Source organism: Acartia tonsa, chromosome 10 (genome assembly GCF_053477335.1).
Source record: "Acartia tonsa isolate MP-2025a chromosome 10, ASM5347733v1, whole genome shotgun sequence".
Taxonomy (NCBI): Eukaryota; Metazoa; Arthropoda; class Copepoda; order Calanoida; family Acartiidae; genus Acartia; species Acartia tonsa.
This window is the reverse complement of record NC_137269.1, coordinates 29,189,247-29,765,962: the sequence shown is the minus strand read 5'-3', so window position 1 is coordinate 29,765,962 and position 576,716 is coordinate 29,189,247. Positions and strand designations below refer to the sequence as shown.

The window sequence follows — 576,716 nt, the reverse complement described above, 5'->3', positions numbered from 1 at the left end:
ATAAAGAAACAAGGATTATAAAATCCAATAGTAGCATAGCTTTGAAAAAATTTATAAACTTTAAACTACCACAGGTAAAATTTCGTAATATACAAAAGGATGATATAATCTTACACATGGAATAAATAGGATTTAAATTCTCGTGAACAACTGTGAACCGTTTAGCATAAAAAATAAAATAAAAAGTTTGATATTTTTAAAGGGGTGAAAATCCACTCAAAACCCTTTCCAAGAACACCACTAAATATTTTGAATTTTTAAATCAGAATTGTAGGAAGTCCTTGAAATTAATGTTAAACATAGCCTTTGAAGACTTTATAATAGTTATTTCTCGCATCGTATTAGAAACGGCTTTCCGTGGATATAGAATGTACAATTATAAGATTAAAACCAGTTTTTTAGCCCCGAGGTGCCGAAGGCACGGGCTAAAAAAACTGGTTTTAATCTTATGATTGTACATTTTTATATTCGTAGAAAGCTGGTATAATACGATGCAAGGCATAGTTTTTCCGTATGGATGAGAACCGGTTCCTATCCACTGGATTCGAATGAATACGAGAATAGTTATTTCTCGTATCGTATTATAAACGGCTTTCCGCGGATATAGAATGTACAATTATAAGATTAAAACCAGTTTTTTAGCCCCTAGGTGCCGTAGTCACGGGCTAAAAAAACTGGTTTTAATCTTATGATTGTACATTTTTATATTCGTAGAAAGCTGAATATAATACGATGCTAGACATAGTTTTTTCGTATGGATGAGAACCGGTTCCTATCCACCGGATTCGAATGAATACGAGAAAGCACCTCGGGGCTAAAAAAACTAGTTTTAATCTTATGATTGTACATTTCTATATTCGTAGAAAACTGGATATAATACGATGCTAGACATAGTTTTTTCGTATGGATGAGAACCGGTTCCTATCCACCGGATTCGAATGAATACGAGAAAAGAATTTACCGTTACAAACGCAAGTAACTTGTAGAGTAATTTTACTCTACAAAGTGAACTTGATCGAGATTGAAGAGAGAGAGAGAGAAAGAGCAAGAGAAAGATAGAGAGGGAAGTATTCTAAAAAAAATTTGTTGTGAAGGTTTAGAATTTACATCCCCCTCCCTCTAAAGCAAAAAAAGTTATTTCAATTCAACTCGTTCTACCATTAGTAATCAATGTTAAGAAAATTGGCTGATGAACTTAACTCAAACAATACAAAACTTCATTTTCTTCCAATATTAAGATAAGTTTTAATAAATTATTCGTTGGGGATTTATTGAATTTTGAATTTTAATTTGTTGGTTCGTGAAGTTGAGTGTCCAAAGTTTTAACTACTTATTGTTATCTACAATAGGGGTAATTTTGTGTAATCATCATTGGGAACGTACAACAAACTTATTGGCCATTGTCTTATATCTTAGATGAATTAAACCCTGTCATATTTAAGATTATAAAAGCTTTACATTTTATTTTAATTTAGTTCTAAAAGTATAAAGATGTAGAGAAAAAAAACAGATTAAAATGCAGTTTCATCAAAGATAGCATCAAAAATCCTATTTAGATGAAAAAGAAATTTATTTCAAATGCTGAGTTTTTATTTTTTTCATCTTGCTGTTGTATTTTTTTAAGTGAAGCTTTTCTATAATTATGATATGTCCGTACGTAACAGTTAGCTCCTATTGTTGATATAAGTATGTTAGAATTGTCCTATCGACTTCATACTCTGTATGATGATTCATGAAATATGTTGGGTACGATATTGAGACCATACAAATTCTATAATCGTTACAAGAAAGTCCATTCAAAACTTGCTGCTTTTTCAACTCAAGGTACAATTTTATAAGCAAAGCATCTCCATAATCAAGGACTAAATATGTCATGTTCATGTTCGTTTGGTGTACCGTCTAATTATGGATGTTGTCATCTTTGTTTAAGGAAATGTAATAAAAATAGAATATTTAAAAGCTATCAATATTAAAAGACCATGAAACTACTTTGCAGTTTCATGTTCTTTCATACATAAGAAGAAAACCTACGAATTTCTTAAATCCAAATTAATGGAAAAGCAATCATTATAAGAGGATACTTAAATAAAAATGAAAAATAAACACTCAAAGAATTAAGTGAATTTATTGTACTGTCTTGTAGTTATGTACTTACTTACAATAACTACTTTACAGAGAGAAGTAAATTCAACACTTTTTTTGGGGGGGGGGGGATGTTCATATTTTCTAGCGGCGATTTATCTTAGGAGGGTGGTGGTACCCTCCCTGAAAGTAGGTATAGACCTTCCAAGGCCTGTGAGAAGCTACATTGTGAAGGGGAACTATATCAGTTCATCGGTTAGCGAGAGCCTGTGATACCTCTTTAGTTATGACCCGATTTTGGTACAAGATTCGAACCTATCGTCTAAATATTTCTAAAAAAAAATTTTGTTTCAAATGTCAAAACTCATCTTAGAACTTTACCAATTATACACACACTCCAATACATCCCCCAGATACACACACACGCACATGAAGAAACGCAAAACCAATTGTATATATTTAAACCTTAACCCTTTACAGTCGGGCCCCTTGCCGCACCTTAATCGGTCGGGGGGTGGGGGGAGGGGGCGTTCAACGCCCCCCCCCCTAATTATCTCAGTTCCTATTAGAGCTAGAGGGCTAAATTTTTTTGTGCAAGTCCCCTGTTTGATAATGAATTTCCGACCTTTTATAAGTCTAAGTCAATTTTCCTTCACCCTTTTATTTAACAACCTTTGTTTTTAGGTCTTTTTTTATTTAAAAATTTCAAACTACTGTAATTTTCTTATTTTTGAAGCTAGAAGAAAAATTTTTTCCCAGAATATGTTTATTTTTATGTAAATTTTACATTAGAAATATCAAAATATAAATTTCAGCGGCCGCAGCTGTACTTGGCAGCTGCCAGCCGCCGCAGTCGGCGGTCGGCGGGAAAACGGCGGCGGATCTTCATGAAATTTTAATACGTTATGTAGACATGTAAGAAAAGCTTAAGTTTAAAATTTGAAGTCTCTAAGTCAAAAATTGCGGCCACAGGAGCCTTTTAAAGATTTCTGGAGACCTGGAGGATCAGGACCTGCAGGATCATACCTGGAACCTGAAAGTGACTTGAACACCTGTATTTCATATAAGGATGTACTACTAGAGGATTTTTTAGTATTTTGGTATGATAAAATGCTTTGTTTTAGTCAAAAAAAATATTTTTGCTCTTTACCTGGATGACCCTGCCAGGTTTGCTGGCATTCTGTGCCCGCCAGGATGGAGATATTCAAAAAATTCCAACTTTCAGTTATGTGTCATACCCATACTTAAAAAGTCAAGTAGTTTGGGCTCTTTATCTTTCACACACAGAAAATGAGATAGAAAAAACCGGATGGGGGGGGGGCGTTCAACGCCCCCCCCCCCCCCGACCGTTAAGGGTTAAACATTAAGGTACATTTAGTTGATCACCAATCTTCCAAGAACACTTTGCAAAAGAAAAATCTTAGAATTTTTTTCCTAAGAAACGGATATATTCAACAACAACAAAAATCATGCATCCAATAATTTCCTATACATAAATAGTTACTTTTATATTTAAAAGAGAGAAGGGTTAAAGCATTAAAGAATACACTTTGTTAAAAATTATGTTATTACACCAGAAAAAATAACACAAGGATAATAAAGATTGCGTTTTAAAAAGTTATGAAATTAATATTTTATAAATGATGACCAAAACTGTGCCATAAGTTTTTATACTATTGTATCTTTCTATCTGCAAGGAGACACTGTAATTCCAATGTCTGTCAGAAATCTCTCATAACTACTATGTCACTCATTATATCAACTTTGTCCAAATGGTAAAATGTTAGCAAAATATTATTTTCTCAGCTGCTATTTAAGATGGATTACTGAAATTTCTTGTGAAGGTTCCCACAAACAATTAGCACCCATTATTACATTAAGACCGAGAGAAAACGATAGAGGGAAACTTTACTGAGAGTAATCTTGTAAAAAAAACTAAATAAAAACCAAAAATTAAAAGAAAATGTACACTTACAGAAATGCTTTGCAATATTAATGCTTTTTAATCTTTTAAAAAGCATAATGTGCGAAAAACTAGTGCCATTATTTGTCACAAATGAAGGAAATGATATTTGATGATAGAGATTTTTCAATCAGCTAGATCTGCAGTTTTTATATATGTAAAACTAGAGGCTACGCCCCTAGAGGCCTCTAGTGGCACTTTAGATGTTTTTATTTGTTAAAGTCTCTACGATTTTTTTTGTCATTTATCTTGGGAAAAACCTTCCCGGGACATATGAGAATCTACCCTGTTAAGGAGAACCCGATCGGTTCAGCGGTTAGCGAAATCCTTCGGTACAGACACACAGACACACAAACAAACAGACAAACATCCTGTTACTTTTATATAAGGATAGGTGTTCAACAATTCAGTCCGTAAGAAGGGCTGTACATTGGAATTTTTTTACCTTTCCTTTTCCTAGTTTTATTACCTTACCATTACAATAGAAATAGAAGAATAGAAGCATATTCTGAACCCTTTTTTCGTCAAATCTAAGAAGGAACATTTCTAGCAGACAAAAGTATTGTTTACTTTCGACTCAAGCTGATGTGGATTCTTAAGAAATTATAGACTCGCTACTCGATAGTGAGGCAAAATTATTTTTGTGAAAAATCATCCAAAAGCACATTAAATATCTACAAAAATTAAACAAAATCATATGTTAATAACCCTTTAAGATTTTACTTAATTTTTGTAATTTTTTTTATTCGATTTTGGAGGATTTTTCATAAAAATAATTTTGCCTCACCAGCGAGTAGCCAGCCTAACTTTTTTTTTAAGAATCCACCTCGTTACTAAGCTTTCAAATTTAAACGAAATTTTTGGGCAATTAATTCTGATTCCGCAACGCTTTCTACTAAGAAAATATACTGTTTACAGCTGACTTTTATGTATGTATGAAATGAAAAAAAAACATGCCTTTGTAGCAAAATGTGTACACAATTTCAACCAATGAGATCCAATGTAAATTCCGATGCGATTCTCCTATTGGCTCAATCAGACATTCCCTCTCTTTCTTAGTACCTTTATTACCATTACCTAGTAAGGGCGGGATTTTCCTTCGATTTAAGTGATCATCTGGAGAATCCAGAGCATCATCCGTGTGTAATGTGATGCGATACTTAGGTTAAGTAACATCCATCAGACAACCAACCCTTTGATTGCACGACCTTTGTCTGAGAGTCCTAACGGTGCATATTAATAAGTTGCGCCTGTTTTTGGGTCAAGGCTTTTCCCCATACTCTTACTATTTATGTCGCGCACCTGACATAGCAGCAGTAGGAACCATTTTAACGTTTTTAGTTATGACGCGGTGTCGGTCCGATATTTGAACCTATCGCCATCCCGGCGACGAGCGGATGCGCTACGTTTGAGCCACGATCGCGGGTATTCCTACTTTTATTAAATCAATTTAAAAAAAAACAAAGGAAATTGTGGGGGAATGTTAAATATGGTGTCAGGAATCTCTAAATTTTTGGTTGAATGTTGAATAACAGGCAAAATAATCCACACCCCACCATTCAAAGATATTTGATATAGAGGATTAAATTTATAGTGTATTGAACTCTCTGGATCTCGCTACAATGGATATATAGGATATGCCTGGATATATTGACTGTCGTCAATTTAGCTTGCTAATATGGACCTTATTTATTGGTAAGTTCAAAGGAGAGAAGAGGGTGAAATAAAAAGGGTGAATTTGGGGTTATATTTATTTTAGCCTGCTGTTAGCATCCCTCTATCTGATGCAACATCCAAGTAATAATATATCGATTCTTACAACATATTTTTTTACAGAAATTAATGAAGAATATAATGTTTTATTTCGACAATGACAATTTAATATCAATGAGATTTCTTTTTTCTCTCTCTCATTATTTTTTTTACATCTAGAGAAACGCAGCAACCTTTTAATAAGTCTTTATATGTAAGTATGTCCATGTTAAGTATTTAAAGGAAGCCTGCAACATATACACTGTTCTAACTGCTTAAAGACTGCCAAAAGTGAACCCAATACCCCAAATTTAAAGTCTTCAGCTTTAATAGCAAAAAGATAGTAGGCATTTTAAAATGACATTTTGTGTACGCAAATTAAACAGAGATTTTGACTAAATGAAATGTGGTGTTTTTATTGTAAAATGTGATCAGTTACCAGCAACCTAAGTTTCTGCCGAAGGCAAGCTTATAAATTTATGTCTGGGCGACGTAATGTAATATTGCAACTTCTATTATGAGTAATGGAAATCTTTCATTTGTTTTGTTATATGTTTTTTTGTTAAACTACATTTCCATGGCGTAACAGAAATTTCTCCTTTTTGACTGTTTGCTTAGTAATTTATTTTAATTCCAAGATTTTTACCCAATATTTGCTGATTAATGCTAGTTCTTTTTTTTTCTTCCCTTTTTATTTTCCTCTGATATCCTTTTCTGTCTTTTTTCTATAACAGTTTTTCTTTTTAAAAGCGAAGCTTTTCTATAATTAGGGTAGGTCCGTCCGTACGTCCAAAACGGATAGCTTTTTTGTTAATTTAGGCATGTTAGAATTGTCCTATCAATTTCAAATTTTGTATGGTAATTCCTTAAATAGTCAGGTACGATTTAGAAAGCGTAGCAACTCTATAATCATCACCAAAATGTCCGTACGTCCATTTTAAACATGTTGATTTTTTTACTTTTTTTAACAACAAATTTTTACGTGATCTAATCATCCGATTGATCTGATTTTTAGTATATTGATTCCGGGGACAAGAATATTGTAATAAGCGAAGCAACTCTATAATCAAGTCCTAAAAATGTAAGTATGTCCATAAACATTATCCTAAATCAAGCAGTTTTTCAACAAATTTACTTACAATTTTGCTTTGACTCTTATACATTTATATTATGATTATTCAATTCTGACACTATACAATTGTTAATGTCCGTTTGTCCTACCGTTTCAGTGCTTCGCTTTTATGGATGTTGTCATCCTTGTTTAGTCACGTTTTGATTTTTGAAATGTTAGATAACATTATAAATTTAAATTTGCTAGTTTAAAACCTATTACATAAATTAAGGATTTTCCCGAAAACAAAACTGGACCATGTAATCCCCCACTCCTATACTATTACACAATTTTTTTATTTGTAGACGGAAAAATCACAGTTGGTAATGTGGGTTTTTCATAAGCAAACTCCCAGTTCTTAGAATTTCAATTCAGTCAATATAACGACATTTTCTGTTGTCAGCTAACCTGTATCAAACCTAACCAAAATTAGGCTAAACATCCACTACAATTGCATTCCTGCAATTGACTGACCTAGCCTCATGTTACTTTTTTTCTAGATAAATCTTAGGTAGAGGGGAGGGGAGCGAAGGCAACTTAGAGGGGTATCTCCTAAAAATGTTTTTCACAGAAACATTTAATTATGAGAAAAATGAATAGAATGCTGAATTTAAGAAGAATTAAAATATTATACAAACTTATAGTTGGCTTTGCCCCTAGCCTTTTGTCTAGGCCAGTTCAATAAGGGCGTTCAAATACATGAAAAATATGCTTCTAAAAATACTGTAACCCTTAATTCACGTTACGTTGTCTATAGGAAGGTATGTAAAAGAAGGTATAGTAGTACTTTATACTAATACTAGCGGCAACGCCCCTAGAAGCCTCTAGGGACACTGATAGGAGGGGGAAAAGTCGACCTCATTAATCTCATTTTAAATTTAATAAATTCGAAAAAAATATGTAAAGCTCGCATAAGTAGGAGATCTCAATCAAAAAATTACTACTTTATATAATCTGACTAGCGGCTTCGCCCCTAGCATCTGGGGGCTTTGCCCCAAGAGGTTTGATCAACCTATTTTTGTGTTATTTAGGATAAAAAGAAAAAAAAATTGGGGGGGGAGGTAGGGTAGTTGACCTTTTTTCATTTTAGTTCTAAAAAGAAAAAAAAAATTTGGGGGGCTATTTTTCATTTTTTGGGGGTTGGGGGTGTCCTATCACAGGACCAATAGGTATATTCCCTGAAGAGTAGAGCCCAATCGGTTCAGTGAGATCTTAAGCATCAGACAGACAGACAGACAGACATCGTACTACTTTGTATTATAGATAGATATGATCTGTCTGTATATCCATGTATAAAACTATGTACCTGAATTTAGCTCCCAGACAACAGTAAATGATAAAATTAACAGAAGAATTGATACACAGCAACACCTGGACAAAAAAAATCGGATAAAAAAACATTTTAAATTTCTTATGATTGAGAAATTGATGAGGTTTTGTCAACTAAGATTTCGAAATTAATGTCCGAATTATCCTCAACCATCAGGTAAGCATTGTTTTGATTTTGGTTACATCTTAGACATTTTTATTGGGGTTGAAGTAAGGTTGTAATCACTTCAAGAAAATCCCTCCCCTAATGCGCCCCTAACTAAAGGAATCCTATATATAAATTTGTTCATATTCGTTAATATTTCTTTTATAGGTTCTAAGATATCCTGTATAGAAAATAATAAAAATCATTTGAAAAGGTTATCAAATTAAAGGAAATTTTATTTATGTAAATAACTCTCTATGCATTTTTTGAAAGCGCAGCCTTTATTTCTATGGACAATTTCGTCCATAAGTAGAACGCAAAGCAACGGTAAACCAATTTGGCTCCAACAAGAGTGAAGTATTTTATGGGAGCTTTAAGGTGTCCCTTGTAGTTTTGCTCTTAATGAAATTTCACCTGACCTAGCTGTCTATAAAACCCTAGCAAAATGGGGATAGATGGCACTGCTAACTATTCTATTTACGTTAGGAAATACCCTATACCCCATCACTTTCTAGGTTTTTTTCCCCCATCTTTTATACTTCTTTTCCTCTACTATGACGTCAATAGAATAGGTAGGCCGAAAGCGTGACATCTATCCCCATTTTTCTAGGGCCCTAAACATATGTAGCTTCTGACCTGACTGCCAAACCCCAGGACCAAGCTCCAGACTGGGAACCCCATAAGAGGCGTGTGTTGACAGGTCTCTGAAATACAAGCAAATTACATGTCAATTAAGATCATTAAAATGGCTTCAGTTTAATGTTTCTCATTTACAAGGTCATTGAAATACAGGAGGGAGGGAGGGGACATATGGCTATTTATTACGCTAGTTCCCAAAGTTTTATGATAACGTTTTCTTATTTGGCTTAACAGCTTTGAGGACTTTAATGAATTTTAATTGGATGGTTCATTAGATAAAGTGTCCAAACGTTTCAATCACTAATTGTAATAAACAGAGAGGATAATTTTGTGGATTATCATTGGAAATGTGCATCAATTTTTCTACCATGGTCTTATCCCTTTAGATCCCCGATGGAAATTTATACTAATATGATGTTCCAATAGCTCAGAATTCTATTAATTTCCGCTGGATTGAAACCATTTCTGAGCCCTACTGAAAAATAATGCATCTTGTCGTATTATATAGAATTCATTCATGTAAATTATTTTTTTTATATGGAAAAAAAATATCTTATTTTTCACATTTAATGTTATAACAAATTAATACCAAACATAAAAAATCTTTTTTTCCTTATCATTCTTAAATGAATAAATGGAGACAAAAATAGTTAACATAAAAATTGAAATTGCATGTCGACAAAAAAAAACTCCAATTGCATAGGGTGTTCAAAAGGTTAAATAGTTGTTCTATGTTTTTTGTTACACTCTTAATATAATTTATAAGTGCAATGGATATATTATACGTAAATATATTGACAGGGGAAAAATTGTCGTCAATTTAGGTTTCTAATATGGACCTTATTTATTGGTCAGTTCGTTCATCCAGTACGAGGGGAGGGGATGAGTGAAGGAGGTATCGTTATTTTAGCCAGCTGGGACTATCACTTAATACAGTATATGAAATTCTGGTGCAACATCCAAGTGATACATACCGATATTTAATGAACTCCTTTATGTTCTTGATTTCTAATTTGTCTCTATAGTAGATGGACTATAATTACAATTATAAAGAATATAAAAAAATTTCTTGACATGGCTGGTTAAGTTTTAGTTGAGTCAGGATAAATGTAAATATAAATATATGGACAATGTTTATTGAAGTGTAGCTACTCCATAATTAACCTCATTTAGCAGGGATATTAATGTTTAGGAAAAGGGCCGATAACTTTTTGATATACACAAAATTACCCTGTCTTTAAATCACAATTATTGGTTGACACGTTTGGACATTTAACTCAATAAACCAACCAATTAAAATCCAATAAAAGTCGTTAAGCTACCGCATAAGAAAACGTTATTGTAAACCTTTGGAGACTAGTATAATAAACAGCCCAATGTCCCCTCCCACTCTGGTAATTTTATCACTCCGTACATCTAGTAAGCTATTAATAAATTCTGTCATTCACTTTTTGATGGAATATATAAAATAAATTTCTTTTATGGCCTGAAACTTAAGTATATTTAAGAATAAACCAAAAATACAGCAACAATAAAATTGAATCCTATTGACCTAAACCTGTAACCCTGTAAGTGGCCAGTTGGTTTAAAGATAGTCTAATTGATCAAATGCTTTGTTGTGATCTAATTTCAGATCTCTAATTTTGTTGATGCAGGTTTTACGGTCAATTTGATTGTTCTTTTCATTTTCATTACAATCTTATTCAGATATTTTATGAAAGTATATAATTTTGTCTTTGCTAATCAACACAGAACAAGGCCCATTTTGTCCTGTTGTGACGTTATAAATTTCGTGAAAGGGAAAAAAGAACCCAATTTCTTCCATCTCCTTTGAAGAGATTTTCTTCTCCCCTTTCCTTCTCCTATCCCGAAATTTATAACGTCACAACAGGACAATATGGGCTTTGTTTAAAACGGGCTAATGGCTGCTTTGGTGCTTTCCCTCGAAGTGAAAAAGGAGCATAGCAACCCCCTTCTCCTAACTTTAACCTGCGTTGCCCTTAACTTGAGAGGCTACCCAGTACCCTATATAACTTAACCTAAGGACACAAAAAACTACATACCCTCTTAATCAAATTTTTTTAGATAAGAGGGGTCGGGTTAAGCTCGACTAGGCACTTCGAGAGAAACCCCCTTTTTATATAATATTGTACATTATCCTATCTTCAAGCTTGCCTACGATTCCGTAATATATGCCATGCCCCAAAAGTAACTCACGACTGGTAAAGGCTTCCATGAAAAGCACAAACTCTTTACATCTCCTATCATAATTTTATAGCAGGCTTAACATTTAGTAGTTTACTTCCAAATTAAGATTTTTAAAGCTAGTAATATTTTTATCTTATTAATTCGAAACCGATTAATTTCCTGTAGTTTTAATCTTAAATAAAGGTAGTAAGACAAGAGAGGTAATGTTTGATTGAGCCAATAGGAGAATCCCATCGGAACCTACATTAAATCTCATTGGTTGAAATTGTGTACACATTTCATTACGAACGCATGTTTTTTTTCATTTCATACATAGATAAAAGTCAGCTGTAAACAATATAAATTCTTGGTACAAAGCTTTACTGAATCAAACTTACTTGCTTAAAAATTTAGTCATAAATGAGAAAGCTTCAAACAGAAGTAGATTCTTTAAAAAAATAGGCTCGCTACTCACTGGTGAGGCAAAATTATTTTTTGTGAAAAATCCTCAAAAATTGGATAAAAGATTAAATAAAATCATAAAATGGCTATTAACATATGATTTTGTTAATTTTTTGTAGATTTTTAATAAGCTTTTGGATGATTTTTCACAAAAATAATTTTGCCTCATCATCGAGTAGCGAGTCTATTTTTTTAAAAGAATTCACCTAAGCTTGAGTCAAAATTAAACATTACTAATAATGTTCCTTTTAAGATTTGACGAAAAATCGGGCAAGAAGCGTAATCTTGATATAGTATGTCTATTTAATCTTATAATTTTACATTTTATATCCGCGGAAAGCTGTTTATAATACGATGCGAGAAATAAATATTCTATTCTTCCTAGTAATTACTAATCACCTACAAACTATAAACCTGTTTGGGACTAATATCATGTTTCCCTGAAATATTGGTTCAGTGATTTACAATCTTTCTATGAAAACACAAATTGTTTTCTTCTGAATTTTTAATTTAGGAATAGGATTTAAAATGCAAAAAAATAATGAAAAATAAAAAAATATGTTTATTAATCAAAACATTCATTACGATTATATAAGGCAACGTAATACAGCAAACATCGGAAATTTTAACTTTTACCAAATGTGGAGAACAAACTAACTTTTAAATGACGATTTTTTTATGCTTATTTTAAGTTAAGTTATAGGTTCAGTAAGGATTTTGCAGGGTTAAAGCATCCCACAAAGGATGGATAAAAGTTTTTTTCTAAATCTTGTAATGGAGGGGTGGGTGGAGTTTTAATAGATTACTCATTTTGACAAAAAAATTTACAAATTCATAAATCTTTGATGATTTTACTTATCAGACGGAATTTTTAATGTGAAAAATTAATTTTGATTAATCAACAAGAAAATAAAGATGCAAACATTAATAAATTTACCAATAATGTTATCAAAATTTAAAGAACAGTAAAATGACGCACGGACATATTGAGTTTTAGAGTATTTTTACATATTTATAATGTAATGTTTTGGGAAGGCGAAGAAAGTCCCTCAATGACGTCATAAAAATAAGGGATGAGGAGAGGAGGAGTGGGAAAAAAAACCCTAAAAAAGGGATAGATAATCCCTCGTTTTTATAACGTAACATGCTGATTTTTGAGGGACTTTTTTCGTCTTTTGTTTTGGACAGACAGACAGACAAAGACTTATATATCTTTAAATTAAATAGCAAACAAAATTCCCCTAAACCTTTTGAGAACACACGGACATTATGAGTTAAAGAGTAGTTTCTCTATTTAGATAACGTTTGTTAAATGAATGTAAACTTAAAATCCAAATTGAAACGTTCACAAATTTTTATAATTTGGAATTTGGTTTAAAGCTAAATAGGATGTTTGGTAAAAAAGAAATGAATATATTTTCAAATATTTTTAGTATCAAAAAGTACAATATCTTTCATAGAAATAATGTAATATAATAGCTGTCGTTTTTTTAAGAACCTTTGTGTTTGGCAGCTTTAAAAACAGTTTACGGCTAAACGGTTATTCGAACAGCTAAGGAAGAGAGGGACATAAGACTATAAATTATATTGGTACCCAAAGTTTTATGATAATTTAACATTATGTACATTAATCAATTACAAATTGTTTTATCCCTTAAGACCCTTGGCTAATCTTGGGTTTAAACCTAATCAAATTAATAATTAAAAAAGAAAAAAGAAAATTAACTCAATAAAATTAAAGAAAATGCGCAGCAATTGTAAATGATTATGAAAGTATATTACGCGCGTTTTCTCCAGCCATGCCTGTTTGTGCATTCTGGTTCTTGGCTATTTCCAAGGGTTAAAGGATGATAAATTAGTGTAGATCCCCAATAATGATAACCTAAATTAACCTTTTGATGGTTAAAATTATTGGTCTGGGCATTAGTAGCTAACCAATCAATCAGAATTTAAACAAAGTTTTAGGCCAACAAATGAGAAAGCGTGCTTTAAAAACTTTGGGTACCAGTATAAATTACAGTCCAATAACCCATTCCTCCCTTAAATGAAGAATAGGTTGTTCTAATACTACCTAATAATAAATCAGTCTTTACGACCAGATGTTTAACTAAGAACAGTAGTTTAAAATAACTAAATAATATCTACGGTTCTTTGAGAGCGAATACATAATAAAGCAAAAAGAATAAAGACCAAAAGAAAAAAATAAACCTAGAATAGAAAAATATTAAATACTTTACTAAAAATAAAACTTTCAAGTTTGATAAAATTATTTCTTGGAAATAGTTATTCTTTTATTATTCTTAGAAAATGTTTTCTTCATGAAACACGAAGTTAAAGAAATGCAACAAAAAATTAAATTAAATTTTAACCTGAAATAATATAAAATGTTGCACATTTTTAGATGTATAGCATCTCTTAAATGCATACTTTTACTATACTTTTCATATTAATTAATAATACATGTGAAGACTAACAGGATATTAGATTATTTATATTAAAACTTATAATGCGTTGCTGCTTAAGGATAGTTCTTTTCCACTGAATAATTATTTAATGAAGTAAAGAAAAAGTAAAGTAATGAATATTTGTCGAATGCTATTTGAAAGTAAAACCTACACTAACTTAAAATGAAAACAAGCAGCGCGGCATGTAGCCGATATTGTGCTACTTTTTTTGAAAAGTCCAGTTAGAGTCTGACTTTTAATTTAGTAACTTCTGCTGCTCTGTTAGAAGAATAACAACAATAATTTTAATAGGCCGATAGGCTCACAAAAAGGCCTAACTCATAAGCTGAAAGTCAAAAGTAATACAATTGAATGGTTAGATTGCAATTAAGTTTTAGAGTGGAGAACCTTATCAGATGGTCCTAAAATAGTTTTAGGGGAGAAACCCACGGGGGCAAGTAAATTCCACACCCATGTCGGGAAGATTTACAACGACCAATAATATAATTACAATTATCAACCACATATATAAATATATAAACAAAGTGATTATTTGTCAGAGGGATTACTACACAAAGATTTTATCCGTCTATCTTCAATTTCAACCAGGAAAACTACGCTTTGATTTTAGAGCTTTATAAAAACTAATAAACAGTAATATATAAATGTGATTAAAAATTACTTAAATACAAGATGCTGCTTCGGGACATTCTTATCATGCAAAGTTTTAAGTCTATATGACAATAAGCCTATATTTACAATTAGAGCTAAACGTTATATACGGATACAGACCATTTTCATAGAAAAGCTTCGCGTTTAAAGATGAAATCTACCTATAACACTATGCACATAAAGCTCGTGAAAGTTGAGGAATAGTCTGGGAGTATTACAGACCACAAATATTAGAACAATCATCATCAGAATTATACTCAGGTGCTCGTCGTGGCGTCTCCGCCCCCCTTTCCTCCGTCTGAAATATATAAATTATCAAGGTTAACTCTAGTGTTGAGTGTTACGTGTCTGCTGGTAGTCTTATTTTTTATATTTTTCAGATTGCTACACTCAATGGTGTGCAAAGGATTTTCTAGGGGGAGGGGGTAAGCCCTTGAGAGGATGAAATAACGGGAAAGCAGTATAATAAAGCAAAAAGTGCAAGACCGCTTAAAAACATAACACACAAATATATGAAATGACAAAAAACAATTAGGGGAGTGGGTGGATATTTCTGGGGTGGAGTTACCCTCCCTCAAAATAGTTATAAACCTTCACTAGACCTCTAAGAAACTGCACGTACTTTTATATGAGGATATAAAATATATAATAAGACAGTTTTTTTTATTTATCTTATTAAAATCCCAAAAATCAATCAAAAGATAAGTATCATAAATAAATATTTTTATAATTATTTCTTTTAAAATATATTATTAAATTTTTGCGCGAATTTGAGTTTTTAATTTGTTTTGTAAAAAAAAGTGATTAATTAAATTTTTATGTAAATATCAATTATCTGGTTAATACTTAATTGAAGAATTATTGTCAAAAATTACTCATAAAACTGACTCATTTCTAACAATAATATTTAAGTTTTAGTATTTTACCTTGTGATTTCATAATTTCAATCAAGGCTCGTAGCCGTAAGTGTAAAAAATTTAATTTCATCAAATTCTTTTTTTTTAAATTGTCAGCCGCACTTGATTAATAGTTGCCAATTTCAAATAAAGCTAAAACAATATGATACACTTTGAGTCTTCAGAATATCACATTAATCCGCTAAATCAATTTTTTTAAATCAACATTTACAGATTGTTTATAATGTGTATAGGGATTATCCACATCCAGGTTATCTTCACTATTAGTGGCTATGCCACTTGAGGCCTCTAGAGGCACTTGGGATAGGCAAAAAAATCTAGGTGCAATTTCCTTTTAGAGGGTGGTGGTAGCCTACCCCAAAATGTATATAAACATTTCCAGAATCTAAGAGAAGCTTCATTGTAAAGCAGAATCCTATCGGTTCAGCAGTTAGCAAGATCCTTCAGTACAGAGAGACAGACAGACATCCTGGTACTTTTATATAAGGGATGTATCCTACCTGACGGCTAGGTAAATCTTGACATTCAGAACTGATATCACTATCATTGGTATAGCTCCTAGGACCACTACAACAAATAATATATTCAGAACTGATATCACTATCATTGGTATAGCTCCTAGGACCACTACAACAAATAATATATTCAGAACTGATATCACTGTCATTGATATAGCTCCTAGGACCACTACAACAAATAATATATTTAGAACTGATATCACTATCATTGGTATAGTTCCTAGGACCACTACAACAAATAATATATTTAGAACTGATATCACTATCATTGGTATAGTTCCTAGGACCACTACAACAAATAATATATTTAGAACTGATATCACTATCATTGGTATAGTTCCTAGGACCACTACAACAAATAATATATTTAGAACTGATATCACTATCATTGGTATAGCTCCTAGGACCACTACAACAAATAATATATTTAGAACTGATATCACTATCATTGGTATAGTTCCTAGGACCACTACAACAAATAATATATTTAGAACTGATATCACTATCATTGGTATAGTTCCTAGGACCACTACAACAAATAATATATTTAGAACTGATATCACTATCATTGGTATAGTTCCTAGGACCACTACAACAAATAATATATTCAGAACTGATATCACTATCATTGGTATAGTTCCTAGGACCACTACAACAAATAATATATTCAGAACTGATATCACTATCATTGGTATAGCTCCTAGGACCACTACAACAAATAATATATTTAGAACTGATATCACTATCATTGGTATAGCTCCTAGAACAACTACAACAATTAATATATTAAACGACCAAGCTAATATTGCTTGATTCACTTCTACAAGAGATGCGATTGATAATACTCTTCAAAACGTATATATGCAAGATAAATGTATAGACAGATAGCCATCCTACTTTATCAATGCTCGAATATATTCATCTAATTGTTTCATGGTGATTGGGCCCATTTTTTAGAATCGTGGGTGGTGTTTAATGTCAACGTAAATATCAGGAAAAGTGACAATTTTTACAAAATCATTACAGCTTTGAATTACTATGAAGCAAGAAGATAATTATTTAATAAATACTTACAAATTCTGGCCCAGTTGCTGTAATAGAGGATATATGCTTTGGATAGCCGCATTTCTGTCAGTTGTAACTGCACTGTATCCGTCTAAAACATCGCGATATTAGGTACAGTAAATATTCATTTTTATTCGAGTAATTGTTTTCTCCAAACAACGTGCTCATTATTAAATGATGAGCTTTCGTTCAATCATTATAATTGAGTTCATGCTAAATTGAGTGATTAACAGGGATGACAACATCCATAAAAGCGAAGCACTGAAACAGTAGGACAAACGGACATTAACACTTGTATAGTGTCTGAACTGAATAATCAGAATATAGAAGTATAAGAGTCGAAGCAAAATTGTAGGTAAATTTGTTGAAAAACTGCTCGATACGGGATAATGTTTATGGACATACTTACATTTTTAGGACTTGATTATAGAGTTGCTTCGCTTATAATATTGTTCTTTGTTGTTCCAGGAATCAATATACCAAAAATCAGATCAAACGGATAATTAGATCACATGAAAATTTGTTGTTAAAAAAGTAGAAAAATCAACATTTTTAAAATGGACGTACGGACATTCTGGTAATGATTGTAGATTTGCTACGCTTTCTAAATCGTACCTAACTACTACGGGAATCATCATGCAAAGTTTGAAATCGATAGGACAATTCTAACATGCCTAAATTAACGAATAAAATTTATCTATCTCGGACGGACAGACGGACCGACCCTAATAATAGAAAAGCTTCGCTTTTAAAAACAAAACTATTCTTAATTAAAATTGTATCTGTCAGTAATTAACACCTAAACAAAGGAAATATATATGATCAGTGGCGTGCACAGTAAATAAATTTAAAAGTTATGATAAAAGTGGAACGTAGTTCTTAATAGTTCTTTTTTTGGGAGGGTGTTGAGACCTTCTTCTAGACTCCATTACTTATGACACCACACGTTTACAGCCAACAGACCAACAAATAAGACTTATAAAGTAGATTTGCTTTTTATAATCGTCCGTCCTTACCTTTTCAATATAAACAACTTTGCTTTCCATAAATTTAGGAATATTGAATAGAACAGAGAACAAAGTTACAGGAATCAGATACCGAAATAACCGCTTTCTGAAAATTAGAGAAGATTATTTAGACCATTCTATAAAGTAGTAAAGTTTTTTTTTGCCTGTGGCTAAAAATTTCGAAAGTTACTGAACCTATTCAGTTCCCCAATTTGGAGAAGCTTCACATTTGTTAAGGGATGGTTTGGGGCTATTTTCTTCCCTTCTCTACCCCTTACAATATAGACATCCTAGAAGCTAGGGGCGCAACCGCTAATTATACTAAAAGTATCTCGATCTCGGTCTTTATATTGAAAACATTAGAAGGGTACAAACTTTCCCCTACTTTAAATTCCCCTAGGGGCAACAACCTTTATGCTCAGCGTTTTGAACAATATCTTTATCTTTAAAACAAAGTAGAATGATATCTGTCAGTCTCTTCGAATGAAGTTTACGATCTCGGTAACTACTGGAACGAGTTTGCTATGCTTTTCTGGGAGTATACCTACTAATAGGTTTCAAGCTACTTTCGGCTCTCGGGTGTTTTACCCCCACTTCCTCTTGGGCCGAAGCCACTCGATGCTAGGGGCAAAGCAACTAGTTTATAATAAAACAAGGATGACAACATCCATAAAAGCGAAGCATTGAAACTGTAGGACAAAAGGCAATTTACACTTATAAAGTGTCAGAACTGAATAATCAGAATATAAATGTATTAGAGTCAAAGCAAAATTGTAAGTAAATTTGTTGGAAAACTTCTTGATACAGGATAATGTTTATGGACATACTTACATTTTTAGGACTTGATTATAGAGTTGCCTCGCTTATAACATTATACTTTGTTGTCCCAGAAATCAATATATCAAAAATCAGATCAATCGGATAATTAGATCACATAAAAATTTGATGTTAAAAAAGTTAAAAATCAACATGTTTAAAATGGACGTACGGACTTTCTGGTAACGATTATAGAGTTACTTTGCTTTCTAACTCGTTCCTAACTCCTAAAGGAATCATCATGCAAAGTTTGAAATCGCTAGGACAATTCTAACATGCCTAAATTAACGAAAAGAGCTATCCGTTACGGACGGACGGACTTACCCTAATTATAGAAAAGCTTCGCTTTTAAAAATAATTTTGGGAAATGAATCTACATCATTGTAATGGAATTCGATAAATCTATATAACCTCAGGTTCACTGTACAAAATCATTTCCAATTTAGGAAACTTTAATTATATTTTTACATGTTACGAAAAATTGAAACGTTACATTTTTTAATATTTTATATTGAAAGCCAGAGATAATTTAAGGTATTTTTTTCAAAACTTGAATACATTTGACTTAATTTTTATAATCTTACTCATTCCAACATCATGACTTACGGACTGACGGACAGACAAAGTGGGTCATAGAGTAGCTTCGCTACTAAAACTAAAACTATGTTGATCGCTCTATGTAAATTCATATTTAGAAAGATTATCTAAACGGTCATTTAATTCTGATTTTGCTTTTCAGAGACAAAATGTAGATTTTAACCAGAAAACCCGCCTCATTAGCGTAAATTGCTTGTTGTTAGAGTGGTGTAGAGTTCGAGTTTGGACCACATCGCTACGTTAACAATATTACCTCTCACGAGATTGTTTAGTCCTTTGACACTGTACATAAATTGCTGCGATATCAAGGGCATGAAATAATAATAATTATGTTTAGAGAAAAAAAGGGGTATTGCCCAGAGCTGAATCTTTAGATGTGTAGCCGTTGCCGTAGCCGTGGACGTGGCCGTAGTCATCGCCACTGACAGTGCTGCCAATAAAACATGGATTTTTAAAGTTTTTACGTATTTTTATTATTTTTTTCTTCATATTTTTACTGAAAATTCAAAAAGTTGTTGAGATTTAAAGATTAATAGCCGTGGCCACGCGTAGCCAATTTGATTTAAAGATCGCTATTAGGTTAGTGGCTGTACCTCTGGCAGCGGCAACGGCTTCGCATTTAAAGATCCAGCTCAGAAAATCAACCAACAGTTCTCTCTTTAAATTTACCCTAGAAAATCATTACAGAATCAGCGAAAGTAGGACGGGGGAGGGGGGTTTATTGAATTGACCTTGTTACAGTGTAAGTAAAATATGTAATGCCAGAACAAAGAAATATAATGTACAATTGTAACGTAAATTTAATTAAACTAAAGGCATAAGCAAAGTAAAATGATTTAATTGTTCCTTCGTTTGTTTGTCAAATCGCTGAACCGTTTAGGTTTTGCTTTTCAGTAGTTGAATCTAATTTTCCCAAAATGTTTTTTAGATTAGTTTCCTATAGGATAACAAAAAAGGATGACAACATCCATAAGTAGCGAAGCTCAAAAATTATGAGTTGATATCGGGAAAAAATTACTATAAAGCAGTGTCATACAATAAACAGTAATCGTGGTAAAATCATCAAACCTTTAAAATCACGCAACCTTACAATCATGAATACTTAAAAATCTAGAAATCGATCTAACACCGCAACCAATAGACAAATCTTAATGAAACTTGATGGAAATATGTAGAACATGAGCATATTCAATCCCTGATAATTTCAGTCGTCAATCCTGAATAGGAATCGAGAAAACCATGAAAACCTAAAAATCGAAGAATCAGCTTTGTATCTTGAAACGTAGTTGAGAAAATCACGAAAACTTGAAAATCTAGGAATCGATCTAGCACCCCAAATAACAGACAGATGGACAAATAATGTATAGATTAGATGGGCATAGGTCATGAGAATATTCAATAAAATTTCAACTGTCTATCTTGAATAGTAGCCAAGTAAATCGCGTTTCCTCCATAGCGTTACGGACTGACTGACTGACTGACTGACGGACAGACAAAGTGAATTATAGAGTAGCTTCGCTACTAAAAATAACAAGGTAAATGAATTTTTGAATATGTAAATAATTGTTTCAAAAAAATATTAAAAGTGGGGTTTTACCCAGTCCTCTTTTGGGGAGAAGACCCTAAAGGCTCGGGGCATATTGTTTCATATTTTATCCATTTTAACACTCTACTTGTCATCAAATAGGAAAATTCGTCTAAGGCTTAGACAAATATAAAAAGCTGAAATGTATCTTTTTATATTAAAATACGACAAATGTTAAAATCACAAGAACAGTTACGTTCAATATTTGCAAATTTTTTTGGATAAAATCAAATTATGCATATCTACATCTTTAAAATCAGAATTTCTTATCTTTCAGTTAGGTTTGGATAGCCCCATTTGGTTATGATCTTGCAGGTTAAGGGCTCCATGTCCACACAGATGGCAGAAACAAACAGGAGCTATAGATAGGCATACTGACAAGAGATGCTGCGCAAAATGGTACAAAAAATGACGTCATACTATAAAGTTATCCAATGAGAGGCCAGTATACATTGTAATTGACCAATGGTAAAATATATACTCGCCTCTCATTGGTTATTTTATCATATGACGTCAATTTTTTTGTACCATTTTGCGCAGCATCCTGACAAGACTGTAATATAAGGTAGCAATGCTTTAAATGACAGATAACTTTAAAATGGGAGATGGGAGGGGGAAAATATTTGTATGGGAAGAAAAGCATCACAGTACTAAAAGACTGCGGACATTATATACATAGACTATAGAGTAGCTTTGCTTGAACTAACCTATCTGGTTACACTGAAATGAGATGCATTACATAGTTTCAGCTACTTTTTTTTACAATTGTCACTTTCAAGAAAATAGCAACATATGTTGTATATGGAGTTGAGTCAATAAAAATAATAATATAGGAATGGATATAGAATATAAGGGGATATTATGACCAGGAAAAAATGTCAACAATTTAAGTTGCTAACATATACATCATTTATTGGTCAGTTTATTCATCTAGTAGGAGAGGAGGGGTTGGGGTAAAGAGTGTTATTTTAGCCAAGTACAAGTTTCACTTTATTAAAGTACGTAATAATCTGGTGTAAGAACCAAGTAATAACAAATCAAATAGGCTACCGCATTAAAAAAGTACAGGGTGCGGCACCTTTATTTTAATCAAGCGGCACATAAGAATACAAAGTGCGGAACATAACAAAAACATGTTGCAGAACTTTTATAATACGTTGCTGCAATACAATGTGAGGGACACAACCCAATCTGTCCCAATTTTGTATCACTTTTGAAAAGTGCGATTCCTGTGACGTCATATACAAAGGGAATGGGGGAAGAAAATCTCTTCCCTTTTCTCCCATCTCTTTTGAAGAGATTTTCTTCCCCCCTTCCCTTTTTATATGACGTCACAAGAATCGCACTTTTCAAAAGTTATATAAAATTGGGACAGATTGGGTCTTCCCTTTTCTCCCATCTCTTTTGAAGAGATTTTTTCCCCTCCTTCCCTTTTTCTTTCCCAAAACGTATATGACGTAACTGGAATCGCACTTTTCAAAGTGATACAAAATTGGGACAGATTGGGTTGTGTCATGTGAGGCACTTACAAATTCTGGGGGTTTGTCAATGGAACAGGGTGCGTACTGAAAAAAATACAGGGTGCGGTGGCACTAAAAAAAAGAGACAAAAAACTGGTTTTAATCTTATGATTGTACATTTTATATCCGCGGAAAGCTGTTAATAACACAATAATACGAAATAACTATTCTAGAATAATGAATTGATGACTAATTTTCATGTTGAAATTTAATGACATTTTTCTGATAAAAATAATTTAATATATTTTTTAATATCTATGTCATGATGGTCGAATTATGTAATAACAAGGATGACAGCATATGTAAGTAGCGAAGACAAAGAAAATTATTGATGGAGAAACGGACAATGTTAGTTATAGAGAAAATGTTCAGTGATTTATCTTTAAATTGCAAATTTTTCAAAGATTTTATTTTTCATGGCAAATAATCTATCTTTTTGTATCTGCTAACCCCCATGTTAAAAAATGACCTTTTTTGTTCTTTGTATGGAACAATTGAAAAATTCTTTTATTCTATATACAACAAACAATCTTTAAAAAAATCTAAAAATAGAAAAAAAAACAAAAAAACATTTTTTTAATTAAAGTGTCTTTTTTTACTTAAAACCTTAAAATACAAATTTTCCAAACAAGAGAATGCTCAAAGTGCCATTTGTGACGTCATAAAAATACGTTTATAAAAGAGGGAGGAGAGAAAGTGGGAAAGGACACCCCCTATAAAAGAGATGGACTTTTATGACGTCACACATGACACTTTGAGCTTGCTCCTAAACAACCTTAGCTAAACAAATTGTCCAGAAAGATTCCTATTAGCAAAAATATTAATGAATTAAGACCTAATATTATAGCTTTTCAAGAGAACTATCTAGTAAAAGAGAAATTAGTATATTTTCGCTGATTTGAATGTTTTTTTTATGCTTTTTACTCAATACAATAAATGTATAAGTATAGATGTATAATCATTACAACTTTCTGCCTTTGTAAGGACTCGGCTTTTTTATATTTACAACGCTATTAGCTGATTACAAATACCTAACACAGAGTTGGTACAGGGTTCCCGCACTGTGGGCGGAGTAAAAAATATATATCATGTCCCCTCTATTATTTTACTTCAATGCAGCGAAAATTTGGTCATAAACTGGGTAATTTTGTTTTTGTATGAAGGGAGTAATAGATTACAGGCTTATTGGCCAGCAGAATTTTTAAACAATCTTACACAGCTATCTATCTCAAATAGAAAACGAGCAATTCTGCGTAGTTACAGTGACCTTTTACAACTAAAGAAACACAAAAATTTACAATTAAACTCTATAAAGACTCAAATGAAATTCTTAATTGTTGTATCATTTTTTATACCTTTTGCACATTTGGTCAGCTGTTTTTTAGAGATCTTAGATTTTTTACGGGCAGAATGACATATAAATATCGTGTTACTTTCAAATTATTACCTATGTGTAGATGCATCAGTCATGACTCTGTTGTAATCCAGAGGATGATAGACTGCTATGTATCTTTCTATTGCTATGGCCATCGTCATATAAACAGAACCTGAAATCAAAACATATAGGATTAATTATTTTCCTTTCGTAGGCCCGTTAGGTTTATATTCACGTTTTCGTGGACAATGTTAATTTAATACGTAGATATTATACTTGGATATGACAGGAGAAATTTTGCCGTCATTTTAAGTTGCTACTATAGTCCCCGTTTTTTGGTCAGTATGGTCTTCCAGTAGGATGGGAGGGAATGGGGTCAAAGGGTTGGACGTGGGGTAGCGTTATATTAGCCAGCTGGAATTACAATTTTATTAGAGAAGGCGAAAATCTAGTGCAATATCCAAGTAATTAATAACGCAAGGTTTATGTGATTTTTAGTCAGTGTAGCCAATCTTTTAAAACTAGTTATTTAAAGCTTTGTCTATTGATAAGTAATTGATCTTGTTTTTGGTTGTAATTTGTATTGTCATAGACAAGAAAATCTAATGAAATATTTGGCCATATCAGCCGCGGCAGCAGCCGCGTGGATAACCTTTAAAACAGCTGGATGTATAAACCTGTTGCTGTTCGTATTATTACGAGCCGTCTATTTAGTAAAGTTTTGTTTAACTGGCGGCTTACGCGCGGTTGCGGAGCCCTGAATTTAATCTTCTTCTCTTGCTTTGTTTTTTTCCTTTCATTAATTTTGCTAAGAAGATTAATTAATTTTGTTTCTACTTATTTTGTTATTAACTTACATTCTTTTAGTTTACCTACACATAAATAAAAACTTTTTAAATTCTTGGTTGATTTATTTTTAATCCTATTAATGAATGTAATTTTGCTATTTTAATAGCGGCCATTTTGCAAACGACAACAAGTACCAGCTGTAACCAACAACTGAATTAATTCGAATATTTGGTACTTTCAGCTGACTTTTTCGTGATTTTTGGAGGCAATGTTTTGTAGTAAAGATGAGAACACCGTAATAGAGTCTGACTGATTATGACGTAACAAAAAAAATTAGCCAATGAGAGGCCGTTATTGACTTATGGTAAAATTTAAAGTGGCCTCTCATTGGCTAATTTTTTTGTTACGTCATAATCAGTCAGACACTATAACTGTGTTCTAAAGATGACATTTCTATCTTGTCCCAAAATATATTAATTAAGATTTATTACGCTTGTTAGCTATAAGTTATTCCAGAAAAGTGCAAAATTTCGCAAAACCAATTATTATTAGTTAACACAAAAAGAGGAATACTCTGTGCATAATCACCTGTCAGAGCAATTGAGTTAAGGGGATGTAGAAAATGAGGGAAAGCGTACATCTCCCACCTCCAGTCCATTCCAAGACGCCTAAAAACAAGGACAAATATGTCAAAAAATGTTTAAAAAGGAAATCAATGTAAACAACAATCCCTTTCTATAATACAAAGTAGAACGATGTCTCTCTCCCTATCTATCTGTTTGTTTGTACTGAAGGATCTCGCTAACCGCTTAACTGATTTGTTTTCTTTAACAGGGTAGCTTCTCATATGTCCCGGGAAGGTTTAAAACTATTTCGTCGCTCGTATTTTTAAAATCCTTAGGATAAAGTAACAGGATGTGTGTGTGTTTGTCTGTGTGTTTGTATGTTTGTACCGAAGGATCTCGCTAACCGCTGAACCGATCGGGTTCTCCTTAACAGGGTAGATTCTCGGGAAGGTTTATAACTATTTTGAGGGAGGGTACCACCACCCTCCCTAAAGAAATCAAATTTTTTTTTAATTTCTCGATTTTAGAAAGAAAGTTCAACGAAAAATAAACGTCAAACGCAAAATAGCCATATTTTAAATATATAAAAAAAAATTTAAAGTGCCACCAGAGGCCTCTAGGGGCGTAGCCGCTAGTAAATCATATGCGATTAAATATATATATAAAAAGAATATCGTCAGCTAGAAATCCCTTTTTAAAAGTTGGATGGATCATTGTGTCTGACAGTCCATATAGGGTAATAAATATTTTAAACAAGAATGACAACATCCATAAAAGTGAAGCACTGAAACGGTAAGACAAACGGACATTATCACTTGTATAGTGTCAGAACTGAATAATCAGAATATAAATGTATAAGAGTCAAAGCAAAATTGTAAGTAAATTTGTTGAAATAATGCTTGATACAGGATAATGTTTATGGACATACTTACATTTTTAGGACTTGATTATAGAGTTGCTTCGCTTATTACATTATACTTTGTTGTCCCAGCAATCATTATACAAAAAAATCAAATCAATCCGATGATTAGATCACATAAAAATTTGTTGTTAAAAAAGTTAAAAAATCAACATGTTTAAAATGGACGTACGGACATTTTTGTAATTATTATAGAGTTGCTACGCTTTATAAATCGTACCTAACTACTAAAGGAATCACCATGCATCATATGAAACCGACAGGACAATTCTTACATGCCTAAATAAACGAAAAAAGCTATCCGTTACGGACGTACGGACGGACGTACAGACGGACCGACCCTAAGCTTCGCTTTTAATAATAAAAACATAAGAACTCACATGGTGTTAAGAGCATAATTTAATATATAAAATAGATATTATTATAACCTTTTTTGTGTTTTATATTATTGTAATTAAATATTAATGGTTTTATGTATTATTTTATTCAACATTTTCAATAAATAATGAATATAATAATAAAAACAATTTAAAAATGTCAACATGGAATATTGAATATCTGAAAAAGGATTTCCACTTGATTTGTTTTCTTCCTACCATACCAGCAGATTCTTCTCTAGCTGTCTAGGATTTTAAGACAACTCCAACCCACCCCTCCCACCTTTAGGAATCTTAATTAACCCATAATAATTTATAAATCCTTCTCCAGGGAGGGTTGACCTCCCACAAAATGGACATATTGTCCATAAATCAATATTAATCCCCCCTTAAAAAGGGTAACTCTATCGTTTATTAACGAATTGTAGAATTTTAGAAGACAAACATATAAGAATTCGGGAATAGACCCTTTCGTGACATCGCACCTTAAGGGGCGATTTGTCGTGTTTTTAAAATGGCTTTTAAAGGTTAGGTTAGGTGATTGCCCCACAGGGTTTAGTAATTGGCCCCGCAGGGTTAGAGCCCCCCGAAGGGGCTAGAAATAGAAGAAACCCTACTGTGAAAAATACGAAGAATCGCCCCTTAAGGTGCGATGTCACAAAAGGGACTATACCCAAGAATTCTTATAATAGAATTCTGTTGAATGGTACTTAATCAATAATCTAAAGGGATAAGACAAAGGCCGATAAATTGATGTACAGTACACGTCCAATGATATATAAAATTAATCCTTCTGTAGATTACAAGTAGTGGTAGAAACGTTTAGACACTCAACTTAATGAACATTAGTGATGCAATAGAAGATTTTGGTAGCGGGACAAAGTGTCCCAAAAATCAGCCATGTGACGTCAAAAAAATGAGGGAGATGAGAGGAAAAGTGGGAACGAAAACCCCTAAAAAAGAGATGGATAATTCCTCATTTTATCGCGTCACATGGCTGATTTTTTAGACGCTTTGTCTCGCTACAGATTTTGCAGTATGGCTTAGAACCTGTTATAATTCAGAGTAAATTCGTAGCCATACTGGAAAAATATTCTAGAAAAAAAATCAATATTGAAAATATGCGAAGCCCAACTTTTTTGTATTTAAATATTTTCTGGTACAGCATGTGACAAACCATGTGACCAGTACATAGTATACATACACCAGTACATAGTTTGGTAGCATCACATTTTCTGTTGGTGGAATTCACAAAACCCTTTTTATATTTTTTTCTAATTAATGAAAGGGGAATAGTTCCTTTCGTGGCAACGCCTCTTTAGGGGCGATTCGTCGTATTTTTAAAATGGCTTTTTGTAGGTTATTTTAGGTTAGGTTAGGATATATTGGGTTAGGTGATTGCTCTACAGGGTTAGGCAATTGGCCCCGCAGGGTTAGAGCTAGAAATAGGAGAAAACCTATTGTGAAAAATACGAAGAATAGCCCCTTAAGGTGCGTGGCCACGAAAAAGACTATACCCAATGAAAGTATCAATGCAGCTCATACCAATAACGAAATTAATTCGGAAAAAATCACTAAACCTATATGTGTTTTTCAGCTGTCGTTGGGGGGCAATACATCGTAAAATTTACGACCTCTCCATTTGCCCCCCAAATATTATTTTAGATTTAATTCCCTTGTTGGTTATACCTTATTCCTGGTATCAATGGCTGATAAATAACTAGTGATATTGTAATAATTTCATGATTACATTAGATATGACTTTGTTGATATTTTAACAACTCAAAAGATTGACTGGGGCGATTACATGGCTAATTGCATTTGATCTGTAATACAAAATAGAACGATGGCTTACCGTTCGGTCGTTCGTTTCTGCTTTTCAGGGACTATATCGACAGACCCTGTAATAGTTTAAGCTATTTTTCATCAAAGGGGTAGGGGATTAATTCTGATATATTTTCAAAACTTCAGGGGGTATAACCCCTCCACCCCCTCCCAATCCAGACGTTCTTTAAGGACGAATCCATCAGTTTGAAATAAATAAATCATTTGTTATACAGTTATCCTTTTTTCTTTTGAAAAAAAAATGGTTAGATTATTTCTCATTAGCTACTTATGATCCTTGTATTTTTTTAGTTATGGGGGGAGGGATTATGTGCCTCCAATGACAATAAAATGTATTTTACTTTTATTTCCTCTGTCTCTTTTTTTCTAAGGAAATAAATTAATACATACTTCTGCAAATCTCTTTTTTAGTTGCGAAGCTTAGATGTCATTTTGCATGTTGGCCGGTCCGAAAGGAGAGAAAAATGGTAAGAAGGTTGTGGAGAAATCTCACCTAGAATTGTTTGTCAGAATCAACTTCCCTTTTCTCTGATTTTAACAAATTATTTTCTTCATTTTAAGAAATTACCTCGTATTTAATATATTTCTGGTAAGATTTTGTAGTAATTTTGCAGCGGGAACGAAAATGAATATTATTGTAATACTTTTTTGTTTAAGACCCAAGAATTGTAATGCCCTGGCCAACAAACATAAATCACAGATTATGTTTCAATGAACAATGTTTTTCTTCTTGGTTAAAAAAAGCTGTGTTAATTTTGGACAAAATCATTCAGTATCTATTAGTTGGAAAGATCAATGGGATATCAGATTGTACACAAAAAATGTTTTTCTGTTCAAGAAAAACAGCATAAAGGTCGTCATAGTGGTAGGGGTGATATATGCAGCAAAAACACCACAACCTCATGAAAACATTTAATGGAATGCCATAGCCAGCCCAAAATTCATATATAAAACATATACCAAACTCTGACCCCCCCCCCCCCCTCCTAATGACAATTTAACCCAAACTAACACCCCAAAATCTATAAAATCCAGACAAAAAATGTACGCCATGGTCCAAGGCCCTTTGTTGTCAAAAATCCGGTGAATCTAAGACCTTTAATGTACGAAAATTTAGTTAAGTCAGACAAGTCTACCTTTATTTAATGCCATACCGTCGACATTCAATTACAGGTTTTAAGCATTTCATCATATTTGGCCTGAAAAAACAGGATTGAAATGACCAATTAACCAACTTCAAGTCCGACCAATAATGGGTTACTTATAGAGCAGCTTCTCCAGCAAAAATCCTGGTTGAGTACGAGGATTAAGCACAAAGTTTTGCAATTCAATTAACTACTGGATCATATAACCACGACAAGAACATTTGTCCATAAGTATCGCAGCATTATCAAATTTATAATTTTCTGGATAAAATAATGACTGTAAGTTGTGGTAGAGAATGAAAAAAAAAATATTTCATTATTTTTTTTTTTGACACATGACCTACAGATCGACGGACTAAATAAATCATTGACTGAATGCTCATGTGTATTAGTACAGGGAATCGTGACTAATAATTTTAGCTGTAAATCTTAGATAAAGATAGAAAATCACATTTTCCTAATAGAATCACGAACTTCCTGAAGAATAGAGCATTTTATGACAGAGAAGCTTCTCTACTATGTAATGAGTTACTCATTTATTTTCTACTAGCGGCTACGCCCCTAGAAGCCTCTAGGGGCACTGGTAGGAGGGGGAAATGTCGACCTCCTCCCATTTTAAATTTGAGTTTCAAAAGAGTTTTTAAAAATATTTTATAGGGGGGAGGGGGGTGAAGACACCCTCTTCAAAAATAGTTTAAAACCTTCCCAGGACCTATAAGAAGCTTCACTGTAAAGGAGAACTATGTCGGTTCAGCGGTTAGCGAGATCCTTCGGGACAGACAAAAAACGCTTACTACTTTATATAATAGGATGAACAATTAAAAAATTTTTACATTACCAAAAATGCTAGTTGTAGAGTATCTTTGCTCATTAAAAGTCCATTTAGACAACATTCAGGGGATATAGATTGAGTTAGCGTTGAGTAAATACAGTTTACAATTCTATTCAACTTCAAAATTAATTCTCTTCTAACATCTATCATCATGGTTGCCAGATAAATGAGATCAAAGGTGGCCAATGTGAACAACACTGTTCCTCCTGAGTGCATCTAACACCATTGTTGCCAGATATTTGAGTTAAAAGGAGGCCAATATAAACAACACTGTACCTGAGAGCATCTATCATTCTGGTTGCCATGGGATTGAGCTCAAATAAGACTAGGGTGACCAAAACTGTAACGGAGGGCATCTAACATCATGGTTGTAGATAAATGAGATCAAATAATACTAGGGTGATCAACACTGTACCTGAGCGCATCTAACATCCTAGTTGCCAGATAATTTAGATAAAAGGAGGCCAATGTAAACAACACTGTATCTAACATCATGGCTGCCATGGATAAACAAGATCAAAAGAGGCCAATGTGATCAATACTGTACCTGAGTGCATCTAGCATCATGGTTGCCAGATAAATGAGATCAAAGGAGGCCAGAGTGACCAACAGCTGATTGAATGATGAAGACAAATCTCGTCTGCTCAACAAGAATATACTCAGTGCATTGCCAGTGCTTCCTAAAATAAACAAGGACAATTACATTCAATTACAGCTTTTAAAAAATCTTAATCCCAATATATTTATATAATTAATCTTTAAAGAAATATCTTTTAAAGTAAGAGATTTATTTAAAGATTTAGAGTTTTATTTCTAAATCCGAACATTATTGTTTTATTATATAAATATACGTTGAGACAAAATCTGTGGAAAATTGGTGAAATCAGTTTTTTCACCATTGAATAAGTGTTTGCAACCCTAGAAGGATACCTTAACAACCAGTAGAAATAAAATCTTTTCAGAGATCTAGCCTTGTGCAGCTGCTAATTTACATCCGTGAATTGACGGATTATCACTTAAGAAACAGGTTTAGACATCCAACTGAGTTAATTATTAACGCGCGTTGATTTCCACCTTACTTAACCTTACCTAACTTATTTAGAATCACAAAAACAAATATGTATACTTAAAACATAATAAGAAAATTTGGGTTGGACTGGGTGCAGGGAAGTCAACTGACGAAATAAAATATTATTTGAAAAGTTAGATAGGAAAAGGATGCAACTTTTATAACTTTATTTATTATTTTTATTTGTTGACGTTGATTTGATATCCTAATATCATGTTTGTACGTCCGTTCATCTGTCTGTTTTCTTTCATATCTGGCAAAATATCTTATTTACCGCTTGGCCAAGTACGTTCTAGAATTTATATTTTAAAATAAAAATAAGAGGATGTCTCTGTGTCTGTCTGTAGCCTAAGAGATCACCATCTGCTTCCCTGCATTATTTTCCTTTACAATGAAGCTTCTTGTAGGTCCAATGAAGGTTTATAACTATTTGTGGGAGAAGGGGGTACATCCACCATACCAAAACAAATCTTCCATAGAAAAATAATCCCGCATTTTTCCTAATCTCACTTTTGAAGTCATGAATCAGTAGTTACTTTTTACAAAGTTCCTAACGAGGTGAAGCACAGACTCGCACCTGACACCTAAGGGCAGGTTTTTACCTAGAATGGTGACAGTTAGCTGAACTACACCCACCAGCCAGAAGCTCAAACTGTCCAACATAAGTTTATCCTGTATAAACCAAAAAACTTTATTCATTTTATCATCAACTGACGGCTGCGCACCTAGAATCTTAATAAGAATTATTATTGTTTAAGCTGATTTTAAGAGGAATTAAAAAACCTTCACCCCTTCCCCTGTAATAGAAAAGTATTTTTATTCATATGCTGTATAAATGCTGTATTGTATATGCGTAGTATTAAGATTTCAAGGAAAAATATTTTTTAAAACTATGAATTGAGAAGTATAATTTTAGACGTGCAGTTACTCTTTAATAATCCCATGTACGTAAATCTGTCATTGCGTCGATCATTACCCACCTCCACTCTCTTCCTTTTATCTGTTTTTGTTGTTTATTTATTACTTTAGTTAGGTTAATTGGGTAGCAACGCAGGATTAGGGCCCAACGATGGAGTTAGTTATTTGGAAGAAAAAAAGTCCCCCCCCCCTCCTATAATATCAATTAAATAAAAAAATAAGGAGGCCTAATTGCTTGATAGGCCCTATGAGGAAAAGGGCTGATATATTAATTTATTTTGGCTGTGCTATCTATGGACCTAATTATCCTTGTAAGATAAAACATACAGCATACAACACAATGAATAAAATCTTCAAACAACCTAATTCTCTTTGATATTTTCATAGTAGACATTAACTTTAATCTTTGTCTCTTACATTTTCTATTTAAATATAACTTTTTAAATATTTCCACGATATCATAATACATAAATTATACTAAAACAAGGAAAATCTGTTCCATAAGAAGCGCGGCATGATATGTACGTTCAGCAGCTTGAAGCTTGCAGCCTTTAAAATTCATAGATTTTTGGAGATATTAGTTACCAGGAACATTTTACCCTGAACTGCACTAAATCCAAATTTTCAGATTTGTTTGCTTTTATAATTCTACTCTATAACACAATAAAAAACATTCATTCAATCAAAACTTTACAATTATAAATACAAAAGTTGAAAGAACAAATTTAAAGAACAAAAAGAAAAAATTAGATATTTTTTTCTTACTGCATTTTTGTGTATCAAACATGTCCTAAAACTCCAAATATCAACTTACTAAGACGTATTATAAAGGTGTTAAACACCTTCAATCCCCTTCAATCCATAAAAGATATATTTGGAAAACATTTAAAATTAGGGTGTCTTCCTTCAAAGTGCAAGCGGAGTACTGACCCCCATCCCCCTTTTTGATTTTTTAATTTAAAAAACCCTCCGGGACTAACCATTACCCAATGTAACCTAACCCAACAGAACTTAAAGTAATAACCAAACAAACGAAAAACTAGCCCCCTTTCCTTATGTAGAATTTATATAAAAAAAAAGGGTAGAAGTGTGGTCTGTGCTCAACAAAGCACTTTGAGGAAAAATTTGCTGATTTTCCAGTTTATATAGTAGCTTCGCTTTCAGAGGGAAAAAAATGCATACAAAGAAAGTTTAAGATATATTGTGACAACAAAATTAAAGGAAATATGATATGGATAATCCATGAATTATATCCAACCTTTTTAAAACTTTTGTGCTGTCATTAGAATAACATAATAAATTCTCAATGATATCTAAGCTTTTATTTTCGTGGGATAAAAAAACTGGGAATTTAACTTGGGGGGGGGGGGGGGAAGGGGTAAAATGACATAAATAATTACTGCCCCCCCCCCCCCTATCAAAGTTTTTACCCCAGTGATAATTCCCCCCGTCACCACCTATTGTTTTGAAAGAGGGTAAAAACACAATATTTTGGGTGTAAAATAAAAAAAAGTTATAAAACAAAGAACATTAAATTTCTTGAAGGGGGGGGGGGGGGGCGGGGGTATCAAAGGTTTTAAACCCTCCAAAATTTTTGGGGGGTATGGTACTCCAAAAACTGTAGGCAGTGCCAATGGGGGTATATGTAAGTTTATAGTAACAATGCTTTTTGTTTGGTACATGTCGATACCATGTCAGCTATTGCCACCTTTTTTCAAATACCATAACGTCAAATATAAAGGAAAACAAATTAAGATGAAAAAAATAGTATACTATAGTAGTACATCAACAAACATACAGATATTTTTTATGAAAAACTAAATATATAAGCGTAACAAGAAATATAGAATTGTACAATTTTATCTTTATACTGTCAAAAGCTTTAAATAAATTATGGGGTAAAAAGCCAGCTGTGCGTATCATTAATGGAGTATATGAAAATCTGGTGCAACATCCAAGTATTTATATGTCGATTCTTTGCTTATAAGTTATAAGAATAATAATTTGAGAGGAATTTACAGGAAAGTTGTTCTTGAGAGAGAACCTGATCGAAAGCAGCATGTTTAACAGATAAGGAAAGACACAATTGCTTGTAGATTTGCTTCTCTTCTAGAAAAATTGTCTTCTTTAAAGTTACATCTACATTCTATATACTGTTTAATTTATTCCAAATTCAATCGAGTCTTACCTTCAAATACAAATTTGAAATTTAATTTTATTTCATAACATTTTTCAAAGAAAAGTGGCTACCCTAATAATATCTGTCTGAGTCTTCTAGAAGTATGTCTTCCTTTAGGTTACATCTATATACTATTTAAATTAGTCCAATTCAATAGAGGTTTACATTTAAATTGAAATTTTAATTTTATTTCATAATATTTTTCAAAGAACAAGGATGACAACATCCATAAAAGCGAAGCTCTGAAACGGTATGACAAACAGACATTAACACTTGTATAGTGTCAGAACTGAATAATCAGAATATAAATAAATAAGAGTCAAAGCAAAATTGTGAGTGAATTTGTTGAAAAAACTTATTGATACAGGATAATGTTTATGGACATACTTACAATTTTAGGACTTTATTATAGAGTTGCTTTGCTTATAATATTGTACTTTGTTGTCCCAGGAAACAGTAGACCAAAAATCTTAACAATATCAGCATGTTTAAAATGGACGTACGGACATTCTGGTAATGATTATAGAGTTGCTATGCTTTCTAAATTGTACCTAACTACTATAGGAATCACTATGCAAAGTTTGAAATCGATAGGACAATTATAACATGCATAAAAAAAGCTATCCGTCTCGGACGGACGTACGGACCAACCCTAATTTTAGAAAAGCTTCGCTTTTAAAAATGGTTACCGTATCAATATTAGGTTATTTGATAACATCTATAAACGTAGTACAGCTATTGCTGCTAGGTGCTGTAACCGTCTAAGTTGGAACATAGACCAAAGTTCTAATGGACAGAAGACAAAAAAAGACACATTGGGCAAAATAACCAATGGGCAAAAAAACTATGTTTGCGTTAGTGTTCTATTATTATCTCATAATATTATAGACAGCGTTCGCGGATTGAAACATGAAGATTGAAGAATTACAAACTGGCATTAATCTTATTGTTTATATTTTAATATTCGTAGAAAGTTGTCTGTTATACGATGCTATACTTGATTTTTCAGTATGGCTGACAACCGGTACAGCGGATATTAATCGGTTTCGAAGCCATACTGGAAATACTTTTCCTTTTTAGTAGCGAAGCTACTCTATAATTTGAAATGTCCGTCTGTATGTATGTATGTCTGTCAATTAATTGGGGTGCTAGATCGATTCCTAGATTTTTAAGTTTTCATGATTTTCTCGATTCCCATTAAAGAAAGAAATTCTGCACACTTCTATAAAGTTTCAGTGAGATTTGATTATTGGTTGTGGTGCTAGATCGATTCCTAGATTTTCACATTATAAATCATGAAAGGTTTCGTAATCTTATTTAATTTTTTTTATTTTGTATTTGAATAATCTATAGTTCATTCTGGATGTTTATCCATTTTTTATGAACTCCGCTACTTATGGATGTTGTCATCCTTGTTTCCTGATATTTTATCAAAATGCGTCTGTAATCCATGCGTATCAAATACGCAAAATATCAATTCATCTGTCGGAAATTTTTATGTTTAAAAGGAAAAGTGTCTTTAAATAATTCTGATTTGCAAAATAATTTAAAATCGCGTTTCTAAAAGCAATTAAATTGATTTTTAAAATAAGTTCACAATTTTATGACAATTTTTCATTTTCATTGTAAATGATCATATATGTCCTTACTTTTTTTACATGCTAAACTTACTCCTGTAACTTATTCTTGTTATTATACAAAAAAAACAGGGATCTAAAAGGATAACACAATGGCCAATAAATTGCTGTACATCCCAAATGGTAATACACAAAATTATCCCTTCTGTAGATTACAATTAATGGTTAGATTGTTTGGACACTCAACTTAATGAAGTATCCAATCAAAATTCAATAAAAGTACCCAATCCAAAGTTGTTGAGAAGTAGAAAACGTTATTATAAAATTTTGGGGACTAGTGAAATAAGCTGCCTAACTTCCCCTCCCTCCCTGCAAAAAAAAATATATTTCTTTGCGCATCTGTTAGCACACTATAAAAAATTGTCTAAGCAGATGATCGGGTTTAATTTCACTTCCGCGCATTTACCAGATTATTAAATCATCAGAACCGCGTAATGTTACAATAGAACATTTACCTTTACATCAATTTCACAGTAGATATCCCTAAAATTGAATTGCTATTTTATCTTTTTTTTTTCGAATATTCTGAGTGTAATCATATATGGAAGTGAATGTATGCTAGAGGTGGATTCTTAAAAAGAATCACTGAATCGGATATGGTCTTCCAAAGTTATAATAAGAATCTGCAAAAATGGATAAAATCATATGCTAGTAACCCTTCTATGATTTTAAAACACCTATCTTTAGATTTATCAAAAATGTGTTGTTCTGGATACCATAGCCGTTTCAGTGACCCTTGTTTTTTTTAAGAATCCACCTCAGGTCAAGCAAATGATTGACGGGAAATAAATCAATTTACAAAATTTTATTTCAACGTCAGAGAAAAGGTAAAATCAAATTTGTATTAAAAGGCTTATTAAAAATTCAGAATAGACAACCGGACAAAGTGAGTTATAAAACAGAAGTTAAGTGGCCATAAAAACAAAGCAAAGTATATAAAAAAAATAGAAAATAACAAATTAATTATATACATTTTTTGTAGCATGACCGAAAGAACGACGCGACGGATTAAGTAAATTATATCTTTGATGCTCTTTTGAAAGAGGTATCTTTTTGAGATTATTTTCAAATTATTTAGCACTTGTGTACAATCTATAATAATTGTACAGTCTATCTATCCGTCTGTCCCTTAAGATCTCTGTAACCACTGAACCGATTGAATTCTACTCTTCAGGGAATATACCTACTGGTCCTTTGGTCGTTTTAGGCTATTTTATTGGGGGGTGGGACACAAAGCTATAAAGAAATACAGGTTAATATTAAACTATTATGATATTTTATATATATTTATTCATTTATGTATATTAATATGTTATCATTATTAACCTATAATTTGGCAATAGGATTAGTGAAAGCATATTATATCCCTATAATGCATGGAATGTTTTGTGTCAAGATTTATATTTATTATGCTAGGTTTATCATTTTTATCTTAAATATAATTTAAAGTTATTTTTTAGCGGCATTTTCTTTTTTGGGGGGAGATTTCTCCTGGATGAGTCGTGGTACCCTCCCATAATATACATAGTTATAAACCTTATCAGAATCCACCTACATAGTAAAGGAGGACCATATCGATTCAGCGGTTCAATACAGACAGACAGAGACACAGATCCTGTGACTTTATTATATGGATATGGTTATATTTAAACTAACTCTGTGGTAGTTTTTACCTAACCTAAACTCAAGATGTGCAAACTTTTAAAGATCTGTGAATTATGCATTTTAATTTTCTGTCCGCTATAAAAGAGAAATAATTTTTGCATATAGGGTAGGAATATATCATACAAAGGATTAATTTTTAAGTTGACATTAATATATATGGTTTATTAAGATAGGAAATATATGCACAAGGGTTATTCCCCCCTCCACCTAACTTCTTTGAGCTGAACTATTTTTGCTACTTACTAAATAAATAAAATACGAGATAGTTGAAACATAGAAAGAAATGTTAAAATAGAATATTCTAAAAGTAAACAAAGGCATGAATAAACTGGGACAATTGTATCCGCGGATAGCCCAGCAGTATCAATATCTATAAAAAAAAACAGCAATTTTAAAAATACAGAAATTTTTGAAGAAAAAAGAATTTTTAATTTTTTAAAATAAATCTCAAGATATAAACTTTACGAAATATTTACAGACATCGTCAGTTGGTATGTCGTAGAAACCCTAGTTATAGAGTAGCATCACTATTATGAAGTATTGGCACTTGTAATGATGTGTACAGAAACACTAGTTATAGAGTAGCATCACTATTATGAAGTATTGGCACTTGTAATGATGTGTACAGAAACACTAGTTATAGAGTAGCATCACTATTATGAAGTATTGGCACTTGTAATGATGTGTACAGAAACACTAGTTATAGAGTAGCATCACTATTATGAAGTATTGGCACTTGTAATGATGTGTACAGAAACCCTAGTTATAGAGTAGCTGCACATTATGAAGTATTGGCACTTGTAATGATATGTACAGAAACACTAGTTATAGAGTAGCATCACTATTATGAAGTATTGGCACTTGTAATGATGTGTACAGAAACACTAGTTATAGAGTAGCATCACTATTATGAAGTATTGGCACTTGTAATGATGTGTACAGAAACACTAGTTATAGAGTAGCTGCACTATTATGAAGTATTGGCACTTGTAATGATGTGTACAGAAACACTAGTTATAGAGTAGCATCACTATTATGAAGTATTGGCACTTGTAATGATGTGTACAGAAACACTAGTTATAGAGTAGCATCACTATTATGAAGTATTGGCACTTGTAATGATGTGTACAGAAACACTAGTTATAGAGTAGCATCACTATTATGAAGTATTGGCACTTGTAATGATGTGTACAGAAACACTAGTTATAGAGTAGCTGCACTATTATGAAGTATTGGCACTTGTAATGATGTGTACAGAAACACTAGTTATAGAGTAGCTGCACTATTATGAAGTATTGGCACTTGTAATGATGTGTACAGAAACCCTAGTTATAGAGTAGCTGCACTATTATAAAGTATTGGCACTTGTAATGATATGTACAGAAAAGAATATATAATCTACTTTTCTTTTATATATTTGACACATTATACAAAATCAGTAATAAAGGGTGATTTCAAGACGATTAGGTCCGATGATAGCTTAAGCCTTTGAAATACAATAGATACATTACCCCAGATGGTCAATTTTACCTTACAATTCCCGCAAACAAAGTTATAGTTTTTCACTGTACTTTATTCCATATTGGTATGCAGAGAGAGAGAGGGAGAGAGGGGACAATTGGCTGTTTATTACACTAGTCCCCAAAGTTTTATACTAACGTATTTTTTTAATTCGTTGGCTTAACAACTTTAGAGACTTTTAATGAATTTTAATTGGTTGCTTTATCAATTTGAGTGTCCTAACATATCAACCACTCATAGTAATCTACAGAAGGGGTAATTTTGTGTATCAACATAGGGGATGCAATGTACATCAATTTATCGGCCATTGTCCTATCCCTTTAGATCCCTGATTGGTATGACTTGACTATTGATAATATGTACATAAGCTGTAAGGTAATATCATTTTTATGTCAAGTTTTGGCGGGACTGCAAAAGTTTATTTTAAGATTTGTGTAGAAATTCTATAGAAAAAGTTTATTTTAAAAATGTTATCCTGTACAAGCCAAAAATCCTAAAGGGGGACTTTTCAAAATTTGTAAGGGTCTTCAGGGATAAGACAATGGACAGGAAGTTGTATTCTTCTATGTATTAATAATTATTGGTTGAAATTTTTGGTCACTGCAAGTTTATACCAACCAAAAAAAGGTTTTAGATAACCAAATTCCAGACTAGAGTGGGGAACCATTAGTTGCAGTACAAATATCAAAAATGATTCTGAAAGTCAAACTTTTTGTCGCACACCTTTCACCTTTGTTTCTGTCTGTGTATCTGTCTAGCCTTTTGTAATGTTATTAAGAACTTAGGGATGGATTATTGAAAGATAAAACTGTATTCTTTTTAATTAAAGGCATAAGACAATGGATTTTAAATTAATATTTTAATATTCATATTGCTATTGATAGCACATGTATTAAAAATGATGAGGGGTATGTATTGTGTTTGTTTTTTTGTCCTCTGGTCCCTGTTTCATAAAGGATTACAAAGACTTAATAGACCGGGAATGTAAGCAGATTTTAAAGGGTTTTTAATATGTACTGTACACAATTGAACTCTAAATTATACGTGATCAGTAAAAGTTATATCAAATAATACAAAGTAGCTTGATGTCTGTCCGTCCCTTAAGATCTCGGTAACCACTGAACCAATTGGATTCTACTCTTCAGGGAATATACCTACTGGACCTGTGGTGGTTTTAGGCTATTTTCTCGGGGATGGGACACCCCCAACCCCCAAAAAAATAAAAAAAATCCCCATCATTTTTTTTTGATGATGCAGATGATACCAACTATTTGGTGCTGCACCACATGTACTACATTTTTTAAAATTAACTCTTGGAGCAAAGTTCCTATAGGCTAGGGACGAAGCCGCTAATTTCAAAATAAAGAATGATAAACATGATAAAGTACTTGCACATTAAATAAAAATAAAAACTTCTAAAATTCTACTACTAAATGCTGAATTAATAATTGGTTTAAAAATCTCTTTGGTAAAACTAAAAAACACTTTTATAAATATGTGGTAAATACCACTTGGTAAACATTTTTACAAGTTTAAATAGTTTTATTGTGTTTGATTTATTGGCCATCTAGACTGACAGATTTACTTTTATACGTCCTGTTCAAAGACCCATTTTGTATTTTCTAACATATATTTTTTATATTGATAATTTTGACTTTTTATGTCCAATCACATCTACAAAAATGTGAAATGAAAAAGTAATAATTTCGCAAGTATATATCAAAGTTTTATATGCCCAAAAATATCTTTGGAACTACATTCTTGTAATTACATCCTTATACTAAAGTAACAGGATGTCTGTGTGTCTGTGTATCTGTGTATCTGTGTGTCTGTGTGTCTGTACCGAAGGGTCTCGCTAACCGCTGAACCGATCGGGTTCTCCTTACCAGGATAGCTTCTCATAGGTCCCGGGAAGGTTTATAACTATTTTTTGGGGGGGTGGGAAAAAAATTTTTAAATTTTTTTAACTAAAATTTAAAATGAGGGGGGGCACCCCCTCCCAAAAAAAATTTTTTTTGCCCCTCCCCCAAAATTTTTTTTCCCTTTTTCTTTAAAAATTTAAAATAAGAAAATGGGTTATTAAATTTGACTCTCTCCTCCTCAAGTGCCCCTAGAGGCCTCTAGGGGGCGTAGCCGCTAGTACAATTATAATGTAACAAAATAGGATAAATCTTTTGTAAGATTTTTTACTGATATCATAATTAACTGAAAATTTTGTAAATTTTTTTGCAATAATGTAGTTTTAACTTAATTTTGTACAGTTATGATAGCTTTTGACAATATGATCCAGTTTAATTATGTATCCCGCATTAAAAAAGTTTTATTGCAAAGTTGATCTTATGCCATTTTTTGCATCAAAGGCAATAATAATTGAGATATGTAACATGAGGGAAAAAGTAGTTATTCTCATTTTTTATGTACCAATATTGTTATATAAAAAGCAACACTGTAAAGATAAGCCAATCCTTTTTTTAAGAAAAAAGGATTTAAAAAAAGATGCAAAGTTAATAATTTGTTCAAAAATGCATAATAAAGATAGGCTATATATTACTTTGACTAGCATTGAAAATCAATTTGTTTTTTTGATAGTAGGTACTTTCTATTTTCAGAAATTTGGTTTTCAAAGTTTTAATCTTTATTTTACTAATTACTATGAGATAAGAACTAAATGATAGTTGTAAAAAGGTTACTGTCACACATACAAAGTGCTGGTTGAGCATCCTCACCCCCACCAACTTATTTTTAAAATAGAAAATTCTGGAGGGTGTGATTTGATGTTTTCTTATGCCTAAACCCTTTTAGAAGCAAACCTATACTTACTATGCCCTAAAACAGTGGTACTATGCAGTACACAATAAAACCTGACCTAAAGTAAAAAACAATTAGCAATTACTTTCAATCTATTTTAAAATAAGGAGGGGAAGGTGGGTTATCAGTGCTCACTACTTCGGGTGAAGGGGCGCACTAAGATATCATTAACATTTGATCTATTCTACAAAAAACTGCATTGAAAACTTTGGGAAATCATAACTTTTTGATACATTTATTTGACGTGTATCAAACCTTTTAGATACGTTTTTTTCCTAAGTGGATTTGTTTTCCCGGTTATTTATTCTATAATTTTCCTGTAAATGATAGTGAACCAAAAAAGTTTCCCAACCCATACATTTAATTTTCAAATAAAGTATCTGTGTTGCTTTTAGGTTCCCGCCGGCTCTAGAACAAAATTTGAAAATGCTAGAGGGGGCGGTGTGTTGAACCACTAAGCTATTAAAGTGAATATAGCCAATGATTCTTTTATTACTTTTCCTTTTCAAATAAACTTCAAAAACTTTTTCAATATTGTAAACGAAAATGAACAGGTAAAAACGCATAACATGTTCTATAACAACTAAATCCCCATTCCCTATGAATTATTAGCATAAATAAAATAAAAAACTAAATCTATTCTTTGTATTTAAACTGCACTTTGATACCGACAATGCAATGATTTTTCGATTTTATCCATGTAATAATGAGTGTTGATATAAGTATAGAAATTTATACCATTTATATGTCAATGATATGTCAGCATAGCAACAACTAAGTTCAAACTAAAGCCCGTTGGATGCTTTGATAATTTGTTTAATAAGAGGGATTGCCATATTTGAGTCAGGTTTAGACCTGGGGCTCACAGGCGGAGGGTGATCCCTAAATCTGTAAGAAGGATTGTAACCTTTGGTGCAGGAAAAAATTCTATGTTTCAATTACATTTTGGAATATGAATTAAAACTTTTCAAGTATTTATTGATATTAGTGAATAAAGGGGTAACACAACAAAATGAGAAAAGTTTTTAAAACTACAAATTTCTCCCCTTTTCTGCCTTTTTTTTACTGCAACGTGAATAAAAAACTTATAGTTAAGACGTATCCATCAATTATGTATATCTTCCCTTTGAGGTGCTTGTGCTCCGCTACTTGTAGAAATATATATTCTTGTTTTATTATGAGAATCTTGTTTTGAAAGAGAAATATATCAAAAACTTTGTTTCGCTTGTTCAAACAAATAAGGAATAGTTATTTCTTTCATTGTATTATAAACGGCTTTCCGTGGATATAGAATGTACAATTAGGTGCCGAAGGCACGGGCTAAAAAAACTGGTTTTAATCTTATGATTGTACATTTTTATATTCATAGAAAGCTGGATATAATACGATGCTAGACATAGTTTTTTTAGCACCGAGGTGCCGAAGGCACGGGCTAAAAAGACTGGTTTTAATCTTATGATTGTACATTTTTATATTCATAGAAAGCTGGGATATAATACGATGTTAGACATAGTTTTTTCGTATGGATGAGAACTGGTTCCTATCCACCGGATTCGAATGAATACGAGAAAAAATGTTTTGATGATTTTTTTATTTTATTTACACCTGTCCTAGTGAAACAAAATTACTTTTGCTTTCGTAAAAATAAAACAAGGACGACTATGTCCAATATATAGCTATACAAAAAATTTTGTGTACAAAGGGTTAGGAATGGTTCCGTGCATTTTGTAAAAATCGGGTGAATTTTTAGATCCAACCCTTAACATGTAGATTAAACCAGTGAAAAAAGTAGTGCATTGATGACAAAATATCGACTTGATGTTAAATAATTGTAATAGAATTTTTTTCTATTCTTATGTTAAAGTAACAGGATTTCTGTCTATCTATACAAAATGATAACCACTGAACCGATATGGTTCTCCTTAACAGTTTAGCTTCTCATAGGTCATTAAAAGGTTTGGGGGGAGCGTACTTCCACCCTCCTAAAAGAAGTTGTCTTTGGAACAATAAGACCCCCCCCCCCCAAAAAAAAAATGTACTTTTTCTTTTTAAAATTAAAATTTAAAGTAGGGTTTGATCGACTTTTTTTTCTTCCTCATCCCCATCTCAAGTGCCATCAGACGCCTCTAGTGGCGTTGCCGCGTTAGTGTAGGATATAATAACAGTACAAAAGTTTGACAGTCTTGATTTGATATCTATAACCCTTCAGAAATTATTAAATTGAATCATATCTTTTCAAAGAACTTGGGATTTTCTTTAAAAGAAGTTGTATCAACTTTTTCATTTTTTATTTAAGATAGCTAGCCGGCTCTTTTAGTAAGTAGTAGATGTAAAATTTTTCATAGAATTCAGATATGCAATCGGTTTTTTTTGTAGACCTCTTATTTTTTAAGTAATTTAAGTTTTTAAAAAAAATAATTAAGTCGGTTTTAAGGTACTAAAACGCAACAAAATAAAAGAAGAAAATGGCCAGTATGAACAAAAATAGTAAGATCTTTAATTTGACACCTTACTTTTAAAATTCTGTTAAGTAATTATTGAAAAAATCTATTTTGTTAACCTCGGATTAATCAAAACTTTGAAATTAAAAATATCCTCTCACAGGCATAAAAAGTATGTGTTCATAACTTTTAGAATGAGAAAAATAATATGAATCCAGTCTAAGCAAAATTGAAAAACTTTTATAAAACTAAAATAAAAAATATAAGTTTATTTTAAGAATCATAATTTTCGGCTTTAAAGGGTTAGCTTGAATAAAACCTGAACAAAACCTAAACAAAAGACAATGCAATGTAGCAGATATTTTTTAAACACAAGAAACAATAATGTATTTTTAACTGCATTGTTTTGAAGTTTATAAACAGACTGATGCATATTTGTTCATAATTTTTCATTCTTTACATGTTCTGTAATATCACTATATTTATTGTAGTATCTATTGTATATATTGTATGAACGTTCTCCTTTTTTTTTGGCAATTCTATTGGTTAACTTTATAGGTTAAGGTTCGCGATTCGTCAATTTTCGCGATTTGTGATTGGCTAGTTTAGTAGTTACAATTCTTAAAATAAACTTTTTATTTTTTTTATTTTTTATTACAATTTTTTAAAACTTTTTCAATTTTGCTTAGAACGGATTTGTAATATTTTTCTGATTCTATAGGTATACATGAACCCAATTTTTTATGTCTGTTTGATAAAATATTTAGGTTTAAAGTTTTTATTAAACCGAGATTAAAAAAAATGATTTTTTCAATAATTACTCAACAGAATTTTAAAAGTAAGGTGTCAAATTAAAGATCTTACTATTTTTGTTCATACTGGCCATTTTCTTCTTTTATTTTGTTGCGTTTTAGTACCTTAAAACCGACTTAATTATTTTTTTTTTAAACTTAAATTACTTAAAAAATAAGAGGTCTACAAAAAAAACCGATTGCATATCTGAATTCTATGAAAAATTTTACATCTACTACTTACTAAAAGAGCCGGCTAGCTATCTTAAATAAAAAGTGAAAAAGTTGATACACCTTCTTTTAAAAAGTGTTGGATGTGCTTTTGAAAAACAACAAAAAAGCTATTGTAATAAAAGCTTTAGTTGAACTTTAAATTTGTCATAGTTAGCTTAATAGACGTTGTAGGGGCTAATCTAACTCATATTCACGTAAACATTAGGACAATCTAGGACTACTAAAAATCTATATCCAATACTTGATCAGCTCATCAGTCCTACTGTACTAGTAAAATATAATAACAGAATAGAAGTTTAAAATTCGTAAGTTTATAAATCACCACCTTTGTTGATTATTAAATAAAAATTTTATAAGTTTTTCTTTTTCTCACCTTTCTGGAAAAAACTTTTATATAAGCTTTTAATAAAATTAACATAAGAATTTAATCTAGATTAACACTGCACTTTTACACCCACTTTGTTCTTTTTAAATTTTAACAAGGACAGTTATATTCTTTAGTATAAATCCAAAAAATAATTAGGTTAATGATAGGAATGAACAGTCTTATATCATTTTTAGGAGGTGAGAGATATTGAACTAGTGTGCAAGTAATTGCAGAGAAGACGGGACATTGGGCTGTAAATTACACTGGTACCCAAAGTTTTATAAACTCATTATCTCATTTGTCGGCGTAGAAACAATGTGTGCTTTCAGTAAATCTTCATTAGATGGTTCAAACTAACATTGTCCAAGCCCTTGAACAAAAAATCCTAATTTACAATAGGGGTATTTTTGTTTTCATCATTAGGTGTACTTAAAATTAATCGTCAGTTGTCTTATCCTTTAAACATAAGTTATTATTATCAAACATTTACTCTTTTTTTAATATAAACAAACTGAACTTTTGTTGATAAAATAACATTACCAAAGTTAAAATGACAGACAAACACTAATTAAAGAGTAACTGCTATGCACTTAAAAAAACAATTATTCAAAAATTAATTTAAGATTAAATATCTAATTTTATTTATTTAGGTGTAATAAGTACAAAGTAGATTTTTGGCCCAGGGAGGAAGGAGGATAAAAATATACACTCTTTCCATCCCCCCAATATTGTAAAGAAGATTAATTTATCCAACTAGCCTAAATATTATGATTTAATATAAAAATTTATTTGTAAACAAAAATATTTATCAGACCAATTGTTGGCCTTTATCCTTTAAGATTAAATTCTTAGTACCTGTATGTATATTCCTTAAAAAAGTAGAGCCTGATTGGTCCAGTAGTTAGCGAGATCTTAAGGTACAGACAGACAACGTTATACTTTGTATTTTGGATGGACATCCTATAATATAAAGTAGTAGGGAATTTTTGTCTGAAGCTTAAGATCTCAATAACCACTGAACTGACTGGGTTCTCTTAATAAGGTAAGCTTCACATAGATCAAGTGATGGTTTTAGGCTAAATCATTTTGACATTTAAGTCTTGGGATGGTTTTAAGCCATTTTATAACCCTTATGACAAAGAAGCCCATAGATGTTAGGGGCGCAACTGCTAGTGTTCATAAAAGTAATTAATGACATTCTCGTTCGATATGATTACTTAACTCTGAGATATATTAACCTAATAGTACAAATATTTTAATTTGCTGATAAATTAGGGGAAACACATAAACTTCCAGTCCATTGTCCTATCCCTGAATCCCTGGCATAGGAATTTGTTTGGGTTGTTAATCAATCAGATTTGATTGACAACTACCTGTCTGTACGTCTTTATAAGCGTAGCTATTATACAATTAGGGTGTGTTACTTGACTTTCATGTTTCTTTATGTCAATTCTATCTATGTTAAAAAGCAGCTGGCGTTTGCCTCAAATCACATATGGACCGCATCTACAATCTACAGACTTTGAATGATTATTTTAGGTAAGGTTAAGATTAGATAGCCCCAATGGGATAATACCCGCTTGAGATTTGGACCCTAAGGCTGGGTACAGCCTTCTTATTGATACGTTCATCAAAATGTATTTAATGCAGCACAATTCAATGGCCCCTTATAGCTCATCCAAAGGTGCGCTACTACTAGAAGTTAAAATCCTTGTTTTTCCGATTAATTTTACGTTGAAAACGTGTTCTTTTGAAACTAATTTATATACATAACTAGCGGCTTCGCGGAATTTTTTTTGGAGGGGGGAGTGGGTAGTCAACCATACTATTTTAATCTTAGTTTAAAAAAAAAAATTGGGGGGGATTTTTCCTTTTCTGGGGCATATGAGAAGCTACCCTGTTAAGGAGAATCCGATCGGTTCAGCGGTTAGCGAGATCCTTCGTTACAAACAAACAGACAAACAAACAGACAGACAAACAAACAGACAGACAGACAAACAGACATCGTTCTACTTTGTATTATAGATAAGTACACTCAGCGATGCTTTATTTGTGCAGTTCAATCAAAATATTTGTTAAAAAAACAGTTTAAACAAAAAATGATCTAAAAGTGTAGCTGTAAAGATTTTTTGTCATCAACTTAAAATCGACGATAAAGATTTTTAAATTTACCGTTACCTTTATAGAACCAAAATTATTTTCATTACATTTCTACATATGTTTATGACAAAACTTCTTATCTCCTATTTTGTGCTTGTACTTTTTCTTGTTAACAATACCATTAAATTTTTGCTAAATTTTTTGTGTTTGGGATAAGTCATGTTACATCAAAATCAGACCTATTAATTAGGCATAAGGATAGTAATAAATCCTAACCTACACATTTTGACCTCTCCCCCCAAAGAAAACGATCGAATCTACCTTTTTTCAAGCATTTATTTATATCAGAGTGAACCGAGTGTCAAATATATCAGTCGTATCGGTTTTAAGTAGAATTTTTAACGGTTTATCTATTAAAATAAAATGAGAAAAGACTAGCAATATTTTGAATAAAGTTTAGCCTGTTGTGTGAGGGCAGGGCATGTAGATGGTGGTGGGGGGTACACTGCCACCTCCAGGGTCTCGTTGTCAACAGACATTGCTGTTTACGCCCTCGATCGCTCGGTCAAACAAATAGGAGTAAAAATTCACGGATTTTTTTGTTCGAAAATCACAATTTTGATCTAGTATTTCTAATTATGCTTACTTGGTATTCTGAAAAAAAGTAATACTAATTTGATTAAAATTGACAAAATATTTCATAGGATAAATAGGTTTTCCTATATCTTATGTATCTAAGTAAGGCTAAGGAAACTCAAAAATTGCCTAGAAAATTTGGCATTATAAATTAATTTTACACAAATTTTCAAATGCGGCTTGTCTATCCTTAAGTAACCGGCAAAAGAAGTCCTACTTATAACTCTGAATAATGTACGGCTTTTACGCACAGTACACATAAATTCGCGAAAAAAATATTTCCCACGTATTTTCCCTGACCGGGCGCTACCTGTACATTAATGGATCTTAGCTATTTCAGATTATTTTAACTTTCTTGTTTATTTCGGAATTTTAAAGAAATTAAATAAAATTGCTTCAATAACATATTTACAAAAGGAAAACCCTGTTTTATTAATTAAACAACTAATAGAAAGATTTATGTAAATTGCACCCCCGCCCCAAAAAAATATTGCTAGAAACACACATATATTCATCCTATTAATTTTACACAACATTTGCAAGGTAATTTAGCCTCTGAGTGAGACTATCAAATGAAAACTAACGGACTAAATATTTTTCTCTCTCACTCCTTAGATACTCTTAACTTTCAATATGTCCTTTTATCTCTCTTATTTCCTATTTCCCGAGAGAGAGAGTGCGAGAGAGGGGAAGATATAGTCAGAGAATTAGGGAGAAAAATGAATAATAGTTATTTCTCGTATCGTATTATAAACGGCTTTCCGCGGATATAGAATGTACAATTATAAGATTAAAACTAGTTTTTTTTAGCCCCGTGGTGCCGAACAACGGACAACGGACAAACACAAATCTAACCCCGTTATTTAATTACTACTTTGTATTATAGAAGATTAGAACGATGTTTGTTTGTTTGTTTGTAGCGAAAGATCTCTCTGACCGCTAAACCTATCGGGTTCTCCTTTACAGGGTAGCTTCTCATACGTCCTGGGAAGGTTTATAACTATTTTCTTGAGGGGTGGGACACCCCTAACCCCCCAAAAATGAAAATACCCCCCCCAATTTTTTTTTTTAATTTTCTTTAAAATATAAAACACGAAATATTAGTTTGATAAAACCTCTTGGGGACAGATAAAAAGGTCGTAAATTTTACTAAGTTGTCACCCAACGACAGCTGAAATCACGTAAGGGTATCGTGATTTTTTGGAATTAATTCGTCGTTGGTATCAACCAACCTTATTTTTCAAGGGGGGTGGGTAGCGGTTTATAATAACGAAATTAATTCTGGGAAAATCACGAAACCTATACGTTACAGCTGTCGTTGGGGGGCAATACATCGTAAAATTGACGACCTCTCCATTTGCCCCCCCAAATATTATTTTATTTTACATTTTAATATCCGCGAAAAGCTTTGTATGCGATAATAGTTATTTCTCGCATCGTATTATAAACAGCTTTCCGCAGATATAGAATGTACAATTGTAAAATTTAAACCAGTTTTTTTTTAGCCCCGAAGTGCCCAAACTGGTTTTAACCTTATGATCGTACATTTTTATATTCGTAGAAAGCTGGATATAATACGATGCTAGGCATAGTTTTTTCGCAGGGATGAGAGCCGGTTCCTATCCACCGGATTCGAATGAATACGAGAAATAACCATTCTAATAATTTAAGCCGAAAATAAATTTGATGTGATGAGAATCTGCTAAAATAGCAAAGGAATGGAACAGGTCACTACAATTTGTTAAACTCTCTAGCTGCGCTCCTTTGATAACTTTTATCCTCGATCTATTATCACAAAATAAATATGAAAATGCTTTTGAGGGTTTATTGAAGAAAAAATTACATTACTTACAATATTCCTCTATTACATTATTTTAAGAAAAAATTGGAAATTAATATCAATGAAAAATCAAATGGTTATCAAAAATTTCCAAAATTTTAACTTACATAGGTAGGTATGTATCTGAATTTTAAAAATAAAATGAACAAAAAAAATTTATACTAGAATTACTTTTATTGTAAATAAATAAAGTGTTTGTTTTGTTGGCTTTTGTGTTTTTATTTATTTTTTATTAGATTTTCAAATGCTTTAAAGTAACGTATTGTTAATAAATACATTAATACCAGAAAATACATGATTTCATAAATTAACAAATTCTCTAGGTAAGATAATTATGAGGCTTGATTCAAAAATTATTTTGAAAATGTTTTAAATAAAGATTTAAATTTAAAACTTTCAAATCACAAGGTACAAACTAAAATTCAGATTTTTTGAGCTTATCGATGTGAAATTCAACCGAGTAAAAAAGTATTTTAATCAACATTAATTTCTCTAAAAAAGTTTTCTTTGCTATAATTTTAACATAGATTTAAGAAAACAGTACAAAGTTATGAAAAAATATTCCATTCAATTATGATTTTTATAAATACATTTACAAAAGAACTGTATGATATATTAGTACTGAAAAAATATGGTAATTTGCAGCAGTGAATTTCTGCAGCTTGAAATGATTTTTTCTTTTTACTTCTTTTTGGATTTCTTGACATTTTTCTTGTCTTCATCAGATTCATATGATGGAGAAGTTGGAGAGTAGGAGGGAGATGCGGGAGAATACGTTGGTGACGCCGGGGAGTAGCTCGGTGACGTCGGAGAATATTGCGGGGAGCTTGGCGAGTACTGCGGTGAGGTTGGTGAGTACTGCGGTGAGGTTGGGCTGTATTGCGGTGAAGTCGGGGAATATTTTGGAGAGCTGGGTGAATATTTGGGAGATGTGGGCGAGTAGGAGGGAGATGTAGCAGGGTAAGAGGGAGATGTTGGAGAGTATGATGGACTGGTTGGAGAATATGAGGGGGAGGTTGGGGAATATTTTGGGGAGGAGGGAGAATATTGTGGAGATGATGGGGAATAGCTTGGGGAGGTGGGGGAGTATGATGGAGATGTTGGAGAATAGGAGGGGGACGTAGGAGAGTATGAGGGGCTTGTGGGAGAGTAGGAAGGTGATGTTGGAGAATATTTGGGGGAGGAGGGGGAGTATTTGGGAGAGGAGGGAGAATAGGAAGGTGAAGTAGGAGAATAACTTGGTGATGTTGGGGAGTAGCTCGGGGATGTAGGGGAGTAGGAAGGGCTTGTTGGGGAGTAGGATGGGGAGGTTGGAGAGTAAGAGGGAGAGGTTGGGGAGTAAGAAGGAGAAGTGGGAGAGTAGGAGGGGCTTGTTGGGGAATATGAGGGAGAAGTGGGGGAGTAGCTGGGAGATGTAGGAGAATATGAGGGGCTTGTGGGAGAGTAGCTCGGAGATGTTGGAGAATAGCTTGGAGATGTCGGGGAGTATGAGGGGCTTGTAGGGGAGTAGGATGGACTTGTTGGAGAATAACTGGGTGATGTTGGAGAATAACCAGGGGAGGTTGGTGAATAGCTGGGCGATGTAGGCGAGTAGCTCGGGGATGTCGGCGAATACTGAGGCGAAGTGGGGCTGTGACCATAGGCCGGGCTGGTAGGCGAATAACTTGGTGAACTGGGCGACGGCATGCTCGGAGATATGGGAGCATATGTAGGCGATGAAGGAGAATAACCTGGAGAGGCATCGCCATGAGCTGGGGACGGATTGTAAGGCGACATGGCGGGGCTGCCGGGACTACCAGGTTGTGGTGACCAGGCAGGTGAAAAGCCGGCAGGTGACATACCGCTGGCATCACTGGATGCACTTGGCGAGAATCCTGGTCCGCCTGGTGTCATGCCGCTGCCCATGTTGGGACTCCAAACGCTCCCGCCGTAGGCAGGTGTCGCACCATCACCCCATGGGGTCATACCTAAAAATTTACATATAAGGTAACTCAGAATTTTAAAGACAAATTTATTAACATTGCAGGTACTTTTTCTTGCCTAAAAAAATTTGGGGTTGTAACAAAAACTTCTTTGCATTTTGAATGAAAATAAATATGTACATTTCTAAATATAAGAAAATAAAACTCAACAACATTTCTCGCCGAATGATACCAAAATAAACCTTCTCTAAAAGAAAAGTTGTGATTATGATGATGAAACCCACCTGGAGTCATGCCAGCTCCACTGGGGGAGGCCACTGATCCAAAGAACATGCCACCACCACCCATCATGCCGCCAGCCCCCATATTCATAGGAATCTCTATACCCAGCTTACACTTCTCAGCGTCTAGCAGCAGGTCGAAGCAGGCGGTGCCCATGCGCGGCAACTGACCCAGAATAATGTTTTCTGACACGCCCCTCATGGGATCGACCTCTGCGTGTGAGGCGGCCTCCATGAGCACGTCCACAGTCTCCTCGAAGGAACATCTCATCAAAGCTCCGGTGTCTTGCCTAGACACAAAAATAGTAAAATCACAATTTATTAAATATGACCAGCTATTTGCAAATAGTTATACAATTGAGGCCTCTAGAGAACTTTAAAGAGTAGGTTGAACGATAAATTTTTTTATCTAAGGAGTAGGAGAGTATTTTTCAATTCTATTCGGAGCTTGTACAAATAGTTACAAACCTTCCCTGGTCCACCCTAAACGAAACTTCACGGTAAAGGAGAACCATACAGGTTCAGCGGTTACTATTATATAGAATTTGAATGAGTAAATAGACAAATTTACCTGTTAATACCGTGACGGGTGATGGCCATAAGATGACCCTTGGCAGTCATGACGTCACACAACAAGCTCAAGTGTCTGTAGTTGACGTACAGACCGTAGAAGTTCAGCACAAAGGCAATCTCCTTCTCTACGCTCTTTCTGACAGCTTCGATACCGAGGGCTGTGAAAATTTCGCAGATATCGTTGGAGCAGGTACGCACGGGGTCAACATCTCTCTCAGCCAAAACCTGAAGAAAAAAAATATTTTTAGTTTACAGTATCCTATTATATAAAAAAGTACTTTAGTAGGGATGTTTTTTTATAGATTTAATCTGTGGGATGCTTTTAGGCTATATTTTGTCCTCTTCTTATACATTTGGGTACAAAATCCCTAGATTCTAGTGGTTCAGCCGCTAATATGTATTAGAGTTCTCACTAATAGACAAAAAAGCTTCAAATACAACTTCCCAAACGGAAAAGAGCCGCTACAAAACAGTGTTGTATCTAAAAAATCACATTTCATCAATCGGCCAAAACCAAAATTTGATCTATCAATAGAGCATACCTTCATTAGAGCAGTACCGTCAGTCTCCAGCAACCACTCTCCAATAGCTTTGAACTCTCCATTCTCGGTGAGCACAATACGCTTCTTTTCGTCGTTGTTAGGCATATGCATGTATACCTTAAAAGATATTTGATCTAAACACCAGGCATCTCAAGTGATAAGACTATGCCTCAATGATAATAAACAATGTTTTCATTCACTAGAAGGAAATTAATGTATAAAAAATTATGAATCATTATTGAAAATTCTAAGTATACAAATGAGAGAACGTGTTTATAAAACTTTGGGTACCAGTGCAATTAGAGTTCAATGTTCCCTCCCTGGTTTATAATGTTTTTAATTAAAGAGCCTAAGGATAAAACTGATCTCTTAGTTAATAGAATTAAGCAAAAAAAAAGCAAAATATCATACCTTAGCAATAGCCTCCAATCCTTGTAGTGTAAGATCACTCAACATGTTTGCCTCAATACATCTGAGGAACATGTCGTCTTCCATTTTATCTGCCTCGTCATCGTCCTTGCCTCCATCCTGGACAAATAGATATATTATTACTTGGATGTTGCACCACCATGTACTCTGATAAAGTGATGCTCGAAGCTGGCTTAAATAACGACACCCCCATCCACCTCCTTAACCACATATAAGATTAGATCCTACTAGTCTATAATATTGAGTAATACAAAGGGGGGGGGGGTTTAATGCAACCATCTCGTAATCAGTGAGCAAATGACACTTAGAATTCGAATTTCGATCTGAACTTTTGCATGAATAATCCTTGGTAGGTCTATTTTCCCTAAATCGAACAAAAAGTTGGAAAAGTAACGCCTAGCGGCTCAGCCATTCAGCCGTTTTTTGCCTATTTTCAGGGTAAATCCATCATCAATTACGTAGGAATCAACTTTTTAAAACATATTTTTGGTTTAATTCATGTTAAATGATAGCAATAACAATTTTAAAACTTCTAGTACCAACAGCTACCGTCTATAACCGTTTGATAGCGTTTTGGAGTAGAAAAGAGTATTATGTTGAGAGAGGTTTCGTGACTAATTTGCAATATAGATATCAAACAAATGTCAAAACAGATGAGCCGCCAGCTGTTAGCCGTTACTTTTCCAATTTTTTTGTTCGATTTAGGGAAAATAGATCTACCAAGGATTACTCATGCAAAATTATAGATGGAAATTCGAATTCTAAGTGCCATTTGCTCACTGATTACGAGATGGTTGCATTAAAAGCCCCCCCTTATATTTGTGATAAGGGGGGGGGAAGTTCTGACACTTTTGCGTAAACGGTGAGTATAGGCTTTATCTTTGGACTGAGAGGATAGGTTATTAGGGATAAAATCATTCTTATATGATGAATTTCCCCCAGATTTAAGATTTTTTGGATAGGCCTCCAGGTTCCGGAGCTCCAGGCCTCCAGGTGGTCTCTGTACAGGTAAAATTGAAAAAAAAAATTTTTTTTTTTTTAAGTTACAGGTCAACTTATAAAACAAAATATGCATCTTTTTTAATATTATTCACATATTTGAAGAAAAAATATGCATATTTTGTTTTATAAGTTGATTTTTAACTTTAAAAGAAATTTTTTTTTTTCATTTTTACCTGTACAGAGACCACCTGGAGGCCTGGAGCTCCGGAACCTGGAGGCCTATCCAAAAAATCTGAAATCTGGGGGAAATTCATCATATAAGAATGATTTTATCCCTAATAACCTATCCTCTCAGTCCAAAGATAAAGCCTATACTCACCGTTTACGCAAATGTGTCAGAACTTCCCCCCCCTTGTCCCCATCCTTTTATACAGTAAAACATTATGCAACATTAAAGGGATACAATAGCTTAAAAACAAACCAGTGTAAATAGCTATTTTTCTATTGTTCTTTTCAAAATTTATATTTATTGTCTAAGCCAAATTTGGGGGGTTGGGGGCTGTTTAATTATCATACTGCAAATTTATCAGTAGAAAAAATTTCATTAAAAGCAATTTATTCATTTGATTTCAGAAAGGTACCTATAGTCTTAAGAAATTAAAACTGAAAGCATGAACCTACATAAATATCCTGTGATATTCAAAACCATTGTTCGGTGTAAAACAGTTATATAAAAATAAACTTAAATTTTCTATGAAAACCCTTTTGTTACAAAAGTTTGCAAAAATATCAATAAAATAATTGAAAATGTTCTTTTAATATAATAAAAGTTTCTTAATAGTTCTGTGGATAGAGTAGGATCATATTTGGCCTATTAAAAAGTTATATAATAGTTATTTCTCGCATTGTATTACAAACAGCTTTTCTCGGGGCTAAAAAAACTAGTTTTAATCTTATAATTGTACATTTTTATAATCGTAGAAAGCTGGATATAATACGATGCTAGACATAGTTTTTTCATATGGATGAGAACCGGTTCCTATCCACCGGACTCGAATGAATACGAGAAAAACATTTTTTTTTGTTTAAATCAAATGACGAGGTTCCTAATGCATTTTTATCAATGTTTTATTTTAAGCGATGCTACTCTAATAACATTACAAGTAGGGCATTATGCCAATCATTCAATTATAAAGTTGTATACAGGGCGACCACTCCAAAACCAAAAAAATATAGTATTTTTATAGTATATTTTTTTTTATTCATATAGTATATATAGTATATTTTTTTTTACTCATATAGTATGATATAGTATCGTACTTTGAATTATTTAGTAATACATAGTATATACATCATCAATAATAACTCAAAGCAAAGTTGTTACCAAAGCAATTTAACATATAAGGGGGGGGGGGGGAAGAGTTTTGCCACTTTCGCTCACTCTGTGATTATTAGGCTAGGTATTAATGTGAGACTATAGGTTATATGGGATAAAAGTTTACTTTTGGGTAGTATTTCACGTATATTTAATCATTTTTGGATAGGTCTCCAGGTTCAGGTGCTGCAGGCTAGCTGGAAGGTGGTTTCTAGACAAGTAAAAAAAAATTCAAATTTCTGTTTGAAGAGTTAGAGATCAACTTATAAAACAGAATAATCATCTTTTTGGATGTTATTAACATATCTGAAGAAAAAAGGGGGGGGGCGAAAGTGACACTTTTTGAAACCAAAACTAAGAGTCAACAAAGGAACTCAACTAAAAAAAGGGTTACAGGTCTGACATTTTGCATGGCAGTTGCTTTATAGGGGAACAATATGGAACTGTGAAGAAACGGCGGCGCAACCGCCGAAAACCGCCGAGAAAAGGCAACAAAAATTACGGCGGGAAACGGCGGTTTTCGGCGGTTGCGCCGCCGTTTCTTCACAGTTCCATATTGTTCCCCTATAAAGCAACTGCCATGCAAAATGTCAGACCTGTAACTCTTTTTTTAGTTGAGTTCCTTTGACTTTTAGTTTTGGTTTCAAAAAGTGTCACTTTCGCCCCCCCCCTTTAAATAGGCCTCAGAGTTCTGGTCTTGAAGGCCTCCAGGTCCACTCTGGACAGGTTATAAATAATTTTTTTATTTGAAGAGTAAGAGGTCAACTTATAAAGCAGAAAATGCATCTTTGTGGATGTTATTAACATTAATGAAGAAAAATTAAAATCGACATTCAAGTTCTGGTCCTGCAGGCCTCCAGGTCCACTCTGGACAGGTAAAATTCAAATTTCTTGTTTCAAGAGTTAGAGGTCAATTTTTTAAACAAATTATGCATCTTTTTGGGTATTTTTTTTAAATATTTGAAGAAACAATGACATTTAGCCTACAGGTTCATGTGCTGCAGACCCCCAGGTGGACTCTGTACAGGTAAAAATCAAACTTCTTATTTGAGCAGTTAATGGTTTATTTGTTAAAAAAAATGAGCATATATTTGGATGTTATTTATATATTTGAAGGAAAAAAATTGGCCTCCAACAGAGGCGTCCAAGCTTAATTTTTTTTTTTTGGGGGGGGATAATTTAATAATGTAAATAAGTACCTAACTAATAATAAAGTACTAAAAACAATTTCATTCCTATACATGAAAACAAAATAATCAACCCACAAGCGTTGCTAACTGATGAACCAATATGATTCTCCTTTAAAGTGTAGCTTCAAATATGTCCTGGTAAGGTTTTTTTAACTAGTTTTGAAGAGGGTATTTGATATTTTGATAATTATTGAAATGTTTGATTGATCTATTTTATGGAAGGTAGACAATCATTTTTGATTTAAACATTTTTTTCTTAATAATTGGGAAAATGTTACTTCTTTAAAAAGGCATTGATAGGACACACCCATTGCATTGTTTAATTGTTGGCCATTGCAAACTATAACACGTGTTTTTAATCTTTATCATGATTAAGAACTGTTTTTATCTGGTGGAACAGTCTTTCGATTTTGGGCAGTGGTAAAAAATTTTGAAAGTGGAAGTAAAAAAGCGCGCGAAGCGCGCCAGAACTTTTTAGGGATTATTTATTCTGGGTAATTTTTATATGTGGGGGAATAAAATGGAAAAAATTTTGGGGGTGCCAGCACCCCCAAATTCGTTTGGGGGGTGGGGGGGTAATCACCACTTTATTCCCCCACCTTGGACGTTCTTGCCCTCCAGGTAGACTCTGGACAGGTATAAAATCAAAATTTTTTATTTATGAAGTTAAAGGTAAGTTTATTAAACAACATAGGCTTAGTTTTAGATGTTATTTATGTAATTAAAGAAAAAATGACAATTGAGCTCCAGGTTAAGGTGCTGCAGGCCTCCAAGTGGACTCTGGTAAGGTAAAAATCAAAATTTCTTATAAACATCTTTTTAGATGTTATTTACAATTTTACATATCTGAAGAAAAAATACAATTGCTCTCCAGGTTCAGGTGCTGCAGGCCTCCATGTGGAGTCTGTCCAGAGAAGACTTGGAGACCTACAGGACCTTAACTTGAAGGCCGATTTTAATTTGTCCTTCAGATATTTTAATATAATCTAAATAGATGCATATTCTGAACTCTAACTATTCAAATAAGAAATTTTAATCTTTTACCTGTAGAGCTTAATGTATTTTTGTACTATCACAGTTAACTTTTGATAGGTTATTGAAGGTTAGGTTAGATAAAGGTTAATGATTGCCCCTCAGGGGCTAGAAATAGGAAAAACCTACAGTGAAAATATAAGACAAAACGCACCTTAAGAGGCGTTGTCTCAAAACTGACAATATTCGTTTTTTGTTATATAAATGTAATATCATATAGTATATATAGTAAATTTTGGTCAAAAAAAGGTAATATTATATAGTATATATAGTAAATTTTTGTCATATAGTATGATATAGTATCCACATTCATCCTATATAGTATAAATAGTATATATAGTATGCAGTGGTCGCCCTGTGTATATTGTATATTGTGTATTGTGTGGTGAATTCAACACTATTCCCCATTTCTTTGATGAAATCTCTTACATTATTTCCCTTACCCTTATGTCCGAACTTTAGTTTGAGTGTAAGTGTTATAAAATAATCATGAAAGCCCCTCCAATGTAGCAAAACTACCTAATAATTAAGGTATTCGTCCTACTATTTGATGTTGCTACGCAAATCTTGAACAATACCTGTCCTTATTAAATTAAAAAAAAAAAAAAAATTAGGTATATAAGTACAACTATATGTACCTTACTTTCTTAATTAAACTTTCAATATGCAAAAATTCCTTAATTTTGCAAAAAAAATACGACCCGTGTTTTTGTCAAATTTGAAAAAAAAAGTTTTTTATTGGATTAAAATTGATGGTTTCTCAATAAACTTAAATTTCTAGCGGCTTCGCCAATGGGGGCATTTGATGCAGGGGAACAAATTAAGTACAAAAATGTTTTGGAGAAGGAAAAATTTTATAGGGGCTATTTCTATTCGAAGGTACTCTAATCTTCAAATGGGTTTAACCCTTCCCTGGATCTGGATATAAGAAGCTTTACTGAAAAGGAGAACCACATCGGATCAGCCACTTTTATATAAGGATATTCATATTACCTCGCTGTTCATAATTCTGATACGCAGGACTAGTTTCTCAGCGTTATCATCGTTGAATATACAGTTGAGATCATCACCAAAACCAGCATTAATCTTCTCAGAAATATGCTCCATAGTTAACTTTTTATCTGTCATTCTCTTACGGTCCAACTCAATCCTTAAATTAAACATAAATAAGTTTGGGAATATTCTTTAATTTAAAAAGGCCAAACCTGGCTTTGTTTGAATGAAGAAAAAGTAAAATTAGACCAACCTTTGGATTAAAAAAATTCAGATTCCACATAAGTGAAATCTTTTTTTTAAAAAAAATATTTTATGTTAGAAAAATTTAGCTTATAGGTACCTCTGTGTAGTATAGAAGTTATCTTAATATGTAAACATTGGCCTGTTTTGGGACAAGGTATTCTCCCCCTTTAATTCTTATTATTATTACAACATAGCTAAAGTAAACAGAATTGTTTAACGTCTTTTTCTGATTTAGACAGAGAAATAATTAAGATAGCAGAAAAACATGAACAAACCTAAGAAGCCAAGGTGAAATCCTGGTGGGATCGAAATCCGGCATCTCGTAATACACGTTGACAAACTCTTGGTCCTCAGCGATTACGGTGTTCTGAGGGTCGGGGTCGTAGTAGATAGCTGTGTTAGCCGTCACCTTAATAAAAACAATCTCGTGTAATAATAAATATATTATCAAATAGGTCTTACACCAGCCCTTTATGTTTCCTAATAAAAAGAAACACGCAGCGGGCGAAAATTACGATTTCCCCCTCCCTCATACTTAATGAACGAAGTGACCAAAAAATGACAGGGGAACTGGCAACCTAAATTGACGACAATTTTTTAACCGCCATTAAATCCATGCATATTATAATTATATATTACATCCATTCATAATACCAAGATTATTTCACTTTAATCAAATAAAATAACATATTTTAGTATATAACTCATCTTTATATTTGCTAAGAGTAAGCTATTAAAACTTTAATAAGATTACCTTCTTGAGGGTGGTGTGTTCGAGCCTACACATGACATTCTTGGCCTTCTCAACGTCCCTGGCCGCTGCACCAGTAAGGAACACGGTTAAGGAGGGAGCCTTGGGCTTCTTAGAGATATTAATAATCTCCTTCAACCTAGAGAAGTTTTTTTTTATAATAAATCATTATTCAGCTAAACAGAAATTTTAGTTTTCCTGAAAAAGTTTAAGTTTACAAAAAATAAACGACTGTATACATAGTTAATAAAGATGTCTTCAATGCCTTACAAATAATGTCAAATTTAGAAAAAAAAATAGTTTATCAAAGTTTACAAAAAAACGTCTAAAAAGTTCACAAAAATTCTAAATACCTAATTAAACCAAAAATATGAAATGAATTAAGAACCATACCTGGGTACACCCAATGTTACGTTCTTTGATGATACACCAGCAAAATGGAAAGTATTCAGTGTCATCTGAGTGGCGGGCTCACCAATGGACTGGGCGGCCAGAGCACCAACCATCTCTCCAGGAGCTACCATGGCCTGGTTAAACCTGCAATATTTGCATAAGAGTTAAAGCAACGGGTAACAAACCCATTTCTTTGCTTCAAGACTTTAATGACCTACTTAACATGTAATAGAAAAGTTTGAGGTACTGATATTTTTTTATTATTACATTAAACTCACACTTATGGGAGCAATTTTAAGTTATCTTTTTTTTAAATTCCTTTTTAAGTTAAAGTAGGATTTTTAGAGATTTCTTAAAATTTGCTCTTATCGTTTCAGTGATATGTTTTAAACTAACAGAAAACAAATCCACTGAATCATTATAACTTCTTTCATTTTAAGGAATGGGACAGTGATATTATAATATTAAAAAAATACTCTCAATCTGAGGGTGGAGGGGCTAACTTTTAAAATCATAATCTGTGGTTCACCTGGCCTCAATTTCACCAAGGAGCCAGTCAAATGCTTCCTCTGAAAGTTTGTGTGTTTCTGCGACCATTTTAGTACACAGCGTTGAACGGATCAAACACTAGCAATTTATACTCAAATTATTTATTGCAATTATGCATGCAAGGCGTGGCCAATTTTGTGTTAAGCTTTTTGCAGTTAAGAGGCCAGTTACTTTCAAACATTGTATATAGGTTCCTGTTGCGACAAGGTTAAACATGGTAAGTTGAGAAACCCCTTATAAATATATCATAGATTGTATCTCTTTGTTTTTAAACTGTGGAAATACCAGTGTTAAAAAGGCATGGCTATGTATTTGTGCTAAATCGTGCAATTTAACACAATTTTAAGGCATACTATTATTTTTTTCTGACTTTTTTTCTAATCTTGGCTTTTGTTTACGGTGGCAGTTCATTTGTTATCCCATTTTGTACAATAATTTGAGTTTAAATTCCTGGAAGAGAATTGTGGCGTTGTCATTGGCTTGTAAACTGAGTCTGTCCTCTCCAACCACGATAATACATTTCTTTAACAACTCTCTCACACCCTGAAAACAACAATAATAATATAACTCTTTATCAACTCTTTTACACCCTGAAAACAACCATAATAATACATTTCGGTGCTTGCTTACATGTGAAGACCGGAGCACCGAAACCCCCCCCCCCCCCGCTTAGTTTTGACAAAAATCAAAAATAAGGGGGGGGGGGTAGTTTTTTAACCCCCCGCTTAGTTTTGACAAAAATCAAAAATAAGGGGGGGGGGGTAGTTTTTAACCCCCCCCTTATTTTTGAAGAAAATCAAAAATAAGGGGAGGGTATTTTTTTCACTGTACAACACGCCAGAAAGTTGAGTGAGGTAAATCAAGTAAATTTTGCGCAAAATTAAAACCTTTTACTGGCCCCCCTCCTCCTTATTTTCTGTTCAGGGATACACCAATTACTAAAATCAGTCAATAAATAAGGAAATTATGCCCCAAAACATGAATATCCCTGTAATAAGGTTTCCCCTCTGGTATACTGAATTTTCTTGATTTACCTAACTCAACTTTCTGGCGTGTTGTACAGTGAAAAAACTACCCCCCCCTTATTTTTGATTTTCTTCAAAGTTAAGGGGGGGGTTAAGTCTTTGCCTTGCTGAGCACTTTTCCTCCTTGCCGTTTTCCAGACATTAAAAAACTACCCCCCCCTTATTTTTGATTTTTGTCAAAACTAAGCGGGGGGGGGGGGGGGTTTCGGTGCTCCAGTCTACCACATGTAAGCAAGTACCTACATTTCTTTAACAACTCTCTCACACCCTGAACACAACCATAATAATACATTTCTTTAACAACTCTCTCACACTCTGAAAACAACCATGATAATACATTTCTTTAACAACTCTCTTAACCCTGAAAACAACCATGATAATACATTTCTTTAACAACTCTCTTAACCCTGAAAACAACCATGATAATACATTTCTTTAACAACTCTCTCACACCCTGAAAACAACCATGATAATACATTTCTTTAACAACTCTCTCACACCCTGAAAACAACCATGATAATACATTTCTTTAACAACTCTCTCACACCCTGAAAACAAACATTAATGATTAGGTGAAAAAATAATCTCCCCTAAAAATCACTGAAATTTTAGTCTAATAATAATATCCCTAATTATGTACTAAGACATTTCCCCACTCTTTCTTTTAATGCCACGTGTATAAGACAGCAGCATTTGAAACAATTTTAATTAATGTCTCTAGTGTGACGTGGTGTGATCTAGACTGGAACCCAAGACCTCAAAGGATAACGCTGCAGGCTTACCGTAATAATCTTGATGGGATTAAGGTTGACGGGATCTCTTTTGTTGATGTGGAAAATCTTTTGGGCATTCCAAATCATTCGCTCCATGTTGCAGGGCAATACAACCTAAATATAAAATATTAACTCTATAATTGCAAATTAAATTTCGTACAATTTGATGAATTATATTCTGAAAGAAAATACTCAGGATCAATGCTGGAATGTACTTAGAATCACGTGATCTTGTTCGTGGATGGTCCTCTTTCATGAAAAGCTTCAAACTGAAGTGATTGGTTCCACTATATGAAATTTTGGGTGTAGAAGATAGGTTATTTCAATAGTAAATGTAAAAATAAATGTCGAACATAGAAAAAAATTAAGCATTACAGACCGACCGACGGACTAAGTGAGTATGTATTAGAGTTTCTGAAGAAAATCAGCCGCATATTTCTATTAAAAACCAAAGACGTAGATAAAGATAAATAGAATTTGAATGAATGTGGGGGGGGGGGGGGGGGAGAGATAATCCTACCTTGCTGCCGCCCTTGGGGAAAATCTGTCTGAGGCAGGCTCTGTCCTTCAGGAGTTGTTCCCACTCCCTCTCAATCTCTGACATAACCTCGGTATTGCCCACCATGTCTCTTAACACCTCGTCGGTAAACATGCGCCTCACATATCTAAACAAGGACAAGTATGTCAATTTGAATGGTGTACTTACACTTACAAAGCTTGAAAGTTTTTAGGAAAAAAAAGCAAATCAGTTAAAATGACAATTAACATAAAGATATTTTATATATTGGGAAACAAAGGATAAAAATAAAAGAAAAAGAAAGGAAGAAGAGAAATAAGAAATAATAAAAAGGAAGAATGTTTACGGAAGTAAAATAAAGATATAGTATAAGAAAAAGCCAGATAAAGAAATGAAGAACAAGAAGAAAAAACATTATAGGAATTTAAAGTAAGAAAACAACGAGACAGTGAAAATTAGAAAATTACCTTTCATTGGTAGGATCAAACTTGTATTTAGATTCAAAAGCTGTGTTGGACATAGTAATTGTCTTGATAGCCTAAACAAAAATATGTCTTTATTTTATATAATTTCCAATAAATCAATATGACATGATTTTAGTTGACAAAGCTCTGAAAGTTCCGTCAAAGGCGAATTAAAGACAGCCTTACTTTTAAAAAATATTTTATGACCAAGCAGGCTACCTATGTTAAAACTGTCCCAACAAGCTTAAAATAACAATATATCAGCTCAATATTCAGACGAACCTATCCTTAAAACATAAAAAATGTCTCTCTATGTGTGCATCTAACGCGAAGTATCTTTCTAACCGCTTAACTGATAAGGGACCACCTGGAGGCCTATCCAAAAAATCTTAAATCTGGGGGAAATTCATCATATAAGAATGATTTTATCCAATAACCTATCCTCTCAGTCCAAAGATAAAGCCTATACTCACTGTTTACGCATATGATATGTGTCAGAACTCCCCCCCCCCCCCTTGTTATTTGGGTGGTTGGTAGTGGTACCCTTCCCCCCGAGAAATTATGAAGTGAGCAACTGCTAGACATAATAAAAGAACCGATCATTTAAAATCCTTTGATTTCTGACTATTCCTAATAATTTATCCTCCTTTTCAATTTAAGCAATTTTTCCGCAACAGTATCATAAACTTTTGTTATGTAAGCATATTGAAAATATTCACGTTTTATCATAAATACTTGTACAGTTAGATACTGGAATGGATTACTGTGAATTAATACTTGTTTTAAATATACTTTGATGCTTTACACAATTTGGGACTTTCCTAATAGGTTTTTTTTATTAAAAGGGCCAGATACATATATAATGCTATTTATAGTTTGTATTCTGATTTGTAAAGCTTAACTGTTATGGATGTTATCATAATTGCCTTTTTCTTTTTATAAAATACGACCATTAAACATAACATTACAATTTGTAATACTATCCAATGCTCATGTATTCATTTATGTATCTTACTAGTGAAGTTAATATAAACAATTCTGTATTCTTGCTGGGATGAAGAGTAGAGAAAGTAATAAAAAACAAATCTGTACAAACATCATGATAACAATATTTAAACAGCCTCGCCCCTATTATCTACGGACGTTTTATGCAAAGGGGGGGAAGTTGACATTAACCCTATGATCCAAAGATTAGAATTTAGAAGAAAAAATAGCCTAAAACCATCCTGTGAGCTTTGTGGAGCTTCCCTAAATGTAAAACTAATCAATTAAGTGGTTAAAGAGATCTTAACGGAAAAATCAAAAAAATTTACTACTTTCCATAAAAAATCGGATATGGTAATAATTGAGATATATTCACATTCAGTAAATGTAATGTCAAACGGCAATTAGTTAAGAAATTGTGTTACGATATTATTTCCTATTGCTTTATCCCATATTTTTATGAAAAAAATTATGTATATTTATTATTATAATATAAATGAATATTCAATAAATTTTGATAAACGTGATTTTTGAATAAAAAGGTATTTTGTGTAGGTACTTAAATAATTTTAAGTAGCGAAGAATTTTAAGAATAAATGTACTGTTAAGGAGTAAAATTACTTTAGGTTTTAATGGCAAAAACTACAACTAAATCAAACTGTATCTTGCTATTTTTTGAATTTATTAATATTACTTGGCAAAATTTTAATCATCTTTTCATAAAAAAAAAAATAAAATCTTTAATAGTTTTTGTTGCTTTGCTTCTTAAGGACAAAATTGTACTATTTATTGCATTATTTATTACAATAAATTTTAAAGAAATGTACAATTAGGTAATTTTCTTTTCAAGAACATTTTATCAAATATGCAGATTTTAGAGGAATTATATAAGTGCATCTTTTCCATAACTATTTGTTAGGATTAATTGTTTGAATGTTTGTACGTCATAATAAAATCAAAATAAAGGGATAGTTGCATGAAGTACATTCAATAAGTTTAATTGCCTGCATAAGTTACAAGAATACCATCTAACATTTATGATTTTGTATTACAATATCTAGCAATCAATTTGGCACCACCAAAATGGTCATGTTGTTTTTGTGAAAACAGGACAGCCATTTAAGGTGCATATATCCAAAAAAAAAGATTTTCAAGTCTTGATATTTTAAAAACTATCTGGTAGAAAATTGAAATTCTTTCAGATATATGACCTATAGATGTAATTTAAACTATTGAACAGAAAAAAAATAGGTATACAGTTCACTAAATTCAAGTTTAAATGCTCTTCGTGCAACTACCCCATTGCAACTACAATTTTTGGTCGTTGAAATAGGCACAACAAAAATCTAGTCATCCGCAGATAATCCTGAAATATTAGGGTATTCATAACGGCTAGGGATATATGATTAAAATATACCTGGAATTCTACTTGTTCACCGGCCAGACCGTCCTCTCCGTAACGGAACTGGATAAGCTGACCCACAGAGTTACGCACTGTTCCGTCATAGTTCACCATACAGGCTTCCATAGCCTGAAGTAATGCAGTTTAGTAAAATTTATCCGCTCTTACCATGAACTAACAGTCAGAAGTTGGGTGTGATAGACATCCCACTACTGATAAATGTAAAGTCAAAGATGTAAAAGTTTTTATAAAGGGATATATAATATCAATGGTGCCAAATTTCTTTACCAAAATGTTTACCACGGGGATAAAATTTACTGGGGATTAGGATTGTAAAATACTTTTTTGGGGGGTTTCAGGGACGTTATAACTTCCCCACCACTAATATTTTGGGTGAAAATGGCATATCCCACATACTAAAGAAGAAGAATGTCTATATATATATATATACTAATACATAGTCACATAAATATTTTATGTACAACTCTAAACGACATTCATAAAATAAAATTAGCCTCTTATTAATTCAAGTTTTGCCAATGAAAATAAGGTGTTACCTTGATCAGCCTACGTTGGATATAACCAGTTTCAGCAGTCTTGACAGCAGTATCAATAAGACCTTCTCTTCCTCCCATGGCGTGGAAATAGAACTCACTGGGTGTCAAGCCGGCAAGGTACGAATTCTCTACGAAGCCACGAGACTCGGGTCCGTAATCGTCCTAGGTTAATATAACATGTTATATATTTTGTTACCCGAATTTTCTGTTACTAGGGTATGTGTGACGTACGTACGTGTTAATCTACGAATAAATATCTTGTATAAAATCAACTCACAACAATTACCACCTACGATCATTTAATCTAAATTTACGCATTGGAATGTTTTAATTCACACATTACCATAATTTCATTTTCGACCCACAGAAAAGTTAGGAACCTATTAGTTTTGCGCCATTAAAAATCATTGAAGTTAGTTTCATTATCAATATTACAAATAATAGATGCGAATTTTTAACTAATTAAAAAAATATCTAGTTTAAAAATGTTAAAACCAATTAACAGTAATTTTAACATTAGGGTAAGGGGGGGGAAATTTCGGTTTTTTTTCGGTTTTTTTGAAAAAAATGGGGTAAATATTAATATTTTCAAATGAAACCAAGACCAGTAGAAAGCTTACGGAAAGGACTATCAGGTCCTAAAAGGACATTATCCTAGGACTTTTAGAAGTTGGCCGAAATTGACCGCAAAAAAGTTACCAATATTTCCCCACCACCGGGGGAAATATCGGTAATTTTTTTCAACCTAAAAAAAATCGATGAAAAACGGCCAAACGGCCAGTCGAACATAAATAATCATAATTAGTATAGGTTATAGGGATTATCCACAAAAAGTTTCATAATGATCGGACTATTCCTTCTATGTTAAAAATGAATTTTTTTGAAAGACGCGAATTTTCGATTTTTTTTTTTTTAAACTTAAAATTAATATAAGAAAAAAACGTATTTTATTACTTTTTAGGCCTGATCCTTAAAAAGCTCACATTGAACTATAGATTTAGCCCAAAAAACATGAAAATTGATTAAAAATTGACCTCAAATATTGAATTTGAAGCAAAAGTGTCATCTTTGCAAAAAATCTTGACTACATTTTAACCTTAAAAAAATCGATGAAAAAAGGCCAAACGACCAAACAAGCGTAATAAATCATAATTAGTATAGGTGATTGGGATTAACCACAAAAAAATTCATAAAGATCGGACTATTCCTCCTATGTCAAAAATATTTTTTTTTTAAAGGACCAGAAATTTTGATTTTTTCCTCGCAAAATTTTGATTCAAAAAATAAAATTAATTTTTTTTTGTTTTTTATCTGTTCTATTCATTTTTAGGCCTAATTCTTAAAAAGTCCATATGGAATAATAGATTTGACAAAAGAAAACATGAAAACATGACCTTAAAAGTTGAATTTTAATTTCTTTTGAAATTACCGATTTTTCCCCCGGCGCCAACTTTGGTCATTTTTGAAAAAAATATTAACCCGATTTTAAAGCTCTCAACGGATTTGGAAAAAGCGGGCAATTTCTAGTTCAAAAAGTTTTTCAGATCAGCTCTAGGTCTTACCAATTTTTGTGTAGGTCGATCTTTACACACCTACTAAAAAATTTTTGGGAAAAAAAAATTTTTCGTCCGACTTTGAGACCCAATAAGTACCCTTAATATTCATCTCACAAAAAATTCATTTTATACTTTTTTGTATGCAATTTAATAAGGAACAAATTTGCTTTTATGTTTTTTTCTGTCATTTGAAAGGAACATGGAGAAAAAGGTCATTTAATGAAGGTAGGTCGAAATTACCGAGAATATCCCCTTACCGAAACTTCCCCCCCCCCCTTACCCTATACAATCTAATTAATTTCATTGTGGTATTTCCTAGTTATTAGTATATCATATTATTATGAAGCTACTTTCTAGCTCATCTTATTTTGATTGTGATCCGTCAATTTATGCAATTTTTAAGTACCTCTATGAAAGGACATAAGTGTTACATTACTTAAGTAAATGATTAAAGCCCAATAATGTTTTAATTGAATCTGTCCCTGGTACGCGTCGACTTACGAATATAATCTGTTCTAAATGATTGTACACTACTTCACATTGAAAAAAAAAAAAAATTAAACGTGCCTTAATGAAATGGGGAAGAGTTCTCTTTCTGAAGCCAAACGGAATTCTTTTACCCTCAACGTTCTGTTGGCCCACACAAGCAATAACCTAAAACAATTAAAAAATATTAACAAACGTCTTTTCCACAATTATTGAAGTAAGAACAGTTGTCATTTTTCTGATATGAAAGAATTACCGATCGTTAAAAAATTTTTTTCATTAATTCATTTTGTAATTTGGAGAGCTAAATGTTAGATAACGAAGTGTAGAGCTCATATAAAAATAATTTCATGTAGCTTCTCATATGTCCAGGGAAAATTTGTAATTATTTTGGGGAGGGGGGAGGGTAGCCTAACCTCCCCTTAAAAAAAAACCGCCACCAGAGGGTCGACTTCCCCCCTCTCTAGACCTTTTTCCGTTTGCCCCTAAAGGCCTTCAAGGGCGTAGCCAGTCAACATAAAAGAAACATACCTGAGAGACGTTAATATCAGATCCTTTGGACCCGGCCACCACCATCACTTTGAAGTTGTTGAACTCTGTGAGAGATCTCTTGGCGGAGCCACCAGTCTTGTCTCTGGCGTCGTTCAAAATTCTGTTCACCTTGTTCTCAAAAGTCTGCCTCAATGTGTTACCTTAAAGGGATAGTTTCATGAATTGCATTCAATAAGTTAATGTACTTAAAGAGTAGTGTTCCTTCCAAAGTGTGTGTGGGTGTACTATTGTCTCCGCACGCTGATAGAAACTGTAGACTGTGTTTAGACTGGGGTGAATGACATTCATAAGATGAGCTTGATAAGATTAATCACGAATTGTCAATAAGTGAGAGACATTGGACTATAAATTACATTGGTATCCAAAGTTTGATAAAAACGTTATCTTATTCGTTGGTTTCAAGAACTTTCGGTACTAATGTTGAATTTTGATTGGTTCGTTCTAAATAATAGTGATAATATTTTTACTACCTAATAATTTTATCTAGAAAGGGGGTAATTTTGTTTATAACCATTACGGATTTACGCTAATTTTCATTTTTTGTCCCATGGTAATGGTATACTGCGTGACTGAAAAGCCGAGAAAAGTTGTGTACCTGGGGTGGGCTCAAGCTCGTCAAAGTGAGCCTTGTGAATAACTTCATTCACCTCAGCCTTGGAGTTCTCAATGGTGGAGAGAATGTCGGCGTAGGTCTGGGCGTCGGCGATAGTGTCGCCAATACCGATACTGTGACCCTCAATCAACAGCCAATTGTTAATCACAGTCTAAAATAAAAGGCATTAGTTTTATTGCAAAAAAATATCAGCTCATAAATGTTGCCTTTCTTCATAGGTATACTAATGGCTGTGCCCCCCTAAGGGGCTCTGTATTCAAAGTGGTGTCAAAATAGCCCAAACCCATCCATAGATATTAATAAAGCCCTCAGAAAAGAAGAATCAAATTTGGACCAACAATTTATTTAGCCTCAGACAAAAAATACTTTTTACTTTACATTTTTTTTATGTACAAACGGACAGACATAAAGCACTACTAAAGCTAACCTGAATGTTTCCGTAGAAAGCTCCATTATCTCTGTGCCCCACCTCAAGTTGACACACATGCATAAGTGATCCGGACGCGGCTCCAAGAGTTTTCTTGCACAAAATTCCTGATGTTTTTTTATGTAAACTTTGATTGTTGATTTAAAAGCGCGGCTTCTTTAAAATAAGTGTATGTCTGTACATCATTCCGTTCGTCCTTCTGAGTGTAACCCACTAAAGTAAGAGATAAGAGTTACAAACTTTGTCAATACAAATTATTCTTTTCTATCATATAATATACTTTAACTATAAGTTAACTAATCTTTTTTATCTTTATCTGGCAACATCCACGCAAGTGAAGCTACCAAAAATATAGTAACAGTGCTGCTGGTTATATTAGATGCAGAAAAAAAAGAGAATTATAAACCTGTACCTAAATTGACTTGAGTGTGACATACAATGTTAATTATGGCGTCATGTTGATTATATGCTTATAACAACATTAGGCATCCCTTAATATTAAAGGAATCATATTACCTAAATTTAAAAATATTCAATCTTATAAATGGAGAAGCTACGCAGCTAAGGTTGAAAAATTCAAAGTTTCCTGTGATCAGTTCTCCGTTCTCAATGAGGACCCTCGTGTCTCCTGGAGATATCCAGTGGTAGGGACCTCCGTTCTCAGAGTCAGGATGGGTACTGTGCAGACGCATACAGTTCACGTTTCCAGGTATAATTAGCGAGAACACCTGCTTGCCTAAATAAAACAAGGAAAACATTACTTTTGGGGGTATATCTCAAAAGGGAGGCAAATCACATTTGTAAATGTAAACTTATCATGAAATCTGAAGCCTGATTTTTTGTTCCTAAACGACTAAAGATAAGCGCACAAAACCTTAAGTTGCGCAGGAACAAGGCCCATTCAGTTTAATTGCGCAAGGGGTAATTTTGTTAGGCATAATTAAAGAAGACACATCAATTTATTGTCCACTGGCTCATCTCTTAAGAATATATTTAAAGAAATAATTTTGGACCTTTTTTAAAGATAAATGTTTTCGCCAAAATAAATAAGTAAAATGATTCCTTCTTAATTATGTATTTTGACGTGTAATTGGTATTTATCAATATATCATTAACAAATATATTTATGACGTATTTCGTTGATATTAAATATAAAATAAAAATATCATTTTATACCTATTTAGTATTTACATAAAAAAAAACATTATAATTTAAAAACATGAATTATTAGGTATGTCCTAAAATAATTCATGAAAACCTACCTATTAAATTAATAATTTAATTCATTAAGATTTATTAAATATATTTTCCCATTTTCTGTTAATTAAAAGCAATACCTGTCCAGAGTGGCTTCGGCTTGAGGATGGCGGGAATGGGTATTTTACCATCCCAGATGGGTAAAAACATCAACAAATTCATCATCAGCTCCTTGTCGATGAAGACGTCACGCTTGGTCATCTTTCTGACCGCGGTCAAGGTGTCCTGTACGATACCCATGACCGGTTTGTTAGCCTGTGGATTGGTGTAAATAAAATATTTTGAACAAGGATGACAACTTTAACAACATACATAAGAGGGGCTTTATTTGAGACGATTGGATGCATACGGACAAAGAGGCTTATGAAGTAATGAAATTTTCACACAAAAAATCTTAAGCCTTTCATAGATCAGAAAAATAAATTATTTAGTTCAATAATTTGATTTACAGTCCTGAGGTGTGATAATTTGTCTTGGGGTCATGTGGATGTTCTCCAACTCTGCTCTTGTCTCCATACTCTGAGGGACATGCAAGTTCATCTCATCACCTTGACAGATAGTTAATTAATACATACCTCTGGGGACGGTTTATAACAACCTAGGGCCAGATCTTAATAGGAGATCCGAACGCAATAACAAATTATGCAGACACCCTTTAACTGCGAGAACTATGTTTGAAAGTTGTAACTGTGTATGATACTATGTTGCACCAGTTTTAGGACCTTCTTACTTTTAATGTCACGCATCTGACATAGCAGCAGTAGGTACAATATCAACGTCTTTACTATATGACGCATATTTGACCGAGATTCGAACCCATCATAACCTAAATACAGCTGCGGGTTTAGATAGATAGTAATAAAATATACGCAATTTTAAAGAAATCTGCATAGAATTAGGGTTTCCATGAGAGGTTCATTTTGAAAATCAAATGAATTTATGAATATAACTATTAACTATAAGATACACAAACAATTTATCTTACCATCAAAGTCAGCATTGTAAGGGGAGGTGTCACTCAAATTCATTCGGAATGTAGACCATGGCAACACCTAAATAAAAGAAAATCATTAAATAGCTACGCTAATATTAAACAAAATCAATCTTGTCCATTGTATATAAAAGAAACAAAAATAAAAAATATATAAAATATTTTAGATTACAACGTAGACTATATTACTATAATAATTTAAAGTCTTTTTTAAGTCAGTACATGGTACCTAAAAAAATAGTTTTTTACTACAGTAGGATTGTCTACTTTTGGTCTACTCTTATTATTATCTACTTAGAGGTCGCATAAAATTAAATGTTTGGTAAAATAAGAAACTTCTAAAGACAACAAAACTATCTGAACTTATTTTAGATTTTTTGGTCGTTTCAAAATTATCTAAACACATACGGGATATCTAGTTAGATCCACTCTACCTTGATTTTATTTTATGAAATGACAAAACATGTTATATAGCAGCTTAGTTATTTTATAAATATTACCTTTACTCTGTGTCCCATCATACTCATTTTATGTAGGGTAGGTTGTCTGTTAAATACAACCAGGTCACCATCACGGATATGACGCTCAACCTATTATAGGTACATATTATTTGAATTTCAAAAACTTGCGAACAGAGTTTTGAAATATTAAAAAACTAAGTTTTGTGAGTATATTAGTTTAATGCTTTTTAAACTAACTAGCGGCTTCGCCCCTAGCCTATAGGGGCTTTGCCCCAAGAGGTGATAAAATTTTTTTTTGGCGAAATTAGTAAAAGGACCAAGGAAATCTTCAGTAAAAAAAATAAGGGGGATTTTTTTTTTTTTTTTGGGGGGGGGTTGGGGGTGTCCCACCACCCAAGAAAATAGCCTAAAACCACCACAGGAACAGTAAGTATATTCCCTAAAGAGTAGAATCCGATCGGTTCAGTGGTTACCGAGATCTTAAGGGACGGACAGACGGACAGACAGACAGACATCATTCTACTTTGTATTATAGATATCTTTTTTTCACAAATATTTTTTACATATTGAACACAAAAATGGGCATATTTGCCCCACTGCACTATGGATCAAATAAAAAAAGAATTGCATTTAATTATTTTCAGGGGATTCTAGGACAAACGCAGGAGTCCAAAACGTCGGAGTGGACAAACGCAGGAGTGTTAAAATATTAATTTTAATTAAGTGTTTCTATACAGATTAGGTTAGGTTAAGATATGAATATACAAATAAGCCCCCCGGAGGGGTTAGGCCTTTTTAGTTTAAAATAAGTGTTAGGTTAAATTTCCACTCCGACGTTTGGGACTCCTGCGTTTGTCCTAGGACCTTTTCAGGCCTATTTTAGGGTTCTATAATATACGTTTAGGCTTTGTCCTTGCCCCAATGTTCACTGTGCATGCAATGTAAAAATATAAATTACCTTGTAACCACACTGTAAATGCAAATCACTGGATTTTGGATGGAAACGCAGATCAATTCTGTCTCCGTTATCTCTGAAAATTGTGACACTTGTTATAATTTGCCTCAAAGTTGTGAAGATTCAACAACTTTTCTTTAATAAAACAAATTACAGTTCATTGTATTAATCTTTTTGTGACCGTAAAAACATTCTTGTGAAGGATGATTTAAAATGATAATGAACTAGCACTTGAATTACTAGATCCATACAATAAATCTGTCACTTTTGGTCAGGGAGGGAGGGCATGATAATATATTGGCCTTTAAATAATACTGGTCCCAAAAGTTTTATTAACGCGTTCAGTTCATACATTCGTTGGCTAATAACACTTTGTTTACTATTAGCCCTTGAATTTGATTGGGATGTACAAACTTTTCCTACAATAGTTTTGTCTAATTTTGTTCATCATAGTTGTAAATGTTCATCAATTCATTGTCTATTACCCCATTAAAAAAAAATTCTTGCCCAATTATCAAAATCTTTAAACTTTTACCTGATAATATATTTAGCGCCAGGATATTGGGTGTTTCCTCTTCTCACAAGCTCCTGCATCTTGTCAATGTTGAAGGGGGTCACAATCTCGGGGAAGGTGAGGTTCTGAGCCACGGAACGAGGCACTCCGACCTGGAAAATTGTAAAATAAAATCTCGGAAAAGAAATGAGTGCTAGAGAAATTATTTCTGATATGGCTGCTTTGAATCTGATTCATTGACGCTGAATTAAAACCAGTTTTGAGCTTTAGAAATGTCTTTGTGTGGTTTTAGACCTATCCACTCCAGCCATCCCCTAAGACTAGGGCGAGGAAACTAGTATCCTTATATAAGAGTAATAATATGTCTTTTCGCCTTTGTATAGATACGACGATTTCATAAACTCCTTGATCGATATGGTTCTCCCTTAGTTAGAGTAAAGATTCCAATAAACTTAAAATTATAATTGAAAGTGGAAGGCAAACTTCTCCCCCATCCCTCAAGTGCCTTTATAGGCCTCTAGGGGCGTAGCAGCTAATGATTAATAATGTACTAACCTGATCAATTCTAAGATTAGGATCTGGTGTGATGACAGTACGAGCTGAAAAATCAACACGCTTACCCATCAAGTTTCCTCTGATCCTACCTTCTTTGGCCTAAATCAAATACATTTGTTTATTTAGTATAAAGCAATATTTCTCCATGTTTAGACAGGCACGTCCGTGGGAATTGATTGCTTAGTTTGTATAATAACTTGAACTTAGTTGAATGCAATGAAATTTAGATCTTACTGTCTTTTATACCAATATGTAAACCACATGACATAAAGTTTTTTCAAAATAAAGTGTGGTATTTTTGACAAAGATGGTCCCGCCGCGCTATTCAGAACTTTAATACAGATAATGGACATTTCTTCATTTAAGATTAGCTGCGCAGCAAAAATATACAATAACATACCTTTAGCCTTTGTTTAATAGATTTGAGAGGTCTGCCTGACTTTTGCATGGCCCTGGGTAGACCAGGCATATCATTGTCGGACATGGTGGCCACATGAAACTGCAACATCTTCATATTTTCCAGGATTATATGGGCTGCAGCTCCGGCCTGCTCGTTACGTATCAACTCATTGTTTGCCTAAGTAAACAAGAATTTTAAAAACTTTTAAAATATCTTATCAGGAAAGATTCATAAGTTTTAGGAGGGTAGGGTGACCAATACAAAATAACAAAAACAAATTATAAATAATTGGGTATACTATGCATTTTTTTAGTCCTAACACATTAGTATCTAGGTAGGTAGAAAATGGACAGATTCAGTTTTGAAAAAAGTGACCAGTGCAGCACATTCAGCACATCATAAATTTGGCCAAAAAAACGTCAAATTAGCATAACCCTGTTCTAAACACTTCCCCCTCTTTAAAACAAAATTAATTTTGAATCTTACCTTTAAAATGTCAGCAAGCTTATGTGTCAAATCGTCCTGATTCCTGGCGGACCCAAACATGACAACGGCTGGTCGAACGCACAAGGGAGGCACAGGCATACAGGTTATCAACATCCAGTCAGGTCTAAACAAGCACAGTTATGTCCAAAATAAGTGCATCGTGGCTAGATATTTAAAAATACTTTTTCATGCCAATTATCATGAACAAAGCCGCATATTTTTTCATATTTTGAATCCACAGAGTGTAATTTTTTAAAAATATTTCCCGTATCGCTTCGAAACCGATTAATATCCGGTGGATTAGAACCGGTTCTCAGCCATACGGAAAAATTATGTCAAGCATCGTATTATATCCAGTTTTCTATGAATATAAAAATGTACAATCGTCAATCATCAGATAATTGTACATTTTTATATCCGGGGGGGGGGGGGGGGGGGGGGACGCTGTTTATGATACGATGCGATAAATAACTATTTTCTTCTCTATTCCCTTTATCTAAAATAACTATTCCTGAATAAAAACAAAAGTTACCTAGCAAATTTGGGATCCATACCCAGGATATAACACTCTTCATCTGAGATATGTCGGAATATTTCGTGCACACGCTCAGCAGTAAGCGGAATCTTTTTCTCCTGAGTGTCCTCGTTTACAATTTTCCATTCTGCCGTCATGTCGAGTCCAAGACGGCGGATGTTGGGCTGGTAACGACCGCAACCGCCGTGGCCTTTGTTCTAGGAAAAATATTAGGTTAAGTTTAGTATTCACATACAAAGAGATGAAAAACAACTATGATCTTTATAATATGCATGAAGTAATAAGGTTTTTCATTTGTCCTTTTAAGATTCCGCTAATCACCGAGCAGATTGAGTACTCCATTTTGAAGAAGCATCACTCTTAGGCTCCGCAAAGTTTTTAGGTTATTTCTTTTGAAAATTTCAGTCCTAGGAAAGTTTTTGGGAGGATATCTGCCCCTTCCATCGCCATGCCAATGCAAAGATACTAGAGGCGAAGCTACTTGTACGAAATATCAGACTTACTAACCAAATCCCGAAGAACATATGATCATATCCTAGGTGTCCTATTTTATTTAATCCGACCAAAAGAGACCAAACTAAATATTTTAATAGACTAACTAAAAAATGTAAGAATTGCCTTGTTAGATATAGGTGCTGCGCTGCTAAGAAAAAAAACTAAACCTGTTGTACGGCATTATTCTGGTCCGGATTGTCCGGATTCAAATCCATTTCGTCACCACCTTCGCAAATTTTCTTCCCCTTGACAAGATCATACACGTGGGTCAATCTTTTTCTTGGCTGACCTAAAAATTAGTTTGTGTTTGTTAATTTTCTATGTGTTTATCAAGATCTCAAAAATTACATATCAGGGCAGCTTATTCATCATCATATATCTCTGGATGGGTAATAGAGCAAAGAGTTCAGACAGGGGTGTATATTCTACATGGGATCCCCTGCTCGGGGGGGGGGGGGGGAATAAAAATAAAAAATAAGTGGTTGGAGGGAAAAAATGTAAAAATTAAGAAAAACTGAAAACATTTTTTCCATTCCCCCCCCCCCTTCCTTGATGAAAAACAAAAAAAATGTGTGGCAGGAGGGATAAAATAAATAAAATATAGAGTTCTTTAAATATTTTTCCATTTGATTTTACCCCCTTCTTGGTCAGAAAAAATTAGGGGAAAAAAAAAATTTGTAGCAGGGGAAAAAAATAAATCTTGTGCAGAATATACACTCCTGAGTTCAGATGATGCATTAAGATTCTTAGACCAGTCTCCCTTCTGTATTATACTACAAATAGGTTTTGGACTTAAAATAACTAAAACGTTAAAAATTACAAAAAAGGGTGATATTTAGTTATATGAAATATGTACCTGCCATTGATGTATTGTTTAAAAATCAAAAAAATTCCACATTCAATGATGAACTTATAGGATCCACCTAGCTCAACATTTTGTCCCTTAAATATATCTTTCACAACTCACCTTTAGTTTTCATGACAATTTCTTTGATTTTTGGATTAGTGGGGGACACCAGCATTTTGGAACAATAGAAGCATACACAACGGAGAACCTACATTTTACAATAAAGGTCATTCTGTGTCTAACATTTATGGGAAAAAACCACAAGAATAAATAAAAAATAAATTAGATATCTAAGATAAGCTAACTTAATTCAGGACCCCCCCCCCCCCATCGCAGGGGCTATAGGAGGAACTTTAAGTCAATCCCATATATAAAGAATGTCAATGGTACTATTAAACAGATGACTTTTCCTTGAGGGTTTTAGTGAGAAAACCGGGATGGAATACTGGCTTTGCCAGATCAAGGTGACCGAAATGGCCCGGGCATTCTGTCATGTTGCCCGCACAAGTCTGACACTTTGAGGCACGGTCAACAGCTCCTTGCCTGGTATTTCATACTTACATTAGACTTGAATACTATGTTTACTAAAGAAATGCCAACACATTCTTTAGTAACAATATAAGGGTTTTTGTATATTTTTAAACCCCTTAAAAGCTAAACTCTTATATACAAGATGTGATAGGAAGATCAGTTTCAGTTAGCAGAAAATCTAATATTTATTTTTACTTTTAAGAGAAGTTAATGTTAATAATACCTATATACGACATAAATTAAATGTTAACGAAAGCGATAGATTTTGAAATTAACAGGTTAAAACCAAGTACATATTAAGTAAAAGTCGGCTAGTAATAAAATGCCGTTTTGTATAACGCTGTTTAAGGAAAGCAAAGTTCTTGCGTTTAATTTGTATTTACTGATAGCTTGAAATTTTCTAGGACTTGAAACTAATGTTAATGCTAGTATTCCTTGGGTCCATAAGACCACCCAGTTTAGGTCTTCCTCCTTCATAAGTCTCTGGATATCTAAACAAAATAAATATTATTAACTTCAGCTCAAGTTGCTAAAAATCGTCTCTTTAAGTGCTAATATATTACGACAGCAGTAAAATTATTTCTAGACAATGCAAATGGTGCATTATTTGCCAAATGTACCAATTTTCTGCACTACCTCTCCGATTTTGTTAATACTCTATATTTTGGTCCGTTGGGTCATTCAAGGATGCTGGATGGCCAAAAAAAAGTTTCAGAGTCCCTGGATGTCTAGATATCTAGCTATCTATGAAGGTAGGTAACAAAAATGTAAAAAACACCCATTTTTTCACAATTTTAAAAATTAATTTTTTCATCAATCTTACATCCAATCTATACATTTAATACACCAAAATGATCGTTTATTCATGTAAAAAGCGCACATAATGCTATTTTGGCCCAAACTCTAATTTTACAGGGTGTCCAACAAAAAGTGTATTTTGGATATCTAGCGTAATACCCAAAATACCTGTCCAAAAAAAATCATTTTTTTTGGCTTAAATCCTGTGTTTTATCTGTGTGCATTTGTGGTATATAACGGTTCGGACCACCCGGGACTATAAGGTTGTCAAATTTCACTTTGGGACACCCTGTAAATGTGATTTTTGCGTCTGTAGAGCTAAAACTTGGTCCAAATTGGCTATTTTTTTCAAATTACTCTAATATGTGTCTTAGTATGTTTGGCCATAGTGTTTTCTGACCAGATCAATATTTTCATATTTTTTGGACACCCTGTATTTTCAAAAATAGAGAAAGAAAAATTTTGTTTTTTTTTTAATTTTTTTTTCTATTTTAAAGTTACTTAAAACTGTCATATAGATACAGATTTTGACTAATAACAATAATATTTGCCTATTTTACAATTTTACACACTTTTGGGACACCCTGTGCATGTTTTTGAAAAATGATGGTTTTTGCCCGTTTTTTGGGGGAAGGAGTCGTTTTAGGGCCATAGACTATTTCTTCATTTTTGTAGAACTTTTCAAGACACATCATTTGTTATTTATGCAAAAACCGCAAAAACCGAACCGTTTTGCCGTTATTCACCGCCAAAGGCGGAATTTTTTACGATTTTGCCGTTCCGGAGTTTGTAATGGGCATTTGTGGTAAGAAAACGTTGATTTATGAAGATAACTGTGAAATACTTTTATTTAGGCATTTTAATTTACTAAATTTCATGTGAAGTAAATTTTTTTGTATATCTAACCGATTTTTGTCAAAAGGAATTTCAAATGCACATGATTTATGTTTCTTTTATCACTTATGTTATAGCAATTATTTATGTTATATTCACTTCATTTTCTTGTTTTAACAATTGAAATCCATCTCGACAAAAAACGGTTAGCTGCACATAAAATTTTACTTAATATGAAATTTAGTAAATTAAATTACCTAAATAAAAGTATTTCACAGTTATCTTGATAAATCAACGTTTTCTTACCACAAATGCCCATTACAACCTCCGGAACGGCAAAATCGTAAAAAATTCCGCCTTTGGCGGTGAATAACGGCAAAACGGTTCGGTTTTTGCGGTTTTTGCATAAATAACAAATGATGTGTCTTGAAAAGTTCTACAAAAATGAAGAAATAGTCTATGGCCCTAAAACGACTCCTTCCCCCAAAAAATGGGCAAAACCATCATTTTTCAAAAACATGCACAGGGTGTCCCAAAAGTGTGTAAAATTGTAAAATAGGCAAATATTATTGTTATTAGTCAAAATCTGTATCTATATGACAGTTTTAAGTAACTTTAAAATAGAAAAAAAATTTTAAAAAAACCAAAATTTTTCTTTCTCTATTTTTGAAAATACAGGGTGTCCAAAAAATATGAAAATATTGATCTAGTCAGAAAACACTATGGCCAAACATACTAAGACACATATTAGAGTAATTTGAAAAAAATAGCCAATTTGGACCAAGTTTTAGCTCTACAGACGCAAAAATCACATTTACAGGGTGTCCCAAAGTGAAATTTGACAACCTTTTAGTCCCGTTTAGCCGTTTTTTGCCTATTTTCAGGGCAAATTCATCATTAATTACGTAGGAATCAACTTTTTAAAACATATTTTTGGTTTAATTTATGTTAAATGATAGCAATAACCAATTTTTAAATTTCTAGTACCAACAGCTACCGGCTAGAACCGTTTGATAAGGTTTTTGAGTGAGAAAAGTATTATGTGAAGATAGGTTTCGTGACTTTTTTGCTCTTAAGATAGTAATAAAATGGCAAAACAGCTGAGCCGCCAGCCGTTACTTTTCCAACTTTTTGTTCGATTTAGGGAAAATAGACCTACCAAGGATTATTCATGCAAAATTACTGATCGAAATTCGAATTCTAAGTGCCATTTAATCACTGATTACGAGATGGTTGCATTAACCCCCCCCCCTTTGTTCAAAAGACAGCTGATATTTATATTTCATTAGAGTGACTGCAATGGTAATTAAAATGCATCTTACCTAACACCACCATCGGTAACACTCATGCGCCGAATTTCCTCCGGCGAGAGGATGCCAAACTGCACCCGTTTCACCGTTTTCACCGGCGCCTTGCTGTCGCTGGTGTTGATGGTCATTTTTGCAGTTCAATATGTCAGCGGTGGTGTTAATAAAAACCCCACACACTTGGGACACACTAACCTTACAACCACCACTTCCACAATGGATGCTTTCTGAAATAATTTGTTTTCTATAGTCATGAATTTATATATATAATATATTACTATGTAATAATAGTACATTATCAATGGTAATTTCATTCACGGGAACAAAAAAAAAATGAAATTCGCACGTAACACGTCAATTAAAAAATTTAGGTTGAATAATATTTACAATATACATACTAGTATATTACATTACAATGGCAACTAAAATATTATTGAATATTTAGAAAGAGATGAAGGTAGAATTTTAACATTAATTCAAATAATAAAGTTAAAATTTGTTTTGTATTTATTTTCTACTTTTTTTTATATTTGAAAAGACCCTGTTAATAATTTTCAATAAAAAATAAATAAATACAAATAGTTTTAACTTTTTTTCTTCTAAAAATGCAGAATTATGAAAGTTGAAAAGGTTTCATGACTACTAAGAGGTCCCACAGGGATTAAATATCTACTACTAGGAGGGGATTAATGGATAGACAGAGATAGAAAAAGTATAAAAGATAGTAAGGGCAAAAAGATTATATAAGAAATATTTTTTAAATCCTGCATTTTTAGACATTTTGCTATTTTTTCAATGTTTACCTTTCATGAAACATACATTAAAAGAAAAAAAGTCAACATTTTTAATAAAAATTTAAATAAGAAATAAAATTTGTAAAGGCAAGTACGTCATAGATATTCTTTTTAAAAGGTATTGGTGTTTTTTTCCTAAATATTTTTTTGTGATAGAAAATCTAAAAACGCAAAGCAATAACAATATAAATTTTAAGTAAATTGTAACTTTAAAGGCAAACTTTTACCCTTAAGTTACAGAATATTTCTTGCAATAAAAATTTTCTTGGAACATTAATTTAAAAAAAAAAGACAATTAACATATAATACACTATTTTTCAAAACAAAATTAGAGGGTAAATCAAACGTGTAAGTTGAGGGTAAGAAAAATTCTTTCGACTGATAAATATAGAACAGTCTATAATTCTCACTTTGGCTAAAAGTAAGAAAATAATTTTGTATTAGTAACGTAGCGTCGATAAATGTTTAATATGTTCGTCTGCTAGACGATTTTATTAAAAATCGAGGGTATAAATTGCTTTTAATAAAAAATCTTTATTTAAAAGTTACGTAAAGCTGCGCTACTGTTGGGAGTTTATTGACCTTGTTAGACACTTATGCTTAGCATATAGAGAGAGAAGATAAAAAGGAGAGTTAAGTTACATTTCTAATTTTAATCTAGTAAAGAAAATCGCCTCAAGTAAAGCTTCTTAAAAAATTAAATAAACGGTGAAATATTTACTAGTCTAACATTTATCTATTTCTACGGTTTATTTGTGACTTCTGATATAATATTTTGTGTATATTAAAATACAAATTAAAAAAAGTTGAAAAAATAAGAGGGGAGTGGGGAAATCTTATATATAAAAACAGGAATATTATTTTGCTATTGCATTTAATCTATCGACATCTTTTTTTTTATGAAAAATGACTAGCGTAAGAAGCTTTGGATTAAAAACAAAACTGTTTTAACACGTATTAACATGTTTTAAACAAAATAAAGTTTAAAAAGTTCAAAGACAAATAAACAATGTTAAATGCTTCAAAGTGTGTCAACTACCAAACATAAATAACCTATGATTAACTCTAAGATGTGCTATTTACCAAAAAATGGTTGATTTTTTAATTTTGAACATCAACTTTTAAATTAAGGAAGGGTATCTTCAATTTCTATGTTTACATTTTTGGATTGAATGAAGAAGATTAAAAATACCCTCTCCTTACAAGTGTTATTTTCACTGGGTGCAAATAAAATTGTCTAAAAACTAAATAAAAACAGTCTTGATTAATTAAATCTAAACAGTAAGGGTTATGAGAAAACGCCTAAGCATTTTCTTGCTGCAAAGAAGAGGGATCGACTGATCCTTTGTCGGAATTATCGCTGCCAGCTGCTGCTCCGGAGCCGCTTGGCGAAGCTGTTGCTTGCGGCTGATAGTGTGCCGGGATAAGTTGACTGGTCAGGCTGGGGCAAATCTTGGCTTCGTGCTCGGTAAAGTTAAACAAGGCCGGAGCCTCTTTCCCGGAAGGAAGTTTTAGACCCGGCTCGCGAAGCTCATCAAAGAATGTGTGCGCACAGGCCTGCAGGGGCGTGATGCGCGCCGAGGGAGTGTACTCCAGCAGGCGGGAAACGAGATCAATCGCTTCGGGGCTTGTGCGCGCCCGGAATACTTTAGGCCAGGGGTGCGACTTGATTTGCGGGAACTTAAACTCTGTGTAGTTAGGATTCATCTCCTTAATTTGTTCACGGGTTGGTGTGCCCAGAACTTTGATAATCTCCACCAGCTGATCTACCCCGCTGTCTCCTGGGAAGATGGGCTGGCCGAGCATAAGCTCTGCAAACACACATCCGGCCGACCAAACATCAATGTTGGTTGTATAATCAGTAGCGCCAAAAATCAACTCGGGCGCACGATAATACCGCGAGCATATGTAGGAAACATTGGGCTCGCCGCGCACCAAATGCTTGGCGGATCCAAAGTCGCACAGTTTCAGGATACCACTGTCAGGGTCCAGCAATAAGTTTTGTGGCTTGATGTCGCGGTGACAAATGCCGTAAGAGTGGATGTAGGCCAGAGAGCGGAAAAGTTGGTACATGTACAGTTTGATAAACAGCACCGGGATTGTTTGCTTCTGCTTAGAGTATTGTCGTGCCACCTAATTTCATATTAAACATGCTTTAAGGAAAGTTTAAAGAGACAGATATATTTTTTGGAAATGTTTCATAAAAATTTAGAGTGTTGGTGGTGGTTGGATGTTATGCTTCCACCAAAACCCCTTTTTTTAAATAGCAAGTTGTAAGATGCATTTCGTCAAGGAAAGTAACTTGGAAAATAAAATATAAAATGGAGCATTATTTATTGCTGCTGAATAGAAGTTTAAATAGAAAGTATAATAAGCTGAATCATGTTTTCCTTGTAGACGGTCTCGGGGATGTATTCCAGAACAAGGTTCAGATAAATCTCATCCTGATTAAAAGGGTTAGTCATTAAAATTATTTTGAAAAATTATTGAACTTAGAGGTTTTTTTTAATGCAACCATCTTGTAATAAATGATTAAATAGCACTTAGAATCCGAACAAAAGAATAACCTTAATTTATATGGTATTAACCATATTCATCGCAAAAAAAGCGATTATAAATATATTTCTAATGATAATCATGGTAACTTCATCTCTTCTATAACTCAACCCCCCCCCCCCCGCCCCCACTCGACACATTAATTGTTAGATTGTGGTTTTTACAAAAATGTAATTCTGTAATGTAAAGGGGGGAGGCGGATGTGCCACTTTTTGAAACCAAAACTAAAAGTCAAAGGAACTCAACTAAAAAAAGAGTTACAGGTCTGAGATTTTGCATGGCAGTTGCTTAATAGGGGTACAATATAGAACTGTAAAGAAACGGCGGCGCAACCGCCGAAAACCGCCGAGAAAAAGCAAAAAAAATCGGCGGGAAACGCCGGTTTTCGGCGGTTGCGCCGCCGTTTCTTCACAGTTCCATATTGTACCCCTATAAAGCAACTGCGATGCAAAATCTCAGACCTGTAACTCTTTTTTTTTAGATAAGTTCCTTTGTTGGCTTTTGGTTTTGGTTTCAAAAAGTGGCACATCCGCCTCCCCCCTTTCCAGGGTGGGCATACAAAAAACCCACCCAAAAAAACCCACCCAGGGTTTTTTAAAAAACCCATTGAAAAAAAACCCAAGGTTTTTTGGGTTTTTGAAAAAACATTGAAATTTCACGTTAAAATTTATAAATTAAACCTCTATTTACTCAAAGACTAGGATCTAATAACATTTTAAAGCAAATTTTACCTAAAAAACGTTAAAAAAATATGAAGTAAGGGGGGGGGGGGGGGGTAATGCAACCATTTCGTAATCAATGATTAAATGGCACTTAGAATTCGAATTTTGATCTGAAATTTTGCATGAATAATCCTTGGTAAGTCTATTTTCCCTAAATCGAACAAAAAGTTGGAAAAGTAATGGCTAACGGCTGGCAGCTCAGATGTTTTGCAATTTTTCGGCTATCTTAAGAGCAAATTAGTCACAAAACATATCTCCACATAATACTTTTTGTCGCTCAAAAACGGTTCTAGCTAGTTGCTGTAGGTACTAGAAATTTTAAAAATGGTTATTGCTATCATTTAACATGAATTAAACCAAAATATGTTTTAAAAAGTTCCTACGTAATTAATGATGAATTTGCCCTCAAAATAGGCAAAAAACGGCTAAACGGCTGAGCCGCCAGCCGTTACTTTTTCCAACTTTATGTTCGATTTAGGGAAAATAGACCTACCAAGGATTACTCATGAAAAATTTCAGATCGAAATTCGAATTCTAAGTGCTATTTAATCATTGATTACGAGATGGTTGCATTAACCCCCCCCCCCCCCCCCTTATAAAAATGATGCTCTACTTATTGTTCAAATGTTTATGAAATTACTTTCTCTCAAAACTTAATTTCAGAAAATGCTTTGCTACTAAATTGATGATATATAAATTGTGTAAATTACATAATCATAATTGATTTTTAAACTAAAACATAACAATTTATGAAAGGAAATAGTTACAGTGGCGTGCAGAGGGTTTTATTAAGGGGATGTAAAAAGGGGAATACCTTAATAATTTCTGGGAGGGGAAGGGGGGTGTTGACAGCTTAGGAATAGAGGAGGAGGTTCCATGTTTTGAAGCTTTTAACCTTCCCTCCCCCTTAATAGAATATTTTGTGCACCGTTGCTAATAAGGGTTTATAATTGATCGAAATGCCAGTTTTTATCATTATCTATCTTGTTTATTGTGAAATCTTGCTTACCTTTTACCTACAACAACATAAACATTAATATTTCATCAATATATCAAATGTATTTGACTCCTAAATGAAAAAACCCAATAAAACCCGAAAAAACCCAATAAAACCCAGGGTTTTAAGGGTTTTTACGGGTTGGGTTGGGCTTTTTTAAAAAACCCTGGGTTTTTCCCCACCCTGCCCCTTTCATACCTTTTTATCTCCGCTAGTGTAGAAGAAGTACATCAACTTGACAATATTGCAGTGTTCAAGTCTCCGCATTATTTGAAGCTCGCGATTCTTGAACCTCTTGTCCTGCAGAACCTTCTTGATCGCGACCATCTCGTTGGTCTCGCACAACTTTGCCTGGTAAACAACCCCAAAACTTCCATTGCCGATGACCTGATTTCATTGTTTTATCAATTATATAAAAAAAAAAATTTGAGCCATGATTTTAAATTGATAAAATACATAGGCATAAAAAGGCTAGGTAAGAATTTAATAGTTTCAATTAAAGAAAAAAAAAACTTATTTTATATGTTGAAATAATTTTAACCAGCACGAAAAAACTTATTAGCTTTCTATCTTTTATATAATTGTCAATGTCTAGGTACCTATTATAAAAAAAAAACAATTTAAAATAACATTAGTTTTAAAGCTATTAGGTCGAATTATGCCTACAAGACAAAAAAGATTAATCTAGTAATTTTTTTAAGCTGCTATGTATAAGATACAACTCTTTAAATAGCTCATTAGGTGTAAAAGATGCATTGATTTAAATAAAAACCATGAATGAAAAATTTACACAAATATTTATATTAATAAATGAATTCCTTGGTGTCAGTGTAGGATACTTCAGTGGATCTATCTGGCCCTTGTCCAGGACTGGCTATCACAGTCATAACCTTTAATATAACATTCTTCACATTCATCATAAAATAAATAAAAATAAATATTGATTCTAGGTAAACAAATACGTCCAAGCTTTCTTTGATGGATTTAAAAAATAGCGTCGTAAACATACATTTTTAAAATTTTTACAACTCGACGTTTTGGTTGTTGCTTATAATTAAGAATTAGAATGTCACTCGAATTATGTTAGTTATGATATTTCTCATACATTTTATATAAAACAAGGGTAACATCATCTATAATCAGATAAGCACAAAAAAAATACAGGATGGACAGACGGACAAAGTGATCTAAAGATCAAATATTCTGTGATAGCAAATCACGAATGAATATTTTAGTAAAAACTCATAAAACTTTTCAATCTTGTTTAAATAATCATAACTATGTACCTAGCAATGATAGGCCGACAGACTGATGAACTAAGAAAGTTATGAAAGGATTCTTTTTGTTACAGGGAATACTTAAATATCATATAAACTTTCAACGTCTATCTTGAATACCGACAGAGCAAAGTGGCTCCGCTACTGAAAACATAAGTATGCCACGAAAAATGAAAGAACCGTTACCTTATTACCATCCTTGCTTGAGATCTTCATGCCTGCAGAGCCGCCAAGACCACTACCTCCGGGATTATTACTAGCTGCCTTCTGCGCGTCGATGAAAGATGTTGTTCGGGGCCGAGAGGTCATTGGAGTGGTTGCCCCTCGGGTTCAAAAATGCAATTTTTTACAACACACCTTTCAATTTTAACAATACTTTTATATTATAACTTTATCTGCCAACACAGAAATTTATGTCCACATAACATAAAAAAAAGTCAATTTACAATTGTTATTTCCTTCAAAATAATCTTTCTTATTCTACCTTTTATTTGTTGTTTAAACTACGTTGAATTTTTGTATTAAAAAATCCGAGGAGATGCTGCTGTGTGTGTGTTGCTCAGGACGCCATTTTAATCAAACTGAAGTAAGAACGGTTGCCAAGTCTGAACATACAAAAGTTTCTAAATAGTATTGCACCATTTTAGGAAAATAGAGGTACAAATCATTGCATCATTCATTATCTTTAAATATATTATTCATTTCGTATCTTATATTGTTTTTTTTTCGTCACCTGTAACCCATATTCTATATGGAAAGTATGAATTTAAAAGTTTTGTGTATTCTTTAATGACTTAAAAAAAAAACTTCATCAATTGATTAACAAATAAAGTTTTTTATTGAAAATTTTTATTCTCAACTAAGGTTTTCTCCACCAATTTGGTAATCTTTATAAATAAACAGTATTCTGAATTTATTTTGTAAGATGGTTAGTTTTGATAATATTAAGTTCGGTAACCCTGCTATAGAGGAGGGTGAAGGTAGAAGGGAAAGGGCGCGCAAGAGAGGTAACGAAAGTCTCAATATTTACAAAAAAAAATATTTCCCTAAAAATTATAATATTTTATATAGTTAATCAATAATTATAGATAATTTTATTAAATGTTAGTCTATAAAAATCTATAAATAAAAGGTTGAACTATATTTTAAATATTACTTATTTCTTCAGATGAGTGAAAAATTTCAATGTTGATATATTTGGGGGATATTTGTCTCATGTATTTTAGACCAACCACTAGAGAAATGGCCACTTTTCAAAACAAATTGTGGGAAATTTCGTTCCAAAAGTAAGAAAGACTGTTTGTAGTATGTATGTACTCTAACTTCAACCCTATTATTGCACGAAAATATAAGGCCCAAAGGTATAGAACTGTGGGCTAGAATTGAATCAAGACAAAAGTAAGTGCCGAGCCCTGGGACCTATGTATGGTGAAAATAGACATAAAACCATGATGATTCCAGGTAAAACCAAAATATTTCAGCGGGAGCTTTTTGAGAAAATTAGATTTAAAAATTTCAAGTTCAATTTTCATCCCCTAGGAGTTGCCGCATAATCATGACAAGAAAAGCAAATATTATTTATTTTAAATTTTGAACAACTTTGCTTTTATGAAGTCCTTTTTAAAACCTCTCTATATATGATTTATTTTAGGCTGAATTTTCGTGACCTTTGCAAAGCAAGTGATAAAAATAGCCATTTATTAACTCCCTTCAGGAGTGGTTTTATGAAAAACTTTATAAAAGCATAGTTGTTCAAAATTTAAAATAAATAATATTTGCTTTTCTTGTCATGATTATGCGGCAACTCCTAGGGGGTGAAAATTGAACTTGAAATTTTCAAATCTAATTTATTCAAAAAGCCCCCGCTGAAATATTTTGGTTTTACCTGGAACAATCATGGTTTTATGTCTATTTTCACCATACATAGGTCCCAGGGCTCAGCACTTACTTTTGTCTTGAATCAATTCTAGACCACAGTGATAGTGCAACGCAAGTGTAGGCATCGCAGGATTAGGGTCCTCCAAAGGGGTAGGCCTTGGGGGAAAAAAGTACCCATTCCTCCCTTTTTTTCAATTATTTTTTTTAAATGTGCTCAACCGGCCACTTGTGAGAAAGCACCAATAAATCTTTAAATGGTGATTCTTAACATCTATTATTATAAATATGAATAATTTGGGAAGCTCTAGAAGCTATTTTACAAGGAACCTGAAATCATAAATTACCAAATTTAAAAAAGATTCTTAAATATATTTCAATAGAGTTATGAATGTTAAAATAAAAAAATCAGCAGCAGCTTTTCCATGTTTGGATTTTGTCTTCTAAGTCATATATTCCATCAGCATCTCCTATTAGGAAAAATATTTGTTTAATGAATAGGTATAAATCAGCCTAAGTGCAGTACTGTACATACAGTTTAGGAATGTAACTTTTGAGTTAAATCAACTTATTACATTTAACTAATTTAAAAATATTAGGTAGATAACTTTATTTAACCTGAAACTGTAGAGTTCGTCCAATACAACATTTCCAGATTGTAATACCCTTCAGACACAATTACTGCTGGCTTCCAACTTTTCTTTGCTGATAGAATACCTTATAGAATTAACATATTTACCTTATGTTATTTGAACATTTTAGTAATAATCAAATGTAAAAATAAAACTATTCTTTTATTGCTTTAAAAGTTCCCTGATTACCTACCTATTTAACATTCATCAAAAGCAATGTTTTTTTTATGATTCTATGATTTATATACTACCTGTTACATTCCAGCTGGTTAATTCCATTCTAATTCCATCAAAGCTTGAGAAAAGTGACTGAAGAATTAAACAATTGATTTTTAACAATGATAATAACAATACCTTATCACTATGATAAATACTTTTGCATAGTACCTGTTTATTAGAACCAGCAAAATAAGTTCTGCCAGTTTCTGAACTGTAGCCCAAAAGTTGGTTGACATAGAATGGGATACCTAGATTAGTTCCAAGTATGTATCCAGAAATAGAAAATGTGCTTTACTTGTAAGAATTTATTTTTAAAAGTGCACTATTGATTTGAATATTATACTCTTTAGCTTACTTGACCAGGTATTGGTGTTTCTATGGTGTACAAAGCAGTTTGTTTTCTCTCTGTAAAGACTCTCAGGGTCACAAGAGTATACCAAGTTTTTGAAGATGTCAACAACATAACTCCTGATTTTTTTATAGAATACAACTATTCATCTTTTCCAATAAGTAATTAACTTGTAATACTAACATTATCATTTTTTTTGGTTGAAGCGTTAGTTCAACAAATTTGTTTAAATAAAATTTTTATTATCTTAGATTTTTTTTCTTTGTCAAGGTTTAATAACATTTTACCTTGAATAAAGTTCAACATTTCTGTTCAAATATTTATTTATTTCAGTTCTGCTTGTTACTCTTTTATTACTGTAAAAGTTTTGTATACAATAGTTACACAATAAAACATGAATTAATTAATATTAAAAGTATCTGTAACCTGTATTTGTAATTTCCAATAGTTTCAGTGTTGGCATGCTTACATCCATTAAATCTCAACCTAGAATATATATTTGTTTGCTAGTACATAGAATTTTTTTAACAAAATATATATATTACTAGCGGCTACGCCCCTAGATGCCTCTAGAAACACTTAAGGTAGAATGGGAAAAGTCGACCTCATAACATTTTAAATTTGATTTTAAAAGAGTAAAAATAAATATTTTTTTTTTGGGGGGGGGGGGTGAAGACACCCTCCCCAAAAATAGTTTAAAACCTTCCCAGGACCTATAAAAAGATTCACTGTAAAGGAGAACAATTTTGGTTTATCGCTTAGCGAGATCCTTCGGGCCAGACAAAAAATGCTTACTACTTTATATATTAGGATAGCGGCTACCCCCCTTGAGGCCTCTAGGGGTACTCTAGGTGTGAAGGTTGAATTTGATAACCCAATTTTTTATTTTAGATTTTAAAAGAAAAAAATATGAAGCCAATTTTTAAATTTTTTGGGGGGTAAGGTGCTCCCTCCTCATTTTTAATATTAGTTAAAAAATTTAATTTTGAAAAGATTTTAGGGGGGAGATTTTATTTTAGAGCAATTACTCTTGGGAGGGTGGTAGTACACTCCCTCAAATAGTTATTAACCTTCCCAGGACATATGAGAAGCTACCCTGTAAAGAATAACCTGATCAGTTCAGTAGCAGCGAGATCCTTTAGTACAAACATACAAACAAACAGACAGGGAGACTCCATGTTACTTTATTAAAAGGATTTATTTATATCCACTGAATATGAATGATTTTATAATCTATTGATTGTTGTAAATTTGATATAATTACCTGTTTATCCTGATTTGTTTATTAGTTGGTCTATCTGCATCAGGTATAAATGTTAATCTGATATATCTTCCTGTTATGACCTTTAAAACATTGTGTTAAATAAGTAAGCTTAGTAATTAGATAATAAAATCTCACAACAGATTGTAATATAATTAAAAGGTGATACTTTTTCAAATGTTATAACTAATGTAGATGGTGTTCGAAATTCTCTTCCATTTCCAAAAGTTATTCCATTTACACTACTTTCAACTTTAATCTACAAGAAAATTAAAATATAATATCAATATTACTGTTTTTTATCCTGAAACCAAATTAACTCATTCCTTTTTAAATGGCTAGCGGCTTCGCCCCTAGCCTCTGGAGGTTTTTTTCATATTTTAGAATTAAAAAGAAAAAGAAAAAAAAAATTTTTTTGAGGGGGGAGTGAAATTTTTTAAATTTTAGTTTTAATAATAATTTTTTTTTTTTTCGGGGTGGGGATTAAAATTTTGGTGGGTTGGTGGTGTCCCACCTCTCAAGAACAAAGCTTGAAACCATAACAGGACCAGTAGATATATTCCCTGAAGAGTAGAACTGAATCGGTTCAGACGGACAGACAGACATCTTTCTACTTTGTATTATAGATACCTTAATTATTTGATTGTCTTGTGAAGGTATGTAATATTGAAAACAAGTAAAATCCATTATAGACAAAAAATCTATATCTACTTTTGATCTCCATCTAGGTAAATGTTTGATGAATTTTTGTTTAAATAATGGGAGTTGGTAAACATGGATTATGATAAAGCATTAAAGGAACCCTGCAAGAAATACACTGCTTTAACTGCTGAAAGCCTGCCACGATTAGACCCAATACCCAAAATTTGAAGCCTACAGCTACAATAACAAACAAGTTACAGACATTTCAAAATTATATTATAATTTTGAAAGATTTTCATTGGTCATGTTGGAAATTTCAATATTAAATTATGTTGTCCGGAAGCAAAATTAAAAGCTTATTTTTGTCAGAAACTTAGACTGTCAGTAACTAATAATATTTTTACAATAAAAACACCCCTTTTCATAGTCAAAATCTCTATTAAAAATTCAGTTTAAATTGCATGAAACTAATGTAAGTAATACAGATGCCATTCTCACACTACAATACTCTCAGTACAACGTAAATTAAATTGATTTTTTTGAATGATTTTAACTCTAAAGAAGGGTGTTTTGATTGTAAAAATGTTATCAGTTACTGGCATCCTAAGTTTTAAAAAAAATATGCTTATAAATTTCTTTCTAGGGGACGTATTTTAACAATGAAAATTCTATCATTAGCAATGAAAAACTTTCAAAATTTTCATTGTACTAAAAATATCATTTTGAAATGTCTATAACTTTTTTGTTATTGAAGCTGACGGCTTCAAATTTTTAGTATTTGTTCTACTCATGGCAGTCTTTTAGCAGTTAAAGCGGTATATTTCTTGCATGTTTCCTTTAATTAGTTACCTGGGATTTAATTGCAGTGGAGGAGACCAAAATGAATCTTTACTAATTATGTTTCTAAAATGATATTCTTCATTCAGGAACCTGACAAATTATGCATTAAAAATTAGATGATAAAACATGATTTTTAACCAAATGAATAAATAAAATCTTAGAACAAATATAATAGCAGCTGGAGAAATTAGTATAGATAAACTTGGAACTTCTAGATATTAACAATAAGACTAAATTATTTCATATATGTTGTTACTTTGCTTTTATTTGTTGATCTGGGAAATGTATCAATAACTCATCTTCACATTCTAAAACATATTTTCATACAAAAAAAAAGATATTTTTACAGAAACATGGTACTACAGATTATGTTTTTTGTCACTAGTTATATTTGTTCATACAGAGCAATAATAGTTTGTTCCTATCAGATGCCTGAAGATCATTAATCTTGCATTTTATGAAATTTGCTAAATTCATCAATTATCTGCAATATTGAATTATCAAAAATGTAAGTAGTTATATAGGAGGAAACATACCTTTAGTTTCAAGAACATCTGGAAGGGTCAAATGTTGAGGATTGCAACAACTTGTAATTTTTTCAATTGGATAATTATCCTCCTTATCCCAAGCACAAAGACATGTTGCTATTATTGTAGATGGCTAAATTATTTAGTTAAGTTTCTATAAATAGAAATAGTTTGAATTGTGATATTTTTATGAAAAATAACTTACCTTTTTTCTTTTTGCTTTGAATTTCGAATCAAATGTCAAATTGAAGCTGAAAATAGCTTCATCCTCAAATAGTAACCCTTCATAAAACTGAAAGAAAATTTTTCAACATGACTTAAGTTATGGAGTTTAATATGTGTGGTTACTATATCTATGTCTAGTGGCTACGCCTCTAAAGGCCTCTAGGGGCACTAGAGGAGGGGAGAAATGAATTTCATAACCCCATTTTTTTTTGGGGGGGGGGGGGGACACTCCCAATCACCCTCCAAAAAAAACCAAAAAATCGCCCCCAAATTAGGTACCCACCTATTTTTTTTCTTTCAATTACCGATTCGGTACGAATTTTTAGGGAATATACCTACTGGTCCTGTCGTGGTTTTAGGCTATTTTCCTGCGGTTGCGACACCCCCCTTCAAATTTTTTCTTCCTTTTTGTAAACTAAAACAAATAAGCAACCTCCACCCCCCCCCTGGTAAGCCGCTGTAAAAAAATTACGAATTACAAATGAATGATTCTATAAACAATGGGGACTTCCCAATACCTCATGGGACGAAGCCCCCAGAGGCTAGGGGCAAAGCTGCTAGTACCTTTATATAGAATGGTCCTTCAGTAGCATTATTGACGTAACCCCATTCAGCATTATCAGAGTTGTAAGTTTGTATTGATGACATTATCACTTTTGTATATATATCAGTGTAAAATCTAAAAAATAGATAAGCTTAATGCTATATATTTTTAACGATATTCGTTTTTTAAAGCAAAGTTTTTCTATAATTATGGTTGGTCCGTCCGTTTATAATGGTTAGCTCAAACTTTGCATGATAATTCCTGTAATAGTTAGGTACGACTATTAAAAGCTTTGCAACTCTATAATCATTACCAGAATATCCATATGACCATTTAAAACTTGTTGATTTTTAACCTTTTTGGCAACAATTTTTATGAGATATAATCATCCGAAATATCTGGTATTTGGAATACTGATTCTTATTACAACAAGGTACAAATTTGTTAGCGAAGCATCGTCTTTTTAATCAAGTCCTAAAATTGTAAGTAAGTCCTTAAACAATATCCTTTATTTAAGCAGTTTGCAACAAATTTACTTGAAAATTTGTTTATACTTATTCCTTAATATTCTGCTTATTCAGTTCTGACACTCTACAAGTGTAAATGTTCGTTGTCCTACTGTTTCAGAGCTTCGCTTTTAAGGATGTCGTCATCCTTTTTTATTATGAAATTATTGGAAATTAACTTTTTATTAAACATGAGAAATTTAAAATGGAAAGTTAAAAAAGATAAATGATATATTTCATTAAAACCTTACTTTAATATTGTTGTGACACTCTCTCCTCGTGAAGAATTGGAATGATAAATACTTCCGCTGATCTGTATTCTTACATTATAGATTTATTGTATATCAAAATAAAAATTTCCACCCATTTTAAGACATTTCTGTATTTTAATTTATTCTTGTGTAAAATTAATTTTAATGAAATTTTTTAATTTTTTATTTAAGGGGGGGGTGCGTAATGACATAAGCTCTTAAACCGTGAGCAAAATGGTCTAAATATTGAGCTAGACCCTTCAAACTTGGTATATAAGCCTAGTCCTATAGGTATTACATCTAAATGGCAAAAAATCCAAAAATTTTTATTTTTAGGTTAGGTTAGGTAAGAAAAACCCTGCGGAAATGGGGTTTTTAGGCTTTTTTTGGTCTATTTTGATGTGGAAACTTGCCTTAAATTGTTTTTTCTTAGGGTTTTAACTTAATTACACTGTATCTATTCATATGGACATTATTTAAGATGATTCAGCAAGTCGGGGACCGACCCCAGGGGGCTAGGTGTGTGGCCTGCAGGGGTTAAGTTCATTTTTCCCAATATATTTGTTGTGATACATCAAATTATAGGTTTTTTAGGTCAAGGAACTCAAATTCAGAGCTAAAAAAGCATTAGACTAATCTGAAGCTAGCCCCAGCGGGTTAGGTTGGAGGCCCGCAGGGGTTAAGTGCATTTTTTCTAATATATATCTTGTTATATTATATATCAAACTATAGGTTTTTTAGTTCAAGAAACTCAAATTCTGAGCGAAAATTAGCATTAGACTGACCTGAAGCTAACCCCCCCGGGCTAGGTTGGCTTTCTGCAGGGCTTAAGAGCATTTACCTAACCTAGAAACTTACTTATATTTTTACAGGTTTTTTTCTTGAATAAACTGTGTCTATTAATGAAGACTTTATTTAAGATGATCCAGCAAGTCGGCGACCGACCCCAGCGGGCTAGGTGGGTGGCCCGCAGGGGTTAAGTTAATTTTTCCCAATATATTTGTTGTGATACATCAAATTATAGGTTTTTTTGGTCAAGGAACTCAAATTCAGTGCTAAAAAAGCATTAGACTAATCTGAAGCTAGCCCCAGCGGGTTAGGTTGGAGGCCCGCAGGGGTTAAGTGCATTTTTTCTAATATATATCTTGTTATATTATATATCAAACTATAGGTTTTTTAGTTCAAGAAACTCAAATTCTGAGCGAAAATTAGCATTAGACTGACCTGAAGCTAACCCCCCCGGGCTAGGTTGGCTTTCTGCAGGGCTTAAGAGCATTTACCTAACCTAGAAACTTACTTATATTTTTACAGGTTTTTTTCTTGAATAAACTGTGTCTATTAATGAAGACTTTATTTAAGATGATCCAGCAAGTCGGGGACCGACCCCAGCGGGCTAGGTGGGTGGCCCGCAGGGGTTAAGTGCATTTTTCCAATATATATGATGTGATACATCAAATGGTATGTTTTTTAGGTCAAAGAACTCAAATTCAGAGCTAAAATAAGCATTAGAATAATCTGAAGCTAACCCCAGCGGGCTAGCTGGGTTGCCCACAGGGCTTAAGTGCATTTTACCTAAGCTAACCTAGAAACTTATATTTATTATTTTTTTAGGTTTTTTTTTCTAGAATAAACTGTCCATTCATGAGGACCTTATTTCAGATGATTCAGCAAGTCGAAGACCGACCCCAGCGGGCTAGGTGGGTGGCCTGCAGGGGTTAAGTGTATTTTTCCCAATATATATGTTGTGATAAATCCAATTATATGTTTTTTAGGTCAAAGAACTCAAATTCAGAGCTAAAATAAGCATGAGAATAATCTGAAGCTAACCGAAGCGGGCTAGATAGGTAGCCCACAGGGCTTAAGTGCATTTTACCTAACCTAACCTAGAAACCTACTTAATATTTTTTTTTTGGTTTTTTTTCAAATAAACTGTCCATTCATGTGGACCTTATTTCAGATGATCCAGCAAGTCGAAGACCGACCCCAGCGGGCTATGTGGGTATCCCTCAGGGGTTAAATGCATTTTTAAAAAAAAGTATGTGTTGTCATACATCCAAGTATAGGTTTTTAAGGTCAAGAAACTCAAATTTACAGCTAATAAAAGCATCAGACTAATCTGAAGCTAGCCACAGCGGGCTAGGTGGGTTGCCTGCAAGTTTTTACCTAACCTAGAACCTTACTTGTTTTTTTTATGGTTTTTTTCTGGAATAAACTGTGTCCATTTATTAGAACATTATTTAAGATTTAAGACCCCAGCAGGCTAGGTGCGTGGCCCGCAGGGGTTAAGTGCATTTTTAGTTGTCATACATAAAATTATAGGTTTTTTAGGTCCAGAAATTCAAAGGGGTAGGTCTACGAAATGCATTTGAACTTAATTTAGTGAACTGCATATTTTTTCCTGGTTAATTGGTTAAACTACATTTATATGGCATATATTTGAAAGAATTTCAATTTTGATAGTACAGTGTTAGCGGTGGAAGAATTTAATATGCTAATAGGATACAATTTTTTAATTTAATGTATACCACATACCACGAAAAAACTAGCATCAGGTTGCTATTGTGTGACTTAAAAAACCTATAGTTTGATGTATAACAACACATAATTTGGAAAATTTACCCCTGCAGGCCACCCACCTAATCCGCGGGGGTTAGCCTTAGGTCAGTCTAATGCTTAAAATTGCTCTGAATTTGAGTTTCTTGACATAAAAAACCTATAATTTGATGTATGACAACACATACTTTAGTAAAATGCACTACACCCCTGTGGGCCACCAACCTAGCCCGCTGGGGTCGGTCCCCAACTTGCTGGATTATCTAAAATAATGTCCTCATTAATAGACACAGTTTATTCAAGGAAAAAACCAAAAAAGAATAAGTAAGTTTCTAGGTTAGGTTAGGTAAAATGCACATATGCCCTGTGGAAAATCTACCTAGCCCGCAGGGGTTAGCTTCAGGTAAGTCTTATGCCAATTTTAGCTCTGAATTTGAGTTTCTTGACCTTAAAAACCTTTATTTTGATATATAACAAGATCTATATTGGAAATAATGCATTTAACCCCTGCGGGCCACCAACCTAGCCCGCTGGGGCTAGTTTCAGATTAGTCTTATGCTCATTCTAGCTCTGAATTTGAGTTCCTTGACCTAAAAAACCTATAATTTGATATATAACAAGATCTATATTGGAAATAATGCACTTAACCCCTGCGGGCCACCCACCTAGCCCGCTGGGGTCGGTCCCCGACTTGCTGGATCATCTTAAATAAAGTCCTCATGAATGGACAGTTTATTCTAGAATAAAAACCTAAAAAAAATAATAAATGTAAGTTTCTAGGTTAGCTTAGGTAAAATGCACTTAAGCCCTGTGGGCAACCCAGCTAGCCCGCTGGGGTTAGCTTCAGATTATTCTCATGCTTATTTTAGCTCTGAATTTGAGTTCTTTGACCTAAAAAACATATCATTTGATGTATCACATCATATATATTGGAAAAATGCACTTAACCCCTGCGGGCCACCCACCTAGCCCGCTGGGGTCGGTTTCCGACTTGCTGGATCATCTTAAATAAAGTCCTCATTAAAAGACACAGTTTATTCAAGAAAAAAAACCTGTAAAAATATAATTAAGTTTCTAGGTTAGGTTAGGTAAATGCTCTTAAGCCCTGCAGAAAACCAACCTAGCCCGGGGGGGTTAGCTTCAGGTCAGTCTAATGCTAATTTTCGCTCAGAATTTGAGTTTCTTGACCTAAAAAACCTATAATTTGATGTATCACAACAAATATATATATTAGAAAAAATGCACTTAACCCCTGCGGGCCACCAACCTAGCCCGCTGGGGCTAGCTTCAGATTAGTCTAATGCTTATTTTAGCTCTGAATTTGAGTTCCTTGACCTAAAAAACCTATAATTTGATGTATCACAACAAATATATTGGGAAAAATTAACTTAACCCCTGCGGGCCACCGTCCTAGCCCCCTGGGGTCGGTCGCCGACTTGCTGAATCATCTTAAATAATGTCCATATGAATAGATACAGTGTATTTAAGTTAAATCCCTAAGAAAAAACAATTTAAGACAAGTTTCCACATCAAAATAGACCAAAAAAAGCCTAAAAACCCCATTTCCGCAGGGTTTTTCTTACCTAACCTAACCTAAAAATAAAATTTTTGGGATTTTTTTGCCATTTAGATGTAATACCTATAGGACTAGGCTTATATACCAAGTTTGAAGGGTCTAGCTCAATATTTAGACCATTTTGCTCACGGTTTAAGAGCTTATGTCATTACGCACCCCCCCCCCCCCCCTTATATTGCAATTTAGTAGATACTCAATTCACTCACTGTTTATTTGAAGAAATTAATTCAGTATCTTCATGCTGAATTGTAGACAAGTTTATGTTCATGATAGGCCTCCAATATTGGATTCTTTCTTTTATACTTTCAGTTTTTTTTACCTCAACAGTTGGAGAACCTAATGAATACAGTTACATTTAAAGGGAGCCTGCAGGAAATACACTGCTTTTACTGCTGAAAGACTACCAAAAGTAGACCTAAAACCCCAAATTGACCCAAGTTCTTTGCTACAGTTACAAAAAAAATTTCAAGCTTCTTGTTATAGGTTTTATTTTCCTATACATTCCCTGCAAGAAAGTTTGTAAATATCCAAGTTTTGTTACTTTTTAAAAGCGTAGCTTTTCTATAGTTATGGTTGGTCCGTCCGTCAGTACGTCTGAGAGGGATAGCTTTTTTCGTTAACTTAGGCATGTTAGAATTGTCCTATCGATTTCAAACTTTGCATGGTGATTCCTGTAGTAGTTAGGTATGATTTAGAAAGCGTAGCAACTCTATAATCATTACCAGAATGTCGTTATGTCCATTTTAAACATGTTGATGTTGAACAACAAAGTTTTATGTGATCTAATTATCCGATTTTTCTGATTTTTGGTATACTGATTCCTGGGATAACAAAGTACAATATTATAAGAGTTTTTCAACAAATTTACTCACAATTCTGCTTTGACTCTTATACATTTATATTCTGATTATTCAGTTCTGACTATACAAGTGTTAATGTCTGTTTGTCCTACCGTTTCAGAGCTTCGCTTCTATGGATGTTATCATCCTTGTTTATACTATATTTTTGTTTTTAACTTGTAATAAGTGTTCAGTATTTACAATATCATTTTTTTTTTTAAAACCCTTACTAAAGGGGGATGTGGAAAATAACCATTTGGGCAGGGGGGGGGGGGTTTACTCGAGAACCCTTAGAGCTAGAGGGAGATAATTTTGGATATAAGCTTCTATGGGGCCAAAGTTACTTTTAAAATTATCGTCGACCCCCCACCCCCCCCCCAAATTTTTTTTTTTTGGGGGGGGGGCGGGTGGATTATACTATAGGATGTTTCTCATAAACGACTTGAGATAAATGGAGCAAACCTTGGTATACAAGTTTTGTAGGCCTATATTTGATTTTAGAATTATCGTTGACCACCCACCCACCCCCAAACCCCTAATTTGGGGGGGGGGGGGGGCGGGTGAATTATACTATAGGGTGTTTCTCATAAACGACTTGAGATAAATGGAGCAAACCTTAGGATACAAGTTTTGTAGGCCTATATTTGATTTTAGAATTATCGTTGACCACCCACCCACCCCAAAACCCCTAATTTGGGGGGGGGGCGGGTGAATAATACTATAGGGTGTTTCTCATAAACGACTTGAGATAAATAGAGCAAACCTTAGGATACAAGTTTTGTAGGCCTATATTTGATTTTAGAATTATCGTTGACCACCCAATTACCCCCAAACCCCTAATTTTTTTTTTGGGAGGGGGGCGGGTGGATTATACTATAGGGTGTTTCTCATAAACGACTTGCAGCAATTTTATTTTGGGTGCTACTCCCTTAGTTTTAGAGATAATTGGATGAAATCTTTTGGGCTGGGTCACTAATTACCCCAACTATTGGTATCTCTAAAAAAAACGGCTGCGAGACCGCCGCCCGCCGCCGTTTACCGCCGCCACCAAAAAAAAATTTTTATTGCATTTCTCGCCGAATTAGGCAATTTGGAATCATTTGAGACCATGTTATTTTTTTCAAATTCTTGAAAAAAATAACATGGTCTCAAATGATTTCTAATTGCCTAATTCGGCGAGAAATGCAATAAAAAAATTTTTTTTGGTGGCGGCTGTAAACGGCGGCAGGAGGCGGGAGCGGCGGTCCCGCCGCCGTTTTTTTTTAAAAGATACCAATAGTTGGGGTAATTAGTGAACCAGCCCAAAAGATTTCAACCAATTATCTCTAAAACTAAGGGAGTAGCACCCAAAATAAAAGTCGAAACAAAATTGTAAGTAAAGGGGGGGGGGAATGTGGTGACTCGTCACACGACATACCAGCAATTTTATTTTGGGTGCTACTCCCTTAGTTTTAGAGATAATTGGATGAAATCTTTTGGGCTGGGTCACTAATTACCCAACCTATTGGTATCTTTAAAAAAAAACGGCGGCGGGACCGCCGCTCCCGCCGCCCGTCGCCGTTTACCACCGCCACCAAAAAAAATTTTTTTATTGCATTTCTTGCAGAATTAGGCAATTTGGAATCATTCGAGACCATGTAATTTTTTTCAAAAATTTTTCTCCTTACAAGCAACCCTGTGGGGGATTTAGTCATTTTTTTCAAATTCTCGAAAAAAATAACATGGTCTCAAATGATTTCTAATTGCCTAATTCGGCGAGAAATGCAATAAAAAATTTTTTTTGGTGGCGGCTGTAAACGGCGGCGGGCGGCGGGAGTTACGGTCCCGCCGCCGTTTTATTTAAAAGATACCAATAGTTGGGATAATTAGTGACCCAGCCCAAAAGATTTCATCCAATTATCTCTAAAACTAAGGGAGTAGCACCCAAAATAAAAGTAGAAACAAAATTGTAAGTAAGGGAGGGGGGGGGGGAAATGTGGTGACTTGTCACACGACATACCAGCAATTTTATTTTGGGTGCTACTCCCTTAGTTTTAGAGATAATTGGATGAAATCTTTTGGGCTGGGTCACTAATTACCCCAACTATTGGTATCTTTAAAAAAAACGGCTTCCTGACCGCCGCTTCCGCCGCTATTTACCGCCGCCACCAAAAAAAAAAATTATTTTGGGTGCTACCACCATAGTTTTAGAGATAATTGGATGAAATCTTTTGGGCTGGGTCACTAATTACCCCAACTATTGGTATCTTTAAAAAAACGGCGGCGGGACCGCCGCTCGCGCCGCCTGTCGCCATTTACCGCCACCACCAAAAATATTTTTTTTTATTGCATTTCTAACTGAATTAGGCAATTTGGAATCATTTGAGACCATGTTATTTTTTTCAAAAATTTTTCGCCTTACAAGCAACCCTGCGGGGGATTTAGTCATTTTTTTCAAATTCTCGAAAAAAATAACATGGTCTCAAATGATTCCAAATTGCCTAATTCGGTGAGAATTTTTTTTTTTGGTGGCGGCTGTAAACGGCAGCGGGTGGCGGGAGCGGCGGTAAGTAAAGGGGGGGGGAAATGTGGTGACTCGTCACACGACATACCAGCAATTTTATTTTGGGTGCTACTCCCTTAGTTTTAAAGATAATTGGATGAAATCTTTTGGGCTTGGTCACTAATTACCCCAACTATTGGTATCTTTAAAATAAACGGCGCCGGGACCGCCGCTTCCGCCGCCTGTCGCCATTTACCGCCGCCACCAAAAAAAAAATTTTTAGTGCATTTCTCGCCGAATTAGGCAATTTGGAATCATTTGAGACCATGTTATTTTTTTCAAAAATTTTTTGCCTTACAAGCAACCCTGCGGGGGATTTAGTAATTTTTTTCAAATTCTCGAAAAAAATAACATGGTCTTAAATGATTCCAAATTGCCTAATTCAGCGAGAAATGCAATAAAAAAATTTTTTTTGTGGCTGCGGTAAACAGCGGCAGGCGGCGGTCCCGCCGCCGTTTTTTTTAAAAGATACCAAAAGTTGGGGTAATTAGTGACCCAGCCCAAAAGATTTCATCCAATTATCTCTAAAACTAAGGGAGTAGCACCCAAAATAAAAGTCGAAACAATATTTTTGGTATCTTTAAAAAAAAACGGCGGCGGGACCGCCGCTCCCGCCGCCTGTCGCCATTTACTGCCGCCACCAAAAAAAATTTTTTTATTGCATTTCTTGCTGAATTAGGCAATTTGGAATCATTTGAGACCATGTTATTTTTTTCAAAAATTTTTCGACTTACAAGCAACCCTGCGGGGGATTTAGTCATTTTTTTCAAATTCTCGAAAAAAATAACATGGTCTCAAATGATTCCAAATTGCCTAATTCGGCGAGAAATGCAATAAAAAAATTTTTTTTTTGGTGGCGGCTGTAAACGGCGGCGGGTGGCGGGAGCGGCGGTCCTGCCGCCGTTTTTTTTTAAAAGATACCAATAGTTGGGGTAATTAGTGACCCAGCCCAAAAGATTTCATCTAATTATCTCAAAAACTAAGGGAGTAGCACCCAAAATAAAAGTCGAAACAAAATTGTAAGTAAAGGGGGGGGGGAAATGTGGTGACTCGTCACACGACATACCAGCAATTTTATTTTGGGTGCTTCTCCCTTAGTTTTAGAGATAATTGGATGAAATCTTTTGGGCTGGGTCACTAATTACCCCAACTATTGGTATCTTTAAAAAAACGGCGGCGGGACCGCCGCTCCCGCCGCCAGTCGCCATTTACCGCCGCCACCAAAAAAAAATTTTTTAGTGCATTTCTCGCTGAATTAGGCAATTTGGAATCATTTGAGACCATGTTATTTTTTTCAAAAATTTTTTGCCTTACAAGCAACCCTGCGGGGGATTTAGTCATTTTTTTCAAATTCTCGAAAAAAATAACATGGTCTCAAATGATTCCAAATTGCCTAATTCAGCGAGAAATTCAATAAAAAAAATTTTTTTGGTGGCTGCGGTAAACAGCGGCAGGCGGCAGGAGCAGCGGTCTCGCAGCCGTTTTTTTTAAAGATACCAATAGTTGGGGTAATTAGCGATCCAGCCCAAAAGATTTCATCCAATTATCTCTAAAACTAAGGGAGTAGCACCCAAAATAAAAGTCGAAACAATATTGTAAGTAAAGGGGGGGGGGGGGGAAATGTGGTGACTCGTCACACAACATACCAGCAATTTTATTTTGGGTGCTACTCCCTTAGTTTTAGAGATAATTGGATGAAATCTTTTGGGCTGGGTCACTAATTACCCCAACTATTGGTATCTTTTTTAAAAAACGGCGGCGAGACCGCCGCTCCTGCCGCCCGCCACCGTTTACAGCCCCCACCAACAAAAATTTTTTTATTGCATTTCTCACTGAATTTACTTACAATTTTGTTTCGACTTTTATTTTGGGTGCTACTCCCTTAGTTTTAGAGATAATTGGATGAAAATAAAAGTCGAAACAAAATTGTAAGTAAAAATTTTTGTTGGTGGCGGCTTTTGGGCTGGGTCACTAATTACCCCAACTATTGGTATCTTTTAAAAAAAATGGCGGCGGGACCGCCGCTCCCGCCACCCGCTGCCGTTTACAGCCGCCGCAAAAAAAAAAATTAGGCAATTTGGAATCATTTGAGACCATGTTATTTTTTTCAAGAATTTGAAAAAAATGACTAAATCCCCCGCAGGGTTGCTTGTAAGGCAAAAATTTTCAAAAAAATAACATGGTCTCAAATGATTCCAAATTGCCTAATTCGGCGAGAAATGCAATAAAAAATTTTTTGGTGGCGGCGGTAAATGGCGGCGGGAGCAGCGGTCTCGCAGCCGTTTTTTTTAAAGATACCAATAGTTGGGGTAATTAGTGACCCAGCCCAAAAGATTTCATCCAATTATCTCTAAAACTAAGGGAGTAGCACCCAAAAAATTGCTGCAAGTCGTTTATGAGAAACACCCTATAGTATAATCCACTCGCCCCCCCCCCCCCAAAAAAAAAATTAGGGGTTTGGGGGTGAGTGGGTGGTCAACGATAATTATAAAATCATATATAGGCCTACAAAACTTGTATCCTAAGGTTTGCTCCATTTATCTCAAGTCGTTTATGAGAAACACCCTATAGTATAATTCACCCGCCCCCCCCCCCCCCCAAATTAGGGGTTTTGGGGTGGGTGGGTGGTCAACAATAATTCTAAAATCAAATATAGGCCTACAAAACTTGTATCCTAAGGTTTGCTCCATTTATCTCAAGTCGTTTATGAGAAACACCCTATAGTATAATTCACCCGCCCCCCCCCCCCAAATTAGGGGTTTTGGGGTGGGTTGGTGGTCAACAAAAATTCTAAAATCAAATATAGGCCTACAAAACTTGTATCCTAAGGTTTGCTCCATTTATCTCAAGTCGTTTATGAGAAACACCCTATAGTATAATTCACCCGCCCCCCCCCCCCAAATTAGGGGTTTTGGGGTGGGTGGGTGGTCAACGATAATTCTAAAATCAAATATAGGCCTACAAAACTTGTATCCCATGGTTTGCTCCATTTATCTCAATTTTGTTTCGACTTTTATTTTGGGTGCTACTCCCTTAGTTTTAGAGATAATTGGATGAAAATAAAAGTCGAAACAAAATTGTAAGTAAATTCAGTGAGAAATGCAATAAAAAAATTTTTGTTGGTGGCGGCTTTTGGGCTGGGTCACTAATTACCCCAACTATTGGTATCTTTTAAAAAAAACGGCGGCGGGACCGCCGCTCCCGCCACCCGCTGCCGTTTACAGCCGCCGCAAAAAAAAAAAAAATTTTATTGCATTTCTCGCCAAATTAGGCAATTTGGAATCATTTGAGACCATGTTATTTTTTTCAAGAATTTGAAAAAAATGACTAAATCCCCCGCAGGGTTGCTTGTAAGGCAAAAATTTTCAAAAAAATAACATGGTCTCAAATGATTCCAAATTGCCTAATTCGGCGAGAAATGCAATAAAAAAATTTTTTGGTGGCGGCGGTAAATGGCGGCGGGAGCAGCGGTCTCGCAGCCGTTTTTTTTAAAGATACCAATAGTTGGGGTAATTAGTGACCCAGCCCAAAAGATTTCATCCAATTATCTCTAAAACTAAGGGAGTAGCACCCAAAATAAAATTGCTGCAAGTCGTTTATGAGAAACACCCTATAGTATAATCCACTCGCCCCCCCCCCCAAAAAAAAAAAATTAGGGGTTTGGGGGTGAGTGGGTGGTCAACGATAATTATAAAATCATATATAGGCCTACAAAACTTGTATCCTAAGGTTTGCTCCATTTATCTCAAGTCGTTTATGAGAAACACCCTATAGTATAATTCACCCGCCACCCCCCCCCCCCAAATTAGGGGTTTTGGGGTGGGTGGGTGGTCAACAATAATTCTAAAATCAAATATAGGCCTACAAAACTTGTATCCTAAGGTTTGCTCCATTTATCTCAAGTCGTTTATGAGAAACACCCTATAGTATAATTCACCCGCCCCCCCCCCCCCAAATTAGGGGTTTTGGGGTGGGTTGGTGGTCAACAAAAATTCTAAAATCAAATATAGGCCTACAAAACTTGTATCCTAAGGTTTGCTCCATTTATCTCAAGTCGTTTATGAGAAACACCCTATAGTATAATTCACCCGCCCCCCCCCCCCCAAATTAGGGGTTTTGGGGTGGGTGGGTGGTCAACGATAATTCTAAAATCAAATATAGGCCTACAAAACTTGTATCCCATGGTTTGCTCCATTTATCTCAAGTCGTTTATGAGAAACATCCTATAGTATAATCCACCCGCCCCCCCCCAAAAAAAAAAAAAATTTGGGGGGGGGTGGGGGGTCGACGATAATTTTAAAAGTAACTTTGGCCCCATAGAAGCTTATATCCAAAATTAGCTCCCTATAGCTCTAAGGGTTCTCGAGTAAACCCCCCCCCCCCTGCCCAAATGGTTATTTTCCACATCCCCCTTTTAATCCTTACAGTTATTAAAACTTTCTGGTGTTAAAGAATTTCCCAATTGCAATAAAATAGTCACAGCAAGTTCATCACCATCTTTAGCCAAAGGATGATCAGTCAACTCAACCTTATTTATACATTTACAATTATTTAAAAATATTTTTTAAGGCAAACTAAATTTTTTTATTAAACTGGTTAATATAATAATTAATTTTCATAGGTTAAAATATCATACTTTTAAAATTGCCTGTAGTTTAAAAAATGGTTAGTAATGGTTACCTCAACAGCAAATCCAACCACACTGTGTTTTTTATCATATCCATACCAATATCTATCAAGAAATTAAAACTTTATGATGTACTTACTCTGGAGGATATTCTCAAATTTTATAATTCACAATACCTTGATGGTGCAGGTGTAGTAACATAGCCAAAATCAACAAACAAAGAGTCTCTTTGATTTTTAGCCCTTAGTTTTTCTGATTTGTACAAGGATCCATTGTAAACTTTAAGCAGTGGTATTTTATCATTAAATCCAAGAACATTGGCAAATCTTTCCTGAATTATTTTAAAAAGGATATTAATTGTCTTCATCAATAAATTTTTACTATAAGTACTATAGGGGAACACATTTAAGTTTAAATTAACTACAATTAAAGAAAATATGTTGTGAACAATAAATTTTTTAACTCTCATGCTGTGACAGTCTTAGATGCATTTTTTTGCATGAGATAACAGCTTTTGTTCACCTTATTGTTATTGTTGTAGAAATTAAGATTCTTAATATCCAGGAAGGTTCTATTCAACTCAGTGTTTGTGAACACAGAAATCTAGTAATATTTTAATATTTTGACATATGAATAGGATTTCAGTAATTGAATTAAAACTAATTACCTGGAAGGGTAGTGTTGTTGCTATAGGAAATTCAACCTCAAAGTTTATCAAGCCCCTATCTCTAACTCTCAATTCTATAGATTTATCACAACCTGATTAATTTATGAAGTTAATGAAGGGCAACAAATGAAATAAATATGGACCATACAGAGGGCTCAACAATGTCATTCAAAAAAGGTCTTTTGTACAAAGCATTTTAAAGAATTTTATATATTCCTTATACTTTATTCTTTTTCTCTATACTTGATTACCAGTTATGCTTGGTTGTTCAAACATTTTGTGCCAGTATGCATGTTCATTTGATTCATCTATTGTTTCCCAGTATTCATTGTTTTTTTCACCTATCTAAAGTTCTACATTTATACTATAATTGAATTTAAATTTAGTGTAGAACAGCAATAAAATTCAAAGTTATAACTTACCTCTAACTCAAACTCTATAGATCTCAATGGATTGAAACATCTTATTCCTGGTGAATCAATCTCCACTATAATTGACAAAAATTTTTCTCTTCAGTTATTTATAAAGAAATCCTACTCTATAACTTGCTTTGTGCGTCCATCCGACCAATCTGCAAGTGGGGTAATATAGATTAATAAGCTGCATGCTGTTTTATATGACTGCTCATTTAATTGGTGAATTTCCCTGCAATTTAGATTTTAAACCCATTCCAAAATAAACCAATATAGAGCTTTACATGAGCATCTTTGATTTTATTGTAATATAGACAATTTTTAGGGAAAAAAATACTATTATTTAAAGCCTAATTACTCTTTTTCCTTTTATGCAGTAATTTATCTTATAATTTAAGCAATCCACCAGAGACAAATGCAAATACAATGAGATAAACATGCAATACCTAGGTTTGGTTTACATAGGGAAAATATCAATGGGATAAATGTCCCCTGTTGCAAGGAATTTGCTCCACGCACAGATAATTCCATCTCTACCTTTGAAAATCATTGCTAATGAATAAAATGAAGATTGGTTTAAAGAATTATTTATCATTTCTAGGTTAAAGTGTTCACGAAGCTGGGAAAAAGTTGATATATGTCACTGATTAGTGTTTTTTAAGAGTACTATTTTGGGAATTAAGTCTTAATTACTTCCCATTTAAAAATAAATCAAACTTTAAAAAAACGAATTTATTCCCTTGAAAACATTGATGTATTTTGTGTTTTATTATACATATCTTAAAACCTATCAAAATCGACAAATAACAATCTTTTTGTTAAGGTTTACTTGCAAATTTAGAGTAGAATAAATTCTTTTGTTACATACATATCAAACTAACCAAAAAGGTTTATAATTTCTTTTTACGGGGAGATTAAACGATTTTTATCGATAATCGAAAAGATATTACCAAATATGGATATAAGGTCAGCTGATTTATAGTTGTCGATTGTAACATAGCATCCTCATCCTATCTCAATATTTACTACTTGCTAAAAAAGCTTCAAACTTCCATAAAAAATTAAAATTTTAAAAATTAAAATTTTTAATGTATAATGTATAAATCGTTTTGGAGGGTGGTGGTATTCTCCTCCAAAATAGTTATAAACATTTCAAGAACTTATGACGAGCTACCCTGTAAAGGAGAACCATACTGGTTCAGCTGTTAGCAAGATCCTTTAGAACAGACAAACATACAGACATCCTGTTACATTATTATAACAATTTATATTTAGGATGTGTGTATTACTTAAATATAATTTATTAACTTAAACAGAAAGAGGTAAAAATCTGAATTTATATTTTTCTAATATTCAAAGGGATATAAAAGGGCAGAAAAATAGCTTAAAACCAACAAACGACTTTTTTGATAAAAATAAAATAGCCTAAAACCTTTCCCAAAAACTATAGAAAGCTTCACTGTAAAAGTGAACCACATCGTTTCAGCGGTCCCTTCTCTACAGATAAAAAAAGCTTACAACTTTATAAATTAGGATATTGTTAAATCTTTTCATTTAAAACTAACCCTTCTGTACGTAATTGTATGCAGGGAGGAAATGGATATTTGGCTTTTTATTACATTATTTCCCAAAGTTAATGACATTTTGTTAGTTGGCTAATTAACTTTAGGGACTTTCATAGAATTTTAATTGGTTGGTTTATTACTTTGAGTGTCCAAATGTTTAAACCACCAAATATTGTTTACAAAATGGGTAAATTTGTGTATATTTTCATTGTGAATATCCATTAATTTATTGGCCATTGTCTTATGCCTCTAGTTCCCTGGTTATTTAGGTAGTAAGTGGGTTCGTGGGTGGGGCGTTAAGTGTGTGTGTGTGTGTGTTATACTACGATAGTGTGTGTGTGTGTGTTTTACTACGATAGTGTGTGTGTTAGTGCTACACTACGATAGTGTGTGTGTGCGTGTGTGTGTTAGTGCTACACTACAATAGTGTGTGTGTGCGTGTGTGTGGCAAGATAGGTAAGGTATGTGTGTGTGTGTGTGTGTGTGTGTATTTAATTAAATTCGACACATTATGAGATTATTTTACGATGATAAAATGCTTTTTTTTATGTAAATACTATAGAAAGACTGCTATATTTTATGCTAAATATTTGTAGCAAATGATATTTGTTTATTCTATTTAAACATTTTAATTCTTAAATATCATGCTTTCTACAGATTTAATCAATTTTTCTTTTGTCACTATACCTGCATAAACAAAGCGGTATTTGGTTAATGATTTTTTAAAATAAACCAAACTTTTTCATTACATTTTAGAGAAAGTTCAAAGATAAATATTAAAAGAGATATATTACAAAAATATTTTCTAAGTATCAATTTTTTTGTTTTTATCTGCAAGCGAAGAAATAACTTATTTTCTCTTAGTTTAATTGAAGCTCAGATTTTAACATTATTTTCATGTGGAAACACTCTCCGCATTTTAAACTGATTTTTTTCTAACTTAACTGAACTTTTAAGGCATAATTCTTTGAAAATTACTTAAAATATAAAAAAAGGTAAACAAAAATGCATTTTGAAAAATTAAATTCGCGATCACTTCAGAACAAGATTAAAATATATTATACATATACCTATTTATTTAATTAATATTATCAGTAACAGTTTTGAAATACCTGGTTTTCATTATCATTGGCTGTTAATGTATGATATTTGAGTTTAATTTCTCCCATATAAACAGTTCTCCAATAAAGTTTTGTTCTAAATAAAGTTTTAAATTTGAGTATTGAGTAGATAAACAGATATATGAAGTTCTTACCCTTCATCATCATATTTAAAACAGTCTGATATGTCTGGAGAACACCTCATCATGGGCCCAACCTCACTCATATTAAAGCATGGAAAATTTTCCCCTGTCTAATTGGAATAAGTTTGTTAATTCATTTAAGAGATTTGCAGGTTTAATTGATATTATATTCACCTTTAATACATAAAAACCACACCATGTCAAATAAGAGCTTTTGTCAAATCCTGCGTTTTCTACTGAAGGCCAAACATGTAAAGATTTATTTGTAGAAAAAGTGATAGTTATTTGCTTACATCCTCCAGGTACGAGTTTCCATGTTCCATCCTTGGGTGTTATTGTGATATTTAGGGTTTCAATGTCATCATTCCATGTCTAGATGATACAAAAAAATCAGATCCACAATTTAAAATTCAGAATAAAAACATTAAAAAGTAAATAATAAAGAATAGATTTATCATTCTAGATGGTCAATCCAAAATAATAATCCAGATAACTTTAAAGGAATTTTTGGCTGGTAAACATTTTTGTTTATATTTAGTTGTATTCTTCTCAAGCAATGCTTTATCATAAGAAAATTTTTCCTGTGTTCACTTAGTTATGTCTATTTAAGTGATTGGGAATCTTTTTTCATTCATCCAGTAGAGCAGTACCTCTTGAGATTGTGTACTTTCCACATCTACACTTTTATCGATCCTTGTATCACTTGGAATAATTCCAACTAAGAGATTCAGGTTATTAGCATTTTCAGTGTCAATTATTGCTGACACTTCCAAACTGTTTTCTCCCTTCTGTTCCCACCAATAATGTGTATGTTGCTGGTTACCTTGATAAAAATATACTTAGTATTGCAAAAGAAATCATGAATTCAATATTTTTTACTGATAAACTACCACCATTGGACGTTATTCATGAATCCAAATATTAAAAAATTTTGAAATAAAAAATGATATAACTTATTCAAAAGTTTACTTGAATTAACAACAAAAGTAACTAGGTATATACTTTAATAATTTAAAAATAGTTATAAAAATGTAAAAAATTTTTGATGATACATCAATTAATTTTTTATTAGTTGGACTCATTGATGATTAACAAAAATGTAATTAACTTTGTAATATTTGAAAATGTCGGTTTTATTTTCGAATCAAATGCTTTGGTAATGTTAAACTGACACGAATTAATTATATAAAAAAAATGGCCTAGCTCATGTAAAACAAAGGGAGGACGGAGCTCAGGCACCTTTACAAAATATTAGGCCTATCAAATTGAGTAATTTTAATACAGTTTAAAGTATATTATGGCATATGATTAAACATATTTATTTCTGAGTCCAAATTTAAAAATCACTTTCAATAAATAACAATAACTGACTGACAGACTGCACTTAGACCCAGATTTTTATGAATTAGATTATTTTCATTTTCATAAATTTTAATGATTTATAGAAAACTGTGGAGCAGGTAAATCATAGCCGCCACAGCCAGCTAATTAAAAAAAACTAGTTTAATGCAAATGGTAACTGGCTAACGATTTTTTAATGGTCCTGATTACAAAAATCAATTCCAATTTTGATAATCTAAGACATGGCTGCCATCAGCTGATTGCCAATACATGCTATCCTGTCAGGATGATTTCACTGTGCTGCTAGATTCAGTTGTCACCAATTTTTTTTTACAAATGTACTCAGTAATTTTGATTTTCTGTGTTAGTTTGATTAAATTTTGATAAATATTATTCAAATTGATAACTATCTTAATTAAGGCATGTTAGAATATTCCTTTCATGATGTATTTTGTAACGAGGCCCAAATAGAAAACGTTGCAACTGATAGTTCATTATCAACTTCTGAGCACTTGAGAGATTAAAAGGAGTAAAAAGAATACAATTTGTTTTACTGCTGGCATTCAAATTACATATTTGCCCATAATATTTTTTTTTTATTCTAGTTGGTAATTTTGGATATTGAATTTATATGCATTTTGTAAGAATATTATAAAATTTTTCATTAAGCAGAAAATATTATAAAAATAAACCTTTTTTGAGTCTAAAATTTTATAGATGTAAATGTTTAGTCTTGCAGTAAAAAAGGAGTATTTAAAAAAGGCTTGCTTATATGAATTTTAATTAAATGATAAAAAATTGCTGGCAAATGAAAAAAGCCGTAATTTGAATTTCTTTCATAATTTAACCTACCCCAGTTAACTAAATTGTTGATAAATAAGTGGGCAGATGAAAAATCTCTTGAATTTTCATAGGTGTACTTTGTTGTATTTCTGTAAAAAGGTAAAATAAATATATGTCAAATTTTCCTTCTAAATCTGTAAAATAACAATTATTTATCAGCTGCGCTAATAAGCTATATATTTCACTTATAAATGCAACTAAGGGTGTTAGACCCCTATTTTAACTTATTCCTGACTTCTACTTTTAAGAATAAAGTGAATGAGGGTACATAGGTTTAGCTAAATTTTAGGCCAAAAAAGCTCTGATATCTATGATAAAAATTTAACAGAGAAAATTACTTTTATAATATGATTACATTATCAACCTTCCCTGGTATTAGTAATTCCTCTGAATGAATCAACAAGACACACATAATTCTTGCCAATGTAAGTCAATTTTATTCTGCAAATCCGTCCTCCATACCAACTATCTTTATCTTTAAATAATCAGTTTATTAAATCAATATTTAAAACGTAGTTTTTGAATCATTAAAAAACAAATAATTATCAACTAATTACAGTTTTTTAAGCAAAGCTTTTTTTTTGAGGGGGGGGGGAGTATTTTTTTCTAGGGACGATTTCTCTTGGGAGGGTGGTGGTACCCTCCCCCAAAATAGTTATAAACCTTCCCAGGACCTGAGAGAAGAACCCGACCGGTTCAGCGGTTAGCGAGATCCTTCGGTACAAACAAACAGACACACAAACATAGATTCTTTTACTTTTATTATATGGATAGCCTAAAATTGAAATGTCTATTTTTGAATTACCTAGTTTGAAGTCTACATCTAATTCTGTTTGTTTTCCAGTTGTTAGCATGAGGTCAACAGGAAATACAACTATTTCTCCTTTTCTAACAGGTGTCTTAAAGTCTGGTATATTTACCATGATTAGCTCATCATCAAACCTTCGACCTGAATGATATTTGAATGATTTTACAGAGCAATATTGTATTTAAAACATAAATAAACATCATATGTATAATAGTATGGAACAAGTATTTTTATAATAGGATTACTCGATTTCTCAATGATAGTACTTTTTGAATATAGGCGTGCCAAATTCAATAACATAAAGTTACAGACATTAATGGAAACTTTATTATCTCTGATAACTTGCTTAATTAATTGAAATTAATAGATTTGCTGTAGGCTTTCTTAGAAAAAAAATTACAAAAACAAATTTTAGGAATGGTTCCTTTCGTGGCAACACCCCTTAAGAGGCGATTTGTCATTGATTTTGATAGGTTATTTTAGGTTAGGTGATTGCCCCGCAGGGTTAGGCAATTAGCCCCGCCTGGTTAGAGCCCCCCGCAGGGACTAGAAATAGGAGAAAAGCTACTGTGAAAATACGAAGAAACTTTCCTTAAGGGGCGTTGCCACGAAAGGGACAATACCCCAAATTTCTTACTGTCTTTCATGCAGAGAATAAACGGTTCTTGGAAATTAACGTCTAATGTTTTTTTAATGGAGAAATACGCAACACTGAGTCTATTAGGCCTTTTTGGTCTGTTGAGATACTTCCCTCTGTCTATCCAAATCATATTTGTACCATTCTAAAAAAATTTAATATATAGTGGAAGTCAGCTTCTTAAACATACTAGGGGAAAAATTATGAAATTATAAGTAAATCTTTAAATTAACAGTTTATTTTGTTCAATTGATTCGCAAGTTTTGACCAAAGATTGGATTCGTCTTATAAGGTTTTAAATTTGACAATTTCTTATGATAAATAAATAAAATAAATATTGCTCCTATAGATCTAATAATTCTATTGATAATTATTAAATCATAGGCTGCCAGTTTAAATTCGTTTAAGATGTCATATAAAAAGTCTGCCTACCATTATTCTAAAATCATCTGGTGTTCTAAAAGTTTCATTCGGCCCTATGTCAAATCTTTCTCCAGTTTCAGTCCAAATTAGTTCCCCGCTTGGCGTTCTTATACCTATAATTTTCACAAATAAATGTCATAAATGTAAAAATATGATTAAAGAGGTGTGTTGAATGTATTAATAGTTTTATTGGAGACTTTGTTTTTAATATTTATCTTTAAAAATAAATTTGTACCTGAAGTTCCAATGTAATATCCATTACTTATATAGTGTGTATAGTACAGTTCAAGGAAATCTTTCACTTCAACCCATTCTGATGGTAATAAATCTGCCAAATATCCACCAACCTCTCTACACTGCAATTATAATCAGGGAGTAAGGGAGGGGACAATGGGCAATTAATTCAATTTAAGAGTTTTTGCTGAAAGACCATAAAATCCAGATTTATCTAGAATATTTGAAGGAAATTGTAAAGGGTGTGTTAATAAAATTTAGAAAACTATAAAATAAGAAAAAAGTTCCAAGAAAAAAAAGCATTCTTTTGAAAACCAGCACATTCAGCACATTAAGCACATCAGACTGGCGTAACCATTCTGTAATTAATTACTAGAAAAATCATCCCTGGAACCCGTTCAACCCATAGCCCCATAACCCTAAATTTAAGGGTTCTTAGATTGTTTATTACACAAATATCACAATAAAGGTTTTATCTATGAAATGATATTTTCTGGAGAAAAAAAAACTGTTAAAACCAGCCATCTCCTAACAAAATAAGTTTATTGATACTTATCTACTATATTCAAAACTAACTCAGCGATGCGCTAGTACCCAAAGTCAGTCAGAACCTGCTAAATTCTTGCACAGCTAAATTCTCTTTAAGCCAGTACCCAAAGTCTGAGACTCCTAAAAGTTGAATATTCGATCCATTGTCCCCTCCCTTACTCCCTGAATTATAATACTATTGAAAAAAAAACATTTTTCCTCTACATTATTTTGACTTTAAATCTAAAATAAATATTATATATTCTGTCCATTTAGGACTTCATATTAATATTATTAATAAAAGTAAAGCTTTGATATAACTAGGATATTATGATTTCTATAACAGATGTGTACAATTCAGAAAACAAAAACTTTCGTCCATAGAAGCCCCCACCCACAATAAAAAGATAACATGGTTTCAAATGATTCCAAATTGTCTGATTTGGGGAGAAATTTCCTCCATGCTGACGGTTTTCCCAGAAGCAGCAAGACTAGTTGAGCTTGAAAGAGCTAGTTAAGGGAATTAATTGATGTACAACTTTCTTCAGACTTATAAATTGACATTCACCCTATAATTGTTAATGGTTTTTGTCTATCTGATATTAGAGCCTTGCTGTTGTCAACCTTGTTATTATTACCTTTGAATGCCATGTGTCATAAGTTCCAGCTTGTACCCAACAGAAAGATCTGCCTGACATTAGTCTCCACATTTTTTCATATGCACAAAGATTAACATTTCCATCAGGTATTTCTTCATTCTAAGACGACAAAAAATAATTTAATTATTAATGAAAGGTTATATTAAAAAATTAATTTATCTTAAATCTGTAAAAGCGTTGAATGTTTACTATTATATCAGAGAAAACAACTGTAAATAAGCAAAAAATAATTACCGTTGGTCTCATCTGATGCATTATTGTATACTCTTTGTTATAAAAGATTGGATGTTCTCCATTTATATTGATTACACTTTCAAAACGTGCCTCTAAATAAAAGTTAATCATCTCATTTGACATATATTGCGATTAAAGAAAGAAACGTTTATAAAACTCATACCTTGGCTTGTTTGTTCTACTATATTATTCTCAAATATTGCCCTTAACACTGGAATGAATAATTGTAGTTATATCTATAATACAAAGTATAACGATGTCTATCTGTCCATCAGTTTGTCTGAAGCTGGTCCTGTGATGGTTTAAACTATTTTCTTAGGGGGTGGGGACAAAAAAAATTAGTTTACTCTTTCTTTTTAAATCTAAATACGAAAAATTAGGTTGATCAAACCTCTTGGAGCAAAGCCCCTAGATGCTAGGTGCGAAGCCGCTAGTTTATTATTAACAATGTAAGATAGATTAAGAAAGACCAAAACATCAAAAATAAATTAGTTACACTAACTTACCCAGGCCTCTTTCTTTGCTATAATCATTAATTTGCGATGTAGAATAAACTTCTGAAAACTGAACTTCAGCTTTGTTGAAATAATCATTAAAGTTAGAGTAGCCAATTATTGGGTTTCTGGAATACATTTCACTTTTATCAGAAGTGAAAACATCAACCCTACATAGTCTCATTTCATTAGGCTAAATAAAAAAAACATTTTATAATAAGGCACATTTGTCTTAATAATAACTAATTTTTAATAAAGTTAATGGTGTTTTATTAAAAAAAGAGCAAATTTTAATGGTTTAAAAAAATACTTTTTATCAGAAGTAATTCCTTAAAAAAAATACTGTCTTAATTTAAACTTTTGATAGATTGATTAGCCATAGTTTCTTTGTGTTTGGACCTAAGTAGTCATGGAGTAGGCTGAGACACTTTTGTATAGCCACTAGGGCTATTAAGCTCCACGTTCATGCACATTATTACCTCGCCCTTGCCGAATATGGCAGGAGTCCCAAATTAATGAATGACGATCTCCTAGAGGAGCTTGGGATAAGGGTAGTACTGATATTATGTAAGTGACTATTGAGTATCCAAATTAATCAATAATCTCCCTTCTTACACAAACAGGGGAAGTTGCATGATTATTATTACGAATGAGAAATTCAAGTCAACACATGGAGAATTGAACTCGAACTCTCACCACCGTAGCTTAGTGTACTACCACTGAGCCACTTCGCCCCTTAATTTAAACTACCAATGCTTTATAAAAGTATGAATAAATAATTACATTAAACTATCACCATTACAATTATTGTAAAAATATTACCAATGCTGACAAGCTCATAGTAACATTTGAAATCCAAGTGTTAAAAGGAACTTCCAAATGATGATTAATTGCAATCTGATCCCCAAAATAAGCTGCATCTTGAATGCTTGTAATGCTGACGTTAGTTGAAGCCACAGCTTCTATGGCCTCCATTATAAACAAAAATATATTTTAGATAATAAGCAACAATATTTTTTCATGAAAAATTTAAGATTAGATTGTGATTTTAAAACCTACCTCCCCTGTGATGTTTATAACTATTTCATTGTTATCTCCATCAACAATACCAAATATGCAGACATACGCTTCATTAATAGAACTTTTAGAAACAGATATGATTATCTCTACGTTCAGAATGTTGTTTTCCTAAAATTAGCAAGTTTTAAGGTGATATTTATTTAAATTTAGCTAGAAGTGGATGGATTTTTAAAAATCTTTGACTGATAGTGAGATACAATTACAGAGGTGACATTTCTAACCTCGCTGGTAAGCTCCAACTGTTTAAAGATGAACTTATAATAATAAAGTGGTAGATGTTTAGACATCACCTGAAAGTGTACATTTACGATTCTGATAGTTTGCTGTATTAAGCAGAGGTGAATTCTTAAAAAAATTTTAGGCTCACTGCCTTACTAGAATAGATAGGCAAAAAGTTTTTTAAGAATTCACCTCTGATATTAATATATAAAAGTATAGAAACTTTATGATTTTCTGACAATACGTTTCAAAGGTTTTTTTTCTGAAACTTAGTCTTATCTTTTTTACTAAGTCTTTAAAAGTTAATGCCCACCCAAATATTTGTGCAAAAGGTATGTCAATTCACCAATCATCAAATTCATAACCAAACCATTACCCTATAATTCTCCCATTCCCCAATAAAATTTTGGTGTTAAGATCTAAAACTTCATACCTTAAAATTTGTCACAATACCAAAATTAGCTCGAAGAGAGGAGGTGTTTGAATAGATATTAGCATCAGGTATAAAGCCAAAGTATTCCTGATCAGGATTTTTTATAATTATATTCAGTGGGCTGAGACCTGGAAAAGAAATTAATATTTGTCATATAAGTTGCTTTCAAGAAAAGTCAAATACTATTAGAATATAAAGGAAATCCTACCTGATCCTTCTGGACATTCAGTAAATAAATGTAGCTTTACTTTTCCTACTGGATTATTTAATTCAACTTGAAAAGTCACAATATTTCCTGGAGAGGCACTGCTCACAGGAAAATTCTGAACCTAACATGAAGAAATATAATCGTTTATCTAAAATTTTGAGATGTATAAATTTTAGATTAATGATAATTTTCATGATGACCTGATTTAAATTTGGATAAAGTTCTTCTTCATTAGTTCTCTGTTGAGCATTGTTAACGACTTTATAATCAAAACGTTTGTAGAGAGTCATATCTTCGAAATTTGCAATAACTACCACATTGGGCTAAAATAGGTTGTTTTTATGGTTTTTAATCATATATCATTTTGTCCATTAGGAAATATTTCAAAAATTCTTAAACATTAATAACCCTCACTGATAAATCCCAAATTTCAAAACTTTGAGTTTATATCTTAAAGGATTTAAAGTTTGCAGATAATAATTCCTCCATCTTTCACATTGCACAGTTAAAATAATTAAACAAATAAATATTTGATTTGAGTTTTTAACCTCATGCTGTAATTCTTTATTCTGTAGACCAAGGTAAGTTATTGGAATTTCAAATTGTATACCATCTTCCAGACCATTAATATCATCCTCAGTGCACTCCTTTAATTTAATTTGTTGAGACAATTACAAAATTTATATCTATTTAACTTAAGTATATCTATAAGGTTTTGACTGTCTGTAAATCTGCCACAGTATCTATTTTACTCTTTATCATTCATTTAATTAGTGCCATAGAGGATGCAGGCAAAGAGAGGCAAAACTATATATATATAGTTGTTAATTTGCTACAGGGATACTAAAAAGATAAAATAAGCTTGTAATTGCTGCACTTCTAATAAGAAATTATTAATGTTTTGTATTGTAATTTTTTTCTCGTATTCATTCGAATATGGTGGATAGGAACCAGTTCTCATACATACGAAAAAACTATGTCTAGCATTGTATTATATCAAGCTTTCTACGAATATAGAATTGTACAATCATAAGATTAAAACCAGTTTTTTTAGCCCGTGCCTTCGGCACCTCGGGGCTAAAAAAAATTAGCGGAAAGTGGTTTATAATACGATGAAAGAAATAACTATTCTCGACTTACTTGATTCATACACTCATTATAACAAAGCATGCTTTCTTGCACAATTCTCCATTTTCCTGTTACTTTGCCAGTTTCTTATAAATATTTGATTTTTTATATAGTAAAACTTTATTTCTTCAATTTTAATTATGCACTAAAAAAAGAATTAGACATCACCTGTTCCTTTATCAAATTGAAGGAGGTCATGCTTGTTGATAGTAAATCTGCCTTTGAATTTGACAATTGGTCTTCCAATATAGATTGGATCCTAAAATACATAATTCAAAAGTTAGAATTTCTTAGCCTTTAAAATTAATATGATACTTTTTTTTATTAAAATTAAAATTGATAAACGCTTAAACCCAAACCCTGTTAGAAGCATATAGCCTACCACTGTAGTACAGAATGGACAAAAGTGATAAATAGTGACATCCATGTGGCACCAAGGTTGGATAGTTGACAGGGTAAAGCTTAAAAGTTGACTATCTCCTGGTCTTGCAAGCCATGTTTGCTGTGAAATATTCTTTAATACTTGTAATACCTATATAAATCAGATTAATTTGTGCAACAACACAATCAAACCTGTAAATGCTAAAATCACACAAATTATATTATTTACAGATATTGAAAGAGATATGATTATTGAATAGGTAATTTAGCTAAAAAGTTAATTTTCAATTAATTAAGAGTTCAACTATATCCTTCATAGGTTTTTTTTTATTTAGCACAGAGATATTTAACTAACTTAGTACAAGATAGACGTACCTAACGGTTCGGTTATGTGATTCCATTAATTAATATTGTTTAAGCTATAAATAATATTCAACTTACCATTGGAAAAGGAGGTGGTCTCTTATCAACAAAGGTTTTAGTTGTTGTTATTCTGTCAAGAGGTATTTCAGCAGTTGCTAACCAGTGCTTAATTAACAATACATTTCTGAATTAAGTCAGATATATCAAAAAGTTTGGTATAGTTTCACCAACTGCTTATTGTCAAATGACCTAACCCACAGACTGGGTTTTAACATGGTTAGAACCAGCATAACCTAGCCTTCAAATAATATGAAAAAGACGTAATAATTTTCCTTATTTTAAAATTGAATTGAAAATAACTTTTCATGGGGAATAAATCAAAACAACATGTGTACACATTTAACCCAATAATGTGGCTGTTCCTATGGTGTTTTGCTTAATTGTTCATCTTGACTTACTGTGTCTGTTGCATAAGACCATATTTTAGTGGTTATCATTAATGAGGGCAGACTAGGAGGCACTAAACCTGTCTGGAAAACCTAAAACATAAATGTATATGTATATCTTATTCTTTCTATTATAGATTATTTCCTTGAAAAGTGAATTAAATGCTTCCTACCAATTGTTTTGGAATAATGAATATTCCTAGCTTGAATAATAAATAATCAAGCAATTGCTTATCATTTACGTTTCTTCAATAATATGTTGTCATCCTTATTTTATGTTAAAAGTTGATCAAAAAGTTTTTTTAAAATGATTTCTTAACAGAAAGCTCTTATAATTAATCTAGACATCTTAGAACCGTTCTAGCAATTTAAAAATAATTCTGTTTTGGTATAAAAGTAGTTGTAAAGAAACAAAACTCAAAGATACTTACAAAAACCCGACGAGTATACACAATAAGTGCATCAAAAGTGACAGTAGCAACTCCATGTTCATCAAGTGTTACCTCTGCTTTAATTCTATCATCCTTCAGATACAAAAAAAACATTTTTAAACCTGAGGCTCTTCTGTTAATGACAAGTAAAAAGATATAGAATGCTGCAAACGGATCTTGAACAAAGTAGCTTCGGACAAAGAAGCTTCAGACAAAGTAGCTTCGGATAAAGTAGCTTCAGGACAAAGTAGCTTCAGGACATTTACTTAAGAAAAGTAGCTTCCTAAGAAATATAGTCTCCAATATTAATGGGTTAATATTGTTTTTTTTACAATTTTTAATAATGTTTTTACAATTTTTTGTTTAAGTTGGGTTATAGGCTAGGGGGCCGAGCGCCCGCGGCTAGGCAGGCAAGGGGGCCGAGCGTTGCGGCCATGACCTTAATTAACAGTGGAGGCTACTTTCCTTAGGAGGCTACTTTGTCCTGAAGCTACTTTGTCCGAAGCTACTTTGTCCAAGATCCCTGCAAACACGTACCACATTCAGGTTATCATTCTTTCTGTACTTGATCTCTGAATTCAGATTTGAATAGTTTGTGTTGAAGAAATGAATTGCAGATGGTCCATACAAGTCTGGCAGAATTGAACTCAAATCTAAAATATTTTCAACTATAGTTGATCTATAAGTTTATTCAATAAATGTTATTAATTATACTAAGAATATTAATATTAATTTTACCGCCTGTTCCTGTTTCCTTGCAAATCGAAAATCCAGATGTATACCCATTAACTTTGGTAAAACTTACTACAGATCTTAGCAAGGTGCACTAAAAAGAAAATAAAAAGTGAAATGGTAAAAAGAATTTTTTTCAGCTCAGGGAAAAAAAGGTTTTCTATGGAACTTAGGATTTAGAGGTTAGATTTATTTTGTTTCCCTGTTTTAGGTGAAGATTTTTGGCCAATGTGAGTAATATTTGGTTAGATACTATTAGGACGAAATACAAATTTTGCACAAATGATATACTTATTGTTTATTCCACTGACTTAATTAACATTTTTTTTTCTTTTAAGAAAACTATATTTTTCTCAATCTAATTGATAAAGCAGACTTATTAATGCAAAGACTGAAGTAAAATCTAAAATTATAAATGTTGCTACTTTTATAATATAATTGAGTTTTAGAAAAGCTTTGCACTGAATAGGATAAAGTTGTTCTTACCCAATGTTTATTTTCATCATTTTTAAAATGAACATATGCTGCACATTCCATCTTTTCAGAACAAAAATCTTTGCACTTTATTTGGCTAAATTTTTTATATGATTTATTTGATTGTATTGTACTAAGTAGGATACTCAAAATATTCTAGAAATTAGGTTGATTTTATTTTATTTTACAGGAAGAAAAATATTGATCCTTTTTATTTTCGAAGGGGTAACTTTACTTTTAGATCAATTTTAAGATAAGTACCCAATTCCCTATTTATATCATTGATATGACCCTTGGTAATGCCTGATTTTAAGTAGAGGTCAGGCTATAATCAATATATCTTTATCCGCCCACTTTTTATCCTGATATAATATTTGTCTTTTTTTCAATTAATTCCTCTGCACCCCTCCCCCTATTTCCTTATTTTTCAGGATTGTAGTTTCTAGTATTAATAATGAGCAACAATACTTACTATTCTTTAGGATCTTGAGAATTATCTGTTTCATTTGCAAATATTTGTCTAGTTTCAATGTTAGAACCATCATAACTACCATACTTCATATCGAAGTGGAAACATGGAACTTATCAAATAAAATAACGTTAACAATGTTGAGTTTAAGTTTGGAATAAAATTTGAAAGTAGTTTCTTGTAAGTTAGCCAACCTTTTACCAACGACCAGTCATACAATTGTATAGCTATTTGTCCATGAGAGTAAAAAATTTATTGAATCACAACTATGGCTTCATGGTGCTCCCAGGAAAGGCCTTGAGGAGTAGAATCAGGAACTTATGTCTGTTTAAAAATAGCTCGTTACTATCCTTAGAAATTACTAAAAAACACCATTTTTAGTGGTTTATTGAGAATTGTCAAATTTGTAGAGTTTTTTTGAGATTTTCTCAGGCTAGAAACGAGATTTTTTGAAACGGTCAAAAGTTCCTGATTCTACTCCTCAAGGCCTCTCCTGGGAGCAAAATGAAGCCATAGTTCTGATTCAATAAATTTTTACTCTCATGTCTGTTCGTTGGCAAAAGGTTGGTAAATAAAGGGGTAAGGAAGCGAAATATGACTTTGACTGACTTATAGTCGGGTAATCATTATATAACTGAGTTAATGCACAAAAACATTTAGACCTCTAGCCCTCTAGTCAGCGGTTTTAAGACTTAGGATAAATTTTAAATCATCCAGAGGTGTATTATACAATACTCATAAAAATCATTTGCCGATCCCCGCTTTGGTCTCAGAAAAAAATGTCCAAAATCGACCCACCCTACTGCAGATGCCTGGCAATTGAATGATAAATGATAAATACTAGAAAACTACTTACCATGGTTTTGGGCTATTGAAGATAAAACTATTTCCAGCACTTGGTTGGCATTATCTGAAAGAAGGTGTATCAACTTTTTTGCTTTTTATTTAAGATAGCTAGCCGGTTCTTTCAGTAAGTAGTAGATGTAAATTTTTTTATAGAATTCAGATATGCAATCGGTTTTTTTGTAGACATCTTATTTTTTAAGTAATTTAAGTTTTTTGAAAAAATACTTAAGTCGGTTTTAAGGTACTAAAACGCAACAAAATAAAAGAAGAAAATGGCCAGTATGAACAAAAATAGTAAGATCTTTAATTTGACACCTTACTTTTAAAATTCTGTTGAGTAATTATTGAAAAAATCTATTTTTTTAACCTCGGTTTAATAAAAACTTTAGACCTAAATATTTTCTCAAACAGACATAAAAAACATGGGTTCATATATACCTTTAGAATCAGAAAAATATTACGAATCCATTCTAAGCAAAATTGAAAAAGTTTTAAAAAATTGTAATAAAAAATTAAAAAAAATAAAAAGTTTATTTTAAGAATTGTAACTACTAAACTAGCCAATCACAAATCGCGAAAATTGACGAATCGCAAAGCTTAACCTATAAAGTTAACCAATAGAATTGCCAAAAAAAAGGAGAACGTTCATACAATATATACAATATATTACAGAACATGTAAAGAATGAAAAATTATGAACAAATATGCATCAGTCTGTTTAGAAACTTCAAAACAATGCAGTTAAAAATACATTATTGTTTCTTGTGTTTAAAAAATATCTGCTACATTGCATTGTCTTTTGTTTAGGTTTTGTTCAGGTTTTATTCAAGCTAACCCTTTAAAGCTGAAAATTATGATTCTTAAAATAAACTTATATTTTTTATTTTAGTTTTATAAAAGTTTTTCAATTTTGCTTAGAATGAATTTGTATTATTTTTCTCATTCTAAAAGTATATATGAACACATACTTTTTATGCCTGTGAGAGGATATTTTTAATTTCAAAGTTTTGATTAATCCGAGGTTAACAAAATAGATTTTTTCAATAATTACTTAACAGAATTTTAAAAGAAAGGTGTCAAATTAAAGATCTTACTATTTTTGTTCATACTGGCCATTTTCTTCTTTTATTTTGTTGCGTTTTAGTACCTTAAAACCGACTTAATTATTTTTTAAAAAAACTTAAATTACTTAAAAAATAAGAGGTCTACAAAAAAACCGATTGCATATCTGAATTCTATGAAAAATTTTACATCTACTACTTACTGAAAGAACCGGCTAGCTATCTTAAATAAAAAGCAAAAAAGTTGATACGCCTTCTTTTTAAAAATCCAAGAGTAGTGAAAAGCACCACCTTATACCTCACCAACCAGAATTTATCAGAAAAAAAAATATGATTTCTTTAAGAATCTCTAAAAAAAGCATGCCAAAATTTAGAGAAATAAAACAGGTAAAAAATCTGTATTGGCATGTTCTGTTTACCTTTATCCCAACTATTTAAACCAGAATTTTCATAAATGAATGAAAGGAAAAAGTATCTGTCATATCGTAAATGTGTACACGTTCCAACCAATAATATGGCCGGATTGTCCCTTCATTGTGTTCTTGTTGGTTCAATTAACTGTATCCAGACGTAATGTATTTATTACCTGGATCATTGATGGCGAGTTGATATTTATAAACATTTCCAGGAAAAGAACCCCGCTCATTCAAAGCTGTCAACTAAAGAAATCAATCCTTATAATAAAGTAACAGGATGTCTGTCTGTTTATGTGTTTGTCTATATGTTTGTACCGAAGGATCTTGTAACCCTGAACCGGAATATTTCTCCTTTACAGGGTAGCTTCTCATGGACCTACCTTCCATCCCCCCCCCCAAAAAAAAAAATCGCCCCCTCCAATTTTTTTACTTTTCTTTTAAAATTTAGATCCTCAAGTGTCCCTAGAGGCCTCTATTGGCGTAGCCACTAATAATTTTAAAATTGAAGAATACCAAAATACTCCCCACTCACACATGTAAATATGATTTGTTATGTAGAGATGATATACTAATTGTTTATGATAATATAAATTCGTTGGCGGATTCCTTATTATTCCATTTCGACAACAAACGAGTTTTTGAAAGAAAGAAAAAACAATTATGATGCTTATTAATTTAAGGGGTAGGTTAGTTAAATTAATGGTTAGAAGAGTCTGCAGGGCTTGGATTTAAAAATAAATAAAAATATGGGCTGTTGGTTGGTTCACAGAACTAGGCCTGAGTTAACGCAAATCTTTATTTTACAAATTGGTTATTTTTAGGTTCTACTTTGTATTGTAGATTAAGCTAGGTGATGTCAATTCATAGAACATCCCTTATTTACATAGCTAGTAAAAGTTTGGGGTATAGTCCTTTCCACGACATCCCTCCATAAGGAGCGATTCTTCGTATTTTTCACAGTAGCTTTTCTCTTATTTCTAGCCCCTGCGGGGGGCTCTAACCCTGCGGGGCCAATTACCTAACCCTGTGGGGCAATCACCTAACACAATATAACATAACCTAACCTAAAATAACCTATAAAAAGCCATTTTAAAAATACGAAGAATCGCTCCTTATGGAGGGATGTCGTGGAAAGGACTATACCCAAAGTTTGGCTCGAAGATTGAATAATCTATTGTAAGTAATTTTTTCCTTACATTGGTTAGTGTGAATTTTTCTGCCTTGCAGAAATCCGTTGGTATTAAAATAAATATTAGCCATATAAACATTTTTAATCTAAATTACAAGAAAACAATTAGTACATTACCCCCAATCAAAGATTTTAAACTAGCATATTAACCCCCCTAAAATGAAAAGCTTGGACGTCCCTGAATATTACCAAATCTTTTTAAGAATTAAAAACTGAATATGAATACATTGGTAGTTTAAAAATAGCCTAATGTTAACAAACCGTTGCTTAAATTTCAACTGACAGTTTTCTTAAGTTAAAGTTTAAAAATACAAAAAAGTACTTGGAATAAATTATAAATCAAAGATATTGGCAACCGCTAATTTTGTGGGCGGTTTAGAATCATTTATGGAAAGGTGTGAAACCTAATTTTTTGTTGCTTAAAAAAATAATCTTACCTTAAACTTTGAAAAGAAAAAACAGCGAATCAGATACAGGGAAAACTATTCTACTTCAACTTTTTTCGCCTTTTTGCTAATAAAAAATCTTAAACGTTGATTTCAAATAAATCTTTGAAAGTAGATTATCATACAGTTACAAATTTTGATTATTCATTGATAAAAACTGCAATTCTTAGTGAAAAAAAATTAACATAAAATAGGGGTTTTATTTTGATGGACTATACATTGTTCCTGAGCGAGCAGATAAAGCTTTGGGTTTGTAATTAACAGAAAAGTTTTATGCTTTATCGGATAAGTAATGATATAGAGCAGCCTAAAATGACAGCTTTGCGTATGAGGTACTCTAAATAATTATTTTGAATGCAAATTAAACAAATATTTGTCAACTTAAGTTTTAATTGGTTGCATTTAAATAAAATTAATTAAAGTTTGTTTTGAAATAAATATTGTATTTCTTTGAATAAGTAAAAAAGCTTTCTTTATTTTTAATTTGTGTTAATTTATATTAATGCCTAAGCTACTCCATAACTGGTGTATTCATTTATAAAACTTTACTAATTTGAAAAGATTTCCTTATGTATTGACATATGTAAAAATTTACAAAAATATAAATTCTGCTTTATAATAATAATGTTAAATACAAATTAGGTATCATAATTTTCTTTACAGTTTGACTTCACAACCGATTAATATCCGCTGGATTAAAATCAGTTCTTAGCCGCACTGAAAAATCATATATATTGTATATCATCGTATTACAGACAATTTTCTTCAAACATTAAATGGAAATCATAAAATTAGTACCAGTTGAGTTTTGTTAGCCCGGGCTTTCGACCCCTCGGAGCTAACAAAATTGGTTTTAATCCGCGGAAAGCTGCCTATAACAAATAACTATTCTTCAAATTTTTTTTATGTTAGTTTGAATTTAAAATAGCATTTGATACACATTTCTTTTTGTAATTATTTTAATAGGTATTGGTTTTTACCATTAAAGTTTGTTTGTTATTTAAAAACATTAATATTAATTTAAAATTAATGAGTTCCAATATATATCAATGCATTGTAAATATAATCCATTGTATTCCTTAATAATGTTTTTTTTTTATTGTTTACTAGTGGCTACGCCCCTAGAGGCCTTTAGGGTCTTTGTGAGGGGGGGGGGGGAATAAACCCCACCATTTTTAATTTTAAAAGTTTAAAATTTTCTTTAAGGAAGGTTATTATCTAGGGGCGATTCTCGGGAAGTTGGTGGTACCCTCCCACAAAATAGGTATAAACCTTCCCAGGACCTTATTGTAAGGATTATATTATTGTATATTTCATATGTATACCATATAGATTTATAAATACTTCGTTATTAAAAACAAAATCGTTAATTAGACAGAAACAAAGATGCCTTAGATTGAAGTCTTTATCAATAGAGTAGCTGATCACAAATAATGTGAAATAGATCAAGGGGTAGATAATGTTTAGGAAATTATAAAAGAAGAAAAAGATGGTCCAAAAAAAGCATAGAGGGATGGGATCTAACAAAAGGTTGAAAATAAAGGATATCATTCATATACATAATCATAATCATTATATAAAACTCTAGGCTGGGCGGTGGAGGTTTGGAAAAAACCTAAAACCACCCAAAGACAATTATAAAGCTTCCATAAAAAGTACTTTCTATTCGGAAAAGCAGTTTCCGAGATCTATTGCTTCAGACAAAAAAATGATACTTTATATTATAGGATAGTAAGTTTCTTTTGTCTGTAGCTTAAGGTTTCAACAACTGCTGAACTAATTTAGTTCTCCTTTTTAGGGAAGCTTTACATCCCAGGATAATTTAATGCTGTTTTTCTGCCCACTTTCTATCCTTTTGAATAGAGCGCCACTAGATACTATAGCCGCATCTGTTAGTAGTTATATAATAGAACAAAATAAGTTACAGAGTAGTCGCGCTCTAATAACAATTACTCAGCAAAAAGGAAGGGGGTTTATTACAAAAAAGGGGTAGGAAATATTCTTTGGGATGACGGTGGCAGTGAACTGGTACCCAAAGTTTTACACCCTGCCCATTCATTGGTTTAAAAACTTTGGAACCTTTAATTAAATCTTGAATGTTTATTACAAACTACAGTGTGTTTTTTTATGAGAACTTTTTTGAAAGCAATTTTACCCCACTTATAGTTATCCGAATTTAATGATTAATGGCTTATTTTCTTCGTTTTTTAAGGCAATTAATAGAACAACAAAAAATATTTCAGTTTTTATTTAAAAAGTACAGTAAAATCTAAATTTCAAAACTTAGGTGTCAACATATAAAAATGGTTTAGCGCATTTTTCTTAAAAAAATGGATTTTCTGTAGTCGACTTTGGGGGGCTAGTACTCCCTCTCTGGTTGAGATATGACCTTCAAACTTTAATATGTTCTAGTACATGTCCCTAATAGTATCTGTATACATTTTTAGCTCTATATCTCAACTTTGAAGTGTTTAGCAGCCATTCTTGCAAAAGGTTGATTATTTGAGCATAAGAAAAATGCGCTAAAACCATTTTTAGATGTTGACACCTAAGTTTTGAATTTTAGATTTTACAACATGAACTGAGGAGCCAGCTCCGAGAGCCAGTCGGCTCCGAAAATTGAAATTCATAGTGTAGTATAAGTAAACTTTATAAGTAAATTACATTATGTTTTTAACATTATATTTTTCAGTTTTTCGGAGCCGGCTCCGGGAAAAAAATTAAATATTTGACAAAATCTCCACTATGTTTTCAAGAAATAGACATTTTTTACATTTTTTACATTTTTTTGTAAAATAATAAATTTTTCTTAAAATACTCGAAAAATATACTGCTTAAAAATCGCTCAACCTATTATATTTGTTAATTAAAATCTTGTAAACGGCTTGAATGAATGTTACAAACATTTATTTATTGGGATTTATTTATTTTAATTAAGATCTATAAAACGGCAAATCTTATTGACTATTCTATAAATCAATCTCTCTGTATTTATGTGATAACAAAGATCTCATAAACAGTTAAATCACACAACTTTTAACCGCTGGACTGATCAATACAAAATTTTCAGGGAAGTTTAATGTAGGTCTCGGGTTGAGTTTAAGTTGCTGGAACGATTATTGCAAAGGGGGGGGTGGATGGAGATTGTCAACTAAGATCTCGAAAACTGCTGGAACGATTATTGCAAAATTTTCAGGGGGGTTTTAAAGATCATAGGTTTTATGCTATTTTAATGGGGGATGCGACACTAGCTCTTTAATATATTTTAATCACACAACCTGTCCTATTTATCAATCTGTATGTATGTGTGTATGTAATAAGATCTTAGTAACGGCTGGACCAATTATAATAAAATTAATATGGTAAGTTTTAAGCTATTTGAAGGAGATAGATAGATAGATATATATATATATAGATATGAACATACTCATTGTGAGGGGGGGGGGGTGGAATGTTTAAATATTTTTTTCTACAAAAGCAAGGAAAAAATGGGTATATATGTCAGGGATGGAGGGGACATTGGACTATAAATTTCACTGGTACACAAAGCTTTCTAACTACTTTATCTTATTTGTAGACTAAAAAACTTTGGGTACCTTTATTTAAATTCTATTTGTTGGTTTCAAACTTTTAAACAATTGATGTAGAGATGGGGTAATTTAATTTATCCTCCAATATCTTATCCCTTAAGGTCCGAGAAATGTTTAAAACTTATTTATGACCCACTGTTTCCTTTCAACTATTATGTAATACATGATTTTTAAAAGCAAAGCTTTTTATGATTATGTTTGGTCCATCTTTGATAGTAGATGCATATCAAAGCATTCCAACAGACGGACGGACAAAGTAAGTTTTATACTGGATGATCATCATATCAAAGCATTCCAACAGACGGACGGACAAAGTAAGTTTTATACTGGATGATCATCAGCATGGGGATGTTTTTTTAATTCCAGCCATTTATCTTTAATAACTGAAGAGAAATTCACGTTTACTACTTTACGGTTTCTTACAGACAGACAGACATTTCAATTAGAGTACAAAGAAACATATGATAACATCCATAAACTTTGTGAAGTTATTAAAAATCTAATAAGATAGAAAATGTGGTTAAAACATTAGATGTCAATAGAAATATATACAGTAAACTTTAAACATACATCTCTAAAACCATAAAAATCTAATTACTAAAACTTTAGCATAATGGACGGACTGACTGACAAAGTTAATTGAATATATGATGCTTTCTAGTCAGCGAAATCCTCACAGACAAATTTGCTTTCTATTTTTATTTTAAAGTAAAATATAATTCTGATTGTGTACCAGACAGACATACAAAGTTCATGTAAGATTTTCCGCTAAAATATTTTTTAGTAGTGAAGCTACTACCTATATAATTTGAAATATCCCTCTGTTTTTTTCTAATAACTCGGACTCTAAGGCGGCCTAAGGCCGCTTCGTCACTTGTAAATTAAATACCAAATGCTTTTTGTTAATTTTCCTGAGATAATAATAATACCTATATTTTGAATAGCAGCAAAGAATATACGTATCTCTGCTAATGTAGCTGAACTCACGGACATAAGAGTTTGTAAAGTAGCTTCGCAAGCAAAAGAATTTAAAATTAAAGAGAAATCATGAGAACGTTTTTGTGACTTTTGTTTTTAAACCTAAGCTTCGCTTCGCTTTTCAAAGGCAAAGCTTCTCTTAAATTAACTTCTATCCATTTTTTATCTTTTTAAAAATAGTTTTGATGAAAAATCTACTCTTTGATTCGAAATTTACTGCACTTCTCCAGAAGCATCCAGTATATGTTTTACTTGGTCATTTAATCTGTTTTGCTAAAAAAGACATTTTATATGAAAAAAATCCTAATTTTCTGATTAATTTTTTAATCATTACTAATTAAAGTACAACTTATCACTTTAAAAAAATTATAAAATAGATAACTTCACTAGAGTGAAAACCCAATTTCAGTCTAATACAATTAAGCCTTTAACTTTAACTTTAACCTTTTAATTGCACAACATTTTTCCAGAAGTCCTGACTGTGTATTTCTCAGATACATTAGTATTTATGTTTCGCATTTTTCATTGCTTAAGCGTAGGTAGAAAAAAGTTTTATGATAACACTTTCTTATTCGTTGGCTTAACAACTTTGGGGACTTTAAATGGATTTTGATTAGTTGGTTTATTAAGTTAAGCATCCACTAGATTTCAACCACTAATTGATATCTACAGAAGGTAAAGTTTTGTGTAATTACATTAGGGATGTATATCAATATATCGGCCAATGTCTTATCCTTTTAGATCCCTGCCAAGATTTGCTTCGCTATTATGGGTATATCTTCATGCTTGTTAAAAATTTGTTTGTAGGCGCGTGGGTGTGAAAATATAATGCCTAAATTATAATTTCGTGTAGACAGCGCACTTTTTGCACCTTGTTAGGAGCAAAGCTACTCTATAATTCACATTGTCCGTCCGTCTGTTCTTCAGTCAGTAACGCTAGGGGAATTGTAATTTCTCGGCTGTTATTTGAACAATGAGTAATAGTATCTAGTATACAATTAATTTGGTCATTTTGTCTGTCTGATTTCTAATAAACTCCCTCTCTTTTTTTTAATGACTCCTGAACTGCTCTATAAATCACTTTGTTCGTTTGACAATTTTAATTATGTTTTAGCTTTTCTACTTATGGGTGTTGTCATCTTTGTTTCATTGTGTGTTGCCAAAAAGAAAAAGTTACAAGGATATTATAAGCGCAGAAACAACAAAATCTTAGACGATGATGAGAGTAAATTTTATTATATTAACGATAACGAAAAATCTTATAACATATTCAGAAAACAGAATGTTTATCAAAAACTGTGTGCATGAAAATGTTTAAACATTTCCAGAGAAACTGTAGAGTTAGACTGCACAGAGACAGAAGTCGAAATCATTTAGCTATTACTATAAGCTTAGAGACGCTGGCGTAGTAAAAAACATTCTTTGTATATTTTATAGTAGCTTCGCTAACTGAAACATAAAATTAGTTTGCTTTAAAAGAAAACTATTTTTAATATGAAATGTATTATTTCTTTATAAGTATCTTTTTTTAAAATAAAAAATAATAATGTTTTGGCATAGTTGCTACTTTGAGCAATTATTTATGTCTGGTAAGATCTCAAAAAATACTTTCAAATTGACAGGAATTCATCCAAATTTCTATCGTTGAACCTCATGAAGCTAGGGATGAGACCGTTTTTATGGTTGGGATGGTTTAAGGTTATTTTAAGCATTCTTCCATACCCATCCGAATATAGAGCCCCTACGTGCAAGGGCGAAGCTTAGGGATCTAAAGGGAAAATATAATGTTGCACATCCCCATTGATGTTACACAAAGTTACCCCTTCTGTAGAATAAAATTAGTAGTTGAAAAGTTTGAACACTCAACCTAAATAATCAACCAATCAAAATTCACTATGTCCCCAAAGTTGTTAGGTCAGCGAACAAGAAAACGTTATTATAAAACTTTTGGGACTCTCTCTCTCTCTCTCTCTCTCTCTCTCTCTCTCTCTCTCTCTCTCTCTCTCTCTCTCTGTCGAAACTGCTAATATTTTTATATGTGGAGGTTCCATGGCTCTTAACTTATACCGTGTTTATTCTCTCTGGCCACTGAACATTTGCTCTATAACTCACTTTGTGATTATTTTGTGCTTCGCTTCTTAAAGATAATACGTTATTCCAAGATAAACAAGGATGACAACATCAATAAGTCAAAAATATATTAAAAGATGTAATATAAACGAAAAGAAAAATAAAGTAACATATAAATTAAATGCTGATAAATCAAAGGAATCGTCCGAAATAATCTCAGAAGCAAATTCTATACTGCAGTGCAAAAAAAAATAACTTAAATGTTAATATCCGAAACATCTTTTAAATCAGACATAAACGGCTAAGAAATGTAAAAAAATCATACAAAGCTAATTGCCTTTTGATCTAATTTCCTTAAATTCCTAAAAACACCAGAGATATGTAGAAATTAGTTGTAGTAGATCAAAAAATATTTATTGCTATAAATGTCTTATACACTTTAACATGAACACTTTTACCCCATTTCGTTAATAACGGACAGGCGGACGGAGAGATATTTCGAATAATAGAGTAGCGTCTCTACTAATCAAGGATGACAACATCCATAAAAGCGAAGCTCTGAAACGGTAGGACAAAAGAGCATTAACACTTGTAGAGGGTCAGAACTGAATAATCAGAATATAAATGTATAAGAGTCGAAGCAAAATTGTAAGTAAATTTGTTGAAAAATTGTTTGATGCGAGTTGCTTCGCTTATATTGTACTTTGTTGTCCCAGAAACAGTATACCAAAAATCAGATCAGTCGGATAATTAGATCATATAAAAATTTGTTGTTAAAAAAGTGAAAAAATCAACATGTTAAAAATGGACGTACGGACATTCTGGTAACGATTATAGAGTTGCTACGCTTTCTAAATTGTACCTTACTAATACAGGGATCACCATTGAAATCGATAGACAATTCTTACGTGTCCAAATTAACGAAAAAAGATGTCCGTCACGAACAGACGGACCGACCTTAATTATAGAAAAGCTTCGCCCCCTCTAGGGGCACTTAAGGTATGAGGGGGAAAAGTCGACCTTGTCCTATTTTAAATTTGTGTTCAAAACTGTAAAAAAAAAAAAAAATTGAGGGGGGAGGGGGTGAAGACACCCTCCCTAGTTTAAAACCTTCCCAGGACCTATAAGAAGCTTCACTATAAAGGAGAACAATATCGGTTCAGCGGTTAGAGAGATCCTTCGGGACAGACAAAAAACGCCTTCTACTTTATAAAATAGGATATCCTTGATTTGCCGCTAAACTATTATTTTCCTAACAATACATATATAGACAGAGGTAAAAAGGGGATTAGCCAATGAACACTCAAATAATAAAAAATATATCCTTAAATCCCCTATTGAAGTATCACCAGGGAGGAAGGGGACATCGGACTGTAAATTAATCTGGTAGCCAAAGTTCTCTATTTTTTTTTTGGGAACCTAGTAATAGTGTCTAACTTTTTATCTTTGTGACGTAACAAAAATCCATCTCTTTTTTAGGGGTTTCCTTTCCCACCTCCCCTCTCATCCTTTGTTTTTTGTTACGTCAGAAAGATAAAAAGTTAGACACTATTACTAGGTTCTTTTTTTGGTATTTATGATAAATCTTGATTAGTTGGTTTAAACTTACAGTGTTCAAACTTTTCAACTAATATTTTTAATTTTCAGATGGGGAAATTTTCCACTGTCCTATCCCTTAAAATCCCTGAGCATAACATATTGTATTTCAACCCACCCTTTACCCTTTATCATCAAATATACTTCATATTCCCCCTTTCTAAAACACTGAAATATGAGTATAATAAACTTAATCAATAGAATACTGGATTGGGGGGGAGGGGGAATTTAAAAATTCCCCTGAACCCCTTTGAAAAACATCTGCTCACCCTACCCCTGTTCTGTTATTCTGTTAGTTGCTGGGCCAAACTCTCTGTAGAACAATGGAAAGTGATGGCTTAAGTGGCTCCCTAGGGAGTTCGTATCAATCTGAAGAGACCTTAGCTAGAGAATAATCATGGAGGGAGGGTCCACAGAAAATTATCGCACCTCAAATATAAATCTAAAGGTATATGTGTGTATAACTGATGTGTCTGAAATATACGGGAATATTTGATTCCCCTTGGGGTTTTATTGTGAGTGTGTGTGTGTGTGTAAGAGAGTGTGAGTAAAGTTGATATATCAGAGAAAGGGAGGAGAGAGAAAAAGAGAATGAGAGAGAGATCGACAGGGAGAGGGGAGGGGGGTAAGGGAATTTCTCATATAGGGAAAATTTAAAGGGCTGAAAATATATATTTCAAACATTTGTTTGTTGTTTCTATCTTCCTTGTTCATTGATGGATTTAAAAAACACTAAAAACACAAATTGCTGAAGATTTAGTAAATATTCTCACAAAAAAGTATTCTAAATTGGCCTACTCTAATAATTTGCAAGAAAAGATAAAGTAGATGGATGCCTGTCCGTCTGTCTGTCCGTCTATAGTATAAGACCTTGGTAACCAGTGAACCAATTTTCCTTTAGTTCACCCAGTCCTGCAATGAACTAATTTCTCCGTTTCAGGGAAGCTTATTGTTGGTACTTTTTTCTGGCATGGTTTTATGCCATTTCATTTTTGTTTCAGGTCTTTGGATGGTTTTAGGCCTTTTTTCTGCGTACCCCCACCCCTTCAAATTTAAAGCCTCTTGCTATTAAGAGCACAACCACTAGGTTAATTAGATAGGAAGATGAAATTTTAACAGGGAAGCCATATCACTTAAACCCTCTCTCCCTATCATAACCCCCCAACCACTGAATTATTATATTCATAAATGAGTTATTTAAGCAAACAAAATTTAGCATAAATGGATATTTAAATCCCAAGGTATTAAATGATCGAGCGTTAGCTCATCATTTAATACCGAGGCCTGGTTGCTTGACTGTTGTAACTTAGAATTACATAAGGAAGCCATTTGCGCACATGGGGTGTCAAAATTTGATATGGGGTCATTTTTTCATGATGGGGTAGGTTCAAGTGCTTATTCTTGAGAACCGTAAGAGATAGAGGCCTGGTTGCTTTACTGTGGTAACTCAGATTTACATAAGGAAGCCATTTATGCATATGGGGTACCAAAATTTAATATGGGGTATAATGATGGGGTAGGTTCAAGTTTCCTTATGTAATTCTGTGTTACCACAGTCAGAATTACATAAGGAAGCCATTTATGCACATGGGGTGTCAAAATTTGATATGGGGTCATTTTATGATGGGGTAGGTTCAAGTGCTTATATCTTGAGAACCGTAAGAGATAGAGGCCTGGTTGCTTTACTGTGGTAACTTAGAATTACATGAGGAAGCCATTTATGCACATGGGGTGTCAAAATTTGATATGGGGTCATTTTTTCATGATGGGGTAGGTTCAAGTGCTTATATCTTGTGAACCGTAAGAGATAGAGGCCTGGTTGCTTGACTGTGGTAACTCAGAATTACATAAGGAAACTTGAACCTACCCCATCATTATACCCCATATTAAATTTTGGTACCCCATATGCATAAATGGCTTCCTTATGTAAATCTGAGTTACCACAGTCAAGCAACCAGGCCTCTATCTCTTACAGTTCACAAGATATAAGCACTTGAACCTACCCCATCATAAAATGACCCCATATCAAATTTTGACACCCCATGTGCATAAATGGCTTCCTTATGTAAATCTGAGTTACCACAGTCAAGCAACCAGGCCTCTATCTCTTAGGGTTCACAAGTTATAAGCACTTGAACCTACCCCATCATGAAAAAATGACCCCATATCAAATTTTGACACCCCATGTGCATAAATGGCTTCCTTATGTAATTCTAAGTTACCACAGTAAAGCAACCAGGCCTCTATCTCTTACGGTTCTCAAGAATAAGCACTTGAACCTACCCCATCATGAAAAAATGACCCCATATCAAATTTTGACACCCCATGTGCACAAATGGCTTCCTTATGTAATTCTAAGTTACAACAGTCAAGCAACCAGGCCTCTATCTCTTACGGTTCTCAAGATATAAGCACTTGAACCTACCCCATCATAAAATGACCCCATATCAAATTTTGACACCCCATGTGCATAAATGGCTTCCTTATGTAATTCTGAGTTACCACAGTCAAGCAACCAGGCCTCTATCTCTTACGGTTCTCAAGATATAAGCACTTGAAACTACCCCATCATGAAAAAATGACCCCATATCAAATTTTGACACCCCATGTGTGAGTTTCAACCCCTACTCATATTTTCAGCATCTTGAAAAATGTATATTATGTAGTTCAATAATCTGCCACTAGGTGTTCCTATTTAAAACACACTATTGTTATTGTACTTCAATCGAGCAAAAGTTTTTTTTTAGAATATAAAATAAAGGAAAGTATTAGAATATGTTGTTGTTTTATTATAAAAAAAAGTCTTAAAAGAGAAATAGAAAAATAAATAGAGGTATTTTCATATTTTATTTAAAATATAGCAAAATCAAGTGTGTGAAGCAAGGTAGCTATATGCTAGCCTTATATATTTTCTCTCGTGCCAGGTTCACCTCGCAAACCCCTCTAGACTCTCCCCTCCCACCTTCTTAGATTTTATTTCCCCTTCTGCCAATTTTGTCCCCATCTCTCAAATATGTCCCCACCTCAAATTCTGGCCCCATGGTCCAATTTAGACCGCATCCTTCATTTTTGTAACTCTTGGATATTTACAAAATATGAAGATGGGGATCAAATTACATGATGGGGACAAAATCACATGCCAGGGGGGGGGGGGTTATTTGATAGATGGCAGGGGGGGGGGTATTTTTTCATATGGGGTAGAATCTCACTCCTCAACTGGGAACATCCCTCATTTCCCAATGTGTACATTTGTCAAGAATCAGGTCAAAAATGCGTACATTACGCACAAAATGTGTACATCTGGCACTGTTGAGTAGCAGGGCTGGGCTAGGAAGCTAAAGACTAGACGGCTCTGAGAGAAATGAAAGAAAAACAAGTCCTATACAATATAAACCAATAAGAAATTTAGGCGGCATACAAATTAACCAATGAGAGATTAGTATTTTCATATGCCTGCCGCTATTATTTCATTTTTTACGTAATTTGAAAATTTGAAGGGTGGGTACTATATATTTTTTTAGGGTCGTCAATTTTCAAACCCAATTAAACCGGTTTTAAACTGATTTTTTCAAATCAAAACATAAAAGCAAAGTTGTTAAGCATGGAAAAAACTCTAGCATATCAGAAAATTAGCCGGATAGCTTTATTTTTGCTTGTTTTATGATAAAATTAAATTTTTTCAGTTAAAACATATTCAATAATTTGAAGTATTTTATAAGTTTTTTTTCTGTCTAGAGTTAAAAATCATGAAAATTGGTGAACTCAATTAGTTGTTCTTTTAAGGGCAGCTTTATACATATCTTACTGGGTGGATTTAAGCTATATTTACATCCCTCGCACAAAGAACATTAGGAAATAACTGCAGAGAGAGAGGGGACAATAGTCCCCAAAGTATTCTTATTCGTTGATTTAATAATTTTAAGGCCTATCGGGAATTTTGATTGCCTGGTTTATTGAGTTGTGTGTTCAAACGTCTCACTCACTAATTAGGTAATTTGTGTATAATTTGGGATGTTTATCAATTTATCGGCCATTGTCTAATCCCTTTAGATCTCTAGTTATAGTTATAACAAATTGGTAATAAAAAAACTTTAAATGTCATTTTATGTTATATTTTTATGTTATATTCTTTTTAGTAGCAATGTTACTCTATAAATAACTTTGTGTGTCTGTCCGTCCATCTGTACGGCTAAGGGGAAATATCAATTTCATAGAAAGCTGAAATTTTTAGTGTTAACCTAAGAGAGAGAGAGAGGGGACAATGGATTGTTTATTACACTAGTCCCCAAATTTTAAAATAAAGTTTACTAATTGTTGGATTAACAACTTTGTGGATTTTTCTTGACTTTTCATAAAGTTGAGTGACTAAACGTTTCAACCACTAATCATAATCTACAGAACAGGTTATTTTGTGTATCATCTTTGGGGTTGTACATAATTTTTTCATCTACAAGTGTGGTAATTTCGTGTAAAATTATTTGGATGTTACTAAAATTATCATTTTTTGTCTTATCCCTAAAGATCCATGACATTATACAGTTTGAATTTTTTTATTAGAAAACCTTTTTTTAAAGAAAACTCTAATAAGGGTCTGTCTGCATGGTCATCAGTTTGTAATTTTGAATTGTTTTCAAACTTTGCATGATGATTCCAATAATAATTATGTAAAATTTTAAAAGCATAGCCACTCTATGATCATTACCAGAAACCAAATGTCCATTTAAAACAAGCTGATTTTTAACGTTTATTTGTATGATGTTTATGCTATTGATCTGATTTTTGGAATATTGATTCCTAGGACAACAAGGTCCCATATTTTAGATGTCTATACACCAATTAGATTATTCTGTAAAACGTATGGAAATCTTCATTTTAGACTATGAGTTCCTAGGATATCTAAGTGTAGCTCATTGAGACCGTTCTGTAGAGTACTTAACATCGCCTGTAGCTCAATCCTAGCAGAAATGAGAAATAAATATTGCAAAAAATTATTAGGCGTTTCTGAGATTCCAAGAATTTTTCATGCGTATTTATTTTTTTCTCTCATTTGAGCTAGGATTGACCTACAGTCGATGTTAAATACTCTACAGAACCGGCCCAATGAGTTGGAGATATAATTCCAAACAACCCCTAGTGTAAAATTAATTTTTTGATACTGGACCAAACTTTTTCTGATTTTTTGAAAATTTGAAAGTGAGCCTTACCCCGGAAAACATATCGAAATATTGACTTTAGACTATGGGTTATTCAAAGTTTTCTCTTAGGCTCATTGAGCCGGTTCTGTAGAGTATTTAACATTGACTGTAGGTCTATCCTAGCAAATTGAGTGAGCCATACCCCGAATTTTTATGCGTCTTTTATTTTTTCTCTCATTTGAGCTAGGATTGACCTACAGTCGAGGTTAAATACTCTACAGAACCGTCTCAATGAGCGGGAGATATAATTCCAAAGTCCCTCGTCTAAAACCAATATTTCGATACGTTTTAGACTATCCTAGCAGAAATGAGAAAATTTGGTAGCTAGGGAAAATTTAATCATCTTATTTCTAATATTTTGGGCGAACATCCGAGATAATGTGTTTGCAAAACTTTGAGCACCAGTATAATTTTCAGACTACTTTGCCTCTAAGAAAGCTTAATTTATTTGAAAATATTAAAAATAATTGAGTGTATGTAATTCCAAAGGTCCTGTAATGGTTTTGGGCTATTTAAATTTTAGATTTAAGTCTTGGTTTTAAGCTATTTTTGAAGCTCTTTTCTATCCTTTAGATACAGAGCAACCCTAGAGATGAAAGCATGTTTAGTATTTAATTTATTTTGCAACAAATTTATTTTGTCTGATGTTGTCATCCTTGTTTTGGTAAATTTGTGTAAATTTTTCAATTTAAAAAATTATTAACTAAAATAACTTATATTAAAGTAACAGTGTGTGTATGTGTGTTTGTTTTGTCTGTGTGTATCGAATGATCTCGCTAACCAGCGAACCGAGATGGTTTTCTTTTACAATGTAGCTTTTTATAGGTCCTTGTAAGGTTCTTAACTATTTCAGGGGAGGGTACCACGACCCTCTATTACAATACTTGTAACCTTATAATATTCATTCTTTTTTAAATCATAAATTAAAACTTTTTTCATATTTAAGGAGTTAAGAAACATAGAACAATCTTAGAAGTTAATTTATTTATTAGTAGCGAAGCTTCTCTTTAGTTTACTTTGTCTATTCATCAGTCCGCCAGTCTGTAACGCTATGGGGGACATGCAATTTTCTCAGCTGCCATTGAAGATAGACAGTGAAGATTCTATATCAGTGAGCATTAAGTGTAAATTTATCTTTTACTGTTAAGAAAACAAGGATGACAACATCCATAAAAGCAAAGCTCTAAAAACGAAGGACCATAGAACATTAACACATGTAGAGTGTGAAAACTTTGGGTACTTCTTTTTTAAATTGATAAGTATACTGGCTTCTTTAATTTTAAAATGTTCCAACTTTTTAACCAATAATTTTAATCTAAAGAATGAATAATCTAATAATCTATCTATCTATCTATCTATCTATCTATCTATCTATCTATCTATCTATCTATCTATCTATCTATCTATCTTTCTATCTATCTATCTATCTATCTATCTATCTATCTATCTATCTATCTATCTATCTATCTATCTATCTATCTATCTATCTATCTATCTATCTTTCTATCTATCTATCTATCTATCTATCTATCTATCTATCTATCTATCTAGATCATGTTTACGGACATTTTGGTAACGATTATAGAGTTGCTACGCTTTCTAAATCGTACCTAATTACTACAGGAATCATCATGCAAAGTTTGAAATCGCTAGGACAATTCTAAAAAGCCTAAATTAACGAAAAGGCTATCCGTTATGGACTGACTGACCTTAATTATAGAAAATCTTCGCTTTAAAAAAAATAAAAGTGAAGTAAAAAAATATTTATTCTGAAATTGATTCTGAAATATAATATGAACAACAAATTGATCACATATTATATATATAATTTTATTTAGTATATATTTAAAAGAAAAAATTTAAAACTTTTTGGAAAAAGCTAACCGTTTCAGACGGACGTACAGACAGGCGGACCGACCCTAATTCTAGAAAAACTTCTCTTTTAAAACAAATATTGTAAATCAATTTGGAAAATTATTTCAAAGTTTTTATGGTCTAATAGAAATCCTGATGGGAAAATATCATACAGATATAATATTTCACAAAATAGTATAGAACAAGATTTCACTCAGGGTGGTTTGAACTTTCTAAAACCTGACACCCAAGCATTTTCAATATGGCTAAATAGTTTTATGAATTGTCTAAGATTTTCTTCTCAGCATAATGATACTACCATTAGCTTAATTTTAGAGCATAAACATCTAAACATTCAAGCAATGTTACCTACATTTAGTTATAAAACAATCATTGAGCATAAAATTTTTTTTAAGAGTCTTTATCCATGTGCAGGTGGTAATTATTTTCATAAGCTAAGCGAGTTTTTTATGATTTAGAGCATGAACCAATCACTTTCTTTCAATCCCCCATTATCTCATCAAATTTTGCTTATATTTCAACACCTTTTAATAAACATGATTAAAATGTATTACTTAAAGCTAAAAAGCTAACCATTGCTTCCATATTTGAAACAAGAAAAATTGATGATAAAGTATTATTTTTGCCATACATAAAATCTGATCTATCAAATACAATTAGAGATGTTTCTTGAATAAATAAATTGAGTAAACTAGTAGAGTCAACAAAAACAGCTTTTCCTAGAGATTGTGTGTTTAGCATGAAGAGAGCAAAACAACTTTTGATTCCAATTGGAACAGTTTTTTTAAAGAACAAATCTGTTTTCTCTCTTCATTTTAAACTAATTTATAGAAATAAAAACTCATGTGAGCTACCTGCATTAAAAACTAGAGTAAGTGATCAGTTATGTATTCCAAACAAAGAAATGCTTAATATTTCATTAAAAAAATATTTAACATGCCAATTATCTTGAACAAATGAATAGAACTCTAAATAGTAGAAATAAACTTTACAAATTTAAGTTAGCTGAATCAAATTTATGTTCAAAATGTAATATAATAAGTTCAACAGAACATGCCCTCAATTTTTGTGTTTTTCTATCATATTTTATACATTAACTTGCATTATTTTTAGATTATGTTCTAAACGATAGTAAGCCAGAATTCATCTTTTTAAAAGAAAACTTTTACGTGTACAATATGTTTTATGAAGGCTTTTCAAACGATTTTCATCTACAATTAAAAATAATGGTAGAGGATGATTTCATTAAGTGGGATGTCAACAATTTCTATGCACACTCTATTCTGTTATCTCAATTTACATAAGATCTAAGGGAAAGTTCGTTAAATGTCCCACGCGAAGATTAAACTATGCATCCAACAAGGACAATCATATCATTATCTATAGCATAACTAAAGAAAATAAGATTTGATAAATTCTAAATTGATATTATAATAGATTTGATTTAGATTATAGAGGCCATGCAAAGACATTAGCTAGGTCTTACTTTGATTATTGCTTTTCAAGGTTTAGATACAAGTAAATATTGAGCTTTCAGATAAAATAACTATTTAATACTAATTCCCTTCCCCTCTATTTAAATATAGACAGATATATAGACCAGTTATAAAGAAATATATTTAGAATGATAAAAAAAGCTAAAGAGTAGCTCTGCAATGAAATATTTATGCTTATTTATATTTATTTTCTCAGCTTTTTATCTTAATACTAGCGGCTACTCCCCTAGAGGCTTTCTTAGGGCATTTCAGGTGGGGGGAGGGAGTTAAACTCTAAAAGAAAAAGTAAAATGATGGTAATTTTTTTTTTTTTTGGGGGGGGGGGAAGTTGATTACCCCATTTTCATATCAATTTTTAAACAAAAAATTGTGAGGGGAAGAGGTCATTTTTTTAGTAGAGACAGACACAGATTATCACTTCCTTAGATAGATAGATAGACAAAAAGCTTAATAGATAGATAGATAGAGATCGATAAAGAGACAGACAAATAAATAGATAGCTAGATAGATATAGATAGATTGATAGATAGATAGATAGTTAGACAGATAGATAGATAGATAGACAGATAGATAGATAGATAGATAGATAGATAGACAGATAGATAGATAGATAGATAGATAGATAGATAGATAGATAGATAGATAGATAGATAGATAGACAGATAGATAGACAGATAGATAGACAGATAGATAGACAGATAGATAGACAGATAGATAGACAGATAGATAGATAGACAGATAGATAGATAGACAGATAGATAGATAGATAGATAGATAGATAGATAGATAGATAGATAGATAGATAGATAGATAGATAGATAGATAGATAGATAGATAGAAAGATAGATAGATAGATAGATAGATAGATAGATAGATAGATAGATAGATAGATAGATAGATAGATAGATAGATAGATAGATAGATAGATAGATAGATAGATAGATAGATAGATAGATAGATAGATAGATAGATAGATAGATAGACAGATAGATAGATAGATAGATAGATAGATAGATAGATAGATAGATAGATAGATAGATAGATAGATAGATAGATAGATAGATAGATAGATAGATAGATAGATAGATAGATAGATAGATAGATAGATAGATAGATAGATAGATAGATAGATAGATAGATAGATAGATAGATAGATAGATAGATAGATAGATAGATAGATAGATAGATAGATAGATAGATAGATAGATAGATAGATAGACAGATATTGATATAGATATGGAAAAAAAGGCAAAGTTTAGTGTTTTTTTATGCAATATTTTTAAAATAAGAAGTAAAATCTATATTGTAAATGTCTGGAGCCAAAGTCGGAGCTAGTACAATATGAATTCAACATTCCATTCTCATGGCCCTGGTGTCATATTACACTTACATTATGAATTGAAGAAAAATCGGCTCCCAAATCCCAAAAGAGTATGTTAGAGCCGGCTCCGATATTCATAATATATACAGTACTTTTTAAATAAAAACTGAAATATTTTTTTGTTGTTCTATTAATTGCCTTAAAAAACGAAGAAAATAAGCCATTAATCATTAAATTCTGATAAAAAAAAACACACTGTATAATTGTCAAATGTTTTCAACTAATAATTTAAATAGTAACCCTAAAAAAGTTTCAGTCATTTTATAATTAATTAAATAAAATGTCCGATACGATTTACTTTGTAATTTGAATCTGTCCTTTAAGATTCCTAAAGGTCTTCTCACAATTTTTAGAGATCTATAGCAAGTTTTTTTTTAAGAACCAAAATGAAACGATGCCCCTGCTATATGTCACAAAAAGTAAATTGTTTTGCTTTTTTATTATCAACTATATGAAAAATTAACAAAAACTAAAAGATAATTTATAATTTGATATTTGTTAATGATAGGTCATAATGTTTATTAGTTACAAAACTATTGTAGAATTAGTAAGACATGTAAAAAGCAAAGCTAATCTATAATTAACTATACTTTGTCAGTCTGTTTATATAGCTATAGGGTAAACTTTAGTTGGCTATGATATCAAAAAAGGGGTATAATCCCTTTCGTGGGAACGCACCTTAAGGGGCGATTCTTCGTATTTTTCACAGTAGATTTTCTCCTATTTCTAGCCCCTGCGGGGCCAATTGCCTAACCCTGTGGGGCAATCATCTAACTCAATATAACCTAACCTAACCTAAAATAACCTTTAAAAAGCCATTTTAAAAATACGACGAATCGCCCCTAAAGGGGCGTTGCCACGAAAGGGACTATTTCCCTCGGCATCTACACTATCTTTGGATCTAGTACAGTTCAGGAAGATGATTAAAGTCCCTCCTCAGATTATGACCTTATACGTTAAAATAACCAATGAGAGGCCAGCATAAATTCTACCATTGGTCAATTACAGTGTATACTGGCCTCTCATTGGCGATTCTATTGTATGACGTCATCTATCATAATCTGTGGAGGGACTTAAATCATCTCCACAGTTCAGGGTAAAATGTTCCTGGTAAAATTGTCACCAAAAGTCTTAGAACTTTTAAAGGCAGCTACCTGCTAAACGGCTGAATTTGCATTTCTAATATCAAATTTAAAAAAAAATATTGTGATTTTTTTGTATTGTAGAAGCTCAAAATGATTTAAATACAAATTAAGTATTTATTTAAATCCAAAATGATTTGGAGAGTAAAAATAATGTGGTACTTTATTGGACTTCAGTACAGCTCTGTGGTTCTAGGGGCTAACTTTCATTTCTCCCCCTCAGAATTGGGACACCGTAAAGACGGGTAAGTAAGGTCTCAACAATAGTATTAAATTATATTAAGCTTGTTTTGACACAAACTGCTTTATGTGAGACGCTTTACTCTCAGTTCGTCTGTTTATATGTTTGTATGAAACGCTTATTTTTATATGAAAATATGATTTTTTTGTAGTCAAGTATAAATCTTTAACTTACAGTTTAAAATATTACAAATGTAACGAAATATTCCTGACATAAAACTGTAAACTTAAAGCCAAAACCAAAAACTACAGCTGAATGTAAATTTCTAAAATGAAGTAGAGCTTTTTACTGGGGTTAGTAGTAGTTAAGACATGTATTTTTCTCATATTATGGATATAAATTTTCGGCTGATGTTGGCAGTTTGGATGGCTGCGGCTAAGAGTGACTGACTTTTCCTACAAGTCACATAGGTTTCTCAAATCTGCGCGGCTGTGGAATATAGTTTTAAAAATTTCTGAAATCAAGCAGCTCGACTCAGGTTCAGCTATTTGATAATTGTTAACCCTGTTTAACTGATAGATAGGTGATTTTATATTCATCAGGTTGACAAACGATAACTTGGAGCTGGATGCATATTTGTCGACGGGATTGATGGTCAATCAAAGCTATTCAAGCTTACAATTTCTTTTACAGGTTGAAAACTTTTCATTATATACTGCCTATGGATATGTTAGGTAAAGATAGATTCAATCATCCATGAGGTTTAGAGCTCATCTGAGGGGCTAAAGATAAATATTTAATTAGACAAATCTTAAACTATTTATTTTTAACCTTAACATTAGGTTAATTGTGATATATATTCTAGTTGTCTTGCTGACTTAATTTACATCATTTTCGAACATTTCCTTGCAGCGCCCCCCCCCCCTCCCTCCCGCTTCACTTGTTAATTTATATATTGGGTGAAGATGGGTGGGGGAGTTATCTTCGTTTATTTTTACATATTGATGCATTTATGCATGGAAGCTACACAATATCTTATCATATAAATAAAAATATAACAAGGATGACAACATCCATAAGTAGCGAAGTTTAAAAATTATGGATGGATAATGGATATCCAGAAAAAAATTAACTTTATTGCAATTTCATAAAAAAACATTAAACTAAAAAATCACGAAACCTTGAAAGATTCATAATGTGAAAATCTAGGAATCGATCTAGCACCTCAGCAAATTAGCAAATCTTAATGAAATTTTGTGGGGATAAGTAAATTGTGAACTTATTTAATCCCTGAAAATTTCAGCCGTATATGTTGAATAGGAGTTTAGAAAAAATTTAAAAATGTAGGAATCGATCTAGCACCCCAACCAACTAACGAGTCTTAATGAAACTTAGTGGAAATATGAAGACTGTTAACATAATTAATCCCTGAAAATTTCAGCTCTCTATTTTTTATAGGAGCCGAGAAAATCACATTTCCCCCTTTCTGTCTCAGACGGACGGACGGACATTTCGAATTATAGAGTAGCTTCGCTACTAATAACGTGTTTTATATGTAGAGTAATATGTATTATAATTACTAATAATATTTTTAGGAAAAGCTGCTTGGAAATGGTAAATCTATTTGTAACATAATTTATATTGAATAATGTAAAGTAGTAAGCATTTTTGTTTTTTTGTCTGTTAGAACTCAATGACTAACAAACTGATTGAGTTCTTCATTTTTGAGAAGCTTCACATAGGTCTCGGGATGATGTAAGGCTACACAGAGCCCCTAGATGCTACGAGTTTACCTTTCATAAAGGGAGAGCTTTAAAAATATAAAACAAATAATATAATTGAGAACAGGAATGTTTACTTTTATCATTCAAATGTAGCTGAGGGAAGATTATTACATTTCCCTCGTCAATATAAATAGACAGCCCGACGCTGCAGACTCATAGAGAAGTATCGCTTTTTCTTTATGCTGCTCATGTTTAAGGTCAAAATGGATTTACAAACAGCAAACAAAAATGTCGACCTAAATGGGCCAGGTTATTTATAATTTGTTCGCAGCTACTCTATAACTTTGTTCTGACCGAGTCATACCGAGATTTTTCCAGTTGTTATAGAAAATATCAATATAAATTTTATTCTGTTTTAAACATTTCTTTACCATATATAAATCATTGTAATAGCATATTTTTACTTTTTATATCTTTTACTTGTAGTAAAAGTCATATAATTAGAAAAAGAAAACATTTTGATTATATTTTATTTAAAGGTTACATGGCGTACAACTCAAAGAAAAAGCTATAATTCTTCTACAGCAAAGTAAGCATTATGTTTTATCTTTTATTATTATATATTAGGGTTGGGCCGGATACTTTTTTGGCCGGATACCGGATGTGTTTTGAGATATTTAATATAAAATTTTCAAATAAATAAATATTTTCTGAATTTTTTTTCTTTTAGCTTCAAAAATGAATCCAGTATTAGTGTCGGACTGATTATGACGTAACAAAAAAAATTAGCCAATGAGAGGCCAAGATGAATTTTACCATTGGTCAATAATGTCCTCTCATTGGCTAATTTTTTTTGTTACGTCATAATCAGTCCGACACTAATACTGGGTTCTTCAAAAATCAGAAAATTACCGCCATCTATAATGTAAAAAGTAGCTATTATTGTAGTATAATACAAAAGATTATATTGCCGGATATCCGGACGGATAGTTTCAATATCCGTTATCCGGCCCGATCCTACTATATATATGACTAGCCCCTCTACCCCAAAATTTAAAATTCTAGTTTAAAAAAATATTTTTTTGAGGGGGTTTTATGGTGTAATTAGGTCTATCTATATATAGATGAAGGAACAGGAAGCTTTTTTATTTGTTAAAAGGACTCTCCACAGAAAAATCAACTTTGGATTTTTGAAAATCTAACCTGAAACTATTATTCTCTGTTCAATTTTAGGCATTTTTTGTTTTTGTGGCATCGCGATCGAAGCCCTTTGAAAATTTTGTCCGCCGCCTATTTGTACTGCCGCTATAATAATATATACTACACTTTCCTCCACTCAATATATGTTTGCCGCTAAAGAACATTTGCTCCATTGCAACCGGCCGCTCTACGATTTATCCTCTTCCTTGACTGGACAATCCTGCCGCCTCCATTTTGTGTTCGCCTCCGCCAAATATAACAATCTTTTGCCGCAGTTGCCGCATTCATCGCCCTTCTTCGCCGCTACTCCGCTATACATTGCGTACGTTGCTATACACAACACCCCCAGCCTCCATTTAATTTCTGAACAAGGGAGAGGGGAGCATGTATTGAAACGCGACGTACAGCAATGAATAGCGGAGTAGCGGCGGAGAAGGGCAATGAATGCGGCAACATAGAAGCTAAAAATCACTAAAGCAGCACAAATTGAATGGCGGGAGGATTCACTTAAAGGAGGTAAAAAATTTCAAAGGGCTTCGATCGCGATGCCACAAAAACAAAAAATGCTTAAAATTGAACAGAGAATAATAATTTCAGGTTAGATTTTCAAAAATCTAAAGTTGATTTTTCTGTGGAGAGTCCTTTTAAGTAGTGCCTTAGTTTTTAAAAGAAGTAATCATGCTTTTTCTGTTTTTTAGAACTATTTCGAAGTGATAACAAATGTGGAGCGAAATTTCCCATTCCAGGTTATAGGTTTTTTTTATCCGACAATGTTACTGTTCAATATCATTCTAATATATACAGGAAAAGGATTTTCAACTACCAAAAAAATTTCAAATTTAGTGTAGTTATCTACAGGGTTGTAAGGGGATAAAAGAATGGACGATAAGTTGATGTACATTCCAAATGTTTATATACAAAATTACCCCTTCTGTGTATCAAAACTTTTGGTTGAAACGTTTTGACACTTAATTTTATGAACCAAACGATCAAAATTGAATCAAAATACCCAAAGCAGTTGGTTAACGGGCTAGAAAACGTTTTTAACCCTTACAGATCGGGGGGGGGTCATATTGACCCCCCCCTCTAGTTTTTTCAATGTCATTTTTTTTGTAGGTAAGATAGATAGTTGTGACTTCATGACTTTTTAAGTTTAGTAATTATACGTCGGCAAGAGTTGATTTTATTAGGATATCTGGTCTGTGTCGGTCGTGGTGTCCGGTCAAAGTCGGTTGGGTAGCACCAAAATTTAAAAAAAAATCTAAACAAATCTTAATTTCTACATTATGACATTTGTGTATAAGGTAGAAACCTAAATTTTTTTTGATGAATACTGAGATATCAATGACCTTATGAGAAAAGTGGTGTTATGACCGTTTGACCGCACCCTGACCGACTTTATGACCGATTTTTGTCCGGCTTTTACTACAGACATATATCATGAATATCGTCGCTTCTATTACACCTAGACACCTATAAATTTTTTTGGTAAGTCCTTGAGCAACAATAAACAGATAAAAATATTAATTGGCGCCGCCAACCACCGTTTTACCGCCGTAACCGCCGAAAATGGCGGTTTCCGTTATTTGCCGTTTTTCGGCGATGATCAGAAAAAGTTTTTTTTTTGTTATGAAAAATAAAAGTTCGTCCTAAAATTTGGTCATCCTAGCTGCAAAATTGGCCGCTCTACAGCTGTTTTAAAATTTAGCGGCTGGCCGCTAAAAAGCGGCTTAGGAGCGGCCTGGCCGCTATGACTAGAAAAAGTAATTTTCTCTAAAAATACACATGAACCACCAGAAAAAAATTTTACGTCTTTATCTGTAACAGAAGCCGAGATAGAGGGGGGGGTCAATATGACCCCCCCCCCGATCTATTAAGGTGGGAATTGGGGCCCGATCTGTAAGGGTTAAGAAACATTGTGTACTAGAGTAATTAACAGCCCAATTTCCCCTCTATCTTTGAGCTTTCTAGCACTGTGGAACAAAAATGCAACATTAACCAAAAATCATCGAAACGGGTTTTTATAAACGAGCGGATAAAGGCTTCGTAATCATTAGTTATTAAAAAATCATCATTTATAAGTTAAATCAATTAAAAAAATTTATTGGCTAGGACCTGTCCTTAACTTTTATACATTCCTGTTAAATAGTTTTAGATTCATATTTTTCAACATTTTTATATCTTACTTTAAACTATTTTAAGATTGCTTTATTGTTTTTTCGTGTGCAGTAATTTTGCATAGACATTAGATATTCATTTTGATAGGTACAAACTTGCCGGCCGGCTGCAACCAGAGATTGGGCAAGAAATGCTGTTCCACAGAAAATATATGTACAGAGGACTGTACCTCACCTGGAAATATTGATTATAGTTTAGGTAAACAAAAACACAATTTCTTATTATTAGATTTATTGAAATGCTAAAGCTTGGCTGATCCTGCATGAGTGTGTTTTGTTAAAAAAAAAATATTTTGTGTTATAAAATAATTCTGGTATGGATGGGGAATACATGAGCCAAGGGGGATGGGTAAAGGTATGTTTATCACTCCTCCATCCCCTAAACCTTCAAAAACCTCATTTTATCCATCCCTCAACATAAAAAACTTGGAAGTCCTTGTTAGTATGGGCAAGGCATTTTACAGTTAATTTAAGAGATTAAACCATTGTTTTTTATTCAGTTCAAGAAGAAATATGGAATCCTGTAAGGTATGAGGGTATTACAAGTACAGCTGAATGTGCCAGGTTTGATCTTTAATAGAATTTAGTAGCAATCTTTGTTATAAGGTATCGTTATATAATCATGAAACTTTAGCAAATATTTTTTTATAGATCTAAAATAATAAAATAGTGTGTTAAAAAAATTATTAAACTTGGATAAATCATTTGCTTGTAATATTCATGTAAAATACATATCTTAAAATGATGGCGTCAGGTACTTAAGGTTTAGAATCGTCTACACCTATCAAATATTTCTTGATATTTTTTCTACAAATTTAATTACTTCATGCTTTCCCTCCCCTTTGCCAATTTTTTTACTTGTGTTTTTTTTGTCGTTAGATTCAAAGTTGGTCTATCAAACGTTTGCCATACAATAAAGTTAATATTATACCTTTGCATATGAGAAATAATTCATAAAACATTATAATTAACCAATAATAGATTAATAATTTCCAAAAATTAATGACTGAAATTTATTAATTATTTCAAATAATTTATTTTGTAAGATAATTCATATTTTTTTCTAATAATTATTTATATTAATGTGGTATTTTTATCATTTATTAAATTGGTATATTAGTTATCTTCTAATGATGAAAATTCATTTTAAATATAATTTATTAAACTTACTACGTGGTCACCCAAGTTAATTAAAACTTGTGAAGGTGTAAATGACAATAACGTCCATAATTAGAAGAGGAGTATTTAAAAAGCAACAATTACTCGGATGAAAAAAAAGAGCAGTAAATTGTTATAGATAAAACACGGTCTCGGTAAAATAAAGATAATATAAGTACTTGTTTAAAAAGGCTGTAAGAATCATTAAACCATTTACTTTTACTTTGTGTAATGCCATTTCCGTTACTTAACAATAAAGTCATTTTCTATTTTAACACTACACTAGCGGCTACGCCCCTAGAGGCCTCTAGGAACACTTATAATGATTGGCCAATAAAAGTCGTTCGAATATAAAATTTTTTTAACAATCTGAAAAATACTATCAAATGTTTTACTAAAATCAAACTGTATGTAATTGAGCTGTTCGCCCGTCCGTCTTTTTGTGAGAAATGTGATTTTCCCGGCTACCGTTTAAGATGGAGTGCTGATTTTTTTGTGAAGATACGCCTTACCAAGGAGCATCTAGCATACAACTTACTTTGTCCGCGTTTTTTTTCTATGTTTTTTATTTAGGAGGTGCTTAATGAGTTCAGCTTGCGATGTGTTCACTGTTTTGTGGACTGAATGTATTTTTTATCCAAACATACCTATCAAAGGCAGATTTTTTCATCAGGTACAAATTATAATTGCTTCCTTTAAGAAAGCCATATGGACAGATGCGTATTGTATAAAAAAGGTCATTTGCTTAAAATCCATTTTGAGGAAATGTGAAGCTCTCAATAAGTTTATGAAATCTTTTTTTGTGGCTTTAATTTATGGTGTCATTACATCACACTACGTGTACCCATCCTAAGAGAATTATTTAAGATGAAGGGGGATAAAAAAACATTAATGACTAATTGACGGCTGGCTGCAGTACACAGGCTCACACGTCATTAGACCCAGGAAAACAAAACTTACGTGGAACCCACTATTTATGAGCTTTGAGTGATCCATGTCCCTTTTGTTTACAAGGGGGATTCTTCAGGTTTTTTTACTTTAGATGGTTGAAATACTGTCTCCAAAATATTGTATATAAAAATTACCTGGACCTATAAGAATCTTTGCTGTAAAGGATTCGTATTAGTACAAACACAAATACAGAAATATATCCTCTTACTTTTATACTTCTTAGCATTTTGGATAGATAAGGTACCCATTCCAAAATATTGTATATAAAAATTACCTGGACCTATAAGAAGCTTTGCTGTAAAGAATACGCATTAGTAAAAATACACATACAGACAAACATCCTCTTACTATTATATTAACGATTATACTTCTTAGCATTTCGAATCCAGCCCTGAGGGAGTAACATTTGTTTTGGAATGTGACGAGAGTAGCAAAAATCTATTAATGGTAATTCTTGAAGATTATTATTAGTGCCTATGAAAAATGATATCATACAATACATCATAATAACCAATGGTAGGCCAGAATGACGTAATTTTTTATAGGCACTATAAAAAGCTTCACAGTTCTTTTAATAGAAGCGGAAATACTCTAGATAAAGGGTTTGTCCGTACGTCTGTCCGTCACTCATACGAAAATATATTTTTAAAGTTTTGCTGTAAAAAGAATCTTTGGATTAAAGCAAATATTAAAAGAAAAATATTATTTTGCCACTTTCTATGCCTTCACCAATATGCTATACAAAGTTTGGTCTGTTGAAGAATGAATGAATATAATAAAATGATTATAATTAGTAAAGATAAGCTTTGTTATACTTATCGACAGCTGCGGAATAAGGAGCATATGAACTTATAAGTAGCTTCGCTCCTTAAAAGTAAAATTAAGGATAATGATTGGACAGAAAATGAACCACCAGCCACATGGACGTTGCAACATTTATGGTAACAAATTTACATTTTTACACCGAGCACTAGAAACACTAGCATCAACATTTTAGAATGTGTTTATTTGAGGTTTTTTCTTTTATTTTTGAAACAAATTGGAAATAAAGGGGAGGGAGGTAGTTTTTAACTTTTTTTCTATGTCTAATCCTGCAGGGTTACCCAGTACCCAATATAATCGAACCTAACCTTATAAACTGAATTATTCAACAAACAAAAAAAACTTTCTCCACCACTTACTTTCCATTTATATTTAAAAGATCAGGGGGGGGGGGGAAAGGCTTTAATAGTTGCTAAAGAAGTATTTTGTGTGAAAGTATCTTTATTTGAACAAGGATGACAACATCCATAAAAGCGAAGCACAGAAACGGTAAGACAAACGGACATTAATACTTGTATAGTGTCAGAACTGAATAATCAGAATATAAATGTGTAAGAGTCAACGCAAAATTGTAAGTAAATTTGTTGAAAAACAGCTTGATTCAGGATAATGTTTATGGACATACTTACATTTTTAGGACTTGATTGTAGAGTTGCTTCGCTTATTACATTATACTTTGTTGTCCCAGGAATCAATACACCAAGAACCAGATCAATCGGATGATCAGATCACATAAAAAATTGTTGTTAAAAAAGTAAAATAATCAAAATGTTTAAAATGGACGTACGGACATTTTGGTGATGATTATAGAGTTGCTACGCTTTCTAAATCGTACCTAACTATTAAAGGAATCACCATGCAAAATTTGAAATCGATAGGACAATTCTAACATGCCTAAATTAACGAAAAAAGCTATTTAAAAAAGTAAAAAAAATCATCATGTTTAAAATGGACGTACGGACATTTTGGTAATGATTATAGAGTTTCTACGCTTTCTAAATCGTACCTAACTACTAAAGGAATCACCATGCAAAATTTGAAATCGATAGGACAATTCTAACATGCCTAAATTAACGGAAAAAGCTATCCGTTACGGACGGACGGACGTACGGACGGACGTACGGACGGACCGACCCTAATTGTAGAAAAGCTTCGCTTTTAAAAATAAATTTAGCGAGACAGAAGGAGATACGGAAACGTATTTGACAACAAAGCAGAATGCGTATTTCAAGGAATTATTACCAGGTTTTTTCATTTTAATCAGTTTTAGTCTGACCATTATTTATTTGACTTCCTAATCCTTAAAATAAAGTAATAGGATGTTTGTATAACAGGGTAGCTTCTCATAGATCCCGGGAAGATTTATAATTTTTTTTTTCGTATAAAGACTTGAACGCAACATAGTTAGGTAACGTATTATTAAAAAAAAACATTTAAAGTGCCACTAGAGGCCACTAGGGGCGAAGCCGCTAGTAATTTATAAAACACCACACTGGACAAAGGAAATATAAATTTTTTCATTTATGAATTTTAATCTATTTCTGTTAGTTTGTTTGCTTAGCAAGCTAAATATGCAATCTTACTTGGATGAATTAGGATGTGATGAGAAAGGAATAGAATACAACGGAGAACAGTGCATTTTTACCAGTGCTGCACAACTAGAATTTAATAATGCTTTTTGCAGGAAAGATATCAATAATAAAAACTAAAAGCGTAAAAAACCTACCCGGGCCGAACATGTATGATGAAGCTTCACTGTATGGAAAAATCATACCAGTAGAAAATCAATCTTATAATAAGCAGAAAAATACTTTGAATAAAATTGTATATAAATTTGTTGCAAAATTACTTAAATACAGGATGGTAAAAAGAAATCTTTCATTTTTAGGATTTGTAAATACAAAGATGCCTTTATTATAAAAATATTATAAATCTTTGCAGTGTATTCCAAGGACGAAAAGTGATTTTTGAAAGCGAGGAAAAATTTCAATTTATAAAGAAAAACTTTCATCAGGTAAGAAAAGAAATTATTCATATAAAAAAATTAATCTTTGAATAGAGAAAATCATGGAAATTTTGGTACCCTAAACCCGATTTCAAATTTTAAATCTAAATTACTCCAATACTTTTAGTACAACTATTGGATTGGTTTGTATGAGTTAACAAGTAAGACTTTATTATTCTTTAAAGTTTTGATAAAACTTTTTAAAGGCAAGCTTTTATAAATTTTAAATAAACGGATAGGCAAGATATGTTAGAATCCTACGGGTTACAACCAATTTATAATGGTTCTTAAAACTTTAAGTTACAATTGAGTTTTTAAAAGTGTGTTTTTTTTTCAGAAATTCTAATATAAAATAAATTATACTACAGATTTATGATAATATTCACATACAATTCTTAAGACAATAATTGGGAATGGACACCTGACACAAGACTTTGGACAAAATCAAGCACGACAAACTATCCCTGGTCACCAAATCAGCCTGACAGTAAGTGTTGTCTCTTAGATCAAAGGAGTTTGAAAGCATTCAACTTAGTAATAATACAGCTATTAATGTAATAATTTTCTTTTTAAAACTTTCATGCTTTATCTTAGAAAATCTTAGTATAAACTTCAAGTAGTTTTTCCAGTGACACAGCAACGCATCATAGACAATTTTACACAAATTTTAAAACAAAAATGATAACATTAATACCAGCTTTGTTAGCCCGGGCCTTCGGTCCCTCGGGGCTGACAAAACTGTTTAATTCTAAATTTTTGAAATTTAATATCCGCGGAAAGCAGTTTATACTACGATGAGATAAATAACTCTGATATATTATGTTTATTTTCAGACACAAATGATAATTGTGGTCTACTTGTGAATGGTAAATTATCCTATTATATTTTAAAGTAAAGCTATAAGTTTGTTTGTTAAGATCTCAATAACCAATAAACTGACTTTTAAGTCCCGGGTCAGTTTTAGGCTAAAGTTTCATTCTAAATTTAAGTTTCGGTTTGGTTTGAGGCTGATTTCTACCCTTAAATGATACATATGGACAATAATAAGAATAAAGCTTTTATTATATACTAGTGGTTCCGCCCCTAGCATCCAGGGGCTCTTTATTTGAAACGGTAAAAAAATAGTCTCAGTCCATCTAAAATCTAAAATAAAGTGGCATTGAACCACCCTGTGACTATGTGAAGCTTCCCTAAAATGGAGAACTTAATCGGTTCAGTGGTTACAAATTTAAAATCAAATCTGCAAAATTTATGGATGTACAAAGTTTTTTTTTCAGCCGTTGATATGATTTATTATGAGTTGATAGAATTTTAAATCTTGTTATAGGAATCCTCATATAATGATTGGTATCAATATGACTATTCGAATATGAACATAAGAAAGGAAGAATAATTCCTAAATGTTCAAAAGCTTCGCTTTACATTTTTTTAAACAAATGCTATTAGGAAAATTAAATGATGCGGGTTGTCATCAACAAAATTTCATGCTCTGTCAAGCTAATAAAGGTGATTTTATTTCAATATTCATGGAAAATTGTATGCAATTCAATATATGGTAGAGGATTTTTCTGTGTGGCTCAGAACCGGTTCTAGTTCAGCGGATATTTATCGGTTTTGAAGCAATGCTGGAAATACATCTTTAAAGTTAATTGAAGTTAATTTTTTACAATATTTTGATAACAGCTTTTGCAGTGAAGTGGTAAAAAGTTAAGACAATGGAAATTAATCTAACCCTCCTCCAATTTCTTCTTGTGTAAGAGTGGGTCTTTTGTAGCTGGAAAAAATAGAAGGAAAATATTTATTTCTGCCACTGTTCTTTTCCTTTCTTAATTCATTGTTGATAATGAACTAGGTAAAATATTACATATTTCATTTCAAATTTATATTTCACCCCGTTTAGATGTGATTGGTCTTGGTGGTGTATCAGATGGGTACTATGTAGAACATTCTGCAAGCTGTTCCTCAGGACAGGTGTATTTTTATGAAAATAATTTTTAATTTCTTGATACATAGAATCTGATCTTACAATATGCAGTTCTTTTAGAATGTTAATTACACAGTTCATTTACAATAATAGACATAAAGTTTAAACTTATGTAAAAGTCAATAAAAAAAGCATGAAAAAGAATTTTAAATTTTAAATATAATGGCAACATTTAAATCATTAATTGATTCAATTCATTTTTGACATTAAAAAAAATAAGTACCAGAAAATATATTTATACCTTGAGAAATATATCAATTTTAGACTCTAAGCCTTGGAACTACAATAGAATCAGCTGAGGAACTAGGAGTATCTGAAAAGTACATACAACTTTTTTCTCCAATTGGTCTGGTTAAATTTTGGTTCAGGTAAACTTTAGAAAATAATTTCTTACCTAAAGCCAGTATTTTTAGTTCAATTTTTGAATTTTGCTGTCACCCAGAATTATGCTTTTATATGAACTTAAAGTCTAGTAACCATTACATGCCTTTATTAAGATGCCAAGGCATTTCCATAATCCAATTAGTAAAATATGTACTTAAGACTGGTTACTTTTATAGTCTGTTTATATAACATAATTTGATAATTATTTTACTGTAGATATGTGTATCCCGAAGACCCAGGTTCTGTCACAGCTAAAATTAGAGTCAGTATTAATGATATTGTATACTTGACTGAAGAAACCAGCACAGGAGTTGATTCTCACAGCAACCCTATTATGGTGCCAGTTCATATATCAGATTTAGAGTTTTCAATAAACATTGATGTAGAAGCTTCTTCTGAATACCCAGGGTTGCTCATGATTTCTCCAATTGAACTGATTGTTGGTATGATTAAATTATATTTTAACCTATTATTAATTATTTATTTATAATTTTACTACACAGAAGTATTTTACCCCAAAGTCATATGTTGATATAATTTTTAGATATGCCTTTTTATCTTGGCTGCTACTTGACAAAATCAGGAGAATATGAAGTAGAAGTTGATTCTCCTGAAGAGTGTTTAATTCATTGCAAGGTATTACACAATGCTGCAAATATTACATAAAGTTTTTTCCAATAATCATTTATGTTTAATAATTTATTGCTAATTCTGCAATAAATTCCTTTAAAACTTAAACAATATTAAATTTAAACCCTTTATCATTAAATTTCATTTCTAACACTATAAATTAGGGGAATAACAAAAGACTGGCCTTACTCACTGGAGGCAGAACATGTTCCTGTAGACAAGCTTTTGATCCATTTCATGTAAAAAATATTGAAAATGGTAAGTTTAATAAAAAACAGCCTTAATTATTATTAAAAGTCATGGAATGGTATGGGATGAAGCTTGTAATAAAGTTAATTTTCTATAAAAAAAATCAATTAGACTAAATTAGATATTAAATTTAAAAAATAACCTTGAAGTTATGTAAATCAAAATTTGTAGATTGTTTTATTGTCTTAATACTTCTTGATAGGTAATTGCAACATTCCTTGTAATGATAGTCCAGAACAAACTTGTGGAGGAAATACTTGTGTATCAGTCTATGTTGCAGGTGGCTTTTTATGCAGTTTTTAAAAGCGAAGCTTTTCTATAATTAGGGTCGGTTCGTATGTCCATAACGGTTAGCTCTTTTCAATAATTTAGGCATGTTGATTTCAAGCTTTGCATGGTGATTCCTGTTGTAGTTAGGTATAATTAAAAAACATATCAACTCCATAACCGTTACCAGAATGTCTGTACGTCCATTTTAATCATGTTGATTTTTAACTTTTTTAACAACGCATTTTTATGGGATATAATTATCCGATTAATCTGATTTTTGGAATACTGATTCCCAGGACAACAAGGTACAATATTCTAAGCAAAGCATCTCTGTAATTAAGTCCAAAAATGTAAGTATGTTCTCAAACAGTATCCTGTATTTAAGCAGTTTTCAATAAATTTACTTAATATTTTGTTTGGCTTTTATATATTTAAATTCTGAATATTCAGTTTATCCCACTGTTTCAGAGCTTTGTTTTTATGGATGCTTTCATCCTTGTTTGTTTATTGTTATACTCATAACATATATATAAAGAGACTTAATAAATTTAATATAAAATCTTTTCTATGCATATTTTAGTTCAATAATGTTGTCAGTAACAAATGATTGATTGTTTAGAATGCTCTGAAGGGTTTATAAGATATGGAAGCAGTTGCTACAAAGTCTTACAAGATTCTAAATTTAACATTGGAAGAAGTTCATGTTTAAATCAAGGTAATAAATAATCTGCTACTTAATACCTAAAGTATTTCTGCTCTAGTTTATATTCTCAGTCTAAACAGTTAAAAAAATTTCTCTCTAAGGTTTAAGAATATTGATTTTGTATGTAATTTTTTAACTTAGATAATTATATTGGGTTAAATTACTATAATAATAATAAACAAGGTGGGAAGTATTTTTTGAATCTAATACAAATTTGAGGTTTACATTTGACTCTAATGAAAAATTAATTTATAGGAGCAATCTTGTGGGCTCCTAAGCAACAAGGACAAGAGATTGTAATTCCATTTTTGTTTGGGTAATATTCACTTTTAATTTAAGAAATAATTATCACTGATTTAATTTATCATATTTTATTACTTTTGTTTTTTTATTGTTATACATTTAGAGAAAATGATGAAGAAAAATATTTACTTGGAATTGCCAATATAAATAGAAACAGTATTTATTTCTTGGATGGCATATCACCTATTCCTGGATATGCCCCTCTGTACTGTGAGTAAAAATTCTTGAGATAACTATTTTGATATAATATTTTTATAATTTTACATTTTTTTATAGTTTCAATGCCATATAAACAAGAAGTAAATTTGTTTGGAGAAATTAATCAGGTAGATAATTATGAACTCTTATGTTGTTTCATGTATGTTTACGATCACTTTATCTAAAGAAACATAAGATAATCATGATTATGTTTATGTTTATGTTTAAGCTATATTGGAGGGTTTTAGGTAGCCTGTTATTAGAGGCTGCTTTTTAGCCAATTAATTCCAATTGAAATTGCCGCAAAATTTAATGTTTTTTCATGTAACTGAAGAGGGGTGGGTAAAAAGGAGAGAAAAAGGTAAGAGGGTTGTGGGGAAATTTTTTTCTTTAAAATTGTTTGTCAGAATCACATTCCCTTTTCCCTGCTAGTTATATTATATATGTGTATTTTAATTTAGATTAATGGTTTTGTTCTTCAAAATGGGAGAATAAATTACCAAAACATTATTGAGGGTGGAAAAATAGTATGTGAAAAACCAATAGGTATTTTTAATTACACTTTTTTTTTGATTTAAAAAGATTTTTAGTAACTTGACTAAAATTTTATATCTTCAAAAATATTAAATAAATAATTTTAGTTGATGGAGAAGGTGTTAAAAGGCCCTTACTTAGCTCCAAGATTATAAAGTATAAAGTTTCCACTGAATCTGTGTTAGAGTATGCTCAGCAAAATGAGAGTGTATTACCAGGTTTGGCTATTGGATAGATAAATGTTTATTATGTTTTTGTTCCTTAGGACATGAGAAGTTATAAAATTTTGATCATTTTTTCAAGTAGCGAATTTTTGGTTCATTTTGTTATTTTATTACTTTCCAAAGGTGTCGGAGGTGAACCATTCAAGTTAAGAGCTATGAGGTAAATTCCCAGAAAAAATATATTATCTGTTCAGCCCAAAAAATTATTTCAATTCATGAAAACTTTAGGGGAGCAGACTTTCCAACAACATTGGTCCTGATACTAGATAAAGCTATTGTTGTAGACTCTTTTCAAATCAGTTTTTATAAGGTATATTATAAGATTATTCTCAAACTTTAAGATAAGGTATTGATAATGTCATCATCAAGTTTTCTAATAATGAGGCCAGGAATTCCAGTAAGTAAGTATAGACTTTATTTTTGGCCAACTTATTAGAAAACCTTATCATGCTTTGACCTCTTGCATGAGGAACTTTAATTTTATTTAAAATCGAGGGAGGAGGGAAGTATTAGTGATCCCAAATTGAGCTGTAAGCAAGCACCTTTTAAGTAAATATGTCATAATTCAAATTCATTTTTGTAAAATTAACGATATAAAAAACCTTTATATACATCTTATTTAGAACAACAAACCAAATCAAATCAAATATAAAATTCCCAAATTTCAAAGCGCAAATCCAAAAAACAAAGTCAGTCATAATATGTATATTCCATTCTTTAAAGAAAGAAAAAGAGATCCTACTACCCTTGTCAAACGCTTTATATCTGATATTGAAAATCCAAATGATTATTCAAATGAAATATATAATTTTAATGACACTTTTAAGAATGATTCTCCAAATTATAGCACTACTCCTTTTTATGAAGCTGACAATTTCGGACCAGATGAAACTTATCTTGAAAATTTCAATGATACTTTTGATGAAAAGTATGATTTCAATGACACTTTTAAGAATTATAGCACTGATTCTTTTTATGAAACTGACAATGAAACTTATCTCGAAAGTCCTTATGATGATTTCAACGAAATGTATAAATTCAATGAAACTTATAATGAAACTGATCCTTTTAATACTGTACCTTTTGATGAAACTAATTTACCTGTTGAGACTGTTAATATCAATGATGATGAGGTTCTTTCCAATAAAAATGATTTATTGAATAATTACAATGAAATTGGTAACAACTTATTTCATCATTCAGCTAAAGATGATGTTTATACTTTAAACCACAAGCCTGAAGAACCTTTTTTAACAAGCAGGTAATCATTTTCTTATTGAAATACTTATACAGTATTTTTCTTATCTTTCAAATTTTATTTGAATCATTTAGACTAGAATTTGAATTTGATATGAACCCAACAGAAGTAGAATTAAGAATTGAAGTCTTTGGTTTACCTGTAGAAGAAATGATTGAAATTAAACATATTCATGAAATGCAAACTGCTTTGGGTAAGTTAGGCCTAGTAATACCTAGTTATGATAAATAAAATGATTATGATAATAATGCTTATTACAGAAGAAATAATATTGGAAGAGGAATCAAAAATTATTGTCAAGGATATTTGTCCAAATGGAGGATTACATTTTTCAGGCAAAATAATAATTGCATTTTAATTAAGTAATCGATTTCCAACCAAAATGTGTTAAAATGTAATTTTTACTTTACTTTTAGGACCCATAAACCAGTTACTCCCTTCTATAAGGATTAATGGTTAGTATTCCTATCATTAAAACTTATTTCAAACATGAAAAAAATTAATTGAACATTTGAACTTGTTGTAGGTTTAGATGTAATACTGGAGGATAAAAATGGCATTGAAAGGCTCAAGGCAAAGTTTTGTTCATTTACAGTTTATCAGTCATTTGATTTTAAAAAGAATTATTCATTAGAAATAATAAGTGAAATGAAACTTTTACAAAAGGTTTCACTATGGTATTCTGGGTCTGGATCAGACATGTCTATAGACATTTCAGGAGAACTGATTCAGTTGACAGATTCTATCAAAGTTTCAAATTCAAAATTTGTACACATCTACATATCTTGCACCCATCAACATTTAAATGTAAGTGAATTCTCCCCCTAAATTCATTTATAATAAGTAAGATAGTAATGAAGCTTAGTAATAAATATGTCAAACTTATTAACAATACTTTGTCCAAGATATAGAACATTTTAAGGGAAATGAAAGACAGGCTATGAAAAAGGAGGGGAAGTTACAAAAAGTGAAGCAAGCGGGGAGGGAATTAAGAAATATCTACACTCTAATAATATAAATTGCAAACTCCCTAACATAACATGCAGATATGTAGTAGCACAGACAAAATGATACAAAGACTTAAAATGTAATTTTGCTACTATTTTAAATCTGTGTCTTTAAGGTATTCTTTGATAATATACTGTTGAAATCGATTCCTCATGAAGGAATTGTACCTGATATTAAGTTTGTGAAGACTAGTTTTGATAAACTCTTTGCTCAGGTATTATAACTGTTGCTGTTATTTATTTTACTCAAACAAACTAAATTATGTTGAATATTCAAAATGTAGGAATGGATCTTGGAGATTATTGGTAAAACATTCAATAAAAACCCAACGAATGATCACGAGGATCATCTTATTGGATGCAAAGGTGAATAAATGCTAATATGATTTAAGTATATAGTTGATAAATAATTAATAAAAATATTTAAGATGAAGGTTGTTTACTTGGAATAGAAAGACAGTACAAACAGATGGAGTTATTCAAAATATCTGATAATGAAGTATTTTTTTTATGTCTTATTTGATAAGAATACCTATATTACCCATCACATTTTAAAAGATAGATACCCTATATAAAGATAATACTTTTCAGATAAGAGCCTTAGTTACTGGGCATCCTCTGATTGTATGTCATAGAAGTGTAACCAACAATATCAAGTGTAATCAGGCAGAGACACAATGGTAATTCATATCAAAAACAAATTATCATGCCATCATAAAAAATCTAAAGATTATAAAGTTTATTTTTACCTATACTAATTATAACTTAAAACCTTATTTTATCTGCAAAAGTATTTCAGTGATTAATCTTCTTTGCATAAACAGCATTAAACACACTTTAAGCATCTACATTATTATCTAACCTCTGTTTGAAAAATAATTGGCATAACAGTGATAAAATTTAAAGTCAAAGTTAATAACTAGTTTGTCATTTAAGGTCAAGTGAAGGTTACAATTCTGGTGCTAAATCAGTCTGTCCTGATGAACCAGATGTTGTGGGTCTTAATGAGCACTGCCTGAGAACTATTAGCGATAAACTTTCTTTTCAGGTAAGAGTTACAATTTTACACTGAAGAAAAAACTCAATCTTTGATTCTATTTAGGAATAATAATGATTATCCAGGTTTGAATTACTTTAGTCAATTATTGCTCCTTTTTAAAAGCGAAGCTTTTCTATAATTAGGGTCGGCCCGTCCGTCCGTCACAGAGAGTTAGCTCTTTTCGTTAATTTAAACAGGTTAGAATTGTCCTATCGAATCCAAACTTTGCATGATGATTCCTATGGTAGTTAGGTAAAATCAAGAAAGCGTAGCAACTCTATAAACAATACCAGAATGTCCGTACGTCCATTTTAAACATGTTGATTTTTAACTTTTTTAACAACAAATTTTTGTATGTTAAAATTATCCGATTCTTCTGATTTTTTGAATACTTATTCCTATTACAACAAGGTATAATGTTATAAGCGAAGCATCTATATAAACAGGTCCCAAAATGTAAGTATGTCCTTAAACAGTATCATATATTTATGCAGTTTTGCAACAAATTTTCTTAAAATATTTTTTGTACTGATCCATTAATATTCTGCTAATTCAGTTCTGACAATCTACAAGTGTTAATGTTCGTTTGTCCTTCCATTTCAGAGCTTCGCTTTTATGGATGTTGTCATCCTTGTTTAATAATATTAATATTATATAAATTACAGGAAGCTTTTGATGAATGTCAATCAGATCTTGGTCACATCCCAATACCTGATGGAGATGAAATGATAACAATGCTAGGGTAATTCATTAGAAATATTAAATTCTACCAAATTGTTCATTACTAAAAAAAGTTTTAATGGCTGGAACATGCCATTTAAACTCACATTTCTAATTCTAAAAAAATTGAATCATTTTGTATAGAATCAATTGTAGAGAAATTTATGTAATTCTATTATTCAGAGGATATGCCAGATACAAACAACTTGAATCTTTTTGGCTTGGAGTAAAAAAGATTAATGGAAAATGGCAAAGATTGGACAGGTTTACATTTGAATTCAATATTGTATGAAAAAAGGTTACCATGCACGAACGAGACCAAGTGATTCTAAGCACCTTTCAATATTGATCCATAGTATTTTTTAGTGAATATACAAAGTTTATGTTTAAAATTTGGTTTAAAGACTAGGTGATAAGTTAGGTCTCCCCAAACTTTTATATGAAAAAAACTTTTAAATGCTAAGCATTTTTTGTGCAATATCATCAAATGTTTTGTTGAATTCAAACAGTTGCTTCAAAAGCTTTGACAAAAAAGTATATTATTTCGATAAAAACATAATAAGAAAAAGTGTTGGTAACTTGTAATATCGTAAACAGTTTAATTAATGTACTTTTTTAATTTGCAGCATTTGATGATTTTTTGGCGTGTTATTTTATTTTGTTCTTTGAACTCAACATAGTATTTGATGATAGTGCATTAAAAAATTGCTTAACATTTCAAAGTTTTTTCATATAAAACCGCGGTGAAACCTAACTTTTTAGTTGATACACCAAATACTAAACATAAACCTAGTATATTCACTAAAAAGCTGTTTTAAAATTTATTAAATGTTTGTTACAGTGATTTTCAAGAAAAAGGCAATGGACTACTAAAATAAATGTAACTAAACTCTTATGATGATTGAGTTAAACATTCTACAAAAACAGAATTGAAATCTTGATATCAAATATGTTTTTAAAAATGTAAAAATATAAGTATATATATATAGATTAGGCTTCATGTGAATTGTAAGAAATCTGTAATAAATTCTTAATCTTTTTAAAAGAAAATTACCCTAATATAAAACTAAAAATTAATTTAAATTTGTCATTTTCTGTTTAGGAAACCACTTCACCCAGTTGATATTGAAGTAGAAGATTTTTTAGTGGAAGGTAATGATAATGAAGTAAAGCATGATAAAAACTTTTGCTTGTGATCATTCAATTTATTAGGACAAAGGTAAAGCATATGTATTTAAGTACTATTTTCAAACCTAATAAAATTGTAATTAATGGAAGATGCAGGAATTAAAGACAATAAATATGATCTTATTGCTTTATTTTTCACAATAGTTCGAGAGAGAGTAGAGACTATACAAATGTCACAGAGATTTGTTTTTCTATTTTCATCAATCAAATCATTTTATTATTAAGGTAATTGCATGATAGCTAATGCTGCGAACTACTTCAAAGCTAAAATTGTTTCTTGTGACTCAAGGTTTAAGGTAATATTGGTGTAAAATAGAATACATATAGAATTCAATAATTTACCTTAATTTAAATCCATCATTATTTCTTGTGAGTTTTATTTTTGTTTATCTAATTGATAAGAAAAGACTGTCTTATTACCATATCCTCTGCAGTAATCTCAAAGGATAAAAATATTAATATAGGTGATGTGTAAGTTGGGACCTATGTGCAAGGAGGGATATATCTGGCTCCCCAACACAAGGTCCTGTGTAGCCATTAAACAGTTTTCAGATGCCAATGAAGATACACAAAGAGATTATTACTCTGGTATGTATGAAATCACTAAATTTATTAGGGATACATTGACAGAACAATGGGTAATAAATTTTTCTTCCTCCAATTTCAATATAACATGTGATTATTTTCTTTTCTTTCCATGGAAGACATTTAAATATATCAAGCTTATACCCAAAATAATTTCAATAATATGATTTAATTTACATTTTACTATCAATTTTAAAGTTTTTCATCCACAGTATTGTAATAAATCTTTAATTAAATCGTAGACATTTATAGATATTGATCTTTTCTGAAATTTAACTATAATTTATATTTTTGGGAGAAAAAAACTTTTTTCATTTTTAGATGAAAAAATATGCATGAGAGATGGGAGTAGATTGCTTCATGTTAATCCAGATGAGAAATCATATAATTACCTTTCTAAATTCTTAGCCTTATACCTACCTTATGGAAAAAGAGTAATAGCAGGTAATTATGTCTTTTAGTTTATTTATAACTAGATTTTTTTGTTAATAGATAAAATTTTATTTAAAAATTTCCTAAACACGAATCCTTTTTTACAGCAATTTGAATTCAACTTACCCATTAACTCTATATTATTTTCCAAAAGATAGGAATAGTTAACATGCAGGAAAATAATTTCAAGTTCATTTAATTATCAACCCTGCATTGTTCATATTAGAGTGTAGGAAAAAGGTTTAAAAGAAAGTTTAAAAGTATATTGATATACAATCAAATTTCTAATTTGCATAAGTATGAACAATTTGAAATTATGCATCTTTCAAAAATATTTTTAAATATAAATGTTTAGGGCTTAGAAAGATGACAATGAGCAATGAAGAAGTATATTACACTTCTAGTAGTGTAAATAAAGTTTTTGGGAATGAAGCTATTTTAGAAGAATTCACAAAAGATGAACATACTTTACTATCATTGACTAATGTCTATGACCCTTCATCTGGTCCTGTCAGTAATCAAAGAGATTTGACTGAAATCGATTTCATTTCTAATCCATATGAATCTTATAAAACTTCAGTAGCTTGCCACCATAATGATTGTCACACTAAGAAAAACTATCAATTGTGCATTTTTCCATTTGTATACAAAAATAGAAAGTATACTTCTTGCATTACAATTGATTCTACATATCCTTGGTGTAGTCTTAAAGTTGATAAAAATGGTATTCATATAAATGAAGACAAATACAAAGGGCAATGTAATGATGATTGTTTTGTGCAAAACTGTCCAGTTGGATTTTTTGATCTAAACAGAAACTGTATGCATATGTCAGCCAAAACCAACAATGATCTAGTATCCACATTGGAACAAGCAGATAATGCTTGTCTTGAAATGGGATCTAGACTTTATCAACCCAGAGACATAAAAACATTCAAGGATTTTTTGAAGAACGACATAAGCCTTTTTGAAAATGTATTCTATAATTTTCCAAATACCCTCCCACATCTTATATTACTTGGAGCAGTAGTTATATCAAACAATGAAACAAATGAAATATATTATAATGATGGATCAAGAGCATATTTCTTAGAAAAAATTACACAATTTCAAGAGTCTACTAACTTGCAGTGTGTATACCTAAGTACACATGGAAAAGTAGTTTCAAGTAGTTGTGATATGAATGATACTCTTACAGGTTATATTTGTGAAGCAAAGAACGTAATAACTGATAATGGTGAAGTTTGCCAATTTTCATTTTATCAATCAAATAATTCCACCACACTTTATCACTCATGTATATATAACCTAACAGAGAGATACTCTTGGTGTTATACTCAACTAGATAAAAACGGATTTGGTATCTCAGGAAAAGAAGGAAAATGTTCTGATGAGAGGGAAATTACATATGATGGTCCAGGATCTGGCCACAACTGTATTATTCCATTTTTGTTTGATCGTATTTGGTATGATTCTTGTATTCTATATCCTCAGGAGGAATTCTGGTGTCCTACTAAATTGAATAACACGAACAGATTGTTCAATCATGAAACTGATGAATTTGGCTATTGTACAGAATATCTTAGAGATAAAAATTCAGTGTGCAATGATAACTATGAACCGGTAAATGGACTTTGTATAAGAGTTTCACCCTTTCCTGAAAAATTTGATGATGCCTTATCGAAGTGCCAATCTGAAGGTGCTTCTCTTTTAGAAATACTTGACATCAAAACATCAATGTCTATTCTAGAACACATAGAAAACATTTCGATAACAAAATCTTACTTTTTACCACCTTTCTCTGTAGATATTTATGATTATTGGGTTGGAGGAATTGTATCAAATTATACCTGGAAATGGGAATCAAGTGGAAAAAATTTTAGTCAGTTCTCAAATTGGCTTGCAAATACAGAAAATATAGGATGTGGAGAATTTTGCACGAAATCCTTTGGATTGACTGTGAAAGTTCATGAAAATTTGCAATGGATGGCAAATAAGAAAAATATTGAAAAACCATATATTTGTGAGTCAAAATGTAAAGTTGGATACTTGTGGTTTAATCACACTCAGAAATGTCTAAAGATTTATTCGGATAAATACAATCTTGAAAATGCATTTTTCAAATGTTCACATGAAAATGCTAGATTGATTAAACCTGATTCATGCCAAACATTCAATAATTTAAAAGTAGATTTAAAGAGAATGCAAATGGAGCTTGATGGAAGGTACTGGCTTGGAGTTTACTCTGACATACTACATCAACACAATCTGAATAGAATTTCTAATTCAGCCTTAAATTCTGGAATATTGATTAAATCAGATGGCTATGCCTTTGACCATTCTTGTGACAAACAACTACATTTTACAGATGATGTAAATGAAGCTAGAAGAGATGCCATGATCGGAGTAATTAATGCAAACATTGAGAGTATTAAGTATTCTTTAGTTCAAAGTGATTTTTCTGATGTAGAATTTGGATTGATTTGTGAACAAGATAATGACTGGGAATGTCCTAAAGATTACTTTCTATTCCATGAGTCTTGTTACAAACTAATAGATCAGTCAGCCACGTTTTCTAATGCTGTACTTGCTTGCAACAAAGAAAATGGAATGCTTACCTCAGTTTCTACTTTATATCACATGATGTTTATAAACAAAATTATTCAAGAGTTTCATACCGAAGAACTTGTATGGATTGGTTACAAAAAAGTTACTGAAAATGAAAAAGTTGTTCATTTTGAGACAAATAGCATTCTACCAATTAACACATTCTCAGGTATAGACATTCATGTAAATTCATTTTATTCAGGCATAATTTACTCAATAATTTCTTTTTAAGGATCAGGCGACTGTTTGGCTCTGAATAGAACCTCTCAAAATGTTGGGTTTTTTGATTGCTCAACAGAGATCTCATTTTTATGTGAAGTCAAGCAAGGTCTCAATCATGAAAGGATTTACAGGATGGGTTTGCCTGATTATGTTTATCCTTTAGATAAGCTCAAAGATAATGCAGTTGAATCTTTAGTTGGGTTTTCTGATCAATCAATTAGAGTAACTAATCTTGCATCTGCAGCCAATTTTGCAGAGAATGAGAAATCTTATCTTATTGATTCCATAACCTTTCCAGCCTATGATAGTTTTATCGGATTTACAATTGGATTCTGGGTAAACATAAGGAGTGGAACAAAAATTCAAAATGTTTTAGATCTTGAAAACATACTTCAAGTGTCAATGCACGACCAAACACTAGCTATTGATACTTGTTATAATGAACAAAATGATTGCTCCTTAATTAAAAGTTTTAAAAATATTACACTTTCTGAATGGCACTTTATTGGAATAGTTTATAATCATAAATTGAATGTACTTAGTTTGTACATTGATGAACAATTTGGTTATGAAAATAGTGAAGGAGAGTCAATAAGAATGGAACTTGGAGATATTGACAGGGTCAACTTTTCTGTTCCAGTTAAGTTAATCCTTGGTAGTGCAGCCGAAAGGAACAAACCTCTAAATGGCAAATTATCCTGTCTTCAAATATTCTTTAAACCCCTCTCAAAATCTGAAGTTAATCAACTATCCAAAGTATGTTATTTGCAACCTGAATACAAAAGATCAAAAGAATGTCAAGAAGGTTCTGTTCAACTTGAAAATATGTGCTATACACTTTCTGAAACACCCAAGTCATATGCAGAAGCTGAAATGGAATGTTTACATAATTCAAATCAAACAAATGTGACTATATTAGCTTTTACTGCTTCATATCTGCAACAGTTGATTCTTTTGGAACTTGCTGAGAAAAGAAAAGATATTACAGAACTATATCTTGGAATTGATGCTTATTCAGGTAACATAATTAGTAGGTTTATACCTCAAGGATAAATCTTAAAAAAATTTGTATTGAAATGTATTTAAATGAGGTAACATTAAGGTTTTAAAACCAGAGCAGAATTTTTTGCTTCTCAGTCCCTTTTAGTGATGTATGCACAATTGACAATAACATGGTAAAGAAATAAAATTGCTAATTTCTTAAAAGAACTTTCTTTGATGATCATTGAAATGGCTTAAAACAATATTTTCAGAGAACTACTACTTTAAATATTACAAGTAATCATTCACAATTTTTCAAGTGTTTATATTTGTAATTTACAGGACAATCTTGGAAGGATTCGGATGGAAATGTTATAAATGAAATTGCTTGGGCAAATGGAGAGCCAAGTAAAGGAAGATGTGCTGTAATAGATTACAAACTCAATAGGTATTTAGATGAAGAATAATTGTTGAATATAATTTTCATATATAAGGATATAAACTTCTTCAATTAAAATGTAATTTTATTTTTGAAGAACATTGAGGAGTGTAGACTGCCAGGAAAAATATTATTTCTACTGTTCTTATCCACTTCAACACTTACAAAAACAGTTGTGTCCTCAAGAATACTTCTATTTCAAAGGTATAATATTTATAGATGAGGCTAATTTAAGACTAGAGAAATTTCAATTATTCTTTTCCTGCATCTTTTATTTCCTTTTCATTCTTTTAAGATTTGTATAGATTATAATGTGTAGGACAAAAAAACTCCATATTCTCTTGTTCCTTTCTGATTTCTCTAACATACAGAGGGGAGCCACAGGGCCGGGGGGGGGGGTACAGTTTTAGGGAGAATTTTTATAATATAATATTAACTTTTTAAGGTAAATGTATCTATAGAAGTAAACCTGAAGAGAAGTTGTTAGTAGGAGAAGCTAAAAGAAAATGTGCTAATATAGGAGGAGTTCTATTACCCATTAAAGATGGTGGAATTTATGAGTTTCTAAAACTTCATGCAAAATATTACGAAATGAATGACATCTTTTTAGGTATGATTGTGTTTTTGTTTATTTACAATTCTAAGAAGCCTAGATACTTAGCAAATTTTGATCTTAGATTAAGATGTTAAATCACTACAGTAACTATGTAAATATCCCACATTAAATTAGAAAAAAATTCACTAAAATGAACATATTCTCTTTGACTCATCCTCAGAGTAAAATACTTTAACATGACACACATTTATTCAATAGGACTGAATATGACAACCATGGAGTTCAGTGATGGGTCTATCATTTCTAAAGATATCTTTGATTACAATGGTGACTTTGATAAACTTGTACAGAAAGATTGTATCTATGCTAAGCGTGGGATTTGGTATAAGATAAGAGGAACAGATTGTAGGGATCTAATGAACTATTATTGCTTGTGGACACGTAAGTTATTTTAGATATCATTTACTTTTAAAAAATATGCCCTAGTAATCTCAAAACGTGTAACTAAGCAATTAACATTTTTTTTGGCTTACTTAAATGTGCCATTGTGCCATTTTTGTGGTAAATTACTGATAAGCCATAAAGAATACTAATTGCTTACTTAAATCAGCATTCTACAACAATTTGGTCTTACTTGTGAGTTAAAAGAGGGTGGAGTAAATAAATACTCAGTCATTTACAGTAAAAGTGGCTTATATAAGTTGAAGTGAAGAAAAAGAAGGAGGAGTAATAATTAATCCCTTCCTTCCTGTAAGCAGTTTATGAAAAAAAGAGAAGATTTGGCTGATATAAGCCAAATAAGCAACAAATGTGATTGATTGCTTATAAGTAATTTATTCAAAAATTGCATGATTTGGTATATAAGCCAAATAAGCAATCATTTTCATTGATTGCTTATAAGTAATTTATGAAAAAATAGCATGATTTGGTATATAAGCCAAATAAGCAATCATTTTCATTGATTGCTTATAAGTAATTTATGAAAAAATAGCATGATTTGGTATATAAGCCAAATAAGCAATCATTTTTATTGATTGCTTGTAAGTAATCTATTAAAAAATTGCATGATTTGGTATATAAGCCAAATAAGCATTTATTGTGATTGATTACTTTTAAGTAATTTATCAAAAAATTGCATGATTTGGTATATAAGCCAAATAAGCAATCATTTTCATTGATTGCTTGTAAGTAATTTATCAAAAAATTGTATGATTTAGTATATAAGCCAAATAAGCATTTATTGTGATTGATTGCTTATAAGTAATCTATCAAAAAATTGCATGATTTGGTATATAAGCCAAATAAGCATTTATTGTGATTGATTGCTTATAAGTAATTTATCAAAAAATTACATGATTTGGTAAATAAGCCAAATAAGCATTTATTGTGATTGATTACCTTTAAGTAATTTATCAAAAAATAGCATGATTTGGTATATAAGCCAAATAAGTAAAAGTTTTCATTGATTGCTTATAATTAATTTATTAAGAAATAGTATGATTTGTTATATGAGTCAAATATGCAAAAATTTAGATTAAATAAAAACCTTAACATTCTTTTTCCAATTTGTGGACCAACCATGCCCATGGATCTTTGATCTGTAAATTACATTTATACCCAAGGCGGGAGTGTATATTGGACTGTATTTACACAGGTAACCAAAGTTTCTTTACCATTCTTAGCTTGGTTAGCTTAAAAAATTTGGGTATTTTCATTGTATTTTGTTGGTTTCAAACAAGTAGTGCACATTTTTCAATTAATTTAATCAATAATTTTAATCTACAACAGGGGTAATTCAATTTTCAGTATGGCTTAAAAACTGATTAATGTCTGATGGATTTGAACCGGTTCTAAGTCATACTGGAAAATCATGTAACATAATATATTCTAGACAATTTTATACAAATATCAATACCAGATTTGTTAGTCCCTAAGTGTTAACAAAACAAGAATCAATATTATAATTTTTCACTTTACTATCTCTGGAATGCTGTCTATATTATGATGCAATAACATTGGGGATGTATTTCCATTGTATTGTATGATGTATTGTAAAATTTGTGGTTTCACTCAGGATACCTTGTTGAGTACTAAAACCCTCCATCTCCCCTTAATAATAAAATGTTTTGAGAAAATAATTTATAATTTAATTATGGTAGGGGCTAGCTTATTATTTGTTTGTTTATTATTAGATGAGTAGAATAATTATTAAATGCAAAAACTTTGATAAAAAATGTTGAAATATATTTTGAATTGACTTACAGACTTTTTGTAAAGATCTCAAAGTTGCTAGGTTTCTAAGTAAAATCTTCTGTTAATATTACATATATAGTTAATATTCAACTGTAAAGAGTTATTAAAAAAAGTGGTGAATGCTGGGATCTTTTACAAAGTAGCCTTGGACAAAGTAGCTTCTAGGACAAAGCAGCTTGGGACAAATACTTAAAGGAACCCTGCACAAAATATACCAATTTAACTACTGAAAGACCACCATGAGTAGACCCAATACCCAAAATTTGAAGCCTCCAGCTTCAATAACAAAAAAGTTATACATCACATAGAAAGAAAATTATATGCTTATTTTTGGCAGAAACTTAGGATGCCAGTAACTGTTATCATTTTCATAATAAAAACACCCTTCTTTATATTCAAAATCATTGAAAAAAATTCAGTTTAATTTGCATTGTACTGGTAGTACTGTAATGTAAGAATGACAGCCTTTAGGCTTTCCAGCCAATCAGAAGTCTAAGTCTTGTCTTATTTAATAATTTATTCCTTATATATTGTAAAAAAATTAACTAGTTATATTTGGAGACCTTTATCTAATAATTTTGAACAGAATTGAGCTAAAAGCAATGTTTGAGAAAAATAATTGTTTTCATTCCATCTTAATAGACAAGGTTCTTTACTAATTTTTAGCGCCTTGTCTTTAGCTGCTAAAATGAGCATCGAAATTTGAGCAAAATCGTCACCTTTAAAGCATTCATAAAAGATGTTAAAAAGAAAGAAATTTTCTTTAAGGAAAATGAACTCAGGGCAACCTTGGAAGTAAATTTCATCTAGAAAAATAGCAAGACAATGGGCGAAGTATTTTGGGAATTTGCAGAAAAAAATTGCATGATCTGAATCATTCTTTACATAACATTTAGTACAAATATCACTATCTATTAGATTCCATTTGAATAATTTTGTACAACTTACCAGTGTGCGTATGTATTGTTCAAAAAGGAATCCTTTATAATATAAAGTTATAGGTAGATCAAGAACAAATCAGAAGTCTAAGTCCTCGCTAAGTTCCCTGAACAACCAATCACAGCTGGTCATCTGTATTACTGACATTAGTTTCATTCTTTCCCGCTATGACTTTATGAGTACAAATGCAATTTAAACTGAATTTTTAAAAGAGATTTTGACTATGAAAAGGTGTATTTTTTGTAAAAATATTATTAGTTACTGACAGCCTAAGTTTCTGACAAAAAAAGCTTTTACTTTTGCTTTAATATTGAAATTTCCATCAAGAGCAATGCAAATCTTTCAAAATTTTCACTGTACTAAAAAATAATTTTTCTTGCAGGGTTTCTTTTAGAAAAGTAGCATCCACTGTTAATAAAGGTCATGTCCACAGCACTTAGGAGGAATGCCTTGGCCTAAAACAGGCGCAACTCATTACCTTGTAGGTCTTCTCAGACAATCAAAGGGTTGGTTGACTGATGGGTGAATGAACACTTTACACCTAACTCATAAGTGGAGTATGTTGCAAGGTGCATGGAGAGGTTCAGAACTTAAAGCAACACCAAGTCTCCTACAGTCTTAACTTTTACTTTCCCTAGAGGCTACTTTGTCCGGAGGCTACTTTGTCCAAGATCAGATTGCAGTCATACCAATGACAATTCTATAGTAAATTAGTTAAATAAATTAACGTCTGAAACATCCAGCATAGAAGAATTTTTGGGGTCCCTTTCGTGGCAAACCACCAAAGGGGCGTTTTGCCATATTTTCACAGTAGCTTTTATAGGTTATGTTAGGTTGTTCCCCCACAAGGTTAGGCAATTGGCCCCACAAGGAATAGAAAGAGGAGAAAAGTTGCAGTGAAAATACAACAAAATTTCACGAAAGGGAATTTTCTTTCACAATTTCTATTTAACTATTGACTGATTGAATACAAGCTTGTGATTGGATTTTTTTATATAAAAATGTATAAAAATCAATCTGCAATTGTCCTATCCCTCCAACAATAAGTTTATGTTGGCCTATATTCTATGTTACAACATATACATGGTACTTAAAACTTATGTTGTTGTTGTGTAATAAAAAGCATTCACTTAAGCAAAGATAACAAATAAAATTATGAAACTAATTAGGGATCTAAATAGATAAGACACATTCCTTAATATGACATGCTAAATTACCCCTTCTGTAGATTAAAATTAGTGGTTAAAATGTTTATACACTCAACTCAATAAACCATCAAAATTCAGAATAAAATGAACAAAACTGGAATTAATTCAGTGGTGCCTTAGGACCTCTAAAAATCTGTCCAATTTAACCCCCAAAAATAAAATCCTTAAAAAAATATTGACAAACTTTGTGTGCTTTTTTACTTCCACTTTCAAGTTTTTGTACCACCACCCAAAAACAAAAGACTATATAGTTCCACCAGCTTAAAACAGTTCTAAACCATGATAAAAATGGTTTGCAATGGCCCTTTAACCCATTAGTGACAAACAGGTTTTTAAAGCCTGGTTACAGAAAATCGTAAAAATAACCGGTTCCCAGTTTCTCAATTGCATCATTCTCAGTATGAATCCCCCCTCTACTACCCTGGTTTTCATTTCCCCCTGGAGCAGGCAGTTTTGCTTACTTCCGTTTGCCGGTATAGCTCAACAAAATTTAAAAACAAAGAAAAACAAGGTGATTTCAAAATACCCCTCCTAACTTTTTTGTTTATGAAGTAAAGTTGCTGATTTTTTTCATGAAATCTAAAGTTTATTGGCAAGTGCATCCATTTGTGAATTTGTTTTATTCAAATTATTATTTTTTATATGAATTTTTTATCGTTTTTTTTCGTTCTATATAGGCTTGCTCGACTTGGTTAAAAAAGCCTGCTACTTTTATTACCCTGCTCGGCTCGGTTATAATCACCCGGTTTTAACTTTTCAACCATTAGATATGAAAGTTTTAAAACTCCTAGAAACGGGCTTTTTAAACTGAAAAGGGTGGCACCTATAGCCAAAACACTAAATGTGATATAAATCGTTTCATATCTTACTTGTAGCTTTATAAGTTACATGAGGTTATGTAGTTTTCAATTATGGATCGTATCAAAGTTTAGCCACTCTACAACTCATTTTGGATGTTCAAAAATTACATTTTTTATTTTTTGGGCCAAAAAACCGAGTATTTAGTAAAAATCGGGTTTGAATACTGAGGGAAACCACCCAAAAACCAGTCCCTATGCCCAATGGGTATTTATAACCAAGCCGAACCGGGTTTATTTGCAACTTTCCTGTGGACGCCACTAGAGCAAAAAAAAAATGGAATTCCGTTTTTACCATAATAAAGCTTGCCTGAAATTTTCAGCTCGATCGGTCCATAAAAGTGGCGCTTGGCACTAATGGGTTAATTAAACAATGTACTGGGTGTGTCTAAACAATGTATAAAAAAATGTTTAAATCAAAATTCATTGTCTCGCTTCCATAAATAGATAAATCAACTCAATAATCAATAAATAAGCTTGGATGCCCTTGTGATTAATTATTACTCCTCATTATACTTCACTTCAAATGATATAAGCAACATTTACTATAAATGACTGAGGATTTATTTACTCTACCCACTTTTAACTCACAAGTCAGACCAAATTGTTGTAGATTGCTGACAAGTAAGAATTTTATATTTATGTGGCTGATCAGTAATTTACCACAAAGATGACACAATAAATAACATTTTACTTTTTTTTTGCCTACTTACACAGGGAGACATTACTAGGGATATTTATGAACATCAACACATAATTGAGCTCTTGTACTTGTGTGGCATGGCGCGTCATTTGATGAAAACAAAAAAATCGTTACTTATATCTGCCACTAACGCCGTAATTGTGCGTCTTACGTAGATTCTACAGATAACAACTTTTGTAGGGCGCTTTAAGTTCTTGAAAAAGTATTTCTAAGTCAAGTCCTTAAAATAACTCCCAAGACTACTTTTATGGGTTGAAAAGTTTCGAACCGCGTTTACGCCGTTCAAAATTGCCGCTATTGCCGTAAAGGAGCATTGTAGGCAGGTGACACAGAATTTAACTTTGGTCAGGCTTGGTCAGTTTTACAATATTGTATTTTAAGATGACGCCCATAAAACGACTCCATCCATGAGTTTTGTTAGCACTAAAAGTGTAAATGTACATTTAGCATTCAATGCGATGGTTGCATTAGTTTGTTTGTAAATGCGTGTTTGTGTGTGTGTGTGTGTGTGTGTGTGTGTGTGTGTGTGTGTGTGTGTGTGTGTGTAGGAGTGTGTGTTACGCCACTGTGTGCGGGTCAGATCTTCAGTTTGGTTATACCTGCCTTAAGTGAAACATTGAGCGAGTGTTAAAGTTAAAAGTTATATCCTTAAAATCCTTAATTCAAAGCCTTGTATGTGAAAGCAAATTAATATTATTGATTTATTATGTTGACAATGCTGTAAACATTTTAAAATTCAAATATTGAATGAGATTGTTTGAGTTTTATTATGTTAATAATGCAATGTTGATAAAATCACACTTTAAAGAAATAAACCATAACAAACAAAGAAAAATACAAATATACTTGTTGCAAACTTCTTGTGTATATATAAGGTAGGGGTATATATAGGTCTAGTAAAATACTTTTCAGTATTGCTTTGAAACCGATTAATATCCGCTGGATTAAAAGCGGTTCTAAGTCATATTGAAAAATCATTTATCGTATCATATTATATCCGGTTTTCTAAGCATTGTTTTAAAGAATATTTTTATTCTTACAATTGTACATTTTTAAATCCACGGAAAGCTGCTTAGCGTTTATAATACGATGCTATAAATAACTATTTCGTTGTGGCTACGAATCTAATTTTTCCCTCTTGATTAATTAGGTTTTTAGTCATACAGAAAAAAATTATCCAATTATGAAATGGGACCCCTTTTGTAGATTAAAATAAGCAGTGGAAAAGTTTGGATACTGCCTGTTTGTACAGGTGAAATTAAATTTTGGGTACCAGTGAAATTAAATCCCTCCCAATGTTGAAAGCTTCGCTTATAAAACATTTTTCATCTAATGTAGATACACCAGGGATAATTGAAAACTAAATTACATTTATACCCAAGGAGGGAGGGTATATTGGACTATATTTTCACAGGTACCCAAAGTTTTATTACCATCCTCGCTTATATTTAGCTTAAAAACTTTGGGTACTTTTATTTAATTTTGATTGGTTGTTTCCAGACAAGTAGTGCCCAATTAATAATTTTAATCTACAACCGGGGATATTTTATTTTCAGTATGGCTTTGAAACCAATTTATATCCCCGGGATTAGAATCGGTTCAAAGCCATACTGGAAAAATGTGTAATGTAGACAATTTTATTTGAATATTAAAATGAAAAACCACAATAATAATGCTAAATTTGTAAGCTCAGGACTTCGGCCCCTCAGGGTTAACAAAACCGGAATTAATATTTGGATTTACTATCCGCGGAATGCAGTCTATTTGTAATTTAATTAAAGTATTTATATATAGAGTGATAAATAGCTATGAAACCATTTTCCCTTTTCAAAGACCCCTGACGCTGCAGAAGGTTGTTTATCAATAGAAATTTTGCTTTCTCACTTAGCTGCTAGAAAGCTCATAAGCTGTCATTGGAATAAGATTTGAAGGAACTTTACTAATTAATCAAAACCACCGTATATTTTGGTATAAGGATTTGGGGGACCTTTATTATTAATTAAAGTCATGTGACCTAATGTACAAGAGTTAAAACATTTAAATCAAAAGATTTTAGTGTAAAACTATTTGTAAAATAAGAGTATAAGAATAAGATATTGTTATCAACGACAAAAAATAAATGTTTTGCCTAATTTTTGTAAAAATTTAGAGCATATTTATCATTTAAAATCAATGCTATCTTTTCAAAAGTGTTTCCATTAATTTGATTGTGTTTTGTAAGCAAAACCTGTTTTTTATTATTTGTACTGTGTAATTTTATTTGAATATTTAATTCAAAGATAGCAATTTTTTAAAAAAATAACCTAAGATGAATGTCAGAATTTTCTTATTAAACATAATAATGTATATATAATTAGAATAGTAACCCTTGAAAATAAGCAAAAAATTATTATATGATAAATATCAGTAAATCTAACAGAATTTAAACGTAATAATTAAAAAGCTAGCTTCAAAAAATAATAATACATTTTTTATTCAAATACTATAGTACATTCTAACAAGGATGATGATATCAAGTTTAGCAACATTTAACAAATATGTCTTACAAAAATCAGTTGATTTATTGCATGAAATATTGAAAATGTATATAGCAATGTACAGATTTTTATGATTTTTAGGAATTTAAAATAATTACATTTATTTGGTAACTGTAAAAGCAGAGTATATCATGTATAGTGTCATAAATGAGCTACAATTTGAAATAATTTACATATATTTATAAGGATGTAATATCCTTTTATAAAAGGCAAATACAGAATGATTTTAATTACAAGTTCATTGAAAAAAAATCCGGACTTTCTGATGGATACACAGAGTGAATTATAGAGTAGCTTCGCTTCTAAATATGACATATACACAGACATGCGCTCTGGTTCAGTTCACATTGCTATGGACAGTTAAACTATTTAGGAAAGTTGTAAGGAAGAAAGTTATCTATCTAGTACTAAGATAAAGATTTAAAAGCCTCCTAAAAAAAGAAATATATTTTTAAAAACAAATTAAATCTATAGTGCTGTTAACTTGATTTTTAATATTGTTATTATAAAAAATGGAAATAATCTCTACTTTCCGAAATAATTGTACTCAAGACAGCTTGTAATGAAATTACTATCCAGATTTTTACGATTTTATAATTTTTTGACAACGCCAAAATTGTTTTTTTTTACTTTATTAATTTTAAGATATATGCATTATCTATAAAGGACAAACACAAATACATAATAAATTTTATAGTTAGGGTATTGTTTCTAAAAATGAAGAACCCTGTATAAAACTCAGCCATTTTAGAGTCTAAGCTGTCAAATTTCTTGAGCAATGGGATTCTGTTGGTAGGTCTTTGCGATAGTTCTATATAGTCATGTACCCGTTGCTCCCTCTATTCTCTAACTTTATTGCTACACACACACACACATACAAAGAAAACTGGTTTTAATTTTATGATTTTTAAAAGCAAAGCTTTTCTATAATTAGGGTCGGTCCGTACGTCAGTCCCTCCGTCCGTCCGTCCGTACGTCTGTCCGTACGTCCGTTTGAGATAGATAGCTTTTATTCGTTAATTTAGGCATGTTAGAATTGTCCTATCGATTTCAAACTTTGCATGATGATTCCTGTAGTAGTTAGGTACGATTTAGAAAGCGTAGCAACTCTATAACCATTACCAGAATGTCCGTATGTCCATTTTAAACATGTTGATTTTTCTACTTTTTTAACAACAAATTTTTATGTGATCTAATTAGCTGTTTGATCTGATTTTTTGTATATTGATTCCTGGGGCAACAAAGAACAATATTATAAGCAAAGCAACTCTATAATCAAGTCCTAAAAATGTAAGTATGTCCATAAACATTATTTTGTATCAAGCAGTTTTTCAAGAAAATTACTCACAATTTTGCTTCGACTCTTATACTTTTATATTCTGATTATTCCGTTTAGACACTGTACAAGTGTTGATGTCCGTTTGTCCCACCGTTTCAGTGCTTCGCTTTTATGGATGTTGTCATCCTTGTTAATTTAATATTCGTATGATATTATTGTAAACGATTTGGTTGTAAGGAAGGAAATAGGCGGAGTCAAAATATAAGGCTGGGGTTTGGTTAAAAGAAATAAAGTAAAGGAAATGGGATGGGATGGGGATAAAAACCTACTCATTTGTGTACTATTTGAATTTTAAAACATTGGAAAAAAATTATATCTAACATATTTTAGATAAAATTACAAAAAAACTTTAGCACTTAGAATACCACCTCCCTTTAAAAAAATACTTTTAAAAGCTATTAATCCATCTAAACCCAAGACTACTTTATCAAACTAACATCTTTGTACAGGCCAAATATATATTTTAAAAACAGAAGTTTTCATTCTCAATTGTCCTATACACTTTTTTGACATTTTAAACATATTTACACTCCCGCTACATATCTATTTTGAAAAAAATAGTAGAAGGGTTAGGTTTATCTTTAAATCTGTCTACTCGTATTCACAAACTTTAAGTTTGAATGTAATGAATTTAAAATAACAACCATTTAAAACAAGTAAGGTCGTCCAATGGGGGGAGGGGGTAAAGGGGTAATTACGAATTTGGGGGTGCAAAAATATTTTTCATTTTACCCCCCATGTAAAATTTACCCCTACCTTGGGGGTGCTGCAGGTACTTCTAACCAGTTAGGAGGGGGTAAATACCCCCCCCCCCCCAAACGACAAATTACCCCCCCCCTTAAAGATTTTCACCCCCCCAAATTAAAAAGCATAGACACCCCTGAAAACAAGTTTGGGTTTTTAACCTTAGGTTAGGGTTTGGTTTTGCTTATGACCATTTGACTTATGGATTGTTTATATTTATATTTCCACAGATAGAGACAAACATTTTAATAACTAAAATGTTAACTTTCAATGTACATTACACATTATGATCTAGTTTGTAAATCTTTGAGTCTTTGCCCAACTACACTTTATATCTAGATATTTTAAAAATGGTTCATGCTGCTGCTATGTCAGGTGCGTGACTTAAAGCTATTCTAGGCTGTCCTGCTGTAAAAAGCAGTAAGTTTTTTTTGTCTCTGCCTTAAGATTTTAAAAGCAACCGAACCGATTGAGTTCTTTGTTATATGGAAGCTTCACATTTTTTTTTTTTGAGGATGGTTTTATGCTATTTTGTTCCCTTCCCTACCACTTTGAATTCCGAGATACCAAGCTCCCAAATGTTAAGTGCTGCCGCTAGTCAAGTAATTAATAGAGAAACAGAAATTTGTTGTTTACGTTCTTATGAAATAATTGAATTCTTACACTTTACGGCAATATTTTTTTCATTAATCTTTCCCTACTCCACTTAGATTTTTGTTATGAAAATAAACCACACTGAGATCTACGCATTTAATAAGGAATAGTTATTTATCGCATTGTATTATAGACAGCTTTCTGCGGATATTAGAATGAGAATGAGCTTTACCTAATTTTCAGTTTGACTGAGAACCAGTTCTAATCCAGCGGATATTTATCGGTTTCGAAGCTATACGGGAAAATGGATTATCAATTTTTAAAAGCAAAGCTTTTCTATAATTGGGGTCCTTCCGATCGTTGGTACGTCAATATTGGTTCTTTTCGTTTAGACTTATTAGAGTTTTCCTATCGATCTAAAACTATGCACTATGACACTATAATCAAGTCCCAAAAATATAACTATGTCCTTAAACAGTATCATGCTCATTTCAGAGCTTCGATTTTATGGGTTTTTTCTTTGATATTTATCAGGGATCTAATGGGATAAGATAATAGCCGATAAATTGATGTACATAAATTTTGATAATTATAGAGTTTTAGTTGGTTTCGAACTTGTTGTGCCCAAACTTCAATCAATTCAATTAATGATATTATTCCATATTTTATTTGTCAGCATTGTCTAATCTCTTAAGATATCTGAATTATACCTTACCACTTAATGGCAGGATTCTCCTTTGATTTTTAAGTCATCATCTAGAGTTGTTAACCGAAAAAATATAAAAAAAATAATTATGAAACTTTGGGGACTAGTGTAATAAACAGCCCAATGTCCCATCCCTCCATGAAAAAACTCGTTTATTGGTTAGCTCAAAAACTTTGGGTACTTCTATTAAATTTTGATTGTTTGGTTTTAAAATAGGAGTTTTGACTAATAATTTATTTATTTCTTATCATTAACTGATAATTTCTCGTCCATTGCCTTATTCCTTTATATTCCTGGTTAAAATGAAAATTTAGTTTGAAGAAAAAACAAGAAAAATACACCTATAAAAAAATTAAAAAATATAAATATTGACGCTTTCACTTGAAGTACCATTGTGAGCACTGAATTTAGGGTCCGGTTAGGTAAGATTGTATAAGGAGGTGAGGGTGTGGGGGGGGGGGGGTGTTGCCATAATTACACTGGTACCTAAAGTTTTATAACAATATAACTACTTTTCAACAAATAATACTATTACCCTTATGTATCCTTATAATAAAGTAACAGGATGTGTGTTTGTCTGTGTGTTTGTCTCTACCGAAGGATCTCACCAACAACTGAACCGATCGGGTTCTCCTTTACAGGGTAGCTTTTCATAGGTCCCAGGAAAGTTTATAACTATTTTGGGGGAGGGTACAACCACCCTCCCAAGAGAAATCGCCCCTAGAAAAGAATTACCTACCCCCTCCCCCCCCCAAAAAAAAAAAATAAATTAAAAAAATAGGTTTTGGAATTAAACTCCCCCTTCCTCAAGTGCCCCCAGAGGCCTCTAGGGGGCGTAGCCGCTATCCTATTATATAAAGTAATAAGCGTTTTTTGTCTGTACCAAAGGATCTTGCTAACTGCTGAACTGATATTGTTCTCCTTTACAGTGAAGCTTCTTATAGGTCCTGGGAAGGTTTTGAACTATTTTTGGGGAGGGTGTCTTCATCCCCTCCCTCCCAAAAATATTTTTAAAAAATTTTTGAAACTGAATTTTAAATGGGATGAGATCGACGTTCCCCCTACTTCCTAAGTGCCTCTAGAGGCTTCTAGGGGCTTAGCGGCTAGTATTGTATAAAGTAATAATTTTTTTTCTTCTGAATCTTAAGTTCTAAAAAACTAATAAACCGATTGAGTTTTCTATTTCGGGTAAGCTTTACATCAGTCAACAAATGAAATACTGTATTTATAATACTTTAGGTACCAGTGTAATCAAGAGTCCAATGTCCCCTAACTCTCTGGTAAAGGCTATTACATCGTTTTTAATATAAACATGACATTACAAGATTAATCTAAGACATGTTGGCCCTGAAGGTCCCAAGCCCAGAGCTAACAAAATTTTTATTTAGCTTTCTCTTACTAAATTAGAAAAATTTGAATCTTTTATGACAAACTTGTTAAGACATTATTTTCTAATAAAGTTGACCTTTTATTTGCTTTTGACACTTTTTATTTTTAGGTTTTCAATATTTTAAAATATAACTAGCGGCAGCGCCCATAGCATCTAAGGGCTATGTATTCAAAGGTTTTGAAAAATAGATTAAAACCATCTTGAAGTCTTGAATTAGAATAATAGCTTAAAACCCTCGCGGGACCATGTTATAAGCATCTTTATAAATATGTCCTAACAATGTAAGATGTCCTGGAGCAGTATCATGCTTATTCAGTTATGCCACTCTTATACAATTGTTAATGTTCATTTCAGACCTTCGATTTTATGGATGTTGACATCCTTGTTTCTCTGATATTTATCAGGGATCTAAATGGATAAGACAATGGCCGATAAATTTAAATACATCCTCATTGATGGTAAACATAATTACCCATTCTGTAGATTACAATTAGGGTTGGAAACGTTTGAACACTAAAGATAATAATGATAGATTATTGAATTTTGATTAGTTAAGTTTTCAAACTTGTTTGTAAAAAGGTAATTTTCATCAAAATATCGTCCATTGTCTTAGTATTTAAGATTCCTAGTTAAAACGAAAATTTAGTTTAAAGTAAAAACAAGAAATATAAATCCATAACTGCAATGCTCTAAAACAAAATATTGGCGCTTTCACTCGAAGTACCTTGATGAGCACTGAAACCTTCAATTTTGGGTCAGGTTAGGATAGGTTGTATAAGGAGAAGGGGGCTGGCATTTTTCTTGAAACGTTTTTAATTTGAGGCACATCTTTGAGCAAATAAAATGAAGTTTTCAACGCATTATTCTAAAATTATTTTTACTCTTACAATTATACATTTTAAAATCCACGGAATGCTGTTTAGTGTATATAATATGATGCTATAAATAACTATTTTAGTGTGGCTACGAATCTAAGTTTTCCCTCTTGATTTGATATGTTTTGAGTCAAAATGAAAAAAAATATTATATTGTAGAAAAACAGAAATTTACTTGCGCGATAACTGTTTACAATATGCACAATTACAATTATAAAACGGGACCACTTTTGTAGATTAAAATAATTGGTGTAAAAGTTTGAACACTGCCTTTTTGTAGACACACCATACCCAGGGATGTAGAGATCATTGAGCAGTAAATTACATTTTTACCCAAGGAGGGAGGGTACAGTGGACTATATTTTCAAAGGTACCCAAAGTTTTATTACCATCCTCGCCTATATTTAGCATAAAAACTTTGGGTACCTTATTTAATTTTGATTGGTTGGTTCCAGACAAGTATTGCCCAATCAATGATTTTAATCTACAATAGGGGTTATTTTATTTTCAGTATGGCTTTGAAACCTATTTATATCCGCAGGATTAGAACCGGTTCAAAGCCATACTAAACAATTTTATATGAATATTAAAATGAAAAAACATAACATCAATACCAGATTTGTAAGCCCAGGACTTCGGCTCCTCAGGGTTAACAAAACCGTAATTAATCTTTTAAATTTACTATCCGCGGAATGCTGTCTATAATACGATGCAATAAATAACTATTATCTTCATTGGGGATGTATTTCAATTAAACATTCATTGTCTTATCCCAATTAAAATTGTAACTTTCACTCAGGATACCTTGTTGAGCACTAAATCCTAAAACCTTTGAAATTTAAAGGACAACTCTAACATGCCTAAATTAACCAAAAGGTATTGACAGACATACAGACGTAAACAGATGGACAGACAGACAGATGGAGAGACAGATAGACAAATGGGCAGATTGACGGAAAGACAGACAGACAAACTGACGGACAGACAGACGGACAGACAGACGGACATATACTTTTAAGAATATTTTGAGTGTTAATTAAAATTATGCATTAAATTAAATTAAAATAGGCACGTCAGAATTTTTCTATCAATTTCAAAATTTGTATGGTGATTCTTGTGGTTGATAGGTAGACTTCAGAAATCGTAGGAACTCTATAATTGTTACCTGAATGTCCGTACGTCCATTCTAAACAGCTAATTTTTGTGTCATATAATTTTTTGATTGATCTGATTTTTGAAATACTGATTCCTAGGACAACAAAGTATAATTTTGTAAGCGTAGCATCTATAAAAATGTAAGTATGTCCTTAATCATTATTCTTTATCTAAGCAGTTTTTCAACAAATCAGCACGTTACATTGCAATTTAGACACAAGTAGGTTCAAGGTGGGGTTGAGAGGACTTTTACCCAAAGCATCACCGAGCCCCTAGAGGTGATACTGGTATAAGGACAAGTATGTTCATAAGAAGAACAGCATTATTTTACTATACTGAATTTAACATGGACAAGTATAAATATAAGTAGAGCAGCAATATTATACAATAGTGATGTTTAAGTAATGTTGAAGTATATTCATAAAAAGAACGGCAAAATTATATTATGCTGTCCCTAGTAATCTCTCCTCGTGGAGTAAGCATGAAAAAAAGTAGGTTGCTTACTTAATTGTGCCATTTTTGTGGTAAATTACTGATTTTAACAAGTGCATTTATATCCACAAGTTTGTCAGCAACATTATGATAACCTAAATTTAACCCTTAAAGATCAGGCCCCAATTCCCACCTTAATAGATCAGGGGGGGGGGGGTTTCATATTGACCCCCCCCCTCTATCTCGGCTCCTGTTACAGTTAGAGACATAAAATTTTTTTCTGGTGGTTCATGTGTATTTTTAGAGAAAATTACTTTTTCTAGTCTTAGCGGTCAGTAGTAAAAGCCGGACAAAAAACAGTCATAAAGTCGGTCAGGGAGCGGTCAAACGGTCATAACACCACCTTTCTCAGAAGGTCATTGATATCTAAGTATTCACCAAAAAATTTTTAGGTTTTCCTTATACACAAAAGTCATAATGTAGAAATTAAGATTTATTTAAAATTTTTTCTAAATTTGGTGCCACCTAACTGACTTTGACTGGACGCCACAACCGACACAGACCAGATATCCTTATAAGATCAACTCTTGCCGACGTATAATTACAAAACTTAAATAGTCATGAAGTCACAACTCTCTATCTTACCTACAAAAAAATGACATTGAAATAACTAGAGGGGGGGGGGGTCAATATGACTCCCCCCCCCCAAATCTGTAAGGGTTAACAAGGACATTAGTAATGCAACATTATTCCTTCTAATGTTAACAAGGACAGTTATATACATATGTAAAACAACAACATTATACTATACTAATTTAAAACAAGGATAAGTATATCCATAAGTAGGGCAGCAACATTAAACTATTTAACAAAGTATCCTCATTCCTCTTCCCCTCTGTTTTTTAAAAACTTTCTGAATATAATTGGTTCTTACACAAATAATTTTTTTTATTACTCCCTTATCATTTCTATGGCATTGGGGTACCCAAAAATATAGGTACCCTAAAGTTTTTCTGTGTGTGTGTTTTTGTTATGCAGCAAATGCTACAATAATATTTATAATTCAGTACCAAATTTTGCCCTGGATTGTTGGGCTTGTTTTTATAGCTTGTAAGCTCATTTATTTGATTGGATCCACCTGTAAAACTGTAAAAATTGAATTTTGGGACTTTTCTTCTAGGGGCTAGTGGAACAAAAGATCCCCCAAAACACTAAAAATGTAAGTTCTGAGCTTATTTTTAAAGATATCAATCTGATTTTTTTAAAAGAAAACTTTTTTAACATAACTTAACTAATTAACTGTTACAGATTTCATTTCGGGACTTCCTTTCTAGAGGCTAGTGGAGCAAAAGACCCCCTCTAAAACTATAAATATGAGTTCTGAGCTTATTTTTAGTAGCAAAGCTATTCTATAATTAGTAGTGAAGCTACTCTATTATTTGCAATGTCTTATCTGTCTGTCCGTCCATCTGTCCATCTGTCAGAGACAGAAAGGGTGAAACATGATTTTTTCAACTCCTATAAAAGATACATAGCTGAAATTTTTAGGGGTAATTATGGTAATAATCTTCATATTTTCATTAAGTTTCATTAAGTTTTGTCAATTGTTTGGGGTGCTAGATCGATTCTTACATTTTTAAGGACTTTCAAGCTTTTTTTTGAAAGGAATGGTAATTTCCATTTCAGGTTGTAAATCTTTTTTATTCCCAAAACTTTTAACCTTGGAACTAAAATTTGTGGGTATAAATAATCCCAATAATAGAAAAATGCTTTTAACTCTAAAAACTTGATTTTTTCATCACAATGTGTATAATAAGGGAAAAATTCCAACATTTATTTGGCCCCCTTTTCAACATATCTCTTTAGATCTCTGGTAAATTATGCTTTTGAAAATCAAAACTCATTTTGATGAAATTTTATTTTGTTGATATTTTTTTTGTTAATAAAGTTAGGATCATGAAAATATCATTAACCTTACAAGACTCAAAAAAATACTTTCACTTAAAACTTATTTTAACTTTTTACTTAAAACTTATGTAAGTTACTTTTTCTTAAGTTACTTTTTCAATATTTAGGCTCTTTCTAAATTTTTTTCTTGTGTGGAAATGTTAAGAGATCAAGAACATATGCTACTTTTTTTGATACACTAAGTAATATGGTCTGTAAACCCTGAAAAATACTTTTTGTGTGTCATGCTGTATTACATAGAAGCTCCACAATGATGTCTTAGTTCCTAAATGCCAAATTCCATTGGGGGTGGGGGTTATCATACCTGTACATCCCTCCCCCCTTAGACATCAGTGCACTTCATTGCTTGTTTTTATATATAATAGCTTTAAATTTTTTTTTTAATAAAAGTCTAATCCCAAATGACAAATACTATATTAGATATTTTACTATTATTTATTTATTCTAAATGTTAATAATAATTCATGAATATTTATTGTAAATATTAAAGAAACATATGTTAGAAAGAGTAGTTTTTTGTATTTCATATCAATATTAAATATATTTTATTTTTAGTAATTTTTTCTCAGGAGTTTACTTCATTGGAGAACAGAGTTGATAAGTCAAAATATCATTAGAGTACATTAGAATCACTCCAAAGACAGATTGTCTCAGTCTGTGGTTAGAGTGGTTTTGCTGGAACTTTATAACACAACTTTAAATCAGAAACAGAAGATTGATTAATGCAGAAAACTAGTGAATTTGATTTAAACATCTAATTTGTATAAATTTAAAACAAATTTTCATCAGTCATTTTTTAAACATGAAAAGAATATAAAATTGTTGAATGTATTGTAATACTGTATAATATCATGTAGTTTAATATAATTTGACTTACAAAGTTTTTTTTTTACATTAATTATAGGTTAAATTTTGCCAATTTTCATCATGAAAGTAGGAAATAAATCACAAAAATGGCTTGTTTAAGTAAGGATTTTGTAGCAAAAATGGAAGATTTAAGTAAGAAATTAATCTCAAAAATGGCTTGTTTAAGTAAGAATTTTGTAACAAAAATGGAATATATAAGTGGGAGATTAATCACAAAAATGGCTTTTTGAGTAAGAATTTTGTAGCCAAAATGGAAGATATAAGTAGGAATTTAATCACAAAAATGGCTTGTTTAAGTAAGGATTTTGTAACAAAAATGGAAGATATAAGTGGGAAGTTAATCACAAAAATGGCTTATTTAAGTAAGGATTTTGCAACCAAAATGGATGATTTAAGTAAGTAATCAACCCCAAAAATGGCTTATTTAAGTAAGGGTTTTGCAACAAAAATGGATGATTTAAGTAAGCAATCAACCCCAAAAATGGCTTAATTAAGTAAGGATTTTGCAACAAAAATGGATGACTTAAGTAAGTAATCAACTCCAAAAATGGCTTATTTAAGTAAGGATTTTGTAGCAAAAATGGATGATTTAAGTAAGCAATCAACCCCAAAAATGGCTTATTTAAGTAAGGTTTTTGCAACAAAAATGGATGATTTAAGTAAGTAATCAACCCCAAAAATGGCTTATTTAAGTAAGGTTTTTGCAACAAAAATGGATGATTTAAGTAAGCAATCAACCCCAAAAATGGCTTACTTAAATCATCCATTTTGGTTGCAAAATCCTTACTCAAATAAGCCATTTTTGGGGTTGATTGCTTACTTAAATCATCCATTTTTGCTACAAAATCCTTACTTAAATAAGCCATTTTTGGGGTTGATTACTTACTTAAATCATCCATTTTGGTTGCAAAATCCTTACTTAAATAAGCCTTTTGCAACCAAAATGGATGATTTAAGTAAGTTATCAACCCCAAAAATGGCTTATTTATGTAAGGATTTTGTAGCAAAAATGGATGATTTAAGTAAGCAATCAACCCCAAAAATGGCTTATTTATGTAAGGATTACTTACTTAAATCATCCATTTTGGTTGCAAAATCCTTACTTAAATCATCCATTTTTGTTGCAAAAACCTTACTTAAATAAGCCATTTTTGGGGTTGATTACTTACTTAAATCATCCATTTTTGTTGCAAAAACCTTACTTAAATAAGCCATTTTTGGGGTTGATTGCTTACTTAAATCATCCATTTTTGCTACAAAATCCTTACTTAAATAAGCCATTTTTGGGGTTGATTACTTACTTAAATCATCCATTTTGGTTGCAAAATCCTTACTTAAATAAGTAATCAACCCCAAAAATGGCTTATTTAAGTAAGAATTTTGCAACAAAAATGGATGATTTAAGTAAGTAATCAACCCCAAAAATGGCTTACTTAAGTAAGGGTTTTGCAGCAAAAATGGAGGATTTAAGTAAGCAATCAACCCAAAAAATGGCTTGTTTAAGTAAGGATTTTGTAGCAAAAATGGAAGATATCAGTAGGACATTAATCACAAAAATTGCTTGTTTAAGTAAGGATTTTGTAGCAAAAATGGAAGATATAAGTAGGACATTAATCACAAAAATGGCTTGTTTAAGTAAGCAATCAACTACAAATATAGCCTAAATGGCTGAGAAGGGATTAAATTTTGAGGAAAAATAATCCGGATTAAAATCTTAATCTGTAAGACATTTACCTCAAAAGCGTCCGATTTTGCTGATTCTTATCAGCCACCCTTATTTTTTGGGTTTTTTAGGGGTTTATAGGGCAATAATAGTTCTTCAAGTAAGCAATTAACCTACGAAAATGGCTCGTTAGTCCGACATGTCCGATTTAAGTAAGCCACTTTTGTTGTAAAGTGCGGACTTTCCCGATGTGAGCACGTCCTACTTAAATCTGACAAAAATGCTTATATAAGCACAAAAAAAGGTAAATTGCTGAGACAGAGATTACTAGGGATGTTGTCATAATAAAAAATTTCAATTAAATGAATGTTATATTTTTCAAATTAGCTCCTGAGTGCCCTAAAGGTTATAAGTTGGCTGTATCTGAAAAGGATGGTAGATCTTGCTTTGGAATAACTTCAGGTTTAACTTTATTCATTATTTATAATGTAACAACCAAATTCAATGAAAATTATCTACAAGATGCCATTTTATAAAACTTAATGGATATTCTTTAAAGTACATCATTTAAAAAATTTCTTTTTAATATCATCCAATCCACTGTTGTTTTTAAATCCATTGACCATTTTTATAAACCCTTCATATTATGTTTAGAAAAAATTTCATTTAACGAATTGGAGGCTAGCTGTGGAGGAGATGATAACTATTTGATAAGACCAGCATTACCTGGTTCATTGTCACAAATTGAGGAATCCAGTCAATCAGACAAGTATGAAATATAATAAATAGAACACAGATAATTACCCAAAAGTTAATAATTAGTTTTTTTTGCAAGTTCTTTCAGTGACTAGTTCCATTTTATAGAAAACAAGGATGACAACATCCATAAAAGCGAAGCACTGAAACGGTAGGACAAACGGACATTAACACTTGTATAGTGTCTGAACTGAATAATCAGAATAGTATAATAGTCGAAGCAAAATTGTAAGTAAATTTGTTGAAAACTGCTTGATACAGGATAATGTTTATGGAAATACTTACATTCTTAGGACTTGATTATAGAGTTGCTTCGCTTATAATATTGTTCTTTATTGTTCCAGGAATTAATATACCAAAAATCAGATCAAACGGATATTTAGATCACATAAAAAAATTTTGTTAAAAAAGAAGAAAAATCAATATGTTTAAAATGGACGTACGGACATTCTGGTAATGATTATAGAGTTGCTACTCTTTCTAAATCGTACCTAACTACTAGAGGAATCATCATGCAAAGTTTGAAATCGATAGGACAATTCTAATGTGCCTCAATTAACGAATAAAAGCTATCTATCTCGGACGGACGTACGGACGGACCAACCCTAATTATAGAAAAGCTTCGCTTTTAATGATTAATGAAAAGTAATCCCTTGATTTTATCAAAAATACTTTGGATAATAAGTATTGACCCTTGTAATTATTTACAAATAAGGTTTCTTGTTAATTTGTATTTTCTTTTGTTAGGTTAATTAAAATTTAAAAGTAATTGTCATTTATCATTATGTCAAGGTCTGTATGGATTGATGCACAGACAGAAGAAACTTTTGAATGGAAACCAAAGGTGAAATTAACTAATGTTATGTTTGTCAGTGTTTCTGTAACAATAAGTTCTTTTTATGGATATGGGATAGGGTTGTAAGCCCTATGATTGCACTGTAAAGCATCCATTTTTCCATCAGACAACCACCCATTTATTTGCACAACCCTTGTCTGAGAAGTCTTAAGTGTGCATGTTAGTGAGTTGTGCCTGTTTTTTTGGTTTCCCCCCACTTTAACTATTTATGTCGCGCACCTGACATAGCAGCAGTAGGAAACATTTTTAGCATCTTTAGTTATGACGCGGTGTCGGACCAAGATTCGAACCTATCACCTTCCTGACGATTAGCGGATGTGCTACGTGTTAAGCTACAGTTGGTTAACTTACAATACATGTATATGAATTTTTTTTAGATTGAAAGACCTTTTTCCTTCCATACCCCAAATGATATTGTAGATACCTCCCAGCAAAGAAATTGGATCTCTGCTTTAAAGGATAATGGTGAGGTTTATATAATCAGCAACATCTTATTCTTAAGACATGAATTACTTTTTTAAAAAATCTTTTTGTTTTATTAGGAATGTATATAGCGAATGTAAGATCAGGCAGCAAAGTATTATTTCAATCAGACATGTGTAAAAAAACAGGACATGGGAAAATATTTGCCATTCAGGCAAACTTTGGACAAAAAAGGTTAAGTTCAAAGCCACCAGTTGTTGAGCTAATGATGAGCAATAATCAGCCATTGATCAGATGGACCTTTGTTTATAGTGACCAGGCCCTTCATTACTATTTTTTAGCTAGGAAATTTTTTGTAGAATCTTATAATAAGAAGTTTTTGGTGTCTAATAAAACTTGTTTACCCGATAGAAATGAATATAAGCAGCTCTTTTATTAAAGGAATTATTTTATTTACATATAACTATGTTAAATTTTCACAGGAATATTGAAGCTAAAGTGATTTAGCACAAATAATATATAAAAATAGCTATTAATATATTTCTACAATACAATAAATTTAGTTTTGACAGTAGATTCCACAAATATCAAGAGGAGGTAAGTAAAGAGGGGGGGGGGGGGGTTCAATCTGTGTTGACTTGAATTTTGGTGAATAAAAAGCTTTTTAAAAGTGCCTTAGTTTAGCAAGTAAATATTTATAATGTAATAAATACAATATTAATTTCAGAGGTTTCAGCTAACAGATCTATACAATATGACACTGCCCTTTATTATAAAGTTTACTTGCAATTCAGAAAATTTTACAGTTACTTTTAATGGTGCCAATGAAGGGAAAATAGCTTATGACTATGAACTGTTGGAGGAAGCTGTTGAATTTAGAATGACAGGCAAAATGATGATTGATAAAGCTGGTTACACTGGCACACAAGGCTGTCTAAAGCTAGCTTCCAACGGGAGAATCATTCCTGTTTATGGAGAAAAATGTGTCAGGTATTGTAGAAATACTACTGTAAAAACAACAAGATATCTCAAACATAATATCTTTTTATGAGAACTTTGACTTTTCAACTGAACAACTGTCCCTTTATGTATAGACATAAAAAAACGCCATGAATCATCCGGAAATTAAGGTTTAAAAAGTCAAAGTGCAAATAAACTGATTATTATCCGTTGGATTAGAGGCCATACTGAAAAACCATTTACCGTACTGTTTTATAGATAGCTTCCTACAAAAGATAAAATCCAATTGACCTTAATCAGCTTGACAGAGCTTAAAAAATGTGTGTCATACAATCCGTTTCATGTAACATGAAATGTTCAAAATAAAAATTCTAAGGCAATAATCAGGATTTACTATTGATTACTGCCATCTATTGAAAGAGAGAAGAATTATGGTTTGTGTGAGTACCAGGCCTGCTACACTACTGAGGCCAAACAATGCATATTTCCCTTCATCTACAAAGATCAAGTATATAAGAAGTGTATTGGAGAGGATGTGGGCTTTGCTTGGTGTCCTACAGGTAAAAAGTTTCAGTTTCTTTTTTTATGTGCAGGTTATCTAGAAATATGATGAAAATGATGAAATCAGCATTCTGCGTATTTCCAAATGGTTGAGTATTCATGCTCAACATAGCACATTGAGGGAAAATGTCTAATAATATTTCTTTATAATCATATTTATAATAGCAAATTATCATAAGATTTAAATTTCTGGGTATTTCAAGACAATTAATCATAGAGATTGGTGGTTCAGATGGTCGAACAATTTTGTCCTGGGGTTACTGTATAGATGATTGTCCAACAGAATATTTTCTACCTGTCTGTTCACTACCTCCTCCTGTTCCTGCTTTTCCAGGTTGTATTGTGTTCGATGCAGGATTAGCCAAAGAATTAGTTTTGTACCTAAAGCTTTATAACCAAGCTATCCTATTTGTTTGCTTAAAATCCTTGTGTACTTTTGTTGAATTGTAATTGTGTCAAAGCTTTCTATAATCAATAATTTAAATCTAATTAATTTTATTTATTCTATTTAATTGTATAAATATATTGTCATTTGTTTGATCAATTAATATTCCTGAACATCGTGAGCGTTCAAAGTGGCGAAAATACTTTATTATTTTAATATTTAATCTTATATGTGTTTTTCAGCGATTAATTCTGTAGAGACCCACTATAGTTCAAGCTGGTTTGATATTAGGACGCTAGAATCAGAAAATTCTTACTTGCTTTTTAATTCCAGGTAAAACTGATTTGTAAATAGTAAATGTCCAAAGAGCAGCAATAGGAAGCTTGCAATATTTTAAAGAAACAAGAACATAATCACTTAATGAGTAGCTTTGATAATATGATTAGATTATTGTGCACTTGAAAAGATTTTTGCATATTGAGCAGCATCAAATAAGCAGACTCAGCTACTTATAGATTAGCTTCGTTTTGAAACATGTAGCCAAATCACTTTTTCTAGAAAAAGAGTACACCATCCCACTTGGATTTATGATCCTGAAAATACAACAGATGATATTCAAATCATGATTAAGGTAAAATTTGATAATTCAACGTACTTTTTTTTAAAGGAGAGTAGTTGGTCTAAATTAAGCCACCACAAATTTACGATTAAACTGATATTGTCATTTTTTATAAAGTTATATACTTCAAAATTTTTTAAGAAGTTAGATCTGAGTTTGATTTAATTTGAAATTTTCACAGAACACGCTGTCCCCTAGTGCAATCAAAACATCTTTACATGAAATAAATACCAATGAAATAAATTGTACCAATTTTCAATTTTGTTTCAACCCAACAAATAAGAGTTCTAAAAAATGGGGTTACAAGAAATAAATAAAATTGTCTTTCTTTAAAACTGTTATTTATTGTACACATTTTAGCTTGGCATTTCTATATTCAATTGAGGAATTGTTTAATAATTTAGAATAATGAAGCAGATTTATCCTCCCTCTATTATCCTCTGGTTGAGGGAGATAATGCTACCTACACTTGTCCAACAGGAAATTTATTTTTATTTCATCTTTAATTCCAAGCTTGATAGGTCAATGAAATTAAATCTTTTTCACGTAATTTGTTGTAGAAAAAGGGATGGTAATTAGGTAAGCCGATTGGCCCCTCTCTTTCTTAGTAAGATATAGTAAATTATCTACCAAAAAACAATTTCTGTTTTACCAAAATAGGTTTTGTTAATTTTTTTAACAATTGTTTTTCGTACTCTTATTTATATCAAATCATAGGTCGAATAAAAATAGACCAAATTTATTTAAAATGTCATATAAATGAAATTGAACAGGATACATATTTGCTGGGACACATGACATTGTACAAACAGCTGTTTGCTCCAACAGAACATGGATCTATAACTTTGATACTTCTCTTCCTTGTGTTCGTAAGTTTCACTTTAAATTGGGAACATTTGAGTTGAAAAAATCTGTATATGCATTAAAAGATATGATTCATGCTTTTCTAACAAAGTTTTAATTAAAATAAGTTAGGCTACATGTTTGTATGTCTGCTTAGGTTTCATCAATCACTGGGCCTATTAAGTTCTCCTATACAAGGATTTTGTTCATAGTCATGTATTGTTTTATTCAATAGTATGAATATAGCTCAGCACATCTAACATAATGGGCCCTAAGAAACTATTTACCTCACCACAAAATTGTTATACCTCTATATAACAAATAGACAAACCTTATTCCCAATGAATGGATTGGACCGCCCTAACCGTTTAAACTAACCTAGTTTAAAAAAATTATTTGAGTTTTCAGTAGAAATGGAAATTTTGAAAAAATCATTATAGGTACTTTCTTCATCATTTTTTATGATAATTATTTTTTTTACAGCTGTTTACTGTAATGAAAGAGTTCCCGAGTTACCTGAAAACTCAGTTACAGCTGTGCATGATGCAATACTCAGACAACAAATGGACCCACATTGGAATAGTTTTCAACGGTGGGTTTGTTTCAGATGTAGGAAGATGGACAATAATATGATCTTTATATTTTTTATTATTATGCTTCTTTTTGTCTATAATTATTATAATATACACACTAGCATCGTACTCTAATAAAAGGAAGCTCAAATATATTTTGTTGTAATTAAAGAAAGGTTTTGAGATTCATAATCTAAATTAAATTTCATTATATCTGAGCTTTCAGCTCAAAACTTTAACGGCAGTCGCTATTTCTTTACAAAATCATAATTGAAAAAAAATATTTTTTTCGTCAAACTAGCTGTTACTGTTAGTTGTAGCTAGAATTTAATTACCTTTTTTTGCTGCTTTTCGACGTAATAATCCTTCTTTTTATTTTTAGAAAAGTTACTTATAATTGCTCACTTGGTTCAGTTGTTGAATTTCCTGGCCAGGTACTAAAATAACTCTCTACGCGGGTACATGGCAGATTTTCCACTAGCAAAAATACAGTTATATTACTGTCATAAACACAGTGATTTACTGTCATAAACACAGTTTTACTGTCAAATTCACACCTGCGTTTTTAGGGGGTATGACAAAAATACAGTTATTACACTGCACTGGCATATTCACAGTTTTGCTGTCAATTATACACCTACATATTGACAAAAATACATCTATTAAATTTATACCTACTTATTTATTTACTAAGTATATTTGCGATAACTTTTATTTAATAGATTCTTCCAATTTTTATCATTTATAAAAGGGCCTGCATTATTGCTTCAAGATCCAAGACAGATCTATATAGGAAATAAATGTCTATAATTGAGCTCAAATTTTCCAAGGAATAATCGTTTAAAACTCATAGTGCTCCCATAATCATAGTGCGCCCATCAATTGTCCATTAATCTTTAATAATGGTGCTTTCACATTATTCATTCTATTTGACTGCTTAATTCGCAAATCTTAATATAGAATGATGAACAAGAGAGAGGTCTGACCTCCTTTGATGTCCGTTGTGATGCTGACCGTCGTTGGAGGCCAGTTTTACCTGGCAATACCTTTCCAGATATTCCTATAATGCCAGCTTGTACAGGTAAATAATAAAGATTGAAGAAGAAAGAAAGATAGGTAAATATATAGATAAATAAATAGAATGACTATATTCCTCCTATATTTAGTTATTAACTGCACAGAAAACCCATTTGAGTTTGAGTATTCAGACAAAACTATCAGCAATTGGACAACAAGTTCTACTCATGTTCACACTATTGTAGAGGTAATAATTGGACAAGTAGTTCTACTCATGTTCTTACTATTGTAGAGGTAATAATTGTACAACCACTAGTTCTACTAAAGTTCATACTATTGTAGAGGTAATAATTGTACAACAAGTAGTACTACTCATGTTCGTACTATTGTAGAGGTAATAATTGTACAACAAGTAGTTCTACTAATGTTCATATTATTGTAGAGGTAATAATTGTACAACAAGTAGTACTACTCATGTTCGTACTATTGTAGAGGTAATAATTGTACAACCAGTAGTTCTACTCATGTTCATACTATTGTAGAGGTAATAATTGTACAACCAGTAGTTCTACTCATGTTCATACTATTGTAGAGGTAATAATTGTACAACCAGTAGTTCTACTCATGTTCATACTATTGTAGAGGTAATGATTGTACAACCAGTAGTTCTACTCATGTTCATCTTATTGTAGAGGTAATAATTGGACAACCAGTAGTTCTACTCATGTTCATCTTATTGTAGAGATAATAATTGTACAACCAGTAGTTCTACTCATGTTCATCTTATTGTAGAGATAATAATTGGACAACCAGTAGTTCTACTCATGTTCATCTTATTGTAGAGATAATAATTGTACAACAAGTAGTTCTACTCATGTTCATACTATTGTAGAGGTAATAATTGTACAACCAGTAGTTCTACTCATGTTCATACTATTGTAGAGGTAATAATTTGACAACCAGTAGTTCTACTTATGTTCACACTATTGTAATTTCAACAAATGAGAATAAGTAATTATTAAATAGTAGAAAAATCACGAAACCTTTGTGAAAATAAATGTAATTGTCTATATTTAGAATCATGACTGACAGACCAAGTAAGTTTTTTTTTCTAAAGTTCTTTGTAAAGGTTTCTTAACCAAAACATAACAGTCTATTTGAAATAACAACCTAGAAAATCACATGTCCCCCATGACGTTACGGACGTACAGACATAACTAATTATTGAGATGCTTCACAACTAACCATTGTAAGAATAGAAGATTTCTGGAAAAAAACATAATTATATTATTTTAGTATTCATGCACTAGACCCGGGTGGGGCTTCCCTACCACTGGTGAAAGCACAATGCTCAGTGAGTGTCAGGTTGATGGCACTTGGAGCAAAAATCAAATAGACCAGTGTGTTAGTAAGTAGAGTATTTCTAATCATATAGAAACAGGGAGGGAGTGGATGCACTATAAATTACATTAGTACCCAAACTTTTATAAATACGTTATCTTATTCATAGGCTCAAAAACCTTGGGTTCTTATCCCGGTTTTATGATTCCTGGATAGGACAATGCAAGATTAATTTCCATTATCCTCATTGATTTAATATTCTTCCATTGCTCTATCCCTTATGCATTTTATAAGACAATCTTCTCTTAGAATAAGGCAGCCTGTCTGACCAGAGTTTCAAAAATTTCGTCGGTCATATTCTAGAGAAATTAATATAAATTCATAATAAGTGTACATTTGAATTTACCAAAACATTTGACCAACTTTTTCCCCCTTAAAACAAGCATTTAATTTTTTTTGGTTATTTCAGTGTTATATTGTGGTAAATCACCGCCTCCTGCCCCCGAAGGTCCCGGGGCATATAGAATCTACGGACTTGCAGCCACAAGGTACAAACTTTCAACTTTAAATAGAGCTACGCATTGGTGTTTACAGGGATTTTCTCCAGGATAAAAGTTTTAAGGGGATGATAAAAAAGAATGGCCAGCCTTTCTTTCGTACGCCTATGGTAGAGCAGTAATTCCATATTAAATAAAATGATTAGATGGTTTGACGTCATCTATTCACAGATTTTATTCTATATTAATTTTTATAAGAATTGTTTTATGATAATTTCACATCCAGCGATTAGGAGGATCAACCTAAACAAAATCTTTTCTCAATATTATTCTTATATCTACTTCATAATCAGTCTAAAAAATTTAACATGGTAATTCGTCCATTGTACAATTGAATTTGTTGTAGGTATAAATGTAAGAACGGATATGAGTTTATAAATGGAGATTTTCCCGAGTGGTTGAACGAGTGTCTGCCAACACGAGAATGGAAAGAACCCGAAGCCCACCTCCCTTGTACAAGTATTAGTCTTTTATTTATGTGAAGTTACTCTGTAAGTATTTGTGTCTGCCAGTGATTAATTTATTTTCTTGGAATACATATGTACAATTTTTTAATAAAATTGTTCAAAATATGCACTTTTTGTAGCTTTAAGTTTATAAATCTGCATTATTTTGTATATTTTTGGTTGGGGGTGGGGGAGGGTTTTCTGCGACCCTCCCGCTAATTTTGTTCTCCCTCACTCCCCTAAATAAAAAACACGTCTTTTCTTAATAAGGGTTAAATGTTCAAAATCTTGCAATATAAACATAATTACATTGACAAGTTTCGTGATTTTCTATACATATTTTATAATTTTTGATAGCTTATAATAGTTTTTCCATCCAAAACTTTTAATGCTGCCCAACTAAAAAACATAATTGTCCTATTTTAACAAGAACGAAGATGTACAGAGGCTCCGCCAACAGTAGAAATGAGGATGGATATTATTTGGCCATACAGGTATGAAATATTAATTGATAACCTCTTTTATCATAACCAAAGTTTAGCAGCTCTTAATCCTTCGGGATTTTTCTTAAAGCAACATAACCTATTATAAATTATCCAACGAAAGTGAGTTGTTTTCCCTAAACAGCATTGAAGATACATTTTCAAACCAGAAAGGGTATACTATTACGCAATTACTAAATACTAATTTAGGGTATTTTAGAATTGGATATAATACCTATGTAAAGCTACAGCAAATAATGAACACTTCTTATCAAATGCCTAACCATCAAATGCTAGTTTTGAAACTAATTATTTATTTTAGAAATAATGAGTTGGGAGATGAAATAACCTACAGATGTCCGCCAGGAAAAAAGCTTGATATTCCCCTTCCATGGTAGGGGTTTAGCTCCTATGCATCTAATTAAATTTTATATATCTAAGTTGTTTGTAGGTGGATTTATAAAATTTGTAATAACTATCTGAAGTCTGAAAAAAGTCAGGAAGGAGATACTGAACTGTTAATTAAGCTAGTACCCAAAGTTTAAATAATCATTTTCATTATTCATTGGCTTAAAAACTAAAACTTTGGGTACTTTAATTGAATTTTAATTGGTTGGCTTATTGATTTAAGTGTCTAAACGTTTCGACCATTATATCTATTCTCCAAAAGGGCAAATTTTGTCTCTATAATTTAATCGTCTATTGTGATATCCCTTAAGATCCCAAGTCCCAAGTATATTTAGCAGAGTTAAATGTTCAAAACCATGCAAAGTAGAGTCCGTACTTGGTATTACGAACAAACGGACATATGGACATTTTAAAAATATAGAGTAGCTACGCTAACAATTTGTTCAGGGGTTTTGAACCGTTGGATGGAAAAACTTGGGAAGAATATGGCAAAACTTTTCATCCACAAAGAGGTTTGTAATAGTAAAGTACATTTATGGTTTTATAGACAGTTATCCGCGGAAAAAAAATAAATACAATACCAACTCCTGTTTTATTTGTTTAAAATCATAAGATATGTGTGTCTTCAACACAGAAAAGAAATGGTTTTTAATCCCGTGGAAACGAATTGGTTTCAAAGTCACATTGACATTCTTGTAATTTGGTCTACTCCTTTAGCGTATAGATATATATTATATAATCCAGATAAATAACTAGATCAACTGTTGGGAACCTTTTTGGTCTGCTGGTAAATTGCTTTATGCTCTTTTGTGGCGACATGGCTTTATCAATATTTCCAACGCTATTGGCTGATATTAAAAACTCAATTGAAAGCCTGCATAGAATCCACGGGGTTGGTTACAGTCATATAACCCCTTTCCACATTACTTTGATTTGTTTTATTTGTATTTTTAAAATTATTTTTTCTGTTCTTATTTACAATAATTTTAAAACTGTGCTACTTACAAATTGTTGTCCTTGTTATATTTAGATCAAACAGTTAGATGTGAATGGGTTGATGATCCAGAGAATGGTTTTAACGATACAATGGTTTGGGTTCCGGCACAAGTTCAAGATTGTACAGGTCGTACAACTTCTAAGTAGCGAAGCTTCTCTATAATTAAACAAGTGTGCATGATTCAGAAATTAAATAGATAGCAAAAGTGCGAAAAGGAAGTAAAGGGAAAGTGAAGATGAAGTTAAGGAGAAACAAACGTTTAGTGAAGGGTGGATTAAAAAACAGCTCCCCCAATATTAGGGTTGGCAATCCGGATCCGGAATCCGCCCAATTTTTGGGCCAATTTTGGAATCCGAATCCGGATCCGAAATCTGTTTTTTAATAGCGGATTCCGGATTCTTAAGTGGTAGGCTAAAATTAGCGTCTTGAGTTTTTTCTTTTAAAGGCAAAGATTATCATCATTACATATAAAATCTTTTAAAATCTGGTTCGATTATAGAAAGTGAATTATAGAGAACACCAAGAACATTAATTTTTAGGGCATATTTTTTTGATTTAAAAAAAAATCCTTTTAAAATACTGCTAGAATCCGGAATCCGAATCCGGAATCCACCAAAAATAAAAATCCGGAATCTGAAAGGAACCCGCCATTTTTTTGACGGATACTTTTAAGAATCCGGAATCCGAATCTGGCCCAAAAATTTGACTACCCAATATAAAACAGTGGATTAGAGACAAGGACAGACTTACAAAAGGAATTCAATATTTAAAATAAAAATCTATCCAAAATATTTCAAGAGGTGAAAATAGAAAAGTTTTTACAAATATAAATATAATTTGATTTATTTTTTCTTTATGTTTCTACTGAAGTTAAAATGTACAAACCATCTTTATATAACCAGGTAGTTTAAATTTGATGATTAAGAATAATTCAATATGAAAATTACTTTTATTATAGTACAGAGGCAATTTTCTATATAACTATTATATTTACATATATACTAATTACTTCAGTTATAAAACTGATTTTATATTATCAATTGTGTACATCTACTGTACTTAAGGATGTTATCATTCTTGTTTACTAAAAGCTATAATATATAATTTGAAGAAAGAAGTAATCATTATTGAGACAAAATATAGTGTTTGTCTGATTTTCTAATGTAACAATTATCTGGGCAAAAGATTGGATTTTCCCTCAAGTACAATCCCATCCTCGTAATTTAAAAAAAGAAAATAAGGGACTTTTTGGTAAAGCACTAAATCTTAACATCTTGATATAAAATACTTCTTAACGAATATAGGTAATTTATGAGAAGGCATGTTAGAATTCGACATGTCTTTAATATTAGCTGCTGAGTTAAGAAAAAATCATGACATATGAAAACTCTAACTTGCTTAGACAAGTATGTTAAATATTATTTGTAAAAGATGTGCAATATCTCTTTTCTTAATGAGCAGTTCTTCATTTTTAAACATAAAAGTTTAATTGAGAAAGCGAAGTTTAATAAGATTCATTTTTATCTGCTGTTAAAGGGTTCTTGCTAAAGGGGGAAGGAGTTGTCTGGATTATACATCTATACTTACACATTTATTTTGAAAGAGTACAATTTTAAAAATTAATTGAAAATGAAATAAGGCATTTTTTATTTAATTTTTACACCTTCCATATTTAGGATTTTCAATTGTTTTGTAAATTTTGTATACCTTTTGATACTTTTATAACCAATATCATAATATTAAAATACAATTCTATATTTTTACAAATATTTTTTTTATATTTTAAAGGACTTTTATTAACAATAATAAAAAATTCCAATATGTAAGGGAATTGATGCATTCAACAGAATTTAAAAAAAAATCATATTGTTAGATTGATATGAAATTCAGTGGCGTGTAAAGTACTTTGTTTACAGGGTTTACAGTTTTTTTAAGGTCGCTTTAAGAATAAGGGGGGGGGGTTACTTGGTTATTGGCTTACCAACCATCATCATTTCCCCCCAACCTCTATTGACCGGAGGGAGGGGGATTGGGGGGGGGGGGGGGGCTGAGTGGTAACTAAAAAAGCATGTTGCCAAAAAAAGTGATCAAAAGATAATATACCTCTCCCCCCCTCCCAATTCTGAACTTTTTTTTATAGGAAGAGTGGGGGTAGGGCGGTAAAAACACAAATTTTGGAAAGAAAATGGCAAAATATTTACCTAATATCTTTACCGTTTTGGGCGTTAGGGGAAAGGGGAGGAACATTGCACATAATACCTCCTTTGGTTTGCACGCCACTGAAGTATTTGGGAGAAGCAAAGTAAACTCATATATTTAGAAAATGTTGACATTTAAAAAAAAACATTTACATATTCCAGTGTTTACCTTCTGATAACCATTGTTTTGAAATCCGAAGTTACTACTTTTCTATTATACCAGCAGATGCGCCCCTATCATATAGGGTCTCTATATTTGAGGGGATGTGGAAGGGAAGAAAAATATCCTAAAACCATACCCATATTTGATCTTTAAAAAATAAAATATCCTAAAACCATCTCAGGACAATATGAATCTTCACTGTAAAGAATGAATCCTTCGCTTCAGACAAAAAACTGACTACTTTATATAATAGGATTACCAGCTATCAGCCAAAAAAATCTAGAAAGATTAGTGTTTTAAATGCTAAGATAGTAAATCTTTTTTATGTGTATCCTTTGATTTCTTGAAATATGCTCTTTGTGAATTCTTTTATTCTTTAAATGACGTGCTATGATTTTTCTATAAATTACCAGTTTGTCACTAGTTATTGCCTAGGCAAGTTAAAATAAAATATTCGTATTTATTTAAATTCTATTGATAAGTTAAAATGTTTGTAAACAATATGATGAATCACCAAGAATTAAAAACATTAAAGATTACTAAAATTAAAGTTTTTGCTGTATCTGTATCTCTTGTCCTCCTAAAATATTTTCCATATCTTCCAGTTTCTCTTTCTTTATCATTATTAATATGTTCAACAATAATATCCATGTCAGCTGGATATTTCTGCTTTATCTATTATGGATCATTAATTGAAACAAGACAAACAATCTTAACCTACTGGATGAGACATTTCTTAGCATTTGTCATGGTTGCAGTTTTCTGGCACAGTCTTGAGTTTGCTGCCCTGGAGTTTCCAAACAAACTTCAACCATGGTTTGATGATTATCCCAATTTGATGTGTCAAATTCTTCAGAGTGAGAGCTTAGTTCCTTTCACAATGTCAAGTGCAATACCAATATTTGGACTTACTCTATATCTTTATGTTTACCCAAGAGGATTTGGAAGTATGAATCATGAACATGGATACAAAGTGACACTTGCTATATGGATATTAGTATCATTAGCTAAGATATTCTTTGTTTTCTTCAAATATGGTACATTTTGCTTTGAACAGAAGGTCAATATGCTAATAAATGTAAAAGGTTTAACAATCAAAGACATTACAACATCGCCAACATGTTTGATTTACGGCTTGTTTGACTGTTTTGTTATTTGCTCAATACTAATTGTTAAAAAGATGTTTGTACATAGAAGATCAAGAAAAATAATGCCTTTATTTTCTACTGATTATAGGCCTTCTCTCTATGTTCCCTCTGTCTCTGAGTATAATCAAAAAGTTCTTCTTAATGGGTCAGTATTTGGAATACAATCAAACACAGGACAGGATTCTTCAAGTTTACAAGACCAACAGAATGATTCAATTATGACAGATGACCTAAGTACTGAACCTGCTAACTTAAATTGTTTGAATAGGTAACATGAATTAGTAACAAATTAATTAGTATAAAAAATTATTGTATTTAATATATTTTCAGTGAAGAATTTACTGAAGCTAATGATAACTGTCCTAGAAATGTGTTTCTCATAAATGTCAAGGAGTATTCTGAAAGGTAATTTCTTTTTAAAACTAAATTTCTATACAGTGCAAGATTAAAATACAATGATATTTCTTTCTTATTTAATATGTATATAAATTTATTAATATACTATAATTCTTGCAAAAATTGACTATAAATCATATAATTATAAGCAATACTAATATGACCTTACAAAGCAATATTCTTATCCTAGGAATGATAAACCTTCTTCAATTGTCAACAATCTACCTAAATTAACCCAACCCAAAAGAACTAGTTGCACAACTTCAAACCTAAGTTCTAGACCTAATTCAGAACTAATGAGTGACTTCAGGCTTAACATAAGAAATATCGATGACTATGATGTAGAGCAAGAAACAAAATTTCTTACCAGGTAACAATCTTACAAACAAATCTTTTCTTGTTATTAAATGTTTTCTTGAAATTTGGGCAAATAAATATCTGTTTAATCAGCCTAAATTGCTACTGCATTCAGCCATCTTTTTATGAGGAAAATTTTTTACAAATAGTTTAATCTTAAAATAGTTCATAACTAATGGAGAGGTTATTAACAGAATATATTGCCCAATTTCAATATTCAATTAACATATATTTTATTTTTATTATAATTACAACAATCTGTTATTAGTGACTTAGATTCTCGAATGAAACAAGAAAATGATACTCCTATGGATCTAGCTAGTACTGCTGATAAACAAATAATTCTAGGTATGATCGAAAAGAATATTGGCATGAGCAAGTCAATAATAGTCTCTTAAAAGCAATAAAAATCTTGAAGATGTATGTATAACTTTTTAAAGATTTAAATGAAAGGGTTTAAAATACAACAAGAGAAGTTCAAAGATGATCTTTGAATATTATTTTTTAAGGTAAAAAGTGGTTGATATTTTTGGTTAAGAATGGTTACTGTTAAACAATAAATCTAAATCATAGAAAAAAAACTTTTAGCCAATAGAGCATTTTATATTTCTAAGTGTTAGCAAAATGATTCTCCACCCATTGTTAAGAAATAGTCTGTTTAACCAATATTTTATTTCATCAACCAAAAGGTGTAATATGTCTTATTACTGCAGTGGTTATACTAGGAATTGCTGTGTCGATAAAAGATTCTCTGTTTTGGGCTCATGTTATTGATATCTTTAAAGATCTTATCAGATTCACTTTTCCTGTTGGGTTTCTGTTAGGAAGCGATGAGCTTACTCTTTATGCCCAAAGAAAAATCATTGAAAAATATAAACATCATGTGCATTACAAAATTACAAAGAACATGTCCTAACTTTTGTGATTTTTATTTAACCCATTCGTGACGAGCTCCCAAAGTACAAAGTTTTGATTCTCTGGGGTTCAAAAAAATATATTTTTTCAATAATTACTCAACATAATTTAAAAAGTAAGGTGCCAAATTAGAGAACTTACTATTTTTGTTTATAATCGCAATTTTCTTCTGTTTTTTATTGCATTTTAGTACCTTAAAACCAACTTAATTTAAAAAACTTAAATTACTTCAAAAATAAGAGGTCTACAAAAAAAACGATTTCATATCTAAATTCTATGGATCATTTCACATCTACTACTTGCTATTTAATAAAAAATCACAAAAGTTAGGACACCTTCTTTTATCAAAATATAATTCAAAAATATTTAATTACAACATATATGTTAGTTAGTACTTTTCAAATTTTCTATTCATTATAATTAAAGTATATTGGTAATGACTTTCTTAATCTATAATACAAAGTAGAACGATGTCTGTCCATCTGTCCGTCTGTCTGTCTGTCCGTCCGTCCCTTAAGATCTCGGTAACCACTGAACCGATCGGATTCTACTCTTGAGGGTATATACCTATTGGTCCTGTGGTGGTTTTAAGCTATTTTCTTGGGGGGTGGGACACCCCCAACCCCCCCAAAAACAAAAAACTCCCCCCCATTTTTTTTTTTTTTTTTTTTTTTTTTTTTGTAGAAGAATTCTTTTGTAGAAATATTCTTTTGTAGAAGAATTCTTTTGTAGAAGATTTCTTTTGTAGAAAATTTCTTTTGTAGAAGATTTCTTTAGTTCTTCTTATTTTTTTTTGAATTTTTTTTGTTGTCATCTCTTGGGGCAAAGCCCCTAGAGGCTAGGGGCGAAGCCGCTAGTACTTTAATAAAGTATTAAACATCTAGTCATAGTAATATTGTTAATTATATAAAAATATTTTTATATTTGATGGGTAGAAGAGACATGTTATATTTTGAAATATTTTCATAAGGTTGTCTTCTGAAAATCTTTTATCCAGTATTGAATACTCTTTTGTTTAGAAGCAACAGGGAAGGAGGGGATAATGCATGATAAATTTTGCTTGAGAACATATTTTATTTTGGGTATAATTCCTTTCGTGGCAACGCCTCTTAAGAAGCGTTTTGTCGTAGTTTCACAGTACCCTTTGATAGGATATTTTAAGTTAAGTTAGGTTAGGTTAATACCTAGCAGGGTTAGGCAATTGGCCCCGAAGGGTTAGAAATAGGAGAAAAGCTACTGTGAAAATACGACCAAACGCCCCTTAAGAGGCCACGAAAGGGACCTTTAGAAAAAAAACTCTAATTGGTTCATTAAATGCAAACTTTTTCGCCATTGATCTTATTCTACAGAAGGGATCAATTTGTTTATTATCATTCGAGAAGTAATATCTAAACATCATAATGGAAAAGAAAATTGAAAATCACAGATAAACACCTCTAAATTATTGGTTACATATATTCATGTTTCTCCCGGAGACTTTCATTCACTTATTCATAGGGATGTAATCAGTAAAGCTATGTTAGTAAAGCGGTATAGACCTTAATTGACGAGAAGCTACGCTATTCCCCAAAATGTATGAGTTCATGTAATGTTCATTGTTCAATGTTCATGTTGTTTAAATGCTTGTATAAGTATATTATAACTACTATTGAAAAGCTTGGAAATATTTCCTAAATTTAACATTCCCTAAGTTTTTTAATAAACTTAGTGAAAACACAAGAAATCATGTAAATCTATTAAAGTTAAAATGAAAAAAGTATTTTAAAATGCTATTCTAGTTTTAAATGCACCAAAATAAAATGTTATTCTTGTAAAAAATTAGCAATATTGATCTAATTATCGCCTGTATATAAGTTAGATCCAATACTATGCTCTTATTCTTCTTATTTTATTAATAACTCATCAGTATTTTTTCCCTTATCTAATAATTTTTTTTATGTTTTAAATATTTAAACATTTTGTGAAGAAAACAATATCTAAAAAACTTTACCAACAACTATCTACATCTCCAAAAATTAACAAATTCTTGAAAACAAATTAGGGATTACGCATTTGTACGGTCCTAGTTGACTTTGTGATTCCTTACTATTTTTATTAAATGTATTTAACCATGCTAAAGTTAAATAAATGTTATGTCATGTTGTAATAATTCTTTTCCCGTATTCATTCGAATCCGGTGGATAGGAACCGGTTCTTATCCATACGAAAAAACTATGTCTAGCCTCGTATTATATCCAGCTTTCTACGAATATAAAAATATACAATCATAAGATTAAAACCAGTTTTTTTAGCCAGTGCCTTCGGCATATATAATATAATCTTATAATTGTACTTTCTATATCCGCGGAAAGCTGTTTATAATACGAAGCGAGAAATAACTAATAACTGTTAATACATAATTTTGTTCAATAAATACAACACATTTTTCAAAGAACATTGTTGTGCTTGTATTATCATTTCATTGGTTCATATTTACTACAATTTTTAACTGTACTGCTTAAAAAGTTGTCCTTCTTTTATTAAGATTGATTTATTAGCCATAGTTTCTTAGTGTTTGGACCTAACTATGGAGTTATTTGAGACACTTTTGTATCAGTTGAATTTGATCCAAAGGTTTGAAAACCATCAAATGTTTTTAATATGCATTTTGAATGCTAGATAAATTAAATAATTTTAGAGATTATTGTACAAACAATTTAAAAAATGTTTTCTTTACATTTTATAAATTTATACAATCATTGTTATAGGAAATAATCCTTTTTTACAAGCATTCGAAGACACTTTAATTTTTTTGTAGCAAAGCCTCTGTTCAAGTCAAAATAACTGCAATTATTAGTGTTTTGTGGATTTTAACGTCTTTTTCACCTTGTTTTGCTATCTGTTACTTCTTTTTTGACAATCTTCATTTTATTCCTAAATATAAGTATTTTCATTTGTCACATAATTAACTTAATTTTCAATAAAAAGCTTTGCTATGAATGAATGTATTCTTAACTTGACCTAGATTTGATTCCCTTTCTGACGTAACAAGTCTGTCAATAACTGCTTTGCTTACAAAACTAGTACATCTTTAGACGACCTCGCACATTTGGCTCTACAATTGCGATGCTTTTTAACATTCAAACTTTCTGGGTATTCTTTTTTAAAGATTTGTCTGCCATCTATGGATTTGACTGTTTTTTCTTTTCTTCCTCTTTCAAACTTCTTTTATACTGATGACAAATTATTGATTTAAATGACGAGTCAATTTTTCAATCATAAGTTATAAAGTCAGGAAAATAGAAGTGGGAAACTTACTGATGAATTGGTTCAATGAAAATTTTTAGTTTTTCTTTTTGAATACAATGCTTAAATAAGGTTATAAAAAAATCTTATTTGATCATATGAGTTTAGTTAGGTAGTAGCAATGATAAGAAACAAATAACAATGTTAATTATGTCCAAAGGTTGTGATTATAGTTATACAAATATACTAAACAAACTCACACGCTGAAAGAAATTAAAACATTTCAAATGATTTGTGAATTCTTTTCTCCATGACGCATAGAGGTGTTAGAGGTATTCCATCACAACTGCAATTGTAATAGGTAAAAAAACTGGTTCTTAGCCTTACTAATATATAATATATTGTATCGTATTATAGACAATTTTTACGAATGATAAAATAAAAATCGCCAACATTTCTAGATTTAATCCTATAATTTTTCAGTTTACCATGCGATAAATATCCATTATCATATGGCGATTTTAACAACTGTTATCATCGTATGTGAGTTAACACCAATATGATTGGCTTTAATAAAATTCTTTGCCAAGTCAGGATCAATATTTAAATCAAGATTTTAAATTATTGTTTGTCTTTCGGTTACTCTAAAAGAAAATAAATATTTATTTTTGCATAGAATAATATCCTTGTGTCCTTCTCCGAATTTTTGTCACTTAAGATCTTTAAAATGGTCAATTAATTTTATCCTGCCTTGGTTTTTAATGGAAAAAAGATTTGATTATTGAAAGGAAACTAAGTAGCGGGTTTTGTCGTATTTTCACAGTAGCTTTTAATATTAGGTTAGGTAAATTTTAATGATTGCTTAGCAGGTTTAGGAAATTTGTTTCAAAGGGTTAGAGCTAGAAATAGGATAAAAGCACTGTAAAAATACGACGAAACCAGCTACTGTTTTCTTTCCATGATCCAAAAGAATTATTACCCTAGATGATCTATTAGACAGAATAAAACATTCAACTTGAGGAGAAATTTCAAAATTTTTGTTTTAATAAAGTCACATTTGAATTAAAATTAAATTTTTGGACATTGTTCGTAAGTAAAATCTATAACTTATGGAATTCAACAACATTTATATAAAGCTGACCTATCATATTAATAAAAAAGACTATTAAAACCTAAATTTGCGTTTTATGAAATATTTAAAAAGCAGCCTTAGAGCTTACCTATCATATAGAATTCTGCATTTTAAGACGATATTTTTTAGACACTGATCATTAAATCTGCAAATTTTCTTGATAGATTGTCTCCTTCCATGAAAACGAATATTTTTTCTTAAGAAGCAGTAGAATTTTCTGCGAGGTTGCGTGATATTATTCTATTATACCCAAATTAGTTTAAAATAAGCCATTAAAATTAAACCTTGAGCTATCTTTAAGTAGTTTCATTCAAAAAATTGATTGTTGTTGTTGAATTTTTATACTGCAGCATTGTTTGTCATAATCCCAGTCCCTTAAATGTTAATCGACTCAATACTTTTAGAGGTATAAGGTATTAAAATTATAATGGCTTTGGACAACTTTTTTATAGGCGTTGGGTAGGATTCTATTAAACACACTCTCACTAAAAAAATTCTTTTACATAGCCCTTAGAGGCTAAGGGTGACATACTCTCAATTTAATTTTTAGTTTATATAGCACTTTGGAAAATATAAAGTTTACTTAGCAACATAGCAATGACTTTTAACACTTTGCTATTTAAAAAGCGAAGCCTCTTTACATATTTCATATGTTTGCGCGTGCGTCCGTCCGTCATTTATCGTAAATTTAGAAAGGTTATAATCGTCGTATTGATTTCAAATCAAGAAAAAGATTCCAGTAACGATTAAATCAATACGTCCCTTTTAAAGTGGTTGCTTGCTTTAATATTTTAATATTAAACCATGTTGATAGCACAGCGTCTCTAAATGTACGACTCCAAGGCAGATAGATAGAAATAGGTTTGTTTGTCCGCTTTGTTACTGAACCTTGCTTCTATGGATATTATCACCCTGGGTTTTCAAACACCACACACACACACACACATGCACACACACACTGCAAACAAACGCGCACATTCTGCAAATTAAATATTTCTGCCAAATCATAATTTGATTAGAGTAAACTGAAAACTCAGTTCATATAAAAGTTGCTAAATTATTTTGCACAATAAACATCTTCAATTCTATACCTAAATTTAGTTTAAATGCCAGATTAATTGAATTATAACATAAAATATACATTTTCCTAAGTGACTTAACCAAGACAAGGATGACACCATCTATAAAAGCGAAGCTCTGAAACGGTAGGACAAACGAACATTAACACTTGTATACTTATAGTGTAAGATCTGAATAATCATAATGGAAATGTATAACATTCAAAACAAAATTGTAAGTAAATTTGTATGAAAACTGCTGAAATACGGGATAATGTTTAAGGACATACTTACATGTTTAGTACTTGATTATAGAGATGCTTCGCTTAAACATTGTCCTAGGAATCAGTATTTCAAAAATCAGATCAATCGGATTATTATATCAGAAAAAAATTTGTTGTTAAAAATCAACATGTTTAAATGGACGTACGGACATTCTGTCATCGGTTATAGAATTGCTACGCTTTCTAAATCGTACCTAACTACTACAGGAATCACCATCCAAAGTTTGAAATCGATAGGACAATTATAACAAGTCTAAATTGACGAAAAAACTATCCGTTCCAGACGTCCAATGGGGTGGGGGTAAAGTGGTGATTACCCCTCCCTTTCCCCCCAAAAAAGTTATAAGCTTGGACGTCCTTGCCTTTATGATATAAAAATTACCCCCTCCCAAAAAAATAACTTTAGGCACCCCCAAAATGTTGAATTTTGAATTTTTACCCCACTCAAATGAAAAAGCTTGGACGCCCTTGAGACTTATACTACTTATAGAAAAGCTTCACTTTAAATAATTATAGAAAAGCTTCGCTTTTAAAAATATAATTTATCTTTTATTCATAAAACTTATGCCTTTACTTTAATTAATTTGATTTAGAATTGATTATTCATGATAAATTGAATTTAGTGACAGTGTAATTTTGTTTGTATTTCAATAAAAAACCTGCCAAACACAGTGATTAGGGTCAAAGTTATAAGGAACATAATAATCAGAATGAATATATTAATAAAAGCAATATGTTGTTGAAATTATTAACCTTTTCTACAGTTATAGAGTAGCCACTCTTTTATATATTCAATATTAGATTTTAAAGCCTTTTAAAACAACTCAAAAATGAATTTTGGGTGAATCATAAAACAAAATATTTTATTCAAAGATCATATAATGGATTTAGTGTTAATTGATAAATTATTGACATTTTTCGTAAATAATTAATTGTATATTTCAAATTGGAAGAAGGTCGTCTTTTTAATATAGGTCGTCTAAAGTTATGGGGCATAGTCAATAGATAATAGGGGCATAGTCACTAGTAAAATACAAAGTATCCAACAGATCTCATAAAAATTAATGTACCGAGACCCCTAATTCAGAATACAGCTTGGGTTAAACTCAAAAAAATAACATGAAGGTTTTGCATCTTTAATCATATTCAATTAATTTATTTTGTACTTTATTTATTTTTTAAAATTATCATTTTAGATGAAAAGTTGTTTAGCTAACAATACTCTAGAGGCCATTTATAAGGACATTTATAAAATATTATATTTGCTTATAAACACAATCATCCTTATGTACTATATTTGTACAAATTAAATGCCATATTTTAGATCTTTTGTTTTTTAGGTATGCATTTTTGAGGTGACATTTTTGAAGATAATCTGATTATAGATGATTGGAAGATTCCTTTGTAAACATATTTTTTGGGTGTAAGGTCATTATGTCACAACAAACCAGCAATATTTATCATTTTTGGAACAGCGATACTCAATTTCAAAATACATAAATATATGGTCCTATTCATTCTATTTATGGATTAGCATCGTTTTTAATATGGACAATGTGCTAATTTTTAAAATATTCAGATATTGTTTCTATTCCAATTATATTTAGCTTATCACTGATATTACGATGGTTTAGCAAAATTATATTATTAGTATACTTCAGTCTTGGCGATGGTTCGTTCTATTATTCTCACATCCCCCCCTCTCTTTCACTCTCTAATATATAGTCATTCGATGCTAAAGGCGCAACCGTTAGTAATGTTAATAGTAGCTTAACATTAGCAAACTACTAACATTTTTATAAAACAATAGAGTTGGTAAATATTCAAGGGATAATTATTACAAGTTTTAAATTGATAGAACAATTCTCACAAGCCCTAATTGAATTAATACTTACGTTTGAATACAACTTTAATACAGAAATCCTTTTTGGTGGATCTTAAAAACATGAATTTTGATGTATTGCAGAAACATTTTTGAGGTCACAACGTTTCAAGACACTCGACCCCTTCACATTTAACACTCTACAGGATAGGCTGGACACATTTCTTATCTTTATATTTTTAGATAGTAGCGTCTCTATAAGTATCCGCTTCGCTCACTGGCTGACGTCTGAGAAATGTTGTATACCTTCTTGGAGTAAATGCTTCTGTAGTGCCTTTGTATTCATATTTATTAGAATATTTTTGGGTAACTTTTTAAAAACTTTTACATATTTCATCTTTTCAATAAATATAATGTTATTTATTAATTACATTTAAAAATATATTTTTAAATAACGGGATAATTAGTGATTGTATGTGCAATCTATGGGCATTTTCATGTGGCATGTAAACAGGTGGGGAATTAAGATAAAAGTAAAAGTGCATTTTAAATACTTTTAGATACAGATTGATATACAAACGGCTTTGTGAATATATTAATTATATTATTAAGATGGACTGATAAATGTAAAACCAAAAATATTTGTCCAGCCTATTTTTGTCCAATGCCTGGGTTCTTCTCTCCTTCTTTAACTATTCATTAAAAACCAATCATCTGGCAATAAAAATTCTAACATTAATTTATTAGTAGCGCAGCTTTTCCTCAAGTAAAGTATTCATGTTCGTCCGTCCATCAGAATAAATTGCTTTTGTAGATTTCACATTCTCTGATGGACAATCCATACACAGTTTCTACCTCAGATTCGTAATAATCTTTCATATTAACTCTTTACTGGATCTTTAAATCATTTTAGTGGTGAGCCAGATCGGGGTGAACCGAATTTCAGCCAATCACAGCGCGGCATTTCATAAAATACTGTGCTCTCATTGGTGGAAAGTTGGCTCACCCCGATCTGGCTCACCACTAAAATGCTTTAAAGATCCAGCTCTGTTCTTTTAAAACCCAAATTATTATTAATGGCTAGCTGTCGCTTCACTGTTATTGTTCAAATTGTCCTTGTTATAATTTTTTGGGGATTTTTTCATGAATGGGCGGTAAATCTTTTTAAAATTAAAACTTTTCTAAAAGATTATGCCTGTCTGTATGATACTCGTAGAAATATCCAGATACATTTCATCTAAAGAAAAATATTTTGCTTCTATTCAGTAAAAATCTTTTTGGTGATAAAAACGATTTATTCAAAGTTCACTTTGGATGTTACATAAAGCTGTATTCGGTTCCAGGACAAACGAAGTAGTCCCAAACGCCAGGTTGGACAAACGCAGGAGTGTTAAAATATCAATTTAATTAAGTATTCTATACAGGTTAGGTTAGGTTAAGTTTCCACTTCGACGTTTGTCCACTCCGACATTTGGGACTCTTGCGTTTGTCCTAGGACCCTTTTATTCACCCTCTCTAGAAATGAATATTTTAATTCTTGTTTTAATTTCAAGTGTGTTTTACATATTTAGACAAATTAGGATTTGATTGGGAACTGTTTTTCATACCAAAAATCGTATTTCCATTAAGGCTCTGAAACCAATCAAATAAAGCTGGATAAAATTGTGCACCAAAAAGTAAATCAAAATCTCAAAATCTTCAAATATAAATTCAAAATGAAAAATAAAATAAATTTACATAAAAGTTCGCTGACGAGCCCAAAATTAAGATAGTCATTATAGAGGTAATGAAAAAATTTGACTGCTTACAAGAGTATTAAAGAACTGTAAAAACAAAATGAATATTAGTTTTTTAAGTCAGATCTTTACATTTTAATTTATTTTATTATCAATTTAATAGTGAAAATTTTAGCATTAATAGTGAATTTTAATTACAGAATGAGTTTTAAATAAAATATTCAATTGAAATCTGATTTAAATGAAATAGAAATAAAATCACCAAACCTTTATCCTAAATGCAAAGGTTTTTGTAATTATATTCTTTTTCCCCTTTTCTACCATTAGTGGCTTTGCTCCTAGCCTCTTAAAAAGCTTCACCGCAATGGGGGAGGGGGAGTAGTTTACACATAAAAATATTTCAAAATACTTTTTTTAAGGGGGAGGGATCCTGTGACCAATTAGTATGCGGTACCAGTTTACCCTTCCCCCATCAATAATTAAAATAATGTCCAGCAGTTTACAGGATCTTATTGGACAAACACATATATAGTCATCACAATAATTGTATTTGAAATAATAGTTGTATTTGAGGAAGAGTTTCTATGAAGGCAGAGAGAGAGGGGACAATAGGCTGTTCATTAAATTAGTCCCCAAAGTTTTATAATAACGCTTTCTTATTCGTTGGCTTAACAACTTTGGAACTTTAGTGATTTTTTATTGGTTGGTTCATTAAGTTAAGTGATAAAACGTTTCAACCACTAATTTCATCATCATTGGGGATTTACATCAATTTATCGACCATTGTCTAATACCTTTAGATACCTACTATAAAGGGCCTTAAATTAAAGTAAAATTTTAGGAGGCTGTAACTTAAAATCTTGTAGGCCTGTTTCTGTTTCTGGGAGGAATAATTTACTCCGCTGCTATGTAAGATAATCGCCCTAGGAATCACGGATCTACTGCAGTTTATGGTAAAATATTGCTGGTAACAAATATTGCCAAAAATCTATGAATTTTAAAGGCTGCTAGCTGCCAAACGGCTGAACGTACAGATCATGCCCGCTAGCGGCATAAGAAGGCCTAAAATTAATCTGGAATAGCCATAAATCAATCATGCATAATTATCTCGTAGTGCAGAGAAATGCGCGAAAAAGACCTATTTTATGCGTTTTTTCTTCCGTGAAGATTTCCCTGTGCATAATTGGAGCTTGGCTATTCCAGATTATTTATAGGCCTTCTTATACCGCTTAAAATGGTGTGCGGGAATGATCTGTACGTTCAGCCGTTTGGCAGCTAGCAGCCTTTAAAATTCATAGATTTTTGGCAATATTCGTTACCAGCAATATTTTACCGTGAACTGCAGTAGATCCGGAATCACTATTTCAAAATTAGCTATAGAATGAGCATACCGTATGAAAAAATGTTATAAGAAATGTTCTGTACTACCTAAATCAATACTATTCAAGCCATTCAAAGTTTTAAAAATCCGCCAAAAAGACAAATAATTTTTTGCTCATTTCTGCTTTTGGATAATCTCAGTTTTCTTTACTTGATAGTCTTGATTTACCCTATAACTTTCTTTTTATAGAAGACATTAAACTTCTATCGGGAAAAAAACTGACAAAAAAAAACTGTCAAATAAATTCTATATCAGTATCTCAGGAAACCGATTAATTACAAATTAACGAATTTCAGGAAAGCTTAGTATAAATCCGACTAGGTTTTAACAATTCTTCTTTGATGGCTTCTCATTTAGAACAAGGATGACAACAACTATAAAAGCGAAGCTCTAAAATCAGAAGGAAAGGCAAACGAACAATAACTCTTGTTAAGTGTTAGAACTTGATTTCTAAGTCTAAACGAATAGGTTTTACGATACATAGATTTGTTGCAAGATGCGTAAATATAGGATACAGTAAAATTAAAGGACATACTTACATGTCTATTTTAATAATTATATCATACAAAAAATGTTGTCAAAAAAATTATGTTTTAAACGGACTTTCTGGTAACGATTATAGAGTTGCTTTCTTATTCGTACCTTGCTGTTATAGGAATCATCTTGCGAAGTTTGAAATCGATAGGGCAATTCTCAAATGTCCAAATTAACCGTTAACCGTTACGGACTTACGGACGGACCGCCTTCACTTTTGAAAATTAAACATTGGTAGGAGCTGTTTGTGGGGGTTGGGTGATATCAACGCCCTCCTGTGAAAAAGCTGGAGAACATAAGGAAAAAGTGTATTAAATCTTGTTCTTAACTGTAAGGCGTATACAATATAGAAATATTTTGTTGTCAACTTTTTTACCCTAATTTGACACATAGGGTCTAACTTAGTTTGAATATTTACACTTCTTGTTTACATCTCTAGTAATCACACCAATACTCACATTGGTCTCAAATACAAAACATTCGTGCTAAATTTACTTATTGTAACTTTTTGGAATATTTCAAATCGAATAAGACAAGGTAAATATCATGATTAAAAGATATTAGTCACTATACAACTCAATAAACAGCAGTTAAACAACCATTTTAGACCCCCCCCCCCCCCCACGACATATCCTGCGCACGCGCCTAAACCATTGTGCACTGTGTTTGTTTAAAATGTTTCTTACTTGCATTCTTTTAGTTTACCTTTGTTAAACAAAAATATACAACTTTTTACTTCGTATTGGTTGAGATGGTGCTTGTTTATTTGTTGTGTTGTTAGTCGATATATGCAGTTTAAAGCAAAAATATACATATTTACCTCATATAGATTAAGATGGTGCTTGTTTATTTGATATTTTGCTGGTCGATATATGTGGCTTTAAGCAAAAATATAGAACTTCTTACTTCATATTGGTTGAGATGGTGCTTGTTTATTTGAAGTGTTGTTAGTCGATATATACAGTTTAAAGTAAAAATATATAACTATTTACCTCATTTAGATTGAGAAATTGGGTTATCAATTTCGACTATCCATTCCTCAAGTGCCCCTAGAGGCCTTAAGGGGCTTAGCCGCTAGTAATGTAAAGTATAATTGATAAAAATATGTTGAGAATCAAGAGAACGTTTGATTTACCATTTATATTTTTGTTATTAGTAAAGTGTGACTTTAGAGGTGACAAAAAGAGTTTAAAGTACAACATTGAGAACCAACTAAGGATTAGTTAAATAAAAAAATCCAAGTTTGAATGGCGAATCTACTTTATTATCAATGAATTTGAGCAGGATTTGCTGGGACACTACCGTAATCTAAGTATTTAGTTTAACTAACCTTCCCAGAACTTCAAAAATTATTTTAGAAATTAAAATACTTAATTTCAAACAAGGATGACAACATCCATAAAAGCGAAGCACTGAAACGGTAGGACAAACGGACATTAACACCTGTATAGTGTCTGAACTGAATAATCAGAATATAAAAGTATAAGAGTCGACGCAAAATTGTATGTAAATTTGTTGAAAAACTGCTTGATACAGGATAATGTTTATGGACATACTTACATTTTTAGGACTTGATTATAGAGTTGCTTCGCTTATAATATTGTTCTTTGTTGTCACAGGAATCAATATACCAAAAATCAGATCAAACGGATAATTAGTTCACATAAAAATTTGCTTTTAAAAAAGTAGAAAAATCAACATGTTTAAAATGGAAGTACGGACATTCTGGTAATGATTATAGAGTTGCTACGCTGTCTAAATCGTACCTAACTACTACAGGAATCATCATGCAAAGTTTGAAATCGATAGGACAATTCTAACATGCCTAAATTAACGAATAAAAGCTATCTATCTCGGACGGACGGACGTACGGACCGACCCTAATTATAGAAAAGCTTAGTTTTTAAAAATTTAAAAAGTTCATAAGTAAATTTTATATTGACTCAGTAACGCATTTGAAGGTTGAAATGGTTTTTACTTGTAAAGAAAAGATATTTACCTATTTCAATTAGGCAATGACATTCTAATACCTCATTCTATTAATCTGTATGTAACTATTTCTAGGATGTAACTAATTCTGCCATACACTGTTAAAAATAATTTTTTATTTAGTATCAATTGATACTCTGGAGAGTATTGGACCCGTAAGAACGCTACAACTATATAATTAATATATAACACTATGTAATACTATATAACACAATAATTATTACTATACAGAACCCATACATTTTTTTAGTATCGATTGATACGCTCTAGGGTACTAATGAATACGCTGTAGAAAAGTTTATTAAAATAGTAATATTTTATACGTTGTAGGGTATCGGAAAAAGACGCTGTAGAAATGTTTCTTGATTTAGTACTATTTCATACGAAGTAGCCTATCAGACAATACGCAAGAGAATGATTTATTAAAATAGTAACTATTCATACGTTCTAGGGTACGAATCTGTACTGTAAAGAATAATTGAAACAGACACCATTCGTGCACACCTCTCATGGAAGTGTTTCAATGCTTGGTCGTTTTAGACAAAGATGAAAAGTTACTATTTATGCTCAGATTTATAATTTTGTTTTTTGTAATTATGACTGACCATAGTTTTTATTTTTAAGGATAATGTTTAGTCCTAAACATCTTTAAAGTATTTTTTTTACTAAATTTACATTTAAATTAATGTTTTATGGCTCTGCTTGGTATGTTTGTTGATATAACAAAATCTATATGTACATATAATAATCATATATTATAAACTGATCTTTCATCCAAAGTAAAACAGTTTCATACTCTCAAGAGTATCAAAAATTATGATAGAGGGTAACAACAATTGCGAAGGAGGGTAATGAAAAATTACTTCTACAGTACTGAATTTTATTCCCAAGAGCGTATTGGATAATACTCTACAGACAAATACATTATTTAGTACCACATGTTACTTCACAGAACATTACCTAATACTTAATACAGCATTGAAAACTTCCTTGTATCATAATGAGGTTTTTTTCCTAGTACATACGGATTGATACTATACATTAATGTGAAGAATATATAGTATTACCTGATGCTAAAAAAAAAAATTTTTAACAGTGTATTCTTGGACATGTAATCAATATATTATTTATACTGTCCATCTTTCTACGTTGCTCCGTGAGGAAAATTACTGAAAAAATACTTTACACTATTTAAAGACTATTTTAGTGTTGTATAATGCAAAATACTGCCTTTTGCTTTAAAGAACTCATTTTTCAACTTTTTATAATATCAAACTAAGAATTGGCAGATATCTTATTTTTCCACACGGAAGCTTCTTTTATCCGCGTGGCTAAATGCCCTGCTAGAAATTCACACAAACAAGAAATGATTTAAATTGATTTAAATCTTGGATTATTGGTCCTTGGAATTATGTTGTGCTATTGAACCAATCTTTACATAAATGGAAAAGTTTGAAATAACAATGCTTTACATTTCAATCTCAAGATTTCTTATCTATTAATATAACATAAGCTTTAAACCACATACATTTGCTTTACACAGACACACACGCCCGCACACACATACACATATTCACCCACACACACACACACACATAAACTCAGACACACACAAAACTGTGCTTTCACACAAAGTGCCTTCTTGAGCATTGTTACCCCTCCCACCCCCTTACAAAGACATATTTATTCAACTTCCATGATGGGGTGTTGACCCACCCCCCAACAGCATGCCTGTAGTAAATTATGCAGATTTGACGAAATAATAACGAACTTTTTCAGAATTTTAAATGATATGATAATGGACGATAAATTGATGTGCATCCTTAATGATGATAAACTATTCTGCAGTTAAAATTATTGGTTGAAAAGTTTGAACACGGCTAGTTTGAACCGCCAATCAAGTCTTTTTACGTATTCAAAGTTGTAAATCCAACTATTGAGAGAATGTGTAAACAAAACTTTGTGTAGCCCAATAATCTAACTTTACGTCAAAATTGACTATTTAGTATAATTTTAAACTGATTATAGCTTCGCTCAATGCTAAAAATTAAAAATTTTGCTAAAAATTATAAAGTCTACAGTAATTTTTTTGTGAATATTAGCTCTTCCTAAAGATGCTAAAGATTTAAGTTGTTTCGTGCACAGGATTCTACTAGGGGTGCAGAAAGCAAACCTTATACACCATCCTGACAAGTTGTGACTTACTCTATGCAAATAAGGCTGGTTTAGGGAGATTGAAAGAGGATCCCTTATGAGAAGAAATTGGACACATAAGAGAATGCAAACAGACACACAATCTTTCAGATCCATCCTGCACGCCCTTGAATTTAGTTTACAATCTGAATGAGACATTGTTTACTTAACAATAGAGGTAGTAAAAGAAAAATTCAAAATTCTTCTTTTTCCAGTATGGCATCGAAACTGATTAATATCCGCTGGATTAGAAATTTCTATTTAATATTTATACATCTATTGTTTGTCTCTGATTTAATATAGTCTCTCTACTTGGGAGTATATATGAAATATCTATCTAATATTATTATATCTATTGTTTGTCTCTGATTTAATATAGTCTCTCTACTTGGGAGTATATATGAAATATCTATCTAATATTATTATATCTATTGATGGTATCAGATTTGATATAGTCTCTCTACTTGGGAGTATATATGAAATATCTATCTAATATTATTATATCTATTGTTGGTATCAGATTTGATATAGTCTCTTTACTTGGGAGTATATATGAAATATCTATCTAATATTATTATATCTATTGTTGGTATCAGATTTGATATAGTCTCTCTACTTGGGAGGTCATATCAAAAATATCCACCAACTTTAGAGAGGAGGTGCCACAACATAACAATATTTAGCTATTTTCAATTTCATTATGAAATCCATTACATAATATATCTATAAATATTGTCCTTTGATTTTACTAATAAATAAAAAGCTAAAAGATGTTCGTCTATCTTAGTGTCTCTTTCTGTTTTTAGAGAAACTTCAAACTGGTCCTCTCTTATCCCCGTACACCATGGAAATTTTATATATAGGATAATGGCGCATCCGTTAGTAATATATAAACTCCAAAAAGACATGTTATACATTCACGGTGAAATCTTTTAATAAGTTCAACAAACCTGTTTTTATTTCTTTATTCTTTTACTAGCGACTACGCCCCCAGAGGCCTCTAGTGGCACTTTAAATGTTTTTGTTTGTTAAAGTCTCTACGATAATTCTTTATTTTACGATACCTCTTTATGTTACGTTGAATTCTTTCGAATATTAAAATTTATTTTTGATTTTTTGTCATTTCTCTTGGGAGAGTGGTGGTACCCTACCCCTCCAAAAAAATATAAACCTTCCTGTGACCCATGAGAATCTACCCTGTTAAGGAGAACCCGATCGGTTAGCTAGATCCTTCTGTACAGACACACAAACATCCTGTTACTTTAGTATAAGGATTTGCGTTGTATGGCGTTTACTGTCTTGTTTACAATTCTAAATTGTGTATCACCAGTGTATCTTAAGTGTTTAATCGTATTTGGTTTAGATAATGCCAGGATACAATCAAAGATAAAAGTGTATAGATGAGAATACAAGTAGAAGGTTTTTAATCCTGCCAATCTCAAATTCTATTAGCTTTTAGAGAAATTAATATCTTTTTAAAAACAAAATGAGTAACAAATATTCTTTACACTTTTAAGTATTGACATTATTCATAAGCGTATTTATTCTTGTATTTCTTTTATATTATTTGAATGAACATTACATCCTTACTCATAAGCACATGTGCAATTTCGAACATTTTCTATTCATCCTAAAAAATCTTTTCTTAGATTTAGAATTCTATTCCTATCCATTCTGTGGATAGCATTAGTAGGAAGGTTTACAAACTTACTTAACTTGTATACCCACATTATCCTAACTAATCTATATGTCACTATTTACTTCACCCCTGTGAGTAAACCATACATATTATTTTTGTGAAATAAGATCTACTTCGTCCTTACTTCGAACTTTTTACAGGTATTAGTAAAATATCTTTGAACTTTTTTTTTAATATTATGCTTTCTACCTATATGCTTGATCAATTTTTATACATATATATAATTAATTTAGTCTTGTTAGAAGCGTCCAATTGCTTTCAAACTTGCATAAGGATTTCTGTTACAGCGTGGAATAATCTGGTGTTTAATATCCCTACCAGAAAGTTAGGGCAACATTGTTTCTTAACGACACTTTTATATATATAAAAAATGTCCTTTTACTGAACACAGTAAAAGTGTCGGACTGATTATAACGTAAAAAAAATAGCCAATGAGAGGCCAATATAAATTTTACAATTGGTCAATAATGGCCTCTCATTAGCAATTTTTTTTTTTACGTCATAATCAGTCCGACACGTTTACTGTGTTCCCTTTTACTAGATTATTTGAATATATTGAACTGGGTTAATAGGAAATACTAAAACATGAATTAATTTAGTTTTAGAATCTTTGTCTCCATCTAATGGGATCAAGTGCAGTTACTGATTAAATATTTTGATAAAATCAAATCAAACTATTCAAAGAGACACTCATGACCTTATATTTATTAAAATTATTTTTTTTTAAACTTTTTTTTTCGATAGGCCTTGTCATCTGTATCCTGAGATACAGGGATACAAAATTAAAGAATAAGATAATCTTCTTTCAAATTGCATGTGTTACATTTAAACTTGTTAAAGTGTAATTTTGATGGGGGGGGGGGGCGGGATAATATTTACCTTATAATCGTATTTTCTGATAATGTTTATATGGTTATGATGCCTTCCGGAATATACCTGATTGTTACAGGAGTCATAATTCAAGATTTGGAACCGATGGGACGATTCGAATATAATTGAATTTATGGGTAGAAACATCAAATAAGTACTTACGTATGGACCATAAATGTAAGAATTTGTGCTTTTAACAAAGATGACAACATCCATAAATGCTTTGCTTATAGCATTGTACCTTGTAACAAAAAAAGGTTGTCAAAACTCAAAAGAGTAAAAAACTAAACATTTTTAAAATGGACGTACGGACTTTCTGGTAACGATTATAGAGTTATAGGAATTTTCATGTAAAGTTTGAAATCGATAGCAAGAAAAGAGCTAACTGTCTGTGAAGGACGTACGGACCGACCATAATTATAGGAAAGCTTCGCTTTTAAAATCACTTAACCTTTCATAGTCTTTTAAAAGTTAACTGACAAGGTCAGTTTTCTTCATGGAGACCAAGTTTATTTTTTTTCAAACTATGCTCTTAAAAAATATGGTTGTTTTCATTACATTCACTAAAGTAGAAGTATGCATGGATATCCAGTAAGCCCTTGTAAACGGATGGGCTCATTTCCCCTTTATTTTCAGAGAAGCTTAGTATTGCTCCTTGACAGTTATTTATATACTTCACCCCGAACAGATATAACATAGAGACATAAATGAAGTCACAATTTCTTGACGTGCTTCAAGCGATTACTTTCAATTTTCTAGGACAATCTTAGAAAAGAAATTTAGTTTCAAAATAAAATAAAAATTGCATTTTCGACAAAGCTAAAGACTTTGCTTTTATGAACCTTTTTATTTTTGTGACCTAACAAAAATCCATCTCTTTTTAGGGGTTTCCTTTCCCACCTCCCTTCCCATCCTTCGATTTTTGTTACGTCACAAAGATAAAAAGTTAGACACTATTACTAGGTTCTGCTTTTATGGCACTTTATTTCATAACTAGCGGCTACGCCCCTAGAGGCCTCTAGGGGGGCTTGAGGAGAGAGTCGAATTTAATAATTAAATTTCTTATTTAGATTTTAAAAGAAAAAGTAAAAAAAAAATTTTGGGGGGGAGCGAAAAATTTTTTTTTGGAGGGGGGTGACCCCCCACCCCTCATTTTTAATTTTAGTTAAAAAAATAAAAATTAAAAAAATTTTGGGGGGGGGATTTTTCATTTTTTGGGGGGGTTTGGGGTGTCCCACCCCCGAAGAAAATAGTTATAAACCTTCCCGAGACCTATGAGAAGATACCCTGTTAAGGAGAACCCGATAGGTTCAGCGGTTAGCGAGATCCTTCGTTACAAACAAACAGACAAACACACAAACATACAGACAGACATCGTTCTACTTTGTATTATAGATTAACAAACAAGAAAGATATTTTTAGTAATCTTTAAGTGACCTTTGTACGAACGCAAAATATACCATAATTATAGATCAGCAGCGCTTTTAAAAATGCAAAGATGTAAAAAAAATGGGGAGCGGGTTAACCCACATAGGGGCGAGGAGCTAATTAAAGTCCGTTCATCGGTTGAAAAATGATTTGTTACTTGATTAATTGTTTAACTAAATAATTTTGCAAAAAGGTTTTACCTACAATATAGTTTTAGACATTAGATCTTATAAAATATGGATGAATGCTTTTGAAAATCCTATATTTTATCTTGAGCGAAAAAACCAAAAATCCTTACTTTATTAAATTATAGACGATAAAGCTATGTCCCAAGCATCTAAAGGATTTGCATTAAAAGTGACAATAGGTGCCAGAAAATAGCCTAAAACCTCCCCAAAAGCTTTGTTAAGCTCTCCTGAAATCGAGAACTCAAACTCACGAAATTTCAAGGGAAAACAAAAAACTTTACTATCTTTAATAGTTTAAAAACCTAAAGTTATAATAAACCTTATTTGTGTGATTTAATATTTCATCAGTTTTGCAATGGATTTAAACATAGAATGCCTCAAAAATTTTCAAACTTTCGAAAAAATATTTTTTATATTTTATGATTTATTTGTTTTCTGTACTTGAATATCCTTTAACTGATGTAAACTTGTTATGATGCCACATTGCTTATAAACATAATTGTTAAAAACATGGTTTCCATAGTTATTTTATTAAATGTTAAAATGTATGTATGGATAAATAGCCCATGGCTAGATAATTAACTAAAAGTACTTTATTTTTACTCTTAATAAGCAGAAAAAATATCTTTAACAATTTTCTTTTCAAAGTAAAAAAACGTAATGGTCGATTATTTTTATTTATTTTAGCGAATAGTCGTATGATCTAAATATTATTTAAAGAATACAGCTTTATGGTGGAATAATGATTTCAGCTTATATTGAGCATAATGTCGATGAGCAATAGATGGCATTTCAATTTCCAAAGCCGAATTCAGCCACACGGCTAACAGAATCAAAGAGGCTTACATAGGACACCCCTTAGACTCAGACGCTGACTCTAGAGCCGCAGCCACAAAAGTTTAACCTCCATATGTATTTTAGCCTAAGCCAGCTGCAGCCGCTAAAAACCACACATCTCCGAGAAAGCCGGGCGGCTTGGAGGAAGAATTTGCCACTCTATAAGCTGTGACAATACTTAGTCTAAGCCAACATTAGCCGAAGCCACTTTCAGCGTCACTCAGCCAGCATTATCCACAGTCGCAAAAGTAAAAATGAGTAGATTCCTAGCCATTTCTATTCAATCATTCTATTCTCGTATTGTATAGAGTAGCTGTACTGCTAAAAAATGACATGATAAATATTTTTTAAATGGAACCAATTTAGTTTAAGTAGACATTCTGCTTTATATTTGATTATTATTATTATTAGTTCAGTGTGCGAGCCAAATTACTTGTCGCGTAGCTACGCTGATTTATAGCTTTGTCCGTATGTAGTATGTACGCCTGCCAAAGTCACTTGAGAAAGGTGTTTAGGTATTTGTTTTCTCGTATTCATTCGAATCCGGTGGATAGGAACCGGTTCTCATCCATACGAAAAAACTATGTCTAGCATCGTATTATATCCAGCTTTCTACGAATATAAAAATGTACAATCATATCCGCGGAAAGCTGTTTATAATACGATGCGAGAAATAACTATTCCTTACCTCGAGGCCGATTAATTTCCGCATGATTTAAACTGGTTCTTAACCGGGATGAAAATAAACTGCGTCATATAAGAAACATTTAAAAGGTACCTAATATTAAGCTTTTGCTGTATCCCCCAAGTGGTATTTTATGTCAAGAAATACCCCACAGAAAATCAACACTCTGATTGTTAGACCTTGTCAGGGAGTCTTAACTTTCCATGATAATAAGTTTCGTTTGTGTGTGGACCAATGCGTTTCTCCTATTTTTTTCCACTAATGTCTATAGTCAATTTTTAACATCCTTAGTCTGATGCGCTGTTGTTCAGACTAGAATGTCAAGTAGCATGTAATTATTGCTGATGATTGCTGGACTACTTACCAATATTATAGTACTTGTTATATATTATTAGTCGAGTAAGGTGGCCAAATTATTGAATTATAAATTTGGCTCTGTCCGTTGGTCTGCCACAATTAATTGCTTATATACAAAGGTGTAGTCTAAAAGTGTCCAAAGAAAAACACTAAAATGATGTTGAGTTGTTTAGCCAATGATTTTGTTGAAAAGTACAAAAAAGCGCAGCATATACATAAAGGTATTTTTTTTGCAAAAAATGTAGAGTCAACTCTCCCCCTTTCCTTAACTACCACAAAAGGTGTCTATGGGCTTAGCCACTAGTATATATTTATATAAACTTAAATTTCAGAAAGCTTTTAAACCCTCTTACACATTTACAAGTTATATCCTTAATTATTACACTTTAGCATATTTTGACTGTATTACTAAAAACTTCTTTGATATGTATTTGCATGTGTGTATTTTGTGTGTGTACGTTTATGGGTGTATGTGTGTGTTTGTGTTTGCAAAATACTTTATATGTGCTCAAATATTCTTAAGACAAGGAGTAATAGATTAATTGTTTTTAATGTATTTGCTAAATTTTTAATGGCTTATAAAATTAGCAAACCCAAATTTTTGTCATGTATAATCTCATGAACGGCTAAGCCCATTACTTTACAATTTTAGGGATAGCTTGTTATTAGTCCAAGCATATTTTTGTTATTGTAAGAGTATATACCTCAACTGAATTGGATATACATAATAAAGACTGAAAGACACTTCAAAATTCCATTCAAGGACCTATGCAAAACTTCCTTGAAATATAGAACTTTTTTTGCATGTGTGTGAAAAAGTGCACCAAAATGGAGAACTCGGTTCGTTAGTCAGCGAGATATTACCGGACAAACTAAAAACCTTACCACATTATCAGCCTATAGTCCCCTAGAGGCCGGTAGGTGCCTCGAGTGAAGGAGGGGGGGGGGGGGAGTAGCAAGTCGACCCTTCAGTTTTAAATTAGTTTTAAAGAGAAAAAATGTATGCGTCGGGATAATTTTTTCTAGGGTTGATTTCTCTGGGGAGGTTTGCGGAACCTCCTCTTCCCAAAATAGTCATGAACCTTCCCTTGACCTATTTGAATCTTCATTGTAAAGAAGAACCAAATCGGTCGAACAGTTAGCGGGATCTAAAGCTAACGCATAGACATCCTGTTACTTTTATATAAGGATAAGATAATATGTCCATTCTATGAAGAATGTTAGTTGACGTGTATAAATATTTCTTTAACCCTGCCCTGGCACAATAACCAAAACTTATTTGTCTTTTATAATGGCTGATCATTTTTTGTGGTATAGTCACACACATACTCACACACGCCCCTAACAAAACTCAAACAAACACACACACACTCACACACGCCCCTAACAAAACTCACACACATAAATAAATACACACATACACAAATAATCACAAAATTTAAAAAGTAAAATAATTTAGTTTTGAATACTTTTCAGTATATCTTTAGTAGCTAATCTATTATGTGAAATGTTTTTTTGGAACATTTGGGGAATATAGTGATTTTCTCGGCTTCTAATTCAGAAAAACTGCGGAAACTTCTTGCATTAATGCCATCATTATAAAGCATATCAAAGTATAAAACATCCATGGCAGCTTTCTAGCTATTTAATTTTTTTACAACTGATTTTCACATATCTTTGCTGTTTTTGGTTCGATTTTCAAACATTTTGTGGGAGATTGTTTTAAAATTAAATTTCCCGTCATTCTTAAGAATTTTTGTGACTAAAGATGAGAGGACAAGTAGCTTTATTTTTGTTTATTTTCTAAATGCCATTGCTGTTTAAGAGCAAAAACGATATAACGACGGAAAATGTTATTTACAGAGGTGCATTGGTCAGCACAGTTTTCACCAAAAAATCAGCCTTAACAGATATAAGAAATTTGAAAATAAGATGAATTACAGTTAATTAGGTAAGTTGCAGGCATAGGTCAGGTCATTGCAAGGTCTTGGCCTCCTGCAGGGGCTAGGGGCTTTACTGCAGTTATCGTGGGCATATACACTTGGGTCATTGCAAGGTCTTGGCCTCCTGCATAAACAAGAGCCTTGATAATTCGTTTCTGAAATAAAGTATTAATGTGGAGGCATAATAGTTCTTAGTTGAAAATAAAACTGAGTATCCCTACTACTGAAAATGATGAAACTGTATAAATTATAAAATGTATCTTCTTTTTCTATTATAAATTTGATACTCGCTCAGAAATTTAGCGATAAATTTATCTATCAAACAAGGACGATTACGTACAATAGAAGTAATAGAAACATTTTAAATGATTATCTGTACAAAAGAGCTTACATGATAATTGAAAGATACAGAAAGAGAAAGATAGAAAATAGCGGTAATATATAGAGTAAGATTAATGGGATGTTTAATTTTTTAAAAATGCACAAAGCTGTCTGACCCTTTACCCCTGCCCCCACCCCATGATGACCATATATGGATAGTTGGAAAATTAAATGAGTGATGTATTATGTAAACATCAAACCCTGTTAGACGTTTTGTCGAATCAAATTCAATTTCTATGGTATTTGTATCGACTTTGGAGCTTTGAATGATAGTCATAGCTGACTTATTTTTGTCTGATATTTATTATCAGTGTTTCCAACATGAAGCCATTGAATCCTAAGCTGGATCTTTTAAACATTCAGTGCTCACCACTGTTACTGCCGATACCACTTCCGCTGTCAGGATCTTTTAATCAAAATGGCAGTAGTAAGCCGAGAAACACTTAGAAAACACCCACCGGCTCAGTGGTATTAGTCATTAAGCGATGCCAGTGAGCCGTTGGGTGTTTTCAAAATGCATCCCGCTACACCACTGCCATTTTTATTTATATAATACTATTAGGCAAGCTTTTTTCAAAATCGGCTCACTAGAGGCATCGACAGTGGCATCAATGTTATTTAAGGATCCAGCTGTGTATAACAATATTCATAATAATGCCAGTATGTTTATAATCAAGGTCAAAAGAGTATTGAAACAGATATGGCTACCAGCTACTATTATATTTGATTTTAAAAATTTTATGAATGCTGTTGAGTTCTGTTTGAACTTCAGCTGTTTTGTTTAAACGGTGAAAATGTTGCCAGGTATAAATTGAAACTGCCGCCGTGATTAATTTGAAATTATAATGCGCCAGACAATGCACTTTGGTCCAGTAGAATTAAAATCGTGCAAAAAAAAACAATAGCTCATCTTTACAATACAGTGATTGTGTTTTTATTTTAAAGACTCATCTCAGCAATATAAAACTTGTTTTTTTTTTACAGGTTATTCACTAAGATATATAAGTTTTCCGGAATTTTAATGTTTGGGGGAGATTTGAAATCTGCATCAAATTTTAAGGATTTTTTCTAAAATTCGTTTTTTGTATAATTCTTTATCTAAAAGCGGAAATACAATTAAAGTTAATTAATTTTGACATCTGTGATTGGTGGAAGGATAACTATCTGCGCTATGATTGGAGAAGCTTAAGTGTCGTACGACATTTAACCATTCAGAGCGCAGGTAGTTTCCAATCCACCTATCCTATTGGTCAAAATTATTTAACTTAAATTGTATTTCCGCTTTTAGATAAAGAATTATACAAAAAAACGAATTTTATAAAAAAAATCCTTAAAATTTGATGAAAATATAAATCTCCCTCTAACATTAAAATTGCTTCCAACTTATATATCTTATTGTATAGCAAACATTTTTTCTTTTTCTATGAATTTGGTTTATTCAGGTAAATAAAACTAGCGGTAACACCCCTTAAGACCTCAAGAAAGGGGGGGGGGGAGAAATCGACAACCCGACATTCAATTGTAGTTTTAAAAAGAAAAAGCTTAAAATCTTTTATGAGGGGTCGTGTTTTCCTAGGGGTTATTTCTCTTGGGAGGTTGGTGGTAACCCTGATGAAAAAATAGTCATTTAAATATACTTTTTTTTTTCATTAAACTTAAATACATTAAAATGATAAAAATTTGAAGCAATTTTTTTATGTTCATGGTTGCGGACAACCATGTCTATTACCAGAAATACAGTTTTAATTTCACTTTTTAAAAAATTTGGATCAATGTGTTTAAGCTTCTTTTGTTCTTGAATTTCTTAAGACAGAGTCTGAATCTATTTGTTTAGTATTCATTGCATTTTCAAACTTTCTATCTGTGTGCTTTGAATGGGCGCGTGGAGAGGATTTTACATCTTCCAGTGGCGTGCCTAGGGTTATGTAAGGAGGGGTAAAAAGTAAAAGGCAGCCTCTTCAAGTGAAATTTTAAGTAGGGTGTACACTTTAACAAGGATGACAACATCCATAAGTAGCGAAGCACAAAAATTCGTGGATGGGACTGACGGTCATTGTTGTTTTCTTTAAACGACGGGAAATTTAATTCTGATATCTTTAACTGAAAAAAATTTTGAAAATCGATCCATAAACACCAAAGATATGGGGGAAATGTAAAAAAAATATAAAAATAGCCAAAAACCTGCAAAAAGGCAGTTTGACCGTCATTGTTGATTTCTTCAAATGACGGGATATTCAATTTTGATATCTTTAACTGAAAAAATTTTAAAAATCGGTCCATAAACACCAAAGATATGGGGGAAAATGTAAAAAATAAAAAAATAAAATAGCATAAAACCTGCTAAAAAGCCGTCCGACCGCCATTGATGTTTTACAGTTAATTGTGCTTCTTAATGATGGTAATGTTGTCAAAAAATTTCAGCATTATATCTTTTATAGGAGCTGAGTAAATCCCATTTCCCCCATAGCGTTACGGACGGATGGACTGACGGACAAAGTGAATTATAGAGTAGCTTCGCTACTAAAAATACATGTCCTCAAGATGTGTTTACTTCAACTACGAGTAACTATAACAACATCAATAAATACAAATACATGGATAGACGATAGCACAAAGTGAGTTAAAGAGCCAATGTTCATTGGTCATAGATTCATAAACAATAAAGAAATAGATAATTGAAACCAATCACATATACGTATATATAACGAGAAAGCAAAGAACAAATGAGGTTCATGCCGTAAGTTCATTGTTGATTTTCACTATAAATTTCAGTCATCTATCCTGAATAGCAGCTCACAATTTCGAGATGGACAGACAGACAGACGACTGGATGTTTAAAATTAGAGTAGAGCTGTTGCGCTACTACAAACACATTTATGTTAGCTGTGAAAGGCTGAGGTGTGAATGTTAACTTTTTGTCAGCAAAATATGAAACAAGAAAACTTTAAGCATTTAAGGTTCACTATAAGAAAACGTGGAATGGAATTTGGTACTTTGCTTGGTTACAAAATTATTTACACTTTTATTCTATATCAAAGACAAGGATAAAACATTCCTCGTTTGGGTTGTTGATTGTAATAAGAAATTTCTATTAATAAGTTGATCAAAAGTTAGAAAAGAGGGATATACATATTTATATTGAAAAAAATTTAAATACATAGAGAGGGAGATGGAGAGAGAGAGAGAGAGAGAGAGAGAGAGAGAGAGAGAGAGAGAGAGAGAGAGAGAGAGAGAGAGAGAGAGAGAGAGAGAGAGAGAGAGAGAGAGAGAGAGAGAGAGAGAGAGAGAGAGAGAGAGAGAGATAGAGAAAGAAAGAGAGCGAGAGGAGAGAGAGAGAGAGAGAGAGAGAGAGAGAGAGAAGAGAGATAGATAGATAGATAGACAGATAGATAGATAGATAGATAGATAGATAAATAGATAGATAGATAGATAGAGAGAGATAGAGAAAGAAAGAGAGCGAGAGGAGAGAGAGAGAGAGAGAGAGAGAGAGAGAGAGATGAGAGAGAGAGAGAGAGAGAGAGAGCAGCGAAAGAAAGAATATAAACACAAGAAAAGGTATCAGAATCAGGCGCGTGCACAGTATTTTAAAGGGGAGTGCGCAAAGCCTAATGATTTTTGGTACTTATCCCCATAACATATATAATTAATTTAGGGAGTTGTAAGTTGATGGGGGGGGGGGGGGTTGAAAATGAATATTCAAAATGCGGAGGGGGGGGGGGGGTATTAAAGGGCAATCCAATATGAATGCTGTATGGGGTATTGAAAACCCCCCAAGAACTTTTAGCTTAGTGTGCTATTTCTATATCCCCTTTTGTTGGGGGATAGTTTACACCCCTTGCTCACCCCAGAACATAACTTAGTTGATTACTTGGGATAATGACGAATAAATAATATCACAAAAAGTTGCCACGTTTTCATCCTAATACAAAAGAGGTAGAATGTCTCATAGCCTATGTGATTGTCTGTTTGTCTGTCTATCCTATAATATTTTGCTGGACAGTTTCAGTCTTACATTTTCGTGGAAGCTTTGTTAATGTGTGGGTAGGTTTAAGACTATTTACGGGGAGGTTGTACTTACTAATAATTATACTAACAAAGTCTAGCTAATTGAGTAAATAAGCCAATGACTGCACAACTTTTGTCTGAAAATACTTACTGCTGAGGGTAATAAGCTGCGCCTGTCTATGCGCATATAGAGGTAGGCCCAGATAACCCCTTCACCTCTAAATTCTACGCTAGAAAATTTTAAATCAGGGGGACTTAGAGTTGCTCTCTTTTTTTATCAAATGTCCCCAGATGCTAGGAGTGCTTTCGCCTATATTTTCTTTATGCCAAAATTTGATAAAAGAAATAATTGTTTCAGACGTCCAAAATAGGAATTCTGTATTTTAAGCAATATTGAGTCAAACAATTTTTGAAATTCTTAAATATTAAAGGCACTGTTACTGGAAATGGTGCTTTGTCCAACTACCTTAGTTGTTTATATTCGCTTCTATGAACGTTGTCATCCTTGTTTTGTTAAATAATTAATAGTAAGTAGAATGTTGACTAGTTCTTATTTATTAACTAGTATAACACTCCCACTTCAGTCCACAACCCCGCCCCCTCTTCACTTCACAGCTCCGCCCCCTCTTCCCTCCCATGGCCCACATTAGAGTTAACCGTAGAGTTTTCTAAAGAAGTTCAGCTATCTTTAATACTAGAGTTGGCTCGATATAATTATCTCCCTATTGGCTAGTTTTCTATATGCATATCTATTTCTCAATAAATCTATTTTCCTCACCCGGCATTACTATCTAAAAGAAAGTAAATATTTAATAATCTAAATGATTTTAAAAAGATTTTTTAAATTATATTTTTTTCTTTACATTACCATCACCAAAGGGTTAATGATGATGATTACAATTTTAGTTTAATATTTGAACACACAAAGTGTCGCCACAATCGAATTCTTTTAAAATAGAGTTTTCTTAAATTTATTATATTATAAATCTAATTTTTTTTTTTATGATTAGAAATTAAATACATTGATATAAGGTAAATAGCAACATGAAATTAAAAAAAGGAATTTATTTTTAATAAAGTAAAATAATGGGTCTTATCGTTCTGGGCAATGAGAGTTTATTATGGATTATTGGAGCACTATGAGTTTTAAACAAATATTCCTTGGAAAATTTGAGCTCGTTTATAGACATTTATTTCCTATATAGATCTGACATGGATCTTGAAGCAATTAAGCAGGCCGTTTTGTACATGTTAAAAATTGGAAGATTTCATTAAATAAAAGTTATCGCAAATATACTTAGTAAATAAAGTAGAACGATGTCTGTCCGTCCGTCCGTCTATCGTTTGCTATTGGTATGTATATAGAGTCATAAATACTAATGAATATAATGTTTGGACATAGCAATATACCTTTATTATAGGTTGATATCGCTACTTTTTAAAAGCAAAGCTTTTCAAAAATTAGGGTTGGCCTGTCCGTCTATAACGGTTAGCCTTTTTCGTTAATTTAGACATGTTAAAATTGTCATATCTATTTCAAACTTTTCTGCTTTTTCAGTACAAGTGTTTATGTTCGTTTGTCCTACCATTTCAAAGCTTAGCTTTTATGGATGTTGTCATCCTTGTGTAGTATCTCCATCATAGTCTACTTGTCTAGTTTAACTCATATTGAACGTATTCTACTATTAATGAGTCTATTGGAAAGCCCTCTTAGTAAGGCCCAAGTTTAGGTCTCTATATCTCCAATTATAGAGGGGGATACTACGTAATGAATTACTACAAGATAAACATCGCTATAATTGTAGATAGAATACAGATGGAGAAAGCGAGAATGAGAAAAAAAACGTGAAATCTTTAAAAAATCTTGAGACTGTTATCTTGATCAAAGCATATGTACTTTTAATTTTAACAAAGGTCGGCAGTCGCACCTTAAGCTAAGCAGCTGTGGATGTTTATAAATCTTGCTGCCTCGGCTGAATGTGGCTGCGGCTGTGATTTATATTAGGAAGATGGAAACAAAGACATAAGCTAATTATTTTAAGCCTTAAATTAATAAATATGTAAGTGTTTACTTCAATCAAATGGCTTTTAAAATCCTTTCAATCCATAGGAGTTAATGTATGGATGTCAAATTTGTAAAGATTCGCTTCTATGGGTGTTTTTATCCTTGTTTTTTTGTTATTCAACGTTTTTAGACGCTTTTTATTTCTTTTGCGTAATTGGTTTCGTGTGCATTTGTGAAGAAAAATGATAAAAATTTACATTTTTTGAATAATTGGGACAAATATCTTTCACATTCTTGAAAAAAGTTTGGGCAACAATTTCCCTACACTCGCAACTGGACCTTCCACATCATATGTCATTACCTTTGTCAAATATTATGCTGTCAATATGCAATGTTTATATAGATTATCAAATAGGTACAATTTGATAGTTATGCTTAATTAAAGGTAACATTAAGAGCTTCAATCTCTCCTCTTTCCTCAATACACGTATAAGAACTTATTTAAAAGTAGCAGGATGATTGTTTATCTGTCTGTAGGATAAGGTTATTTTAGGGGAGGGAACCTCCACCATCCTAAGAGTAATTCCTTAATTTAAAAAGTGGGAGGGGGGGGGGATTGTTTTGTGGTCCTAAACTCGATTTCAGGGATTTTACCATTTATGCTTCTTGTCTTCGTTTAGATCTCTAGATTAAAATTGATTTCAGGATTCTTCAAACATTTTTCCACTAGAAATGAATTATAAAATTTTATATTTAATGCAAATTTGATTTTTGATCAGCTGGGTCTCTTGCTTTAACTTGCTATTCTATGCCTCTAGGGGCACTGAAAGAAAACTGGGGGTCGACCCTCCACTTTACATTTCACTTTACTTTTGAGGCGATATCTTTTAGGAGGATAGAGATACCCTTTTCCAAAATGGTCTATAAAAAACTTTCTTATATTTATAACAAGCTTGTATGTCTTAGAGGAAATCCTTATCGACCTAGCGGTTAGCGAAATCCTTTGTTACCCAGAGACTTAAAAAGAGGCAAATAGATATCCCGTTACATTTCTGCAAGATGTGTCGCATAATCCAGGGAGTAAGGGAGGGGACAATGGATCGAATATTAAATTTTTAGGAGTCTCAGACTTTGGGGACTGGCTTAAAGGGAATGTGCAAGAATTTAGCAGTTTCTGACTGAGTTTGGGGACTTGCGCATGAAATGCCGCTCCTCGTTATGTATGTTTTGAATATTGCAGACGGGGAGAAGGGATAAGGGAAGTGGGGGCAAGGAAAATAAACACTCGATGTGTTAGTTTGGAATGTAGCAGACGGGGAGAATGGAGGTGGGGGCAAGGGAAATAAACAGAATAAAAAGGGGCAGTCATATTCTTGCTGGCAGCTGGCCGGGTCCAATAATCTTTTAACATAAAAATCACACCAAAAAACCTCAATATATTTCATCAAAAACAAGTTGTGATTTCATTTTACATGACGCTATGAAAATCTATTATTCAATTAACAATCCCTTTATAATTTCCTACAAATTTATTGGATTAAACTGGATTTCACGCCCTTTCTTTGGTAACTCTTATATTGAATTAATTGACCATTGTCCCCTCCCTTACTCTCTGCGCATAATCGGCCAGTTGCAGATTTTGTGACTAAATATCTATAATACAAAGTAGAATGATGTCTCTCTGTCTGTCCGCCCGTCCGTCCCTTAAGATCTCGGTAACCGCTGAACCGATCGGATTCTACTCTTCAGGGAATATACCTACTGGTCCTGTGGTGGTTTTAGGCTATTCTCTAGGGGGGTGGGACACCCCCACTCCCCACCCCCCCCCAAAAAAAAAAAAAAAAAAAATTCCCCCCCATTTTTTTGTAGGGGATTTCCTTGGTCCTTTTTTTGTAGGGGATTTCCTAGGTCCTTTTTTTTTGTAGAAGATTTCCTTGGTCTTTTTACGTATTTCGCCAAATTTTTTTTATCACCTCTTGAGGCTAGGGGCGAAGCCGCTTATAACAAATATGAAGTGAATCTTAGAGCAGATGTTTTTTGGTCATAAAAAAAGAAAAATAGAAAACATGTTATTATTAGTTATTATTTGATAGAAAATCACAAAACCTTTTAAATATTAATATTTATGTTTTTTATAGGATGGACGGACAGAGAAAAGTGTATGCTGGATGGTCTTTGGTAAGGTGTCATAAACAACAAGTTAAGCAAAATATCTTTAAAGCACCCCCCCCTATAGCGTCACGAACTGACAAAGTGAATTACAGAGTAGCTTCCCTACTAATAAAATAATCACATGCGTTTTTGATTTTGGCAGTATTATCAATTATCCTTATAATTAGGTTGAGATGATAGCACATATAATTAGTTCTACATATATGTCATGTTCTTAATGATGAATGTATATTCTTTGTACCCTGCGGATCTATATTATTCAAATGGTCATAATTTGGAAACAAATCAAACAGATTTTGTCCATAAACTTAAAGATGTCAGCATGTAAAGAATCACATTAATATGAGCAATTTCAAACGTCCAAAATAGCATAAAAAATTAATAAAATGTGACACAGGGTAAAATAATCTTCTGAAAATTTTATTTTTTAAGAAGCAGTTGAAAAAAGAACATAACTAATTGCACTAGAAATAAGAATTTCAGCATTGTAATTTCATGAGCTTACAAATGGACAAAGTTATTTATTGAGTAGATGCTTATAAGTCATGAAAATCTGCACCTAAATTTCAGACATCTTTCTTTATTAGCAGCCGAGAAAATCAAATTTCTTCTAATTTGATTTATTGTTTCCTGTGTAATGGTCAAAATGTTCATTCTATTTGCTTTTGTTTTGTGGCTTGTTTTATATTGTTACTAGCGGCCTTTTTTTTGGTTTGTTTGTTTGGTTCAAGTCTCTACGATACCTATCTATGTTGCTTAGTTTTTTTCGTGATTTCTCTTGGGAGAGTGGTGGTACCCTCCCTCAAAATAGTTATAAACCTTCCCGGGACCTATGAGAAGCTACCCTATAAAGGAGAACCCGATCGGTTCAGCGGTTAGCGAGATCCTTCGGTACAAACAGACAGACAGACTTTGTTCTACTTTGTATTATAGATATTTGCGCCACCTCTGGGCATAACTGTTTTGTTTTGTTTATGGCTTATTGCATGTAAAGGTAAAGATTGAGGAGAAAGAAGATTTATCACAAGGAAAATTTACTTTGTAGATTTATCTCAGACTTTGACAAATTTGCGTTGTCTCCTTGCATTAAGGGTGCTATAATATAATACACCACTGGCTAGGGACACTTGAGGAGGGGGTAGTCGAATTTGATTTCAATTTTAGATTTTAGAAGAAAAAGAATTTTTTTTTGGGTGGGGGGGAACTTTTTTCTAGGGGCGATTTCTCTTAAGATTGTTTTTAAGATTTAAATGTCTATGATCATAACCGACGGAGAAATGGTCAATACACCAATAATTTAGGGACTTCTAAACCATTCCAGTCTCGACGATTTCAAACACCAACATAGATTTTTTGCTTTGTGGTTCTTATTAACATATTTAGATATGATTGTAAAATGTCCGTATTTTAGCAGCTTTATTTACATGAAAGGCGCGAGAAGGAATTATTTTCGTTTTAGGGAGAGGGGGGGGGGGAGTATATTTTTAAAAAGTGTATAGAATTAATAGGACTTTATGCTCAGACTAAAATTATTCAGTTTCCAGATCACGCTGCCTATTAACGGCCAAACGGCCGACTGAACATCTTTTGTTATCACACCAAGAAAAAAGCGACACAATGCCCACAAACAATATGGATCGAGCATCAATGACCCAAAAATACAATGTAAAAAATATCTGTATGTCATACTGTCTGCCTATCTTCTTTATATTCATACTAGCGGCTACGCCCCTAGAGGCCGCAAATGGCAATTTAAATATTTATTTTTTTTCTATGCTGCGTTTAAGTCTCTTAATTTTTTTTCTCGATTGATTTTGTGATTTCTCGTGTGAGGTTGGTGGTACCCTCCCCCAAAATAGTTATAAACCTTCCCGGGACCTATGAGAAGCTACCCTGTTAAGGAGAACCCGATCGGTTCAGCGGTTAGCGAGATCCTTCGGTACACACATACATCCTGTTACTTTATTATACGGATGTCAAAGCGAACAAACAAAATATTTTGTCTTTTCCCCATTTATAATAAGAAGCTACAAAAAAAAAATTTTTACCGAAAGAAGGCAGAGCTAAGTTTACTGTCTATTGTCGTATCTTTGAGACTGTGGTACCATAGACGTCCAAGGGAGGGGGGGGTTATAGGGCGATTACCCCTGCCCCCCCCAATTTTTTTTTCATTTTACCCCCCCCCCCCATTTAAAATATACCCCTACCCTGGGGGTGCCGTAGGCACCCCCAACCATTTAGGAGGGGGTATTTACCCCCCCAAATAATTTGAGGGGGTAAATACCCCCCCCCAAAATAAAAAATCTCTAATAAAAAACATTTTTGCGCGCTTCGCGCGCATTTTTAATACTATATATTTAATAAAATTTAAATTACCCCCTCCAAAAATTTTACCCCGGGGGGAAATTTTTTTGGGGGGGTAAACTAAATTTACCCCTGCCAACAGATTTCAGGGGGGGTAATTACCCCCCCAAGCAAATTTTACCCCCAGGGTAAAACTTTTGGGTGGGGGGTAAAAAATTTGCCCCCCCCAAAATAAAAAGCTTGGACGCCCCTGTGTGGTACTCTAGTGGTTATGCCTACCTCCATCTCCCTGACTTCACCAAAGATGTACTTTTTTCAAAGTTGGTAATATAAATAAGCGAGTTTATGTCATTGTTTCTAGAAATAAGACCGTCCGTCAGTAAGGATAGCTCTTATGATTTATTTAGGCATGTTAGATAGAATTGTCCTATCGATTTCAACCTGTCATGATAATTCCTGTATCAGTTAGGTACAATTTTAGAAATTGTAGTAACTCTTTCATCAAAACCAGAAAGTCAGAGTTTAAAACAATGTTGATTTTTATATCTTTTTAAACAACATCTTGTATATGATATGAATATTTATGATATACTTCTGATTTTTGCATTAAATTTTCATAGAACGGTGTAGAAGTTAGAAGTTAGAACGGTGTATTACTTGCAGGCTCTCTTTAAATTTAATATTTTTACACGCGTCACCTGCCGCATTGGTCCTAAAATGCGTACAATATTACAAAATATTTGCGCTACCTAAAATTTTTACTTCTTTTTAGAACTTTGTTTTGCTCATTGCAATAAATTGTCCCTGATTTGATCTGTAAAATAATCTGTGTAGAGACAAGGTGTCACAAACTAGCAGACACACAGGAATAACAAGAATCACAAACTAGGCGACAGGCACACAGGAATAACAAGTATCACAAACTAGCAGGCACACAGGAATAACAAGTGTCACAAACAAGGAGACACACAGGAATAACAAGTATCACAAACTAGCAGGCACACATGAATTACAAGTGTCACAAACTAGCAGGCAAACAGGAATAACAAGTGTCACAAAATAGCAGGCACACAGGAATAACAAGTTTCACAAACTAGCAGACGCACAGGAATAACAAGTATAAAAACTAGCAGGTACACATGAATAACAAGTGTCACAAACTAGCAGGCACACAGGAATAACAAGTGTCACAAAATAGCAGGCACACAGGAATAACAAGTTTCACAAACTAGCAGACGCACAGGAATAACAAGTATAAAAACTAGCAGGTACACAGAAATAACAAGTATCACAAACTAGCAGGAACACAGGAATAACAAGTGTCACAAACTAGCAGACACACAGGAATAACAAGTATCACAAACTAGCAGGCACACAGGAATTACAAGTATCACAAACTAGCAGGCACACAGGAATAAAATTTGTCACAAACTAGCAGGCACACAGGAATAACAAGTGTCACAAAATAGCAGGCACACAGGAATAACAAGTTTCACAAACTAGCAGACGCACAGGAATAACAAGTATAAAAACTAGCAGGTACACATGAATAACAAGTGTCACAAACTAGCAGGCACACAGGAATAACAAGTGTCACAAAATAGCAGGCACACAGGAATAACAAGTTTCACAAACTAGCAGACGCACAGGAATAACAAGTATAAAAACTAGCAGGTACACAGAAATAACAAGTATCACAAACTAGCAGGAACACAGGAATAACAAGTGTCACAAACTAGCAGACACACAGGAATAACAAGTATCACAAACTAGCAGGCACACAGGAATAAAATTTGTCACAAACTAGCAGGCACACAGGAATAAAATTTGTCACAAACTAGCAGGCACACTGGAATAACAAGTATCACAAACTAGCAGGTTGGAATAACTCCCCTTTAACCTCCTCCCCATTTGGATGTTCCTGTCAAGAATCCTTTTGTACTTTAGCTTTTCGTACTTTTCATATAGATTTACTCCTTACTTACAAGGATATTGACAGTAATTACTTAATAAATTTATCACTGATAATGTAAGTAAGGATACATGGTATAACTGCAGATTCCTAAAAAGAAGAACTCAACAGGACTTGTCCAGCAAAATGTAACGTAGCTGGCTTTGAGCTATTTTTTGTTTTCTTTTGGCAGCTATAGCTCATGAAATTGTTACTGGTAAATGTTGTCAATCTATATTCCGGACAGCTAATTGCTATCTTTGTTTTAATATGTTTTTGATTATTTTTTCATTGAATGAATTTTAAAATTAGTTTGTGAGAGTCTCTGTCCTCTGATGTGTTGATTTTTTCCTTGTTGAGGAATAGAATAGTTGGTGCGCGTCCTTTTTATGAATATACTCTTCTGTAATGATGCGGAGGGTTACCTCTGACCTCCTCTTCCTATTTGTCATAATCAACTAAATTAAACACACAAAGATTCTTTCTTTAAAAAGTTTGACAAGATATATTATGTTTTTTATCTGAATAATGATTGGCTTTTAGTGTGGCTTCGGCGCTATTCTATTGCTAAAGGGCGACAACTGTGGCTTACTTACGATAGCAGTTACTGTTGCGGTGTACGACTCTCCTTGGTTATTTCATATAATGCACCTGCATTCAAAAGGAGTTGGTGATTAATTAGCAAAATGCTATTCTTTCTGCATCATAGTTTACTGTTCCTTTCCTTTAGCATTGCTAATGTGCTAACTAAGGTATTTTAACTCTTTAAGCGAAGCGTTTCTTAATTAGGTCTTATTCGTACGCCAGTATATACATCCGTAACGGATAGCTCTTACTGTAAATTTAGACATATTAGAATTGTTGTTTGTTAGAGCTATCCTATAAAATTCATACTTTTAAAAAGTTAATTATGATGTGGAAAGCATTTTTAAAAACCCTCAGGTTCATTCTAAACATGTTTATTATTTTCATTTATGTTATTTGAATATTGATTCCTAGGATCATTAGGCATAAAACTATTAGGTTATTTATGTTATTTTTTTTGATAATGTCTTAATTTTAAAAATATTTTCTTGTTGCCTTAATTTTATCAAATCAATTAAATAATTCTCATAAAGCCTAAAACTGCATTTGATCCTGCGAACAAATTTTGTGTGTGCACTTTTTTAGCACTGCAAATTGCACTATTTACATCTGCAAAAATATCAATCTTTTACCCGGCTGAATGTTAAAAAATAGGAGATAATAAAAACCTTCTTTGGTAACCCACAACCCACCCCTATTGTCTTATATTCACACACTGAAGCGAAAATTTTAGTTTTTAAAGTTTAAGACTATGAGAGTATATCAGGTTAAGTAACACAAAACTGACAATCAACTTCTAACTGTGTATGCCATTGAGTTGTACCTGTTAACGGTCAAAAGAACTTCCCATACTCTCACTTTTATTGTCCATTGCCTGATATAGAATCAATAGATAATAAAGTCTCTAGTATGACCTGATATGGCCTTGACTCGAACCAGACACCTCCCCGACAGAGGCCAGGCACTTTACCACTTACGGGAATGCTGCGAATTTTACATAAAGATCACCAGATATTTGTGACTAAGTTTTGCTGAAACTATAGATATACTTACATACTATGATAAAAGATAAAGCAAAAAAAAATGATATTGTTTAACACTCTCTCCTTCTCTCTCTCTCTCTCGTGAGCCATTATTAGTAGACGCCTTCCTCTTATAAGCATAATATTCTCAGTAATCAAGGCTTCAGAAATTGGTTAAAAAGATACAATGACTTTTATGTCCTTTATTAGGTAAGTTAACAAATTTTCAGAATTTTATTATAAGACGGTTTAATCATGTGTGGTAGCGTGAAATTTTTAAGGCCTGCATTTGCTTTTTTCCAACCTTTAATGATTTCACACCCCACCTGTAAATTTATGTGCACGCCACTAGTTCAATGTATGAGAGTTTCGTATGAATGATTGCAAAATTATCGAAAATTGCTAGGACAATTCCAATATGCCTAAAAGCAACCCATTACAAAGGCACAAACGGTCCGACTCTAAAAGTCAAAAAGCTCTGTTTTTAATAACCGATAAATTTGCTAAAAATTTCTTTTGAGTTTGTTTCTGATTAGATTCGCTAATAGCCAACTATCCTTGAAATCTGTCTATATTTTTTGTTATTGCAAATTTGCCCATCACTGTATCCCTAAAAATTGTGCAATAAAAGGCAGAGATTAAAGGAGGGATTGACTGGAGAGGGGGGGAGGGGATTGGTTTTTGAGCGCCCCGCCCTGGATTACAATCTTGTAAATGTGTAATCTTGCCGGACATATAAGCTTTGTCACGCTATTCAAGACACCAGAGACAAATTATAATTTAGAGAGGAAAAAATTATAATGTTGCTATTCTAACATATCTGTACAGGTATATTTTTGTAGTTAAAAGTTATGGTCTGGTTTAGGTTGAGATTCGAACTAATCACACTTTTTCAAAATAAGCAAATATAACAATTGCAATTTTCCAGCAACCATACCAGGTCAGAATAAATGTAAACTCAAGGAGCACTTAAAAAAAAACATGTCAGGTATGATTCCACTGGCACAGACCCTGCCAGGTGTACAGGAAACAGGAAACTTGTCAAATACCTTATAAGGAGGAGATCCATTTGGTTTGTTGGTTATTTGTGCTTCCAAAAGGCCTACATCTACATAATCAACAAACTTACTTTCAAGGAAATCTTACTCCTAACAGAAAATTAATTCTTTAATTACGTAACCACTGTCATTGCATTTTAGTAACTTGTGGCTATTTTTAGAAAATACATCCCCCCTCCCTTTAAGTACTTGTTTTACTTAATGGATATAATAATATTAGAAGGGACCACTTTTAAGTTTTAATGTCTCTAGAATACTGAGGTGGATTTTTAAAAAAAAATTTGCCTCACTAATCGCTTAGTGGGGCAAAATTGTTTTCGGGAAAATCCTCCAAAATCACATACAAAATCTAAAAAAATTAAAAGAAATCTTATGTTAATAACCCTTCTATGATTTTGTTTAATTTTTGTAGATTTTAATTTGATTTTGGTGGATTTTTCACTAAAACAATTTACCCCACTAAGCGATTAGTGGGGCAATTTTTATAAAAGAATCCACCTCTGATGTTTAACAGACTTAAACCTAACACCATTAAACAGGATATTTAAAATATGATATGACTAAATACTTATGTTGACTTAATAAATACACAATTTGTAAGGAAATCTGACTTTATTTGTCCACTTTCAGACTTGAGATTGGATATCTTAAAAAAAAACTATTTCTAATCTATGAAATAATTTGTCGCATGATTTCAGCTAATTGCCTTCTTATCGTGTAATCAATATTTGTGTGTGATTATTTCTGTACCAGCTAACAGACACACACACACACACACACACACATACACAGATAAATAGATATTTGAGATACCATTGATAAAAAGTTAAAAATATTATGAAAACATTGTCTAGTGGCGAGATAAGAATCCTCTTAAGATCAGTAAGATAAGAAATGAATGGAATTAATGTTTTATTTTTCTTACCACGTGTATTTAGTCTTAATACAAACAAGATTAAATCTTTATCAGAAATTTTAATCTATCAAAATAAAAAGTTTAATTTGTTCTATAATAGTAGAAATGTTACTTTTTGATTTAACAGAAGCCGGGGAAACATAAATTTATGACAATGAAAACGATGCATAGAATAATTATTTTTGGTACCGCATTTGGCTCGTCATATTCTGTTTAACATGCATTCACTGTGGAGAAAGGAACAGACATACAGAAGGACAAAAAAATACATACAGAATGACATATAGAAGTACAGACAGAAGGAAATGCAGAATGATATACAGAAGGGCATGCGTGGGGACAGACAGAAGAGTAGACAGAAAAACAGACAGAGGACAGAAAGAAGACATAAAAAAGGACAGAAATAAGCACAGAAAAAAGGACAGACAGTGAGGACAGACAAAAGGAGAGACAGAAGGACAGACAGAAGGACATACAGAAGGACAGACAGAAAGGCAGACAGAAGGACAAAAAGAAAACCTACAAAAGGACAGACTGAAGGACAGACAAAAGTTCAGACAGAAGGAAAGACAGTAGGACAGACAGAAGGACAGACAGAAGGGCATACAGAAGGATAGACAGAAGGACAGGAATAAGGACAGACAGAAGGGCATACAGAAGGACATACATAAAGATAGACAGAAAATCAGACAAAAGGACATACAAAAGGATAGACAAAAGCACAGACATACAGAAGGATAGACAGAAGGACATAAAGAAGGACAGACAGAAGGACATATAGAAGAACAGACAGAAGGACATATAGAAGAACAGACAGAAGGACATATAGAAGAACAGACAGAAGGACAGACAGAAGGACAGACAGAAGGACAGACAGAAGGACAGACATAAGGACTTACAAAATGATAGACAAAAGCACAGACAGAGGGAAAGAAAGGATGACAGATAGAAGGCCATACAGAAGGACATAAAGAAGGACAGACAGAAGGATAGACAGAAGGACAGACAAAAGGACATACAGAAGGAAAGACAGAAGGAAAGACAGAAGGACAGGCAGAAGGACAGACAGAAGGGCATACAGAAGGACATACATAAGGATAGACAGAAGGATAGTTAGAAGAAAAGACACATGACAGACAGAAGGACATACACAAAGAAATACAGAGGGACAGATAGAAGGACAGACAGAAGGTCATATAGAAGGGCATAAAGAAGGAAAGACATAAGGACAGGCAGAAGGACAGACAGAAGGGCATACAGAAGGACATACAGAAGGATAGACAGAAGGATAGACAGAAGGAAATACATATGACAGACAGAAGGGCATACAAAATGAAATACAGAGGGACAGATAGAAGGACAGACAGAAGGTCATATAGAAGGACATACAGAAGGATAGACAGAAGAACAGACAGAAGGATAGACAGAAGGACATACAAAAGGAAAGACAGAAGCACAGACAGAGGGAAAGAAAGGATTACAGACAGAAGGTCATACAGAAGGAAAGACAGAAGGTCATATAGAAGGACAGACAGAAGAACATATAGAAGGACAGACAGAAGAACATATAGAAGGACAGACAGAAGAACAGACAGAAGGACATACAGAAGGAAAGACAGAAGAACAGACAGAAGGACAGACAGAAGAACATACAGAAGGACAGACAGAAGCACAGACAGAAAACACATACAGATGTATCTACAGCCAACGATAAATGAGTAGCTTCTGATAAACTAATTGATCTTGAATCAGTTAGACGTACAAAGATCAAACTTTTTAAAACCTTTACATATTGATAAAAGAATTAAACTAGTTTGTTCAAAATTTAGGTCATCCAGTGTAATTAGTCCTTTTTAAATCATATGCTTCCAAATTTGAGGAATTTTACATTAAAGAGTGGCTACACCCTGTGACTCTTTTTTAGCCTAGATTCCATTAAATCATAAAGTGCAATAACATTATATTGTACAAATAAGGACACATTAAGATATTAATATGTTAAGTTAATGCAAACTTAATTATCCAATCCTGATAATAAGTGTTACACATTTTGTAACGGTTTAATTCTTCTTGGTCTTGTGTTAAAGACTGATAAATTGAAGAATGGATAGATAAATGAAGAAATAGAAAGATAGATGGATAAATGAGTGTACAGAGATCAAACACTTTTTATAAACTTTGACAGCAGGCCGTGATGAACTTACTGACCTAGTTCACTGTGCGATAAATCCATTCATAGGACTAATTTAAAAACATGTTTTGTTTTAGCATAGTGATATTAATCATGTATGTTTAGCGTAGTGTGATTGTTATGATGTAAGCTAAGTATTGATGTATGAATAAGGTATATGAACCAATAGTGTATTTGTAGCGTAGTGTGATTAATCAGGTGTAAGCTAAGTATTGCTGTATAAATATGGTATATGAACCTATAGTGTATTTGTAGCGTAGTGTGATTAATCAGGTGTAAGCTAAGTATTGAAGCATAAATGAGGTCTAAAGAAAAATGCTTCATTTAATTTGAATAAAAGACTCTTATTGTTTAGCTTATGCTTTAATTGGCAAATTTTTAACAAGGAAGCATTTCCATAATCGATTTAAAACTTTTTATGATGATTCCCGTGATAGTTAGGAATTATTTAGAAGGCGAATCTACTCTATAATCGTTATCAGATCGTCGTCTTAAGGTTCATTGAAAATATGCTGATTTTTTAACATTTTTTTACCAAATTTTTTATGATATTATTATCCTGTTCATCTAATTTTTGTAAAAATGATTCTAAGTAAAATGTTATAAGTGAAGTAACTCTATAATCAAATTTTAAAAATGTCCATAAACAGTATTTTGCATTAAGCAACTTTGCAACAACTTTACATGCAATTTTATTTGGACTAACGAATTTATATTCTGCTTATTAGGATCGGATACTATATAAATGCCAAGGCTTACATGTCCTATATACTCGAGCTTCTCATTTATGGATGGTGTCATCCTTGTTTTTAACCTAAATTGACTAATTTTGTTACGTTTTAGTTAAAATTGAAAATAAAGCTATTTTGTATGAAAACGTTTAGCTACATTTTTTACATAATTATAAAATAAACAAGGATGACAACATCCATAAGTAGCGAAGAAGAAAAAATATGCATAAGAATTTAAAGATTAGTTAAACCTTTTTAACATTTGTTTTTAATTTCTTGATATTTATATTTCAGTACTATGACTAACAGACTGTCAGTCAAAGTAAATGGATGCTCAAAACAACGGGAAATTTAATTTTGATATTTTTAACTACAATTTTAAAAATCGGACCATAAACACCAAAGATGTGAGGAAAAATGTGAAAAATATGAAAATAGCCAAAAACCTGCAAAAAAGGCAGTCTGACCGCCATTGATGTTTTCTTGAAACGACAGGACATTAAATTTTGATATCTATAACTGAAAAACTTTGGAAATAGGACCATAAACACCAATGGTATGGAGAAAAATGTGAAAAATACAAAAATAGCCTAAAACCTGCTTAAAGGCAGTCTGACCGTCATAATTGTTTTATTGAAAAGACAGGAAACTTAATTTTGATACTATAACTGAAAAAAATTTTGGAAATCGGACCATAAACACCAAAGATATGGACAAAAATACAAAAATAGCCTAAAACCTGCTAAAAAGCGGTCCAACCGCCATTGATGTTTTATAGTTAATTGTGCTCCTTAATAATGGGAATGTTGTCAAAAAATTTCAGCCTTTTATCTTTAATAGGAGCCGAGAAAATCACGTTTCCCCCAAACTAAGACATACGGACATACGGACATACAGACAGACGGACAGACGGACATTGCAAGTTATAGAGTAGCTTCGCTACTAATAATAGGTCGATATTAGATACTTGTACATATGCATAATCATATCCTAATTCTAGATTACCCGCGCTACAAAAACTGTTTATATTATTCATAGAGGTCAAAGTTATGTTTGATCGGTAATCCGAAGTCAAAACAATTCTAAACCGAAAATTGAATTTACACATTTTAGTGGTCTGTAGCTTCAAAGTAGCGCAGCTAGTCTTAACCTACCAATACAAACGTAAATGTAAAGTTTATTGCTTATTTAGTTATTGCTGCATAATTTTACACAAAATTACTTTTTTTACAGTTACAACTGTAAGTTTGCTGAACTAAAGTTAGGACATTCCAGTGTAATTTAAGCCTCGTACCTATCACCTACGTGACAGACCTACAGACAGACAGACATACAACCCCATCTAGACGTTGTTTACAATTTATCTACGACATACGGTTCATGGACGAGTTCTAGAGACCTTTTATATGATTTTGAACAGTACCATTATTTTAGGATATACAATATTTTTCGTAAGCTAGCCCATAAAATTTTTGAAATAGTCGTATCTAAGGAATATTAAGATCAAATTTAATTGTATTTCGGCTGCTATTTAAGGTAGTGCCTATTTTAATGATTATTCTAACCTATTTTCGTCCACCCGTAAAAAAAACTATATGGGAAATTTCATTTTCTTAGACACCAAATAAATTAAGCTTCTCTAAAAACCAAATTTATTCTTCTGTCTGTATTGCTTGCCAAAGAGAGAGGGTACAAGGCTTTTTTTTACACTAGTACCCAAAGTTTTTCAAGACCGTTTTCTTATTGGTTGGCTTAACATCTTTAGGGACTTTTACTTAATTTTGATTGGTTGGTTATTAATTTTAGTATCTAAACGTTTCAACCACTAATTTTAATCTACAGTTTAGTTAAGTTTTACAGTGTTTTTATTTTAATGGGTAATTTTGTGTGTCATCATTAGTGATGTACATCAATTTATTAGCCACTGTCTTATCCCTTTAGATCCCTGATTGCTTGCATATTTTGATTATTTTCATATCTTTTTTTTATATTTTATAGACATAAACTATGAATGTGAACCTGTGACAGAGCGACTCTATAGAACCTAGAAGTTGGTATTGATTGCAAGTGACAAAGTTGCTTAACCTTTGTTATCTTCACTGGTTATCAGATACAAGCTTGATGCGTGCTAGTGCTGGAAACATAACAAATATATCCAGGGTTGACACCCGTAAAATTTTATTATTTTTTTTTTCAATCTAAAGCATTTTAAAAATGAAATAAGGCTAATTGTTTTTATTTTTATTTATTTATTAACGTTTAAACAATGTTACCAAATAAACTAAGAGAGGTTACATCTCATGAAACAGTCAAGGCATTTTTAAGTTGATCCTTTAATATTTATCTTAGTTTGAGTCCATCTGTATGCCTGTCAAACCTTAATGAAATTCTTATTTGAGATAAGTATTGGGTTTAATCTTCATGTTCTCTCTCCCTCTCTGATTTTAACTGTGTATAAGCCCACTTACTCATACAAAATGTCACTTTTTATAACACACGAAAGTGATCTTTTATAAAGAGCGTAGCTACTCAATAACTTTGACTTACACAGCATAAATCATTATAATATAAATATGTCAGCCATGAACGCTGAATGCCACCTAGCCAACATTAACAATAATCAATAACCTTATTTTAATAATGGTATGGCATGTCGATAGTATGGTTTGTGACCTATTTTGATTGCATGGAGAAGGGGGGTGTCTACCCCTCTACACCTCCTTTGAAAATGGTCTATTAAAGTAAAATGTGGTGTCAAATTTAACACCTGCGCGCTTCGCGCATCAATTTACGTGGGTATACCAAACCCCCTGACAATAAATAATGCTCCTAATGGTGGGGTGTCAAAACTTTCAAGTGCGCATCACGCACTCCTAGCAAAACCCTGTGCATGCATGTTAACAGAATTATACCAGCTATGATAGGGTAATGAATCAGATTGTTCTTGTTAAATGAAATCAACCCTTATACTAAAGCTATAAGGGTTATAAGTGACATTCATACCTTTTAATATCAAAAGAGACAAGCATGACAAAATCAATAAAAGCGAAGCACAAGAAACAAGACACAGGGAAAAACGATAAATTTTACTTTTGAAACAAAACAATTAGCCTAATCTTATTTCAAATATCAAATTATTGAATTTAGAACCTGAAATACGGAATAACTGCATATTTTTAACTAAAATATTGGTTTAAGAATATGTATTTTCCAGGTTCTTTATTTAAAAGCAAATTTAGGATTAAATCTATCTGGTATTTTGCACAGTTTTACCCTGAATGTAAAACAGCTATGCTCACAAATACTATTTGTTATCCAAAAGAGTAGGTTATAGTATATTTATACATTTTTAAAACTAAAGATCAGATTTTTAGTCCACGAAGTGGCACAGTTTTATTTTTATGAGTTCGCTGGGTTACAACTAAGATCATAGGGGAGAAAAAAAACATACAGCCATGGTTGACAAACTTAAAATAACATAAAAAGAAAAGTGTCCACTTGTTATCGGGGAGATGCAACTCACTGTATCATACAAGAGACATTAAAAAGAAACCTATAGCTGTAATGTCAGGCGAGTAATTAATATCTAATTAATAATATTATAAGTAGTAAGAATTTTTGTCTGAAATACTGAAGCTAAAGATATCTGATTTCCCTGGAGGCTAGGGGCACAGCTGCTTGTTAAGAACAAAGAAAAATTACAATTGCAATAAGTAAAGACCTACGATCAAATTTTAATTATAAAATAGCAACATGACTCATATTATTCTAATTCGTATAAAACTAGTAGCTTTGACACCCTATTTGTTTTTTTAGTAGCGAAGCTACTCTATAATTTGAAATGTCCGTCTGTCCGTATGTCCGTCTTAGTTTGGGGGAAACGTAATTTTCTCGGCTCCTATAAAAGATAACAGGCTGAAATTTTTTGACAACATTCCCATTATTAAAGAGCACAATTAACTATAAAACATCAATGGCAGTAGGACCGCTTTTTAGCAGGTTTTAGGCTATTTTTTTATTTTTCACATTTTTCTCCATATCTTTGGTGTTTATGGTCCGATTTCCAAAATTTTTTCAGTTATAGTATCAAAATAAAATTTCCTGTCGTTTCAAGAAAACAACTATGACGGTCAGACTGCCTTTAAGCAGGTTTTAGGCTATTTTTGTATTTTTTACATTTTTCTCCATTACTTTGGTATTTACGGCTCGATTTCCAAAGTTTTTCAGTTATAGATATCCAAATTAAATTTCCTGTCGTTTCAAGAAAACATCAATGGCGGTCAGACTGCCTTTTTGCAGGTTTTAGGCTATTTTTATATTTTCACATTTTTCCTCATATCTTTGGTGTTTATGGTCCGTTTTTTTTTAAATTTTTGTAGTTAAAAATATCAAAATTAAATTTCCCATCATTTTGAGCATCCAGTATGTAATTTACTTTGACCGTTAGTCTGTTAGTCAAATTAAAAACAAATGTTGAAAAGGTTTCGTGATTTTTTCCTAATATACATGCTTTTGACAACTAATATCTAAATTCTTATTTAATTGTTTGTGCTTCGCTACTTATGGATGTTGTCATCCTTGTTTTTTTCAAAGTAATTTTATGTTAAAAACTTTTTCCCTCCATTAAGAAAACTTCTAAAGACTAGCACAGGACCAGAATGTATATATCCTGAGAAGCACAAGCAGCGGTTACCAAGATCCTATGCTTCAGACAGACACCGTACTACTTTGTATTGAAGAAATGGCAACCATGATTGAAAAAATAATTGTAAATCAAAACGTTGATGTGAGGCGCATGGCAAAAATTCAACATTTCTGCCAAATGTAAACAAATATTTTTTTTTGTGCAAAATAAAACAATGATCATAAAAATAAGTTTATTTTAGAACATAAAACTATCAGAATAAACAAATAAGTTTTTGTGAATAAATAAATATGTATGTGCATAGCATATGTTTATTTTAACAATGGCAAATATAAGATATTTAAATACAGCTCTGTGCAAAAATAAATCCTATGTTTATTTATTCTACAGCACTTGGATGCACGTATTTATTTAAGTTTAGAAATATCTCATTAGATCTTCTGCCAATGAAAAATGTGAGTAAAAGTCAAGTTGGACAGTTTCGTCAATACAATATTTTTACACCTCTGGTCTTGACCTGAGCAAAATAATTTTATGACAAGGGTTCGGCAGCCGCTCTTTCGTGACAGGAAATTGGTTGATACAAAAATGATACAAAAAACAGATGACTCTGCGACTGCAGTTTTGAAATGTTTTCAGTGGTTGTGACCCTAAAGCTGCACTAGCTTCAAGCGGCTGCATACTTGGCGGTCACATGCGGAGGTTTACTCATGTTTGAATGGCTGTAAACTGGGCGGTCAAATAGGCGCACTTATGAGAGAAGGGCAAAACTTTGCTTTAGACGCACGGCTCTGACTATACACGACAGTAATTTTATCAAACTTAAATCAATATTTGAATCTGTATGTTTAACTAAATTATTTTTCATAAATAAAACATTCATAACATTTCATAAAATATCTAATTGTGTTGTCCCACCCTGCTTCCTTGACCAAAAGAAGTATTGTACAGGAAGTGATGTGATATTGGACTTTAAATTACACTGGTAACCAAAGTTTTACAACTGGGTAATCTTATTAGTTGGCTCAAAAACTTTGAGTACTTTTAAAAAAAATGTTAGTTGGTAACAAACTAGATGTGTCCAATTTTTTCAACAATTATTTTAATCTACATAAGCGGTACTTTTGTTTGCCATCATGAGGGAAGTACATAAATTTATCGATCATTGTTTTATCCCTTGATATCCCTGCCTATTGTAACAAGATGAAAACTAAAATGAGGATTCCACAATAGTCAATAGTAAATGCATATGAATTCAAATTCTTTAACATTTATGGGATTTTTATGTAAACCCCCCCATAGAGAGAACTAATGAACATCTCTTTGTATGCAGCCTCACCCCGTTTAATCATTTTTCCCCTCTTTAGTAGCGGAGCTACTTTATAATTGTCACCAGTGTAGTTCTCTCTGTAACTTTTAAATATTTAAACAAGGGGATATTGGACTGTAAATTACACTGGTACCCCATAGATATAAAGGGATAAGATAATGACCGATGAATTGATGTACATGCCAATGAGGATACACAAAATTACCCCTCCTGTAAATGACAATATTGGTTGAAGCGTTTGGACACTGAACTTGAACTCAATTGAACAACCAATCAAAATTTAATAAAAGCCTTTAAAGTTGTTAAGCCAATGAGTGAGTAAACCTTTTTATAAAACTCTGGAGACTATTGTAATAAACAACACAATGTCCCCTCCCTTCCTGCTGGAACCCAAAGTTTTATTATAACATTATCTTATTGGCTCAATAACTTTCAATTCCAAACTACTTATGTACAAACTTTTCAACCAATAATTTAACTCTAGAGAAAAGGGAATTTTAGTTATCATGATCAAATTAAGTGAGTCGTAAAAAATTATTCCTATCACTAAACTAAAAGTACCCATTTGGTTTCTAGATTCTGATTCTATGTTTCATAGATAAATTTTGTATTAAAGATATCAGGTTTGGTTTGGCAGAATTTTAAAACTGTTTTAAATTTTGCCAAACATTTATTTTAAATTTATGCAACCCTTGTTCTATAGTCTTTATTCTATGTTGGGTGGAGACATAGACTTCCTTTTATTCTACTAAATTATTTAGGTTGGAGACCTGAGAAGTTTCATGATAAAGTTTTTTTTTATATTTGTCATTATTTGTAAATAAATTTAATTTTAAAGTATTTTGTCTCTTTCTTTTAGTTTTGATAGATAGGTAATTCATTTTGATTCATAGGAAAATAATAATAACATTTATTCTTTTCAGTTCTTTCATTTTCATCTTTTTTTTTCGTTCCATCTTTATCTCTCTCTCTCTATTTATTTATTTCTCCCCATGGATAGATGGATTGTTTAGTTTATATCTATGTTATACAATTTTTTTAGTAGCAAAGATACTCTACATTTTAGTGACTACATATGTCTTTCTGTTAAACCAATTTTATTCTCACATTGGGAAAACTAATAAAAAACATTGTTTTCATTGGTTCAATTAGCTCTTGATATGAATTCTATTATTAATCCCACTTCTAAACAAAAGTGTATAATTTTGTTGTTGTAAATCTCACTACTAGTGTAGTTTAGTTTATAAACTATGACTTCAATAGGAAAACTTGATGAACGTCAATATGGCTTTATATTAAATCTATAAAATTTTCTACAACAATTGGATGTGTTACATTATACGCTGTTTACCTTTCCATTTTTCTTTGGTCATAACCAACCTTGGAAAGAATTTAATGTCAAATGATATTTCGAATGGCAAAAATCAGGGAGATGTTAGAGGCATTTTAGTTTTAATTAAAAATTTTAAAGATTATAATGCACAACCGCATGTATCATTATCATGTTAATTCGTAAGCAGCTAAAAAGCTGGCAGTTTTTTTAGGCAACAGCCAAAATGGTAATTCATTGCAGCTGGAAATTAAATATTTGCAGTTGTGCGCTAAAAACATAATTTCAGTAATTCGATTCGATAAAGTTTTCAGCTAGCAGCTAGCAGATTTTTACCTTGAATGGCCGTTCAACCTTCAGTCATAATTGTGTTTACACTGATACAACAACGCTGTACATCCTTTCCATGTGGGTAAAACTGCAATTTTTATGTGGGGAGTATATTGGTGATGTTGCTTTTAAATGGGATGTTCTTCATGTGGTGGGCAATCACAACCCCCAAAATGTCTCACAATTATCATAACACCATATTTTTGCTACAACACAAACTATCCCTTCCTCTTTGCTTACTAATTAACCTATTAATACCCAAGGATTATTTGGTATCATGTCTTTTCGTATATTTTCACATACTTTGCGAATATGATAATATGTGAAAGTAATGACACATCTCTCTATATATCTATGACTCATACAACATATCATAAACAACAAACCATGGATCAAGTCTAGAATACAAAAGGCGCCCTTAAAACAAAAGCCCTATCCTTTTTAAATTAAGAGAAAGCATTGAAATTGTTTTTTTTCTTTTCATAAAGGCATAAAAAAGCGTACTACTTTTTATAAAAGGATAACATAATAGGCTGCGAAAAAAAAAACATTTCTCCATAGTGTTTGGGGTTGACTGACAGATGGATGAACAGACAAAGTGAGGTATAGAGTAGCCTCGCTTATTAAAAGATGAACAACATAAAAAAAACATATTGAAGTATCAAATAACGCAGAAACAAAAACAGACAGGGAAAATTATGTTAACAACAAGAAAAAAACTTACCAGAATATAAAGGAATACTAAACAAAAGTAAATTGTCAATCAATCACGGTATACGTCAATCTTGTTAAAAAGATTACTTAATTTAGGAGAATTAATGTAATATTTAGATATAAAGATCTTTTATAAATAAGAAATACTGTTACCTTGTAAAATACCTCATACGGGTGAGGCTGATGTCCATAACACTTTAATGTCAGGTCCAACAACCAAGAATAACTATTGTGAACTAAGCTCTTCTTTTCTATTCAAACACCAATTATTTGATTTCTCGACCCTTGTCTGGGAGTTGTGCCTGTTTAGGACCAAGGCATAACCCCACTCCATCTGTAACAAAGTAAGCAGTAGCATAACGTCTTTAGTTATGACGCTGTAAGCATGACGACAATCGAAAGGATGAGTTACTTGTTAAGACCGTTATGTCCGTAACGTCAGACGGACAGAGGCACAAACAAGTTTAAATTATAGAGTAGTTGCACCACTAAGATAAGTTGACCAAGTGAAAGGGGGGATATTCAATGCAATGCAAAGCAATTGATGTCAATTATTTTTCTCATGTAGAAAATAGTACTACATAGTATAATATCAGATGTAAGGTATACAATAGACATATAACATATAGATATACAATCATTTCTCTCATGTAGAAAATAGTACTACATAGTATAATATCAGATATAAGGTATACCATAGATATATAACATATAGATATACAATTATTTCTTTCATGTAGAAAATAGTACTACATAGTATAATATCAGATATAAGGTATACAATAGATATATAACAAATAGATATACAATTATTTCTCTCATGTAGAAAATAGTACTACATAGTATAATATCAGATATAAGGTATACAATAGATATATAACATATAGATATACAATTATTTCTCTCATGTAGAAAATAGTACTACATAGTATAATATCAGATATAAGGTATACAATAGATATATAACATATAGATATACAATTATTTCTCTCATGTAGAAAATAGTACTACATAGTATAATATCAGATATAAGGTATACAATAGATATATAACAAATAGATATACAATTATTTCTCTCATGTAGAAAATAGTACTACTTTTTATAATATCAGATATAAGGTATACAATAGATATATAACATATAGATAATATATACAACAATTAATATGTATTTTTACAGCAGAATATTTTTCGTCATAAGCAATTGCCAAATCAAATAAACCGCAGCTGGATTTGACTATTTTGAAAATTCCTAGCCACAGCCTCAATAAAAGCAGCTCATAGCGGCTTAATACTGAAAACTCACCTGAATTGTTATTATTTAGAAACATTTTGTAATCTAATCTATTTAGCCATTTAAAGAAATTCACTCAACAATGACTCTAATACGAAATCAGGCCACCTTTTTTCACAGGATCAATATTAGCATTTGAAAATAGTAATTACGACTGCCTAAGAAGTAAAATTTAGACTGTCCTTTTTAAGTCTCTTTTGCAAGATCCGGAAAGAAAATACTTGGAAAAGAGATAAAGTTGCAAAAATATTTTTTTTTTCAATTAATAGAGTAAAGACGACTTATGAATGTTGTTTGTTAAATTTTCCATAGTTAAAAATTTAAAAATTATTATATTCTTGCTGTAACTATAAACGAATCATCAACGTATTTGTAAAGATTTTTAGCATTGCAAAAAATCCGAAAAGTATATGATATATGATAAAAAGATTGACATCCTTTTTTTTCAAAATAGCAAGAATACTTTAAACAAATTAGGATAGGAAAATATTGATACTATCATCAAATGGTTAATAATACCCAAATATCCAGGTAAATTCCTGATATTTAGCTAAAAGGTATTAGGGATACTTTGATATTTAGGAAATTTTTGATTTCTGCTAAATAGAAACATTTAATACTTAAAATAAGGGTTCCCAATAAAAAAATAATCTACCATGTAAATTTGTAACTCCATGTTTTCTACCTCCTTTCCTCCCAAAAAAATGATTAATTTAGCAAAATTTACACTTTTCGAATTGACCCTGTTAGTATTGAGGCGGAGATTATAGCACACCCCGATAAAAATAGTAGACAATCTTGCAACTTGATATCACACACACAAATTACAAGGCGCCTTACAATTCAACTAAAATTATGAAATTTATTATATTTTATCGCAGTACTTTATTTAAAACCATTTGCTTCGACCCCTGGCCCAAAAGGAAAGCTGGAAATGTTGGTAAAATAGCTTAAAACCACCCCAAGATATTTGTAAACATAACCTGAAAAGTAAAACTAATTAAGAACAACAATTTCCGAGATGTTTAGCTTTAAAGTAAAAACCTTATATCATAGGACTAACGGATGCTCACCAAGAATTTAGACTGAGGACTTTTAGGAATAATATTAGTACACACAATGATCTCCACAAGAAAACAAAAAAAAAATAAAATAAATATTTGCTAAAAAATGCAAAAATGTTGGTAGTTTTATATGAGGAGGCTAGCAATAAATTTGAGAAGAAATTCTTGATTCTTGCTACGATTGCGACGTAGCTAAGATTTACCACTTAAACCTGAAAGTTTTTTTTAAAGTTGCGAAGCTTCTCTTCCAGTAGATTATTATGGACGATCGTGTCTTAATGATCAATATACATTTTGTAGGGATTCACTGACTTCTTCGGAAAATTCACATGAACGCGCCTATATTAAAAAAAGTGTAATAGTCCAATTCAAAGACTATTCTATTTACGATACCTTTTTCTCTTTCGTTTACGTCTAGAACCAAAATTCCATAGGTAAAAAGTAACATTGGTTTATGAGAAATACAGAGTAGCTTTTCAAGTTGGAGCACAGCTACAGATTTGCATAGGAAACGTCTGTTTTTTCATGAGTAAGGCTAATATTAAGTTTGAATCTGTATTCCCTTTTTGAGATTTTAACCATGCCTACAAATACTTGAGTCAACCATTAATTCAAATCAGTCATTGTGAAGTTAATATTATACTGTAACAAAATCCCCTCCTTTTTTATTTGTTGCAATTAAAGGAGGGGGGAGGTTGTATGTTGTGAAGCACAATGAAACTTTTGAGACCCAACTTATGATTTTGGACCCCCCTCCCCCCTTCAATCAAACTTTAGCGGGGTTGGAAATTGAGAATAATTTTTACATAAATATTAAATTTACGGGGGAGGTAAGTATGTTTTACGCCTCCTCCCACACGCATTTTATAACTCTTAATTACCAACTTCTAAAATTCTTTTAATTAAAGAGGATTTAACTACTTGAAAAGGGATTTTTTTCAGCAATTATTGCAAAAACTTGCTCTAAATACTAATTGCTTTTGTTGGGGCAAATACATCCTAAATTAGTTAAGATATATGACTAAGAAATAGATTAAATTACTGTTCTTCAACAATAGAATTACAAATCTTTAGAATAGCTGAAAACTAAATTATATAATGAAAAGTTTTAAAACTAAAAAAAATGACACGAAAAATAATGGAAGTCGCTACAGAAGAACGCTAATTCTGGAATGGAATTGCTTAAACAATTTACTTATTCTAAGGAAATGTACATACAATAAAATAAAATTGCATCTCATGTTTGCCCAGCAACTCACTTAGACGCACAGACGACCCTTATTATATGCATACGCTGCGCTACTAATAAAATACAAATCTTACGTCATAATTTATTTATCATATGTTGAAAATATAAATAATTTCTAACAAGCAATTAATAATAAATAATCATTATTTTACATACAAACAAATATTTAAAAAAATTAAATTCTTGAAAATATAATTGATGAAATTCAAATATGATAAAACATCATTTAAATAAACGCTTTGAAAAAATATAAAAAATGTTTTTTTTTCACAATGCGTAAATAATTTTAACAATATCAGCTTGAATTATTTAGATGTAAGTTTACATACTTTTTGTTATCATTTAAAGGGAGTGTGAACGTAAAAATTTCTCATCTGATTATCAAATCTTAACATTTACTAAGCACATTTTACTACACTGATCAACCAAAAATGTCCTATTCACAAAAATATCCAGAAATAATGCCTTGATTTTATGGTATTTTGAGAGGGAAAAAGGAAAAAACAGGGAAAATCTGAACGTTTTTGTTTCTTATAATGTTTGTAGGGATATTTAACTTGTCATATATAGTTGAAACAATTTACTTACTGTTAAGGATTTATTTTATGCTATAAAATTGCCAATTCGTTTTTTTATAACGTAGTAATTAGGTAATAAAGACATATTTTAAATTCGTATTATTGACAAAAAAAATACCTCACTGTCTACAAAGGGTTGAATCTCATAGGTTATATAAAATAACTAGAGTTGGCTCAATATAACTATATCGCTATTGGCTAGTTTTCTATAAGTACATATCTATTTATCTATTTCTCAATAATTAAATTTTCCTCCCCCACCATTACTATCTAAAAGAAAGAAGTAAATATTTATTAATTTAAATGATTTTAAAAATATTCTTTTCAATTTTATTTTTTTTCACATTTCCATCACCAAAGGGTTAATATGATTAAAATTTTAGTTTTAATATTTTAACACAAAGGAAGTGTCGCCACAATAGAATTCTTTTAAAATACAGTTTTCTTAGATTTACTCTATTATGAACGTATATTTTTTATTTATGAAAAAAGGATTAAATACTTCAATGTAATTCAAATATCTACATGAAGTGAGAAACTTAATTCATTCCATAAACAAATAGAATAAAGGTCTTATCGCTTTGGTCAATGAGAGTTTAATGAGGATTATTGGAGCACTATGAGTTTTAAACACTTTACCATTGGAAGACTCGAGCTCATTTATAGACGTTTATTTCCTATATAGATCTGTCATGGATCTTGATGCAATAAAGCAGGCCGTTTTGTAAATGTTAAAAATTGGAAGATTTTATTAAATAAAAGTAATCGCAAATATACCTAGTAAATAATATCCTTTTTTATTGTGTTGAACAATAAATAACCCACTTTGGAGAATTAGTTTACACTTTTATCAGACTGTTTATAAAGAAATATTGTGTCTTTATTATTTACAAATTTGTAATTAAAGGTGGGCGAGAGATGGGCCATTTAAAGTTAATTGGATACTAATAAAAAACCTGTTTCTGGCTTTGTTATTGTATTTGGTTTTCAATAAAAAAAATATTGCTTATTTTATCAATTTCTAAGTAACTATACATTGGATTAAAGCAAGGATTATGTTAAAAGTCAGCTTAACTGTTAGGAAAAATCTAGAACTATGTGAAAAAGTTTAATTTTAGCTATAATGGGAGAAAAAAGCAATTTAATGCACATTTTATATAATACGGAAAATTTCTTCCTTTCCCCGTACCTTATAAAAATCGTCGGAAAAGCCGTTTTTTAAGCAAACAAAAGCGCGTTTTGCTCTATCTGTGAGATATTATGAATGAGATAATGTTAAGATTTGATATTAAGATGAGAAAAATTTACATTCACAGTCCCTTTAATGTTGTAGAGTCTATATAACTATTGGAAAAATAATAACTTTTTGAAACAATGAATGAACCATATTGTAGTTTAACCAATTATATTTATATCATAATAAAAAATAAGATAATTCATAAAGTTGTTTTTTTATTAAATGCGACTAGAACATATTCTTCCTAATTGATTATTTAAATGGTAAAAATCAATCAGTTTAGAAAAAAAAGTTACTTGTGATTTTTTTTGGGTTATATATATTTTTAGAGTTTTATTCAATTTCTAAAAAATAACCTTAGAAAATAAATTTAAAAACCGTAGGAAACTGTATTGTATTATATATCTTTATTAACTTTAAACAAATAAAGAAATTCTTAAATTAAAAAAAATAATGTTTTTCTCTTTAATAATTATAAAAAATGTAAAGTAAAAATGTCTTGGCTAAGAAAAAGTTTACTTTAAAAGGAGGGTTTTTTAATATTTTCAAAAAACATGAGATATTAGGTTAAAGTAAAATAAAGTAGCAGGATTTTTGTGTGTGTACAATAAGATCTTATAAATTTCTGTACCAATAATTCCACAATTTTCATTAAGACTTACTATGTGTCTATTCCTTAGCAGTTTTTAGGCTATATAGTAACTATATAAAAATACGTCTAGATGTATGCAGAAGATGCTTAAAAAGTACAAAAAAGTGCATTTTGTTAAAGAATCTAAAGTTCACTATTGTCGAAGGATGAAAGTTTAGGATGATGAACGAATAATTAATCTTCTCCCAATCATATATGTAAGATTTTGCCGATGATAGCTTGGAAATATTAGAGGGAGGAGAGGGACGAAATATTTGTGACATGAATACGTGATCATGTGATCACAGTTATATCAAGATCATCTATTTAAAAGTCTACAGTTGAAAATGGGACAAAAGCAACAGCACAATATTTATTCCTCAAAAAAACATAATGATACTTTCATATATAATGCAAACATTTATTTTAACGCTTTGATGGCACTTCATTATTATAGAACCACGTGCACAGTGATTTAACAGCGAATGGAGTCTTAGGGGGTGTTGACATTCCCAATTGTGCAAAAAAATTGTTTGTTGGACTGTATAGACATAACCCAAAAGGCCTAGCTTGATCAATCTTGTGTACGTGATGCTACAAACACACACACACACACACACTTACACACACACATACACACACACACATACACACACACACACACACACAATCAGGGCGAAGAAACAGGATAGGTAGAATGAGGGAGAGGACAGGGACTTGTGTGTGTAAGATAAAAATGACAAAGATTCATAAATCCAGGTCTATCTTCATTAAGATTACTATCAGAGAAGCTACATACAGCTACATGGGGGGGGGGGGGGGATACAGAACTAAAAAGAGATAGGAAGTAAGAAAGAAAGAGTAAAGAAAGATATATGCAAGAATGAATCATCCATTGTAATAAACTTGAAAACAAGAAAGAAAGAAAGAGAAATATAGAGACAAAACCATTTCTGTTGTACATAATATTTCAAAGCTTTACTGATCTAATAGCCTAAAACCAACCACAAGTTTTCACTTACATTGCACCTCTTTATAGCCAAGACATTCTACTTCTTTTTTAATTTAACGGTATATATCTTATTCTTAATTGGTAACTTTTTATTAAAAATTTAATTTTCACTATTTTTTCATCTACTGTGTACTTTTAAAAAAAACTAAAATTCTTAAAAATATTATAAATGCCTGTTTCTTGATTGACTTAAATATTCTAGTAATACAAAAAGAAACATAAATAAATATTTTTACATAAAAAAATACTAAATAAATAAATAGGTTTCACCATGACTGATAGAGAAATCAATCAAAAATATAAATATATAGATAATGATAAATCACCTAATAATAAATAATAATGCATATTTAAGCAAATTATAGAATTAATATAGTTATAAAATATACAACATAGCCATACACAAATAAAAAATAAATCTATAGCACAGTTTTTAAAAAAGTGTCTTTGACAGAAAATTCATACTTTCTCATTAGGGATATAATTAACAAAGTTTTCATGGATAATGTTAGCAGCACAGCTACTCTATAACTAGTTTGATTGTTTCTTAAAAGTTGGCACTTTGAGTGCTGAGTGCCATGGATGAAACAGAACTCATGGCGTCCCTGTTGTCCTGCCTAAACCCGAAGGATGTAAACCGTCCGAGAGCGCGGATGGCGTGAGCCGCCTTCTGCCAGCGCCGCCGCATCAAAAAGCTCTTGAGCTTGTCAGTGTTGATCTCTTTCCAAGTGCCAGACTTGTCCACGTGCTTCTGTGTCAGCCAGGGGTGCTTCAAACACTCCAAGGCCTTCAATCGCTTGCGCTGGTCCTTGACAAGCAACTTGAGAATAAAATCTTTAGCATCCTCGCTGATATTATCAAAGGCCTCATCTTCAAAGTCATAGCACATGCCAGTGATGTTAGCAAAGGTTTCTACATCAGAATCACCCATGAATGGGGATAAACCAGACAGTAGAACATAGCAGACAACCCCGACCGACCACATATCACTGGCAGCAGACACAGGTTCATAGGAGATAACTTCTGGAGATACAAATTCTGGTGTTCCAAACAGGATTCTCACATCCTCGCCAGGTTTCAGCTTTCGGGTCAAACCAAAGTCAATGATTTTGATCTGATGTGACTTTTTAGACTTGCACAGAATATTTTCTGGCTTCAAATCAAGATGGACAATATCTTTCTGGTGCATGTAGCCAATAGCCGCGCAAATCTGCCGCATAAAAAGTACACAATCATGTTCTGTCAGGGTAAAGTCATCAGCAACAACTTTCTCGAAAAGTTCACCGCCGCCGATAAACTCCATGATCATAATGACCTCCCGTGGATTCTCGTAAGCAGCCGCCAACTGCAGCAACCTGCTGTGGTCCAACCCGTTCATGATGGATATCTCTTCCTTACACTTCTCCCTCTCCTCCTGCTTGCGACAGCGCACAAACTTGGCCGCAAAGATGGCGTTGGAATGTACATCCCGAACTTTAAACACCACGCCAAACCTACCGCGGCCAAGCTCTTCGTAGATTTCAAATTTGTCTTTAAAAATGGCGCCGTCTTGTAGAGCCACAATATGATGATCAAACGGTGCCTGGAAATCATCCTCGTCAGAATCTGCTTCTCCATCACCTTCAGTTCCATGCAGATGGTCAGGATCCTCTTCCTCCTTGATAAAGTTGACAGGATCCGACACCTTGCTGGGACAAGACTGGCCATGGATGTTCTGGGCTCGAACCCGAAACACATATTCTCTTTTTAGGTCAAGATTACGAACAATATAGGATGTGGAGTGACATTTGGATGTAATAACTGCCCAATCTGTTGGATCTGGTCTACTATCATCATCTGTTGATATCCAGGAAGTCATTTCAACAATGTATCCAGTCAGCATGGATCCTCCATCAAAAGTAGATCCATACCAGGCCAAAGTTAGTCGCTGCTTTTCCTTATCTATTGTTGTAATGTAAGGACGTCCACCAGGAGGTTCAGGAGGTCCTTCCACGCACAGGCTGACTGAACATGAATCCTGACCGGCTGAATTTTCAATCTGTAGGTCATACCGCCCGGAATCGTCAGCCCGCAGGTCCTTGATGACCAGAGTAGATTCACCTGGATAAATGCGCACCTGCACCCGCTCATCTGAAGCACTGATCTTGTGTCCACACTTGGACCATGTAACGGCTGGCTCAGGGGTACCAAAATATTGGGCCTTCAGGTAAACAGTTTCCTGGAGACCTGCAGAATAATCCTCTGGGCCTTTCATGATAGTAGCTGGTATGAGCTGATGCATATCACCGGTCATTGCAGCCATTCTGTGGCTGCCAGCAGCTGTGTTAAACGCAGCTGCGGACATATCCTCGCTGTTAAGTTGATCCAGCCCGTCATCAATGCTCTCGCACCTACGCACAGGTTTGTCCAGCTTGGGACGGTCCAGGGTGACAATACCATCTGATTCTGATCTCTTGTTCACTAGGTTAGACAGAAGTTTATTTTTTACTGCGGGCTCTTCTACACCACGACGTCCTATACAAATAAAATCATTTTATTTAGAGTTCTTTTAAATAGTATGACTTGTTTCTGTAGGTTCAACTTTTTTATTATAGATTAATTTAATGTAAAGTATTTAAGTATTAAACCTATGAGATGGCATAAAAATAAATGATTACACTCTTTTTTTCAAAACTTAGTCTTTAACTTTTAAAATTTTTTATTTTTCTAAATGTATGAAAGTTTGTGTATGTGTGTTTAAGTTTTAGTGTACGTGTGTCTGTGTATATGTGTGTGTTTATCAGTGTTAGTTGAGTGTATTCAAGTGTTTATGTATTATTAACTTAAGAAGTATAATAACTACGGGAAAACATCAACAAATATAAGTAAATATCTTATTCTAAGATAAAAATGTTTTTGAGTAAATAAATTTTTCCCTAATTTTTAGTGTTAATATGTTTTTTTTTGCTGTAAAGTATTTAAAAGAGGGGGTTGGAGTATGAAAGGTTTGTAAATAATTATTAATGGAATTTTGTGTTTTTAAAAATTTCAAGAAAATCAAAATTGTATGTATATACTACACCTCCCTCACCCAATAAAAGGGGTAATCATCTTTCCCCAGTTTAATATCTTTTTAACCCTTCTCGGTATATTCCTGTACACGCACCCTTTTACTAGGTTTTATTTCATTATTAGTTTTGACTTGAACTACCGTCTTGAAACAAAAACAAAATTTGCAAGTTTAAAAATTTTGTGAAAAATTTGAAAAGATGAGCAATAGGAAAATTTACTGGGCAAAATTATTATAATCATAGAACAAAGTAATAATGGGGTAAGAAGGGGTAAGGTGCCCAGTAATGTGTAAGGGGGTAATTTTTAGAATTGGCGTTTGTATCATGTATCGAAAAAGATTTGAAAAATAGCAAAATAAACACATTTTTCTAGAGTCTTACTTTTTTTGAAAAAATGATTGAGATTGGCCCAAAAGATAAGAGCACTGTAAGTAAACTATATGTTTATTTTGTTCTATGTATGATTTAAAAAGAGATATGTTAATAAAATAACTGTAAATTACTTGTTTATCAACATATTTTGTTTTTTAAAACTGCAATACTCTCTGAAGTGTTTTTTGGATACAACAATCCTCGTTTTTCATATCATATTCAAAATAATTCATCTTCTGTAGGCTGCAATTTTTCAACTAATTTTTAACTGTATTGTCTGGACATATTAGAATTGTAAAGTGTGGTAAAAAGTGCTGTCATGATTTTCCAGTTTTAAAATTACTTTATTTCACAAGATATCATATATACGTGTACATGTTGTGTACATACAGGGTGCCCAATATGAGATGTGCAAATTTATACTTTATAAAAACTTTTAAAATTCAGAAAACTAATTTTTAAAATAGAATTTAAAAGTACTATGTTTGTTAATATTACTCACTCTTATTTTAACTGTATTTTTTTCTCAAAGATTTAAACAAAATTCTATGAACTTTATAAACATTTATTTGTCATACTTTGCTATTTATCTGTGAATGACGATTCACCCTGTACATATAGACTTCTGTATGTAGTATGGACGTTTAATGTTTGTACACACAAAATTTTTTAGAGCCTAATTTTTAGAAGCACAGCTATTCCATTTATAATAATAATTTATAATTATAGCATTTTTAGTTGTTGTAATAATCAGAATTTGATAAAAATTTTATTCCAAAATAACACTAAACCAAACCCTAATCTATTTATTAGCCCATTAACAATAAATATAGAAAGTATAGATGAACAATCCCTTAACTGTACCAATAGTAAGTCCGTGTGAAAACAATCTCACCACATCAATTGTTATTAAGTTTTCAAATTTAGGTACGAAAGGCCAGTTTTTATATTTTATCTGTATAATAAGTCGTACTTATTTCATGGGAAGAATCATATGTGACTAAACATAAACAAATATTTTCGTCAGCTAAAACTTACTTTTAAGTTGAATGGGTAATTGTGTTTGATTGATCTCTAACATAATAAATATATTATCCTAGATCGTAAGATTATTTTTTTTCTTTTTCATTTGTTTATTAGGTAACTTATTTTTGCTAAAATATAAAAAAAAGTTTTCATAATCCAACGATAATCTTCATGATAAAGTAATTTAAAAATAATTTGTTGAAATTTGCCTTTTACTATTATATATAATATCCCGAAGGTAGTTGTAGCCAGGAGTTTAGAGATAGGAAAATGGATTAAAGCCCAAAATAAAATGCAGTCAATTTAATTATTCTCTGTGATGTATTATTCTGCAATAAAAATAAGTATGTAAGGCATTCGCGCCATCTTTCCCCAAAAGCTTAAAAAAGAATACTAACATAGTTTTTTTTTCTTTATAGCCACAATTGTATGAAATATTTTTTTTGGCCATTTGTGCCATCCTTATATTCCTGTTTTATCTTACTTAATAATAGCATACAAATGGCGATGATATTTATTTTTTTATTAAACGATGACAGCCTCATAATGTGGGAAGAAAAATAACCATTTGTGTCAAAGATATCTTTAACATTTACAAAAGCGAAGCTTTTCTATAATAAAGTCCAAACAAAATATATGTGTGTCCTTAAACAGTATCAGGTCTTAAAGATTAAGCGATGAATTTACGTAAATTTTGTAAATTAATAATCTGCTAATTAAGTTCATAAACTCTACAATAATGTATGTTATCATCCTTGATTAATGTTTAAAAAAACAAGAACAGTTCATAAGTAGCGCAGCAATAAAAAGCTGACAATATAATAGGTATTTCTGGCTTAATTTGATTTTAAAGAGTAAGTAAAAATAGTTAAAGAAAGACTAACTTTTTAATCTATGTCAATCAATTACTAAATTACATTTTATTTGCTATGTTGGAAGACCATTAGTTGAACAGACTGCAATATAATCACAGAAAAGCTGCACTACTAAAAATTATACCATGAACTATACATTTTTAAAACTTTCATTATATTCCTAAATGTTAATGGTGATATTTCAATAAAAATCTATCATAAAAAAAGAACTGAGATAAAACTTAAAAACAAGGATATAATTGAGAAAATGCCCCAGGAAAGGATCAAATAAATCTCCATTATGTTTTGATCAGTTATAGTTAATAAAACTTACAGTGTTAATACATGTAAACTAATTAATATTATGTAAGTAGCAAGACAAAATATTTGATATCAACATCAAGGATAGTTAGGTTCATGAATAGGCCATAGTTAGGTCATATAGTCCTTAAAAGATTTTGGTTTTGTTTATAGTATATCATAGATTAAGATGACAAAAGAAAAGATTATAATTAGATTCATATTTCGGATTTGACATGCATGGAAGAAAAGTATTTTTTAATGCTATTATATGAACTAAAAGAGAAATAGTCTAAAAAATATACATTAGCGGTTCCAATTAACAATAATTCATTCGAAAATCTTACTTTTTTTCGATAGCATTGACTAATCCTTATACAAATGTGACAAGATATGGTTCTCCTTTACATTAAAGCTTCTTAATGGTCCAGGGAATGTTTTATGGGAGAATACCTCCAACCTCCCAAGATAAAAATACCCTCATTAAGAAATATTCAGTTTTTATTTCTCTTTTAAGGTGAAATCAAGATTCCCCCCCACTTACATCACTCAAGTTCCTTTTGGAATTAAATGAAATCAATTACAAATCAAAAGCTCAAAAGTTTTGGTAGTTTTGAAAGACACAAAAAGATAAATTCCCACAAATCTTGCGGCCCATATCCCAAACTTTAAGACTTTATTGTAAAGATAATTCTTAAAACAAACGTTGTTGTAATATTGTAAAAAAATAATTCAAAATATTTTAGTAAAATAATTATCAAACAACTGAAATATCTACTTTCGTCACAGGATCAATAATAATTCTTTTAAACAGGAACGGATTCAATAACTTTTATAATTTAGGAAACTTTTGAAATCAAATAACACAAATTATTTACATGATTCAAAAATAATTGACAATTTTTTTTTTGTGAGTCAAAAATACGAAAAAGACTATTTATAGAGATTAATAGAGTATTTACTACAAATAAGATATTTTTATAAAAGTAGATTGTTGACTTTTGTGCACACCTAAGCTGAGAAGATGGAAGGGGAGGGGTAGTTAGAGACACAAAATGACCCCGAGAAAAAAGTAATTTTTAGATTAGAAAATGTATACCTTGATTTATTACCTTTATCTAGTAATCAAAGCACTCAAAATTGTTTCAAACTAATTCTAGATGAAACATTTTAAAACCACCAGCTGTAGTTTATTTTTTCTTTATTTTTTAATGTTTGTTTGCAGGTATTGCCATTAAATTACTAAAAATGACATTTTCGTTTAATGGTTCTTAGTTTCAAGACATTTTGTTATTAAATTTTAAAATCCGTAAATTAAGAAGATACAGTAACTTTCTTAACATTCTTGAATATACCAACAAACAGAGAAAAATGCCTTAATTTAAAGTAGCTGCGCTACTGAAAATAAAAGTTAAGAACACTCTAGACATATTAGTCTATTAAATTGAAACAAGGGGGCTACCTTTAAAATTTTGGATAAGATATTTTATCTTGGACAGCAGTTAATGAAAACATACCTTTTAAGAACTATAACTGTATCTATACATTGATTCGGCCGTTCCTACATTATTGTCATTAACAGAAAAGGAAAAATATAACATGGATTGCTATAATTTATTGAAAAGAAATGGAGAAAATTTATTTTGAAAACCTAGGAGTGAGATTTTTGGAAGTGAAAGAACTCTAAATAAAATTAATTTCCTGCTAAAACAGATAGAACTTGTTGTCTAGCCGTGATCTCAAGCTCAACAACTTCTCCCTCACCATCACTCTCCTCCACCACGCCATCTCTGTCATCTCCCTCAAGGTCAGAAACATCAACATCACTGTGGTCACGTGATGGTCCACCATCTTCGCTGAGGTCACGTGACTGCCGCCTTGCCTCACTGTGGCCCCGTGACTGTCCGCCATCTTCGCTGTGATCACGTGACTTAGCTGTTTCACCATCAGAATTCTCTGTGGGAGCTACTGATAGGGGACGACTCAATCTCAAACTATTCAAAGAGTATATTATTGTTTTCTCTAATTTTACTTTTTGAAAAACCCCAAGAAGCTTTGGAAAAGTAACCACCAATTAAAAAGAATATTAAGTATATTAAAAGCAAAATACGGCTAGAACATGCCAAAAATAACTAGTGTAACGTTAATGATGACATTCTAATTTTATGTTATTTAGACTTAGAGCCTTTAACGCCCGGGTACAAATTTTTGCAAAGAAGTGATCTTGTAGGAAACTGCATGGTGTAAAATTTAAAATATTATCTATATAAAACAGTTTTAACTATCTAAAGTCATAGTGGGTAAAGCAGTTAACTAACTCAGAAAAAAAAGTCTTCAGCTATTTCATAGGTTGATTAATTTCAATCAAACCAACTTCAATTGCATAAAAAATACTGTTATTTTTAATCAATATAAAGGTATAGAAAATACTTGACCCTTGATAAATCTATAAAAAAAATATATCCATAAAAATGACAAGAAAAAAACAAAAATATCTTTCCTAGTAGAAGAAACAACAGTTTTATGTCTTGTGGGAGTAGAGGGAGTAGTATCACCATTTCTAATACCATGTATGTCTTTAGATGTTTCATTACTCTGGGAGGCCTCACTTTTAATATCACATGTAGTTTTACTAGTGTTAGCCCCTGTGACTGAAGTGTTTATAATGCCAGTATCTGATGTTGTGTTGATTGATTGTGTGGGCCGTTGTGCGGCATCCTTGCGCAGAAACAAATTTTGACTGATTTTTATTTTTGGCAAACTCTGTTCTGCGGTTTCTGTTGGTTTGCCTGTTATTGGCTGACTGTTGGAGGTCTCGAACCTGCGCCTTGCCAGGCTAACTGATGAATCTGTCTTTTCAAATATTTTGCTGTTGCCGACAGGGGTTGTGGAAGATGCCTTGCTAACAATGTGACTAGTTCGAGTCTTGGCGTGTGCCTCAGTCTCGGGGATACACTCGAGATTTTCCAAATTAGAGCTGAGTCTTTTGTTGGTAGTGTCATTATTTGTTGGAGGATTTGCAGGGGTGGATTTTCTAACAACTGTTGTTGACTTTTTAGCTGTTGAAGCTGTTGCTGTGCTTGATATGGATGCAGTTGTTGATTTCTTATCACCGGAGGCCAATGTCTTCTTTTGAGATTCTGTAGTTGGCGTTGGTTGGCCAGATTTTCGTAACGTTACACTGGACGTTGTCTGCCGTTTCTCTATGGACGCCTTCTTCTGCATTTCTGATGTGCGCACTACATTTCCCGTTAACGAGGTTTTAGCCACGGCCGCTGTTGTGCTGCCGCCGCCGATGGCCGCAGTTCTCTTAGTTCCAGTAACCACTGATAGTTTACCACTAGTGGCGGCACTTGGTGTGACATCTGTTGACTTTTTGCTGGTCGGTTTCACGGCGGCTGTACTAACGCTGGGTTTAATAGAACTACTTATAGTTGGACTCACAACTTTACGTGTCTTATCAACAGTTCCAGTTGTTGTTGCGCTACTATTTCCAACAACCTTTCTATTTGTATCAACAACACGACTCTTTGTTATGCCAGTAACGGTTGGGGTAACTCTTGAAGTTGTTGTCGCTGGTTTGGACACATTATTCTGTTTGTTGTTGGTTGTTGACCTTGTTGCGCTACTCAGTGTTGATGTATTATCTGGCCCTGTGGTTGTGGTGGTACTCCGTCTTTCCTCAATATTTGACCTAAAATAAGTAATTAATATTAGTCTCATTACATATACAACATACATACTATACAAAGGCAAATAAACTAGAGAAATTAAATAAGGTATCTATGTCTTTCACTTGGCTACTAGCTTTGCAAAACATCTCCAATCTTCGTTTTAATTGGCGGATATTTCGAAATTCAAAAATAAATAAGTTAAATTAAGTGAGGTACTTAAGTAAAATAGCCTTTCTTTAAATAATGATTTAGCCAACAAAACCCTTCCTATTTTACATTATATAATAGAATTATGATTAAATTATAACAGTAAAATAATATAAAAACTACTTGGTAGAAACTCTAACGGTATAACTCTATATGATTCAAGTGTATCGGTCATTAGTTATTTGAAGAATATCAATTATGCCTATTTACTCATTATTTACATCTAGCTAACAGGCACATAGGATAGGGCAATTTTGTCTATATTTAAAAAAAAATTGAGTAAAAATATTAGTAAAAGATTATACTGTAATAATAAAAAAAACTTATTGCCTTATTATTAACTATTTTTTTATTGGGGGAGGGGGGGTATTTTTCATTTTTTGGGAGGTTGGGGGTGTCCAATCCCCCAAGAAAATAGATATAAACCTTCCCGGGACCTATGAGAAGCTACCCTGTTAAGGAGAACCCGATCGGTTCAGCGGTTAGCGAGATCATTCGGTACAAACACACAGACAATCAAACATCCTATTACTTTAGTATGAGGATTGAATAAAGTGTATAATTGAGTGTAGACAACGAGAATTTTGTAGTTATGGACATACAAACGAACAAATCATAGTTATAAAGTTGCTACTACAAAAAAAAACATAATTCGTATAGAAAATTTCATCATATTATATTAATACTATATTTAGTATTTAGTCATAATTTTCATCATATTGATTTTAGGTCACCCATTACCACTTTATTTAATGGCAAAATGTCGATATAATGGAAATAAATAATGTTATTTGATGTTTATATTTTGTAAGCCTTCGCTAGTTTTTGTAGAAGATTATTTAAATAAACTATAATGTAGACAGCATCCCTATTATAACTTATTTGCTAATCCGTTTATCCCTTCCATAAATGATATACAAACATGTATCTGTAGGGTCTACTAATTCATTTCAACTTTCATTCATGATTTTCTAGAAGCATAGCTTCTATTTATCCTTCTTTGTTTGTCAGTAATATTCAGTTTATTATATATTGGAACAAACATTGAAACATGCCAAAACTGTATTTATTAAAAAAATATTATCAAAAGTTCATTAAATAAAAAATAGAAGAAATATAAGTATTAGTTATTTCTCGTATCGTATTATAAACGGCTTTCCGCGTATATAGAATGTACAATTATAAGATTAAAACTAGTTTTAATCTTATGATTGTACATTTCTATATTCGTAGAAAACTGGATATAATACGATGCTAGACATAGTTTTTTCGTATGGATGGGAACCGGTTCCTATCCACCGGATTCGAATGAATACGAGAAAAAAAATTTACCATTCATTCATTTTTTGCCTAAAAAGATATCCATTTTAAAGAGAAAACTTAAGCAGTAATAAAAATAAAACAAAAACAAATAATAAGTCGTTCTTTGTTTTTTTTTTTATAGGCATATAGTACAACTATAAATGTTTGTTTATGTACATGTATGTTGAAAATTGCATATTTCTTTTTATAGCGAAGCTTCTCTTTAATTACATATGTAAGTTCTATCCTAAGTCTATGCATTCGGGCCTACAGAGCTAATAACAATTTTTACCAAAAAATCTATTTCTTAAGTGCTTTTATCACCCCCCCCCCCCCTCCCCAGAAAGGAAAAACCCCTTTAGATTTATATTCTTTATCAAAAATACTTTGGCATTACTGTCCATGGACAAAATTGTGCTTGTTTTGTTTATGTATTTGAGCATGTTTATAGAATTATTGTTATGTATTTTCAAGTATATTTTCTGTTAACATGTACCATATTTTTGGAGTGGAGACTTCTCAGCAACATTCATTGCTTAGGTGTGTAAGATCTCTCTAACCTCAAGAATTGGTCCATAGTTTTTAGAGAATATTTCTTTTTGCACTTGTAAGGTTTGGGGCTATTTTTATGGGAGGGAGAGGGGAAGGGGGTTAAGGAACAAACGAGGAAAGAGTGATAACCTCAACCCCCCCTCCCACCTCTCATTTCACGAAGCCCATCGAGGGATGTGAGCAAGGCTACTACTATAAAATATAAACTGCGTTAGGTATTTACATTATATTCCTTGACTTATAAATTCTTTGCTCTTTAGTTAGAACTGGAATTATCCCATTATTTGAAATTCTAAAACAAAGCATTTGCTTGCACAAGATGTATGCAACTATTTTATACATTTTATTAGTTATGTACAGGAAAGATCCTGCATGGTAGTAGCGTAGCTACTTTACAATTAGGGTCAGCCTGTCCATGTCACTTGAAAAAGGGAGATTTTTCTTACTGCTGACAATTAAAAGTATTTTATTTCAATATTGGTCAGACTACTTTTAAAATTCTACTTTATAAAGATTCTCCATTATTTCTTTGTATAAATGTAATACCCCTACATTTTCTTATTTTTTAACTCCACTTCCTATTTACTCACCCAAAAGATTATATTTCCTTGAGGCAGGATTGTTAATAAATCCCTTGATGTGATATTTTAGTTAGTTGTCCATTTTTTTCTTTATATATTTTGAAATAAAACAGACCGACGGATATACGGAGGGACCATAGCTTTGGAGTATGTTGCTGGAATTAAAGGCTTTTAAATTATTTAAAATAAGTAAAAATATTTTTTAAAAACCTTTTCACAAAAAGACATAACAATAAGATACAGTTAAAGTATAAATTCTAAAACTATTCTTTTTTTAACAAGGATAAAATAAATTTGTACAGTAAAATTAAATAGCTTTTACTACTGTATAAATTATGAATATTATTAAAAAGTTTCAACATCAATTTAGTGAATATTTTTTAGAAATTAACTTATTTTATTAAGTATTAAAATGCTACGATAATTTTATCATGATTATATAAAAATCATCACAGAAATTTTAAAAGTTGCCATATGTTTACAAATTATACCCTAGCGCGATGTTTACTGACAGACGGACATACAATATTATAGAAAAGCCTTGGTTTTAAAAAACATTACTACAATAGGACATTTATATACACATAAGTTGATATAATATACAGATAATTACTTTTGTTATATCTAATGTTGGGAATAATTACCAAACCTCTAAAAGCTGTGTTTTCTTTCCTGCAACATTAATCCATAAGATAGCAAAGTTGTTAATTTATATTTATCTTAAAAGTTATAAATTACAATTTTTAATATTATTTTTAAGGTGAAATTTTTTTTATTGGTAATTTTAGCATGAAAATTATATTTTATTCAGTGTTAGTATAGATGTATACACAACTACCTGCCCCCTCGACCAAAGACCTTTTTCGTCTGCTAGCAAATCGTTTTCTGTCAGTTGGCTGTTTAATATTCCCAACACTGATTGGTTGATTTTCAAAGACCCAATTAAGAGTCGGCACAAGGTTTTTGAATGCTGACATACAGTTATTTAACCCCTTCCCCCCTCTAGTGTTTTACTGTAATCGTATGGACACCTAGATTTGATATCGTTAAAGAATTCATCTTTAGAATAAAAGAAGTAGACCTCGGAACATTAACCCTATTTCCTCCGTCATTAAGGAAGTTATCATGTCAAACCACAAAAGAATACTTCACAGCAAAAAAAGGTCACAATTTTCCTGCAGATTTTTAAAATTATTGTAGTACATTTTACTGTTATAAACAAAAGTTGCGTTTTATTAATATTTTCTACACTTACTTAAAAATATTTATTCTTGTTCTTTTTTCTTCATTATGTAAACAGCCTTTTAAGATTCCATTAGAAGGCAGAAAAAAATTTCACCACCTTCACCACCAGTAAGAGCATCTTAAAGGCCATCATCCTCAAAATCAAGATTTTAAAATGGATTTTTTTAACACATCAAAAAACATTATTGTATACTTTTCAGGGTAATTTTTATCTTTAACATGTATTTAGGTTCATCCATAAGACTGGGGGTCAGCAGCTGTCCTCTAAAGTGATAGGGATAGAATTTCTTTTTTTCAATTATTTCTTATTTAGAAAATCATTAAAATCTACCTTAAACTGTTTTTCATTATAATTAATGCATAAATCCCTTTAAAAATTGTTATTTTATCAGAATCATTTTTTAAAAGTGGAGAAAAGTGCAAAACAAACGTTTTCCCATTGATTTTCTTTTGATTTGCATAATGAAGTGGATCGGTAAAAAAATACAAAAATATAGATTTTGATTGAAATATAAGCATTTTACTTTAAAAAGAATCTTTTTCTTTTATCATACGTGTTGCTATAACAAATAGAAACAATGTACTGTAAAGCTGTAAACTTATGGACTACCGTAGACAAAATATCCAGGAAAATGTAGATTGCATAATGAAGTGGTTCTGGGTTTAGATATTGATAATAAATCTAGAAACCTACATTCTAACTACCATAGATATTACAACTACAAGTTACAATGTCGTTATTTAAAACAACTTTTTGTGTCCAATCATTATTTTATAGTAGGGCAGCAATAAAAGTAATTCAATTATTATATACTGGATTACACTTTACACTTATTTTCTAATATAGAATATTATTACTCAGAGGCGTGCGCAACGATTCTCCAAAGTTTGTGAAACCTTAAGAGGGTGAAAAAATGGGAAGGTAGTTATTACTAATATCTTGTATTATGTGGGGTGTTGAAACCCCCCTATCCCACGAAACTGCTCCTCTACTACAAATATAATTATTAATTTATATTGCTTATAAAATGTTGTTATCCTTGTTTTTTTTCTAGATATATTTTTCTTACGTAGATAATTGATCACGTTTGTATAATTAAACTCGTTGCAACTTTAAATACTTGAGAAAGTAAGACATTTGAAATATTAAGAAACCCTTTTTTGCTCCGTTTGTAAACATTATACGCCCTTGCCCACTTAGCAGGAGCGTAGATACTCTGTAGCTTATGCCTTTATGTCCAACAAACTTAATCGTTACCAAATGGATTTGACTTCACCTTTTATAGGCGGATTAAGACATTATCACAAAAAGCACTTGAATATTGATATAGTGAATTCACTTAACATTTATTTACAACAACTGCCATATATTTGATATAGTTATATTTAAAAATCAAATGGCCGTCAGACTTGCCAAACTGTTAAAGTATGCACTAGATGTCCTTAGTAATAATAAATATCCAAAAAAAAGTTGGCTGTCTATCTTGAAAAGCAACTGAGAAAATCACAATTTCTCCATAGCTTTATGCGATAACATACAGACTGATGGACGGACAGACAGACAAAGTGAGTTATAAAAGGGCATCACAACTAATAAGGAGTGAAAATTCAGGGTTAAAGTCCCCGGACAGAAATAACCCTTTCTCCGCTCTTAGTAGTGGTGTTAATTAATATCCATATTTAATTGGATGTTTTATGCCTCCTAAGTCTGTCTCGGGTTGGATGGATGAGATCTGCCAACACTACAGACATAATACATTTGTTATAACAATATCATTCAAATTTATTATATAAAAGTTTTATACAACATAAAGCTCATTTTGTAATTAATGCAATAAATGTAAATAAAACAAGGACAATTATGTAGAATAGTGTAGTAAATTGATCATGAAGAGATAGAGAGAAGGATAGAGAGAGAGCGAGAGAGAGAGAGAGAGAGAGAGAGAGAGAGAGAGAGAGAGTGATAGAGAGATAGAAACAGAGACAGACAGAGAGAGAGAGAGAGAGAGAGAGAGAGAGAAAGAGAGAGAGAGAGAGAAAGATCTTATAGATAGAAAAAGAAGCTACCAAGCTTAGAATAATTGTTTTAAAGTCAATTTACCATACCATATCTTTTGTAAAAGTAATCATTGATGAAATAAAATCAAAAATGTAAAGACTGTTAGATAATCTTTACTACTTTACATTATACAAACTTTGAATGATATAAAGTTGTCTATTTAGTTGATACACCTTCCTACCCATTACATTCAATCAAAAATCCACATTATTTATATTCGGATTTGTACAGCTTTGTTAATATGCAACAAATTTCACAAAGATAAATTCGGGAATCTTAATGGAAAAGATTATGGACGATAAGTGGATGTACGACCCCTTTGAGGATAAACAAAATTACCCCTTTTATAGTTCAAAATTATCATTTTAAAAGTTTAAACCAACCAATACACAAATTTTTAAGCCAACGAATAAGATAAAACTTTCCTGTATCGTTTCGAAACCGATTAATATCTGGTTGATTAGAACCGGTTCTCAGCCATGCTGAAAAATTATGTCTAGCATTGTATTATATCCAGTTTTATATAAATAGAAAATCTGGTTTTAAACTTATAATTGTACTTTTTATATCCGTGAAAAGCTGTTTATAATACGATGCAAGAAATAACTATTATAAAACTTTGGGTATACTTTTGAGACCAATGTCTCCACCGATATATTGAACTGCGTCATATATAAAGAAGTTAAACGTTTTGTCTATTACTGAATACTATATGCGCGATAATTATTTTAAGACTATGGCGAATGTTTACATGCAAAGTAAGGACTACCAGACATAGAGCTTGTAATAAAAAGGGCTGGTTATCTGCAATGTTTGGGATGTCATTGCAATGACTCTAATAAAAAGGTAATGCTTTAAACTGCCATCAAAGTTTCCCAGAGGTATGAAACAGGTATGCAAAACTTATGCATAATCAAGAAGTACAGTAAACTGAAGTACAAATCCAACAAATAATAATTGTTGATTTCTTCACACTTTGAAACCCACGTTGAAACACGAGATGGCATGATTGATTAACAACAAATATTTAATTCATAACTTGTGTAACTAGTATATATAACCCTGGTACATTGATTAGAATGTCTTTGGCAGGGCTCGGCATAAACGTCTAAGCCTAAAATTTGAACCCGTTTGGTTTTTTGAATTTTTTTAAAGATTGCCATATTACGGTCATGTTTAGACTTCCAGCTGATTTTTAAAAATGTTAAAGGCTTGAGGCGTACAGCCGGCTGCCGTTACTGGTTTGTCACTAAATGCTGAGCCACATTTAGTTCATTGGATTAAGGGCTGGCTTTCTAATAAGGACATACCCTCTCAAACTAGATCCTATTCTTCGATCCCAGGAACAATACAAACTACAAAGTTCCCAAAAATCATTTGTGTATTGCAGTGCAGTGGTTTTCGTGATTTCACTGGAGATACAAATACTTATACATAACTTACTTTATTAACAAATTCTGTGTCTATTTTTTTTTCATTTGGAAAGAGAGGAGCCAGGGGCTGGCATTAAAAAAAGAAAAAGGCCGTCCTACAGGTACAATTTGAATCCAACTTCATAATTGTGTACACAGATGTTACTTAACACATGAACACACAGACATACATCTAATCACTTTTAAATATAATTTTCAATTTTTCATTTGTTCTTAATTTTGAAAAAAAAATAGCATGATTAAATTTTAGCGCAATGAATGTTTGGGCGTTATATCCGTAAATAATTCCAATCACATGATATATTTTACTCTTTTATCATGTGGGTTTTAGGCTATTGAAAGAGATCGGCAAATAGCAAAAAATGTCGATAAAAATAACATTGCCCCAAAGTTTCCCCAAAGGTCAATGACGGGAGTTGTAATATCCCACCCCACTCCTGAAATGCCCTGACTTTCAAATCTGCATTGTAGTAAATCGCACGCCCGTGAGCCGCCATATTAGCGACTATGGCTAATAATTATCTAAAAATAGTAAGGACCAGCTGCGACTACGTATTGTTTGCTAATATTGGAGGGTTGCTGGCGGCTGCTATCACGGCTGCCGTTTACTTTAAAAATTTAATTACATTATATGCAAAAAAAAATGCAAAGATTTAAATGATAAATTTGATACGATACATAAGAAGAAAAAATATACAAGCATTTAATCTATTTGTTTTAGAAATTGGTATGCCTAAATTCTCCATTAGACTGTATATTTTAGACTAATTTTTGATCATGTAATAATTATTTAATTGATTATTTAAATAAGAAATAAATTAAATACTCTTGTGAAATATGCCAATATTCTATCAAGAATATAAGTATTCATGGTTTGCACATTTTAACTTGCCTCGAATGAACAGTCTGACTATTTATCGACATGACTTCATTTTAACAATACTATAGTCATAGATCGACACGCATATATTAAACGAAATCCTTTAAAATGTATTTTAGGACAACAATAATTGATCTAGCCTAAAAGTACCTAATATTATATTGCCTACTCTATATATATAAACTCTAATTGTAGCTTTAGGGACTAGGAGTGGTATTTCAGTGCATGAACATAAATCTTTTTGGTATCATTTATCTAGCCGAGGAGATCAAGGAACCCCCCCCCCCCCCCAACCCCTTCTTTCTACTTTTAAAAATTGGTGTTTCCAGCACCCAATGGAGACCATCACTTACGTGGCACTTATTACTTTTACTTGATCTAATAAAACCAAAAAATGCGCAAAAAGCTAACACCAAAATTTCACCTTATTTGTTTACTCATGTATATATTACTAAAAAGCGCAAGCTGTTAACACTTTCATTCCGTTTAGTTTTTTATAAAAATTATTCAATGTATATTCATAAAGCTAGTTAATTCAAAGAAATGCACTTTGATTTCTTTACTATGAAATAATGCTATATAGCATTTAACAATTCTAGGGTTGCCATTTTTTTAAAATTCGATTTTTACAAAAGAAATTGTGGAAGCGGAGTAAGAAATGCATTATTCTACTTCATTACCGTCCAGGAAACATGTTATTCTTGAATTGTATGTTTTTATCTTTTTTTCAAACTGTAACCTTAATAATCTTATTTTTTTTTTGTAGATCAATACTTTTGTTTAAGAATAGAACAGGACTGTTAATTTTTAATGTTTTCTAAATTCAAAATTTGGTGCCGATAACCATATTATTTTGTTAGGGTTGCCATTAATAAATTTGTAAAGCTGTACCATTATTATGAATAATGAATGCAAATAATCATAGCTCTTACATGGTGTCCCAAAAATATGAATCTTTATAAATAAGCCACAAATTTTCCCCTTTCTTATCAATTATAATTGTATAAGAAAAACTTATTGGTATTGTTATAAGGTAAGAATCTTAAAAGATAAGACAATGAATGATAATTGGATGTATATCCACAATAATAGTTACAAAATTACCTCTTCTGTAGATTAAGCTATAGATGCAAAGTTTGGACACTAGATTGAACTATCCAATCAAGATTTAATAAAAGTCCCCAAAGTAGTTTTTGGGCCAACTTTGGGTCTTATAATAATTTGCCGTCCAACATTCTCTTCTTTTTTGTATTTAAGGTTAGTTTTGGAAAAGCCACGTAGAAACGTTTCTTCTTAAGATTAAAATTAATATTTTCTCAATAGCAAAAAAAGTAAATGGGTTATTTTATAAGTTTATTCATAAAATCTTTTTATAATCTTTTTTATAACATTGTTGTCCACCCTATATGCACAAATATAAACACAGAAATACTAAATACATAAACTTTAATTACTAAAATAAACACTTAGGCTTAAAAGGTTTGAAGGGTTAGATGGTTGTTGCCTTGCACATTCATTCTAACCTTTCACAGTTCATAGTGGGATACACAAAAATTTTTTAAATCCTTTTAAAACCAAATTCAAGTTTTTTTGGTTAACAATATGGCAAGTAATTAAAAAGTCTATATTTTACATGATAATTTAATTGATATTATGACCACTTGTACTACTTTAAGTATTATTTAGATATAACACTGTTTTGATATGACACAATCATACATCAAGGGGCGTGAGGTATGTGGTATAGTGGAGTGTCATCACACCCCTAGATAAAAATTATCAAATATTTCAGTTTTAAGAATCATTTTTCGAGAAAACTTATTTTTCAGTAGGACTCTAGTATATTTTCTAGATTAGTAAACAGAGATGTGTTCGTGGATTTAACTGTTCATTTAGAATGCAAATAAAATTCATTTCAATTTCTAAGAAAAAAATAAACATTTTTAATATCATTGAATATTTTACTTACATAGGAGTACAGCATTGCTCAAAATAGAAAAAAAATATTTTGCTTATGCAATTTTTATTGAATATTTAGAGGATAATTATTTGCATAATTTATTTAAGATACATAATAATGAATGTATTTGTCCTTAATTAACATTAACCACAGAAGATAAGGCAAAGTTTTTCTAACCAATAATATCATTGGTTTATTGTTAGATTCAATAGAATTAATATTTTATAATTTTGATGTTGATATAATGGCAGCAAGAAAGTTTACTATGGGTGTGAAATAGTCTGATGAACTGAGAATAAATTCTAGACTTCAGACAAATGACATGCTTCTCATAATTTGAAATGGATATGAACATTTGAATCCTGTCAGAAGTATGAATAAAGGTCTTTTTTTAACACTGTAGCGACTGCTAGTGACAGCCAAACCCAATAATGCAAACATAAAGTCCTGTTTCATATACAGCTTTGCTTCTTGAAAACAATAGATTGATTGTAGACCTCTAAGTTAGGTTCTACATAATAATGTTTTTAAGAATCTGTACAGGCACCGTTGTGCCGTTAGCAGCCATAAAGGTCTTTGTATATCAGACTTGATATTAATAAATTAAACCAATGTAGAGGAAAATTTTATGGCGCATACCATTTTATTTCATGGCGGTTGTGTTAACACGGATGACATTATACATAAGTAGGGTATCACATTGTGGATGGGCTATTTTTTCTGGGGAAATTCGTTTTTAGTGGGCGTGGTACCCTCTCCCCCCCCCACCCCCAAGATTAATTATAACTCTTTCCTGGTTCTAAAGGAAGCTATATTGTGAATGTAAAAGGTTTTTAGCTACAGACAGACAAATATACTGTTACTATTTACTCAATATATGTATATCTAATATACTAACACATAATTTTCAGATAGTCAGTCAGACAATTGGAGTTATATATTAGCTTCGAGGCTTGAAATGTTTGTAAAGAAGATAAGGAGTGTGTGTTACAATAGAATGATTCAGAGGCTGCAAATAAAAAATGACAATCCAGGTTATAAATATCAAATATGATGAGTTATGTTTTATGGTCCACATCAGGTGTATCAATGGATGGGACAATGACGATAAATTAACGTTCCCATTATACATACTTACTGATTGATGGAAAAATTTTAGTCACACATATATTGTAACAGACCAATGAGAACTACCCTAGACCCAAAAAAAGTGTTTACACACTTTGGGGTAAGAAAAATTCCATGTTCCATCGTTCGCTCTCCCTCCCTCCCTGGGAGTTAGACAGTACACACATAGTTATGTGCGCTTTACACAAGTAACAGAAGGTGGAGTCTTTAAAAAAAAGCTGATTTTTTTCCTACATTTTTTGGTGGTCCGGCTATATTTACAATTTTTTAAATATAGGCAGATGAAAATTTTTGGAAAATAGCTGTGACTGAAAAAAAATTAATTAATAGTTGCTTTTTATAATTTTTAAATGTTTTTATTGCCCATATTATTTATGATTGCCCAATTATTGGACAGACGGATATGTATTAGAATATGATAAAAATGCGGCTAAATACGTCTCCAGAAACGTAAATAGTGAGACAGACCTTAAGTCTATTTTACACCATACAAGACAGACAGATAGACATGAAACTTTTTTTTACAGCACAAAAAATGACAAATGCCTTGAAGTTCAGTGTGCGTGTATGGGTGTGGGTAGCATAGTTAATTCATTTTGTACAGGGTGTCATCACGGAGTGTTCCTACACTTCCTCCATAATATATCATCCGCATAGTATTTCATATTCGCAAAAAAGACACTAGTAATAGTATTAGTTGATTTGTTTTATAATGAGGGTGAATAAAAAAGTAAGGGAAAGCTGGATCTGTTTAAAAATGCAATTTTGGGGCATTAATAATGTTTGTTTTACATGTGCGGAAGTGAATGCTTACCACAATATGTACATTTTTTTATGCTCAACGTATGAGTTTCAAAAATGAACAATTATGTTCAGTTCATAAGTAGTACTGAAATTAACAAACTAACATAATTTTTGTTTGAAAAGTAAGTTCGTCCGTTCGACCAAGTTGACTTTAAGATCTTGCTAACTACTTGGGTTCTGTTCTTGAAGGAATATACCTAGGGCGAATACTAGGCTTTTGGAATATTTCCTTTTACCTGCCATCTAAAAAAATGCTCCCAGTATATTTTGAAATATGAAAAGTAAACTTTTTTGGGGCATAAAAAATCTCTATACAAAACTTTTTAAAAACTTAAGAAAGGATATGACCACTAGACTTTTAGTGTGTATGTTTGTGTATGGGTTTATAATTTATGTATATGTGTGACGTGTATGTGTGTGTGTTTGTTTGTGTGCGTTAGGACATGATAAGCTTATCCAATTTTATAAATGACATGTTATACCAATTCCAAGCATATAAAGTAACATAACATGCAAAGAAGCTAGTGAATCCCCTCCCCTCCTCCCTATATCTATTTTGGCTCACCACATCCTTTTAAATCTAAAAGCATTATGTTTACATATTATTTCTATGATTAATGGTCGACTTTATGGCATAAAAATGTAGTCTTTACCGTCATATTAATGGCAGCTATTTCTTCGCTAGTTTTAATTACTATAGGATGCTGTTCTAATAATGAAACTACGACTACCCTGTTGATATAATAAGAGGAAAAAAGTTTGGCAGGGATAGTGGAGAACTTTTGAGTATATTTGATTGTATAATATCATTTTAATCTAAAGGTCATTCTGTTGGGTGATAGAATTACAATTACACACACACACACACACACACACACACACACAAACACACACACACACACACACGCTTGCAAAAATACACAAACAGTATATATGTACACAAATTGCAGGATGGTTACAAAAATAATTCATTTTCTGCACTCTATTGCTAAGTCATGTTCACCTGTTTGCCTCTAAGAGAATAAAAGTTAGTAGTCAAAAACAATTTCAAACTTAAGCAAAAGGAAAGATTTCCGTAAAAAAACCTTCAAGTGTTTTACGATATCACGATGGACAAACATACATCTAGATACTTTATTATAATGATGATATGATGGTCAGCCTGTAAGTAATGCAAAATTTGCACTTGATCTGCATTGTGTATGTAGATGTGCAATATCTTGTAATTTCTTGTCATACTGCCATACCAGAGTCTCACTTCTCAGAAGTAAACCGAGAGAAAGAATTGCGGGTATTTCTTTAAAACAGCTGAAGACTGGCCCTTTTTTATAGCAAATATTTTTTCTAATTATATTCAAATAATGAAATAGTTTGACGTCAGGGATTTTGAATTACGATACCTCCATCGAAAACAAGGAGGCATGGATTTAAAAAAATATTTTAGATAGATTAAAATCATTGGAGGAAAGGTTTGGGCAGTTTTAGTTTGTAAAACAGAATCAAGATTTTAAAAACAATAACCCAGAAAAAAAACTTTAAAAGTTGGAAGGTGGGGGACTTTTATAAATATAAAATGAGCACCAAATAGATAAGCAAATAAGAATTTTAAGATTATTTTTTTGCCAGTAATTTTTTAGCGATAATGCTATAAAGATTAAATGTACATGTATACTTTGGTTACTAACATCCATTGTTAATTTGTTTTAAAAATAATTTGTTGCTATTTGGAACTCTAGCAAAAATGTATAAACATCAGAATTATAGGTAAAGAGGTGAGGCTAACACTAAAATTTGAGTAAATTTGGAAAATTTATCTCTTTAGATATGCTTTTTATCCTATATTCAATAATATTCCATAAAGTACAGTGGCAAAAATTTGCAAATTTTTTTCTGAACAAAATATCAAAAAAGATCTATAAGATTTCAAAGAATCTGCATTATATGGTAGGTATATCTGTAGCTTAAAAAATTTGTCCGTAGATAAACTCACACATTGTTTAATGTACATTATTAACACTATAAAAAAAATGCTCTATATATTTTCAAATCAGTTGCAAAAATAATAAAATCCGATTTTGGATTTATGTAAAATTGGATAAAAAGCAATATTCATATTATTCACTACTATTATTTACGTAATTATAAAGTAGCTGCGCATTTAACACAGTCGATGATTGTCCTAAAACTCACTCATTAAATTAAGATTAGGTTATTTTTGACAAACTACGAAAAAAAATGAGTTTTTTTGCAGTGTCCACCTAGTTGCATGCAAACATCTGAGCTACCATAAAACTTCATAATTTTTAGGTCAATAATAGTTTTAAATAGAATATAACAACAATTAACATTTTTGGGCTAAATGTAACCATTAAACTGAAAGCACGATAATGACATTTACAATAACTATAATCAGTAAATATTAAATATTTAATGAATCTCACTTTTCATTCTAAGAAATTTTTGTTTTTAAAGTTTTATTTTCTCACTGCAAACTTGCAAACTTATAAAACTATAATTCATATGTTTCTGTCTAAGGCTTAAGAGCCCAATGTTAAAAAGCAGCTGTGCACGAAAGATATTTTGTTTGTTGAAGTCCTTTCAGAGTCTGCTTTGATATGACTGGTTTTTATTGCAAGATTATTGTTTTGTTTAATTTCAGTCAGTGGTCATAGGAAAATTCGTAATATTTTGATTTATGTCCCAATGCTGACCAATACCAAAAAGTATGCAACTTGACTGTATGAATAAGTGTGTGTATATGAAAAGAAATTGGGGTATTGCAAGTATTGCAAAATAATTTCATACAACAAAAAAATTGCAACATAGATGAAGTTTTCAACAAGATACAATTGACAAATTAGGTATAGAGACACTTCAATTTTACTTTTTTATAGTTGCAGAAAATAAATTTTTCTAATAAGCGTATATTCTATCACTCAACTGGTCCGTCAGTTTGTCTGTAATAATCCAAGAAATATCAATATTTCAGAAGTAATATGATTTTCTCTGCAGCTTTTAAAAATAGACAGCTATTTTTGTGAAGATTCCACGAACAATTAATTCAATTTCTATGACATACTTTCTATGATAATCTGGTGTACATTGAGTTTCTTAATTTTATTCTTTTCTATTATTTTACAATGTTTCAAACTTATGGTTGTTTTCATCCTTGTTTACTTATAAAACTAAACTTTTAAAAAAGTAACTAAATGTTTATATGTTGAAAATGTTTGTTTGAAGCTGTAAATAATTAAGATAAAATTGGATTAAGCCATAAAGAAACACATTCTTATCCCTTCAAAATCTTGTTATCTTATATTCTTTTAACTCTTGGCTTATTTCCAAATTTAAAGTTTTACACAGATTTTAACGGGTAGTAGCTAATAATAAATGCTTTTAAAAACTTCTATTAGTTTTATATAGATATTTAAATTAAAAAATCCTATCAGTCCCTTCAACCCCCCCCCCCCCTTCAAGAAAGGTTTTATAGAGGCGAATCTACAAGTATCATTAAAAACAGTACTATAATTTGCAAACTGAAAAACGCCAAATCATTATTTAATTAAATAAAAAAGTACAACTATATAATAATAATAATAAAACAGAACATCAATTAATGCCCCAAAAAAACTGAAATCAAAATAAGTTTGAATTTAACAAGGATAATGATGTTCATAGCACTTAATAATATTTTTCATCTATGAAATAAAGTTAAGTAAAACAAATTTTTATTAGGCAATGCGAAAAATCTAGGCAGTCTAGTTAGTTAGACAGTCTTAAAAGAGAAGTAAGAGAATGCCGACCGGACATACCAAAATTATGAATAGTCGTACTGCAAAATGCCAATCGAATAATACAGTGTGTTTTTTTTATGAGAACTTTTTTGAAAGCAATTTTACCCCACTTATAATTATCAGAATTTAATGATTAATGGCTTATTTTCTTCGTTTTTTAATGCAATTAATAGAACGCCAAAAAAATATTTCAGTTTTTATTTATAATGTACGGAAAAATTAACAATTCAAAACTTAGGTGTCAACATCTAAAAAAGGTTTTAGCGCATTTTTCTTAAGCTCAAATCTTCTACCCTTTGCAAGAAAAAATTGGATAATCAGTAGTCCACTTTGGGGGGTCAGTACTCCCTCCCTGGTTGAGATATGGCCTTCAAACTTTAATATGTTCTGGTACATGTCCCCAAAAGTATCTGTATCAATTTTAAAGTATGTATCTCAACTTTGAAGTGTTTTGCAGCCATTCTTGCAAAGGGTAGAAGATTTGAGCGTAAGAAAAATGCGCTAAAACCATTTTTAGATGTTAACACCTAGGTTTTTATTTTTTATTTTACTGTGCTTTTTTAATAAAAACTGAAATATTTTTTTGATGTTTTATAAATGGTTATAAAAAACGAAGAGAATAAGCCATTAATCATTAAATTCTAATAACTATAAGTAGGGTAAAATTGCCTTCAAAAAGTTCTCATAAAAAAACACACTGTATTACCAGATTTTTATAAAACTTCTAAAAATGGAATAAATAAATGTGATGTCTGGCTTATTCTTCAGGAATGTAAGGAAAGGACAAGTGAAGATTGATTTATTTTCCCCAAATTATGATTTCGAAAAAAGGGTGGATTAAGAGATGTAGATTAAGTTTAAGCTTCGTTGTATTTGTTATTGGTATTCATATTGAAATTCAATAAAGCTTTTACATATACAATAGATTTTAAAATTATTTTTTACATAATCTAATAAATAATTGGAAACGCTACATATGGATACAGTTGTCCTTGTTACACGATATAAATATTAGATATACACGTTAATACATTTTTATTGGCTTTTAGTGGTTTTTATAGGTATAACCTTGCACCACTAAACTGCAGCCAAAAAGTATATTCAATTTACGCACACACACACACACACACACATACATACACCAACAAAAATACACACACACATTTATGTGGGGGAATTTAACGCTAAATTCTTTGGTATATATTCTTGTGGGTTGTTCTTAAAATGGGATAAAAAAATCATAACATCTTTACAAATTTTTTTTAGATACCTTTCAATTTTCATTACCTATTTTTGCCATCGAAGTTTTGTAAGTCAAACAAAATATGCTAAGAAGTTTTGACGATTTTTTTTATTGATAACGATTACACCTTGTTTTAATCAAAAAAGACTCTATCTGAAAATAGAATGGCCTCAAACCATTCAGGAGCTATGTTAATTTAGTAAAAAAAAACTTAAACGGTTCAGAAGTTATTGAGATCTTAAGCTTCAGACAAACAAAAAACATTGCTACTTTATATAATTGGAGTTTATATGAACATATAATATATTCATTTGTACTTTGAATGAATTACAAAATACTTTTGGTTACACTGTATTCTTACCCTGTGTTCTATGTCGCCCAAAAAAGGTGTTGATTATTATTAGTGAGACTACATACAGAAAATGTTTATGTAAAAACTTTAAATTTATGATTTAGCAAGTAATATTTTAGTAGCTAAGATTACATGTTACTCAACTTACCTATAAAATCTGGAAGGCTATTTTGACTTACTTTAGTAGTTTATGTAGATTTCAAGACTTAAAGTGTTAATAGGTGAAGAACATGATTATGCTGCTGTAAAAACTACTGGTTACCAATATTTTTTTGGACTTAAAGGGGAAGCAAGCGTTTAACATATAATTTTTGCAGTTCTGATAGTTTTTGACAAAATTTGCAGAATCAAATGAACACCCTTAGAGACTGAGCAATATTGATATTAGGGCGGAGCATCTATACAGAGGTCATACTCAGGAATATAGTGAGAGGTAATTCTGCTCTGGCCTACCTGGAGCATCTATACAGAGTTCATACCCAGGGATATAGAGATAGGTAATTCTGCACTGGTCTACCTGGAGCATCTATACAGAGGTCATACTTAGGAATATAGAGATAGATAATTCTGCACTGGCCTACCTGGAGCATCTATACAGAGGTCATACTTAGGAATATAGAGATAGATAATTCTGCACTGGCCTACCTGGAGCATCTATACAGAGGTCATACTCAGGAATATAGAGATAGATAATTCTGCTCTGGCCTACCTGGAGCATCTATACAGAGGTCATACCCAGGGATATAGAGATAGGTAATTCTGCACTGATCTACCTGGAGCATCTATACAGAGGTCATACTAGGGATATAGAGATAGGTAATTCTGCACTGGAATGCCTTATAATATTTTCTTATGTGCTTTGCCCCATACCCCTATGTTTTGCAAGATAAGGATGCTTTCTTCCATCATATAAATTGTAAAATCAATTTTCCTCAAAACTGTAAGTAACAAAACTTCCCTATATAAGCACAATTGTATAACTCTTCTTATTGATATTGAATGATAACGCTATTGCCATAGTGTTATTATCAAGCAATATATGGTGAATAAAATTCCATAAAAAGTCGACATAAACGTTTAAATTTGTCAACAAAAGACAAATAATTAGGAATGTTTAAATTCATATTTTTTGATTGATTTTCCTCTTACAAGGGGAACTTTTGTTCGAGGGAAAGAAACTGCACTTTTTCTTCCAAATTTGGTAATTGAAGGAATATAGAGCCAGGTCAATAGTATAAATATGAAAGTCACTGCTCTCATTTCCCTGCATTCCCCAAGCATTATGAAAAGCACATTACTGCAAAAAAGGCGTGAGTTTAGGTAAATCATAAAATATGTATTTATTAATAGACACTTTACAGGATATGATAAATCTGTATGTATTATTATAATTTGATTTAAGTAATTTAATTATCCTTTTATTATGGTGTTTTTAGGACAACTAGAAATACTAAGACAAGTGAATCTTCTCTATAAATAGAGTCTAAATAATGTAAGTATGTCCAAATAAAGAGTCTTATAGACTATTTTTTTTTACTAATTAGGGATATTATAAGATCAACTTTTTGCAAGGATTGAGTAGTTGGGTGAATAACTTATAGTCCATTATCCTATCCCTGTAAGTGTTTTTTTTGAATATGTAAAGTGCCGGGTGTACTTACACCTCCCCAAATTAATACCCTTAAGCGTTTCATATTTTCAAAATATATTAAAGGACGTATTTAATGAAAAATTCAGCGAAGGGTAAAAAGAAAAATTATGCGGTTCTGATAATTTTACAAAGTGATACTTGTGCGGAAATTAGTGGACACCAAAGTGTGGGATGTTGAAAAGAATATGAGGGGGTGGGAAAATAATAAGAGAAGAAGAGAGGGGGGGGGAGGTGTAAGAAAAATGTGGGAGAAAAAAAAGAAGAGTTACTTTTTTTAGGGAGGCACAAATTTTTAAACTTTTAAAACAAGGAAAATTATGTTTTTATAAAGTGCAGCGTATACTTGAATATTATATTAGTATATTATTATATATTAATATTATATTAGTTACAATAATAGTAAATTGTTATAAGGTAATAATAATTTTTTTTCTCGTATTCATTCGAATCCGGTGGATAGGAACCGGTTCTCATCCATACGAAAAAACTATGTCTAGAATCGTATTATATCCAGCTTTCTACGAATATAGAAATGTACAATCATAAGATTAAAACCAGTTTTTTTAGCCGGTGCCTCCGGCACCTCGGGACTAAAAAAACTAGTTTTAATCTTATAATTGTACATTCTATATCCGCGGAAAGCCGTTTATAATACGATGCGAGAAATAACTATTCTCGTATTTATTCGAATCCGGTGGATAGGAACCGGTTCTCATCCATACGAAAAAACTATGTCTAGCATCGTATTATATCCAGCTTTCTACTATTAACTATTCTGCGTGTTTAAGTGAGTAAGTGTTATAGACATACATTTTAATGGCGGTTAGTTTGACATACGAACGTATATGCCCTTGCTATAGAGCAGTTGTGCTATTTCAAAATAATAATCTCTAAAAGACAAAAACAAAGTATTTTCACAGTAGCTTTTAAAAGGTTATTTTAGTTTAAGTTAGTTTAGGTAAATGTAAGGATTGATCCGTAGGGGCTATAAGTAGGAGAAAAGCTACTGTGAAAATACGACAAAACCCGTAACTTTGTTTTCTTTCCATGATCCGACTAAATATAAAAATTAATTTATTTTTCATTAAAAAAGTTTGACACCTTTTGAAGCATATAATACATAGTTTGGTGTATGGGAGGTGTTAAAATACGTGAAGATTCTTTTTATGCCAAGTTTGTACATTTTTAATCTAAATTATTACCACCACAACCAGGAGATGATATTTATCAGTTTACTATGCTAATTTTTATTTAAAATTAACTTTTTTCACCCTTGAAATCCTCTAGGAAAAACATAAAAATAAAACTTCTAGGCTACTTTTTAAGCTGTACACAACACAAAACAAAAGATAGAATTATTTTTGTTTTTGCTCAGAAAAAAGGCTGTGCTCTTTTTAAACTTTTCATGGAAGCTTATGACATATCTGGTGTCATTTAGAGATATTTCAGGAAGTTATGATTCAAAAGCGTAGCAAACCCTTAAAAATTATGCAACTTGTATACATATTAATTTTTTTAAAAGTATTTTTATCAAGACCTATAATCTAAATTTTGGGATTTCCAAATAAATATTATTGTGATTTAAAATATTTCTACATTACAGCTAAAATCAGTTTTTTTTTTAAATTTTACAGATGACATAAGCTTGAACAGTTGATATCGGTAAAATTAGCATCTATGATTACATCTTTCTATTAGGTCACTTATGACCACTTTTTAATATCGTATGACTGAGAGAAATAGAAAAACACCCTGTATGGATTGTTAATAATATAATTTATGTTTATGAAGAATTATAATGACATATCTCCTTACAAATATATTTATACAAATATAAGAAGCGCAGCAATAATCTTATTTTTTTTAAATTATATCAATAAATAGTAAAACAGCAATGACATGAAATATCTTAAAGTATCTTGTCATATAACTTAAATTATTTTGATGTTATGTTATTTAAGCATGATAGGCAGACAGACGGACAAAACAAATGTATGAGATAGATTTGCATATATCATATCAAAATTTACGGAAAATTTCAACTGCCTATCTTCAATAGCAGCTGTGAAAATACATTTCCCCTTTACTTTACGGACTGACTTACATAGAGATAAAGTGAGTTATAGAGTAGCTACGCTACTAAAAATATAGAAAGATAGATAAATAGATAGAGAGTGTTAGAGAGGGAGGGATAAGAAGAAAGGATGTGAATAAAAGATATAAGTAAGGCAATAGAAAAAACGATATCTTTCTAGTCTACATTAACATCATTTATTAGAAACCTTTCAAACAAACAAACATTTGACTGACATACTGACGGAAAGATGAACATACAAAGTAAATATAAATTAGCTTCACTCCAAAAGAAGTATAAAAATAACATGAGTTAAAAAGGTTAATTGTTAAAACTGGCTTGAAAGGATAATTTTGACTCTATACTATATTATATTAAACGTAGGTTTATTTGTTACAAGGAGAAAATTATCCATAGAAAGTCTCACAAATTTAAGTAGTATTTAAGGAGATGTACTGTTATTAGCGGAGCTTCAATATGTATGTATAATTTTCGACCACTCGACAGACAGAATTTAATCTATTATAGTACATCAGACATGTATACTATTTGAGCACTTATTCTACAACTTTTCCGCCAATGAAAATCAAAATCGTTGACTCACTTAACAAAAAGCTATCCGTCATCTGGAACAACTTATTGACATACATACCTAAAATATATAAAAATATGTTGAAAACACGCAGAGAAAAATACGGCAGTAAAATTTCCATTAGCAACGACCAATTTTATCCCTATTATAGTTAATTTAGTTCAATTTCACCCCCCTTACCCACGCCCCGCGTCTTTGTCCCTTATTATATGGTTCACTCTTTCTTTTCTGATACATTCTTTAACACTATCTCCTTTACACTTTTTTTGTAGCGAAGCTACTTTATAACTCACTTTGTCTGTTCGTAAGCTAGGGAAAAATTGTGCTTTACTCAGCTGCTATCAGAAATAGATGAACACAGTAATAGTGTCTGACTGATTATGACGTAACAAAAAAAAATTGCCAATGAGAGGCCACTATAAATTTTACCAATAACGGCCTCTCATTGGCTAATTTTTTTTTGTTACGTCATAATCAGTCAGACACTATTACTGTGTTCGAAATAGATTACTGAAAAGTATATTTAAATATGTTGAAGATAATACAGTTACTCAACTACTACCAATGATATAATGAAGTTTTTTTGCTAAAATTTCCCAGACAAACAAGCAACTTCTCTTACTCAATTTTTCCTTCGTTTTCTCTGACACGGGACAGTGTAGGAAAATTGAAACTTACTCAGCTGCTATCAGATATAGAATGCTGACTTTTCACGTGAAAATTCCCCAGACAAATATGCATTTACTCTACTACCCACTTTGTCCTTTGGGCTGTCAGTAACAACGTAGGGAAAACTTCATTTACGCATTTACTCAAATTCTTTTTGTTTCTTATGAGTTACTGTGATTGACACAACTACTGTATAAATGTAATTCAGGCTTATTCAAATGTAAAATTTTAACCTATTCCATGTATCATTTTGTTAGTATTTTTAGATGTTTTATAAATTTGAGTAAATTTGTCTACTCTTATCTATTTATGTAAAAGTTTTCCGTGTTCTATCTTTAGCATTTTATCTACGTATCTGCAAAAAAAACCTTTCTTTCTCTTTTTCTTGCAATAAAAAGGATAAACCTTTTTCAATGTTAAACCCCTGTGACATAGAAAAAAAAATAAAATTTATCTAATGAATCTTCATGTACTAAAAGTAAAGTATGCTAAAGATCAGAAATTGTAAACATTTAATATTTAATCTTTACTACACTTTCGGTTGTTCCGTATGTCTGTAACGGTTTGCTACGTCCTGTCGATATTAAACTAAATGATGAATCCTGAGGTGGATTCTTCAAAAACTTTTCACTGGCTCACTAAAATCAGTGAAGCTCGCTAAAAATTAGGTGGGGATAATTTTGCCTCACTGCAATCCTCACTGATTTTAGTGAGCCAGTGAGCCAAAAAAGATTTATAAGAATCCACCTCTGGTTTATATACAACAAACACCCAGATTTGCCATGCCATTATGATATATGTGTATAAAATTTGGGCCACTGTCGAAGAAATGAACTATGAACCTTTGTTAGCCAATAGATGGGTACAGTAAATTTCTGATCTATCCCAAAATTTGTGCCAGACACTATCCCCGCCCCTCATGATAAGGTTGTAAAAGAATTTTATTGTTCCCCTCTGAGTTAGAAACATATAAAGGTTTAGAAAAAACACGAGTCATTGTTTCAACCCTTTAATGAATAAAACTCAGTCTATATAAGGTTGTCCCACATTTTAGCAATAAAAAATAATACGTTTCTTTATAAATTAAGACTGTCTGTACGCTCAATTGACCGTCTACGTTACATTTAATGAAATGGCTATATTTTTTCTAGGCTGTTTTACAAAATTAAGAAACCTATATTGTTTAAACTTTAAAAGGGGATTTTTAAAAGTTTAAAACCCCTTTAAATCATATTTTAAAACTTAAATCCTTTTTAAAATTTTATTTGTCAGTTATCTGTAATATGGGCGTTGCTACAAAAGACCAACATCTACAAAAGACCAACTCTACAAAAAGACCAACTCCTACAAAAGTCCAACACCTACATAAAATCAACACTCAAAAAAGACCAACACCTACACAAGGTCTACCCATACAAAATATCAATTGATACAACTATATTGTTATATAAACATCAAATTTATTAATAAAGCAATACATTTCTGCCATTTCATTTTTGTAGGTGTTGGTCTTTTGTAGAGTTGGTCTTTTGTAGCAACGCCGTAATATGATATCGGGCAACATAGCTTATATATGAAGTTAATACATGGATTAGCGAAGGACTTAAATGTCCTTGTCATTGACTGTAATGCATGAACACATATTAAGTGTATTTTTTACACTGCTATAACCTCTAATTAGCCATATTTTATCTCTATAAAAGAAAGATTTTTTAATATTAAGATTAAATAAATATCTAAAATCGCAATTGATGATAAGAAAGCATTAGTATCAAATTTAAGGTTGTCTGTACAGAGCTATACAAAAATGCTTTTTCGTTTCTTAGTTTTTTTTTATAGTAATTTTATCTCATGCCTAACCTTTGCATGGAGCCCTAACACTTCAGAGCTAACCTGACCTAAAGTAATAATCTAAAAGCGAAAAACTATACCCACCCTCAATTTTAATTTTTATACAAAACAAATAAAAACTTTTCCAATAACTGCCAAGCAAATTAAAATATCCAAATTTCAGTACTTTTTTATTTTAAATGTATTTAAATTAAAAATAATTAAAGGCTATTTCGAAGTTTTTGATTATATTTAAGATCAAAGATCGAACCCTATTTTGTTTGACATATAAAAATGGTCTAAATTCCAAAATAAAACTAATTTACATTTTTGTAAAACAATTTAGTTGGCAAGATTTTCAAAATTCTATCATTGATTTATCTCAATTGGAACATTTTAAAAACAACCAAAATAATTAACTAGCGACAAAAAAAAACTTAGGAATAAGAATTAAATATCCAATAAACTTTCAAAACTACTGAAAATTTAAAAATAAAACATACAAACACAAAACCCTATAATGTCATGAACTTTGTGCCAGGGCCTAACTATGTAAGAAAGAAAGTTGTAACTATTGTTGTCATGCGCTTGACGTAGCAAAAGTATGAACCAATTTCAACGTCTTGGTTATATTACGACGATTTTGGAACCAAATCTAAAATCACCTCTCTTAAGGATTACTATTAAATTTTAACCAAAATCTTAGATTAACATTATATTATTGTAAGAAGGTCTGATCTGATTTGTATAAAACTCAGGGTGTTAGAGAGAGGATAATGCCTATTTAATCAATATACAATCATTTCGTTCCTCCAATATTAGAAAGCTAGCAAAGGTTACTACACAATAAAGGTAGTTAAAGTAGATTTATTTTTCATTGTTGTATCTCTGCATCCCTAAGAAATACAAGAATGATTATACTTGTCTGCCAAATTAGGAGACAAAAGGTCAGTCTGGCCAATATATATTAACAAGGAATACAAGAGACACAAAAACGAAAATTAAGACAACAGACTTTCAGACTAAGTGAACATTGAACTACTAAAGGACCAAATGATTAATTAAGTAGATGTATATTGTTCATCTGAATCTTCACAAAAAACATCATCCGTCCATCTTGAACTGCAGTAGAGAAAGAACCCAGTAATAGTGTCTGACTGATTATGACATGAGAAAAAAAATTAGCCAATGAGATGTCATTATTGACCAATGGTAAAATTTATAGTGGCCTCTCATTGGCTAATTTTTTTCTTACGTCATAATAAGTCAGACAATATTACTAGGTTCGTAGAGAAAAAATATTAATCCTTAAAAATTTGACATTTCACTTAAAATTACAGACAAACAAACCGAGTGAGTTATTGTCTAGAAGTTATTTGATCGGCAAAAGCTTTCCAAGAGAATAAAGCTGTCTATATCTACTAATAACCGAGTAAATAAAATTTTCATTATAGGATAGTCGGACATACAGAAGATATATTAACAGGTATAAATATGTCCACAAGAATCGCAGTGACAACAATAACTCAGATTAGGAGACTTTGTAATTATTCAAATAAGATTATTATTAATACTAGTAAGAACGATGTATGTCTGTCCATTGGTGTGTCGAACTGTCCGCCGCGCCGGTCAGTCTGTCAGATATAGCTAACCACTGCAACGCTTTTTAGGGAATATGAACATTAACTAAAAGCAGTCAAGGTTGACAAAAGTACTGATATCTTATAATATCTGAAATCTATAATTATGTTAATTGAATAACAGTACAAAATCTTAGGTATGTAAGTTTAGTGTAGGTTGAAAAATGTATGCGGCCCTTGAATATAGGAATACAAAGAGACTTTAACAAGCTAGAATTACTTATAATCTACACTACGCTTATCATTTCAAAAGAATTTTATGTTTTGCCTTGTTAAAATATCATATTCTTAATCAGAAAGTCGCATAAAATATCATTTATTATGCAAACATAAATGTTTTAAAAGAACTATTGTTAGTTTAACGTCTTTGAATGGGATGCTAAATAACAAATGTTTAACTTTATTTTTTATTTATGCAATATTATGATTTTTAAAAATGTCTGAAAAACTATACTTTTCAAAATTACTTTATGATTAATGTTAATTGCTACTTTATGATTATTATACATTATTGATCAAATGTTTATAAATAGACATAATAGTTTCTGTAAATCTACATCCACCAAACAACCAATGATTTGGTAAATTTGAACAATAACAAAACTTTTTAGTAGCGAAGCTACTCTATAATTTGAAATGTCCGTCTGTCTTAGTTTGGGGGAAACGTGATTTTCTCGGCTCCAATAAAAGATAGAAGGCTGATTTTTTTGACAACATTTTTATCATTAAGGAGCACAATTAACTATTAAACATCAATGGCGGACGAACCACTTTTTAGCAGGTTTTAGGCTATTTTTATATATTTCACATTTTCTCCATATCTTTGGTGTTAATGGGCCGTTTTCAAATTTTTTTCAGTTATAGATATCTAAATTAAATTTCCTGTCGTTAAATGAAAACAACTATGACGGTCAGACTGCCTTTAAGCAGGTTTTAGGCTATTTTTGTATTTTTCACATTTTCTCCTTCCCTATGGTGTTTATGGTTCGATTTCTAAAATTTTGTCAGTAATGGATATCAAAATTTAATTTCCTGTCGTTTAAAGAAAACAACCATGACGGGCAGACTGCCTTTTTGCAGATTTTTGGCTATTTTTAAACTTTATTCTTATTTTTCTATATCTCTGATGTATATAGTCCGATTTTCCAAAAGAAGGTGTATCAACTTTTTCACTTTTTATTTAAGATAGCTAGCCGGTTCTTTTAGTAGGTAGTAGATGTAAAATTTTTCATAGAATTCAGATATGCAATAGGGATTTTTTGTAGACCTCTTGTTTTTTAAGTAATTTAAGTTTTTAAAAAAAAAAAATTAAGTCCATTTTAAGGTACTAAAATGCAACAAAAAAAGAAAGAAAATGGCCATTATGAACAAAAATAGTAAGATCTTTAATTTGACACCTTACTTTTTCAATTCTGTCAAGTAACTATTGAAAAAAAATGATTTTTTAAAACCCATGAGAATAAAAACTTTGAACTAAATTTTATCATTACCAAGGCATAAGAAATAGGCATTATATATACTGTTAGAATGAGAAAAATATTACAAATCCATTCTAAGCAAAATTGAAATAAAAAGTTTACAATATAGTTTATAAACTACAATAAAAGGAATTATATGAAAATATTATATTATATTATACAGGCAACCACCTTATATTTTGAATTGAGAATAGAAATGGGAAGGGGGTAAAGAGGGGGTAACTAGGGGATGACGAAAGTGTTGCCTGTACAACAAAATACAATAGGCCATTTTTTCATTTTGTATTTTTTTACTTTTTTTCAATTTTGCTTACAATGGATTCGTAATATTTTTCTGATTCTAAAGGTATATATGAACCCATATTTTTTTTACCTGTGAAATGATAAAATTAAGTTCAAAGTTTTTATTCTCGTGGGTTAAAAAAATCAATTTTTTCAATAATTACCTGACAAAATTCAAAAAGTAAGGTTTCAAATTTAAGATCTTACTATTTTTGTTCATAATGGCCATTTTTTTCCTTTTTTTTGTTGCGTTTTAGTACCTTAAAATTGACCTAATTTTTTTTTTAAAACTTAAAATACTTAAAAAATAAGAGGTCTACAAAAAAACCGATTGCATATCTGAATTCTATGAAAAATTTTACATCTACTACTTTCTAAAAGAACCGGCTAGCTATCTTAAATAAAAAGTGAAAAAGTTGATACACCTTCTTTTATAAGGATATAAAAATTAAATTTATTGCCATTTTAATAAAACAACTATGGCGGTCAGGTTGCCTTTTATCAGGTTTTTGGCTATTGTTATATTTTTTTCATATTTCCCCATATCTTTGGTGTTTTTGGTTCAATTTTAAAACTTTTTTGGGATATCAGTATCAAAATAATTTTTCCCATTGTTATGAGCATCTTTTATATAATTTACTTTGACCGTCATCATTATACAAAATATGTGTTTATTTTCTCCAATAAATCTATTCCTGATTTAATAAATACACTTTAAATTTACTTGTACGTATTCCCATCCATGATTTCTTGTGCTTCGCTACTTATGGGTGTTGTAATCCTTGTTAATGCTAAAGTCTACTTATCTAAATTACTCTATGCCTACCTAGATGACACTAATGTGATAAAACATACTTCTTTGTACTACTCTATGATAACCATACCAAATATATATACTCTTTTTAAATACTCTATGTCTACCCAGCTATCAATAATATGTTAAAAAGTAAAAAAGGGAGGAAAAATGATGTTTATGGAAAAAACCGGCAAATCATTATCCACATATCTAACATTCTAGGGTGTTTATGCATTAACAACAATTATCATGTCCAAGCTAACAATTCAAGTTACAACCCTTCAATAAAAATAATTTAGTAAGATTTGTGATTAGTAGCAGTAAACAAGGCTTTAATCATTTTTAGAAAAGCTTTATATGTTAATTATAGAATTTTAGTAGGAATGATTTTTTTAGAAGATGATTTTAAAATCATGTTAAAGATTTTTCTGTTTGGCGTTATTTTTAGATATTTTGTTTGAAGGAATGATACGCCGTAGTTTGTTGTAATCAATTAAATGTTCTAGAAAGAATACAACATTAACAAATGATTTATGGTCATTTCTTTACAACATTACCCATATAGGCGTGCACAGGATTATTGATTTGTGAAGGTGGGAAGGGGGGGGGGGTAGGAAAACCTCACTAAATTCTTTATCCCACTCTGAACAATTTTATTGGTTAAAGAAAGGACAGAAAATTTAAATTTTGAGTATTTTTTTCTTGAGTGTTCGAATAGAGTCTATTTGTAGAAAAACATGGTAAGGCCTTGGGGTCACACATTTAATTGAAATTCAAGATTAACCATCTTTTCAGCTACACAGCTACTCTATAATAAGGTTAGAGTTTAGTTTTTCCGTCCGTCTGTCTTGAGCACTTAGATGCAAAAATCAGTCTGTTAATATTAAAAATATTTAATTATAAAAATAATTAAAGGCTAAAATTATGATTCTATACTGTATTACAATTTCAAACTAATGATTAATCAACAATATCCACCAATTATCATCTTCTTTTTGTCTGTATAACACATTACTGTTTTTATATTGCTTATGGGCTAGCACTCTCTTACATATGATCATAATTGTCCTTGGTAAATTTTAAATCTATGCTTTACCCACGAATTTAGACACACACTCACACACACACACACACACACACACACACACACACACACACACACTGACAAACAAACATAAAGACATTCAGACAACTAGACATGCAAACATACAAAACGCATTCATACTTGATGGTTAGTTAACAAAGCAGCACAACAAAAATAAAAATCAGTATTTCATGCTTAAATCTGATTGCACACCTTTTGTCATTCACTGTGAAGTTGTTGAAGTTACACTTGTAAAAGAATTAATTGAGCAAGATTTGAAAAATAGTCTACAATGCCATATATGATGATAAATTGCGCCTGTTTTTTTGGCAAAGGCATTACAACATTACATGACTGTGATAGTACATCAACAAATTCCAAATTTAACGTCTTTAGTATAAGTGGGTTGTCCGGACTTGAAGTTGGCACCACCCCGACACACTGAAGCCATAAAACTTAACTATCAAAGCATTTGTAAGATAGCATAAATGTGGTGCTTTCCCTCAAAGTGCATATCGAGCACAAATAAACCCCCCATCCATATTTTTAAAAACAATTTGAAAAAAGATGTGGTATTATTCTACTATTCCGAACCCATGCGGAGCTACCCAGTACCCAATATAACCTAACCTAACCTACATTGAACTAAAGAAACAAACGAAAAACTAAACCCCAACCCTTACATTTAATTTATTTCAAAACTAGGGGGGGGGACTTTATGTACTCGACAAGACAATTTATTAAAATTACCCAGAATTCTCAAAAACGTAAAAGTTTTATTGAAGTGAACAATAATGCTACATTGTAAAACTTCTAACTTGACATATGCATGAAACATTTATAAAGGTAGACCATGGGAGGGGTGTGTTACAGGGACTTGTGTGCAATCAATTCCACTAAATACAAGACATCATAAACTTCAAGAACTGTAAATCAATAATACAGCACAAAATAAAACAATAAACCATACAAGAGTTATAGAATTTTATAAAATTGTTTTGGTCATTCTTACAATATCTTTAAATCTAATTAAAAGTAAAATAGTTAACTGTGCATTATTAGAATACAATCCTTCTCATTTCTTAAAGTGCTTAAAAATCTAACTTGTACTGATAATCTTTGTCATAATTATTTACATCTATTTGCGACAAAGCCCAAATTGCGTTAAAATTGTGTCAAAAATGATCCATGTGACGTAATAAAAATGAAGGATTATCCATCTCTTTTTTAGGGGGTTTCTTTCCCACTTTTCATCTCATCTCCCTCATTGTATTACGTCACATGGATCATTTTTGACACAATTTTAATACAATTTGGGCTTCGTCCTATTTGCTATCGCACCGTTTTGAAAACATAGATTTTATACGTAAGTTATGGCACACCCTTGGGACCAAGGGGGGTGTGTTTCTTCCATAAATAATCATCAGTTCAACAAAATACATTTCAAATAAATTGATAATGCATGTTCAACTTTTACAAACATTAACAAAATGTTTAACATTTTTGTTGCTCTAAATTTTTTCAAAAGATGGAATTTATAAGCAGTCACGTAGTAAAAAGGAACAGTAATGTATAATACAGTAAAAATAGAAATAATACTTTGTTTACAGCGAACTAATCAATAGTATTCATTCTAATCAGTTTATGTTTAAGCTTTTTAAAACATACTAATTAATAAGGAAGAAATATTAAAATTTCTGCCAGACAGTTACTTGGACGTCTGGACATATAAACCAGTTAATAAGTAGCTGTGCTATAAAAAATAGGAGCGGTTTTGTTTTATAAATTTAAAAAGAGTTGATATCTTTGAATAAATTATATTATCATTCTCTTTTTTTTAATGCGAACATATTTCTCGTAGTTTTAAAGTATTAAATATTATAATGAAAAAAAATATTTACTTGTATTGTATACGATCTAAACCCTACAGAAATGTTACTTGCAACTTTTCTTTTAGCGCATTTACTCTATACATAATTAGGACACGTCCGTCTGTTCAGGCTGCATCTTTTCCCCCTAATTTATAGGCATGTTTAACCTTTATATAATACTAACTATGAACTGTTTCATTTTTTCCCCGCTTTCTTATAAAACTTTACAAAGTTGCATTAAAGATTTTAATTAAAATGGTATTCAATACTAAAATCTTACCTTGAGAAATCTGGGGGTTCCTGATTGACCGGCGGTGACAGGGGCGCAGGCGATATAACTCCTGGAGAAGGAGACACTATACACGGAGGCGGAGATATACACGGCGAGGGCGAGAGACAGGGCAGAGGCGAAGAAGGAGGCGGGGTAGAGTCTCTTGACCCGCCAAAATCGGATCGACGCAGTCCTGAAAAAAATAATACAATTATATTCTATATTATTATTGTATTGTAGTTTATTCAGAACTTGATGTAGCTGCACTTCTCATAGAAACAATTGTCCTTGTTTTTGGGTCAGTTTTAAAATTGTGTATAACACATAACAAGTTTGAACTATTTAATCTAATTTTAATCTATTCATCCAAATTATTGAAAAGATATTTACAAAATCAATCCGAATCTTTTGGTCAATTCTTAAAATAATATTTTCTCTAGTAGCACAGGACTTTGTCTGCCCGTGCTACTTGAGAAAGATGATTTACTTGACTACTATTAAAATCAGAATGCTGATTTTTTTTACATAAATAAAAATATTAATCACGATACTTGTTTAAAACTTATTTAATGCTTTTCTATTATAGTTAATTGCTTTTTTTTGCTTTTAACGCTTATTAAGTGTAGTTATACTTTTAAGTATCAGGCTCTTGTCTATGAATAGGTAAAAAATCACCTTTTTTGAATGGAAGGCCTAAATCTGATAAAAAACATAAAGCTTTGTAGCCTAATCTATTTTTCTCATCTGAAAAGAATTTGGTTAATACATGAGGTGCTAAAAATCTCTCTATTGTTAGGCAAGAACCCTCCTACAAAAACCCTCTTCTGACCTAAAAAAATTCATATCGCTTGGGATACTTTTAAGACATCCCACCAATTAACAATTGAAGAAAAAAAATTTAAAATGAATTGACCAAGCCGTTTATGTGATCTTACGGAACAGACACACTACAATAAAATTCTAGTTATCTTAGTAAAAGGATACCCCATTATAGAAAACGTTGTATAAATAACTTTAGTCTAAATTCCTTAAAAAAAGAGCCTGAAAATGTTAAACTTTCAAGATTTTAGAAGATTTATTTAGAGTAACAAAAGATGTTTTTTTTTCTCGTTTTTTCTAAGATTTTGGTGGGCCATATGAAGTCGATAATTTTTAAATTGAAAAAATATTTCTTGTCTAAATAGATTTTTCTTATCCTAATCAGAAAAAGAATTTGATTATCATCAATTCAATTTAGAGTAAAAAAGAACATTAATTTTAATGGTATTTATTTTATATTAGCGCAGCTACTATAAAATAAAGGTATTGAAGTACCCTTACTTTATATTATGAAAAGCTATATCAATACTAAAATTATAATATGACAATAACAATTTGATAAAATTACTATATTTCATTATAATATAATGGTCTAAAATTTGTTAGAAAAAGGTATGTTCTTAAATTTTAATAATGCTTAACAGCTAATATCTAAAATTTACATAAATTTAAAAATGATGTGAAGAAGCGGCTCTGGAACCCTCCCTTGTCCCCTCTTCCCCTCTATAGATGACCAAAACTGAACGCAAATTAAGCCGCGGAAAATGATTTTACATTAATCTTTTTAAGGCATTGTTTTTCTTCTTTTTTTCTTCTTTCACACATGCCATGGTGTATGCATGAGTAAATGGGTCTAAAAACATTTTTTTCGACAACGGTTAATATCTGAGTTGTGTCTACAAAATCGTTACATAATAAATTCTTACTTCTTTTTTTTAAATTTCACTTTCTTATTCACGGACAAATTAGGGACTTACTTTTCAGAATACAGTGTACTTAAAATTTTGCAACCTACCCGGACAATTTACTATACCGGAGAGTGAAAGGCTCAACAACACGTAATAAATCTGAAAAAATCTCCTACTACAGCGACCCAGGTGCGTGGCATACATAGTTGGAGTAGGGAGAATGCCATGGCCAAAAACAGGCGGATCTCAATACAATACAATCTGACCATATACTCATGGACATCATTAAGTAAGATTTGGTTCAGATATACACAAAAGAACTTGTGGTAAATGTCGTCCTCTATAGGCTCTGCATTGGTATCACTTTATCCCTGTAACTCTCCAGACACGGTGGTACTAAATATTTTTCTCACTCTCAACCCAAAATTTCAAGTGTTCAATCACCTCAGCAAAATTTTCAATTTAGCAAAACTGTGTATAATTCCAATAATATAGTCTTCTTTGCTTCCCTCCATTTAATTATAAATATTGGATCATTTTCTAAATATAAAAAAACTAAGCATGTGGAATACTAAGCGGGAGTGAAGGCACACCCAAATTGTAATGTAGAATTTAATTTCCAAATATGTAAGGTTAGGTTAGAAATGGGAGGTAAAGGTTTATTGAATATGCAGATTTTTAAGGCGCATTCAGAATTAATAATTTGGATATTTTTTGCTTCGAGGTGGTGGAAGATGAGGGGGGGGGGGTCCTGAGTAAAGAAATGCAATATCTATAATACAAAGTAGAATGATGTCTGTCCTTCTGTCCGTCCGTCCGTCTGTCCGTCTAAAGCTTAAGTAACGCTATAGGGGGAAATGTGATGTTATATAATTATTCTTGCTTCTTTCATTCTTAGGTCCCACTTTATTTATCTTCCTTTTTTATTGTCACTGCATATTTGCTCTATAATTCAATTTATTAGTTTGTCCATCCATAAATTTTGTACTTATGGATAATGTCATCTTTGTTGAAAAAATAAATGAACCTTTTTCATCCAATAGGATATTATCTGAATTTCAATTTAATTTCACCAGTTAACAGAGTGTCGACATATGCAGAGAGAGAGGGGACAATAGGCTGTTTAATACACTAGTCCCCAAGTCCTAGTTTTAAAAAAACGTTGTCTTATTCGTTGGCTCAACAACTTTGGGGTCTGTAATGCATTTTGATTCGTTGGCTCATTAAGTTGAGTTTTCAAAACTAATTTGAATTTACTTAAGGTGTAATTGTGTGTATCATGATCGGGGATGTACATCAATGTATCGGCCATTGTTTTATCCCTATAGTTCCCTGCAACTTATGATTTTTTCAATGGTTTATTTCGACTAAAAGATATAATACAAAGTATTAAGAGTAGACATAAAATCGACATGCCTTTATAGAAGCTAATTTGTCTTTGAAGAACTACTTCATATATAAAGCTATTCTTATAATGAAATCATGATATTATATATTGAGATATAAAATATAGTATTGCAAGTTGTGATATAATGATAAGGTAGATTTTGTTAAATAAACATAAAAACCATCATTCTTAAACTAAGCTATATATATATTATATATAGCCTTTATAAAATCAAATCATTGGGCGATCATATAAAACTACTATATTTATAATTCTTATTAGTACATTTCTTCAAAGTTAATGCTATTAATAAACTATTCAATATATTCATGTCAAAAAGTAAGTGATAATGTAAATTATTGTTAGTATGGGTGGCTGAAAATGCACCAAGCAAAAAAAAGAGGTGATATTGACAGACAGGGTTCATTGTACAGTAGATTTCGCACTTTTCGCTAAAAAATACTTTTGTAGCGGTTTTGTATTGGTTGGGTCTTTTGATTAAGTTATATGGCTGAACTTTCAGGAGCACAAAATATTAAAGCCCAACATTTTTAAATCTATATATTCATCATAAAATATGTCTTTCATATCAAAAAGTTAAATGTTTTCTTTTGGAACATTTTGTAAATTTATTTGTAACATTGATAATTTTACACAATCTATAGTTCATGAAATTATTTTAGAAGTTTTACAAATACAGGAACATTTAAGTCTGGGGTGCATGCCCTCCCATTTTTCATCCCCTCAAAGCTCTTCCCCGCCTGACAATCTCTGTGCAAGCGTCTTGGTAAAACACTAGAGGGAGAATGGGTTAAATGACTGTATCTCACCATCGCAACCACTTTGTGCAATCCTTCTATTGGGTCATTGAAAATCAACCAATAGTGTCGCTTATATTAACACAGCCAAGTAGCAGAAAATAATTTAGAAGTAGGCGAAAGAGGTCTTTGAAAAAGAAAGAGAGGTAGTTGTCGGTATATACATCTATACTATAGATTTGTTGAATTGAAAGAAAATGTAAAAAAAAATATTGAAAATTTTGTGTTCTACTGATCAAATTATCAATAGGATACCCCACAACCCCTTTCAGGGAGTGTTATTACCCCCCCACCCCCCCACCCCCTACACCTCACGGCCAACCCCATATAACTGCATCGATTCGTCGGTAGTTTAGTGGTAGTCATTAAAGAATAGGCTCAATTTGGTTCCATTCAAATTTCATCAACATAAGATTTCACCCCCAATGTGTTGAGTTAGCCTAACCCAATTATAATAAACCCAATCTAACCTAACCTAAGGGACTGTGAATTAACTGACTCCAATTTTATAAAATCCCTGACTGCCATTTGTTGACTTAAAAGCTTTCGTGGTTAATGGTTTAGTTGGAATCTTGATTGGGTGGTACAAAGTGACAGTATCATAACTTTTCTACCAATAATTTTAATCTATATGGCAGGTATTTTTTTTAGTTGGATGAATAACCATTTTTTGTCCTTAATCCAAACTTTCTAATGTCTATTTTTTAAAATGGGTGGAATTCTATGTTCGCTTCTCAACCCAATATAACTACTGATATACAAAGTCGTGTTATCTTAACTCAATTTAATATAACTACTCTTTCTCAGCGTCGTGTTATATTCAACTTAACTGTCTTTTATTTACTGTCATTTATTTTTTTATAAAATTAAATTAATCACTTCAAGTGAATTAAACACGAATTGCTTGCCATGAAATGAAAAGAAAAGAGTAAATTTATGTTCTAACTTGTAATATAACTGCCCCATATTTCTAATCATTTCAAAGATTTGTTATTATTAAACGTTGATTGGAATTTTTTTTAAGTCCAAAAAAAATCTGTGCAACAATTGTCTGAATTGATCTACAACACTTGTAACTTATGTCTGATTTACCCTCTACCCCTCTACTAAAGGTAAAATTCATAAATAAGAATTGGAGAAAAGATTAATTTACCATCTATTGTCAATTCCCTGTATCTCCTGATTCTGCTATAGTAAAGGTAAGGTTAATGATTCAATACCTATTAATACACTATCAAAAAAAAAGAGTTTGTATAAACTAACACATTTTTTAAAAATAAAATTTTACACTAGATAGCCTTTACAAAATCTGTTACTCGTATTTAAAGAAAAACAATCTTTAAAATTCTTCATTTTATCTTTTTACATGAAAATTACAATGTATATATCTTATTTGTAAGTTATATGTGCAATAAATATACTTTCTTTGTGATTAGAATTAAAGATTATTTTTGCATAGTTATGAACAGAAAAATAAAATATGTAGTCGTATTGGTGATATTTTTGACTTACTAAAAGTTTAAAGGTCATAATCATTATTTTCTATTTCATTTGAAATTTTCTTTCATTTCAATATTTTGGTTTTTTAGTTAAAATAAATAAACACTTTGTTAAGCAGGGGAAATATAAAATAGTGCTTTATTTGGTTAATATACCTTCATTAGAGGGTTTCAAAACTACTTAATTAACAAAAATAGAAATTAGATTTTGAATTTAAAAATTTCAGAAAAAAATTTATCAATACTTTTTTGGTCAAACGGTTAATAAAATACATTCTGAAACGGTTGTAAAGTGTTAAAATGAAAATAAAACTCCAGTAAATCATATTCTCGTATTCATTCGAATCCGGTGGATAGGAACCGGTTCTCATCCATACAAAAAAAAACCATGTCTAGCATCGTATTATATCCAGTTTTCTATGAATATAGAAGAAATGTACAATCATAAGATTAAAACCAGTTTTTTCGTCGGTGCATTCGGCACCTCGGGTCTAAAAAACTAGTTTTAATCTTGTAATTGTACATTCTATATCCGCGGAAAGCTGTTTATAATACGATACGAGAAATAACTATTCTTAACCATAAAAGTATTTTTTCTTAATTTTGTTGTTCTTCTGATCAGACTAAGAATGTATAGTTAGTTGAGCTTATAATATTAGTGGTTACTATTTAAAGAAAAAGCAACCTAAAAGTGGATGATATTTGAAACCTCCTAATCTTAATATACCCTAATATACCGCCTCCCTATTAGCTACTATAATAACATTGTTCAGGCTATTATAATGTTATCATCATTATTATAAGAAGCGAAGCTACTTTATAAATATGGTGGTAGGAACGTCGGTAACGCACCCCCAACCCTTTAACATTTAGAAAACAGTTTTAGACTCCACATTATTTTACTCTAGAAAAGTTATTTATAAAATGTATTCTACAATCTGCAGATCCTCTCCTTATTTCCTAAAATTCTCTTGATTATTACTGCTATATTTACCTTTAAATTCTAGAATAGAACCTTGTTGTTTTATTAAAAGCTGCGCAGCTAACGGCCATGATTTTCCTTGTTATGAAGTAAGTATAATGTTATAATCATACTGTTATCTTTATTATACTTATAGTTATAATCTTCTGATAATCATGTCTTAATCATTAATACACTTACAAATCATCATCTTACACAGGCGCGTGCACAGTGTTATATTGTTGGGTGCGCATAGCCATACCAGAAATTTTCCCCCTCCCCCCAACCTTTTGAAATTTTTTTATACTTTGAATATAAAGTTTAGTGGTAATAATTAATATTTTGTGGTATTATTACGACCAAAGAGAGTGTGAAAGGAGAAAATTAAATTGATACAGGGGGTGAGTGTCAATTACAAAACCTTCGCACGCCCCTGCATTTGCTTATCATTTCTAGACATACAAACCATCATCTTGATTTTTAATCACTAGCGGCTACGCCCCTAGAGGCCTCTAGTGACACTTTAAATATTTTTTTTATATTTAAAACATGTCTATGTTGCGTTTGACGTTTGTGTTTGCGTTGAACTCTCTTTGTAAAATCGAGAACGTAAAAAAATTTAATTTTTTGTGATTTCTCTTGGGAGGGTGGTGGTATCCTCCCCCAAAATAGTTAAAAAAAACCTTCCCGGGACTTATGAGAATCTACCCTGTTAAGAAGAACCCGATCGGTTCAGCGGTTAGCGAGATTCTTCGGTACAGACACACAGACAAACAAACAGACAAACATCCTGTTACTTTAGTATAAGGATTTCAGTTTTAAATTTGTTATACTCAAATAAAATAAAGTGTTGGTGTTAATATCGAAGTTCGCCCAAAGTATGTCGTTAGCATGTCATCCATGCGCATTTTCTGTGTAAAAATGTATGTTAATAATATGATATAAGGCTAGACAAAAACATAATATTTTATTTCATTCTTAAGTTTCTTTGTCTCCTAAAACCATAAAATAATTTAAAAATGGGTAAAAAGTTAATGCTTGCTGTTAATGTATTTTCGTTTTTAGTGCATAAATCACAAAAATGAACTTATATGGTACATATACATATATCTACGCTAAAATAGATATGCTATAGAATAGTAATGTTCTTTCATATAGTCCAATAATAAAAACATACATTTATCATAAAGTAAAAGAATTTCTATCTGTGTGTGTCTGTCTGTCTGTACAGGACGATCTCGCTAACCGCTGAACCGATATGGTTCTACTTTACAGTGAAACTTCATATAGGTCCTAGGAAGGTGTATAAAACTAAAATTGATTGCAGAGAGGGTGGCATCTTCCCCCCACCAACGCAGGTACCCCCAAAGTCCTCTAGGGACTTTATCGCTAATCTATAATACAAAGTAGAACGATGTCTGTCTGTCTGTTTGTAGCGAAGGATCTCACTAACCGCTGAACCGTTCGGTTTCTCCTTTACAAAGTAGCTTCTCATAAGTCACGGGAAGGTTTAGAACTATTTCTTGGGGGGGGGGGGGGGACTAAAATTAAAATAGTGGGGTCGACTCTCCCCCCCCCAAAAAAAATTCCCCCCCCCAATAGAAATTTTTTTAAAAATTTTTCTTTTAAATCTAAAATACGAAAAATTGGTTTGATCAAACCTCTTGGGGATAGGGGCGAAGCCGCTAGTATAATATATAATATAACTAAATGGTGTCAATAAAAATGAACTCCTTACTACTCTATTTAACTCTATACATGAATTTAAACTCCCACCTAACCACTCTAAATAATCTCTATACAGTAATGTAACCTACCTCCTAACCAATCTAAATAATCTCTATACAGTAATATAAACTCCCACCTAACCACTCTAAGTAATCTCTATACAGTAATGTAAACTCTCTCCTAACCACTCTAAGTAATCTCTTTAAAAATCAACTCCTGATTACTCTAAATAATCTTCATATGTGTAGGAGTGTAAACTCCCTCCTAACCACTCTAAATAATCTCTATACAGTAATGTAAACACCCTCCTAACCACTCTAAATAATCTCTATACAGTAATGTAAACTCCCTCATAACCACTCTAAGTAATCTCTATACAGTAATGAAAACTCCCTCCTAACCACTCTAAATAATCTGTATTCAGTAATGTAAACTCCCTCCTAACCACTCCAAGTAATCTCTATACAGTAATATAAACTCCCTCCTAACCACTCTAAGAAATCTCTATAAAAATGAACTCCTAATTACTGCCCATTTAGACAAAATTGCCAAACGCTACATCATTGAACATTTAAAAGGAAGTTCTACAATTTGCTTTTTTTTAAGTAGAGGAAAAATATACAGTGGCGTGAATAGACATTTCAAAAGGTGGCGGGGACGAAAGAAAAGCCAGTCATTTAAAATATTACATTAAAAGGATTTTAAAAAAGCTAACGCTGTTTTGATAAAGGCATTGTAATGATAATTTTTTTGTGAATATAGCTACATTAGTTTAGTCGGTCAACATAAAAAAAATTGTTGAAAGTTCCTTTAAGTATGTTAAAGGGCCGAGTTTAAATATTCATTATATTTTTGTTTCAGAGTGGGGAGGGGAAATACTTTGTTTTAACATTACTTCTATTATTACTGTATAGTTTTTTTGCTTAGGAGTTTGCACCATTTAACTTAAACATAATGTTCATATTTTCTTTTTTAATCATCTTTATGCTTAAATATTCTCTTTTTTTACCTAGTATACAAAAATTCAAGATTTGTATGAATTTGTCCTATAAATAATTGTATTTTTATTATGATTCTGTGGTTAAAAACCTGCTATATCCACGCCAGGTTAAGGTATTAATTAAGATTAATCTATCTATCTGAGTTAAGATCTTACATATCTTTCCATTTTGTGGTTGTATACATGAGAAACAAAAAGAAAAAAATATTTCTATTGAACGTTGTCGTCCCTGTTTAAATGATAAACCTTGCTAAAGATGCTTGATTTTATTGTCTTTTTAAAGAAATAAGCTTGAGGAATATGCAAGTTAAATCCTAAATACTCAATACAGTTAGGATTTTTAAAGAACTTTGGTATTTGCTATTTGACTTATCTGTTCTGAAAATAAATAAAATAAATCATAAGCTAATTGTTGCTTTGATACATATGTAAAAATACTTTCTTGTTCTTGTTTAAATTGTTTTATTAAAAATTTGAGTTTGAATTAAAAAAATTCAAAGTCTTTCAAAACCCACACTAAACTAGGTGTTTACCCATACGTACTGTATTTTTTATGTGTGAATTTATGTGTGTGTTTTGTCTCCTTTGTGTGCGTGTGTGTGGGTGTGTTGGGAGGGGATTAAGGATATGAAAATTGTATGTATAACAAAGGGGATGTTCTATTAATTCCGCATTAAATAAGATTTTAAAAAGGGCAAAATATGCAACAAATATTCAGCAAACAATCTTAATGTCTCAAAATATCGTTACAGTAAATCGTCTATGTTCCAATCAGCCCAATATCCAATTTAAAATAATAAAACTTTCGCTATTTCATATAATTAAGAATGTCTCGCTTCAGATACTTTGATAATTCGATAATTGTATTTTTTCTCCATTTTGCACTGCATTAATATTTCTATTTATGGCGCCAATATCAATATGTAATTTTGAATTTATGCGCACATGATGGCCCACCTTAACTTTGTATAATTCATTTTTACAATCATATTCACACACAAGGATTAAAGAAAAGGTTTTGCAATAAAATTGATGATAATATGGTAATAAAAGAATTATAAAGGATCTTCTAACTACAAAGTCCTTGGATATTTTTAACTGTTTGTCTGTCTTTCTTTGTGTAAGCGATACAATAATAGCCATAAGATATGTACTATACAATCTATTTCGCTTCTAATAGACAAAATTATGATTTACATCTTATTTTAGGATTGTTCTCTTTTCCGTTTTCATTAATTATTAAAGCAAATTAAAAAATGGCAAAATTCACAAAAGGAATAACCATAAGGAAAAAGGATAAGAGGATGAATACTCACCCCTTTTTTATGGTAAAATACTACTTCCCCATCCCTAAATTTAGAAGCAGACGAAAATCAAAAGCCGCCCAGGGCTTTTTGTAAGTCAATCATAAATAATAATGTGAATAAAAAGAAAAGCGATATTTAGCAAACAGCCGTGGGCGGTCAGAATCAGCTGAATGTTCATTATGAAAAAAATTTTCCCCTTTTTAGAAATAGAAGGATTCATCTTTCATGAACAAATTTTTTTTAAATAAAAATAAAACTCTATGTCATTTTTAATTAAAACATTAAAACGAAAATATCTAATCTAATATTCTTGCCCTAAATATGGAAATAGTAAAAAGTAAAACAATATTTTTTTTAATAATTTTTAATCCTCCCATTTGAAAAGTAGTGGAATAGCAATAAATTTTAGCGCGGCAACAGCGCTGAGTAGGCCTCTAGGCCCACTGCCTATTTTCGTCTTCCAGTTGCTTCGATTCCTCTCTTTTATTTTTTTCTCTATGGGAATAACCTTTTTGCGATACTTTTCTATAAATCGTTAAGGTTACCAGCAATTTTTGCACGTCTTAACATATGCAAAATTAAACTTCATAAAACGTTACCTATTTATTGTTCTAAATATGGAAATAGTAAAAAGTAAAACAATATTTTTTTTAATAATTTTTAATCCTCCCATTTGAAAAGTAGTGGAATAGCAATAAATTTTAGCGCGGCAACAGCGCTGAGTAGGCCTCTAGGCCCACTGCCTATTTTCGTCTTCCAGTTGCTTCGATTCCTCTCTTTTATTTTTTTCTCTATGGGAATAACCTTTTTGCGATACTTTTCTATAAATCGTTAAGGTTACCAGCAATTTTTGCACGTCTTAACATATGCAAAATTAAACTTCATAAAACGTTACCTATTTATTGTTCTTTATATCTAAAACATTTAGAGGTTCTTGCTTTTTGGTAGGGGGACAAAGTGTTTTAAAAAATCAGCCACGTGACGTCATAAAAATAGGTGATTATCCATCTCTTTTTAAAGGGTTTTCTTTCCCACTTCTCCTCTAAACTCCCTCATTTTTATGACGCCACATGGCTGATTTTTGAGACACTTTGTCCCCCTACGCTTTTTTCTCCACTCTTGGATATATTTGTACTTTTTTTCTAAAAATAACAGCAATTGAGGTAAAATTATAGTGTATAACTCTCGTGCCCAAAGTGACCACATCACTGCTAATTGATCAGGAATCTAAAGGGATAAGACAATGGACAATAAATTAATGTACGTACCCAATGATGGTACATAAAATTAAAATCAACCAATCCAATTCAAGAAAAGTAGCCAAAATTTTTGAGCCAAAGAAAGAATTGATCATAAACTTTGGGTACCAGTGTAATTTACAGTCCAATGTCCCCTCCCTTCCTCCTTGTAATTGATCCTTGGGTCCCTAGCTAAGTGGCCCTGTCAATTTAAAATACATGCATTAACATATTTATATGTATTTTATATGGGAGTTTTTAGTAGCCCAGCTGCTCTAAAATGGTCTGTCCGTACGCCACACCATCGTACTAAGTATAAAGGGCTAAACATATTTTTCCTTTTTCCTACTTTTATTATTGCTTCGACTTATTGACAGCTTTCCGCAGACAGTAAAATGTAAAATTACGATTACACTAAAAAAAGTTGTAAAATTGTTTGCCGACTGGTATTGAATTTTTTTATTATTCGTGGAAAATAGTCTTTAATATAGCACGACACATGATTCTTTTATACACGATAGGATGGCAAAAAAACCAGTTTTAATCCCAAGGGTATTAATCGGTTTTAAAGCCATACTTGAAAATGTTTCTATAAAATAAATTCTAATTATGATTCATTTGAAAAAAGTTTCTTACTCGATTTTTAAATAAATAACTGTTTTGGAAATATATGAAATTATGATATTGACTATTGAAACAAGTTTTGTTAATAAATCACTGAATACGATCACGTTTCATTTCAGTAATGGATTTATGCTATTTATGAAGAAGATGCTCTACTAAAAATTATAAAAACTGATCTGCAGAAATGATAAAGTAAAAAATGTTTAAAGATTTTTGTGTCTGATAAAAATATTTTCTGCATCGATCATTGCAACTGAATGCAATCTGAGCCCTCCTAGACTTTGCTGCTGGCATTATATCAACACATGGCTTTGTATGCCTTATATAAAAGTAACAAGACGTATTTCTTTCTGTCTGTCGTATAATGGTAGAAGATGATTAAAGTCCCTCAACAGATTATGGCGTCATACAATAAAATAACCAATAACAATAAACAATGAGAGGCCAGCATAAATTTTACCATTGGTCAATAACAGTGTATACTGGCCTTTCATTGGCTATTCTATCGTATGACGTCATAATCTTTTAAGGGACTTTAATCATCAGATTGTCGATGATATGTCAGTCTAGATTTCCTATGATGAAAGACATACAGAATACAGATGGTAGGGACTAAATACCTTTTAAATCTACTTTCTGAAGGAATCATATAAGATAAAACTAACGTAGAAGTTAAAAACTGCTCACGGACTAACGATTGGCCATACAGCCTAAACTGAGGAAGCAGCTTACTTAGACGCGCGTTAGCAGTACATTGTTGGATCTTAGTTAAGCTAGATTGTTAGCAGGTAAACAAAAATAAAATATATAAAACATTACCTCCTGCCCTAGATCTAACGTCTGAAGAGGCCTCCAACTCAAACCTGAAATTTAAATGAAAATATAAGCAACTTGAATAAAAGTACCACAACAATATGCACAGATAGACAGACGAACGGACATTTTCTATGTATTGGTTGTTTTTAATAATAGTTGTCTAAAATTAACATAAATATCTAATTTTACTCTAAAGATTAAAAAATACATTAATCGGGAATTGCATCCAAAAAATGAGCAATTTTAACATTTTGCATCATTTTTGTAGGCAAAAAATTGCATAAAATAAGAGGACGTCTTGACATATGTATCAGATAACAGAAAACAGTCTTTACCGACATTGGTAGAGCTCTTTTTTATCATAACAAGGATGACAGCATTAATAAAATCAAAGCTTTTAAGTCAGACGATAGGTAATGGATGTACGGTTGCTACACTTACAAATAAAGAAATCGTCATGCAAAGTTTGATATCGATAGGACAATTCTAAATTAACAAAAAAAGCTATTATTGCATTTTATTTAACAATTACAATTTAACTTTTATCACTTTTATCAGTGGTGTTACAAAAAAAATATTTGTAACACTATCCGTTACGGACGTACGGAAAGATCGACCTTAAAGAAAGCTTGATTTTTAAAAACAATACGGGGCATAAACCAATGAAAGTTGTGGACAGAGTAACGTTTATCTGAGGTTCAAACGTACAGACATTAATATATCCTAGTTATAGAGTAGCCACACTACTAAAGGTATTTTTTTCATTTGTATAATTTTTGTATATATGCATATATGTGTATATATGTTTAAAAAGCTAAATTACCTTGTTTCATGTTAAGCCCCAAACAAAATGTTCCAAAAATAAAACATTTAAGTGTAAATTATTACATCTCAGACAGACGGGCTCGCTAATTTCAATAATTTGGATATAAACACATATAATTTCGGTAGTTAAGAGGTGTGTGTGTGTGTGTGAGCGTGTGTGTTGAAATAATAAATGACTAGCGTAGGGCTTCCTTTATGAAAGATAGCACGAAATTTAACTTTATCACGGGTAGCCCGAATTTTAATTATTTGGAGGATTTAAGATAAATATATTTTTTTATTTGGTTTATTTTTTATCAAGAGAACGATTACGTTCAGAAGAAGCGAAGCTTTTTTTTCAGCTAAAAGTTGAGAGATAAAGAGAAAGCGCATTCTACGTTAAAGAAGGACAGTTAGACAGTGCCAATTATAGAGTTGATTCGCTAATAAGAATTCATTTGGTTAGGTTTTTAACTTTATAAAAATAATAAGTATCTTATTCCTCTGTTTTTTGAGAAATAGTATTTGGTCTGAACAGGACAATGTTAAAATATATTAGTCATGGGTTTAAACTATCTTTAATATAATTAATTATAAAACTATGTTTAGGTTAAAAATAGAGTAAAAGTATAATATATTATTTTTCAAAATTGGAGCTTCTTTACAAGTCTTACATTTCGTTGGTTGAAATGTCAATGTACATGACTATATAAGGCATCTAATAAAGGAGGAAAGCAATTAAAAAGAAGTTATAAAGATTTTAAGGTAAATAAAGTCATGCACACATTCTTCGTCTATTCGTCTATATTAGAAAAAATATTAAAATCTATTACGATATTTTCACACCAATTCTTATTACTTCTGCTTTAAAATGGTGATTTCAAGGAAATTAGGGCTTAATATGGAAAGCTAAAGCTTTTCGCGTTTGTTTGTTGGCATCCTTGTTCAATAATAAAACATGAAACCTGACATGAATAAACATAAAACAACTATGAATACACATTTTATTTCAATTGTTTTGGGGAACAATAAGTTGATATTGAAAAATTTGAATGAAAACAAATTAATTTCATGCAAATCAATATTTATAATTTCATCTTTATTGTGGGAAATAATTCAGAATTGATTAAATATTGGGGTTAAGCAGCCGCAAGCTAGCCGCCTGTCATTATTTTTAGACGCAGATTTTAATTCAGCTGCAGCAGATACCTTATAGTAACCCATCACTCAACAATCAATAGCCGCAGGGTGGGATGCCGGGATGCCGCAAGGCCGGTCTTCCAACTTCACCCCCCCCCCCCCCCCACCTCTGATGGAATCGTTGTGTGCGCCACTTGCTTCAAAGCAAACAAAATAAGTGAGTTAAAGAAAGGCTTAACTAGGCTATAAAGGCGCATCCATTGAGTGAATTAAAGATAAAATACTTCCTTTACTACCACTACATCCGTATATCATTATAATATCAAGGTAATTCAAATCACGATGGAAAATAAAGTATATATATTTTTGGTAATTTTTCCTTCTATTTATTCCACATATGAGAGACAGACAAACATATAACCTTTGGAGACTTTTTAAATTCACAAAAAAGGCATAACTAAAATAAAAGATAAAAAGGCAGACAGAGGGACTGACTGAACACGAACATGCCCTAAGTATAGAGTAGCTACGATGTGCCAAAAATAGCAATGTTGGTATTAAATATAAAATATCAAAGGTTAATTTAGTTTCATGAGAAAACTGTTTCTATTTACACAAAGATAACAAGGATAAAAACATTCATCATAGACATATGCTCACGAATTAACAAATCAGCAATGGTCAATTATATTACAGCATTCTATTTTATAGAATAGCTACTGTCATATAAATCTATCAATTAATTTCATATATTAAAAAACGTCCAATCCTAAATTGGAAAAATATAGTAGATTTGTTACACGAAAATCGTACATAAATTATAAAAAATGTAAAAGTTTCGAATCATCAGATGGTTTCACATGCCTAAAAGTACAAAAGAAAAGGCTATCAATTTTTTTTTTTAACAACATTATAACGTACAGACCCTTACTATAAATTAGCTTCGCTTTTAATAAAGGATGTTAGTTAAATAAATATAAATAGACTATAGGAATGAAAATATAAATTGAGGTACAAACATAAAAAAGAATGTATACCTACCATTAAATAGGTAGGCAATTTTCTATTCTATAGGTTAACATCAATAAAATTAAAAGCAAAAAAATAATCAAATAATTTTTGTGTTTTGAATGTGTTAACTTCCTTGAAGGGTCACTAACTTTTTCAAAATTAAAAATTATAAGAGTACTTTCGTTACAAAAAAATTAAATGTATTGTCAATTTTATAAATTCATTAACAAATGAAGTATGTGATGCACAAACATATTTAATTTTAGAGTAACTGTGCTACTAAATCATACAAAGATTTTGAGTATATGTAATTTAGTTGAAAAGTGTACTATAATTCATTCATATACCTCTACATATATGTATGTATGTATAAATAGAGCTCTTCCTTTGGTAAAACTACTCAAAAATAAAGAGATTTTGGTATAAACCATTGAACTAAAGACTGGACCACAAAAACTACCCCCTTATTTTCAATATGAAAACTGCATTATGATAAATATTTTTAACATTCAAATCTGCACTGTTAAGAGGAATGCCTTATTTCATAAACAGGTGCAATAAAATTGTTAATTATCTTTATTATAACACTTTAAAAAGCATAAAAGCCCAATATTTAAATATCACCAAATATTTTGTTACAATTTTTCTTGAATTCCACATCCCTAAATTATTGAAAAAATGACTCGCAAGCTTTTGTAAGTAAAATTACTATAGTTTTAACAAGATTTATGAGCTTCTAAACACAGTCATCAACACAATATATACTCAGGGTTATAGTATCAACATCTTTTTTATTTGGGGGGTTAAAAAAACGAGGAATATAACTGTCTGATCAGCAGTTTAAGAAATCTTTAAAAAATATTTGTTATTAAGGTGCCCTTACTCCATGAAATTATAAAATCAGTGCTGAAATGTTCACATAAACATTATTAAATGATATATGTCCCAAAATATTATTTATTGCTCAAATGAAAAATGACAAAAAAAACATTTGATTTCATTTGAAGCATTATATTTTTAGTATAGGAGCTAAGATTAGTGTTTATCCGTCTGTCTGGCCGAATTACTTGGTTGTGGCATAGAAATGTACTTTGAAAATGTACATTTGTACTTTAGATGTACATTGTACTTATATGATTGTGTATACTTTTTCTACTCATACATGTACACAAAAATCATTCATTATTACATGGTCGACATTAGTTATTTGTGAAAATAATACATTTTCAATATTAGCAATTTAAAAAGCAAAATATGTTATTTGTCCTATTGTGTAAATTGGTTAATTTGTTTATTTCTGAAGCTTAAGATTTTAATCACTACTGAACTGATTGAGTTATACTTTTTTAGGGAAGATTCGCAGAAGTCCGAGATGGTTTTAGAATATTTTTATGTTCCTTCTTACTTGAATATAGTGGTCATGATAAATTTTTATCGACAAAAAGTTATTCTTACGGCTCTGTTTTATGTTAAAAATAGAACAAAAGTTTGACTATGGACAGAAAACATGGTGTACAAGCTACAGAACTTTACCTGGTTATCCCACAACGAAGCCTGATTATGCTCAGGCCTGTGGTGTGCATTCATTTACGCATATTACCATAACCGCAAAGTATTTCGTATTTTCAAAAATAGGATAAAGTAGCAAAGAAAATAACTGTTCGTTCATTTCAGATAAGAGTTTAAAAGGTAAAAGGCACTTTGTGTAGTTGTAATAATCTATGATTCTAATGATATGATACATTTGCTGAAGTGCATAAACACCAAGTTTGTATTATATGACAAGAAGTTATTCGAGACTTTTGGTTATTAAGGCGTTAACTCATACAATGTGCCTAATATTATAAATTTAGTAAAATAAAAACAAGGAAAATTGCTTTACAAAGTAGCGCTACAAGAATCAGATAATAACATTTTCTTTTCGTTAACAACAGAACTAAAGTATACCATGAAAAATGAGTAAAAGTACAGATACCATAATTTAAGAATTTTCAGCCCTGTTTTATAAAAAAAAAATTAATGAATAACCACAGTAAAAGGTTGTGTCATCAAATATAAATACTTCCAATATTCCATAACTTCAATAATTGAAATTCTTATTATAACATTTATATCAAATCAACTATAGGCTGAAAATTTTTGTTGCAAAAATTTGCAAGATTTTGAAAATGCTACATTGAGGTTACAGAAAAATAATGGGGGGGGGGGGATTATGAGCCAAAAAGGAAAAAATAAAAAGGTGTGGGAGAGGGAGGGGGGGGGGGGAGTACGGGGTGAGCATAACCACAAACTGTGTGTCTTTTTTGGCTGACAAATACAATTGTGGCAAAATAAAGTTGACAAAAAAGTCACGACTGATCAATTTTTGTGCCGATTCTATCCGCTAACCATCTCCCTCTCTAAATTTGAGGTTTTTATGAGAGGAGGTGGGGAAGGGTTATTTTACCCCCTTTTGAGTGGTTATTAACGCAAAAATCGCACATAAATACACAAATCTTGTGTTATTATTGGTCCTGATTGACTTAACCTTCTTTTTTAACAAGGATAGCAAATTTCTAGAATTCTAACAGCTATTCTAAGTAATTTTTATTATTGAAATTTTCAATACCTTCATCATTTTATGATAAAATATTTATTTATTTTTTTATGAAAATGTTTTTAATTAGTTTAATTGAAATTAATTTCTATATCCTATTTTTTGCTACTTAAAGAATCTTATTGTCCAAAGAATTTATTATTACTTGAATCTTAGTCTTACAACAGATTATCATGTACTCTAATAATGTGAAATTTGTAGCGGGCTAAAAGGACGATCCGCCCATACCATCTCCTTAATTGTTCCCTGTCATAATATTCCAGTATATTTTACATCCATTTATTTATGGGAATAGTCAAAAGTAGCAATCCGTCATGCACTAACCATTCCATTAGAAAAGCTTCTTGTTAAATAAGTGGTCCATATATCCTTAGAAATGTTGAGTTAGTATAATATGGTGTGCGTAGTAATAATGGTTATTATAATGCTGTTAAGAAGGAGGTAGCTATAACCAACCCATAGTCAAGTTATACCTATAGGTGGATTATATCTTAATCTTAGGTATACACATCACTTCATTCAAGTATGCTATGTAAAAATATTCTGGGAGGAAGGAGTTGGTATCAGTGTCTAAACTTTTCAACAATCTTTTAAAAATACAGAAGGGGTAATTTCGTTTATCAAAATTTAAGATGTAAATCTATTTATCCTTCAACATCTTATTCCTTCAGATCCCCGAATAATATTGAAAACATTTTAATTATTGCTGCGCTGCTTTTTAACATAATTGACCCTATTTATTACATAGTGCGCATAATATTAAATAATTCACCGTTGTAAATAACATTGAGCAGGCTTTAAAGTGGTGACATATATCTTAGAGTATATCAATCTTAACAAGGATAATCATGTTCATAAGTAGCGCAGCAATAACAAGTTATTATTTTAAATGGAAAATTTCAATAAGTATTTGTAAAAGAAGATATTTTTAGTTATAATCTTAAACACGTTTTGATTTTCTAAAAATCATAAAATAAACAAGGAAGAAATAGTCAATTTACTTCCTGGTGGATGAAAGTCTTTTGAAAGGACGAACAACCATGTTCTAAATCTCGAGTATATTCGCTACTAACAAGGAGTTATTGCTTCCAATTGCAGGGCTGTTATAACCAAAATTATTATCATTAGGCGCAAAAAAAACAAGAGTGAACACATTTCATTCCAGGGAAGCCATCCTTATATTCTTTGTGCATATACAACTTTAAATACCTTTCAATTATTTCATATCATCTAAGAGTTCTTTATTCAAGAAATAAGGAGTGGGCAGATATATAGCCAAAAACCCTACCAGGGCTTAAATCTATTAAAACAGTCTAAAACCATCCTGGTACATATGCAAAGCTTCCCTAAAAAGGATAATTCAATCAGTAATTGAAATCTTAATCTTCAAACAAAAAAACTTACTACTTTATATAAAAGCGGTCAAGGATAACTTATAAATATTACTACAATTTTCTGTTGATTAGATAACAGCATTCATATGATTTAAATATGAAATAATCATATCAAAATTCAATTTTGGTAAGGGCCTAACCTTCATTAACGCCTATATAAGGAAAAATATTGCAAATTTAATTTATATAATAATATTTTATTTAAAAACCACGAACATAACATTTTAATATTATTCTTTTGTGTGTAATCTTTTTAACAAATTATATTATATTATAAAATTATTGATATGTTAATGGAAATAACTAGTTTATTTTATGATTTTTTGTTCTACTATATCTCAGAAACTACTGTTCGGATGAATATAAGGCTTTATAATGCTATACAATTTTTGGATGTTTTATCCTTTATTATTTTATTTGATAATGTTTGTTCTTTTACAAGTTAGGGATGAAGGGAGTAGACAATGCCGATTTAATTTAATTTAAACCCAACTTATCCCTAATATTTAACATATATAAAACAGTATTTTAAGCATAATAATTGGGGTAATTAATGTTTTGTCTTTCATTGACCAATCCCTGCATCTGTGGCTGTTGGAGAGCAAAGAAAGACAGTTGAATCATCATCAGACTAAAGCAAAAACAACCAAGTCTCATCCTTGCGAAATTAAACAAACGTTGGAGGGGACAAAAGTACAGAGTTATTTCCAAATACTGTAGATGTCTCTAAACAATGATATGATGGTTTATAGTTCTTTTATTCTGAATATTGAGTAATAATACTTTTTGGCCGTTTAAGACAAACATTGGGGGGTACCAGCTATTTAGGAGAGACGTTGGAGGGAACTAAATTTTTTTCTAGCTATTTATAGAGAGACATTAGAGATCACATAGTTATATTCTAGTTATTTTCAGACAAACATTGGAGGGTACATTGTTATATTCTAACTCTTTTTATGCAAACTTTGGAGGGTACATAGTTATATTCTAACTGCTTTTAGACAAACATTGAAGGGTACACAGTTATTTTCTAGCTGTTTTTACACAAATATTGGAGGGTACATAGTTATATAGAAAAACATTGGAGGTTACAAATTTAAATTTTCACTGTCTTTAGACAGACATTTTCAACAACAAAAAAACCTCCAATATGCTCTTAGATTAAAAGCAGTCTAAATTCAGTAATTGTGAAAATAATTTGTAAAGAAGAATTCTCACATATATACATATTTGATATTGCATAGACTTAGCCCAGTAATTTACATATTGCTGGGGTTACAAGGGCTTTAAATCATGGTTTCCAAATTTTAATTTCTAAAAATTAGATTGTTTAAAGTTGCTAAATTACATAAGTTTAGTGATATTGAGATAAAAGAATTGTATCATAGAGAAATAAGTATATTTTGAAATGAATGAAAGTTGGCAAATATTTAATTTATTCTGGGCTGGTAACCCTGAATTACGGGGCCCAAGAGCCAAACCAAATATATCAATCAATGTCCCTCTCTCGGCTTGTTTTACCGCGTAATTGTGTAATTTAGTAAGACAGATTGCGCGTTGTGTGTCTGCATACAATATACTGTCAAGATGGAGCCTTTGGGAAAATTCAGGTCAATTCTGGCATAAAAATAAACCAGGTGTCTATATTTAAAATTTTGTTATCAAATGTGATATATAGTTAATTAGTTTGAAAACTGGAGTCGTGGAGGAGAGGATAAGCCCTAAAGAACTTCTATCTTAAAAGTAAATTTTCAAGGGGTGGGGGGTGCTAACAACCATGGGCTCTATATTTGAAGGGTTACAAAATAGCCTAAAAGAATCCTAAGACTAAAAAATGAAGATAGAATAGTCTAAAACCAACCAAACTTGCCTAAGATAGATAACTCAATCGGTTCAGTAGTTATCAATATCTTGAGCTATAGACAATAAAAACCTTACTACTTTATATAATAGAATGTAATAATTTAGGAATGCAGTCCTAACTTACTTAATTCCATGAAAGAATAGAATGGCCTAGCCCACTTTGTGTGTGTGAGTGTGTATTTTCCATGTAGAAATGGATTTCTGTGTGAATGTGCCAAATTTCTGTACAATATGTATAAAATATCCTTCTATGTATTAACTATTAGGTTTGAATCCTGGCGTTATATCCTAATTCAGAAACATATATGTACAAATCAATTGCATAATTATCTCATAAAATTGCATATAAATACAGGATAATTTGAAAGAGTTGCATTATTGTGCCTAATCTTCCAAGAAACAACCATTTTAAAAATCTAATTGATAGAAAAGAATATATAACTAAAGCCAAACATATACATATTTATAATGAACGAAAGACTTTCTGGTATTTACTAGAGTTGCAATGCATTTTACCTCATTGTCAGAGAAATCCTCGTGTAAGGCTAGAAATCAATAGACACAATAACAACCTTCTGATGGACATAATAATAGAAATTCTTCAATTCACAAAGAGAAACAGGGAAGGAGACTGAAATAGAGGTGTAGATAGCAATAAAAATGTCATTAACAAGTTTACTGTTTGATAAAATACGTGCATACCCCATGAATTTAGGGATGGAACCCCCCACCTAAATAGAAGTTAGCAGTCTGACATAGGTAGCTTTAAAAGCTTTTTTGTAGCGGAAAGGGGTGGGTATTATTTTTTTAAAAACAGCATTAATCCTTCTTTCCCTGCTTCCAACCTTTTATAGACTCATTAACTAGAATTTAGACTTGGTCACTTTAATCATCAGGTATCAGCCGCAGCTTCCTTAACAAAATACTACAAAAATGGCGGTTGGTAGGACAATGGTTTAGTTTTACTGAAAACTGAAAGATAAAAAAAATTAAGGCTAACATGATCAAAGTTTTTGCAGAAAAAATTTGTATGTAACGTAGTGTAATTAATAAAAAAAATGCAGTTAAATTATGTTTACAGCTGCCATTTGTCGTTGCTTATTTAAAAAATATTTTATGGGTGTCTACAGCGGTTAAATACAGCAGCTTAAAATATCTTTGCGGCTGCCGAGTCCTGTTAAAAATTAGCAGACTATTACTTTTTATTCACCGACTAATTGTTTAATTGCTCTTCGTAAATTACGCAAAATTAAACAAATTTCAGGAAAAACCTATTTAAAATTAATAGCACATCTACTCTATGCCAATACATTTAATCATTATATAACGTACTAGCGGTTTCGCCCCTAGCCTCTAGGGGCTTTGCCACAAGAGGTTTGATCAAACCAATTTTTCGTATTTTAGATTTAAAATAAAAAAATAAAAAATAAATATTTTTTTGGGGGGGGGGATTTTTTTTTTTGGGGGGGGGGTTAGTCGAACCTACTATTTTAATTTTAGTTTTAAAAAGAATTTTTTTTTTTTTGGGGGGGGGTATTTTTTTTTTTGGGGGGGGGGGTTGGGGGTGTCCCATCACCTAAGAAAATAGTTATAAACCTTCCCGGGACCTAAGAAAAGCTACCTTGTAAAGGAGAACCCGATCAATTCTGCGGTTAGCGAGATCCTTCGCTACAAACAAACAGACAAACAAACACATAAACAGACAAACAAACACACAAACAGACAGACATCGTTCTACTTTGTATTATAGATAGTTCAAAGATTTAGAAAATTGAAGTAATCTCTGATATTCGAAATGTCTAATAGTCATGGAAGGAATCATAATTTCTCTGATTGTATTCAAGATAGACAGCTGAATTTTATTGTGAAGATTACTTAAACTAATTATCATAAAGTATTTGATTTGTTTGATCCGATGGTCCGTCAGTCATGCGACAAAATATATACATATATAAAAGTATTTTTGAAAGATTTCGTGATTCCTTATATTCTATAATTTATGTTTGATTTATGACCATTGAACATCTGTTCTTTAAATTACTTTATATGTCCATCAATGATTTTTTGTGCTACGTCACAAATGGCAGTTTTAATCCTTGTTTTATATATAAAAGGTGTGACCTTATTTTGCTGCGTTACTTTATTTAGACTAGAGTTGGCTCAATATAACTATATCGCTATTGGCTAGTTTTCTATAAGTACATATCTATTTATCTATTTCTCAATAAATCAATTTTTCTCCCCCGCCATTACTATCTAAAAGAAAGAAGTAAATATTTATTAATTTAAATGATTTTAAAAAGATTTTTTCAATTATATTTTTTTTCACATTACCATCACCAAAGGGTTAATATGATTAAAATTTTAGTTTTAATATTTTAACACAAAGGAAGTGTCGCCACAATCGAATTCTTTTAAAATACAGTTTTCTTAGATTTACTCTATTATGAACGTAATTTTTTTATTTATGAAAAAGGATTAAATACTTCAATGTAATTCAAATATCAACATGAAGTGAAAAACTTAATTCATTCCATAAACAAATAGAATAAAGGTCTTATCGCTTTGGTCAATGAGAGTTTAATGAGGATTATTGGAGCACTATGAGTTTTAAACACTTTACCATTGGAAGACTCGAGCTCATTTATAGACGTTTATTTCCTATATAGATCTGTCATGGATCTTGATGCAATAAAGCAGGCCGTTTTGTAAATGTTAAAAATTGGAAGATTTCATTAAATAAAAGTAATCGCAAATATACTAAGTAAAGGTCCGGACGTCAATGGTAATAGTTATTTCTCGTATCGTATTATAAACGGCTTTCCGCGGATATAGAATGTACAATTATAAGATTAAAACTAGTTTTTTTTAGCCCCGAGGTGCCGGAGGCACCGGCTAAAAAAACTGGTTTTAATCTTATGATTGTACATTTCTATATTCGTAGAAAACTGGATATAATACGATGCTAGACATAGTTTTTTCGTATTCATGAGAACCGGTTCCTATCCACCGGATTCAAATGAATACGAGAAAAAGTTTTAAAGGTAATTATTTTTTTTTCTCTCTTTGAAAAGTAGAGTCATAAAAGTTATTGGTTATGACTCACTGAAAGCAGTGCAAACAAAATAAAATATTTTACCACTTGGACTTATTTAACCAATATGCTTTATATGTAGTGTCTCATCACTTCCGCATAAAAAGAATAACGGTTTACAAAATCGCCAAAATGAAAATTGTAAGGTATCATCCAGGAATCTAAAGGGACAAGGCAATGGCCGATAAGTTTATGTACATCCTTAATAATGATACACAAAATTACCACTTTGGACAATCAACTTAATTAACCAACAAATCAGAATACAATAAAAGTCTCCTAAGTTGTTATACCAATGAAACTTTGGACCCACAGCGTTGTGGAGCCGGGAGCCGTGAAGCCTCCATATTTTGCTGGAGCCGGAGCTGGCTATTTTTTTTATATTTTTTTTCGTTTAAAAACGGCTCCGGCTATAAAAATAACAATTTTTTTATTAATTTTAATTTGGTAACTCTGTTGTGTCGTGTGCAAATGCCCCTTTTAAGTTTTTCAAGTTCATTTTTATCAAATTGAACCTTCAAAAGTCAAAAAAAATATGATGAGTTTTTCTTAATTTTCGTTCGGAGCCGGAGCCAAATCCGGCTCCGCAACGCTCCCAAAGTTTGGGGACTAGTATTAAACAGCCCAATATCCCCTCCCTCACTGGGTATCATCCAATACTACTAAGTAATAAGTTATGTGTTCGAATGTTTATCATTTAGAATATTATAAAAATGATTGTATTAATCGAGTATTACATCACTTTGGGAAGTTTACTATGGGTCCAGGGCTTGATTTAGGCTATTTACTACCCCAAATAACTCCTCTTGTGACGAAAAAAGAACCATTTTGATTTTGGTTACTATTGGCCTTATTGATATTCATGTAGAAGCTATATCACACCTTTATCTGTTCGCCAAATCAACATTGGGTTAGCTTGTAAATATTCTTGCTTCATATATTTACAGTCCAGTTACACCAAATTCAGTTGGATTTTACTATCCTAAATGCTTCATAAAACCTAAAAGTGAATAGATTAATAAATGTTTGTTTCTGCCTCTGGGGGGCCATTTAGAGTCGGCAAAGGAGGTGTAGTTTTTAAAGTGAAGCTCTTCTAGATTCAGGATTTGTACATTATTTTAACAGAAATTTTCAATAGTTAACTCTTAACATAATTATTTTTTTTGTAAGTTTCTACAATTTATAAATTATTCATGATTTAATTTAAATCCTGATTTTATTGAATTTTTTTAAAATTTACAATTTACATTACAATAACAAAATATAGCATTACATTTTTTAATCATGCTTTTTTTGAGATCAGGTCTAAATCTATATGTTCACTATATATAACATTGATTTGTTCAATTTTCAGCTTCGCTTTTACAAAGTCTTTATACTTGTTTGCTATGTATAAGGCAGGCTTTAGCTAGAAAATAAGGGTATTTATAATCATTGCATTGCCACTTGGCCGTAGTTTTTGCGTTGTGCAACTGTTGCCGCTAAAATGTCAAAACTGCATGTGTTTAAACCAATAAAATCAAATCATATAAAAGTGAAAAAAAAATAAAAGGAAGAAAGGTAGTTATTGTAAGCCCTTATCACTCCACAGGGGGGAGCATAGGCCGCTGACAATTCGTCAGTGTTTCTGTAACAATGTGGCTTATGGATATGGGATAGGGTTGTCAGCCCTAAGCCCTATGAATGCGGTGTAAAGCGTCCATTTGCCATCCGACAACCAACCCTTTGATTGCACGACCTTTGTCTGAGAAGTCCTTACTGTGCATGGTAGTGAGTTGCGCCTGTTTTGGGCTAAGGCATTCCCCCTACTCTAACTATTTATGTCGCGCACCTGACATAGCAGCAGTAGGAACCATTTTTAACGTCTTTAGTTATGACGCGGTGTCGGACCGAGATTCGAACCTATCACCTTCCCGACAACGAGCGGATGCGCTGCGTGTTGAGCCACGGTCGCGGGTTAAGGTAGTTATTGCTTAGTCACAAATTGTGGATTTAATAACTTTGGCAACATGAGAAACAACTAAACTTTAAGGGGAAATGATGGGGCAATATTTTTTGCAACTTTGAAATAGCTTAATGAAGAAAAAATGAATGAATAATCAGAAACCTCCGGCCCATATCAATACCTGCTGCATTTAACATGGTTTTAAAAGAAATTTATGAACGTTCAGATATTTCAAATTATTTAGATAAAATAAATAAGTTATTAAGATTTTTATAAATAATAAAATGATTTATTTTTTATTAAAAGCATGTTTTATCTGTATTTAATGACCTAACCAGTATAGGCTAGCTATATTCGTTAAAGGGTTTGGTCGGATACCAGATATTTAAACTATACGGATACCGGATATCCGGCGTTGACCAGATATTCTGCGAGCTATAGGATATCCGGCATTATAAATTAGCCGGATATCAGGTATCCAGTATCCGGCCAAAAAAGGATCTGGCCCAACCCTAAATTGTTATTTCTGTTCAAACTTCCTACAGTTTTCTGTATTTATTAGGGGAATTGTTAATTCTAAAGCAATAGATGCTATTGATTGATAATTTGTAACTGATTTATTGTGCTTCGGTATGATGTATGTATTTTAACTTGTTATTGTAAATTGTTATCAATAAAGCAAGTAGACTAAAGTAAATTAATAAATAATTACAATTAGTATATAACACAATAACACTAATCCTAATGATGATTACCAAAATGAACTAGAAAACTACTGTCGTTAAATATAAAATCAATTAATTCTTTTACCGGTAAATGAATATATTTTTTTTCTGGTTGCGGGGTGTATTACCCCCTTAGAGGTATCTGCATTTAGGTATAGTTTATAATCTTGGGTAGTGCACAAAGAAAAAAGATGGTTTAATCTGATCATATTTCATCTTACAAGCACAGCAGACACATACAAAATGTAACCATATTATTTTAAATACTAAACTTAAAATGAATTTAAATGATTGTTAGAATAGTGTAATTTTATTGGTAATGGCAGTTAGTTGCCAGGGCATTTTCCTACTTTTACATATAAAGATAATTGTTCATTTTTTAATTATTTATTGTGAAACACTGTTTTCGCCACTCATTTAATATTTTAGCCATTCACAGTTCAATGTGGTTAGAAGTCTCATGTCCAGTAGATGCTTAAGTTGGTGTAATTTTATACAGGCTTAAACATTTTCTATGGATCAAACATCAAGGGGTTCCACGGATTTCACTATGTTGTCGTACCGAAACGAAGTTACATAGTTTTAAAGAAAATATACAAGTTCAAAAGTTTTATATAAGCAACTATACAATGTATCTCGAAAATAATATTGCATCTGTAAATGCTTGTAAGGAGACATTTAACTCGTTATGATTTTCAATTTTTTTAGATGAGTAATTTTCTATTTAATATTGAGATAATTTGGAAACTTTAATTATATAACTTTGATATAAATTTTTAAGATCAAGATGAAGGCTCTGCATGGAAAATAAAGCCTTCCCGAAAAAAATAATAGTTTAATTTGTCAAAAAATTTTGTGGTTTTTTTATTTCGACATAGGGAAATCCGTGGATCCTGTAAGCCACACATACACACAGAATGCAGGTAAATTTTTGGATGGTTAAGCTGGGTCGGATTAAATTTCATTGTTTTTTTTTAATTCTTTTTGGTTTATTTGGGTAATTGTTTTATCTTCTTTTTAAATAAGAATACGATTTGCTAAAACCATTTTTGAAACAGAATTATGGGTTACAAATGGTGTATATATGGTACTAAAGTTTCATGGTGTTATTAATTTTGATAAAAATATATTTTAATTTCAAATTTGCAGGTCCAATGAGTTAGGTCTTAAACCATCAATAACTAAAAGTTGCGTCAAATGATGCTTAAATAGCCGTGTAGGGCTCAAATTTTGTACTTAAAACTAGTGTGAGAATAGTGTACCAAATTTTCCTTCCAACACGAGTTTCAATTTTTTCTGATGATATCAGTTTCGGATAAATATGGAATACTAACATAAAAAATGCATTCTAGCCTTCTAGCATTTTCCGTATATGACTAAATGAGCAGGTATAACCATATACATAAATAGCGGTTAAATAATAAGACAAAAATTAAGATTTTTAAACAGCAAAAATAAAGAAATGTTGATGTAATAGTTTACATAAAGTTTCCTTATGTATTTCTTTTTCATGAAAGTTATCTAATCGAAGAAACTCTTTTTTCAATCAATCTAAATGCAATAAAAATAACGGTGTGCATTCACTTTCGCACATGTAGCACTTTGTCAAAATATCAGAGTACCATTTAGCACAAACTGCAAATACCTTCTGGGACTCTTTTTTTTAACTCATATCGTAAGGAAGATGCAGCCTATTTACTGACTATTTTGTGTATTATTAACATTAAACAGATCTGAATGCACACCATAATTGTAAAGTTAAGAAGTGGACTTGAAGTGTTTTTCTTTTTTCAATATCGAAATTAAGTGCTATTTCAGAGAGATATAGAAAGAGAGAGAAAAATGAAAGAGATAAAGTGTGATTTCCATTGGTTATTGTTTTATATGAAAAATTAATTCGTATCAAATAAGAACAGTAAAGTAGCATACAAAAATTAATAGATAATTCTTAGGGTTAATCAATCATTCGGTAATATGAGTATTACATACAAACAAACATAGGTAACTTATTAAGTAACATCGCTTCTAAAACAAACAGGAATGACACATCTATAAAAGTGAGCCTAACATGTCATTGTGCCTAAACGTCCTTGGAATCAATATTGTGAAAATCAATTGAATAGGTTAATTATAACAAGAATGCAACATTTGTTTAAAATTATAGATTTGCTACGCTTTCTAGATTGTATAAAACCGTTTGAAATCGATAGAACAATTATGATAAAAGATCAGAGCTATGCGTTACTGATAGGCTCTATAATCCATGACGGGTTGACCCTAATGTAGAAAATTTTGGCTAGATGTTTTGATTTCACACATAGCTAAAAATAGAAAAAAAATACATTAGTAATTACAACAAAGAGAAAAAAAATCAACATCATTATACATAGATCAATTCTATATACTTTGGTAAACTATATCTAAAATTCCTTTGCATTGTTTAAATCTAAAAGACCCCATTTGTGTAAATCTGGGCATAATAAATTAAAGTCGAGGAATCTTCAAAATATTTTGGCGACGTTTCACATTCTAAAATCTTTTTCGTAGGTCAATGAGATTTAAAGATCAATAAATAAACCTTAAAACAATACATTTTTTTTATATTTACGATCTATTATAAAAAGCAAAATTTTAAAAGTTCCCTCTTTTCAGGCTGCTGACAGCGGATTGTTGGAAATAATGGGCATAATTTTAAAACTTAATCGTGGCTAAAAATTGTTAAAATTGACTAGAAATCAAACAAAACTTAATTGACTATTTAGAAATTGCGGTAGCCGTTGTATTTGCGATATTATCCGTCGTTTATTATCTTTGGCTGCTATTTGAAGTTGCTGTTTATATATAATTTGGTAGCAAATTTAAATGTTGCTTTAAAAAAGGATGGCTTAATTAGGTTTATGTTGCAAAATAGTTTTTATTTGGTCCGTATGTGAGGATCAGCTGCGCTTCTCCAATCTGTGCATTTTTCTAATAGATCTAAAGCAAACATAAAGCATGGGATAATAAGATTTTATAGGCGGGCATATATCAAAATAATCATATCACATGCACTCATAAAAAAATTATTTAATTTACGGTTTAAAAAACAGTTTTTGCGGTTTTTAATATTAATTAAATATCTTATTAAAGGAGACATTTAAGACTTTTAACAATTACAGGAATAGACAGCCACGGCCACTATCATTCCCAAGCTGCGCGGCATTTACAGCCACCCACAGCCGCAGCCCCATCCGCAGACAAAAACTATATAGATTCAGGGGAAAGGAAAGGGCGCATGAAACTCAGAGCAAATATTGTACAACTGATCAGACGTGATAAGTTTGGAGTAGATTCAAAACTTTAATTTTTTAGTGTATTTTTTACAGTGTATAAAAAAGGGCAAAACTGCCATGAACAGAATTGGGCATTAACCCCATAAAATTCTTTTAAATTCTAACTCTTTGATTCATTGATCTAAAACATGAAATTTCAAGTGACCAGGCCTATACTTCTTGGGTACAGTTTCATTCTCACATTTTTAAAAGCGAAGCTTTTCTATAATTAGGGTCGGTCCGTCCGTCCGTCCGTCCGTAACGGATAGCTTTTTTCATTAATTTAGGCATGTTAGAATTGTCCTATCGATTTCAAATTTTGAATGGTGATTCCTTTAGTAGTTAGGTACGATTTAGAAAGCGTAGCAACTCTATAATCATTACCAAAATGTCCGTACGTCCATTTTAAACATGTTGATTTTTTACTTTTTTAACAACAAATTTTTATGATTTTTGGTATATTGATTCCTGGAACAACAAAGTATAATGTAATAAGCGAAGCAACTCTAAAATCAAGCCCTAAAAATGTAAGTATGTCCATAAACATTATCCTGAATCAAATAGTCTTTTTCAACAAATTTACTTACAATTTTGCTTTGACCCTTATACAAGTGTTAATGTCTGTTTGTCCTACCGTTTCAGAGCTTCGCTTTTATGGAAGTTGTCATCCTTGTTTAACAATTATCTTTACAGTACGGCCCGTCGGGAACAACAAAAATGGAATTAATCTTAGATATTGTTTTTACTTTACTATTCAAAGAACGCTGTCTATAATACGATGTAATGAATCTACTAAAATTTGTAATTAACATTATGACTGTAGCTAGTCATGTTTTCATTTAATAACAACAACATATAAGTTTTACAGGATTTTCATTTAAAATCAACCTTTTTGAAACATATGAAATAAATAGAAGCTTTGCAACCAAGAAAGATAAATTGAAGACTATAAAAATTGATTATCAAATGAAAACGTCTTTTAGGTGTGGGATTTCAATCATTAACCACCTTAAATAGATTATATATGCAATCTATTTAAATTAACAAGGATGCTAACATCAATCAACACGCGAAACTCTACAAATTAGACATATGACAATTATCTAGGGCATACTTACATTTAAAGACATAATTACACGGGTGCTACACTTATCAATGTTTTTTATTGTTCTAAGAATCACAATTTAATTTTTTTGTTTAAAAAGGTAAAAATCAAAGTTTAAAATTGACAACATTCAACAAAGTTAATAACTTAATGTTTAACAATATTCTTAATTGTTACAGGAATTATACAAGGGTTAAAAGCAGACTATTTAGTATTTCTAAATTTACAACATGTTACGGACGTAAGGACGGACAAATCCAAACTGTAGAGTTTCTTGGTTGTAAAAATATAAAACAAGCAATAATTCATTTTAAGTATGTTTTAATGTAATTAATATTTAGCGAGTACCCCATTAGCAGGATTAATTAATTACTTTTTCGTTATACTTGTTAATTCTTTTTATTACACTTAATTCTATTAATGCACTGTTTATTAATTATTTTCATACAAGAATGACAACATTATAAGAAATAGATATCCAATATTTCATTATAAAATAGCCTTTGTTAAGTATAAAAATAGGCATTATACATTCAATATCTTTTCAACAAAGTTTTCTTTGCTTTCATTGCTATGCTACTTAAAGATAGGCTTTATAAATAAAACTTTTTATCTTGTTGTATTGAAAAGCTATCCATCACGTCATCCATATAAAGTTAGCACGGCGAAAATTCTTTATGTGGAAAAGCTTCGTTTTCAACCTAGTTAGATAAATAAACAATGGGGTTTAACCCTTTACAGTCGGGCCCCTTGCCGCACCTTAATCAGTCGGGGGGGGGGGGGGGCGTTCAACGCCCCCCCTTATTAACTCAGTTCCTAAGTCTAAGTCAATTTTCGCTTCCTTCACCCTTTTATTTAACAACCTTTGTTTTTAGGTCTTTTTTTACTTAAAAATTTCAAACGGCTGTAATTTTTTTATTTTTGAAGCTAGAAGAAAATTTTTTTCTCCAGAAAATGTTTATCTTTATGTAAATTTTACATTTGAAATATCAAAATATAGATTTCAGCGGCCGCAGCTGTACTTGGCAGCTGCCAGCCGCCGCAGTCAACGGTCGGCAGGAAAACGGCGGCGGATCTTCATGAAATTTTAATATGTTATGTAGACATGTAAGAAAAGCTTATGTTTAAAATTTGAAGTATCTAAGTCAAAAATTGCGGCCAAAGGAGCCTTTTAAAGATTTCTGGAGACCTGGAGGATCAGGACCTGCAGGATCATATCTGGAACCCAAAAGTGACTTGAACACCTGTATTTCATATAAGGATTTATTACTAGAGGATTTTTTAGTATTTTTATATGATAAAATGCTTTGTTTTAGTCAAAAAAAAAAATTGCTCTTTACCTGGATGACCCTGCCAGGTTTGCTGGCATCCTGTGCCCGCAAGGATGGAGATATTCAAAAAATTCCAACTCTCAGTTATGTGCCATACCCATACTTAAAAAGTCAAGCAGTTTGGGCTCTTTATCTTTCACACACAGAAAATGAGATAGAAAAAACCGGATGGGGGGCGTTCAATGCCCCCCCCCCGACCGTTAAGGGTTAAGGCTTGCAGGGAGGAAAAGGACAATGGAACATAAAAGTTTTTACATCCATATCTTTCCTCTGTAATCGTAGGTTATCTTAGGCAGAACTTTACTTGAAAATATAGGGAAAAATTATTTTCTTATCCATTTTCTTATCCCTGTTATACTAAAATGTGTGTGATGACTTTTAATAATGTTTTTAACCCTGCTGTCCTTAATATACACGATATCTATATCATAGACTATGTAGTAAATTTAGATTAGATATCTATATCAGAGACTATGTTGTACATATAGATCAGATATCTATATCATAGACTATGTTGTACATATAGATTAGATATATATATCATAGACTATGTTGTACATATAGATTAGATATCTATATCATAGACTATGTTGTACATATAGATTAGATATCTAAATCATAGACTATGTTGTACATATAGATTAGATATCTATATCATAGACTATGTTGTACATATAGATTAGATATCTATATCATAGACTATGTTGTACATATAGAATAGATCTATTTATAATACAAAGTAGCTTGATGTCTGTCCGTCCGTCCGTCCGTCTGTCTGTCCGTCCGTCTGAAGCTTAAGATCTCGGTAACCACTGAACCGATTGGATTCTACTCTTCAGGGTATATACCTATCAGTCCTGTGGTGGTTTTAAGCTATTTTCTTGGGGAGTGGGACACCCCCAACCCCCCCAAAAATGAAAATTTACCCCCCCCCCAAAAAAAAAAAAAAAAAAATTTTCTTGAGAACACATTAGACTATGAGCAGCACCAGTAGTAATTTTCTTGAGAACACATTAGACTATTTTTCTTACGAATTTTGCGAATACGTTATTTAAACGAGAAAATGTTTTCCTGCTGGGTAGGTGCGAAAATTTGCGATCCGTTCTGCTGGGTAAGTAATAGAAGATGTAATTATACCTCTTGGGGCAAAGCCCCTAGAGGCTAGGGGCGAAGCCGCTAGTATATTATAAACTATGTATTACCTTTAGATTAGACATAAATATCTAATTACCTTTGAATTACCTTGTACGGGAGGGATTGCAGTCAATGACCTTTTCGACTTGATGTACTGTCCAGGTCCAGGTCCAGCAATCCAGGAGAACTAAGGATGACTGTTACGCACCCTACTATGTTCAAACACCCAAGATTATTAGGTTAAGTAATAATTGGTTGAATGATGTACGACAATTAAGCTTTCCAATCAGAGCACAGATAGTTTTCAACCCACCAATCACATATGTCGAAATCAATTAACTTCAATTGTATTTGCGCTTTTAGATAAAGAATTATACAGAAAATGAATTTTATAAAAAATCCTTAAAATTTGATGCAGATTTTAAATCTACCTCTAACATTAAAATTCTTTTCAACTTATATATTTTATTACACAGACCACAGTTAACTATATTACAGTTTACTCTAATCATTAAAAGCTTAAATATTTGTTAATTTTAATGGACCAAGGAAATATTATTTGTCTTTTCTTAACATATCACTATCTCCCTGATTTATAGGTGGTCAGTGAGTGTATTACTTTGTATCATGATCAAAATTTTCCACATCTAATTGAAGGCCAGACAGACAGACAGACAGATTGAGAAAAAGACATTGGGTGAAAATATCTTTTATTAAAAACAACCATAAAGTTTCTTTCTATTTAATAATCATAATATATAGTACGTAGATCTATTGTTGGATATAAATGATCTCTGAAATGACTAGAAGAAGTGTTCTTAGTATATGCATTTCCAAGTTTCAGGCCTTTTCAATTTCAATTTAGAAGCTTCTAGATGCTAGGTGTGAAGGAAATAGTCTTTAATATAAAGTCTAAAATATTTAGGTTGTACCAAAAATTCTATTTAAGGCTACCCCATATGAGTTGTGCTTTTTTGGGAAACGTTCTATTGACAAGTAAGTGGGTTTGATACTGTTTTCTATTTTGGCTGTTTTATATAAAACCTTGCAGAAAGGAAAACGCTTGTATATGATTGTTTATGAAAGATGTAACGGTCTGAAAGGGTTAATGTTAATAAAAAGGCTTTTTATTGAAATGCTACCCTATTTATATTTCTCTTTATTGGTTGTATGGGAAAATATATTAGCTCAAATCCCAAAATCCTATTTTTTTCAGTGAAGTCAAACTATTTATAATCAGTGATGAAAAACTATGTTTTCCGTAGCTTTGTAAAAAAATATCAACTAAAAATAGGTTGCTAACTTTTTATGTTAACTTGGGCTATTAAAATGTGGTAAATCTAGTGTTGGGCCACCGAAACCTACCACCCTTTATTTTGAAAGATTAAATTTTTAATAATGAAATTACGGAGTAGCTGCACTATGAAAATAACTAGTTCCTAATCTTTAAAGAATTTGTTGCATTGCCTTTTTTATGTTATTGAGCTTCAACTATTTCTTGATTCAGATTAATGATGATAAGAATAGAGGTATAGGACAATGGACCAAAAAATAATCTATCCCCAATTCCCAAATTAATTTTTTACTTATGTATGGTCTTTGTTGTTAAAAAATGACAAGATGAAGAAGGTGTATTGTAAGCTTTTTATAGTGCCTATAAAAATAACGTCACACTGGCCCAACATTGGTAAAATAAAATGTATACTGGCCTGCCTTGTGTAGTGCGTATTGGCCTATCATTGGTGATTTGTATTGTATGACGTCATGTTTTGTAGGCACTATAAACAGCTTTGATGTATTGTATATTTTAATAGTGTTTTGTCTTTACCTCAAAGGAATTTAAATCAGAAAAAATGGCTTTTCATTGCTACTGTCCCTATGGACATGATTGTTCTTGTGTGAGAATGAGTAAAGTTTGTGTGAAATAAATATTGTGTGAGCCAACACTAAATTAATGAGTATAAAAAAAACCCGAGGTACATGGGAAAAAATAAAAGAATAAAAGGTGTATAGGAAGGGGTTACAGAGATGTTAAAGATTTAGAAAGAGAGAAAGAGAAAAAGAGAGAGAGAGAGAGAGAGAGAGAGAGAGAGAGAGAGGGGACAGAGAGAGAGAGAGAGAGAGAGAGAGAGAGAGAGACAGAGATAGAGACAGAGAGAGAGAGAGAGAGAGAGAGAGACAGAGACAGAGAAAGAGAGAGAGAGAGAGGGAGGGAGGGAAAAGAGAAGAAAATGAGTTTAAACAAGGCTTGGTAGCCGCAGTTCGGCCGCAATAGCCAACCAAATGTTCTTTTATTTGTCGGACAATTAACACCTGAAAAGATCAGCAGTCAAAACCTGCCTCAAAATTGCAGCTTATAACGGCTGTATCGAAGAATTTGATCATAACCTTAGATTTTGTGTTCAGTGACAGCTTACTAAAGAGCTTTAGTTAATGCCGACCGCCAGTTTTTAATAAAAACGCAACCAGTTCTTCTTAACTGTGCGGCTTTCGAGTCCTGACAAAACCCTTTGTAAACATTTTTCTCACACTTTATGATATCAAACTCTAAACAATTACATACATGGGTAGATTAACATATAATTGAATTCATAGAAAGATAACTTTTGAATTTATTTACTTAAATAAGAAGAAAAGTATATATATTTAAAAGGAAAGTCAAAAAGGTAGAAAAATATCTAGTATGACAATTGAAAAGATAGATAGAAAGATATCTAGAAGGAAAGTTTAAAAAATGAAAACAAAATATCTAGAATGAAATTTGAAAAGATTAATAGAAATAAAGGATAGTTGAAAAGAAAGATAGAATGATATCTAGAAGGATAATTGGAAAGATATAAATTATTTAGAAGAATAGTTGAAAAGATGGATATAAAGATATTTAGAAGTTTAGTTGAAAAGATAGATAGAAAGATACATAGAAGGATATCTGAGAAGATAGATAGTAAGATATATAGTAGGATTGTTGAAAGGATGAATTAAATAGATAGAAATCTAGTAGAAAAATTAAAAAGATAGATAGAAAGATATCTAGTAAAAAAAGTTGCAAAGGTAGAAAGATGCATGATTTTGATTTACTAAAATTTCATGCTTAATCCATCCACAGCACATTAGCCTTATACAGGAGGATGTACATACAAACAAACACAAGAACAAGACAGTCTATTCAAAACTTTAAAAAAAACTATTTCACCCTAAATTATGTGTCAAAGAATACAGCTCAATAGTTTAGATTTGCAGCCTAGTCAATTTTTTTTTTCTTCGAAAAACCCAGAACTATAGCAAAGCCGTCCTTTTGTTCGACCATCCCTAAAATGAAGACTTCCGAACTCTAGTCATTTATTTTGGAAAACACGGTAAAAAAGAATCTTCACTGTTTGCTAATTTTCTAATTTAGATTATTACAAAAACATATAAAAGAAGGTGAGGGGGAAAGAGAGAGAGAGAGAGAGAGAGAGAGAGATAAAGAGACACCGCTCCCTCCTGACTGATGCATAATTTTAAGGTATATTTAAAAATAATATACATTAGGTATACCTATGTACATATATATACATTTTAACATAATTGAATATAGTTAGCTCAATATTAAACTAGTTTAATAAAGCTTTATATTTTTTTATTATTTTAACAAGAATGATATCATTAAAAGGTATAAGTTGAGAGAAATTGAAAATCTTCTAATATACTTTAAAATTTAGACTGCGTCGCACAAAATTGTAGCTCTATAGTGTAATTATTAGTAAAACAGTACATCATGACCGATATAGAGTTGATAACGTTCATAGAGGGGTATATTATAATCTTTAATATCAATCCTATTATAAAAAGTAGTAAGGTTTCTTTGTCTGTAGCTTAAGATTTTGACAACTACTAAATCATCGACTGAGTTCTCCATTTTATTGAAGATTGTTATAGGTTCTTGCATGGTTTTAGGCTCTTTTTTGTAATTGGGTTTAGTTTCAGGCTATTTACATAACTAAGTTTGGTTTCAGGCTATTTTCCTACGTTCCTCGCTCCTTCGAATACATAGCTCTTAGATGCTAGGAGCGCAGCCGCTAGTTTTATATAAGCTAGACCTCATTTAGTAAATGTCAGTTTTGACTTAGATCGAAATGTACTTCAGCATACTATTTGCAGTTTTCACAGGACTAATATAAATGAGAATTTTAAGATATAAATTTCTAAAAGCACTAAATTAGCATGGCTTAACACGCGTCAAATTTGTGTCAGATAATCCAAATAATTAAAGTTTTGTTCATGTATATAGAAAATTAAACTGTGCTAATATAACTTCTACCAGCTACTCTAAAGGTTACTTAAAGGTTGTTTTTAGATTTAGATTCCGAAGGGACATAAAACTATAAAATGTACTACAAATCACAGTATATAAATGCGGTCTCCCATTTGTTAACATAAAAATTCATGGAGTAGGTTTAGATCTTGATCAAAATTGGGGGTAATTTTAATACATCAACGGCCAGGAAGTTTAAATAAATAATAATAATAACTTCTTTTTTATTGGAAGATTTTTTAAGTGGTGTAATTATTTAACAAGGATGAAGAAATAATAGGCACAGCTCACAATTAAGCTTCTTAAAGTATTTAAAATAAATAGCACTTCACTAACATAAAGTTAACTATTACTTACAATACTTTGATATTGAATTGTAGAGTAGTTACACATTGAATATTGTGATTAGAAATATTGCAAACATACCTAAAAAATAGAAAAAACAATCAGATTTTCCATTGTGTAAAATTTCATAAAAATAGGTTGAATTAAAATAGATTTGCTAACCTTTTGGTTCACTATAGACTAGCTTTGCTAGAAGATTTGCTAGTTTATTATTTCATGCATTTAGATTCAAAACATACCTGGCAGCCTTTCCTCTCCCCCTTCCCATACTGAAGTACGTACAGGGGATAAAACATTCGACGATAAATTGATGTACATTCCCAATGATGATTACAAAATTACCTAGTTCCGAGATAAAACTAATGAGAGAACGTGTTGGTAAAACTTTGGGTACCAGGATAATTTGAGGCCCTATGTCCCCTACCTACCTGACTTTTAATAATGAACATTAAAATAAGCAACATGGACAAATGATGAATTTAACAAAAAATATCCCACGACCTTATATACATTATTACATAGAAAATAAACATATAGAATAATAATTCTGTCAATTTTATGGGCTGTTGGGCAACTGTAGTAATACAGGGAAGGAGGTGACTTATATTGATGCTCAAAGTTTTATAAACACGTTATCGAATTTGTTGTCCTTAAAACTGGTGTTTTTTTAAGCTTGACTGGTTGGTTCAAACTAATTTTGTCAAACTTTGCAAGCAATAATCTAGAGAATCTAGAGAAGAATAATTTTTCAGTATGGCCCCGAAACCTCTTAATGTTTGCAGAATTAGAAACAGTTCTCAGCCATACTGAAAAATCATGAATGGCATATTATTACGGACAATTTTTCACGAATATTAAAATAAAAATCATATAGCTAATACCAGTTTTGTTAGCCCGGGCCTTCGTCTCTTTTGGGCTGGCAAGACTTATAGCACATCAAACCATAAAATACCACATAGTCGATATAAACCATTTTAAATATAAATTTATTTTAAAGGTTTTTCTAACTATTTTATCCTTTGATTTTTCATGCGATAATTATTCTAAGTTAAAGCAGTGTAAAATTAATCTTTAGAATATAATACAAAGGTCTATTCTCTTATTTCATCAAGTTTTGTTTAGTTTATGACGGGGAAAATTTAGATTAATTAACATAATTAAACAAGGATAATTATGGACATTTGTAGCTCAGCAAAACAATGACTGGCAATAAAGAGTAGCTGTACTCCTTATAAATTTAGTCTTTAAAATATTATAAAACTAAATATCTAACACATACAATTTTATTCATACGAAGAGGTGCTTCAAAGAGACTTAAACTGTCAGACAGACGGACGAACGAACGGACAAACATTAATTTAATGGTAGCTGCGTTACTGGAAATAATAATGCAATGAATGAAATTTAAGCTGACGTTTTTATATTTTCTCTTTTTGGATATGTGGGCAATTGAAAGAAAGGGATAAATATATTAATTGTATAATTATCTTCAATAATTGTTTTTGGTTATTGATTAAATTAATGAATTATAAAGATCGTGCTAAATTCTCCTACTTCTAAATTTAAAATCTTCAAAAATGATATTATTTAGACCTCATGGTAAAAAACATATACAAGCAAGAAAAAGGGGAAATTAAAAATTTTTTTTACCCACCAAATAATCACTTTTACCTATTTCCTTACTGCTGCGTGTGTGAGTGATTTTGTGTGAGTGTGTGCGTATGTGCACGCAACGAGCATACTAAACATTGCATTAAACCAAAAATCAGGATGATTATTTCTTGAAGTTTTTACATTCCAACATAAAAAAGTTCTAAGATTTTTTCTGTAGAGCAACTGCACAGTTGCAGAAACATAATTGGATCTAGTGCAGTTCACAGTGAAATGTTCCAGGTAACGATTATCTTTAAAAATTCTATAAATTTTTCAGGCTGCCAGCTGCCAAACAGCTTAACGTACATGTTATAACAGCACACAATGCTAGGCGGCATAAGAATGCCTGCAAATATTCTGGATAAACCAAGTTCCAATGATTCACTGTAGGAGAATAACGCATAAAATAAGTCTTTTTCGCGCATTTATGTGCACTGCGATATAACTGTGCAGTTTTGATTCATGACTATTCCACATCAGGCCTTCTTTTGTCGGTTAAAATTCTGTGCGAGCAAAATCTATACGTTTCACCGTTTGGCCGTTAACAGCCCGTCAAGTTTATAGATTTTTTTGATATTCCAGGAACATTTTACCGTGAACTGCACTTGATCCGCATAATAAATATGTCTGTCCCATAGGATGGTACGAGCACAAATACCTGTCAACAATAGTCTTCTTTTTCTTTTACATTTTCTAAATTTGTCTTTATTTTGTTTATTTTTACTTTTTAAATTACTAAATAGCTTAATGATTAACTATCCTTATTTATAATATTCTAGTTTTTATATTGATATATTTATCTTTATTTTAGCTGTTTGGGTAACCCATATTAATACTCAATTTATTTATTGATTCATATAAGATTGGTTTACTATCTCTATTTCAAAAGTAATTGCTTAAATAAAAATTAAATAACTCTTTGTTTTCTTTAAAGTTTGAAAGGGCTTCGAAAAAAATGATTATAGAAAAGTTTTGCTTCAAAAAGATTTTTATTAATTTCTTTACTTGTATCTGATTTAAGTAAAATTCAAAAACTAGTTTTGTACCTCAAATTATCTCAATTTGTTTTTACTTAAAAAGTCTGTTATTTTCATATTAACCATATTAAAAATAATTTGAACTGTTTTATACTCAAATTAACCTCTAAATTAACAAAAGTAGATAAATTAGAGTTGTAAAATTGTAATTGAAGAAAACTTTTATATTTTGAGTAGATTATAAAAAAAATATTTTTTTAAAACAAGGAAAATATTGCCCATAAGGAGTATAACTTTTAAGAACAGGGAAACAAAAATTTATATACTTAAGGTAGATGAATTTATGTTTTACCAAAACTAAAATAATAAATAGATAATTATTTTTATAGAAACAAACTTTTCTGCAATTATATAAGTATTTTTTTCCTAATTGTTAACTACTTTTGTTTATTTTTTTTTCAATTAGGTGTTTCCTTCAATTTTTAATTTCTTTTCAGTAAAAAAATGTGAAATATTGTAGCAGGAATTTTAATTAATTTTAGAATCAAAACAGACACAAAGGGAGTTTAGATAGATAGTTATATGAATAGATTAATAAAAAGATAGATAGAAATAGGGAGAGCGAGAGAGATACAGAGAGAGATGAGAAAGATAGATAGATAGATAGAGAGAGAGAGAGAGAGAGAGAGAGAGAGAGAGAGAGAGAGAGAGAGAGAGAGAGAGAGAGAGAGAGAGAGAGAGAGAGAGAGAGAGAGAGAGAGAGAGAGAGAGAGAGAGAGAGAGAGAGATGGAGAGGAATTGAAAAATTAAAGTAAGACGAGAGAAGAAAATAAAATAATAAATAATAAGAAAGATAGATTAATACAAACAAATATAGATAAATAAAAAGAAATAGGAAGAAAGATAGATAAATCAAAAGAAAGATAGTTAAATAGAAAGAAATATAGATACATCAAAATAGGTAGATAAATGGAAAGTAAATAAAAGATTAATGTTGTTATTTATTACAAAATTTATCAAAAAATGCACTTTTTTGCATTTCTATTTATATTAATGTTTTTTCTTTGCAGGAAAAAAGATATTTTGATCCATAAACAGAAAATAGCAGAAGACTGTAATACAGTAATAATATGTATATCTTTGCTAAAACTGACTGAATGTGGTTAATTGAGTATATGATTTGATGAGTGAGAGAGAAACACTGCGTTCATGAATATTTCTTTTTTATTTTCTTTGATCTATAATATTATGAAAATAAGTAAATGTTATAATTTTATTTAGTTGTGCTACTAATAATAGCATCATAACTTCTTAAAATTAATTTTTTTATTTATATTCCACACAAATAATATAAAGAGCATTAAACAAAAAATTATGCCATTTTTGTGATGCAAAATTACTTTAAAAGCTGAAAAGATAACTCAATTTAATAAAATTGTGAATTAAAATTTTGCCAAAAATTTAAAAAGAAAATTGCATTTACATGATAATGGGTTAATATGCAGCCCAACGCATAAAAAACTTGAAATCAAAAGAAAAATATTTGAAAAATCTGAATCCTGACTTAACTTTTTTTATGTAGCGTAGCTGGTATATAATTTACTTTGTTTCAATGCATTTTAAAATTTCGTATCGGACAATAAAATTAAATTTTAAATTTCTTTTTTAAAAAGATGATTTTACATCTTCTATATAAATATTAAATAGATAGTGATTAAAAGTCAGATCAATTTTTTTACTTCCCTTTATGGCTCCTAATGTTTACGTGCTACCAAACTACTAAATACAGAACTATAAATATAAAAATTGAGAGGAAGATTAATTTGTTGTTAATAGGCAGATTGATAAAAAAAGGAGGTTAATTTATTCAAGTTTTACGAGTTAACTTCGGTTATAGGTATTAGATGGGAGTTTATTGTCATTATATTTTATCATTGCTACGCTACTACTGGTCAAATATATTCTATTTGATATTCTGACGGGGGGAAAGAGTTTTAGTTTGATTTTAATTGTTGAATTTTGTGTAAAAATGTTGGCATGGGCTTACAACCATCTTTGCCAACAATAAAACTATAATCAATAGAGAACTTGCTAACAATAAAGCTATAATTAATAGAGAACTTGCCAACAATAAAGCTATAATCAATAGAGAACTTGCCAACAATAAAACTATAATCAAAAGAGAACTTGCTAACAATAAAACTATAATCAATAGAGAACTTCTAGTAGCGCAGCTACAATATATCCAGGAAATTCATACGTTATTATTACCCATATTGATAGATTCATAAAAATCTGAAAAAGAGATTGTCTTGTAATAAATAAATTCAGTTTCAATTCGTTGACAATACTAACATAAAACAATTTATTTGATTGGATTTTTTTCTTCTTTATTTCTAAGTTGTATATGTATTATATGTATTATGAAATTCCCGCAATTTTAGTATGCCTCTAATGAACCTTGCCTTAAAAAGTGCAAACTGCAAAATAAAAGAAACCAATACAAAAAAAATATCAAGATATTCAAACAACTTTATTATATTTTTTTTATATCCATTTATTTGAAATAAAACCCTATATTGTTTTTTTATGGTATATCTGAAATTAAATCGAGGCAAAGCATTTTCAATCTATTAAAGAATTCTTAAAAACCACAAGAGCATTTTTGGGGTTGGTTAAGAGGGTGAAGTTTTTAATGGAAAAACAAGGATGACAACATCCATAAAAGCGAAGCTCTGAAACGATATGACAGACGAACATTAACTTTTGTTGAGTGTCAGAACTGAATATACAAAACATTAAATTATAAGGTTTGACAAAATTATAGGTAAATTTGTTGGAAAACTTCTTAAATACAGAATTCTGTTTAAGGACATACTGACATTTTTAATACTTGATTATAGAGATGCTTCGCTAATAATATTGAACCTTATTGTAATAGGAATCAGTAATCAAAAAATCAGATCAATCGGATAATTTTACCACATAAAAAATTAACATGTTTAAAATCGACGTACGGACATTCTGTTAATGATTATAGAGTTGCTACGCTTTCTAAATCGTACCTAACTACTACAGGAATCATCATGCAAAGTTTGAAATCGATAGGACAATTCTAACATGCCTAAATTAACGAATAAAAGCTATCTATCTCGGACGGACGTACGGACGGACGGACCGACCCTAATTATAGAAAAGCTTCGCTTTTAAAAAAGCTATCTATCTCGGACGGACGTACGGACGGTAGGACGGACGGATGGACGGACGGACGGACGTACGGACGGACGGACCGACCCTAATTATAGAAAAGCTTCGCTTTTAAAAATATTTTTAGGCGAGGGGAACAACATTATACTTTTATTTTGGGGTTTCTAAAGAGGAATTATTAGGATATAATATTATGACGCAATGGCATTCACAGCCGTGTTGAAACCATGTGTATAAAACTAACCCAGCAAAGTCGCAGCCACTAAAGTAAAAATATGCATGACTGCCAAGCCTTGATGTTGCTAAATACAATTCGTACTTTATAATGTTTGTACTCCAAACTAATAAAAAATAATAATGATAATAAAACTAGCTTTTATATAACTTGAACGATTCTAAGCTCCCTAGATTTTGTATCTTCAATAGACGTTTTAATAAAATGTAATAATAATCAAACAGCAAAAAAAGCAAATTAACGGATTTGTGTGTTAGTTATTTTACACATTTTTTTTTATAAAAAACCATTGTAAAGTTTAACGGTGTAAATTATATTTTAACATTCTATTTTAATCTTTATCTGTACTGTCTTTTGTATTTACGATGTCTTTTTAAACAAACGTTAAGGTCTCTTCTGTATTATTTACTCATATTTTGTTAATCTGTTATCTGCTTTTTTGAGGGTGTTATTGTATGTGTGTGTTATGGAATTAAGTAACAAATGCAGCAAATGGGTATTAGAAAATTACATTTGTCAATATTTTCCAATATGTACCTGATTTTTTAAGAATAAAGTTTATTTTTATTACAGGACTTTCAAATTTGAGCTAACTTTTGATTGTTGCGCTACTATTGGATATCACAGCCCTTGTTTAAAATATAATTATTATAAAATATTGGTAGTATTGTAAGTTATCCTGAAATGGTATAGAATACATAAGCTTAGGAATTTTAAAACAATTAACGATGATTTATTATTAGACAGCATGTACGACAACATCTAGGATCAAACACACACCCAGATACACACACACACACACACACACATACAGGGTGCCAATAAACATGTTTTGCCTGTCCTTGGTTATTGACTAATATAATAATAAAGTTTGAAATGACCCAAATAATTTCCTTTGTAATAAATTTTATCTTACTTTATGCACAACTTAAAAAAATGGTAAACTCAATCGGTTCGGGAAATCTTGACGGACAGACAAACATTCCAAATTACTTTATGTAATACTATAGTTAACTTAAATCATAAAAACTAAATTTTATAAGCGTATTTTTAAAACACATTCTAAAAAGTAAAGTCACGTTATTTTATACTTATTTAAGAAATAAGAATTCTTGAAAATTAATCAGTCATTAAAATGCACCTATCTGAGTCAATAGATCAATAGTTAAATCTATCATCGAATTGTGTCTCCAAGTATATCTATAAGCATAAAAGGTTTTTCTGTGTTAGAAAAATAAATTTACAACTGCCACCTTTTTCTTTCAAGGACCGAAATATTGCAGAAAATTATGTTTAAGAAATTCCTGATTTCTCACTGAGCATGACAAGCTTACACATTACAAATTTTGAAAATACCAAAGTTTTTAAAGCTTTTGTTATAAAGACAATGATAAAAAATAGGTTACTTAAAATCAAACTTTATAAAGAAAAGTTTGGGCTTAGTTTAGAGAATCTAAAATGGCCTTGGCATATAAAAACAACATAATTCACAATATATAGACAAAATAGTGTTCCATCATTTTCACCTTAATCGCCAAGTTTCAGAATTCACTTCTAATTCAACTAAAATTACTAGATCCACAAGGCAGTCCAATAGATATATAGATATAGATGGTGAAACTGTCCACAAAATCCGTCAAACTCACAAAGAAAATTGTAGCAGACAGAATTCTTTGTTCTTTTTTTTCTTATATGCGATTTATTTTAATAATACAAGCGATTAAATTTTTTGATCATATAATAAAATATAAGATATCAAAATAACTTAATATTTCTTTTTTTTACCATATAATGCTTTCATTGTCCATTTTGATTTGAAATATGATTATTGGCTAATCTAATTTTAGATAATATGACATTAAAACTAACATTTTAATAAAATTGCTTCTGATAGATATGGAAATTTTGGCGATTATTTAAACTGGTTTTAGTGCGGATGTAAAGACACGCCATCCAAAATATATTAATGTTAGTATGTGATTCAGGAACAAATGAATAAGTATTCTACCAATAGCTCTTTTGAATAAGATACAGGTATTTAAAAGGAATGCAGTTGTAAATATATTCTTCAGAATTATTTCTGAATGATTATTTACAATAATAATAATTATTTGGTAAGTCTAAATTTCCCGCTGAAATAAACTTATCACATGTCTCTTTGTCAGAATACCAGTGTAATATTGGATGTTGCTTAGACAAGGAAGCACGTAATTGGTTCAATTTAGCGAGAGTTAAGAAATTCTGAAATATAATAGAACTATGTATAAAAGTTAGTAATAGTTATTTCTCGCATCGTATTATAAACGGCTTTCCGCGGATATAGAAAGTACAAATATGAGATTAAAACTAGTTTTTTTAGCCCCGAGGTGCCGAAGGCATCGGCTAAAAAAACTGGTTTTAATCTTATGATTGTACATTTTTATATTCGTAGAAAGCTGGATATAATACGATGCTAGACATTGTTTTTTCGTATGGATGAGAACCGGTTCCTATCCACCGGATTCGGATACGAGAAAAGTAATGTTATTAACATTTTGTCCTTGTTAACTGATTTTGATTACAATAAAAATTTAAAGATCATTTAACCATCTGTTTATCCGTTACTACAACAGAATCTGAAGTTGGATAAGTTTCCTCTTGATCATTAATAATTTTCTTAAATCTAGGAAGCTATCAATACTCTATACACCATTTATAAAAATATACGGATCAGCTATGAAATACGAAGGAAGATTTTTATACTAACCGCAGTCAAACGTATGGACGTTTGGATCTGAATTCGAACACTACAAGCCGTTCATATAGTCTAAAATCAATAATGCACATAGAGCGCGCTGCTGTTGTTATTTTACGCGCATTTTAGCTAGCTCTGCGCGGTTTGAACCAGATCAATCGAAGCCAATTTTGTCAGCCTTTAAAATTGCCGAAAAACTATTTTGTATATCAAACTAGATAAAAAAGTACAATTTTTGAGACTAGCATTCTGAAGCTAACATTTTAGTAGAACTACTACTCTCTAACTAATTTCTTTTTTTTTACGTTCGTCTGACGGACACAAAAAGAACGTTTAACTGTTATATGTGCCTTGATTATTCATATATTACTCAAAATAAGTCTATTCATTTAAATATCTTATTTTGTGATAGTTTACCTTACCCTATAATAAAACATAAGAACTGATGATATGATTATCCTTGATTTGTTATTATAACTAGAAACAGAGATCATATATTTAATGTAAAGTTTTGTCATTTAAAAAAAGTATTGGTCTTTTCTTTTATTAATGTTAACCTTGAAAGGGCGAGGCATTTAATTCGAGTACAAGTGCTAACAGATAGTAATCCCAACAGTTTAAAAATGGAACCTAAAAATGTTAACTTTGGAAATATGGATCGACATACAATTTGAATTTTTTTTATATAACTATATATCTAAGTGGCAGTGACTGATATGGAAATTATTATAATTTTCCTGATATTGAAAACGATATTATGTACATTTTTAAGCGTTAGTGCGTACGGAAATCGGGTATAGTCCCTTTCGTGGCAACGCCTCTTAAGGGGCATTTCGTCGTATTTTCATTGTAGCTTTTTATAGGTTATTTTAGGTTAGGTTAGGTGATTACCCCGCAGGGTTATGGCCACCCGCAGGGGCTAGAAATAGGAGATAATCTACTGTGAAAAAAAAAACGACGAAACACCACTTAAGAGACGTTGTCACGAAAGTGACTATACCCCTAAAATCTTCTAACACACAACTATTGTTTTAAAAAAAAAACTATATATGTAAACCCTACAGGCCTCTCCTAAGCCTCAATTTCACTAACCTAACATAAATAATTAGTAAAGCATTTAAAGGGCCAGATTAGGGGGGGGGGGGTCATGGAAGATTCACTAACAATTGGAGGGGATATTAACACAAATTGTTTTATTTCATCTCAATTCAAACGTTTAAAGCTCAAAAAAGAAATAATTTCTTAAGAAAATATTTACAAAGAATCAAAATTAAAAAAAATAGTATCTATCCCCCCGCCCTCTGTGAGTGTTTAGATGGTCTAGAGACTAGGGGTGCAGCCTCTATAGTATCTATCCCCCCACCCTCTGTGAGTGTTTAGATGGTCTAGAGACTAGGGGTGCAGCCTCTATAGTATCTATCCCCCCACCCTCTGTGAGTGTTTAGATGGTCTAGAGACTAGGGGTGCAGCCTCTTCTTAGGATCTATCCCCCCACCCTCTGTGAGTGTTTAGACGGTCTAGAGATTAGGGGTGCAGCCTCTATAGTATCTATCCCCCCACCCTCTGTGAGTGTTTAGATGGTCTAGAGACTAGGGGTGCAGCCTCTTTAGGATCTATCCCCCCACCCTCTGTGAGTGTTTAGATGGTCTAGAGACTAGGGGTGCAGCCTCTATAGTATCTATCCCCCCACCCTCTGTGAGTGTTTAGATGGTCTAGAGACTAGGGGTGCAGCCTCTATAGTATCTATCCCCCCACCCTCTGTGAGTGTTTAGATGGTCTAGAGACTAGGGGTGCAGCCTCTTCTTAGGATCTATCCCCCCACCCTCTGTGAGTGTTTAGACGGTCTAGAGATTAGGGGTGCAGCCTCTTTAGGATCTATCCCCCCGCCCTCTGTGAGTGTTTAGATGGTCTAGAGACTAGGGGTGCAGCCTCTATAGTATCTATCCCCCCACCCTCTGTGAGTGTTTAGATGGTCTAGAGACTAGGGGTGCAGCCTCTATAGTATCTATCCCCCCACCCTCTGTGAGTGTTTAGATGGTCTAGAGACTAGGGGTGCAGCCTCTTCTTAGGATCTATCCCCCCACCCTCTGTGAGTGTTTAGACGGTCTAGAGATTAGGGGTGCAGCCTCTATAGTATCTATCCCCCCACCCTCTGTGAGTGTTTAGATGGTCTAGAGACTAGGGGTGCAGCCTCTTTAGGATCTATCCCCCCACCCTCTGTGAGTGTTTAGATGGTCTAGAGACTAGGGGTGCAGCCTCTATAGTATCTATCCCCCCACCCTCTGTGAGTGTTTAGATGGTCTAGAGACTAGGGGTGCAGCCTCTATAGTATCTATCCCCCCACCCTCTGTGAGTGTTTAGATGGTCTAGAGACTAGGGGTGCAGCCTCTTCTTAGGATCTATCCCCCCACCCTCTGTGAGTGTTTAGACGGTCTAGAGATTAGGGGTGCAGCCTCTATAGTATCTATCCCCCCACCCTCTGTGAGTGTTTAGATGGTCTAGAGACTAGGGGTGCAGCCTCTTCTTAGTATCTATCCCCCCACCCTCTGTGAGTGTTTAGGTGGTCTAGAGCATCAAATCAAAAATCATTCACCACAACCTTTAGAAATATATTTTACAGGCGCAATTTTAGACTAATACATATAGAATAACACAAATTATTGAGGAAAAAAGTGTACTTTTCGTCAATGTAAAACATTAGTTTATCCTTATAATCCTTATCATAGCCAACTTTTCAAATGCATAAACTTACATATAGTTGCACCTTTTTACAGGCCTAGGACTTCTAGCACTATATGGGTCTCACATGACAGCAGTTGGTACAACTTTTAAAATTATCATTCGATTCAGTTAGGACTAAGATTCGAACCCATCACAATACTACAACGTTATCTTAAACATTTTCCTCAAATGTCCCCTTAATATTGGAGACCTAGTACAATAGCATCCAAAAAAGGGCAGCACCTCTCTATATGATTACACAAAAAAATGTAAAGGGCAGGGAAGAGGGAAAGGTTCCTGTTGATCTTTGTTGTACTTTATTATATCGACATAAGAGTATCGTAATTATGTAAATATCAAAAAAGTTCCTTCTATTATAATAACTCAGTCATGACAACTTTTACATACTGTTAAAAAGTCGCATCAAAACATCTAAAAATGTTTGTCAACGCTATGGTTTCAAGTTTAACAGGTAATATAGTGAATATCATAAATATCCAAATTTTGAATCTGATTTTTATCTGAGTGTCATATGTATATGTGTATAGTAAAGGCTCGGCAACCTATACTTTAGCAGCCCGCCCAATTTTAAGCAATAAGAAATAAGACAGTAAAACATAAGTAGGTATCCAAACTAGAGAACATTATAAACAGTCCTTTTAAAATTAAAGTGTATAGAATTCGTAGTCATAGCTATCTATTCTATTTAAACAATACACGGCCTTAGCAATAGCCAGCCATTGGACTGCGGCTGCCAAGCCCTTATTATGAATACACGTATTTTAGCGTATATAAACTAAATATATCATATATTCCAAATATATATATAGATCACAATAAAATAAAATTAGAAGTAAAAAAACAAAGTTTAAATTAGAATTCTAAACAAGCTATTATTTCATATAATTCTATTAGGCCCAAATTGATATGCCCTTTTTTGCTTTAAGAATTAAACATAAGTAAAGATGCCACATTTTATTAACATTGTGCTTAATCGTACCTAGAATCTCCATTTAAAATTAGATTCATTGACTTGCAGACTTTCTATATATGATATAAAAATGTTCTTACAGTTTTAAGATTATATCTTATTAATTCAGGAATCCCTTTACAGTTTTTCTGTGCTTACTGCAAAACTGCACTGTGGTGTATTTTCTTTACTCCAAAGTCATTCTTTCTATATTAATAATAACAGTCTTGTTCTCGAAATCGTGAACAAACCACTAGCCATCCACAGCTATCTACAACTATCTACTAGCTATCCAAAAATATGTCCATGTGTCTCTCTATCCCCCTGTCTAGCTTCAAAATTCAAATAAAAATGTAAATGACTCTTTTTTGTATGAATCTCTTCTAAACGATAAGGGCAAACTTTATTTTTGTTTCCCGTTTTAAAACCGTGGTAAAACAATTAACCTATTTATAAAACTTTCATACAACATTTAAAGGTTAGTTTAATAAAAGGATTTCTGAGTATTGGAATAGCTTACTTTATAAATTAACTATCGGCTTCGCCCCTAGCCTCTAAAGGGTTTGCCCCAAGTAGTATAATTACATCTTCTATGCAGCGGAAAAAAATCCGAATGAATAGCAAAATTCGTAAAAATTGGGAGAGGATTTCTTGTTTGTTTTTTAGGGGGTTGGGGGTGTCCCCCCCCCCCCAAGAAAATAGCCTGAAACCATTATAGGACCAGTAAGTATATTCCCTGAAGAGTAGAATCCGATCGGTTCAGTGGTTAATAAGATCTTAAGGGACGGACGCACGGATAGACATCAAGCTACTTTGTATTATAGATATCAGCGTGTTGCAAGTAATATTATTTGTTGTTTAAAAATCATATATTTTCACAGAACGAAGATCTTATATAAAAGCTTTACTAATTCACAATAATCTATTTTGTACATAACTGTATAAGGTACTTTTCTAAGTTTTGTGTAAAACTAATTAATTTCAAGCAATAAAGGTCGATTTCAGAGTTTTTATAATAAAACCAAATAACAAAATAATGATATAACAAAAAACTTTGACCGAATAAACAATAACAAACAATACAACCTGGAAATTTTATCCACTTGAGAAATATATTCATGAAATTTCATCAATGATGAAATTAGGTCTCTGTTAACAGTAAAGCTTAATGTTGGACAAAATATCAATGTAAATATTAGTCATTGAAATGATTATAGTACAAAATTTCAAAAAGATTCTTTTTTTTAAAATGCCATGTAAAAGAAAAAACACAGAAAAAATAGCAGCCAAAGAGCATTGTTAAAAAGATTTTTGATCGCGATAAAATTGGAACACTACATGCCCCCCTACGAATCTTTTTTCCTAATTTAAAGAATTTTGTGTGTACGTGTCACAATTTTATTACGGACCTAAAGCTGGTACTATAGTCATTTTTACTTCTCTTTTTAAAAGCGAAGCTTTTTATAATTAGGGTTGGTCCGTCCTTCCGACCGTATGGTTAGCTTTTTTCATTGATTTAGACATGATAAAATTATCCTATCGATTTCAAACTTTCAAACTTTGCATGATAATTCATATAATCGTTAGGTACAATTTAGAAAGTTTAGCAACTCTATAATCGGCATAAGAAAGTCTATGTACAATTTCATTTAGACTTAGAAATTAATGTTCTGCATATTAAATTCTGACATTCTACAAGAGTTATTGTCCTTCCTTCTGATTTTAGAGCTTCATATTTATTAATGTTGTCATCCTTGTTCATAATTTTTACAGTATACTTTATATGTAACAAGGACAATGATGTCCACGATACCGTTAAGCAATAACAACAAAACAAGAATAGTTATTTGTCGCACCGTATTATAGTCTGATGATAATGGCGATTTAAAAGCGAAGACAAAATTAAACAAGATTTAAATTTGTATCAGTCCTTGAGATAAGTCTTTGAAAATAATTGTTTCAATAATCTTCCATAACATTAAGTCCGTATGGACATTTTGCTCAGACAATGATACCTCAATCATAATGATTAAAGAGTAGTTTTGCTACCATAAATATTTAAAATGATAAGCACACAGTTTTTGTACAGAATTTACCAATCAATTAAATTGTCAATAACTTATCTTTAAAAAGATGATATCAGCAAAAATAAATATTTACATACCTATAATAGATAACATATGGTAATAATATTATACATCTTAAATGTTTTCATATATAATTACTAGCGGGGCTCTGTATGGGGTAGTTAGATAGTCTAAAATCTTCAAGATTTTTATTCAAAAATGAAATAGCCTAAAACAATCCTAACTGAAGCGGTTAAGAGGTCACAAAGAACCTTACAAAACTTACTACCTTATTAAATAAGATTTAAATATGTATATACAGGTCACAAGGGCTGTTCTTGGTGCATTTGCTCATACTGTATAATTGTATACTGTTCTTTTTCATTCAAACTTGTTATCTTGTTGTTACTGCGCTACTTATTGATATTATTGTCCTTGTTTTCTACACAACTGCATTTAAACTAAACTCGTTGTTTTCAAAGTGTTCCATGTATTATAAATTGTGTTTTAAATAGTTGATATTATCCAGTGATGACCTACTATTTGTAACATTATTACTATCTCAGTGTGTATACAATATCGTTGATAATTTTTATAGTTGTATGTTCCCTTATTCAATGTTGAATAAAATTGCTCTATTTGATTGAAACCTTAATTTATAGCTATGAGGCAATTGATTTTTAGCACTAAAACTAAAAAATCTTTTCATTGATTAGCTACATTTGAATAACTTTTGTAAATCTGTTCCTATTATAAATGGCCATAATAACAAGATTGCAACACATTCCGTACTTTTTTTTACACGTTTGTTGACTTTTTTGAATATTGTAATTCTTTGTTTATTGATGCAATAGGATATGTGAGTGTGTATGTCGATAAATAAAATTTGAGAAACTACAAAACTGAAATGCTCCTTTTTTAAGGAATCTTAAAACAGAAATATAATATTAAATAATCCCTAAACACCCCCCCCCCCCCTTACCGCCCAATAAAAGGAATTTTTCTTTTCCTTTATTTGTTCAACATATTTTGATAAGTTTTAACCTTAAAATACGAGAGTATCAACACCAAATTTCTAGACATTTAGGCTACAATGCCTTCTTAATAGAACAAGATAAAGAAAATTATCCGAAGCAAAAGGAAAATATTAGCAATGTTTTTCATACGTGGAAAATATAACAATTTTTCATATTTAAACTGTTGGGGCAAAGAAACCATTTTTATCACAAGCTGTGATAATCTGCTTTTATTTGATTTATTAAATAAAGATATTGCGACATTAATTTCAAAGATATCTAACAATAAACAAAGCATTATTTGTTGTTTTTTAGAGAAGTTTCAAAAGTATTTGATTTAAAACCCAAATTAATGAAAAAATCTTATAGAATAAACATCAATATTATCAAATTGAAAGTTTTTTTTCTGTAATAATAATTTTGTTGTGGGGTGGGGGGCGAAACAAAGGCAAAACAAAACCTATGGTATAAAATGCCCTGACTTAAAGAATATGAGTCTTTGGCCATCAATCTATATCCACGTTTAGTACATCATATTAAAAAAAACATTTAAAACCAATAAAAGACACCACTGTTAGTTTCGCAATCCTAACTGATAAATACGCAACATAAAAATATAAATACTAAATAGATATCTTCAGATTAAGGAACAAAAGATATTTTTCTTTCAATGGATCTGGCGACATATGTTCGAATCTCTTTCAAGGATATCAAACAAAAAAATACAATATTTTAAATAGTACCATCTATCCGAATTTTAGAGTAAGATGAATAATTGTTGTGTGTTTTATTGACTTTTGTAGTTAAGAAAAAAAATCAATCTGAATAATTTTCATAGAAATTATCTTTTAAAAAATAAACTTAAGGACGTACAATCAGATATACCGATTGATAAATTCTTATGGTAGTTTAAAACAGTATCGTGCACAGGGTTTTCCCAGGAGAGGTAGGATAACCTCGAGGAGTTGAAAAAGGGGGAACACAGACACACAAAATTATAAAATTAATGGTTTAAAATCAAAAGAGCAACCACATCAAACTTTTACTGACTTTCTAAGACACAGACATATTTATTATCCCAAAATGTCCACGAGGAGAGAGCGAATCTCATAAATCTAAAAAAAAGACATGGTTGTCCTTGTAGGTTTGGTCTTAACTCGTTTATCCATCACTCTTTTAATTGATTCAGATCTCGAGTTGCATGCAGACAAGGATACAAAAATCTAATAAAAAATTGTAGAAAAAATATGCCAAATCACTTATACCAACAACAGAAACTACAAACTTTTCGAGGAAATTTTTTTTATGTTTATCCCAGTTTCGATCTAGTAATTCTTGGAGGGAGGGTATAAAGGGGGAAGGGGGGCGGGCGTTTGTTGCCCACTAATCGGTTTGAGGAATAAAACTTAATACAAACAGGCAGGTACTGTTTTCATTAAAATATGTAGATTGTAGCTAGTTACTTATTGCTGTTTAAATTCAGACATTTAAAAAATTTTAACTTTTCTTTTGATTGCTGGTTATTTGTGCGAATCAGGTTTAGTAAGGAAGTAGGCCCTTTACTGATGATAACATACTTTGAATCAGTCGGACAACATTTCAAACTAAATTTAAACAGCGAGAATTTATATCACCACAAAAATAGAAAAAATTATGGTTGTATTTCATGCATGGCTGGATAGATAGATGGATGGATATAGAGATGGATGGATGGATAAATAGATGGATGGATAGATTTGTAGATAGATGGATGGATAGATGGATAGATGGATGGATGTATAGATAGATAGATGGATGGATAGATAGATAGATGGATGGATATATAGATGGATGGATGTATAGATAGATAGATGGATAGATGGATGGATGGATAGATAGATGGATGGATAGATAGATGGATGGATATATAGATGGATTGATGGATAAATAGATGGATGGATAGATGGATGGATGGATAGATAGATGGATGGATAGATAGATAGATGGATGGATATATAGATGGATTGATGTATAAATAGATGGATGGATAGATAGACAGATAAATTAGAAGATGGATGGATAAACAGAAAAAAAATAGATAAATAGACAGAAAGATAGACAAACAGACAAATGAAAGAGTAGAAGAGCATAGAGAGAGAGAGAGAGAGAGAGAGAGAGAGAGAGAGAGAGAGAGAGAGAGAGAGAGAGAGAGAGAGAGAGAGAGAGAGAGAGAGAGAGAGAGAGAGAGAGAAAGATAAAGAGAGAGAAAGAGAAAGAAAGAGAAAGGAAAAGAGAGAGAGAGAGTGAGAGAGACATTGTATAAAAAGATTTATTTTTATTTGACTAGAAACTGTTCAGAATATTAATTAGACAGACACACACACACACACACACACCACAATACTTGGTGTCCATTTACTTTGGCACATATGAAAATTGTCACATCTCTAAATCATCTGAAGCGCTAATTATTACAATAACACAAAAAAAACATTCTTCTCGTTTTTCTCTATATTGCATTTTAATATACTTTTTTTTAAAATTCGCCACTACACTAGTTTTAATTCGAGCAACAAAAAAACTCAACTCCTGCTAATTCATTCTCGAAGAAACTTTAATATAATTTCACTTTTAATCTTACTGCTTTGCATAAATACTAGTCAAGGTACATAGCATCCTAGATAGCCGTATTAAAGGAATATATCTAAATTTTTAAATTGCTTATGAAATAATTTGTTCGTGTTTTTAGAGAGTTAAGGAATATCTACTTCTCGCATCGTATTAAAAACAGCTTTCCGCGGATATAGAATGTACAATTATAAGATTAAAACCAGTTTTTTAGCCCCGAATGATTGTACGTTTTTATATTCGTAGAAAGCTGGATATAATATGATGCTAGACATAGTTTTTTTCGTATGGATGAGAACCGGTTCCTATCCACCGGATTCGAATGAATACGAGAAACATCTTTATCAAGAAGTTTAAAGTTAACTTTCAAGGAAGGTTTTAAGTTGCTATGCTTTCAAAATTTTACCCAATTGTTATATGAATCATCATGCATAAATTCCATTATGCAAAGTTATTTTTAACTACAATCTTTTAAAATGATCTATTTATCTTAATCTATCTAAAATTCAAACTTTATCATGTTTGTTTTAATTATATTTGCAAAGTTTAGGCTCTTGTTTTCCAGTTTCATATCTTTTATGCTTTGTTTTAGACATTTGAATAGCATAGCTGCTCCATAATTATAGTGTGTATAAGTCCAAAAACTTGTGTCTAGGCTGATTTCTTCGTAGTCTAGAGTATCTATGCAGTCAAGACAGAATATCTTCTGCACGGTCTAGAATCTAATTATGTAGTAAATTACGACTATAGAGTATCTACGTAGTTTATACTCTACTAGCGGCTGCGCCCCTAGCATCTAGGAGCTATATATTCGAGAGAATATGGAAGAGCAGAAAAATAGCCTTAAACCATACTTATCCAGACTTTTTATAAAAATAGAATAGCCTAAAACCAACCCGAGACCTATAAGTAGCTTCGCTGTAAAGGAGGACCATATCGGATTAGCGGTTAGCGAGATCCTTCGCTACAGACAAAAAAACTTACTACTTTATATATTAGGAGGATAACAACTTATTTCGTAGCCGAGTCTACATTTTCTTCTAAACAACGTCAGAGTAATACGCAGTTATTCTTTTGTATTTCAGTTAAACCTTCATTCTTAAGGTATACACTTGTTATCATGTTGTTACTAGGCTCCTAATGATGCAGTTGTCCTTGTTATTTTAATTCTTGTGCTTGAATTGTCCATTTAGATTTGAGAGTTTTCAGGGATGCCAAGCTAAATTTATCAGATTGTATAAATTCAGATTCAGAAGCTACTTCAGTTGTTTCCTTTTTTTATATCTATTGTTTATTGATGGACTTGTAAACTAGGTTTTTTTTTAAATCTTGTAAGACAGAAACACGTTTCTTTAACCTACATTTTAAATCTAGACCTTTACAATAAATTTAGTAGAGTGAAAAAAAAAATGCGTAGATACTGTATAATTTAGACCGTTGAACAAACCTTTACATCTTCATGTACATTGTTTGTTAAACGAACAAAATAACATTAACAAAAAACTTAAAATGCATCCTTAAGATACTCAGGGAACCCTGATTTAAAAAGTTAACTTAATAAGATGTATCGGCTAGATAAGATTGATTTTAAATGGTGTTCAAACACTTCCGCATGGCCTTTCATAATTATAAACATTATTGCTTTTTGTCTTAACCTCTTTTCGAGGAAGCTTTGTGTTTATCAAGATCGAAATTAATTTCCTTATTCACAATTCCAATTCAGCGAAAATGTCATCTTTGTTTGACTTTACTTTCCTAAAGAGACGCGGCATGGAATGTTGTTTATGTTTTGGTGTCTCCACGTTCTTTACTTTTGAATGATATGTGAGTGGATGAAGATTTCGGAGAATAAAGTCGGGCCTATCATTGGTCTCATAGTGCGTGAACAACCCTAGTATACCAGGGGCTTTAACCATAAGAACTTCAGGTAGATTTTGTTCATTTTATTTAAATTGAATGGCGTATAGGACGGATTTATTAAGTTTAAAAGGCTTTAGCCAGCTAAACATGAAACTTTATTATGATTCAATTATTATGTTTTAGTAATTTTTATGTGCCTTTATTTTTGCATTTAACAATGATCTATTAAACCAAATAATTTTCCTTTAAAGCCAAAGTATCCAAAGATTCTTAACCATAGAAAAAAAAGATTTTTAAAAAGCAAATAATATTACGTGGTTATAAAAACTGGAATTTTGTATTAATTGATTTTGTAATTTCAGGACTTTGAAATAGTTTGTGTCAATAAAATCTATACTCAAACCTGCTGTTGAAACTTGATGGTTCCTGGTGTTGGGGGATTTGTCCGTAAGATTAAGATCTCTAGAACTTCCCGCAAATTCGGAAGTCACACTTAACCAAAGTGTCATGGTTAAGACACTTTTAAATAACAGGACGTGTTTAAAAATAAGGGTAAGGTGAGAGGATGAGATTCAGGGATCTAAAGGGGTAGGAAAAGGCCAATAGATTAATGTACATCCCCAATGATTATACAAGATTACAATTAATTGTTGAACCGTTTGGACAACTTAATGATCCAACTAATCAGAATTCACTGAAGTCCCCAAAGTTGTTAAGCCAACAAATAAGAAATCCCTGTAATAAAACTTTGGGGACTAGTGTATTAAACAGCCCGTTGGGATAAGTTTATGCTGTTGTAATAGAATAAACTGACGATTTGCGGAATGAAATACACACCATTTTAAATATGTATTGTATATAAATAATTAAGATTCAATTGAAATCCCAGGCTTACAGTATTCAAGATTGAAAATGCATTTTTAGATGCATTGTAATTCAATAAGTGGTATTTACCCTTATTTTCACAAAATATTTCTAACTAACAAATATTAAAGCCTAAAAAAACATTGAACTGTAAAACAGAAAGGAGATACCTACTGATTCTCAAAAATGTTTAGATACTGCAACCTTGACTCAAGGAGGGAGGGGACAATATGCTTAATATATCTAGTTCTTATAAGATTATAAACTCGTTCTGTCATTTGATAGTTTAAAAATTTAGAGGTTTATATATTGAATCTTGATTGACTTGTATAAATCAATAAAATGAAAAATTATGCCCCAATAATATAAACCTAGATAAGGTTGATTTTTAAAAGCGAAGCTTTTCTATAATTAGGGTCGGTCCGTCCGTCCGTACGTCCGTCCGTCCGAGATAGATAGCTTTTATTCGTTAATTTAGGCATGTTAGAATTGTCCTATCGATTTCAAACTTTGCATGGTGATTCCGGCAGTAGTTAGGTACGATTTAGAAAGCGTAGCAACTCTATAATCATTACCAAAATGTCCGTACGTCCATTCTAAACATGTTGATTTTTTAACTTTTTAAACTAATTTTTATATGATCCAATTATCCGATTGATCTGATTTTTTTGTATACTGATTCCTAGGACAACAAAGTACAATGTTATAAGCGAAGCAACTCTATAATTAAGTCATAAAAATGTCAGTATGTCCATAAACATCATTCTGTATCAAGCAGTTTTTCAACAAATTTACTTACAATTTTGCATCGACTCTTATACATTTATATTCTGATTATTCAGTTCTGACACTATACAAGTGTTATTGTCCGTTTGTCCTACCGTTTCAGTTCTTCGCTTTTATGGATGTTGTCATCCTTGTTAATCATGATTTTTGCTACATTAATTTTACGTCCATTCATCTTTCCCTTAAGATACCCGAAGTGGCTGCGTAGAGACTGTTGATTCTAGACTGCACAAAGGCTATATTTAGAAGAGCTACTAGAGTGAATTTAAGTTTTTAAGTGAGGGCATCCAAATAACCTATTAATAATTAAAACTGTCCCTAACTTTTGTAAAAATCAAAATAATCATTGTTTTGGCATTATTTTCTTTTATTTTAGTAAACAAAATTATAAGCAGTTATTAATATAAAAATAAAATAACGGCTAATTTTAGCTTTTTAAGCTAAAAATTTGTTTATTTTCATCTATCGATGATTCGTTTTCTTGTTTTTAAATTGTTTCTCTAATTTAGATAATTTATTGTAAATCTCTGCATCTAAACTGATTGGGACCTTTAATCAAGTTTACTATGCATATTTGTTTATAGTAGCGAAGCTACTATAGAACTCAAAATGACCGCCTGTATGTACGTCCATCTGTCCGTCCGTATGTCCAAAAGTTTGTCATTTGTTAGTACATTTCATTAAGTTGAGCTAAATGAAAGGAATTAATCTTACGACTTTAAATTTTCGAATTCGTGGACAACTGTCTAATAAGTTCATATCTACTTAATAATGCAAAAAAAAACACAAATAACATATCATGATATGAAGTTATTTGTCCTACTAAGCCTAAAATAAAGTTGAAATCTGTTAGAATTACTAAAAGTACTGTGCAATCCTTTCCGCATTTTCTTTCATATTCGCAAAAAAAGATACAATAGCAAATATACACGTGGAAGTATTCATTGGTAATAGTAAAGCAAGGGGGGGGGGTACACTTGGTTTGGGCTGTAGTAATAATATGATTCGATATTGTGATACATGTGCAGAAGTGATTACACATGATAAAAATAAGTGCAATTCTAAATTCTATTTCATGTTTAAACTTTATCTTTCAAAAACAAATTCTTTACCACTTTCCAAAGTTTTTTTGTAAAAAGTATTAAGATATCATTATATGGTCAAGTCATATAAATTTTCTAGACTAGTCTGGGAGTTGGGTTAGCCTTAGCCATACAAAGATATAAAGGAATGTGTTAAATTTTAGCTAATTTATATTTTATTATAAATTAAAGGAAGGATGTCATGGTCTAAGCATTAGAATAAAATACTAGAGGGAGAGATGGTTAAATAACTGTATTTCGATATTGCAATGACCTTGTGCCGACTCTCAATTGGGTCTTTAAAAATCAATCAATGGTAACGGGAATATTAAAACAGCCAAGTAGCATAAAACAAGAAAATGGTCATTGAAAACGGGGGGGAGGTTATCTATTGTTTAAGCTATGTTCCATTTCACCTTAAGAGTATAAAATGTTTTTAAAAACATATAATGAAATAAAATATAAAAAATGTGTTTTTAAATAAATTTTCTAATCTACTTTGGTACATAAACATTGACTTGTTGTAAAGAACCTTCTAGCCTAAAATTAATCCGTCATAAGTGAAGAATATTATTTAGTTTAGATATTTTCATCATACACCACCAGAGGCTAAAGGATTGGTAAATAAGCAAAACCTCTTAATATTAAATAGATAAATAAAGTCTAGATGATTAATCTCAAAATAGGCCTAGTGAGGGAATAATCCGACTTTATAATTGAGAAGAAAGATACACATTTTGGTACGGAAGAACAATAAAAGCTAGAAACTCCTTTTTAAGTTCAACAGATTATTGTGTCTGATTGACCGTTAGTATAATAAATCTATTAAATGTACAACTTTTTATATTCTTTATCAACATCTTACTCTAATGAATTAATTAAAACTTTGTCAAAATAAGGCAATTGTTTTTTTTATGATGTCGAGAAAAATAAAATAATTTTTACATTCACATTCCTACTAAGTAATTTTGTTTAAGTATTGTATGTATGTTTCAAGGTGCGTGGAAAGAGGTCTAATTACCTAGTACCCGAAGCGACACCTAGCCCCCTAGAGTCTTAACTCTTAAGTAATTTTGTAAATATAAATGAAACAATTCTGGTTTTGATATATTTCTTTTATTAAATTTTCCAATTGATATACCCCTGAAAACAACATAAGCGAACTTAAAGGGCGCAGTGCAAGAAAATCATAAACCACAACCCTAACATTTAACAGAGGGGCGATATGCCCCAATTGTAAAGAAGGCCACCCTAAGAAAAATAGTATTTTTTCCTTTCAGCAAGAATATACATCTTATAGGATTTTATAATATAGAGAAGCTACCTTAGCCTAGAAAATGATCCATTAGGAATACTAGGAGCGGGGGGCTCTAACCCTGCGGGGAAATCACCTAACCCAACCTAAAATTTTATTTTCAAAAGTTACTGTGAAAATACGACGAAACCCCAAACTTCGTTTCCTTAACATGACCCGATTTTTTAAAAATCTTATTTTTTTATCTTTTCCAAATCGGGATCATTTTCACTTTTATTATGATTCTCCTTATTTTTACCTAAATGTTAAAAATTGTTTTGAAATGCACTTGTTGTGTGATGAGACCACCCTGTACACGCCAGGTAGGAAAAGGACAATCTCTGTAAAAAAAAATAAACAACTTTCATTGTTGTCGGGTAGATGTTAAGTTCGAGTCTCAGCCATATATACATGGAGGGAGAGGAAATTGGACTGTACATTTTACTGGTACCAATTATTCCTAGCTAATAATTTCAATCTACAGACGGGGTAATTATGTTTATCATCATTGCGAATATATATTAATTAATCGTTCATTTTTCCTTCACTTAGGATTTCTGATAACTAGATACGTAAAAAAAATTGGGATCATATGAAGGAAATGAAGTCATTCCTAAAAAGGACAGAAATTCCCTTCCAAAAAGGACAGAAATCATCTTCCTTTTTCTCAGATATCTCAAATATGGACAAAAATCACTCTCCTTTTTCTTACATATCTGAAAAAGAAGATAAAAATCACCTTCCTAAATCTCTCTTATTTTTCCTAATTCTAAGAAAATTAACCCAATACCTCCATGTTCTTCCTTATTCTCAGATAATCTACCTTATTCTAAGAAATTCTTCCTTGTCCTTACAAATTCTCCCTTATTCTCAGATAACCTACCTTATTCTAAGAAATTCTTCCTTATTCTAAGAAAATCTACCTTATTCTAAGACATTCTTCCTTATTCTAAGAAAATCTACCTTATTCTAAGACATTCTTCCTTATTCTAAGAAATTCTTCCTAATTCTATGAAAATCTACCTAATTATAAGACATTCTTCCTTATTCTAAGAAAATCTACCTTATTCTAAGATATTCTTCCTTATTCTAAGAAATTCTTAGTTATTCTAATAAGATCTACCTTATTCTAAGAAATACTTCCTAATTCTATAAAAATCTACCATATTATAAGACATTCTTCCTTATTCTAAGAAAATCTACCTTATTCTAAGACATTCTTCCTTATTCTAAGAAATTCTTAGTTATTCTAATAAGATCTACCTTATTCTAAGAAATACTTCCTAATTCTATGAAAATCTACCTTATTATAAGACATTCTTCCTTATTCTAAGAAAATCTACCTTATTCCAAAAAATTCTTCCTTATTCTAAGAAATACTTCCCTATTTCTAAGAAAATCTACCTTATTCTAAGACATTCTTCCTTATTCTAAGAAAATCTACCTTATTCTAAGACATTCTTCCTTATTCTAAGAAAATCTTCCTTATTATAAGTAATTCTTCCTTTTCCTTACTAATTCTCTCTTATTTTCAGATAACCTAGCTTATTCTATGAAGTTCTTCCTTAATCCCCCTAATTCTTCCTTTTTCTCAGATAATTTTTTTAATTAATATTGGGATATCATAACTGAAATAGAGGTATAGAGAATATATAAATTCTGCCTTTTCACCTTCCTTATTCTCTCAAAATCTTGGTTTTTCTCACATATATTTCCTTATGTTTATTGGGATATCAGAACAAGATGTGTAGGATAAGTTTGGGTTGTATCTTTTGACCTGAAATATTTGTTTGTACTTTAGAGGAGGAACCCCAGTCTGTAAAACACACTAGCTGTATCAATAATCTGTTCTACTTGCCAACTGATACAAATATTAGACCAAAATGGAAAATCATCCCCCCCCCAAAAAAAAAAAATTTTTCTTTACAATAATAAAATAAAAACCCAGGCAGAGAGTCAGATATTTGTATATAATGAAAAGTACACCCCCCCCCCCCCTCAAATGGTTGGCAACTTAATTTTCAGTCTGTCTATAAATCAGCTGATAATTATGTAATGGATGCAAGGGCGTACTATGAATTTGTACTATTTGGGGTATAAAGAAAGTTTTTGTGTTCTCTCCAGAAATATTTAAATTAAACTTTTTGAACAGTGATCATCATTTATCTTTATATAACACGATAGCAATGTGTAAAATTATGCAGAATAGCAATTATTTATCGATAACGAACTAAGATTGCACATAAAAACATTAAAATATACAAGACTGGAGTTACGTAAGATTAGAATTATGTAAATTACATATCATGTAAACTGTACAAAAATTAGCATAGTATTTATCTATATATCTACCCTCCCCCACCCCACCCAATCGCTAATGTTAAATTGTATATTTTCTTTTAAAAATGTGAATGTTTTCTTTAACCTTAAAGTCTGTACGATACATAATTTAAATACTGACTTAACTTATAGTTGAAAAATTGAACACATAATCTTATCCCTTTAGATCCCTGAGACTTCAAAGTGGTAGAAGCAAAGGTTTTCTATAATTAGGGTTGGTCCGTCTGTATGTAACAGTTAGCTTTTTTCGTTAATTTAAACAGTTAAAATTGTTTTATCAATTTAAAACTTGGCATGATGATTCCTATAACAATGAGGTCCTTCTGATTTCAGAGCTTCATTTTTATAGATATTGTCATTCTTTTTAAAAAGCGAAGCTTTTCTATAATTAGAGTTGGTCCGTCCGTCCGTCAGTCCGTACGTCTGAGAGAGATAGCTTTTTTCATTAATTTAGGCATGTTAGAATTATCCTGTCGATTTCATGGTGATTATTCCTTTAGTATTTAGGTATGATTAAGAAAGCGTAGCAACTCTATAATCATTACCAGAATGTCCGTACGTCCATTTTAAACATGTTGGTTCTTTACTTTTTTAACAACAAATTTTTATGTTATCTAATAATCCGATTGTTATAATTTGTTGGTATAGTGATTCCTGGGACAACAAAGTACAATATTATAAGCAAAGCTACTCTATAATCAAGTCCAAAAAAATTAAATATGTCCATAAACATTATCCTCTATCAAGAAGTTTTTCCAACAAATTTACTCACAATTTTGCTTTGACTCCTTTTTTTATATTCTGATTATTCAGTTCTGACACTATACATGTGTTAGTGTCCGTAAGTCCTACCGTTTTAGAGCTTCGCTTTTATGGATGCTGTCATCCATGTTTAATTTTGTTTATACTTTTATTATTTCAGGGAGAGAGGGGACAATGGTCTGTTTATTACACTAGTCCCCAAAGTTTTATTATAATGTTTTATTATTTGTAAGTTTATACAACTTTACGCACTTGAGTGAATTTTCATTGGTTGGTTAATTAAGTGTTCAGACGTTTCAACCACTAATTTTAATCTATAGAAGGGATAATTTTGTGCATCATCATTGGGGATGTACGCGCTACCATGGTTCAAAAAGTATTACATAAACAGAGAATATTGGTGTTTGCAGAGAGAAAGAGAGAAAGGGGACATTGGGCTGTTAATTACACAAGTCCAAAAATATTTACAATAACATTTTCTTATTAGTTGGCTTAACAACTGTGAGGACTTTTAATAAATTTTAATTGGTTGGTGTATTAAGTTTAGTGTCCAAATGTTTGTAATAGTAATCTACAGAAGGGGTAATTTTGTGTTTTAACATTGAGATTTACATAATTTTATTAGCCATTATCTTATCCCATTAGATCACTGGGTATTATCAATTAACTCAAACGCCAGGTCCAACAAACCAAAATAACTGCCCAAACACCCGAGGTATTAGGTTAAGTAACACTAACACCCATCACACAACCACCATTTTGATTGCAAAACCTTTGTCGGAGAAGTCCTAAATGGGATTGGTAATGAGTTGTGACTGTTTGGGGCCAAGGCATTCTACATACTTTATCTATTAATGCCTTTAGTTTTTATGCTGGTTAATTTGATTTTAAATTTGTTTCTTCTCAGATTTTTCCAGTGATGTAAAGGGATAATACAATGGCCGTTAAATTGATGTACAACCCAATGATGATACACAAAATTACTCCTTAAAAATTTGAGGTTGAAACGTTTGAACACAAAAAATCAAAGAATCAAAATTCACTATATTCCACAAGGTAATAAGCCAACGAATAAGAATCATTATAATAAAACTTTGGGGACTATTATTAAACAGCCCATTGTACCCTCTTTATCTAAGTAATTTCTCTTGGGAGAGTGGGGGTACCTTCCCCAATTTATGCAAAGGAGAACCAGAAATTGGTCTAGCAGTTAGCGAGATCTTTCGATATACATATATAATCACAGGTATTGACAGATATACACAAACACACAATGTTAATTTTGAATATTGACTAGTAGTTGCGCTCCTCAAGGCCTTTAAGGGCACCTAAGGTGAGGGGAGGTCAACCCACAACCCTTATTTTAGTTTTAAAAAGGATGACAACATCCATAAAACTGAAGCTCTAAAACGGCGGGAAAGAAGAACATTAAAACTTTAGAGTGTCAGAACTAAATAATCCGACTATAAATGTGTTACTGTAAAAATGTTTAAACTGTTAAATACAGGATACTGTTTATATATATGTACTTTTTTATTAGGATTTGATTAGAGAGATGCCTTGCATATGATATTGTACCTTGTTGTCCTAGGAATCATTATTCCCAAAGTATGATGAATAGGATAATTATCCTATTATATAAAGATGTAACTCTTTTTATACATTTTAATTGGAACCGATGATCTGTTTAATAGTGAAACAATTGTCTTCCATTAATAAAATGTTAAAAAATAACCCATGTTACATATATAAATAAATCCTTATAATAAAGTAACAGGATGTCTCTGTGTTTGTAAGTTTGTACCGAAGGATCTTGTTAACCGCTGAACCGATCGGGTTCTCCTTAACAGGGTAGCTTCTCATATGTCCCGGGAAAAAAACATAACTAACACAATCTATCAGCGAAAAAATATTTTTGGTAAATAGCTGATTTTAAAATAGATTGATAAGAGAAAAAAAATTACGTGTCCCTAGAGGCCTCTAGGGGCGTAGCCGCTAGTCCTATTATATAAAGTAGTAAGTGTTTGTTGTCTGTCCCAAAGGATCTCGCTAACCGCTGAACCGATATTGTTCTCCTTTACAGTGAAGCTTCTTATAGGTCCTGGGAAGGTTTTAAACTATTTTTCGAGAGGGTGTCCTAACCTCCCTCTCCCCCAAAAAAATTATTTTTATAACTCTTTGGAAACTCAAATTTAAAATAGGATGAGGTCGACTTTTCCTTCTCCTACCAGTGCAGTGCCCCTAGAGGCTTCTAGGGGCGTAGCCGCTAGTATTATATAAAGTAGTAAGCCTTTTTTGGTCTGTAACAAAGGATCTTGCTAACCGCTGAACCGATTAGGTTCTCCATTGTAGAGAACCTTCCCATAGGTCCCGGGATGGTTTTAGGCTATTTTATATTTAAGCCTTGGGATGGTTTTAGGCTATTTTTCTTCCACCTCCTTACCCCTCAACAGAAAGAGTCTACTAGATGCCAGGGGCGCAGCCGCTATTCCAATTATAAAAAGTAAAGAAGGATATCGCTAACCGCTGAACCGATTAGGTTCTCCATTGTAGAGAACCTTTACATAGGTACAGGATGGTTTTAGGCAACTTTTTTATCTTAATTTAAGTCTAGGGATGGTTTTAGTCTATTCTGCTCTTTTCTACCCATTGAAATACAAAGCCACCAAAGGCTAGGGACGCAGCCGCTAGTTTCATACAAAAAGTTGTAAAAAATCCGCATGTTTTGAATGTCTAAATAAACGAAAAAAGCTAACACATGGACGGAACGACCCTAATTATAGAAAACCTTTGCTTCCGTATGCAGTTTATGGGGTGGATAATGTGTGAAAACCAGTCTTCAAGATCTAAGGGATAAGATAATGGCCGGTAAAATGATTTTAATTTCCAAGTTTAATTAATCAATTACAACTTTCTATGTATTTTTTCTCTATTGTCTATTTATTAAACTTTTCCCCCCCTTTTGGTTAAATAGTAAAACTTCAATGTACGCCCTTGAATTGATTTCTTAATTATCAGCTGTTTTGAGTTCAATCACTTCCGGCGAAAAAAATAAGTTGCCAACCTTCTATAGAGTTTGTACCACATAAATAGGAATGTGAAAAAAAAACATTACATTGGTTGAGACTAGCAGCTACGCCACTAGAGGCTTCCATGGACATTTAGGGTAATTAATCAAATAAAAATGTCTGACTCTAAGCCTGGTATTTTTTTTTTGACCAGGAAATAATTTTTTTCTGATGGGTAGGGTAGGAACTTTTTCTTTAAGCAATTTCTCTTGGGAGCCCAGACAAACATCCTGTTACTTTTATAAAAGGATTGATAATTACATATAGTTATTGAAGAAAATATCAGTAAAAAAAAACAATATATTTAAATTTGTTTTGAAATTATTACTTTTTTGGTCTTGGTCTAATATTTGTATGTGTTGGCTAGTGAAGGATTATAAAGACTCCTGTTCTTATTTTCTGCTATCCTGTTATTATAAGGTTTATTTCTCAGTAAAATTATGTTAATATTATCAATAATTTTATGAATTAAAACATAAACACTAAATGTCAAAAGATACAACCAAAAAAATACTGAATGTACTATTATTTCTTAAGATGATTTCATATTTGTTTTCCAGACTGGGGTTCCTCCTCTAAAGTACAAACAAATATTTCAGGTCAAAAGATACAACCCAAACTTATCCTACACATCTTGTTCTGATATCCCAATAAACATAAGGAAATATATGTGAGAAAAACCAAGATTTTGAGAGAATAAGGAAGGTGAAAAGGCAGAATTTATATATTCTCTATACCTCTATTTCAGTTATGATATCCCAATATAAATTAGGAAAATTATCTGAGAAAAAGGAAGAATTAGGGGAATTAAGGAAGAACTTCATAGAATAAGCTAGGTTATCTGAAAATAAGAGAGAATTAGTAAGGAAAAGGAAGAATTACTTAGAATAAGGTAGATTTACTTAGAATAAGGAAGAATGTCTTAGAATAAGGTAGATTTTCTTAGAATAAGGAAGAATGTCTTAGAATAAGGTAGACTTTCATAGAATTAGGAAGTATTTCTTAGAATAAGGTAGATCTTATTAGAATAAGGAAGAATTTCTTAGAATAAGGAAGAATGTCTTAGAATAAGGTAGATTTTCTTAGAATAAGGAAGAATGTCTTAGAATAAGGTAGATTTTCTTAGAATAAGTAAGAATGTCTTATAATAAGGTAGATCTTATTAGAATAAGGTAGATTTTCTCAGAATAAGGAAGAATGTCTTATAATAAGGTAGATTTTCATAGAATTAGGAAGTATTTCTTAGAATGAGGTAGATCTTATTAGAATAAGGAAGAATTTCTTAGAATAAGGAAGAATGTCTTAGAATAAGGTAGATTTTCTTAGAATTAGGAAGAATGTCTTAGAATAAGGTAGATTTTCTTAGAATAAGGAAGAATGTCTTATAATAAGGTAGATCTTATTAGAATAAGGTAGATTTTTTCAGAATAAGGAAGAATGTCTTATAATAAGGTAGATTTTCATAGAATTAGGAAGTATTTCTTAGAATAAGGTAGATCTTATTAGAATAAGGAAGAATTTCTTAGAATAAGGAAGAATGTCTTAGAATAAGGTAGATTTTCTTAGAATAAGGAAGAATGTCTTAGAATAAGGTAGATTTTCTTAGAATAAGGAAGAATGTCTTATAATAAGGTAGATTTTCATAGAATTAGGAAGTATTTCTTAGAATAAGGAAGAATTTGCTAGAATAAGGTAGGTCTTCTTAGAATAAGGGAGAATTTGTGTAATTAAGGTAGAATTTCTGAGAATAAGTGAGAATTTGGGTAAATAAGGTAGATTTATTAAGCATAGTTGTAATAGTAAGGAAAAGGAAGAATTTCTAAGAATTAGGAAGAATTTGTAAGATGGTGGACAGAGGTCACCTTCCTTTAGTGAGAATTTGTAAGATAGTGGACAGAAATCACCTTCCTTACTGAGAATTTGTAAGAAAAAGGAAAGTAAATAGCCTTCCTATACCCAAGGAAGGGAATTTCTGTCCTTTTTAGGAATGACTTCATTTTCTTCATATGATCCAAAAATTGGTTCCTGCTGCTGATATTTTAGAAGCAGACAAGAAAAAGTAGGAGTAGGTGTAATACCTTGGCTAATAGCAGGCGCACTTCATTGACACGCATAGTCATGAACTGTAGACAAGGTTAAGCGATGAAATAGTCAATTGTCCGATTGAGGAATAAAGATATTGTTAGAGGATTATTTTCTCTTCTATAATCTTATCCCCGTAATCCTGCTAGGTACACAACCGGCCCACAATTTAATGCCTTATTAATGAAAACAGATTTTTTTTAGAATTCTAATCTATAGTTTATATCAAAATATATTTATTTTTCTGATGCTTTCACAAAAAGTGGCTGTTGGGTACTGATAAACCATCTAAGAAGATGATTAAACTCCCTCAACAGATTATGACGTCATACAATAGAATAACCAATGAGAGGCCAGTATAAACTGTAATTCATCAATGGTAAAATTAATGCTGGCCTAGTTATTTTATCGTATGCCGTCATAATCTGTTGAGGGACTTTAATCATTTTCAGCCCTAACCCTACTAGGCTCTAAATGTGGCAGCCTAACCCTTTGGGCCTACCAAGTACCAAATACAATCAACCTAACCTGACCTAAAGTACTATGTATACATATGAACAGACAAAAAACTACCATTCTCCTAATTAGCAATTTATTTTTAAAATAAGAGGGGGATATGCTACATAAGGACAAAAGTATCAGTCGGAGAGATGGAAGGACGGAAAGAACCTAGTTATAAAGAAGCTGCACGCCAAAAATGATCCTCCTCATACCAAAAAAGTGATCTAAAGCCAGGGATTACACAAGTTTTTTTGGGGGTACATCAATGTAAAGGAAGTCGGATTTTGCACAATTTTTTTTAAAGCTAAGCTTTTCTATATTTTTGCTGTGTCCGTAACATATAGTCTTGACAAAAGTTAGGCATTGTATAATCAAATCCAGCCACTCCAAATCCTGAGGGAATGGTTGATTTTACTAGGCCATAATTTTTCTATTATCTTATTTTTGAAATGTTGATTCTTAGGAAAATTAGGAACAAAAATAAAAGAAAAGAACCTTTGTGATATCGAAGTAAGCCAAAATAAAGATACATCATTTGAATTATCTACGACATATTTTTCATAATTTGTTCACACTTTAAAATACTTTTCAATATAAATATACCCATCATGAATAAAAATACTGATTTACCTCGCGTCGCTTTCTTGGATGTTGTCATTCTTGTTTTTCTAAAGTTTGAAAAGAGAGGAAGATATAATTAGAAGCTACTCCATAACTTATTATGAAACAAGAACATTAAAATTTTACCACACGTATTAAAAATCTAATAAAATAATTTTGAAATATTTTCCGCGATTTTACTGCATTTTTATAAGAAAGCATAGATTTCAATTAATTTCATCAATATTTAAAAAGATATGTAACTGACGGATGGACGCACACACATTCCCTAGTTACAATCTGTGCTTATATAGTCTTTTTTGTATTCTTAAGATAGATTAAAAGTTCTGCTAAACTTTAAATTAATCAAAAAAAAATCTCTATATTATTCATTAACCTCATCATTTATCAGGTTAATATTCTTCTCCATTCAATCACCTATACTAGCATCCAGTTTAGTGATTTTCAATGTACCTACATATAAGAAGCTTCACTGTAAAGGAGAACCATATCGGTTCAGATACTTCTCTACAGTCAATAAAGCTTTTTACTTTATATAATAGAATGCAAATTTTCCCCTAAAAGGAGAACTATACCAGTTTTGTAGTTAATAAAATCGTAGGCTTCAGACAAAAAAGAACCTTATTACTTTATAAAATAGGATATCAAAATAAATAATTTCTTTAAATCTGTTCACTTTTTGATACATACCTATAAAAAAACATATTTATAAAGTTAAAATATAAAAATCCTTACTTTTTAATAAACTTTTTAAATTCTGTTTTTTAGAATATTGTTATTCTTTGAAAAAAAATTTAATTTAGAAGCAAGGTCCAAAAAATGTTAAACATAACATAATAATACAAATGCTGCAAGCATAAAAAGAAAGATAAAATATTTAAAAATTGGATAATAATGTAATTGATAGTTATGCATATTAAAGAAATAAAATCTAAATAATTAAAGCTCAATACAAACCTATCTTACAAATAGGTATACATATAAACCATAATTTAACCTATATGTAGCCAAATTTGAAATTACATCATGAAATTTTTTACATTTTTGGAGATTTTTTCAACTTCTTTATGCATGTAAGAATGTCACCTATAGCAGGATCTAGCGAGAGAGAGAGAGAGAGAGGGGGGGAGGTCTATAACTCGTGTTTTATGTTAATTTATACAGAACAACACTATATACAAATTCATTTACCATCACTCAAAATTCATAAGAGGGGCTTCAAATTATTTTTTTTGTTATACAATATCCCGAAACGAAAAGTTATCATACGAAACCCAACTCCCTTTAAAAAAAAGTTTCTTGCTCGGGGGGGGGGGGATCTGACTTTTATAACATAGAGCCTGTTATAAAATTTACTTAATACAAATATTAACAAAATTTTCCTGTTTAAAAGTCAGATATAATTTAAATAATCCAGGCAAAAATATGTTTCAGAAATTTTCATCTGTAGAAATTATCTTTTTTTGCCAGATACTTTTAAATTAGAAATAAAATCTACCTTCCTAGAGTTAATATTTTTTTTGTAAAAAACTTTATTTTTATTTATTTTGTGTCTCCCCTGTTAAAAAATTGAATAATATTGGTCCTTTGCCGTGCCGTAAGGTATTCTTTACCCCAAAACCAATAAATACGACGATTTTTTGCTAAAGTTTAGCTTATTTATATTTCTCATAAATTATACAATAAGAATAAAATCAAACCTTTGAATTATAGAAATAAATTCACGTTTTCCTTCTTAATATTAAACTTATTTTTGTTTATATAAGAAAATAAATCCACCAAAAAAAATGTAAGATGAATTTTGAACAGAAGTTTTTATTTCGTAATAAATTAGAAAAATTTATAATATGGTTTTCTTAACTGACTTTCACTGATGATGTTAACTAAATTATTCCTGTAAAACTTCAAAGCTATTGATGACATATTATTTACTAAGTATATTTGCGATTACTTTTATTTAATGAAATCTTCCAATTTTTAACATGTACAAAACGGCCTGCTTAATTGCTTCAAGATCCATGTCAGATCTATATAGGAAATAAATGTCTATAAACGAGCTCAAGTTTTCCAAGGAATATATGATTAAAACTCATAGTGCTCCAATAATCCATAATAAACTCTCATTGCCCAGAACGATAAGACCCATTATTTTACTTTATTAAAAATAAATTCATTTTTTTCATTTCATGTTGCTATTTACCTTACATTGATGTATTTTATTTCTAATCATAAAAAAGAAAATTTAAATTTATAATATGATAAATTTAAGAAAACTATGTTTTAAAAGAATTCGATTGTGGCGACATTTTGTGTGTTCAAATATTAAACTAAAATTGTAATCATCATCATTAACCCTTTGGTGATAGTAATGTAAAGAAAAAAATATAATTTAAAAAAATCTTTTAAAAATCATTTAAATTATTAAATATTTACTTTCTTTTAGATAGTAATGCCGGGTGAGGAAAATAGATTTATTGAGAAATGGATATGCATATAGAAAACTAGCCAATAGGGAGATAATTATATCGAGCCAACTCTAGTTGATAATATGACTTCTGCGGTATAATGTCAATATTATAAATTCACAAGAATATTTTAGGAAGGATTTGTATTATCTATTCTGCTACGTCAAATTTATGATATGGCACTGATATAAAAATACGTGGGAATGTCGTGTCTTAAAACAGGCACAACCATTTACCATTTTTTACACAAATTTATTGTTGGTTATTTCAATTTTTGATTATCCAATTAATTTTCCTCAGAACACTGAAAGATTTCAATGACTCTGGAAACATTGAAGACACGGACATTCTGGTGACCATGGATGTCTCTGCATTGTATACAAATATTCGCCATGATGATGGAATATCTTGTATGAAATCTGCTCTAGAAAACAGACCAGACAAAACTGTACCAACACTCTTTCTAATTCAACTTCTGCAACTAGTCCTCACATGTAATATATTTGAATTTGACAAATCTCTGTTCCTGCAAGCTTGTGGCACAGCCATGGGCACGGCTTGTGCTCCAAACTATGCAACAATAATGATGCATAGTATAGATGTCAAGATAAAAAATCTAGCAAGGCAAGTGGCAGCTGGCAGAAATCCCCTAATTTTACTGAAAAGATTCTTGGATGACCTGTTTATGATCTGGAGAGGCAGTGTGGAGAATCTACAAATGTTTTTAGAATTGGTCAATACACTCCACCCCACAATTAAATTTACAAGTTCGTTCACCTGTCCTTTCCCTTGTACCTATCCTGCTGGATTTGAACATGACTGCTTCTGCCACTCAAGCCGATCCATACCTTTCCTGGACACATTAGTTACCATCAAAAACAAAACCTTGGTCACAGATATCTATAAAAAAACCTACAGACCGTTGCCAGTACCTGTTGCCAACATCAGCACATCCTGCACACATTACCAAAAATATTCCCTTCAGCTTATGTTACAGACTAGTAAGAATATGTTCTGAAAAAAACACACTAATCCAACGACTAGATGAACTTAAACAACTGCTTCTTTCTAGAAACTACAACCTACAGATAATCAATGGTGCTATTGCCAAGGCTCTAAATATTGATAGAAATGCGGCCCTGGAAAAGAAAGTTAAAGTATCAACCAAGAGAATACCATTTGTTATTACTTTCCATCCAGCTCTACCTTCAATCAGCACAATCCTAAAACAAGGTTGGAAAATAATGGTAAAGGATGAGAGACTGAAAAAGATATTTCCAGAACCACCTTTAGTTGCATATCGTCAGCCTAAACACAGCTCTCTCCGGGAAATATTGGTGAAATCAAAGCTACCTGAACGTGAAAAAAGAAGTGTCAAAGGTATGAAGAGATGTAACCTACCTAACTGTCCCTCCTGCCCTCATGTCCGTGAAGCCAAAGTTGTCTACAGCTCAGCAAATAATTTTAAGGTACCTATTTCTACACCAGTCAGCTGCTCTACAAAAAATCTCGTCTATGTTATAACATGTGATAAGAGAGAATGCAAATACAAACAGTATGTAGGAGAAACGGGGAAACAGCTTAAAGAAAGATTCAAACAACATTTAGATTGTGTCAGATCTCAAAATGAAAACTTGAATAAAACTGCAGTTGGGGAACATTTTAATCTTCCTGGACACAGTGTTGCCAACATGAAAGTATCTGTTATAGAAAATTGCAGGCAGGAGTCAGCCATGTACAGAAAATGTCGAGAATCCTTCTTCATCAATAAATTTGAAACAAAGCACCTGGGGCTGAACAGAAAAATTTAAAATTATTGTTATTGTTATATATTTTTGTTAATGAAAGTAAATTTTGCTAATACATGTTGTTTTTTCTTGTAACATAATTTATACCTATTTGACTTGCAAATTGCAATATTTTTTTAAAAAATGCTAACCCAACCAAAATTTTGAATATTTTCTTCCTTGTTGTTGTATAAATTCTTACCACTGTTGAAAAGTTTGACCGCCAATTTTCATCTGCTAACCCTTCCCCCCCCCCTTCTATTACAATAAATAATTCAGTTCTACATAAACTCTCAAACAATTAGGTACACCATATTTCAAAGTAAAAAGATTTGGATTTTATTTTGTTTTTAAAAATTCTTTTTTTCAAAGTTCTTAATATTTTTAACTTGTTTTTTGTTAAACTTATATTAATTTTAACTAGTATGAAGCTTGTTGTTTTCTTAAGAATTTTTGCAAATATGGTTATTATTTTATAGAATTGAGAAGGCTTGAATAAAGCGAAATATATTTTCTACAAAGAAGTGTGTTCTTCCATGTGTAGTTAGCTCTAGCCGCGCGTTTTTTGACAATTAATTTATGTACTTTACTACCATCCTAACGGCCAATAGAAAAAAATGTTTTACAGACAAACCAACACAATGACAAGAAGAATAGCCTCACTGTTAAAAATATTTCAAGTATATCCTGGCCTGGAGCTATCCACAGCTAAAATATCAATGACATAGGAACGTCAGTTTTTGTATACGAATGCATTAAGAATTCCAAGTGCCGAAAGACTCAACATAAGTTCAACAGTCATGGTAAAAAATTAATTTACTTAAGTGGCGGTCCGATTCTTAAATGATTAGCTCGTTTTTTATTTAAATTATTGCTAACAAATTTTATTTATTTGCAGATTCTTAAGATTTAGCATTTTCGCAGCCGCCCGGCTGTGACTGAATTAGAAAAGACACCTTAGCTGAAAGTGGAAACAACTATTTCTTTAGCGTTTTTAAAGATGTTTTCGGCTTGGTTACGAGTCGTTGGATTCAAACAGAATTACTCCTTTGGTATTTGTAATCTTTTGGTAAAATAGTTTTAAAACTGATAATATTTACTAACAAGTTACCGAAGTTTCATTAGCCACCAAATATGCGATTATAATCTGTGGGTATTTTTACAGTTAAATTTACAGTCCAATGTCCACTCCCTTCCCTAAGTGACAAACTTACGATGGTATACATTAACTATTAGAAACATATAACTACCATGTATTTTATTTTTTGTTCAACTTTTAACAAAAATCTTTGTTCACTCTTCTACGCCCCCTAAATCGTTGCAAATGGGGGATAATAGAATAAACCTGCATTGTAGAATTTTTAGCACGCTTCGCACAACCCAAAAATGTAGCATTAAAATTAGTCACTTTACACTCATGTGAACACCCCCCCCCCCCTCCCTCCCACTAACAAAAGTCTGTGCACGAGCCTATTTTAATTTGAATATGAAAAGTTAAGAATGCCTGAAATGTATGCGGATGGTATGGTTATTGTGTAATTATACACATACAGAATAAAATAAGTAATTCTATACCAAAGGGTATAATTTAAAAACTTAGATATCAATCTATGCATTCGTATAAAACTGCAAAAAAATCGTGTATTTTATTAGCAATTTGTCTAAAAAGTACTTTATATGTTGGTCGGTAATTTTTAGTTTCCTCACTTTTCAGCAGTCTGGGAGGAAGGAGGTATTCACTTTAAATTACTTTGGTACCCAAATTTTTTATAAATGCATATTCATTGACTAAAAACTTTGAGTACTTATTCTTATATACCCAAGGGGTAATTTTGTTTATTATCATTGTTGTACACGAATTTAATGTACATTGTCTCATCTCTTAAGATCTCTTTGACAGCAGAAGAAAATTCACCCCTCTTTTTAAACAAATGGGGAAAAAAGAGAAAAAGAAAGATTTTTGTTGTTAAACTTTTACCTATCATTTATAAATTGCATTTTTAGAACTATTATGAATTTTACAGATAAACAACCCTGTGATGATGTGCGCATGTAAATGAACACCATATGAATAACACACATCAAGTGAAGACCTTTGAATACAAAAGAAGATTTGAAAAGGTAATGCACGTACAACATAACCATACAAATATCTTTATATCCCTACACCCAATATTTCCTCCCAACATTAGCCGATACAAAATATCTTTTTTACCAAAGATAAAAAAAATTGTAAATTTCATCCCTATTTCCTTTAGCTAAATTTTTTGGCCATTATCCTATGGGCGAGAAGTTTGCCCTTTTTTCTTAAGAGATGTTAATCATATTGCAAAAGTATTAAGTATAATTATAGTACAATACTCAGCCATCAAATATGAAAAAAAAACTACGTTGATAACTAAGAGACTAAACTGAGTAGAAACTGCAGAGGCAAATTATTGGTTTCATGCACTTGTTAAAGAGTAGCTGCAGCCTCAGTAAAAATGATTTTTGACTTACAATTATAATTTCAAAGAATAGCAATTTGATATAACTCCTACTCAACAATTCAAATATCAACAGGGGGGGAAGGGACATAGCAATTTAAATTATACCTATACCCAAAGTTTTTAAATCACATTATCTTCTTTATTGGCCTCAACAAAACTTTAATTACTAGAAAATTATAGAGTCACAGAATTTTGTATTGTCAAAGATAACCTTATAAACTACATTATATTAATTTAGTTGGGGTTTTAAAACCTTGTCATGCAAAGTTAGGCCAGGAAAGGTATGGCTAATGTGAGGTCCCATGGGCCTATTACCCTAGATGTCTTCAATGGGAGTCCTGTAAGCGCAGAATTATAATAAAACCAAGGAATCCTAAGGAATAAGACAATGGTCGATAAATTGAAGTATATCTCTTAAGATGAAACACAAAATTACCCCTTCTGTAGATTACAATTAGTAGTTGAGCAGCATCTCAACTTAATGAACAAACCAATCAAAATTCAACAAAAAAAACAAAAGTTGTTAAGTCAACGAATACCAAAACGTTACTAAAAAAAAACAGATCTATAGTATAGATGTATATACAGACAACTACCTCCCTTTCTTTTTCATAGACCTTCTTCGCCTGCTTCTAAATTATTTTCTACTTCTTGGCTGTGTTAATATAAGCGACAACATTGGTTGATTTTCAATGACCCAATAGAAAGGTTTCAAAAGTTGGTTGCGATGGGGGGTTACAGTTATTTAACCCTTTCTCCCTCTAGTGTTTTACTCTAATATTAAAAAAAAACAGCCCAATGGCCGCTCTCTCCCTGAATGGAACCCATTTAAATATTATATGTATGAATAAGGTAAACAATAGAAATATGCATTCAATTCCGCATATGTTATTTATTCAGTTATCAGAACTGTATATTATTACAAAATCACAAACTACCTTTATGTTAACCTTACTTGTATCATTAAACACCACCTATTAATATTTTTTGCGAATTTGAAAAAATGTGCAGTTTTGTAAATATACGGAAGTGGATATACACTAACAATAGGTACATAGAATTATCAGTAAACATTATCTATGTCAATAACTTTTACACAATAGATTCAAATAATTAAAAATAAACAAAATCTTACTTAGATATTCAAGGTTGGATCTGAATATTTCAGCCATTAAATTTAAAAGTCTGCATCAGTTGTATCATGCTTATCAGCAGACAAATTTTTCATGTTCAGTAGCCTAAGAAAGCTGCCAAATGTTATAAACATAACTGCTAAAAGCATACAGGCATACACAGCTTAAACAGTCGCCATAAGTCATTTTAAACTTTATTTTAAACATCATTCATACTTAAAATAAAAATGCACCCCGTAATTGCATTGTGTATAAGATGTTACCTCAAAGATCAAATGTCACCACGAAGTTACCTTTTAACTAGCTCTCTCTATCTCTCTCTCCCTCTATCTATCTCCCTCTCTCTCCCTCTCTTTCTCTCTCTCCCTCTATCTATCTCCCTCTCTCTATCTCTCTCTCCCTCCCATACTTTTGTCTCGCCGACTCTTATTTACTTTATATCCCCCTTGGCATACATTTTTATATCTTTTTAAAAATAGTTGTCTTTTTGTTTATCTTAACTAAAATCTCTCATTTAAATATTGCAAGCATAGGTTACAAGAATACAATTCTCAATAAATTATTTAAAGATTTTTATACATTGTTTTATCTGGAAACAAAACCTACCCATGCCTTAACTACCAACTAGCTATTGTTTTATGTCTGGGTATCATTTTTACTTGCTATCTACAAGATAGATAATGAGGCTGTTTTAAACTTTATTTCTATCTTTTCAAAGACATCTTATATTGAATATGTTTTAACTGTCTATCTTTCTATCCTTGTTACCCAAAAGCTAGATAATTTGGCAGGCTTGATGTCTTTATTGTATACCTTTGAACAAGCTTAGTAAATACGATACAATTATGCGGGTGTCTTCACAATCCAGCTTATTATTTACAATTTACAAATATGGTTTGCATTAATTAGGCTGGAACGTATGTGTGAGTAAAATTGGCAGTCGAACTGATTCATTGACACCTATATTTTTTGGAGATATTGTTCTTATTATGAAATCTTTAAAATATCATTTTAGTATTACATTGGGCATTAGTTTTAGTTGTGTATGTGCATCCAAACTTTCAGCCATTGTCAGTGATTTTATCAGGGACGTCCTAAGGGTGATACCCCCCCCCCCCATGAAAAGCTTGACGTCCTTGCTTTCTATTCTTCTTTTGGAAAGTATTATCCTGGTTCCTCAACAGTTTCAGATAAAAATAAGTAGTAAATTTCTTTTTATTGATTTTTAGTTTTGAAAGCAAGTTATCAGTTTTTGTAAAAACGCAAATTATCTATTTTTCTTTTAAAGATTGCGTGTTACAGAGTTGAGGATTATTATTATTATTATTTACACCTAAAACCATTAAAATCACTCAATTTCATAAAGTAGAGGGGAATACAGAGATAACTAGAGCATTTATGATATAAAGGAGAGAATGAGATATCAATGGCTTAATAGATTAATCTACAACCCTGGCCTCCTCCAAAAATTACCAACCATCCAATTTAAATATTTTTAAAAGTGGTTAGATATACCTTTTAAACTTTACAAATTGGTAGGAAATTTTAAGGAAGCTGGGTTTAGACTATTTTTTAGGAGTTAACGGTGCTGAGAAAAATGGTTAGGATAAAAAAAAACGATGTCTTTCTACTTTCCGCTAACCTTTCTTAAAATGTTTTTAATCAAAGATAATTTTTCCAAAAATAATTTTAAAAAGAAGTTTAAAAGGACGCACATTTTACGTGCATTTGTAAATAAATTACTGTCTTTCTAGATAGTTTGCTTTTTTCGTGTCTTCCCCGCCTTTTTTTTATCCATTTCTTTTATTCTCCTTCTCTCCCTTCATACTTTTGTCTACTTTGAAAAAGGGATTAAATATGCTAAAAATATTTTATATCATATGATTAGAGTACAACACTAAAGGGAGGAAGGGTTGAATAACTGTATTTCCCTATCGCAATGACCTTGTACCGACTCTCAATTGGGTCTTTGAAAATCAACCAATGGTAACGGGAATATTAACACGGTCAAGTGACAGAAAACAATTTGTTAGCTGACGAAAAGGGTGATTGAAGAAGTGGGGAGGTAGTTATCTGTATTTACATCTATACTATAGTATATGTAGTAGATCTGTTTACGTATGTAATACTTTGTTAGAGCACATTTTCTATAATTATCTGTAACTTGTTTGATTAAAAAACTCTTTAAAAATTTGTGTAAATTGACTGAAAAATTTAACAAAACTGCTATACAGTATCTGCCAAAATCGACTTTAATATTATTCTTATTTACATAAAAAATTTTAAAAAAAGATGATCCCGTAAAAGAAGTGGTTATTACAGTTTTGCATTTCCAAAAATGTTTTAAACTACAGATCCCTTTAAATCCTGGAATGTGCATATGAATCATAAAATGTCGTGAATCTTCTTGGAGTAAAGTTGGCTCGAAAACAATTAATAGGTGACAACCTACCACCTCCTCACCCCCACCAACGTTTTTCCGTGGGGTCATAGTGGGCTTTTTCAGTTATGTACAGACTATAATATTCAAATAGGTTACAACCAAATTTAAACTTTGGGTAATTGTTAATCACAATAACTTCAGAACAGACTTAATTTACTTAATTTGTCTGATTGTAATTAGTTACATCTATTAATCGGCCATGGATTTCTTCTGCTTTTAATAACTTGCCATTAAAAGTATCGCATCGTATTATAAACAGCTTTCCGCGGATATAGAATGTACAATTATGAGATTAAAACCATTTGTTTTAGGTTCGAGGTGCCGGAGGCACCGGCTAAAAATACTGGTTTTAATCTTATGATTGTACATTTTTATATTCATAGAAAGCTGGATATAATACGATGCTAGACATAGTTTTTTCGTATGATTGAGGACCGGTTCTTATCCACCGTTTTCGAATAAATACGAGAAAATGTTCTAACATTACTTTTCAAAAGTTATAAACTAACTTATTCAGACAAGCTAGATATTATATATTGTATTATTTATTAATTCATGATAATTAGATTTTAAAAAATAAGATACAGAAATAATAATTAGTAAATGATAGATTATTTTACACCCTTTCATCTTTCTATAAATACCTGTTGAAATCCAAGAAAAATGGATAAAAGTCTAGTTCAAAGTTATATAAATTGCCTGTATGAATCTCCCAAGAAAGAAGATATTTTTCTAATTTGTGAAATGTTTTCTAATCTGAAACCCTTTCCCGCCTACTATCTACCAGGTTATCAAAGGCAAATGTAAGCGGTGAATTAATTATTGTCTATTGATGAATCCCTGTATCCCTCAGAAGAAGGTGTTAGTATATCACCCTCCGCCTTACTCAAAACACTATGCTTCATACAATGAAGTTAAAAAAAGTTACATCACAATAAAATTTTCGTTGTAAAAAGTAAATATTGTATCATACAGTAAAAGTATAAGTAACTATTAGTCTTACGATTTCGAAAGAAAAGTCTTATATGATAGAATTGTTTTATTTTCCCAATTTTTTAAATCTTGATTCCTTGGAAGACTAGACCAATATTACAAGAATATTTTTATTAAAGTTACAAAACAAAAATTTGTCTATATCAAACATCAGAATTTTATGGTATATTGCTATAAATTAATGATTAATTTTGTATTATTTGTTATCTTTGATTCCATGAATGTTGTTATCCTTGTTTAATATGAATATGTTTGAGTCACACTGTGTGGGCACTGTATCCTTTTATTCTGTTGTGTCCTTTTAAATAAATGCTGGAGATCTTTGCCAAATGCCATTAATTCTTTTTGAATCTTCCATTCTTACACTTGGAGGGAGAGAGATAGGGTATAAAAACATGATAAATAATAAACCAAATTTTTGTTATTTATAATATATCTTTAATCAGGATATATTTGATACCTAAGTTAACATGTAAACATTGGTATAGTTTTTGGCAGTATTGTTAGCCTTTACCTAGATTTTTAAAAAAGTATAATGTTATTAATGCTAATGGCAAGATATTAAAGTAGATAAAATTGAGTGATTATTAAAGTGTTAAAATTGCCCTTCACGTAAAACGATGATTTCTAGATAAGTTATATACTAAATTATGACATTTTTTCTCAAACACAAAAACAAATTTAAACAAGCTTACTCAAATCAACTTCGGTTAAGTAAGGGTTAGCACAACAAGACTATGTTTCAAAATTAAATTATATAAATCACTAGCGGCTTCGCCCCTAGCCTATAGCGAAATTCGTAAAAGGACCAAGGAAATCTTCAGCAAAAAAAATGGGGGGAATTTGTTTTGTTTTTGGGGGGTTGGAGTGTCCCACCATCCAAGGAAATAGCCTAAAACCATCACAGGACCAGTAGGTATATTCCCTGAAGAATAGAATCCGATCGGTTCAGTGGTTACCGAAATCTTAAGTGACGGACAGACGGACGGGCAGACAGACAGACGGACGGACAGACATCATTCTACTTTGTATAATAGATATAATTAAAAAGATTACTCTATAAATCATTATCTCTAATCAGCCTAAATTCCGCCTTTTATCACCCTTTAGCTCTATTTTATTTCCAACCCTCTTTTGATACAATATTTTATAATAAGGGTAAATAATTTTCCCTTAGTCATTCGAAGAAATTAGGCCGAGATTATTTTATTTGGCCGTGCGATATAATTTTAGCACACTGACGTCCAAGAGGGGGGAGGTAAAGCAGTATTCACTCCCCCCCCCCCCCCACGAAAAAAAACTCTTGAGAAATAAAAGTCAAATTATCCCCCCCCTCCATATTGAGATTTTTTACCAATCCCATTGTATATTCGATAATTAATATTTTTTCAAATAGTTTTTTTTATGTACAAAACTTGAAAACAAAACTAATATTACTATTTATAGTTAGGCCTTCATTCAACCCTTTCACCCTAAATATAAGGGAAACAGCTCATAAAATGATAAAAAATGGTTAATTAAAACCAACTGAATTTCAATCAAAATACTGAATACTAACTTTATGACATATAGACCCTATTCAAATAAAAGCTTTGCTTTCCAAAATAGTATTTTTATTAAAAAACTTAAGTTTTTAATCAAATGAAAAAAAAATGTTGAAATTCAGAAATTTGAGCATGCTTACTATTCAAATCACGAAAAAATGGACCTAAATTGGAGTGTGCTTCAGACCCATAATTAACACTTTAAATTTATGATTTTTGAGCACTAATAGGTAAGCATTTGTTTAGAATAAACAATTTCATGAATATTTTAAAAAGAACGTGTCCTAACTTTTGGGATTAAAAAAAAATAGCTAGTCGGTGATTTAGTAAGTAGTAGATGTAAAATGATCCATAGAGTTTAGATATCTAATCGTTTTTATTTGTAGATCTCTTATTTTTGAAGTGATTAATTAAGTTGGTTTTTAGGTACTAAAGCGCAACAAAAAAAGAAAAAAATATCCATTATGAACAAAAATAGTAAGATATTCCAATTTTAATTAAACCGAAAGTTAAAGACAAACTTTTTTTGGTAAATATTTATTTAAGGATCGATTACAGATCACTGTATAAACACATTGAGAAAAAAAATCATAAATAAAGGGGGTTTGGTGCTCCACTCGTCGGTTAAAGGGATTGTACCATAAATTTATTCTTCTATCTCTTTTCAAGTTAACTTACCTATAAAAAAAAAATTAGAATAATCTAAATAAACACAAAAATTATTTTTTAAAAATAGAACACATAAACATAAAGAAACTAATGACGATTTCAATGTTTTTAGTTTTTAGAAAATAATTTTAAGCAGTTTATCATAATCGCTGATTTCATTTAATTTTATAATTTCTTTTTGAATATTCGACAAAACTATATACAGCCAATTTACTTAAATGATTTAGTCAGTAGAGGACAGACAAACAATATGAAAGGCTATGTCCTATGTAAAAAATAGTGTGTTCTTACATGTGTAGTTAGCTCTAGCCGCGCGTTTTTTGAGATAAAAAATAGTTGCACTACTAAAAATCCATTGTGCTCAGATAAAATAAGATATATGTAATATGTATGTCTAAATAAATATTATGTTTAATAATATAATAAAAGTACTATCAAATGTATCCATATGAGAATTTATAAATTCATTGCACTATATAAACACATCAGATATACGTAGATTAGAGGGTTTCAAACATTCATGAAATTGTTGGATTTGCTCATGCTGTTAGTATAATCATAGATATGTAGGTCTACAATTTATCAATATAGAGCCGGAGTAGGATCCGTAGCCATCTTTTTCGTCTCTATGGATACTTATTTCTCCCAGATCCCAGTAAGGTTTAGTTTATGTCTTTTTCGAGGGCGGGAAGTAAAATCGCCCCTTACCCTCAAAAAATATATGGAGTGTTTTCCTTTTGATTATAATGTAATCACCCCCAATGTAATTTAGGAGGAGGGTGGTGAAAGGAGGTGTGAGTAAAAGGGCGTTTAAGCACCCCCCCATCCCCCAATCCTAAAAACCAAAAAAAGTTTGGACGTCTCTGTCGCTCCCTTGATTTTTGAAACCATCTAATATGCATATATTTGCTTTAAGCAATACTACGATAATAAAATTGAGATATGATATTTATTTATTATTATATTTGAGACCTATGAGGCATACTAACTTTATTTAGAGTTTATGCAATGATCAAGAATAATTATGTTCATTGGTAGAGAAGTCTTTTAAACGATTATTTAATTCATAAGGATCGGGGAGGGAGGAGAGGGAATTCATTTTAGTCAATTTCTTATTTTTGTTTAACCAGCAACAAACTGTACATATATTAAAAATCCTTATGCTAAAGTAACAGGATGTCTGTTTGTGTGTTTGTCTCTGTGTTTGTATGTGTGTACCGAAGAATCTCGCTAACCCGGGAAGGTTTATAACTATTTTGGGGGAGGGTTCTACTACCCTCCTAAGAGAAATCACAAAAAAATTTTTTTACGTTTAGATACTTGAACGCAACATAGATAGGTAACGTATTGTTTAAAAAAAAACATTTAAAGTGCCACTAGAGGCCTCTAGAGGCGTAGCTGTTAGTATCAATATAACTTAAGTGATTTAATTTCATTATGATTAGATAACAAATGAATTTTAAAAGCTTTGGTTAATTTTCAAATTTGATTAATTACAACACAAGTCAAATTATAATTTTCTTGAAGATTTAGTATAATCCTATGGCAACGTGGTTTTTATATCATACATTCAAATGAAATAAAATATTAAAAAAGAGTCATATTTTGCAATACATTATAAAAAGCTATTTTTATAGTAAAGGGTATTTAATTAACTTGACTATATGTATCACAGGAAATATTAAGTGATCGAGTATCTGGAGATTTTAAAATGTTTATTATACTTAAAAATGAGTAAAATCAGTTTAAAGTGTGTCATAAAATTTGGGGTAAACTCACAAGCTAACAACACCCATGCCAAGGGCGTTACAAAACATGCTCAAATGCCTTTCAGGGATAGGACACTGGATTATAACAAAATCCCTCAGTTTGAGTGTAAAATTCTGCAATTGGTATCTTATAACTATTTGGAGGAAATATAAATGGTAAATTGAATTTATAAATACAGTAAATGATCTGTTTTTCATTACTTTTCTACTCTTAGAGCAAAGTTTTTTTTGTGTTCAAATAGAAAGAATGAATTTTTTTTACTTTCTGAATCTTTTCTCATCAAATTCCTATAATTCTTTTTTTTATATTACTTGTCCCTGATATTAGAAATGTTACTGCATACATTTCTTAAAATTCAATCAATGCGTTTTAACATTTACAAAGTTTTTAACAATTAAAACATTGTAAACCATTCAATTTTAACTTTTTAGTTAAAAAATGTATTCCACAAACAATAGAGGTAAGATATGTGTAAATCTTCCCTATCAAAAAATGTCGATGTTTCGATATTATGTCAGTTATGTCCGCGCTTTTATTAATGCCATATCGTTAACGTAAAATTTACTAATATTCACATGAACATAAATGCATACATTCCCTATGATGATAAACCAAATTAACCTTCTATTGGTTAGACTTCTTTTGAAAAGTTTGTACAAGTTTGGAACCAACTAATCAAAATTCAATAAAAGTACTCAACGTTTTTAACCTAAGGATAAGATAACATGGTTATAAAACTTTTGATACAGGTGCACAATAATTTTCCTAAAATCTTACGTCAGAAATTCTGCATTTGATAGTTTATAATTATGGAGTTTTTAACCTCCATTGTCCCCTCCCTGCCTGAAATGTATTATTTATGCCTAAATCAAATTGTATTGTCACGTATAAACGATACAAAATGCTAATTTGCTCTCCTTGCCTCTTTCTCTCTCTCTCTCACACACACACATCTTTAAATAGATAACCACAAGGACCATTATTTCCGTAAGTAACTAAACATTAAAAAGTCGTTTATTAAAGAAAAATGTTTTGCTGGCTTGGCCTAGCCTATAGGGGATCCGCCCAGAGAGGGGAAAGGGTTAGACACCATTTGCCATACACCAAGGTCCATATTTTTGCTTGTTTGAGGGAGGTGTGTGATCATTAAATTTTAAACGAGGAAGTGTCTTATTCCCCCCAAAAATGGCATAAAACTATACCAAACCGAACTTTTATGCTTCATGTAAATGAATAAACTGACAGACATTATTCTACTTTAAATACTATCAGTACAGATTTAGAACTGTCTTTTATAATTTTTTCGTCCTGTTTTATAATAATTTATGTTCTCATACGAGCATTACAAGGGTCCAAAACAGAGTTAATAAAGTGCTCAAAACCCATTTATTAATCCTGTATAAACACCACAAAAATTTTATATGCGAATTAAATTGCTATCAAAATAATAGTATTCTCATATTTTAAATTAAACAATCTTTTTTTTTTAAATGTAGCTTTGGTAGCTTATAATCAAAAATGAGAAAAAAGGGTTACATATATAAGTATAGAATGATTATATTTTGATTTTAGTAAATGGTCTTTTTACCTCACTTAACCCCTCTGTGCATAATCTATGTATATAAATGTAGTTATTGCCTAACTCAATTGCCCTGCAATACCTCACACACAATATGGGAATATACCTCAAATTACCGCTGGATCATCCTCTCCTCCTCTAACCCCAAAGAAAATAACTTATAGAACAGGTACACTACAATGTCTTACTTTGATCATAATTCTTAATAAAAAAGCCATAATAATACGGCCAATATTTCACAGACAACTCTTTGATTGTGTGACCTTTTTCTGGAAGTCCTAAAATATACACTAAAAGAGTTGAACCTTTGATTCCCTAATTCACACAGAATTCACGCGACATACGCTTGATACAACTGCTGAAAGAATAAATTTTAATGTCTTTAGTTATGATGCATACAATATTAATACTTTTAATCCCTTATTGAATTGCAACAAGGTTTTCAAAAAATCAATAGGCAAGGGGGGTGTATTTTTGCCCGTACTTCGTAATAGGGGATTTTACACACACAACATTATAAACATTTGCTCTCATTAACTTTAATTAAAATCTAATGAACTCCCCCACCCCCTAAATATGTCTCCCTTTCTAGACCCCATGGCATTAATGGATAGGTTAACAGAATAAAAATCGACATAGATTAAAATATTTTTATTATTTCTAGCGATCATTTTTATTGATTATGGTCAGGTTTTAGTCTATTTATAATTGATGCTGTGTGAAATGAAAAAATCATATTTGAATAGCTTAACGATTCCCAAATTCCTTGGTTTTTATTCTGTTTTGTCTACACATGTTATAAGGTCCTCAACTTAAAAGTCGTGTAAACCATCAAACTTTTGTTTTATTATTAAATCGAAGTAAAACTGTAGCCATAATATCTTTCATACCAATATCTCTTTAATATATAACCCTTGACCTTTATTGTCTTTCACTATAGTCGACATATATAAAAGCATTAAAACGTCAGCCTTGGTCACTTTTGTTCATTGCTTTATTAAATTTATTTTACATCAATTTGTTCGGTTGTTAAATTTGTTGTCATCCTTGTTTAGTTAAAAAAATTGTATCATAAACCATTTAGAGATACTCTAAATTTTGTCTATAGTTATTAGAATGAGACTGCCTATAACCAAAAGTCATATAATAGTCTTGGTAACAGAGTTAAATAGAGTGATTTAGATAGAGTCTAGAGTTTACATAATATAAATAATCGGATTTTAGTATTTACACAGTCTAGAATCTACATAAGTGGTCTAGACTCTAGAGTATCAACGTAGTCTAGACTGTTGTAATCTGCTTAATATAGAATCTACAGTTGCAAAGCAGCCTACCTTCTAGTCCGTGCATTCTAGACTCTAAAGTATATAAGAAGTCTAGACACAATATCATGCATTTTAGACTCTAAACTATATAAGAAGTCTAGACACAATATAATGCATTCTAGACTCTAAACTATATAAGAAGTCTAGACACAATATCATGCATTTTAGACTCTAAACTATATGAGAAGTCTAAACACAATATCATGCATTCTAGACTCTAAACTAAATAAGAAGTCTAGACACAATATCATGCATTCTAGAGTTCCCACGCAGTCTGTAGTCTATACAGTGTTACGTATTCTAGATTTTACAGAGTTTACACAACTTTTTTCTTGTATAATTAAATTTCTTTCAAATTATTATATTATTTTGTTTTATAATTATGAATAAGCAAGAAACAATGGGAATTAAAATTAATCCCATTAGTATGTGTGTCTATTTATTTTATGGTATTAAAACCAGTTTCTAATTAGTCTGGTGTTGTCGAGTCTAGTATTGAGCTATATAGGCCGGTAATTTCCCCTTTAATGACTTGTGGGCCACATTTAAACCCCTTGTTTTAAAACAAATTCAATATATAGCAGTCAACCAACCCCTAAATTGCACATTTTGTTTCTGAAGGGCCTAACTGTGCATTGAGAAGTGTCTGTTTTAACCTTAATTATTAAAGTTTCTTATAAAATTATGTGGATTTACAGCAATTAGTTTTAAAAAGTTTAAAATAAGTGAAAACGGGGGATAAATTTTTATGATCCATAAGGTACTGTTGGGATAATGTGTATAGGCCTTGTTAAAATTGACTACGGTGCCTCACATATATCTACCCCATTAACTAACTTCATGTAAATACAAAACAACAAAAATAATTTAACATTTAATAGCCTCAAATTCTTTTTATTTTTATCAGGTATTGTCAAGAAATCTAAAAATTGAATTGTAATAAATTAGAAAATGGGTTGGACTGCCTTTCCCTTTATTTGCCATCACAAGATTTTATAGGTCTTGTAAATCCCTATGCATGCAACTAGTTTCAACTATCTGAATAAACTTTTTTTTTTAAATTAAAATGTGAGAATTAATTCGTATATTATACAAATCAGCAAAACTTCTAAGACATTATTTAATTTGCTAATTCTTAATCACTGTTACATGGTATCTACACCTCCCCCCTCCCCATACCCTTCCTCCTTGTAGGCATAAATAGATTATAAACATTCTAAAACAGCCTTTAAATTATGTTGAGAAACTAAGGTTGTGTATGTTGTGTAGCCTTTATAAATATAAATACATGTTGTTAGCGGGCTATAGCGATATTTAGCCGTCTTTAGCGGTGCATATCTTTATATTTAGGCATTATCATTTTATTCAATGAATTAGGGGTTTAGGGTTCATATAAAAGAGTAAAGGATGATTTAATTAGTAGACAACTATTGACTATTGCAGCACTAAATATTTAAGCATAAAAAGTATATCTTGTTTGAATTCAATCTAAAACAAAATAAGTTTTGTCCTAATATTTTATAGGAATTCAAACCTAATTTCGCTTGGACGGTTAGCCTATTGAATGGTCAATTTTAGAATTGATGTTGATTGGTCGAGGAAATTAAAAAATTTTATACTTCTTTCTTTGATAGCAGAAAACTAAAATCTTACATAAATAATCCTACGCCTCCTATAGCTAACCGAGGCGGAAAAAGGTTTACTATTTAGGTTTTTCCATTGGTCAAGAGAACAGGCGGACGGACGAACAAGAAAACATTCTGACAAATGAGTATCTCTAAATCCCTGAATATAATTTTCTAATGTCAGAAAAAATGTGACTAGATTAACCTCACACCCAATCCACCTAACCTCACTCTTTTTCTTTCCCCTTGTCCTTTTTAGGGTATAAAAAGTGTGCAATTATGATGTGAGGGGAGATTGGGTTAAAACCCCCCCCTTACTTGTGAAAGGGAAAAAAATCCCATTTTTAGAATAATAGGAAGATGCTTGGTAAAATGAGAGCAAAAATGGCAGCTATGAAGTTCAAACCTAAACGTCTGCTTTTTTTCATATACTAACATTTAATAAAATTATAAAGAAGTAAGTCCCTCTGTCTGTCTGTTTTTCTGTCAGTCTGTTCCTAATTATTCGCTTTTCATGCAATTTACCTGTTTATTTTTGTTGACGAGTATTTAAAACCTCTCTGTTAAAAAATGTTCTTAAAAGGTACTTTTTTGTAATTTATAGTTAATGCTGTACTTAAATAATGTTTTGATTTTTTATTCTAACGTTGTCATTGATATCTATGCAAAAAAGTATTAAATTTCGGTTTTATTTACCAACTTGAAAATGCAAATAAAAATCTCCATTCAACAAAGCATTTTTTTCACGCTCTTCAAGTGTTTACACACTTTTTCCGAAATTGATTTCTTCAACAATTTAAAAATAATGGATAGCGATTTCTAAAAAGCAAGCTATCCTAAGAATAGCTATTTAAAAAACATTTTACAGAACCACTTTTGATTATCTATAATTGTTCAAATTTCTAAACAAAGTTTAAATCAACGGACCAAACTTAATTATAGGAAAGTTTCGCTTTAGATAAATATTATGAATAATGTACCAAAAAAGCACACTTTTATATGTACATTGTAATAAATACCTTCAACTACAGTTCAAGTAATAAGTATACTGTCTAGAAAATTAATCTTTGAAAAAAAAACCAATCTATCTAAAAGGATTCAAGGCATTTAGCTTAATTTATTAGGTCTACCCAGGGAAAAGGGAATAGTATTCTGACAAACAATTTTAAAGGAAAATTTCACCACAACCCCCTTCCCCTTTTCCTATTCTTCTTTCCCACCCCTCTTCAGTTACATGAAAAAAAAATATACCCCCACTATACTTTAAAATGTTTCGTGATTTTTTGTAGAATTGATTGTTAGAATAGCTACCCCTGGGTCTACCAAATAATCTATCCCCTCTTATAGTTTCAATAATAAACAGAGTCTAAACTGTTATCATATGCCAATACTGTATTTAAGTTTATTGTTCAAATTTTGTATCTCATCTTTTTTAGCTTTTTATGAGAGTGCTAATAATGAACTTAATTGTCCTTTGCCTTATCTGAAACTATACCTTTATTACTCAGAGATGCACTTAGGACGTAATCAATACTCATTTAAACATACAAACAAACAAACAAAAAAGCTATTCAAAACTAAGAAACCGCTATTGAAACATGGGCGTGCGATGGAGGCATTTGGATCATTTGGACCCCCGTCCCCCCTAAATTATTTCAACCAGTATTTGTTATTCTATTTTGTTATTCTATATTATTTTTTCTTTGGTATGGATTATTACAACTATCTGGAATTCCATATAATATTACTCCTTGGTATGAAATACCATCCATCTTCTTTTCCATATTATATTCCATCTTGGTTATAGTGTGGCTTCTGAAACTTACCTTTAAGAAACAAATAATTTATAGAAATAGCTAACCTGAATTTACGTAAACACCTATCCGTTAAAGACAGATGGACATACGGACACACTCTATATATTGAAAAGCTTCCCTAAAAAAACTGGAAGTATTTTTGAAATATTTCTTAAAAAGGACTGAATACACGAAGCCACCATATAGGGCACAATAATTTGTTATAAAAAGTTTCCAATGAAAGGCATATAATGATGATATTATAATAATACAATATCAAATATAATATATTATATACATTCAAACACTTATATGGTATAATGCTAAAATCAGGGTTAACATATAAAATAGAATATCATATGGAATCTAAAAAGTATTCTTCAACAAACTTCAATTGCAAACCCTTGTCTAGAAGTCCTAACTGTAAATGGTAATTAGAGGTGCATTTTTGGAGAAATAACAAAAACTATTATAACCAGCTATCAACAGTCAATAATGTCTGGTATACCACTGAACCAATCGAGTTTCTCATTTTTTAGTGAACTTTTAAATAGATCTAAGGGTGGTTTTTTTTATGATGTTTTACTTTAAAATTAGAGTCTATGACTGGTTCTTGGCCATTTTTATTCAACCCTCCTCTCCTCGTCTCGAAATCAAGGCGTGCAGTCACTAGTGACTTGTAACTGTTTTTTTTACTAACCATTATATAGACAAACGTACTGGCGTCACTCTTTATAGAATAGTTGCGGTACTAGGAACCTAGAAAGGCTTCTTATTATAAATAATCTATGTAAAGGTTATTTATAATAAAGAAAGATATCTAGGCTATTCAATAAATTCAATAGAATTGTCAACATGGGTGTCACATCACTAACACACAGAAACTAGTTTTATAGAATCGCAAAAATAGGATAGAAAGATAATTATTATAAAAACCCAATAATTATATATTACTTGAATAAAAAAGCTAAAAAATCAAATTAATTAATTTTTATATTTATGCGGCAGTAATGGCGAACCGCGAACATTGCTATTATTCATTTCTTATTTGCGCACAACTTTTTATAAAATGTCACATTTCAATCATTATTTGTTGATGATTTTTAGTAGTGCAGCTGCTTTATAAGTACAGTACGTCCATTTAAACGCCAGAATGTCTGTCTATAATGTCTCATATACAAAAAAATAAAATATGTTCTAAAATATCATTAGGTAAAAAATGTTGTTTTCTATGACAACATCATGAAAGCGAAGCTTAACAAATCAGAAAGTCAGAAAAATGGACAGACGGACATAAAACCCTAATTATAGAAAAGCTTAATTTTCAAAAATATTTTTTATTAGATGAGACAAACTAAAATTATTGATTATTCAGCTTGTCTTAGAATGAATGTTAGTAGATATTGTAAAAATGTAAACAATTAATATCTTGTATCTTGCCTATAGAAAAACAAGAATGCAAGCATTTAAAAAGCAAATCTTAACCAGTTATACTCCCGAACAAACGAACATTACATTTGTCAGTACACTTTTAAATTGAATATTGAATAAAATTCAGACAAAAGTAGCATTAATCTTAATCGTTCTAGGAATCGTTTCAAGTAATTGTTTCAGAGTCTTACACTTACCATACCAAATATTGACAGGATTCCTAAGACAATACATTCCTATAGATCTATACATTACGGACGGACAGACCATTTCTGTATGTAAAAAGCTTTGCTTTTCTTAAACTTAGGCCCGACCAAAAAAAACTTTATATTTGGCGTTATTCTCATAAAACCATGGATAGTCACGGCGTTCACATAAAAAAGTGAGTAAAACTTTATAGTCACAAGAACATATATATATATATTAAGATATACAGTGTGTTTTTTTTTATGAGAACTTTTTTGAAAGCAATTTTACCCCACTTATAGTTATCAGAATTTAATGATTAATGGCTTATTTTCTTTGTTTTTTAAGGCAATTAATAGAACAACAAAAAAATATTTCAGTTTTTTTTTTTAAAGTACAGTAAAATCTAAATTTCAAAACTTAGGTGTCAACATATAAAAATGGTTTTAGCGCATTTTTCTTAAAAAAATGGATTTTCTGTAGTCGACTTTGGGGGGCCAGTACTCCCTCCCTGGTTGGGATATGACCTTCAAACTTTGATATGTTCTAGTACATGTCCCTAATAGTATCTGCATACATTTTTAGCTCTATATCTCAACTTTGAAGTGTTTAGCAGCCATTCTTGCAAAAGGTTGATTATTTGAGCATAAGAAAAATGCGCTAAAACCATTTTTAGATGTTGACACCTAAGTTTTGAATTTTAGATTTTACTGTACTTTTTAAATAAAAACTGAAATATTTTTTTGTTGTTCTAATAATTGCCTTAAAAAACGAAGAAAATAATCCATTAATCATTAAATTCTAATAACTATAAGTGGGGTAAAATTGCTTTCAAAAAAGTTCTCATAAAAAAAACACACTGTGTAAGTTGGAAAGAATTTTAATGTTAGAGGGAGATTTGAAATCTGCACTAAATTTTAAAGATTTTTTTTATAAAATTCGTTTTTTGTATAATTCTTTATCTAAAAGGGGAAATACAATTTAAGTTAATTAATTTTGACATCTGTGATTAGTGGATTGAAAATTATCTGCGGTCTGACTGAAGAAGCTAAAGTGTCGCACATCATTCAACCAATTAGAGCGCAAGTACATAGACGTCCAAGGGGGGGGGGGGGTAATGGGGCAATTACCCCCAAAAAAAAATTACGGCACCCCCAAAAATTTTTGCATTTTACCCCCCCCCCCAATTTAAAATTTACCCCTACCCTGGGGGTGCCGTAGGCACTTCCAACCATTTAGGAGGGGGGTATTTACCCCCCCAAACAATTTTGGGGGGTAAATACCCCCCCCCCAACATAAAAAATCTCTAATAAAAAAAATTTGGGGGGAGGTAAAAAAAATTTGCGCAGGTAGATTCCAATCCACCTATCCTACCCAATTTAAAATTTACCCCTACCCTGGGGGTGCCGTAGGCACCCCCAACCATTTAGGAGGGGGGTATTTACCCCCCCAAACAATTTTGGGGGGGTAAATACCCCCCCCCCAACATAAAAAATCTCTAATAAAAAAAATTTGGGGGGAGGTAAAAAAAAATTGCGCAGGTAGATTCCAATCCACCTATCCTATTGGTCAAAATTTATGAACTTAAATTGTATTTCCGCTTTTAGATAAAGAATTATACAAAAAACGAATTGTATAAAAAATCCTTAAAATTTCATGCAGATTTCAAATCTCCCTATAACATTAAAATTCCTTCCAACTTATATTTCCTAATATATACAGCATGACCCTCGAAAAAGTATTTTTAAGCATTTGCAGCCCTTATTTCTCAATGAATTATTAAAAAATACATATGTCCTTGTTCTCTATAGTATTCCACGTAAGTAGATATAAAAATATTTTTTTTTACCTCCATTAACACCGGAGATTTTTAGTGCTAAAGTTTTGAAAAAGTGACTGAGGAAAAAGTAACTTTTAACATGATACGACTTTTTTAGCAAAATTAAGCTAGAAATCCTTTTATTTTTGTTACTAGCAGAAACTTTATACAAAAATGAAATAAAAAATTTAGTTTTTGAGTAAAAAGCATTTTTTTACACATATTTTTTGAGTCTTTTTAGTTTAATGATATTTTGAAAAACTTACTTATTAGGCAAAATTGTTTAAGATTAAAAAACCAAATAAATCTCTATGAATATAGCAGGAAAATTGTTTTTGTTTCACAATCCTAACTTTAATAACAAAAAAGTTATAAAGAAAATAAAAATAAAACATAATGATTTTTTAGTCTAAAAAGCTTAATTTACCCCTTATTAAATAATTGAGATGTCAGAAAAGTAGGCGGAGCAACTGTCATAATTAATCCTTTTCTATAAATAAGGGTTAATAAATAACCTAAAATTTGCAAATAATCAATTCATTCAGTAGTATTTTTTGCCATTAAAAATTTATATTTTTTGATGGAATAAAAAAGAAATATTTAGTTAACTTGTTTTTCTTTGTGTCTCATTATTCAATTGCCAGAAAAACACAATATAACCATCCAAAAAATAAGAGAAACAAAAAAAATTCTTTTTCTCAGTCACTTTTTCAAAACTTTAGCTCTAAAAATCTCCGGTGTTAATGGAGGTAAAAAAAATATTTTTATATCTACTTACGTGGAATACTATGGAGAACAAGGACATATGCATTTTTTAATAATTCATTGAGAAATAAGGGCTGCAGATGCTTAAAAATACTTTTTCGAGGGTCATGCTGTATGTGTGTGTGTGTTTATAGGTATACTCTAAATTTAAAATGTTTTAGTGAAAGTTAGACGAACTATTGTACGGATACACTCACAAATCCTTCTTATAAAGCAGCTGCGCTCTAAACAAATAACTAAACCTAACACCCATAAATCACTTGTAATTTTCATTTTCAAACAATTTGTTATAAAAGTTCTTTGGATTGTATGAACACATGTAGGCAGGCGTTTTTTATAGAAGATATTGAAAAACTTGGTTTACCCCATACAAAAATGTTTAGAAATACTCATAACAAGGTTATTTTCCTATGTTGTTTGTAACAGATTGTATTTTTCTACGATAAAAATTTTGTGTGTTAATATCATCCTTCTGTTTTAAAACAATGATTGTCTGAAAATTTACATCGGTTTTTAAAAGATTGGTTTGTTTTTATTATGAATACACGTAGTCTGTAGAGGGTTCTAAAAAGCTTAGTTGTATTTTTTCGTATTGTAATAAAGTCATATTTTATTAGATTAGAGGAAAACCTAAATAAAACAAGGATGAAAACATCCATAAAAGCGAAGCTCTGAAACGATATGACAGACGAACATTAACTTTTGTTGAGTGTCAAAACTGAATATACAAAATATAAAAATATAAGGTTTGACAAAATTATACGTAAATTTGTTGCAAAACTTCTTAAAAACGGAAATCTGTTTAAGGACATACTGACATTTTTAATACTTGATTATAGAGATGCTTTGCTCATAATATTGTACCTTATTGTAATAGGAATCAGTAATCAAAAAATCAGATCAATCGGATGTTTTTATCACACAAAAAATTGTTATTAAAAAATTTAAAAAATCAACATGTTTAAAATGGACGTACGGACATTCTGGTAATGATTATAGAGTTGCTACGCTTTCTAAACCGTACCTAACTACTACAGGAATCACCATGCAAAGTTTGAAATCAATAGGACAATTCTAACATGCCTAAATTAACGAATAAAAGCTAACTATCTCGGACGTACGGACGGACGGGCGGACCGACCCTAATTTTAGAAAAGCTTCGCTTTTAAAAATATTTAGAGTCATATTCATGTTAAAATTATATAATCATTAATGTTTAGGTTATAAAATTTCTTTAATTATTAAAATCTCAAATAATTTAAATGGCTGAGTAGTAGATAAATACACCTAAACTTTTAATAGTTATTTTATTAATGGTATACTTTATACTGGCCTCTCATTGGTTATTTTATCGTAAGACGTCATTTTTTTGGTACTACTTTACGCTGTATCAAAAATTGTCTATAATACGATACGTTACAGGATTTTTAAGACAAGGTTTAGAACCGGTTCTAATCCATCGGATATTAATCAGTTTCGAAGCCATACTATAAAATTGATTTTAACATTTTTCTGTACATTCTTAAAATTGTGAAAAACCACCAAAAATGAGGCAATTTAATGGGTCTTGAAAAAGCCAATTGCCAAATTGGAACCATTAATTTTAACCAGGGCGCAATCATTTCAGCAAGGTTAACGGAAGCTTTCATTATTATTAAACAAGAATGACAACTAATGTTAAGTGTAACTCAACAAAAAAAACATCTATGAGTAGAAACATTTTGAATATTGAAGAAACTGAATTTTTTTCCAAACCGGTTTTAATTCATACGAAAAAACTATGTCTAGCATCGTATTATATCCAGTTTTCTACGAATATAAAAATGTACAATCATAAGATTAAAATCAGTTTTTTAGCCCGAGCCATCAGCACCTCGGGTTCAAACTAATCTTATGATTGTACATTTTATATCCACGAAAAGCTGTTTATAATACGATGCGAGAAATAACTATTATAAAATTGTAAACCATAATCTTGTTCCTAAAAAGAAATAATACGGATGAACTTATTTCTGGAATAAAAAAATATAATTTAAAAGAAATAAATTGAATTTAACTTTAAAATGCCCATAAGATGTTTAAAAGGACAAATGGAAAATTCCTAACGTGAGGATCAGCCAATATAATTCACGTACAGACAGTCATATTTTTATTTAAAAAGCTTCGCAACAAAAAATGTATTAATCAATTAAATAAAGCAGACTTTAACAATTTTGTTCCCTCAAAATTGTGTAAACGATCAAGACCAGGGATTCAGGGATGGGACAATGGACGCTAAATTAATCTTCATTTAAAAGTCTGTAGGCGAAATGTCTTTGGTAGTTGATAAACATTATGGTAAAAGGAAATTTGTGAATTTAAGAAACGGTCACAGTCCCCTAACACCCTGGTCAAAATATATTTTTTAAAGAGTGGGGGAGGGAGGAGGAATTTGGGTAACAGTTAAACCAAAAATAGGTGGTATCAAATTATTATTTCATCAAAAAAAACCATAAAGTTTCCTCAATATATAAACTTTGTAGAACCTTAATCACTTTTCCATGTAGGGAGGGAGGGGGGGGGGGGGCTTAGTGATTTTGGGATGAGAGCTGATTGAATAATAATATTGGGGTTACTATCATACAACAGATAATATGGAATAGTAATCTTTACATTTGTAAATAATATTAGAAAGCTAAAATTTATACAATAATAGGAGTGTGGAAGTGGAACGTATAAAGTATCCCAACCCAAATGAAATTGAACTTAAGAAGGTCTACCTTCCCTTTTTTTACCGCTGCAAGATCCATACCCCACTGGACAAACCATGAGCACGCCACCCATATTACAAAATTTAGATAAGCTTCATAATGGAAAATTTTTGACTGTTCTATGATGCTAAAGTGAGTAGTTAGCTTACATTTTGAGATTTGATAAATATTAACTTTTCACTTATCATTCGCTGTTTTAACACTAAATATATTTTTCATAAAATTTTATTTTTGGCCTTATGTTACTACTAGAAATATTATAAATATTGAAGAAGCATATTTTATTATTATTATTTGATAGTGGGCGTAGGTTAGGGTAGCTTTATTAGATATTATATTTTGTACCAGGAAAAATAGAGCGCATTTCAAATAGATGTTCAACAATTAGTCAATACCCTGGACAAAAAAAAACTCTATTCAAAATCGTCTACTAAGCATGTCCTAAAAAGCATCCACAATAAGTAATTTTGGGATAAATTTCCACGGAATTTCAGTATAGACTTCTAGATAGTATCATTACTTTGAATTTGTCAATGCTCGTTTGTTGTCAGATTTACTAAGCTTTATTTTTTTAGTTTGTATCCTTGTTTGATTATGTAGGCAGAAAATATTTCTTTTTGTATATCTAAACTGTACATATATTTGAAATAAGTCTAGTTGACAATTTTATTATGGTCTGAAATTCAGAATCTAATAATATTATATGACCATATTAGATAATACTTGAAAATTTTGAAATACTCCTTAATATTCGATATAAAGGTAGCATTTTTGTAAGTAATTCAAAAATTATAATTTTATTTTTTTATATATTAATCCCAACCAAAATTCGCAGGAAATTCGATAGGTTTTTTTTAGGCTACAAAATTTAAAATTTTGCGACATTGTTTGTTCTTGTGATATTTTTACTTCTTGAAAAAAATTCGCAAATTTGCAACATCATAGCTTGATCATTTTATATGCAAGAAATTATTTATTTTTTAAATTAAGTAACACAATTTTTTAGAATTAAAATGAAATTTCTCTTTTTTTAAAATAATATTTCCCATTTGTTTTAATTTACTATTATAAAACACATTATATTTCATATATATGACTTTCCAAATTTCGTATTTGTTTAGCCGTATATTGATTTTTTAAGCTAAAACATTATAAATGTATACCTATGGACATAATTGCTCTTGTTTTACTAATCCTTATTTAAAATATAAATTAATGATCTTTAAAACGTGCGAAAGTGGGTATAAGAATAGAACACGGCTTGTCCTAATTTACTGGTCCCGAGGGTAAATATCTTTTTATCCATCCAGCTACTACACAACTTTTTGTTGGTGTCTTCTCATTTCCTGGTGAATATTTGTAGCAAAATTGATGTTAACGCCAAAATCAGAAAAGCACATGATATCTTTTATGTTTTTACAAAAACCTTAATTATGTAATTTTGATTGATTGGCTTGCACAGAGTTTGGTTGTAAACCTTGTAGGAAAGAAAAAAAGGGGAAAACAGGCCTGCCCAATTTTAACTTTTAAGGTAAGTTTTTACACTACACCCCCCCCCCCCCAACACACCTCTACAGCATATGTATACTTATTGCTGTTTGAATATTCTAATTTGGCAATTGTATTCAACTGTTATGTTTGCGAAAATTTTGCACACTCTTTTTGTTAACACTAAGTATTTACTATACATACCAACTTTAGTGTTTATACAAACTAATTTAAATGATAGAAAATAGCAAATAAACATCACTTGTTTTGTATATGACGAAATTAGTGGTATATTAATGTTTTTACGTAGGATATTCTGATTTTTGTAGTTTGAAAATATTGAGGTGGTGAAAATTAGATTAAATTTTATTATTAAAGAAACAAATTATATGAAAATAAAAAATAATTTAAACTGAAATGGGAATAAATCTTAATTTATAACAACAATAAAACTGTTTACATTATCAACAAAAAGAGTAACTTTGCTATTTAATTATTGACTGTCTATTTCATTTTTTGAGAAAACACCAGTTCGCTTCTTTGGGGGTCCTAACCATCTGACTTTGAGGTAAAAACATACCTAGAAAAAGCATTTTTCAATTATTAACAAAGAATTTAATATATGTGTATTATTAGATGTGGTAATAAGAACTTTTACAAGTAGGTGATTCCAAGTCTTTTTACATTCTAGGTTTCTTTCTAATATTAGCAAAAAGTACATCTATTAAACTCATTTTTGTTTTGATTTAAAGAAGAAAAAATAGAGTATTTTTATCTTTTTCTGATGTGGGCCATTAATTTTTGTATGATGGGGGTTCAATTACAAGGTAATTTTCAAAATAGCCTTAAACCCGATCAAAACAAATTGAAGTGAAATGTTATGTAAAAGATTTAGGCATGATACAATCTTCCTATTATTTTGAAATTTTAAATAAAAGCTAATATGTTGTCAGCGTAGCTCTCTTTAACTTCGATTAGTGGTAAGAACAAAGAAAAAAATTCTTTGAGTACTCTTTCTTAAACCTTTCCCTCTTTAGGTTGTTAATGTCAAATAATTTACACTGTGAACACAAGAGGAGGACGGTTTTTCAGATTTGTATTACCAGTACAGTGTAGCACATTAGCTGAAGTTACTAGCATACAGGTTAACTTGTAAATTACATATTAAGGGCGAGGCTGCAGTTCCAGTTCTTCCGTCAGTGACACTTTTACGTAGAGAATACCTTTTGGGAAAATGATTTCTTTTTTTTCTGTCGATTTCCTCGAATATTAGATAAAGCTACGACGAAAAAAAAACTTTACCTGCCTTGAAGCCATTGTTAATGAGTTGCACCTAATTATTAGCTAAGGCATTTCCCAAATGTCATAATATTTTCAATATGACGCAGTGGTGATTCGAACACGAAACCTTTTAAACAACAAAAGTCTCATGTATGATACATACAACAAGAGAACCTGAATTAGAAGCGTTTTGAACAGGGAGAGAATGGACTTTGCCCTGTAATTTGTATTGTATACCAATTTGTTTTACATACGGGTTCATTTTGTTTGTAATAATTGGATGTGCACGTCAATTTTACTTCCATTATCTTATCCCCAAATATCCCTGGTTTTGACACCAACTCCAGATTTTACAAAAGTTTTATTGCAAAGTAAATTTTCTTTTCCCACTTGTCTTCTTTATTTGTATTTGTGCAATTTTTGGCAGCGCAGCTTCTATTTACTTAGGTAATTTCCGTACGTTCATAAAATACTTTAACGTAAAATGACACTAAGCTCATTGTTTAATATGAAATACAACTTGTCTAAAATCACTATACATAAATTTAATAAAAAGTTTTCATGCATATGCATCTATCAATGGGAACTGATACATGTAAAAAATAACTTTCTTTTTCAAAAATTATATTTCTTGTTATTGCCACGCCGCTGTTAATAAACAAAATTGTCCTTGTTAGTGTCATGAGTGAGTGAGTTTTATAGTAAAAACTTGTAAGGAATATTTGAATAGTAAAATCATAAAGTCAGATCATATAATAGGGTCATAGAGCATCTACAACTAAATAAGATATACAACATTTAGCATTTTAAAGACCAATACTTTAAATTTTCTTAAAGTTTAATATTTGTAGCAGAAACGATGTCTTTCTATAATTCGTTAGTATTTCCTAAATAAGAATAGAATTTTATAACATTTTTTTCTCTTCACTCTCTCTCTCTCTCTCTCTCGCCCTCTTTTACTATCTTTCAATTATGTTTTCTCTCTGACAAACACAGACAACCACACATCCCGTCACACACACACACACACACACACACAAGGTCCCCTAAATAATTATCTGTCCAATCTATTAACATGACACACCTAATTATCTTTTCCTTACACTAGATCAAAGGCCTTCGCATCTATCTGTCTATCTACAGTATTGATCTATCTGTATATCTACAGTATTGATCTATCTGTCTATCTACAGTATTGATCTATCTGTCTATCTACAGTATTGATCTATCTGTATATCTGTATATCTACAGTATTGATCTATCTGTCTATCTACAGTATTGATCTATCTGTCTATCTACAGTATTGATCTATCTGTATATCTGTATATCTACAGTATTGATCTATCTGTCTATCTACAGTATTGATCTATCTGTTTATCTACAGTATTGATCTATCTGTCTATCTACACTGTTGATCTATCTGTCTATCTACAGTATTGATCTATCTGTCTATATACAGTATCGCAATATAATATTTACAGGTCAAGAACCCTATTTCTAAAAAATCTTTTAAATATAAGGATCATAAATATATCATGAAACGGTTAGGCCATAGCTTTCAGAAAGGACTTTTTGCTCTTGTTTACTTATAAACTAGGTTCTTGATATCTCAAGAGGGTGTGAACTAACCAAAAAAAACTACTAGAGTAATTTAAATTATAATGAATAAAATTACAAATTATTTAAATGTATTTAAAATGAAATATTAAGACTCTTTAAAATATCTACTCAAATATTTAAATTTAAGGATTTTAGCATACATAAGAAAAATTGTAACTGACTACTCTTTAAAAGTTACTCCATGACTAAAATATTAAAGGGAAATATAAACAGATCTGTAAATAGTTACAATATATTTTGGTCATCCTATCATTGGGATATAACCAGCTCCTGTTCTTTAAAATATTTACTCCAAGACTCGAGTGTAGGTCCTATAGCATACATAAAAGAGGAGATATAAACTAAGATACCAAATACATGTAATAGACATATTATGTAAAAACAACCAAAGAACACTTTTTCTGTTATATATCAAAATAATCATAAAAATTGGTTTATTGGAGTAAAAGTAAATTTTGAGAGGTATAAATCACTGTTATTATGTTTATGATTTTCAAGAAAGCTTTGACAATGTCTGGGGGATAAACCATCATCAAACACAACCCCCCCCCCCCTCCCATTTTTATGTGACTATAGTGATAAAAACTAAATTATATCTGTCAATGTTGTCAAAAGTAAATATGTCTATTATATTCATGTATACGACTATGGGCCCTCTGATAGTTGATATAGGCTTGTGATAAAAATTTAACTAAATGGTCTCACATTCCAATATACATTGATAGATAGATACACAGATACAGCTATAGATAGATAGATACATTCATAGATACAAGTATCTCTTTGTCGGATGAGAAATGGGTTCGAATCTCAGCCTAGCACATCGTCAAAATAAAAGACGCTCACTAACAATAGCTAAAATTAATAAATATATACACTAAGAGATAGATAGATTAACTTAAAGATAGGTACAGTGATAGATAGAGTAGATGTTATGCTATAAGACCGACATACAGATTGTCAATATAATTAATATCGTTGTTCATTAGAATATGCACTAATTTGTTGCTGCAAAGCTTGTCTGTTCGTTAGCCCGTCTTATTGTTGTCATTTACAAGTGATCTGTGTAAAATGCTAATACTGTTGCTAAACTTCCCTGAAAATCCAGCTACTTAAGTATAGTAAAACTGTCAGAAACTTGTAAGTATTGACTAATTAATCTATTTGCATGTTAGATACTAATTATAAATTGTAATCCATAATCACTCACAATTAAGATAAATTATACTCATACATAAGTCGTGCTCATATATTATAATAAATAAATAGCTGTAATACAAATTAGGCATTGGTCTTGTCATATTCATTTTAAACTTTATGTATCGTTGGGATATAATCATGGAAGGGAGGGGACATAGGACTGTTTATTACCCTAGTCCCCAAAGTCTTATAATAACGTTTTCTTATTCTTCAGTTTAACAACTTTGGGGACTGTTAACGAATTCTGAATTGTTTGTATATTTAGAAGAGTGTCCAAATGTTTCAACCACTAATTGTAATCTATAGAAGGAGTTAATTTTGTGAACCAACATTGGGGAAGTACATTGTCCTATCCCTTTAGATCCTTTAGATGAGGCGTAGCAACTATGGGCATTTGACAATAATACATTTGTTGGCCAGTTATAAAAAATATTTGTAATAATGATATCTTTATATAAATTTTCTTTAATAATTTATATAGAAAAGAATTTTATTGTGGTATATCTCAGGAAGTAAGAGAATATTCATTTTTCGATTAATCAACAACCCTATTTTCCTCCTAATATTAAACATACACATAAGGTTGTATTTTATGAAAATAGGGGTAAAGATTAATTTCTCCCCCATTGCCGTATCCCCTAAATCCTGGATATATTTGATAAATGGGTGTTAAGTGGACCTTACACTCTCATTATTTACCTTTACTTTGGTGCAAGGGGCTTTACCACCCCTCTGCACCTACTAGTTTTATTATCATTTGACCCCCAGTCCATCCCCCCCCCCCTCCCAATAAATATAGAACTGTTATCATATTAGACCATAATAGCAAAGACTAAATAGAAAAACAGTTTAACATAACATTTTCTTCTCAAAATAGGTGGTTTAGTAGTGGCAAACCTTTCTTATCAATACGGCTTGTTCAAACGTCCATGTCTGTTAAATTAAATTCCAACGATTCCCTCGTTTATTGGCGAATTTTAAATACATTAACTTAAATAAAATTGTTGTTAGCTTATTTGATATTTTTGGACATAATTGTTATTGTATGTTAACTCTAGTATTTAATATATCCACAAGATGACTAGCAGAAAGTTTGTCTGAAAAGAAGATAATGTCATAATAACTATATCACTTCTGTCAACTGTTATATTTCAACAAAACATTTTTCTAATTTTTTTTTATATTTAGACGATTTATCCAATTATAACATACAGGAAAACTCAATATTTTTTTAATTCGGGTATAGTCCCTTTCGCGGCAACTCTCCTTAAGGGGTGATTCGTCGTATTTTTAAAATGGATTTTGATAGGTAATTTTAGGTTAGGTCAGGTTATATTGGGTTAGGTGATTGCCCCGCAGGGTTAGAGCCCCCCGAAGGGACTAGAAATAGGAGAAAAGCTACTGTGAAAATACGAAAGAAACGCCTCTAAAGGGACTATAACCTTTCATTCTAATTATTTTTAGCGTTGAAACTGTTTTACAATTGGAACAACTATAACACCATACAGTATCTACTCAGTATTACCTGTATAGTCTACTCTACAGTCTTTGAACACTGATATCAAATTAACATGATAACTTAAGGTTTATAAAATATCTGTTTTAAAATGTAGAATGATTGGTTAAGAAACAGAGAAAAAAATTGTGTAGCCCGAAGCTGCAACTTGTAGCCAAAATTCTCAATAAACAGGGAAGAAGATTGCCAAAGCTAAATTTTCAACCAAAAAAATGTGCGCACTGTTTGCTTGCGCGGCAAATACAGGGTTACCAACTGAAAATAAAACAATATTTTTTTTAACTTATATTTTGGTACTATCAGGTTAAAGTTTGACCAGCAGCGTAGAACATAGACTGAGGGTTGGAACCCTGCAGGATTGGCATAAAAAATTTACAAATTGTTAGTTGAAGGGTGGAGTTTTTTTTTAATTATTGGGGGGTTCCCAACTCCTAAAATTAAACATATATTTCTTGCATTTAAAAGCTGTTAACTAATTTTATAGATGAATTTAAATTTAAAATATCGAAGAAGAAAATATTAGATTGACATGGCGACCCTGTCTCCAAAAAGCAATATATGCATGTTTGAAAATTAGCCATGAATAAAAAATTTACACCTCTCTGAAAGGTTGCAAGGTAATTACTTCCCTTCACAAAACCTTTCCCAGATATTTCATAAAACTGCTCAATTTAAAGATATTATACACATAGAATTTAAAGGTATTATATAGAATTTAGGTATTCAAGTTAAATTAAAAAAGCTAGACATATCTATATTTTAAATTATGCAGCTATTTGACAAGGTGGTATACAAAATTAATGTAGAAAGGGTATCTATTATAGCCAGATTTGAATTCATAAATCATATAAAGATGGACAAACCTGCCCTAGAAAGGCTTACAGATATGTAAATTGTTTATTATACCTTTAAAAGTTTAAGCTTTCTTGACTCAGAAGTTTTTAAGCTGTTTTTTAAAAACGTAAACTTTTAAATTTACCCAACAACCCTCTCTTCATATTTAGAGGAAAATTATTTTGAAAATAAAAATTTATTATTACTTTTTAAATATATAAAATAGCATTGGCTTCTTTAAATAGCATAACAGCGTATTCAAAACAATCTTACGATAATTTAAAAGATTCTAAAGCAAAGTAAATTGTAATGTAGAAATAAACAATGTAGACTGGGAAGATATTTTATTTCTAACCTTCTCTTAAAGCTGCAGAGGGTAGCACGGTGCAGAATGGACTTAAACAATCAATAGAGTTGCTTTGCTACTAAAAAACTAAGATGCCAAGATTTATGGATACCTAATATTTTTTTTCTGGGTTGGGCTAACCAACCTTTTCAAAATAAAATGCTCATGATGAATTTTACTGAAGAATAAAATAAAAACTATGTGTAAAGGTAATAATTTACCCAAGAAAATGCAATCGCCCCCGTCACTTCTTCTCCCCCCCCCCCCCCCCATTGACTTATCATTTTGTTAATTAGTGCAAGAAATGAAAAAAGTAGAAGGGGGGGGGGGAGGGTAAAAATTAAACTCTCCCCAACCTTACTCATTATTATTGCAAAATGTCTTCATTTGTGTACACTGCATTTTATGAATGAAAATTATGAACTTTTTTATTACATACTTTTAAAACAATAAACTTCCATTCATTTTTACTTACATTCACGGTCGGACACACAATATATTGAGTTGTAGAATAGCTAGGCTATTTAAAAGGATGAACAATATTGAGCTTTGATGACATACCTAAAAAGAAATAAAAATATTTTATTGCTTTTCAATGTTTATCAATTCATGGAAAAGTTATAAAAAAGTAATAATTTCAACTGTAAATTATTTTTATATTGTCACAATAAATATCAAACAAGGTTTGCTTTCGTGATGATTTACGTCTTATGAAAGAAAAGAGATAACTAAACTAAACTAAAGACAATAATACTACATTAGTAGAAGAAAATAAAACTTCACCTTTATCTAATTTTTTTTTTGATTACAATAAAAAAATAAAATGATAAGCTAAATTTGATAAATAGTAAAAGTAAGACATAAAGATAAACGTTTCGAAAACCGTTTTAAAGCTCCTTGATAAATTAGCGAGATAGTATTGAGATTTGAATTTAAAGAAAAAGTAAAAGCTATACGACTTTTTATTAAAAAGGCGCGAAGAAAAAAACAACATTTTAATAAACCTTTTCTTCGAATATTTGCTTTGAAATGCAGTTATGACTTTTAACATTTAATGTGATAAAAATTTATTGCTAAAAAATATTCTGCCTCACATCTTGACTAAATTTATTTAATGTAGGCAAACTTTATCTTTAGGTGGTCCTACTAAATAAGAAAAAAGATGCGAATTATGTCAATAAATTTCGCAGCAATAACGAGTTAACATCTATTTCTAATCTTATTCAATGAAAATACAGGATAAAATAAGTCAAAATATAATCAATTAATAGGACAATGAGAATAGAGAAAAATTTAAGTTGAAATATGACCATTTATGATAGCACAGTCAAAGCTAATGTTTGGTAATTGAAAAAAGGTTAGTTTTTTCAAATCTTGAATGGCATTGGTATAAAATCAAAAAGCTACCGTTGTAGGTATTTTCATTTAGTTTTACAGAGTAAAAATTATTTATTGGCAAAAATATATTAATTTTTTGTAACACCTCATCTTATTTTTAGGCTATAAAAGAAGGATGTGTGTGTGTGTGTGTGTGTGTGTGTAAAAATAAGGTGTACAAGCTTTGATCTCTGTAGGATCAAAAGAGTGCTCAATAGGTAGGTGATACAATTTTTCTAATATTTTTTACAAACATGTTTTCTTAATTAGAAAAGAAAAGAATAATATACTTTAGATACAAAATTCAAATTTCTGTAGATTCATTTTTTTTAATGATTTTCAAAATATTTATTTCATGCTTTTTTGTATGACCCCTATAGCCTATGATCAAAAGGGTGGTGAATAGTGTGAGAGAGTGTTTATTATTTATTAATAAAATAATTTTTAAACAAAAATTGATCTTATCCAAAATAAGCAAAACATTTTTATTCAAAACTCTTAAATAAATTTTAATTCCAAAAAAAAAAGTCTCCGACAGTTATGCTATAAGGTATAATATGCACTACTTGGAATAAATTTTTTTACAACCTAACCTAACTTATCTCATAGATAGATATAATGTTCTGTTCAGGTTAAATATAATTCTCTATCCAATTCTCTTAATAAATACATTTCATATATTTATTTTTGCTATTTTGAATGGTTGTTTCTTGGCAAGATTATATGAACACCAAGTGAAAAAGGCACAAAGTCAAGTATCAATGTTCATATTCATATCTATGCATTCCTTTCATCCTAACACACACACACACATACAACACACACACACACATACACACACATAACAATAAAATATTGAATGTGATTGTACTAGCAAAGAGATATAAAAAGGTGATAGTAAAAACTTCTTAATATCTATAACCAATCTTTACTTAGGTCTAACTCAACAAATAAATAGTTAGGAAAGAACACATACGACTATTGGTGCGAAGACCAGTCATGACTAAGCTAGTAATATTTTAGATTAGAATGAACAGTATACTTATGTATATCAAAATTACTTAAGGGGTTATTACGTTACTAGAAATAGCTAAAAACTTAAAACTTTAGGGATTCTAAAAGGTTTTCATGTATAGACCTACTATATTATGTTCTAATGATGTTATGTTGTTATCTTTTGCCCTATCTTATAATTACTGAATTCATGAGTCTTGTAAAACAGAATTTACACAATTTATCAATAGTGTCTTAAAGTAAGGTTGGGGGGATTAAAAATATCATTAAAAATATTTCGATTTTTATTTGAAATCTCATCACCATCCGAATCATTACGTTATCCGTCCAAAATTGTACCTCTGCAATGTCAGACGACTGGCACTATTAGTAAGATAGTGCCTTGGCATAACGCATTTTAATGTTCTCAGTGAAGACTTACAGACAAAGGACGAGCCATCAAGGAGTTGTTTAACATCATATGATCTTTATTGTTCTTAACACACTTTATTTCTAATATATTTCGATTTCTTTTTATTATATTTTATGTTAATATGAACGTCAAAGAAAAACTTCTAGCTACGCCTCATAAGTTAGTATGAAATGTTATTATCTTAAAAGATGTAGTGCCACAGGGAATGGATAATAAACGATAAATCAATCTCCTCCCAAAAATATATCCATAACTGGGGTGTTCATGTCCAGTTTTTTGTTTAGGAATGGGGTATTGAGTGAATAAATGATGACCTATCGGTCCATCATTTATTCCCTCGGGTAAGAAATATTCATTCCTAAACAAAAAAACTGGACAGGAATATCATTCTCATTTAAACAAAAAACTCATTTTTTTTATGCTAAAATGTGGTTTAATTTTGGTTTTTAATTTTCATTTATTTCCCGGCTATGATAATTTATATCCCCGATACCAAGGTTCTTTTAATAATTAATAAAAATTCTAAAATCTTCCAAAAAAAAATTAAAAATCTTCTAAAAATGACTACCTCCGGGAAATAAATGAATATTTACATCCACTATTTAAGGGGTTGTTTATATGGGAATGTAACTTTATTAGCTTGTAATTGTTGGGAGAAAAAAAAGGTTATGAAATAATTGAACTGCAAATGTCTCCTTCCTCCATGTATTTATGTGTAGTTGGTCATAATAAGGTCTCATTATTGAATTTACTTCTTCTGTAAACAATGTACCTAAAATCAAAGATAAAGGGAAAAATTTAATGTACCTAAATGCTAATGAGCCATGATAATTCCTAGGGCGATCAGCATCTTTACTTTATCGCCTTTATCTTCGAGTACGTACACGTGAATCCTGAATTTTAGACAATTTCGCGAAATGTTAACTTTTGTTCAGCTTTCTAATTGAATTTTAAATTATTAGATTTCAAAGTTACTATTACTAGATTTCTATTTAGACTAGTCTGATTTGTTAATCTTTGCCTTTTTAAGGGCTCTCCCGCATAGAATAATCATATTTATTATTTACAATAACGTAAATTTACCTTTTTTAAAGCATCTATACATTATGTAGATACTAGACAGTCATTAATTTTTTTACAACTTTTTTATGTTTTACACAATAATGAATTGTTGACCGTTTAAACAATTCTTTATAAACTAGTCAACGTTTATTTTAAGTACATAAACAAAGTCGAGCTTGGCCAAAAGAAGGATATAAAAAGATCGTACAAATAAAAAAAAATTGCAAAAGTTACAAATCAATAATTAATATAATGAAAAGTATATTTTGACTTATGAATAGGGAAATAGAGAATTTCAAAACTCCGCGAAAATTCAAATTTTCTTGGTATACAATGACTTTAAAATATTTTTTAATGTTTATAAAAGGTGAAGCTGTATTTTTTTATTATTTTATTTAGCTTCGTCTAGCGATAAAAACTTAAACTATTTGCACTTAACAACATGAGACACCAGATCAGATTAAATATGTTTTTCATAAATTAGGCTTTTTTTAACAAGGTCAATTTTTCAAGGAATAGAAACCTTAATTATTGAAACACTCTAATGGGGTATATTATAAGTATATTGTATATCAAATATGCATGCCTAACCAATTAGGACAATTTCAATGTATGATATATTTTCTATGTTGACACCGTGCATAAACTTACATACAAGTTCAATGTACAAAGTTGACCTAATAAGAGCCAAGGCATGTCCAATATGATCTTAAGATTAACTTCACGCATCTGACATACATGTTTTAAGTTCTTATCGAGCATACAGACGCGTTACAAGAAAATCTATCCTGAGTCGTAACTGACAAAGCCAATGTAACATCTTCGCACATGGGCAAAAAAATTGCACAGTTTTGGCTGCACTGCATTTCACACAAGTGTCCCAATAATACCCCCCAAAAAAAACTTGAGAAAATTTAGTTCAATTATTCACGTATTTAGAAAAGAGCAAATCATTATGACCACTTGTAAGTTAATTTTTTTAAAAACCAATTTCTCCAAAATATCTGCAAGAAATCATCTGTGAAATTGGCCTAAAAATTTATAATATATGAACACTTATTTTGCATCATTCTTATCCCCCCCCCCCCACCTTAAATTTTTTGAGACCTCCTCATTTATTACTCCTTTTAAACAACCCCACTTCCATATTTCCCAATCCATTTAGCAAACATTTTTATGCATGTACCAATGTATATTAGAGTGTTTTAATTCAGAGATTTTTAAAGTATCTGTTAATTTTATTAGACATTTTTAAAAGCAAAGCTTTTCTATAATTAGGATCGGTCCGTCCGTACGTCCGTCCGTAACGGATAGCTTTTTTCGTTAATTTAGGCATGTTAGAATTGTCATTTCGACTTCAAACTTTGCATGATGATTCCTGTAGTAGTTAAGTACGATTTAATAAGCGTAGCAACTCAATTTTCATTTTCACAGCTAAATGAAATAAATTTTAAAATATAACTTCTTGAAAATAATTATCGATTTGTACTAAAAGGCGTTGTAAATTAATTATTTATCATATTTTAGACCCTCTAACATTCGCAAATGATGTATGTATGTTTAAATGCTTTCTTTGCAAAATGTAGCAAAAACTAGTGGGGTTGGGTGGGGATAAAAGGGAGATGGTTGCTCCTAAATAAACTAGAGGGAATGGAGAAAAAAGAAAGGGGAGGGGGAAGGAAGGATGCACCTAAATAATTATCTCTTTACAATCCTTAAAATGCTCTAAATGAGTTGTCAACAATGTGACACTTTTTGGATGCTACTTTTAAATAATTTTTAAAATTTTAGTCTAGTTAGATTTTGGTAACATATCTCTTTCAACAACAATTACGAAGTTGCTCTATTTACAGTTGTAATCACTACAATAAAAAACCCGAAAAAAAGTTTTAAAATAACAAATAAAATGTAAAGGGAGTAAAAGTTTTATAAATTAATATGTAGTGTAAAATTTAAACGCAAAAGGCAGTTTGAGATTGGAGATCCCAGATTTGAAAAATGATAAAACGTTCCTTAGAATAAAAATTGTAAAAATAACTAATCTTAAAGAGATCATTAAATATGCATATGAAATGTGTGCTGGCAACAGTGTTGCCTCTGAATTACGCGCACCTACACCCTAAATGTAATACATTGCCAATATCACAGGTCAAGTTGCAAATACGAAGAAAGGTTTTTTTACAAGAAAACGGCTGGTCAAACTACCTACATTTGTACCTTGTTATAATCAACATAAAAATTCATAAAAAAAATAATCTGTAAAGTCAAGACTCAATAGTATGAAGAGAACTACAAGCCCAAATAAATGCACGGGGGAAAAAATATTTTTTTCACGCGTTTTCGCTAGCCATATGGTTTCTTTACTTTACTTTGATCTTGGCTAGTCCAGTTGAATCATACGGCTGGAAATGTCAGTAAAAACTGTGGAAGAAATAAGACAGACTTTATATTATTAACTTGATCCAACATTTCTTTTACAGTTTTTGTTCTCAAGGATATAAGGTTTCAAATTGGACCAATTTCAATGTATTAATAGCCGGCCTAATTCACAGGTCTTTCAAGATCCGATCTTTATTTTATTTTTACAAGGGCAATTATGTCAATAAGTGGCAAAGAATTAGGTAGCTTTGTTCTAATGAAAATATAACAGGTATTGTAAATAAATCATTGTTTTTGCTTGATGACTTTCTTAATTTAAAGCAAAGAATATTATTTTAATTTGAATTTTCAGTATGGCTTCAAAACTGATTATTATCCGCTAGATTATAATTGGTTCTGAGACATACTGAAAAATCATATACAGCATCGACTATAAACATTGTTCCACAAAAAAATACAGGACTAACTACACTAACTAACTTCCCTTAATTAATCTCATAATTTTTCATTTTACTAATCATAATAATTTTGATTGATTTTAAAGATTTATAAACATTAGATATTTAAAATTAAATATAATTTATCTTAATGAAATACTTTTCAATTTTGTCAAAACTGCCTAAGAATTTTAAAAACCATTGGAATGCTACATGGGGTAAGTTTACTTTACCTTTAACCATAATTATTATTGAAGTTACATGCTAATAGCATATTTTTCCCTCTTATCTTATCATAATTTGCATTAAACTTATATTAAACGAGAATCCATCCCCCCCTCCCTCCCTCTAGAATTCAGGAATTACCTACATACTAAATGCTTTCATGTTATGCGAAGAAAATTTAATGGAATTGTCCGGTTCAATTGGGTCGGACCCACTTCAAGACATCTTTTATAGTTACTGAACTTGAAGATAGCTTTAAAAATTAGCCAAATAAGACTCTTAATACTTTTACTAAAGGCCATAGAGTCGAGGTAAAAAAAAATATTTAAATTGTTGGCCGAAGCCGTGCATCCAGCTTTATTATTGTGTGAGCTAAATTTTCCTTTTTATAATCTATAATTATCATTGAATGACGTAAAAACTATTACAGAAAGGATTTGGAAGGGAGGGTAATTTAGTCTAAATCAAATAGGGATTACTAACCATTAAAGTTCCATAGAAAATATGGGGAAGGAAGGATTTGAGAGGGGAGTTCCTTGGAACAAAATTGTTATATTATAATGATAGAGGACAATGATTTTGTATGTTATAATTATACATGCCTTCTCTTCCTTGCTATACACTAGCACAGGCATGTAGGCATTTTACATTCAAACAAAAATTCATATTTTCGTTACTTTGCAGGGAAGCGGCTGTAAAATAAGGCCCAATTTTTATGGTACTAACCAATTAATGGGAAATTTCATACAGTTATAATATTAAAAAATAATATTATATAATTGTACAATTTTGTTTATAAAATATTTTGTTTTTATTGGTAATTATTTTTCTCGTATTCATTCGAATCCGGTGGATAGGAACCGGTTCTCATCCATACGAAAAAACTATGTCTAGCATCGTATTATATCCAGCTTTCTACGAATATAAAAATGTACAATCATAAGATTAAAACCAGTTTTTTTAGCCGGTGCCTTTGGCACCTCGGGGCTAAAAAAACTAGTTTTAATCTTATAATTGTACATTCTATATCCGCGGAAAGCCGTTTATAATACGATGCGAGAAATAACTATTACTGGTTAAAAGTTGATGTAAAACAGTTTTCATAAATATTTACGCTAACATGAAGGAAGTTAATAGTACTTTTGGTCTCAACAATGATTGTTTTACTCAGAAAAATTTTAAAATAAAAAATATCTTTACTAATTGTTAAACACTATTATTCAATAAAACTTAATGAAAATACTGGGTAGCAATTAAATTTTCATCTGATGGTAAATACCTTATATCCCTTGCCTATACTAACATTAACTATTAAGCACATTCCAATATATGCAACATCCCAGGTGGACTATCATGTCCGTCAAACTAAATAAAATCACAAACTATTGCAATAGCATAAATTGCTAATTTCCCTGTAACTTTACTTTTACAAAAAAAAAATCTCTGAAAAACGGTTGCTGAAAGTCTCAACTCAACAGTTCCTACTTTCAGACAAAAGTGTCATAAAATAGGTGCCGTGTGACGTCTTAAAAATGAGGGATGAGAGGAGTAGTGAGAAAGGAAACACTTTAAAAAGAGATGGATCTATTAACGTCACACGGCTCATTGTTTAGGATACTTTGTAGAGCTTCCAAGACAAAGGTTGGTGAATAGTTGCTTAAATAATTTGTTGACCTAATACTAAGGTTATAAAGCTAAATGTTCTACTTAATTTAGACGATGTCCCAAACTCAATGAAACTCGTTCATGCTAATCAAAACTCCCCATATAATCATATTTTTTGATAATATGATACACTTTGTCGGTATAACACTTTAATGGTCGTAAAGGAACACCAAATATTCTGTAGGATGCAATTCACAAACTAACTTCAAAGGAGTAGAAAGAAAGACGTGAATAAAACACTAACAGAAAATTATATTGTAGTATCACAAGTACAGGAAATTTTTTTAATAACACAATTCAGAAACTAAAGCAACTCTGCATAGTAATGATTTTACTTCTTAGTTAATGCGATTGACATATATAGTAAAAAAATCTTTTGTTTGATATTGTGCAAAGGCATTTACACACAAAATATCCCCCCCCCCCCCCCTCCTCTCCAAGAAATGTCTGTGCATATACATGCGCCTGGGTTAGTCCCATTCTTATTGTGTTACTCTATGGCACACATCATTTAGGTTGTATTTACATGAAGAGTTCATGTCAATTTATATAATACTTTACATTTATATACATACAACAAGAACTATTTCTCTCCCATAAAGCGACAATTTATCAGAGCCTTATCGTTCTAGTGATTTCCGTAGTATAAAGTTAAACAAAAGGAATTAAACAAAAAATTTACTTTAATATAGATAAAAAACACATCATCCCTCCAGGGGCGTCCAAGCTTTTTATTTTGGGGGGGGTAAAATTTTTTTAAGGGGGGGGTAATTTGGTTTTGGGGGGGGTAAAATGGCGCGCGAAGCGCGCCGCAAATTTTTTTTACCCCCCCCCAAAATTTTTACCCCGGGGGTAAAATTTGCTTGGGGGGGGTAATTACCCCCCCTGAAATCTGTTGGCAGGGGTAAAATTTGTTTACCCCCCCAAAATTTACCCCCGGGGTAAAATTTTTGGGGGGGGTAATTTAAATTTTATAAAAATTTAGTATTAAAAATGCGCGCGAAGCGCGCAAAAATTTTTTTTGTTAAAGATTTTCTATTTTGGGGGGAGTATTTACCCCCCCAAAATGGTTTGGGGGGGGTAAATACCCCCCCCCAAAATCGTTGGGGGTGCCTACGGCACCCCCAAGGTAGGGGTAATTTTTTTTTTTTTGGGGGGGGTATTGTTCACAAAATTTTGGGGGTGCCTACGGCACCCCCAAAATCGTTTGGGGGTGCCAAATGGCCCATTACCCCCCCCCTTGGACGCCTATGCATCCCTCATTATTATAGGAATGTTTATTTATAGATTTACAAGCAAAGCTAATTCTATGAAATTTAATGTGAACATACCTCTCCTTTTTAAAGAAATCTTCTATTTCAATTTTTTTTTATCAGAGCTATCCATTAAATATGGTCATACGATACGCACAATTTAACCGTAGAAAAGCTTCGCTTTTAATAATACTTAACAGAACAAATATGCCTTACTCATCCTCTATTCAATTCAGATTTAACCAGGGAGGGAGGGGTCAATTATGGTCAAATTAATTCACAACCCTCCTTACCCACAACTTTTTCTAGTTATCTAGATTCAGGTAGAATCTTATATATAAGACTTGGGGGGGGGGGATTATTTATCGTAGATTACGTTCTATCCCTAAATTTTGGATTTAATATTTCTATATATGATTCTATAATCATAATATACTATAATATTTAAACTATCAAAGGGACATTATACGACTTTGTTTTATTTGTTTTTCTAATCATAATCAAATGGGAATGAACTAAATGTGATGGGTAATACCAAAATACTGTCAAATTACGTGAACTGTATAAACAAACAAAATGCGCTGATAGGCCTTATTAGTTATATAGTAGCCGTAATACTGTGAAATGCTTCACCTAAACATATTTCTCTACAACCCCCCCCCCCCGCTATTTCCAATTTTTATCCTCTGCGGAGAATTTTTCCATACCTCATAATGGTCCATATTCAATATGAGATAAACCTTTAAAATAATTTTGAATTGCAGAGTTTCCTTTTAAATTTGAGTGTTAAATATTTACCTAATGTTTACTTAATACCAAATTTATGTATACTAAATTGAGTAGAAATAAATGCATACCTATGCACTAAACAAGATAATCAACATCCATAAATGAAAAGCTTCTTTTTATCACCAACAAACATTTAGTGCGAATATCATCAGTTCCATTTAGTATTCTGCCTTTCTAATCAACACAGGAATTATCATTTCGTATTCCTAATCAAATTAATAGTTCTATAATCTATACGGTATAAATTTATTATCAAAGTATCGAAAAGTAACTTAATAATGACCATGAGCGATCGATAAGTTTTCTGTATTATAGCTTATTGTCAAGGGAATCTTAATGCAGAGTTTGTAATCGAAAGGGCAATTCTAACATGTTTGAATTCATAATATGCTGTAAGAAAATATGTACAAACCTTATGTATAGAAAAGCTTAAATATTTGTACAAAAATTTTGATAATGTTACCTACATCTATATATGGTATAGAGGTCTTAATATGTCCTAATGTAATATGTTTAAATTTGGAGGTATTTAGTATTTACATTTCATCTACAATTATTTAACTAATGGTCATAATATACAATTTTAATTTAGGTTTAGATAATTGAAAACTACATGTCAAAGACACAACCCAATCTGTCCCGATTTTGTATCACTTTGAAAAGTGCGATTCCAGTTACGTCATATACGTTTCGGGAAAGAAAAAGGGAAGGGGGGAATAAAATCTCTTCAAAAGAGATGGGAGAAAAGGGAAGAGATTTTCTTCCCCCCTTCCATTTTTATATGACGTCACAGGAATCGCACTTTTCAAAAGTGATACAAAATCGGGACAGATTGGGTTGTGTCCATGTCAAACTTTACAGTTAATATTATAAAAAATATCAGCAGTTTATGTGACATCATTACATGGAGACTATGTTTTTCTAGTTGTGGAAACATTTACATTTTAGAAAATTTTAGCAAATCTTATAAAATATAGGTTTTCAATGTTTTTAAAAATATTCAGAGATTTTTTTAAAAAATCATCGAGCTAAAGATACAAATCCTCCAATGAAAACATATCCAATAATGTTAATAGTATTTTTATTAGTGCTTTGTGTAAAAATGTCAATTTAACATTAATTTAAACATTAAGTCGACCTTAATTAAAATTATTGACTTTGGGGGAGATTATTTTGACCCCCATTTCCCTGTCCCCGTTTTACAGGAGATTTATTAAAATCCAAGTATCATGAAATATCTATTCACTGAACATCAAAGTATTAGCTAAGACGTATTACCTTCTTATAGCGACTCTTTAACAACGTATTTCTTGCAAAAATATTTTTTTGCTGTCATAGTATTATAATATGATAGTGATTTATGTCCGGCCTGGCCTCTTTCATTAAGCCTACAGTATACAAAAAAAATACATCCTATTATATAAAGCAGTAAGATTTTTTTGTCTGTACCTTAGGATTTCAATTATCATTGGACTGAGCAAAAAAAGAGCTACTTCTGTCTGTTAAAATATTATTTATTGAATAAAAAAATGTAGCTGATGACACATACAAAAAAAGCCTCGCCCAAATGAAGTTTTTTATGTCTGTTGTTTATGGATTATCACTGAGCTTATATGCTTAGAAAGAGTTATAAATATAATACTTAATATCCTGTTTTTATTCATATACAGGGTGCTACACATAAATTGTACAAAAGAATTTTATATCAGTTTATGATCTTTCCTTAAAATATACATTTTTGATGTCCTGTTTTTTAAAAATGTTAAAATAACAGATTTTTATCAGAATATTTAGTAAATTTCTAGTACGCAAACTAAAATTGGTAGATTTTTAAAACCAAATTTGATGATAATTATCAGATTTGAAGTGCTCAATTTTCAAAATTGTAATCCTTGGTCAATTTTGATTGTTCACCCTGTATCAGTGTATATACTCAAGGATGTTGTTAAGTGAGCAGTAACAAATATTTTTAATACCACAGATGCTCTTTAACTTAGATATAACCAAATTTGATTTTAGAAATTTTTTTTTCGTAACATCGCCCCATAAGGGGCGATTCGTCGTATTTTTAAAATGGCTTTTTATAGGTTATTTTAGGTTTTGTTAGGTTATATTGGGTTAGGTGATTGCCCCACAGGGTTAGGTAATTGGCCCCGCAGGGTTAGAGCCCCCCGCAGGGGCTAGAAATAGGAGAAAGCTTTTGTGAAAAATACAAAGAATCGCCCCATAAGGTGCGCTGTTACAAAAGGGACTATACCCGGTTTTTTTGGGTGTAATACCCCTCTAAAAACCTCTGAAACCCCCCCCCCAAAAAAAAAAATATTGCCATTTTACCCCCTTCTTTAAAAAATAAAAAGCTTGGACGCCCATGGTTAGAGTCTCTGGTTTTTTTGTGTAGATTCCCAAACCAAATAATCATGTTAAAATAAGGCATTCAGCCTGCTTTTTAGCTTGATTTTATTTTTATTTTTCTCAATGTTAATTCAAATATTTTCCCTTCAATTTAACGAAAGAATTTGAATGAATATGAATTTTATTTAATATTGATCTGATTTTATTATTATATTATTAGAGCATCAAAACTTTTACAATGATTATACAATTGTAAAATTCTGACTATAACATATAACTATATATAACTGTATCTATAAATGAGGTAAAATGATTGGTAAATACAATATTTTTTGCTATGTATAATTATAATAAAGGATAAATGCGTTTTTTGTCTTTAAGATCTCGATAACTATATTCATATTCATATCTTTAGTTCAGGTATGAACTTAATCAAAATTTTAAGGCTATTTTGCGAAATAATCTTGTTTTATAACATATATATATATATTATATTTAATTTGGATCAAATTTACAACATAACTTTTTAAACATTCTTCAAGCTGCTATTATTTTAATCTTTAATATCACTTTCTAAAAACTCAGAAAAGCCTAGGAAACCGGCTATACTGATATCCTTATTTTTAAGTAACTGTGATTTATTTTGAGTAAAATTAAATGCCACTTTTTCTCTGGTGAATATAAGTTTTGATGGTAGGGAGATAACTTTTATCAGGTATGTAACTGGGAAATATGGATAGGTAAATGAATCAAAGATGAAAAAATTGCCTACATCAAGGTACTTACCGCATGTAAGATATATGTACAAGTAGTATGCTTTTAATGAAATTTCATTTTATAAAAGGCTTGTACATTTTAATGCATGCTATTTAAAATACTGGGAAATAAAATGCTTTGCTACTCATGTATGTACATATTTGTAATTTTATAAGAATTTAACTCTAAAAATGAAGTTATTGGCTGTGTTTTCTTTTTTATTAACTTTACTATATCAAATCATCTTTAAGTAGTTAGATTATGCTATATATAAATAAACTGTTAGCAACTAATATTTTATTATGATTGTCTACTTTATCAGACGCCTTGTTTTGTCTAGTTAGGATAGATGACATTATTTAATACTTATATTTGCGGGAACTTTTGTTTAATGAAATCTTCAAATTTTTAACATTTACAAAACAGCCTGCTTTATTGCATCAAGATCCATGACAGATCTATGTAGGAAATAAATGTCTATATATGAGCTCAAGTTTTCCAAGCAATAAATGATTAAAACTTGTTTGATTATATGCAAGACAATTAACGTAAATTTTAGTTAAGGATAAAAATAAAAAATGGGAACTAGGATGGAATACTTATCCAAATATCCCTGGTTATGCATACTTGAACAAGTGATGGAGTATATAAAACTATTTATTTCAGCAAACCAAGTAGGTCCCACAAAATATTCAAAATTAAATAATTTTCTAATAATGCATTAATCTTGTTATATGTATAAATATATAAAAGGACGATTAGATACAAAATAGCGCAATAAAAACAATTAAACACAAAAAGAAACAGGTATGTATTATACAGTATATAGAGAAGAAAAAATATTTAATCCATCAAAAACAGCAAAACTTATGAACAAATTTTAAATTTCTCGTCTGCACAGTTTCTTCCATTTGATTCATTTATAACATACCTAAAACAATGATTTATTATTTAGAAAATATTTATCTAAAGGTTAAATAATACGCGTCAATTTGGGACTAAACGACCTGTACGATTTACTTAAAGATAGGCAACGCTCCTGAAAAAATGTATCACCTTTCTGTGTCCTTCACTATATAAAAATGAGACATGGGGAGAACAAGAATTGCAACATTCATAAAAGCTTATGCTTTGCTTATAATAGAATTGCTATGCTTTCTAAATCATATCTAACTGTTGCAAAATCATAAAGTTTAAAATCTATAAGACGATTATAACATACCTAAATAAGCCTCAACCCCTTCCTAGAATGTTTACCAGCTACTAAAGACGAAATCAACTAAATAAAAATTGAGAGGTGGGTTGATTGAGGAGGCATCCCCGTATCCTGGATAACAATGTAGAAGATATATAAGTGAGATAATGTATGTATAACAATTATGAATATATATAATCAATATTCTTGTGTAATTACCAACAAACCACACCTCACTGGGATACTAGTTTCAAAACTCAGAAAGAACCCACGATATCTTTTTTTGGTGTATCTTTAAACAAAACTTAAGGATGTGCATGAGTATATGACCAAACGCCCCTTAGACAACCAACCTTTTGATTGTGTGACCTTGGTCTGTAAGTCCAAATTGTGCATGGTAACTTTTTGTTACTATTTTTTTTTATAATTAATAAAATAGTAATAGAAAAACAATTATTGAAGTTATATTTGAAGATATTTGAAAACACTTATCACTTTCTTGTCAATTTTTCATTTTTAAAAGTATTTTGTTACCTCAAGTTTTTATATTCTAACTCAGGTTCTATCATAGATTCGAAACCCGTATACCAGGGAGATGTGTTAAATTTAGCATATTATGGAATAGTGTAGATTTAAAGATCCAATTATATGTATAAGCTTGTTTTCCTTGGGGCAATTTCTGCCATACTTATTTAGTTTTAATAGTCGCGTACAGTATGTAAAATCGTAAAATAGAAAATAAAATTTAATTAATTTTTTTATTGAATGTATTGCTTAATAATTTTTTTTCTTGTTACTAAAATCTTAAGAAATGAGAAGGCTAAGAGTTATGGCTTGTCAGCCACTGATTTAGCTGTTTGGCTTTTTAAGCTGCTTAAGATAAAGCTTTTACATTTTGTCTCATTAATACTCAATTTTAACTTACAAATGGTGTTATGCACGCCTTGGATCAACACTATTTAAAATGCGGTTTGCAGCGGCTTTAACTGCGGCTGATATTCCCTAGCTTACCAACCACGCATGTCAAAACATGTATCGACAAGTAAACTGATTACTTACTTATATGTCGAACATTCAACTAGTTTGTAGTTATGTGTTCATATTTTGCTGCAAATATTTGTAGTATTTCTATAGAAAATTAATTTAAAATTAATTCAATTTATTGAGCTGTGAGCAATACAGACCAGTAACAGGCAACATTACACGTCCCAACAAAACAGTGAAAAAAAGATTTATTCTAGCTCTTTGTTTAATTATTAGCTACAATATTTTAATTATATCAGACATTTTGGTTAAGTTATTTAGTTGTTTTTTAACGAATTTAAACCATTTAAAATGTATGTTTTTTAAAACTAACTAAAACTACTTTTTCAGAGTCTTTTATATAAATAACATGTTAAAAAACTTTTGCATACTTTTGTTAACTTTCAATGGGCATATTTTTCCTTGTCATGAAACTTCTTTCATTTAGTAGTAAAAAAGCGGATTTATATTTTATTGGTCCCGAGGAGTAAACTAAAATTGTTGTTTTGTTATCATTAATGTTAAAACACTTATTTTGTAATAGAGAGGTAGGCTGATCAGATATAAAACATATATTAAAAATAGATTGATAGTGCTCTCATGTATTGTATACCTTACTAATATCTCCAGGGAAAGTTAATGACAAAATTGTCTGAAATTTGCCATAGGTCTAAAGAGACTATAAATCTAAAACTTTAAGGTTAACCAATTAATTGTTTGTATGACTTTTTTTCTGAAAGTCCTTCTTTGTATAGTAATGAGATATGTCTTCTTTGGGCTGATGCATTCCCCATGTGTTTAAAATGAGGGACGTGCAACTATCTTATTTTCAACATCTTCAGTTATGGTGCGTTTAAACGACACAGTATTCTACAAAATTGTTAGTCAGTGAGGGAATACGGCATTTATGGAGAAACTTTGCATCCCCAGCAAAAAAACTTTACGAAGTTACAATCAGCATATCTTTAATCTAATGCCTTTATTATCTATCTATAAGAAATAAAATATGTATAGGTATGAATCAGTAACCTACGCAAGTAGAATTATAGTTTTATATAGTCTAAACAAGAGTCATATCTTCCAGAGTAACAGAGCAGTAAATAAATATAAAAAAAACTAAAGTTTTGGTTAGAAATGTTGAAAAGTGTCTAATTTTAGTTTAATATTCTGTATATAAAGTAGTAAGGTTTTTTGTTTGTTTGATCTACACATAGGTCTTGTTTAGATTGAAAGAAAGAGAATTTGTTCGGCCAGGACATTCTAATAATTGGATATGCGGAAAGTGTCATGTGTAACGTCATAAAAATACATCTGAAGAGGAATGATTAGAGGAGAAGTGGGAAAGGAAACCCATAAAAAAAGATGGATAATAGACGTATTTTTATGACGTCACACGTGACACTTTCCGCATATCCCAATAATTTTTTAAACGCGTTACTTTTAAATTGTAAGACAAAGTAAATTATTGTGTAGCCTTGCTGATAAAACCCAAGACAAAAAGTGTTGAACAAACCAACCGATAATAAATTATTGTCTGATAGACCTTTTTATAAATCTAACATTTGCCTTTTGCAAAACTGTTGTATGGAGGAGGTAAAACATTTTTAAGCAAAGATTCTTTATAATTATAGATTATCTGCAAATTAGCCTGGCGTTCCACTTGTCCGTCCGTACAGTAGATTCCTTCTAGTAAATTAGTTATTTTGATATTGATTTTTATTTGTAGAGGGTGGTTTAGATGAAAAATACCTGCCAAAAAATTATAAACTACGTAAAAATTCAATTTTAAATATGTGTAGCTTTTTATGGCTGCATATCTTCTGTGTACAATCGTTCTTGTTGGTATTTTTAGTGCGCGCGGCTTAACTTTTTTATTTAGCACATCTTTTGGTATTTCGCACGTTTTTGCTAGGAAAAAAATCGGATTTTTTTGCATAGTAAATGAGATAGGTGCATTCTTAATGGTTGAGAAAAAAATTTGAAATTCTATACACACCACACATACATACATCACATACCTTCAAAAATTTAACAGAGAAAAAATGCTTTTAAAAGAATCAAGTGTCATAAATGAAACCTTAAAATGCGATACCTAATACGTCTTTTAAATATTTGTTCTTAAAAAATGCATAGAACGCTAAAGGAAAGCAAAAATTATTGAATTGTCTATAATATGAATAACTTAAACTATTTGAGGGAAATTAAATATCATTTAAAGGTAACATATTTTATTTAACTAAAGCTAAATAAATATCTTTAAAAGAAAAAAGTGAGTTTATATTTCTGAAAATTTAAATCAAAAGAACCATCAGAAATAGACTGTAACATATTATTATAACTGTTTTATCTCTTACAAGGATGACAACATCCATTAAAGCGAAGCACTGAAACGGTAGGACAAACGGACATTAACACCTGTATAGTGTCAGAACTGAATAATCATAATATAAATGTATAGGAGTCAAAGCAAAATTGTAAGTAAATTTGTTGAAAAACCGACCCTAATTATAGAAAAGCTTCGCTTTTAAAAATTTGTGAAAACGAAAGTCAAGCTAGCTATAGTAAATTACTAATATTTTTTTACAATGCGGACAGAGTGACAAACCTGTGGACTTTTGTAATCGTTAGATCATGAATACTTTTGTTCATTGAAGTTTTAGAAAGTACTACAAAGATAGCAAGACAGACATAAATGAATAGTTGGCTACCAAACAATCAAAATTATAGATAGCTGCGCCGGTTAAGTATTGATGAATGACAACTAGACCAGTTATGCCTATAAAAGACAGACATGAACTATCAAAATTTTGACCAAAAAAACACCAGTAACATGCTTGAAATTAAATGTAATTTGTAAATAAATGCCAGTAAATATGTTTGACAACAGAACTATCAAAATAGTAGAGTAGCAGCGCTACTAAAAACCTGGTTGGCAAACTATGGTCACAAATCATTTTTGATCTATGATTTAGTCTCTCTGCTAAGAATACTAAATCATTTACAGGACTTATGTATGTATGTCTGTCTGTCTGTTTGTACATACTGTGGGATTTAAGAATCAGTAAATGAGTTTGAAAATAGGGTATACTTAATGGTTTAATAAATAGAATAAAAACAATTTTGTCTAACATATTAACTAGTTATAAATTTTTGTATGTCTGATAACTAATTGTACATTATGACCAACATTGCTGCAAGAATCCCACTAAGATTGCAAATAACGATTTTTTATAAATGGTATTGTAAGATGCAAAATTTAGAATATAAAGTAATTTTACAGATTCTTTAAAACTAAATTAATCTAGATGAATATATTTGTCCATTGATTTCTGAGTGTGTGCGCGTGTGTGTGTGTGTGTTTATTTGAGTCGAGACAAAATTCATGCCCTTCCTCCAAAAAGAGGTGTCAGGTGCGCAAATTAATTTGCACACTAACTTATTTTCTATCTTACATGTTATGTATAATTTTCCTTATTCAGTTAGGGATAATATTCAAAATAAAATTGCTAAATATAAAAATAAAACATAAAATTATATTTACTTTTTATAATCTAACCTAACCTAACAATCCCTACTATGAAATAAACATTGTACTTGTTTATTAAAATCTTTCCAGTATGGCTCAGAATCTAATTTACACAAAACTGTTTCTAAGCCATACTGAAAAAATCCTGTATTGTATCATATTATAAACAATTTTCAATAAAAAATTATCTTATATATTTTTATTTTCTTATTCGCTGAAAGCTTGATATAATACGATATTATTATTATATGCCAATATTTTTTATTTTTTCAATGCTTCTATTAAAACTATTAGTTCTGGAAACCCTGTTACTGAGCTTCTATCATGTATGTTGGTTACAATTGTGTATTTCAATAAGCAGGGGGCCAATCCCATGTATTATTTTACTACAGGATAAACAACAAAGGTTAGGATTCTGTATTTTTTATTTGGTTTCCCAAAAGCTTTTGGATATAGTCCCTTTCGAGGCAATGCCTCTTAAGAGGCGTTTCGTCGTATTTTTACATTAATTTTTATAGGTTGTTTTAGGTTAAGTTGGGTTAGGTGATTGCCCTTAGGGTTAGGCAATTAGCCCCGCAGAGGCAAGAAATAGGGAAAAAGCTACTGCGAAAATACGTCGAAAAGCCCCTTAAGAGGCGTTGCCACGTAAGGGACTATACCCAAGATTTTACATGATTCTATTATAAAAAAGTGTTAAATTTAATATATATGAATTAAAAAAACTACATTAAATTGAACGGTGTTCAAAGAAAAGCCCTTTAGCAATAAATGGGTCATATCTTATCCAGTTATGAGCCAAGGCATTTAAAGTACCGATAATTTCAATCAGTAAACTTGGAAAACTGATGGATCTGTAAAAATATGTAAATACACATACACGTATATAAATAGAAGAATGGTCTAGTTTAAAATTCTAGAGAGTCTTCCCTCATGAATTATTGAATTAGCACTGCCATGCGCCAGCCTATATCATTTGCATGCCGGCAACAGATACTCTTTAATGGATGTGGAGTAGGTGTGGGCTTTTTAAAATATGACGTTACTTCAGGAATTATATAATTGACAGAAATTCAATCTTTCCCTCAAAAGTCTAGGCGTGAAATTTTGTCTTTAGTATCTACTAAACTTTTGTGGGATTTACAGTTTGTACGTAGATAAATTGTCCTAGTCCTTCTTGCTCACAGTGCCTTCGAAGGTGCATTGACTTTAGTGTCAGAACCTAAATTGGGACATAGTGCATTTCATTACCCTAGGTTAGGTAACTTCATTTCACTTTTCAATAAAATCTAAAATGCAGCGGTTTTTGAGAAAATTAGATTTAAAAATTTCAAGTTCAATTTTCACCCACTAGGAGTTACCGCATAATCATGACAAGAAAAGCAAAGATTATTTATTTAAAATTTTGAACAACTTTGCTTTTATAAGTCAGTCATAAAACCTCTCTATATATGATTTATTTAAGGCTAAATTTCCGTGACCTTAGCAAAGCAATTGATAAAAATGGCCATTAATTAACTCACTTCAGGATTGGTTTTATGAAGAACTTTATAAAAGCAAAGTTGTTCAAAATTTTAAATAAATAATCTTTGCTTTTCTTGTCATGGTTATGCGGTAACTCCTAGTGGGTGAAAATTGAACTTGAAATTTTCAAATTTTATTTTCTGAAAAACCGCTGCATATTAGATTTTATTGAAAAGTGAAATGAAGTTACCTAACCTAGGGTAATGAAATGCACTATGTCCCAATTTAGGTTCTGACACAAAAGTCAAAGCACCTTCATTTGCACTGTGTGCTTTAATAGTATAGTTGTGTTTAAGGTTTTCTAACCAGGCTAAACCAAAAAAAATAGAAACGGTCTGCTTAATTTTATGTTGAGGGATATTCTAATACAAACACACTCATGATATTCACCTCTAGCTTTTCTAACCAGACTACTCTATTAAAAACAAAGCCATGCTACTTTGAAAACATTATAGTGTGAACCTTTGAAATTTCTAATACGACAAGTCTAATAAAAACAGAGCCATGCTATAATATGTTTTTAAAGTATATGTAGATTTTCTGCCCAGGCTAGTGTGATCAAACAAAACTATACTACTTCATTACAATTTACTGTGTATATTCAAGAAAAAATAAAAAAGAGAACCATACTCCTTTAAAGAAATTTTATCTTATACTCTTTGATTTTCTAACCAGGCTACTTTAGTTAAAACAGAGCTATCTTCTTTAACAAACATTTTGATGATTTTAATTTATTTTTTTATCCAGGCTAGTCTAATGAAAAACCATACCATGCTACTTTATATATATTCCAGCGTGTATCTGAACTTTTTCTGTGTATTTGTCCCCAGGCAGAACGGCTACTAGAATTGCGAACTATCAACACCTATCTTTAGGGCTCGGCAGCTGCATTCGTATTCACTATTCTTTTTAACAATCCTTAATTGCTTTCATCCATCCATATTTAGGCATGCAACCGAAGTTCTATTTGCTGTCGGTTTGCCTTAACTTAGTTAAACTGAAGCTGTTTTGAAGCTAACAATTCGCAGCTTCAGCTGGTCTACCATTTTTTCATTATCAATAATTATCAGCTGCCGCCAAGCAACCATTTTGTCAACATTCCTCAGCAACATATGTATAATCTACATTTTAATCTATTTCTCTCTATCTATTTATTAGGCTGGTGATTCGATAAATTATAAACTTGTGCTATATCCATTGAAACCAACTGTAAATTACACTGGTACCCAAAGTTTTACAACAACGATATTTTATTAGTTAAATCAAATCTTTTGTTACTTTTATTGAGTTTTGATAAGTTGGTTACAGGCATAAATGGGGATTATATAATAATGTAGTAGATAATAGTTTTTAGAATCACACTGTATATGTTTAACATAATTTTAAAAACAAATTGTAATTTACTCTTTAATCAATTTTAAAAGCTGAAAGGGAACCCAGTAATAGTGTCGGACTGATTTTGACGTAACAAAAAAAATTAGCCAATGAGAGGACATTATTGACCAATGGTAAAATTCATAGTGGCCTTTCATTGGCTAATTTTTTTTGTTACGTCATAATCAGTCCGACACTAATACTGGGTTCGCTGAAAGGCATTTTCTTATTGGAAAAAGGGAGATGAATTCTAAAAATAATAAATTTCAGGAGGTTTATTCTTTATAAATTGGAATTATTGTCATTAAATCTGTCAACTGCCTCTGCAGTTTCTGGAAGCTTATAAAAGGCCAAGGATATGATTTAGTTTATTTTCCATTAAGATGTATAGAAGGTTATCTCACAAACAAACTATGAATTTTATTCATACATTCCAAACAAAGACGTCCAAGGGAAGGGGGTAAAGTTTACCCCCCCCCCAAAAAAAAACAAAAACAAAAAAATCTCTAACAAAAAAAATTTATCCCGGAGGTAAATTTGGGGGGGGGGACATAATTTACCCCTGCCAACAGATTTCAGGGGGGTAATTCCCCCCCCAAGCAAATTTTACCCCCCCCCCCCCAAAAAAAAAGCTTGGACGCCCCTGATTCCAAATTGTTTCTTCAGATGTCATTGTAAAACTATATAGATTATGTACTTAACAAAGGGATAAATTGAAAACAAATTTTGGAACAGGTAAAAACAACTAAATTTTCTTTTCCAATTATTTCAGTTGTTGGTTACGGCTGATATATCTTAAAGGTTTATATCTTTTTTTTTTGCATTGCATGTGTATTAAATTTTCATTAGAATCTACGATACCTTTATATATTTTATGACACAGTTTTATTTAAAAATATTTTTTAGAAGCTGTTAAATTGTTAACATTTTCTTCTTCTTTTAATTAAAGTGTAGTCAACATGTTTTTGTTTATATATGGTTGCGGTACTTAAATTAAAATTTTCTTAATGAAGTAAACCCCTTTGTTTGTCAATCTAATAATGATATTCTATATTGGTACTTGTATTTTGGCCCGGTGTTTTCCTGGTATCGGGATGCTATCACTTCCGTTTATAGGTTTTTTTGTGCTACTAATAGACATAAGTACATCACATTATAGTGAAATCTGCCCTTTTAAATTTAAACACCGTCACTATATATTTTCTATTGTGTCTTTTTGCGAATATGAAACTCTTTGAGATGTGATAATTTGCGGATTTTAATGCAGGCTCTGATGTCAATATATGAATGATAAATTATGGATATCTTAACAGTTTATCAAGTAGGATACCAACTTCATTTAATACAACTATATCATAACAATAGCAGGACCTGTCTCACAAAGTACTTTGTTAAGCACAAACAACCTTCCCCCCCCCCCCCCCCCTTTTAATTTGAGTGAAAGGTTATATTTTTGGGTTTCCCTTAGGTGAGGTTAGGGTAGGTTATATTGGGTACTGGGTAACCTTGTAAGATTAGTGCACCTCAGTCCTCAGCATTATGTCCCGTTGGGTCAACAATCCCCTCCCCCCAATAGGTTGTCGTTGATCGTCGTTTTTATATATCCTATTGTATAAGTAGTAGCGTTTTTGTTTCTCCTTATCCCGGATATTTTAAGGCTAATTTATCTTTAATTTTATATCTTGGGATGGTTTCAGACCCCCCCCCCCCCTCACCTCTTCGAAAAAGGATCCCTCAGATACTAGGGGCAAAGACAATAGACAATAGAATAATATAATACAATCGGAGAAGTAGAGTAAAATTTGTTTCAACCTAAGAACATCTATCATAAGATTATTTTAATAATAATACCTCTTTGTAATGGAGATTTTCATTGTAAAGTACTTTTGTTTTCAAATCATTTCAGCTTCTTGCTGCCAATAATTGCAAATCTTTTTATATTTCATTAATTAAATTTGTTATTAATTAATAAGATATTCTTTTAATATACAACTAGAGCAAATCCTTAAAATATTTAGGTTACATATTTATCTACTTTTAAAAACCTAAACCGATTGACATATAAGCATATTTTTATTTGTTATATTGTTTTTAATATCTCATTTCAATTTTAAAGTTCTATCATTTTTATTAACGAATAAAGTAAAATTCTGAAGGATTTTCTTTGTTTGCATTAAATATAAAAACCTCTATGCAGTTGACCTATCATTTTTTCTTTAAAAATGCCAAGATAAAAATTGTCATGATAATTTGAAAGAATTTTGGCATTTTGTTTTGAATCGTGAAATACTTTGACCTAAAACAATGATGTTAACATCACATACATCATAACTGACATCTAGATAGCAAAACTTTTATTCATTTAGAGTCTTTCTGTTTATAAAAGATAGCCATATGCCAAGTTCACAAACAACTTTTAGAGGTCAACCGATTTATTCTGTAGGTCAACCTAAACAAGTGCAGCTAACAAATGTCTTTATAAAATTAGTCAACCTAAAGCCTCCAATAATCATACTCGTAAACAGTTGATTTATCTTGTGATATACACCATTATTGATAATCCCTCTCATGGATGTTTTCTTGTAAATTTTCACACCCATATTTAATTAAACAAAAAAGGTGGTAATTGTAAAAACGATGCAATTTGTGATGCTTTAAGCATCTCTTTACAATCATTTAAAATGTTTGGATGTAGTGTACAATAATTTCTGTATAAATATTAGCTGCATAAATCACTAAAATCAGAAGAAAAAAATATTATCATGAAGCTAAAAAAAAAAACTTGTACACTTTTAACAGACAAATAAATATCTTAATATCTAGATATCAGAATTATTAAATTATAAAGTCCACCAGAGAAAAAAAACCTGAATATAAAACAAACACAACTTAATGAAAAGATCTAAGAATTAAAATTATGCGGAATTGAATGTGCACTAATATTTGGATATGAATGTATGATATATGAAGAGAGATGCCACTAAAAACTTGGGATAGATGTGATGCTATTCACAGTGTTCAAACATTTACACGAGGCGCGTGCACATAAATTTATTAGGGGGTTGAGAGTGTAAAGAAGTGCTTGGCCTCCCCTTATTTCAAGGGGATGATTTTTTACATCTTTTTAAAAGATTTTCTTTGGGTTAACTTTTTAATCTTTTGTGTGGTTATTTGATCAACATAAGCAACATTAACATACAAAATGTCCGCAATAGCTATTTTATTTTGATTTTTTTTGCTAAAATGGTAATATGTGCTATTTATTGATATTTTCAGTATTGTTGAAAATACAATAAATTCTGAGGAGGGAGAGGAGGGTATTTTAGATGTTCAATCTTCAATGTAAAAAAGCTTCTTTTCGGCCATCACAAGAACTAGCAACCATCGGCCCTTGTGCATCAGGGATTTAGGAGTAGTTACTCACAAACAAATTAAAACCAAAGCTCAGCATTATCAAACTTACACATTTTTTATACCAAATGCAAATTTATTACAGGTATTGTAATTATATCAATGAATATAGCAATTTAGTGTGATGGATCATTTAATTAAAATTTTGAAATTAGTAAATACACAAGAGAGGTATAGTCACTTTTCATAACTGTCAAACAATTCGGACTTACAATTATTGAGTGGTTTTAATTGACGATACCTTTTTCTCTGTTCCAATAAGAATAAGGCAATTTCGGTGTAACATCACTTTCCTATAAACTCTTGTTTATATTTATAGTCATTGTATATCCGGATTATTGCTACAGCATAATATTGTCCCTCGTTACTTTGAATAAACATTCCTCAAAATTATATGTTATTGAGTATTTTTTGGCTATGCAAAACTTTAGCGGAAACTGTGGAACACCAGCATGTTTTTGCGATGGTAAGGTAAGGATCTTATTATGATATATCTTCACAAGAATTCAAATAATCAATTCAAAGTGTGAATTTTATATTTATCATCATTTCTTACCCATACATTCATATTATAAGACAAGAAAAGATGATATTATTTAGATAGATAGATAAAAAGGCAAGAACAGGATAGAAAAGTTAGGTGATTGCCCCGCAGGGGCTAGAAAGAGGAGAAAAGTTACTGTAAAAATATGACGAAACCCGCAACTTTGTTTCCTTCACATGACCTAACTTTAAATATGGGAAAGGTGGTAATTATTTCCTGGGACCTGGTCAAAGAGGAAAATTTATTCAGTCTCATATTTTACAGATCTTAAGAGACAAACATCCACACATCATATCCCTACCTCATTTATAATTGGATCCTGATAAAACTAAAGATTTTTAAAATGATATAAATTGTAGGTTTTAAAAATTTTCAACATTTTGAACGAATTGGCCTATTTTCTTGTCAAGTTTTTGTTAAAGGCAAAAAAGATTATAAAATGTCCATCTGTACAATAATTTAAGTTTTAGTTTTATCCCATCTTCTTTCAAAGGCGTAGCTACTCTGTAATCGTAATAAACATTTCTCCAGTTGAACTTTCAACATATAGTTATTAAAATAGTATAAATGATAGTTAGAGGTTTCTTGTAATTTAAGTTAAGAATAGCAACGAATTACAGCCAATTTTTCACGAATATTAAAATAAAGATCATAAAAATAATATTACTTTTACTGTTTTTAATAATATTTCCCCTTTATATCCGCGGAAAGCTGACTATAATACGCTGCTATAAATGACTATCACGCAAATAATTACACAGAATATGATGGCGGAAATACATCAATCATGACCATCAAAACTGTATATCAACTTGAACCTAGTAAAAGTGTCAGACTCTGATTATGACGAAAAAAATAGCCAATGAGAGGCCAGTATACACTGTAATTGACCAATAGGAAAATTTATAGTAGCCTCTCATTGGCAAATTTTTTTACCTCATAATCAGAGTCTGACACTTTTACTAGGTTCTATCAACTTTATTTTATGAGGCTATCAACAACAAAAGTTCTATGACCATTAATATACTTGTTTTAACATTTTTTAAATAAAAAATACTACGGTCGCAAAATTGTAGTAAAAAGTTGATCTTGAAATAATGGCAAGTGAAAAAGATGTATAAAATATTTTGCCATTGAGATGTTTTAAAATTTAAAATATGAGACCCTTCAAAAAGGCGTTACATAAGAATTCCTTACAGTTTTTTTTAAACAGCGCAGCAATTTACAATTTTAGGTGTTTTATATCCGTCTGTTCTTTTGACCATCATTCTAAGTTACTATAATATATTAACTGTATCATTTTTGTTTATTGGTTTTAACAGCTTGGAAACTAATTAAATTAAAAATAATAATATCGCCATCTTACATTATATTTGTATGTCTTACTATAATTTTTTTATATAAAAAAAATAATATTCATATTGTTGCGCTACTTATGTACAGTGAACTTAACAGATATTTCGTATTTTTTTTAATAAAGACTTTTATGTCTAAAGAATTTATTTTAGTTCGGAGACGTCAAATTTTCTTATATATTTTATAAAAAATATGCCAAGAAGTAGCGCAGCAACCAAATACTTTTTTATGCAATCAGATTAGTAAACTGTCGGACGATAAAAAAAACTTGGGGCAAATTTTATTAAATGTAATTACGCATATATAAACTTTAAATCAGTTAATATATATTTCATAGCTACTGAAAAAAAACATGCCTAAAGTATATAAAAATGGCAACTATGATGTTTTTTAAGCTGTCTAAATTTTGGAAATATTATCTGTTATAACTAAAAGATAAGCATTTATGGAAACTAAAATTATTTAATCTCCAAACATTTTAATTTTGCAGAAAAAAGCAGATTTTTATCTAATCAATTTGAAAAATAGCTTTTAAGATAGTAATTTCCTCATAATCGCTCAATGGAAACCAAACACCCCACCTCTCTTATTTTGAATTTAAAAAAATACTTCTCAATCTCTACTAATTTAAGTTCAGTTAGAATCCATGCTCATGGCCTGCAGTGTTTGAGCTTACCAATGGGACTAAAAAAGTTCTTAGCAAAACTAATAATAAAGTGGTGAGGGGTTGGGGGAGGTCCAATAACTTATAAATAGGATAATACTGATAAACTTAAAGATAAGCAAATTTTTAACATAATCTAATTATCAAAATACGCCCAAAAATTTTTTTTTACAATATAGTTTAGTATATAGTTTAGTTATTATATGAATAAGTTAGAAAGTTGCGCTGCCATTAAAGATAATTATCCTTGTCAATTGTTTTCAATGATCTTTCATAAAACATATAATACAGATATGATAGTAGTTAAATAAATATAAACTTAGGTGGTCTATTTCTTTTTAATTAAAAATCCAAGTCATTTCAATAATCTTGAGCCAAAATTGTAATCCCATTTTATGAGGCTTTTTTGGCAACTTCGGTTCATTTTAAAGGTTTATATGCTTAATCCACTGTTTTAGATATAGGCGGCTGAGCCACTAGTCTTCAAGGGCGTCATCTAATAAAGGCACTTGGGGTTATTAAAACTCCACATTTTTTTTAGTTCAGTGTGAGTAAATCTTTTTTTACCTCGAATTCATATATGTCAACCCTACCCAAATTTACTTGTTTATAAAAAAAGGAGCACTCATAGAAAAAATTTTTAAACCTCATTTATAATTTTACATTTTAAATAAAGGGGCAAAGGGCGACGCCGCTAGTGCTTAAATAATTGACCAAGTCATTTAACAGTCCAAGTCAAAATGAAATATTCTTTTCAAAAGTTAAAGTATCGTCTGTTAGTCATTTATTCCCTTTAAATCAGCTTTAATCCCTTGTTTAAACCCTTGTGTATACATACACAGGATCAAGTCCACAATACGAAAGATTGTATTTTTTATAATTTTGAAGGTTGGCTGACTAATAAGTAACCAAGTTTACATATTATCTAGAAAAGACTGTGAAATGAGCAGATCGTGCACAGCTAGGGAAAAAGCGCGCAAATGGTCTTTAGGTCTTGGCCTAAAGGTCTATGAAAATAGACTTTACGGCCAGCCGTAAAAGCCGTAAATTTTGAAGATAAGAAACTTTCTTTGCATTTGCAACTTGATCCCATACATACAAACATATCTTATGCAGTTTATACTTAAACAATAGATTTGGTTGATTAGAAAACGAATCTTAAAATGAAAATGGATTTCATTACAAAGCCCCAAAATTTGTGGACAGTTTTAATGTTATCAAGTAAAAACCAAATGATATCTTACCAGTGATCTATTAATTTTCAAATCATATCGGTTTTAAATTATTATATGGCAATGGTGGATTGTTGCATAGATGAACAAGACCTTTGATTTTACCCCCTTTTTCCAGAAGTCTTAATTTTGGATGATAATGAATAATCCCTGTTTTAGCATGAACATTTCCAATCGTTTTAATACAAATTGCCATGCATCTGACATATTAGCAGTAGGGACTGCTTTTAAGAAAATAGTTTTGACTACGAATCAAAAATGTGCTAGGGGTCACTTGAGCTAAATTAATACTCTATGGTATCAAATCTATTATATAAGCTAAGTCATGAGTAAAATATTTGTTGTTTGTAAGCTTAAGATTAAAACTAGGCACACAAAATCTTTCACTCACGATTCCTTTACGTAAACAAGGACGTCCAAATCCATATGTAACACACACTGGGTCAATTTACAGAGTATCTGTGCTTCCTATAGGTATATTAACACTAGCCTGGGTTAAATTATAGAGTATCTGTGCTTCCTATAAGTATATTAACACTAGCCTGGGTCAAATTATAGAGTAGTTTTGTTCTTAAAATCTAAGGTCGTTGGGGAATGGAGTATTGGCCCCCTTGGTGCAATGACAGTTGGCAAATTTAAGTACAGGCTCCTAAATGAAACCGGTAGGGTAAAAAATTACACATATATGTATTTATATATATTTTTTATATCTATTTATTATCGCCATTTATCTATTTCAACTCACTTTAGTTATTCTTTTTTCATCATTTGTTCCACTGTAATTTAAACTGCAATAAATTCTTAGGTGTACAGTTCTGGGGTTTGTGTGTGTGTGTGTGTGTGTGTGTGTGTGTGTGTTTGTGTTTAGGTGTTAAAATAGATTTATTAAGTATGGATAAAATTCTTGAATAAAAATATTTAATCATTATGTTAAATTATGTTAATCATGAAAAATCATTTTTGAGTATTTATCTCATATAGTTTTTTAGGAATATCTATCTGAGCTTCTCATACAAGTTGAAAACAGTTGCTTTTTGAAGGTATATGGGAACTTAAGATATAGGACAATGGTCAATAAATCTATTAAATAACCCAAATAATTAGGCAAAATATCCCTTCTGTAAACTAAAATTATTGGTAGAAAAGTTTGGACACTAAATGTCAGTACACATCAATCAAGATTTAATAAATGTTTGAGTAGGTCCCAAGGCATTTACATCCCAGCTATTGCAGACAACCAACATTTTGATTCTACGACGACCTTTGTCTGGAAGTCCCAACCATTTATGACAATGAATTTAGCCTGTTTAGGGCTAAGATATTCCAAATATTGAGACACAACAAACCTGACATAGCAGCAGAAGGTAAAATTTTTCAAGTCTTTAGAGATGAAGCGGTTTGGGCCTAAATTCGAACCCATCATCTTCCCAATGACGAGCGGATGCGCTACGTGTTATGCAACGGTCAGAGATGTAAGATATACTTTAGTATGCTTTCAAAAATAACTACTCCATTATTACCATATTGGATTCGTATAAAAGTGTGTATACACTTTATCTATAAGCATTTGCAATAAGTGTGAGTCATAAAACTTCCATACTAAACAAGGATGACAACATCCATAAAAGCGGTAGGAAAAACGAACATTAACATTTGTATAGTGTCAGAACTGAATAATCAGAATATAAATGTATAAAAATCGAACGAAACAAAATTGTAAGCAAATCTGCTAAAAATCTGCTTAAATATTGTTTAAGGACATACTTACATTTTTTGGACTTAATTATAGAAGTGCTTAGCTTATAACAATGTACTTTGTTGTCCTAGGAATCAATATTCTAAAAATCAGACCAATCGGATAATTTTATCACATCGTACCTAACTCCTATAGGGATCATCATGCAAAGTTTGAAATCGATAGGACAATTTTAACTGTTTAAATTAACGAAAAGAGCCATCCGTTGCGTACTGACGGACGAACGTACGGACCGATCCTAATTATAGAAAAGCTTCGCTTTTAAAAATATTTATTTACCATACGCATTCTAATGATAAAGAGAAACCTTTTCAACTATTACAAATCATTAAAAAAATATTATTTTTTTAATGTATATGAAAAGTACGTTCAAAAATACCAATCAAAAAGCCTAATTCTTGACAGCTTTAGGACAAATAAACATAACTTACCTAAAATTTTAATAATGATTATTTAATTTAAAGTTTAAAATATAATCAATAATTCCACTTTTGATGTTTTTAAAAATAATATATTGGAAAATTGGAATATTTTACTGGACAAAGACCAAAGTTTCTTAAAAATCCGCTATGTGACGTCATAAAAATAAGGGAGATGAGAGGAGATGTGGGAAAGAAAACCCCTAAAAAAGAGATGGATAATCCCTAATTTTTATGACGTCAAATAGCTGATTTTTAAGAAACGTTGGTCTTTGTCTTTTACTGTCCATCTAAAGTTAATGTCCCTTGCTCTAACAATACTATATTGAAAAGTAACTAAATGTTTAAATCATTTAACTTATTGTTATTAGTGAGTTGAGAATTTTCTGTATTTTTTCCAAAATGTTAAATGTTGAAAATTATGGGTTATTAAAGGAAGTTTACATAGCTTCGGTGAAATAATATAATTGTTAACATACTAATCTCCCCCCCCCCCCCCAATTTGTTCATTCCATTTTCCACAATTGTCTGTGGCCTTCTGTCAAAGGTCAGTTTGTAATTGTTTGTAGCTGCATTTTTGCACGTGCCCCCCCCCCTCACCCCATCCCCTCTTCACTCAAATAGTTTTTACTGCCAGATTTTTCATGGATATAGAAATTGGTAAATGAACATCAGTAATTTTTATGTCTACTAGGGGAATATTAATTTGAAGATAACTATAGATGAAATTAGATATAGCAAAGCTCTGCTTAGGTAAAAAAGGCCTAAGAAAGAAAACCCAACAACATACTTTTTTAGGATTGTATATTATTCCTATATATACACACTAGTGGTTTCGCCCCTAGCCACTAGGGACTTTGCCAAAAGAAGTTATTTTTAAAAAATTAAGGGGGATTTTTTAGGGATGTTGGGGGTGTTCCGTCCCCTAAGAAAATAAGAATAAAACCACCACAGGACCAGTAGGTATATTCCCTGAAGAGAAGAATCCAATCGGTTCAGTGGTTACTGAGATCTCAAGGTACGGACGGACAGACAGACATCAAGCTACTTTGTATTATAGATAAGAAAGCTATCGATTTTTAAGAATAAATAAGACAAACATGATGAAAAGCTTAAGCTAAAAATTTCTTTAACTATTACTTTATCTAATATCTAAAAAAACAAACGTTAGGAATTTTCAAAAAAAAAGCCTAAATTGCCCCATGGAAAATAATTTTCCTCGTAATTTTTGTTTGTTTAGTTTTGTCAAGGGGAGACAGGATTAATATAAAGATTCCGTAATTTTAAGAAATTTTTGTACATAGAAAATTTATTTCTGTCTATACACAGTAAATTAGGTAAATCAGCACCCATCTGACAACAACATATTTTATATCTTTTCTGACCAATCGATATTAGTTAAGTAGTGCCCTGCAAATAACAAGCAATGATGTATTTCCCCCTTTCCCTCTTCTCTTACCATTTTAAAACTTTATTTTGGCATGGTTTAATATAATATTTAATAGTAGAAATCATTAGAAACCATAACCTACCCGCTCCTCTAGCCTAAACGAAACCTACCTAACCAAACATTATCATGGAAACTGGCCCATCCTAACCATGCAATGAATTTGCTAAAATCTGCAAAAAGTTTTGCTTGAGATTTGTGATTAAATGCCCCGCAAAAAATATCTACTTTGCCTCTGGGAGATTGGGGGGAGGGAGGAAGAAGGGTGAATGCCTGAAAGAGGAAAATACAAGGGTGAAGTGAAAACATTTTACATATTTCAGTATTTTCTGTAATCTAAAGAAATGGCTTCGAATTTTTAAAAAAATCATGTAGCCATATCTCCTATATAATTAGTTAATTATGCCTGGAAGGATGCCTGCCAACCGCTGGACCGATAAGGTTTAAATTTTAGAGAGTGTTCATAAAATTTATGAGCAGTTTTTTTGGTCTATTCTACTTATTCCTTTATCTATGAATATTTTTGCAATAATATTGGACACTGAGTTTCACTGGGCTCACAGATGGATTTATAATTCATTCACGACAAATTTTCTCTTCTCATGATAACCAAGGGAAGGAGGAGAGTGTTTTTCCAAAATTACATTTTTAAAAGCGAAGCTTTTCTATAATTAGGGTCGGTCCATCCGTCCGTCCGAGATTGATAGTTTTTATTCGTTAATTTAGGCATGTTAAAATTGTCCTATCGATTTCAAACTTTGCATGATTATTCCTGTAGTAGTTAGGTACGATTTAGAAAGTGTAGCAACTCTATAATCATTACCAGAATGTCCGTACGTCCATTTTAAACATGTTGATTTTTTTACTTTTTTAACAACAAATTTTTATGTGATCTAATTATCCGTTTGATCTGATTTTTGGTATATTGATTCCTGGAACAACAAAGAACAATATTAATAGCGAAGCAACTCTATAATCAAGTCCTAAAAATTTAAATATGTCCATAAACATTATCCCGTATCAAGCAGTTTTTCAACAAATTTACTTGCAATTTTGCTTCGACTCTTATACATTTATATTCTGATTATTCAGTTTAGACACTATACAAGTGTTAATGTCCGTTTGTCCTACCGTTTCAGTGCTTCGCTTTTATGGATGTTGTCATCCTTGTTTTAAATACATCAAAATAGCAATTTATTGACACAAATAATCAAATATTATTTACTATAACTCCTCTAATTTAAGTCGTCCTGATATTCTTTTAATTTTTGAGCATAACTTTGATCATATGTTGACATCTTTGTTTGTTTTTTTAATGAAATCATAGAACATACAGATGTATTAATCAAATTTGCTATGCTTCTAAATTTTGCTAAAACTATTTGAACATGAAAATTTTTGCGGTGACTGTTGAAAAATGTAAAATTTGTTGGCAACTTTTATTCTTATCTAATTCTCAGGGCTCGGCATCCGCTTTAAAAGTCTCATTTTTATTAGGTTACACTCGTAGCCGCAATCGTATTTCAATTTTTTGACAACACACATCTGCAATTATTTTCTAATTAATCAACGAAACAAGCAAGACAAAACTATACCTCTTCTGTAAAAAATATATTTCTAAATATTTTGTTTAGCCAACTAAGAAAATATGTTGGTTATAAAACCTTGGGGACCACTGTAATTTACGTTCAATGTCTCCTCCCTCCTAGAGTATGTGTAGACGAGGTGGCTTAGATGTAGCAGATCTATTGAACTACATTCAGCTGCCAAATATTGCGCGGCTGACAAAACTTCCTAATTTTGACAGCTTATTTATACTGTCTACACTATATATTCCCAAATTTCATTTTTTAAAGCTTTTGAATTGTGATTCCTGTAGTAGTTAGGTACGATTTAGCAACTCTATAATCGTTACCAGATTTTTATATGATAAAATTATCCGATGATCTGGTTTTTGGATACTGATTCCTTGGACAACAAAGTACAATGTTATAAGCGAAGCATCTCTATAATCAAGTCCTAAAAATGTAAGTATGTCCTTAAACATCATGTATTTAAGCAGTTTTTCGACAAATTTACTTACAATTTTCTTTCGATTTTTATACAATTTTCTGATTATTCAGTTCTGACACTCTACAAGCGTTAATGTTCGTTTGTCCTACCGTCTAAGAGCTTCGCTTTTATGGATTTTATCCTCCTTGTTTATGCAGTGTTTATCATTATCAGAAATTTAAAATAAAGATACTAAAATCTTGGGGTTCAAATTATTTATATAAGTTATGGTTTTCAATATTTCTTTTCTGGTTTTGAATAAATTAAGATTGTTTTACATGATATCATCAATGACATTATACATTTTAAAGTCCTTTTAGTTTTAAATTGATTTATAATGTTTTTTCCTTAATGTTCTATTGTACTTTTATACTGTACTTTTAAACAATAAAATATACTTTTTATACAGTCTGTAATACATTACTATTAGATTTTGAAGTCACAAAGTCATTGCATTGCATTATTAAATGTTCAAGATTATTTATTAAGGTATAATAAAAGAATTTTGCCAAATTAATCCTTTCAAATTAATTATTTGACATTCCTTCGGCATCTCGGGGCTAAAAAACTGGTTTTAATCTTATACATTTTATATCCGCGGAAAGCTGTTTATAATAAAATGCGAGAAATGACTATTATTACAGGAATAGCTGTTTCCCATTTTATATAAAAAGCCTAATTAGAAAAAACTAGAACTAATATACTGGAGCAATTCAGACATCTCTTTCAAGAATAATACCATCAATGAAAATAAGTTGGAAAATTGCTGCAGGGTTTTTATAGAGTTGCTGTTCTTTGAATGTCAGGATCAAGTCAGGTGACATAAAAGCCTAGCCATTTAGCTATTCTTTCTTAAAATTTAGATTAGGTTTGGTCACATAAAAGATCTGGCAGCCCCGAAGGGTTAGAGGACGTTTGATGGCCTTCGGGTTGTAACACCATCCTTTCCTAATAATCTTGACTATTATTGAATGATAGATAAATTTAGCTGTCAATGTTCAGATAAATAATAATCCTTCATTATGAATGTTGGATCATGAGGGTCACGAACTCGCGACCTGAGAGGACCTTTTTCACAACCATCTTTGCATCTTAACGTTCTTATTAAACAGCCAATAGCATTATTTAAATCATTGAAAAACAACAAACCAAGAACTACATATTTTAATAAATGGTCCGTCCACTAGTGAAGAAAAGTTACGAATTATGCTATGCAGTAAGGTTTTATGTCTGAAGCTTAAGATCTCAATATCTTATGAACCGATTGGGTTCTCTGTTTTTTGGTAGGCTTAACATAGGTCCTGTGATGGTTTTAGGCTATTTTATTTTAAGACTTAAATCTTGGGATGGTTTTAAGCTATTCAGTCTTCAGCAATCTCTTTGAATACAGACCCCCTAGATACTAGGAGCGTAGCCGCTAGTTATTTATATATATTCCGTAAGATATTATCTAACAATTTGGTAAAAACACTGATGAAAATAAGATTTCTTATTAATAATATGGCAATAATCACGAACAAGGGATAAATTTTCAGTTAGAACGTTCATTTCTAAATACAACCATTTCTCTGTGAGTATGTATGGGTAAGTAGAGTGTGTAAATTTAGACCTTTATACAAGTGCAATACAATGTCGTCAGTACAGTATCACAAAATATTTAGTACTAACTTTTAAAACTTTAACAGATTTTTGGTGAAAATGTAAAACTTTTTAGAAATAATTGTCTGAATTGAAATTCAAATTTAAGTTTGTATCCTAATATCTCTGTAAGAGAATAATAGATTATAAATTCTATTCTAATCATAAAGGTGATTCAAGCAAGGAAAAAGGTTAATTTAAATAAATTAATGGAATAATATTGTTCAAGCAAGGATAAGTTTGTCCTTTTGTAGCGCAGCAATGTTTAGCTAAAAGTACTAATGTACCGTAGTAGGTGTTAATAGTATAATTACAACTAATAATAATATAATCGCTTTTTTGGCAATTAGTGTAAGTGTTTTTGTCAAAATAATTGACAATAATTTTTAGCAAAATTACACCTATTGAAATCTTTGCCATTGTGGCATAAACACAATTTTAAATTAATCTATACACCCAAGTAGTGTAAAATATTGGATTAAAGCTCCTCTTGCTGTTTCATAACTTGTCATGATGACGGCATAACGGACCTACCGATATAAAGAAGCTACGCTGTTGATAATTCGACTATGATCATTGATAAATCATCAGTCATTTTAGGGTAATATATTATAATTCAGAGGGGAAAGGGACATTCGACTATAAATTTTACTGGTACCCTAGGTTTTATAAACACGGTCTCTTATTAGTTGTCTGAAAAACTTTGGTACTTTTAAGAAATCTTGATTTATTTGCTAAAACTATTAGAGGAAATGGACATTCGATTCTAAATCTGGATTGATTAGTTAAAATAGCATTGCCATTACTATTCAACAAAAAAATTTATCTACATAAGGGGTAATTTTGTTTTTAATCATCGTGGATATACATAATTTTATCCCCGATTATATTTAAAATAAATTCACATTTTAATACAAATAAAATTGGATTTAGCCAAATGAACACTTATTCTTTTTCCATTTTGCTATCTTAATATAATTGAGAAATTTTAAAAAAGAAGAATGTACTTAATTAAAAGCAACATGGGGTATAGTCCCTTTCGTGGCAACGCACCTTAAGGGGCTTTTCTTCGTATTTTCATAGTTGCTTTTCTCCTATTTATAGCCCCTGCGGGGGGCTCTAACCCTGCGGGGTAATCACCTAACCCAATATAACCTGACCTAACCTAAAAGCCATTTTTAAAATACGACGAATCGCCCCTTAAGAGGCGTTGCCACGAAAGGGACTATTCTCTCAACATGTTTATAAAAGTACATAATTTGATATCTGTATTTGCTGTCAATCAATTTTGAACAAACTGATTGATCCCAACTATTTCAAACACCAATCTGAGATGTGCAGCTGAGATCTTTTAGAACAGGCCAAGAATGCATTTCCAAGAGCGCAGCTTCATTACAACTACAGGTATGTCCGTACATCCATACATTCGTCAACAAGGATTGGATTTGGATTCAACTAAGTATAAATGTCGATTCATATTACAATAAGGCATAATTAGACTGCACCTTGAATAAGTTATAGGCGCAAATATTGTATTTTCATAATAATTGCTTGGTTGTAATGAATTTGCAAGAGTTTCTCTGTTTGTTTGTGAAACCAATGCCTTGCTGCACTTGTAATGAACCAAATTGTCCTTGTTAGGAATAAATTTGTGCTGTCCTAATTAAATGTGATTCCTAAGAATTGCTTGGTCTTGTGTCATTACAATAGAATATAGTATTTAATACAGCCAGTGTAGTTTGTTTCTAAAAAGAAAAAAAAACAATTTAAACAAGAACAAATATATCTTTGAGTAGCGCATACTCTAATTATAGAGTAGATACAAATGGAAAAAGGAATAGGTTTATTATTAATTATTGAAATGGTGAGTTTAACTAAATCTAGACAGTAGAGGTAGAAAGAAAAGTAAAATTTCATCACATAATACAAACAGGATATCAGAAGCAGTAAAATTAAACTGTCACAGACCTGCATGCAGCAAATCTTGAACCTGGATTTGATGTGTATCTTAATTGTCGACTGCAGTTCAATAATATGTTTTTCTTAAAATACTGAGAGAAAAATTGCGAGTTTTATATTATTTGATTATATAAAAGGTAATGTAATTAATGATTAATTAACACGTGAATATCTGTACATTATATTAGTTGAACAATCCATGAAATTGTATGGTAACCATAGATAATTATGTAGAATAGCTTAGCTATTACAATTTGATAAGTTGGTTGTATTCAGATGTAACCTCATAATCTGAGCTGCATGCAACTCTAATAATTGTAAAATATAGGGTTACCTAATTTCAAAACTTACTCTCAATATCTTTTGAAGTATATTTATACCAACGTATTTATAGAGTTAAATTGGCATCTTTATTGGGTTTCAATAAAGGATGCGAAACCCCCCCCCCCCCCCCACACACACACACACACACACACTTAATGTATTCATGAAACTTCCGAAAATAGAACCACTGAAAATACTATTATTAAAGACCTAGCAATATAACTTATCAGAACTGCAAGAACAAGCTTTTAGAAAACTTAAAAATTCAAAGGCATTTTTTGTATTTTTGTTGGCAACTGTTCTACTGGTAAAAATGTTTATTACTGAGTGAATTGTCAATTACTTGATTTGATAAAAGTTCAATCCTATGCACACAATTAGAGGGAATTAGTTATACTCAGGTCAATCCTTAAAAACTTTTATTAGATTTTAAAAGTATTTATTAAACGTCCACCAATGGTGATACAAAATTATCGCTTTTGTAGATGAAAACTTTTTATAAAACTTTGGACGCCAGTATAATTTCAACTCTTTATGATAGACCCAAAGCACTATAATTTTTATTGAATTTCTGTTGCAACCTTTTAAGTATCAGACTTTGCATCTTAATGAAAATCATTGCAACTTTTTAAAGGTCTTGGCTTGTCATTACTTAAGGCCAGAGATAAGATTTGATTTTATGAATAGTTTGATTATAAGATTATTATTCGAACTGATCTATGGAAAGTAATCTTGAGGGGGTTGGGAGTTGAGTCATCAACCAATAAAAAAAGATAACCCCCATTCCTAAAAAAATAGTTTATGTATTTAAAGGTAGTCCATACCAATATTTATTGTATAACTCAGTAGCTAGGGGGGAGGCTTCTTAAATTATAAAATTACCATTATCAAATATAAAGTCTCAAATTTAAATTGAAAATTACCTGAAATTAGAAATAAAAATTAAACAAACTCAATCATATTAATAAAAATCCTTTAGAAATTTAATTAAAATTTTCTAAAAACAATTAAACAAAGTTACACCCATTATCCTGATGTTTCAGTCAATGTATTCACACATATCAAATGTTCAATTGCATTTATGTACTTTAGTGTTGTTGTTTTTATTCTAAAATAAGGAATAAGCTTTTTAGTTTTGTGCATCTCTATAATAAGTAGATGAATGGGTTCGAATAGATCTCCAAAATGGCTTGATGATTTGGTTCAGATTTTTTATATGAGCTCTATAGAAACATGGACAGCAGGTTTCGGGCTTTTTTCGAGTAGCTATGTTTTTATTATTATATGTTATCCCCTACTTTATAGTTTAGGATATAGTGTTGCTTTCCTTAAATTTTTTCCTTATCCCCTATTCCTGAAAGTTTACATGAATGGAATACACGCATATATGATAAAACCATTAAAATTCCAAGGCGTCCAAATAACACTTTTTTCTACAATTGCAGCTACTCTTTTAATAACACCTTTTTACCACTTTCAGCTACTCTTAAAATAACACTTTTTTTTTACACTTGCAGCTGCTTTTTAGTCAACAACTTTTATACTTGAGCTGCTTTTTGTTTAACACTTATTTTTATTTGCAGCTGCTTTTTGGTTAAGCCTTTTTTACACTTGCAGCTGCTGTTTTTAATTTAACATATATTTACACTTTAAGCTACTCTTTAATAAAACTTTTTTACACTTTCAATATCATTTTTTGCACTTGCAATTACTTTTCTAATAATACTTTTTAACTCTATCAGTTACTTTTTAATAACACTTTTTAACTAAACGTGCAACTACATTCGTATACATACACTCTCTCCAATTAATATAATCATAAAAAAAGTTTTCACTTTTCAATTCCTAAAAATGTGACGACATTTACATTTGAAACATTATTTTTTGGTCGAAATGGTAAACTATCCTTGTCTTCTCTGTCTAACTGTCTGTCAGTATGTACATGTCCACAGTACGAAACTTTGTTCAATAAATTGTGTCTTATTTATGGAGCATTACCATACCTGTGACTTTAGGTATATGTGTGAGAATAGGGGTGTGTTTGTGTGTGTGTGTGCATCTGTGTAGATTGACGAAGTTGTTCAGTTCAAATCACAAAATATGAAAAGAGCAACAAGAATGACAACATCCATAAATCACAAACGTAAATCAATGATGTGCTACAATTGAAAAATTGTATATGCTGGTATTTCATCTTTTCTTATAGTGTAGCTTTGCAAGTAAATTTTTATTAATTAGCAAAACAAACAATAATACCCCCAAATTTCATAGCGATCAGGCAATCCTAAATGCAAAAAAAAACAATGTTTTAAAAATGTTAAAACTGTTTTAGCGTCATACAAACAGACGTTAAGAATATAATCATAGAATATTGGAGTATTTGTAGGAGCACCATTTACAAACGCATCACATAACTTTTATTTTCTTTCAAGATCTTTGCTTCAAGTAAGGCGAGAGAGCACAATCATGTCAAGATTAATCCACAACCCTTTCTCCCTCTAAGATATTTAGTATTTGAGAATATAGCCGTAAGCATAGACGTCCAGGGGGGGGTAATGGGGTGATTACCCCCCCCCCCCAAATGAATTTTGGATTTTCAATTTTTACCAATTTAAAAAAAAATGCCTCTATAAAATAAAGATTACCCCCCCCCCCCAAAATGAGCTTGGAGGTATTATATTTTTGTCCATTGTCCATACTTGAATCCCTGTGTTGAGGCCCATAGTGATTGTATGTCCCAATAATTATGGTGACAAGATGCTTATCTAACTACTTCAGGATTATATATGCATGTTGCAGGGATGTCAACTTTAAAAAATTAACTAAGTCTTATGTATAGATGTATATATTACAGGGCTGTCAATTTAAATATTTTACCTCATACAAATCTTTTTTACAGGATTGTCAACTTTATATTTTACTTTTTAATTTTGTATGCAGGTTCTCAAGATGTTAATTCTACACATAATTTACTTATTTTTTAAGTATATGTACAGAGAACAGATCTATAGTATAGATGTATATACAGACAACTAACTCCCTTCCTTTTTCAATGACCTTTTTCGTCTGCTTATAAATTATTTGCTGCTACTTGGCTGTGTTGATAAAAGCGACACCATTGGTTGATTTTCAACGACCCAATAGAAAGGTTGCACAAGGTTAACGCGATTGGGACTCGGGAGATTTTATTTAACCCTTTCTCCCTCTAGTATTTAGTGTACAGAGTTATCAACTTCTTATACTACTTCAGTTTTTCATATCGATGTTATAGAGTTAACAAATTTATATTTATTTTAGTTTTTAATATGATGTTTATAGATTTATCAACTTTATATCTGTGGTATAAATACATTCCATCTTGTATTGGTATATATTTGCTTTCTAGGCCACATATACCATAATAAAATGTAAAAATACTGAATTGGACATCCCTGATACAATGAGGTGTATGTCAGGGAGTAAGGGAGGGGACAATGGATTGAATATTCAATTTTTAAGAGTCTCAGACTTTGGGTACTGGTTTAAAGGGAATGTGCACGTATTCCGCAGGTTCTGACTGACTTTGGGTACTAGCGCATCAATGCCCCGCTAACTAGCTGAGTTAGTTTTCAATATGGCAGACAAAAAAGATGGCTGGTTTTAACAAATATTTTTCCCAAGAAAATGTCATTTCATAAAAAGAAACTCTACTATGATATTTATGTATTATACAATCTAAGAACCCCTTGAATTTAGGTTGCAGTTAAAAATACATGAGAAGGGTTGACGAAGTTCTAAACACGATTTTTCTAGTGATTAATTACAGAATGTTTGCTACATTGTGATGTATTGGTAATTTAATTTTCAAGTGAATGATTTTTTTCTTAGAACTAATTTTGTTCTAAATTATATTACCATGATCCCGCTACAATTTTGGTCAAATTTTTTGGATAAATCTGGTTTTCATTGCTTTTCAGTGAAAACTCTTAAATTGAATTAATTGCCCATTGTCCCCTCCCTTACTCCCTGGGTGTATGTACATGAACAAAAGGTTTAAATGATTTTAGAATTGGCTGAGTCTTTTAGTCACAGTAAGATATAAAAAAAAGACGTTCAAGGCAACACCACTAAAAGAAATAATTTGATGTTATTCTGATGTTAATAAAATTAAAAGTTTCTTGTGAGATTTTTATCTCAAAACTTAATTAAATTAGCAAAGCATTTGATGAATTTCTTTAAAAGTAAGTTTAACTCCAAACTCTTACTCCCCTAAACAAGGTTGCCCACAAAACTTTTGCTGGATATGAACCCCCATCCTTCTACCAACTAAGAAAATTATTGGTGCTTCACGCAATATTCAAAGCTTTTAGTTCTGTTATAAGTGTTAAAATTTAATGCACAATCAATTTTAACACCCCTCCCTCCCCCCAACTCAAAAAAATCAATAGATAAGTTCCCCTTCCCAACCCCCCTCCTAAAAAAACTTGAACATCCTTGCTTACAGTCAACTTCTTAAGTTTATTATACCACTGTGTGCTGTCGTCCTACACAAACACAATAGGCTATCTACAACTCACAGTTTAAATGGACTACATACATTGTAGGTAAACTGCATCTAGTTGAAAGTGAACCACTTTTATACCCTCTAACATAAAATAACTTATACTTTATTGTATCTAGCTTCATAGCTATCCTGTGTGTGTGTATCTATCTAAATGAACTCAGTATAATGCCTAGGTCCTAGTTTTGTTAAAATTAATGATTGCCTTTTAATTATACAATCTAATACTCATCAATAAAATGTCTATGACAGCAAAATTGTTAACCGAATCTTTTTTACAAGAAAAACAAGTTATGATATAAAACTTATAATAAATTGTTAATTAAAATGTTAAAAAAAAGCAAATTTTAACAATAAAAGATTATTTAGATACTTTTAAAAGTTTAAGAACTGTCCAAGACTATATTGTATAGAAAAGGACAAAGTAGCTGGATGTGTATGTGTGTGTGTGTGTGTGTTTCTAGTAAGCAATTTGTCAGAAACCAATGAATTTATTGGTCTAAAATCTGTATTTGCCCTGGTCATGATTAAAGACTTGAATGGAAGGGATGGAATATAGAACCTGACAAGAGGCATGTCATATAAATAACACATTATGACCCCTCCTACCAATAAACTATTTTACAATAAAATCTTTTATGCACTTTTCCCTTTCCTTCCCCCCCCCCAAAAAAAAAAGTAAAAGATAAGTAGACTAGGGACGGAGCCACTAGTACTTAATAGTAATAGTATCAGAGGATCTATTCTATTCTGTCAATCCTTTCAGACAAAACACACACACAGACACAGGGTAATAAAAAAAGATTTAGTTAATTTAACCTTTTGTTTCTTTAATCTAACGGATTTTTAAAATTTAAGAATATACCAAGATAAAAAACAAATTCTACCTGATCAAAATTTCATGTACACTACTCCTGTTTAACTTGTGTAAATTATATGTTTACACATCATCGAAAAATTAATATAATAATCATCTCTATTAAGATATTTTGAGAAATTTATGGATTAAAGTTGACATATTCCGTTGGAGACCCTGTAAGCAAGACTGAGGCCAAGTGCATATAAGTAAGTATCTGTGCCTTTTCTTATAACAAACCCCTCTTTTAAAAGTTACAGGTTAAAGAAATAGGAAGTTTTTTCAATTTATTTAAAACGATTTTTAAAAATATTTTTATATCTTGACTTGACAATCTAACCAGAAGTAAGGATTAAAAGGTATATTTTTACGCAATGAACCCTTCAATGAACAGAAAAGCACCAATTCGTCTCATCTTATGAAAATATCGTTTTAAAAATATAGGCAAAGAAACGGGATAAGTAATTATTTCGCTCATTATCATTTGATAAAATGTGTGGATTTTCTAATTATATACTGCAACATTTTGTTTCCTCTCCACTTATCCCTGCCAATGTTCTGTGTACGAATAAGGTGTCGATCTACACCTTTTAAGATATGTCCAAGTGTCCAAATGGTCAATAGAAGACTAAATGGGGAGGAGGTGGGGACAAATGGAAGTTTTGAGTGAGGCAGAATAAAGATTACAATTTCTTAATAATCTTATATATTTTACTGGTAATTGTTTGAATTATATTTTAGAGTATTACATTTGCTACTTTTGTAGATGTTATTGTGGCCTTTAAATTGTTTAATGAAGTTATTATGATTCGTTAGAAACAAAAGTGAAATACACAATTTAGCTTCACAGTGTTTAGAAGCAGCAGCCGCACTCAGCCACACTCAGCCTAAGCCACACTCAGCCTAAGCCACACTCAGCCTAAGACACACTCAGACTAAGCCACACTTAACCTAAGCCACACTCAACCTAAGCCACACTTAACCAAAGCTACACTCAGCCTATGCCACACTTAGCCTAAGCCACACTCAGCCTAAGCCACACTCAACCGCAGCCAATATAAGCAAACAATTGGCCGCAACCACCCTCACCGGGCTAGTGCAGCAAAAAAAAAAAATTTAAAAATGGGACAGGTATCCATAGTCAACTAGTCAGTTTGATGGATATTAAAGAAAAAAAATGTTTTTAATAAAATTTGATCTGCCCAGCTGCATGAATATAGGTATTCATACACATATAGAGAGGTATCATATACACATACATATACATATAGGTACACATACAAATATAGAGAGACCCTTTTTGTATTTTGATTGTTGGTGCACGACAAAATGTCATCCCACCAACTAAAATTCTACAATACAATGCACCAGGGGTGACAGGGATAACACAATGGATCAGAAATTAATATTCCATAAAAAAAAAATTTACTTATCTAGTTTTGTATAAAAAAATTTTATTTAATAATAAGATGGAATAAAAACTGTTAACAATAGTTAATGCTATTTGTTTGTTGACAATTTTATTTTAAAAGAATTTGTTTAATTTTATTGTGTTTAACTGGACAATGGGCAACCATTTTCTAGATAAGGTGGCTAACCATTACAACATAAAAGGCAATTTCACTTTACCTCCAAATGGACCACAAGCTAAATCTTTACTGAACATATTTCTTATGCTATAATTAAGGGTTACAATTTACAATAAAGGTACTAAGAAAGAGAAGGAATGTCTGATTGAGCCAATAGGAGAATCGCATCGGTACATACATTTAATTTCATTGGTTAAAATTTTGTACACATCTTGTTACGAATGCATGTTTTTTTTCATTTCATACATAGTTAAAAGTCAGCTGTAAACAGTATATTTTCTTAGTAGAAAGCTTTGCGGAATCAGAATTAATTGCCCAAAAATTTCGTTTAAATTTGAAAGCTTGGTAACGAGGTGGATTCTTAAAAAAAAAGTTAGGCTGGCTACTCGCTGGTGAGGCAAAATTATTTTTGTGAAAAATCCTCCAAAATCGAATAAAAAAAATTACAAAAATTAAATAAAATCTTAAAAGGGTTATTAACATATGATTTTGTTTAATTTTTGTAGATTTTTAATGTTCTTTTGGATGATTTTTCACAAAAATAATTTTGCCTTACTATCGAGTAGCGAGTCTATAATTTCTTAAGAATCCACATCAGCTTGAGTCGAAAGTAAACAATACTTTTGTCTGCTAGAAATGTTCCTCCTTAGATTTGACGATGAAAGGGTTCAGAATATGCTTCTATTCTTCTATTTCTATTCAATTTACTGGAGCCTCGCAGTTTTATTGAATAATAGGGGTGTTTTGGTAAACAACTCACCATTTGGGGGAATTATAATCGGGTACATGGCGTTCCTGCAACTGGCAGAATTACAGCTGGATGTAATTTTGTCAAAATGTAAAAACCTCTGCCAAAAATACAGTCATACTTAAAGTAACCGCCATAAATACATCTAACACAGGCATTTATACATCCAAAATTGTCAATTTTACATCTATTTCTTGCCAATTTTACATCTAAACTTTTTTATATGTCATAAATACATCCTATACATTTTAATTAATAATAAACAATAGTGAACTGTATAGTAGACATTTATTATCAATACAAGAACATGCATAAATATTTTATTAAAATTATAGTTAAATGTTTAAAATCTTCAAAATTGAATTTATACAGTTGATTGTGATGACCTTATATTACATTATTAAATGTATAAATGTGAGTTAAATATAATTTTACAAGGTAATACACATTTAGTAGTCAGACATACAAGGTTTGTTTTAGGGTCGATGTGCTACAATGTTATTTGCACCTTTTCTAAATTGCACCTATCAGTTATAGGAATCATCTGGCAAAGTTTGAATTCAATAGGACAATTTGAACAATATAAAAATAATAAAATACAAATATATACAATCAAACTAATTAATAAATGACATTCTAAAAATAATTCGTGAAATGGGTAACCAGAGAAAAAGGAATACAAATTTTAAACATTTAGCCATAATCTAATATATTAATTATGTATATTCTTGTAGTATAAATATCTACTATACAGTTTACTATTGTTTATTATTGATAAAAATGTACAAGATGTATTTTTGACATATAAAAAAAATTAGATGTGAAATTGGCAAAAAATAGATGTATAATTGACAATTTTGGATGTTTAAATGCCTGTGTTAGATGTATATTTGTCAGGGTACCTTCGATATATTGCAAATTACTGTCGAATTTACATCCAGACAAACAATTTTGACAAAAATACATCCACTGTATTTCTGCCAGTTGCAGGAACGGCAACGTCCCTTATAATCATACCCAATAGGTAAACATTTCTTTTTAGATAGTTTTAATTAACTAATTACTAATGTGATATTATGTCATTTTAATAAGTCTTAAGGTTTTAAAAGTCAGTCAAAAAGCAAGAATGTATAATAGAAACAAAGCTAAAAATAATGATACATAAAATGAGATAATAATAAAGAATCCATAATGTACAAAACTAAGTCAAATCATTACTTACATTCCTAAACGTAATTACATTTCAGAAACAGAACATTTTAGAGTCATTGCTTTTAGTTTTTTGGTTAGCTAGATTTTCTAAAATTTGTAATTGAAATTGAGTTAAAGTTAGCCTTTCTTTTCACGTTGTCTTTAGTTACCAAAGGAAGAATTCTTCAAATCAATTAGGGTGAAGACTGATTTATTCTTCATTTTACATTCCCTACATCCCTAGCCACCTGAGTAGAGAAATAGAACGCTGTATAAATAACTAGCGGCTTCGCCTCTAGCCTCTAGGGGCTTTGCCTCAAGAGGTGATAAAAAAAAATTTTTGGCGAAATACGTAAAAGGACCAAGGAAATCCCCTATAAAAAAAATAAATAAAAAAATGGGGAGGGGATTTTTTGTTTTCGGGGGGGTTGGGGTGTCCCACCCCCCAAGAAAATAGCCTAAAACCACCACAGGACCAGTAGATATATTCCCTGAAGAGTAGAATCTGATCGGTTCAGTGGTTACCGAGATCTTAAGGGACGGACGGACAGACAGACAGACATCGTTCTACTTTGTATTATTCATATAATATAGTCTGAATATAACTTGTAAAGTCATTTCCGAATTGTTTTTATTATCTATTTCTCATAAGTCTAATATTTAGACTATTAGACATTGGGAAACCTAATCTTATTTTTCATAATTTGCCCCAAAATTATCAGGAACAAAGGAATAGGACATTTTGCTTTTAAATTCCTGGATGAAACGCAAATAGATAACCTCCTTGTCAAAACAGGTGGGATTTTATAGATTTTCATAGGTTATGTGGATTTTTTTGACTTAGTGGTCGTGGCATGCGCATCATTTTGACAAAAACTATTACAGAACATCAACCATAGACGTCCAAAGGGGGGAGGGTAAAGGGGTAATTTTCAAAATTTTACACCCCCCCCCCCCCCAAATAAAAAGCTTGGACGCCCCTGACATCAACCCAATCTTTGTGCGAAAGTCTTTACTGGACATAATAAGTGTTTAGGCTATTCACATGGAAAAGTTTTTTTCTTACTATAGAACAATTTATTTCTATCTTAAACCAATAAAAATAGTTGATAATTGGATAAGATAAGATAAGATAAGATAAGATTTATTTTCCTCAAAGGTACAACATATTTTATTAGATATATATCATACATTATGTTACTATGCTTTGATCTGTTTGATTCTTCTGGTTTGTTTGATGCAGGTTTGGTAATAATATAATAATATACATAATAACTATTATTAAGTACCTAGCATGGAATTGGCCGAACTTCGTCTCCACCTAGTTACCAGGCCAGTTCGAATAAGATGAAGATAACATTTTACAGAAAAAATTCCATGCAACATTGTACCAGATAGTTAGCATAACCCTTTAAGGGTTGTGGAGCCACTGGTGTACTTTGACGCTTGCTAAGCCGATACAATGTTATATGTGCAAATAAATAATAATCTTAACAATGAAGGAACAAAATATCTTGCTGTGTATTTCAGACATCCTCCTACTATCAGTTGCAACTTCTCCAAGCGTAAATTCGGAACAATTAAGGAACCAAAACCTCCACCAGGAGTCGCTATTCCCGTTGTGATCCCTTTTCAGCTCTACATAGACAGTTTCCTTTATAATAAATTATTTTCATTATAGAGTGGAGTTTTGTCCGGGTCTAAGGACATCTCCACACCAATAATTACAGGATAACGGCAAATCTCGCGATAACACTTGGTCCAATCCAAAAATCCAAAATCCAAAAAATGAATAAAATATCCTAATAAATAATCGTATCATGTACTAAGTGAACAAGGTGTAATGGTTGGTTTCGATTCCTACGGAATCTGATTTTTATTTCTTGAGAATGGATATAATAATCCTATGATGTACAATTGTATAATTGTACAGAATAAAGAATAGGTCATGTGCGATTCCTACGGAATCTGATTTTGGTTTTTTGATAATGGGAGTGTGTCCCTAAATATGTAAGGTTCGATTCCTCCGGAATCTGATTTTTGTGTTTTGAGAACTGGTCACAGCATGGCTGTGAATGGGGCAACAATATGGGGGAGGGTGAGGTGAGGGAAGGTGAGAGGAGAGGTGAGAGGAGAGTGGTTTGTGCTAGAAAACGTTTACATTAATCCATTGATCTCACTCTTTTTGAAAGTAAAGGGTGAAAGTGGGTCATGTTAAAAAAAGGCTGTGGCGTGCTATTGCGCGCACAATTTGTTATAGCTTTGCTTTAGTGGAGTTTGAATCTTTCTATTGTTTAGGCACGAAAATGTTCGGAGAGGAAGAGTACCAACAAATGTGGCAGCCGCTACGCAATAGACTGACAATAACATATCAACGACTTCTCAATATAGTTAATGGTGACAATGTCAGTGAGGAAGTACGTCGTGAGGTAGCCCGTCTACTATACCATCAGGGTTATTGAAATGAGCATTGAAATAAAATGCTCATAAAGGAAATGATATAAAATTGATTGTTTCCTTTCTATAAATTACTCTATATAATAGGCGTGCATATGTGACGGATTTTGGGTGTTGCCCCCTCCCCTCCCTCTGACTACATTTCTTAAGGGAGGAGATGTAAACAAACTCTGGAGAATAATTCCTACAATTTTGGGATACCCCCCCCCCCCTTAATATCTTCATCAATTCTACCCCCAGCCGATTATTGTGCACCCCCTTATTCTCAAAGTCTAAAACTATTAGGCGTATATAAAATTGTATCTAAAGTAGAAAAAAATAATGAATTTCACATGAAATGTACCTATACGAATTATTCAATTAACAAATACAATATTAGATTTAAATTATAAAAGAAAGTTACCAATACTTATTTTTTCTTAGCAAAATAAAAAATAAATAAAACTTCTTGCCCCCCCCCCCCCCTGACAACGCTTATAAGTCTGAGGTAAAATGAGTTCTAAATTGCCCAAGCAATCTTCACCTTTATATATAGATCTCTCAACCTCCCCCTTACTCCCAAACCCAAACAGTTTAAACCCCCTAATTTTGTAGAAAAAATCTATTATCTTTTTTTCTCATAATCTTTGATTTCTTTATTAATGTTGCACTATAATTTAGGATACCTATGAAACCAAATTTCGCCATGTTATATTAATAATTTTTTAGTTGCCCAGTTTATAAGGTTTGTAATTATGCCTTTCTGTTTTACATTAATTTACTGTTTTGCATATTTTGTTGTTTTCTCATTAAAATTTTATCTGCAATTATGGTTGTTTAGCAACTTATGGACATAACCATTATTGTTCTAATTTTCTGATAGCTTCAATAAATACCTGAAATAGAAATAAAGATCAATTTTATATTTAAATAACTTGACAAATATTTTCTATATATGCTAGCTCTAGTATATAGTAGTTGTTTACTGGAAACTATCTATCTGCTATCTTTCTTGCTATCTCGCCAATATTGTGGGCAATGATTACGACCATATCTTTCATATCTTACTAAAAAATCATGGAAAAACATGAAAAAAAGTTTGTTCATGTTTTCTTGAGAAGTTTATGTACTCATAGATTTCTCCATGTTAAAGTTCAGAAACCTACCAACATATTAATTTTGAAAGAATGTAGAAAATTTGATTTCCTAAAATTTGAAGTTCAGCCATAATAAAGTATAATGCATTTTTCAAAGCCTTTTTGGTACAGTTTGTCAAGTATGACATTTTTTACTTTGTGGTCCAGTTTGTAGACTTGAACATGGCAAAATCCAAGGGTCCATTTCATGTATGTATATGTAAATATTTATAATATTTAGGTATTTTCAAAGTTTATTTTAAATTTGCATAATAAACCTTACTCAAATTTAAGAGATAAAATCTAATTAAAAACCTAAATATTCATAAATAACTATTTTTTAAATTCTTTCTATCTATCTATTGTAACATATTACTGTAATCAAAACTATGCATTTTTTTTATTGGTCCAATCAATACTTCAATCACAAATAAAAACAAATATTTAGGCAATTTGTTGCTTGAAGAGTAAATAACTTTGATATTCTGGGAAACTTTCTATGGTGGTTTTAAGCTATTTAATGTTGGATTCCTATTATCATTTATAGATGCTCTAGGGGCTTATGATTTAATTATTATATGAACTCCCAATCAAATAAAAGATAAGGAACTTTCCTTTTTTCAGTTGTGCCAGTTAAAGAACTACCTATGTATAAACTGTTTTTGATATCTTGACAATCACATATTGCACTCATTAGATGGGTTCTAGAGTAGCTTAGAATCAAGTAAATACAACAAAACTACAGCCACTGTATGAAATAAACTATGGTGTGATACCTTTATAATATAGGTTACCAAACCCACATTGTTCAAACAAAACATTTAAAAATATTATTTAATGATATTTTTCAGGTGAATACCGAACCAGAAAAAAAGAACGTGGTAGAAAACAAAATTGCCACCACTTAAATTACAGATTGAGCTATGACATTTCCATTAAGCTAGATCCTGGCAATTTTAAAGGGATGGAGGTTTTTTTTAACTCCTTAGGATAAATAAGCCCCAGCATTGATAAAGCAGGAAAGCCAACCCGTGTAATACATTTTAGCTAATTACATTTTTTTGTTACACTGCTTACTATACTGATATGCAATGCTAGATTTGTGCAAAATATATTCATATAAAAGGACAATCATTATTTCTAACTTTTAGGATAATGTAACAGGAAAAATTATTTACAGTATAAGTAAAGCAATAATAAGCTACCAAAATTTTTAAGTTAAAACATTGATGTTCATTTTAAAGCTAATAAGACATTTTACAGTCATTTATGGATTTTTAAATCTACAACTTAAAATTAAAATTAAGTAATTTTTATCAGAGTCTTACTGGATAAGACAATAGACTACAAATTTATTTACATACCCAATGATGATAAAGAAGAGGCAACTTCTGTGATTAAATTAATTAGTTAAAAAGTATGAACAGTACTAGTTTGAAACGACTAATAAAAGTTTAATAGTATTTTTTCATACGAATCAGATAACGTGTTTACTGTTTATAAAACATTAGTTACCAGTGAATCTATATACTCATGTCATGAGTAAAAAACAAAGTACATAGTTTCCTTTAATATTAGATATCTGAGCTGCATTTAAAATGAGAATCTTAATTAAAAAAGGCAATATACAATACACAACACAAAACAAGAATAACGTCAAATCAAAGTTCATTATCCACGAAACTTTTAATTTCGATTAAAGAAATGGTTAATTTTAAATTGGTAATGGAGGTGATAGGTTTAAGTCAAGGCATAAATCATCATCAAAAAGATAACAATTCATAATAATAGTTTGGCTCACAAATAGGCAGTTTGTAATATCATACACAAGGTCTTTAGTCAAATGTGGTGTAATAAAATGGCCAACAAGCGTTTAAACAGAGATATGAACAAGAAGACCAAAAAATAAACACCCCGCAAGTGAGTCAAAATCATAACTTTTACAGCATTCACCCTAGCTGTGAAACGCTAATAAAGTATCTAAGAGAAATGTATGATAGGAATCTGTTACAGAAAGAACTTGTCCTTAAGATGGATGTTTTCACAATGTTTAATTATTTCAATTAATAAATTTAATCTACAAAAAAGTTTCGGACAATTGTGATTACAGTTAGAACAGTGACAACAAGAACAGTTTTGGCGAAAACAGAGCAGTAATCTGTTATACAGCAATGATTCATTAACCTTATTCCATAGCAGGGGGTTGTGATTTATTTGTGGGGACAATGAAAGGAAATTTACCTATATTTTTGTTTAAAAAGGTGTCAACTTAGTATGGTTTTATTTAATTTTTGTTGTCCAGTTTGTAAAAACTCTTTTAAGCATGCAATAATAAAATCGTAAAAAGACAAAGTTTTTTTTTACTTCTGCAGCTACTCTACAGTTAAGACCTAGATAATAATTTCCTATATTTTGAATAAAAAATAGAATAATGGCCATTTGGTCTTGTCGTCATTTCTAAGTTCCTCATTATCTAAATCTAAATGCACAAATATGGAAGGTAGAGAATATTAATCAGAGGGATAGACAAAATCTAATGGAAAAAAGCTGTAAACTTACCATTGGGTCATAATTTAATTTCAATGCTATGCATTAAATGCAGAAAAGCTTCACTTTAAAAGGCCTTACCAAATCAAGTGTTTTCATCCTTGTTTTTTTTATGGGGCAAAAAGTTTTGATTTCTGATTAGGCTTTACAACTTTACAGGACTTTAGTCAACAAAAACTAGAATGAACAAAACTCTTTCATTAAACCTTCAGGGAAAAGGGAATTTGATTCTGACAAGCAATTCTAAGTGAAAATATCCCCTCAACCTCATTCCCTTTTTTCTCCCCTTCTTACCCACTCCCCTTGCAGTTTTACTCCAACAAAATGGGGGACTGCCATTTACACATCCAGCAAATTTACAGTGGATGAGTTTTCGCCAGTGCAATGGATGTATTTATGACAAACTGAATTTTTACTGTATAAATGACAGTAAAATCGATTCTCATGCCATAAATACATCCAACACTGGCAAAAATACATCCAATATTTTTATACATATGTCAAAAATACATCTGACACTGGCATTTACACATCCATACGTTTTCAATTATATGACATAAATACATCCAACACTGGCATTTATACATCCATAGAAATTTATTTCAAAATAATAAGAAAACAACTTTTATATTATTTGAGTTTTAATATATTTGTCAGGTTAAAATAAAAATAATTATAAAGATTTAAATTATTATATATGTCATGTTCTTTTTTTAAATACAAATAAACACTAAACAGTTAATGAATCAACCAGTAAATAAACTATGTACAAAGATGGATAAAGTTGTAAACTAAAGAGTAGCTTCTAAATTAAGAGAATTAAGATAGTTTGAATTTATAGAAAAATTGAGGAAAGGAGAAAAATATTGGAGGGAGTAATTGGGGAATGGATGTATTAAGGCTCATTCAAAAAGTACATCATTTTGAATCTAATCAAAATAAGCAGGATTATAGGATAAACTCAATTTAAACAACAGCTGTATAGGTCTGATTATTTAAAAGCATAATGAACATTCAATGAATATTAATCCTTGTGTTTAAAATACAATGCAATTGCAGAGTTATATTTTAATATTTTATATATTCTCTGAACATAATAAAAATTTTATGTTTTCCAAACTATTTATCCCTTTCTTAAACCTTAACCTACCCAAATCTCACAACCCTATTTTAATATTTTTCTAGAAAATTTACAAGGCTTAGTCATATCTACAACATTTTAATAAAGATTTATTTTATAAAATGTTTGTATTTTATTTTATTTATTGAAACAATGAAATCTGTTATTTTATTTTTAGTTATGTAACTGAATTGTAATTTATCAAAACTAAGACCTTATAATAAAGTAAAGCATAACTTGATATATTTAAATCTTAAAATGCTTTAAGCTAAACCTAATAAAGAACAATACTTCAATATAGCTCGAAATTGTTCATCTTGTTGCTATAACTAAAAAGGAAAAGAGGGTGTAGTAGAAATTTAAAATAAACATAAACAAACTTTTAAACATGAATCAATTGAAAATAATTGAATATTTATTAGTGAAAAAGATTAAAACCTTTTGTATGTTTCCCAAAAATCCTAAAAATTAAATAGCAGGGAATGTACTTTAGTGGTTTTTCCACAATAATTTGACCACCTGCAGAAATGTATTGATGTTTTGTAGGGAGCATCTTGAGAAAAAGGGAAGTAAATAGGGAGAGAGTAACTAAAATAGGGCAAAAATTTAAAACATATACATACTGTACAAAATCTAATTAATTGTAAATAAATAAATATTCTTATAAATTAATCTAGAAGTATATTTGACAGTGTTGGATGTATATATGACATATAATTGAAAAAGTATGGATGTGTAAATGCCAGTGTCAGATGTATTTTTGACATATATATTAAAATATTGGATGTATTTTTGCCTGTGTTGGATGTATTTATGGCATGAGAAAAAGGTAGAAAACATTTTGCCAAAAATACATCAACTGTAAATTTGCTGGATGTGTAAGTGCTATAGCCCCAACAAAATATTTTTAAATTATTTTTTTTACATTTTCATTTTGACAATACCCCCCCTCCTCTCCCCAACAAAGAGAGAGAGAGAGAGGACAATGGGCTGTTTATAAAACTAGTCCCCAAAGTTTTTATAATAATGTTTTCTTATTATTTGGATTAACAACTTTGGGGACTCTAGCATATTTTGATTGGTTGGTTTATCAAGTTGATTTTTCAAGCATTTCAACCACTAATTTTACGCTACGGAAAGGGTGATTTTGTGAATCATCATAGGGGATATACATAAATTTTTTGGCCAGTGTCCTTTTTTTTATAATTTTACTAATTGATAAATGAATATTTTAAAATCATTTTCTGGGAACAGTTTAACTTTTGTCATCAGACACGTAAATAACGAATTATTGAACATTCAAATGTAATTTTTTTTATATTTTTGTGTGAATGCTTGTTTTTCCGTAGCACGGGCCAGAATCACGGATTTTTTCAACACACTCACACACACGCTTAAATATTGTCCACATAATTTTAAAGTTATCTTAACACATAAGATAAGAAAAAAGATTTTAGATAAGAAAAATAAACTTGTTCCTTCCATGTATTGGGGTCTAATTTTCAGTTTAGAAAATTTGTTTAAAAAAAGAAATGAGAAAAAACAAAGCTGACTTTAAGGTGTATCTACATACTACATTAATTAAATGTATAGTAAGGCATAAGCTTTGTTGAACACGCTTTGTAGGTTAACTCTAAACGGTCGGGGGGGGGGGGGGGTGCGGTTTTTTTTATCTCATTTTCTGTGTGTGACAGATAATGTATACAGATAAACCATGTATCCCTTCACTCCCTGGTTAGTCGTGCATCTATCTATTTGAAATAATAACCCATGTGTCCCTTCACTCCCTGGTTAGTCGTGCATCTATCTATTTGAAATAATAACCCATGTGTCCCTTCACTCCCTGGTTATTCGTGCATCTATCTATTTGAAATAATAACCCATGTGTCCCTTCACTCCCTGGTTAGTCGTGCATCTATCTATTTGAAATAATAACCCATGTGTCCCTTCACTCCCTGGTTATTCGTGCATCTATCTATTTGAAATAATAATCCATGTGTCCCTTCACTCCCTGGTTAGTCGTGCATCTATCTATTTGAAATAATAATCCATGTGTCCCTTCACTCCCTGGTTAGTCGTGCATCTATCTATTTGAAATAATAATCCATGTGTCCCTTCACTCCCTGGCTAGTCGTGCATCTATCTATTTGAAATAATAACCCACGGGCCTTTAAACAATCTTACTATACTCATAACAAACGTTTACATATTCTTGTAAAATATCACTGTCAAGCAGTCAACCTACACTACAGCTACAACCATTACATTAGTAGTTTGTATATCTTTTCGTAAGTTTGTTCATGCATTGTATTAGCCTAATTTTATAAGATATAAAAATAACATTATTATGAAATGTCATTTTTAAGAAATCTATGTCTCGATAAAATGACTAAATTGATTATTAGAACTTTTATCAATTAACATTCTAACATTGATATAAAACAGCACAAATGAGTTTTAAATAACTGTTATTTGTCGCTAATTAGAAATAGTTATTTTTAGCTTTTTTGTGAGGACTCTTCTAATATCTGTAATATTGCTACTGATATAGTTACCTTTATCTTTCTTCAAACTAATATTACAATTTCCCAATAAAGTTAACTAACCCAATATAATAGTTAAGTAGCGCAAAATTTAAAATTAATAACATACCTTTTATTAAAAGTATAAGAATATAATAGCATTTATCTGCAGAATCAGATAAATTATAAAACATTTGGCGTTGTAATGTCATACTTTTGTAAGATAACTAGCTTAGTCAAGTTACCAAGATCTTAGGCTACAGACAGACTGGTGGACAGAAGAAAGGATGGATAGACAGACGGACGGTTGGACAGACAGACAGATAAACACCGTTCCATTTTGTATTATAGATATTTAGAAACTACATTCAATTGAAGCAATTTTTCTGATTTCGCTTAATTTATAAATCCAACCAAGAGACGGATTTTAAAAAGTTACCAAGTTAGATTAAAAAGATGTTGCTATTTAAAAATTTGTCCATCTTAAGCTCTGAAAACTAGAACTAGATTTTATAATTGATAACAAGTTTTGAAGGTGTTTGTAAAAATTCAATAAAAATTTCCTTTATAAATTTTTATTTCATTATATCAAATTTTAAAAAATTATAGGATTTTCATCAAATAGAATAATTAGCGATACCTTTTTCCACTTGCGTTAAACTTTTTAATAATTCATTTTGTTTCAAAATTTTCGGATATTCAAATTTTCTTCTTTTGCGCTTTTCAAAATATCATTAAAGCGTCATACAAATCAACATATTGATAAATTCACAGGACACATTGAGTGACTTCGATTCTAAAAAAAATCAGGTTTTTAGCTATTTTTGGCCGGAATAGGTCTTTAACTAGTAGTAACTATATCTCTAAAAATCATTTTAGGCCTTAAAATGTAATTCTTTTTTATTCACTTACCTAGAAGAAAAAAATATATTATTATAGTTTTTATTAAATTCATTAAAGAATTAAGCAGAGGTTAAGTTCCTTCTTGATGTACCTATTTCTAAATAGGTATGTTTATAAGTTTATTTAGTACGTAAATTACCTATCTTAATGGTGAGAAAAATGTATTTTCTGTAATTACAAATATCATATTTTAGCAGTAAAAATTGGCCTATTAAATAAAACTCGTAATAATGCCATAACTCGTTTTCATTTGAGTAAAAAGTTTACAGTCCATAATAAATATTTGTTTGAATATGTAAAATACGTAATAAACTACTTATAAACAATAAATATAAAATTTTATATTTGAATATATTTTTTTCGAAAAGATACTCTCTGACGATAAATAGACTGCAATAATTAAGCATTCTAAACAAATTATAAATTATGTCATACCTTCAATCATAAAGTTTATAATACAGTTTTCTCATCATATTCCCTTATTTTTCAACGTTTAGTATTTCTTATGATTAAAAATATTGCTGCGTTACTTAGGAACAAAACTGGGACCATGGAAAGAAAACGCAGTTGTGGGTTTCGTCGTAATTTCTCAGTAGATTTTCTCCTATTTCTGAAAACAGTAAAAGTGTCGAACTATGACGTCAGAAAAAAATTAACAATTAACTAATGAGAGGCCGCTATATATTTTACCATTGTGAATACTAGCTTCTCATTGGTTAATTGTTAATTTTTTCTGACGTGATAGTTCGACACTTTTACTGTTTTCCCTATTCCCTGCGGTGGTCTCTAACCCTGCGGGGTAATCTTAACATTTACCTAACCTAAAATAATCAAAACCCGCTACTTCGTTTTCTTTCCATGATCCCAAAAGTGCATTCATTTTTGAAAATGACCATAGAAACGATAAGAATCTAGAAAACCCAACTGACCATTCTTCTAAGATAATTTTCTATGATACCCTTTTTAAAACAAATCGATGTGTTTTCGTAAAAATTCATAAAAAAAACATTTTTTAAAATATTGATCGAATTAGTATTTTTAATGTTTATTATGGTGCATTTAAAAATATGTTGAAAATAAAATTATCTCTTTGTGTCATAAGTGAATTGATTTTATCAAATTTGTCTTTGTCATCTCATAAAAAAATCTAATCCTATTACTGATTTTTTAAATTTAATAAATATTTATCCTATTTTTATTTTACTGTTTTATTTGAACAACCTAAAATTGTGATAGGCCACCATGAAAATTAGATCTTTCACAACACTGAAAGATGCTGAATCAATTAATATTTAAGCCTGAAAATAACAGGTCTTTCATATTTTGAAAAAAAAATGAGCCATTCAATTTTTTCTCTCAATATGAATCTAAGAGCAATGCTAATTAATCAGGGAGGTAAGAGACATTCGAAAGTTTATTACACTGGTACCCAATGTTTTATTACAGTGTTATCTTATTCATTAGCTCAAATACTTTGGGTACTTTAATTTAATTTTGCAACTTTAGCATAAAACAAGTTTGGCAGTCAGTCAGTACCTTGAATGCTTTCTAGCTGTTGTCACTTTTTAAAATTTAATGCATTTTACGTTTTAACCATCATATGTTGTCACAAAATCCTTGCTGCGTTACTCATATACAGTTTTGTCTTTGTCTTCCCCCCCCCCCCCCTGTACGAAAGCAACATATTAGTAGTTTTAGCAATAGAATTTCAACTATTTTAACATAAAAGGATCGGATTGGGTAAATAATACAAAGTACGATAAAACATTAGAACTCAACATAAAACAAGGTCCAATTAAACAACAAAGACTTTCTGATAAAGCTTTGTGAATTCCTAAATCTTTCAGATCATTGTAGGCATATTTTTTGTAAAGATGTACGTTTGTGATGATAACTATTTGGCTGATAGCACCCTTGAGAGTTAATAAAAAAAACCTTCTTTGTATTTTATACTTGATCCAAATATCCTAAAAAGCTTGACCCTGATTTAAAAACGTGTATATTCACAAAAAAAAGTTTAGAATATATTATCTTGGGTAAAAATTTGGTGCAATTAGTCAAAGATAAAAGGTTTAGCTCTAAAAAGAGACCATAAAAGACTTGAAAGTTTGAAGCTATATTGTTCATTTTTTGTATAGTCTGTTGTATGTACTTTCATGTTAGGTATAGTATATAATATATATATGATAAAAATGTATTGGAAATTAAGCATGATTTTGTGGGAGATAGGTGCACCTTCTTATTTACCTTATATTAATAGGCTTTGATACAAAAATAGATCTGGTTTAAGCAGTGACATGCGGGCATTTGGGTGCAGTCTTTCTTTTCGCGCGCCTGGTTTTAAACGAGAAGGATGAAATTGTATTTTCTTTTGAAAATATCAAGTTTAGAGCTTTATTTTTTCCATCCCCATTCCGACCCTCGCCCATCTTCACAACCAACTTATTAGAAGCTTCAATGAGAAGAAAAGACATTTCGGACTAGCTGATAGCAAGATCTTTCGATGCAAACACATACACAGACAGACACACATTACTTTTATATAAGGATACAAATAAACCTCTAAGCTAAAATATGTGCGACTAGAAAGAATATAAATGTTATTTACATACTATATTTCTTTCTATAAACTGCTGTGGACCAAAATATTTAAAAGTTTATTGAATGAGGGATCTATTCTATTCTGAAGAAAAATGCATCGAGTTACCTAGCATGAAATAAAAGTGAAGACACAATTCAACAATATATATTACTATTAAAACGTTTTTTCACATCCAAGAAATCTTGGGGACTGGAATTTTTAAAATAAAATCTGTAAAAATGGCAGAATTTAGCGAAAGAAATCTTAATTTTTTTTCTGCAGCTGTTTTTATAGCTGAGTACCTTTAAAATCTTCCGACGTTACTCATACTATACTTTTTTACAAATAAATGACACAAAATTGCTTTTATTTTTTTTCATATTTTTTTGACAATGGCATGCACATGAAACTATCCTATTCATAAGCTAAAACCAAATTTTCTATGAAAGGCATATTAACCATTATCAACAAATTTCTTTTTTGAAAAAAAAATCTTTTAAAACATTAACAATTTCACGTGATACATGTGGTGCAGCTACAAAAATTCTTGAATATGTCCGTTCGTCAGTCTGATTGTCCTATGGTTTTTTTTCACAACTTTATTCTATCTATTCAAAGGAATGTGATTTTTTGTGACGTCATAAAAATGAGGAAGATGAGTGGAGAAGTGGGAAAGAAAACCCTAAAAAAGAGATGGATAATCCCTCATTTTTATGACGTCACAGGAATCATAAGTAGGACAGATAGGGCTTCGTCGTCATTTTTATGAACTTGATATTTCAACTTTTTCCATTAAACATTATTTTGTTATTGCTGCGTTGCTAGTGGACATAAGTTTCCCGAAACAATAAATATTCCAGAGATTTAAAAAGACATTAAGATAAGACTTTGCATAATTTGTCACTTGCTAAATATTGCTGCAAGAACAATTACATATATAATTTAGATTTCAAGATTTTAGGTTTAACAAGATTAGCTAAAATTCAAAGTTACATCTTTTTAAATAAATAAACGTCATTTTATGTGTACACGTACAAGAACTTTAGAAATGTGTCAGACAGACGAACAAACTTTTTAGCGACCACTGATTTAAGGTCCTTGATATCATAAAAATGACGGCATGTCACTAAAAACGAAATTGGTGGAAAAGGTAAAAACTAAACATTTTTTTTTTTCGAAAGACGTATTAATAAATCTTATTACCGGTGTGCAAGCTGACGTTTATAGTCTTATTATCAGTAAAAAAAAGTATGAAATGATAGCCAAACATGAACATCATACATTTAAAACTCTTCAGAGATAAAGGGTTGGGTATTTGAGAAAACCGTGTTATAACTAGATAGTTTTTACTTCTCACAGTCTAGCGTATAAGTTAATGTAGATGCCTTGAAATGCATAGTTCTAGACAGAGCCGTGCAATCAAAATACTTTTTTATACTGAATTCCACTTATGGTTCATGGTTCAAAATAAGATTCGATAGTTTACAAACAAAGTTCTCAATTTTAGGAAGGGTAAAATTGCTAAAACACTCAGAGTTATCTATTTCAAACTTTAAAACAGGATTAGAACGCATAACTTGTAACCTTTTCCCCTGAATTTGTGACACTCTTATGATGCCTTGTGCCCAAAAAAGCCAAAAAAAATCATGCATAATGCCATATATAAAAAATATGTACATCCAACATTTTCGTAGCGTAGCTAGTATATTGCTAGATCAAATGCATACGTATGTCCGATGAACACTCTTTAAAAATACAGACCTTATAGGCGATCTAGAGACTTTAAAGACTATACTTTAAACAGGGACATGGATTAGGGATGGGATTCATTTACAGCTTCATTCAGTTAACTTTTATTTTTTAACCCGCGATCTTGGCTTAACACGTAGCGCATCCGATCGTCGCCGGGGAGGTGAAAGGTTCGAATCTCGGGCCGACACCGCGTCATATAACTAAAGACGTTAAAAATGGTTCCTACTGCTGCCATGTCAGGTTCGCGACATAAATAGTAATGCATTGGCCTATAAACAGGCGCAACCCACTACCATGCACAGTTAGGACTTCTCAGACAAAGGTCGTGCAGTCAAAGGGTTGGTTGTCTGATCGATGTTACTTAACCTAACATCCTTGTATTGTTAACTAGCTGCATCTACCCTGAATATGGACAAAATTGTTCTCGTTAAAATGCAATAAATGACTCACAAAATACTTATATAAGTAACAGGGAGCACTAACTTAATTATATATGAGATTATGCTTATGTTTTGCTATTCCGTCCAAAGACATTTACGAACTTCCCTAAAAAGCCCAAACCTAGATCTTTGATCTAAAGATATAAGACTTATTTAATTCCCTGAAATAAATTCAAATATCTTTCTTGAAAACACTAAATTTACTTGAGGAAATATTTTATTTAAAAAAAAAGTTTTCTCATTAAATAATATGATATATTAAATAAGGATTTCGACACACTATTTAGTATAAATAGGAATTTTTCAGTAGTAGCCTAAAAAGCTTCCTCGGTTTGATTAGATATGCCTTCAAAACTATCAGCAATCAATCATAACTTTATGTCATTTGGTGTACCATAATTTTTACAAAATATCAACAGCGCAGATTTACATCACAGAAAAAAAGAGACAAATAATTATTTAGCTAAGGTTTTTTAATATTATTTCCAATTATATCTATTATTAAAGATTAAGGTACATTAGTATTGAAAATGTTTAGCTATCCAAATGATTAAACTGTATTAAAAAGTTTTACATTTAATGTATCAGTATTGTGTTTTTCTAATCTTAATCTATTTATTTGTTATTTAATATTTTAAAATAATTTTTGATGTATTGGTGATTTGCTATTCTGATTTTATGCGGAATATAATGCACCCCATGTCATTTACCTTCTCAAAAAAATGTTATGGAATTTAAAAGTTATGGATGGATTTTTAAGCGATGATTTCATACATATAGATTTCTGTACATTTTTAAAAACTTTTGGAAAATGGACAGAACACTCAATTAAGCTGACCAAACTATGTAAATTCAAAGAATAGATAATTAAAAGATTATGTTATGTTTTAAATTAAATAATTAACTACTTTTATACCGAAATCAAAACGGTAGTCCACAGAAAAGAAAAGAAAAATCACAAGCTTCATTAACTTTGTAAATAATTCTTTCAAACCATACAAGAAATAAATTCATCCAACTAAGTAATATGATGAATTACAGTTAGAATAATAAGTCCCCTTTTTGAAAAGTATTAAAGGATATTATTTCGACCCCAGAACATTTGCAATGTAGAAGAACAAACCAAACAGAATTTTGAAATACCCTATCTGCAATTAAATAGCATTGTCCTTCATAAATGCAACCTTTGGACACTAAACCTTACCTTACCCAGGGATTCAGGGAGATGAAATTCAATTACAAATAATCTTCTACACAATCTTATGCATGTTAGAAAAATATTAGCAGAAAAAGGGTTGTAAATTTAATTCAATCGGCATTAGTCCCTCCATCTATGACCATACCCCGACTATACCGTGTTGTTTCACTGTAAAAGGTGATAAAAAAATGAAAGGTGGGAAAAAAGGGAGGGTGATAAAAAAAAAGTGATGTACATGTATGTATGAGTGTATTTACCAACAAGCTAAAAGAATTTAGACGAGCAAAAAGTACATTTAATTAAAAGCAATTTTTAAAACATTAACATGAGATTGAGTACTTATGAGCGCTTTAATTATTAAAGATTTAAAACCTCCAAAATTGAATTTTATATGTAGCTTTGTAAAGCAATTCTGTATTAAATGTATAGAGGTGTTTATTAACTTACACAAGTGTATAAAATAAAAATATACTGCATAATAAGACACAAACTGTTCCTTCACCGTAACTTTATTTTAACTCGTATTCATTCATTTGCTATTTGTCCTAAAGTATAAAAACTATGAGAAAGTGTATGGACACCAGTGTATTGTAATTATTATTGTCCATATTTGAATGCAATATTTTGCCTAAAATCTTAGTTTATTCAGGAAAAGTGGCATGATAACACTCTTCGCGTGTTCTTACACAAAACACACAAAAAATATTCAACTAATAATATAAAATGTAATATAAAGTGAATGTTTGGTATCTGTTGTGAATAAATCACTAAGTATGACATAACTATTCATTTTTTAGAAGCCTATTTTCATTAATCTATTTTTTACTGGAGTGATTTGTTTAGTCAGGTCTATCCAATTTAGAAATTAGCTACGCTTCCAGAAATTATAATATTTGCTGCATTCAATTATTACCCTTTTTTTCTTCTTCTGTGGATAATAATCATGGATAGGACAATTGGTATCAAATAAATAATTTTAATTCTCATTTTAAAATTAGGCATCTGGTACATACATAATCATCTCCCTTAATTTAACTTGAATTGGTATAACTTTTTTACTAAGGCTTAGCGGGGAGATTAACTTTCTAGATATACCTTTACATGTTTTTATTACTTAGAAAGACTATTTAGAAATTAACACATTTATGTTAAAAATATTTTTCTTTACCATTTAAAGTTTTATAAATTAAATACAATAACATAAACTATGTCCATAGGAAGGGCGAAATTTCAAAAAATTGTTGAAAAAAAATAATCCATGTTTAACAGTATAAAGTATACATTTTGTGATACAAAGGGATTCATTCACATATACGATATATATTAAAGATTAAATATTAAAACATACATGACTTTCAATTTTAACAGGTATTATCAACAAAGCGCAACTATATTGTTTGTGTTGGATGTCAAAAAACAAGAAATTAAGGAACAGTCAATATTCTTTTATATTTTTTATGTAACTTTATGTCAGCCCTAAATACAGAGTATCTGCGCTAACAATATAATGAATATTATAACAAGAATAATTGTTTCCATTGTTACCGGAACAACAACAAATCAACAATATTTTTGTTAAAAGTAGTGTTTAAAAGACATAAGAAATAAAAGCTTTTTGGAAAAAAAGATAAGTACGACATAAGTAAGAAAAGCTTTTTTTACAAAATTATAAATACCATATCAAACAATGCTATATATATTATATATAGAGCATCTCAAATAAGTTCTTACGTTCATATTATTAATTGAGTAAGAACTTGAGAAAAACTGTGTAGAGGCTATACTATTAACATTCAAGTGTACTTTGGAAGGACGAACTTACAAACGTATACTAATTGTAGCTGCGCTACTTATGAAAATGAAAACAAGTTGACCATTTCAATGAATATAAGAGAGGAGTTGAAGCTTGATATTAAATCATGATTCTCAACTTAGAGCACCTCATACACCCAGGCTTTCAGACCTAGTGACAGCACAATTGAAGATAAATTTATCTCCATCACAAATAAAGATCACTATTAAGTTTGTTGTGATGAAGTCATTAAAATATATCGTTATTAGGTCAGCTATGACTACTATTTAAGTATATATATGTATTGCTAATTTAAAAGCATATATTAATATTATTTCAACCATATTCGTCGTCGTGGTATTCAAAACTACTTTTTGCATTCCTAAGATATTGATTAAAAAGTTATTTGAAGCCATGATTTAGAAAAAAAGAACCGTGCACATGATTTTGCTAATGGGGGAGGAGGGTTGTAGTAAAATGCTGCACTGTGCCCCCATCAATTAAAAATCTTGTAGTGGGGTTCATTGAAATGATTAGGAGGATTTAATAAATCGTAAAGGGGAAATGGGGAAGAAGATTAATATACAACAAATACCTTTAGGAATCTCCTTTTTACAAACATGGGGTTAATAAAAAGCCTCCTCTCTCGCACGCCCCTGTTAAAAACTATTTTCGTATTTATTTGAATACCTCTGGGGCCCACACTTCAATTTATAACATCAGGATATTAAAAAATGTTAGCAGTTCATACATTTTAGCTAAGATTCTCTTCTTAGCAGAGCAGTTGCACTATAATAAGAATATGTAAGTATTTTAGTGAAAAAGTCACTAAAATTAAATTAATCACATGACATTTCTTGTTTATTGACGGATGAAATTTGCAAACAGAAATATCATAAAAGTGAATCCTAATAGTTTGTTTAATTAAATCTTTTTACAAAAATTTTGATCCTTGCCCTTTTACTTAATCATAGACTTTGATGTTTAAAATGTATTGATTAAAAGTTGTTTATAAAATGTTTGTTAGAACACCAAAACTATGTTCACCTCCTTAAGGAAATTAGAAATAGAAGTTGAAGATTTGTTATGATTTTATATGATAAGTAGGAAGGTGGTAGTTTAGATTTCAACATCAAATGAATTCGAATCTTAAGTATCGCAGCTACCTTAAAATTGGGATTTTCTGAATGCTCATGCATTTATTGTTTAAATTAAAGGGATAAGCTTTATTAATTGTAGATGGGTTTTAAAAACTTTAAACGTAAATTGGTCATAGTGGCTAATAAAAAAAATTACAAAAACAAAGCATATGAAAAAGTGTTTTACTACTTAATATTTTTCCATGAGAAAATTTTGAAGCTTATTATTTGTGTGCTGTGCTACATATGAATATAAATATTCTTGTTTTTAGTGTATTATTGTATTGATGGATTGAGGGTAGTCAATTATAATTGTGTCAAGGATTTAAGTAGATTATTTCCAGTCAAACAAAACAACAAAATAAAAATTAGCAGCGCAGCAATAACAATACAAGGGACAGTAGAGTATTATACATTAGGAATAAAAAAGGTAAAAAGGAAATTCTTAAGGTCTTTTGACAAAATCATCGGCGACTGGGCAAAAAATGAAATAATGTTTGCACTACTAAGAAAAAAACCTTTATAAAGTAAAACCTGAAGGTGAAAAAATCGATTTTTTGGTAATGTACTCAATCGGACGATAGACATACACTTAACTAAAAGAAGCTGCATTAAAAATGATAACTTTGCGTTATTGTAAGATGGATATATGAAGTATTATTGTATAATAATAATTTGATACCAAATGTCGACCTTTCACCCATTTCAATTTTCATCTCATCCGCATAATTTTAATTTGATGGATTTTGCCCATACAAACGGTTTACGATTGTCATACCATCGGAAAAATTTCAATTTAAATATCAAATCTTATTATGTTTTCATTCATATATTAACAATTCTCTACGAATAGAAAGTATTTTTTTATTTCTTTTAATTTGTGAGATTTGCTTTTATGGTTGTTGTCATCCTTTCATTGTTTATGGAATAAGCTTGCACCTTTTCGTCCACAAAGTTTTAAAAGTGCAATATTAGAACAAGGATTGCTATATCCATTGTAACAATGCAGGAAAATGGCTCTTTTTAAGGTAAGTGGACAGATGGACGTAGTAGAAAGTAAGTTTTCAAGTAAATGGGTACTGACCAAGTGTATGTTTTATGAAATTTGAAAGATAATCTTACATAACTGCTGAGAAAATTATGTTTTAATAAGAAATTAAATCTAAAGTAACAAATTGTATTTTAGAGAAGAAGATCATAAGTAAGAGAAATATTCAAGAAAATATCAGCCAACTATCCTTAAAAGTAATATAAAAAGTTATATAATAGTTATTTCTCGTATCGTATTATAAACGGCTTTCCGCGAATATAGAATGTACAATTATAAGATTAAAACTAGTTTTGATTGTACATTTATGATTGTACATTTATATATTCGTAGAAAACTGGATATAATACGATGCTAGACATAGTTTTTTCGTATGGATGAGAACCGGTTCCTATCCACCGAATTCGAATGAATACGAGAAAATAAATTAAATATTTCAAAAGATGGAAAATAAATTTATAGTGTTGATTCATATTGGTCAGGGGAATTCTCATAAAATTATGGACAGACGGACAAGATCAGTTTTGGAGAATCTAAGATATTAAAAAAATGTAAACAAAGATCGTGATGTTCTATTTTGTTCTCTATTTAGATTTCAATTTGACTACAGAGAACTCCTGACAAAAATTTGATCCTTTTTTGCAAAGGGTCCTTTCAGAATTGGCAAAAAAAAATAATGTCCATAAGTTTTGCAGCACCTTTGACTTTTTTTGCAAGTAGAGTAAAAAAAAAATCTAAATGTGACATTTTCGGTATACATTTAAATTTATTCTAAATCTATTATTCTAAGAAAAACCATTAGACATGTTATTTCCCCAAGGTTCTTGATCTTACATACGTATGTACTCTAGTTTGAGAACAGTTTTGCTAAGACCGAAGACTTACTTTATGTTGCTTGTAGTATGTAGGTTTTACTTTTTCTTTCTTTGATTTTGGTATTATTAATTAATTCTGTACTTAAATTACTAAATATAAAAAAATAAATAAATTTTTAAAAAACAGGGACCCAGTGATAAGAAAATGGACGATACATTTATGTATATCACTAATGATGATAAACAAAATCACCCCTTCTAGAGATTTTATTATTGGTTAAAATGTTTTAACATTTATAGTTTGAAATCGACCATTAAAAATACAATAAAAGTACCAAAAGTCTTTTAGCCAAAGAATAAGATAACGCGGTTAAAAAAAAACTTTGGGTACCAGTATGATTTAAATTACAATGTCCCCTTCCTCCCTGATAAAAACAAATATGAAGTTAGTCCCCAAACCTTAACTTCATTTGCAGCTAATGTAAGTAGGAAATGACATTTTTTATATAATTTAGCATGGTTTTCATAACATATTTATATTTGAAAAGGCCACGAACTAACGCTCAATGTAGACGATTTTGTCCAAAGTTACCGAAAAAAAGAGAAAAATCTGGCAAAAATTGTTAATAAGAATGACATGTCATTAATTCAAAGTTGTATTTAATGACATCTCATCGATCGACGTTACTTCATTTCAAAGTCTCTATGTCTTATAATAACATCTACTGCAATTATAATTGCTTTATTCGTTCACATAAAACAAAATAAAATTTACATATAAAAGTTAACATTTTGAATATTTTTGCCTAAGATTACTACGTGATTATTTGATTGAGGTATGATGATGAATATTTACTTGAAACGGGAATCATGTTTAAAATGAGCATAAATTCTGTAATAATAGACGCCAGGGGAAAAGGAAACTATAAACTAGTTTAAAATGAGCATAAATTCTGTAATAATAGACACCAGGGGAAAAGGAAACTATAAACTAGTTTAAAATGAGCATAAATTCTGTAATAATAGACGCCAAGGGAAAAGGAAACTATAAACTTTTTTATTTGTTTAATCAGTGTAAGGCGTTTTAAAGATATCTATGTATTAGGATGAGACTCATATATTGTAATTTGTTGTGTTGAATATAGTGTTCTTAAGAATAAGTATTATAAATTTAAAACCATTGAATAAAAAAAATGTAAGTAATTGTCAAATAATAGGAATTTAAAAAAAATATTATACATAAATTGATTATAAAGTTCCATTTGCATTTTTAAAATATGGAACAAGGGTAAAACTGAAAACTTTAACTTAAAACCATCCCTTTGTACCTGACTATAGTAGTACTTCAAATATGATAACTATAATATACACACAAACACATTTGCGGCTTTCAGAGTTCCTTATAACATTCTAGACATATGATAAAACATAAAGCTTGCAGCTAATATCAAGGGCTAGCTTATGAAACATAGCTTGAAACCAGCTCAAAATCAATTAAAAAAGAAATTTTAAAAAAAGCAAAGCCAGATTCTTTAACATAACCTTCAATTAATTTTAAATCTTGTACGTTTCCATTTTCAAACATTCTAATTTTCTAAAATAAGAAAATTCAGATTGTTCCTGATTCATAAAAGGGACCATACCATATGATTAAAGGAGGATCAGTGGTTTTCTTCTAACCATGCAAGCAAACACACTAACACAAACACACACACTCATTACATACAAATACACATGAACGCCTTGAAGGGTATTGAAAATTGTTGTAAGTTAGAAGGGGGAAACCTAACTAAAAGCGAAACAGTACACATTTCTGTGCTATTGCATCTAATTATCTCATTATTTTCTTATTATTTTATCAAAATCTTATTTAATTTAAGTTTTACCTTTAATGTCTAAATAATTAATAATTCTTAAGATACATACCTAAAACATTTTAATTTATTAATATAACATTTAAGAATAGAATATGGCTAAAATTTGAAATAAAAGCTTAGAAAGCATGCAATGGCCATGGTTTATATTATAAACAGCATTTCAAAGGGAGGAGAAAGGTAGCTTGATAATGGGTATACTAACCCATCTCTACAGCAGACGATCTGATACTGCAGAAGTGGATTGAACTTTTAAAGTTTTTAGTTATGACGTGGTCTAGGATGAGACTGGAACGCCACGTCCTCCCTGACAAGGCCGAGATTGAATATCCACCTCCAAGACAATGAGCCGATGCGTTTGATTTAGCAGGTTAAACATTAAAACCAAATAAACAAACCTTTTTTATTCTAAACACAAATAAACAGCAACCAAATTGAATACAAGAAAGAGTTGAAATTGCAATAAAGTCCATCAGCAAACAAAATCTAATTTTATACTCAGGGTTGCCAAGTTAAAAGATACATTATAAAGAAGTAGAATTTTGTTGAAATAAAATAGTAAAAATTTTAGTTAATATCTCTGTGTGAAACTTGTTTTGTGGTGCATCCAAAAGAAATTTGGTATAAAATGGAGAAATTAAGGAAGTGGCTAGGAAAATACTCTGAATTTTTTTTATCCCAGAATCCTAGGCCCTTGTTCCTATAGACCCTATTAAAGGACTTAGACTTGAATTATAACATTCTAAACTACAAGAAAATATTTTTACCAACAAATGTTTTAAATGGAAATTCAAATGGACAAAAAAACTTAATAAATTTTGGATTCCCTGGTTGTAAATTCAGATACACAGCAAGCAATAGATTTGCAAATATAAAAATAACAGACAAAATAATCTTAGAATGACCCAAATCAAGTTTTCATTGAGATAAATTTAACAAGAAAGACACTGTCTTAACCTCTTTTCGAGGAAGCTTTGTGTTTATCAAGATCGAAATTAATTCCTTATCATTATCCCAAATTAAGCGCAAATGTCGTCTTTTTTGACTTTCCTTTCATAAAGTGACGCGGTATGGATTGTTTATATTTTGATGCGCCCACGTTCGTTACTTTTGAATGAGATATGAGTGTGTGAAGATTTCGGAGAACAAAATTTGGCCTATCATTGGTCTCATAGTGCGTGAACGACCCTAGTATACCAGGGATTTGAAACCATAAGAACTTCAGGTAGAATTTGTTAATTTTATTAAGTGGAATGGTGTATAGGACGATTATATTTAGTTTTAAAAAGGCTTTAGCCAGCTAAGCATGAAACTTAATTATGATTAATATTATGTTTTAGTAATTTTTTATGTGCTTTTATTTTTGCATTTAACAATGATTTATTAAACCAAATAATTTTCCTTTAAAGCCAAAGTTTCCAAAGATTCTTAACCGTAGAGAAAAATGATTTTAAAAAGCAATCAAGATTACGTGGTTATAAAAAACTGGAATTTAGTATTAATTGATTTTGTAATTTCAGGACTTTGAAATAATTTCATCAATAAATCTATAATCAAACCTGCTGTTGAAACTTGATGGTTCCTGGTATTGGGGGTTTGTATGTTCGCCAACAGATCTCGAGAACTTCCCGCTAATTCGGAAGTCACACTCAACCAAAGTGTCATGGTTGAGACAGACACATTCTTTTTCTTAAATTAGTCAATTTTAATTCCTTACACTCTCCCCAAAAATTATACCTAAATAACAAGTTTTTCTTTCAATAATACAATTTTTAATTGTCTATGGCAAAATTGTTGGTTTTAATCAAGTTGAAGAATATAACTCTTTATTTTCTTGTTGTTGATGGGGTGAGCGTGATTATCTAAAATAAAAGGCCATGCAGTCCTCATCAAAAATTCCAAATCCATGAGAGTTAGCCTATTTTATTTCATATTAATATTGCACTTACTCTATGACGAGGATCATAACTCCAAATATGTGAATTTTCTTATATGTCTTAATGACATTGTTCAATTCACTTTGTAATTATAAAAAAACCTTACCATACAAGATTATATGTTTTACTCTAAAAAAAGACATTTATTTAAGATATCTTTTTATTAACATTTAAAAAGCAAATGAATATTTTTAAATAAAAAGTTTGAAATTTATATTAAAAGGTTAATTTTAGAGATATTGTAGAAACCCTTTAACAATTTTACCGGGAGACTGAATTTTACATGCATGCTATAAACATATACATAGGTTTTTTTTTCATTTATACTAATATAGCATTTCTCTTTGCCCCTTTAATATTATGAATCAAAAATTTTAATTTCAAAAAAGACAAAAAAGCTACAATTTCTTGAGATATTTCTTTTCCTCTGCCAAATTACTATAAGCAAACAGACACAGATGCATACATGTTGTAGCTGCGCTACTTATGGACAAAATCATTTTGCACGAAACCTTTAAGGGAAAGGGTCAGATAAAAAAGAGTAGAAGGGTAAAGCTTGTTGAAATCTTAATCAAAGAAAAGGGGAGAGGTCAGTAGGTGCTTAGACATTACAAACTATAAAGAAAAATAGCCATTACATCATTTTTTAGTGGTTTACAGAAATTATATTATGATAAAAAATTCACAACTGCCTTTGGATCGACATAATTATTATTCTAATGACACATTTGAGTACAAATATATGTTGATAAAATTACCGCAAAAAAATATGTTGTAGGAAATTAAGAACGCCAAGTCCTGACAATGGCAGAGAGAAGATTGAATCGCAAATAGTGGGCAAAAAGACTAAGTAGTACCCGCCAAGATAGCCATACAAGAAAAAAAGCCCATGCCCTTTTACCCAATACTGTGTTCATACATTTGAACCAACCAGTTGCTTAAAAACAAGCATCTAAGGGCACTGTATTCGAAGGGGTAGTAGGGGAAGGGAATATAGTCTTAAACCATCGAAAGACTATTATTTGAAAATGATATAGCCTAAAACTACTCCGATATCTTAATAAAGTTTCATCAATTTAGAGAACTCAATCGGTTTATTGGCCAGCAAGAAATAAACGAACAAACCAAGAATTCGCATTCCTTTAAATAATAGGATATAGATTTGGAAAACTAAAAAGGGTGGTACCCCTTTCCACCTAACCCTAACCGGAACCAAAACCCTAATCTTATATACCTACAACTTGACCAAAGTTAAAGTTAAAATATTCTACAGATATAGTAAAAAATATTTTTTTCTGGTTGTATTTCAAAGGCTTCCCCTCTGGTTGTTTTCAGAACCTACATGTTTTGTGGTTTGTCTGTTTGTGTGTGTAAGTATTTATTTATTCATCTATTCTATCTGTATATCTTAACTAGTAATTGTATTCTTAAAGTAGGTACACAGAAAAAAAGGATTTTTATGTGCGTGTGTTTGTTTGTGTAAGTTTGTATTTCATATGCAATGCATCTGTATAAGAATTCTTTCCTGTTTATAATCTATGAAGATTAGCTACTCTATTCTATCACAGTCTGATCATATTTCAATACTTAACTTCTTCTTTCAGGGCTTTTTTACTTTATGTATATGCTTTGAATTATTTCCAAACTTCTTTATCTAACCCCGTTTAATTACATTTCTTATGAGAATTGACACGGCTACTCTGTGATTAAAATATACAAAGGTCCTTTTAATTACTAATAATTATACTAAATATCATTAGCTTCGCTTTACTGGATGTCAACGTAATCCTATTAGGTTTGGTCTGACAGTATTACTAAGAGTTCCATTAAATTGTATTGAATTGTTCAGTCTTTACTTACAACTTTAATTTACATTTTATTCTTTCTTTAAGTATAAAATCATGGAGAAGGGAGGTAAACTATAGAAATTCTTATAAAAACCATTGAAATACTTTGTACTCTCCTGTGCAGTGCACCCTTGGTTAATTTTAATGTTTAATATTGTATTTGTACTCCCCTTTGTACCCTGTGTTGATCATCATGTATAAAATATTATTATGTACTTCAATTTGCACTCTGTGTTAATTATCATGTATAAAATTTGATTATGTATTCCCCTGTGCTCCCTGGGTTTATTACAATGTGTAAGATTTTATTATGTACTCACCTATGCTCCCTGTCTTATTTTCAATGGATAAAATTTTATTCTGTACTCCCCTGCGCTCCCTGGGTTAGTTACAATGTATAAAATTTTATTCTCTACTCCCCTGCGCTCCCTGGGTTTATTACAATGGATAAAATTTTATTCTGTACTCCCTTGCGCTCCCTGTGTTAGTTATAATGTACAAAAGTTTATTCTGTACTCCCCTGTGCTCCCTGGGTTTATTACAATGGATAAAATTTTATTCTGTACTACCCTGTGCTCCCTGGGTTAGTTCCAATGTACAAAATTTTATTCTGTACTCCCCTGCGCTCCCTGAGTAAGTTACAATGTATAAAATTATTCTGGCGCCGAAAATGGAATTAATTAGACCAGCAAGGACATTTTTCTACAATAGGACATTTCTCATAAAAGTTATTAATTGGAAATGCGATGAATACACATTAAAGTATTTAGATTCCAAAAAAGGACATTTTAGATGTTAAACAGCATCTAAGTTTTAATTAAGAATTACTTCTAAAATTTCTACCTTTGAGGTTTTTCTTTTTAGTAGCGCAGTTACATTCTAACTGAAGTATATTCACCCATGTAGCAGTCTATAGTGCCCTAGCAAAATGGGGATATATGTCACTGCTTTTGGCCTACCTAATCTATTAGCGTCAGGAAATACCCTGTACCCTATAGATGCTGTGAGTATTGGTGCAAAAAATATGCCGTAACAAAAAAAATTAGCCAATGAGAGGCCGTTATTGACCAATGGTAAAATTTATAGTGGCATCTCATTGGCTAATTTTTTTTGTTATGTCATATTTTTTGCACCAATACTCACAGCATCTACCCTATATGTTTTGGGTTTTCTTTCGTCCTTATCTTTCTCTTTCCATCTACTATGACGTCAATAGAATAGGTATGCCCAAAGCTGTGAAATCTATCCCCATTTTCCTTGGACACTAAGCCCAGCTACTTTACCCATAACTATATCTAGATAAGAAACTCAATAGACTTATCTTTCTTGCTCTTTAGAATAAAAATGTAAAAACAGCTTGAAATTGAATTAACTGTCTAACAAAATTGTCATATTTAGTCATTTGTCACTGACAAAATTTATAACAATATTTTTACCTATGAAATGTTGCTGCACTTGCTCGATCGTTCTACAATTATCTAGGAAGCTTGGTATTGATCATGGACAGGTATTGGGATATTTGTGGGAAAAGGTTAAACTTATTTTTGAGATATGGCGCAATGAAAAACTACTACTAACTGAAATTGTAGTAGAATGTAGTAAGTAAACCTAATACATACATAGTACCCTGTCCCGTTTTAGAAAAATTTTGTTTAAATTTATGCCCCCAGCCATAATATGGTTGATTTATGCAATTTTAAAGATTTTTTAAAAATTTCAATTCTAGTGTGTCAAAATAAACCTGAAATTTACCAAAAAAAATGGGGGCAACTCAATTCTAACATATGAAGGACAAAGGTGTAGCAAGTAATCTTTCAAAGTAAAAATTGCCAGATTTCATACACAAATAATAGGGTTAGGCCGGATTGGATGGATACAGATATCCGGCTGATCTATAATTCTGGATATCAAGTATTTAGGTTTATATTGACACACTAGAATTGAAATTTCATAAAAATCTTAAAATTGAGATGAAACAAAAGCTTTAAAACGGTCTTTTTGCAGATTTTAAAAAGTTTGTACCATCTCAATTTTAAAGATTTTTACGAAATTTCAATTTTAGTGTGTCAATATAACCCTACATACTTGATATCAAGAATTATGAATCAGCCGGATATCTGTATCTATCGATTCCAGCCCAACCCCATTATTTATGTATGAAATCTGGCAATTTTTACTTTGGAAAATTACTTGCTACACCTTCTTCCATTATATGTTAGAATTGAGACTAACCCCATTTTTTTTGGTAAATTTCAGGTTTATATAGACACACTAGAATTGAAATTTTGTAAAAATCTTTAAAATTGAGATGGTACAAGAGCTTTAAAAACAGGTCTTTTTTGCAAACTTATAAAACTTTGCAGTGCTTGTACCATCGCAATTTTTGCATTACAGAAAAAATATTTTGCATGGGTCAATATTTTGCATAAATCAACTATATTATGGCTGGGGGCAAAAATTTTAACAAAATTTTTCAAATCCGGGACAGGCTAATACATAGGTAGCTTATAAATACTTTTATTGTAAAGTAAGATATCAATCTATAGGCACAAAACTCAATAAGGATATGTCAGGAATGTTTTACTAACACAGCAAACCTTTTTTAGAAATAGCTATTTCAAGATTTTTTTCAAACATGTAGTTTCAAGTTGAGAAGAAATATATCTTTTTTAAAAATATTTTTGTACTATAGTGTAAGCATTTTTGATATTTACGTTTCCTTGGACAATTTATAAAGCAACAAAAATAGCTTTTAACCAGTTTTATCTCAGTGGAAATTTTTTATGTATCATTAGACAGGTAGAGTTTAGTACATTTGCTATTTTGCCATTTTAAATTAAATTTTTTTTGTAAGCATGCCTGGTTTTGTTGGTATGTCTGATTGTAGAATCAAAGTAAAATCAATCCACAAGTTTTTGTTCAATATATCTTGGCGAAGGAGCATGACCGATCTTCAGAAGAGCGCACACACTCTATAGCTACATCTGTGTGTCTGTATATCCTTACTTGTTTATTAATGGATTATAAATGTGTTGCATAAAGTTAGCAAAGCTATCTAACGAAAAGGCATTTTAATGTATTTTTTACAGTATCTCTCAAATTAACTTTCTATAGCTTTTCTTTTTCTTCGCTACTTTTGGACATAGCCAATATTTTTTTTTTCTTTTTCAAAGGGTTTGCTATTTATATATAGTTTTCTTTTCATGAACACATAAATAGAAAAAATTTTATCAGTTTTTACTGTAATTGTTTTCGAGTAAGTTTTTAAGAATGATAATCCAATTTACCTAGAAAATTGTAAATGGCTAAGCTAAGATTATGTTAACACAAAAAAAGTATGGTGTTTTCACATTCTAATTTAACTTTTTAGCTAATAAAAAATGTACTACGGAAAAAAGGATAAGACAATGAATAATAAAATAAAACTTCTCTTAAATTTTTGTAAGATTTTTCTGACTTTTGTAGCTGTAAATTTTTTGGGCAAAAATAAGTGTAGATTGTGTTATAAAACTTTTTGTTTTTTGGCAGTCTTTTTCTTTAAAATAAAAAAAGTCATAACTCACCGGATTTAAATTCCTAATATTGCAAATTTGCCTGATATTTATATCGACATTATGGTATACATTTATTTATTATAACTAGTAGAGCCCTTAATATAACATATATAATAAGTCAGTAATATAATATGTATATGAAGATTATATTACTGACTTTAAAAATACATTTTTTTCTTTCAATAATTAGAAAATAAAAGTTTAATAGTTTGACAGTTGACGCAATCGTCCTTGTTTACATAGTTATTGTAGAAACCCAACAGAAATGAGCAGCGTAAGTGTTTTTTGCGTAACACGGTACATTGTATTCTCCACATAGAAATGGTTAAAACACGAGAATTTTTATACATTCCCTTAAACTAGGAGTTTACAAAAAAAAATATTTTTTTATCATAATTCAATGTCAAATTTTAATTAAATCCATCATGTATTTTAGATTACAATATAATAAGCTGTAGTATAGATGGCGGAATGTTTTGTGTCAATTTTCCCAATCAGCTAAGAGATATTCTAAGCATCAGAAAACATTGTTTTCAGACCCCTATGTTTTATGTTTTGAGATACACAAATTTAAAGACAAATATGATTTGTTTCATAAATAGCTTTTAGATCAGCTTTGAGACACCCATATTAAAGAACCTAGATTTTGAAAAAAAAAGCAATGATTTAAGTAACCTATGTTTTGAGACACCATTTTTTTAGACACCCGTGTTTTAAGAAATAGTTTAACCTATTCAATGACCCCAAACTTACCCTAATCATTTTCTAGTTTTCTTCAGGGATAGAATAGATAACAATTATCAAATTATTCTTCATCCCTTTCTTCTTCTTAAAATATTTACAATAAAGAAAAAGTTTAAAACATGAAAATTTGTGGTTTACTAATTTGTTGTTGATTGTGGTATTCCTGTATCCCTATGTTCCCCATCCCATACATTTCAACGCATCTTTACACATTTATGTTTTTACTTTAATACCAAATCTTATACCAACTAAAAAATATATCTAAAAAGGATTATATAACCATGTAATCTTTTTCGTTGGCCTAAAAACTTTGGGTACTTTCATTGAATTTTATTTGCTCGGTTCCAAACTAAAACTGTCCCAACCTTTCAACTAATGGTTTTATAATACCTAAAGAATAATTTTTTGGCATCATTTATTATGATATATGTCAATTGTCTAATCCCCTAAGATCCCTGCATCATTTGGTTTCTTCACAGAAAAGATCAATTATCGCCTTACTCTTCAAAATGTTAGCAAACCATATGAACTGGCGTGTGCACATAGATTTATCAGGGGGAGGTCACCCATTTGGGGGAGGGGGGTTGACAACCCCTCCAGAATGTAATTACATTACATATAAGAAGATAAGTATTTAACAAAGGGAGGAGTAGGTTGCGCTAAAAATCCGTAAAGGTTGTGAGTTTTAAGTTAAAAACAGTAGTAGAACGATAAAAAGTTATGTTAACTTTTTAAAAAAAAATTGTCTAACGTTCTTTTTAATAAGAAATACACATATTTAGTGAATCTTATCGGTCTAATACTTTATTGAAGCCTTAAAAAAATCACACCTTTACGGATTTTAGAGCAACCTACTCCTCCCTTTTTAGAGATTTTTTTCTTCAAATTATCAGAACTACGAAAAAACGATACTTCACTTGTTTCGTTGAACTTACCATGTTTACGAATTTACTATATGTACTTGTTCCAAAGTTTTAAAGACAAAGGTTGAATAAATCAAAGGGTGCTGTCAACTAAATTGTTTAATAATTATGATATATTTGACTATAAAGAGTCTGAGGTCTTGGGCTTGATAACAATATAAGGATAATTATTTCCATGAATAGCGCATCCATTACAAGAAAAAATAAGATATAGTACACTAAAAGTTATAGCATTATTGTAATTATGTTTAGTAAGATCTTTTTATTTTAAGATTCAAAAACACTAAATCCAACAACATAAACCAAGTTACAGTCAATACAAATAAATATATATTATTGAGACAGACAGACGAACGAACAGAGCTTTATCAATGAGTATCTTTTCTACTAATAAGCATGGTAAATATTGAATATTATGAATTGTAGTGCAGCTTAACAATGCCCTATAAAAAAAACTCTTGTAATACCAGGGATTATTGGATAGTTTAATGGAATTTCTAAAAGTCTATTGTAAAAAATACTTTTATATAAATTTCAATAACAAACTATGCGTATGACAAAACTTTAATGTGTTATATAAGACTGTCAATTTGTAAAATTATTAAATCTAATACCCAATGAATTATCCTATACTTTGTATCCTCCATTTCCTATCCCTACACTTGAAGAGTGTTCTGTACAGACTAGGCTATCCCTATCGCTACAGCGGTTAGCGAGATTTTAGGGTACAAACACACAGTCAGACAGAAAGTTAGACATTCTGTTACTTTTATATAATTCAGGATTAGATTTTCACTTAACATTTCGTCTTGAAGCAAGCTAAAAGATCGCTTATCAGAAAACTGAAACTACTAAAAAGTTGACCAAAATGTATCTGGAGTCTACTTGGGAAATCCATATATATGATCTATTACCCCTGAGTAAACCCATGAAGTCTATAAAACAAACCATGGATGTAGTAGTTATCTATGGAGTATACACCACACAGAATTGACTGTCCAAATATTTAAGTATTTTATAAATGAACATGGTTACAAAGAAAAATGCAGAAATGTAAAAAAAATCCTTGTTCTTACTTAAATCAAAACAAACCTTTAAAAATATACTATCAAAAAAAAGTTCAATTATTTTAGAATTTGTTTTTTGATTCAGTCTAATATTGATATACATGTAGGCAAATCACACACGCTCACTCACACATATACACACACATATACTTACACACACACACACACATACACATACAGACAAACATGAATACATCCACTCACTAGTAGGCTATAAATAGTAATTGAAGTTCAGCACGATCTCAGAATGACATCATTTGAAATTTTGGATCAAGTTTGACACGCCGATAAGTCTATTTTATGCAATAGCTAAACATCATAGGCACATCATTAACTAAGGAAAATCAAGCCCTAAACATAATCTAAACTGACCAATAAATATTAATGCACGAGCAGTGAAACGCGCGAAAAAAAAATTTGTGGGCGCTTTCCTGTTCTGAATTATTTTCTTTTTGGTATTTTAGGTAATTTCTAGAGCTCCTTCTGCCGTTTATGACATAGTCATAAACTGTGTACGTAGCCGCGACCGTGGCTCATCACGTAGCGCATCCGCTAGTCATCGGGAAGGCGATAGGTTCGAATCTCGGTCCGACACCGCGTCATAACTAAAGCCGTTAAAAATGATTCCCACTACTGCTATGTCAGATGCGCGACGTAAATAGTTAGAGTGGGGGAAATGCTTTGGCCCATAAACTCGTTACCATGCACAGTATGGACTTCTCAGACAAAGGTCGTGCATCTCAGAGAGTTGGTTGTCTGATGTATATACCACAATCATAAGCTGAGTATGTTTCAAGGTGCGTGGAGAGGTCTAGTACCCTAAGCGACACCAAGCCCCCTAGAGTCTTAACTCTAATGTAGCTGTTTGGACGTTAGCAGAATTTTAATATACCTTTCATCGTATTTCAGATTTGATCCGAAATTGTGTAGATATATGTAGCTGGATAGATTAGAAGGGGTAGTTTTATTTGTAAATGCAGATAATTAGATATTAAAGGTCATTCTTCTTATACTTACAATATAAAACAAAATAAAATAACAAACTCTGTTTATAAGATTGTTAGAACTAACTTTAATGAGATTTATCCTAGTATTTTATGCAAATGATAACTGCAATAACGTATAAAACATTTAATATTTTAAAGATTAATGAAAAATTAAAATATGTCTGTCCATCTGTCCGAACACTGACCAATAAAAATCTCTTCATTAAATCATTTTGTCCACCAGTCTGTCATTCACCTAGTAATTTTAGTGAATTTTTTTTAAAATTTGCTACTAATGTATTCATTAAACTTTAGAAAGTCCTTGCTAACTTGCTAAGTGTTTTAACAACAATTATTTGCACAAGACTAAAAAGTTAATTTTCATAATTACTGATAGATAAGGATAGAAATACATCATTTTTAAAAAGAAAATATAAATATATTTTAAGTATATAACTCAAAAGTTTATAATTTACTATGAAAAGAATTGATTTTGGTCATTTTCAAGAACTTCTCTTTTAAATATTTAATAGAATTTATGATTATGAATAATGGGACATTTCTGACCACTATCTACAAATGCATTAGAAACAACAGAAAATATTTATATTCTAGCAAGATTCCCCTGGTTATTTTCTACTAATATATAACAGTAAAGTTACAGACTCTCCCAGCCTAGATTATTTGGGGTGACAAAAGAGCTTCTGGAAGACTTGTGAACCTATGTGTAGGTTAAGTTATTTTCTAGACACTGTTAATGGGTTGGCCAATTAGTTACTTGCATAACTTGGTTAGAAAAACACTATGTAACATTTGCTATTTTGTTATAACTTTCTTTTCAATTTTGTGCAGGCTTCGCACATACCTTAAAGGATATTTGAATCTTAACTTTAACATAAATAAAAGATTTGTCTATAGGTAGCGCTAAAACATTATTGGTAACCATTTAGACTTTCTTATTGAGACATATGTATAGAATTAGACAGATTAATTGCTCATTTATTTAAGCTTTTAAATTATACTATTGGTTTAAATTTTCTAACTGTGACTTAACTTTCTTTAGATGATTTATCTATCTATCTTTATCACAAACACACACACACACACATATACACCTCTATATTTTGTTTGTGTAGCTATATCTGTTTAAATTACTGTATGGGTCCTGGTCAATTTTTAATTGGCCATACAAAAACCTGCACATACATATATAATATATATGCAATATACAGGTGTCCAAAAAAAATTTCAAACAACAATATTTAAGATGCAATATCTTTTGTGGAAAAGTACATTATTAACTAATTTAAGAAATCATATTGTAGGTATCATATGAAAGTATTGATGCAATTGATAAAGTATTTTACACACTTTATAAATCTTTAGTGATACTGCTAAATATATTTTGTTTAAATTATGAAAATTTTAGAACAGAAAAACCTATAAAATAAAAATTGAAAAAAAACGTGGAAAGATGTGTTTTTATGAGCCACTCTTTGTACGTACATGTATGTTTATTTGTGTACATATATGAGTAAACAAATATTGATTCTATATTTTTGATTGCCAAACAATTTTTTATCAAATCATATGGGAAAGAAAGATGAAGAAAAAAGAAGGAGAGAGAGAGAGATTTATTATATAACAAGAACAATTATGTCTCTAAGCGGTGCAACAACATTTGATATTAAAAAATACAGTAGAGTATCATAAATTACTGAGTATTCTATATACAAAGTAGTATAATTTATAGAGAATATAAACTAGATAAATTATTCTACCACGCTCTATTCATTAAAGGAGGTGTATAAAACAAAATTTGGGTATAGCCCCTTTCGTGGCAACGCCTTTTGAGGGGCGTTTCATCATATTTTTTAAGTAGCTTTTTCCCGAACGTTAACCCTGGGGGGTAATTACATAAACCAACTAAACCTAACCTAACCTAAAATATCATATCAAAAGCTAATGTGAAAATACAACGAAACGCCCCTTATGAGGCGTTGCTACGAAAGGGACCATACCCCAAAATTTTAGTAGATAATGTAATAAGGACTGAATAATAAAAAAGAAGTTACAGTCAATTAAGGTAGCTTGTTTATGACACATACTTATAGAGAAGTTACGATACCAAAAAGATAAAAAGATAAATATGTTTGTAAAGCCATATTTCTTGATCAAATTATCATTTAAACCTTAACCATACATCTTATATTTATCAGGGAAGTAAAGGAAATGGTGCTAAATTTAATATACACCAATTTCTTTTCCCAATAATTTAAAGATAAAAAATCACAAATATGAATTGGAGGGAAGATAAATTAATCTTTCACTGTACAGGGTAAATTATTCGTGGTGTTATAATTATATATAAATCAATTCCTCTCCCAATATTGAGTGAAATTTTTGCCTTTATTTGCATAAAATTTTGGGAGGTTCAGCTTAGGCTAAAAATTATATAGAAGCAATTGTCCTATCTCTCCATATAAAATCTTTAAAAATGTGCTTGGGTAATACATAAAGTTTGCATGTCGTATTAGTATATGATTAGATACTTACATATTTGGATTTTTACAGAAACCTTCATATAAACAGCCAAAACACAAGATTAGTTTAAGTGAAAATATAAACTTTTCAGTTGGAATTTTATAGAAGTACAAACTTGATAGAATAAAAAAAGCACTTCTTTTGGCACTACAAACAAAAACTTAAAATTAAAAAAAAAGCAATTCATACAAATTATTAATTAAAATCTTTAATATAGAAAGGACATACGAAGGACAAAATAAGATTAAAAGAAAGAAATGTAAAATGCTTATTTCAGAGGCATATTAAAACATTTAAATTAGAATTGAAGGATGCAAAACTTCCAAACACATACCTAAAATAATTTAAATATCAAAATATTGTTTAATCTTTACCAAGGCCAATTATAGCAATATGAAAACAATGCAAGAAAAAAAAAATTTTACGTTTAAACAGTCCTTATTTCTAAAATACCTGTGCTAGTTACAAAGAATATAAATATGTAAAAAAAGTTAAGTAAATTATATAAAAGCTGGGCAACTCTAAATGGGCGCAGACAAATTGTTTATGGATGGATGGAACGCCACTTAATTCCCAGTCATCGCTTAAAATTGTCAGTTTTATGAAAGTGTGGGCGAGGGCGACACACAGCCAGACGGTGTCATGAAAAAATTACAAAAAAATTTCATTATTTTTAAAAGTTTTAAAGCCTAAAGAGTAGCTTGCAAATACTATACGACAAATTCTAACCTAAAATTCTAACATAAATCTTTATTGTAACCTAGTGGCTCTTTCTATCCTAAATATAGGCAGACAGCAAACCATTTGATTGCAGAATCTTTATGAGGAAGATCTACACTACAGTCCAAGGTATTTAAGTGTTCAGTGTAGCAAGTAATATTTTGCCGCATTAACATAGCAAAACTAAAACTTTCATGCCTTTAGTTAAGTCTGTTTTGTGTTCTTCTCCTCCTGGTATATTAGAAAAGTAAAGTTATTATTATTATTTTTACTGCTTTGTAGAATAACTAATAACCGAAAAATAAAGGGAGAGAGTCTTTTTAATGTCAGGGAGGAAGCTGACATTGAACTGTAATTTATACTGGCCCCCAAACTTTTATCAACGCGTTCTCTTATTCTTAAGCTTAAAAACACTAAAGACTTTAATTGAGTCTCGATTAGTTTTTTTTTAACTATCAGTGTCCAAACTTTTCCACTATACTTTTAACCTACAGAAGATTGTTTAATATATCATAATTTGGGACATACATCATATTACGTTGTTTTATTTTGTAACGCTAATCATAGGCCTATAATGGCTTTGTCCATTGGATAAAACTTGCAGTAATGTTAAAACATATATATGTGAGGTTGATATATTTGTATCCCTAAGATCATTACAAATGAGCTAGAAAAACAATCAAGTTATAAAATAGAGGAGGAATGAATTATGTGCGAAAAATTGAAATTTGCAATAACATTATAATCTCACTAGCGGTTTCGCCCTTAGCCTCTAGGGGCTTTGCCTTAAGAGGTGATAAAAAAATTAAGGCGATATTCGTTAAAGGACCAAGGAAATCTTCTACAAAACATAAAGGACCAAGGAAATCTTCAGCAAAAAAATGGGGGGGGATTTTTTTTGTTTTTTTGGGGGGGGTTGGGGGCGTCCCACCCCCCCAAGAAAATAGCTTAAAACCACCACAGGACCAACAGGTATATACCCTGAAGAGTAGAATCCGATCGGTTCAGTGGTTACCGAGATCTTAAGCTTCAGACGGACGGACAGACGGACGGACGGACAGACATCATTCTACTTTGCATTATAGATAAGAAAAAAATAATAACTAAAACTGAAATACACAAGATAAAAAATTTAGCATACCCAGGTTGTCGATTCAAAAATGCCTTTGAATTTCCTTTTTTTATTATCTAATTTTTCAATTTCGAAATTTAATTTAATTTTCTCGTATTCATTCGAATCTGGTGGATAAGAACCGGTTCTCATCCACAGAAAAAAAATATGTCTAGCATCGTATTATATCCAGCTTTCTACGAATATAAAAATGGACAATCATAAGATTAAAACCATTTGTTAGCCCGTGCCTTCGGCACCTCGGGGCTTAAAAAACAGGTTATAATCTTATAATTGTACATTCTATATCCGAGGAAAGCTGTTTATAATACGATATGAGAAATTACTATTCCCCGCATTATTTTCTCCTAATTATTTGATTTCACTCAATCTACATCTATTCATCTATTTTTAAACATCTTTTAAAAATGCTACAAATGGGCATTAACAGTTTTTGTATCGCGGCCTACTCATTTTTAAAAACTTTTTTTCCACGGGAAGGTGATAAGAAAAGTTGTCATTGAAAACAGTAGATTTTGTGCCATAAATATAAAACTAAAACTTTCATGAATAATGTGAATTGAATTAAAGATAGGCTTACATAGAAAACTATTTAAAGTAAAGAAAAAAAGAAAATAGTTATATTCGTCAAATCCTAGCATATTCTTTATTTTCTTTTTAAGTGAAAATGATTTTTTAAATTACGATATTATGTTAGGTTATTTTAAGTTTATATGCAGTTTTTAAAGAAATCTTTGTTATTAAGAAGCTAGAAGTTGTACCCTAGATAATGATTGTATGATATATAACATTTCACATAAGCAATTAGATGAATTAAGGTGTCTGTTATATGAAGCCTTTAGGGACATTCCTTAGGTGTGGTAGAGAGTTGTACATATCAGGATGGTGAGGGCCACAAATATTAGATTACAAGAATAAATATATCAGAAAATGCAGAGCTAGTTAAAAAATCTGTGCACAGGTCCTTATCTCCTGAGAGGGCTTTTACCTGGGGGTAGTGTAAAACTAATGCGCTAGGCTAATCTAAACTAACTAAACTGAACCGTAATTAACCTAACTTATCCTACGTAACACATATCATTAGCTAATTATTGAAATGTATTCAATTCTAAAAACAATGAAATACGATCCTATCATACCATTTATAAGATTTAAAGAACTTTTTATAACTATAGTTTATATAAAATGAGCTAATTGATCATGGCTAGCTTATGTTTATTGCTAAAAATTAGTTAGTAATGTATTAAAATTCCAATTAATTGCAGGGTTATGTAGAGATGCTACGCTGGTACCTAATAATAATAAATAAATAGGTTATATGATACGGGGAGTGTGTATTGAATTCCGTAAATAACCATATTTGCATAGTGTTTTCTATTCGCAAAAAGACACAACTGCAAATAAATAAGATTATAATACGAAATATGTTTTATAATGTGAGTAAAGCAAGGGGCGGACCTATTTATGCTATTGTAATTATATGCGGTTCTGATAGTATGATGATAAATGCGCGGAAGTGAATTCACAATGATATATACATAATTAAGTTCTTGTGTACGTAGGACTAGCCACTACATTTTAACTTGATTTATCGTTTTTTGATGAATTATTTATTTATATAGAAAGGATTAAACAAAAAAACATAAAGTTTTAAAATATAGTAATATAACAAGCCATTTATAAAAAAAATCATATTTGTAAGTATCGCGACAATATAAGCTAACGATGTTTTCGTTTGGTAGCGTCAATAAATCATTCTATTTGGCTTTTAGATATATATTCAAAGTCCGTCATTTATAAGTAAAAAAAATTTGATATCAAATCAAAATTTCGCCCCTAATTACACTAGCACCAAAGGTTTATCATTGTTTTCTTATTCGTTGGCTTATCCATTCTGGGGACTTGAATTATTGAATTTATTAATTTGGTTCATTAAGTTGAATTTCCAAACGTTTCAACCACTAATTGCAATCAACAAAAGGGATAATTTTTTGTATCATCATTGGGTATGACCATGTACATCAATTTATAGCCAATGTCTTATCCCTTTAGATCCCTGGTAGTAAGTACTATGTAGTTTTACTATAAAGCCTAATCAAATATTCAAAACCTCCAAGTTAAAGTTTTTATCTAGCAAGATGATAAAGATTGTTCATACACAAAAGAATCTAATAGAAATGCAAAAAGTATTTGTAGTATCGCAAATTTCCTAAAACAAGGGTATGTTCGAAAATCCGAATTAGTAATCCCATTTTTATAAATTTAATATACATTTTCTTACATTATATTTTGGTGAATCTAAGTTTAAATAAAATACCAGAGACATATTTATCATTTTTATATTTTCATTCATGAATCTAAGTTTGTTGGTGTGCCTACACTTCTGCATATCATTACATTGCTTTGCCTTTTTATAATCGTTAAAAGACCGAAAACTGTCATAGATGAATTCATAGATGTAAGTAATAAATATTTACGACTTGTAAATGAATGTCACCAAAACTAAAAGGAAAAGCGAGAACAGTCAGCTAAAATCTTAAAAACAAATAAAACATTTACTCTAATAGCCTTGACTCTATGGGCACTCTTATTTTAGATTGAAATTAGTGAGTTAGTAAGGCAATAGGTAATTTATAGAAATGCTGCCCATCTAAAAAAAGAGACTGTTAAATTATCCTTATACTAAAGTAACAGGATGTTTGTCTGTTTGTGTGTCTGTACCGAAGGATCTCGCTAACCGCTGAACCGATCGGGTTCTTCTTAACAGGGAATATTCTCATAGGTCCCGGGAAGGTTTTTAACTATTTTAGGGGAGGGTACCACCACCCTCCCAAGAGAAATCACAAAAAAATCTAAATTTTTTTGACGTTTCTTAATTTTAGAAAGAGAGTTCAACGCAAACATAAACGTCAAACGCAACATAGACATATTTCAAATATAAAAAAAAAACATTTAAAGTGCCACTAGTGGCCTCTGGGGGCGTAGCCGCTAGTGAAAGTTAAGAAGTGAAAAATCAGCGTTGGCTGTTCTAGTGATAATGTAGTACACGTGCGGATGTGAATACACACCAAGTTTGCTTGTTAGCTGGTATTCAATTACATATAGGGGATGTCTATTAAATTAGTAGAAGTATTTTATTTTAGCAAAATGTACGGCATAGTCTAAGAGTAGCGAAACAATAACATAATATTTTAGGGAAATAAAATACAAAAAGACTTTTATGTAAGTTTTATTAGATTAAACAATTTAAGTTTTACAATTCTTTAAAATCCCTCCATGCTCAAGGAAGTTATTTAAACTATTTTTTTGTATCTTTTAATGAAAAATAAATAAATTGGTGACAAAGTAGGAATTCCACATTCATTTTATATCTAGTTAGCCAGTGATATTATCATTCAGATCTTTAAATATAAATCAAGCCTATCTATCTATCTTTCTGGCTATCCAACTATCCACGATGCATATATCTTTCTATCTATCATTCAGATCTTAGAGTATAAATCAAGTTGTTTTTCTTTTCCACTAGCTAACTAACTATATATCTGACTAGCTAACCAACTATCTACCTATTTTAATATCCAACTATATATCTTTCTTGCTAGCTAACTAGCTTTAATTCTTGCTAGCCAACTAGCTATGGTTCCTACTACTACCTAACTACCTACCTTTTTTTACTAACTAACTTGTTGGCTAACTGACTACCTAAATATTTATCTTTCTCGTATTTATTCGAATCCGGTGGATAGGAACCGGTTCTCATCCATACGAAAATACTATGTGTGTGTGTGTGTGTGTGTAGCCATAGTTTCTTAGTGTTTGGACCTAAGTAGTCATGGAGGAGGACGAGACACTTTTGTATAGCCACTGGGGCTATCAAGCTCCACGCCTAAGTACATTATGCCTTGACCCGCTGTCTCAAGGGAGCTAGCATCGTATTATATCCAGCTTTCTACGAATATAGAAATGTACAATCATAATTGTACATTCTATATCCGCGGAAAGCGGTTTATAATACGATGAAAGAAATAACTATTCATACTTCCTAGCTATCTATTTTACTTTTTAACCAATTACTATTTTACTAGATTTCTAACTTACTATCTAACTAGCTATTTCCTTAGTTAGCTATCTTAAAAGAGTTTATCTTGTATTCGTAATAAGTAGTTTTGGCCGTTGAGGGCAAAATAATTTTCTTTTAATAAACTATCCCTACCTTTCTCTGGAATTATAATAGTTCAGTTATTATTCTGTGCAAAACACGACATAAAATTCACATAAATGTTCAACTTAATTTTTATATCGGTTAATGAGACTTTGAATATGCCCCTGGGTCCTACACTGAGTAAGTCTAGGCCATACCATAACTATTTAAGGCATATAATACAATATACATTAGGGATCCATGGATTTTGCTACGTTATAATACACAAACCAAACCTTATAACATAAAAAATGTATTTGTAAAAAGACACGAAATTACTCTAAAATCTTTCTATTTTTGAGAGCTTTCTTAAAAATATTAGTTTTAAATTGTTTAGTTTTTATTTAGAACAATTCGTCTTTAATACATATTAAATATTTTCTCTTTAGTTAAGAATTGATAAGAAGAGACGTACTGCTATATTTATGGACTTCATAGTTTTGGAGAAATAATTGTCATACTCATATTATCTCTTATATCATAGTCAGGTTTTTCTACAACAACATTTTGTCTTCTGACACACATATACTACATTACTATCATATATGATAAATACTTCAGATCAAGCATAGAATAACATATTAGAAAACTGTACATAGAGCAAAGACAAATTTTATCATAAAAATCTCTTGCTTTCAACCTTTATTACCTACTTGAAGGCTTTGTTTAAAGCTACTAGCTCTTCACAAAAGCCTTTCCTGCATGTCAAACCTATACAATTTAAACTTTGGATTCCCAAACAAAAATCATAACTGAATGAAAATACAATGATACAAAGTATAACATAAAGTGGGAATCTTTTATTTCTGAGGCTAAAGTTCTCGAGAAATGCTAGTTTGAAATTATTTTACTTTTTAAGGAACCTTTATAAATGTCCAGGGTGGTTTTTCTTACCTCCATCGCCCTCCCCTATAAGCTGGAAGCGAAGCAACTATGTACTTAAAATAAAAGAAGATATTTTAAGCATATGTAATATATGAATGTTACTTATTTTCATTTAAAGTTGTAATCTCGTCTATATAATAAAACTTATTTGGTAGTATTATTATTCCTAGATAAGACCATATTTAAATTTAAGATCTATATTTAAATTCTAATAGGTTTATAATTTTTATCACGTAAGGGGAGTTCAAACAATCATCGGTCTACTCTATATTTGTTTGTAGATGCTGACTCATGGAGATTTTTATTTTATGTCGGATTTTTAAATTCAAAAAAAAAGAATTGTTTAAAATACCTAATTTTATAATATATTCCTTTAGTGTTTAATTGACAATGCCTGCCTAAATTTTACATAACTCTTCTTTATAATGTAATAGCGGTTGTGCGGTGCCCCTTGCATCTTGGAGCTAGCTGTGTGGGATTAGGGATAAAGGAGCCTGAAAATTAGCCTATAACCAACAAAGACTGAAATTTGAAATATAAAGGCCTAGAACCAGGGACGTCAAAGCTTCTTATTTTGAGGGGGGTAAAATTTATTAAAAATTTTAGGGGGATCAAATGAGGGGTGTTAAATTTTGAGGAGGATAAACAGTGCTTTACCCCACCAATGGACGGCTATGCGTGGACCCATATAAAACTTCTTTACAATGCAATGTAGAACTCAAACGTTTCTGTGGTTCTAATGAAAAACAGAAAAAAAACATACTTTATATTTAAGGATTATCTAAGCAGATAAAATTCTAAAAATCTATTACATAAATGGGCTAATTAATTAAACATTATTGCTAAATTGCAAACTAACTATATAAATTTAGGTGGCTGTTTGTGTGTGAGTGTGTGTGTTTGTGTTTGTGTGTGTGTGTGAGTTGGTGTGAGGCTGTGGCTTATACTGTCTATGCATATTATTGAGTATATTTAGAGTGTTAGAATTTAAGCTTAGAAGTTGTAGAACATACAACAGCAATTTCATTCATAAGTAGAGCAGCAATATTAAAAACATTTTGCTCGAAATATGAATACTAAGTACAAGGGAAGATTTTTTCTGAGTAAAATTTTGAAGCCATGTATTGCAAATAAATGACTGAATATCACATTTTCTAAAAGTAATTCCTCTGATATTTAGATAAAGAATAAATGTTGCAAGTTATTATAATAAATTACATCTAAAAATATAATTTCAAAACAACCAAAAAGATTCTAATTTACAGCAAAATTTTAAAATTGTACAGCATTATTACAATTTATGGCAGATATTTATTATTTTGTTATTACAACGATTTTTAAGTGCAAAAACACCTTTCCAATTTCAGTCAAATAACAAAATTTGTACAAGTCCAATTTTGTGTTTGTGAGTGTTTTCATTGTTAGTAAGTGAGTGAAGATGATTTTAGTCCCTCAACAGATTATGACGTTATACAAAAAAAATAACCAATGAGAGGCCAGCATAAATTTTACGAATTGGTCAATTACAGTGTATACTGGCCTCTCATTGGCTATTCTATCGTATGAGGGAATTTATTCATCTTCTAAGTGAGTGCACTGTAGTCTGAGTAGAGGATGCCTAGACTGCGTAAAAACTGTACCAAAACGATTTTTAAGTTAAAATTGTCGACGTACGGATAATCATTTTTTATTTTTCAATATTAAAGCTTTTCTACATTTAATTTAGTTACATTTTAAGCTACACTAATCTATATATTAAGGTATCGTGCATAGATTAAGCTTCCAACCCGTTATTATTATACCTACACCACATATACAAAACCTATAAGAGAAAGTATTTCATAACAAGGACAATCTTTTTTCAGAAGTTCATCAGACAAAACAATTTAACAACAATTTGGATAATAAAAGACGATTTGAAAAGCTGGACATTATAGCTCATTAAAATTTAAGAAAAAAATATTATATTTGCTAGAGTTTTTACACATAAAGATAGAAAAATACTAAATAAAGAAAGCTGTGCTTTTAGAAACAAGAACAATAAGATTATCAAAAATCTTTTTGCTTAGTTTTAGAATATATAAGTTAAAAATTTTGATGACCCTTATTTATAATCTTAAACTTTTATGTAATTGGTAGCTTATTAAATTAGATAAAATTGAAATATGTAGATAAGTATATTATCAATGAAGTGTAATGGCAGAAATGATTACACCCATTTTGCACAAAAATTGCACGTTTTTGCAGATTTTTTCAAAAGATAAAAATGGTAAAGTTATTAGTTTTCTTAAATGGACAGAGTAACTTGTAATCAAAAGGATTCAATTAACCTCTTTAAGACTACTCTATAACTAAAGTATATCTGTTTATTTAAAAAAGCTACATTTTCTCAGCTGCTATATAAAATGCTATTTTTTATAAAAATTTGCAATGAGAACGCTATCCTACTGATACTTACAAAAAAAATCCACTTTTTAAATCTTGTCAAAAGAAATATGAATTCTTACCTAAAATAAATTTATATTACATAATTACTTAATTCTTGCAAAAAAAACTTTTAAATATATCTTAATGATTTTAGTTATTATAATTAAGAAATATGCATTGTATTAGTATATTACATTATTACATACATTTATTTCTTCATATATAACTTTTAACTACACGTTATGTCTATAATTAATACAAAAATATGTAGAAAAGAGGCCAGGTATAAAGTAATAGCTTCTTTATTCTTTACTCGTTGTGGAATTCACTTCTTGTTAAAATCTTATGTGGACTCTAAGCGAATGTGTATGTAGTAGAAATGATCACAACTGATGTATTACTGAGTCAAATTTCCTAATATTTTATCAATTTTGTCCATAGACGCTACTCTGAAAATGACACTATAACGTATGTATCACTGTAAAAAGCTGGGAATCTAGAAATGACAATGCTAAAATGGCAGGGACAAAACTTCACATAAAATATTTAGAAGAAAGTATATTTCATCTTCCATTGTATTATCTCTGTATCTTCCTTTATTATACTATTATAATATTCCTAGAAATTGATGATACTGCACTTTTTATAATAGTTTACTAGAAAGATATAGAATAAACCCATAGTTAACAAAACATTAATAAAACAGCATTCGTTTTTAGCCACCATTTTGATGACAATCTAAAGTTGCAAAAAGACGTGTTCTGGATATTTTTTTTTTAAAATGTAACTGCAGTCAACCAATAGTAGCTCAGCTGTGAATATTTTAAAGAGAAAAAAAAATAGAATTCTTAATTTAGTATTTTAATGTCATAATCATTTTTTAAAAATAAATTTTATTAAATTATTTTTAAAAAAAATTCTTATTATACGTTTAAATTTCAGATATGTATATTGTGTACCTTTATTATGTAATAGTTACTACGTTTAATTTCTTAATATTTTAAACGGAATACAAAAAAATATTATAAATACCTTACTTATTTACACATATTTGTAACACACTTTAAAATAATATTAAATATGTTTACTTTTTACTAAGTCATATAAAATAAAATATTGCATCTTAGCTGTTAAAAATTATTTGTAAGCTTGAATATACACACCCCTGACACTTGAGTTTGGTATCCATAGCTAATCAGATCTTAGTTTCACGGTGTTTATGCACACCAGCAAAAGTTCTACAGAACTAATGAAAATAGACAATTGAGTTGCTACGCTCTCCTCCACTACAAATAATCATTAATTTAAAGTTGTCTGAAAGATTCTAACATTTTACAATTACAAAAGAACCAATCTTAAAATATATCCTTTAGTTTATGGTTACGACGACTTTTGAAAAGTGAGAACTATATCAGGTTATCACAAAAGTACTCTTTTGAGCACTGATAATTTCCCCCCAACTTCGTTATTTTGAAATAGATTGCAAAGCTAACATCGGTTATTTCAGGCAAGTTTTCCTTGTATACAGCGGATAGCTTACATGCCTTCTTGGAATCTGAATCACATGGATCTTACATTTTATGACCATAATCATCATGATTATAATGATAATAATTAATAAAAATATTTTTTTGTAGGTATATTGTCAATTTGACCTATTGTGATAATAAATATTTTATTATTTAGCATAAATGTTAGAACAACTGAAGTTGACCTCTAGCGCAACATATACATTAGCACCAATGTTCTTCATACAAACCAACTGTTTATCAATTATTGCTAGAGATAGATCCTTTTACAGTCGGTTGTCCGACTTTAAAAAAAATAATTATAATGGGATAAACTTTGCTTCTTATTCCTGAGGAAATCGCTAAAGAGGAAGAAATCCTATGATTTGTATTTACGTATTCGCGGGCATAGATAATGATAGAATAATTCGACTTTTTCTTTTTATGAAACTATGAACTGTTTTTAATCCGAATTTATAGGAATTTTAAATATAACAAAATATATTGAAGAATTAAATAGTAGATTGGTTTAGAGAGCAGAGTTGTTGTGTCAGAATGTGTGAACACTTAAACTTAAATATCACTAAAACTTTACCCTTCTCTTCTTGTGATATGTAATAGTGATTGCAATCCTCCTTGCAAGCAACATTTCTAAGCTACATAAACCTTCATACGTGTTCAAACAATATCACACAAAAATTGAAATAAAGACGTGCCATTAATGTTGCAAACAAACAAAAATCAATAACGAGCAAAAAAAATAAATTCGCCTATATCTAAGAATCCAACTTATCTGCATTAAAAATTTAACCGAATTGAGCCCCCAAAAAATATTAATAATTAGAAAAAAAATCAAAAAATTCTTTTTGTCACTGTGTTCTTTTTTGACTAATTCTTATATGCATCCTATGTTTTTTAGGAGAGCTTTGTATTGCTCATCGGAAGGTTTTTTACACATTTTCAATATGGTTACTTCAACCACTCAAATAAAGGGCTTGAGAAAAATTTAACATTTATAGTGCCACATTTACTCTATAACTCTAATCCATCTGTACGACTGCCTATCCGACATACCGTCATTACTTAAAACTATTTAACCTATTTACATAAACACTTAGAATTAAACACGCATTCTTGGTAAATATTTACAAAATATTTACCATGGATTTATTATAACAAACAGTTTTACTAGATAATTATTAGAAGCGTAGCTGCTATAAAATTAGCGTATGTTCGTTTGTATGAAGGGAGGGGAGGGGCTAAAGAGGTGTTTAATCCCCCGCCCCTAACAAATTTTGGGCACCTCCAAAATATTTAAAAATACATTAGATTAACCCCCCACCGTTAAAGAAACCGTACTATAAATAAAAAGCTTGTACGTCCTTCAAGGGTGACTAAAAAGTTTTCAGTATCTTTTGAAATATAAGTTCGCAGTTTTCTCTATTCTTACTGTAAAACTCTGTTTAGTTGGAATTGAACTAAAAATTTAGTTGGTTCGTTATTGCTGCGCTTCTTATGGACTTATTTGTTCTTGGATGTTTAGGATTAAAATTATGATTACTTAGGATTATAATTATCTATAAATTTATATTTACAAGATTATCTATTTAAACAAACTTTTAATACCAACTTTGTTAATCATTTTCCAAGATAGCGCAGAATCAGATTAATTAATGCTAGATACAAACCGGCTTTGAGCCCTGATGAAAAAACATCTCTAATATCCTATCATATAAATTCGTAGAGTTCTTGCTAAATAGGTAACGAAATTGACAATCATTTCGTGAACGATTTAAAACTATTTAGACTATAATACCTATCCTATTATATAAAGTTATAAGCTTCTTTTGTCTAAGGCGAAGTTCCTCACTAACCGCTGAACTGATATAGTTCTTCTTTACAGTAAATTTCCTAATAGGTCTAGGGAAGGTTTTGAACTAACTATTTTGGTGGAGGTTATCTCCAACCTCCCCAAAAAAGACCCCACCCCTTCCAAAAAAAAAAATTATTTTTAAACTATAATGAAAATGGGGGATACGACCCCGGGAGTCTTCAAGGAGCGTAGCCGCTATAATATGATATTACACTATAATAAAACATACTAAACATAACCATATCTAACATATTATTTTCTAATGGTAAATTAGGTAAAATTGACAATAAATGGCATTTTATCGAAGTCACATTTTTCTGCAAAACAAAGAGTTTAATAGAAAGAAAAAATTATTATTTAAAGAATTTTCTTTAGAATATTTCTAATGTCCATTATTGTCCTAGACAGCCTAATTATCAGGGTTTCTCTATATCTGATATTCATATTATAATTTATAATATATATAATAGCTACACAATATGAATATTCATATATAATAATATGTATATATATGTAAGTTATCATGTCTGTCCAGGGATAAATAAGAAATTAAAGACCAAAATACAAGGAAGGCTGTTGGAAAAGCCGACATAAAAAGGCCTAAAATTATGTAGAAAACAATTAGTTTAGTCTTGTATCTTTTAACAGGACGGAAAGGAAGTATAAATTTATTTTAAAAATAATCTTTCTGAATTTAAAAAAAACAAGCAAAAAAGCAGTATTTTAGCATAATGTCTTCATAATATTCAGTTTCTCATTTTTTTTCTTATGCACATGAAAATATCCGTGGACACTTATCAAGATGTGTGAACTGGAGGCGAAATATTTTTGTCTTTTAAACGCCTAGAAACACCACACACACACGCAAATATGAATATTTCACATACCTAAAAATACCACACAATCACACACACATACCAGCACACAACCATACATACACACTCACACACACAAATTTGTAACAATCATACCACCTAATTCTTGTATATTTATGGAATGCTTTGATTGTGATAGAGGTCGATTTTGTGTACGATAGTGTGTGTGTGTATGTGTGTGTTTGTGTTATGGTGTGTTGGATAATAACCTATTTTTTTAGTTTGGGCGTATTAATGACAGATTGATGTTATATCTCTGTATTCCTTGTTATTGATGCCCTTAAATAACCCATTATTAACCATAAAAAAAGTTTTAAATATGATAACATCCATAAAAGCGAAGCTTAACAAATAAGACAATCATTGATAAGAACATCAACGCTTTTATATAATGCTAAAGAAACAGAATATTATTTTGAAGTCTAAACAAAGATTAAATAAAAAATTTCATGCAGTTTTTTAGTTGTTGAAAATTGGACACACCTACATTAAAAGACTTGGTTATAGAGAAACTTTTTACATGATATAGTTCCCAATCAACCTAGGAGAAATTGAAACCATTATCTCGGTAAAAAAATTGGCAAAATTGAATTTCAAAATGGCTATAAATATATCAAATATATAAATGGATGGATACGTTTTATGGTACTGACGGAGGATGGGTAAACGGATAAATCCTTATAATAGAAAAGCTTTGCTTTTAAATTTTTATATATCATAACATTTTGAAAACAGCTGCAGGTTATATAAAGAATCATAAACTAAATTTTTATATTCTTGCCAAAAAAAATATCTTATTGGCATTTAATAGTTGTTGTTTCTTCATTGGTCGTTTTAAAATAAAAATAATTTTAAATAAAATAATTCTTATACATAATAGTTCTTTTAACTTTAATAATTTTTATGGGTATAGTAAAGTACAATATTTTACAGATATTATCTAAATCATTAAAAAATTATTTATTTTTTTAATTTAATATAAAAAAATTAATGACAAAGGCTTTGATCGACCGATAGACAGACATAGGTTAAACCCTAAAATAAATTTACTGCGTTACATGAAAACAAGAATAAGAATACACTTACCGGCATATTTTCCCGAACGGCTGTTATTTTTTTTTATTCCGTAATTAATTTATTGCAATTTAAATATTAAGAGAAAAAGCATTTAAGGTTATGTTGATTGTTGAAAGAGAGAAAGAAGTTGGTTAAAAACAAGAATGTATTTATAAAATATTGCCCATAACTTTTAAATCTGACTCGTTGAATATTTACAATAAAAAGCGCAGACACCTTTTGTAAATCATCTCCAAGCCTAGCATCAAGTTTAAAAGGTAAAAAATTTATATTTTGTTTTGTATTTAATTATATGTATGTAAATCCAATTTTGTTTAGACTCCTAACAAATATTCTGTTTTCTACAGATTTCAGGTAAAATGTCGTTTCTTGAGATTTGCTTTAAAGGACAGGTCAATAGTAGATGAATTAATCTTCGCGTCATCTAAAACACACAAAACTTTTCAATGAGACTCAAAACTTGTAATAAAGATTTTGTTATTAATTCTGGTTTGTATGGTTAGTTAGCATAAAAGGTACTCGGGCTTGAAGCCAATAATTCCATACATAAGCATTTTTGCATAACTTGTCTTCTAAACAACTCACAGTACAGGGTGTCTAAAATATAACTTAATTTGCTCAATATGTAAGGGGTGTCCTATTGATAACTGCATATACTTATAAGTTCAAAAGTAGGGTGTCAAAAAGAAAACATATTATATACAGATTGTTTTAAAATAAGTTATTTATTTAGATTCGCAGAAAAACAATAATTTTAAAGGAAGAGTATTTTGTCCACTCTGTAAATATATTAAAGAAGCATGTATGTACTTTATTGGTATGAATGTTCAAATATGGTCAGCTGAATTCTAGTTTCCGATTGTGTACATAGCACCCTCATCCTATCTCAATATTTACACTAGCTAAAAACGCTTCAAACTTTCCCCTCAAAAAATTTGAAAAATTAAAATTTTGAATGTATCCTTATACTAAAGTAACAGGATGTCTGTGTGTCTGTCTGTGTGTCTGTACCGAAGGATCTCGCTAACCGCTGAACCGATCGGGTTCTCCTTAACAGGGTAGCTTCTCATAAGTCCCGGGAAGGTTTATAACTATTTTGGGGGAGGGTACCACCACCCTCCCAAGAGAAATGACAAAAAAATAAAAAAAAATTCAAATTTAAAGGAGACTTCAACGTCAAATAAGGTGGTATCGTACATAAAAAATTAACTTTAACAAACAACAACATTTAAAGTGCCACTAGAGGCCTCTAGGGGCGTAGCCGCTAGTAATGTATAAATCGTTTATACATTATATCGCTTTTCCCTTTGACCGGAGTAGCTGAAAATAGCGTTTGCAATAGTAGGGTTAACTGTTGTACATCTTCGGAAATTAGGCAAGGAATAGGTAATCAATTTTCAGTTGATCTCAAATATAGAAACATGGGTACATTGTCTTTACTAAAATGAACAAAATTTTATCAATAATTCAGAATCCTATGATTGAATATAATTTATAAAGCTGTGCATATAAGGTAGGCGTGTTGGTTTGTAGCTATTTTGATATTTATTTTTCATAAGATTACTCTACTGATTTTAAAATGATTCCTTTAAAGATTAGGAATGATGTTATAACTGTGGTATGAGCACGACTAAAAAAAAGGTTTATTTTAAATATGTTGAATTATAAGCAATATTACAACAGATTAACTTCCAATTTAGAATGAAAACTTCTAACTAGGAATATTATGTTTCTTGTAATTTATGTGCTATATGATCTACTATTTATAAATGTGATAAAACCTTTAAAAAAGTAATGTAAAAATATCTTAAGATGGCTGCCAAAATTGACCAGAGATTGTCTTGTCAGGGAGGTATTTTTCTCGGCGTAGTTTTACTTTATTGTCTTTTACATTTGTAAGTAAAATAAAGGAATTTTTAAAAGAAAAATATAAAAATAATTGTTGTTTAAAAATACATATATTCATACCTTAAGACTAAAACATAAGTTACATTGTAAAAAAGGAGATGCATAGAATCAGATTTTTATAGTTTATTTGGAATGGCATGCCAGATTAGTTTAGTTAGTTACATTAATAGACAACACTTAGTATTTTCAAAATTTGACCTTCATGTAGCATTCAAAAATATTGGACATCATAATTATTACAAATTTTGTTGTTATATTAAAATTTGCTTCTAATTAGATTTTGATAATTAAATGTTCGCTTTAGATAAGCAGGTTAGGGGTAATGTCCTGAGGTGGATTCTTAAAAAAAAATTGCCCCACTAATCGCTTAGTGGGGCAAAATTGTTTTCGTGAAAAATCCCCCAAAATCACATAAAAAATCTATAAAAAATTAAATAAAATCTTATGTTCATAACCCTTCAATGTTTTAGTATAATTTTTGTAGATTTTTAATATGATTTTGGTGGATTTTTCACGAAAACAATTTTGCCCCACTAAGCGATTAGTGAGGCAATCTATTTTAAGAATCCACCTCTGTTCCATGAACATACAAGACCCATTTTTCTTAAAACTTAACAACAGTCAATCAATTAAAAAATGTTTAACTTATGAATATTACTCAATAAATTATGATGTTGTTTTGAATGTTGGTTGTATGTGGTTGGTCTATTACACATGGTTGATTATTATATGCTAGTATAGGTTTAGTGTCACGTACCAGCAATAAAAATTTTCAGCCAAACAACAGCTATACACACACACACACACACAGTATTCAGGGGAATTAAAGGACTAGGGAAGATTTGTCCCTTTATTGGGGAAATAATTGCGGGAGTGGAGGGAAATGTGACCATGCTTACTAGCTTAGTTCAGGTTTATACGACTTTACCATAGGATGCGCAATTTAAAAACAACAAAAAAATAGCATCTTTCAAAATTTGCAAAAAAAAATTGTAATTTCAGTAAAAAAAAAAGAAGATTGAAGGAGTAAAAATATTAAATTTCAAAACTTTAGAAACTATTTTGGATGGTAAACTTTTAGAAAGTAGAAAGTAATAAGTTAACAGCACAAGCTTAAAAAATTTGAACTTTTTGATAAATAATAGGATTGTCAGAATTAAAATTTGTTAAATTTGCATAGTGTTTATTTTTCAGTTTTGACTAAACATAAAAAAGAACTGTGTAATGTGTATGTACGGTTTTTATTGATTTTCATGAATGTTACCCAGAAAAAAAGGAATTAACAAAATGTTAAAAATAGGTTTATATAAGTATAGGCTTAATTCAGCTTTTCTAGTTTTATATAAGAGGCATATTTTTTTTTCTTGAACACAGTAATAGTGTCTGACTGATTATGACGTAACAAAAAAAAATCAGCCAATGAAAGCCGTTATTGACCAATGGTAAAATATATAGTGGCCTCTCATTGGCTAATTTTTTTTGTTACGTCATAATCAGTCAGACACTATTACTGTGTTCTTTGAATGTATTAATCAAATTTAAAATGTATAAAACGTTTGTGGAAAGAAAACGAAGTAGCGGGTTTCGTCGTATTTTCACAGAAGCTTTTGTGGGAAATTGGCCACAAATGGTTAGAGCCCCCCACAGGAGCTAAAAATAGGAGAAAAGCTACTGTGAAAATACGACGAAACCCGCTACTTTGTTTTCTTTCCATGATCCAAGGGTTTACCTCATCCTGATAGTGAAATTCATGTACAAATCCCTTTTTTCCTGGCAAAAAGTCTCATCTCGAAGGAGAGAAGAAAACAAATAGCTAATAGAATCGTCTACATTTCTAACAAATTAATAATTATAGGCAGCCAAAAGAAGAATTTTTCCCACGTAAATTAGTGGAATAATAATTGATCATCTATTGTCCTATCTCTGAACCTGTATCTACTATACCTTGCACTAGGGCAAGCAAAACCTTGCAAGGATGTACAGAGGGAAGGGGTTATAAATATTCTAAATAAAACTTTTGTTAAAACAATATAATTAGAATGTTGTTTATTTTTCTGCTGCTTTACTGCAACTACTAGAAGATTAGATGCTTTGAATGTTTCTACTATTTTGTTACCACACCCAGTTTGAATGACAAGAAAGGTATTCAGGGGGGTAAGTATAGGGGAATAAATAAAAATAAATAAATATGTCGCCCTTTTTTCCCTGAATATTTTAGGGCTACAAAAATTTGAATTTTACAATAATTTAGAGGAAATTTATTTATTTGTTTATTGGCCTATCCCTATTTCCCTGGTGTTGGGGTGCAGCAATAACAAATATCTTCAACCAAAAGAAATACAATAATCATAACTTGACAAATTGACCATAGGGCATACACCATGCCATACATTTTACATCGAAATAGTCAGTTTCTATCAAATTATTAGAAAATAGGGATGACGACATTTATAAAAGCGAAGCTCCTTAACGTTAGAACAAAAGAGAGTGGACACTTAAAGGTGTATCACCCCTCTTTATTTTGCCAGGCGAATGGTTAACCCCCCCTTCTGCACCACTCTGTGGTAATAGGTGACATATTATCAATAATTGTTTTAAGTGTAAAAGTTTTTAAAAATTTAGATAAATATTTTTTTCACATTACATTCTTAAAGATTTTAAATTTTTTGCCTACCTTCGAACCATAGAAGCAACTGACTTTGCAGTTCCAGTTTTCAGCCGTCCAGGAGTGCTGCCGGCACTAGAAGCGGCACTTCCACCGCCGTCATAGCCGCCTTTAACTCCACCGCCACCAGATGATTCACTGGTAATTTGGCTATTATCACCGCCACTGTAGTCGCCACCTTTTCCAGCGTGTGCGCTACCTGCAGCGCTGTTGGTGGCTGACCTACCGCTTTCAGTGCTGCCAGAACTATTGCCACCGTCCTCTTCAATGTCATTTGGAAGTCTAATCTGGGCGCGGACAATGTTCAGCCGTCCTGCGGCTCCGGTGCGCGATGCCTTGCGCGCTTTGCGGCCACTGGCGGTCGGTAGGGTTAGCGGAGCTGTCAAGCTCTTCTCTTGTTCTTGTTTCACCATGTTGTTAGTTTTCTCTATGGATTAATTTGGAGACTCTACCTGCTTCTTATTCTAGGGTCTGTCTCCTTGCTCTTCTTACAAAGCTACATGTCTGATAATAATTCATTTGTCTTTATAATTACCTTAACTTTTTGTAGATTTACAAAATTTATTAATGATAATATTTTAATTCAATTATAGCAGTACTGTACAGAACTTCACTGCAAGAACTTTAATGTATTCTAAATTAATATACTCTGGACATTTTGTTTTTTTGCCGATAATTTAAGATCCTCACAAACTATGCACCTTCAAAATTATTATTATTAGTATGCAAAAACATAGATGACAACTTACATTACAGCGAAAATCAGACTTAAAAGTTACAAAATGAAGAGTGCATCGAATATCTAAAATATCGAATGTCTGTATCGAAGGATCTCGCTAACCGCTGAACCGATCGGATTCTCCTTAACAGGATAGCATCTCAAAGTTCCTGTGAAGGTTTATATCTATTTTGGGGGAGGGTACCACCACCCTCCCGGGAGAAATCACAAAAAAATCAAAATTTGTTTACGTAGAGACTTGAACACAACATAGACATATAATTATACAAATCTATATACAAAGTTTTAACTCGGTGGGAATATTCTAAAATAACTAAATTACTGATCACAGCTATACGTTGTGCACAAACTGTAGAAACATCCATAAATGTAGAAAATCTTCACTATTATTAATGCATATTATTTTCATATATTTAAGGTAAAATAATGAAGGTATTGAACAAGGGAACGTGCCAATTGTCACTCAAAAGATTATCAACAAAAATGCATTTTTGACAGCGGGGCTACTCTTTGATATATTGTTTGTTTGTTATACATAGCATTATTGTAAAGTATAAATGACGTGTAGTGTGTAATAAGAGGAAGATATCTATAATACAAAGTAGCTTGATGTCTGTCCGTCTGAAGCTTAAGATCTCGGTAACCACTGAACCGATCGGATTCTACTCTTCAGGGTATATACCTATTGGTCCTGTGGTGGTTTAAAGCTATTTTTTGGGGGATGGGACACCCCTAACGCCCCCCAAAAATGAAAATCCCCCCCCCCCAAAAAAAAAATAATTGTTTTCTGGGGAAACTAATCAAAAATAAATGGTAGCATCAGAAATACTTAATTTCTATTTTTTTATTTTATTTTTTTAAATAACCTCTTGGGGCAAAGCCTCTAGAGGCTAGGGGCAAAGCCGCTAGTCCTATTATAAAGCAACGATTTTTTATAAAGATAAGCTTAACATATGAAAGGTTAAAAAATATCGAGTATCTTCTTTTCTTCAATCAAATATTATATCTCTTAATATTTTGCTTGATTCATAATATATCCAACAATTGATGAAAACAAAAGAGAAAACGGACACGGTAAAACGCAGTAAATTAAAATGTTTTCAAAACATTGAAATTTCAATAAAAAACATAATAGTGTTAAATTTCATAAAATATTTTTGTTAAGTTATGCATTAAAAACTGAATTGAAATGGCAAGAAAAAGAATTACACTGTATTCTTACCTTTCTTCCTATGATGTAGTGGCGCAAATCCTTGTATAGAAGCTGCGCCACTAAAAATTAAACATACTTTCTGAGAAACTGTAATTGTAATTTATTGATTTAACCTAATTGTTGCAGTTAGTTAATACCAGGGCCTTAAGGGATAAGACATAATATTTTTGTACATCCCCAATGATGAAAAAAATGTCCCTGTTGTAATTTAATTTTGGGTACTATTATAATTTACGGTCAAGTGCCCTATAACACCCTGGTAAATGCAGATTCTTCTACACTGACAAACTTTAGTTAACACTACATTGTTGAAACTAGCATATTTGGGATAGGTGATTGAAGGAAGAGGGTGCAGAAAATGGCCGAAAACTTTCCCGGGATCAATGCCAAGCTTTTTCTTGATTGTAGCACTCTAATTGTTTAGTGCTTAGAAATATCTTTACAGAAAGACAAAAAGATGTGCTACTTTTTTAATAGGATAGACATAAATTATAGAGATCAGATGTCGACACAATATGTTCTAAGTTTGAACAGGTATATTCCTTGGCATGATTTATACCTGCAGCCCTATTGTGTCCTATTATATACAACCTTATTGTTTTAAATCCTCACACAAAACTGAATGAAAAAATGTTAGTAGAAAAAAATACGATTTGAATACTTAAAAGGATACCGTTTGAAATAATTAAATAACAAGGTTAATTTTTCTGTTGATCCGTTGATCTATCTTCATTATATATTTACATGTTTTAAATTCATTTATCTTATTATTTAGTGATTTATTGAGAATCTCCGCAAAAATTTTATTATTTTGTGTAATCAGTTTTCAGTTAAAAATAGTTTGTTCCTACTTCAAAACTGTAAAAAAATATGTTGTAGTATTTTTAGTGGTATTGTAAGATAGTTTTTGCCTGGAATATTATTAGATATCAGATTACTTTTCCTTTTTTTGCTTAAGTTTTCTTTTTTACACACAGAAATTTACCTTAATTTTCTATTAAGTATTTTTAATCAAATCTTTGTATGTTCAATTCTATAAAAATTTTAACCTAAAAAATAGCTTTCCTCGTTTAGAGATCTTATACTAGCTTTTAATATTCTGTTTTTCATTCATTTTGTCATAAACAATGTAATTTCTAGCAATACAGTTTAAATAATAAATCCAGGGACGTCATAAGGGTTGAAGTATACCCCCCCCCCCCCCCATCAAAATTTTACCCACATGGTAGTAGTATAACATTTAGAACACTGTTAAGTGATCAAACGTCACCAAGATACTTGTAAAGTTATGGTATATTCGTACGATTCAAAGACATTTCATCAAATGTATTGTAATGTAAGTTTCATAAATATATTTGATGGCTAGCTAAAGCAGAAGATATCAAATACGCAGACCCTAGCCCCAAGGCAATATCAACACCAAATCTCCGAACAACTTCAGAAAATAAAATTTTTAAAAATGTTGTTAAATTTATGAAACTACTTGATTACATAACATTTAATGTATCAGTTTAAATCATGTCCTGAAACACACAGACACACAAACACACATACAAACACACACAACCCACACAGACACATATATGCACCTATCTAATCTGGTGGTCCATAGGTCATACCCTGCTTCCAAATAAAATAATTTCATGCTAATTAATAAACAATGAGATGGTGTTCATTAACTTCCGCACGTGTTTGAAACTAAAAAATCAACTGAATCCCAATGAACCTTTTCCCTTCCATTTTGCTTCTCACATCATATGAAAAAAGTATCTTAATTCTATACTTTTGATGTCTTTTTCTAAATAATAATAAAAACACTATGCGATTGCGCAGTTTTTTTTCGGAGGTGAATGCACATCCAATGAGATACACAGAAAGACCCCTTTCTATTCTCTTCTTTCCCCTTTCTTAACACTCTTTTTTCTATCTATTTTATTGTCCCCACTCCATTATAAATTTTGCCAAGGTGTTCCTGTTTATAAAAAGTCTTTTTTTGAACATTATAACAAAACTTAACTACCGTCTAGAGTAGCAGTTTCCAATTCACATGCAGTTTATCACTAACGTTTTTCAACAGATCCATCGGCTTGGCATGTATACTGTTATTAGGTGTTGTTATATCTTCGAAAATCATTGCTTTTACTTCAGCAACTGTCATTATTAAAACATTATATTTACTAAATCACTCTTAAATTATAAGTTTTCTTGTAATATTTTTCTTAGCATGTTGTTTTGTACTAACATTCGTGTTCTAGTTAAAAAGTATTAAGTCTGACTATGTAGATTAAAGTATTCAATTTTAGGTACTAACATTGAATAGATGTGCATTCATGTCCGCATGAATTTTAAATTATCAAACACGCATTTTAATTCGTTAAACTCTTCCTTTTTACTTCAAATTAAATAACTCCGTTTTCTGTATTTTTACACTTTGGCGAATATTAAAAACCAATATGCTAGTGGAAATGCATGCAGACTCATTATTCATACATTCATTTACACAATGAAAAACAAGGAGGAATTTTCACATTTCAAGCAGAGCAAGCTCACCTATTTAAGTTTTTAAGTATGTTTCTGCAAGGGATAGATTTAGACAAGAAGCATGATTGCAGTAAGAAGGTGGAATCCAAGTAGAAACATGTAAATCATTATAATAATATTATTAAAAATCAACGAGTATCACTTTAATAAAATCTTATTGTGTAAATATTTCTTTTATTTCATATGAAACAAGGATGACAACATCCATAAAAGCGAAGCTCTGAAATGGAAGGACAAACGGACATTAAGACTTGTATAATGTCAGAACTGAATAATCAGAATGCGAATGTATAAGAATCAAAGCAAAATTGTAAGTAAATTTGTTGAAAAACTGCTTGATACAGGACAATGATTATGGACATACTTACATTTTTAGGACTTGATTATAGAGTTGCTTCGCTTTTAATATTGTACTTTGTTATCCTAGGAATCAGTATACCAAAAATCAGACCAATCAGATAATTAGGTCACATACAAATTTGTTGTTAAAAATGTAAAAAAAATCAACATGTTTAAAATGGACGTACGGACATTCTGGTAATGATTATAGAGTTGCTACGCTTTCTAACTCGTACCTAACTATTACAGGAATCACCATGCAAAATTTGAAATCGATAGGACAATTATAACATGCCTAAATTAACGAAAAAAGCTATTTAAAAAAGTAAAAAAATCAACATGTTTAAAATGGACGTACGGACATTTTGGTAATGATTATAGAGTTGCTACGCTTTCTAAATCGTACCTAACTATTACAGGAATCGCCATGCAAAATTTTAAATCGATAGGACAATTATAACATGCCTAAATTAACGAAAAAAGCTATTTAAAAAAGTTAAAAAATCAACATGTTTAAAATGGACGTACGGACATTTTGGTAATGATTATAGAGTTGCTACGCTTTCTAAATCGTACCTAACTACTAAAGGAATCACCATGCAAAATTTGAAATCGATAGGACAATTATAACATGCCTAAATTAACGAAAAGAGCTATCCGTTACGGACGTACGGACGGACGGACGGACGTACGGACGTACGGACGTACGGACGGACGGACCGACCCTAATTATAGAAAAGCTTCGCTTTTAAAAATGATTACATACTTTGACCAATATTAGTATGTAGTAAAAAAAATAATATTAAATATTATTAAAGGTTTAACGTTGTTTTTTAGAGTAAAAAAAAAGCTTTTAATTCCTACTTGCTTTTCTTTATACTAGCGGCTACGCCCCTAGAGGCCTCTAGTGGCACTTTGAATGGTTTTTTTCAAGTCTCTACGATACCTACCTATGTTGCGTTGATGTCTCTCAAATATATACCTTTTTTTAAATTGTGATTATTCTTGGGAGGGTGGTGGTACCCTCCCCCGAAATAGTTATAAACCTTCCCAGGACCTGCCCTGTTAAGGAGAGCCCGATGGTTTAGCGGTTAGCGATATCCTTCGGTACACACAGACAGACAAACATAGATCCTGTTACTTTATTATAAGGATACTGAAGAAGGTGTAAAACCTAAAATAAAGAGTAGCCCGTGATAAAATAAAAGTTGAATTATGCCTAGCTGGTCAATTCAAACTGAAGCTAACATAATTACCATTCATTTTAGAAAATAATAAAGATGCTGAGACTATAGACAAAAACAAGTGTGTAAATAGAGAGCGCAGCAAGAACTTTTTTTGATAAATAAATAATAACAAAAGTTATTACTGAATAGGACATTTTCAAAGATAGCATAATTAATTTTGACATTTAGGTTTTTTTATATTTTGAATTCATTATTAGATAATAAAGTTTAAAACTACAGACATCTTTGCTTAATAACTCAGATGGACAGCGGCTATGCAGTAGCTACGCTAATAAAAACATTAATAAGAGATTAAAAGGTTAAAGTTAATGTTAAGGCCATTGTTTTGATTGTATAAGATATCTCATAGTAAATTAAATGAACGACGTCCGTCTGTCCGTTTGACGACTTTAATCTATTTTTCTACGACTTAGTACATCTTTATCAAAAGAAATAAAAAAAAATCTGAGAATTTATTGCAATATTTAAACCTTGTGATAAATATTTGTTCCTCTGTATTTTTAAAATAAAACAATTGACTTTCTTTTTTGATAAAAAAAACGTTGCCATTATGTTTTGATTTTATAATAGATAATATTCAGTTGTACACTTTTTTTAAGCGAAATTTTTTTCAACATATATTCCTAATTCTCTGTCTGTTCGACTAAGTTACCTTAGAAAATTTAAAGCAATTTTTTCGTTAATTGGGGGATTTTTAAACATTAATTGAAAAAAATAGCTTTCCAACTTTTGAATTTGTCAATAACTACCGACTTTTATTGCTTTGCTACTAATGGATTTGAATGTCCTTATTTTGTTTGATTGTGAAGTATCCTTCAAATACCAAACATGATATTGCATAAAAATTAAATTATTAAATATTAATTTATGTTTAAAATACAAATATTAGGTAAAAAAGACTTTTGTTGGGGATTTGTTTAAACAATCTAATTTTGTTCATAAGTTTTGCATCAACATCATTAAGGTAGAGGTATTTTAGAACTTAAGAAAAATAATAAAAAGCTGTAAAATTGTTATAAAGAGAAATTGAAAATAGTACGACTTAATCAGTAAATTTCTCTTATGTCTCTTATGTATACTTATAATATCAAAATTTATATTTGTCTTAGATTTTTGTGTGTGTTTTGGTAAGAGAATCTGCGTCGTGATAAGAAGGTTAGAGACTGTATTTTTAACAAAGATCTACAATGCTTGCTGAACCAATTTCATGTCTTATTACACAGTCTCTTTATAAATAAGATTTTATTTAATAACTCCTTCTTTCATGAAGTTAAGTTAATTTTATGTATATGTGTGTGTACATTGTAACTAAAAATAAAAAGTATTGAAGTGAAGGCTCTCGCTAACCGCTGAACCGGTATGGTTCTCCTTTGCAAAGCTAATAGCCATATGTCCAGGAATGGTTCATAAATGTTTAGGGGAGGTTATCACCTACCTACAAAAAGAAATCGTCTTCAGAAAAAAAAATAAAAGTAGAGGGTCACTCCTCTTATTATTTTAGCTCAGCAGCTACTCTATATTTATTGTATGTCTGTCTCTACTTTAGGAAACACCCTATAAAATACTACTAACAAAATCTGCCTAACTTATTTTCTTTGAAACATTATAAACACTGAATATGTTTTGTTGAAAAGTTCTAAAATTTAGTTGCTAATCATGAACAATTTATTAAGTAGTTTCGTGGGACTTAACTTCATAAATTTTGTCGTATTTGCTGTAAACAAAAGATTTTCTAATCTCCCCTCGCAATCTCTTTTTTTTCTTCCTAATCAAAACTAAACTTTTTAGGAGCGCAGCTACTCTATAGGATCGTTTTTTTACATACGTAAGTCTGCCACTCATTATAATTTTAAGTCTATCTATCTGTCTTTTCTCCTTTCAATTTTTCCGGCTGTCTTTCTTTCGATCTGTCTATCTCTCTGTTGGTTTAATATCGATGTGCAATAAAAATGGTTGCTACTGAAATGATAACGATATGCTATTTTTAAGTATTTTTCACAATGTTTACTTCGACCAAATGGCTTTATTAGAAAGTTGTCTTTTCTGAGATTATTTCGACAATCAAACTGGCATTTTAACTACACACTTTTGTTGATATAATAACAACACAATTGTTTAACAGGGCCATTATACTTTCTGTGTTTCTACTTTATTATATTGTGTTTATATCTTATAATCAATGTTTTATATCTCATTCTCTTTCTTATATTGTATCTTGTTAACATATAAGATTAAAATCTAACTTTATCAAATAATTTCAAGTAAATACAAACTCTATACTTATTTACTTTATTTAACATGATTTATCCCTAGCATCTAGGGGTACAAACATACAGACATCCTGTTACTTTAGTATAAGAAAAAAAACATTCATCCGTGGCCTCTATGGAAATACACAGACGGGTATTATGTTACTTTATTGTAATTACATCAAAATTAAACACTAGCCCGTTTTTAAAATACCCTAAAACTAGAAAAAAAGATAGTTTGAACAACAAATTAATCAGGCTATCCATTTTGGAAGAATTTTGCTCGATAGCATAAAAATCACTATTGTATTTTTAAGAAATAAAACTAATCAACTGAATTAGACTGGCTTTTTGATTGATAAAATATACGTGTTTTCCAGTCATATAGTGTAGAGTAGGTTTACTACTAATTTTATATCCTTTTATCGATTATAGTTTAACCTTATCTTAAAGTATCTTGAAGATTGTAAGTAGCGCATCTACTATATAATTAGTAATTGTCTTCGGATATACCGAAATTTGGAAAATTAAAACATTAAAATTCGGATAGTGTCGACTATTAGCAATGACATTTATCAGAAGTGGTCATTGGTGACACAAGTTCGACGCGCCATTTTCAAATGACATAATTGACTATTATCTATAAAGACCATATAGCACTGAATAAAGTGCCCATGGCTATCAAAATAACGACTTATTGCTAAATCTTTAAGTGAAATTTAACAATCCTATCTCAAATAGCAGCCGTGCACCACAATTTTCCGTCTTCCTCATAGCGATACGGAAAGACGGATAACCAATGTAAGTGATAGTGTAGATTTGCTACTAATAAGAGAGAGAGATAGTTAGTTGTATATAATAGGGTAGGTATCATATAATTAAGCGGTTAACAGCTAATAATTCATGACGAAACTTTTATACCCTGGGCTAATACTTGGATACTATATGTGAATTCTATACTTTGGGTACAAACAGGCGTACAGGGATACCACATTGGAGGATATATTTATGTTTTCTTCAATTATTCTGATTGATTTTTTTCTTTTTTTATCTGTCATAATTATTTGGGGGAAGAAAAGGGTATAGATTTATTTATGTATCATTCCCCCTTCCCTCCCTGGGTACCACATAACAAGCCCTATGCATCCACGATATGAACAGAGAAGCCCCAACATTTAAAAAGGATCAGAGAGTTTTAGTTGGTAAGTTTAATGCTGTTTTTGTCTTAGTATTTACAAATTAAGTATTTTTTAGAATAAGTATTAAAAACAAAATTTAGTTCTGATGCTACTCTACGAATAGATTTTGTCCGTTCGTCCGCCATACTCAGTTCATTAGTAATCATAATCCTTAGTTATTATTGATCCTTCAAAATATTGTTGCTGTACTACATATGAACATAATTGCCCTTTTTTACTTTGCAACTCAAGGGGCATATACCATCTTATTTATAAAAATGTTTAAGAAGGTCTACTCACTGTATCAGATATAATCAGGGGTGTGCGGAAGGGGGGCAAAGGATGAAATTTACACCTTTTAGACAAAAATATTTAAGTGTACGACTCCCTACGTAATTTAAGATTGTTTTTTTTTCGTTATCACACCCCAAGATAGATTTCATAACCTTTAAAGTTATAATTTTATTGAACTTTGCGCTTACCCTTAGAAAATTGATGTGCACGCGCCTATAATTTATCTGCGATGTATACCTTCAGATTGTAATACTAATAATAATGGTACTACGTCAAACACTAGATACGTCAAACAGTAGATGCGACAAACGCTAGACAGACAAACAGTAGATGCGTCAAACGCTAGACAGACAAACAATAGATGCGTCAAACACTAGACTCCGACACACAGTAGAATTTTCAATTTCGCGACAAACAGTAGAATTTTTAAAGTGCGACAAACATTAGAAGCGACATACGCTAGAATTTAAACTTTAAAAAATATTCAAAGATTTTTTCGTTCATAAATACTAAATTTATATAACTATCAATGCAGGGATCTAAAGGGATAAGATAATGGCCGAAAATGTACATCCCCTATAGCATAAAATTAGTGGTTGAAACGTTTGAACACTCAACTTATTAAACCAACCAATCAAATTCATTAAAGTGCCAAAAGTTGTTTAGCCAACGAATAAGAAAACTTTCTTATAAAACCTTTGACCCCCCCATCAACTTCATTTTTTATTTTAGTATATTTTAAAATATTATTTTTTTTTTTGGGGGGGGGGAGTAACTTCTTCTAGGGGCGAAATATCTGAGGAGGGTGGTGGTACCCTCCCCCAAAATAGTTATAATCCTTCCCAGGACCTATGAGAAGCTACCCTGTTAAGGAGAATCCAATCGGTTCAGCATTTAGCGAGATCCTTATATATAGACAACCAAACATCCTTTTACTTTTTTATAAGGATTAATTCTAGCGTTTTTCGTATCTATTGTTTGTCGCCTTTAGAAAAAATCTAGCGTTTGTCATATTCTAGCGTTTGTCGCATTCTAGCGTTTGTCGTATCTAGCGTATGTCGTGTCTAGGGTTTGTCTGTCTACTGTTTGTCTGTCTAGCGTTTGTCGCATCTACTGTTTGACGTATCTAGGGTTTAACGTAGTACCATAATAATATTGGTAATTACCAACTTTCAAAACAAATTTTAAGATAACTTAATAACAAGTAAATCTTACTTAATATTCTTGAAACACAGCAACTCTATAACTCGGGCATTTTTAGTAATTTTTTACGTCAGACTGTAGGTATAAAAAATTATCCGGAATTTCTTTCTCAGTAAATTTGAGACAAAAAAAATAAAAATTACTTGTTTATAAAGAAAATAAACAAACAAACATAATCTATACTTAAGCTTTTCTTTTTTAAGATTTCAATTGTAAATTTGTTATTTAAAAGAAAAAAAATTAACAGCCTAGCTTCTACATAAAATCTATGATTAAATATAGATATACTATTTAATTATTACTCCTAGTTATTTTTACAGCTTGCTAATAAAAAGATTAAAACATATTAATAAAAACAGTTATAGATTTGCATGGATCATATTAATCATTTATTTAAATAAATAATTTTTATATCATGAGTTTTAAAATTGTGATCTATGGGATTTAAATATTTTTCTTTGCTAAAAGCAAATGATAAATAAGAAGAATTATGCAAATAAGTAGCGCAGAAATATCAATAACATTAAAATAGATGCTTTATTATTAAAATCCACCATATGTACAAATAAAAAATGTAATATTTATAGCAAAAAAACATTTAGATAAATATACCTTAATTATATAATGTCTTAATCCTAATAAAATTTGTTTTGCTACTAAGAATTCTTAATATATTGATAAAAGAAAGATATCATTTTTACCACGTGTACATATGTAGAATAGATATTACTTATACATTAGCTACATTCAAAAATATATAATACTTGAGACGCGGTGCCGATACAATTAGAGAATAAAATATTTTGTATTGTTTCTTTATTAAATTATTTATAAAAAAAATCTAATTGGTGACACTAATTTCCAAAAAAAAAAGTTGATTTTATTCTCTTGATTTTGTTACTTAATCCCAAAAACATAATTTAGGGACAGTCTAATAGAAACATGTAGGGTTAAAGACTAAAGAATCCATCAAAAAAGATATTTTTAACATGGCTCTAAGATCAATTAAAAACTTGCAACAATAATCTCAGAGTTATTTTTCATTGTTTAATGAATCACAAAATCAGAATTTTGGGACAGCCTAATTTAGGCATATAGAGAGTTATAGAGAGAGCTAATACTTGATTTATAATCTACATTATGGCTTCGAGTCTTTTTTGGATTCCATACACTAAATTTATGACAACAGCGCTAGACCATGCACACTTTATAGACAACCTGCCCTAGCAAACATGAATGTATTGTGTTCACATACAATTAAAATGGTTTGCGTTAAAATGGACTTTGATAAAAGTTTCCATTGTCGAAAAAACATTCATAGCTGTTTTTTTTATATTATGATTAACAGAATGATTACTCCTAGAATCATATCTTATAAAAAAAAACTAACTAAAATACCTACAAAATTTTATTATTCTTCAAACGTAATAATAAGAGGCTATGATAATTAAACGTTACTAATTGTCCTGGGAATCACATTATTAACAAAAAGTGAAATGCATATTATTATATATTTAAAAGAATTCAAGATTATTCCTTATTATTAGAGGAATCTTCGTGCAAGCTTAATTTACGATCTTAGAAGCGCAATAATAAATAACTTTTAAAATAACTTCTTTTTTAAAATCAAGAATATGCAAAATGTAATTCATAGAAAAAGGTTAAGCCCGAAATAAAAAATAATCATATATGATTTTAAATCTATATGAAATATATATATAAATTCTTTGAATCAAACATCATCTAAAAATCATTTCTTATTTGCTTTAGCATGAAAATCTGCTCGTAAGTAAGAGAATTACGTCTCTTCTGGATTTTTTTTATGACATTAGTAATTTTTTGTCGCAAGCATATTTTTTATTCCTAGAGAGGGGGTTAAATGCACGCTCCACAAATGGTATTCCAGTAGGTAATAGGGGGGGGGGGGGGGGGGTCCAAAGATCTGTTATTCAGATTCTGTATGGTCATTTAAAAAGTTTTGGAATTTGCAACATTAAATGTTATCTTTAAATATACAATAAGCCTTTATCATTCATTAAAAGTTGTATAAAACATCTTGAATGCTTAGGTAGGGTATATCTCCTTGCTACTTTTGTATCTTGTCAAATATGAAATAGTTTTTGTTGTATTTTTAGCATCATAAGCTAAACTTTCTTACCAGCTTACATTCATTTTAATTGGAAAGGCAAAAACTTCACAAACCCCCCTTCTATCTTTACCATTTTGCCTCCCTATAATCTGTCTCCCTACTCTAAAGCGCAGCTTCTCTACAACCCTGGTCTCAACTTTTCTTTTATCTGTCGGTCAAGTGAGTGTTTAAATTAGATTAAACATTAGTTATGCCCACAAAGATCTTTTTTGTTATTGCTATGCTACTTATGTTTATTATAGTCCCTGTTTTATTATACTTTAAGTTTTTTCATAGGATTACACTTTATAAAAACTAAATATTTTACAATTTGATCGCATTAAAACAAAAACGTAATAAAATCCCTCTCATAAAAGGCGTTAGAGATTGCAACTCCTGCCTCAATCTCAGGCACATGACAACAGAAGTGAAATAGGTGTAATTTTAGTAGGACCTTTAGACAAAGAACTATAAATCAAAGGGTTAATGATACGCCAGGATTAAAAGCATATTTCAGTATCAATTTTATTAATATATATATTTAAAATTTTCAAATATTGTAGGTATGTTGTTATTAAAATTTGTAGAAGTAAGGATAAATGTTCAAATTTATGTTAATTTAATTGATTTTATATAAGGTATTAATAGTAGGATAGTTAGGAGCACAGCTGCGCTATAACTATGGTCCTGAGTCGTACATACTTATTTCAATCTGTCAAATTCACGTAAATTCTATATTTATCAGATTTTTTAAAAGCAAAGACTACTTTTTAAACATTTAAGTTATATTAATAAGTAACAGAAATATTAATTTTGCAAACAAACTAATTAAAACAAACAGAAAAATGTTAATTTTTATGTTTCTTGGTCGATTTTTAAAATGCAAAAGTCTTAAATGTTTGAAATATAAATTTGCCATTTATTTGAATTGTCATATTCCAAGAATTAATTAATTTTGAAGAACAGCAATAACTTGCCAATTCTTTTATAATTAATCGAATGACATAAATGATATATAATATATCCATAAAACTTTTATAATTTAATTAAAATAAATAGCCTTTTTTATTGCTGCGTTACTTGTGAATATGATATTTTGGAAGGTATTGTAATAAAAATAAAGACAAATGCCTGAATATTGAAACATGTTTATAGAATCACTAGGTAGAAATCTTAATATTGCAAGATCACAAAATAAAAATAACTTTAATTATAGTTGTATAAATCTATGTTTGTTTATAGAGATGTTATACACTGTCAACTATGATCATACAACACTTTTTCTCTTTAGTTCACTAATTAATCTGACAGACAGACGGACAGACAAGCCGTCATAATTCACTTCTAATTATAATATGCACTGTTTAACTTTCTCACTTATGGTAGATATACCTCAATGTTTATATAGTATATTATAATTTTTAATAATAATTATCAAGGCACTTTAGTACTCACTTTATATTAAGATATTTAATTAAAAGGCCAAAAATACACAAAAATGAAGACTCCAAAAGGTATAAGAATTGCTCTTAATTTTGTGCAAAATTTTTGCAAAATTCACTGTTCTATTACCGCTGGTTTGATGAGTACTAAATTGTTGGATCAATTCAGGAATGGGGGATGGGGGGGGGAGGTGGGGGGTATGGTTGCTCAATTCTATATATTATCATGCGCTAGGGGTCCCTATATATCCTATTCTTTCTCTCTCTCTCCCTCTTGACACTGTTTATCTCTAATATGCTCGTTGTAGTGTTCGTAGTCGTGGGGAGCGTATAGTTGTCGCTCACTTTCCGTTCGTACCAAGTTCGCGAGTTCATTCGTTCACACACAGACACGCACACGCGCTGCAACGGCACACGGAGACACACACACAAACCACGTATTCACGTACCACTCTCTCTCTCTCTCTCTCTCTCTGTCTCACCACATGAAAGATAGTTTTTGAGCTTGGTGTATGGGTTAGTATGGGTTGCACATATACATACATTTTTCTGTTTGTCAGAAATATATGCCATACACACAGAAACACGCACACACAAACAAACATATATAAAAGATACAGAAAGAGAGAGATAAATATAAAAGTGAGAAGGAGAGAGTGAAAAAAGAGATAGACTAAGAATAAAAGATTGAAAGGGTAAGAAGGGGCCAAGTTCGGTGCTAATACTTTACAATGAAAAATTAGATAAAATAGCTGATAATTACTCCGTTACATATCAAAGAAATAACCAACATTAATAGTCTTTGAGTGAAAGATTTTTAATAATGAAGAAATTTTCAGAATATTTTATCAATTTACACTAATGAATGTATAATTTGTTTCTTGAATTGAATACAGTATTCAGAATAATAAGGACAAACACATTTAAAGTCTTGATTATAAAGATACTTTCCTTATAGCAATGTGTCTAATTGCCTTAGGAATTATAATTTTAGAAAGTAAATATGATAATTCTATAGTATTAAAAAAATACCCCAAAAACCTCTAAATAGGAAAGGTAAATAAGTTCATTGTTTACCGAGATAAAGGATCAGACAAACAGACTTCATTCTACTTTGTATTATATACCCTGGCATATAGGGTCTCTGTAATAAATAGCCTAGGAATATGTAAAGTTTCCCTAAAAGAATGACGCAATCTTAAAACTAAAACTAATATTGAAATCTTTAGACAAAAGCAATAATAAAAACTTGAGTCATATTTTAAAACAAAGATAAGTCTATAAGAAGCGCTGTAAAATTATAAATGAACAAATTACGGGCAAAAACTATTAATTAGTAGCGGCGCTCTGCTGAAAAATTACCATTAAATTCCTGTTCATTCGCGGTTTTGAGGGCACACCAAGTTGAATATAAAGATAGATACTGTATTCTCCATTTACACACTCTTTTCTATTATCACCCCCTTCTGTGTCTTTTTAGGGGTCATGGGCATTATAGGGAGGGGGCTGTTTTGGGGATTTTTTTGGAACAAGGGTCCTCTTTTATTTCGTTGATAACGTTAGGAAGGGTTTGTAAGGGCCTATCTATGGGCTAGGCCTAAGTTTGGATGAAGAAAACTGAAAAGGGGGTGGGGAAGAAACAGAAAAGACACCCCCTTCTTTTCCCAAGCTTTAATCTAAGGATGTCTCCTATACAAATGACATTTTTCTCCCCCCCCCCTTCCTTTTAAGTTTAGGCACTTTGGGACCGTGATTATTTTGAGGGTGCAAATTTGATAATTTTCAGTGACATATTGCTTAAAATTATAGGCAAAATTTTTTTGTGGAGGCAAATTTTTTTTATGACGATTCCTCTTTAAGGGACGCGGTACACTATCCCAAAATAGATATAAATTTTATTCGGACCTATACAAAGATTAACTGTAAAGGACAACCATAACGGTCGAGCGAAATCTTAAGCTATGGATTTGGACATCCTGTTGATTTTACTTTCGTTTCTGTTACTGAAAATTTAATATTAATTAAACTGAGCGTAACTGAGCGACTGGCTGAACCATGCTAAAAAAAGAGCAACCAATTTCAGTGTTGCTGTCTAAGTATTATAAAGTGAAGCATGTTAACTTTTTAAAGATGGATTTGTTTACCCTTGTCCTAATGAAGCACATCTTTAAATGCACCGCTAGCTTCTTTAGGATTTAGAAGATTTATTTCAGTAGATCAAGCTTTTCCTGGCACTAAAAGTAACAAAAAAGCACAAAAAAATTTACATTTTTAACTTAAAAAGTGCTTGCCTGTTACTTAAAATGTGAAATTTTTTTAAGCTTTTAAATTTTGGAAATTCAAATTTTTTTTAACATAACATAAAATTTATTTAATTTGGCAGTTTTATAAACTGTTTTTATTTTTTGTCAAATTGTATGCCATAGTTGTCTACCAAAAAAACTAAGATTAAGGATGTGAAAATATATTTTTATTGTCCAAGCTAAATAAAGCTTCATAAAGCTTCCTTTTAACAGGTTTATTTTCATAATAAACTATACTTATGTTTATTCAAGATTTATACATACAATATACATTTTAGTGCTTTACTACATATTAAAACTATTTTAGTTGAAAATTAGGGACAATTTGGCCCCAAATAACAAGCTGATGGAACAGAAAAGTTTATTCAATGTTTGACAGTTGTCAAACGAGAACTGACCCCCACCCTCCCCTTTTTTCCGATTTATTTCAAATAAGGAGAAAGGGGTTTATAAGTGCACAAGAAGGTACTTTGAGTGAAAGTACTGCTTAATCAATTTAAAAATATTTTTGATATGTCAATAAATTAGAGAAAAAAATAGTTTTTTTCCAATGATATTGAAGTGGTCAAAAGTTGAACGGCCATGCATGACATATCCTACATAGTTATATAGAAGCTTTGCTGCTTTAAGTCTTGTTACAATTTAGATAAAACTAAATAGAAAGAAAATTATTTAAAAGGCAAAATACAATTTTTGTTCATCAGATTGTTAACTTCAAAAATTACCAAAAAGACTTCAACAATTCATTGGTGTGCACAGAGTTTTGTCACGAGGTGCATTTCATGAGAGGATTAAAGGGTAATTTCAATTTAAAGGGGTGATTGACACCCCCTTCTGCACGATTATTTAATAATCAATTTAGCATTCTCTAAAAATCTTCTTTATTAAGCACGGTTAATATAGACTCATCTCTAACTTTTAGAAGTGGAAGATTATTTTAAATACTTTGACAAAAAAATGTGCGATTCAATAAAATGACTACACCGATATAATTACAGTTATCCATTTACGCCTTTTTTATACGCAACTATGGCCTTAAATAAGGTGTTTATACAAACTAATTAAGTTTAATTTTTAGCATAATAACTATTTTATAAAGCAGTTTTAATTCGGAGGCCTATCTACTGTTCTTAAACTTTTCATGTAGATTTTAAAAAAAATATTTTGTTTGATTAAATAAGTTCATACTTTTTTAATTGCAGCTGCTCTTTAGCTTGAAAATGACAGTACGTCTGACTTACCTGCTGACCGTCAATGATATTCATTAAGCATACAGTTTCTGTCCAAAGTATCACATTCGGTAATTTTTTGTATTCTAATTTTTCATGTAAACTTGTTGTTACTGTGTTACTTTGGAAAAGTTTGTCATGTTTTTCAGTAGCAGCTCTGTGATTTACCTTGGAGGTTCTTCCTTATATAGAGCTATAGCCATCTCATAAGTTGAAACTATTAAACTCTTGTCTACCTTTAAACTGTGTCATAATTTGATTTAGTTTCCACAAATAACAATTATTGTAGTTTTTTAAAGGAAACACCCTTAACTAATCAACATTACAAAACATAAATAACTTTTTCTAAGCTTGGCAAAAACGCTTTCGTAGTAAACAGGCAAAAATATATTCACCATTATGCTTTTTAAGCCCATGTTTAATACAAAATTAGGCGCCTGTAAAAAAAGGTTTTCTACAGCGAAGATATTCTATAAAAGGGTCTGAACATCAAAAGTTGGATTTATTGTATTGTTAATAATTATAACTAAGAAACTTGTCATTGTTAGTTATAAAATGAATGCTCACAATTAGTACAGATTTAAGATTTTATTCTTTTTTTTTTAGATTATGTGTATTATCAAAGATTTAATCATCAGATATTGAGCAATTATACAAAAGGTTTATGCTTAATATTATCTATAATACAAAGTAGCTTGATGTATGTCCGTCATCCGTCCTTCCGTCTGTCTGTCCCTTAAGATCTCGGTAACCACTGAACTGATTGGATTCTACTCTTAAGATAATATACCTACTGATCCCGTAGTGGTTTTAGGCTATTTTCTTGGGGGATGGGACACCCCATACACCCAAAAAAATGAAAAAATACTCTCCCCCCCCCCCCAATTTTTTTCGAAATAGAAAATAAGAAGTGACATCTCCAGAGGTACTTCATTTTTTTTAATTACCTCTTGGGGCAAAGATCCTAGAGGCTAGAGGCGAAGCCGCTAGTTTCTTAAAATATAAAAATTGATTCATTGAGCCTTTATATGGATGTTGGCATCCTTATTTTCTTCCACTTTGAAGCAAAAAGTTGATCGGTTTAAATTTAGAATCTATTTGTAAGAAATCTGTAAAAAGGATTTAAAACCCCATTTTGGGACTATAGCAAACATTTTACATAAGATAAATAAGATAAGGATTTTCTTAAATAAGTCACTTTTTGCCAAACAAGGAATTTAATACAACTAAAAAGTACAGAAAATAAACGAATGCTTTCATAATTGTTTAAAAATATCCAACTTTTTGATTATAATAGAACGATCTTATTACATTTTTCTGTTTCATCAAATTCATTTTTTTAGTAACTGCGAAATACAAGGAGAGGTTGATCACAGGGACAAGGGGATAGGAAAAGGATTACTCGGGTAGTTTTATTTTAGTGTATACCACTATGAACACCCGTACAACTTCTAACATGGATTGCCTGAGATTATTCCACTCTTCCTTGACAGAAGACTTAGAAGTGACTTTGAAACTCTGCTAGGGTATAATTCAGAAATTTAAAGCACTTGATATTTTCTTCAGAAACATGCCAGAACATAAATGACCTGCGACCGTAGTACATCCGCTCGTCTTTGGGGAGGCGATAGGTTCGAATCTCGGTCCGACACCACGTTATAACTAAAGACGCTAAAAATGGTTTCAGCTTCTGTTATGTCAGATGTGCTTCAGTAATAGTTATTGTGAAGGGGATACCTTGGCCTAAAACAGGTGCAAGCCATTACAGTGCACAGTTAGGACTTCCAGACAACGGTTGTGCAATTAAAGAGTTTGTTGTCTATTTGGTGTTACCACGTAAGTTTTGAAAGAAAACAAGAGGTTGGCTCCCCTTAGTTATCCTTGGTTGTTGTACCTGACCTTAAAGTGTTATGGGTAGCAGCCTCGCCCGTATGAGGTTATTGATAGGTATGCCAGAATATATTAAGTACTTATGACGAAGCCCAATCTGCACCACTTTTGTTTCCTGTGACGTCATAAAAATGATGGAGAATTTCCTCATTTTATGACGTCACAGGAATCAAAAGGGGTACAAAGTGATACAGATTTGGCTTAGTCGTACTTAATAAAGTTGAAAGGTTTAAATCAAAATTATCTTCAACATTCAGCCGTTCAATTATAATTAAAAGACTGGCTTAAAACTGGAACAAATTTAGGCAAGAGTATGCAGCGATTGATTTGTAAAAGAAGGTCGACTCAGTCAGGTTTCAGATGAAGCCAGAGCCCTTTTTCCTAACCTAAAGAACTGACTAATTTATCCCTGAATATATGAGTATGAAAGGTCAGGGAATCAATGGAGTGAGTTGTGCCTCTACTCTACACTCCTAAACAATTACATTTTTTCTCTTACATGTGTAAAAGCTAACTCTAAGTATATTATTCATAGCTTTTAGTTATACCTACACCCTTTAGTACTTTTTTTCAGCTTTACATCCCACTGGTTCATCCGTTTTTATAAATGAATTTTTACCTTTGGGAAGTGCTAAATTTCGCATTAAAACTCCCCCCCCCCCCCCCCCAACCTCTTATCCATCCTATACATGCTTTTTCTTAAGATGTAACTTTATGTTACTTTAAATCTCATGAACGTCTCCTTCCACCTTTTTAATGTTATTTAAGGGGTTAGGGGCGCTGTAAGTGATGACCTTACTTGGTGGGAAAAACTGGCCGCACTTGTCTCCACTCCTCAATGCCCAGAAGCAGAATTTTGGGGACCAGCGACAAAATATACACTCCAACAGAAATACAATCACCCAACATCAGAAAGGGGTGAAGCATAAGAATTAGAAGAGAGAGAGAGAGAGAGAAAAGGATGCAACAGCTTACGCAAAAATATCAATACTACCAAGTCAAATTACGGCCAAAATCAGAATAGCAAATGATTAATTTGTCATTGGTTAATTTCATTGTATTTGCCAATCATATTCCATTTAAATCGTAAAAACCTGCTCATAATAATATAAATAAAACTCTTTTAAGTTATATGTTTAGATCAATTTGTTTTTAAATGGATATGCAGCTCAAATAACCATATTTTCATCAAAAATCAATAAATTGAGATTTTGATTGTGAAAAAATAAATTATATGAAGTTTTAGCATGTAGTGTTTAATTTATATTTACAGGTTTTATTATTCTTTAATCTTTTGCATGAATTCCATTTTTTGTAATTCTAGCAATATTCGATCTATTCTTTGTCATTTTTAATTTTGAATTGGATTGAACAATTGTAATAACATATTTGTGCGGAAGTTATTGGCACATCATATCAGGCGCAGTCGAGCAGACATACACAAATATACACACTCACACACACAAAAGTCACACACACACACACACAACCACATATGCTCGAACACAAACACACATACAAACAAACAAACTTGTATTCGTAAAAAGATTACCAAATTAAATAATATTGAAAATTTACCCAAATTAATAATTTTATTAGCATTAATACTAGTTAAATAATTTTATCATGAATCTTAAGGGATAAGACAATGGACGATGTACAGTACACCTAAGAAAACAAACCATCCCGATTCTGAAGATTAAAATTATTGGTGGAAGTTTTGACACTGGTAGTTTGCCCAACCAATTGTTATTCAATAAAAGTACCTTATTCTTTGAGCCAACAAATAAGTAAACATATTTTTGAAACTTTGGGTACCAGTATAATTTTAAGTTTAAATATTTATCCATTATACATTCTTTTAGTTTCTTTTTGTTTTTCTTTCTCTTTCTCTTTCTTGCTTTTTTTCTCTTTCCTTATATTCCTTTTTTTTTAAAGCGAAGCTTTTCTATAATTAGGGTCGGTCCGTCCGTCCGTCCGAGATAGATAGCTTTTTTTCATTACTTTAGGCATGTTAGAATTGTCCTATCGATTTCAAACTTTGCACGGTGATTTCTGTAGTAGTAAGATACGATCTAGAAAGCGTAGCAACTCCATAATCATTACCAGAATGTCCGTATGTCCATTTTAAACATGTTGATTTTTCTACTTTTTTAACAACTAATTTTTATGTAATCTAATTATCCTTTTGATCTGATTTTTGGTATGTTGATTCCTGGGACAACAAAGAACAACATTAAAAGCGAAGCAACTCAAGTCCTAAAAATGTATGTATGTCCATAAACATTATCCTGTATCAAGCAGTTTTTCAACAAATTTACTTACAATTTTGCTTCGACTATTATACTTTTATAATCTGATTATTGAGTTTAGACACTATACAAGTGTTAATGTCCGTTTGTCCTACCGTTTCAGTGCTTTGCTTTTATGGATGTTGTCATCCTTGTAATTTTATTTTTATTTCTTTCTCTTTCATTTTTTTCTTTCTCTTTACCTCATTAAAACGTCTATGCCATTAACTAAGGAAAGTAAAAGTTCTCGTTTTAATGTCTATTTATGTAGGTTATTTTAAAAGTAGCTGCGTTACTGAAAAGGAAGAATTGATATTGATTTCTGAGATAGGTGACTTGTGGTGCCATTCAAATATTTGTGAATAGCAATATCAAGTTAGAAATATTCTTATACAAGGATAAGCTCAAAGTTACTATATATAGAAGTAGCTAAATTAGTAAAATATTCAATCGATAAACACGGGCGCCATCAAACTGTATTTATCCGGTTATATAAGCTTTAAATCATATTTAGAATTTTGATTTAAGTCACAAAACTAATATAAATTATAATGGTATAAAATTGTGAATTATAGACTCATGCGGCATAAATTACTGTGACCCATACAGCCTGACTAACTGTGACCCATACAATATATATTACTATGATCCATACAGCAGGGAGTAAGGGAGGGGACAATGGATCGAATATTCAATTTTTATGAGTCTCAGACTTTGGGTACTGGCTTAAAGGGAATGTGCAAGAATTTAGCAGTTTCTGACTGAGATTTTTGGGACTTGCGCATGAAATGCTGCTACTCGTTGTGTATGTTTTGAATATTGCAGATGGGGAGAAGGGATAAGGGAAGTGGGGGCAAGGGAAATAACTACTTGTTGTGTTAGTTTGGAATGTAGCAGACGGGGAGAAGGGAGGTGGGGGCAAGGGAAATAAACAGAATAAAAAGGGGCAGTCATATTCTTGCTAGCAGCTGGTTGGGTCCAATAATCTTGTAATATAAAAATCACACCATAAAACCTCAATATATTTCATCAAAAACAAGTTGTGATTTCACTTTACATGACGCTATGGAAATCTATTATTCAATTAACAATCCCTTTATAATTTCCTACAAATTTATTGGATTAAACTGGATTTCATGCCCTTTCTTTCACTAACTGTAACCCATACAATATATATTACTATGACCCATACAGCCTGACTAACTGTGACCCATACAGCCTGACTATCTGTGACCCATACAGCCTGACTAACTGTGACCCATACAGCCTGACTATCTGTGACCCATACAGCCTGACTAACTGTGACCCATACAGCCTGACTAACTGTGACCCATACAGCCTGACTAACTGTGACCCATACATCCTGACTAACTGTGACCAATACAGCCTGACTATCTATTATCCATACAACCTGACTAACTGTGACCCATACAGCCTGACTAACTGTGACCCATACAGCATGACTTACTGTGACCCATACAGCCTGACTAACTGTGACCCATACAGCTTGACTAACTGTGATCCATACAGCCTGACTAACTGTGACCCATACAGCCTGACTAACTGTGATCCATACAGCCTGACTAACTGTGACCCATACAGCCTGACTAACTGTGACCCATACAGCCTGACTAACTGTGACCCATACAGCCTGACTAACTGTGACCCATACAGCCTAACTAACTGTGACCCATACATCCTGACTAACTGTGACCCATACAGCCTGACTAACTGTGACCCATACAGCCTGACTATCTGTGAGCCATACAGCCTGACTATCTATGACCCATACAGCCTTCCTTACTGTGACCCATACAGCCTAACTAAACTGTAACCAATAAAGCCTCACTAACTTTGACCCATATAGCCTCACTAACTGTTAACAAAACAGCCTAACTAACTATGACCCATACAGCCTGTCTAACTGTGACCTATACAGCCTGATTTACTGTGACCCATACAACCTGACTTACTGTGACCCATATAGCCTGACTATCTATTATCCATACAACCTGACTAACTGTGACCCATACAGCCTGACTAACTGTGACCGATACAATACAGCCTGACTAACTGTGACCCATACAGCCTGACTGACTGTGACCCATATAGCCTTGCTAACTGTGACCCATACAACCTGACTAACTGTGACCCATACAGTCAAGACTAACTTTCTCATTCTTTTGTATAACTCACATTTTTTGTGCTTCGCTACTTATGAATGATGTCATCCTTGTTAAACTTCTGAACTTCTAAGCAAATCCAATAGTATGTATGTATCATATCTAAAAATTAAAGATAAAAATAATTTTCAATTTCAAACTTTTATATGATAACTTTAGTCTGTGTGGTCAGTGAGTATTTAAGTGGGGAGGGGTTAAAAAACTGGTGTATTATGAATAGAAGCGACACAAAAAGTGAGGTAGTCATCATATGGCCACCCTGTTATAATCTTCCATGGAATAGATAATATAGAAATTAGATGAGGTTTCCACCAGGAGTCATGTCCATGGAATATAATACTATAAAAATAATGTAGTCATCACATGTTCACCCTGTTATAATCTTCCATGGAATAAACAATATAGAAATTAGAAGGGGTATTCATCAGAAGTCATGTCCATTAAATATGATACTATAGAAATAATGTAGTCATCACATGGCTACTCTATTATAATCTTCCATTGAATAGATACTATAGAAATTAGATGAGGTTTCCATCAGAAGTCATGCCCATGGAATATAATACTATAGAAATAATGTAGTCATCACATGGTCACCCTGTTATAATCTTCCATGGAATAGATACTATAGAAATTAGATGAGGTATCCATCATATTTCATGTCCATGGATTACAGAATAAATAAATTTTAATGAACATTTCTGTCTATAATTGTTCCATGAAGAAAGAATGAAAAGACGTATCCTTCTGCTGGAATCCTTCCTTTACTGAGAAACTGACACACCCAATAATACACACCCAATAACACAAACACACACACTCACACACACACACACATATTACTGGATAAAAGAATGATTGAAAATATAAATTAAAATATTCTTGCAAATTTTTTTTACAAAGAAGGTGTATCAACTATTTTTTTATAGCTAGCCGGTTCTTTTAGTAAGTAGTAGATGTAAAATTTTTCATAGAATTCAGATATGCAATCGGTTTTTTTGTAGACCTCTTATTTTTTAAGTAATTTAAGTTTAAAAAGAAAAACTAAGTCGATTTTAAGGTACTAAAATGCAACAAAAAAAAGAAAGAAAATGGTCATTATGAACAAAAATAGTAAGATCTTTAATTTGACACCTTACTTTTTCAATTCTGTCAGGTAATTATTGAAAAAATCGATTTTTTTAAACCCACGAGAATAAAAACTTTGAACTTAATATTATTATTTCACAGGTAAAAAAATATGGGTTTATATATACCTTTAGAATCAGAAAAATATTACGAATCCATTGTAAGCAAAATTGAAAAAAAAAGTTTACAATATAGTATATAAACTACAATAAAAGGAATTATATGAAAATATCATATTATATTGTACAGGCAACGTCTTAATTCTTGAATTGAGTATAAAAATGGGAAGGGGGTAAGGAGGGGGTAAAAAAGGGAAGACAAAAGTGTTGCCTGAACAAAAAATATAATTGGCCATTTGTTTATTTTTTTATTTTTTTACTTTTTTTCAATTTTGCTTACAATGGATTCGTAATATTTTTCTGATTCTAAAGGTATATATGAACCCATGTTTTTTATGTCTGTTTGAGAAAATATTTAGGTCTAAAGTTTTTATTAAACCGAGGTTAAAAAAATAGATTTTTTCAATAATTACTCAACAGAATTTTAAAAGTAAGGTGTCAAATTAAAGATCTTACTATTTTTGTTCTTACTGGCCATTTTCTTCTTTTATTTTGTTGCGTTTTAGTACCTTAAAACCGACTTAATTATTTTTTAAAAAAACTTAAATTACTTAAAAAATAAGAGGTCTACAAAAAAATTTGCTTACTGATTTTAGTGGGGCAAACTGATTTTAATGGGGCAAAAGTTTTTTTTAAGAATTCACCTCAGATGAATATGACGTTTAAAATGGATAATCAGACTTTCTGGTAACTATTAAAGTATTGCTTTTCTAAGAGCTAGCTATCCCTTACGGACGAAAAGACAGACGTACTTACGCTTTTAAGAAATAAGACTGTGAATGCCTTTATTCCTGAGTTGCCAAGATTACACACTCACATATTGGTGATCCATACAAAAAAGGGTTGGAATGTAAAAATCATGCTTAGAGCTAAAAAATTTGCTAAGCTATATTAGATGATCTAGCATCGCACTTTCACATCTCTCATATCCACTTTTTATATTTGTTATAAAGAAAATAATACAGAAAGGTTATTTTATCTAAAACAATTTCCAAGATTGAAAATACATTTGTTCATGTTTCTCTATATGTCTGTGTACAATTTAATGTTATTATCAGTTTATAAAAAAATTAATCAATTAATCCATCGTTAATTTTTTTTCTAAGATTACGTCTCGACTCTTATAAGTCAGAATATCCTGTAGTGTATTAAGAGCATCTTGCATATAAGCAATTTCACTTAACTCTAAACATTTCATGAATTTTAAATTCTTTAATTATGACGACATGATTATAAAAATTATAAATGAACCTAACCTGTATTTAGTAAAATCATGTATGACGGAATTTCATGTGTTTTATGTGAAAAGGCAGACATAGTAAAATTTTATTAGAGACTGTGTAGATTTTAGCAAGTTTGCAATCCATTCTTTTAACTTGTATGTCCAAGATTGATAAGTCTATGATGTTTTTTTTCATAGTGGTTTCGTGGTTTGGCAAAAAATTCGGTGGTTTACATGAACGTCCCAAGAATCTTTTTTTTAGCCAGGATCAATATAAAGTTTCTCCTCATAAGAAGAACTAAATCAAAGCAGTTTAAGAGATGTTTGTAAACATACATACTGATTACATGCAATACCATTGAAATAAAAATATTTTTTCTCAATTTCTATGATAGACAGAATAGATTTTGTAAATATTTGCTTTAATATTTTAGCAATTTTTAACATTAGGAGTAAGTTTACTATTTGACTTCTTTTAGCACTGTTTAATTTTGAATTGTACACTATTTTTAAGCTTGTATGAATGATAGCCACCTAATTATGACCAATATTGTCTACCTGTGATATTTATTTGCATCAGAATATATTTCCTATCCGCCAGTAGCCTACCACATGTAGCCGGACACTGTAAGGAATGTGCAAAGAAAAAATTCAAAGTCACAAACTCTCACATAAATGGATAAAGAATATTTTCAAAAATATATAAAAGTAGCAGTGTGCTTGTATCGCCGAACCGATTTGGTTCTCCTTTACAGTAAATCTTTTTATAGTTCTAAAGGTATATAACTATTTTGCTTATAGTCCTGGAAATATGATGGCTAGAACAAAAGTGGCGGATACCTAGCAAAAACTATAGATATCCTTATATCCCTGTAGGTATGATGGCATGAACTAAATGAATAAAGTAGCGGATACTTAATAAAAACTATACATATCCTTATATCCCTGTAGATATGATGGCATGAACTAAATGAATAAAGTGGCGGATACTTAATAAAAACTATACATATCCTTATATCCCTGTAGATATGATGGCATGAACTAAATAAATAGAGTAGCGGATACTTAATAAAAGCTATACATATCCTTATATTCCTGTAGATATGATGACATAAACTAAATGAATAAAGTAGCGGATACTTAATAAAAACTATACATATCCTTATATCCCTGTAGATATGATGGCATGAACTAAATGAATAAAGTGGCGGATACTTAATAAAAACTATACATATCCTTATATCCCTGTAGATATGATGGCATGAACTAAATGAATAAAGTGGCGGATACTTAATAAAAACTATACATATCCTTATATCCCTGTAGATATGATGGCATGAACTAAATGAATAAAGTGGCGGATACCTAGCAAAAACTGACAGCTATCTATATATTCTTTATGCTATAGAAGGGGGGCGGGGTGGGTTGATACATTATGTTTTAAGACATTTTATTTAGTAACATAAATAATTTTCGAATGTTCCATATTGCTGCTTTTTTATGCATAATTATAGATGTAATTGATTTCTGATCAGGCACAGATATGTACAGCAATGACTCCCAGAGAAAGTAAGTGAGATTTAAAATTAGTAGTTGCAACAGGTATAACTCTATGATTCAAATTTAAAAAATGAAAATAAAGTTTGAATAATGTTTAACTTTGAAGATGGATGTTTTTATAATTATAGCTTTTTTGTATAGAAATAAATCTCCATTTATGTGCTTCTTATAAACTTTTATATGTGATATTGAAAAAGAAACACAAATAGGTATAAAATAAAAGAAAAAAATTGTCGTTCGTCTTAAAGTAATCAGCTCTAACTCTTTTATGAGATGGTCAAATACACTTTTAAAATCATCTTAGGGTGTTTTTTTTAAAGAGAGTCAGCTACTCCGTGATTCTTTTGACTTTTGAAAACAAGAATGACAACACCAATAAAAGGAAGCTTTAAAATCAGACAGTTAGACAAACGAACATTAATACTTCTAAAATGAAAGAACTGAATAAACAGAATATGAATGTATAAAGATGCTAAGCGTTCTAATTTATACCTAACTTTTAAATGAATCGTCATGAATCTCAGTGATGAGGTATAAGCAACAATCAAATTAAATCATTGGGGTCATATATTTTTTTAAAAAGCATATCTAATATTTGTTTTATAAGAATATTTTGTTTGTTTTTATCTTTAATTTTGTCATGAACTACCTCCCAAATTGCGTGGAATCTAACCAAGAACTTTCCTGCAAATCTTTAATAAATTTGTCTAAGAAACACAAGCAAATTTTGTATAGCTTTATGATATGCATATTTCTGTGGAATTTCATATGCTACAAAAATCTATATAATTTGCAGTTATAAGGTTTTTTTTATATTTAAAAATTCGATAATTTGATTTTCACACAGGCTTTTAAATTTAAGCATGTTACATATTTACTTCGGCGTAACACGCGGCCGGAGTGATCTTCCACCTTTACGCCTTGAGGCAATAGGTTGCGTGATATAACTAGATTCAGATTTACATCTTAGAGTAAAATTCGCGAAGTAATAGGAAGTAAGAATTTTTCTCCCATCACAGTTCAGCTGAAGTTGTCATTAGCCATTTTTTTGACAATTCTCAGCATTATCCTTCTGAACCAATTGAGTTCTTAAAAACAGGGGAGCTCTACAAAATCTGCCAATCCAACTAAAACGCCCTTTTTTATTAAAATTCGGCCGCCAGCTTTCCCTTAGGAGGCTGCTTTGTTTATGTGATAATACAAAAAAAAGTAAGTATACTTGATCTAAAATTATTTATTTTCCTCTTTATTCCTACTCTATGGTTTATATTTGTTTATGTGAATATTGTGCAACATTTTTGTTTGTAATTCTCTAAATTTTGTATAATTTTAGCATTACCATTTTATTACCCCTATAATAATAAAGGGGAGATTTATACAGACATAACATAACATCATCAGATGTTTTCTTCAAATTACCAAAAATAGTTAGAAAAAATATTCAACTAAACTAATTAATTGACTAAAAATGTTTTTGTTAAGAGAAATAAATATACATATTCTATGGCGTAGCATCTCTATAATCCTTACCAGAAAGTCCGGACGTCCATTTAAAACAAGCTGGTTTTTTAACATTTTGACAACATTTTTGTATGATATGATGATTATCCTATTCATCTGATTTTTGAATAATGATTCTTAGGACAAGTATTATAAACAAGGCAACTCCTAAAATCTTGAAAATGAAAGTATGCCATTTTACGCAATTTTGCAATAAATTTATGTACATTTTCGTTTAGACTTAGCAATTAATGTTCTGCTTATAAGGTTCTGACACTCTACAAGAGTTATTGCTCGTTTGTCCTTCCTTATGATTTTAGAGTTTTGTTATTATGGATGTTATTATTTTTGTTTTGCTTTTTACAAAAGAAAAGCAATATTGAAAGAACAAATATTGAGAAAATTTGAAGATGCCCACCATGTTAACTTAACATACATGCTTGTATTTATTTACTTTGGTTTAGAGTTTTATACATCTTAATTCTTTGTTTTTTAACTAGCGGCTACGCACCTAGAGGCCTCTAGTGGCATTTAAATGTTTTTTTTTTATTTTAAATATCAATTTGAGAAATAATTTGTTTATGTTACGATCAGCTGTTAAATTCATGTCTCTACGCAGCGCCACTACGCTAGCGACACTATGCGGCGGTAATATTTCAATTTTTTTCGATTTTATTGTGATTTCTCTTGGGAGGGTGGTGATACCCTCCCCCAAAATAGTTATAAACCTTTCCGGGACCTATGAGAAGCTACCCTGTTAAGGAGAACACGATCGGTTCAGCGGTTAGCGAGATCCTTCGGTACAAACACACAGACACACAAACACACAGACAAACAGACATCCTGTTACTTCAGTAAAAGGATTTCAAAGTTATACTAGTTAAAAGATATGCTCAACTGATATTAAAGGCAAATTCTCTATTCATTGAGCATCTTCTTCAAGTAAAATTGTCTGTCAGTATATGTCTACTGTTGTGGGGAAGATTTAAGACAAAGACCAAAGTGTGTTAAAAATCAGCTATGTGGACGTCATAAAAATGATGGAGAAGAGAGGAGAAGTGGGAAAGAAAACCCTTAAAAAAAAGATGGATAATCCCTCATTTTAATGACGTCTCATAGCTGTTTTTTTAACACACTTATGTCTTTTTCAAGATGTAATTTTATAAGCTCCTATAACTGGTAGGAAACGTTTTTTTGTGAAGATTTTACTCATCAATTAGCATCTACTTTAAAAATTATTTTGTTCATTCATCCTTATGTAATGCTCTGAAGAAAATTTAAATTTTATGGAAAAAGAATATAATTTATTAGCTTCTATTAAAGATATGAAGCCAAATTTTCGTCAAAAACTCTCTCGACCGACGAATTCATGCAATTATCCTGATCTCCCCCACACTCCATTAGAGGCTACGGGATAGGCAACTAGTGTATCATAAACATACAGTATAAAAATGTAAAGCAAAAGAGCTGGAGTTTCAATTTTTTTCTTAAAAAATATCTTAATTTTTTTTGCACACACACACTGTTCTACGTTAATTAGTTTGTCGCTTTAACTTAAAGTACCTTGTTGAACTTAAACTTCCCCCCCCCCCTTCCCATTTTTTGAAATATATTTACAATAAGAGGGCATTATTTTTGTTTGTTTGTTTGTTTATTACTTCAGGTCAGGTTAGGTTAGGCTATATTGGGCGCTGGGTAGCAACACAAGCATGGGGCCCCGCAGGATTTGAACCTCCTGGTGGGGTTAAGCATATGAAAATAAAAGTAAATAGTTTTATTAAAAAACAAGGGAGGGGTTATCAAAGCTTAACAGTCAACTTGTGTGGAGGCGCAATTATTTTTTATCAACCCTGTAATCTAACTTGCATATTTTTACCTTAAAGAAAAGAGCGTCGACTTTAATCATAGTAAACAAAGGTTGAGTTTGGTAGTTCAAATGTGTACCTATACGATTACATACAGCTTATTCATTCTTCATGAGCAATACTATAGATTACCTCTATTAACGCTAACTTATAGGGACCTTCGTAGACCTTATCAGTATTAGTTTGTGGGGATGTTTTCTGTTATCTCATATCGATGTGTATTGTGTATGTTTTACATTACGTAATAAATGATGGACTTTTAACAGAACGAACAAACCATAATTATAGTGTAGCAAACAAAATAAATAATACATTCAATTATACATATGTGCCCCCCCCCCCCCTCAGACTTATTTATGTAGACGCCCTTATTATAAGAAACAGATTATGAAACTCATGCCTAGATCAATTAGAAGATCTATTCATGTAATATTTACAATTTAAACTCGTGATTAACCAACATTTAGCAGCTATTAGTTACAAACTTGTTACCATGTCATGTAAGAAAAATTTTCACAAAACAAGAATGAAAACAACCAATAGTAGTAAAACATGGAAATATGAAATGACAAGGAAATCCAAACAAGAAGAAATTTGAATTTTGGAACAGTTGCTTGACAGTCAGAGGAATCTACACAATTAAATTAGCCGTTTACATTAAATAGCAGCCGAGTAAATTACATTTCTGCTATAGAAATCCAAAATCTGTAGATTTATCACAATCAGAGTTCTGGACTGGATGCTCTTTATAGAAGTCTTGGTGTCGAATTATCGAAACAACAAGTTGGAAACTGTAGAGTTCTTAACATTATCATGTAACATAACCCAAAGTAAGCATCAAAAGAAAATTTCCTTATCTCAAAAAAAAATACTTAAAGTAAAATGGCCGAAAACTCAATACGATACACTTGTATGTTAACTTTAAATCTCTTGAACTGAAGAAAGTGTTTCTGAACACCATATAAAAGAATAATCAAATCTGATTTAAAGAATAATAGTTGCAAACATGGATGCCAAATAATTTCAGTTACATCATAAGGGGGGCTTTACCAAATTTTGTAGTCCTGTCTCTCTCACCTTCGAAAGGCTCAGGTTTGCCTTGAAATCTCTGAGGCATGATTTACATTGATTATAACATATATTTTCTATTATATGATTTTTTTATAGCTCTTAATACCTAAAAGTACTAAATGATTCAAGTTTCCATTTTAAGGAAGCTTGAACAGGTCCCTGGATGGTTTAATGCTATTTTGTTTGACAAATTTAAGTCTTGAGATAGTTTTAGGCTATATTTAGGTATGCCCTTTCCAAAGCTCTTTATATGCAGAGCACCTAGATACTAGTGGCTCAATTATGAAAAGAGATACAGATATAATAGATGTTTTTTTTTAATATTGTCTCGACTTTCTCCTTTTTTCCCTGTAATCTTATCTTTATCCATTTTTCGTTTGCGTTTTTGAATTATAAATAACGTTTGACCATATTTCATACTTAGCATAAATATTGTTTTTATTTAGATTAAAATTATGCTATTTTTCTTCGATATCAAAAGTATTTCACTGAATAATACTTGTTGAAACTTTTCAAATTGTTGAGCATAGCTTTATCAATGTTGGGATTCACCCTTATTTTTACAAAAAAAAATATAATTTGATACATTTTAATTGTAATTTTTTTGATAACCATGAGTTAATTGATGCAAGCACATTGCAAAATCACGACACACCCCTGAGAGCTTTAAAATTGTGTGTGTATGTATGTATGTATATTGTAATTGTATATTTGTGTGTGTGTGTGTTTGTGTGTATGTATGTGTGTTGTAATTGTATATTTGTGTGTGAGTTTGTGACACGCCCCCTAGATTTCTAGACATATTTTTTTACACTTATTTTTAAGCTAACTTAAAAAAATAGAAACATGTTTTTGATTAAAGGGCACCTTCGCTTTTATAAATTTACAACAAACCAACCTATAATATTTGTTGAGATATTTAAGGAAAGTATTGGATCTTAGCAGGTTTTAGGCTAATTATAAATAAGAAACAACTAACAAAAGTCAGCTTTCAAGATGTGTTGCAAAAAATTCGCATAAAAAAATGGTGCAAGATTTATGGGGATGGAATTGTTTAATTTGTTTCCATTGGTCTGATGTGAATAAAGTGAGTGTACTGAAGCCAAAAATAACCTTCCAGCCCACCTACTTAAATTATATACATTAATTACATCTCTTTTGAATCATCTTGTCATGTTTCATAAAGATTAAGTTATGAATGTCAAGAATTACTTAGATTTGATTGAGGCCGTCAAGACCAAATATGATGATTTTAAGTAGCACATATTTTTTTCTATTAAACATTTTCTCAGCTTCTAGTAGATATACACTTCCAAAAAACGTCCTTTTCCAATTTATTTTGTTCATATGTATGTTTGTCCAAATACCGATGGAGAATTATGTGTTATTTATGTGATTCGCCATTAATGAATGTTGTTATTCTTGTTTGATAATGATAAATTACTACTCATTTAGCAAATTAATATTTTACCTATTAAATAAAGTTGCTCAGTTACTTTCTAGTACAGTTTTGTTTAAATTAAATAATTAAATGTTTAAGGTATTTCTTGAAAGTTAAGCTACTTTATGTGTTAAAGTAGTTATTTAAAAGGTAGTAAAAACAATTATAAGAACATAAATATATCTTAAACATGATACAACTAAAATAGCAGCTACACATTAAAAAAAATATGAGAAGTTCATATCATTATCTTTCTCCCCTTCTTTACTTCTTTCTCTTTATCTCACTTCATATATATGCAAGAAAAGTCTTTTCACACTTTTAAAAAGTCGAAACATTCGCTGTAAGAAACAGGGTTGTCATGTTAAAATATGTTTTTAACTCGAATATTTATTATTACAAATTAATTATGGATCAAATTTTTTTCAGTCTATCGTCTTCGGGGTCCTTGGAGAAAACCCCTTTAAAGAAAACCCTTTTTAAAAATAAGAACATAAAAAAGGGGGTCACACACTTCCCCTTTGAATCCGCCCCTAGAGGTTAGGGAGGCAGGGACGTCAAAACCCTTTAAACCCTCCCCCCATAAAAAAATATTTTTGCACTTCGCTCCATGTTTCAAGCCCATGATTTTTGTAATCTAGGAAAATTTGAACTTTTCAAACCCAACATGAGAGTTTTTTACCCCATTAACTTACAACACCTATTAAGGTTTTGTACCCCCAACAAAAATAAAAGCTTAGACGTCATTTTACAAAGCCATTGGTCATAAATCTCCTTATAAGAGATTTGAAAGAAAAATATTTTACCTGGTTTAAATTTATGTTTTGGTTAACGTGGTGTACGCTATAAACACTCTAATAAAGTGAACGGATGCAATTAAAGTCATAATTACGCAATTACTGTCTTTTTTTATTTGCAGGGCCCTTCTCTTTCTTTTCTCCCCATCTCTTTTTTCTTTTTCTGTACCCATAGTTATTTTTGTGAAGTGATAACAAGAGTTGACATACAAATTTACCAGTACAAACTTTACATGTCAAATTTTTGTGTTGTTATTATATTAGCACAACCTTAAAAATCAATATATATGTAGTAGTAATGTCATTATTGGAATGGCGTTTATCCGTATAGAAAAATAATAGAATGTCTTTTGACTGTGAGTCTGTGGCTAAGAACCTCACTAAAAAATCTATTATTTAAAGAATTATAATATAAGTTTACGTTCAGGAATGGAGACTCGAAAAAGTGGCTGAAAAAATGAGACATGTGACGTCAACAGATCCACCTCTTTTTAAGGGGTTTCCTTTCCTACTTGTCCTCTAATCTCTCCCTTTTATGACATCACACGGTTCATTTCAGCTTCTTTGTCGAGTCTCTCAGGAGTGGTTTTAAATTTTTAAATTAAGTCTTTAGATGATTTTAGCCCAATAGCTGACCTCTACATACCTCATTGATTACAAAGCCACTAGATGCTAATGGTGTTTTTAGAAAGTAAATTTTGAGTATTATAAAATTAAAGAACTATAAAAAGGGGTGTTGATAACGTAAATAAAATACTAATATACCCTATTAGCTAATTGGAAGAAGTGAGTAAGTCAGTCAGAAAGGGAAACGGATACTTGTAATTGTGATACGAATCTAAAGATTGAAAGCACGATTCCAACTACCCTATCTTGCTGAGTATATATTTGAAATCTATGCAATTAATTGCAATTAATTTGGCGCTACCTTTGCACAACTTTTATTCTATATCACGATCTTATTCACAGAAAAAAATCATAGCATCCCATTTACTTAAATATCAGCTGAGCCCTTGGCTATTAAGAGCTCAGCCCAAACTGAAGTTGGAGACCTGCCTTTTTTTCGTAATTTAGAAAAATTGTTGAGATTGGAAGGTTTACCGGGTTCTTATTTGCCTAGGTGGGGATGGGTAGTTTCCTTAAAAATAGGCTTAAACCCTGACCTACTTGGAACTTTTAAAAAGATTAATTGCTGTTCCTGATATCTTACTAGACAAAAGGGACTTTATAAACTGGTTAAACTCATTGTTGCTGGATATTATAAAAAGATCTGAACTACTGATATTATTATATATACACTCTACAGTAGAGGGTTTCAAAATTAAATAAAATATTATTAAAATAAAACTCTATTGTTCTGATATAAATAGGTTAAATAGTTTGCTTTAATATAGACTATTTTCGTGGACTATGTGGATTTATAAATAGTGGTCATAGATGACATAATATCGACAATGATATAATATTCTAATGACAAAATGTCAACATACTTATTTTGAATTGATACAGTATCCACAATAATAGTAAGAAAAGAAGCTTTTCTATAATTAGGATCTGACCGAACATCCGTATGTAACGGATAGCTCTTATTAAACTCATTTGCGAATTTATTTCAGAATTATCATATTAATTTTATACTTTGCATGGTGATTTCTGTAACAGTTAGGTGTAATCGTTATCAGAAAGTCAGTATGTCCTATTTATCTGATTTTTTAAATAGGGATTCCTAGAACAAGAAGGTACAATATTTTAAGCGAAGCATCTCTATAACTAAGTTCTTAAAATGTAAGTATCCTGAATTTATGCAACTTTGCAATAGTCCTATTGTCTGATTTTAGATTTTTTTAAACTACCACCAACTAAATTCGTAGCATTTAAAGAAAAAAAAATCTAAACACTCTAACATACAATATAATACATGCATTATGCATACGCTAACTTTCATTAACATTGTATATCATTTCTTTATGAATTATTAACAAAACAAGAACTTACATATTATTAGATTTGACAGCTATTTATAGGAGTCCCCTGATTTTTATACCTGATTCAGTTAAACCCAATGAAATCTGTTAGCATTTATTGATATAGACCTGCTCCTTTAATGGTTTATATGTCATAAAAAAAGAACATAAATAATATTTCTATTAGGACTATAAATTCTCTTTTTCATCAAACAAAAAAAAATAATTTTCAAGAGTGAAGGAACTTTAAGTAGCGAAGCAAAGAAAAATACTTGTAGTCATGAATTGATGGACTATTATTGGAATTATAGAGTAAACTACATACTCGCTTGGACCAAAAAAATTGCAAAATAAAGTCTAATTTTTGACTGTAAAATACATTTACTACTTTCTTTTCAACTGCCCTATGTGTTACAGAATGCCATAAGGTTTATTTACAAATATGTCTGCAGTTAGCATTCATTAGAGAAGGTGCAATATGAATTTCATGAATACAAGAGAACAAGGATCAAAACATGAATAAAGCGGAGATTTATTTATCCAACGGCCGGATAAACCTGCAATTTTAAGCAAAAGATTTTAACAGGAATCTGTAAAAAAAAAATTGTGTAGTTAATCTATGAATTTATGTTGTCTTTTGACTATAGACAAACCTTTAAAAATTCTTGCAATGACAATGTAAATGACAGGAGTGTCTCACCTGAGGCTCTAGTGAAAAAAAAAGGTTCTTCCAAGCTCAGGCTTCATTATAAATGCGGCTACAGGCTTATCATCTATGGGCTTTGTATAAAATGGGTAAAGACTACCCCAGAACCTATATAAAGCTTCCCTAAAAAAAGGAAAACTTGATCGGTTTATTAATTGAAATCTTAATAAATAACTTTACAATATTGAATAGGATAACTCAATTTAACAGATTTTTTCCTTACATCTTAAGACTTTAACATAGTGATGCTTCGCTTAGAATAAAGTAAAGCATAGTTGTCATTTACAACTTAAAGCATTTATAAACATCAAAGCTTCTTGTGGATATAGAATAAGTTAATTTCTAACTTCGTTTGTAACAAATAATTTATTTAAAAACTTTATATCAATATATTTAAAACCAAAAAAGCCAAATCTATGGATATAGAAATGAATTAGCTATTTTTAGGTAATATATATTTTAGAGTGATGCCTCGGGGTGGATATAACAATTTGTATCTCGCTTCCTTCTTACTTTAACCCTAGAACCCCAGGAATGTAGGGATAGGAGATTAAATAAAAAACTTATTGTTCCTAATTCCTGAAATACTTCTTTAGGTAGCCCATAAACTAAACAGAAGAAAGTCTTGTATATTTATATGAGAAAGTTTGTACCATTTTCTCTGGTAAAGTACTGACCAATGCATACACCCTCCCTCCCCCTCTCCTACAATTATGTATGTACACATTCATGACTGTGTAAACAAAGCCCGTAAAGCAATTGAATAAGCCTCTAATGACCCTAAATGGGCAGTGCTAAAAAAAGGGGTCATAAAAGTGGACTTTTCCCAGGCAGGCCCATTAAATTTTTCAAATTTTTATGGTGGTCCAACAAAGCTGCTAAAAACTGTAAATAGTAATTTTAATATATCTTTCCTTTCCGTCTCTTTGTTAGCTACGTGAACGGGAAAGTGTAATTTTGTCGATTGCTATAAAAGATTAGACAAATATAACTTGTTGTAAAGTTTCATCTGATCAACGAGCAACATGAGAAGTTTTTATCTACCTTGATTGTCGGTCCGTTTCCATTGCTTTAGGAAATAGGGAATACTTGACTGCTCTTAAATAAGCTCCTAAACATTTTGTAATGAGTCTTCTAACAGATGCTGACGTCAAATTGTGATTTAATAAGTTGCTATTAAAGATTCTGATTTAAAGCTTGTTTTGAGAAAACACTTAACATTTTCTGACTCGGGCCAAAGTATTTGGTAAGAGTAATTATTATTCTTCAAGTATGTGTACTAGATCTAATATATAAGCAACTAGTGGACATAGTGTTTCATTTTTAAGAATTACTTTTGGAGTGCGCAGATATTCTATATTATATATTTGCGTCAAAGAAAGTAATGTGATATGACCATTCATTAAAAGATAAAGATTTCATCAACAAATAAATATCTTGTCAATTTCATATTTAATGATTTATTTACAATACCGCAAAAAATTTATAATTAATATAAAAGTTAGAGTTTACACGAAGCCTAATCTGTACCACTTTTAATTCCTGTGACGAGAGATAAGAGGAGAAGTGGGAAAGAAAACCCCTAAAAAAGAGATGGAGAAGCAAAAGTGGTACAGATTGGGCTTCGTCAGAGTTTATATCAAACATTTATATACATGAATGACTTGTGTGTAACTACTCTTATTTTTTTTATTCTGATAGTGGATATTCATAATAACACACCCCTATTTTATAAATATGTATATTCCTGCAAAAACTAAACAAAATTTTAGAGTTAAAAAGGACACTTTGCTAGTATTGTTTTTTTACGCTATCACAAAAATTAAGGGCGGATACCCCTCTCCCCCCCCCCCCCCTATAAGTATTATCTGCACTTTTAAGAAGACTGAATAATTAATGCTGCACATCCATCAACTACTCTATTACTCTATATGTAATTAACTTTGTCGGTCAGTCTCTATATAATGTGTAAGTCCGTATTGTTTAGCTCTTATCGTTAATTTAGACATTTAAGAATTATTCTATCGGTTAAAACATGGCATAATAATAGTTAGGTATGATTAAGAAAGCCAAGCAACACCATTCATTAAACAACATTGATTAATGCCTGAAAATGTAAGTATCCCATTTAACAAATTTTCAATCAATTTTGTTTAGACTTACAGATTCATTAAGTTCTAACACTGTACAGGTGTTGTACGTTTAGTCTTCATCGACAATATGATTAAAAATAAAGTTTGGACACGAATTATAACTAAATATTTGCTAAATATAATCTTTTTCAGAGAAGCTTCTTTGTGGTCATATAAAAAACCTGAATATTAATCTGAATTAAAGATATCTAAATGATCTGTATCTAAATAGTATTAAACCAAATGCAAAAGTGTCCCTTTAACATATTCACATACCCAATATTTTAAAGTGCTTTAAAGCACCTAAATCAAAAGTAATTTAACACTTTTTATAAAACTTTTTCTTGACCAATTTGTAAGCTATGAATCTCAATTTTCCAACTTTTTTTCTGAACTCATTAACAGTCTTTCCCCAACCCCTTAAAAAACACCGAGCGTACCTGCCCCGGGCGGAAAAAAAAGACTAATTGTTTTTATAGTTTTTAATGATTTATTATAACCTACAATATGACACATTCTTCATACTAAACTTATTGCTGGAAAAAATTAAATATCTTTAAATAAAAAATTATGTTTTCTTTGGTTTTTGTTGTTGTCGCCTTCTTGAAAACGTTTTTTTCTGATCTTAACTAAGCGAACCTTATCTTAAAAACTCAAATAAAAATTAACGTCAATGGGGCAAGCAATCCCCTTGTAGTGCAATTCTAACTTTTTTATAGCTTCAAATTGCACATGTTTTATCGTTCCGAACATCATTTCTTCCTCATAAACAATGTATCTGTCAATCTATTATGTTTAGCAGAATATTTATCCATGTAAATATTCCCCAATTACATGACAAATACCTATTCCAACTTTTTGCCTCCGAAACCAACAAAAAAGCTTAAAGAAATAAAAAGTTGATGCAAAATGTGTTGTTTTTGGGCGGTGCCGAAATTATACTTTAGCATACAATACTCCTTCTTAATTAATATCTAAATCCCAGCCAATTATTTGATCCATATCTAATCATTCTATCATCAGGGTGTGCAGTTATTACAACATAATTCATTTACAACTTTCCAAGACAAAATTTTCTATTTGCTATTCTACCTACCTAATAAGATATACATGTATAAAAAAATGTAAAGGCTACCAGCTGTCAAACAGCTTAATATACTTCATGAATTTTTGTACATAATACATCCTAAGAACATTTTAAAAACTTTTAAAAATAGGATATGTTATGTTTCTCTTTAACCAAAGTTTTTGAAATAATGTTTTGTTGCTCGTTTATATAAACACCATATCACCTCTCTTGTGAAATATAATAGCAAAGAAGTATTTGAGGCTTAGATTTAGTCATAGTGCTACTTCTTGAAAATAAAAGAGGCCTTTCTAAATTTTGATGTGTCGGTATGTCCTTCGGTATGCCATGGATTCCGGAAATTTAGACATGTTAGAATTAGTCTTTGATTTCAACCATTGCAAAAAGATTGAGGAATAATCTTGCAGCTATGGCAATTCTGTAATATACAACAAATTCAAATATGTTAATTTTTCTGCTTAATGACACAAATTTTAAAGCAATTTCACTACGACAGATCACAATTCAAACCCAATTTGTTTGAATTAGAATCTCTACATTGAGGATTTTTTGTCCTTTGTCTGATTTTCTAAAGTTCATTCTTTTTAAATGATAAAATATGATAATCTAAATTCCGACCTATCTTGTAGACATACGAATTTAGAGTGAAATACACCTACGAAATATTATTAAGATACAGTAATTATAGCTTATTTATACTTAAATCGATATTATGACCAACAACAATAAGCAAAGCATGAATTCTCTATGTCTGATTCCAATTTTAAGAAAGTGGACAACTAAAAAAATACTGTTTACTAACAAATACCTTTGACTCTAAAGGACAAGTTCTAATAGCATATACTGTAACAAAGGTTTACAACTTTTCTGTGGGAAAGAGTCAATCAGTGAGATAAGCGGATACTTTTATATGTACTTACTTGTCCGTCTTTTGTAGCATGACCAACAGACCGATGGAACTAGTAAGTGAATGCTCTTTACCTACAAAGGGTGTGATTCTCCTTCGATTTTTAAGTGATCACAGAGAATCCAGAGCATCATCCGCAAGTATGGGATACTCTAACACCCAAGGATATTAGGTTAAAGTAGAGAGTTTACTCAAGAGACTTAATGTCTGAACCACCAATAGCAGGAGGGTGGAAGAACATTCAACACTTGTCATTGGTTGAATTAAACTGATATTTTTTACTTTCAACATTAGATGTTAGAGTTATTATAGATCTGTTCTTTTAACTTTTACTCGGATCAAGTCCATCACATGAAATACTGCCTTCATATTGTTGTTTCACATTTATGTTTTATCTGTGCATTAATAATAAATATGTTGTATCTATTGCAATCGTTATAAAATAATAAAAACCTCTTTTTGAATTTAAGTTAACAAAATCTTATTTTATAAATTATTTACTTTATTCTATTGTCATTTTATATTGCAGATTATTTCTTACGAGAGTTTTGTTTTTACTTTATATTTAAATTCTAAATATGATAAAATGTAAACTTGTCCTTCATGGTTAAAGATTACAAATAGCAATCCTTTTCAAATGAACATTCGTTTCGTGTTCAACAGGACCTAGTGTTGTACTGTGTGTACACATATGCCTAAAAAGGGCATATTTTTAAAAACGAAGCTTTTCTATAATTATTAAAAGCGAAGCTTTTCTATAATTAGGGACGGTCCGTCAGTACGTCCGTCACAGAGAGCTAGCTCTTTTCGTTAATTGAAACAGGTTAGAATTGTCCTATCGATTCCAAACTTTGCATGATGATTCCTGTAGTAGTTAGGTACAATTCAGAAAGCGTAGCAACTCTATAATCAATGTCCGTACGTCCATTTTAAACATGTCTATTTTTAACTTTTTTGACAACAAATTTTTGTATGTTAAAATTATCCGATTCTTCTGATTTTTTGAAAACTGATTCCTATTACTACAATGTACAATGTTATAAGCAAAGCATCTTTATAAAAAAGTCTCAAAAATGTAAGTATGTCCTTAAACAGTATCATCTATTTATGCAGTTTTGCAACAAATTTACTTACAATATGTTTGTACTGATGCATTAATATTCTGCTAATTTAGTTCTGACAATCTACAAGTGTTAATGTTCGTTTGTCCTTCCTTTTCAGAGCTTCGCTTTTATGGATGTTGTCATCCTTGTTTACATTTCGTTCACATAAAGAATCAGCTGTAAATAGTCGCATTTCTTAAGATAAAACTTTTTTGAGGTGAATTATATCGTATAAAAATTTATTTCCTAATATAGTGTGAGGCACATTACATATCCTTTAATGAGTTAGCTAGGAATAGTTGAATTGAATTCCTTAGAATAAAGTTAGCTTTCTAGAAAGTATATACTCAAAAAATTTTAAGGTGTTTTTTTCTGCTGGAGGAGTTTCTTTTTCAGATTGACGATTTTTGGTAATCTATATTATATTACATCTATTTAGGTTAAGTAACATCCAACAGAAAAAAAATCATCCCTTTGATTGCACGACCTTTTTCTGAGAAGTCCTGACTGTGCATGGTAATGAGTTGTGCCTGTTTATGGGCCAAGGCATTCCCCCTACTCTAATTATTTATGTCGCGCACATAACATGACAGCAGTAAGGACCATTTTAGCGTCATCAAAAATAAAATAGTCTAACTTAAATAGCATCTAAGAAACACATTTCCCTCTTAGCGTTACGGACTTAACCACTGACGACCGGACAAAGTGAATTATAGAGTAACTTCTCAAAGAAATGTAGTATGCTTTAACTACTACGGTCTGTAGATAATTATTCAATAAACAAAAAGTGTAATATATTTTGCAGGGAAATGGAATTAAATAATGTTTCCAATTCAGCCTTAGGTAGCTCATAATCATATATCTATCATATTATGGAAAAAGAGTGCTTTAGTATTAATTTCATAGTTAATAATATAAAAAAATGTCAACGGGGGCGAAAATAATAATTAAATATTTAATTTTTGTTGGTCCTAAAGTCTTCAATTTTTTTATAGTATCGTTGCAATTTATTTCAATGTTTCTATAAAACAAAATTTACAAGATTGTTGTTACTGCGCTTCTTATCACACTTTTTACGTCTGGTTTAATCTGTGTGATATAATTTAAAATTAAGACATGACGCATGAGAGAATATTTTGATATTTCTTATCATTATTTAGCCTCATTAATTCATCTGTGTGGGTTTTATAGCAGTTCATATGAAACAGCTATTTCAAAATAAAAAATAACGGATTTTTTTCTCTATAAACAAGACAATGCCAATGCATATTTTCCATGTTTTAAAGCAAAAAAAACATCACGAGATCTAATTTGACACACATCCAGCTGTATAAAGTCCTACTCATAATCTATTTTGTTTGTATAGATTGGCAGCTATTTGCATAAAAAATTAAGCATTGTGAAAACACAGATTTGTTTAGTTAAGAAATAAGACATCATTTGTTTAATTAACCGTGTGACGAAATCAAAACACTAGGATACTAATTATACACAGTAGCGCAACTATAATTGATATCAAAATAAACTACAAACAACAAATAATAACCTTATTTACTTTGTATATTGTTTCATTTCAAGAAATATGAAACATGCAAGATTGTTTGATTTTTTTAGCCTAGTGTTTTAAAATATAAATTATTTTGATAATCTTTGAGAATATAATAACTTTAGTAAAAATATTAGTAAAGTCTATAAATATTTAATTTTGTCTTGGTTAAGTCAGTTGGGGAGTTGAATCCATTTTTTAGAAGCAGAAATATTATCTATGATTACGGTTTTGAACATCTAAAAAACGTAATCCACCATTCCACTTTCACCTCTCTTGGTGATGATATCATCAACGCCGACATGATTTTTGCAATCTACCATTCCAATTTTGGCTCTCTTGGTGATGATATCATCAACGGCGATACAATTTTTGAAATGTACCATTTCACGCGAAACTGGGGCTATACTCAAAAACGCCCATCTAAAAAAAAACACCTATATCAAAAACCTATCTTAGAAAATGCCTTTCTCATAAAATGCCTACTACATTTAAAAATAAAGCATTGTTTTATACCTAGTATTCAATAGTATGAAAAGACTATATTTTCATACTATAGAGAATAGGGATAGATTGAATATAGCCCTAGTTTCGCCTCTATTGAAAGTGGAATGGTACATTTCATAAATCATATCGGCTTTGATGATATCATCAACAAGAGAGGGGAAAGTGGAATGGTAGATTACGTATTTTAGAGGGTCAAAACCGTAATCATAGATTATATTTCTGCTTCTATAAAAATGAATTCAACTCCCCAACTGTAAATGTCAACCTTTATTCATAAAGATCAGGGAGGGAGGGGAAATTGGACTGTAGATTATTCTGGTACCCAAAGTTTTAAAAGAACTCTGGGGTCTTTTAAAAATTTCATTGGTTGATTTAAACTAACAGTGTAAAAACTATTCAATCAATTATTTTAATCTACAGAAGGGTTATATTTATCCATAATTGCTGGTTTGAACAAACCAATAAAGAATCAATAATAGATTTTGAGTTTTTAAGCCAACAAATGTTTTTTATTAAACTTTGAGGTCCCTTTCTCTCTGCTAAAAATGCGTTATTAAAGGATCTTTTGTATATATAACATAATAAAACCTACTTGATATTGTCTATAATTGTGATAAAATCGGCAACATGAACTAAGAATATAGATAATATATTATTTATATAGATAATGTTATTATCATATGTAACAACCCCCCACTACTCAATATTCCAATCTTAACAGTGTATGATTTGACTCATGGAGCTCATACAATACAATTAAGTTTATAACATATCTTATCTGTAAAATCTTTTAAACTAAAGTATAAAGTAATTTTGTATGTATTTTTACAGTAAAATTTTGCTAACCATATAAAAGATCAATTTGTTTCAAATAGAATTTGAAATGTTCTACAGAATAAATTTTCGATTGTAAGGGGGACCTTCCAGACAAATTACCACCCCCCCCCCCCTTATTATAGGCGAAGCCACTAGTTGACAATACAGTAATAACCAAAAAATGATAATAGTTATTTCTCGCATAGTATTATAAACAGCATTCCGCGGATATAAAATGTACAATTGTAAGATTAAAGCCAGTTCTTTTAGCCCCGAAATGCTAGACTTAGTTTTTTAGTACAGGTTCTAATCCACCGGATATTAATCTGTTATGAATAAATACAAGAAATAAACTAATAAGCAATAAGCTGCTTAAAAGCAAGTTTAAAAAGCAATGAATAACTTTAGTGGTAAATTTTAGGGTTTATTTTTGATAATTAATTTGTTATTTTGAACGATAACCCTATTGACGCATCTATTCATGCGTACGTATGTCTATACGTGCGTATATTACCCATAGTGGCACATCTTATTATAGGTGTATCTCATTCTTGATAGATAGATAGATAGATAGATCATCAATGTATCTTATTTGTACCCAACTTAAAAATTCATCTGTTTACAATCTAAATATTTTTGTTTAATAATTTAGGAAAGTTGTGATAGTTTTGGAAAGTAGATATATTTAGGAATTTTTAATTGATAAACTTAATATTTAAATACTTGTGAGTTACTAGTTAATCTATGTAATATTTATTCATAAATAAATTTTCATATGAGTTTTTGGGAATAACATATTTTTCTTCAAAAATAAAGACTTAATAGTTATTTCTCGTATCGTATTATAAACAGCTTTTTGCGGATATAGAATATACAATTATAAGATTAAAACCAGTTTTTTAGCCCCGAGGTGCCGATAAAATAACCAATGAGAGGCCAGCATAAATTTTACCATTGGTCAATTACAGTGTATATTGCCCTCTCATGGCTATTCTATCGTATGACGTCATAATCTGTGGAGGGACTTTAATCATCTTCCCTATCTTCCAGAATGTAGTTGGAATAACCAGCCGAAACTTTCCGAATTATTTGAAGGACTTTGTGTTGCATATCTGCAGAGTGAGTGCGTGTCATTCCAAATATTGCTGCCTCATTCATTCAATTATTAGATCTACAAATTCATATTCAATAATCATCTAATTTGTTATTTTTCTAATCATAACAACTCAAAAGAAATAATAGAAAGAAAAAGGGCTTTTCAAAGCAAGAGAAAAAAATGGCAAATAAAAATCCTTAAAATTTTAAAATGAGAAATTTCTAATATTTTTTTTGTTAATTGAGAAAGTTTTGGCAAGAATTTTCTGTTCAATAATTTAAAATGTGTATTTTTTAGACAGAAAATATAATTTATCATGATTTTCCAGCCCCACTCTCTCTCTCTCTCTCTATACTGAATTTTAATTGAAAAACTATTTTGAAAACTGAAAAGTATTTATTCTCGTTTCCGTTACTTTTCATGGATTATAAATTGAAATTAAAAGCTTAAAATATGTGCTATAGTAGAGGGCGAAAAAAGCTAAATTTATTTGAGGGAACATTTCTCAGAAACCTTTAATTGTCTTTTGTAGAAGGCCAAACTTTTTTATTTTTTAGATAGTGGTTTTTTATGAAATTATGCTTCAAACCAGGATGACAACATCCAAAGGTAGCGAAACACACAAAAACCATGTATTTACAAACGGACAAAATGAATAATGCAAATGTTTAGAGGTATTGAAAAAAAAAGAGAAAGAAATGGACGTCGCATTAGAATAAAAGATATTAAGAATGATAAAAAAAAATCACGAAACCTTTTGTACTTAAATTACTTTAGTAGAACAAATTAAATTTATATAATGCACAACTTTAGATTTTTAGAATTATTTAAGACTATTTATGATTTTTAAAATGATTCTCATGCTTATAAGGGACAATTTTCTTAGTCTAGTGTGTTTCAAGCAAAAGGTAATTATGACAAGTTTAATATAGATTCATTATTTTAAGAAGTAGTTGCACACAAAAATCGGATCTACTGCAGTTCACGGTAAAATATTGCTGGTAACGAATATTGCTAAAAAAAAATATGAATTTTAAAGGCTGCTAGCTGCCAAACGGCTGAACGTACAGATCATGCCCGCACATAGTTTTAAGCGGCATTAAAAGGCCTACAAATAATCTGGAATAGCCATAAATCAATAATGCATAAATATCTTGCAGTGCAGAGAAATGCGCGAAAAAGACCTATTTTACGCGGTTTTTCTTCAGTAAAGTTTTCCCTGTGCATCATTGGATCTTGGCTATTAGAGATTATTTGTCGGCCTCCTTATGCCGCTTGAAATGGTGTGCGGGTATGATCTGTACATTCAGCCGTTTGGCAGCTAGCAGCCTTCAAAATTCATAAATTTTTAGCAATATTCGTTACCAGCAATATTTTACCGTGAACTGCAGTAGATCCCAAAAATCTAACTTTTTTATTGAAAATGAACACAGATATTTAAAAGATTTAATTGTTACAGAAAGCTATAAAAAAAATATGCATAATCAGTGAATTGTAATGAGTGTCGGTCATTATAAAGCAGGAATGGCAAAGCAAATTGATGGGGCTTAAAATCTATTTAGTTAATTTAATGAGTAGAATTAATATTTTATATATCATATGACAACGGGGTAAATTTAAGAGCTATTGGAAAACAAGGATGACAACATCCATAAGTAGCAAAGCACAAAAAATCGTCGATGGGAATACGTACAGGTAGATTTAAAAGGTTTTTACTAAAATCAAGAATAGATTTATTGGATAAAATAGACATGAAACCTTGTTTTATTTTGCATGATAACGATGGTCAAAGTAAATTATATTAAAGATGCTCATAACAATGGAAAAATTATTTTGATACTGATATCCCACAAAAGTTTGAAAATTGCATCAAAATAAACAAAGATATGGGGAAATATGTAAAACATATAAAAATAGCCAAAAACCTGATAAAAGGCATTCTGGCCGTCACGGTTGTTTTATTAAAACGACAAAAAAAATAATTTTTAAATCCTTAACTTAAAAATTTGGAAAATCGGACCATATACACTGAAGATATGGAAAAAAGTGTTAAATACATAAAAATAGCCTAAAACCTGCCAAAAAGGCAGTCTGGCCGTCATGGTTATTTTGTTTAAAAGACAGGAAATTTAATTTTGATATCTATAACTGAAAAATTTTGAAAATCGGACTATAAACACTGAAGATATGGAGAAAAATGTTAAATCTATAAAAACAGTCTAAAACCTGCTAAAAAGGCAGTCTGGCCGTCATGATTGTTTTCTTTAAAAGATGGGAAATTTAATTTTGATATTTATAACTGAAAAATTTTTGAAAATCGGACCATAAACACTGAAGATATGGAGAAAAATGTGAAAAAAAATAAAAATAGCCTAAAACCTGCTAAAAAGTCAGTCTGGCCTTCATGATTGTTCCTTTAAACGACGGGAAATTTAATTTTGATATCTGTAACTGAAAAAATTTTGAAAATCGAACCATAAACACTGAAGATATGGAGAAAAATGTGAAAAATATAAAAATAGCCTAAAACCTGCTAAAAATCGGTCCGAACGCCAATGATGTTTTATAGTCAATTGTGCTCCTTAATGATGGGAATGTTGTCAAAAAATTTCAGCATTCTATCTTTTATAGGAGCTGAGTAAATCCCATTTCCCCCATAGCGTTACGGACTGACTGACTGACGGACGGACTGACTGACGGACGGACAAAGTGAATTATAGAGTAGCTTCGCTACTAAAAAATAGAATAAAATACTAATAATTAAAGCCTATCGATAATAACATAACTTTATTTGTAAAGTCAAATAAAATTAAGCCTTAGATAAGTTGGTTAGCCTTATTATATATTATCCTAAGATATAAAGTAGTAGGTAACTACTGAACCGATAAGGTGCTTCATTTTAAGAAAGATTGGAAATAGTCCCTTTCGTGGCAACGCCCCTTAAGGAGCGATTCGTTGTATTTTTAAAATGGCTTTTTATATGTTATTTTAAGTTAGGTTAGGTTATATTGGGTTAGACGATTGCCCCACAGGGTTAGGTAATTGGCCCCGCAGGGTTAGAGCCCCCCGCAGGGTCTTATAGGAATAGGAGAAAAGCTACAGTGAAAAATACAAAGGTACAAGGAAGGTTTTAAGCTATTTTTCTTACACCTTCCTAGTCCTTCAATACAGGGATAATTGATAGGGATGCAGCCTCTAGTAAGACATAAAACAATATTACGAAGATTTTTGTTAATACTTTTAAGCTAACAGATAATTAAAACACAATTAAATTTGTTACAAGCATTTTGCCCTGCAAAGCATCGTCGTATTCACTTTGTATTTATGTGTTATTCTTTAAATTCATATACATATCTATAATACAGAGGCCTCTAGGGGCGAAGCTGCTAGTATGCAAACAAGTTACTGATTTTGATATTTAAAAATCTGTGTTGATTTCAAATGAAAATTTCGATTTTCATGTGTAATTCTAACTTGTTGTTATCTACATTTAAAGGCACTGGAAAGTGTCATGTGTGACGTCATAAAATCACGTTTAAAAAGGAGGGAAAGAGAAGTGGAAAAAGAAACCCCTAAAAAGGAGATGGATACTAGACGTATTTTTATGACGTCAGACATGACACTTTCCAGCAGTTCTTACATTTATCATATTGCATACAAAACATTCATATTTTTGGGTTCAATTTACGGAATTTTTATTTAAAAAGTAAACAATACATCTAATACAAATATTACATATGTACAGCAAGCGACATATGTTTATTCTTTATTTTTTAAGCTGTTTCATCTATAAAGATGGGAAGTTTTTAGGTTTGGAAAAAGTTTGCAGAATAAGAGCAACACATTTAGAAAACTCTTTCCAGGAGTTATATTTCTCTAAAAAAAAATATTTTTTTATATATTCTTAGTATCGTAGCTGCTTTATAATTTACTTTGTCTACCCGACCGTCATACAGTATATCAGTCTGTAATGCCATGGGAGAAATTTTTTGGCTGCTTTTTACTTAATAATGCACAGTTATCTCAAACCGCAAATAAATGTGCGAAGTAAAAGCTTTCCCTATACATCATTAGATCTTGGCTATTTTAGTTTATTTATAGGCTGTTTATAACAATATGCAAGCATGTTTATTGTTTGTATGTTCAGCCATTTGGCAGCTAGCGGCCTTTAAAGTTTATAGAATAAGTGAGATAATCGATCCCAGGAACATTTTATTGTGAACTGCATCATATCCGATAGTTATTAGTAATTTACCTGAGAAAATAGTTGAGGATAATTATACCAACAGTCTAGCAACATGTACAGCAAGCGACAGCTGTACCATAATTCCTGCAAAAATTGCAAATAAAAAAAAAGAAGTTCAATTGTCATTTTTTTCAGGATTTACGTCAAAATTATTAAAGTAAAACAAAAGAGGGAGAAGGGGTTAAATAACAGCAAATAGCGTAGTGAATATTATTAACACTGCCAAGTCGCTTCAAAAAGCAGAAAGCAACTTGCTAGCAGACGAAAAGGTCCCCATGAATAGATCCAGGTAATTGTCTGGGTTATACACTTATATACATTTACATCTATACTTCATATATTTACTAGCGGCTACGCCCCTAGAGGCCTCTAGTGGCACTTTTAATGTTTGTTTCACGGTTCAAGTCTCTACGATACCTAGCTATGTTGCGTTGAAATCTCTCTGCATAATTTTTTTTTTATTTTTTGTGATTTTTCTTGGGTGGGTGGTGGTACCCCCCATAAATAGTTATAAACCTTCTCGGGACCTATGAAAAGCTACCCTATTAAGAAGAACCCGATCGGTTCAGAGGTTATCGAGATTATTCGGTACAAACAAACAGACAAACACACATCCTGTTATTTTATTATGAGGATTTTACAGTATGTTTTTTTATGAGAGATTTTTAGAA

General features: G+C 31.2%; 5 protein-coding genes and 4 long non-coding RNA genes across 21 annotated transcripts in view; 2 read left to right on the top strand and 7 right to left on the bottom strand.

Moving 5' to 3' along the window:
- Window positions 1–32,424, bottom strand: part of LOC145329824 (FMRFamide receptor-like) — a 36,767-nt gene extending 4,343 nt beyond the window's left edge. Inside the window, exons 1-10 of the mRNA XM_080174226.1 lie at window positions 32,331–32,424; window positions 31,207–31,339; window positions 25,564–25,643; window positions 24,259–24,358; window positions 18,303–18,399; window positions 17,296–17,377; window positions 16,204–16,270; window positions 14,948–15,084; window positions 9,019–9,086; window positions 8,215–8,279 (exon numbers count right to left, since the gene is read on the bottom strand). Of these exons, the coding sequence (XP_080030352.1) occupies window positions 8,215–8,279; window positions 9,019–9,086; window positions 14,948–15,084; window positions 16,204–16,270; window positions 17,296–17,377; window positions 18,303–18,399; window positions 24,259–24,358; window positions 25,564–25,643; window positions 31,207–31,339; window positions 32,331–32,391 (890 nt within the window). The 5' untranslated portion in view covers window positions 32,392–32,424. The remainder of the gene's footprint in view (window positions 1–8,214; window positions 8,280–9,018; window positions 9,087–14,947; window positions 15,085–16,203; window positions 16,271–17,295; window positions 17,378–18,302; window positions 18,400–24,258; window positions 24,359–25,563; window positions 25,644–31,206; window positions 31,340–32,330) is intronic.
- A 19,056-nt stretch (window positions 32,425–51,480) lies between these two features.
- Window positions 51,481–82,629, bottom strand: Polr2A (RNA polymerase II subunit RpII215). The gene is given in 36 exon segments (XM_080175416.1): window positions 51,481–52,832; window positions 53,072–53,358; window positions 53,640–53,866; window positions 54,184–54,300; window positions 54,595–54,711; window positions 60,145–60,301; window positions 60,666–60,799; window positions 61,145–61,280; window positions 61,535–61,678; window positions 62,064–62,163; window positions 62,536–62,626; window positions 63,891–63,995; window positions 64,402–64,546; window positions 64,866–64,936; window positions 67,264–67,377; window positions 67,806–67,967; window positions 69,929–70,015; window positions 70,379–70,539; window positions 70,995–71,163; window positions 71,440–71,549; window positions 72,029–72,175; window positions 72,777–72,958; window positions 73,157–73,244; window positions 73,682–73,748; window positions 74,188–74,277; window positions 75,107–75,179; window positions 75,639–75,769; window positions 76,173–76,271; window positions 76,573–76,749; window positions 77,059–77,182; window positions 77,591–77,790; window positions 78,256–78,377; window positions 79,056–79,145; window positions 79,348–79,482; window positions 79,905–79,957; window positions 82,421–82,629. Coding segments are annotated over 36 exon segments (5,880 nt in total). The 5' UTR covers window positions 82,537–82,629.
- Window positions 82,630–89,334, bottom strand: LOC145329813 (glycogen synthase kinase-3 beta-like). Of its 13 annotated transcripts, none has more exons than XR_013883115.1 (7): window positions 88,938–89,334; window positions 88,295–88,364; window positions 87,673–87,863; window positions 85,592–85,643; window positions 84,283–85,334; window positions 83,209–83,614; window positions 82,630–83,004 (listed from the first exon to the last, which is right to left on the bottom strand). XR_013883115.1 is itself a non-coding variant. In XM_080174217.1 (5 exons), exons 1-5 carry the CDS (start codon window positions 89,058–89,060, stop codon window positions 84,502–84,504), a joined length of 1,269 nt encoding a protein of 422 aa, XP_080030343.1. In that variant the 5' UTR covers window positions 89,061–89,334; the 3' UTR covers window positions 83,973–84,501. The 13 variants fall into 13 exon arrangements, 1 of the variants encoding a protein (XP_080030343.1); XR_013883119.1 differs by having other exon boundaries at window positions 82,630–82,827; XR_013883114.1 differs by having other exon boundaries at window positions 83,225–83,614.
- Window positions 89,335–91,006: 1,672 nt separating this feature from the next.
- On the bottom strand, window positions 91,007–91,863 carry LOC145329814 (uncharacterized). The gene is made up of 5 exons (XR_013883124.1): window positions 91,833–91,863; window positions 91,646–91,725; window positions 91,510–91,567; window positions 91,245–91,343; window positions 91,007–91,096 (listed from the first exon to the last, which is right to left on the bottom strand). It is a non-coding gene; the product is annotated as an uncharacterized LOC145329814 (long non-coding RNA).
- Window positions 91,864–108,555: 16,692 nt separating this feature from the next.
- On the bottom strand, window positions 108,556–109,074 carry LOC145329815 (uncharacterized). Its single transcript, XR_013883125.1, has 3 exons — window positions 108,936–109,074; window positions 108,813–108,864; window positions 108,556–108,660 (listed from the first exon to the last, which is right to left on the bottom strand). It is a non-coding gene; the product is annotated as an uncharacterized LOC145329815 (long non-coding RNA).
- A 65,062-nt stretch (window positions 109,075–174,136) lies between these two features.
- On the top strand, window positions 174,137–174,846 carry LOC145329816 (uncharacterized). The gene is made up of 3 exons (XR_013883127.1): window positions 174,137–174,266; window positions 174,572–174,677; window positions 174,766–174,846. It is a non-coding gene; the product is annotated as an uncharacterized LOC145329816 (long non-coding RNA).
- Window positions 174,847–202,494: 27,648 nt separating this feature from the next.
- On the top strand, window positions 202,495–205,670 carry LOC145330749 (CUB and sushi domain-containing protein 1-like). Its single transcript, XM_080175415.1, has 7 exons — window positions 202,495–202,510; window positions 202,596–202,693; window positions 203,743–203,854; window positions 204,257–204,335; window positions 204,691–204,803; window positions 205,221–205,284; window positions 205,595–205,670. Exons 1-7 carry the CDS (start codon window positions 202,495–202,497, stop codon window positions 205,668–205,670), a joined length of 558 nt encoding a protein of 185 aa, XP_080031541.1.
- A 63,017-nt stretch (window positions 205,671–268,687) lies between these two features.
- On the bottom strand, window positions 268,688–539,481 carry LOC145330748 (uncharacterized). The gene is made up of 7 exons (XM_080175414.1): window positions 539,026–539,481; window positions 524,773–525,267; window positions 324,113–324,156; window positions 311,014–311,197; window positions 278,029–279,246; window positions 277,317–277,546; window positions 268,688–272,464 (listed from the first exon to the last, which is right to left on the bottom strand). Exons 2-7 carry the CDS (start codon window positions 525,174–525,176, stop codon window positions 270,498–270,500), a joined length of 4,047 nt encoding a protein of 1,348 aa, XP_080031540.1. The 5' UTR covers window positions 525,177–525,267; window positions 539,026–539,481; the 3' UTR covers window positions 268,688–270,497.
- Window positions 539,482–575,553: 36,072 nt separating this feature from the next.
- Window positions 575,554–576,716, bottom strand: part of LOC145330479 (uncharacterized) — a 2,393-nt gene continuing 1,230 nt past the window's right edge. Inside the window, exons 2-3 of the long non-coding RNA XR_013883413.1 lie at window positions 576,055–576,129; window positions 575,554–575,675 (exon numbers count right to left, since the gene is read on the bottom strand). This is a non-coding gene — a long non-coding RNA (uncharacterized LOC145330479). The remainder of the gene's footprint in view (window positions 575,676–576,054; window positions 576,130–576,716) is intronic.

What these genes read in the sequence shown, in the direction of transcription:
- LOC145329813 (XM_080174217.1), bottom strand. Translation starts at nt 89,060, where the DNA reads ATGACCTCTCGGCCCCGAACAACATCTTTCATCGACGCGCAGAAGGCA. An exon ending in CAAGCAAGGATGGTAATAAG is followed by an intron (nt 88,365 to 88,937) that starts GTAACGGTTCTT and finishes GTTATATTAAAG; the next exon opens with GTTATGACTGTGATAGCCAG. An exon ending in ACACTAGCGGAGATAAAAAG is followed by an intron (nt 85,644 to 87,672) that starts GTATGAAAGGGG and finishes CCTTTTAATCAG; the next exon opens with GATGAGATTTATCTGAACCT.
- LOC145330748 (XM_080175414.1), bottom strand. Translation starts at nt 525,176, where the DNA reads ATGGTGAAACAAGAACAAGAGAAGAGCTTGACAGCTCCGCTAACCCTA. An exon ending in CGTTAGATCTAGGGCAGGAG is followed by an intron (nt 311,198 to 324,112) that starts GTAATGTTTTAT and finishes TATTTTTTTCAG; the next exon opens with GACTGCGTCGATCCGATTTT. An exon ending in GAACCCCCAGATTTCTCAAG is followed by an intron (nt 279,247 to 311,013) that starts GTAAGATTTTAG and finishes TACTTATTTTAG; the next exon opens with GTCAAATATTGAGGAAAGAC.
- LOC145330749 (XM_080175415.1), top strand. An exon ending in ATGTTCACACTATTGTAGAG is followed by an intron (nt 202,694 to 203,742) that starts GTAATAATTGGA and finishes ATATTATTTTAG; the next exon opens with TATTCATGCACTAGACCCGG. An exon ending in GATATTATTTGGCCATACAG is followed by an intron (nt 205,285 to 205,594) that starts GTATGAAATATT and finishes TATTTATTTTAG; the next exon opens with AAATAATGAGTTGGGAGATG.